At 40.6% G+C, this 488662-nt stretch overlaps 1 protein-coding gene across 2 annotated transcripts; it reads left to right on the top strand.

The window, feature by feature from the left end:
• The first annotated feature begins 122015 nt into the window (after window positions 1-122015).
• On the top strand, window positions 122016-409671 carry GRIA3 (glutamate ionotropic receptor AMPA type subunit 3). 2 transcript variants are annotated; one of them, XM_059910318.1, is made up of 16 exons: window positions 122016-122270; window positions 123441-123599; window positions 196036-196275; window positions 261631-261818; window positions 299235-299288; window positions 317247-317408; window positions 321926-322093; window positions 326798-326902; window positions 327729-327836; window positions 329007-329213; window positions 342630-343006; window positions 352707-352905; window positions 386157-386404; window positions 386967-387081; window positions 403747-403994; window positions 409410-409671. In XM_059910318.1, the coding sequence occupies exons 1-15, from the start codon at window positions 122180-122182 to the stop codon at window positions 403990-403992; spliced, it is 2667 nt and encodes an 888-aa protein (XP_059766301.1). In that variant the 5' UTR covers window positions 122016-122179; the 3' UTR covers window positions 403993-403994; window positions 409410-409671. The 2 variants fall into 2 exon arrangements, with proteins under 2 accessions (XP_059766301.1, XP_059766303.1); XM_059910320.1 differs by lacking the exons at window positions 403747-403994; window positions 409410-409671 and adding an exon at window positions 401029-401072.
• Window positions 409672-488662: the final 78991 nt, after the last annotated feature.

The raw sequence follows: 488662 nt of genomic DNA on the forward strand, positions 1-488662 counted from the left end.
ATGGTTACCAAAGGGGAAAGGGGGAGGGGAGGGATAAATTAGGAGTTTGGGATTAGCAGATACAAACTAACATATATAAAAGAGATAACAAGGTCCTACTGTATAGCATAGGGAACAATAATCAATATCTTATAATAAACTATAATGGAAAAGAATATGAAAAATAAATAAATAATTAAAATCACCATCATTGCCCGTTGGTCAGTGTCTTTGAGCTTCATTTTATATAGTACAAAGAAAGAATCATATTTGGAGAATAAATCACATATTACTTTATGATACCATTTTATTTCTATCCTTTACATAAAACAATGGCATAAAATAGAGTTTTCATATTTTAACATGTATTCCCTAAAGAGAGACAGAGCTCTCTCTCTTTAAAATAGCCTTTAATTAATGTCCTGTAACTGGTAGGTGGAATGGAAACAAAAATTCAAAATACGTGATGTTATTTGCTAGTTATGACCCTATCTCCATTTCATCAGACCTCAGCAACCTCCTAATTCTTGTTGTTTAATGGGAGAGTTTAGTACAATGAAGAACACAGGGCTGGCATATCTGAAATTTTTGCTATTCTAAGCAAAAATATATATACATATATGAGCTTGGAGTTTATCAATTAGCTTAAGTAGTAATAACAAAACAAAGCTGTTTTAGAAAAAATTCTGAAAAAACTTGGGAATCCTCTTATTAGAATTTTTAGGTTTTTCAGAAACTAATAACCAAAACCTACTTTGGGCTCTGCATATTGTTGAAAATCTTTTTAAAACATGCTGCCCACTTTCCTGCCTGAAGAAATCCAGTCTAGAAACCGCTTGGAACATGTGAATGATAACTGCTTACCTTGTAGGGACTCAGGGCCATCAATCTGCCAAAGCCTAGTATAAAGCCTAAGAGAGTAAAAGAAAGGGATCATTTGTATCTTGTTTCAGGGGTTGTGGTTAAGCACTTTACATACTTTGTCTCATTGGATTCTCACAGCAACCGTACGAATTAGGAGAAATTAAGTGATTTAGTAGAGGTAGAGCCAGGATGCAATCCCAGGAATATTTCACACTGGTTGAATGTACACTCATTCTAGAACATTCTACAAGTTGCACCTCTTTTTACAAAATCCTAAGTATAAGTTTATCTTCCAATCATTCATCTCCTTTTCTGTAAAGTAAAATGTAGCAGGAAAAAAAAAGAGAATGACTATCTGCTTAACTGAGGGCCTTTGTTACCTGAATTCTGTTTAAACAAAATTTTACTGAAATTAAGGACTAAATGAAGCATAAACTCCAAATGAAATAACAAAATGCATACATACATTTGAAGAATGTATTACATAGGACTTTTTCCTCTAATGATAAACATTTATTTAGAATCTAATATGTGCTGGGAACTGTGCTAAGCACTTTGTATGTAGTACCTGTCAGGGTCCAAGTAGGAAACAGATGGCACACTCAAATGAGATAATTAAGAGTTTAATGAAGAGACTATTTGCAAAAGGGTGATCAAGGTTAAAGGATGATGAAGTGCTTCTGAGATAACAATAGCCACAAATCCTTTACCACCTTTGCTGAAGAGACATGGAGGAGAGGGCATTTACTGGGATCCAGAAAATATTAGGGTTGTATCTGTAGCTCTAGGAGAGGACCATCTGACAGGAACTGTGACTTTAGGTAGAAGAACACAGCCACTGCCAACTCATGACAAATCGCAGAGGAAACTGAGGGAATAAATACACATACTCTCCTCCTGACCTCTGACTTCCTGGCTGGCTAAACCAACCAGAAGCTAGAAAGCAAGGGAGCCCCCTGATGAAGGCACTACAAGCCAGCCTCTCAGGACACAGAGCAAGGAAGAGCAGGAATTTGGAGGGGAAATGAGAGAGTATTCAGCACACATGTTTTGAATCTCTACAACATTGACACAGGCAGGTCTACTATAATCTTCATTTAACCAGTGAATACATACTGAGGTTTAGAGAGATTAATTAGCCCAAGATCCCAATGCCAGTAACTGGAGCCAAGATTCATACCAGAGTCTGTCTGAATCCAGAGCTCTTAACCACCACCCCAACTGCACAACAGAATCACCCGTGGAGCACTGTAAAATTGCACTGCCCAGGGCCACATCAAGAAGCTACTAAATCAAAATCTCCTAGGGAGCCCTGGAGTGTGTATTTTTTTAAAGTTCCACAGTTGACTCTTATGTACACCAGGGCAGAGAAAACACTAGGTTTGTTATACATTTCTTCAAAAGTGACTTTGGGTAAGTCAGTTAACCTCTTTGAGTCTGTTATATCATCTGTAAACTGTGGATAAAATACTAGCATTATAGATCTATTGTTACAATTAAATAGGGTAATATATATAAAACACCTAACATGGTTTCTGACACATTGATGGTGCACGATAAAATGTCTGTTCCCTTTTTTTCCCATGTCTTTTCCTTTGCCTTGAACGAAGCCTGCCTTTAGAATAACTGGCCCAATCACCCAAAGATACTATGGTTTTACAGTTAGCATTTACAAGTGCTAAATCTTTTAAAATCTTGATCTCTGACCCCAAGAAAGTATAGTATTACCCTCATCCAGCACCAACTAATCACAAATCACTGTCTTTATATTAAACCCAGAATAATGAAAATACACAAAACACCTAAGAAATAAAATAGTAATAAGTAAGAACATTAAAAATGCTAGTGACCTTATAAATCATGCACGATTTTACCAAATAATATTGATTATTTTCCTTGCTCCATGGAAGTAATTTCTTCAGTAATAAAACATGTCTTCAATCCCTCTTCTCTCCCTCAATATCACCCTATGTGTGTGGCTATAACTATCACTTTTATGCTGATGGTTCACACATCTATAAATTCAATCCTGAAACCTCTTCTGAGTCCCAGGCTCATATATTCAAATGCCTACTGGACATATCTACTTAGATGTTCCACAAACACCTCCTACACATGTCCACTGAACTGAAAAAAAACTGAAATCACAACCACACCTCCTCTACTCCCTTTCTTAGCTAATGGCAACAGCACCCACTGAAGCTAGAAATCTGGTAGTCATATCTTCCATTCAAGTGGTTACCAAACCTTATTAATTCTTTGACTACATTATAATTTTATTATTCCTCCTCTACTTAATGAATATTTAGGTTTTCCCAATTTTTTGTTCATAAAAATGATACTGCAATAGGCATTCTTTTTTTTTTTTTTTTTTTTTTTTTTTTTTTTTTTTTTTTATTCAAAAGCTGTTTATTCAAACGTTTTTATGAAGCAAACACCAAAACCACCCACTGTCAGATGCTCACACCTATGCACACTTAGACACCTCAACAGCAGCCCACGTTAACCTGACAGTAGGTATGGCTGCTATATTTTACTAGTCTTCAATACATTAAACATGCTCTACACAAAGAAATATGACTGCAAGAATTATAATAATTAGCACCTATTAAAGGAGGGGGAAAAAGACATCGCTACCTTGTAACAACTTAATGAAATCAGTATGACCAATTTTTCAAGACTCAGTGCTGAAAGGAAAAATCCCACTCTAAGTTAATATGATGTGGCTCTCATGGTGACTCTTGAATAGGCATTCTTTTAACGTTTCTTTGCTTTTTTGAAAGTCATAAAGTCATGATCTTGTTTTTTTTAATTTAGTTTTTTGAATAAGTAAGATATTGACATGGCTCAAAAGTCCCTCCCACTCCATCCATCATCCACCCAGAAACCATTTCACCCATATTCCAGATAACTACTCTTAGTAAGTACTTGTGTATCCTTCCAGAGTGTTTCTGTATATTTTAAAAGGTATATGGATATTTATTACTTCCTCTTTCTATACAAAAGATGGCATTCTTTTTAATGTTAAAATTAATATTTTAATCATATAATGTATTATCAAAGTTTTATATGCGTCAAGCATGAGAAGCTGATTCTGGAGAATGGAAAACCTAGAGATGAGCAAACAAAAATGTACAAAAGATAGATATGACTGGGGCAATTTTACTGGCTCTTGTTAAGTGAATTTAAATATCTTTTATCATCCACACTGAAAGGGTTTACAGACCTTTTCAGGTGCAGACTAGTTAATGACCTTAGCATTCGATAGGAATATGTATGGGATTTTTATTAGGTTAGTTGTCTATAATTTATGATTGAAAAACATGAGTGGTGCAGGACCACCTAAATCATTCTACATTAAGTTACACACAACTGCCATGTGCACTGATTGGTAATATTTCTTAATTATTCTCGTTCAAATGTTTTGTGAGAAAATGGTAGCCCAGGGAGATAGAGAGATAAAGACAACCTTCAGTTAATGCAGGAGTCACTTTGCTCATTAATTATGGAATATCCTATCTACAAAGGAAAAAGCAAACTGCAATAACTTTTAGGGAAAGTCATTTGGTAAATGTATCAAAAGACTTTAAAATGATGCTCCTAAAGTTTTTTGTGTTTTTTTAATCAAAATTTTTTTCTTTATTGAGACGTTATTCTTGCCTCATATGATTTTTTTTAACATCTTTATTGGAGTATAACAACTTTACAATGGTGTGTTAGTTTCTGCTTTATAACAAAGTAAATCAGCTATACATATACATATATCCCCATATCTCCTCCCTCTTGTGTCTCCCTCCCACCCTCCCTATCCCACCCCTCTAGGTGGTCACAAAGCAGCGAGCTGAGCTGATCTCCCTGTGCTATGCGGCTGCTTCCCACTAGCTATCTATTGTACATTTGGTAGTATATATAAGTCCATGCACTCTCTCACTTCATCTCAGCTTACCCTTCCCCCTCCCCATGTCCTCAAGTCCATTCTCTACATCTGTGTCTTTATTCCTGTCCTGCCTCTAGGTTCTTCAACACCATTTTTTAAATTAGATTCCATATATATGTGTTAGCATATGGTATTTATTTTTCCCTTTCTGACTTACTTCACTCTGTATGACAGACTCTAGGTCCATCCACCTCACTACAAATAACACAATTTCGTTTCTTTTGATGGCTGAGTAATATTCCATTGTATATATGCGCCACATCTTCTTTATCCATTCATCTGTGAATGGACACTTAGGTTGCTTCCATGTCCTGGCTATTGTAAATAGAGCTGCAATGAACACTGTGGTACATGACTCTTTTTGAATTATAGTTTTCTCAGGGTATATGCCCAGTAGTGGGATTGCTGGGTCGTATGGTAGTTCTATTGTTAGTTTTAAAGGACCTCCATACTGTTCTCCAGAGTGGCTGTACCAATTTACACTCCCACCAACAGTGCAAGAGGGTTCCCTTTTCTCCACACCCTCTCCAGCATTTACTGTTTGTAGATTTTTTGATGATGGCCATTCTGACTGGTGTGAGGTGATACCTCATTGTAGTTTTGATTTCCATTTCTCTAATGATTAGTGATGTTGAGCATTCTTGCATGTGTTTGTTGGCCATCTGTATAACTGCTTTGAGAAATGTCTATTTAGGTCTTCTGCCCATTTTTGGATTGGGTTGTTTGTTTTTTCGATATTGAGCTGCATGAGCTGCTTGTAAATTTGGGAGATTAATCCTTTGTCAGTTGCTTCTTTTGCAAATATTTTCTCCCATTCTGAGGGTTGTCTTTTTGTCTTGTTTATGGTTTCCTTTGCTGTGCAACACCTTTTAAGTTTCATTAGGACACATTTGTTTATTTTTTTTTCACACACACACACTATTTTATTTTTGTTTTTATTTCCATTTCTCTAAGAGGTGGGTCAAAAAGGATCTTGCTGTGATTTATGTCATAGAGTGTTCTGCCTAAGTTTTCCTCTAAGAGTTTTACAGTGTCTGGCCTTACATTTAGGTCTTTAATCCATTTTGAGTTTATTTTTGTGTATGCTGTTAGGGAGTGTTCTAATTTCATTCTTTTACATGTAGCTGTCCAGTTTTCCCAGCACCACTTATTAAAGAAGCTGTCTTTTCTCCATTGTATATTCTTGCCTCCTTTATCAAAAATAAGGTGACCATGTGTGCGTGGGTTTCTCTCTGGGCTTTCCATCCTGTTCCATTGATCTATATTTCTGTTTTTGTGCCAGTAGCACACTGTCCTGATTCCTGTAGCTTTGCAGTTTGGTCTGAAGTCAGGGAGCCTGATTACTCCAGCTCCGTTTTTCTTTCTCAAGATTAGTTTGGCTATTCGGGGTCTTTTGTGTTTCCAAACAAATTGTGCAATTTTTGGTTCTACTTCTGTGAAAAATGCCAGTGGTAGTTTGATAGGGATTGCACTGAATCTGTAGATTGCTTTGGGTAGCATAGTCATTTTCACAATGTTGATTCTTCCAATCCAAGAACATGGTATATCTCTCCATCTGTTTGTATCATCTTTAATTTCTTTCCTCAGTGTCTTATAGTTTTCTGCATACAGGTCTTTTGCCTCCTTAGGTAGGTTTATTCCTAGGTACTTTATTCTTTTTGTTTCAGTGGTAAATGGGAGTGTTTCCTTAATTTATCTTTCAGATTTTTCATCATTAGTGTATAGGAATGGAAGAGATTTTGTGCATCAATTTTGTATCCTGCTACTTTACCAAATACATTGATTAGCTCTAGTAGTTTTCTGGTAGCGTCTTTAGGATTCTCTGTGTATAGTATCATGTCATCTGCAAACAGTGACAGCTTTACTTCTTTTCCAATTTGGATTCCTTTTCATTCTTTTTCTTCTCTGATTGCTAGGACTTCCAAAACTATGTTGAATAATAGTGGTAAGAGTGGGCAACCTTGTCTTTTTCCTGATCTTAGTGGAAATGGTTTCAGTTTTTCACCACTGAGATCGATGTTGGCTGTGGGTTTGTCATATATGGCCTTTATTATGTTGAGGTAAGTTCCCTCTATGCCTACTTTCTGGAGGGTTTTTAATCATAAATGGGTGTTGAATTTTGTCGAAAGCTTTTTCTGCATCTATTGAGATGATCATATGGTTTTTATCCTTCAATTTTGTTAATAATGGTGTATCACATTGATTGATTTGCCTATATTGAAGAATACTTGCATTCCTGTGATAAACTCGACTTGATCATGGTGTATGATTCTTTTAATGTGCTGTTGGACTCTGTTTACTAGTATTTTGGTGAGGGTATTTGCATCTATGTTCATTAGTGATATTGGCCTGTAGTTTTCTTTCTTTGTGACATCTTTGTCTGGTTTTGGTATCGGGGTCATGGTGGCCTCGTAGCATGTGTATGGGAATGTTCCTCCCTCTGCTATATTCTGGAAGAATTTGAGAAGGATAGGTGTTAGCTCTTCTCTAAATGTTTGATAGAATTCACCTGTGAAGCTATCTGGTCCTAGGCTTTTGTTTGTTGGAAGATTTTTAATCACAGTCTCAATTTCAGTGCTTGTGATTGGTCTGTTTATATTTTCTATTTCTTCCTGGTTCAATCTCAGAAGTTGTGCATTTCGAAGAATTTGTCCATTTCTTCCAGGTTGTCCATTGTATTGGCATGTGGTTGCCTGTAGTAATCTCTCATGATCTTTTGTATCTCTGCAGTGTCAGTTGATACTTCTCCTTTTTCATTTCTAATTCTATTGATTTGAGTCTTCTCCCTTTTTTTCTTGATGAGTCTGGCTAATGGTTTATCAATTTTGTTTATCTTCTCAAAGAACCAGCTTTTAGTTTTACTGATCTTTGCTATCATTTCCTTCATTTGTTTTTCATTTATTTCTGATCTTCTCTTTATGATTTCTTTCCTTCTGCTAACTTCGGGGTTTTTTTGTTTTTTCTCTAATTGCTTTAGGTGTAAGGTTAGGTTGTTTATTTGAGATGTTTGTTGTTTCTTGAAGTAGGATTGTATTGCTATAAACTTCCCTCTTAGAACTGCTTTTGCTGCATCCCATAGGTTTTGGGTCGTCGTGTTTTCATTGTCATTTGTTTCTAGGTATTTTTTTATTTCCTCTTTGATTTTTTCAGTGATTTCTTGGTTATTAAGTAGTGTATTGTTTAACCTCCATGTGTTTGTATTTTTTACAGATTTCATCCTGTAATTGATATCTAGTCTCATAGCGTTGTGGTCGGAAAAGATACTTGATACGATTTCAATTTTCTTAAATTTCCCAAGGCTTGATTTGTGACCCAAGATATGATCCATCCTGGAGAATGTTCCATGAGCACTTGAGAAGAAAGTGTATTCTGTTGTTTTTGGATGGAATGTCCTATAAATATCAATTAAATGCATCTTGTCTAATGTATCATTTAAGGTGTGTGTTTCCTTATTTATTTTCATTTTGGATGATCTGTCCATTGGTGAAAGTGGAGTGTTAGCGTCCCCTACTATGATTGTGTTACTGTTGATTTCCCCTTTAATGGCTGTTAGCATTTGCCTTATGTACTGAGGTGGTCCTATACTGGGTGCATAAATACTTACAACTGTTTTATCTTCTTCTTGGATTGATCCATTGATCATTATGTAGTGTCCTTCTTTGTCTCTTGCAATAGTCTTTAAAGTCTATTTTTCTGATATGAGAATTGCTACTCCAGCTTTCTTTTGATTTCCATTTGCATGGAATATCTTTTTCCATCTCCTCACTTTCAGTCTGTATGTGTCCCTAGGTCTGAAGTGGGTCTCTTGTAGACAGGATATATATGGGTCTTGTTTTTGTATCCATTCAGCCAGTCTATGTATTTTGGTGGGAGCATTTAATCCTTTTACATTTAAGGTAATTATCGATATGTATGTTCCTTTTACCATTTTCTTAATTGTTTTAGGTTTGTTATTGTAGGTCTTTTCCTCGTGTTGTGTTTCCTGCCTAGCGAAGTTCTTTAGCGTTTGTTGTAACGCTGGTTTGGTGGTGCTGAATTCTCTTAGCTTTTGCTTGTCCATAAAGGTTTTAATTTCTCCATCGAATCTGAATGAGATCCTTGCTGGGTAGAGTAATCTTGGTTGTACGTTTTTCCCTTTCATCACTTTAAATATGTCCTGCCATTCCCTTCCAGCTTGCAGATTTTCTGCTGCAAGATCAGCTGTTAACCTTATGGAGATTCCCTTGTATGTTATTTGTTGTTTTTCCCTTGCTGCTTTTAGTATTTTTTCTTTGTATCTAATTTTTGATAGCTTGATTAATATGTATCTTGGCATGTTTCTCCTTGGTTTATCCTGTATGGGACTCTCTGTGCTTCCTGGACTTGATTAACTATTTCCTTTCCCATATTACGGAAGTTTTCAACTATAATCTCTTCAAATATTTTCTCAGTCCCTTTCTTTTTCTCTTCTTCTTCTGAGACCCCTATAATTCGAATGTTGGTGCGTTTAATGTTGTCCCAGAGGTCTCTGAGACTGTCCTCAATTCTTTTCATTCTTTTTTCCTTATTCTACTCTGCAGTAGTTATTTCCAATATTTTATCTTCCAGGTCACTTATCCATTCTTCTGCCTCAGTTATTCTGCTATTGATTCCTTCTAGAGAATTTTTAATTTCATTTATTGTGTTGTTCATCACTGTTTGTTTGTTCTTTAGTTCTTCTAGGTCCTTGTTAAACGTTTCTTGTATTTTCTCTATTCTATTTCCAAGATTCTGGATCATCTTTACTATCATTACTCTGAATTCTTTTTCAGGCAAACTGCCTATTTCCTCTTCATTTGTTTGGTCTGGTGGGTTTTTACCTTGCTCCTTCATCTGCTGTGTGTTTCTCTGTCTTTTCATTTTGCTTAACTTACTGTGTTTGGGGTCTCCTTTTCGCTGGCTGCTGGTTCTTTGTTCCCATTGTCTTTGGTGTCTTTCCCCAGTGGGTATGGTTGGTTCAGTGGGTTATGTAGGCTTCCTGGTGGAGGGGGCTGGTGCCTATGTTCTGGTGGATGAGGCTGGATCTTGTCTTTCTCGTGGGCAGGACCACGTCCGGTGGTGTGTTTTGGGGTGTCTGTGATCTTATTATGATTTTAGGAAGCCTCTCTGCTAATGGATGGGGTTGTGTTCCTGTCTTGCTAGTTGTTTGGCATAGGGTGTCCAGCACTGGACCTTGCTGGTCGTTGAGTGAAGCTGGGTCTTAGCGTTGAGATGGAGATCTCTGGGAGAGCTTTTGCCCTTTGGTATTATGTGGAGCCGGGAGGTCTCTGGTGGACCAATGTCCTGAACTCGGCTCTCCCACCTCAGAGGCACAGGCCTGACACCCGGCCGGAACACCAAGACCCTGTCAGCCACACGGAAAAAAGAGAAAAAGGTAAAATATATATATATTGCTGCTCCCAAAGTCCACCACCTCAATTTTGGGATGAGCTCTTGTCTATTCAGGTATTCCACAGATGCAGGTACATCAAGTTGATTGTGGAGCTTTAACCCACTGCTCCTGAGGCTGCTGGGAGAGATTTCCCTTTCTCTTTGTTTGCACAGCTCCTGGGGTTCAGCTTTGGATTTTGCCTTGCCTCTGCCTGTAGGTTGCCTGAGGGCGTCTGTTCTTCGCTCAGACAGGACGGGGTTAAAGGAGCAGCTGATTCGGTGGTTCTGGCTCACTCAGGCGGGGGGAGGGTGGTGTACGGATGCGTGGTGAGCCTGCGGTGGCAGAGGCCGGCGTGATGTTGCACCAGCCTGAGGTGAGGCGTGCCGTGTGTTCTCCTGGAGATGTTGCCCCTGGATCACGGGACCCTCCCAGTGGCGGGCTGCACAGCCTCCCGGGAGGGGCGGTGTGGAGAGTGACCTGTGCTTGCACACAGGCTTCTTGGTGGCGGCAGCAGCAGCCTTAGCGTCTCATGCCCGTCTCTGGGGTCCGCACTGATAGCTGCGGCTCGCGCCCGTCTCTGGAGCTCGTTTAGGCGGTGCTGTAAATCCCCTCTCCTCGCGTACTGCGAAACAATGGTCTCTTGCCCCTTAGGCAGCTCCAGACTTTTTCCCGGACTCCCTCCCGGCTAGCTGTGGTGCACTAGCCCCCTTCAGGCTGTGTTCACGCCGCCAACCCCAGTCCTCTCCCTGCGATCTGACCTCCGAAGCCCGAGCCTCAGCTCCCAGCCCCCGCCCGCCCTGGCGGGTGAGCAGACAAGCCTCTCAGGCTGGTGAGTGCTGGTCGGCACCGCTCCTCTGTGTGGGAATCTCTCCGCTTTGCCCTCCGCACCCTTGTGGCTGTGCTCTCCTCCGTGGCTCCGAAGCTCCCTCCCTCTGCCACCCACAGTCTCCGTCCGCAAAGGGGCTTCCTAGTGTGTGGAAGCCTTTCCTCCTTCACAGCTCCCTCCCACTGGTGCAGGTCCCGTCCCCATTCTTTTGTCTCTGTTTTTTCTTTTTTCTTTTGCCCTACCCAGGTACGTGGGGAGTTTCTTGCCTTTTGAGAGGTCTGAGGTCTTCTGCCAGCGTTCAGTAGGTGTTCTGTAGGAGTTGTTCCACATGTAGATGTATTTCTGATGTATTTGTGGGAAGGAAGGTGATCTCCGCGTCTTACTCTTCCGCCATCTTGAAGGTTCCCCCGATGCTCCTAACTTTAACCTAGTAAACTTATCAGTAAATATATAAACCAAAATGCAACAAATAAATTTGATAGAAAGTATTATTTCATAAGGGGAAGATTTCGATGTCTATGAATGAGGTAATACATTTTGATACAGCTCTAAAAGGAATATTATTCTGTCATGAAAATAGTGTCTACAAAAATAAACATGAAGAAGTAATCAAACGATTTTAGTGATAAAAACAGATAATTGAGAAAATTGTGTTCTCGTGGCTGCTTCATGAAAAATGCTGGCAAGTGCACATATGTTGATGTTAGCATTATAGGAAATTTTTATTTAAATCATTTATACTGTTAGATTTTTTCAAATTTTTACGAAAAGCATGCATTATTTTACAGTCATAACGAACTTATTTTTAAGTACAAACTACACACTCCTAGGAGGAAGTACTTCGCAATAGTCAAAAGAAAAAGACTTCCACTTCTAGCTATTATGGACTAGTTTGTAACAGATCAATCCTCCATCCCAGAACAACTAGAAAACTTGCTCCTCTTCTGCATTTGGCACTCTCAACCAACCACTTGCTCCTTCACTGCCTTGTTCATTCTCTTGGTTTTACTCTTACCTGGATTACTATTCCTTCTCTGTCTCCTTGGCTGTTTCCCTTTCCCAAGTTTTGGTTCATCTCTCTTTGTATACTCTCTTTCTTGAAGAGTTTTCCCATTCCCTTGGCTTAGTTATCACTTTTATGAAGATTAGTATCATCTTTATTTCTAAGTCCAACCATTTCCCCAAGCTTTAAAATTGTATATCTGCCTAATCTACTGGACAGCTCTACCTGGATTCTGCAGAAACCTCAAACTAAACAAATTAAACTCATTATATCTTCCACCAACCTAATGATTTCTTATTTCTGTTGCGAGTACCATTTGTCACCTAGACTTAAAACCCCAGTGATTGTGGATTTTTCATGACTTTTCTCTCCCAATATCCAGTCAGTTGCCTCACTCTGTAAGTTGGCTATTTATGTATAATTTTTCTTTTTGCATTTTCTTCCTTGGCATTCTCAATGTCATGTCTGTAGTTTAGGCCCCAATCCTCTCATGGCCAGATTGCTTCAGACTCCTAGTGAAACTGCCTGCCTCTAGAATCTTCTCCCTTGATCATCCAGCAAATGTCCACTTGTTTAATCTTACTATAACTCCATTCAAACTTTATATATCTCTCTACCAAGGACTTTATATATCTCTCTACCAAGGACAAACTACTTTACTTGGCTTTTAAGTTCTCTATAGGATAGCCTGGATTACCTTTTTAATCTTATTTTCATTAATCCCCAATATGAACCATAAGCTCCAATCAAAAATTCCTACTTAATGTTTACCTTGTGCCTTCTTGTTTCTTGTGCCTTGTGCCTTCTTGTTTCTATGACTTTGATTATGGCATTCTCTCTTCTTAGGTGCTTTTCCCCTTTGCTAACTAAACTCTAGGGTCTAGCTCAAATAGAATATCTTACCTGATTACCCCTTCCTGAAGTAGTCAGGCTCTCTTCCCTGACACGTCATTTATATTGCTCACCTGGCATCTATCCTATACTGCATTGTTTTGTATCTATACAAGTGCACATCTAATACACCCACACTAAGCTATAAGTTCTTTGAGCTTATAATGACCTAACCAAGTGTCTAGGCTAGGGTAGGATTTTAAGACATATCTGTTGAATGGATGAAGTAATTTACTAAAAGTCAATAAGTTGGTTTTGATCTAGAAAATTCCCCTCAATGAGATACAACTTTTATGGGGAAATGTATCTGGCCAAGTGAGCCACTTGTTCAATTTTTTATCAAAGCACTAATTTAATGCCATATGATCTGACCCCCTAAAAATTTCAGGGAATTTGGCAAGAATTCCATCTGTTAATTTATAGAGATTTGGAGGAGGTCTCTCTCTCTATATATGTATATTTTTGAGAGTTTTCCATAAATAGCTATAATAATACAATAATATTTTAAATGCCTACATGCCTACAACTTCTATGGATATTTAATTAGTTTTCTCATAATTGGCATGGGGGCTACAAACACGAGGCCTTGCTCAGGACTATCTTGTTCTTAAGCAACAATAGGAGTAGGTTGATTCTTGCCAAAAAGACCTCTATAGACTGGAGTGCGTATACCAACCCTTAAAAACCATGGCAGTCATTCTTGAGAGCTTTGTTCCTAGGCAGAACTAAACATTTCCAATGCCAGTTATCTGAGTGTGCTATTGTTAGAAGCAACATTCTTATAGATTTCTGGGAAACCAATACTAATCACTCTTTCAAAATGTTATCGACTCATAGCAATATACAAACTACAAAAGCACATAAGGCCAAAGTAACCTAGATGAATCTCAAATCATGAACTAGAGATGATATTGGTGATAGGAATTAGCAACACATCAGAAGATCTGGTGTTTAAATGTCAACTCCTTAACCCAGCACTGTCCTTTACTTTTTCCTAAGGTGAAGATCCAGGGGTATTCCTCTGACTCGGAAGAAAATGAGATGAACAACTATTTCACAAACAATATTAGCCCTATATGAGGAAAATTTGGAAGTGAGAGTACTATTAAAATTAGAGTACTACCAAATTAAAATTTATGCAGTGGAAAAAATCTTATCACTGCACTTAGGACCAGAATTTATTAAGTATTTGGTTTATTAGTTTGGATGTTTCATAAGGAAGTGATGCTAGACTTTAATATTAACTAATATTGCTGATAAAATTTTCAGATAAAGCTTGGAACAACCCAAATGAAAAGGTTTCTATTTAAAAGCTCATGGTAGGAGGGAAATAATTTCTGAAACATAGTTGATTAATCACATATTGGTCTCTTCTCCTCTAAAAACCGAACTATAATTATGGTAAACAGACTTTCAAAATAGATACATTCACAAGGACAACAAATAAAAGAAACAGTGGACTAAAGATCTTAATACAATTTTTGAAGATTTAAAGGAGATGAAGATGAGGTAATTAATTTAGCAGAGTAGAGGATGTTACAATCTAAGAACCTACATAGGGAGATGATATTTCTTAGAGAAAAATCAGTTTACCCTGCAGAACAAAGGAAATGACATGTCTTGGAGGCACCAGGTACCACAGAAGACAAGGATGTTGCACAGCACAGGAAACAGTGAGATTGATTCAAAGTCTCTCTACTGAGACCTTTATGTCCCAAACCTCTACCTTGAGCAGCCAATTCACCACACTTCCTCCCAAAGGAGACCAGAGGTTTACTGTTTAAAGATATTGAACCTGAGAGACTTTGAATATGGTAACACCTGACATCATGGAAGATGGAGGTGAGGCATAAGGCTGAAAACAGGGAAATTAAGTGAAAGTCTACCTTCCTACTGAATAGTGAAGTCTGAGCACAGAAAATGGAAGCTGTCATAAATCCCCCATGAGGGTTGAGTAGATCTCTAAGGAAAGAAGCAATCAAGAAACAATCTTATACACAACAGCACTATCTCCTAATCACCTTCTCAGTCATACATAGGTTAATTGACCTCCACTTTCCCAACTAGGCACCTGGTAAGCTTCACATTAGGTATCAATTTACACAGTTTTACTCTCCCAGTCATTATGTAAATGGTAAAGGCAGAAGGATAAAGTTCATGGGCTCTGGATTCAGCTTAATCTAGATTCTACTTCTAAATCTACCTTTCTCTAGTTGTATGGCAGAGGGCAACCTAACTAAGCCACAGTTCCCGCCTATAAAATAAGAATGATAATAACAGTCTCACACTCATAACATTGTAATGAAGATTAAATAAGATATTTGTCACAGTGTTCATCACTGTGGACTCATTAATGTATGCTATGAGTATTATTATTGGCACATTTGAAAGAATTTATTAGTTAGCATTTTATTTCAAGATGGTGTACTGATCCACAAAGCAAATTTGCTGTGTATCTTGCTACTTTTTAGGCTTGCCCTTCAATTAGAGATATAAATTACAGTGGTTTTCTGGCCACAGTCCCCTTCTGAGAAGAACCACCACCTCTGAATCCCCCCCAGCCCATGTGACATTGTTCTCCTTTCACCATTACCACCACCTCAACCATGGCTGACTGGACTGGGTGGACTCCTGGCCCCAAACAAACCAACTCAATGGCTTTCCATAGACTAATCAGAGTTTTCCCTATGGCAAGAATTTGAACCGAGAGACACAAAGATGGTAATTGGCGATGTGCACTGGACTTGTAGGTTAGGCAGACAAAGGTCTGGCAGTGATACTGGGAAGTATACAAGCTGGGGACTGGGTGGTGGGGGGAGGGGGAAGGGAGAAGCAGAAATGAAAGACAATTTAGCCCTTGTTTCCATTATCTATTTGCCACAGTATTGTTGTATAATAAATAACCAGAAAATATTAGTAGCATACAACAATAAACATCTATTTTTGCTCTTGAGTCTCTGTGTTGGCTAGGCAATTCTTTTGATCTGACCTAGGCTCCATGTTATCACTCATACATCTGTGGCCAACTGTGCATTGGTTAGGTAGCTTTGGTAATATTAACTGGACTTTCTCACATATTTAGAGCTTCAGCTGAGACAATTGAGCTGACTTGGCTCTGCTCCATGTATATCATTTTCCCACAGGCTATCCTGGGCACGTTCTCTTGGCAAAGCCAGAGGAGTAAGACAGGAATTGTATGCAAACTTTTCAAGTCTCTGCTTACATCAGGTATACTAATATCCCATTGGCCAAAGTAAGTCAAATGGCTGAGGCCCAGAGTCAGAGTGGGAGTGGGCTTCAAAGTTGCAGGGCACTGGATGAGGATATAGGAAGACCATTAATTAGAGTCAGAATGCAATTAATCTTCCACAGTCCCTGAGAAAAAGAGAATGGCTTGGCTTAGCACCTTCCCAACTCCACTTTCCAAGAGTTGTGAGTGTGCTCTGCTTCCTAGGTCTGTGACACTGGTTCTAGTTTTCTTATAACAAATCCTCCTCACTTGAACTTTCTTGAGTGGATTTCTTTTCTTTGCAATCAAGAGATCCTTTATTAAAAGAGTCCTAAATTTAGTGGAAATAATTTAGGGAAAACCAAATATATGGCATGGTACAAAATGACGAGTTGGACTAAAACAGAAACTTCTATCTTCTTGGTCAACTAAATCAAGTATTTCCATCATTAAGTACTGACAACAGTTGTTTTAAAATATCTCTTTTCTTTTTAATTTTGCTTTGCTTTTCTTTCCTCCTAATCTGTTGGATTTCAGAAGAATTCACTAATTTTATGGTAAATCACCAAGACATGGCACATTTGACAATTCCTGTGTGATTTTTTAAAACGTATGCTGCCCTACACAGACAAACCCAGTACTGCTGGTTATCTATTTCCAAACTGCCTGTTTCAGCTTCAAGAGATATCTGGGAATATTTCACTCACTTCAGAACTTCCATAAATATTCAATGAGACTGAGTGACCAGAATAGATCTGCACATTTCTTCTCTTTGCAGAACATGTAAAGAGTGGGGAGACATTGTGCTGATTTCCAGCTTTGATTCAGAAAAATCTTGGCTCTCAGAGCCCTGAGCATCTGTAGCTCCACACCCACCTGAGCTAATCTTGAATCAGCTGCTAAGACACGTCCGAGGCTTTGAACACTCACATAGACTCACTAAAAGCTCTTCACATGGAAAACTCTCACCATCAGCTCTTACTAATGTATCATTTAATAGAGACTGCTATAGGGCTTCTAAACACCCTCCACTGCTGTAAGTGATGGAAGTGTGATGATGTGAACCTTCTAAGGCATCTAAATCCTGGGAAATTTCACATGATTACCATTAATGAGACAATCTCAAGTAATTGATTTGGGTCATGACCCTTTCCAAACCTAAGTTCTAATGGGTATCATAAGCCACCATGAAATTAGTCTGGCTGTAACATAATATTTTCCATCAAGCCTAGGGTTCTCTTGCAAGAGAATTCCAGATTTGCTGATGGCTTTAGCTCTAATATCTGAAACTACAGCATCATGAAGTGCTGTAGATTCTTGCCTTTTCTGCTTGGTAGGCATCCTGCTGATTTAAGATCGGTTACCCACAGCCTCAGAGTACCAGCCAGATTGCATGTTTTTTATAAACGATCTATTGACAACTATTTCAAGCCAATATGCAAACACAGTCCTTTCCTTTAGTTCACAGACTATGTCAATAACTTTGATCAGGGAGACAATAAGTGAAATCTCTGTGGTTAGTCACAAGATTTTGAAGGAAGTTTTATTAGTATTAATCAAGTCCTTTTATCATTTATAAAATCTTCTCTTGCCAGGATTAAAAATGCAAAAGAGAAGAGGTACAAAGATGGAAAGAACATTGGAATATTTATTTTTATTATTATTATCTGCTTTTATTCTCATGGAGAGAGAAAAAAGAGAGGATTCAAAGCAACCACTGTGAAAAATCCTAGTTTCCCAAAGGTCCAAGGGTTCTAGGAAAACGTTTGTGAGCAGCCTTTTCCTATTGCAGTAATCGTGGAAATGAAGCCCAAATTCTTGGAAGTTCTAACAGGCTTACAGCAAACATCTGTGTCAGAAGCAACAACTGAAATTAACCCTTCTGTTTAATAAGCAGTAAATGGAAGACAAATTGTGGGCAATGTTGACCCCACTTAAAGTTTTTATTGGCTGAAACAAAAGCTTTATTTTGAAACATATATTACTGTTATATCAGCAAATGGCACTAATGATGCACCATAACTCCTCTAACTTAAAAAAAATCTTCTGTGGCTCCCAACATATTTCAGGATGTAGTCCTTCTTACAACATATAATGTACTTCACAATCTTGCTCCTTCCTACTTCTACAGCCTCATCTCCCGCCATTCGCCTAAACCTGGCCGAAAATACTTCACTCCCAACGCCCTGAATACCTTCCACATACCAGGTACCTTCAGACATGCCAGGTACTTTCAGCCCTGTTCACCTTCACACCTGCTTTTTCCCCAATTTTCCCCCCTTCTCTACTCATCGTTTAAGACCTAGCCTTGCAAAGCCATCCCAGCATCACCAGGTGTAGTCATTCTCTTGGCCTTTTTTACCAACCTCTATAGAGATTCCAACATATTCTAACACTGTTTATGTCACAATCACTAGTGAGCCTACCTATGAGTTCAGCCATGTGCATACACATGCACATACAGACGCATACTTACACACATCCTTGGAACTAGAACCCATTTCATATGCATTTCATACTTTCAAGGATCCAGCAAAACGCCTGGCAAAGAGTAAAGATTCAGAATGATGGTGGAATTTATATTTGTGTGTAGACATGGATTTGAACTGAGTACAGAGAATCTCTTGCCTGGACCTCCATGTGAGTGACTGATAACTTACGTTTGCCAGATGGTGTGTCTATAGTAGGAATAGACAATGGACAAAACAAAAAAAAAAAAAAACAAATGGTTTGGCTGACTGGCCCAGTTGCAAAAGAATTCCTTAGCCATAACTTTAGTCTTGTACACTAATCATGTCAGCCCACGCCAAGGACAAACTTTTTCAATATGAGAATCTACTTAGATGCAAGCAAACTGCCATTATTCCCCACCCCAGGCTTCCTTGTTCTTGCAACACAAACCATGATTTTCATTAGTTTCCTTTTTTTAGATCTTTTTCTGAGCTTCTTAATCCATCGCCCATTTATAGAGTTATTTATGATGATTTGGCAGACACAAAGCTCTTTGCCATGACTCAATTGGCATTTTAAATTATTTTAATTTCAAAAGAGGCAGCAGTGACACAACCATTTTTAACTACTAACTACTTAGAAACTTCCCTACTTAGGCAAATACATTCTTGCAAGTAGAATGGATTTCATGATGAATTGAGTCACCAACACACTTGTCAAACCAATGAGACTTTCATTTCACCATATTGCATTGATATTCGCAAAAGAACCTTCAGGGGGGCTTTGAAGTATATACTACTATTGTTAAAGGAAAAACTCTAAGTCGGTATTCAGCCCAAGGATGGTAAAAAGAAAATTATAATGAACCTGTAGTTGTGATGACTGCCTCTCTCTCAAAAGATCACCCTGTAACCACTGAACAGACCCTGAAGAGCAAAGGGTAGCCCTGGGATTTCTGGAATCTTGTTTAAAAGTTTCATCCCCAGGGAAGTCAAAATACAACAGGAACTTGCCATAAAACCCACTGGACTATAAGATGATTGTGTATAGTGACTACAAGTCAAATAGAAACAACCTTCCTATTCCTGCCCCCACCCCATAAAGACTTAACTTCATCAATTAACACATGTTTGGAAAATGCATGTAAAAGCATCTTTTAAAAAAAATTATTAGGCACACATTCACCCAAAAGGCACAAGTACACACAGGTGAGTACACACAAAGACACGCACACACACACAAACCTCACAAAAGGGAAAGGATTTCTCATTCCAGAAGCCTAGGTACAGATTCCAAAAGCAAACATCATGACATGTTGAACTGGAAAGGATTGACCTCTTCCTTTCCCTGTATTTGGAAATTCACAAAAAACATAATGGGAAATATAAACACTAGCTTAAAATGTTTATTTTATAGAGGGGAGTGGGATTTGGAGAGGGGTTGAAAGTGGGCTTTCATCTGTTACTGTATATTTCTATAGTCTTTGATGACTTGTTATAAGTATGCATTCATATGTTATTTGTGCAATAAAAAAATAAGAAAAATAATGAAGGGGAGAAAAATAGTGTGGTTTAAGCTACTGATATCTGTGGCACATATATCAGAGATAGATTGTGCCAAAGTTTCCACTCTTTGTTCAAAATTTTGCATACCTGTAACTCTGCTAGGACTCATCATTTGATGCAAGAAATTTCCTTTATCCAGCCCATCAAACATCCGCTAGCACGGATGGCTATGCAGCCACTCTCTTCAAATACATTCTAACATACAGGCACATGTGCATGTGCACATATCCCCACATGCACTTGCCCTTGCACCATCACCTTCAAGCCACTTATCAAAAAATCATCAGAGGAGAGTGAGAAAATCCAGAACCTCATGAAAAACCAAGGTCATCACTGTAACCAGCCAAACATCTGAGCTAGAATACAGTGAGTTAGCCAGTTAGAATGATTGAGTCTCTATTTCAAAACCTAAGTCTCACCACTTTGTGTACTGTGGTTTTGTGTGTATGTGTTTTAATTCATTTTTAAAACTGGGGTTTTTGTTGCTTCTTTACAGATACGTTCTCCTTCTGCAATACATATAATAATTGATACATCGATACTCACATGCATGCATACATACATACATAGATGTGAGAGAGAGAGAGAAACCTCTAAAAATCTTTTAACTCTGAGATCCTAGTATTCATAAAAGCCTAAAGCACAATTTCCATGCACAAATATTGGTCACAAAAAGGATATATCTTCAAAAGGCTTAGTTTGATGTTCCAGGAGTATTCAGATAGATGCATTTGATGTTACACACACCTACCATCTTCAGCAACAAAGCAGCAGGTTTCATATTTCAATCTTGGAGATTCTTATTTGTGACAACTCACACTTGGAAAACCCTCCTGGGTTATAACAACATAACTCCCTTCAAAGACTACCTGTTTCTCAGCCATAAAAAGAAATGAAATTGAGTTATTTGTAGTGAGGTGGATGGAGTTAGAGTCTGTCACACAGAGTGAAGTAAGTCAGAAAGAGAAAAACAAATACAGTATGCTAACACATATATATGGAATCTAAGGGAAAAAAAAAAGGTCATGAAGAACCTAGGGCAAGACGGGAATAAAGACACAGACCTACTAGAGAATGGACTTGAGGATATGGGGAGGGGGAAGGGTAAGATGTGACAAAGTGAGAGAGTGGCATGGACATATATACACTACCAAACGTAAAATAGATAGCTAGTGGGAAGCAACTGCATAGCCCAGGGAGATCAGCTCTGTGCTTTGTGACCACCTAGAGGGGTAGGATAGGGAGGGTGGGAGGGAGGGATATGCAAGAGAGAAGAGATATGGGAACATATGTCTATGTATAACTGATTCACTTTGTTATAAAGCAGAAACTAACACAGCATTGTAAAGCAATTATACTCCAATAAAGATGTTAAAAAAAAAAAAAAAAGACTACCTGTTTCTCTTCCTAAATTATTGGGTTGACCAAAAAGTTCGTTCGGGTTTTTCCTAAGATGTTACGGAAAACCCGAATGAACTTTTTGGCCAACCCAATACATTAAAAAGAAACTCCCAATACATTAAAAAGAAACTCCCAATACATTAAAAAGAAACTCCCAATACATTAAAAAGAAACTCCCAATATAAAGGGCATTTCACAGCATTCTTTGGATAGGTGGATAATGATGATTGCAATATTACTGGAAATTATGCAAAATGAAAGGGAAACTGGTGAGGGAGGTATGGTCTCATATATTTTGGCAAGAAGGCTTGAGAACTCTTTGAGATTGAATTTTGGTCACCCCAACTCCAAACAACACACATACACACTTATGCAAATTGCTGGAATATTTATATTTATGTACACTATATTCTTACATCTAGAGATGAGAGAGTAAATTATAACTGAATATCAAGAAATAACAGAATAAATAATGAGATGAGGGAATCACGTCAACAAGTATTGGGTTGGCCAAAAAGTTCTTTCAGGTTTTTCCATAATTAACATCTTACAGAAAACCCAACAAACTTTTTGGCCAACCCAGTATTTACTGTCAGCTCCTGGAAAGATTGGCAGAGGAGGGGGAAGTACAAAGGAGTTTGAAGATGAGCCCTGCTCTCAAGGAACTTCCATCTAGATCCAGAGGAAAGACTAGTCTACATGAAACATGTAGAGCAGTTAACTGCCAGAATTATTTTGGGCTCTTATAAAAATTCAGATTCCTAGGCCCACTACCAACTTACTGAATCAAAATCTCTGGTGGTGTTGATGAGAAGTCTGTATTTTTAACCACCTCTTCCAGTAATTCTGATCATCAGCACATTTTGGGAACCACTAAAGGAGAGACAACACAAAAGGGTACATAAAGAAATGCTAGATAATTTTTTTAAATTAATTTATTTATTTTTGGCTGTGTTGGGTCTTCGTTGCTGCGCGCGGGCTTTCTCTAGTTGCGGCGAGCGGGGGCTACTCTTCATTGTGGTGCACATGCTTCTCATTGCGGTGGCTTCTCTTGTTGCAGAGCATGGGCTCTAGGCACGTGGGCTTCAGTTGTTGTGGCTCGCGGGCTCTAGAGCACAGGCTCAGTACTTGTGGTACACGGGCTTAGTTGCTCCGTGGCATGTGGGATCTTCCCGGCCCAGGGATCAAACCCGTGTCCCCTGCATTGGCAGGCAGATTCATAACCACTGCGCCACCAGGGAAGTCCCAAAGTGCTAGATAATTTTTTGATGGGGGACAGGAGGGAGAATCAAAATGCTTCAGGAAATTAGAGAATAAAAGGATCAATGAGGCAGCAGTGATCAGGAAAGGCTTCCCAGAGAAGGTGAGACTAGAGCTGTGCCCTGAAGGATGGGTAAGATTTGAATTGGCAAAGAGGAAAAGGGATGGCATTTCAAGATGAATTATATAACATCATCAAAAGAATGGATATGAAAAGGAACAACTTCAGAGCACAGCAACAGACCAGCAGTTGCAGAGAAACCACTGCTGAGAAATAGAGTGAGAGAAGATTGGATCTATATGAGGCAATTAGGATACTAACACTAGTATACCAATGATGCTTAGAGCAAAAATGGTTCCTCTGGGCATCATAATTGTGATAGTCTTTGCAACCAGACATTCCTTTGATTGCAAGAAAGACAATGAGATATGGGATAGGCAAGGAACATGGGAGTAAATGGTAAGTGCAATGTCTTCTTTGGAAGCACAAAATTGTCCCACACTCCACTATAACGCTCCAAAACCATCAGGTGATAGTTCGAAACCAAATACTAAAAACTCTTCAGTGGTTTCCCATTTCCCTTAGGGTAAAGTTCAAACTTTTGAACATAATTTACAAGGTGTTTTATGATCTTCCCCAGTTTATCTCTTCTACCATGTATGTTACCACTCCCTCATTGCACTCTATGCCCCAGTTATATGGAACTGTTGATACTTTCTGTCTTTCTCCCCTCCCTGCCTTTCATCTGCCTATCTATTCCCTACTCTACCAACTTCTTGGCTAATTTTTACTTACTCTCAAATTTCCTCTTAAAATTGATCTCCTCCAGGAAGCCTTCCCTGAACCTTAGATTCTGTATTCTGTGTCCCTCTGATTTCCCAGAGCACTTTGTACTTCCCCCATTATAGTAGTTACCACACTACTATAAATACCGTCTGTTTGTATGTCTCTTCTGCTACATAGAGTCCTGACATCAATTAGGTCACAATATATTCTGTTCACTATTGTAGCTGCAGTGCCTAGAAGAGTGGCTAGCACATATTAGGTGCCCAATAAACATCTCTTGAATGAATTAGTGGATTTTTAAATTAATTTATCAGATCAACAGGTGAAAACAAATATCACTGGGACAAATCAAACCACCCTTACAGGGCCCTCAGGCTGGACCAAACCAAGAAAATCAAACTTCCAGTTACTCTACAATTAGCAAAAGAAATCCAAGCAAAAATTCTGTGCATTTGCTCTTTTCTCCAATGCCCCAAGAGCAATTCAGAACTTTCATTTCCCGCTTTATCAGTGGTATCAGTGGTCAGCAAAGAGATGGATCAAACTAGAAAAATTCTTTCATGAACATTCAGGCAATAAATGAACCCCAGTCCATGATAACTGCTCTCCACCACATAACCCAACACACAAATTTGCTTTCTCAAATATTACTGATCAGTCAGGTGCTGTTGTCACACCTACACAGAAGGCTGTGGCACCCGTCTTTATAAGAGAAGCCAACACTCCTGCAAGACCTGATTATTTTATACTCAGATGTTACAACACTCATCTGCTTCTGGTAATAGGGTTTCAATCTTTGGCTAAACTGAGCTGAGTTGCCTCTCATTTGATATATTGCTACAGTGTGACTGAGACAAACCAGAAGTAATACTGTTTAGCAGTTTTAGTCTCCTGTTAAAGATTCAATGCTCTCTAACATCAAATGAGAAACCATTTGATATCACAGATGTGCCCTGATTAAACTAAGGCAATACACAAAATATTTCAATTCGTTCCAAAGACCAACTTAAAAGTGCGTGGTTATTTGCTTCCCAAAAAAAGTTAAAAAAGAAAAACAAAATCTATTTTAATTGTTTTTCAAACAGATTTACAATAGAATGCTCAGATAGTATCCCTAATGCTTGGAAAACAGCATTATATTTACAATTGTCCTATCTAAATGTAAGTTCTTGGTAATAATACTGTTTGGGATGATGGAAAGAGCATAGGATTTGAAGATGAGGTATTTAAATCCCCACTCTTCCACTTCTCTCTCTGCCCCTCATGTGTGTGCAAGCCTGAGGTTCAAAAAGTTTAAATAAGATGGCTCAGTTTCCTCATATATAAAATAGGGGTAATATCAATGCCTACTTCATAGGGCTGCTGGGAGGATTATATGAGATAATAAGGGGAAGGTATTTGGTAAATGTGAGGCTCTCCATGAGTTCCACCTTTTGTGACTGGCACTTTATATTAATTTTTATTTTATTCATATTTTTATTTCTTAATGATTTTGTCATCAGCATGGTGGTGTAGAGTACATGGGCTTTGGCATCAGACAGCCCTGGATTCAAATCCCAGTTCTGCTACTAAACGTTTTGCATTAGGCAAGTTATTCAACATCACTGAGCTTTCTCTTCTTTGTGTACAAAATGCATTTAGTAAAAAACCTACCTCCTGAAAGTTGTTGGGAAGAGTGAAGGAACATGTAAAGTATCTATTTATCACAGTGCCTGATATGTCGAAAATCTTCAATAAATGGTAGCCATTATTATTTTTCTAACTACCATTATTATTTATTCCATAATGAGATACACTTGTGTTGAATTCCAAAAGCAGAAACCTCAGCCAAGCCAAAAAACAAAACAAAAACAAACAAACAAACAAACAAACAAACTAGGGTTATTTCAACAGCTGATTTGGGCCATCTGATTTTTATAAAAGTCAATTTAGTAAAACCAGTATGAACTAAAGCAAAACAAAACTGTCCATTCAACTCAATGATATTTGAGCAGCACAGACCAAAAAAAATGTTGTTGAAGAAATTATTCTTGTTTGGCTGATTGTGTTATTACAGTGTACACCTAGCCTAGTGTTGACTCTCTCATTGACCTGAACTAATTATTTGATGTTATTCTATCTACAGTAAAGTAAGAATCCACATTCATTTTTAGGGCTGTATATTCCAATGAACAAAGAAGTCAGCAGGATGTATAGGAAAAAACCACATAACCTCTGAATTCCCTTCAAACTGATATTCTGTGGATCTCTGGAATCTCATCCACTGTGTGACCATGACCAAGCAACTTCACCTCTCTGGGTCTAGGATTCTCCATCCTTAAAATGAGGGAGTTGGCTCTAAGATTCTGGATTCTACTTTAAATTATAGTCATTCTAAAAAAAATTATAGTCATTCTACAATAGCCACAAGGGCAGAAAAGCTGATACTCCTGCAACTATCGCTCTTAGCAAAATCAACTCCAAATAAAGCCATGGAAAAAATTCTCTCCTTTACCTTTTTTATTGCTCTCCCCTTGTCCAGGGCCTGAGTGATTTGTTATAACATCACTGTAAAGCGATTACTAACATGCTCACCAAAATTCAAAAAGGAATAAAAACAAATCAGAACCCTTGATAAATGCCTTTTACTCCAGAAAAGGAGTTTAATTTAATAATGACAATAATAAACCTCTGTTTCCAAGGAGCCTATGCTGATACTGCAGATGAGAGAAGTTACCTTCAGAAACACGCTCAAATACCATACAATTCAACGCCTCCTAATAATCTAGGCAGGAGAGAACTGGAGACACATTTCAGAAGAATGGTTTGGGGGAGAAAAAAAATGTTGAAATTTCTACATTAAATATGAACCGAACACTTTGCAGGAGACAAGATGGGTGCTAGATTTTTTTTTTCAGTGCTTTTAGTGATACCCAGTAAAATATTGATTAACCAGGACTCTATAAATACAAACTTCATATTTCCAGAATATTCTCACTACACTCTGCTCTAAAGGAAATACAGCCAGTTTTAGATTCTCTGATCAGCCCTCAGAGGGTGACAGCAATCAATGACGGTGATGGTCTGGGCCCCAGAGCATTCACATGCCTCCCTGGGCTTCTTTATCTAGCCAGAAAAGACAATGTACAGATAATATTTCTATAGGTAATATTTATACCATTTACATAATATGTATATTATGTTCCTATTATAATATTTTATAGCTAATATTTACTGCACACTTCCTCTGTAACAGGCCCTGTGCTAAGTGTTTATCAAGAATGTTGTTATTTAGGAGACTGGTAATGAGGGAACCCCATCAGAAACCAGCAAGAGAAACCCACAGGGGTCAGCCAGGAGAAACAGGGGTGCAGCCATGAGGTGTAGCTGCTCTGGCATAAAGGATTACAGAAACTTTAAGACAGGTATGACTACTTATATGACCTTAGACCTCTCCTGGCTGCTACTCAGACAGTTTCCATAGAATGCTACTACAGCAACCTTTTAAGCTTGGCTCCTACAACTAACCCACAGAGTTCCCGGACTCTCAGTCAGCCATGCAGACTTAAAATTTATACTTCCTGGACCTTGCCCTGATCCCTAGTTTCACAGTATCTAATGCCAGCCTGTCTTGCATTGAGCACGAGAGGAAACGGGAGACTATTACAGTAGTCCAGGTGAAAGAGGTTTAAAATAGGGTGGTAGCAGCGGAGTGGAATAGAAATGACTATATTTGAGCTATATTTTGAGGATAGTAAAATTGGCATGTCTTTCTTTGGGGTTTTATGTTCACAGCGAATGCCTAATTGTTCCATCTGATTTGGCTGCTTTCTTTGTCAAACTGGTGTATTTGTTTCAACACACCAACCAAAATAAATCCCGGTTTAGAGACTGGATTTCTCGCTTTTCAATACTTTCGGTGATATGTGGATACAGCCTAAGACTCAACAATTCTAAGAAAAGTGATGAAAAAGGGAGCATAAATATAAGTGACAATTCAATCCAAAGAGCAGAAAGGCTACAGTGTGTCTTTATCTAAAACCTTCTTTTATAAAATATTAATATTCTCAAATGAAAATATTACCTATGATGCACATTGAGTGCCACTCAAATGGCAACTGGCCAAGAAGAGAATTTTTTTAACACTGATACATTAAGCTCCCTGTAAAAATTTGTTTACTGCTGAAACTGGTGCACAAAAAATTAGAAATAGAATCAATGAAGCATATGCCTCAGCATATTTTTAATCAGTCTCTTGCATACATTAATTTAACTCCCATTGTTATATTTTCATCCTTGCTGGAATGGGTTTTACTTTGCCTTATTTGAGCCCCAAAAGCCAGGCATTTAGAAGTAATCCAGAGAACCAGAAGATGACCTGGCGCATGTAGCCCACCAGCTATTTTGATACCTAAACTGTATCTCTGAGCCAAGGGAAATCCAGAAGAATAGTAGAAAAGCCAAGCAATCATTTAGATACTTGTACATGGTGGTATCGAGAAGATTTGGATGCTTCATTATTTTTTTTTTTTCCATTTTAATCCAGATGTTTGCTGTTTCCACCACTGCTCGTAGATGTTTGCCTTTGGGTCTGGCTTGATTCAATTTGTCTATGGCATGTTCAGAAATACTTACAGATACTTGACACATCTCCAGGAGATTTCTGGCAGATGAATCAACAACAAATTCAATATTTTTTAAAGATATACTATCATATAACTTGATAATTATTTATCAGACATTTATCAGGCAGTCATTAATTTAGAAGGTGACACTTCTAGACTCCTTGACGGAACTCTGAACTTACTTGTTAGTTTAGTCAAGCAACTGTTTTGACAGACACCTTCTAACAAATTTCAGTTGTTTTGATGCCCACCCTGGGTATAGACTGGCATAATTATTATAAACAGTTGACATGATTAGTCCTAAGGTCTGGCTTTCAGGGAGATTTCATTTCCAGATTTCATTAAACTAGCCAAAAGACTCACATCTTTTTGTGTTCTAATGTCCGCCTACAAACCCGTAGTTATAGTAACCAAGAGCAAATGCTCAGCCTCAGAAGATTATCAGATTTGAAGCAATGGACTAGATTTGGCAGCTTCTCTGCTGTTAAAGATGCTTAGGGACTTATAGGCAAAATAGTCTCCTACTCTTTCTCTTCCTTACTTCAAAATGACGGTTGAAATGCCCACTTTCTGGGAATGCCAGTCTGTCTTCCATGTACCCCCCAAAAGTAGGCAGCAGAGAGTCAGAAGAAGTAAAATGTCAGGTAAGAAGATGTACAGGGTTGATGGTTACTGTAAAGAAGAGTATAAAGGGAAGACTCCTTGTAGAAGCCAGGCCTGGAGCTAAAGCATGGGGGATGGGTAGAATCTGAATTGGCAGAGAGGAACACACAGTGAATTCAAGGTGTGAGCAAAGGCCTGGAGGAGACTATGAGTATCATGTGAATATAGAACCAGGCCAGGTGAAGCAGATGATCCCTATGGCTTTGAGCTACAAATGGTTGTAGTAAAGATTTCTCCAGAAGGCCAAGATTCCAAAACACCTTTACATAGATCTGGCTTTCCATATCCATTTGATTCAGTCACTGGGATGTGAATTTTGATTGAGGCAGTATGATAGGCAGAATAATGGTGCCCAAAGATTTCTGAGTCCTAATACCCAGTATATAACTGTGAATATGTTACTTCACATGTTAATAGGCACCTGAGATGAGGAAATTATCCTGAATTATCTGGATGGACCCAATGTAATCACAAGGGTCCTCATAAGTGAGAGGGAGGCGGGAGAGTCAAGAGTCATAGGAGATGTGATGATGCCAGCAGAGGTTGCAGTAATGTGACGGCTGGTTTTGAAGATGGAAGGTGTTCATGAGCCAAAACATGCAGGCAACCTCTGGAAACTGGAAAAGGCAAGGGAATTGGTGCTCCCCTAGAGCCTCCAAAAGGAATACAGCCTTGCTCACACTTTGATTTTAGCCCAGAGAGACCCATTTCAAACTTATGACCTCCAGAACTGTAAGATAATAAATCTGTGCTGTTTAAAGTCATGAAGTTGGTGGCATTTGGTATAGCAGCCATAAGAAACTAACACAAGAGGTCTAATAAATAGTATCCAAAGGGGCCTGACCAGTTCAGGGTTTATGTGATCCAATATCCATCTCCTGGGCCCCATGGGTGGGGAAAGAATAGGCACCAAAAGTTACATCTTAGGACTGGATGATCAGTGTATTAGGAACCAAGACCCCACTAAGTGACTGGGAGGTAAAAGTACAAATTTAAGTAGTATTAATAACAATTATAATAACAATGAAAGCACCTACCATTGTTCTACATCTACTCCATGCCAGCGCTTTACATTTATTTTAATCATCATAAGAAGCCTATATAAAATCTGCTTTCATTATCCCTATTTTACATAACCCTGTTTTACAGATGAGAAAACTAAGTTCAAGGGAAGGGGTGTCAAGAATCAGGGAGAGAGTCAGGGGCCCATGAAAGAAGGCTGAAAATCAGGGCAAGGCTCCAGTCCCAGCAAGGAACTATAGTACTAAATAGAAAACTGAGAGAAAAATCCAGTGGAGGATCACAGGAGGAAAGAAGGGCTGCGATTTCACAGAGTTGTATGTGCTCAGCACTCATGCCAAATGTGCTGGGTCCAAGGACATAGGGCAGCATAAGTCAGTCTAGGCTTTGCCTGTTCGTGGGTTGAAAGTTCAGGGTAGGGATAAATACAGCTGGCTTTAGGCAAAGCCTACTAATCTTCAGGCATTCCAGTCTGTTGGGCTTGCATAGGATTACCATGTTACCAGTCATCTCAAAAGCAAACTTCGACAATAAACTCAGGATACTCCAAGTGCTTCAACTTCCTTCAGCCCCATGTCTTATCATATTTCCCAAAATGGACTCTGTGCTCCAGGCAAACCAAGTCTTTTGCCTTCTTTAAGGATTTGCCCCCAGAAACAAGCAAACCATTTTCTAGTGAGCAGAGGAGAAGTTCTGGAAGAAAATCTCTAGTGGGTAATGGATAACTGTTCTTATAGACCCCAAACCATTCCTACTGAGTTTTTGCTCCTCCCTAAAGTTTTACTACTTTCATTCTGTTTAAGAACCAATCCTGGTCCCCAGGGGGAGTGTGTCACCTCATTTAGGAATTAAAACCAAATCCAAAAAACAGCAAATATCCTCAAACTAAAGCTTTTCCAAACCTGCCTCACCCACACACAATCCTGTGAGTTCCAGCCTGAGGGCCATGATCTAATTCCAAGCTGACAGGAAGGCTGCAGAGACTGGCATCCCTGAGCCCAGATGGATCTACCTTCCGGACTCCCATCAGCATCACCTAAGGGGCATCTCTGCTGACCCATGCAGTTGCTTCCTCCCTCACACGGCAGAGTCGTCTTGTAAAAGTTTGCCCATTACAATTTGACAATACAACAATTCCATAGCCATGTAATAAGCAAACATGCACAGAAAGAGAGTCGGCACTAATTCTAAGAAGGCTTTCTTGCCCCTCAAAAGCCGGGTCAACTGTCCTTCGGTGTTCACTCTACCCGGCGGGACCTCGTTTGAGATGATGTGTAGTCACAGACATAGACTGCAGAAATGGAGAAAACGAAATTCTTCATGCAACTTTAAATAGTATCTAATTACCAGACTATACTGCCTGTGGTATACTATGAAATAATAAATTTAGAAATTCTGTGTAATTATCTTATGAATAGCTTAATTATATTACATTGTATTCTTTGTGTATGTAAAAATTTGTTAAATTCAAATCAACATGTTAAATCCTGTTTTGGCATTTCTTCATTTTTTTTAATATACAAGGTACCTCAAAACCTGGAAGATGCTCAGCCTCTTAGAGACCCTGAATTATAATAGCATGTCTACTTGTCTAACTGCCTCAACCCTGGTTGCACTTTAAAGTCACCTGGACAACTTTGAAAACCACTGGTGACTGGGCCCCCCAGTCACCAACTGAAATAAAAATGCTGGGGGAAGGGACTGACATCTTGCATGTGAAATGTCCCCCCAGTGACTTGACCCACAATGAGGGCCTAGAACCACTGGTATAGACTGGTATCTTCTTTTAAGGATGGGGCCAAATCTGTACCATTCTTGGCTCTAGCCAGTAAGCATTCAGCGAACGTTTGCCAAATGAATAAATGGTTCTTCTCTCCATGCTTCTCTGCCCTCAGTTTTCTTATTTCCTTGAGGGAGTCATCCTTCTATCACGTACTTTCTCATCTTCCTCAAATCAGTGTTCCTCTAACTTGGCTGTGTTTCCAAATCAATTGGGAAGTTTGTTAAAAATCCATGTTCCCAGACTCCACTCCAGACCACTGAATCATAACCTCTGAAGTGGAACCCAAGTATTCGTATTTTTTTAAAGCACTCCAAATGATTCTGACGCACATTTCCTTTGGAAATCACTGCCATGCTGTATGTCAATATCACTCACAAAGGATACTTCCTCTCAGTAGAAAGCCTTTCTGAACTGATCTTACTCTGCTACAATTCATTTTGTAACTATTTTTCTATAGGTGTTTGGAGTGAGGACAGGGGAAAGAGAAAAGAATTTTCCTACATAAATTAAACCCTAATAGTGGGTATGAAATAGGTTTTCTATTTCATTTGTATGAACTACCTACCCACTCCACCATCCAGCCTAATATGAGCCCTTTGGAAATGATAATGACAAGCAGTCAGACCTAAAAATTCATAGATGGTAATGTTCAAGCTTCTCTCCCAGTACTCTCAGCCCTTTCCTGCTATCCAACTTGGAAAATTTGTGCCTTTATGCCTGAGATTAAACTAGATTCACCAGCTTTTTTTCTAAATTTCTGGTTTATTTTTAAACTACTCTTCTTCTCTTTTGTGCTAAGATTAAACATCTCTGATAAATCTTGACTACCATTCAAAACAGTGGCAAAAGACTGCGTGCAATTTTCTTCTAACTCCCTAACAACTGCTTTGGTCCTCTGCATCACTTTCACAGGTTTGTTTGTCTTTGATCTCCTAACCCCTTTACCCCTAAGGAAAGAGGCTGCTTTTCCAGAGATCTTCCTTTGCTAGGCCCCCTGGGAGGCTGTCACATCAAGGCTAATGAGCACCTAATTTTTACACTTTTGCACTTTTCCTAATTATCATAACAAACACATATTTAAGAAAGCAAGAACAAGCTCAGGCCTGTGATTAGATGGCTACACAAGGAGTAGGATTTGGAGCTTTTTTAAGTAGAGTGGAGTACCAGGTTGGGTCCCTTCCTCAAGAAACTCACTCCACACAATCAGTGCTACCTAAAATTCTACTACTGTGGATTTATACCTCTGTCTTATGGTCTTTTTTTTTTATTATGGAGGGGGTAATTATGTAATCAGTCATTTGCAACTTAGAGAATGAATTTATCAGCAATTGTGCTCTAGTATCAAGGTAATAAAATGAGATCAGGAGAATATGAGATACCTAGGATTTAGGAGGATGAAGAACAGGGTACAAGGTTGGAGAAAAGGTACATAAATAGGAAGCTAAGTGTTCTAGAGACAAATCTACTACCTTCTTCATTTTGAGTAGGCTGGACCCTTACAAAACTCTTAGGTTAACAGTAAAAACTATTTCTGCCTTCAAATGCCAACCCTACCAGCCAACCCTCTAATCAGTAGCTGTTCTGTCATATTTCCCTACCTTTTAGAGCACAGGAGTCTCACCCACTCTTGAGAACTCTTGTCTATGAGGACAGATGTTGAGAAGGGGTGTAAACTAGATGCTGCAGTTGCTTTTCTCCTGCTAAGCTCTCCATTACTCAGTTCCCCCTTCCACACCAGCAAGGCATACAGTCACATAAGGTTCATGAAACAAAGAAAGGAGTCACAAAAGGATATGCTCTCTCTCCCTCTCCCACCCCAGTGTTCAATACTTAAAACTGAGAAACAATTAATTTGCCTCTCCTTTTTAAGAAAATACGTAGATTTCCTGTCATAGGTCATTAGAGAAAACATCTTACAACTGCTTCATCATCATATATAATTTTAAATTATAATTTAAAAATTTTCTAGTAGCCACATTGAAATGTAAAAACAAAACAAAAACAATTTTAAAAAGAGGAAAGTAAATTTAATAATATTTTATTGATACTTAATCCCATATGTCCAAAATATTACCATTTCAACATGTAATCAATATACAATTATTAATGAAATATTTTACATACCTTTTTGTATTGAATCTTCAAAATCTAGAATATACTTTACACTTACAGCACATCTCAATTCTGACTAGCCCACAAGTTGCTCAATGGCCAGTGTGGCTTGTGGCTACCATTTTGGACAAGGCAGGTTAATAGTATATCTTTCTAGACTTCTGTATGTATAATAAATATATTTATTTGTATATTTGTTGCTTCACACAAATGGAAACATACTATTCATACCTTCATCAATTTTTTTTCTCTTAACAACATGGACATACGTCCGCATTAGCATCTGTAAATTACCCTAATCCTTTTAAACCACTGTATTGTCTTTTATTGGTGAGACTGAGTATCTTTTCCTATGATTACTGGCCTGAATTTCTTGTTTCTTTCTTTTGCTCATTTTTCCTTCTTTTTTTCTATTTGAGTTGATTTCTATCTCTTGTAACTGAAAGTGTTCTGCCTGACATGAGTTGCAATAATTTTTTAATATATTAAGAATATTACCTTTTATCTGTCATAAATATTATGAATAGTTTTCCTAATTTGTTTCCCTTTCAGCATTATGATGCTGGCCTTTGATACAAAAAAGATGTATGTAGGGAGGAGTGTATGTGTATGTGTGTGTGTGTGTTTCAATAATGATTCAAATCATTTTTCATTTTTCCCCCAGCCTTGATTTCATGCATAGAAAATCTTTATCAACCTTCAAGATTATGTAAACATTCATTTACATTTTTTTCTAATACCATTATTTAAATATTTAATCCTTCTGGAATATTTTTTTGTGAACTGTCAATAGATATATAATTTTTTAATACATTGCCATCTAATTGTCCCCAAATCCTTTACAAAATAATCCAGTCTTTCGAAATGCATGAATATATACTAGATCTGTATGCTATTAGATAGATAGATATTTATTAGTTTCTGGACCTTCTATTCAATTGCATTGATATACCTGGTTTTTCCTATGCCAGTTTCACACTTTAATTACTTTATTTGGTAGGACAATTCCCCACCCCCACAAGTAGGTTTTTTTTTCCCTATTGTCTTTTTCAAGATAAACTACGATACAAATTTGTCAAATTTCCCCAAAATCTTTGAAGTGTTTTATTTGAAATTCATTTGGAATTATATGAGGATAATTGACATTTTGCAAATATTGAGTCTTTCCATCTAATTCCTCCCAAGGAATATGAAGGTGTCCCTCCATTTATTCTTTGTGACCTGTTATATGTTAAATTGTAAATTATCTATGGCTAAAGTACAGCTATTTTTTATTTACTTGAACTACCAAGTTTCAAGTCAGATGTTAAAATTTCCTATTATAATTGCATATTTTTTATGTATTCCTGACTTTGCTGAATTGATCAAGTGTACTTTGTGCTTCTGTACCTCTCTAGTTATTTAGAAATGCTTTACTATAGGTCCACTTTACTAATAACTTCTCTTATTTTTTTATGTAACATTTTTAAATGCAGAGAAATAAAAAGAAAACAAAACAACAATAAAAAGAATCTCAGAATCTCCCCCACCTTAATAACTCATATGAATATTTTTTTTTGGCCACACCATGTGGCATGTGGGATCTTAGTTCCCAGACCAGGGATCTGACCCATGCCTCCTGCATTGGAAGTGCGGAGTCTTAACCACTGGACCACCAGGGAAATCCCAGTAACTCATATGAATATTTTAAAAACAAAAGCAATACATGCTAAGTTTTGAAAATCATATAGTTTTAAATGGCATAAAATGAGTATTGAAAGCCTCTCTCATTCAATCTTGTACCTGGTTAACTACAATTTCTTGTGATTCCTTCAACAAAAAAAAACCTATATGCCCACATGCGTATTTATTTACACATACTTTATGAGGTAATACTAAACCTTGCTTGCATTTTTAAATTAGTAATATATTTCAGAACTCTTCTATATGTTCACTTCCGGAGCTACCTAATTCTTTCAACAATACATAGTATTTTACTATATCAATCAATCACAGCTAATTTAACCAGTTCTCTGATAGTGGACACTTTGGCTGTTTTTACTTTTTTGTTATCATGTGCTGACACACATGCACAAGCACACACACATACACACATGCACACAACTGTTACAATGAACATCTAGGCTAACATTTATGAGAACATTTCTTAAAATTTTGCTAAAAATCGATTTGTTGAATCAAAATCTATAAGTAGTTTGTTAAAGATATTGTAATTTTCCAGAAAGTTTGCATAAATTTACACTCTAATCGACAATGAAAAAATTGTTCATTTTCCAACATCTTTACCAACACTAGGTTTTAGCTAATATTTTAGTTTTTGCTGATCTGATAAATGAAATCTCATTGTCTTGATTTTGTTTATTTCTTTGGTTATGTATAATGTTGAGAATTATAACATATATTTATTGGTCGTTTTTATTTCTTTTCTTTTGTAAACTGCCTCTTTGTATCTTCTATGCATTTTTGTATTTGGTTGTTCATCATTTTCTTACTGATTCATAAATACTTTTTGGAAATTAGCCCTTTGTCTGTCTTATATGTTACAATTATGTTTTCCCAGGTTTCAATTGTTCTATTTTTACTTTTGTTTGCTGTATAATTTTAGTCATATAGAAGTTTTCATTTTCATGTACCCGACAATATAAATCCATATAAACTTTTGTTTCATGTCTTCTGAGTTTCCCTTTTTATTTCAAAACACTCATTTTAACCTACATCTCTTTATCAATAGCAACACAAACATTATCTATTATCTCCTCACAAACTGATGAGTTGTTTAAAACCCATAATTTCCAAGACTACCTTTTCTGTTCTGTTTTCTCCCCATCCTAATTTTATGGGGAGAGTTGTTAGGTGGGTACTATACTTCGGTACTTCGGGTTTCAGCAGTGTCTTTTCTTCTATTTGCTGCCTTTGTTGAGTCACTGTGTTTATTTTATATTAGTAATGTTTTTTTTTTTAATTCTAATTCATCCAGCAAATATTTACTGATTTCTACTTCATATCAAGCACTATACAATATAAAATTGGGATGAGGATAAAGAAGTTATTATGAATAAAACCGATATTATCATTGTTCTCATAGAAATGTATTTCAGGGAATTCCCTGGCGGTCCAGTGGTTAGGACTAGGCACTTTCACTGCCAGGGGCCCGGTTCAATCCCTGGTCAGGGGACTAAGATCCCACAAGCCATGCGGCACGGCCAAAAAAAATTTTTAAATAAATAAATTTTTTTAAACAAGAAATGTATTTCAATAGAATACAGGGATGGAGGTAGAGGGAAAGTAAACAGAAAAATAAAAAATGTTGCAAAATTTAGTAAGTGCTAGGAAGAATACAAATAAGTTACTAAGATCAAGTTTAGCAGAGGGTAGGTGGAAGACCAGAGAAGGTAAGTTTTATTCTGCAATTCCTCTTTGCCATGGCAGCTTGCTCTTATTTTATTGATGCAATAACCTCTCAAATGTCATTAAGAAACTAGATTGTAATTTTCTCCAAGTTATTTCCTGTTTCCTACGCTAACTCTGTTTTAGCGGGGCCAAATGTGCTGATTGTTCAGCTTAATCACCCTCTATCAAACTGTGGATTCTAGCCATATGTCTAGTAATTTCTCATATTCTGCTCATATTTATAAAGCAAGTCACAACTTCATCAATATCAATAGCTGGTGTGGATTTTGCAATGATTGTACGAAGCACTAATTACCCTGGGTAAGGTCCCCTCATTTTGGAGCAGGGGTCTCCAGAGGGCTATGGCCAGCAGTGAATGCTCTAAACAGCTGCTCAGAGGACAGAATATTGGTGGCATTTTTGAAAACCATTTATTTGTCTCCCCTGATACTCCCTAACAACTGCTCCGCCAGCTAAATCCTCTTTTGGCTTCTGCTGGTAGAACTTTACAGCTGGCTATATTCTGCCAGTGTGGCAGTTGCCAATGGGGAGGAAGGAAGAAGTTACTGGAAAGATCTACCCTGTTAGAGAAGGGAGGAAATACCCTCCATACATTAATTTGGGGCTGCAAAAATATGCAGAGAAAATATGCCAGATAGATGGGGCCACATTAGCAATGTCCATTCACATTACCCTGATCCCTCTTCATACCAAGGGAAACCTGGAGGTTAATGTGCTTAAAATCTGAAGTCAGACAACCTAGGTTCAAGACCTGACTCTGCCAATTTCTAACTGTCTGATCTTGAGCAAGTTACTTGACCTTTTGAAATTTTATTTTCTCATTTTAAAGAAACAACCATAATAGTACTTGATTCATAAGGCTGCGTGGGTATATAGCTTATGTGAGAAAATACATGCAAAGTACATTACAATTCTCCAAGTCCTCTGATCCTCTTCCTTTGCTCCATGATCAATATGTCATTATCCAAGCTGAATGCTTCACTCTATAGGATGACTATTGGTAACAAAACACACCAACCGAGTCCTCACACTTTGTTTAGTCTTGTTGGCTAAACAGCAAGGACTTTCGAGGACTTAAAAAAGCAGGTTTTGCCATGACAGTCTCTCTAGCTCAAGCTGAAAATGACATGTTTTCTCCTGAGTTACTATTTTCCTCAAAGGCATGTTATTTGGCCCTTTTCTCCCTTGAAAAGTCATAATAAATGTCAAATGTTCAGGGTTTCCATTTATCAAATCAGAATGCATGGCATAATCTTCACAGAATCTTTTTCTGTATTCATTATTTTTCTCTCAGATGAATCTAATTGCTGCTGTATTTAGAGTTATCTTGCTAGCCAGTACTCTCAAAGTTTATCATCTGGTTGAATGAATAAAATATCTGATTTCGTCAATATTATTTTGAGTCATTATTTAAATTTTTAAATAGTCTTTTAGTTTTCTTTATTTTAAAACTGTGTTGTAGGAAATACAGAAAATGTGAACAAAACTTAAAAAGAAAGAAGGAAAAGGGAACAATATTATTGGGAAAGGGAGTGTTCTTCCCCACTCCTAATGTTCCCTTCCATATGGCAGGATCTGCATTATCATAATAAACCTCACATATAGCTTATTTTCAAGTAAAATGTGACCTACCAAATTTTTATGTAAGAATAACCCCCCAAATTAATTACAGCAAAAAAAGAAAAAAGAAAAAAGTAGGTAAAAGGTTAAACATTTACTTAAAAGAAAAACACTTGGTGATTTTACAGGTATGTTATGTCATACATCCAAAGTGTAGATAATTCCTATGTTCTTTAAATTGTTACACATCATTGAAAAGGATATAAAATGTTCTAACTCACTTTATAAACTTAAAATAATCCTAACACTATGTGGTATTTTCACATTCCCTTAACACATATGAGAGGTCTGTGGCTTGAAAAGTAAAAAAGAAAAAAAAAAAAAAAAAAAAGCACCCCATGCCTAGCATAGTGTCTGAAATAAAATAGACACTCAACAAATGATTGTCAAATGAAAACACAAGAAAAGAAAACTGACAGACCAAACTCATTTATCATCATAAATGCAAAACTACTAAGTACTAATTGTATTTAAAAGAATGTTACAAAAGAGTTGTAATTATTACCAAGTTTCCCTTTTCCCAAGAATTCATCAACGATTTATATCCATATACTTCATATCGATAATGTGCCATTTTACTGATGTGTGATAAATGTATTTTATCCCATCAATAGGTCAAAGAGGAAAAAAAATTTGATAGAAATTCAACATCCATTCCTAAATAAAAGCAACTCCTAGTAAATAAGGACTATGCATATATTATCTTAACATGATAAAAAATAATATACTTGACCATAAAACTCTAGAAGTATTACGATAACAATAAGGATGAAGGCAATATGGACAATATTACTACTATCATTTAATATTCTTTCCAGAAATTCTAGATATTGCAATGAGAGAGAGAGAAGTATTAGAAAATAAGAAAAAAAGTTTTATTTATTATAGATATTACTGCTTACCCGGAAAATCAACCAAAATTTTATTAGAACTAATAATAAAGTAAGATAGCTCGGTATGATTACTTAAAAATCTGCATCTTCCTTATATACAAATACAAAACGATGAGTTAGACACTATTAAAAATATATGATTAACAATAGCATTAAATTTTGTAAAACTTGCAGAATGAATGTTTAAAACAACTTTAAAAAATTATTAAGTGACTTAAAAGAAGATTTTATTAAATGGCGATCCATACCATATTCCTGAATGGAAAGACTCAATAGTATATAGATGTCAATTCATTCTCAAATTAAGCCTATAAGCTGAAGAAAACTCCAATCAAATTTTTGGAATTTGGAAAATTCCAAATCAAAATTTTCAATAAAATTCTGTTTGGAACTTGTGACAGAATGATTATAATGTTTATCTGAAAACATAAAGAGGTAAAATTAGCCAATTTTTTTTTTTAAAGAGGATCAATGAGACGTTTTATTGGATCCAAACCGTACATTCATTCATTTGGTCATTTAATCTTTAATGCAATACCACTCAGAGTAAAACAAACAGAAATCCAGGACTTAGTTTAAAAAGAAAATAAGCTCTAGCATATTTTCTGAGTTGAAGAGACATTAAGGTCTACCCCTTACACAGTTTTCCTTCTCTTCCTCCATGTTCATCCCTAGACCTGGATATAAGTCATTAATATTAGCCCCAATTTATATCAATAGATGAGGAAACTGAGGGTGAGTGAAGTAATAGGCCTAAAGGCTATACAGCTATTAAAGGGCAAAACCCAGCTTTGAACTCAAGATACCTGGCTCTACTGTCTACACTCTTTACCACTACACTATACTGCCTCAAGTCAGACAAAGACAAATATCATATAATATTGCTTATATGTGGAATCTGAAAAAAATGGTACAAATGAACTTATTTACAAAACAGAAATAGAGTCACAGATGTAGAAAACAAACTTATGGTTACCAAGGGGGAAACGGAGGGGAGGGATAAATTGGGAGATTAGGATTGGCATATACACACTACTATATATAAAATAGATAACTAATAAGGACCTACTGTATAGCACAGGGAACTCTACTCAGTAGTCTGTAATGACCTATATGGAAAAAGAATCTAAAAAAGAGTGGATATATGTGTATGTATAACTGATTCACTTTGCTGTACAGCAGAAACTAACACAACATTGTAAATCAACTGTACTCCAACAAAAATTAATTTAAAAAAAGAAAAAGAAAAAGAAAAGCTCTCTAGGAAAATGTATGATCAATCAGAACTTTCTGGCACACAACCTTGAGCATACTCATGAATCAGGATTTTACTAAATTAAATTCAATAATTCGGCAAAATGTATAAAGTGTTTATTATGTACCACACACTATGCCTGATATTAGCTTAAAAAAATGATGAAAAAACAAATATGGTTCCTTATCTCATGGAACTTAGAGTTTTCTAGAGGGAGGTGTCTAGGGGAGCATTAAACATATAAACAAACACACATATATAATGATTTATTGTGCTGAATACTTTGCAGGCAAAAAATAGGGTGCTATGAGAAAGAAAAACGGGGGAGGACACATGATTTAAACTGGAATATTGAGGAAGGTCCCTCTGAGGGAAGAACGTATAAATTAAGCCCTGAGAATGAGTGAAGTTGGAGCAGGTACTGAGGGAAAGTTATTTTCTATGTAATCAAATATATTGATATTATCTATCCTTTTTCAAGTGTGCCTTTACTGTTTATTATCCCTTGGCAGCCTTTCCTCACTGCAAGATGCTATAATTATTTGCCTGTGTTTTTTTCTAGCAATAACAATATACAACATTTGTATAGTGTTTACTATGTGCCAGAGACTCTTCTAATTGCTTTACATGCATTAACTCACTTAATCCTCACAATAACCCTACCAAGTGAGGACTTTTATTATCCCCATTTTATAGATGAGGAACCTAAGGCATGAAGAGATTAGGTGACTTGGCCAAGGTCACAGAGCTAGTATCTGATGGAGTCAGAGTTTGAATTCAGGCATTCTTAACTTCAATCTATACTGTCTTTAAAATGTTACCATTCAATGTTTACACTTAGATCTTTAACCCACCTGCAGCTCCTTGGTGTGTATTATGAAACTTTTTTTCCTAAGTGGTTAGTGAATTGTCCCAATATCATTTGCTGAATAAGCATTCTTAATGCAAGCTTTAAGAAATACTAAATTCTTACATAATCTGCTTTCTTGGCTTTTTATTATTCTCCTTGATCAATCTGACTATCCCTGTACTGATACCATTCTGTCTTGAAATTACCATATCTTCTTTAAACAAAGCAAGATCTCAACTCAGATTTTTTTTCAAGATCATCTAAAATATCCTATTTTTCTTACTATATAATAGTCACTCACTTTTTTTTAAACATCTTTATTGAAGCATAATTGCTTTACAATGGTGTGTTAGTTTCTGCTTTATAACAAAGTGAATCAGTTATACATATACATATGTTCCCATATCTCTTCCCTCTTGCATCTCCCTCCCTCCCACCCTCCCCAAGTCACTCACTTTTATATTAACATAAAACAACATTTCTATCCATGAGGGGTTATAGCACAATCATCAGAATTCTGCTATTTACTACAAATTGAATGATGCTGCAGCATTAAACATATTTTGAATACCTACTCTGTTCTGGGTACTATACTAGGTGCTAGGAACACAAATGAATAAGATGTGGTCCCAGCCCTCAAAGGAGTTCATGTTCTAGAGAAGGGGACAGAGAAATAAGTCAGACATGATGGTACTACAGGCTGATAGGGGGAAGTGCAGGGTGCATCTAAATCAGATGGGGAAAAAGTGTGCCATTAAGACTTGCACAGAGGACTTCCCTGGTGGCGCAGTGGTTAAGAATCCGCCTGCCAACTCAGGGGACACGGGTTCGAGCCCTGGTCCAGGAAGATCCCACATGCCACAGAGCAACTAAGCCCGTGCACCACAACTACTGAAGCCCGCGCGCCTAGAGCCCGTGCTCCGCGACAAGAGAAGCCACCGCAAAAAGAAGCCTGCGCACCCACCACAACGAAAAGTAGCCCAGACTTGCTGCAACTAGAGAAAGCCCGCGCCCAGCAATGAAAACCCAACGCAGCCCAAAAATAAATAAATTAATTAATTAATTTTTAAAAATTGCACATAGACACTGTAGCTTGAGTTGTTTTAAATGGCACATGGGAGTTAGCAGGATGAAAAGGGTGAGAAAAAGTCATTCCAGGCAGGAGAAATAGCTCGTGTGAAAGCCAGAGACGCTCAAGGAATTGCCAGTGGTTTGGCCTGGCTGAAGCATGTGGTTTGTACTGGAAAATAGCAAAGTATAAAGCTTGAGAAGTAGACAGAAGTCAGTTTAGGAAGGGCTTGATATGTAATAGTAAGATGCTTGAATTTTATTCTGAAAGTAGTGGTAAACTAAAGGGGTTTAAGTAAAGAAGAGACATGATCTGCTTCCACTCGTCATACCAGTCCAATTAACTTATGGTCCAAAAATAATAATATTTTATATAAAAACATTGAAAATTAAAAACGAATAAAGAATAGAATTACCCAAGTCTGACTACAGAAGCTCACTAGCAGTGATCAGGAGCTAAGCTACACTTAGCTGATCCTGGTACATATAAGCCATCAATCATTTCATCAATGTCCAGGACTTAAAGTGGACCTCTGTTTATGCAGCTTCTGTATAAAGAGAAATAAAGGTCCTCTTCAGCACTTGGGCATGAGAATTCATTGAAATGGTCTATAGCCCGTGTACAAAGATTAGGGAGAGAAAGTGGTAGAGCTCAGGTGCTGATAACTGCTGAATGACCCTCATCTCTTCCTGTGCAAAGGTCTGCTAAGTCACACAGACATAAATGATATCACTGGAATTAAACAGTAGGCTCCTCTTTGGTCCAGGGATACTATTGAAGGAAGAGAAAGGATAACTTTCATAGACTCTTAAGTGTTAGGTTCTGTACTAAGCATTTTTTCAAACAATATTTCACTTAATCTTCACAGTCACAGCCTCAGTAGGCTGTATAACAATTAGGACTATCTTGATTTCAATGGATAGAAAAGCTAACTCAAACTGGTATTTTTTTTTAAAAAAAAAAAGAGAGACATTTTTAAAAGGGGATGGGGGACTTATGATTCATATCAATGAAACCCTCAAGGGTGAATCTTGCTAACTTCAGGCAGAGCTTGAGGCAGGGACTCGACTCTCGTTAATCTGATTATGTATCCATCCAAGAACCCATCCATGTGACTAGGGGTAGGATTGGCTGAAACTCTATGACTGGAAGTGAAAGCAGAGGGGAAGTGATTCCACCTATGGAAATTTGACATTGTTTTTTTAATAGAAAATGGTGAACAGTTGAGGAAACTGAGGCCCAGAGTGGTTAAGTGATTTCACCAAGGTTTTATAGCCAATGACTCGTAAAGGAATTAGAACCTAGTCTTGCTTAACACCAATGTCCATGTTCCTTTTACCATACCACACTGTCTTAATAAGTGCACCTTAATCGGACTTGCCAAAAAATCTCAAAACCGGAAAGAAATAGATGAGGGATATTAAGAGGTACAAACTTCCGGTTGCAAAATAAAACAACTATACCCCAATAAATAAAATAAAATAAAATAAATGAGTAAAAGGTATGAAATGTACAGTATGGGGAATATAGTCAATAACTATGTAATACCTTTGTATGGTGACATATTGTAACTAGACTTATCACGGTGATCAGTTTGAAATATCAAATCACTGTGTTGTATAACAGGAACTAACATAGTGTTGTAGGTCAATTATATTTTAAAAACAAACAAAAAAACCAGACTCATAGAAAAGGAGGTCAGATTTGCAGTTACCAGAGGTGGGGGTCAGAGGAGTAGGAATCGGATGAAGGTGGTCAAAAGGTACAAACGTACGGTTACGAGATAAGTACTAGGGGTGTGATGTACAACATGATAAGTATAATTAGCACTGCTGTGTGTTATATATGAAAGTTGTTAAGACAGTAAATCCTAAGAGTTCTCATCACAAGGAAAAAATTGTTTTTCTATTTTTTAAATTTTGTACCCATATGAGATGATAAATGTTCACTAAACTTATCGTGATAATCACATCATGATATACTTAAATCAAATCATTATGCTGTATACCTTAAACTTACACAGTGCTGTATGTCAAATATCTCAATAAAACTGGAAGAAGCAAAAAAAAAAAAAAAAAAAAAACCAGAAACCTCAAAACCTGAAGTTATACATGATACAATCAGTCACCCTAATGGAAGGGAACTCCAACCTAGATCATCCCAGTCAGAGACAAATTCAGAAACCTTCTCTGTTTGCCTTTGGAATGTCTTTTTTTTTTTTTTTTTTTTGAAGATCCCTGTCAAAGCAGATGTACCTTCCTATTAAAGGAAGTCCTTGGAGTCCATACTGAATGAACAGCAAGGGAAAGAATCTTAGACTATCTGCTGGATGATGTTCAAGGATTTCAAACCAGATTTATCCATGCATGTGTCCTTTACTGTACAGTATTTTTTCCTGAGTCTAGAAAAAATGCACATACATGGACATTTTCTAAATCAGTGCCATTAGCTTATAATGTATAAAGAGTACAATCCTTGAAGACAGAAATGAATTTGAATCAGTTTCACCACTTACTTACTATACAACACTGAGCAAGCTTTGGTCTGTTTATCTGTAAAGCTAGTTTACAATTCAGAGAGTTGATGTGATATTTAGATGAGATAACATGTGTAAAGTGCCTGGAACATAGTAAGCGCTCAAGAAATAGAAATGTAATGACTTGCTATTTTTCCTATTGGCTTATATTCCAATTTCAGAAACAAGATGACTCGTGCATGTAGATCTTCCACAGGCAGCAATGCGTATACTAACTTTCTCTTAGCTTATGTCCACAGTGGTGGCTAAATAGGCAATACTCTGTCAATAAAAACTTACATGCCCTAAGAAGTGCTCCCCATTTTAAGAACCTTGTGGTAAGTCCCTTTGCAAAATGAAAATTCCTCTTATGGGATAGTAATCAATCATTAATTTATATGCTTTCTATGTTTATACATTTCTATGTTTGGACAAGTTTTGTACTTTCTTTCAATCCTGTATAAAGGGTTATCCTGTATAACAATTTACAGACTCTTTCAGAGACCTTTTGAGCAGAAATGACTCAATTTTCTCAATGCTGTCACTTAAGGGAAATGTTCTAAATGCATTCTTACCACCTCTTTAAACAAAAACACACTATAAGAGGGGGGAAAGGCCATAGGCCTGAGATTGGGTTAGCCACTAATGTACTGAAGCCACAGAGACAACCCAGAAAGGGCAAACAATTCAAGAAGGGAGAAATGTTGGTAATTAGAGCATCCCAGCTTTATGGCATTAGTAATACTTAAGGGACACCAAGATTTACACACACAACTCAATAGTCTAGTTAAGGAAGGGTACAGCATTTAATCATGAGGGGGGAGAATGACAAGGTTCCCTAATGCATTAGGATTGTGATTGCATAGCACAGACCCGCAATACATCTGAAAGTCATTTCTTTCCATTTCATTACAGTTTACAAAATCCATGCCTAATTTTAGATATTAGCAATCCAGGCTGGATGTATAATAGCCTCTATCTAATCCTATGAGCCATTACAACACAGTTTATACTATCATCCACAAGAGCCTGGTGGAGCCACATCCTGGTTATGAAATACAGGGCTATAAAGCAGATGGGGGTCTGGGGAAGGCTGCTGACAGGCTAAACTGAGAAAGCAGCACTGAAATATCACATTATTTGAAAGTCCATGACAGATAAGACACTAATGTATACAACTGAGACATTGTCATGACGTGTAAGGGGGAGGGCACTAAAAATGAATTTAAGAGATTAAGGACCAAAAGAGGGATGGTGAAGTGACTTTTTGTAACCCTTTGATCAAATAATAAAACATTAGAAAACAAATCTCACTGAAAAAAAAAGAAACAGGATATCCATAATACTGAAGGCTCTGGGACCCTTAACAGATACATTTTTTTGGCAAATAAGTGCATTTTTAAAAAAATTGTGCCATTGTGTCCAAGGTTTTAAAATTCAGTTGGAATAGCAGAATAGTCCCTCCAAATAACTGAAGCATTAACAATAGAGGGAAACCAACAAGAAATATCAATCCAGTGACAATTAGAAAAAAAAACACAAAGAGTGATGAAAACCTCTTCCTAAATAAACTTGCTAATACTGAAAAATCATCATTAATTTGGAATACACTAACTTAGAATTCTTGAAAAGTTGGGACAGAAATAAAGTTATATATTGATATTATACTAATATTTTCAAAATATTAGTGAACTAACTATGGAAAGAAATAGGACAGAGTAGCATGTTGAATTGACTTATAAAAATTATAGGGAGGAATTGGGAGACTGGGAATGACACATATACATTATTGATACTATGTATAAAATTGACACCTAATGGGAACATGCCATGTAGCTCAGGGAACCCTACCTAATGCACTGTGGTAACCTAAATGGGAAGGGATATCTGTATATGTATGGCTGATTCATTTTGTTGTGCAGTGGGGGCTGACAATAGATACACTAAAATGTAAATAATGGGGGGACTTCGCTGGTGGCGCAGTGGTTAAGAATCCGCCTGCCAATGCAGGGGACACAGGTTCGAGCCCTGGTCCGGGAAGATCCCACACGCCACAGAGCAACTAAGCCTGTGTGCCACAACTACTGAACCTGCGCTCTAGAGCCCACGAACCACAACTACTGAGCCCACGTGCCACAACTACTGAAGCCCGCACACCTAGAGCTCGTGCTCCACAGCAAGAGAAGCCACCGCAATGAGAAGCCCGCGCACCACAACAGAGAGCAGCCCCCGCTCTCCACAACTAGAGAAAGCCCGCACGCAGCAACGAAGACCCAACACAGCCAAAAATAAAAAAATAAATAAAATTTATTTTAAAAAAACGTAAGTAATGGGTAAGACTAAGTGATTGAAATTGCCGGTGACTTTTTTTTCTTTGTGCTTCTCTTTATGCTCTGAAGTTTCTATAATGAGCTTGCATTGCTGCTATAATCAGAGGGAAAGGGTTTTATTAGTTATTTCATATTGGCTTTCCCCTTTCAGTCCAGTCTACACAAACTGCTAGATTATTTTACCTGCAAAATCATGTCACTCCCTGTGAAATAAGTAAATAAATAAACAAATGTTTTTGAAATCTTTAGTGCCATCTCAACACTGCCTACAGAATATACATACAAATGCCTCAGCGTGACATGCAAATCCCTCCTCATATGATTCCAAATTCTCTTTCCAGTCTTATCTCCCACCACCCCCTACAGGAACCCTGCATTGCAGACAAACAGCCCCTGTGTGTTTCCATCACAGGTGTTTGTTCTTAGGCCTTCTGCTTAGAAGACCTTCTGTGCGTTTCTGCTTATTAAATCATACCTATTCTCCAAAGCTCATCTCAAGTGCCGCAACCTCTGGGAAACCTTTTCAGATGTTTCCAGTTACATGTGCTCTCTCCCCTCCTTCAAATCACTATAGCGTTTTGTTCATTCTTCTGTTGTGGCATTTCTCATATCCTATTTTATTATAATTACTTGAATAATTATCTTCCCCCCGCCAATACTGTAAGAACCCAAAGGAAAGGATTGGCTCTTACTCGTTGTACTGCCCACAGGGCCAAGCAGAGTGCTTTTGTAAAATTAAGCAGTATTTGGTTGAATTAAATTAAATCCATTGCTGTTGCTACAAACATATTATTTGGCTAAATTACAAGGAGCCTAAGCCAAATATCTTGGACCAAAAAGGGAAGGTAAGAACAGTAAAAAATAAGAAGCTAATCTAATACAAGTTCAGAGAGGTAAAATGATTTGTCACACCTCTGACTTTTAGTTATCTGTAGGGCTTGGATAAGAACTTGCCACATACTTATCTGTGCTCAAGGTAAGCATGTGAGTGTGAAACACTGGAAAAAAAAATGCCAACAATCTCCCAACCTAAGCTTCTAGAACAGAAGTTTTCACACATTTTGCTGATGAAAGAAAAAGAAAGAAAGAAAGAAAGAAAGAAAGAAAGAAAGAAAGAAGGAAGGAAGGAAGGAAGGAAAGAAAGAAAGAAAGAAAGAAAGAAAGAAAGAAAGAAAGAAAGAAAGAGAAAAAGAAAGAAAGGAGAGAGAGAGAAATGGAGGGGGGAAGGAAGGAAGGAAGAAAAGAGGGAAGGAGGGAGGGAAGGGAGGGAGGAAAAGAAAAAGCTTCTGTGGCCACAAAAACTGAATTAAGAAGAAAGGAAAAAGAAGGGACAGCTGGTGCCTTATTCGTATTTTCTCTGAACTCCCAGTCCAGAGCACAAAGCCAATCACATAACTAAGCTGAACTCCTATACTGACAAAAAATAAAGCATATTAAGAGAAACAATTGTTCAAATACCCTTGATGGGACAAGTGTTTACTATTCTTTGTATTTGGCATTTACTTAACATTTAGTTTCTGCCATTATTATTCATGTAGTTCCATCATTTTAGAGATGGCTACCTGTTCATTTGTGTAAAACCAGCCAAAACCCTTAAAACCCAAAGAATCAATCAGGCCTAAGACTCCACCTCTTAATTAAATCTTCTCTGGGCAGGCTCTTCTCAAAGACAGCAGTCTCAAACCATGATTTCCTTCATGCATTTCTTCTTTAAGTAACAGGATTTTAACACTGACTCCCTAGCCAAAACAAATATCTGCAACCAGAAGGAGGACTCGTGCTCTGTATGCCTGCATACGTGTGTGAATTTTTAAAGTGGGTTATAATTTTTAGTGAATTTTTTGGATAATGAAAAGGAAAAGGTGATTTTTCTCTCTAATGAAAAGAGGAAGAAATAACATTGTCTGTACCAAGGTATGAAATGACTCAATAGACCTAAAGTGACATGTAGAACATGATTGGGTTACAAATCTCAGAAGATGAATTCAGTTCTTTGAGTGTAGGAAGCCAAATACTTCAATCCAAAGTTCTTTCACATTTGTCTTCAGAAGCCAACATTTATACTTCATCATAAAAAGTGCTCTCATGCCACAAGTAACTGAGCTTGAAATCAGACAAACAATATTATGGCTTATGTATCACACGTGTAAAACAAATTAGCTCTCTTGATTTATCATAGACAAAAAGTGATAGTTTTTGAAAATCAGACTCTGCTGGAAAATTGACCTTTCAGTCTACAAACATACTATTTAATTTACAAGAGAAGTAAACCCTTTTGAATTGTATTTACCCAGTTACTTTAATAAAGGTTAAACCTTTCAAAAACAATTGTAAATGTGGCATTTAGCTTCTCATATTTTCCAAAGCATTACTTGAATCTTGAGATTCAAAAGAAACAACTAAGAAAATAACAATAAAGCAACACTGGGGTTCCCCGCAGAGTGAAATTAAATGCACAATCTCCAGATTAAAATCGCAGATTTAAATTTTACGTGTTGAAGACGGACTAGCCTCATTGGATTTCAGGAAATGTCATTAACATCTCCTTTGGGGAAAAGATGGCTGATACATTCATTAATTCATTCATAAAGCAAAGCTTATTACTGATACAGACTGGTATTAGTTACTGAAAGCTGATGATTATTAAAATGCAGAAGCACCATTGGGTAATGAAAAATACAATAATTAAAATCCAGGAGGTGAAATCTCACACTAAAATTCAGAAAGGTTTTATTTTACTCATAGTTCTACACAAAAGAAGTCAAATGTGAGCATTACAGTTAAACCACTGTCTTTTCAAGTATTCAGCTTTTCACTAATGCAACAAACATTTATCATGTGTCTATTGCATGTATGAAAAATGAGTTGCACTTCTATTGTCATTACGTGGGATTTAAATTGTCTGCATATAACCAAATCTGCTCAAGGATGCATCTCATGACAAAAGAATGTGGACCTTTGAGACAGACACAATTGCATTCTAATATTGGCTCGGCCATTTACTAGCTGTGTGGCTTTAGACAAGTTACTTAACCTCTCTGAGCCTCAGTTGCCTTATTTCTATAGTGAAGATAACCATTCATACCCACCTAGGTTGCTGAGGCAATGATGTAGGTAAACAGTACAATGCCTAGCACTTCTAAACGCTAAATAAACATTAGGATTCTATTCTTCCTTCCATACTTGTACAAAGTAAATAAGAAAATCAAATCTGTGTGATTAAACTAAGTGAAAAGAATTAAAACAGCTGAATTCAGTGGAAAAATAAAACCTGAGAATATGTAAGTTTATTTCCATTCCCCTGGAAAACTATTAAAATATACAGGAACTTTCAATGCTGGCCATTCCTTCAGAACCAATGGCAAGATGCCATGACAACTGGATAATTTCCAAGAATTATGTTCTGGAATGCCTATAAGAAGCACACTCAATGTCACTGCCTAAATTTGGTAAACTTCCTTCATTTCTGGGAAGACATCAACATCAGCCAATTTACATCTGCATTTACAGCTATCCCAGGTCCATTTCGGAATAACTGTCTTATAGGAAAGATAGGTTATTTGATAGCCAGGTTTTTATTCTGGGTTGTACATGGTATCATCTAAGACATATGGTAGGAAACCAGGTGTGAAAAATACCTAATGATCTCAGTACCTCTGCCTTTGATCTATAGATCTTTGACTACACAATCACCAGCAGAATAGCAATATGGTTTCACAGATGCTTTGAGATAGCAGAGTGCCACCTGTCTCAGGATTGACACATCCAACCATTTATATAGACGCCCCTTAGACTGTGGACCTTGCCTACTACCCCATGGCTTAAGTTGGCCTTTCTGGACTTGATTCAATTTCTGCATTGACTTATGGTATCTGCCAGACCCCAGTATTTGGCTTTACTCAGCATCTAAGTCTCTCTTGGTCAGCCCCAGTTCTAAATTCTGACAATCCTATACTGGTTTCTTCTATATTCATATTCCTTAAACTGCTATTACTGCAAAACAATTCCAAGGGTTTTCAGAATAGATTACACCCCACAGCTGTATTGTGGGAGTAAGGGTGGGTGGGTAGCTATACATTTGGTCATCAAAGAGAGCATATTAAAGAATGAGGTGGAAAATTTGGCCTAACAGAATTAATAGAGAATTGGATGGCTCAATATATTACTGTCAGATTAATGCTAATCTTATAATGATTTACTAACATAAAGGCAGCTTAGAAGAATAAATATTGCACTAAATTTTAAAGTAATACTAATACCTAACTCACAAATTATATTCTCTGAGAATTTATATGGATTTTAAAAATAATAGTCATGAAAATAGCTTAAGCTATCTCCTGCTTGGTTAGGCCCAGTGGACCCCAAATCTCTCCCATGTGAGAGTCAGTGAGAGAAGGATATATTTATTCGTCAATAAACTTCCCAGAAGACCAGCAGTAAGCAAGCAACTATAGGCTGGCCCCAGGGTAGCACCAGAATCCCCTGATAACATGCCAGATGTCTTCTCTGAGAAAATTTTCCTGAGTCTTTCTTCAAATGAATATTAATGACCCCTCCCCACCTTTCAGCTATCCACAGTATAGCCATCTTACCACATTTCCCCAATTCCTAAACTTGGCCACTAATCACCCTCACAGTTATCAGTTAGGCAGAATTCAACAGTCATAAAACGTAGACCTGATAAAATGAAGACCAGATGCTGCCCTCAGACGTGTTTGTCTTGCACAGTATTTTTCTAAATTGTGTTTGTGAATGCTCTTAGATGGATGGGTGCTCTCTGGTTTGCACAGTTGCCACAACTTCCCATTGTAGAGTCAGCCAACATCCAACATCCAACACATTATCTATTAGTCCAGTATTTTATTTTACCAGGCCCTGATGTTGGCTACTTTTTGTTGTTGGTTTCCTCTGCATACAGGCTTTGTAGCAGTCTCATTCCTTCTGTAGACCTCAGGGCAATCATAGAACCTTCTAACTAAACCCCAGTCATTCCATTCCAGAGGGCTCCATTCTCCTATTGCTATTGATTTTCATTGCTAATTGCCTCCCTATATCTTAACACATAGTAAGCAGAAAAAAAGGAATGAATGAACCATATCTCCTAAGGAAACTAATGAGCATATTATTATTAAATGTCCATACAGGCCAGAGTCACTTCCCAGATGTCATGCAACACCAGAAAGACTGGTATGAACCAATCACCAGCTTTTAGAGGGGAAGGTCAAGGTAGGAACCATTGAGGGCTGGGACACTTACTTGTCTCTAGCAGCTACAGAAAGTCAGGCAAAGGGACTAAATCAAAAGTTTCACTCACATTTGGGCCTCAGAGGAGATTCAGAGAAGGAATCTGCACATCAGGAGAACCTTAAACTAATAAAAAGGGTACTGGTGCTTGAAAGTGTGTTAGAGAAGCTGTGGTCTTGAATTATCTTATTCATGTATGTGTATTATTTTGAGTTAATTAAAACTCTCTACAAAACAATATTAATGTATCTACTTTCCTGTCACATAATTGATTTAACATTCCAATGAAGACTCAATGCCTCCCAAAAGCCTCTCAGCACTCAGCTCAAAGTTATCCAACTGAGCAAGTTGTATTAGATATTTTCTTCTTACCCCTCCAGAGCCACTCTCTATACTTCTCCACCCTGCTCTCTGCCATAGGAGGGCCTCCTTGCCCTCTGGCTTTCAGTAGAGGCTCAGCTAAAGAAGAGCTTCAGTAGGAAATTGGAAGAGTACAAGGAGCAAGGGGACAACATTTAGTCCCCTGGCTCCCTCCCTGCAGGGTCATCTTGACCTGGTTGTGTCCCTCAACAGAAGGTCATTGTTTCTCTCAGCATGGCTTCCTCTACTCCACTCTCTCCTTCAGGTTGCAATATACACTTCTCCCCCTCAGCTTGCAGTAGCTCTTCTTCAACTATTAAACCCACATTGCGAACTAGCCCTTATCGTTCCATATACAACATCCATATCTTTTTAGTTAGTCCCTTTGCAAATAAACCCTCCTCAAATTATCCTAATATATGTATATTCTCTCCTTTCTATGGGACCCTGACAAATTCACACATGCTCCAAAAATATTTACGAATTAATGAATGAATCCTTTGGGGACTAACGTCCATAGTCTTCTCAAATGAATCCAGAAATTCCTCACCATTTAATCACATCTCTCTGTGTTGATTTACATTTGTCTTGAATGCCCCAGTAGAACATAAACAGCTTAAGGACAAGGGATGGGTAAAACCAAGATCTGGTAATGAATCTTCATGTTACGGTTGGGCAGAGACTTCAGGGGATATACCCAGGTGCTGGTTATAGGGGGAAATCCAATATGGCAGGCAGAGCAGGCTATCTAAAGGATGGGCAATAGGTAATGGGCAGTAGTCCAGATAATCAGTTGGTATCAATACCAATACCAAAGTGGGCCCAATACCAAAGTGATAGCTGTCTCCTGATTAGTATTTCATTTATTAATTCACTTATTCATTCATCATTTATTCAATTTCTCACCTATTGAACTTTACTTAGAAAATTGAGGTGAGTGAGACAGTTCTTCCTCAGATTTTTAAAATGGAAAGCAGCAACAGAAAACCTAAGACAAGCTGATAATTAGATATTCCTTGAAGCTGGCTTTCTGTTGACATGTTAGCAGCTAGCAGGACCCAGACACCAGGCTGGAATTCAGGGAGTCTTCACAATGTGGTGGGAGGGACAGTAGTGCTGACAAAATCAAGATCAGGGTCAGCCCTAGGGGGATGAGAATGTTGGGCAGCCTACCAAGATAAGGTCTCCAGCACAGGAAACAAGACATTAATCAGAACCAAGATACAAAGTAAGGACTGGCTATCAGAATAAGACAGCTGGCCAATTATCAAAATGGAAGGGAAAGGTCAGGGCTAGCCTGGCAATAAAGGGAACTGAGGATGAGTAAGAGAATATTGGTCTGGAACTGCTGAAAGCCTCTGTCAGGGATGCATCCTAGCGTCAAAATGAACTGTCCCCTTCCTGCTGATGAAAGGGGTGGGGGAGTAAGAAACAGAGAAGAAAAGAGGGATGCAAAGATTACCAATTAGCATCAGGTCCATGTTGATGACTGGGATGATGGCAACCTACCTCTCAGAGGGGTGTAAGAATAGGTGAGATCTCTACAAAATGCCTTATTTCCTTGGAACACAGCGCTTTTTAAGTTCAGAAATGCGTCATCAACTCAATAAAGAGAATTCAAATATCATACATTCATTTAGTCATAACATGTACAGAGTTGATGCAAGCTTCTAGAATTTATCACCATAAATGTCCTTGAAAACTATAAATTTCTCTTTAGAAAATCAAATCATTTTAAATCCACTATGGAGACTTGCTATTTAAGTAAACCATGAAGTTAAACCTTTTGTAAAGTTGAGAATCTCTTGTGTTATGCAAATAATTTTCACCCTGATTATGTTTGTCTATTTGTATATTAGATCCCCATAAAGCAGGAACCTTTCAGGATGAGGGGTAATGTTGAACTGAGGCACTGTTCATGAGGGTTCAACATGCCCCACACTGCCAGGCTCAGGATGTGACATTTGAAGGGCAATGATTCAAGATTACTTCCATTGCCTCAAAGTCCAAGCAATATATGTGGAATCTAAAAAAAGGATACGAATGAACTTATCTACAAAACAGAAATAGAATTACAGATGTAGAAAATAAACTTATGGCTACCGGGGTGGGGAGAGATAAATTGGGAGAGTGGGATTGACGTATACACACTACTATATATAAAAGAGATAGCTAATAAGAACATAATGTATAGCACAGGGAACTCTACTCAATAGTCTGTAACGGCCTATATGGGAAAAGAATCTAAAAAAGAGTGGTTATATGTATATGTATAGCTGATTCACTTTGCTGTACACCTGAAACTAACACAACATTGTAAATCAACTCTACTCCAATAAAAAAAAAATTTTTTTAACTAAAAAAAAAACAACGTCCAAGCAAGAGTGACACAACTTTGCAGACAAATTAATAGATGTTCCACAGCAAAACAAGGTCTTTCAAACCCAGAGCAACACTGGGCAACAGAAAGACTGAAACCAGGGAGCATGGGAATTGGAGGATATATGGTCAGAGAAACAGCTGTAACATCCGTTCAGAACATGAAGCAAAGATAAGTGATTCAGGATAAGTCCAGGACCAGTGTTGGAAGTATTAACAGAAGCCACCTATGTCAAGCTGAGTTAGTGCTTGCACTGGAGCTAAAAAGTGGGTAACAAATTAAGAACATACACAACAGAAGAGGTCTTAGAGACACAGCACCATAACCAAGACTAATAAAAGTCTGGAAAACTGGGAAAATGCAGGGTGACCAACTGTCCCTGTTTGCATGGCATTGAGGGATTTTGTGGAAGGTAGGACTTTCAGTGTAAACTGGGATGGTTGATCACTCCAGGTGCACCTGGTCCTGGGCAGTAGTTATCAAGCCAGGTGGAGTTAAAGATGTGGAGAGCAGGGCTTCCCTGGTGGCACAGTGGTTAAGAGTCCGCCTGCCAATGCAGGGGACACGGGTTCGAGCCCTGGTCTGGGAAGATCCCATATGCCACGGAGCAACTAAGCCCGTGTGCCACAACTGCTGAGCCTGTGCTCTAGAGCCTGTGGGCCACAACTACTGAGCCCACGTGCCACAGCTATTGAAGCCTACGCGCCTACAGCACGTGCTCCGCAACGAGAGAGGCCACCACAATGAGAGGCCCGCCCACCGCAACGAAGAGTAGCCCCTGCTCACCGCAACTAGAGAAAGCCAGCGCGCAGCAACAAAGACCCAACACAGCCAAAAATAAATAAATTTAAAAAAAAAAAAAAAAAAAAGATGTGGAGAGCATTTTAAGTAGTCAACCCTAGAATCTCTAAATACTGTTTGATCACTACTCCTAGTGCATTACTTTCCAATTGCTATAACAAAATACTACAACTTAGTGGCTTAAAACAACACAAATTTATTAACTTACAATTCTGGAAGGCAAAAGTCAGAAATGGGTATCACTGGGCTGAAACCAAGGTGGCAACAGGGCTTTCCTCCCTCCAGAGATTCTAGGAAGAATCTGTTTCCTTGCCTTTTCCAGCTTCTAGAGTTGCATTCCTTACATGCCTTGGCTTGTGGTCCCATCTTCCAACTTCAAAGCTAGCAGCACAGCATCTCCAAGTCTCTACTTCTATCTTCATATTGCCTTCTGTCTACCTCTGACTCCTCCTGCATCTCTCTTATAAAATCTTGGTGTTTACATTGGGCCCACCCAAATAATCCAGGGTAATCTTCCCATCTTGAGACCCTTAACTGAATCAAATTTGCAAAGCCCCTATAATATAACATTCACAGGTTCTGGGGATTATGACATGGACAAATTGGAGGACTAAGGGATCAGTTTGGGGCTGGGATGGCAAGCTTGCCAGAGATACAAGATGGCAGTGAGAGTTGAGTGAGCATGGTTCAGTTCTCCTTCACCTCTATCCAACCCTGCCCATATTCCCCAACACGGACAACTCTTAGGTGTGAGAAAAAGAGAGAGAGAGAGAGAAACAGAAATAGAAAGAGAGAGAAAGAGAAAGAAAAATGAGGAAGGGAAGAGAAGAGAAGAAAAGAGAAGAGAAGAGAAGATGGGAAGACGCCCAGAAGAGGAACACAAGGGGCTCTAAGATCTATCCACCCTCACCAGTCTTGAAACTTGCCTATCACAACTCACCTCCAAGTTTTTCTTCAATTCTCTCCTAGTATCATGTTCGTACAGTGTTTTCTAGTGCATTAAGTTTTTTTAAAATTTATTTATTTTATTTTATTTTTGACTGCATTGGGTCTTCGTTGTGCGTGGGCTTTCTCTAGTTGTGGCGAGTGGGGGCTACTCTTCATTGCAGTGTGTGGGCTTCTCATTGTGGTGGCTTCTCTTGTTGTGGCATGTGGGCTCTAGAGCGCAGGCTCAGTAGTTGTGGTGCACAGGCTTAGTTGCTCCGCGGCATGTGGGATCTTCCCAGACCAGGGCTCAAACCTGTGTCCCCTGCATTGGCAGGTGGATTCTTAACAACTGTGCCACCAGGGAAGCCCCTCTAGTGCATTAAGTTTTTAAATTACTTTTTAACAATCCTCACAATAGTCCTGCCAGGTACTTAATATTAGCCAGATCTTGCAGATGGGAAAACAGAGGCTTAAAATTCAAGCAGTTAGTCAAGGTCACCCAGCTCCAAAGTATAGATTCAGAACTCAAAAGAAAGTGAAGAGAAAATCCTTAGAACACCTGGAATGGAATGGAAATTCCTATGCTTCCCACCCTAAAAAATGATGACAGAGGAGACACACTTGCTAGTGGGTAAGCACAGAGGACACACAACAAACAATAGACCAAAAGAACGGAGGGCAGGAATACTTGCTGCCTATTCTAATGGGCCCAATCAAAAGGGGCTTGGACTCTAGCACTTAATTTCCTTATTCCTCACATCTGGAAGGCTAATAGTATATTATTTAGCCTAAGCTATAGGAAAGTATAGAAAACTGTCTTACAAAACATCAGTGTGGTACCAAATTCTTGCTAGCCAATTAGTTACCTTGCTGTTCGAGTGGCCAATAAACAGTATATATGCACACAGCTATTCCACAAAGCCAAAGAGTCTGTAATGTAGAAAGAAGTTAAGGGAGGATAAATGGCTCAAAGGAGATCCACAGGAATATGAGGTACAGCTAAGTGAAGTAAATGACAGTCCAGTTGTGCTGAGGCTGAATTTGCATAAATTGGGAACATATCCCAAGGGACTGGGGTCTCTTAGCATCACAAGATTGGTCGACTTTCATTGTTTGTGTTCCAGAAAGGAATTAATCTGGCAAACATTTGTTGAGGCCCTACTGTGTTTCAGGCACTGTATTAAGCTTTTAATGTTGGCTCATTTAATCTTCCCAGAAGTGGTACAAGACAAGTGTTATTATTCCTATTTGAAAAATGAGGAGTAGGTGGAGAAAGGCTGAATAGCTCACCTAAACATCACATGGTTAATAAGCAACAGAGCTAGAAGTTAAACACAGGTCTTCTACCTCAAAGTCCTATGTCCTTGCTAGTACAGAACAGGAATTTAATCACAGTGCCAACTTTTGAAACTATTAAGCTGCCTCAGTTCCCTCCAACGTTGCTGAAGAAGGATGGGGTCTGGGTAAACATAGATTGAAATAAGCACAAAATTTATTAGGCTGCTTTATGTGTAGGAGTTAACTCTCCTCACCCTAGACCCAACCTACAAAGAAACACTTCTGACAGGTAGACAACTGTATTACAGGCATACTGCAGGTAGAAGGGACTAGGAAAGAATACCTCTGGAAAGTTGTTGCTCATTGCCTTACACCTACATCTAAAATTAATGTTTATAAATATACTTGCCAGAGTATGGACTGAAACTCAAAACCAAGATGCTCTGAGAAATTAAGCTATCATATCAATATTTATAGCTCTTTGGCACTTACTTTCTGAATGGCTTCTTCATCCCCTTCTCTCCAAATGAGAAAATAAACTGTCTTCCTTCCAGAGGTGGGTACAGTAATGAGGATTAAGAAGAGACACTAGGATTCCCTGTGGATTGGCAGACCAGTCCGAATAACTTTCAGAATTTGATCCACGTTGAACAGTAGCAAAGCTAATATATCCAGAATATTCCTTTCTTCCAGTTACCATTCCCTCTGTAGAAATCAACCAGGCTATGTTAGCTTGCAGGAAAATAACCCCAAAAGCCTCAGGACAAATGCATGATTTGCCTAGAAAAGAGGAATTTGGAATGACACACATTATGGGGAAATAGGTAATTTCAAACAATTTGAAGGAGAAAGACAGTCAAATTCAAGAAACAGAAATGGTCAAAGCAGTTGTCTCTCTGAATTATTCACCCCACATAAGAAGAAAAAAAAAATCTTAGCCTGAATAAGTGAGAACAAGTTAAGGATTGTTCAACGGTTAGGAAATCAAACGGACTCCTGTGGTGGAATACAGAATGACTCAAATACGGTATCGGTTCCCTCTGTGGCTTCTCCCCCAGACAAGGTCAGCCCTCGCCACTCCCTTTCATCTTGAATCAGCCTTCTCCTTCCAGCACTCCTTCTCTCAGGTTTCCAGTGCCCACCAGCCCCACTGTGCCCTGAGCTGGGGCATTCAATGGATTGAAACTGCCTCATGGGTCCAATCCCCTCGCCCCCAACACACTTTGCAATGGCAATGCTTTAGTGATCAGTATACAGCGAATATATTACCTAGTAAATTCTTCTGCTTTAGCCCAAAGGAATGTCACTAATGGGGACATGTCAGACAATGAGATTGACTGACTCAGAGTTGAGTTTCTAAGATGCAGTTTAAATAGTGATAGTCACTAACTTCACTAATTGAGAATCCCTCCCACATTTTAACGTTAGATTACTGACATTCCAAAGCTTCACCAAAGAAAAGAGCAAAGCAAGCGCTTTTGCTGATAAAAGTGATGAGGTTTTTCTAACACTGGCTTCGGTTTGGGTACAGATTTCAACTCTTCTGGCAATGTCAGACATTGGACTGGTGAGAAAGAGACTTTTGTACCATCCCCAAAGCCCTAAGGCAGACTTGATTTAAGAAGAATTTGAAAAGAAAAAACAAGAGACAAACAAAACTCCCTGCAAGACCTCCAAATCACCAGCTTCCCCACTCCTTTGCCTTTATGAACTGAAGACCCCTATCAAATGCCAAATGCCTAAGAAAGGGACAGCATTAAGACACTCATAGACATTTCTAAAATACAATTTTAGATCTCAAACTAGACATCCCTGAGGGAAAAGGTCCAGCACCTAAACATCATGATGAGGAAAGAGAATCTTGTTTACTTCCTGGGAAGGGTGCCCTGAGGTCCCTGGGGTTCTGGACAAGAAGAGAGAGAGAGAGAGAGAGAGAGAGAGAGAGAGAGAGAGGGAGAGAGAGAGAGAGGGAGAGGATGTATGTGCTTTGGGAAGGGTGGATAAAGAAGATAGAGAGGAAGAAAGAGTCACTGAAAGTGGAGAGGGCATTCAAGAAAAAGGTCATTGACTTCCCACCCTTTCTGGTCCAGGTGCCAGCCAGTAGAGGAAAGAGGTGTTGACAGACTTCCCAAAGCCCCCTCCTTAGGCTTGAGGGCTCCCTCTACTAAGCTATCACTAAAAATGCTATTTCAGTCAATTCACCTGCTGCCTGTTTATAGGAAAAGTCAGTAATATATCTCCAAACCAACTGAAAAAGGGTTTGTGCTATATTTTAAACCAAGCTTCTGCCACGTCAAGTGTTAGTCACAGAGAATGACAGCCTCCAACCTAAGACTAGCGGTATCCAGCTGAGTCAGGTGCCTTATGAAACTTTCACACTTCACTGTCCCCACCCCAAATATCAGCCCCCAAATAAAGTATGTCCTAACTATGGACAGGGAGTGAGGGAGGTGGTACTTAATTTCCATAAACTTAGACAAAAAGAATTTGAACAAATCAAGCCAATCTCAATGACATTCCCAGAATGAAGGCCTAGTTGGCTTTCTGCTGATTTGTTCTTTAATAATGGCAAGTTCTTTTAAAGCAAGATCTATCATTTACACAAGGTGGTGTCTTTGTTTAGAAAATGGTCTCAGTTCCATGGGGGAAAAAATGACAACTTTTGGTAATGAAGGAAAAATGACAATTATTACCTTCATGTTCCATCATTACAAGTCCCCATATTCTTAAATATGACCTGAAAAACTCAACAAAACATTTGCCTTAATCCATTAAATTTATTATTCTCTCCCTCCTTCCTTGTGACTTCCACCTTTTACTCTTCACTGCCTTTTCTCTCTTCTTCCTCCTTCTCCTTTCTCTCTCTCCCTCTCCCCCACCCTCTCCCCTTCTTCTCTCCCTCCCTGCATCTACCCTTCTCTCCTCCATTCCCATCTCTCTCACTGACTTGAAGGAAGTTCAGATCTCGACTGACAGCATGACCTTGGGCACTTTTCCCTTTGCAGAGGTCCAGGCCTCAAAAAAATGTGCTGCACTGGATTTGACATAACTAGAAGAAATGAAATTGGAAAAATAGAAAGGGAATAGTGTTCTGACTAAGGGTAGAGTGGGATGACATTGATGAATTAAGAAACCTAAAGAAAATGTTTCCATTGGGCTAGCAAAGGGCAAACTATATAATGAAGGCCTTTTAAAAACCTCAATGTGTAAAATGAATGGCTAGCTAGAAGATAGTAGAACAAACTCTTGTCAATTTGGATTCTAGTAAAGTACGGATGGAGACAATTGAGGAAGTGGAAATATGATTTCGTTGAGTAAATATTTTAAAAATATTTCTTCCTCCAAAGACTTTTAAAGTCTTAGAGAGACAGAGAAGAGAGACAGAGAGGTCATAAATCTGTGATATTTGCAAACCAAGAGGAAAGAGTATACACTTTTGAGTCTTAATCACCTCCTAGCCACATGATTTGGGGTAAAGCCTCAGTATATCAGTCAGGGCCCAACCAGGAAATCAAAAACCATTTTAGATATAGTCTTTGAAATAGAGGGTATTTAAGATAAGAAATGCATTACGCAGTTGATTGAGGAGCTGAGAAGCCAAATAGACGAAAGGAAGGCAACCCAGAGATTAGCAACAGCAGGAGGCCAGGACCACTCTTAGGACTGGAGAGGCAAGGAGAGGAGACGGTGTTTCCAGAGGCCAGGGACCACAGTGTCCCCCAGAAGAAGCTAGAACCACAGTGGGCCTATCTGATGGGAGCTGGAGCCACAGAGGAAAGGCAGCCACTTCTAAAGGTGCTCCTTCAGGCTGGAGAGTGGAGAAGGGTGATAAAAATCCTGGCTTCTTCTTTCCTCCTGCTCTTCAACCCCTTACTTGCATCTCCCTTTGGGTGAACACATCCAGAAGCTAGTTATCACAGGAGCCTGAGAAATATAGTCTGCAGGGGTTGGCAGGGAAAGTGAAAGGCAAGGAATGGACCTGAGGGCAAACAGGTCCAGAACTGGCACACTCATTTCCCTTTCTATAAAGTATGAACAATAGTACCGACCTCCCTGTGTTGTTGAGATAATTTAATTAGAGAGTATATGTAAAGTGCCGGACATAGTGCCCAGTACAAAGCAGCACTCAATACGTGCTCATTTCTCTCCTTAGTTCCAAAGACTCAAGAAATTCAATTTAAAAAAATGCCTGGGTCCACCCAGAACTAAATACTTTTTGCATATTAAGAGCCCTTTGGGGCTTCCCTGGTGGCGCAGTGGTTAAGAATCCGCCTGCCAATGCAGGGGACGCGGGTTCGAGCCCTGGTCTGGGAAGATCCCACATGCCGCGGAGAGGCTAGGCCCGTGAGCAACAACTACTGAGCCTGCGCGTCTGGAGCCTGTGCTCCGCAACAAGAGAGGCCGCGATAGTGAGAGGCCCGCGCACCGCGATGAAGAGTGGCCCCCGCTTGCCGCAACTAGAGGAAGCCCTCGCACAGAAACGAAGACCCAACACAGCCATAAATAAATAAATAAATAAATAAATAAATAAATAAATAAATAAATAAATAAATAAATAAATAAATAAATAAATATTAAAAAGTGGGCAGTGGCCCAATTCCTGGAAATCCCCACCCTTTCCTAAAATAGCTGTAATGCTCCTCCCACTCATTAGCCTATGAAATTACCCACTCCTATAAAAACTGACAACCCCATACCCTGGTGCCTTTCTCACCTTCTGAGATGGCCCACACTCTGTCTGTGGAATGTGTTTCTCTCTAAATAAATCCACTTCTTACTTACCAAAAAAAAAAAAAAAAGAGCCCTTTGTTTCTAAGATAAAACTAGGTGAAGCAGAAAAATTTTGCTTATATTTTCATCTGTGCTAATTTTTAGCATTCCCTTTGAAAGGAATAAAACTATTTCTTCCCATATGGTCATTTCAGAGTTTTCACTTTCAGACCAGACCTGTGTCCTATTTTACCAAATAAGCTATCTTCTTGCCTGATTTTGATGTCTGATATGGCCCGATAAATTGATTTCTCTTAAGATATCAGTTTGTAATAGCATTGGTCCAGATCCAAAGGAGTTAATGAATTCTACTGGTGAATACTACAAGGGGGCTTTTGTGATGGAAGAAAGTCCCTCAACAAAAGGCTAACTGAAGATAAATATCCCCAGTGTCAAACACCAGCTGGGCCCAAAGCCTCCTGTTTATGTTAGAGAGGTCTCTGTCTTATGAATGTGTCCTTCAGCCTAATAGACCAGGCATGAATATTTCAGCAAAGGAATTTTGGAAAACCTTTGCTAGCCTTTCCAGAAAATAAAAATGCAAAGATTGAGACACAGGGAATATTTAAGCCTCATGCATTATTTGTAATTTGAGATGCTGATCATGAAAGGGAATTTGTGTCTCAGTTGCCTATGCTGCCACTTAGGAAATTCCGTCCTAAGGGACTCGAAAACTGTGAGATTTTGAGCTGCCATTGACATTTAAGCTAGACATAGAGGAATGGGGACTGCAGAAACTATCGGTGAAGGAAATGCAATTTGCAGCAACAGAGAACTTTTTAAAACTATTTGTTCTTCCTCTCCATGCCTCTCCTTCTAGTCTCCAGCTCTCCAGCTGAGGGATAAATTCCCAAAGTCAGGGAAGTTACACTAAGGAAACAAAGATCAAAACTAATTGAAGACATTTGGTTTTAAAAGCTGAAGGTATTTTATAAATAATAATATCATTAATAATAATAAAGGTGGGAGAAATAAAGTTTCTACCATGACTTGCGAATTTTAAAAAAAGAAGAACAAGTAGACATTCATAGAATATCAGCATTGGATTAGAGACCAGAGGATTTTTAATTTTAGCTTTAACTAACTAACTCACTGAATAACTTTGTGCACGTCTCATCATTCTTCTTGGTTTCAGTTTTCAATCTGTGCATAAATGATGGTGTTAGCCAATGATTTCTAAAGTTTCTAATAATGCTAAGGTTCTGTGGCCAGTTGACATAAGCTTTATTTTATAAATCTAATATGTAATAAGGAAGTCAGCCTGAAGGCAAAAGGAGCCGTGGGTAAGGGGAGAGGAGAGAACTGTTTGTATTCCTGCTGAGCTAGAATAAATAATGATCTTCTTTCTGTCAACAAAAGGCTTAAATCAGCAGGCTAGGTAGACAATGTCAGTAAGGACTTACAAAGATTTGTCCTTGGGGTTAGCCAAAGGTTGACTCTAGTAAATATAGTCATTGTCTACATGGATTATTCAATTCCCAACCAGTTAGCCCTGCCATGCATCAGAATTGCCTTTGTGAAGACAGTAAAATAAAATAAAATAAAATAATAAATACAATACATACAATATAATGAATCTAAGTGTTACAACTACTTAGTATCCTTGCCATGTTTGAAACTTGTCAGCACAAAACACTAAGATATAACTAACTGATCTTGTCAGAGCAAGTTTTGATGGAAGAGTAGGGAATGACAGTGTCAAGTAACTTGGAGACCTACCAGGTAAGGCTTCAAAATCTTCCAGTAGATGGTGATCTGTTAAGGTTATTCCTGTTACCCCTGCAGAAGTCCCTTATTGAAATAGTCCTAACTTCCCAGTGTACCAGTTAGATAGATGAGGTTCAGATCCTTGCTTTGGACTATGCTTTGCTTCTTTTAACCACCCTTTAAAACTCCTTTGCCCTGTGTACCATTAACTCAGGTCCACGCAAGATGAATGCTAGCTAATCTGATAAATCAATCAAGTGGGTTAGTGAGCATTTAAGGCCTAATAGTAACATGAAAATATATTAAGACATAATGCCTTTGTAGTTTAAAATGTCAGCTCTGGAGTAAAACAAATATTGTTTCCGATCGCAGCTCTGCCACTTTTATAAGCTGTGCAACCCTGAACAAATCCTTTTACCCTTCTGTGCTTCAGTTTCCTCATCCTGACCAGTTGGGTAGTACTTACCCCACAGGGGTTTTTGTTATAGGAGATAAAGCATCAAATAGACTACCTGGTACAGAGAAGGTATTCAGTATCTGGTCTCTATCCCTCTCTTCCTCTTCTCCTCTTTTTTGCCAAAACAACTTACTTGTTCTAGCTCTCAATGGTCTTCTGTTTTGATTCCACCTGCGCAATTAACCAATGATCATGATAAAGGAAACAAAGGCCCAATATGTTGGCACAAAATATGTCCTGGGAGGCTATTAACTGGACTGCAACATGGCCCCATCTCCTACTCCAGAGGTTCTGCTGGCTTTTGATGCCTTCAATTTATCCAGAGTAGGTGGCAATTCAACATTTCCTGGTTTGTGGAACACTTTCCCAAAGGCATTTAGTGAAGCTAATCAACATCTAAGGATCTGCGACAACAAGGGACAGTAGAGGAAGGGTCCTGAGCTTAGAGTAAAGTCATTCCAAGACAAATCCATTCTTATTTTAGTGCTCAGGAAATATCTGGGCTGTCTTCCTCAATGTGGTAATAGCACATCTCCTACTTGCTTCAAATGTTGCATGAAGGCCTTCACCCTCTCAGAATAGCTACTCCAGACATTTTCAAGCAAATTCATCCAAACCTTTGGACACTAATACATCTAAAGGGCAGGGAATAGAAAGGGTCAGACATTAGCTTAGAAACACCTTTGCTCATTAGGTCATTACTAGGACAGCTAGTTGAATCCTCCAGGGTTTAAGTCACAGAAGAGCAAGTTGTAATTTTTTGACAGTAGCCAAGGAGCTAGCCGTGGCCATCACCTTTATTACTCTAGACAGCCAGGCACTCACAGTTGTCCGTGTGCCCTCATGCCACCCCAGGGGAGGCCCATTCCAATGGACAGCATGGGGGAAATGGACTAGATTTTTGATGACTGCTTATTAAAGACACACAATAGAATCAACCCAGGGCATAATGCTGACCTTTTGGTCTTCAGAGAATGACCTTGCTGATAAATCTGGTGCCTTGATACAATTCATGTGACATCAGGCCTCTTCTGAGTGCCACAGTTGTTAAGACACTAGAAGGTTAGGTGCCAAATAAAGCTCTATCAGGACCTCTCTTGATAACAAGGAAGACCGGATGTAAGGTTGGGCTGACACAATCTTACCGCACTAATTTGAATAATATGGAGACTACTGTTCATTAGCATAACTCTAAATTCCATATTTATGAATCTACAGAGCTTAAGAACATTCAAATATATCCAATGATTCAGGAGCCCATAAGCGAGGGATGCTTCCATGGGTTCTTTAATGCAGAAATAAATATTTAAAATTAACTACTAAGGGCCAAATACACAGTTAAGCCAATAAGTGTTATAGGAATTGTTCAATCCTGAAGCAGCTGAAGTGGGCTTTGTTGGAACAGTAGGACTTGAGTTAGGTCACAAGGGAAGGGCAGGACTTAGAAAAGCAAAGAGAAGAGGTGATGATTTTCCAAGTGTATCAGTTAGTCCCTTTAAGTTCAAGGAACAAAGGCTCAATCGGATTACTTCAGAGAGAAGAGAAGTAACTGTACAGTGTAAGACTACATGGGTAAGTAGGAAATATAGAAAATGGTCTCAGCAGCCCCACAGCTTTGTGTGAACCTGAAATATCTTTTAGGATGTGCAGTCTTAGTAATTGAATAGCAAGTCTAAAAAATCTAAGTAACCAGACAAGTAGGCATCTATTACTTTCAACTCTAATCAGACTTTACATCTTCAACTACTTTCACCTTGTCTCTGTTTTCCTCTCTACTTGCATCTTTCCATGTTCCTACTCTCCTAAAATGACTTGATAGTCTCTCTGTCAACTATGTCCCTGCTTATTTGTAGCTTCTGATTATTCTAACATCCTGTGTGTCTCTAGTTTCTTGCCCACTCTACCATCTACTGATACTCTGTGTTTTTCGTACATGTGACACAACACAGAGAGTCTAAACGGGCTGGACTGTCACTACTGAGTTTCAAGCACCACTTTTAGGAGAGCTCTTATGCTGAGCCACCAACAGATCACTGACCTGTCTGGATGACCGAGTTTGGGTAAGGCCCAATCAGTTATGGCTGGGATGATAGGATATTTTGGCATAAAGCATGGTGGTGATCCATGGGGAAGTTCTCAAAAGGAGCCATGTGAATGACTTCTCACAGGGGGTAGTATATCTGGTCCCATCTTTCATAGTCTGCTTACTGAGCTGGAGATAAGGTTGCGATTTACAGACAATGGAGAAATAATGTGTAGATGAGTATTGGTTTGCTAGGGCTGCCATAACAAAATACCACAGACTGGGTGGCTTAAACAACAGATAGTTATATTCCCACAGTTCTGTAGGCTGGAAGACCAAGATCAAGGTGTCAGCAAGTTTAGTTTCTTCCGAACTCCTCTCCTTGGCTTACAGATAGCTGCCTTCTCTCTGTGTCCTCACTTGGTCTTTCCTGTGTGTGTGCACATCCCTGGTTTTTCTCCATGTGTCCAAATTTCCTCTTCTTATAAGAACAGTCAGATTGGATTAGTACCCACCCTAACAGCCTCATTTTCACTTAATTCCCTCTTTAAGGGCACTATCTCCAAATATAGTCATATTCTGAGGTACTGGAGATTAGGGCTTCACCATATAAATATGGGGGAGGGGACACAGTTCAGCCCATAACAATCAGCATGACTGAAGAGGAGGTGAGGGAATGGGGGAAGAAAACATTGTTTGTTAAGCACCTGCTATAGGAGGTACTATGCTAGGTGCTTCTGTAAAGGTTTTCTTGTTTAATTCTCAAAAGAACTCCCATGAGATTAGCACTTCTTATTTAAATTTTATAGAAGCAGAAACTGAAGACCAAATAGCTTAAGATTATACGGCAATTGAGCTGAAATTCAGCCTCAACGGTGAATTACCACCACTACAGCATTCTTGCCACTACACACTGCCACCTCCCAGGGCTACTTAGGTGCACTTGGAAATGTAAGAATTAACTATATATTGCCATTTATTGCATTATATATTACTATATACTGAGATTCAGAGAAGGCTCTAAATGTCAGTGCAAGCAGTACGATAGAGAATCATTGAAGTATTTGAACTGGGAAGAGAAAATACTGGAAAGGAAAGTGATGTTCTAGGGAAACTAGTAAGAGCTAACTTTTACTGAGTGCTTATTATGTGTCAGACATTGTAATAAGGGCTTTACATGAATTAACTTATTTATTCATCCCAACAACCTTATGAGATAGATAGATATTATTACTATCTCCATTTTACAGAGGAAGAAATTGAGACAGAGAGGTTAAGCAATTTGCCCAAAGGTCACACAATTTGTAGGTGGCAGAGCTGGGATTTGAACACAAGCAGTCTGGCTCAGAAATTAATCTGACACATAGTGTGAAGGAAGAAATATAGGAAGAAGAGTCTGGACTAGGGTGGCCAATTTGGAGGTTACTGTAAAGTCTCAGTTCAAGATGATTAGGGGTGGGTCAGAGTGATAGAGGTGGAAAAGAAAGGATCAATTTGAGAGACACTGGCAAAGAACCTCTGCTTCTCAGTATTAGGAATGGGACATCTGCTGGGCAGGAGAAAGACAGTGTCGCTTGTCTACCAGTTCTCTGTAAAACCTAGCCCTAGGTCCCCGGCCTATTCATCCATGACTAAAATAGAAAGAAAAAAATGAGAGTCCTGCAGGTGTGTTTCTCTAAAGAAATAGCCTAAACCCACATGACTTTTTCTTTCCAATCAAAAGGTAGTAATTTTCTAATCTCAAAGGAGAGAGGCACTTGCTCCCACTGAACAAGAGTCTAACTACCATCTACTGTATTTACTGATGATTTATACACAATGGTTTCCTTAGCAACGAGGAACTGACAACTTGGTTGTCTGGAATGAAAATGAAATTTCTAAGATTTCAGAAATTATATTCTAAAAGGATGCAGTATCTCATACAGAATCATGCATTTTGTCTAGTATTAAACAAGAAAATCGAATGTACTTGAAAAAAGATATTGAAAGTGGTTTTTATGACTGTTGACAACCTCTAGCCTAATCAAAGTGCACACATTTCGCAAAATTATGAGATTCCATTGAAAAAAAGTTTAAAAACTAGTTTGTTAACTGACAATCTTCAAAATAGCTCCATTTGTCATAGAAAAATGTACCCTTATTTTTTCCCACATCATATTCATTCATTTGAAAATGAAAGTGAAAAGGGAAGGCAACAAATGTTTGGTAAGTGCCCCCTATCTAGGTACTTCCACATACATGATCTCTTTTTAGTCTAAAGATTGCTTTCATACCATACATTCATCCTAATCATTTTGTTTCCTGCCTCCAGGAAAGACATTTCCTAACGAACACATTTTACTTTGGTAGAAAAAAACTGGAGGTCAAGTGTAGCCAGTCCATTGGGTGACTACATTTTGATTGGCATTCAAGGATGGATTCAGGTTTTGCAGCAGTCGGTGCACTTGGAGCTCCAATGACCTAATGGCCAAAATGGTCATTGCTGCAAGGCAAAGTACAGACGGCAAGAATATCAGAAGAGCACCGAGTCAAACAGCTCTGCCAAATCCTGGTGCCATGCTGACGATACCCTAAGATAGAATGGATAGAAAGCAAAGAGCCTTCTAACTTCTCAAGCCTCTGCTGGAACCTGGGAGTGGTGATTGAGAGCTGTAATGACTATGATACACAGCAAGTTATTTCAGATGAGAATCCTCTTTGCCTGCAAATATCGCATTTTTAAAATTAGTGATCCTATGCAGAAAATCACAAACAGGACACATTTTATCAAACGTATCAATTCCAAATGCTCGGAATCAGTACTTACCTGGATATTGAGGGAAGCCTGAAGACCAGTTGTGCTTTCTCTGATTACATATCTTCTTTATTTTCTTTACAAGAAAGCTATTACCAGGATAATTCATTGCAAAGCACTACTACTTTAAAGAGAAAAACTTGGCTTTTCCTTCCCCAAGCCAAGTTCAATAGGAATCACTGCCATCATCTTTAGTCTATGGGAAGCCCCTTGAGGAAGATCATCCATCCAAAAGCAACAAAGTGGTCCCTCTCTCAACTTTGTTCTGCCTAATGTCCCGAGTCCCCAATGAAATTGTTAACTGGTCCTTCAGCACTTAATTTTTCTCTCCAGTCCTTCACAATACTTGTTTCTCTTGCACGGAAAATCATTGCTAGCTATAAATTTCAAAATGCTACCATGCATTTAAGAAGCAATGTTTTGCCAAAATGAAATCAGATTCTTTGGAGTCAGGTAGTTCTGGATTTCAGCCATTTTATTCACTGCATGAACTTAAGTAATTTAATCTGCATCTCAGTTTCTTCACCTATGAAATGGGAAAAATATCTCTTACCACCTAGGTTATTGCAAGGACTAAATGAAGCAATGTACAGTGTTAAGTATTCACCTAATGTTAGGTGTTAAAATATTAATACATTTCACCTATAGAAAAGGTTATATTTTTCCTTTCTATCTTGCCCTTCAGTATAGCAAAACTAAAAGAATAATGAGAACCAATTACAGGTGTCCATATTTTGTCATGTTTCTCCAACTCACAGCAAGGCAACCCCTTTCCTGCGCCTTGGAAAGTACGTCAAAACTGATTTTTACTCAAGTCTTCATATTTGTACATGAGTATAATGCATGGCTCTAGGCTTAATCATTCAGATACATCAGGTTCAATCTAGGGCATTAATACAGAAATACTAGGTATAGCAAGCATGGATTTCCCTGGTCACAGGCTCAGACATGCTTTAAAAACAAATATCCTTCTCTGAGCCACCATTCTGCCTAATGCAGAAAATTTATGTCCAGGTAAGTTCAGTAATTTCTCAGTCAGTTCAAGTTGTATCCTCAGTCATAATCATGATTTTTTCCTCTGTTTCATTCCTTCCCCAGGATGAATGATCAGCTCTGGGTATGTTTGGGAGTGAGGCGGCAGCTACAGGGAAGGCCACTGTGTTGGACTTGCTTCCTTACTGCTCCAGATATAACTCATCCCATCTGTTCCTGGGTACACGTGCTGCATAATAGTCCCCTGAACTCTGTATCAGTTAACGTTTGCTGTTTAACAAGCTACCTCAAAACTTACTAGCTTAACAGCCGCATAGCACAGGGAGATCAGCTCCGTGCTTTGTGACCACCTAGAGGGGTGGGATAGGGAGAATGGGAGGGAGACGCAAGAGGGAGGAGATATGGGGATATATGTATATGTATAGCTGATTCACTTTGTTATACAGCAGAAACTAACACACCATTGTAAAGCAATTATACTCTAATAAAGATGTTAAAAAAAAACTTACTAGCTTAAAATAACAACCATTTATTTAGCTCACAACCCTTGTGGGTAAGCAATTTGGGCTGGACTTATTCACGCATCTACAGTCAGCTGGCAGTCAAGGACTTCATTCACAAGTCTGGAGATTAGCTGGCTGGCAGATGGGATGAGAGGGTAACTGGACCACATGTCTTTCATAATCCAACAACCTGATCACAGAGTGATCAGGAGTTCCAACAGAAGCAAGAGAAGGCATACCCCAATGTGTAAGCACTCCTTCAAGTGTCTACTTGACATCACATTTTATGTTGCCTCATTGGCCAAGTCAAAGAGTATAGAAACAGAAAGTCATGGATAAGTTAGAAGTCATTACTGCATCAACCCACCACAAATGGAAATTGCTTTTTAAATGGATATTTAGCTCCCACTTGGCTCTCCTGTGCTGATAAGCCAGTGAGAGGTATTACACATCCCAACCCATGGCAGAGACTGTTCATATCATACACAGAATCCTCTCATCCTGGATAAAAGTATCTTAGAAACACATTGGATCACTTTCCCTCAGATAACTTCCCCATTCAATTCAGGGAACCACAGGACCTTTTCATATGGTCTCCTGTGTCCCTGGAGGATTCAGAAAACTTAGGGGTTGAGGGTTGGCAGGTGGGGAGAGTAGTGGAGACTTATCTTTGACCTTTTCTTGCCTAGCCTGCCACACAGTACAGCTCTACTATAAGACTGCTGCATTGGATTGAAAGGAAGTAGATTGCTCAACCAGGCTTCCCAGATCACTGGTCCCCACCCAGGATGTAAAGCTTAAATCCTTCCTCCTTTAATTTCCTCAAACTTTAAGTGGAACTTCCATCATGTTTTACCATTCTTCAGATTTGACCCAACAGGACTGGGGGAAGATTACAAGGACCTCCAAATACATGTCTCATCCTCTTCCTACCTCTCCAAAACCCTCTGCTGTTATCATTCCCTGCTTGAAATGTCTTGTTTTGTATGTGCACGTGTGTTATGCATGCGATGGGCATGAGGAGAGTATTAAAAGGCAGGAGAAACCCTGTTCAGATTGATCTTGTATTCTTCCTAACTTTTTCTCAATTGTACTTAAGCCAGCTGCTTTTTTTAGCTCAGGGGCTAAAAATTTACCACCTTCATTTTTGGACCTCATCCTAATAACTAGCCCTATGAATTCTGAATCTTTACAAATGGGAGCTATTTATTCTGGATGCACAGATTCTGGTCGGAGACTTAGTTCCCCTCTGAATTCTGCCACAACCAAAGGCAGAGCCTCCGCAGAGCTTCAGTTAGTCTTACAATGGCCTTGTATAACTTGGTGTGTGTGGGGGGAAGCAGTGAGGGAAATACCAGGAGTCCAAATGCAATGATTTACTACGGAGGAAAATGTAGAGGCATAATATCTTGAAGTATTAACAGATGGGTTTTCACTCTTTTTTACCCCTCATTACCCCTCAACATTTCCCATTAAAATCAGACCTTGAGGCTGAGACTTATTACCTCGGGCAAGGGCCCAATGCATAAAACAAACAGTCACATTTTTGGAGTTTATTTTGGAATTAGACCTCTGAAACCCTTGGCAGAGCCCTTGTCTGAATAGATAAAGCTTTGGATTACAAAACCCAAGATTCTTGAGAGAGAAAAAGGTTTTGAGTTTCAAAAGTTTAAAGACTTAGTGCAGAGACTTAGAGCACAAAGGTTATCTTACAAACAAGAGTGTTGGGAAGAATTTATGATAAAAGAAGAGCCTATTTTCCACATCCAAAATGAAATTAAGTTAGATTGGCTGAGGAAGGGAAGAGAATTGAGACTAATTTCTGGGAAGAGGGGTGATGGAAACCCCAGAAATATTTGGGGGATATTGAGAGCAGAGACCTGTGGAAGCTCAAGAAGGCAGCAAGCCTTGCAAAAATGGTGACCAGACACATCTAGATAGAGAGGACCAGAAAGTCTTCCAACTCTCCTAAGACCCCAGAGGGTGATGGGAAGATATGCCAAAGTTATCTGTGCCTTCAAGAAGGCTACAAATGGCTGAGAGATGTGTAAGGCCTCATAATTTTAACAAGGAAACAGTGACAATGAATTCCATGTCAATCAGGCAATGTGTAGGTCTGGTAGAACTGTGGACATTAGGAAACACTGCAGCATGGATAAAGACCAACAGCCCAAATGTAATAGGAGCTAAATTCCCCTCCTCAGACACCAAAAGAAAGCAGAGAAGGAACACAGACAAAATACCCTGCCTTCCACTTTGGTACTTAGATACTACCCCGTAGAATAAGAAGGGAGAAGAGGAAAACCTTGATTTGTACTGATTTTTTACTTGAAAAAAAAATACTATCACAAATTTGACTAAAAGTACCTTGACTGTCAACGTTAAGATTTCTGAGACTGGTACTTCCCTAACAGTCCAGTGGTTAGGACTCCAAGCTTCCACTGCAGGGGGCCCCAGGTTGGATCCCTGGTCGGGGAACTAAGATCCCACATGCCGCACGGTGCGGCCAAAAAAAAAACTTTTCTGAGACTGAACAGAACGTGAGCTTCAAACAGTATTGGGGGAGGAGAATCACATCTTTACAAACTTGAATTGGACTATGAAAATCATACCTACAGGGTGTATTAGTTTTCTATTGCTGCTGTATTAAATCACTACAAATTTCCTGGCTTAAAACAACACAAATTTATCATCTTATAAATCTGGAGGTCAGACGTTCTGAAATCAATGTGTCAACAGGGCTGCCCCAGGAGAGAATCTGCTTGCTTGGCTTTTCCAGCTTCTAGAGAACCAATTTTGGTCCTTGGCTCACAGCCCTTTCTTCCATCTTCCAGCAGCATATCACCTTCAACTCTCTCCTCTTCTCTCCTCTCCTTCCATCATCACATCTTTTTTTGACTCAGACTCTATACCTCCCTCTTTGTCTTATTAGAATTCTTTTGATTATGTTGGGTCTACCCACATAATTCAGGATAGTCTCCTCAATTCAAGATTCCTAATCACATCTGCAAAATCCTTTTTGCCATCTTAGGTAACATTTACAGGTTTCAGGGAATAGGGTATGGATATCTTTAAGAGGCCATTATTCTGGCCTCACAGGATAATCTGAGCTATGACCCAACCCAGGAAGCCTCACCCTTATATAGATCACCCATAAAGCCCAATGCCTAGGAGCACAGTCTTCTACACAAGGCTAATGGTCAAGGCTGATCTTCAGCCATTATGCACTGGTATGGCCCTACCAGTGGTTCACGGCCAGAATCTATCCTGATTGGTTGGTGCCTGTGCTGTATTAGCTGTTAAATATTTTGGCTATCACCCCTGATGACAAGGACAAGTTGAGAAGTGTCACCCTTATGGTGAGAGCAATTAGAGCTAATCCCTTGAGCAAGGCAGCGTACAGAGCTAAATGGGCTGAATAAGGCAGAGATTTAGATGATTACCTGGATGAAGGAAGTAAATAAAAATGATTATGTTTTCTATATATATGTCCTAGATACCATTCAAAACAGACTAGTGTTTCCAGTAATCAAAAAGCATGTAGTACATATCTCCATGTCCTCTTCCCTGTAATTTCTAAAGAAGATGTAAGGTGACAAAATTCTCAGACCCCAAGGGACATATTTATTCAATCTTTCAACCATCTTTAGTAAGTGTTTCCTCAACGTCAAGACTTATTCTAGGTGCTGGAGATGCAGTGGTGAACAGTACCAGACAGTCTGGCACAGTGTTCTCAAACTTCAGTGTGCATCAGAACTGTTTAATAAAATATAGCTTCCAGGGCTGTGCTAAAAAGACAGGTTCCTGACCATCCCCCTGCCCACTCCACAAGAATCTTTTTTCAGAGGATTTGGGGCAACTCAGGAATTTGCATATTATAAATTATTGACAGTTGGAAGTGGAAATGTTCTGGTGAAAAGGGCTCCCTTACAGAGAGGAGCTCATCATAGTGGTAATGGCCTAAAAGAATCCTCAAGGTTAATCACTTACCATCTGTCTTCATTTCTGCTGACCCATCCCATGAGTTGGGTAATACAAATACAATGAGACTCAGTTTATATAGAAGCTCACATGTCTACCATCACCACTCGGAATTCCCATGTGGTCATTTGTTAATTTTGATCAACACTGTAAATCTTGTATCACTATCTGCTTATTTATTTCAATAACTCTTGGAGTAGTCTAGATCAGAAAGTAATTAAGTGACTAGTCTCTAGATTAGAAGATTCTCCTCATGGTTTTTTACTTAGAAGGCAGGCTGATCATTCTGGCTTTCAACTATTATAAAAAAGACAGACTGTGCTTTATTGTGCTAGAGGTCTTATTTGCGTTGGTGACCAGGACACTCAGGAAGTTTGACATTTCTAGGCAAAACATGTTCCGCTGACAGATTCTTCTAAGGGAAACTGGCCCCCCCACGACTCTTGTTAAGTTGACAGCGAAACACATGATTTCACCTTCCTAGCTACAGTTGTTTAGAGATGGACACCTAAACCAGGGCAGTTCAGCCACAGACCTATAACTGACCTATGGCACGGCCTGGCATAAAGAGATCAGCCCTAAAAGAGGTGAGCTAAGCCAATAATTTCTTTTCTTGGTAGTTTTCAAAACAATGTCATGGTGGGAAATTGCAAGTTAGCTATAGGAACCGAGCTTAAAGGTCATTAACAAGGCAGATCTAGGTTTTGTGCAGCGTAGAGCTTATACCATTGGGGCAGGGCAGAAGAACTTGAAGAAAAAGACCATGAAATTTAAAACTAGGCACAAGGCCTTGGAAGGGACTCATGCAAGTGAGGAGCCATGGAGCTTAAGCTCTTTAAGTAGTAATGTACTAGGGTCAATCCATATCCATTTGTAAAAGACCAATGTTAAATTTTCAGGAATTTTGCAAGCTCATTCATGTCATATTGGTAACTTGAAATCAGCCATGGTGGGAATATTCAAACCTCATAAATTGGCAAATGTGACAGATCAGGACATTTTCCCTCTCCCCCACCCAAAGAGCTAGTTATTAAATATCTACAGGTATATCACTACATTATTTTTTGATAGGAATTCCACCTCTGGCCATTAGAGAGATTTGGTTGGTGGGACCAACCAAAGTCACTAGTAAGATGAGTAAGCAGAAGATGCCAGAAGAGAGGAGAGAATAGAGCAGATTCACAGAGAGAGGCAGAGAAATAATGAGAGAAAATCCATGCCTGAGAAAGAATCCTCCTTTGTGGATGGTATTTTAGTTTAGTTACCAGCTCCAGTGAAGCCTGGCTATATTTCATTTTCTTTATTTGGATTTGAGTGACACCTTCCTTTATCCCTTAAATCATCCTCCCTTTACTTGAATTAGCAATCAAAAGAGCTTTAACCCACAATATTAATGAGACTAAGAAAAATCAAGGATTCTTTATGAAATTGGCTCTTCAGTCACAGACTAGAGCTCTTAACCAGGACAAGAGTCTTGCAAATATATTTCAATGGGTGGGAAATTATGGATGGCTCATAGCAAGTCCACCCCTTTCTTGATAAATAACTATTTTGAATATGTGAAGTTTGAGATGTCTATTAGATATTAAGATGGAGATTTCAAAGTTAAGTTACAAATCTTGAATTTAGAGAAGTCGGGGTTGGAGATGCAAATTTGGGGATCGTTGGAGATACAGATTTGGGGGTCATTGGCATATAGACAGTACTGAAAATCATAAGGCTAGATAAAATCACTTAGAGAGTATAGAGAAAAAAAGGTGGGCCAGGACTGGGTCCTGGGGGCATTTCTACATTTAGAAATAGGGCAGAGGAAAGGAGTTAGCAAAGCAGCCACTAGTTATGAAGGAAATATGGTGTCCTAGAAACCAAAAAAAGAAGTGGTTTCAAGAATAAGGTAGTGGTCAATCGTGCCAGATGTTTATGAGAGGTCTATTAAAATGAGGATTAAAAAATGGCCACTGGATTTGGAAACAGAAAAGTCGTTACAATATTAAAGTCAGAAGCTCGATTGTGGTAGGATGAAGAGAGAGAATGGGTCATGAGGAAATAGAGACAACAACTATGAAAAAATCTTTTAAAAAAAGTTTTGTAAATGAAGGGGATCAGAAAAAATGGGGTGGTATCGAGAGGGAGAGATGTGAAATCACAGGAAATACAGGAACATGTTTATATAGACAGAGGGAATATTCCACGATTAAAGGAGAATTGAGGATACAGAACAGAGAGAAGACAATATCAGGTGAAAGTCCTTGAGAAGTCAAGAGCAGATCAGATACAGAGCAAAAGTGGAGGGATTGCCTTTGATAGAAACAAAGAATATTCAAGTTAGATAGATTTAATAGTAGAAAGGTGAGGGAACTCCCATATAACAATGTATTTTTGATGGGGGTGGAGTGTTTCAGAAGTTTCAGCAGAAGAAAATGAATGAAATGACTGTTTCAAAGAGCAGAAAGTCAAATGTGTGAGGATAGTACAATAGAATGCCCAGGCAGTTGCTAAGTTTGAAATTTGAGGATATGAATTTAAAATGAAACCCGTTAGCATGTGGATTAGTTTTCTATTGATGCTGTAACAAATTACCACGAACTTAACGGTTGAAAACAACACAAGTTTATCTCACAGCTCTGTAAGTCAGAAGTCTAGCGTGGGTCTCTCTGGGCTAAAGTTAAGATATGAGCAGGCTGCCTTCCCTTCTGGAGGCTCTAGGAGAGAATCCATTTCCTTACCTTTTCCAGCATTCCTTGGGCCACCCACACTCTTTGGTTCATGGCCCTCTTCTTCCATCTTCAAATCAAGCAATGGCAGGACCCCCTCTTATGTTGCATCTCTCTCCCCTTCTTCCATGGTTGCGTCTCTCTCTAACCACAGCTGCGAAGTGTTCTCTACGTTTAAGCATGCATGGAATTAGATTGGGCACACCTGGATAATCCAGGTTAATTTCCCCACCCAGGATCTGTAACCATAATCACAACTGCAAAGCCCTTTTGCCATGTAACGTTCACAGGTTACTGGGATTAGGGCATGGCTATCTTTGAGGGGCCATTTTTCTGCCATGCACAGAATGTGTATTTTTCCCAGTAGTGTCTGGCTGCTTGTGTGCAGGCCTGGAATAGGCAGAGAACAGGATATTAACAGGGTTTGTGTTTTGCAAGCAAAGGACAGCTGAGTGAGAGATGGGCAAGAGTTGAATAGGTGTGCAAGGAAATGACTCGATAATTAAAAACAAGATTTTGGAAATGGTTCAGTTTTTGGTAAGGGCAGTTCAAGGAGATGACCCTGAGATAGGGTTGATCAGGCAGGATAAGAAAAAGATCATTGGTGATGAGCAGGTCAAGGAACTGAAGAGCCAGAGTATTGGATGAGTCTTCTATGTGAATGTTGAAATCACCAAAAATGTTATTAGCGTTAGGGAGGGAGAGGAAGAAAGTGGGTTAAGTATTACAATGTTTATTAAATTAAAAGAAGTGACTGGTTTGGAGGATAACAAGGAGGGTGGCAGTTAGTAGATTAGGATGGCATGCCATGTAAAGAATCTGGGATGTCTAAAGGAAAAAGAAGAAATGGAAGCAAGGAGGATACCTACCCCACCTCTACTGAGAACCAGTCCTATAAACAAATTGGGAATTCCTACCATACAAAGGGCAGAGGTATGAGGTATTTAGCCTACCACCTAAAACCTAGCATTCAGTATAGCTGGGATGAGACTCAAGAACCTAGATATTAGAAGTGCAGCAAAGTCCAGCCTCAGTCTCAATATTCAGGCAAATTCTATTTGCTAAAGCTTCAACCCCAGCCTTCACAAGGCCAAATAGCCAACTACATACTTCAACATTATATTTAGCATCCTTGAACTTGTGTAAGATCATTAACCATGAGTCCATGAAGTTACCATCACCTCTAATTGGCACACCAATATCAGCAATAGAAACAAAGCACACCATTTGGATTTATTGTCAATATCTGTATTCACTTGCAAAATAGGTGTGCATTCTTGATGAAACCTGGAGTAAAAATCTTTGTGCTTTATATATTGAAATTCTCATGAACCAGTTGAAGTGTAAATATATGTGTATTGTTGCAATAATAGAATGTTATAATAATTAGTGAAGATTATAGAAACTATTCTTCTTACATACAAAAGAAATATATTAAAGACTTCCAAATGGTTAAATCAACTGGGAAACAGGACAATTAATACAAATATTAAAAGAGTACCCTAGTCAGATAAATTTAGGAAGAATATATTTTTGAGCCACAAAATGTTTATAAATATTTATAAAGGCAAATAATGATATAATAATTATAAGTCATTATAAAAACTGAATAATGGATATTATATTTTATTATAATTTTAATCTTTATAAAATTATTTGGTATGCTAGCTAAATAAAATATTGAAAACCTCTATTTGATTTACAGTTATTTAATTTCATTTATTCCGAGAAAAAAATCATAATTTAGGCATTATGCATATCTTATGAGAAAGAATTAAAAACAGAATGTCAATTTTGCCATCTCAAAATTTCATGAGGAGAAAAACTCCAAAATCACATGCAAAACCTCCATGATAAATCATTTTGATCCAGACAGAATAAGGAATACAGAATAAGAATAAAGAAAGTATTAGACAAAGATGTGTTACCCTATGACTATCTTGCTCTTCCATAAACCTCAGTTTTAAATGATTATCTATTTAGGATCACCAATGTGCAGTAGAATGACCCCAGGGGTAATCTAGCATCAGACAGTACCAAGAAATTATTATTCCTACACTGCAATGTCAAACATTTTACTTGACTACCAAATGTACAAAATAAAATTATAAAAATTAATTTGGGAGGAGAAATTTTACATTTATTCTTGTATATTGCAAGTTCACTCTATTTTGGTAATATTTGGTTTTGGTTAAGCTCTATATTGATCTTTTACTATTGTTTATTTTGTAAATTGAGGTATAATTCATGTGCCATAATATTCACCCTTTTAAAGTGTACAAAACAGTGGTTTATAGTGTATTCACAAACTTGTGCAACCATCACCATCACCTAATTCCAGAACATTTTCATGACCCCAAAAAGAAAATCCATTCCCCTTGGCATTCACTCTCCACTTCCCCCTACCCTCAGCCCCTGGCAACCACTAATCCATTTTCTGTCTGTATTGACTTGCCTATTCTGGACATTTTACATAAATGGAATAAAGCAATATGCAGTGTTTTGTGTCTGTCTTCTTTCATTTAGCATAATGTTTTTAAGGTTCATATGTGTTATAGCACGTACCAGAACTTCATTCCTTTTTATTGACAAGTAATAGTCCATTGTATAGATATACCATATTTTATTCCTTCATTTATCATTTGATGAACATTTGGGTTGGTTCCACTTTGGCTCAGGGAAATTAAATGACTTTGGGGCTATTATAAATAATGCTGGGCTTCCCTGGTGGTGCAGTGGCTGAGAATCTGCCTGCTAATGCAGGGGACACGGGTTCGAGCCCTGGTCTGGGAAGATCCCACATGCCGCAGAGCAACTACGCCCGTGAGCCACAACTACTGAGCCTGCGCGTCTGGAGCCTGTGCTCCGCAACAAGAGAGGCCACAATAGTGAGAGGCCCACGCACCGCGATGAAGAGTGGCCCCCGCTTGCCGCAACTGAAGAAAGCCCTCTCACAGAAACGAAGACCCAACACCGTCAAAATAAATAAATTAAAAAAAATAATAATGCTGCTGTATATAGTTGAGTATAAGTTTTTGAGTGGACATATGTTTTCATTTTTCTTAGATCTATACCTAAGGGTAGAACTGCTGGGTCATATGGTAACTCTTTGTTTAATATTTTGAGGAACTATCAAACTGTTTTCCAAAGTGGCTGCACAATTTTACATTTCCACAAGAAATGCATGAGGGTTCCAATTTCCACTTCTCCTATCATGCCTTTTGGTATGGGTAGCTACTGAGACTAAACAGGATTTCATCACCTCTCCTGGAATATTCTACTTAGGCTACTGGCCACCACTTTCTGGGGCCAGGTCCAGTAGGTTCAGTGCCCACTCGGCCCAGTCCTACTTCCAAATCATACTTTACTGCTATCTACCTTCTGACAGTCTTCTACTGAGACCCTCCTCATATGCTTCATGTCCAAACCTATATAATTATGACATATTTTAGATGGTTTCATTATTCAGGTTATAATTCCCTATAATTACTTGGTGGTAATTCATCATCAGCGTTATTTATTCTTGAGTAGCTCTTTAAAGTTCATAAGACACATTGTTTTCATTTATTTCTTACAACATGATAATAAGTACCATTATCCTCATTTTAGAGATAAGGAAACTAAAACTCAGAGAACTTAAATGACTCACCTAATGTCACAGAGAGCCAATTAGTGGTAAAGCCAGAACCCAAACTTTAACTCCAAATCCTATTCCACTCACTGATTACCTAATACTGCTTCTTTACCATAAAATCATTTGTATAAATTGTATTATGAGTACATTTTCCCAAATTATTTTTGGCAGCTTTCAAGTTCTACAAAAACTTTAAAAGAATTTTTCTAGCTTGTCTATGATGTAGCATTGTCTGGCGTCCCTGGCTATCATCAACCTCATTCAATTAATTGTTCTGAAAGAATCAGTTTAGTCTATATGTGGCAACAGACAATGGGGCAAAAGCCTAAAAACGTTGTTAATTTTTATAATATCCAACTAATGATTGCTATAGATTTCTCCATAATACTTTAGTTCTTAATCAGTCTTTCTGTTCAATTTTATAATACCTGGGTTTACATCCTAAATGGTTCAAATTCAGAAAGACTCCTCAAGCTCAGTATTCAAATTTTTATCAAATACTTTCATTTTCACCCCACTCTCAGCCAAAATTTATTTGCCCATATGAGGAAATGTGTTTCATTATTATCCTCCTTATCTGTCATGCTTACTACCACCTCAACAGTTTTGCTCATGCTATTCCCTCAACTGGAAATACCCTTCCTCTTTTTCTCCACAGTAGAATATCTACCTCCCCATAATGCCTAACTCAAATCCCACCTTGTCCATAGAACTTTCCCCTACAATTGCAGACTTCAGCGGCCTCTATTTCCTTTGGATTCCAATTGCACCACGATAAAAAACAAAGAAAACATCAATGGGATTGCAATCCATTGGTTAGAGAATGATGTATTCCTAAGGAGTCCAAGTTTTGGTACTTTTACTACCTCTGATATTCTTAATAACTTTAATTAAATCATCAAGATAATCTCACTGTATCTCCTTCTGATGATAAAATTGAGAGTGATGTAATCATTTACAGTGAAAAATCTATTTGAAATCAAACTAACCAAAACCCTTAATTAAGCAGAATTCTTTTTTGCATACAACTTTTAAGATAATGAGGCAAAACAAACCAAAAAATAAGCTCATTTCATTTCTTTAACATCTTTATTGGAGTCTAATTGCTTTACAATGGTGTGTTAGTTTCTGCCATATAACAAAGTGAATCAGCTATACATATACATATGTTCCCATATCTCTTCCCTCTTGCGTCTCCCTCCCACCCTCCCTATCCCACCCCTCTAGGTGGACACAAAGCACCGAGCTGATCTCCCTGTGCTGGCTCATTTCATTTTTAATTACCTTCCAGGGAGTGTCTTGGTCTTGGTAGATACTCAGCCTCATGCGCAACATCTGTTCCATCCATTCTTGCAGAGTGATCACTGATTCTTGAGATGATGAGCCTGTGAATCTGTAAAAGTAAAGATGTTCACTAGATTCTACTTGCTAAGGCAGGAAAGCAGACTGGAACTAAAACATTTCCAAGAACATGAGGAAAAATGAAATGGGATTTCACTTCACCAAGGCAATCAAGGCAGACTATTTAAAAGAAAGTGTAAGATCCTCAAAGACAAGGACCAAGTCTTAATCTTCTTTGTCTACCCTGACATACAGTAGAGTCTCAGTAAAGTTTTCCAAATGGATTATTCACTAGAAACCCCCTACCCAGAGCTTTTCAAGAGATCAATTTGGATGTTTTATTTAAAATTTCCTCAAAGGCTGAAAATGTCTGCTGTGAATATTCAGTTTAACAGCTTCATTTTCGTCTATCTCAACCTATTTTTTTTTTGTAGTTTCTTCCTCTTGTCCTCTCTTTCTCATTGGCAGCCTTTTGTTTTCTTTTCCAGAAGCCTATTGAGCATGGCACACTTTCGGTAATGCTCCATTTTTCTACTTGTTTTTAAATCAACCATATGTGCCCCCATTAAGAAGCTCTGATGATTCTTGCTTCCCTCTTTAACAGAAGAGTTCTGTTGTAAAGAAGAATAGAAACCATACTCATAGATCCAAGGCTCCCCTAAGAATGGTGATCTTTTATGCTGGTATTTATTAGATGCAATATTGTAAAATGGAATAGTGTGCATCTTCTTCCAAATTTCACCAGGCAAAAGCCCCAGTTCGGGATGCCTTTACATTAATCAGCTTTCCCGGCAGCATAATGATGCTGGAAATTAGGAAAGCAATGGAGGATTCCTAGTCGGATTTAATAGGCTCAGGCACTTTGCTAACACAGTGCAGTGGATCAATTGAAGTTAATTATTATACAAGATTAAACCCCAAGTAACTACAGTACATCAAACCAATGCAAAAAGCTCTGGCCTCAGGAAGAAGGAAAAACAAACATGAATTCTGGAGGCGAGACTTTTCTATCCAGTCCTTAACTCACCACATTTTGCATATAAACAAAATAGACTAATACAATATGAAATACAGCACATTAGATTTTGAAAGTAAGATATAAACCTCACCTACTGTCTCTATGGGATACTTAACCTAGGAACCTGAAGGAATAGCTGTGAATTTTTTTAACTTTTCTATTTATTTTTGGACAGTTGATTTGTCTTCTACTGCTTACCCAGATTTACATTTCCACCCACCAGAGACTCAACCTTTTATGATCGTTGACCATTCCAAGAAAAATAAGTATCTAAGAAAGCCACAGAAGCAAATAAATGGGATTTCACATTTATTCACTGCCTGAGTCACTTCAAGGGAGCATGGCTAAGCCTAGAATAGGTGTTTAATAAATAGCTCTTGATAAGTTGAAAGAGAGTTCTTTAGGTTCTTTTCTTTAAATATTTTAAAATATTTATTGGTTGCACTGGGTCTTAGTTTCAGCAGGCGGGCTCCTTAGTTGTGGCTCACAGGCTCCTTAGTTGTGGCATGTCTGATCAGGGATCAAACCCAGGTCCCCTGCATTGGGAGTGCGGAGTCTTAACCACTGCACCACCAGGGAAGTCCCCTCTTTAGGTTCTTCAGGGACTTAACTGTAAGAGTCAAAGGAACATACTATAAAGGAGAAAACAATGACAAGGCACTTGCATGCTAATTCATGGTCATTAAGTGATAGTGATGTACCTTTGGGGCAGGATATTTTTAAGATATCAACCATTTCTTCTTGAGAGTTCCTTTTTCTTCTTGCCCCTCCCCTCACCGAGCAGCTAAACAGTTCTGTGCTCATTTGCTTTGGCAGACAGCAGAAACAGCATGAAGCAGTGGGGAGCAAAAGACATCTCATCTTGGCATTTGAGTTTCAAAAATCTAGCAAAGGGCTCACAACATAGACAAATAATTATTGTGAGAAAGCAAAAATTACCTGAACCATCCCCCACCAGACCAGGAAAATATTTCCTAAGATGAGAGAACTAAGAAATGATGGAGAGGAAGCAACGAGAATATAGATGTCAAGTGTTCCAAGAGAGTGGGCCAGAAATAAAAAGCCACAAAGATTTTTTTGTTTCCAAGAGATAGGGAATTCAGGCCCCACTTTCAGATATAGCCTCTGTGTATAAGATACACAGGGACAAATGGCTCTTAAATGTATCTAGGCAAAAGGGGACCTAGACAGCCTCAAAGAGCTTTACTACACCTCATTATGGTGCAAGAAGAGCTAAGTGATTTCTGTGAGCACAGGAGTGACATGGAAGTAGCAAAAAAAAAAAAAAAAAAAAAAAAAAGGTCAACCTAATGGAGCCATGAAGATAAGAGCAAGGATCATCTTTTCTGGTGATGTCTATGGACCATTGATGTAGACTCAGATGGGGCCATGGGCATCTTGGCAGCTACCTACATGGGCAGATGATATTGAAGATATAATAGATCACCTCCCAATATCTTGGCACTATTTGAGTTCCCCACCTACCCCTCAATAACTTAGACACAAGTCAAAGGAAAGAAGGGTGAAGTCCCCAAACTAACTACAATTAAGTTTCCAAACTCTGTTGGAATAAAGATTTTGAATTTAAATTTATTAGAAAAGATACTTTCTTGTACACATGAGTTTATAGACTGAGATTCGTGCCTGTATACCTGTAAGCATATGTGCAACAAAATACAGGCTATAGGAGTAGTCAAAATAGGATGGGCAAGTCATTTATTCTATAAACATTTACTCATTGGTTTAAGGGCTGGTAAGAAGAACATAATGGCAGGGAGAGCTGGTAGAAATTCATAGAGCCCCAACCAAAGGGTTGGAGGTTCAAGGGCAGGACAAGGTAGACAAGGAGATAGGAAGGAAACTCTGGCATAGGAAGAAAATGAAAATCATCTAGTTACTTAACTTTGTGTTAAAATATTGGTTCTCAAACTCTGGTGCAAATAAAGATCAGCTTTGATGGATTTTTTTTCATCATATATACACCAAGCCCTCAGTACCAGACTTTGATTCCACGGGGGTAGAGCAAGGGTCAGCACACTTGTTCTGTAAATGTCCAGATAGTAAATGTGTTAGGATTTCCTGGCCATATGTGGACTCTGTCACAACTTCCCAATTCTGCATTGTAGTGTGAAAGCAACCATTAACTATATATAAATGAAAGAGTGTGTCCATTTTCTAATAAACTTTTATTTACAAAAACAGGTGGCAACTTGGATCTGGCCCACAGGCCACAGTTTGCTGACCCTTGTTCTCGAGCAAGGCCTGTATTTTTTTAAAGTTCTACAAGTGATTCAAATGCAAAACAAAAAGTATTAGGTATAATACTGAATTAGAACACCATTTTCCAGAAAGCTTTGGTTTGTATACAAATATGTTACTTATAAGAAGGTAACGCATTAATACTTTATCAATCCTTACCAAAATTTTATCTAATAATAAATTTTAAAAACACAGGAAATTGGGGTAAAAGACACATGGGTCTCATTTATGAATGGCTATGTAAAAGTTATGCAAAAACCCTAAATTAAATATCATTAGATAGAATCCTATAAAAGAATAAACTATCATAACTAAGTGAGGCTAATACCAGGAATAGAAGAACATTTCATATTTTTTGATCTAATAACTTCATTTCTAGGAATCATACCGATACACACACACGAAGAGATTTAAGTAGGGAAAGTATTTATTCATTGCAGCACTGTTTGTAATAGCAACAGATTGAAACCATCTAAAGGTCCATTAACGGGAGACTGCTTGGTACTATATGCTCAAATATGCATAGAATGTCTCTGCAAGAATATACAAGAAAGTAGCAACAGTGGTTTCCACTAGGGAGAGGAACTGGATGACTAAGAAACAGGGCCGGGAGGGAGACTTGCTGTATATATTTTGGGGCTTTAGGGTTTTATATAATGTGCAATTACTACATATTCAAATGAGTAATTATTATAATTTTTTAAAATTACATTGCATTAATTGATTCATTTAGCAAACCCTTAGTGACCTCTTACCTGAGGGTAGAGTAATAAACAAGATATCTAGCAGAAGAAACTATGCAGTAAACAGTTTGGAATATGGTAGCCCAAGTGCCTAGGTTCTACCACCAAAACTTCTGATCCAATTGTCCTGGGAGAGGGGAGAGAGGCAGATAGGATTTTTCTTAATGCCCCAAGGTGATTCTAATACCTAGTCATGTTTGAGGGCTACTTAGCTTAAATAAGTGTGGTTTGATGGTGAAAAAACCTAGGGAGAATTTTAACTGGATAAGAGAATGCCACGTCTCCAGAAAACATAACAAGTGCATGATGTCATTTTTCAGAATAATAAAGGAGGGGTTGAGGAGGAAGTGAATGTTATTGACCAGTTCTTCCACTTTCCAGAGTAGTCCAATGAAGAGAATTCATTATGCAGGCTGACCCCAGGCATCCTTGGAGGCCAATAGCTCCACTGTTCCCATTTCATGCACTGATTTTTGGTTTTTTGGTTTTTTGTGGGGTTTTTTTGGCTGTGCCTCATGGCTTGTGGGATCCTATTTCCCTGACCAGGGATTGAACCCAGGCCCTTGGCAGTGAAAGCGCAGAGTCCTAACCACTGGACCACCAGGGAATTCCCTCATGCACTTTTCTACTTGCAGCTAAGGAAGACTGAGAACAGAAAGGCCACATACACATGCACACACACACACCATAGAGAGGTTCCATTTTTTCTTTGACTTGCTAAGGGAATACTGGAATAAAAATCCTTACTCTATCTTCAAATACCTTCCAGTTCATTATTGCCAGAGAAACCCCTAACAACCTGAACTACATGTGTACTGAATGAACCCACCCAATAAGCACACATTGAAAATCCACAGTCTGGCTAAGGAGACTCAGTAACTTGAGGGAACAACTAAGCTGAACAACCAGAATGCATGACTGTTATTCGGGCAGAACTAATTGTAAGGGAAAGAGGAAAACTTAAAATGATAACAGCGAGAACCCCAAGAAACACAAAGAGATGCAAAAAAGGGGGAACCAAAAACATTTTTTCACAATTTAAAAATTCAGTAGTGAAAATGGCAAATAGAATGGCCAATGCTGAAAACTGGAAGATCAAATAAAAATATTTTTTAAATATTTTTAAACATAGAGAAAAATACATTGAAATGGGATTTATCAATAAAAAGATAAGCTATATTGAGAGCAGGTCCAGAAAACTAATAACTAAACAATAGCTGTACAGGAAGAGAAAAAAATAGATGGAAATCAATAATCAAAGAAACAATATAAGAAAACTTCCCTAAACTAGAAAAACTTTAGTTTTCAGATTAAAAGTGATCCCAAATTTCAAGAACCACTAATGAAAAAAGAAGCACACATAGAAAGCCTATTGAAAGAGCCAAGCTACAAAAAAAGGAAAATCTTATAGATATCCAGATAGATAAAACAGGTTGTTTATAATGGAGAATTAGACTAGCATGAAATTTCTCTTCTTCAACACTGAAAGAAGTATATACAGAAAAATGATTTAAAGTAATATTCATATGTGAGAGTAAAAAAAAATTTGTGAACATGAGTGGGTTCAGAAAGCATACCACTCATGTACTCTTTATAAGTAAATTACTCAAAGAAAGAATATTTCCAAATGAAAATTATAGCAAATAAAAGAACTCAAAATAAGGGAAGATGAAATGTATACAAAAGAGTGGTGAGCAGTGCCTTTTAGAAGTCTATCTAGAAAGGTAACATTTGAGCAAGGGCTGAAAGCTGGTATAATGGTAAAAGATACTAAGAAGATATAGCTGTCACAAATATTTATTCACCAAACAATATAATAGCAAAAGCTCCCAGAATTAGAAAGAGAAAGCAGTAAAACTACATATAGTGAAGAATATTAATAGATGTCTTTCAGAATATGACAAAGCAAAAAGGAAAAAATGGAGGATGGGAGTCATTCAATCAAAATTTTCTGTCCCCTTCGAAGAAAGAATATACACTTTCCTCTTATGGCTATGGAAAATTTATAAAAATCAATGATGTCCTTGACACAAAGGAGCTTTAATATATTCATAAAGTTTTAAAAAGCCATATTACCTAACAATAGTACAAAAAATTAGAAATCAATAACAAAATATAACAATATCTTGGCCATCTGGAAAGTGATAAATGTTTGGATTTTAAAGAAGAAATTAAAATAGAAATCATGACTTAACCAAAATATATCTCCACAAAAAAGTACTTTTTACTTTATATTAAAAGCTATGGGCAAACTAGGAATGGAAGGAAACTACCTCAACATAATAAAAGCCATATATGAAAAACTCACAGAAAACATCATACTCAATTGTGAAAGACTGAAAGTTTTTCTTCTAAGATCAGGAATAAGGCAAGAATGCACACGTTCACCACTTCTATTCAACATAGTACTGGAAGTTCTAGACAGAGCAATTAAGCTATCAGAAATTATTAGGCTACTAGTCTAATTAGACTATTATTTCTTATTAGAAAAAGAAATAAAAGGCATCCAAATTAGAAAGGAAAAAGTAAAATTATATGTTTGCAAATGATGTGATCATATATGTAGAAAATCCTACAGATTATACACACACACACACCCCCACACACAAAGAAACTATTAGAACTATTCAATACTAAATGAATTTAGCAAAGTTGCCAGATTCAAAGTCGACACACAAAAATCAGTTGCATAACTATACACTACCAGTGAACACTCTGAAAAGGAAATTAAAAAAACAATTCCATTTAAAATAGCATCAAATAATACTTAGAAATTAACTTAACCAAGGAGGTGAAAGACTTGTATAATGAAAACTACAAAACATTGCTGAAAGAAATTAAAGAAGACATAAATAAATGGAAAGATATCCCATGTTCATGTATTGGAATAATTAATATTGTGAAGAGTTCAATACTACCCAAAGTGATCTACAGATTCAATGCAATCCCTATCAAAATCCCAACGATATTTTTTGCAGAAATAGAAAAATCCACCCTAAAATTTACATGGAATCTCAAGGTACCTGGACAAAGCTTGAAGACTCACATTTCCTGATTTCAAAACTAACTACAAATCTATGGTAATTCAAACAATATGGTATTGGAATAAAGACAGATGTATAAACCAATGAAATAGAATAGAGCACCTAGAAATAAACCTTTACATATATGGTCAAATAATTTTTTGGCAAGGATTCCAAGACCATTCAATGGGGAAAGGACAGTTTTTTCAACAAACGGTGCTAGGAAAACTGGATATCTATGTGCAAGATGGATGAAATTGGACTCTTAACACCGTATATAAAAATTATTTCAAAATGGATCAATGACCTAAATGTAAGAGCTAAAACAAAACTCTTAGGAGAAAACATGGGGAAAAAGCTTCATGACACTGGATTTGGCAGTGATTTCTTGGATATGATACCAAAAGCACAGGCAACAAAAGCAAAAATAGACAAACTAGATTTCATAAAAATTAAACATTTTTGTGCATCAAAGGAAACTATCAGCAGAGTAAAAAGGCAACCTACAAAATGGGAGAAAATATTTGTAAATCATGTGTCTAATAAGGAATTAATATTCAGAATATATAGAGAACTCCTAAAACTCAACAGTAGAACAAACAAACAAACAAACAGACAAACAAAAAAACCCAGCCCTATTCAAACATGATCAAAGTACTTGAAAAGTACTTGAATAGATTTCTCCCAAGAAGATACAAGAACGGTCAGTCAATAAGCACATGAAAAGATATGGCTTCTATAAAAAATTTTTTAAAAAACCAGAAAATAACAAGTGTTGGTGAGGATGTGGAGAGATTGGAAACCTTGTGCACTACTGATGGGAACAGAAAATGGTACAGCCACCGTGGACAGAAGTATGGTTGTTCCTCAAAAAATTAAAAATAGAATTACCATATGATCCAGCAAATCCACTTCTGGGTATACACCCAAAAAGAATTGAAGGCAGGGTTTTGAAGAGATATTTCTAAACCATGTTCACAGCAACATTATTAACAATAGCCAAAAAGTAGAAACAACCCAAGTATCCACCAACAGACAAGTGGATAAAGAAAATGAAGTATAAATATGCAGTGGAACGTTATTTAGGCTTAAAAAGGAAGGAAATTCTGACACATGCTGCAACACAGATTAATGTTGAGGACATTATGCTAAGTGAAGTAAGCCAGTCATAAAGACAAATACTGTATAAGTCCATTTTTATGAGGTACATAGAGTAGTCAAATACACACACCCAGACAGTGGAATAGTAGTGGCCAGGGGCTAGAGGAGGTGAATGGAGAGTTATTGTTAAATGAATACAAATTTTCAGTTTTGCAAGATGAAGAGTTCTGGAGAAGGATGGTGGTCATGGTTGCACAATGGTATGAATGTATTTTTCACAGAATTAGAACAAAACATTTTACAAATTGTATGGAAACACAAAAGACCACGAATAGCCAAAGCAATCTTGAGAAAGAAAGATGGAACTGGAGGAATCAGGCTCCCTGACTTCAGACTATACTACAAAGCTACAGTAATCAAGACAGTATGGTACTGGCACAAAAACAGAAACATAGATCAATGGAACAGGATAGAAACTCCAGAGATAAATCCACGCACCTATGGTCACCTAATCTATGACAAAGGAGGCAAGAATATATAATGGAGAAAAGATAGTCTCTTCAATAAGTGGTGCTGGGAAAACTGGACAGCTACATGTAAAAGAATGAAATTAGCACACTCCTTGGGACTTCCCTGGTGGTGCAGTGGTTAAGAATCTGCCTGCCAATGCAGGGGACATGGGTTCGAGCCCTGGTCCTGGAAGATCCCACATGCTATGGAGCAACAAAGCCCGTGCGCCACGACTACTGAGCCTGCACTCTAGAGCCCACGAGCCACAACTCCTGAGCCCACATGCCGCAACTACTGAAGCCCACGCACCTAGAGCCTGTGCTCTGCAACAAGAGAAGCCACCGCAATGAGAAGCCCATGTACCACAACGAAGAGCAGCCCCGCTCACTGCAACTAGAGAAAGCCTGCGCGTAGCACCAAAGACCCAATGCAGCCAAAAATAAATAAATAAATTAATTAATTAAAAAAAAGAACACTCCCTAACACCATACACAAAAATAAACTCGAAATGGATTAAAGACCTAAATGTAAGGCCAGATACTATAAAACTCTTAGAGGAAAACATAGGCAGAACACTCCTTGACATAAATTGCAGCAAGATCTTTTTAGCTCCACCTCCTAGAGTAATGAAAATAAAAACAAAAATAAACAAATGGGACCTAATGAAACTCAAAAGCTTTTTCACAGCAAAGGAAACCATAAACAAAAAGAAAAGACAACCCTCAGAATGGGAGAAAATATTTGCAAATGAAGCAACTGACAAGGGATTAATCTCCAAAATATACAAACAGCTAATGTAGCTCAATACCAAAAAAACAAACAACCCAATGAAAAAATGGGCAGAAGATCTAAACAAACATTTCTCCCAAGAAGACATACAGATGGCTAAAAAGCACATGAAAAGATGCACTAATTATTAGAGAAATGCAGATCAAAACTACAATGAGGTATCACCTCACACCAGTCAGAATGGGCATCATCAAAAAACCTATAGGGACTTCCCTGGTGGCACAGTGGTTGAGAATCTGCCTGCCAGTGCAGGGGACACGGGTTCGAGTCCTGGTCTGGGAAGATCCCACATGCTGCAGAGCAACTAAGCCCGTGTGCCACAACTATTGAGCCTGTGCTCTAGAGCCCGTGAGCCATAACTACTGAGCCCATGTGCTACAACGACTGAAGCCCGTGCCTAGAGCCTGTGCTCCGCAAACAAGAGAAGCCACCACAATGAGAAGCCCACGCACCACAATGAAGTGTAGCCCCCGCTCGCCGCAACTAGAGAAAGCCTGCATGCAGCAATGAAGGCCCAATGCAGCCAAAAATAAATAAATAAATAAATAAATTTATTTTAAAAAAAAACTTACAAACAATAAATGCTGGAGAGGGTGTGGAGAAAAGGGAACCCTCCCACACTGTTGGTGGGAATGTAAACTGGAACAGCCACTATGGAGAACAGTATGGAGGTTCCTTAGAAAACTAAAAATAGAGCTACCATATGATCCAGCAATCCCTCTCCTGGGCATATATCCTGAGAAAACCATAATTCGAAAAGATACATGCATCCTAATGTTCACTGCAGCACTATTTACAATAGCCAGGACATGGAAGCAACCTAAATGTCCGTAGACAGAGGAATGGATAAAGAAGATGTGGCACATATATATAATGGAATATTACTCAGCCATAAAAAAGGACAAAATAATGCCATTTGAAGCAACATGGATGGACCTAGAGATTGTCATACTGAGTGAAGTAAGTCAGACACAGAAAGACAAATATCATGAGATATCGCTTACATGTGGAATCTAAAAAAAGGGTACAAATGAACTTATCTACAAAACATAAATAGATATAGAAAACAATTCTCACAATAAACCTATAGATATAGAAAACCAACTTATATAAAGACTCTGAACAAAGACCTTGTGCTACCTGCCATCATTTCATCTGAAAACGAAATGAAAAAAGGGAGTCCCTGAAGATGTTGCAGGAGACCAAAAAAATAGAGCCCATCTCACAAATAAAAGAGATCTTTACAACTTCAAAAAAAAAAAAAAGGAAAAAGAAAACAAACTTATGGTTACCAGGGGGTAAGGGGGGGAGGGATAAATTGGAAGAGTGGGATTGACATATACACACTACTATATATAAAATAGATAACTAATAAGGACCTACTGTATAGCACAGGGAACTCTACTCAGTACTCTGTAATGGCCTACATGGGAAAAGAATCTAAAAACGAGTGGCAATATGTGTATGTATAACTGATTCACTTTGCTATACACCTGAAGCTAACACAACATTGTAAATCAACTATACCCCAATAAAAAGTTTTTTAAAAATGGTTAAAATGATAAATTGTATGTGTATTTTACCACAATAAAAAAAGGAAAAAAAGAACATTAAAAAAAATGGGATGTGTATAAAAGATGCAAAACTTCCCAATTTATTTTACAAAGTTTTATAACTTAAATACAGAACATTATAAACATACAAAAAATAAAAATCATTTACCATACAAATGTAAAAATTCTAAATAAGGCACCAAAAACTCCAGCAGTTTATGAAAGACTTTAGGAAATCTAACAACATAATTTGTATTAAAAAATTAAAAAGAAAATCCATATAATCATGTCAACAAATAATAATTAAAAGATATTAAATTCTGCAAGCATTCCAGATGAAAACTCCAAAGAATAAAAGAATAGAGGTGATGTGGTGTTTAAGAGCAAAAACATTAGAACCTAACTACCTGGGTTTGAATCTCAGCTCCAGCAATTTCTAGATGGAAGTTACCTTTGAAGGGGGAGTGATAATGATAGTTCCTTTATGAGTTAATATATGTAAGGCACTTAGGCCAGTACCTGCTCTTCAGAAAGGCAGTATGGTATAGGAGCTGCCTGGATTCAAATCCAAGCTCACCACTATGAGCTATGTGACTTGGGTAAATTACTTAACCTCTCTGTACCTCCATTTTTCCTTTGTCAATAAAAAGGGATAATAATATATATAAGTCAGTAAAATAGGGATAACAATAAACCTACTTCTAATAAACCTTGTTCATAGGTTTTTTGTGAGAATTAAATTAAAGCAAAAACCCATTGCCTGGCACATGCTAGGAATTATTATGACAACATGCAGCCTTCTGGGGTTTCCTCTCCATGGCTCCAATCTCTCTGGCAACTGCTCACAAATTCCAACCACTTTAGTAGGTCCAAACTAGATATAATTCCAGCCTCTTCTGCCCAGTGAGACGACCACTCTCTGCTTGGGTTCTGCCACCCTGGGAAATATACCCAGGGAGAACACCTAGGTAAATGTTGGGCTTGAATCATATACTTCCTCTCTCTCTCTTAAGGATTGCAGTCCTCCTTTGATTGCTGTCAAATGCCTGTAAATAGTTGTTTTGTATATTATTTTCAAGTTTTTATAGTCATTCATGGCAGGAGAGTAGCCTGATACCAGCTACTCTGTCACGATCAGAACTTGAAGTCATAGCAACATTTTTTTTTAACTGATAATATACTGTGCTGTTGAGTTTGTGAGGGAAATAGGTATTCTCCAACACTGTGGGTGGAACTATAAATAAATTACAGGTTTTTAAAATAATAACAACAAATAACATTTATTGAGTTCATTGTGTGTCTCAAAATTTCTAAGCTGTTTACATAAACCTACTATGTCATTTAATCCTCACAACAGCCCTATGAGATAGGTACTTCCTAATTACAGAAGAGGAAACTGAGGAAGGCAGAGGAGATTAACTAACTTGTCCATGGTTATAAAGCTAGTAAGTGGTGGAGTCAAGATTTGAAACCTGACACTTATTCTGGAACTCAAGCTCTCAACCACCGTTCTATACTGCCAACCTGGAAATATTTAATAAAATTAAAATGTACGTAGCTTTTCATCCAGCAATCCCACTTCTGAGAATTTATCCACCAGACATAAAAGCCCTAGTAAATCAAGATATATGTGTAAGTTTGTTTATTGCAGCATTTACAATACTTTAAAAACTACTGGAGCCAATCTAACTGTCCATTTGATAAGAAAATGGTTGAATAAATCATAGTACATTTGTACATACTATAGAATATTATATGGCTATTAAATGAGATTAATCTATATATATTGAATTGAAGATGTACAGGACATATTAAAGATGAAAAAAAATGACAGAATAATGTGTATAGTGTGACTCATAAATGACTCACCTAATTTATGTCTCTAGCATAGACCTCTGTTTTGAACTTCAGACTTCCCACTCATCATTCCCTTTTAAAGACTCAAAAGCACTGCAAATTCAGTATGTCCAAAACTGAACTAAGAGTTTCCTATCCCCAAACCTAATTGCTTTCAGTGTCCCCTTTGCTAGTTAATGGCACCATCATGCATCCAGATATGTGAGTCAGAAGCCCAGGATTTATCTGTGGCACCTCCCTCTCTCTCATGTCGTTTTCCCACCATACACCTTTCCCACACTACACACATATATAACCCATCGCCAAGTTCTGTTGATTTTATAACCAAAATATATCTCCAGGCTATCTATTTTCATTGATCCATGGCCATTACTCTCTGGCAAATTACCAGCATCTCACTTGGATTGCTACAATATTCTCTAACCTGACTAGTTTCTCCAACTCAATTCTAGCCCATGGTAATTCATCCTCTGCCCTGCACTGTGAAAGCAAAAAGGGTTGTCAATTTGGAAAGCTTTTGCCTTAATCGCTCTTGATCAGACAGAAAACAATGCAGCATTATCATAATCACAGTCTAAAGAATTCGATTGCTCTTTATTGTTAAAAGTAACAACAGCTTTAGTAACTGGGACACATTTTGAGTCATAAATCCCCTTCCCCTAATACATTGTATCTTGTTTCACTGAGCAGAGGAAATGTAACAATAAAATGCACTTTAAATTCTTCCCAAAGAGATATCCTTGGGGGGAGGGGGGGTTGAAAGAGTTTCTTTCTAGGGACTTCCTCTAGCAACCATGCCCCCCTGTATTCTCTCTCCACTTTGGCTACCACCTCAGAAGTATCACGGTAGAAAAAAAATTCTTCTTGCATTCCGTTCAGCTTGTGTAAATTTATAGCCTGAAAGACCCTAAGAACCCAAAGGTCTCTTCCAACTACCTGGGCTTCTGACCTGATTCCTACTTCTTAATTCTTACAGGTTCTCCTGACTAGGGCCCCAATACTCCTGCTAGGCTCAGTTCCCTCCCCTGGATCTTCACCCATTGGTTAGGATTCTGCTACCAAGAGACATATCTCCCAAATTCACCTGCCTGCTTGCTGAGCTCGGAGACTAATACCGAGCAGGACCCTGTGGGGTTCCTGGGCACAAAAACCTTTCTGTGTCCCCCACTTCTTGATTACAGGACATAGGCTTCATTCAGCCTCCATGACCTTCCCTGAGTTCCAATGGGCAGGCTCAAACAGATGCTAATTAGGGAAGGGAGGGGATGTGGAGACAAGGGAGGAATAGTCAAGAAACAATAGTACAGCCTTGGGGCAGGGTCCTGTTTACCCCTCAAGGGATACACATAACAATATCTTTGAGCTGTTTTGCAGATACTGAAACTCCCACCAGGTGGGAGAAGTTAACTGTATGTTGCCCACAAGCACGGAGACCCCAGACCGGTTGGAACCAGAAGGTTGATGATGCTGGCTCCCGATTACCTCACCACCAACCCATCAGAAGAATGTCCATGAGCTGATCACACACTCTTTGAACCATTACTATAAAACTCCCCACTACCCCCTCCAGGTCGGGACACACAGTTTTGAGGACATTAGCCCACTGTGGCCCCCTTTGCCTGGCAAAGCAATAAAGCTATTCTTTTTTACGTCACCCAAAACTCTGTCTCCGAAATTTAATTCGCTGTTGGGATACAGAGGCTGGATTTGGTTTCAAGACCTACCACCATGTGTTGCGCCCTACCTTTCTATTACACTGACATAACATATACCCTGGTGTTGACTGTTGCTTGAATCCTATTGAGATAGTTGTACCTCCAAGCAAAACCCGGCCTCTGAATCCTGGAAAATTTCCTCAGCGACTACCCTCTCCCAGTGGGTGGGTTTCATGCCAGGTCTCAGGACTTGACAGTAGTTTCCAAATGGGCAACACTTCTCATAACTCTTTGAAATACTGGTAAGCTCTGGGGAAGTGGGCAGGAGACAAGATGGCAGCTAACACTTCTCAATTGACTGGATCAAGCTCTGTAAAACAGCCTCATTCAAACTTTAAGGAATCTCTGACCTTCTGATGCACTCACTGAAATCTTAATGATAGTTCAATGTGTATAATATTATTTTTCATTTCTATGATTTTTCACTTCTTCCAAACATTTTTACATTGTCATTCTTCTTTGCACCTGCTGTTTTGACAATAGCAATATGTTTATTGTGATCTCATTGGCATCTTAGATGGTCAGTAGAGTGGGTATTAAGTGAATTATAAACCTCTTAAGGACAAGGAATATCTTTTATATTTGAATCCTCCCTAATATCCAGTAGGGTGATTTTATACAAAGTACTCAATATGCAACTATCAGTTTTATATTTTCCCCATTTTATAGATTCAGAAAGTAAGGCTCAGAGACATTAAGCAACATATCAAGGTCCTAAATCCAGTTAGTTCCACTCCTCATTCCAGGGCCAGTGCCCATTCCATTAGACCAATAGTTTTCAAACTGTATTCCATGGAAATCTTGAATTGTGCAGGGAGCATGATGAGAGGGCCAAGTAAAAAACACACAACTGCTCCAATCAGAGCATCTTTACCTTCACCCATTTTACATATTGAGGTTTGGTGTCAGACTTTACTTGAATCAATTATTGTGCTACTATTTTTTTCTTAAGAATAAGCAGTCATTTGCTTTTGTTAAGTGAAAGTAAATATATAAACCCAGAAGGAAATTAAAAAAAAAAAGAATAAGCAGTCATTTACCCATAGTAACATATAATGTCCTTTACGGTGAAAAATATTATTTGCTTGATGGTTAGAATTGATGTGAAGGAGGGGAAAGGAAGTAGAAAATGACAGTATTAGAATCAGAACTAGTAGTTAGGAACAGAACCCGTGTCCTCAGACCATCAGGCAAGCACATTGCACAACTCCAGGTGGTGCCATTCACATAGAATGTAACAGCCCTGCCCTCAAGATAGAGACTCCATATGCCTAGAAAATCACTCAGGAAAAATGTCTCCGAATCCCTGATAGACACTCAGAATGTACAATACAATATTGTTTAGACTACACACAGTTAATAAAAGCTATTGTTGAAGGTTTCAGGATGATTACTGCTACTATTTTGGAGTCCAACCACCTAGCATGTTTTGTTGCCTTAGTTACTATTAAGCATTTTAAGCTCAGAAGGAAAGAGGGAAAAGGAGTATGTCTATGAGTAGGGGCTGTGCAGGAGGGAAGTGTTGACATTGGTGTGTCACCCCAAAAACAAGTGCAGAAGACACAAATAGGCAACTCACAAAATAAGAATGGCCAAAAAGCATATGAAAATGCTCAATCTCACCATCAATCCATGAAAATCATAAATAAAATCAACGTGATTTTTTGATTGAGAAAATTAGCAAATGTTAAAAAAAAATGGATAATAGCCAGAATTGGTGAGAGCCAGGGAAATGTACACTCTTGCACATTGCTTATAGGAACATAAATTGATAAAACTTTTCTGGAGGAAAATTTAACAATAAATACCCAAAGACTTAACGTTTTGCATGTCTTTTGACTCTGAAACACTATATCTAGGAATTTATCCTGTAGAAAGAATCATGAATGAGAACAAAGATACACGTTAATTGTGGGAATTCCCTGGTGGTCCAGTGGTTAGGACTCCAAGCTTTCACTGCCAAGGACCCGGGTTCAATCTTTGGTCGGGGAACTAAGATCCCACAAGCCACGTGGCAATAATTGGGCTTCACTGCAGCATAATTTACCATAGTGAAATATTGGAAACAGCTTAAATAGCCAATAATAAGGGATTGATTAAATTGTTGTATACCTATATATGCAGCTATTAAAGAGCGCATTATATGAGAAGACTTAATAGCATGGGAAAATGTTTAAATATGCTAATTTTTAAATATATTGAGCTAAAAAGCTGGTTGCAAAACAGTATGTAGAGGACTTCCTTGGTGCTCCAGTGGTTGAGACTCTGCGCTCCCAATGCAGGGGGCCCGGGTTCGATCCCTGGTCAGGGAACTAGATCCCGCGTGCACAACCAAGAGCCCGCATGCTGCAACTAAGACCCGGTGCAGCCAAATAAATAAATAAATTTTTTTTTAAAGTATGTAGAGTGATGGGATATATATATGTATATGTAAATCATTAAGGTTATTCATAAATATTTTCATGCTCTCCTTTAAGGCACATGGTATGACTGTGGTTCCCAATCCCTTTGATTTGAGGCATGGCATGTGACGCAACGGGACAAGTGAAATGCGAGTGGAACATTTGAGAGCCAGTGATCAATTTGCCACATGCCCCTTTTTCTGCCTTGAAAACCATGGAAGCACATGTTGAAAGGGTCTTCTATCAGCCTTGTCTCTAAATAACTATGATGTGCAGAGGATCCTTGCCCACATGTATTGGATATAAAAAGCTTTTATTGTATAAAGCCACTGAGATTTGGGGTTGTTTGTTATCACAACATAGCCTAGTCCATTGTTGCTCGTACTGTTTGTGTGTCTGTGTGTGTGTGTGTGTGTGTGTGTGTGTGTGTGTGTGTGTGTGTGGAGGGGGTGGAGAAAGAGGGGCAAAGGAGGCAAGGAGGAAGTCTAGTTATAGATGAAAATAATAACAAACGGGTGATTTTCATTTTCATATTTTTATCTCTCTTCCAAATTTTCAACAATGAATATAGTCTGTCCACTGGTATCTGCAGGGGACTGGTTCCAGGACGCCCCCCCAACCCCCAGGGATACCAAAATCCACGAATGCTCATTTTATATAAGTCCCTCATATAAAAGCCATAGTATTGCATATAACTTATGCACGTCCTCCTGTATACTTTAAATCATCTTTAGATTAGTTCAAACACCAAATATAATGTCAATGCTATGTAAATAGTTGTTAAAAAAAATGTAAATGCTCTGTAAATAGTTGCTGGCATGCAGCAAATTTAAGTTTTGCTTTTTGGAACTTTCTGAAATTTTTTTGGAATATTTTTTTTTAAATTTTATTTATTTATTTATTTATTTATTTATTTTTGGCTGTGTTGGGTCTTCGTTTCTGTGCGAGGGCTTTCTCTAGTTGCGGCAAGCGGGGGCCACTCTTCATCGCGGTGCGCGGGCCTTTCACTGTCACGGCCTCTCTTGTTGCGGAGCACAGGCTCCAGACGCACAGGCTCAGTAGTTGTGGCTCACGGGCCTAGTTGCTCCATGGCATGTGGGATCTTCCCAGACCAGGGCTCGAACCTGTGTCCCCTGCATTGGCAGGCAGATTCTCAACCACTGTGCCACCAGGGAAGCCCTGGAATATTTTTGATTCAAGTTTGGTTGAGTCTGCAGATGCAGAACCCGCAGATATGGAGGGCTGACTATATGTATAATTTTCATAATAAGGAAAAAATATTTTTTAATGTGTGTAAAATTATTTCTTCATTTTCCTATCTACCTTGTCCCTTCAAAGACTTCTATACAATTCTCTTGATCCCTTAAGAGAGAGGTTCCCTGTGTAGCCCTAGGGAAATCATGTACTGTCAGCCCTCAGTATCCACAGATTCAAGCAACCGTGGATCAAAAATATACGAAAAAATTCCAGAAAGTTCCAAAAAGCAAAACTGTAATATGCTGCACACCGGCAACTATTTACATAGCATTTACATTGTATCAGGTATAATAAGTAATCTAGAGATGATTTAAAGTATAAGGGAGGATGTGCATATGCAAATACTATGCCATTTTATGTAAGCGACTTGAGCACCCTCAGATTTTGGTATCCATGAGGGACCTGGAATGACTGTAGTCTCTTTTGATTTTCCTCTTATCTCAATGGCTTCTACTTCACAATTTCCTTTGCAGACTCCTCTTCATCTCCCCAATGTTTCAATGTTCATGTTCTTTAGGATGTGGTACTAAACTCTCTTCTCTTCTCTCTCTACCCCTTTTCCCTAAGTGAGCTCATCTAAGCCTCTAGCTCTGAATGTCATTTATACACAAATGACCTCCAAACATGTATCTCTGGCCCAGACCTCTCCTCTGGTCTAGAGTCTCCTACGCAATTACCTACTTGACCATTCCACTTGGATATTTCACAAACATCTCAAGCTTAACATGTCTAAGCAGAACTCTTGGATCAACACTCCCGCTTCTGCAAAAGCCTGCTCCTCACCTAGACTTTCTCATCTCAACTAAAGAAGAGGACAAGGAAGAGGAAGAAGAGAAGGAGGTGGAGGAGGTGGTGATGATGAAGGTGGAGGATGAGGAGGAGATTACCATCTACCCAGTCTCTCAAGGCAAAAGCCTAGGAAATGTCTTTGCTGCCCCTCCTGTTCCCTCCCTCCCTACATCTAAGCCATTAGCTATGTCAGTTCTACCTATAAAATTTACCTACCCTCTTCTCTCCACCTACATTGTTACCTACCTATTCCAAGCTCCCAGCATTTGCTGCCTGGACCATTGCAAAAGTTTCCTAATTGGCCTCCAAATTCTACTCCTGCTCAACCTTCAATTCATTCTCTATATAGTAGCAAGAGGGTACTAAAATATAGACCATGTCCAACAACGATTTAAAACCCTTCAGTGGTTCCCTACTACACTTAGGACAAATCTTAAATCTATACCACGCCTTACAAAGTTGTAATTATTCCAGCCCCTTTCTTGCTCCCAAACTTTATTTCATGGAAGGCTCGCTCCCCTCACCTGCTGTATTTCACTCATACTAGTCCTCTTTCAGGTCCTCAAAGATGCCAAATTCTTTCAATCTCAGGTACTTTGCACAGGCTCTTCCCTCTGACTGAAAAGCCCTATCTCCCCCCACTTCATTTGACCGAATCTATCTCAACCTTCATGTCTCGGTTAACATGTCAGTCCATCAAATGGGCCTTTCCTGACCACCCTATCCGAGGCAGAAAATACTGAGTGCCCCCATAGCAAAACCCTCCATCTACCTTCTTCTTTGCTAACACAATGGTTATTTTGTTCAAGGATATGGTTATCATGTGGCCAGGGGAGGTTGGCCCCTTCCCAGTCTCAAACGGTGGATCATAATTGGTCTTAGATAATCATGATCATATATTGCCCTTTTGTCAGGGACTGGTTGAGAAATGACCGCATGATCCAGATCTGACCAATGTGACATAAAGGAAAGTCTGCTTTGGAAAGGTCCTTGCTGAGAAAAAAGAGAAAGAGAGAGACAGAAAAACAAAACACCAATCCCCTTTAACTACTCATCGTGTGTCTACGTGTGATGCTTGCAACTGTGTATCTGAAATGACTCTGGATCCCTCTACCTCCAGAGTTCTTATTCAGTGAGATAACAAAACCCATATTATTTGACCTAATTTCAGTTTCGTTTTCCATTACTAGCTGTCAAAAGTTGGTCCTCATCTTCTATTCTCTATCGCAGCGTACTATTCATATCCTTTTATTGAACAAATCAAAATGGGTTGTTACTATATTTGTTACTTTTTTGCTTTTTTCTTTGTTTAACTTCCATGAGAGCAGAGTCTATGTCTGTCGTGGTCACCAGTGTCTACCATAGTACCTGGCACATAGTAGGATCTCAAGAAATATTTGCTCAATGAATAACCAAATGTCACATCCAGGGGGAGAACCAACTAATTGGTTTAGATGGTGTTTGGTAGGATAGAAGGTATATACAAACACTAAGAAATAAATTATAATTGTCTTGAAAATGATTTCCCAAAGAATCCTGATGAGTGATGTTTTAAACTTTAGTTTCAAAGGGATGCAGATGGGGAAGGTACTAAAATGGGGGTCTGGGAAATTTAGCTTTAAGAGCTCTTGTCCATCTTCCACTCAATCTGTCTCATCAGCCCAAGAAAACAAAAGACAAAAGATAATCATCTCTAAACCTCTACCACATGTTCCTGCCTGGAACAGATCAGGCACATAACCTGGATTATTTTATTTCTTTACTCTTTTATCAACTTTGACTATTACGAAAAGCATTTTTATTCCCTTTTCACAAATTCAAATAACTCTAAGATGACAGCACAATCCCATAGAGCATGTCATCTGTATGATGGCAGAAGTCTTATCTAGAGGCATTATAGCTTATCCAACTTTGAAAGCCCTGACCAAGGCAAGCCTTATATGGTATGAGTCAGGTCATACTGAGAGACTGTACCTTCTAACCAAAAAGAACCCCGGTTTGCTAAAGTTTCTGAATTTGTACCATTATCACTGTTTCATTGGACTAATACAGTTATGTCTCCAGAAGTCCCCTATTTAAATATAAATATACTACCTAGAGAGGCTAATACGTTAATTTTTCAGCATTCATTTTTGAACAGAGAGCAAAGTCCTGAGGGAACGGAATACTGTAGAGAATAGTTAAGCTTTAGTGGGTGTAAGAAAAGAAAGAAAATTCTGGACATGGGAGGAAACAGAGGGGCTGGGAAGCTAGAGAAAGAGAGATGTTGAAGGAGACGAGGAAAACACCAAAAGAGAAAGCTAGGAAAGACTCAAATAGCACGATTTGCCCCAAGGTACCAAATGACCCTGGTGCTACCTGATTGCTCACTTCTGATAGAAACCTAAGGAGAAAAACATCATTTAGTCTCTTATCTGTCTCTTCATCTGTAAAATGGAGGCTGAAGAAAAACATAATGATAGTAGGTGGCAGCAGCTGTACAAACAGAAAGGCAGATAAGGAAAAGGACTAATGGAAGAAACAAACAAGAAAAATACACATTTCAGAGGTCTGATATCAGTAGGGCTAGTCTGGAAAACTAGCCTGGGTTAAGGTGTGACTGACTATCGTGACCAAATTTCCTAGATTATACAGGTTGCCTGATGTCCTGGTTTAATGATTATTAGTGTCCCCTTCCACTCTCAAAAGTGTCCCAGGTTGGACAATAAATGATATGGTTGCCCTTCTGCAAGACTGGTGATGGTATGATGTGATAGATGACAGGTGTGCTGAGTTACTAATTGCCTTCAGATCTCAAGGCCGGGAACGGCCAGAGTCCCCAGACTTGTTGACTCCAGTTCCGAGGAGCTATCTGTGCGCCATGATGTAGAATTGTTGGGAAGCGTGTACCAAATACAGGCAGCACTGCCATTTTAACAGAGGGCTTCCCAAAGGAGAGGGTGAAGATGGGAATTTCAGAAAGCACAAGGCCAGTGGCGAGGATACAAAGGGGTGAAGTGGAAGTGAAATGGAGCAGGACCCTATGGTCCTTGCCACCCAGGTCCTCCCCCTGCCTTTTGTCTGTGGAAAAACTTTAGCCACAAAATAATTTTAATCAGACAAGTGAGAAAATGCAAAAGCAAAGGAAAACAGTCAAAGGAGACCAAATAATAATAGTTTAGTCATGAAGCATAGTCAAGGACCTTTAGTTCCTTCTCAAGGGCTATAGGTAATATTCTGAGCCATATCCTTTGATCTGTCTCATAGATACTGAAACCCACAGCAGGTGGAAGACGTTAACTACACGATGACCAGACTGTAGCCATGACATAAGCTGCCACAATTCTGAGAATTGGCCTCAAGGATATGGGAACAAAATGACCCTGGAACTGAAGATTAACTGTACCTAAAACAATCGAGGGACTTCCCTGGTGGCGCAGTGGTTAAGAATCCACCTGCCAATGCAGGGGACACGGGTTCGATCCCTGGTCCGGGAAGATCCCACATGCCATGGAGCAACTAAGCCCGTGTGCCACAACTACTGAGCCTGTGCTCTAGAGCCCGTGGTCTGCAACAAGAGAAGCCACCGCAATGAGAAGCCCACGCACCACAACGAAGAGTAGCCCCGCTCGCTCACCGCAACTAGAGAAAGCCCGTGTGCAGCAACAGAGACCCAACGCAGCCAAAAAATAAAAAATAATTAATTAATTAAAAAAAAAATCAAGATGATGCTAGTCAGACCACCGATGACCAATTTCAAGATGACTATCAGAGCTGACTGTGCTTTCTGCATGTAGCCCCCCCCCCCCACCTATAAAAGCTCCTGCCCACTGGTTTGGCGGGGGCGAGGGCGGGGGCGGGGTGAGGAATTGGCCTTTGGACAGGCATCTACCCTTCCCCCCCAACCCCCTGGTTGCCAGCATCCAAAATAAAACAAACTTTCCTTTCCACCAACCTTGCCTCCTTATTGGCTCTTGAGCGGCAAGCAGCCGGACCCCACTTCCGGTTACAGAAGCACTAGAAGCCCCTCAAATCACACTCAGAGGAAGCACTCCCTCACTTCCTAAGCATAATTCTGGACCTGATCTCTGTATCCAAACAGTTGTCAAGGCTTCCACACATAAAGGAAATAATACTTGCTCTAGACAGGATCACTCAGCCCTGAGCCGGGCTGACATTCATAGATGAGTCTGGCCACTCGCTTAGCCCTCCACTTGTTAGAAACAGATCAGTACTTGTGCAGTGCCAAGTCCAGAACAGCAATTACAACAACCAAAAAAAAATTAATACCATGCACAGAGAAAATACAATATGAAAAAAATCTGCTCCATCTGATGTAGAAGAAAAGAATCATTTGATTATAAACATTGGATCTCAGTTCTCATCTTACAGCACCAGAGAGGAAATTGTTCCAAAATTGATAACTTGTGTTTTTCCTTCCCAAAGTTCGTGTTCCCATTCAAATTGCACTAAGTCTTTAGAGACATTGCCTTCTGAGCCTAAAACCTATTTTCCCACCTAATTCTCATCTCTTGGTAAATACTTGAAATGTAACTAGGAAATCAAAGACATAATTTCTTTTTCAATATATGCAAAGACATTTGTCTCCTGAGGTTGAGGCGATGAGTTAAACACTACAAAGAAATCAGAGGAGAGTGGTTGGGGGCTTTTGTGTCGGTCCTTGCCCCTCTGGCACTAGTTTTATTACTCTGCAACAGCACCGATGTATGGAAAAAAAACCCCAAGGTTCTGGCCTCTTGGCTGCTCCCAGGAAAAGTCAGCATTATCTCAATGTATACTAAGGAGCAGGTGAGGAGAGAAAAATAAAAGAGATAATCAAAGCCCTCCTGCTGCCCCCCTTGCCTCTAAAGTCTTCACCAAGAGCCCCAGACTCGGCTAGTCTATCTTCTGCTGTGTGCATAGAGAGCAGGTAATCAGCAAAGCTAATCAAAAATGCATTCATTACCGCACAGCGGCAGTGGGTGAGAGCGACTGCAGCTTTCATTTGGCAAGTGGTTTCTGGACTGGCACAATCCAATCTCTGTGGCTCGCTGGCAAACCTTTTGCACCTCCTCGCCCTCCCCATCTCCCCCACCACCATCCCAGCCGTCTCTGCCATGCTCAACTCTGCTTCTCCATTAAAAGCAATCTGATTCATACACTTGACAATGTTTTCCCCTCAATCACCACAATGTTGCTCTGTAAAAGCTGCTTTCTGTCTAATAAGTCTTCTGAGTATTTTTAAAAAGGTGTTTCTTCACTTAAAAAATACCATTTTTTTCCCCTTTGTTTTCAAAGCAGGAAGCCATTTCTTGCCAGGGCGAAAAAACTCAAATGCTGACAGATTCTGTAAATGCACAAGCCTTCCCTGCTTTCTCCAACTTAGCAAAATGGACTCTCTCAGAGCCCCCAAAAAGAACCAAAAGAGGCTCATAGGGAACTGTGCTAAAATATGCTGATGGGCCCGGAGCTAATAAAATAATAGCTAATATTACTGAGCATTTATGATGTTCCAGGCATCATTCTATGCACTTTAATTATCTCATTCAATCCTTACAATAGCTTTGTGGGGTATGGGTTGCTATTATCCCCATGGTCCTGATGAGGACAGTGAGACCCAAGGAAGTCAAATCACCCTAATACTAGCTGTGGATGGAGGATTCTGAACTCAAGGAGAGTGCTCTATCCTTGCTTAACCACTCCCCATGGTTCTGATGGAAGAAGATTAGTAAACCACTAGACACATTGTCTCACCCCCTCAGACTACAAAGTTAACCCTTCCAGGGCATGTGATTGATCACCATTCAGTAAATAACTATTTTTTTAGGACACATAAACAGTACTCTCTCCATCCCCTGAAAAAAAATAAATTTGCTTTAGCTAAGTTGGAGAGGGAAATTTATAAAAACGAAAAAAACTCTTTCCCAAGTCTTTGTTTGCCCCAGTCAGTCTACAGTGCAGGTTGAGTGGTGACTGAGTTCGTATGGCATAGAGGCAGCTATCTGTTCCCTGCCCTTTGAGAACACACAAACTAGTGGGGATGTTAGAACACACACACACAAATACAGAGTGTGATGTGGAGGCAGGGTGGCATAGAGGCTTCCTGGATTCAATTTCACTTCTACGACTTAGAGCTAGGTGACCCTAGGCAAGTCATTTAATCCCTCTGTCTCTGTTTCCTCAGCTGTAAAATTGAAATAATAAGAGCACCTACTTCACAGGGTGCTATGAGGATTACATGAGCTAAACTGGCACATAGTAAGTACTTAAAAAATACTAGCTCAGATTGTAATTCCTTTCCCATTGACATGAAATTTATAGCTTATGTTTTATATCCAAGGTTTCAGTGAAGAAGTAAATGGTGGTCATTTGAGGCAGCGGAGAACAGTACTATATATGTTTCATTAAATACTTTGACTTGGTCAAAGTCAAAGATAATCTGGCAGATTTCTGACCCTGCTCCAGAAGTATACTATGAAAGATACCAGATTGGAATATTAGCATTTTGAGAAAGCCAGATATTTCCCAATTTAAGCTTTGGCAAAAGAAAAGGTCTAAAAAATAAACAGTCCCTAACTACATATTTTTATCTGCAGGAGTCTGCCCTCTAACTTATATGGGATTGTGTGGGACTTCCCTGGTGGCACAGTGGTTGAGAATCCGCCTGCCAATACAGGGGACATGGGTTCGATCCCTGGTCCAGGAAGATCCCACATGCCGCAGAGCAGCTAAGCCCGTGCGCCACAACTACTGAGCCTGCGCTCTAGAGCCCACGAACCACAACTACTGAGCCTGCGCACCTAGAGCCCGTGCTCCACAACAAGAAAAGCCACCGCAGTGAGAAGCCCGCACACCACAGGGAAGAGTAGCCCCCGCTCACTGCAACTAGAGAAAGCCCGTGAACAGGAACGAAGACCCAATGCAGCCAAAAAATAAAAATAAAAATATAAAAAGTAATAAAATGTTTTAAAAATAAATTATATGGGACTGTGGTTGTTTTAGTACATGTAGGAAACCACAAAAATAACAAAATAGCCAGTTTTTTCACTTGAAAAAAATGATTTGCTTCAGGGTTCCTTTAAGCGGCAAGCACATGTCCTGGATTTAAAATAGGATTCAATTTATCTGAATTCATTTTCCACAAAAATTTTTAGATGCATGCCCATTGCATAAAGCAAGATTTGCCCGTATTATAAGGTATAGCAGCAAATTGCTGATGTCCATTTCCACTTTGTCGGCATTTGCCACCCAGCCTCTTATCATGCTGTGGACAGCTACAGACATAGTCAGTCAATTTTCACGTTCTTAAGAAACAGGAAATGTTATACTGACTCAGACCTTCAATTCTTCTCAACTGTCATCCATTCCTTAATGGTAACACAAGGACGGCTTTCCGCCAAGTACTTTGTCGAATATACCAACCACTTATCTAACAGAATTCTGAAAAGAAGATGAAAGGATGAGTAAGTTTTGACCATGAGGAGGCAAGGAGAGAGATTATTCTCCTTTTCTCCCACCAAATCCATCCTCCATTCTTCTCCACTGTGCCCTGCACCTCAAGAAGGCTTGTCCTAAGCATAACATATGGCCACTGCTCTCTAAGAGTTTGTCAAATCTAACCACTCAGACAAAAGGGCATTTGGTCCCCTCTTTAAAAATCTATCCCTGAAATCAGATGGACTCCTCCCTTGTATTCCTTCTGACTCATGAGCCATAACATTAAACAGAGCGCCATTGGATCTTGCTTTTGGTTAATTCATGCATTCATTCATTCATTTGACAAATATTATTTATCATCAATTACATTCCAGTCATCGTTCTGGGTACTGGGATTACAGCAATAAACAAAACAGACCAAAAAAAAAAAAAATCCCTGTGCTCATAGAGCTCACAATCCTAAACAAATGAAATTAGTAAAATATCTAGTTAGAGTTAAAATATAGAGTTTCAGTGTATCCCAATATGAAGGAAGTTGGTTTCCTCAAGCTTCACTCTGGTTAGAAGGACAATAAAATGTTTATAATTTTAAAAAATCGATTAGTTTGGAAATGTAAGCACTCCATTCACTCAGGTACTTATTAATCACACTGCTCTAAATCCAAAAAGAATTTGAAGTATTCTACAGTAAAAGACATAGAAATTTATTGTTTTAATTTATTATCCATAAATCTAACTATAACAAAAGTCAAGTAATGTACTCAAGAAGTGTAAGGTTCAATATTCAAGACAACTCTCGCTTTCTGCTTGGATAATTTGTCTGCAATTATTGGAAACATCCACAAGGTGGTGGTAATGATGCCTTAGTTTATAACCATATCAGAAGGGCAGGCTGATAATTATAGGTATGATTTACCTAAAATGAAGATACAGTATACTTCTCCAACCACAAAGTTTTGTTTCTCAGAACTCTTGTGGCAGGACTTCCCTGGTGGTCCAGTGGTGAAGAATCTGCCTTCCAACGCAGGGGATGTGGGTTCGATCCCTGGTCGGGGAACTAATATACCACATGCCGCGGGGCAACTAAGCCCTCACGCCACAACTACAGGGTCCACGCACCCTGGAGCCCGCACACCACAACCAGGGAGAGAACACCCGCACGCCACAACTAGAGAGAAGCCCGAGCAGACCACGCGCCGTAACGAAAAGATCCTGCATGCCTCAACAAAGATCCCATGTGCCACAACTAAGACCCAACACAGCCAAAAATAATAATAATAATAAGGAAAATAAATAAATTAAATAAATAAATAAAAACAAAAACATATTAGAAAGATACCATTAAAAAAAAAAACTCTTTTGGCAGACTTCATGATTAAAGAGCTTAGGATGCTTTCATTAAACTTCTTAAGAAGGCTCAGATCTTGAGTAAGCTCATGAAAGCCCTCATTTATTAATTCATTCAGCATACCTTTACTGAGAAGCTTCTGGGTACTAAGCATTATGAAAAACATTTAAAAACAAACTTTGTGTTCACAAAATACACAATAAAGGAAACATCCTAAATAAAAGGGGAAAGCAATGATAATTTTCACATTCTAACTTGTTAATAATGGGAACTGTGCAATTACTTTCCATTTACCATCCCTTGTTTGACAGATGCTTCTCAGGGTCTCTTTCCTTTAAAGTTTGTATGAAATATTTCTAACTTTGGTTTGCATTAAATATGGGAATAATAATAGTACTTACCTCAAAGAGTTGCTCTAGGAATTCAATGAGACAATACAGTTAAACCATTTAGCAGAGTACCTGGCACGTGGTAAGAAATATACGTTAGCTAGCATCATCATCGTTGTCATCCTCGTGATCATTATCTTCATTATTGCCACCATCATCATCATCACCATCAGGGTAAAATACCAAATTTATCTGCATATACCAGAAATTTGAGTATAAAGGCAATTCAGAATTGGGGGAGCAGTCACTGCTTTCCCTTTATTAGCAAAGTGTAGCAATGTTCTAAACTCTTAACCAGAACCTTAAAGGGGAGGGGATGTTCGTTTGGTTTTGCTTTGTTTTATTGGAATTTGAAGGAATTGCCTTACAAGGACTTTCCCAGTGTGGTGCCTCTGGATATAGAATGATCTTCCCCTAGGGAACTCAATTTGAGTTTAGATAGCAGGGTAGGTAAGATTGCAAGACCACTCTTTGACTGGCCTCCTGCCAAGATACAGCGATTTTTAAGTGATTTTTCACTTCCCTTGTAACATGGAACTTCTCTTGGGACTGAGGCTACACACTGAGGGAGGCCAGGAGAAGCAGCTGAGGAAATGTTTGTGCCCTCCCTGGAGGAAGCCCTTCATTTCCTTTGGACCTGTAGGGCCCTTAGTGAATGAGCTTTCTCCCTGAGGCCCAGGGAACTGAGGAAGAAGGCTTTCCATACTGCCCATTCTCCTCTAGAGCAGGCACCGCCCTCCAGCGAAGGCTTCACGAGTGTGACCTGTGCAGGCGCACAGGGAACCTCGCTAGAAGGGCCCTGTGCTTGGTGTAATGCTCTGCTGTCTCTGTCTTGAAGTTTCTAATAATGTGCGAACAAGGGCGCAGCTTAGCAGCGTCCATCTCACTCCCCACCCTTGAGTCAAAGCAAGAGATGGCAGCTCAGTGGAAACTAGCTTTCTGCCTAACCCTGAGCCCTGAGGATCACAACGAAGATATTTTCGTAACTGCTGCTTCCTCTCCTTTAACATTTTCTCTAAACTTAAAAAGATAGAGCAATAATAATAATAACAATAATATTCCTTGAAGCACCGATGACTAGTAACAAGCACTATAGGTACCTTGCAGTGAACTGAGGCAAATGGGGCAGCATAGGAGGTCAGAAAGCCTTGGATTCTGTGTCAGATTTGAGGAAGTGACAGACATTCTGTGCTGCCTCAGTTTCTTCACCAGTGAGCTATTGCTACAGAATGCCTAAATATGTAAAAGCAGTTAGAAATACACTCAGAAAGTTTACATTTCCTTATTTCTATAATTTGAGCTAATCAATTTTACCTACCTGAATGCTACCATATTGAGTGGACACCTCTCTCTCTCTCTCTCTCTCTCTCTCTCTCTGCCTCTCTCTCTCTCCCTCTCTTATATAGAGAGGTAGACAAGATATATCCCCAATTCACAGATCAAAACACTGAAGCTCAGAAAGTATAGTTTGGGCAGAGCTGAAACTAGAATTCGGGTTTTCAAATACCTGGTCCAACATTCACGTTTCTGAAAAAGCATGTGTAAACCTTTTTTTTTTTTTTTTAAATAGTAATCTTTTTTTTCTTTTAATTTATTTTTATATTTTATTTTTGGCTGTGTTGGGTCTTCGTCTCTGTGCGAGGGCTTCCTCTAGTTGCGGCAAGCGGGGGTCACTCTTCATTGCGGTGCGCGGGCCTCTTCACTATCGTGGCCTCTCTTGTTGCGGAGCACAGGCTCCAGACGCGCAGGCTCAGTAGTTGTGGCTCACGGGCCCAGTTGCTCCTTGGCATGTGGGATCTTCCCAGACCAGGGCTCGAACCCGTGTCCCCTGCATTAGCAGGGAGACTCCCAACCACAGCGCCACCAGGGAAGTCCCAAACCTTTTGGTTTTTTAAAAACTCCTATCCTGAGTACATAGGAGTCGGGTTTCTCAACAGTGGCACTGTTGACCTTTGCAACTGGATATTCTTTTGTTGTCAAGGGCTGTCCTGTGCATTATAGGAGGTTTAGAAGTATCCCTGGCCTCTACCCACTAAGTGCCATAGCAACCACCAACGCCCCCCCCAAGGTGTGACAATCAAAAAAGTCTCCAGGCATTGCCACTTGTACCCTGGAGGGCAAAACCACATCCAACTGATAACCACTGAACAAGAACAGTTCACTGTTTAAAGGAGACTTGTGGTGAATCCTTTAGTAAACTATAAAACTGTCTCCAAATTTGTATTTCCACATACTGGATTTTCTTAAACTTGGAGATACCTTATTTTCAAAACAGAAAAGCACTAATTTTGGTTGTGTTGGGTCATCACTCAGAAAAAATGTGGAACGATTCTTATGCTTTTCTTTTCCCTCAAAATATTATGATGTTCATTGAAGTGATGTCATAAAGATTCAACAGAACATGCTCACAGCACACATATTAAAGCAGATTAAATTTTAGGAAACCCAGAAATTCCTCTTTAAGAATTAGCTACCATCAAGTATCCTAAAATTCAACTGTTTCCAGTTATCTTTTCATTCCTCTAAATACTCTGAATTCATTTTTAAAGCAGGAAACCCAGAATTTCCTATGTCAAAAGGAGTGCTAAAAAGGCCTGATTCTTCCAAATGGCTACAGTCAAAGCCCCAGTTGACAGATCAGGAAACAGAAATTAAGAAGCAGAAGTAGGGAATTCCCCGGTGGTCCAGTGGTTAGGACTCTGTGCTTCCACTGCCAGGGGCCCGGTTTCCATCCCTGGTCGGGGAACTAATATCCCAGAAGCCACCATGCAGTGTGGCCAACAAAAAAAAAAAAAAAAAAAAGAAGAAGAAGCGGGAAGTGGCAAACAAGCAGATAGCAAGTCTTTCATCCGGCCCTTAGAGTAAGCCCATAAGCCACACACTGCCTCAGCTAGGTGGACCATAGAATTTATCACCCAAGCTGGGATACTTTTAAGAGTGAAAGGGGAACTTATGCCAGGACAATGGGCATAAACTGAATTGTCCTGGGCACACCAGGATTCATGATCGCCCTAGCCTTAGATCACTCATAGAAACACACCACTGTCAATGCCTGCTGTATTAGTTAGCCCCAAAATCTTAATGGCTTAAAACAATAATCATTTATCATTCCTCACCCATCTGCAGGTTGGCTGTGGCTCAGCTGATCTAGTCTGAGCTCAACTGGGCAGCTCTGCTACAGATTGTAGTAGCTGAGATGGTACTGTTTCTCATTTCAGGTCTGTGAAGTCACCTGGGGCAGTTCTGCTCCACCTGTCTTTCATCCTTCCTGGACCAGCAAACTAGCTGGTACCTGTTCTTCTCATGGCACTGACAGCGGTGAAGATGGCAGGCAGAACTGCATGAGGTTTCTTAAGACATAAGCTGGAAAAGGTATACAGCCACTCCTACCCACATGCCATTAGCCAAAACAAGTCACGTGGCCAAATCCAAAGTCAAGGGGCAGAGAAATAAATTAACCACAATGGGGCCATGAGAAATGTAGGGATGTGGGAAGGAGGTACTAATTGGAGCACTCATTCAATCCAACACATGTGCTTTACCCATCCAAACCTCATCATCAGCACCCCGACACAGACACACACCTTAAAAATGAGGAAACAAGCCTATCTGCCTTCATATGATATGGCATAATGCTGACTCGGTTCCTGACATACAGTCATGTGAGTTTCAGAATCTGGAGTCAATTTCTAATTTTCATAAGTACTCCAAAAAATGGAAATTTTTCCAGTTGAGTATAAAAGCGTAACTCCTCAACCAATTGGCACCCAGAATTCCTCAATTAAATTCTCAGATCTGCTTGAATAAGCAGCCCCTTCCCAACTAGGGCTGGGATGCAGAGCCAGTTTTAGGGTGGGGATTAATTTCCACCTGACTTGCCTGTGCTGTTTCACAGTGGCAGTTTCTACCTTTCCCAGAGGGGTAAAAAAAAAAAAAAAGTGGACATTAATAAAAATGTCAACAATATCATCTGTGGGAGGTAACCTGGAATGATTCACAATAAATTAACACTTCCCATCAGAGGAACATTGCAGCTTATAAGAATGTCACTTTGTGAGAAGCTGGAGTCCTGAAGCCATGTGATTTCCATCTGCAGTTTTCAAGCCCATTCAGAGCCCACCAGGGGATAATTACTTGCTAAGATGTACCCAACCTAGCAGAATATATTTGTTATGATTCAGTTCTCTCACAGCATTAAGGAGACTCTGGTCTGGTGGATAAAGCCCTAGAGGGATAAGAAAATCAATTCCCCACCACTTGGCTGTGTGACCTTGAGCTGTTCACTAAACCTCTCTGATTCCTCAGTTTCACAGTCTATGGAGTAACACCCTAGACCTCTGCTTAACCTGAGAAGGACATGGGGACGAGTCACTAGGTCCCTATCTGAAAAGATTTGGAAGCCTATTTGCCTCTACCCCTAGGAAAAGAAATTATTTCTATAATAGTTTCTCACCCTGGACACTCAATATAACATGGTTCTCTTAAGAGAAGAATTAAATAGCAAGCAGAAGCATCATGAACTGAATTTAGGGGACTGAATTGCTAAAATAACAGAAAGATCTCACCATTGAGCAGTCTATGTCTAATGGACCAAAGACAAGACCATTTCAGCAAGTCATCAGGGGCCTGTAGACATTTCAAGAGTAAAATTACTACGACTCACAATTCTCTGGGAACTGGCACTTGGGAAGATAGGGATTTTAGCGGTTATTGTGGTTGTTTCCCAACCTCCATCTTTCCCTCCTCCCACTGTGTGTCAGTCATGTGGCTTGGTGAGGGGTGGGGAGGACTGACTCTACTCCCTACTCTCAGCTCTATGGATGGGGCATAATCCACCACGCCATGGTGATTGGTTCCTGTGGCCTAAGCATGACATTGCTAGGCCAAAGGATTAGATCAGGAATGGTCATGTGATTCATTTTGAACCGATGATATAAAAAGATGCGATGCAGACGTGAAGACAAGAAAGACTACAGACGTTTTGCCATCATGTGGGAAGCAGAAAGGAGAGAGGAAAAGAAATTAGGTCTCTGATAAAAATTTTGAACTATTGAGTCCAATCAAACCTCAAGCCAGCCCTACCTCTGTCCCTTCCAGTTAACGTGAGCCAATGCATTTCCCTTATTGTTTGTGCCAGTTTTGGTGGGTTCTGTCTTATCTGAAGCACGAAGCAGCCTAACTGATATAGGAACTGAAGGGGTCAAGAGCATGCTCACTAGCGCTGAGCGTGACTAAAGGAGGCAGTATGAAAGTGTTTAGTCCAGAGGGAAAAGGTTGGAAGAGGGATACTAAAAGTGAAAGATCACCTCCAAGTAACAGTGCCCCAAGACAGCTCCTGGAGATGTCTTCAGGTCAAAAAATTAATGAGTTCTAAACACCCTTACCATCTATTAAAAAACAAGCCAATCTGAAAACCATTTGAGATAAACAGTTGCTTCCATGACCACTGCTCACTTGGCGTGACTGTCTCCTGGAAGTTGCTATGGATCCATTTCTGGGCATATTAAACCTGAGTGCAAAAGGCTCCTCCTCTGACTCACATATATACTCCCACCAAAAGCAGTTCCAACCAGGCCCGTGCCTGGAATTTCAGATCCTCAGGGCTGTGGATTTATTCAGCAGCACCTAGGTTGATACCTACATAGAGGATTTCTACAGAAGTTTCTGGAGGAGGTGGTATAATGGAGAAGTCTGGATGACAGAGAAGCAACATGGAGGACCCAATCTTTCTTAGATGTCACACCCAACCTGAGTCTCCAGATGTAGCTGGACTCTATTCTTCCCAAAGTATCCAGGAATGGGAGTGCAAAAGACAACTATAAAGAATCAGCAGTACCTAGATTAGATCCTTGATTAGAGTGCAGGCTAAAGTTTGGACAGGTTTTCTGACCCTGAGATAATCCTGCCTCATGGAATCATAGGACCATAGAACATGAGAGCAGGAAGAGTCCTTAGAAATCATGTTGCTCTGTCTTCTCTTTTTAGTGGCATGGGATTGAATCTGGGATAAGGGAAGTACTTTGTTTCAGACATTTAAACACCTTCCTCTATACCGCCATGGTAGCTGGTGCTTACTGTTTTCACAGCACTTACCATGTTAGATTGTCATTCCCAGTGAATACATCTGCTCCTCTTTGAACTTGAAATTCACTGAAAGCAGAAACTGTCTTGCTTCCTTAAATCCCTGGTGCCTAGCAGAGCCTGTCATATAGCAGGTGGTCAAACGTTTGTTGAAGAAATCAAAGTTTCAAGTCAAACGGTGAGAAAGTTGTCATTCCATTAGGCAAAGGATAGAGTATCTTGGTTTCATTAACTTTAAAGGGTAGAGCAGTTTCCTTCCAATGAATCAGAATGATTTTCGTCATTATTTTTCTTATTTGCAAAGTATCAAGTTAATAAGTATGGAGCTTAATGTATGATATAGACCCCGTCTCCAAATTCCACTGGCTGACGTTTCTTTTTGCTTACCCAAGTGTCCCATCCCAAGCCTAAAACAGAAACCTCAAGAGGGAAGTACTATTTTCAGTTTTGTGTTGTAAATTTTAAAACTTATTATTACTATTATTATTTTTTGCTGCCTCAACGTCCCCACAAACAGGCTGTGAGCACCCTGCCAGGTGACCAGGTGCATCAGTGTGGTTAGCCTGGCCCCTGCCACAAGATCCCATTCTTGTTCTCCCTTGACTGTCACCTAATGTCAATCAAATATACCAATGAAATTCCCTCATGCCTTTTGCTTGTATACTCTATCCTGACCCCCAATAAAGGCACTTTCCCCTGGGTCTCTGTTTCTCTCTCTCTCTGTCTCTCTCTCGTCTTCCCACTTCCTTGGTTGAGCCCCTTCCCTTGGTGCCCCCCCATGTGGTCCCCCTTTGTGGTATACTTGACTGTTTCTCTAGGACGTGTGAGTATAATAAGCTTCATTTCCCTATGCCTCTCCTGTGTCCCCTCTTGTGACTGCACCTGACCAACCATCTCATGAAAGAATACAGAACAACTTCTCAATAAGAAGTGCAAAAAATTATTTTCTTGCTGCTTAAACTGTATCATTGAGCTCATTTAAAAGTGAAAACCTCGGGTCCTAAGACTAGCAGGTACTCCTGAGTGGAGAAGGGGTACCTCTTAACCACAGAGGGAGAGCTAGATCTGGGGCTTTGTTGGCAACTTCTGGCAGCTACGATGCTGCTAGTACAGTCTCTAGCTCCTCATTGGAAAACCAGAGATGAAGTTCAAGTAGCATCTCACTGCTTTCTTGGATGAGGGATCGATTGCAAAAGTATTTGCTTGTACTAAGCAGGCTTTTCCACCAACAGCAGTATGCTTAGTCCACCACTGCGTCCCTGCTGGCTCAGATGGGACTAGTCCCATTCTGCCAACAGCTGCCGCTGACAGTGAAAAGCTGAAAGAGTGGCAGCAGATGAAAGAGAGGAAAAAGGTAGTGGAGAGGGGAGACTGAAAATGGAAGGGATGGGTGCCATTTACAGAGATGAATTCAATGGAGAATTTCAAGTGCAGAGACACTGAGATGCCTTTCTTCCTCTCATCTTTCGTTACCGACCCACCCCGTTACTCTTCAAGCCAAATGACTGAAGATGGCCCCAGATCTCTTCATCCACTGCTGCTCAGTGTTAGCCAAGCATGGGTGGGGACCTGGATGCCTTCAGGAGTGAAGTGAGGTGTGCTGAAAGATGCCCGTCTCCGTCCAAAACATGTTGTCCATCCAACTGAAATCAAACTGAAACTCCTCACTAGAGTTATTCCTTTGGGTCAAGGCCTTGAAGGCTCCTATTAAAATCCAACTATGTTATCTAAAAGGAGGACCATATAGTGCCTGGCACAGAATAGAGGTTCTCTAAATGTGTCATGTTTAATATTAAATTGCCACTGCCTGCCGTTAGAACCTTAGTAAAGATTTATCTACCAGATTCTCTCCTGTCTCCTAGGGCCCTTGAGGATCTATGTTGGGAAGACTGATGTGGAACATTGGCAAAGACTGGGTAGCAGAGTCTGAGGTTTGGTGGATGGTGGAGAAAGGGGAGGCTGACAGCATGAGGCACTTTGGGGGAGAAAAGGGCACTTTCAAAAGGTGAGAAAGAGGGAAGAGAGTTTGGAAATTAACATTTATTGATTTTTCCTAGTCAGGCACTGAATTAAGATGCATTTACATCCACTATCTTATTTAATCCGCAACCATTCTATCAGGAAAGAAATATTAGTATTCCCATTTTGCAGGTGAAAATCTGAATAGGGGTTCAGATTAAGAAAGCCTCTCAAGGTCACACAATGCCTCTATATGATGGAATATAGATTCGAACCTGGACCTGTCTCCTAAGCCTATGTTCCTGAACCACGCTATCTCACACTCCACATTTGTCAAGGCGCAGCCAACCTAGTCTCGGCTACCCCTTTCGTCCTAATACTCCAACCACTTGCAAATTTAGGCTTCTGTGACTCCCAGGTTTCTCCCTCACTCTTTACCATGGACTATCCAAATGGAGACAAAAGATTTCCATGGGTGGTGGGGTAGGAAGAGATTTTACATTATCAGAATGGATAGAAATTTGGGAAGAGCCTAGTACCATTTTTCTGGTTGCCCAAGGGTTTGGAAACTATCTGTTCCAGGCTCCAACATATGTCACATCAAATCCAAAGTTCTGGCGTAATCAGTGTGCCAGTTGGGGCCCTGGGCCCCTGCCTTGATATCTCCTGCCCCATGTGTACCATTTTGCTGTAGGCTGGCAGTAAGATTCATTTTCCACGTGGACCAGGAGGAGAAGATATGAAAAAAAAAGAACAGCTGGTGTGGGGAGGGACAAAATCAGTCTCTTCCAGAGTAGCTGGGGTAGGTGCGAAAGACTTGGGAGATAGAGTCTTCTTTTTTCTCACCACTGGAGAAAGGGGCTAGGGAGAGGTGTCTACAGCCCAAGAGGTTCATCCATGGGATTTTGTGGAGGGTATCACCCCCAACAGAGATCCAGGCTGCACTGCCTACTTCCAAGGTTCTTTCCTCCCCTTAGACAAGAAAGAGAAGTGAGGGGAATTAATGGCCTCTGCGGTCATCAGTCAGGGGCCTAGGCTGCTATGTCCAAAGGCAAGACCAAGGGAGCAAGGCAGCCAGGAACAGTTTCCTCTAACCTTAACTTTGAATCCCCACCAGTATCCCAACTCATTCCCACACCTCTCTCCTCCTTCGTTGTTGGGACTGGTTGTCCTTTTCATTAACCTTTTAGTTAACCCCTCCACGCACGTACTTCTCTACCCCCTCCAAAGCTGTCAGCCCCTCGCTGCCCAACACCGCCCTCTCCCCCCTCCCCCATAAGCCCGGCTCTGCGCTTGGGTCCGGGGAGGTCTCGCCTCCCAGAGCTGCGGGTGTGAGGGCTTCTTTACTCGCTCTCGGATCTCCGCTGTGAAAACTGAGCGGCATGGCCCGGGCATGCGCAGCATCTTCGGGCGCATTGTGATGGGAACTGCTTCTCTGAGTCTCTACAAAGACTCCAGAGTAATCACTCACTGCCCACCCCCCAAGACCCTCCTTCTTTAAGCCAGACGCACAAACGCACAGACAATGCAGCTTTTCTTTCTTCTTTTCTTTAAAAAGCTGGCTGTAGCTTGAAAGGCTGGCCCACGTGAGGACTAGTGTATTTCTATCGATTCCATCTCCCGTGTTGACAAACGCCAGCGCTGAGGCTTTGCAGTCCGCGGCTGCAGTTTGCAGTGGAGCTAAGCGGTGTGCGGCTTTAATTCCACGTCAGATCAACTTTGATCAATATCCCCCTACCGGCCCAATTGGAAGAGCCCAATTCACCGCCGCTGAGCCTTTTCGCTCTTTCCTTCTTTTTCCCCCCTCTTTAGACCCACCATCTTCTGGGGGAGAAAAGTCTCGGATTTTCTTTTAATTTCTTTCCTTTTTTCTTTCTCTCTCTCTTTTGTTTCTTTGGGGGATTTGTTTGTTTTTCTGTGTTTTGTCTTTTTTGTTTTGTTTTGGGTTTTGGGTTTTGATTCTCTCTCTCTCTCTCTCTCTCTCTCTGTCTCTCTCTGTCTTAGAGATAGGGAGGGAGATCGCTTTGGCGAACCGAGCTTGCAGCCAATGAACCCGCCTTCCAGATTGGTGTGAAGACAGAAGTGAGGTGGGGGGCGGGGAGGGGGTGTGAGAGAGCCTGGAAGCGAGAGAGAGAGAGAGAGAGAGAGAGAGAGAGAGAGAGAGAAGAGAGGAGGTGGTGGAGGAGGAGGACTAGTGTGGGGTGGAAAGGAAGAGTGAGCGAGAGCAAGTTGAGGGGAGGGGGTGAAAGAGCCGGCGAATTCTTTTTCTTTTTCTATTATTATTTTGAAGACTCCCGAGTTGCGCCCATGCTCTTGTCAGCTTCGTTCTAGGCGTAGCACGGCCAGGCAGAAGAAAATGGGGCAAAGCGTGCTCCGGGCGGTCTTCTTTTTAGTCCTGGGGCTTTTGGGTCATTCTCACGGAGGATTCCCCAACACCATCAGCATAGGTAAGCGCGAGCCAGCCCGCCGGTCGGGCCGGGCTCTCTTGCACCCGAGACCACTGCCCTGGCGTGGCTACTGCGGCCGCGGGTCCCTGTCCTGCATGGCCTGGGAAGGGACTGGGGACGGGGATCGGGCAGGAATCTCGGGGATCTGAGCCTCAGAGAGCTGGCTGGTCTGGGGAGCATCGGGAACCAGAGAGGTGATCTCCTGGGGCTTGGCGGGGTGGGCTGCCGCGTTTTCCGAGCCGAGCGGAGCAGGGGAGGCATGCCAGAGGCTGGGAGGCTGCAGCCGGGCGAAGAGTCACGGCTTTTCGGCTCGCTGCTCTGGACTTTGCCATGGCGTGCGTGCCGCCGCTGGAAGTTGTCCCAGGGTGATGCCGCCTGTCTGGCTGCGCCAGGGCGCGTAACCCGGTCCGGGGCGCCCTGTCCCGCGTCTCCGGGACCCGGGAGACCGGCTAGCGCTGGGGGAGGTGGAAGCCCACCCTGGATTCCCCCAGACCCGGGCAGCAACCGAGGTCAGTGGCGGATGGGGTAGGAGGCGGGGGTGAGACTAGGAGCTGAGCCAGCGAGCGGCGAAGTCACGCAGACCACGAATTCGTGAATTGCCGCTGTGTCTGTCTGGAGCCCGGCTCTCGGGCGCTGGGAGGGAGTTCTCTCGGCTTCTCCCTGGATTTACTAGTCAAGAAGTTAGAATTATTGCTATTACAGAACCAGGCCCCTGTACTGTCAGGGGGGAGCGGGGGCCTGTGGGGAACAGGATGGGGCAGCAGGGGGAATGGAATTGTTTTTCTTCCCAACCTTTCCCTTTGCGCCAGGAAAAGATGAACCCGCTTGTGGAGATGGGAGGTAGCGGAGGAAGAGGGGAGAGGAAGCTACCGCCTGAGAAAGAACCAAGTCCCACTCTTGGTTCCATCGTCCTACCCCAAAGCAGCCTCCTCTTCCCTCTTTCCCCTTTCCCCCTTCTCTCCAGCCTCTCCTCCGACTCTTTAGAGGAAAGCTAGGTTTCTCTTGGCCAAAATTTGAGTTCACAAGAGTCTTCAAAGACACACAGGTTGAAAATCAATCATGATCATGCACCCGGGTATCACTGAGAGGCTATCGCCTATCTGTAGCTCCCCAGTTTCTAACCGCTTCTGGGGGGGACACAAGCCAAATCTTGGTTCCCTTTGCTTATAGGTGGACTTTTCATGAGAAACACGGTGCAGGAGCACAGCGCTTTCCGCTTTGCTGTGCAGTTATACAACACCAATCAGAACACCACCGAGAAGCCCTTCCATTTGAATTACCACGTAGATCACTTGGATTCTTCCAATAGTTTTTCTGTGACTAATGCTTGTAAGTAGATCCGCTTTTCCTCCTTTTGGGACCTGGGAACCTCATTTGCATTTTGCTTGTGGGACTTGGGGTCTGCGTAAGTGCTGGGGTGGTGATTGCCTTAGTAGACATTTTAGGGGCTCTAGTCAATCCAGGTTTCATGTGACATAAATCGACTCCAGAGGATCCTGCTGAGGGAGGGACTTAAGGCAAGTACTCAAAACTCTGTTGTGAATAATGTTTCATGCAAAAGTTTCATTTTCCTCCTTGCTAAGCTGGCGCTCCCTCCCCCGCAACCCCCTCCCTTTTTTTTCCCTTTGGCTGGGAAAAAAAAAAGAGAAAAAATAGCATGGTTGTTCAGGGAAATTTCTTCAGATGAGATTAAAGAAAGAAGCCTCTTGATTGAGTCAATTCAGGATGTGCATTACTTGACTGTTAAAGCTAGCACCTGGCTGTAGCAATGAGCTGAATTTGACAATCGCTTAATATATAGGAGCCAAATATGAGAAATTCTGCAAACAAGTGACCTTAAGGGACAGATCAGGCTGGGTTACCTGGCCTCTTTCTGTCCTAGAATATCACCTTTCTTACCGAGAGAGCTCTGATAGGAACTGATAAGACTACAAACTGATTACAAGTGATGAACGTGTGGCAAACTGAGGGGAAGGTAGAAAGTGCTCAGGTGACTCTTTGGAAAGCTACTTCTGTTCTGTCTCCCCTAGTGTTGTTCAACTCCCCCCACCCCCGCCATTGTTAAGGACAACACAGTTCTTAACTTAGAGCAAAAGGTGGAAGGCGGAGGCTTGCAGCAGGAAAACCGAATACCAAAAGGGAAGAATTTCATCAGCCCCCAAAGCAGTTTCTGAAACAGCTAGTTGTGCCCTGTGATTGTTCCTGTGGAAAGGGGACATTTCATTTTGAGAAGTAAAACCACGGGAACCTAGATGACTAATAGCTTGTTGGACACATGTTTTTCTTGAATGTTTTATGAGAAAGACTGATAATTCTTCATCTGAGCTTATTTCATGAAAAGTTTTCACAACAATGAGGGTGAGGATGGCATAAATATGTTTTGCTTTTATGGCTGGTGTAGTTGGGAATTTTTGATTTTTGATTTTCTTTCAGGGGAGAAATGATGTTTATATTTGGTTGGGTGAAACTTTGTATATGACTTTCTTCAAATTCTTCTGCCTCAAAGGATATGTGATTTCCAAAAACTGTTGAAAGGGTCTCCAAGGGCACAACTTCCTTGGATTTGAAGACTTAGGTCAAGGGGATGGAGGTGAATTACTTTGCAAGAAATTGTGACAGTTATCAGCTTTAAGAAAATTTTACCTGAAGGTACAGATCCTTATATGAACATGTTCTGAGATACTCTGTATTTGACATTCTTTGGCTTTCCGACATTGACAAAAATAGGAGCTTATTAACTCCAGCTAAGTGTGAAAGTTACAAAATGTCTGTCTATACTTTGCATCTGATTTTGGTAATCCCAGCCTGTCTCTTCAGCACACTTACAACACACATCTGACTCTTAATCCTGCAGCCCTGAGATCTTGTCAAGAGGCCGAATTCCAAAGGCAGCTTCCTAAATATCAATTAGAACAGATTTAAAACCAAATACATGAAACTACCCAGATTTATTATTATTAATAATGAATAATGTTTATTTCAACTCACTTTAGTGTCTTTCCACTGATGTTGACTGAGATAAGAGTGCTAATTGACTTCTCAGGAATGACTAATTTCCAAGGTTTTTGGTCTTGCTGTTTATGGTCAAATCAGATTGACACTAGCCAGCCCAGGGCCATCAGAACGCTACTCAAGGAGCAATCAGGAAGTGATCCTTGCCATGTGAAAAGCTCAGGTTTGAGAACAGGCACTAAGTCATCTGTATTGGTGTTGAGTTGCCTTAATGCCTTACCTCTCAGGGCAATAAAGGGACAACCATGAAAGGAAAAGAAATTGATCAACCCCCCCGCCCGCCACTGCCGTAAGTCCACAACACTTCATCTTACAAGCTTATAAGGCTGGGTTATGGCTGGGGGCTTGAAAGTGTGGCATAAGGGGTGTGGCTTACTGGGCAACAGGAAAGACAAAACAAAAAGGCGACCTTGCCCTTAGCTATGCCAAATACACACATATGCACACACTGACTCACACGGGAGAGATTTCCAGAAACCAGTGATGTGTACCCAGCTGCCTGTTGCACACTCAGACTTTACAGCTCAGAAGACAGAGGGGGAAAGCTGTCATCTTCTCCAGTCCCCGAAACAGTCCTCTCTGAATGTCACAATCATTGAATGGGGGCCAGATCTCAAAGCTGTCTCCTGGCAGCTGCTGCCTACAATCTTAGTATGAGAAAGATGACTAGTCCAACCACCGTCTGATAGTCTCTGAATGCAGAAAACAATCATTTTACGGGGCCAGGGAAGCCCTGCAGGTGTATCTCATTTCTTTCCCTGGCCTTGATAGTTCTTTTTCTCATGGAAGTGAAGATCACATATCACAGATGTCGGCACACAATACTAGTTCAGCACTGAGCCTGGCAGGTGACCCCTGGTTCCATTCTTACAATTTATTGCACAGAGAAAAAAAACCCCTGGATCCTCTAGCCTGCCCCTCCCTGGAGACTTAGGGAGAATTTGAGAAAACCCCAGATGAGTCCAAACCTGCTCACCCACCTCTCCTGTCTGGTTCAATATGGAATAGAATGGCAAAAATTAAAGAAACTTTCCCCTCTTCCCATTCAAAACTCCTAGTTTCAGCTTCCCCTAACACTACAATTGATCTCTTTCCATGATCTTTCCTGCACTCTCAATCTTGCGGCAGGCACACACTTTTGAGGACACAGGTATGCAGGTAAACAAATATGCCAAAAATAAACAAACGGTAATGCCTTCTGTGTGTGTCCCTGCTCTCTGCTCTCCCTCTGCATCCCCTCCCCCAGTGTATTCAGAGAGTTTCCTTGCAATGAATCCCAGGCATCAGTTAAAGACTCTTCTTCACCAGCAACCAATTCTTTTCTGCACAACCCCCAAGAGGTTTGCTTAAGACAGACTCCGACTTCAATCCGCATCTTAAGAGGCAAATAAAAGCATCTCTGGCTTTGAAAGGTGGTTCATTTGGGATCTCAGCTCAGAGGTGAATTGAAGTTTATCGAAGAGACTCAGCTGACTTGGAGCACATGTTCTTATTTTGTAGGGATTAACTGAGCTTGCTGCTTTACTTTTCAATTTGGCTAGGTAGCCCCAGAAAGAAGCATGGTGTGAATATTATGATTTCAGGATACATACATTCATACACACACACACACACGGGCACCCATACACCCATAATCAGTACTTATGAAAAGAGGTGTTACACACGTTTTAAGTTGTATACACGTCTGTTCTTTAAAAACCAGATTTGATCATCGTAGGGCTTTGGGGAATGTGGCAACACCAAGGGACTGCTGGGTCCCATTGGTGTGGCTTTGCTGCCCTGGTTCCTCAGGAAATGCCTCCGATTCCCTTGAAGTCCCCTCCTGTGTCTTTCTGCTGTGCACTTGTAGTGCACTCCACACTACATCACCCCAGCCTCTGCAGTGTCAGCTCATTAGCACACAGATCTCATATTCCCTCTCTGCACTGTCATTGCAAAAATTGCTGTTGTACACCTTTACAGCCAACAAATGTGCTCGTGGATTACGCGCTGTTTGCAAGAAGCAAGGAAAAGGCAAATGTAACCTTAAAGGTTATTCACCACGGAATTGTGCTCTTAACGCATTGGCTTAAAGAAAAATCTGTTGATGGAGGCGTAATAGTGATGGTGGGACTGAGAGTGGGACTTAGGAGTGCAGGCTCTAACGGAGCCCCAGGCAAAATCCCTTTTGCCGGCTAAATGTAACTCATCAGCTGCAAATTTTTATTCCATTCATTTTTTCAAGCTATTTGAAATATACCTGCTAACTGAGAGCACGCTCCTTTTACAACTGAGCGCGTTTCGCTACCAAGTAAGTGTACTTAGCTGAGACAGGTTTCCCTCTCTTGCCCACAGAGTCACAATTTAAATTATCTAATTATTCTAACTGCCAGGATCCATTTAACGGTTTAAGTCCATTTGGGAAAGAAATGTCTCCCCTGATCCTATTCTCTGCTCTTTGGCGGGTTTTGTTTGTTCTTTTCATGTAATCTTTGGAAGCAGGGTGAAGACCCACAGTATCACGGCTCCCGCCTTCAAACAGATCTTCACACACTAACCAAAGTCAATAGCTCCAGCTCCACCTCCCACCCCCCCAACTCCCCCATCTTTGTGCCTTTGCCGCTCTCCCTCTCTCTCCTGGCCAGTCTTCCATAAGCTCACTGGCTTAGCTCACTTCTCAGCCCCTCTGGCCAGCTGGCTTAGACTACTGAAGCACGAGGAGGTCGCCAAAGATTTAAGTCACCTTCTCACAAGGTTTATTATGGGTTTTTTTTAATCTATTTTTTACGTGGCGAGGAGGGAGGAAGGTGATGCTGTTCATTCTGGCCATAAAAATAGACGGCGATCAGCAGGCTGTAAAGGTGAGCTTCCAGCAAAATGTATCACCTCCCCTAGAAGGTGGCTTCCTGGTGATCTACTAAGGAGGGGGTGGGGGGCGGCAGGAAGGGTCTGAGGGAAAGGAACAAAGAAAACTACTTAGTTCTCCATCTATGCCTACTGCAAAATGAGCCACGGTTTTTCTTCTTCTCAGCAATTTTAACTTTCTTCCTTAAAATGTGACTAGTTTCTCACATCCCCCACTTCTGCCTCTATCCGAGGTCGTTTTCTTAGTTCTGCATTTCCCTCCCTACTTGCCAAGACTGAATGAGAATAGTGGGCGCTGGTTGAGGTTTCTATTATATGTTTTTGGCTCCTGGTATATTTTTAAATTTCATTATTATGGGTAGTCAGAGGTGATTGGCTGGTTTCATTTTAACAGATTGAAAAATAAACGAAGCTTCTGAGGCATCGTTATTAGTCTTCCTTTGTGGCTGAGAGATTTGTCATTTTTATACAACTGGCTAAAGGATGAAAAGACAGCATGGATTTTAAGAGAGGGCCAGAATTTTAGAAGGTAGAATTCATACCTTCAGGGGAGGAGGATAAACATGCTAATTCAGATGATTTAACTTTTAACTTCTTAGATTGAGACAGGAAATATATTTGAAGGACCTTTCAGAAAACTCTTCATCTTCTCGAAGGTCAGGGAAGTTATCTGCATACTTTACCTGGCCCATTAAAAAAAAAAATCAAGTTTTGACTTTGTTCCTTTGGCTTTGATACTTTGGGTCTAATTAGATGACAGGTCCACAGGAGGGTGCAATTCAAACCCCAGGTTGGGGGGCTCCGGGCATTTTTCAGCAGGAGTGTGGGAGTTGTGCAGACACAGAAGCAAGTCCCTCCCTGCTGGGGAAATGTCTGAGCTCCAGTCAGAGAGTGACAAATAGTCTCAGCCTGTGCGTGGGGTGAGCCTTGAGCCAGGGCAGCAGTCCCTGGAAGGGGTCGGTACTTAGCAAAAGGTTAACATGGACAGAATTTGTCCTCTCCTCACTTCTACCTCTTCTCTCGCCATCATTTTCCCCTCCTGCTCTGCCTGCCCAGCCCAGGCCCTTTTGCTGGTGTCCAACTGGCCTGTGATTCTGGTATCCCACCCACAATAAACTGACCTAGGGACTGTTTCCTGCTCTGGACTTTTCCAGACCTAATGCTCCTTCTCCATCAGAATATCTCTGTCCTTAGTCCATCCTCCTCAGGGCCTTTACTCTCCTTTGAGGGTGATGGCTTTTTATCTGATATAAGAATCTTGCTGAAAGTGGCTGATAAGGGGTTAATATACCTGACTGGGGAGTGTTTGCTTTAAAACCGGGGACTATGGGAACCATAATGCCTAAATTCCAAGGAAAGATACTCAAATGGGGGTGTTTCTGGACATGAGGTGCAGAGTAGCTGTTCACTCTACCCAAACCAGAGATCAGCTGCCCCTGGTCAGGCAACACCTCTATAGGTCAAAGTCAAAAGGTCCCTGCATGTGGTAGGTTTGGTGTAAGTACAGCCAAGGCATAGGGGAAGTGCAGCTTCACCATGTTGAACTTAAAAGTCTCTGTGGTAATTTGGGAAGCAACCAAAGGTCATAGGGATTCATTTTATTAAAGAAGTAAATATATACAGCTTTTTGTATGTTAATCATGCCTCAATAAAGTGGTTCTTTAAAAAGTGTAAACTTTTTGTATGTACTACCAAAAAACAAACCAAAAAAAGAGGCTGCTGTAGTCTGAAGGTGCCTATGTGGGCATTGGCAGGGGATGCACTGGCATGGAAAGGAAGTCGTAAGAGGGGAGAAAGGTGGTGACGGAGCTGGGTCTCAGACTGAAAGTTTTCTTTCCCTGGGATGGCACGTAGAATGCAGTGATTATGAGGCAGTATCTACCTCTGGAGGGACTTGGAAGCCTAGCCGAGCAGTGTCTCCTCCCCACTCCCTCCATCCCTCCCTCGCCTTAACTCAAGTATACACTCTGGCTTCCCTCCCAGTGGAAAGAGGCAGAATACAGTAAGTCCCCTACATACGAACCTTCAAGTTGCGAACTTTCAAAGATGCGAACGTATTATAAACCTATTACAGTACAGTACTATATAGGCGATTATGTTAGTTGGGTACCTAGGCTAACTTTGTTGGACTTACGAACAAATTGGACTTATGAATGCGCTCTCGGAACGGAACTCGTTGGTATGTAGGGGACTTACTGTACTCTCTTCTGGATTTCTGTTTGAGCATTGGTCAGAGAAGTAAGTGTTTACAGCCCTCTGTCTGGACTTCCCTTCTCCTCAGTTCCTAACTACCACTGGCTTCTTTAGCACTTGTCCTCAACATGACCGTCATTTGTCCTTATTTGGAAGGGGGCATGGGGTTAAGGATAAGGATGAGGAAAGGAAACACAGCTGGTCATGACCCCTTAACCCTACGGGGCACAATTCAGCCTAGAACAGCACTTCTTTCATGTGCACACCAGTGACCTGGGGATCTTGTTAAAATGAAGATTCTGATTCAACAGGACTTCAGCGTCCAAAAATTTGCATTTCTAGCAAGCTCCCAGGTGATGACAGTACTGCTGGTACTCAAACCACTCTTTGCAGGGAGACTGTGATTACCAAAGAAAAAGTCTCTCCCAGACAAGCTCTTACCCACATGCCTTTCAAAGAAAGCTCTATAAGAGACACATCTGGCTCATTCTGACTCAACGATGTCCCTATCATACTCCTAACCACGCTGTGTTCGTTTCAGCCATGTCTGTAGGTGTCTGATGAGAGCATCTGATGAGAGCATCTACTTAGAGCTGCTTTTCGTAGGGAATTGGAATGGAGACTGGAAGGCAGGCTGAGAGAGGAGGTAGCTCATGAGCCAGGCTGACAGTATCTTGGCTTCTTGCCACACCCCAAAGTGTCCCTTTTAGAAACAACCTGCCCAAGAGAGCTACGGTTGGCATGCAGTTCCAACTGCCTTTCCACTTTACTTCTCTGGGTCAAGGCGTGCCAGAAGGGGGCATGTAGCATCTGCTCCTCAGCTGTCTGACTTCCCTTCAACAGGGTTAGAAACATGTACAACACAACCCGAATTCTGTCTGGTTCCCTAAGAACCTGAAAAATTGACTCCATTTTCCAGGCCAGTGCCAGGCACTCATTGAGAGCTAGAGGGAAGGGAGGGGAAGTGGTGTCACTTTCTAACACATTTGAGCTGAGGACTGCTCCAGGGTAGCCATTGAAAGCTTACCCAGTGTCATTTGAGGACTGCCACCCTATTACCCCAGATATTGCCCCCCAACAGCCTGCCATTAGTCTGAAATTCCACAAATTCATTTTTTTGTGTTACGGCACCGAAGACCTGTGCTAAAATGCAAGCATGCTATCTCTGGAAGGGGATGAGTTAAATCCTTATCAGCCATTACTATTTCGACCAGAATTCTTTGATGAGATTACCACCTGTTACCTTGCAGGATCCTCAGAGGGGGTTTTGCAAGACGGGTAAGTGACCCAGCACAAGGGACCAGCCCAAGAGAGTGGGGTGCCAAGTGGATGGTGGGCATTCAGGGGGCAGTGGGAGACTCTTGAAGATGAGGAAGAGTCCCTCAAATACACTTCACCTGGTTTGCAACATTTGATCTTCTCCATAGATAAAATCTGGTAGTTTATTCGCTAAGATTTTAGTTGCTTTTAACCCTCCAAGTCACAACTTTCCAATGGTAGTGGGCTTGCTGCCTCTTCCGTGCATGGTTCTTTGTTGCAACAGATGATCTCAGTCTCTGGATTCCCCATAATTACTGTGGGATACTTTCAGAAGTATAATCAGATTGTGATGGGGTGGTGGTGAGGATTCTTTTTAACCTTTTAGAAAATGTTGCCATCAAAAATAGTCCCCTTTCAGTCATCTGTGATTGACTGATCTACGTTGCCAATTACTCATTGCAATCAGGGCCCTCATCCTTGCTGCTACCCAGAAAGGGATCTGGCTACCAGTAATGGATGAGACAGGAAGAGATGCAGGACCCAGCCCAGAGAGGAATCACTGCGTGGATGTGGGTGTGGGTTTCTGTATGGATGAACACCTTTGTAAATTTAAGGTAGAAAGGCCACTAACATCCACATTCAGCCAGAACCTGTAATAGATTCTCAAATATTCTTATACCTTATTGCTATTTCCAAGGCTACTTGGTTATTTTAAAACAGTTTTTCTTGAATTAGACCACTTGCAGCAGAATCACCAGAGATGCTTGTTAAACATATGAATTCCTAGGTTACACTCCAGATATATTAAATCAGAAAATATAAGGATAGGCCTTTTTGACAAGCTCTGTGGGTGATTCTAATGCACACACGATTTGGGAATCACTAGTTTAATTAGCGCTGGTAGTGCAAACAGAGATATATGGATTCATACTGAATATTTGTTGAGCACCCACTAAACACCAGGCATTGTACCAGGCACTTTCACACACGTTACTTCTGTAAGTAAGTGAGGTGCTATCAGCCCATGCAAGCATTAGTGAGTTTGGCTCTCAGATTGGAAATTCAAGACTTGAAAGAACTAAGAGATTAACCTCAAGTCACAGTCTCTGAGGTAAACAAAGCAAAAATGTTCTTTGAGATGGTAAGTAGAGACAAGGAAATGATTTTCATTTTGACGATGCTTCTTCCCTTCTTTACTTGTTAGCTAATGATTGGTCCATAGCCATGCTACAAACTAGATGTCATGTCAAATGCCAACCCATTTGTTAAAAATAGACACACTGCAATCAGTTTATATAGCATTCATTGTGCCATCCTTGCTATCAACAAATTTAACAGTAGGGCTGAAATAATAACTACCATTCACTGAACCTATGCCACGTGGAAGACACTGCACTAAGCATGGTACATGCCTTATCTCATGGAATAATCACAACATTGCTAGAAAGGAGCTACTCTCATCCCCATTTTATAAAAGAGGAATCAGAGGTGGTTCAAAATATCTATAAGCAACTAGCTCAAGGTCACACAGCTAGCTAATTAGTGGAGTCAGGGTTCTATCTGAGATCTTCCTGTCTCTAGAGTCTGGACTCAATTTCAACTGGGGTTGAAATCACAGATGATGACAGAGGCCAGGTGGATCACATAAATGTGGAAATTGGGCAGGTATGGAGTGGTGGGGCCTGTGGCAATCTGGAGACTCCAGGTCGCTGCCTGAATACATTCAAATCCGATGTTGTAAACCACTGTGGGACAAACAAAACACCTGCAACAGGGGTGGTAGGAGGTGGAAGGTACAAGTTTCGGACCTCTGCACCACACCATCCACCTCCCTCTGGCAGCTGAGTTACTGGCTGAGGGAAGCTCTAGTAACTGAAAAAAACAAAGAGAAAAATCTCTGCTTAGTAAAAATCCTATTTTGACTTTTTCTTCTTCGTGTTCCGTCAAGGTACCTCAATATGGCAGAACTTTCCCTCCTTTGTCCTTTTGGCCTTACATGCATACAATGTATATCCAGTGGCCTTTCACGGTTGAGTGCCAGCTCAACTCTAATCTTCTCCCAGGCAATGCTGAGGCCTGCAGCAAGGTCAGAGCGCTGGCACAGAGTCATTAGCAAGTGCTCAGCAGGCCAAAAGAGGTACTTCTGGACGGTGCTGTGGGGGAAACGGCTTAGATTCTGGTACATGCAAATCCCAGGTCTACAACTGGGAGGCCGCTGGGTCAAGTAAGGCTCTGTCAACATTCACCCAGGGTAGGAGCCCCCTATACACCCCGAGACAGAGGCTCACCAACTTTAGACAGGGGTCCAAAATAGAGATGCCTCACCAACTTTAGACAGGGGTCCAAAATAGAGATGTATAGTTAGTTGCTTGGAGTTGTAAACTGACCTAAGCCGACTGGTCATTCCCAATCATTAGGTATATTTCATTGGATACCAATAGCCAGTGATTGTTAAGAATGAGGGCTATAGGTTTTCTCCCCATAACCTCACTACCAGGTGTAAAAGTAAACCTCATACAAAATTCTTTTTCTCATTAAAATAATGGCAAGCAGGCATAAAAATAATTGGACAGCCTGTCCTGTAGGCTCAGTCAAGTCCAGCTCCCTTTCCTTTTAGGTGCGCCAACAACACCTTGCATGAAGGTTCACTTGAGGCAGACAAAACAATACCCTAGTGGTAGGATGCAGCTAACCAAGAATTCTCATTAGTGGCTGCCCACAGGACTATTAACAAATTAAGCCTAGGGTACCATTCCAAGGGATAACACTATAGAGCTTGTTAGACCCTTATATCTTCTTTCTGCTAGTTTGGGAACACCTCTACCATATGTCTAGCCAACCCACATATGTTAAACACTACTGATTTCACCAATGAGAAATTTAATGTTAATTAACAAAGTCTCTGGTGTCCATTGAAGATAAAGATATGTGAAGTGCTTGTAGAACCACTTCTTGATTAGAATTATTAAATGCCAGATAACCACTCCTGCACTTTGTATTTCCCAATAAGGGTAACTGACCACCCCAAGGGTGGTATATTTGATTCAGACCAAATAACCCACATATATACCACACAAGTTATGTTGAAGTCTTGTAAAATCATTTACAGAAAATATAACATTTGAGATACCATGTTTCTTAGGGCCTTGGGAAGCAGTTAAAAGTGCAGGGGGGTATGGGGTAGAGTGGAATGAGCAATGGAGCAAGAATTAGGAGATCTGGGTTCCAGTCTCAACTCTGCCACCTACTGCCTGGATGACCTTGGACAAGCCACTCCGTTCTCTGGTTCTAGTTTTTATCATTTCTAAAATGAGGAGATTCATCTGGATGATCTCTGAGGAGGTTGCCATTTTTTACATCCCATCATTCACTCTTGTCCAAATCCTACCACCTCCGTTTCTAGTAACAGTCTCACTTCATTGCTTACTGAGGAAAGACCATCCAAAATGAAGCCCCTCAGATTCTTCTGCTACATCTAGAAACTTCTCATCATATTCATCTATTCTCTGCCTTTATAAGACTGTGATGAAACTACTGAATCCTTGAAACCGATGGACAGTACCTCCAGCCAGTGGTGGCTTATTCTTGCTTGCATCCTAGCGCTTCCACTTACTAGATGTGGAACCTTGGGGCAAGTTACTTAACTTGATTGTGCCTGATTTCCCAATTATAAAGTGGGGATAATAATAATCCTCACCTCATAGGGTTATTGAGAGTTTTAAATGAGATAATTCGCAAATCCACGTAAAATACTTAGAGTAATGCCTGGCACATATTGGATATTATTATTATCAACATAATCATTGGTTTAAAATCCTTTGAGCTTTTTGTCCTAAAAACAGAAACGTAGTTTCATTTGAAAAGTAAAATCTCTTGTCACTTTACAGACCAGATTTCCTTCCTGAGTAGCTGCCCTCTGAGGCTTTTCACAGTTCTCAGCTCTGCCCCAAGCCCAAGATTATTTTCTTCTGCCAAGAAAGCCATCTTGGCACACCTTCAGATCAGCAGCCCACCACCGTGACCCCCTACACCTCTCACCCATGCATCCAAATTTGCCCACCCAGTTTGCCTCTTGTGAGCAACAGCTACTCAGATATTCTGCGATCAAAAACTCTGAGATGCATTTTTCTGCATAATTGAAGGACTACAGGTTCAGGGGAAGACTTAGAGTCTTCTTCCCCAAATCAACTCTTCATCTCTAGTTCCATCTGCTGCCAATCACACAATGAATCATCCTTTCTGTTCTTTTGTGACAATCCATTATCCAAACAGTACGCAAGTGGTCCCCCTGACTCCTGAAAGGCTCAGGAGGCATCCACATGTCCTCTGACAGTTGATTCAGGAGAAGACACTTGGGCCAAGCACCCGGCGGACTGGCTCTGCAGCAAGGCCCTGGAGCTTCTCTTAGAAATGGAGCTGCCCACGGAGGGACACAAGGAAGAGCAGCAAGGAACTGCTCAGGGCCTCCCCAGAGGAAGCGCCTTCATTTCCTTGGGCATTAGTGAGATTTCTCCGTGGGTCCTGGAGTCACGAGCCCCCAGGGAGCTGAGGGTTGAGGCACTTCATACTACCCATTCTCCTCTAGAGCGAGCGCTGCCCTGGCACGTACACATGGCATACGTCTTCCCCTGGGCCTTCCCATTTCCTGGTGACACTTAGCATTTGACAATCACTTTAGTATCTTGCCATTCAGATGGTGACAACTCAATGGAAATCCACTTCTGGCACATGTCTGAGTCTAGTCCACCCTTTGACTAAATATCACAGCCTCTTACAAGAGTTCGATCCACTTTGTGCAAGAGTTACTAAGAGTGTCCTTTGATCTCCTGGTTTCTGTCAGTCCCAACTCTTACTGTCCCCAGTTCTTCCCTCTACTGCCTGTAGAGCTGTAGAATATAAGGAGAAGCTGAGAACAATAAGGAAAGTTGAGCTCTCTCCTGGGTAAAGAGAACTGGAGCTGCCCAGCTCTTTATACACTCACTCCTGGCCCTTGGGTTTGGCACCTAACTCTCTGGAGCAAGGTGTTGCTGTTTGACCCTTGCCTAGTAGAAGGCTGTTTCTCCTACTTAGTTTGGGAGCAATCAGAGGGCAAGGAATGGCTCTAAACTGGACTGCCTGCATTTGAATCTTGGCTCTGTCAGCTTGCTAGCTATGTGACCTTGGGCAAATTACTTAACCTCTCTAAGCCTCAGTTTCCTCATTTGTGAAATGAAGGTGATTATAATAGTAACTACCTTATAAAGTTGTTGTGAACATTAAATGAGATTATCCATGTAAAATATTTACCATGATGCCTGGCGTATAGTAAGTGTTCAATAAATGGTAGCTATTATTAACACAGAGTACTGAGGTGGTTGGTAAGTGGAAGAGAGGAATAGAATTCATCAAAACCAAACTGAACAATAGATTCTTCCCATCTATGGCCATCCCTAAAGCCCTGCAAACTAATTTTTACCCTCTGAATCTGTAGCTGGAACCAGGCCAGATGGGATTATCTTTGAGTACTCACAGTGCTGCCTCAGGCATAAAGGATTCGCTTTGGGGCAAAGTAAAGGAGAAAGAAACAATTGACTTAATGCCCCAAAAAGCCAGAGAATACACACCACTATGTTTAATCTTGCCGTCATTGAGTGAAATTGTCTAGAAAGACATGATCTCTTCAATTTTTTTATCTGAACAAGATATGCTTGGGATAAAGCAACATGGATATGATAACCTTGGCACTTGCTGGCTGGAAGGAAAGAACAACCTTTTTTCAAATGTAAAGTCTATTTTAATGTGTTTGAAAGTGGGAGAGTGGAACAGTGGATCCTGGAATCTTCACTTAGACAAGGTAAAATGTGAGGCCAGTTGAGCTCTCCCAGCCATGATTTTTCTGAGTTCTTTTAATTAAGGATGATATACGGATGGTAGTTTAGAGCATATCAATTTGAGTGGATGGATTTTCTTCTTTTGATATTGCTAGCCTAAGTCAGACCAAAAATAGCATAGGAAGGAGATATGCAAAAGGTTAAAAGAGAAATTTTGCTAATGTGATTTTCCAGCATTTCAGTCTCCATTCTCTCCAGAGCAGAGGTTAAGTGCTCTGCTCCATAAGCACAGACTCACTAGTAAGGATCCCGCTGAGGACCACTAGGCAATGCGTCTTTTTCTTGCCCTCTCCTCTGTATGCTGGCCTGATCTACCAGCATGCTGTCTCCAGCAGGCCCAAACCTGAGTGATGACCAAAAGCATTTTTTTTTTCCTTCATATCCCAGGGTGCCCTTGCTCCACCTGCATCACCTTCTCTTCTCATTTCCTATCTAAGCCCACTGCTAGGTTGCCTCATGGGATCACTGACTTTTTTTCTCTCAGGTGAGGAAACTAAGGAACAGAGAGGCTAAATAACTTGCCCAAGGTCACACAGCCAGTAAATGGCTGAGCTGAGATTATGATGCAGGCCATCTAACTCTTGGCACTTCTCTAAGATGTCTTCCCAACATAATCCTTCTTCTTTTAACTTTCACTGCTACATAATGATGTTATATATGAAAATAATGTCAGTCCTGTCTTTTTTAAATAGGTGGCAGAGAGGAAGAATAAATTCACAGCAAGTGAATTGGAAACGCAGTAAAGCATGAGTTTCAGGGACCACAGTTAATGGTATCTTCCACTTAGTGCCTCCAACATTAACCTGTCATTTTCCCATCCTCTGATTTATAGTCAGGATGAGCAAAACAAACTCTTGAAATCCTGCTATAGATCACAGACTATTGGAGGTAGATCAAGTAGTTCTAGTCCAACTACCTCATTTTGTGGATGAGGAAAGTGAGGCCAAGAAAGGAGAAGAGGTTTGCCAAAGGTGATGCATCTCCCTAGTGGCAGAAGCAAGATGAGAATCTAGACTGCCAGATTCCCAGAGCAGGGTCTTTGCCACCATATTTTGGAACAGCAGGTGTTGTACTAAAGCAACACTACAAATTTTATTATGTTACCATTTACTCATATCTTTTTCTTCTCTAATTGTTTCATGTATATAAGTCATAGTACCTCAACTAGATTTTTTTGAATGTAGAACATTTTTTATGATTATAGAAGTTAAAATGTAAAATTAATTCATGCTCATTGTAAAAAAAAAATTCAAAAAACTAAGAAAAATTGTCCAAGTAGAGTAAAAAAAATCACCCCATATTGGGTTTTACCATATGTACAGATTTGTATCCTGCCTTTTTACTTTATATTATAATAGGGAACATTTTTCTGGACCTCTTAAATGTTCTTTGAAAGTTTGATTTTTTAAATGTCTATAAATTATTGTATCACAGTGTCATTTTATTATATATATATATATATATATATATATATATATATATATATATATACACAATGATTTATATAACCATCACCCAATTTTATGCGTTTAGGTGGATTCCCAGTTCACTGAGGTTTATAATTATGTCCCAACTTCCTGTCATATCTGCATCCTAGCACATGTCTGAACATACAGTAAATATTTAATAAATACTTGCTTACTGATTTGTTGCCTTGACATTTCTGGAATGACCATTATTCTTCCAGCAGATTGGGCAACCAAAGTGAGAACTTGACATTCCAACCTCCTTAAGGTACATGTTATATAACTCAAGACAAGCAGTATAGCAATAGTGGTTATGCTCAGAAGTCAGACTCTCTGGGCTCAAATCTTGGATCCATCACTTTCTAGTTGTATAGCCAAGGATGAGGAGCTTAACCCCTCCAAGCCTCAGTTTTTCTGTCTGACAAATGGGGGAAATGGTAGTGCCCACCTCATGAGGTTGTGGTAAAAATTAAATGAGAAAATATGTGGAAAGTGCTTGGTATATAGTGAGCACTCAACAAATATTAGTTGCCATTATTAATATTATATAATATTATATATATTACATTCCTTGTCAAAGGAATAAAGCACCAGACTTTGTAGACAGAATACCTGGCTTCTCATTCCTTCTCTGCTGTTTTCTGGCCCAATGACCTTGCATGAGTTCTTTTACTTGTCTAGGTCTCAGTTTCTTCATCTACAAAATGGGAATAATAATACCTGAGCTGTGTACCTTACAGGGATTTTATGAGGATCAAATGAGAGAATGAATGTGAAGGTGCTTTGAAAACTATGAAGTCAAGTATGATTGTTAGATATGTAAAGTAAGATGTGATGTATGGTTGTTGTAGGTAGGACTAGCGATGCAGAAGGTACAGGAGACCAGGCTGAATATACTGAGCCCGGAAAGATGTTTCTAAAATTGAACCCCTGGTATGGGAAATAGTGACTGTTGGAGAGAGAGGGAACCTTATAGATCATCTAGCCCAACATCTTAATGTTATAAGAAAAATGATTCAGAGACGAGAGAGCTTGAGGTCACAGAGCTAGTCCCAGAAATGGGACTAGGACTCAGGTCTCCTGATTTCCTGAGCAGAGTCCTAAAGCAGTCACTGCAGCTCTTTCTTTATTGGCCTTTGTCTAAAAAGGGATAAGGAAAAAAATCCGGTTGTTTGTGGAAGTCATGTAGGTAGCAACTGATTAATTGGGGGTTTATTGCAAGGACACACCCTGAATAGCATAGCTCTACTATATTTTTAAATGCCAACCTTATTCCAGGTAAGGGAGAGAAAGGGGGCAAGAAGGTGATGGGAGGGGGCATCTCAGTCAGGTGGGTGAGTGCCCTCAGAGTTGGCCAGGTTCCCAAGGGACTTCTGTTGTCCCCAGAATGACCGGAACAGCAGATGGCCTTTCTTTGACTGTTAATATTTATCTTTGCAGTCAGTCCTCAGTTGTGTGATTTTGAAAAACTTGGTAAAGCAGATGAAATTGCCAGTTGCTTGAAAATACAATTGCCAATTGTTTGAATGAAGTAAATTGATTATGGCCAGAGGACTATTTGTTTGATGCTGGCAGGCATACAGCCCACGTCAAGCAGGAGCTGCAGCGCTGATGGCAGCTGAGATATCGCTGCATCCCCTGAATTATATCCCTCCAGGTACTCGGTAAATATATGTGTTGGATACTTTCATCTTTACGCTATTTTAGCTGAGATGAGAGCACATAAACACTTCCATCTGACAACCTTTTCCAGTTCAACACCACAGAAGGTTATTTAAAAAAGAAACAAGAAAGGAGTTTTTCAATAGCAGGCTCCAAAGGTGACTAAAAATGCCATCCAACAAGGCAGCCCGTTAAGAAATGTAGTGTGAAATGTGTTAATACGATAAACCCAAATGAGGTCTCACTATTCTTAGCTGCAGAATTTTGGCTGCCTTCCCCAGCTGCCACTGTGGCCTGGACAGAGCCCGTCAAGGTTTACTCCCTACCCCAGTCCTCAAGTGCAATCCATCCTCCCGTCAGCTGAAGGAGACCCTACTGCCAGAGGCAGCTGACCCTCAGCTTGTCCTCCACACAGCTCCTGCACAGAGGGGCTCCCTGCCTTAGCCAGGAAGCACTGGGGGAAGGGAGGAGAAAGCTGTTAAAAGCTCTCTATCCTGCGGCAGCGATCGCTGGCTGCTGCGCGTAAAATGTTCACCGGGTGAAGGCCAGCCAAAGTCGGGCCTCCTGTGTCTGGAGTAAGTGGCCGTAGTCTGAAATCAGTAAGATGGACGGAAGGTAAAATGACCTTGCTTATCAAGCCCTCTTATACTAGAACAAGGGGCTCCCCTTGAAATTGGAAAGGAACATATTTCAGGCAAGTCAAAGGCAAGCCTACTTTACACAATGGGAAGTAAACATATGGAACCCCTTAGCCCAGAGTTGGTGGCAGCTGAAAATACACATACAGTCAGAGAAGGTTCAGTACATTCCTGCTGTCTGGGGACATCTTTAATCTCTGAGCTCAAAATCAGTCAGGACAACCAGATCCTCTGCCAGCCTTAGTGAATGAGTCCTGAAGATATGGCCTCAGAATTGTGATTGTGTTTTCCAATTAAGCTAGAGAAAAAAAAAAGTGATATTTAGGGTTGGTTGGCTCAAACTGAGTTGCTAAAATCTCTGGTTTGTTCAGAGTTAAATTCTTCCACACGCATAAGGAAGCAATATGTTATGGAAGAAAAAACCTTGCCCTTGCCCTGTCACTACTAACTAGCTATGTGATTGCCTCTCTCTGGGCCTCACCTTCTCCCATTTGTAAAATAAGGGCATTAGACGAGGTGACCCACAAAGGTCTCTTCCAGCTTCAAATACATTTAATTCAGATGAGATCACAATGTTCCCTTGGAGGGTTTTGGAGGGGCTCAGCACCTTGCCTTGCCCTTCTTTGCTCAGGAGCGCAGGGCCTTCAGGATGCTCTGAACTTGCCCCAGACTCCACCGAGATGTCTCACTCAAGACTGGCATCCACAGCAGAGAGCGGTGCAATGGGATTTATATCTCCTGGCCTCTCCCACTCCTCAAGCCTCCAGCTGCCTTGTAAGGAGGTAGAACTGGTTCTGTATGGGGCTTTGGTTTGGTTCAGTGCAATAGGCAAGTTCGGGTTCCAAGTGTTAAAGGCAACATTGCGTGGGCTTTACAGCTAGAGCTGACCTGAGTTAGAATTCTGGTCCTGCCACTTCTGGCTATGTGACCTTCAGCAAGGTACCTAAACACTGTGTGCTTCTGTTTCATCTGTGGGCTGACGGTTACAATACTGCCTCCCTTCCAGAGTGCCTGTCAGGATTGAAGGAGAGAATTCACATCAAATGCTCAGCACAAGGCCCAGCACGTAGTAAATGCTGCCACCAGTGGGCATACTTCTCTACTCTCCACTAAATAGATGTTGAGGTAGAAATCAAAACCAGTAAATCCATCAATATTGAGCTAATAATCAAGGCCATAACATTTAAGCAGCGGCAAATGATTCGGCTTTTCAGAGCCCCCATGTTTTGGGCCCTCTAACAGCATATTTGCAAATAAACAGGGGCATTCCAGAAACTTCACAGGGCAACAAGAAAGCTATTTCTGGTGGCATTTGGGTTACCCTCCAAATCACACTACTAGGATGGATGGTACTTTCAACTCCCTGCAGAGCCAGCCAGGCCTATGGGGATCCTGCAAGGGAGGCTGACAGAGAGGGAGGATCCAAAAGGTGACTCCTTGATGGGGCTCATTCACTCATAGTGCTGAACAATGTGTTACCTTTCCTGTTCAGGGCGTCAAGTTAAACTGTGAGGTGAGAACAAGGCCGCTAAAGTTGCCACTATCTCCTCCCTTTTCGGGTTCTCACTGGGCGAGCCCCATGGAGAGAGGACAAAGAGAGAGGCTCAGCCTGGGTGTGTGCAGCTGGAAGACGGCAGCTGGAGACCAAACTCACTGTAGAGACAGGAGGAGCTGCCCTTTTGAGATAAAATAACAAGATGAAGTTGAGATGGGGTGGCATCAAAGACGATGAAATATGTATAGTTGATTCACTTTGTTATAAAGCAGAAACTAACACACCATTGTAAAGCAATTATACTCCAATAAAGATGTTTAAAAAAAAAAGATGATGAAATTACAAGGAAGGTTAATAAAGTACCATTCCTTTATTCCTCAAGCCCTGTCTTCTGCTGTGTGGCTGTGCATTTGGGGGATGACAGGGAGGTGGGAGCAGGTGGCATGGAGAACCCGATTCTCTTCATACAGTTCCACTTGACCATGGTCAAGAGTGCCAACTTTGACCTGGAAACCCCACAGCTCATCTTACCCAGGTTACCTAAAGGTAGTTGCTCTTCTTAGGCTGTTCTGAATGAGAAGCCCTCAATCTTTGGGAGGAAAGACCCAAGTAATTAATTGGGATACATGCATGAACATATCTATGTCTTAAGAGCTTAATGGACCGAGTAAGGAAGTAAAGAGACAGAGATCATCCCTCAAGGTTTACCAGGCATGCGGGAGGGTGAGAGACACGGTGGCCTGTACTGACAGGTGGCACGTTACCAGGATGATGGCTGGTGGAAAATCCACTTCACAGTAAGGTAGGCAAGGTAGCTATTATGACTATACCCCTTTCACAGTTAAAGAAACTGAGGCTCAGAAAACTTAAAGCATTGTTACCAGTAAGTGGCCGGGTCAGGACCCAAATCTATCTCCTAATCTTATGCTCTTCCCATTCACCATGATGTCTCCATTTAACTAGCATTGTAAAGGTTCCATCGAAGCTATTTTTCCAGATAATTGAAGCACACCTCTTTCAGCAGTGCAAGTGCTATTTTTATTTTAACCATTTTTAAAGAAAAACTTTCTATAATGCATCCCACACCTCCACGCCTTATTATGCAGAGGATACAGATTACTGTGCTTTTAATCTTCTATTTTCATAGCCTTCTATCTCCTCTCTCACTGTGAGGCTGACAACGTTCAATACTTCTTAGGTTACTGAAGATAACATATTAGAAATGGGGTGCTCCTAGAAGCGGGCATACTGAAATGTGACAGTTGACAGTGAGGGAACAGCGTGCAGAATCACCCGTCATAAAGGTACGGCAGCCTGGGGCTATTTAGTGCAGGGACCAGTGGGCCTGAGAGGCCAGATAGCCCCACGGACAACACAGCCAGCGTCGGAGCTGGAGCTCCCAATAAAGACCCAGAATTATCAATGGAAAATGGAATTGTGTTGCTTCTACTGCACTGGTGTACCATGGGGAAAGGATGATGGGAGAGGTCTGTCCCAGCTGGGAGGAGAACTTTTTTCACTAATACTGTTTAGAACTGCCTGTTCATAGTGATAATAAAAGGTACTTTTAGACAATTTATTACTCTCCTTAAATTCTGTACACACAGTGCACCCTCTTGTTGTTTGCACATCGGGCAGACCACTCCCGCCACCCTCACCTTGGTGTGCCCCTGCTCTACTGTGTTTAAAAAGTCAGGGAAAGGGGCTTCCCTGGTGGTGCAGTGGTTGAGAATCTGCCTGCCAATGCAGGGGACACGGGTTCGAGCCCTGGTCTGGGAAGATCCCACATGCCGCGGAGCAACTAGGCCCGTGAGCCACAACTACTGAGCCTGTGCTCCGCAACAAGAGAGGCCACGATAGTGAGAGGCCTGCGCACCGCGATGAGGAGTGGCCCCCACTTGCCGCAACTGGAGAAAGCCCTCGCACAGAAACGAAGACCCAACACAGCCATAAATAAATAAATAAATAAATTAAAAAAAAAAAAAAAGTCAGGGAGGGGGGTTTTCCATTTTAGAAAGATCTTCATCTCAAATGGCTCAAGAGTTGGTGTGTCTAAAGGGGCAAATCTTCACTGATCTGGAAAATGTATCCCATGTGAGATGCATGGCAAATTACTGTGCGTTTAACCTGTCACTTTCCTTTCCTTGTCCCACCTGTAATTTCAAAGAAAAAACAAATCCCTATGAGGAAACCCACCACAGATTGCCATCCTATTGGCCTGCTGCAATTACTTGGATCTTTTCAAGTTCCAATCAGAATGGGCTCTGCTTTGCCTTTTCCACCTCTGTCTCCTCTGACCCGGCAAAGTTTCCCATCTTTCATCCTGTCACTTAGCTAATGGTGTGTGTCCCCCCTGCATACATTCCAGAGTTGCTGGCTTCTTTCGCTAGTGGCGTCGTCAGCGAGGTGCTCGGCAGATGGCTCGCTGGCTGCCATTCTTGTCCCCTCACTGCAGCAATCTGTTGTTCTAAATCAAAATGTTAATGAAAAATAAAAGAACACAGTGCCAATGTCTGTCTGATTTAAATTAATATAGAGTCATACCTTTTGAGGCAGATTTTACTGGCACAGGGTTCCCCATACAGGCTACCCATGTTGGCTCTTTCTTTCTCTCTTTAATTAAAATTAAGCACTTTCATTTATCTGAATCTCTCTTGGTACCCCCAACCTGTTCTCTTTAATAATAACACAGGCCTAACGAATAGTCCATTTCAGTGTTCCAGGGAACGGCATCTCACCTGGCAGAACATAATTTTGAGAGATATTATATGTGATGTCTAATTATAAACATACTTTGACTACATACTGTTTTCAAGACTGGAATGACATGTTTACTAAATGCTTCGAGTGCAGCTCTAAGTTAGGCATCTGCTTACTGAAATCTCTTTGAATCCATTTGTTTTAAAACTGCTGGCAAAATCATTGCTAATTTACTACTTTATTTACAAGGGCCCTTCACGTTCTCCTTACTCAGCACAGTATTCATTTCTGCTGCAGCAACAGGAAGGACCACTGCCCTCTTTGGGGAAAATGTGTGCGTCTGCAGGATTATCTATGCAACACAAATTTCAGCTTCAGTTTAGAGAAGAAGGGATCACAATGATGTTGATGCACGTGGCTGAGGGGAAATCGCCTCAATATTTTAATTTGCCCCAAATTCTAGAAACCAAAAGAACAGCAGTTTCAAAGGACTGCAGAAGACCACACCTTCATTTGTTTGTCCTATGACTCCTTTGTAGATACTGCTGGGAAGGGGATTGGGAGTAATAAGAGCTAACACAGTGCCTCCTCCAAACCAGGCATCCTTGTAAGTGATTTATATTTATTTACTCTTTCAATCATCAAAACAACACTACGATTTCCGTCTATTTCACAGGTGAGGAAGCTTAGGCATAGAGAAGTTAAGTAACTTGCCTAAGCCTACACCACTAGTAAATGACAGCCAGAGATAAACAGTCAGCCTGGCCCCAGAGCCTTATGCTTATTATAACCACAGTACCGTGCTATACTGTGCTGGAGGAGCCGCAAATTCCAGTCTCCTTGGAAGTATTGTTTTCTTTCAGATCCGTAGGAGGTTTTCTTTGCTCCAACTGCTGTGCAAGTTAGAATTAGGTTTTTACTTCAGTGGGGCTTGCTCCTTGCTAAATGCATGTGCTATTTGCATGTGTCACTGCCATTAAGACTAAGGTGAGTCAGGCAAGTCAAGCAAAGGCAGCAGGCAGGCAGGAGAAAAGCCTGGTTTTCAGGAGGGAGGTGGGGTGCTAATCATTAGGTCAATCATCTCAGTGCTGTGCTCTCATCCACCCAACAGTCCTGACAAGGAAAGGCCAAAAGAGGGTACGGCCCACAAAGCCCCCATCTGCACCAGTTGACCAGGTAGGGACTCTGCAGAGACTCACCCTTTGGTCACCTGGCTTCTGGCTCAGCCCCTCCCGCTACCTACAGGGAGAGCCACCGCACAAACCAAACACCACTGCAGTCCAGCTTTCTCCTGTTGCTCAAAAGCCATTTCAGCTGGAAACACAAACAATAAGCATTGGTTCTATTTAAATATATGCATTCTGGGCCTACGGATTTACTGGGGTATCAAGTTGTTCAAAAGAAAAAGCCCCTAGCGGGAAGGGATTGAGTAGAGAGGCAGTTGTTTCCCTTGCTAACCCTCACTTTTGTAGTTGTATTTTCCTGGCCTTACCAGGGACTAAATGAAAATATGAGTTTGGAAAAGGATATTACTAAACAGCAGGGTATGTTAAACAAAACTCTGGACTGGGAGCCAGGAGTCCTGGGTTCCAGCTCCAGCTCTATCTCTAACCAACCATGACCTCTCCGGCTCTTAGACCCTTTGTAAAATTAAAGGGTTAGAGTGAATAGGCTATGGGGGCTTTTCCAACATTAAATATTGTCTGATTTTAGCTCCCCTCCCTTTTAAAGAATGATGATTCTCCCTCGAGACAGAAGGATACTCAGAGGATGATTTGACCAAATGAAGCAGAGATCTGAGCTATTTTGGGGGTGTTTCTGAGAATCCAACCCAGACCACTGGAGTCAACAAGTAGATTCCCTTTTCGGCCTCATCTCTTTCTGTTGATATCGCTGGGTAATTGCTCACCCCCTCTGAGTCATCAAATCATAGGCTCATTGAATCTCTAAGGATGGAAAGGACCTTAAAGGTCAGCTTTTGCCATCTCCCTTCAGGGCTAGGCTCCCCTTTGTCCAAACACAACCAGTCTAAGCATGGGACCAATGCCAGCTTTATACATAAGCAGAAGAGCTGCTGCTTACCTGACTGGATATCACAGGTGCTGGCATGGCCCCCCCCGACCCTCACCCCCAAACAGCTCTTCCTTCGGCTCACTGATGCCAAAAGCCCTTTTAACAGAGGGCCTGGACTCTTATTCTACACTGAAAATATATAAAAGATACAAATCCTTTTGGAAGAGGTGATACTGTCTAAATTCATAGCATGATGCATGTGACTCACATAGATTCTATCACGAAAGCAGATTTCAATAAGAAAGAGAGCCCAAAGATATAGAATTCTTGAAGAGAGTGAAACAGACTTCAGTGATAGGGAAAAGTTATATAAAACAGGAACGGAGGGAAGGGTGGAGAACCTAAAGTGGTAGCCTAATAGAATGTGTAGCAACTTGGAGTCTGACTTGGGTTTACATTTCAGTTCTGCCACTTACCTGCTGTATTACCATGTACAAGTCTCTTAACCTCCCTGAGTCTTAGTTTTCCAAACTGTAATATGGGGATAGTAATGCCTACTACACATAGCTGTTGTTGAGAATTGAGATAATCGTGCAAAGGCATAATTGCAGCATACTTGATTTAAATATGCTTTCAGCCCTAAATCCACAGTGTTGTCATAGACTGATGGCCTATGATGTGTGTGTCCTTGATTACGCCTCTGCTGCACTCACAGGTATGAATGTTGTTGATGCTCTGGTCTGCAGCCACCGGTAATACTGTCTTAACCATCCATGGAGCTGACTGAATATCTGATTCAAGCATCAGCCAGAATATCCATTGTTAAGCAACTGAAATGCCAACTTAGACCTTGGTCAGATTTACTACCACAAAGAGACCAGTTCCGTGCTCATAATTTGAGGGGAGCCATACTTTTCAAGCTTTCCAACTCAGTCCAGTTAATAGAAATTCAAAGTGGTTTCCTTATGAATTAGCTGCCCCCAGGAGTAACCATACTCAGTGGATTTCTTGAAAAGTGTCCCCAACGTAAATTTCAACTTTACCATAAAAGGAAAAAGTCAACAAATGAAACGTTATGGTTTCAGTATGAGTTTTAGGTGTAGGGGCAGGTACTGAGTCGATATACTTATCAAAGATAATTACAGGAAGGTTGGGGGTTGGCCTCTGGTCATACTGCTGGATAGTCTTGAAGTCTCCATTGCCTGACTTCTGGCCTGTATCCTTCCTTCTACATGATTAGCTTGGATGCTGTCAGGTTTGGGGTTGGGTTTTACTGTGTTTGTTCCTTTGGGAGGTAGTGCTGGTTTAGAGGGGTTGATCACAGTTTATTCTTTTCTATCATAGAAACATGATGAGTTTGGGGCTCAGGGATCCTTTTCTTCCTTTTATAGAGAGGCCAGAGCTCTCTATACAGAATCACTCCTTCAAGCTGCTTTGTTTTTGTTTTACCATATTCCTGCTTTTGCTTCCTCGCTTCTAATCTGAATTGCCTGCATTTTCTAACCCACGATCTGCCTCCATTTCTATCCCACAGTCTGCTTCTATTCTCACTAATCTACCAACATTTCTCTTTTGAGTTCACCAGTGATCTCCTTCTTGCCAAATCCAAGGGCAGTTTTTCAACTGTTTATCCTCAATCTCTTTGCGATGATGCACTGAAGTTCCCTCATTCTTTAGCTTCTGCTGACACTGAAGTTTCTGGATCCTTCTCTGATTTTCTACCTATTCCCTTTGTGGCATTAGGGAAGTCACTTCTCCCTTCTGGGCTTGAATTTCTTCATCAGTAAAATGGCCTTTGATGTGTCTGTCCTTGATTACACCTTTACACAGGGGTTTAAACAGGATAATATCTAAAGTCCCTTCCAAATCTAACATTCTGTGGCTACTCCTGTCTACTTTAGTGTTCCATTAATTGATATGAGTGTACAAACTTCATAAAGCTGGGCCTTTGCTGATTTATACATATTTAATCTGTGTTTGCTTTCCATCTTTATCTAAGAATATGTATGTTTGAAGTACCTGGATACTACACTGTACCTTTCTTGAAAATAGATACAAGGTACATCCTAGAACAATATCCTGCTGTTTATGCTTAATATTAGTCTTTCAAAAACGTACGCATGTCAGAAGTCATTCACCTTGTTCCATTTAATTTGGATATTTAGAAAATGAAACAATTCTTTAAGCCAAGTGAAGGCATTATGACCAACCATAAGAGCCAGAATTCACCAATGTCATCAACAAAGAACTACAAATAATATATGACAGTTTAATACTGAATTTATGTGTAGACTGTAGGGGTGTAATGAACCCTGTGAGTCTCCACGTAACATCACTTGAAGGTATTCAAGGGGATATAATATTACAGTACAATTTCTACTGATATTTTTTCCTTCACACACACTTTAGGTGCTATACGTGACACCTTCAAGAGAGTTGCCTGAGACCCCAGGGCAAAAGATTGACAATCCATGCCTTAAAAGCAATCTCCACAAATCCACTGAATAAGAAGTTTCCCTTGTCCCAATTAAAAGGCAGTAATGCAATGCCTGAATCCAAAGGAAACACAGTAAATATGCATTGGTGATGAGAGGTGAAAAAAAAAAGCAAACTTTGAGTGTACAAAGTACAAAATGCCTGTCCCAGCTAAGGAAGCCAGTCAAGAGTGGGGATTAAGGCTCCTCAAGTTGCTCCCCGTGCGAGCCACATTTTAAAAAGCAGCTGAGGTCTTGGTTTGTTTGTTTATCACCGAAGAATATGTGAATTTGAAAGACCTTGCACACTTCTCTTGATCCATGGAACATAAACATGTCAGCGTGTCAGCAAGGCATGATATACTATCACAGGAGAAATTCAGTGACATGCCCAAAGTCGTAAGAGTCAGTGGCTGAGTTAACAGGCCCCCAAATCTCTGTCCAAAATTCAAAAACTGTCAATTTACGCACACTATGACAACACTGGCTGCCACTCTTACTTCGCTCTCTTCCTCTTCTCTTCCCGCTCCCTCCCTCTTCTCTCTCTCACACACATACACCACAGACCACCTTAGTACTTCTCAAAAATCTGCTTAATGGGCTGATTTTTATGGTATCATATGGTTTTGTACAAGCATCATCAGGGACCAAAACATTCAAATTAATAGACTTGGGTATTCAATTATAGGTTATTATAAGATATAAGAATCTGAAAAAGAATCTGTGCATATGTATAACTGAATCACTCTGCTGTATACCTGAAACTAACACAATATTGTAAATCAACTATACTCCAATAAAAATTAAAAAATAAATAAATTTTAAAAAGCAAATGACAAGCAAAAAGTATAGACTTGAGTATTCAAGTTACTAGAGAACTACTACATACACCATGTAAGGTTTACCAATTTTTGAGTTAGAAGAAAATTAAAAATTTACTCATGACTACAAATACACAGCACAAAAAGTTATCTTTCATTGATGGTTCAGGACTACCCTGGAAGGACTTCAGGTCATTAAGTAAAAGGTACCATCTCTGGAATGACAGGACCATGAAAGTCTGTTCTAAGTAAAACAACTGATCCTAAGGTCTCTGGGGAAAGAAACAACCTAGGTTATTTTTAAAGTAAGTAAACACTGCCAGAATTGTTATATAAAATGCAAAAAAAAAAAATCCTACCTTGAGATTGCAAACCACCCTGTCTTTCCTTTATTTTCAAATGAGAAATCCCAATGTTCAGCTCTTAAAAGGAATAATGTGGTATCTCATTTTGAAACTCAGAATTTTTACTTCTCTAGCAACATCTTCATCTTTGAAGCCTTTAAGGTATTACCCTTAGAGGTTATTTGTACTGTGTTGCATTGTCACAACTTCAGGCTTAAGTAAGTTTGACAAAATGCCAATTTAGCTATGAAGAGCTCCAGGTGGTATGGTGCCAGTGACAAAGAGTTTTCTGTTATGTGCCAAAAGTTATATTTAGGTTTCTGGCACAAGTTAATAATTACTTATAACATTTTATAAAAATAAGAAATCATCCCCACCGTCTTCCATCCAAAGCAACAACACCATTTGTTCTATTAGTTTGGGAAGTTTTTGCAGCATCAAGGAAAGAATGATGGAGTAATAATAATACTACTAATGATAGGCACTAACATTGACCTCTTATTCTGTGCCAGGCATTCGCTAAATGCTTTTACATATATTATGTTATTTAAATCCATACAACAAACCTAGGGCATAGGTACTTTTGTTAGCTCCAATTTACAAATAGGAAACCCGAAGCCTAGAGAAGTGGGGACATCTACGGGATCTTTTGCTCAGACAAATGACCTGGGTGCAGAAACACATTTAGAACTGCATGAGTTGTTTCCTGTGAAGTAACATTAATATTTAGTGAGCATCTACCATGTGCCAGGAACTGGGCCAAGTGCTTACATAAGTTGCCTATTTAATACTCTTATCAACCTTATGAGACTGATGTTTTTAAAAAACATGTTACAGATAAAGGGAGGAGAAGTCTCAAAGAAGTTAAGAAATTTTCCCAAGGTCATGCTACTAGCAAGGGCAGAGCTGGGATGTTAATTTAGTTAGGTTCAATCCTGAAGGCCATGCTCTTTCCACTATGAAGTAAAAATCAAACCAGCAAAACAGAAAAAATAACTTTAGTTTAGTAATGAATTCATAGTCTATTTCCTTGGAACTAAAGCCTTAGTCATGAAAGCCAATCCCAAAGTCAATGCCAACAGTAATTCCATTTCTCCTTTACACAGTGCTTTTTATCCTATATGGAACACAGGGTTACAGCATTCCCATCACTTTTAGCTTTCAGAGCAATGAATGGGAACAGGTTGAAGCCATTCTCCAGAATTACTTCAGGCCAAATTAAGAAAAAAATAGGCACTAAAAGTAAAACTATCTAAACTTATCCATATGCAACAGGACTGCTTCCTCTGAGATGATGAATTTACTCTTTCATGCCATTAGATCTACCTCTTAGTAACAAGAAGCCAGTCCCTCTACTCTCAGTGGCCTGAGAGCTTTAACAGCCTCTCCAAAGAGAAAAACTCCATCAGCATCTCTCAAAAGAATCTCTTGGAGAGATTGTTAAAAATGCAGATACCCAGGTACAACCCCTGAGAGCAGGACCTCTGAATGTGCATGTTAACAAATGCCCCAACCACTTGTATATTCAGTAAAGTTTGAGAATCACTGTGCAAAGTGACAAAACTCTTTTCTCTCAGGCCTTACTAGTTGCAAATTTAGGATGCTCAGAAACAGAGGGGCTGAATTTATTTTCACCCTCTACAAGGAGGGAAATGTTCCTTTGAGTTAAATTAATATTAACCAGCTACTTAACGTAAGCTTTTAAGGTACTTTAGAAGCACTTATTGGCAAACAGAGGGTTAAGGTTAGTACACTTCCACCTATTCATTACAACAGGACATAGGATCTGGAACATATCCATGCAGAATATCTTAAGCAGCCCTCCTTTAGCCTTTGAAGGTCCCCATGTAAAGTTCAATATTCACCTAAGAATACTCTGTAACTCAGACTTTACCCTAATTAAAACTGATCTTAACTTCAGTTTGGCCCCAAATAATGAAATTGAACTATATTTTTCTTCTCACAATTGAGATCTGGTCTAAAAAGCAAGAAGAGAAGCCTCTGTAATACTAAACAACAATTACTTGAGTGTATACTGTGTACCGGGCGCTGTTACAGACGTGAAATAGTACTGGATTAAAAGGTTCTGTCATGACACAAATGAACTTATCTACGAAACAGAAACGGACTCACAGACATAGAGAACAGACTTGCGGTTGCCAAGGGGGAGGAAGGGTGGGAGAGGGATGGATTGCGAATTTGGGATTAGCAGGTACAAACTATTATATTAATATATAGAATGGATAAACAACAAGGTCCTACTATATAGCACAGGGAACTATATTCAATATCCTGTGATAAACCATCATGGAAAAGAAAAAAAAAAAACTTCCGTCATGAGATAATTTTACCTAGTGTAAGCTCCTCTTGAACATTCACAATGCATGTGAACCTATTAAGTCATCCAAGAAGGCCTTTAGGGAAAAAATCAATTCCTTTTCCTTAACTCAGAGTTACCAAAACCTATTTGGCCATATGCCCCTTTTATGAGGAAAACCTCCTGATGTACACTTTGAGGATGGGCTGCTATGCACCAGTGTTTCTCGAAGTGTTGTCATTGGTGTTAAAATGCAAAGTCACAGGCCCTACCTCAGACCTACAGAACCCATCTCTGTTGGGGCAGGGGGTGGGTTATAAGAAGTCTGCATTCTAGGTAACTCTGAGGTATAATGCTCTAGACTATACCAGAAGAATCAGTGGTTGCTCCAAAGGTGACAATTGAGGGAAGTCTTTATAGCTACATTGAAAACTTGACTGAAAATTAAATTCTAAATATGGAAACTCTGAGGTGACTACATTTTGACACTTGATATTTCACCAACTGACCAGTCCAAAAAACTGGGCTATTTTACAGGGGGAGATCCTTGTCCTTAAGTAACTGGGGTCTGGAAACCATGCACAGAACAAGCCCGATTAAATGTTCCCACAAATTCTACTGCCACTTTGGGGTATAATAAGAGAATATAGGTAGGCAGATCTGCTCCACCACGTGCTAAGCTGTCAGATTTGAGGAAAGTCACTTTATCTCCCTGACTCTCAGTTTCGTCATCTGTAAAATGAGAGTGATTATCCCTACCTTAGAGAACCAGTGTGAGAACTAAACCAGGCCGTATGTATAACGTTTCTGTTACCGACTGGAAGCTTAAAAAATGTTAGTTCCTTTCTCCACTACTCTCTCCCCTCCTCCTCAGATGTCAGCTTAATTAGTGTAGTGGGGACAGGAAATTTGGCTGTTGGTTTTGGAGTAGTTACTTTCTTCCAAGGGAAGTTTTCTTTAATGAGCCCCTATGCCAGTGAGACAAGGTCAAGTGCAAGGTACTGAAGTACCCACTCAATTCAGTTAACTAGGAGTCAGTGTGCACTGGGGTACACAGAGATGAAAAGACAAGTCCTGCCCTCAAGTGGCTCATGGCATAGTGGTGAAAATACCTCCTGTGGCTACTGTGGCATAAAATGGGAACTCTTTTACTGGGGTCTAGAGAGAGGAGTGCAGCTGGTCACAGAGGCAAGCCAAACTAATGCAAAACGCATTATGGCTGAGTTAAATCAGAGAGTCCAAGGACACCCAATGTCATCTTTATCTACCCAGAAAAGCTGAGCGCTGACCTAACCCAAGGCTGCAGTTCCAGGGCTCGGTTCCAACAGCCAGCACAAAACACAGTCACAGGCTGCTTTGTGCTTTGTGCCTGCTGCTGTACTACATATAGGACAAAGCCAGTAATGCAGAGGTGACCCCTGCCCTCTAGGAGGAAAAACACTGATGAAGGCAAACCTCCAGAGCACACGAAAATAATCGAAAAGTTAGCACCGAGCAAACAGATAAATACCACATTCACTCACATCATTCTCTTCCAGATTCCTGTTCATTTTTCTCTAAGATAGAAAAGCTTAGATGAGACCAGAATAAGTCAGCCTCAGGTCCCCAGCCAGCCCTACCTCTGCAAGCCGTCAAGAGAGTTAGAGACTCCTGCCATTATTATTTTTTAAAACATTGATTTCACCAGAATTGCATGACAATCAGTGGTCAGCCTAATTGGAATATGGTTTCCCTAACATGGCTTCCTCCTTTTAGCAATTCTTGGTGCTTTGTCTCTGAGAGAGAGGGGTGACATTCCCAGCGATGCTTGCACGGAACATCTCCTTTCCTGTCAATGCTCCTGTCTGGGCCTTAAGCTTCTTTGGTCAGTGGGACAAACGACAGGCAGCTGCTGCAGGGCCCCTCTCCACTTGCATCTCTTCGGATATCTGGCGGGGCTTTCAGGACTGAGAAGGTCGACACCTCTCAGAGATGGGAAGAGGGGGCAGTGATGGAGAGGCAGGACTCGAGGAGGAAGGGCAGACTGGACCGGCAGTCTCTTGCACCTTCCACTTAACCCTGTGCCAAAGCCTTCCCCCACCACTGAGGAGCCGGCATACTGTAATTAAAGGAGGCTCTATGAATGGCACAGGTGTTGTTCCTAAATAGGAAAAACAAGTGGTGGGAGAAGGGATTATATTAAGCAGACATTTTCCCCTTGATTTTCTTCCAGAAATGTGTGTAGAAAGAGACTACATTGAAGAACCATATCTGAATAAATACTTAGACTAAACTGTGTAAACCGTCTCAAAGGAAAGCATAAGTGAGGTTTAAGTCGCAGCTGGTCTGGTCTCAGCTGTTCAGCCTGGAAGCCACTGGACAGCTGCACTTCATTCCTAACATCTAGCTCCTCAAACAGCCTTTCAGCAGTGACTGTCTGATGCTGCTAAAGGGCAAAAGGTGCTGACAGGGACCATGGATGTTTCTGCAATGCCTTTTTCCCCCCAAGCAGAACGAATAGTGTTCAGATCTTGCAAAGCCAACAAAACCGCAGCACAGGTCAGCTGCAAACTGCCCCACATCAGAGACCTCCCTGAGCCAGCAAAGTCAAGGCCGGGAGCTCAGGGCCCTCAGAAGGTCGCCAGAGAGGACAGTGAGTCTGCAGGATGAGTCAGGAGAATTGAGAAAGCCCAGCCAGTCCCCAGAGCCAGGCTTCTCGTAAGGCAGCCAAAGACAAAGCTCTGTAAGAACCTGGAACACCCTGATAATGAAGGAAAGGGTGGAGGAAAGAAGCAACAGAAAGACAAAACTACCTGTCCTCAGCATCGGGAAAAGAAGAAAGCAGGCCAGCTTTATCCCTGACACGTCCCTATCCCACTTTCAATATCCTCTCCCTCTCTAAAGCACCCATGCTGATGCCAGCTGACCAGGCATTTCCTACCAACCTCAGGTCTCCCCCACTCCAAACAGGCCCACCTTCCTCAGACCTTCCCCGATATCCCACTGTTTGTCAAAGCAGTGTCTTGTTCCCTCAGCACTTCTGATCTGTCACTTCATAACTGATCTAGACCAATGCACAAGTGGCTATTCATGAGTTCATGTGGTCCCCACCAGGGTCACATATTGGCAGTTAAACAGCTGTCTCTTAGCAACAGGAAGCCTTCACTCCAAAGAATATATGCAGTGAAAGGAATTCCAATGAAAGGGGGGAGGCTCAGGCAGAGAGACCCTGGAGGGTCCCACATTCAATTCCATGTGAAGGAATCATCACCTACCTCCTTATTTAAGTATAAGCCAGCCAGCCCAACAGATAGCTACCTGGTCAAAAACCTAAACCAAATTAGGGCCCAGAACACCAGGATACCTCCTTATGTGAGCCCCAAGATACAAGAACTTCATCTGAACTGTCTCCCACAGATTGCAAATGGCTAATTTGTGATATCATTGCTCGGGGGAAAAAAGCAAATAAAGGAGTTAGAACTGGCCCTATTATCAAACCGTGAGGAAGAAAAAAAATTTAAAGCAACCCACAGTATGATAAAAGTTGCCACTTAGAAGTTTTTGAAACCTTACATTTCTCCAAAGGTCTAAATAAGAGAGTGTGCAACCTGGCAGGTCTGCCTATGGCATCCACTTGTGTACCAGCGCTGGAAGTGAGGAGCAGGGGCTTGGCTGGAAGGAAGCAGGTGATGATTGGCAGTAGAGGCCTTTTCTAAGACGACTGAGCACGAAATAAACACCTGGCATTTAGGTTACGCAGCTTATCAGAGGCCATAGACTATTGAGAACGCCATTTGACTTGTGATGGGTAGGTCTGACTTCCTAGCATACTGTACTGAGTCACAGCTGAGTTTTCAGAATAAAAGCATCTAGTGAAGAATTCGGAGTTCCAGAGTATCTAGCAAAGCACAAGGTGATGCTGATTCCAAATGAGCATTGCTGTCGAATAACGAGACTTCTCTGGACAAAGAATGTTGTGATCTCAGATTGCTTATTACACGTGGACTTACCTGAGCAGTCCTTGCAAATGGACCAAGCTTGTGTTTGGTTTCCTTCTTCCTTTTCCATAGGTCACCTTTCCCCTACCACTGGAAACCACTTCTCCCTGGCAGCTTAGGGCTCCCCATGACTATACCCAGTCCAGGCTTCTCATGATGCCTCCACAGTCTCCAGTACTTTCTCTCCCTCCTGCCTCCCATCCCAAGGTCCTATCCCAAGTCCCTCCTATGAGAACCAAGTTGCCTACTTTCAAAAGAGACATCTGGAGGCTAATGAACTATCATGTGTTAAAGTGGTCATAGCTGACAATGAGTTGCATTCTTGCCCCTTCTAATTACAGTGGGCTGGTTGACAAGGAATGAATTTCTGATGACAGCATTTCAGGCTTGTAGTAGGCTGGTGGAGATGTTACTTGAGGATGGGGACACCATTTGCCACACTTCCCACCACACAATGGAAATGACTTCCTACTTTGCCTTAAACATAGGACAGAGGAGGTGCCTTGGCTGGTTTAGGGGATGGAATTAATCAGCTTAATTCACAAATAACCTATTAATGATGCCAAGAATCAATTCACAGGCAGGTGTCTGTCCCTATTAGGCTGTGTATTTTACCCATGATTTTTGCTTTGTCTTTTGGATTTCTGCCTTTTTTTTTAAAAACTGAGTCTTCCTGAGGCAAAACAAGGATGCCAGATTGGTTTTGCACTTTTTCCTGGGTCATCTAAAAACTTGTTTTCCTTACTAATCCCCATTGCTCACCTTCTTTTAAGGCTCTAGAAGTCGATCTCACTTTATCCAACAACTGTGCTACTGAAAAGAGGTGTCTATAGGAAGGGCAATGCCGACAGGCACACCTCATTAAATCAATCTGTAATGTAGAGAATTCCAAATAAGCTGATCCATTCATTCAATAAAAAAAGCACAAGACTGATCTTTGGCCAGATTGACCAGCAAGGCACACCTGTTGTTAAAACAGTAAATACCCCCATACCAGTTGGTAAATAGCCACTACCCCTTGCCTTGACTGCTCAGACCCTACTCTGAGATCCCCAGACTTCCACAAGATCCAACAACTACTAGGTAATACCTGGCATAGCAAAGCGTCTTCAGATCCTCGCTCCAGGGCTATAGCTGGAACCTATTCTGATTTGCTGCTTCCTGTGCCTTACCATGTGAATAGCACCCACAATATTGACGCTACTGTGGACCATGTACTGGGGTTGACCCTGAAGGTAGACCACAATCACTTTGCTTAAAGCTCTAGTGGTGACACTGAGGTTTGTCTCCGTCTACTCTGCCACATGCATTCCCATAGAGCAGAACGTCCACGACCTTCAAAAGACGGACAATTTGAGCTGTTTCCAAAATAGCACTTGGCAGGCAGCCTAGACTCAGCTGGGGACAGCAGACACAGACTGTGGGCATGATGGGCCAGCCCCCTGTCACATCACCTCAGGGGATCCTCAGCCCCATGCGACTCACTAGAAAATCCTTTACATTTGAAAAGCAGAACTCATCTAGTCCACCTGAGCGCCCTGGGAGCGGGTCTGTATTCTTAGCCTCACGCTTCAAGTGCTGAGTTTAGAACAAAAGCCTCCGTTCAAGGTCATATGATGAGTCAGCTACTGAGTGGGGACTGAAAAGAAAGGGAGAACGAACAACCCACAACAGGGTTAACTTGAGCTGCCTCAACCTATGAGAAAGTCCTGGCCAAAGCTTTCATAATCTTTACTTATAGATAGCTTGAGGAATTGCCTTGGAAAGATGTTAATGCACGCAGGTGAGGAAGAAAGATGAGAGTGCTAGGTCTCTCTTTAATCAGCTGGCCTGGAGACCCAGACTTGCGGTAGCCTTGTGATACAGGTGAACATACACCGGGCTTCTGCTTGCTGTCTTTATTTGTAACTCAAGAAGGATCTCATTCATTCTGCCTGAGATAAAAGCTCACTCTTTCTCCCAATGCACCTTGGCTACCGTTAACCTTACACTAATATAAGTGACCAGCTCCCGATTAATTCTGATTGTTGTGCACTAACTAATGAGATTAGTGCTGTACGTCATTACCACGGCAGGAAGCTGACTTGTGAAAAAGGGAAGCAGAAAGAGCCCCATGTCTGAATTCGTATGGTCTAAGTTCTAGTGTTGACTCTGCTAACTCCCTTGGAGGGAGGCACATTCTCTCATTGTGTTTTCCTCATTTGTGAAATAGGGATGATGCAACTACCTGCCTCATGGGTTGGCATAGGAAGAAAACATTCTAGATAAGAAAACCATTTGAACTTTCCAATATCCGCCAAACATGTAAGGAAATATGACTGTCTTCAGAAATGCTCATGGGGGTATGTGGAAACCAGCATTAATCAAGCACCTACTATATGCCCAGCACTTGCACATCCATTAGTTTCATTTATCCTGACAACAGTCCTATGAAGTAGATATTAGTTGTTGCATGTAAAATGATGAGGGATAAAAACGACAGTAAAATATATCAGTAGGTTCAAATTCTAATTCTCTTTTAGAAACAAGTAGCTTTGATCTTAAAAACAAGCTTTCACACATACACAAAAATAGAATCCAAAGTACAAATGACAATGATACAACAGGTCAGTTTAGTATCAACTTGCGTCTCTAAGATAAAATTGAAAGTAAACATGTGATACTTTCCATAATTTATAACACAGAAGTATGGTTTGCAGAAATATGGTTTGCAGAAACTGGGAACACATTTAGAGTAAGGATTATCACCCTGGAAAGAATGCATAGGTGCTCAAAAGGTAGCCAATAAGTCCAAACAACTACCCATGTTAAAATAACATAGAATGTGGAAGTAGAAGTATTGTACAAATTTATACTGGGCTTACAGTAGCACCACTGTGTGGCCTCCCAGGGGAGCATACAGACCTCCCTCCCTTGAGGGAGGTACTGTGGAAACCCAGGTAGAGATAAAGAGGGGCAGGGGACAAAGATAGGAGAGTTGATGTATATAAATATGAAAATGAAAGCACATTTTCACATGTGTGAGAATGTCCAGGACACTGCAGACCTGTAGTTTCTTCCCTGACCAGTGACAGGCTACTGCTATAGCTAAACCTTGTTCCTTACAGCAAGCAAAGGAGGGATGAGACCCCCCGAGCGTAGGGAGCAGAAAGATGGAGATTGTCAACATTTTTATCCTCATGTTAGACAGAGAAAATGGGGCTCAGAAAGTTGTTTTCCCAGGCATGCAGCTAGTAATCGGGGAAACTGGGATGCAGACCAAAGTATATATGACCTTCCCATACCCATGTCTTTTCCAAGAAAAGGCACCACTTCCCCAAACCACACACCCTCTCTCAGAAATGGTGCCAAACTCTTGGGTGATAGTGAGACACTGCTCCTGGTCCTTTCTAACCTAAGCACCCCTCACTATGACCACCCCACTGGTCATACATGACAAACATCTGCAAGCATTCCTACAAGTACTAAACATCACTCTTTCCCTGTTCAACAGGAACGGAATGTGTGACCAAGAAACAGTGTTGTTCTCCATTAACAAAGCCAATGACTCTCCCACGGGATCAAACTCACCCATGGCTATATTTTGTTTCCCTCTTCTTTGCTCAGCCTCTCAAGTACAGAGATGCTTGAAGGCCAAGATCCTATCTGAAGCATTCTATCCGAATAGACCCCATAGCATCCAGTATAGGATTTGATACATAGCAGACACTCCAAGTACTTGATGGATGAATATAAACCGTGCTCTCACCATGTGCAATGCTAAGAGTATGTCCTAAATGTCTCAATTTTATTTTAGAATCCTTGGGAAATTTTATCAGAGATTATACACACAAAAAAGATGAAACTAATGATTAGCTCTTGGACTTCCCTGGTGGCCCAGTGGTTAAGAATCTGCCTGCCAATGCAGGGGACACGGGTTCGAGCCCTAGTCCGGGAAGATCCCACATGCCACGGAGCAACTAAGCCCGTACACCACAACTACTGAGCCTGAGCTCTAGAGCCCACGAGCCACAACTACTGAGCCCATGTGCTACAACTACTGAAGCCCGTGCTCTTAGAGCCCGTGGTCCGCAACAAGAGAAGCCACCGCAATGAGAAGCCCGTGCACCGCAACTAAGAGCAGACCCCGCTCACCGCAGCTAGAGAAAGCCCACGTGCAGCAACAAAGACCCCATGCAACCAAAAAATAAATAAATAAATAAATTTATTTTAAAAAAAGACCCAAAGCAGCCAAAAATAAATACATTTATTAAAAAATAAAATAAAAAGTCTACAAATAATAAATGCTGGTTAGGGTGTGGAGAAAAGTGAATCCTCATACACTGTTGGTGGGAATGTAAATTGATACAGTCACTATGGAGAACAGCATGCAGGTTCCTTTAAAAACTAAAAATAGGGGACTTCCCTGGTGACACAGTGGCTAAGAATCCGCCTGCCAATGCAGCAGACACGGGTTCCATCCCTGGTCCAGGAAGATCCCACATGCCGCAGAGCAACTAAGCCCGCGAGCCACAACTACTGAAGCCTGTGCACCTAGAGCCCGTGCTCCGCAACGAGAAGCCACCGCAATGAGAAGCCCGCGCACTGCAAGGAAGAGCAGCTCCGCTCGCCGCAACTAGAGAAAGCCCGCGCGCAGAAACGAAGACCTAATGCAGCCAAAAATAAATAAATAAATAATTAGCTCTTACTTAGAAACTCTCCTCTTTCTCAATCGCTAACCAAAAACACTTGTTCTAGTCTTAAATATATCACCACTATCCAGAGGAACTAGAAGAAACCATCTCCCCTCTTTAAGCCTCAGACTGCCCAGTTATAAATGAACAATGTTGGGCTAGATCAGTGGTTCTTATCCATGACTTCACACTAGAATCACCTGGGGAGCTTTAGAATTACTGAGTCTAGATCCTCTCCCCAGGGTGTCTGATTTAATTGGTGTGGGGTGAGGCCTAAGTATCAGTATTTTTAAAAAGCTCTCCACTGAGTCTGATATGTTTCCAGGGTTGAGACCTACTGCGCTAGATGACCCATAAAGTCTCTTCTTCCTCTAAACATCAGTATGCTGACTACAGCTGGGCCTCTCTTGATATCAGCGCTGCCCTGCCTATTCTCCACTTTCCTCTCTGGCACCACACACCACGAGATCTATCCACTGAACTGCTCAACAGCCCACCGTCCTGCTTCACCCCATTTACCTATTGACTTAAAACTTTGCGTGTACTCTTGAGACTCCTCAGCACTGCTATTGAGATCTGCTTTTTAATGTTATAAGGGTTATTTTGCCATCATAGGAGCTCCCCTGGTCCCAGGATGTATCCCTAAAGCACTAGCCAGCCTGCCCTGCTTGCAGGCTGGGAAAGCCCAAACAGGCAAATATGAGCAGCCTGGAGCACACTTGCCCATCTGGAAGGAATCCAAAAGCACAATGCACAGCTTTCCATTTCACTGGACTTTTTCATGGCACTGAGCCTACCCATTCCATTCGGCCCTTTGTCAAGAATGTCCTTGACACTTATGGAATTGATTTGTTCTTCCTTTGCTTTAAATAATAAGCCAACAGTTACGCAGGAGTTTTATAAGGTATCGATTTAACATACAAACCACATAATGGCCTTTGAATGCTACAGCAAGAACCATGCCTCATCAACCAGGAAGACCAATATAGTGAAACCCTAGCGTTTTCTTAACCTGTCAAAACATTTCTGAGCTCTGGGCTTGCCAAAGAGCAGACATGCCAAGGATTCAGAAATGTCAAACTAAAATATTCTGGGTTATTTTCAAAAAGACATGAGCCTTTTTAACCACTAGCGTTCTATCAGCAATGCTTTTTCAGAGCATAGGGCTTCTAAAGGAAGGCTCTCTCTCAGATGAACAGGGTGAACACTATACAGGGAACAGAGGGTCCCTCAAGGTCACAAGATAGCTTTATTCTAGAAGCACTCCACTAGAAATGTTTGCCTGCTCTGTGTGTAGACGGAGGCTGGAAATGTGTCAGGATAAGGGTGGAAGGAAACATAGGGCAGGAATCTGAATAAAATATTTCCCAACTACTAAGATCCTAAAATACGGAATCTGGCATGGCCTTTTAGTGACATACAGCTTAGGTGCCCTTTAAGGGTGGGAAAGTGCAGAGGTGCTTTGTTGTAGACCCTTGGTCAGATTGCCAAAAGTACATGAGATCATTTTCCCTTCATTGCCAAATGCCTGGGAAGAGTAGTCATCTATTTACCTTGTGTCTGCTTCTTCAGCTTCCATTCATTCTTCAAGTTTGTTTCCTATATTCATCACTCTGCTAAAACTACTCTCATTCAGTTATCAGTGATCTCCTACTAGCCAAATCCTGTGGGCAGCTCTCAAGCTTCATTCGGATTGAGACCTCTACGTTATTTGACACTGTTGACCATTCTTTCCTTCTTTAACCTTTGTGACACAATCTCTCTCCAGATTCTCCTCCTATTTCTCCTCTTTTATTTTTACTTGCCTTCTTGGGCTATTCTTCCTGTTTCCACTCCTTAAATGATGGACATTTTTCCTGGCCCTTTTCTCTTTTCATTTTATAAATGGTCCTATCATATGACTTATATGACGCTCAAATCTTTATCTCTTGTACAAATCATTCTTCCAAACTCCAAACCCATATAGCCAACTCTCTTTTGGGCATCTTCACTAGGAAGTCCAGTCGACGTGCATCCCCATTCCCAATCTGCTCTTTCTCTTGTATTGTTTCAATAATACAATAATTTTCTAATTGGTCTCCTCTTCTCCAATCTCTTTCTTACCTCTAATCTATCCTCCTCATTGTCTCCAGATTTTTCTCTTGAAAACACACAGACATATCTGATATTGTCACTCTGTTTAAAAACTTTTAGGCTTCCCTCTACTTGTAGAATAAATCTAATACCCCATCATATTCAAGGTATCCAATGATCTTGCTCTGTTTTACCTTTCTAGTTTTGCTTTGGCATTCCCACCACTCTCCAACACGTCAATCCCAGCTATACTGTGCTCTACTGCTACTTAAATATGCTTTGCTAGCTCACATCTCTATGTCTTGGTCCATACTACTTCCTCTAGCTGGAGGAATCTCCTTCCCATTTCCAACTCATATTTTTAAAATATCACTTTGTCCAACTGTAATGTCACCTACGTAAAATCTCCAGGCAGAATTAATTGTGGTCTTCTCTGAACTTTCTACAGACCATAACTCTAGCACTCATGCACATTATTTTACAATTAGGTGTGTGAGGGTTCTTCAAGGGCTGGGATTCTACCTCAGCCTTCATGTTGGATACCTCAGACTCTGAAATCATACAGACCTGGATTTGAGTATCAGCTCTGCTACTTACTGTATAATCTTGGACAAGCTAACTAATGTCTCTAAGCTTCAGTGTTCTCATCTGCAAAACTGAGGTAACAATAGTGTTTCAGGAAGAATAAATGAGATGATGCATATAAAGCGCTTACATATAATAAACCTCAATGAATATTAGCTATTACTATTTTTTGCTGTGCCTGGCACATGGTCTTGCAGAAAGCAAGTACTCAATAAATCGTTACTGCATAAATTCATCACATCATGGAAGACATAAGAACACTTGCTAAATGGATAGTTCCTTCCTTTGTTGGATCTTGGGATTCCTATCAGAGGCACAAAAATTGAATTATATAATGAATTTCTTTCTCTGTAGTCAGATCATTGCAGTAGCAATTGGGGAAACAAAAAGCTTTGTGTATGCATTTTATCTTTTGAACCAGAACCTGTTACATCTTTTTTTTTTAATTTATTTATTTTTGGCTGCGTTGGGTCTTCTTCGTTGTGGTGCGCGGGCTTCTCATTGCGGTGAATTCTCTTGTTGCAGAGCATGGGCTCTAGGCGTGCGGGCTTCAGTAGTTGTGGTGCGCGGGCTCAGTAGTTGTGGCTTGTGGGCTCTAGAGTTCAGGCTCAGTAGTTGTGGTGCACAGGCTTAGTTGCTCCACGGCATGTGAGATCTTCCTGGATCAGGGCTCAAACCTGTGTCCCCTGCATTGGCAGGCAGATTCTTAACCACTGCACCATCAGGGAAGTCCCAGAACCTATTACATCTTTATTCCCAACAAATACAAGTTTTGAAGTGTGCCTTTCAAACGTCTTTTCCCAGATAAATCCAAAGACTTCTTTTTCTACTTTAACATTTGACAAATAAATGGTTCAATTAATGTGATAATTATTTAATACAGCAAGCAATAACTTTTAAGATGTAATGGTAATTGAGCCCAGCATGCTTGAAAATACCATTCCCTGAGTCAGGTTCAGCAACATGTCTTGAAGTTGGGACCTTAGAGGTTTAATTCATCCCAAACTCCTTTACCCGTAAAAATTCAAATTAATGGCATTTCTGATTCTTGCCCCCTTTCACCTATAATCCATCTTAATCTCTTGACCTCCGTTTTAGTCATGAAATCCTAAAAGATTACCTTTCATTTTCAACCCAGAATAATCTGTTTAATATCCCTTGATAAAGAATATCCTTTAAAAATTCCAAATTCTGGCATGCTTTCAATAGAAGCCCTATTGTTTGGGGGAAAGACAAACACTATATATAGTTTTTCCCTTTACTTGGTCCTAGAAAAGTCCCAGAGGAAAACACTTGTGTCAAGTCTATTGTAAATGAGTGACATTTGAATGAGGCCATTATTATTATTATTTTAAAGACAATATAAGAACGGTACAGGGGGCTTCCCTGGTGGCGCAGTGGTTGAGAATCTGCCTGCCAATGCAGGGGACACGGGTTCGAGCCCTGGTCTGGGAAGATCCCACATGCCGCGGAGCAACCAGACCCGTGAGCCACAACTACTGAGCCTGCGCATCTGGAGCCTGTGCTCCGCAACAAGAGAGGCCACGACAGTGAGAGGCCCGCGCACCGCGATGAAGCGTGGCCCCCACTCGCCGCAACTAGAGAAAGCCCTCACACAGAAACGAAGACCTAACACAGCCAAAAATAATAAGTAAATAAATAAATAGAATTTAAAAAAAGAACAGTACAGGGACTTTAGAAAATGAGGGTAAGGGTTCATCCAAAACTCCACTATCCACATACAACTAGAATTATTTATATATATATATATATACACAAAATATGTATATATATATTTTTCCATTCTTTTCCATTTTCCTGAATTTTTTTCAAAGCTTGCCTCCCAAGCATCCCAGGTACACTAAGGAGATTTTAAGAACTTCAGAAAATAATGTCCCAAATCTACAAAAAAAAGCATTATCTCTGGGTACACAAACCATCCATTCCAAGACAAGGTGTTGGGGATGAGCTAATGAGCTGATCTTTGGTGTCTCTCTGATGACTGACCATGCCTATTACTAACTTGGACAAAGACTACGACTAGCACTTTTTATTTCAGTTTGGACTCTGGAAGAGAGATGGGACGAGACGAGCAGGGGATTCCCTAATGATAATGACTTCAATCTTCTTCAATGATATTAAACAAATAAAAATTAAAAGGCAGAGAAAATTGTTAAAAGTCCATTCCAATCCAAAAAGAATAATAAAATATACAAATAGGCATTCTTGTATGCAGCTAATCATTGATTATCTATTAAAACAGAAAAGAGCTGATGCTTTGGGATGTGTTAAATGATATGTATCTGAAACTTTTAACTGCCTGTTCCTCCCGCCAACACACAGACATATTTGTTTTAGATTACATTTTGTTCATGAAAACCTGATGTTGGAAATGATTAAAGCCTAGGTTTAGGGCCTTCTTACCTTTGTTTCTGAAATTGATCTTCCTTCAGTAAGTCTTCCACACCTCCTGAAACCCACCCAGCTTCCCCCTCTTCTGAACCCTTTTCCCCATTTAATTACCTAGGCTACATGTTTCAATGCTGGGTTTCATTTCTTATGTTGTTCTTGAATCATTTAATGTAAGTTTAAGGCTTACCTCCTTAACTAGATCATGAGTTATATGACAGTTCATACCAGTACTTCCTTTCTATCTGCTGTGGTCCTTGTCATGTAGATTGTAGCTACTTGAGGCAGGGAGCATGCCTTGTTCACCTTTGTCTCCCCAGCACTTATTACAATAACTGATAGTGGATATACTCAATAAAGTAAACATTGAATGAAGAAATAAATGGATGGATTAATGAATGGAGAGATGGGAAGACAGCACCCAAAAGAAATGTTACCTAGCTGATAAATGAATCTCAGAGCACCTGCCAGCAAGAAGGATGGCCTGCAAGCGTTAAGTCAGTCAACAGTTACTTATTGAGCACCTTCGATCTGCCAGACACAGATATGCTGGGGGAACAAGAGAAAGTAGGCCTAGAATTGGAAATCAGTTGTGTATAAATCACAAAGTGGAACACAATTGCCTGACTTTTTGTCACTGTTGTCTGTGTGTAGCATGGTAAAAATTTTTTCTCTGCTACATCAGGTAAACTAATTTGAGAGGCAGAATATTTCTGCCTTTTACATGATTCTCTTAAGTTGAGTTGAATGGTTCAAGTATTGGGATCTGTAGTTGCTTCTATGATGCCTTCCTTGCTCTGTCATCATCCCTTTCAGCCAATGAGAACATAAGTTGGAGAGACATTCTAGGTTCCAGTGAAGTGACTGAAGCCAACTGGCCAGTGGCTAATAGGTAAAGATGTAGGGTCTGCAGAAGGAGTCACATTCAAGGCTTTTGTACTTTCCCTGTTAAGCCTTTGCTTCCATTTTAGAGACTGGAGGCTTTCGGCTTCTCCTGCTGTCCCTCTGGCACCTCTTAGGAAAAATTTGCTCTAATAACAATAACAGAGCACAACAAACAAGAATAGAAATTACAATAATAGCATGGGCTTCTTGCCCTAACATTGTCAGCCTTTCAGCAGTCAACCCTGTGCTTGTCAATGAGGGGATAAAAAGGATATGGAGGAGACATTTTATGGGGCCATTTCAGCTGTTCATTTTAAACATACCCTCCATCAAATATAGTGAGCTGGGACTTGGAGATCACAGACAGCTGGGTTACTTGAAAAGAGAAAGGACATTATAGTAAATTGTATTGTTGTACATTGACTGAGTTCTAGGGTGTCTGGGAGGGCCTCAAAGGGCCAAGGGAGCATTTCTAACCAGTGGCTTGAAACACCACTGTGCTGGGATTGAGCCCAAGGCTAGCTAATGGGCCCAATGATTTTGGCGACTGAGAATTTGGTTAGGGGCTAGTATGGACAATTTTTTAGAGTAGAAGCACTTGGCAGGTGAGCCAAAAATGAATATTTTTTATGGAGAGATTTAATAACACCACTGAGTTTACTGCCTGGCCTCAGTGATGCCTTCTGGTATTAAGGATCCATTCAAAAGCAGATGTCTGAATCTGAGGTTTTATGACAATGCCTCACCATGTCCAACATCATTTACTTTCACTCCCACCCCTCAGCACTTAGGCAAGCACATGTAAAATATGTCCAGTCCAAGGGCACAAATCACGCAATTGTTCTAGCAAGGCTGGGGAGGGAGGGAGGCTCCTTTGACTGGCCAGAGACCATCCTGGGGAAATCAGGATGTTGCTGATGGAGGGAAGTTAGGGTTGCCAGAGAAGGAGGACAGTTCAACACAGAGGTCAGCAAAGCAGTTGGTTTGATTACATAACACGTTATGAAATGAGGCACACGCTTTATTGAAGCCTGATCACCACAGGCAACATACTTGCTTAATTCAAAAGGAGGAATGTCTCACTGAGGGCGAAATGTTGGAAACTCTATGTTCAGGCAGTCAACCCACTAGGACCTTGCCCATCTCCATGCTGTGTAGTGAAAATTAGCAGTGGAAAAATCTGAAAGCTGAAAGATTCCTTAGAGATTCAAGACCGACCTCTCCTCTTTGCAGATGGAAAAACTGAGGCCCAGGGGCGCACCCAAGGTTGCGTTGCTAGGACTACAACTCAGGTCCTCTGATTACCCAGATGGATGCACTTTGCACCATACCACCCTCCCTCTCACTCTTTATAATACATTCATAATGATGACCCTGAAATTGTAAAAGATTCTGAGGTACCTTCTGAATTATTAGAGAAAATCATAATCTGTTCCTTCAATTGCCGGCATGCCATGAATGTCATTGCATTTACTTTTCTGCACTTTTGTACCTATAAGGACTCTCTATTAAACACAATTTTGAATTAATCTGAATAGCCTATTCCCTAACCCTGCCAGATTGCGTATTGTGTCAGGAAATGAAATATGCCCATTCCCTTGGCATCCATCTCCTGGCTTTTCTCAGGGATCCACATCTCTGTCCAAAAACTAGAGAAAGGAAACTGGGAGTAAAGGACAGAGGCCAGCTTTCGGAGTGAGGTGTTTGTCTGGGACTAAACTTTCTCCTTCTGTTTCCTCCATAGCACTTAGCACAGTATGTGGCACACAGTAATTTCCATAATTGCTGACTGGTTGATCACAGAGGTCCCCAGTCTGTGATGCTCTACTGAAGATGGGAGAGAGGGCCATGGGATTAGTGAGATGAGTCATTACAGCTTAACAGAAAGATCATACATTTTGTACTTCAATGGACCTGACAGTTGAGATAACATATGTAGGGGTCTAGCATGGTGTCTGGCAAATAGTGAGTACTCATCAAATGGTATTCATTATTACTATTATTATAAGCAAAAATGTGTGCCTTAAGGACTAAAGCTGCCCAGGGGGTCTAAATCAGTCATCAAGTGCTGAGAGGGAAGTGGGGACGCTAAAATGTAGGAGTCTTTGCTAAATGCATGAAGTCGGCGGGGGTTAGGGAAAAAACTAAAGAATTCCCAGTTCCTATACTCAAGGACAACTTGTCAGCATTTTTACCTGAGGTGCTCAAGCTCTCTCAAGACCAAATGCAAGGTCTCTCTCACCACCGTGGTGTAGCTTCAGATGGTTTTCAGCACCCACTGGACTTTTGGTGCCACTCCCAACTGGGGGAGTCCAGTGCCCTCAAGCTGAACGTTAGCTACTTGAGGGACACTTATTGTTATGCTCCTAACCTCCTGAAGAGTACTCCATGATCTACAGTTTTCTTAATTCACCCCTGATGTCCTAATCAAAACTAACCCATCCTTGTCCTATGCCCCCAGGACCCTGGCATTAGCTAATACAAAAAACTAATTCATTCCGAGGTATTAATGATCACTAATACCTCACTTATTCCAGCTGATCCAGATGTAATACTTTCATTTTAATGAACCCTCCATGCCAACCTAAAGCAACTTGGTAGGCATTTCTGGCACCTATGTAAGCTGGTAAGGGAGCAATTCAAGGGCATATAGGACCATTTTTTAGTCCACAAACTCTACCATGTAGGCAGCTCTGCTTCAGATCATTCTGGAAAGTCGACTGGGTACAAATTATTAACATAACAGAAATATGGGGAATTGCCTACTCAACCTATGTGTAGGGCCTCCCAGCTGTCACCTTATCTAATTCTGTAATCACTTTGAACACCTACTCTGAACCTGGCACTGTGCTGGCTGTTGTGGATACAGGGATGGCTGTGACACATCTTGAAGGTCCTAATTCTATGGTCCAGCTGGGGCCCCTAACAAAACTTAGAGCTGCTTATTTGATTGACAGAAGAAAGAACACAGCTGTTTGCTTATAACCATTTACCATCAGAGACTTCCCTCCCTAGTTTAAGTACTTCCTTTTGTTTCAAACACAAAGAAGATGAAGATCTCCTTGTGGAAGCACCTAATCTTAGAGGTAAAACTAAACAAAGAGCAGTTGAGCAGAGAAGTGAAGTCTGCGGCCGGCAAATTGCTAGTCTTTTCCCAAACAAACCAATGTTGTCTCCACTACAAGGCCTTTGAAGAGGAATCCACTAATTAAACCTGCTTTTACCATGCCAAGTCAAGTCACTAGCATACTGGAGATCCCTGGAAATAAGAGGCAGCAAATCCTGGGTAGTTTAACTGGAATATTTCCCCCACTGGTAGGAATCAAAATCCTGACTTCAATGGGATGACAAACTATTCAAGCTAGAAAGAACCTTAGAAATCGTTGAATCCTCACTTTTCAGGTGAGGAGACTAAGGCTGAAAGTGGTGACATACCTAAGGCTGCACATTCAGAAAATGGCAGGGCTGGGCCCAGAATCCAGAGCTCTTGAATGCTACTTATTCCTTCAGCTAGTCAGCTAGTCAGTCAACGAAGTTTCTTGAACACCTACTATGTCCCAGGCATTATGCTAAGTTTGAGGGGGTGGGGGCTACACAAGTGGCCTCTATACCCATCCTTATAAAGCTTGGGGAGACAGACATTGAACAAATGACTCATCATTATTTATAAGTACGATCCATGCTGTGAAGGATAAGTACAGGATGTGCTGTGAGTGATCTAGCCTTGTTGAGGAAGTAAGAGAAGTCTCCCTGAGGAAATCATGGTTTAGGCTAAGAAACAGAAGATGAGAGTAAGTCCACTAGTGAGGTCAAGACTATCCATGTGGTTGGGGGTGGAAATGTGAGGGAAGAGAATATTCCAGATAGCATATGGAAAAGTATAGTTGGCCTAAAGCTATCCCAGCTCCCCCATGCTGCCCCTCTCAAAGTCTAGACATCCTGCCCTTTAAAAGAAAACCCAGCAGGATCTCCACTATATTTTATTTCTTCAGAAGTATGGGAGTAGTGGAGAGACAGGCACCATAGCCATCTGGACCTATTAAAATAATTATTAAATCACTACGCTGAGGAAACAGTTATTTTTACTTACCAGTGCCATACACCAAGGCAGATAATCAGTGTTTCAATTTTCTGAAAAGGTCACATCCTCATCTTTTTGCATGACACCTGAAAAGAAAATAAACCTATATTCAAAGAGTAGGTTTTAAGTGATGCTCACTGAAAACAAGTCCACAGTTTGAAGTAGAAATAAGGAATGGTGGCATTTTCACATATGTACGTAGGAAAAGATATACACAGCAATATGTCAGCAGGCAGAAACCAGACCTTAACCCCTTCCAACTCTCACTGGAAGTGCCCTGTCCATAAGGGTAGGCAACTAAAACATGTAGTAGGTGCTCACCTCTCAAGGGGTTTGGAGCCCTAAATCCCAGATGTGGAAGGACAATTCTGATGCTCTCAGAGGTCCCCGTTTCTGCCCTGTCACCTTGAATGTGTCTACAATCCACCTCCCCACCCGCCCCCCGCCAACAATTTCACCTCAGGTTAAAATTAACTCAATATTAAACTATGATCAGTCACACGCAGCACAATAATAAAAGCTACTGTTTCAGGCACTATATGTTTTATATGCATGATATCATTTAATCCTCACAGCAGCCCTTTGACCTGGGCTCCATTCTTGCCATTTTGCAGGTGAGCAAGCTGAGCCTCTGAGAAGCTGAACAATTTGGCCAAGGTCACACAGATAATAAATCTCCCCCAACAAGAATATCAGCTCCACTGGGGCAGGGATTTGTGTCTGCCTTGCTCACTGCCATATCCCCAGCATCGAGAACAGTGATTGGCACACAGCAAGTGCTCAGTAAATATTTGGTGGAGTTGGAGTCCAAACAAAGCAGTCTCCTAGATTCTACTTACCCACTGGATAAGCTGCCTCCAAGGACTCTATCCTTTAGAGTCCACTTAAGTCCTTATAATCTCTTATCTGGAACCACAGTGTGCTCCTAACTGCTTGTCTTCACTGCCATTCCCAGGCTTCCCAAGTTTTGTAACTCGTCCTGCCATAACACTTAAGCTTAGGGACAGCCCTCATGAATAGTCTTCCAAATGTCATAGGCTCTGCTTAGTCACTGTGATGGCATTTCAGATAGTTCCATGTTCACATCCTAGCTTTGACATTTTCTACTGTGTGATGTTGGTCATATTATGTTACTTCTCTGAGCCTCAATTTCTTTATCTGTGAAATGGGGAATCACTTGGTAAATTGCTTGCCTACTCGGAGCCTCAGTGTCTTGCTTCTCTCCCACATCTTTTCTAGCTCTCAATCCTTCATAACTAACACACTGGTACCCCAGATCTCCAGCTGTCCCACCCCTAATGCCTTCCCTTCTCTTGCCAAAGTCCTGCAAAATAGGTCTGGTGCCTTGAGAATTTGCTGGACCTTCTTCGATGACTAAGGAATCTACCTGCATTTACCAAATATGCAGAATTCGATGATTTCTTGCCCCTTCTGAAGAGCCATTCCTACTATTTCTGTCTTTACCCCTACCTAAGTCTTTTTAATGCTTAAGATCTAGAAATGAAAGAATGAGCAGGATGTCTTCTGCCAGGGAATTTGATGATCAGAGGTTGAAGCCATGAATAGTAAGTATTAGAGGAGAAGTATTAGCTATATAAAGCTGTTAGCTTTTTGATAGGAGCTAGAAGCACGCCTATGAATAATTCCTACACACTTACCTTTTTTCATCTTTTCCTTTTCTGAAAGGAAAGACTACACTAAAATTAGGGAAATAACAGCCCCTGTTTTATAGCCAGAAATATTCCACTCATTTTCTTCTTGCTTCCTTTCATTTTCATGAGTAACACCATGGGGCCCTAGAAAAATAGTGCTATCCTCGTAAATGAAAATAATACTGTTTTCCCAGGCTCTCCTTCTTATGAGCAATCACCCTCATAGATGCTATCACCCGGGGGGCCAGGGGTCTGCCCGGTGGTAGAAGTCTAACTGGTCCCCTTAGAAACTGGCCTGTGACTTTGGCCTCAGCAGGGCAGGGAGTTTCCAGCCATTTCCTTCTCTGTCTCCGAGTCCATCAATTCCACAAAGAGCAACAGAGTCACCCCCACGACAAATACCTTCCTGGTCCTCATGCTACTCCCCAGTGCTTCTACACTGAAAGGATTTGTATTTCCTCTCCTGGAATCCAATCCACAAATATTTCTGACTCTGGAATACTAATGGTAGTATTATAGCTGCAGTGGCAAAGTGATATGTAGAGGCAATAACTATCTGTGGGATGGGCCAGTTCAGGGTGAGCTTCTTAGAGGAAATTATAATACATTCCAAGCAGGTGGCAAGCGGTGCCATCCCGGCTATCTGCAACTGATTCGGTGGCAATCCAATTACAAAATGTATCTGATCATTTCATACATTGGGGCAACATATTGAGATCAGGAGACCCTTCAATTCAGGGGCGTGGAGTATTCCCCTCAATGCTTGGCCTGCTCCTCATAGAGCTTAGAACATACATAAGGCGATGGCAGCTAGTAAAATAATACCTCTGTTCATTAAGGGGTAAGGTATTCACTGGCAAATGTGTTATGTCACAGCAACAATATACCAGGAAATAAGGCAAGAGGGTGCAAATGGCAAAATCTCTTCTAAAGATGCCTAACTGGATTGTAAGCTGAAATAGCAGATATGCATTGAGGCCCAGTATAATTGGTCCTTTATCTTCTCCTTCTAAAAACAAAGGGTTATTTGCCCTTTAAATGGACCAATAAAATTAAATCGGCACCCTGTGGTGTGTGCTGAATACATAATCAGAAATTCGAAGCGATAAAAAAGAAAAGGAGGAAAAAGCAAAAGCAGAAAAATCTAAAATTCTGAACAGTGTAGAAAAACAACCTAGGAAAATAATGCAGTTGCAAGTAATCACGCCTCATTGTGTAGCAGACGCCAGAGCAGTCACTTCTGCTCCTGAAAGCTGAGGGTCACCAGCTGGCTCCACAGTTCCTCAAAAGCAGAGGCAGCTTGGCTTTGGGGCTGCCCCAGAGGAGGAGAAGGAAGGGATGGGGCAGGGCAGGGCCAGAAAGTAGGTGACTCTCCACCAAAGAGGAATTCACAAAACTTTAAAAGCAAAAGCAGTGCTCCTGAAAAGGAATGTTTCGTGGTACTCAAAATGTCTTTTAAAGTATATTCCCTGTAATCCTTCCAAAGCTGCTCATGTTGAGATCTTCAGAGAAAAAGCACAACAAAAAACTCATCATACCTAAGCATATAGCAACTCAGCCTTTAGAAAAGAAAGTCAGTGCCTGCTAACTGATGAACATGAAGCACGGTAAATTAAAAAACCCCCAAAAACTATCTTCCTCCTGATTTCTAATTTTGAGGGCCAGACACATAAATATTTGTTCAATGAGTGACAGCACATTGATAATACTTTTCTGTATTAGCTGGATAGATGAAAGAGAAGGGAAATTGTGTTATCATTTAATTATTTTTTTGCATCAAATATATTCGTATGCTCTATTCAGAGAAATTATTAATTATGCACAAGAGAATTTTGACTGAGAAATCTCAGAACACTTTAGAGAACTGCATTGTGTAGAATGATTCAGGTGGTCAGATAAATAAGGAAAAAGATAGGGACACAGAATGAGTCCCAAAGAATACGTCCTTTTTTTTTTTTTTTTTTTTTTTTACTGTCATAACATTTATATAAAATACAAAATACAGGTAAAGTGATTTTTTTGTTAGATACCAGAACAATATTAAATATTAAACCTTAAGGGGAATCACTAGAATGGGACCAGAGAGCCTCTGAATGTCTGGCAATTTTCTGTCTTTTTTTTTTTTTAAACATCTTTATTGCAGTATAATTGCTTTACAATGGTGTGTTAGTTTCTGCTTTATAACAAAGTAAATCAACTATACATATACATATGTCCCCATATCTCTTCCCTCTTGCGTCTCCCTCCCTCCCACCCTCCCTATCCCACCCCACTAGGTGGTCACAGAGCACCTAGCTCATCTCCTTGTGCTATGCGGCTGCTTCCCACTAGCTATCTATTTTACATTTGGTAGTGTATATATGTCCATATATACACTACCACTCTCTCACTTTGTCCCAGCTTACCCTTCCCCCTCCCTGTATCCTCAAGTCCATTCTCTAGTAGGTCTGTGTCTTTATTCCCGTCTTGCCCCTAGGTTCTTCATGACCTTTTTTTTTTTTTTTTTAGATTCCATATATATGTGTTAGCATACGGTATTCGTTTTTCTCTTTCTGACTTACTTCACTCTGTATGACAGACTCTAGGGCCATCCACCTCATTACAAATAACTCAATTTCGTTTCTTTTTATGGCTGAGTAATATTCCATTGTATATATGTGCCACATCTTCTTTATCCATTCATCTGTCGATGGACACTTAGGTTGCTTCCATGTCCTGGCTATGGTATATAGACCTGCAATGAATATTGTGGTTCATGACTCTTTTTGAATTATGGTTTTCTCAGGCTATATGCCCAGTAGTGGGATTGCTGGGTCATATGGTAGTTCTATTTTTAGTTTTTTAAAGAAACTACATATTGTTCTCCATAGTGACTGTATCAACTTATAGTCCCACCAACAGTGCAAGAGGGTTCCCTTTTCTCCACACCCTTTCCAGCATTTATTGTTTCTAGATTTTTTGATGATGGCCATTCTGACTGGTGTGACGTGATACCTCATTGTAGTTTTGATTTGCACTTCTCTAATGATTAGTGATATTGAGCATTCTTTTTTTTTTTACCATCTTTTTTGGAGTATAATTGCTTTACAATGGTGTGTTAGTTTCTGCTTTATAACAAAGTGAATCAGTTATACATATACATATGTTCCCATATCTCTTCCGTCTTGTGTCTCCCTCCCTCCCACCCTCCCTATCCCACCCCTCTAGGTGGTCACAAAGCACCGAGCTGATCTCCCTGTGCTATGCGGCTGCTTCCCACTAGCTATCTATTTTACATTTGGTAGTGTATATATGTCCATGCCACTCTCTCATCCTGTCACATCTCACCCCTCCCCCTCCCCATATCCTCAAGTCCATTCTCTAGCAGGTCTGTGTCTTTATTCCCGTCTTGCCACTAGGTTCTTCATGACCTTTTTTTTTTTCCTTAGATTCCATATATTTGTGTTAGCATACTGTATTTGTTTTTCTCTTTCTGACTTACTTCACTCTGTATGACAGACTCTAACTCCATCCACCTCACTACAAATACCTCCATTTCGTTTCTTTTTATGGCTGAGTAATATTCCATTGTATATATGTGCCACATCCTCTTTATCCATTCATCCGATGATGGACACTTAGGTTGCTTCCATGTCCTGGCTATTGTAAATAGAGCTGCAATGAACATTTTGGTACATGACTCTTTTTGAATTATGGTTTTCTCAGGGTATATGCCCAGTAGAAGAATACGTCCTTTAAAATGTCTTACTACTGGAGGTTCTTAGTGAAGACAGAACCATCTAGAGGTCACCTCTCTGCCTCCAACCAAGAATACATGGAAGAACCAATTTTTTTTCTTTAGATTCCATATATATGTATTAGCGTACGTTATCTATTTTTCTCTTTCTGACTTATTTCACTCTATATGACAGACTCTAGGTCCACCCACCTTAGTACAAATAACTCAATTTCGTTTCTTTTTATGGCTGAGTAATATTCCATTGTAGAACCTAGAGGCAGGACAGGAATAAAGACACAGACGTAGAGAATGGACTTGAGGACACGGGGAGGGGGAAGTGTAAGCTGGGACGAAGTGAGAGAGTGGCATGGACATATATACACTACCAAATGTAAAATAGATAGCTAGTGGGAAGCACCTGCATAGCACAGGGAGATCAGCTCGGTGCTTTGTGACCACCTAGAGGGGTGGGATAGGGAGGGTGGGAGCGAGACGCAAGAGGGAGGGGATATGGGGATATATGTATATGTATATATATAGCTGATTCACTTTGTTATACAGCAGAAACTAACAAACACACCATTGTAAGGCAATTATACTCCAATAAAGATGTTTAAAAAAAAAAAGAATACATGGAAGCCTTCCTGAATAAATCAAGTGCATCTGCTTTCTAGAGAGTAAGATTCTTCAATTTTTCTAAGGGCCTCGCCTCGTTTTTCTAAGCCTCTTACAAAGCAAAAACCCTTTCACTGCTAAGGGAATACATGTTTTGTTCCCTCCATGTTTCTCCCAGGTACCTGTCAAAAGACTCTGCACTTGGTATGCCCTCATATGCCACTGCTGCCTGGCCAACACCAATGTTCAGTACCCCCCATACCACTCTGGAGCTGAGACTCCTTCTTAAGGACAGATGAAAACCAACATGGGAGGGAATGTTGGCCACAGTGGGAGCTTCCGGGGTGAAGGATAGCAAAACACAGTCCTAGAGTCACTCACTGGGTCTGTAGCATTGGTTCGGGGAGCCTAGGCCCCATAAAGATTGATCTTTAACCAACTTCATCAGAGGTTCCATTTAAAAGGCAAAAGAGGCAACTAGGCCCCAATTGTGCACAGAAACAAAAATCACAAGCAATAAAATTAAATTAAATATTCATAATCAACTAATTGCTGGTACAGTTGGCTGCTTTGTCCCCCTAGAGAAGGCGTCTTCTATATGATTTCTGGAGCATTTAAACAAGTACAGCTGTAATTATTATTATTCCTATAATAATAGGGTTCCTACAGATCTTCATATTTTTACATGTTGTATACTCATTATAGCTAATCCACAAAACATCTCTTTAGGGTCTATAAATACTGTCCTTGCCAGTATGCTGGAGGGCAGTGAGAGCTCAGAAAAAGGTAAAGTGAAGGTCACAGATTCAGTCAGCAGCGACTTAGGAAACAGAACTGGAAAATACTGCTTTTCAGCAATTATTCATAAATTCTTACCAATTTATGTCATCAGCTCATTAAATGCTTACAGTATAAACCACATATCCTGATCCTGATGCAAAACTAGCAGAACGTGTGTTATATGTTTCCTGGCTCTCTAAAACCTTCTCAGCCATTGGTAGAAACTCATATTCACATATATGAGGCAAACGGGCCACAGCTTGGTTGAGGCACGCTATGATCAAGCGCCAAAATGGGGGCTTCGACCCAAGTGTTGCTGCCACTCAGAGAAGGACTAGGTCTCTTGGGGGATGAAATGGGCACTGCAAGCTCCATGGAAGAGGGAGCTTCAGCAGGTTTTGAAAGGTGGGCAAGAATTGGGATGGTACAGATTTGGGAAATGGCATCCCAGGATGGGGACACAGCATGAGCAAATGCTCAGCAGCAGGAATGAAAAAGAAGGATGTCAGGAATAGAAAGACCAACCAGGCTGGGGTAGAAAGTTCCTGCTGGAGAATTGTGGGAGACAATTTTGGGTAGATCATAAGCCCTAATGATGGAGGACCACAGGGTAGAAAACAAATATGCACTATTTACTGAGCACCTACTATGTACAGCTCTGTGTACCGTGTTTTTCTAATGTGAATTCCAGGCTGAAGGTTTTGGACTATCTCTGACAGGCAATAGAGAGCCAAGGGCCCAGCTACTGGGTCCCAATACCTAAAATCAGACAGAGTGTGCTCTGTTACCTCACACTCATGTCCCTGGTCAACACCGGAGGACTTACTGGAGTGTTTTTATGACTAAATATGTAGCTTCTCTCGGGCAATGCCATTGTCATCCAAAAATATGAAGCCTTTAATTTTGCATGGCATTGCACAAAGAGAATTACAGAGGCCTGATTCCTCTTCCTCTTGGAGCAAATGGACCACTCTGACATGCTCAGATGTACGCACTGGCAACACGTAAAAGTCACTAATTTAACACATGACTGAGCAGCAAAGTGCCAGAGGGGGCTACGTACTCTGTCTACAGCTGAAACTGCATTCTACAAGTTACATGTGTTTACTTAATTCTAGCTATTTCTAGCTATTTTTAGTTATATTCTTCCCCGTGGAGCAAGTTAGACACTTGGGGAGACACAGTCTTACTTTCAAACTACTGAAGGAGCATCTGCAGGGTCTGTGAAGAGGACTCAGCTGTTCTGTGTTACTGCAAAAAGTTAGAGTAGATTCCATTTGAATGACACTCTGCACCAGTAGTTTCTCTTCTCAGCTGACACATGGATTGAGTTCCAAAAGAAGACATGTAATGTGGCCAGCGTACAGGTGGTCTGGGTATGAGAGCTGTCCGGTGAAGCACATAAGCTCCAGGCTGGAACCGAAGGACTGGCCAGCATTGCTAACCCCCAGGTGTGTCATGCTTCTCACAGTCGCAGCTCCAAATTTCAGTGACACATGTTCCCTAATCACTCCCATCTGAGACACTGGCAACAGAGATTCCACCAGCTCCATCCCCAGATGGCAATTCAATGGGACTCCAGGTGAATGGGGAGGAGGTGAGTTCAGATGGCAGCTCCTAGGGTCTAGGGAGGAGGGATGGATTGGGAAAACAGAAGAGGGAATAAGATGGGACTTCTGCAGGAGGCGATAAATAGTGAGGACATAAATGTAGATCAAACCAGTTCTAGACTTGGGACAGGGCATAGAGCTACAATGGTGTAAGGAGTTAAAGAAATACATTTGATTTAATGACTCACAACATATATGCATATATTTGATAACCAAAACAAAAGTCTGATGAGACAATATTTACCCTGACTACCTGGATACACTTTGGCATTTTTCTATTTTATTTCATTTATTTTTTTAAAGGCTAGGTCATGACTCACTACATTGATTTCATAACCCACTATATTGATTTCATAACCCACTAGTGGTTTGTGCCCTGCAATTTGCAAAACACTGCTGTAGGGAAAGGAAAGGAAGATTAGTTTTCCTTTATCTTTCCTTTCTCCCTTTTCAGTCATAGATTCTGGCCTGGAACAAGTCAGAAGTGAGGTTGAAAAAAACGGGGACTGGGATACGAGTGGTGAAGGTAATACACAGGGAGAAGACAAAAGTGGGGAAGAAAGGTGAGGTCTTGCTGTCACTGGGCCAGCTCTGAATGCCCGGGAAGGAGGCCATATGAAAGGGAACTTGAGAGTAGAACTCCACAACTCTGGCATCTGGCACAGTACTTGGTGCTGTTCAATATAATGACAAAATACCTGCTGAATTGATACACATAAGTTAGAGGCTCTTCGAACATTAATGTCTGATCAAAACACGGTAAAGACCAGAACCTACCTTTGGCAAATAGCAGTGCTGGCAAGGTTTGTTGTTAGCAACTTTACCCCTCCCCTTTGTCTCTGCCCTAGTAGCAGCCAGCACCACCTTCAGATGGCAAAAGGCCCCCATCCTGTAGTGGTCCCACATGGAGAGGCAGTCTCTTGGGAGATAACCCAAAGACTCAGATCCTTCCTGACTCCTACTGCCAGCCCTCACCATTTGCCTGACCTGTGTCGTGTTGCCTCAGTGCCTGGTTCTCGGTTAGAATTAATCTGATAAACCACTCCATATACGTTCCCCTTCCAGGCCACATTTGTCATTTAACAGGGAATTTCACCATCCTAGCCCAGAGAGGTGGGTGTGTTTCAAACCTGGCAGCAGGCAATGGAGAAGACAACTGAAGGCAGGAAGACTTTCCAAGGACCCTCAAACCACACTACAAGGCGACTACCTGCTCTGCCTACACATTGGCAGTTTCCATGAACTGTTAGACAATGCCCCCCACCCCACCAAAATAAGTATGGAAGTTGCTAGTATGATGCCTAGAACAGAGTAAGTCCTGAATAAATGCAGGTTATATTAGAATCTGAAACATTTAGTTGGGTAGGCACAGCAGGCGACTTTAATAGGACCTACTAGACCAGCACTGTCTATGATCATGGAAACGTACCACGTTGCACTCACTGGCCAGTACATGTAGCTGTGGAGCACTTGAAATATGCATAGTGTAACTGAGAAACAGAATCTTTCATTTTACTTAATTTCAAATAATTTTAATTCAAATAGCCACATGTGGCTAGTGGCTACCAGATCAGACAACTCAGGTTGAAGAAAATCACTAGACATAGGAAACACATTTTGAGCAAGTGCCCTGGTTAAAGGGCTGGGTCTTTTTCTAAATTAGCCTCGAGACATGAAATTCCTCTCTTCGAAGAGATGTTCTTTTTATAAGGACAAAGGAGATTGGGGGTACTTATGGGTGCGGGTATTGGAGGCTGTTTTTCTCAGATTCGAGCTACAGTACCTGTAGTTCCCAATCAAAGTGCCCTTAAAATAGAGAGTAGCTAGATCCTGTAACGTCCTGCAAGGGCCACTGAGAGTTGCCTGCATGTCAGCCATATGCTTGACAGGACAGACACCTCTGAGTGGACTTCTTTGGCACAATGTTCCACACAGATCCAGAATATCCTCCCAAACCAAGAGCGGAGAATTACTGTCAAAAATCCAACCAGTTGAATTCAAATTAGAAAAAGTGCCTTAAACTTGCCCTTTTTTCCTAGAGGAAAAATGGGTTCTTTGCTCTTCAGGCTGTGAACATATTTGAGGGAACTAAGGCTGTATAGATTTTTACTGCAGCAATAAGATGAACTGTTTTGTATAACTACCAATTCTGGGTGTTGTGAAGATGGCTTTTCAAGAGTTGCTTCCCATCAGGATTGCATTTGGGAAATTTTACAAGGCTGTTTACAATTTGTTTAAAGTCAACTAGCAGGCAGGGATGCTAAGAACCACAGACCCCAGAAACTAATCAGACATCAATTATTCTACTCGTAAACTGGGTAAGCTATTTGCTTTCTGACAACAAAAGACAATGAATCAGCTTTTTGGCCTTAGGTAATGACACACAGCTTGATTTGGAGGGTAGAAAGGAGTAGTTTCCCAATTATTCTGGTGCTTCATTCTTTACCAGAAGGTATTTCTCTGTCTCCTCTCAGCGTCCTCTTCTTTTTTTACTCCCGCCCCATAAAACATAATAATAAATAGTAAAGATACATGGTCAGAGATGATGAGACCAGGAGAAAAGAAAATCATTCCAGTTATTTTTTTCCCCTGAAACTCAGATCTGTGAAGGTGTCTGAAGAACAAAGGTCAGTTTTAAGAGTTATTTGTATCGCCTACACTGTAAGTGTATTAAAGATACACTTGGAGCAGACTGAAGAATTCTGCCCAGTGTGCTTATTACCTAATTGTCAGCATCCTGGAAAGCGTAGGGGTGAAGAATGAAGTAGCATGGCATTTGATTCTGTCCTTGACCCTGTCTTCTTCAGCACTTTTGTCAATAATTTGGATAGTGCTACCCAAAGCAGGCTGATCAAATTTGTAGATGACACATAACTGGAAGTGATAGCTAATAAACTTGCTAACCAAATCAAGATTTAAAAGAGTGGCTCGGTGCTTTGTGACCACCTAGAGGGGTGGGATAAGGAGGGTGGGAGGGAGACGCAAGAGGGAGGAGGTATGGGGATATATGTATAAGTATAGCTGATTCACTTTGTTATACAGCAGAAACTAACACACCATTGTAAAGCAATTACACTCCAATAAAGACGTTAAAAAAAAAAAGGATAGAGATTAAAACAGAAAAAAAAAGAGTGGGTCAAAACCATAAGGACATTTTAAATGGGAAAAAAGTGCAAAAAAATTAACAGCACATATCCAAAGTTAGGGGAAGCCTGGCTTGGCAGAAGTCCCTTAACAAGATACCTGGGATATAAATTCAAGACTACAATATAAGAGTAGGCGCCATAGAATTCTACAGTGGACTGGTTAAAAAAAAAATCAATGCCATCCGAGGCAGAACTGATAAATACATGATGTCTAGTCCCAGATGGGTAGTGAGAAAGCATCAATTCACTGTCTTCTGGATGGGTTCAACCTCACTTGCAGTGTGGTGCTTAATCCCAGACACCAGACTCTTAAGAGTGACATTTAACAAACTGAAACGCGTCAAGAGGAAGATGGCCAGAGTGGTGAAAGCCTGGGATCTATGACATACATCTGAAGTGCTAAGAGTGATTAGCCTGAACAAGAGAAGGCACAGACAGTTGAGATATATATCTTCAGATATTTGAAGGGCTGCCATTAGATGACAGAGTAGATACTTCGGTAAGCCTCAGGCAAAAAGAAGAAACTATAGGTGGTGAAAGTTACAGAGAGGCAGATATGTGCTCAATATAATAAAGAAATTTCTAATAATTAGAGCTGTCTAAAAGTAGAATGCACTACTTTGGAAAGTGGTGAGTTCACCATCATCAGACGTGTTCAGGAGGAGATGGAAGGCCCACCTGTCAATCAAACTACAGAGAGGATTTTTGCATTGCTTAGGAGGGGGTGACCTAGGCCATTACACTCAACATTAAGAATGTGATGCTGAGGAATTCAAACAGAATGGGAAATAAAAGCATGTCTTCCTGACTGATAATGAACCTAAACATTTTATTACGTTTATAGTGTTTTCGTTTTAATTATGAAATATTTCAAGCATACATAAAATAACAGATAACCATTAATTAGCTTTTAAGAATAATTTTTGTTTAGGGGCCCAGCTCACCCTCCCTTCATCCCAGCATGGGCTGCAAAATGAAAGAAAATGGCTCTCAAGTTCTATAAGACACAATATCAAACTTGAAGCTCTTATCTGTCAATGACAAGTCTTAGGGCTGATTCAAAGGCATCATAAGAGTTCATCACTTTCCTGCCCAGCTTTAGCAACTGTTTCATTTGCTGTGACTGGATCACTGGATCAATTAGTTTTTCAATTAAGAGTTGTGCTAAAATCCTGTGTAAAATGAGTTGCAAGCCAAGACAGGCCCCTGACAACTTTAGATGATTGATGGAGATACGTGGGTGAATAGCAGAGATGGAGGCTGGGAAGGAAGAATGATGGTTCTGTGGAGTTATTTGTTTATGAAGGTGATGAGTACCTGGGAGTCAAGAACCAATAGCACTTACTCACTGACACTTAGATAGCAGCTCTTGTAATTTTTCAAAGGAGACTTTCAGCTATTATTTCCATTTATTCTCAGTGCATCCCTGTGAAGTGGGCAGGGCAGGTGTTAGTTCTGCTGGCTTACAAATGACAGACCTGAAACCCAGTGAGGTAACTGGCCCAAGACCACACAGCAAATTAGGGACTGAATCATATAAAAACCCATTGCAGTGCAAAAGCACTGAGACATAATTTTTTAAATAATATTCAGAGCAGATAACATTTATCAATTGAGCACAGACTCTACAAGAGTCACACACTTTGGACATATTTAATCCACACAACAATGCTATGGGGTAGGTACTATCAACCTAACGGTTATAGATACGGAAATGAGGTTTGAGGAGTTTAAGTAACTAGCCCAAGGTCAGTAGCAATTTGACCTCAAAAACTCCAATTTTTTTCCACATCCACTGCCACAACTCAAATTCAAACTACTATTGCCTGTCACCTAGACTGCAGGAAAGTATCCCAAATATTGTCCCTGCTTTCATTGATGCCCCCTTAAATCTACTGTCCATACACCAGCCAGATAAATCTTTTAAAAATATAAATCAGCTCATGGAATATACATGATCAAAATCCTTCCATGATTTCCTCCCATGGTCCTTAGAGTAAAATCTAAATTCCTTACCAGCATCCTACAAGGTCCTTCAGGATTGGGTCCCTGCCTCCTACCAGACTCATCTTGTACCCTCTTCCGTATTGTCCACACTCCAGCCAGGCTAGTCTTCTTTCAGTGCCTCAAGTACATCAAATGCTGTCCTCCATCTGGGCCTTAGCAAGTGCTATTCTCTCTGCATGGGACGCTTTTCTACTCTCAGGCATCCGCTCAAATGTCACATGGTCAGATAACTTTCCCCTGACCTAATCTAAACTAAAGTCACCTTGTCACATAGCCTCATAACACCCTAATACCTCCCCTTCTTAGTACTTAGAATATGGTAATCACGCACTGGTGTGATTCTTTTATTACTATTTGCTGCCAATACTAGACTGTAAGCACCATGAGGCCAGAGATCGTATCTGTTTTGCTCACTGCTGTATCCCAGCACTTAGACAGTGTTTGTCACACAACAGGAACTCAAAATTTTATTTGATGAATGAATAAACTGAGGAATGAATAAGCAAAAAATTTAAGCTCCTGAGCTCCAGTCCTTAACCATATGCTTGATATAAAAGGGCCTAAAAAGCCCCTCCTTACCCCAACCCATCTCAGCACTTCTGCCATTTCTGACATTGCTATGGAAGGGTAGTTTGCACTTAGAGTTGCAGAAACGAATTTTCCAAAATACGTGCGTTCATATGGTAATGCCTGCATTTGCAAGCCGCTGTATTCAACTTGGATCAAAAGTTAATAATGAGTGTTTTCTTTGCCAGCGTTTAGATACATGCCACGTAATTGCAAAAATAACTAGTTAGACTGTCGGAAGGCAGTATACTCCTGTGAGGAGAACAAAATGTTCAAGGGAATTAACCCAAAGATGGTAATTAAACCATGGAATCATCAGCTGGAGAATGGGGCTGACACCTTGTTCTGACTCTGGAACCTATAAGCACCCACTGTGGTTACTAGAACCCAAGACCAAAGGATGTTCAAGCAGATGGGGAGGCTGATCTGTATGAACCCAGGGAAGCTATGAACTGGCTTCTACCCCACACCCATCCTACCACCACCTCCATCCTTTATCTGATTTTCCCTCTCCTACATCCCCAGGTTAAACACAAAGAGCCAATTTAAGAGCAAGACCAGGGAAGTACCTGCCTATATGGTGGGCTTTGAAGAGTCCACTCTTCCTAACTCTTCAACACTAAAATAACTCCTTTGGGATTACCTAGATATGTATGCTTTTTCATTAGGATAAGGCCTTGTTCTCTGTGGAGAGGAAGTCGTAAGCCAAACCTGTGGTTATCAAACCGGGTGGAGGAGGGAGATGGGAACAGGGAGTGACGATGCCCCCGGGGGATATTTGCCACTGTTTTCAGGCATTTTGGGTTGTCACAACTGGCGGTGGTGGTGGTACTATTGGTATCTAATGCATAGAGGCTAGGGATACTGCTAAACATCCTACAATGCACAGGACAGTCCCTCACAACAAAGAACTATCCAGCCCCAAATGCCAATAGCCCCGAGGCTGAGAAACCCTGAACTGACTCATTTGCAAAGATTCATTTATTAGTCCATAAACAACTCATACACAGAGCAGATTCTTGCAGAAATGGGAGCTGGGATGGGTATATTTTGATCATACAGTTGGAACAGAAAGGAGAGCGAGTAATCTGATAGCAGTGCCAATGATAGACTGGGGAAAAGACCAGAAGCAGGTGACCTACTGTCACAGTCTGAGAGGGAGGGCCTAGAAGCTGACCTGAAGATGAACAGGAAATAGATAACCCCCTCCCACCGTTCTGTAGAGGTAGAATTGATGAAGCATCACAAGAGGATGGCATAGGGGAATGAGACAAAGATAACCCTTAAGACTGTAGCTTGGGTGGCTGGAAGAAGGGTGGTGAGCAGAGGAGAAGCAGATCTGCGGGTGGAGGGTGGGAATGGAGGAATAACGCGCTGAGTGTGCGACGCCATGAAGGCCTCTAGGTGACGCTGTTTTATTAGCGGCCAGAAATGTGGATCTGGAGCTCAGGAATGTGTCTGAAGCTAGAGGCACCTATTTGGAATTCATCCACGTGGAGGTAGTGAGATGAGACCCCCTGCCTGGCACGTACCAGGAACTCCATAAATATTTGTTGAATGAAAAAAAAAAAACATTTAGAGTAAGAAGAAAAGAGGGCAAAGACAAAAATCTTTGGACACATTTTAAACAGTGAGGAAGGTAGAGCCAGCAGAGTTGAGTGCTCTTGAAACAGGAAAGGGGAGTTTCAGGAGGGAGGATGTGGCCAACAACGTCAAACGCTGCTCAGAAGTCAAGTCGAATGACGGCTGTGAATAGAGTTGGATTTGGCGGGGAGCAGGTCGTCATCCAACTTGAGAGAGCAGGTTCAGTAAAGTGATGGGGGCAGAAACGAGGATGCAGATGCAGACTGCTGCAAGGTCCCCATCATCCCATCATTAGCAATGATGGTAAAGAAGGAGTTAGAATGATAGCTTATGGAGGGGGCAGGGATTCAAGGGGAGATGGAATCTTTTAGCAGATTTTTAGCCTGACAGGAAGAAGGCAGCATAGTGAGAATAAAGGCACACACTTGAATAGCTAATAGCCATTATGTATCTCCTATGTCCATTGTATTTTTGAGCTTCTATAAAAGTAAGTGGAGGGCATGTGGAATTGGGATTCGATGTGTCATCTGGCATTCAAGAGGCCCAAGAGGTAAACTTAGGTTCGATTTAAGGAAGAGCTCCCTTGTCATCAGAGCTGCCCTGCAAAGGAAGCGCTGCCTGTGTGTAATGAGCTCTCATGTCGCTGGAAGTATTCAAAGAGAGGTAATATGACCTCACGGGAGGTGGTTCCTGTACTGAATGGGAAATTAGATTAGATCTTTAGTTTCCAAACCTTTGGACTTCTCGGATCAGTAAATGTTTTAAGCGGGGGAAAAAAAGTGAGTGGAGTATAGATCGATCTAGAGAGTTAGCAACTTTTAACTTTTGCTTTGTTAAGTACGTTAGTTTTCTATCTACTATGGTAACAAATTACCACAAATTTAGTGGCTTAAAATAGCACAAGTTTATTATCTTCCAGTTCTGTAGGTCAGAAGTCTGGTAGCCATCTCATTGGGCTCAAATCAAGGTGTCGGCAGGGCTGCATTCCTGTCTGGAGGCTCGAAGGGAGAATTCACTTTCTTGCCTTTCCCAACTTCTAGAGACCACCTACTTTCCTTAACTCATAGCCCACTCCACCTTCATTCATAGCAATGGCTGGTCTAGTCTTTCTCATATCACATCACTCTGATACTGACTTTTTTTTTAACTTCTGCCTTCCACATTTAAGGACTCTTGTGATTACATTAGACCACCCAGATAATCCAGGATAATCTCACTATTTTATTTTTATTTATTTATTTATTTATTTTTGGCTGTGTTGGGTCTTTGTTGCTGCGTTGGGTCTTTGTTGCTGCGTGCGGGCTTTCTCTAGTTGCAGAGAGCGGGGGCTACTCTTCGTTGAGGTGCCCGGACTTCTCATTGCGGTGGCTTCTCTTGTTGTGGATCACGGGCTCTAGGTGCACGGGCTTCAGTAGTTGTGGCACGCAGGCTCAGTAGTTGTGGCTCGCGGGATCTAGAGCGCAGGCTCAGTAGTTGTGGCGCACGGGTTTAGTTTCTCCGCGGCATGTGGGATCTTCCCAGACCAGGGCTCGAACTCATGTCCCTTGCATTGGCAGGCGGATTCTTAACCACTGTGCCACCAGGGAAGTCCAAATCTCACTATTTTAAAGTCAACTGATTAGCAACCTTAACTCTACCTGCCATCTTAATTGCCCTTTACCATGTAACCTAATTCACAGATTTGGGAGATTAAGACATGGACATCTTTTGGGAGGCCATTATTTGGCCTCCCACGAAGGAACATATATAAATATGATATATATATATATGTATATATAATATATATATGAAGTCATATATATATGAGTGGTATCGTCAACATCATCATCATTTCAGAAGAGAAAAGACTCTACGTACAACACCCAGACAATAGAAATGATACAGAGAAAAGGACTGTTTTTCCTAAAAAAGAACAGTTGTCAACCTTACCCTAACACACACACACACACACACACACACACACACACACACACATACACACACACGGATATTTCACCAGACTGGAAACTACACCTTGGACCAACAGCACAGCTTTAGAAAACATTGGACTGCATGATCTTCCATCTCTAAGCTTCCCTGAACCCCTGGAATCCACTGTACTATGGTATTACCTGGAGAACCTTCCTGTGATATATCTCTATTGGTTCCTCCATAACTATGTTTTTCTCCTTCCTTCTTGTTTCAAATGTGATCATTATGTCAGCAAGAGACTTCAGTTTCCTTTTTTCCCCCTATTCAAAAGGCTATGAAAAGTGTTCTGTAAATGATATGGAATATTGTTATTCTGATCTTTAGGGTAATCAAGTTGTTTGACATTTTTGTGATGATACCTTTTGGAATATGGGTGATATAATTAGCTGCCACACTGTACATTAACAATACCTGTCCTGACCCTACAGACTTGGGGGCTATAAATAAAAGTGTGACAGCTGGCTCCAGGCTTGCTTGTCACTCACCACTGAAGGGAGCATAGCCAGGGAGCTACACTAGAACCCCCAGGAATCCAGAATGTGGTCAGAAATGACATCTTCAACTAGAAGAATCTGGTGTTTTGCTAGTAAGAAGAGATGGAGACAGGCACTCTTAGGAAGCAGACAGCCATGATATTTCAGGCTGGGAAGGCACAGAGGCCCCGAGTGGAGACAGCATTTTACCAGCACAAAGGCATTATATAGGGAGGGGTAGAGTCCGAGGAAAAAGTCAAATTAGCAGGGGTTCTTTCTTAACCCATTACTACCCAGAAGTGACCCAGGAGTGAGAATAAGAAAGAGCACTGAAGAAATGTCTAGGGAAGGTGAAAGAGAAGAAAAGCTGTGCTACCTGGGTACTCAGTGTGAAGTCAAGGGCAATGGTTGCCATGGGGAGGGTAAACTGATGGGGTCAACAGAGGGCAAAGTAAAAAGAGTTGCAAGAGGAAAGAAACAGAGAAAGAACTATTTCGTTGCCAAGTTATATGTTAGGCACCATGTATTTTCCATGTACCGTTTCATTTACTCCTCACTCCATGACAATAACCGAAAGCCACATTTATAACTAAGACATATTTTACATTTTACTTATCTCATTTATTATTGTCTTTTCCCCTCACTAGTACATAGGTTCCCGGAGGACAGGATCCTTTTTCTCTCCTGTATCTCCCACTACCTATAACAGTGTCAGCACATGGTAGATGCTCAATAACTATTTGTTGCATGAATAAACAGCTAGCATAAAGTGCCAGGCACTGTTATAGATAGATGCTTCCCATGAATGAACTCATTTTAACTTTCATGACCAATGCTGAGACAGGCACTATTATCCCAATTTTATAGATGAAGCAACTGAGTCAGAGACACAGAGATATTAAGTAACTTGCCTGATAAGTGATGGATTCAGGATTTCAACCTACACGGTCTAACTCTAGAACCTGCCTTCGTAATCTCTATTTTATACTGAGGCTCAGAGAGGTTAAGTCGTGCAGCTTAGGACCGGCAGAGCCGTGACTAGAAGCGAAGTCCGCCTGTCTCAGAAGTCCGCCTGCCCCTTCCTTTACACTTCACGGCTTAATAAGATTGCCAAGACAACTATTTCTTCCATCATCATTTTACCAGGGGCTAGTCTCCTGAGATAAAGAAATGGGTGTGGTTCATTAAGGATTCAGATAAAGATAATACACATCGCCCCAAAGAATCACGAGTCCCAAAAGATCACCCACCAATCTGCCACCTGTTCTCATTGATAGTTTTTTTTTTGCTTTTGAATTTTATTTTATTTATTTTTTTATACAGCAGGTTCTTATTAGTTATCCATTTTATACATATTAGTTTATATATGTCAATCCCAATCTCCCAATTTGAGGCTGGAGGGAACTGAGAGCAGCAGCTGGCAGATGAGTCATGGGAAACCCCTGGTGGATCCATCTATGCTGAGAGCTAGGCATTGAGGGTAAGTCACTTTCATGCCAGGCAAATCCCGACCCATGCTGCCCTAGATAGCTCTGGAGTAGGGATGGTGTAGAGATGCTGATAAAGCATTTCTGGGAGACTGGTTCATAATTCATTGTGTGACCTTGTGTAAGACACTTCCTCTCCTTGTGTCAGTTTCTTTAGGTTAGGGAGGCATCAGTGGAACTTTGTGTTGAATCATAAGAGCTCCACTTTATCTATTATATATTGGACTTTTCCACATAAAATTTCATTTGGAGAAAGGATTCTACACTAAAAACTATGCTTGAAAATCGACTGAATGAAATAGTATTTAAATTCCTTCTAGCTCAAACATTCTAAGAACTTAAAAACATAGACACCGTCCTTTGGGTCAGGTCAGTGTTCCATTCAGCCCTACTTTCTGCAGCCAGGAAGAGGCCCAGGGATCTGCTGTGAGAGGCCATCCACAGGTCCCTTTTGCCCCAGCTTCCCTCAGACGCTATTACCCCTGTCTTCATGTGGCAGTTGTCTTCCCCATTGGGCCTTCTACTTATGTTACTTGCCTATGTTGAGACGGAGAAAGTGTAACTATGCACAATAGTACTTGCAGGACAGCCGCGCCTCTGTTTTATTCGAAAGGAATAGAACACTTACTGATTTTCTCCTAACACTCTTTTTGTTGACGTCCACCGCTGTGTGTCTGCCTGTTAGACCACAGTAGCCGAGCGTTCCTTGAGGGGTGCTGCTGATCTACAATCCTCCTAAGTCCCCTGCCTGAGCTGTGACCAAAGCTGTAAGCTTACTTTGGAATTTTTTTTATTTTCATTGGGCTCCCTCACACCTGCTCACTCACGCATTTTTATAAGTTCTTCCTTAGTCTCATCCTGTTTGTCATCATACATAGGCTTAAAGATTTCACTGGGTGCTCCTGCCTGGAGTCTGGGTTTCACATATACAACATGACTCCCTTCTTATAAAGTTTTAAAACAAGCAAAAATAGCATTAAGGGCTTCCCTGGTGGCGCAGCGGTTGAGAATCTGCCTGCCAATGCAGGGCACACGGGTTCGCGCCCTGGTCTGGGAGGATCCCATATGCCGCGGAGCAACTGGGCCCGTGAGCCACAATTACTGAGCCAGCGCATCTGGAGCCTGTGCTCCGCAACAAGAGAGGCCGCGATAGCGAGAGGCCCGCGCACCGCGATGAAGAGTGGCCCCCGCTTGCCACAACTAGAGAAAGCCCTCGCACAGAAACGAAGACCCAACACAACCATAAATAAATAAATTAATTAAAAAATAATAATCCTAAAAAAAAAAAAAATAGCATTAAGTTGTTTAGGTGTATGTGTTTGTATATTTTTTTTAAAAACCAAGGTAATGATAAATAAAAAATTCAGGATAGTAGTTACCTCAGAGGGAGAGAGAGATCAAAACAAGGAGACAGAACAGAGGAAGAAGACATAGGTAACATAAATCAGGTGACCATATAAGTGTGACTTTCTTGCTGGATTGTTTATTGTATTCCATTTGTCTGTCTGTCTATCCTTGCACTAATACCACATGCCTTTTCATATCAACTTTAGAGTCACTTATCAGTTTTTCTTATGGTTAATAATTTTTGTATCCTGTTTAAGAATAACCCGAGATCATGAAGATATCCTCCTGTATTTTCTTCTAAAGCCTGCTTGATTTTGATTGGAATTGCATTGAATCTAAAAATAAATTTGGGGAGAATATTTTTTAAAAAAAAGAAGACATAGGTAAAACTAAATTATTAGTAATGTTATAGTTCTTGGGTTGGGTGATGGTTCTATGAGTGTCCACTGTATTTTAAATAAATAAATAAATAAGAAATGTCCATATATAAACTAGTAATGGTGAATTCTGCACCCCTGAAGTTCAAAAAGAATGATTACAAGAGCAATGTGAGGTTTTTTTTTTTTAAAGTTAACCAGAATCTATAATATACTTTAATTTTCTGTTTCTTTCCAATACATCAAGGGCTTTTTGAAACTCTAAGTGGATCACAGCTATAGGTTTGCCTCTCTCCGAGTTTACTTCTTCTTCAATTATTGTCCATAATTTAGTCAGGTTGGAATTTCCTTGCTGAAAAATACGTTGCACTTCCCCACAGGCTATTTTTATATAGGATTCATTGATCCTCATCTTTATCTTGGGCCTTGCATGCTAGTTTGTATAGATCTAAGAATTACTGGCTACCTCCTGAATCATTTTGGGTGAAAGGCCACAATTGCTTGTTCCAGTCTTTTAACCCCATGACCATTAATAAGATTGGGTTCTTTCTAGGTTTGCCAGATAAAATTCAGGATCTTCTGTTAAATTTTAATTTCAAATAAAGAACAAATAATTTTTTAGTATATGTATGAATTTGAGGCATACTTATACTAAATAATAATTTTTTATTTATCTGAAATTCAAATTTAATTGGACATTCTATTTATAAATTTTCTATTTATGTAAATACATATTCAATATATTTTTATTTGCCAAATCTGGAAACCCTATCTCATTCGAGCCAATAAGTACTCTCCAATGTCACTGTTGGTTTTGGGTCCCAGGGAGTGTGAGTTTTGGAATTGGACAGACAGTCAGGTTCAAATCCTGGCTCCTCCACTCAAGAGACAGAACATTTTTTTTGTCTCAGAATTCTTATCTATTAAATAGAAATGATAGCAATACCTCATGAGGTTGTTGGGAATATTAAAAGAGATGATATTTGCATAGTACTTAGCACAGGGTCTGGTACCTACTAAGCACTCAATAGCTGTTATCATTATTATTGTCAATTTTATACGGAACATTATGTGCACCGGCCAAGATTTAACCTAGTACTGCAAAATTCTACATTTACAGGATTAATTTGGGAATGGGACTCAGTGTCTCCTTTGGTGATGACCAATGCAAAGTGACATCTAGCCCCTTCCTTTTTGTTTTTGAATACTTCTTTTGGCCCCATGTCATGAAATGCCCCAGATTCATTCTCTAATTGCTTTTTCCTTTTAATATAAAGGCTTTTTTTGTGCATGTGTTTGGAGGTCACTTAGAATTCCTCAAGTTGGAAGCAACTGTCTTCCCCTAAGGAGGTCCTTGAGTGATTGAGAATCGCCTTTGAAATGCTACTTCAAGCCAATGAGTGATGAGTTTGGCTGATGAAAGGGAGCAGACCCTTTACATTCTCTTCTCTGACCCGCCCATTCCCATCAAAACTGACCCACCCACTTTCCCACCTGTCCTGGCATCTAATCAGACATGCTAATGGCTAAAAAAGATTCTATTTAATCCCCCTCCCAAGCCATAGGCTTGTTTTCAAAACCCTAAACCTGAAAAAGTAAGCCTAACACTGGCTTCCTAGCAGATAAGGGTGACCATGCGGGACCCCTTAAATCACACCAAATTATCAGCTGCTTGTTCTGCCTGCTTTGCATGAATGGAAGGGAGCAGTAGCGCAAATAATCTAAAGATCATTTCCACTTGGTTTGGGAATGCACCACATGGTGTTGTTGTAGCTGATTTGCTTTGCTAATTTTGTTCTACTTAAGCTAATATTGAGATTGGTTCACATTTTTTAAGCTCATCTGGGCCAGAAGAGGGAAGAGGTAGTGGTGTGGCCCACTTTGAGATGAAGGAAAACTGACCACGATCATGAAGGGGACATGAACATTCTATGTGAGGGCTAACAGATCGAGAAGATCAGTGCAAAAGGATCAAGATAGAACTTTGCGAATTACACATGGGCAGAATAGGCCCACCTACCCCGTGGGCACTGAAAAGCCAGTCTTCCCAATGGCCTTCCCAGAATCTGAAATTCTCTTCATTAATAGCCTACATAAAGGGTGGTAATCATGACATAACTATAGTTAAAGCGTTATGTAACCTAAGAGGAGTAACACATTTCCTAGAAGACACATTAGCAGTTCATCTGACTAAATCATCAGTCACTATTGTCACCTCGTAGAAAAAGCACTGAAGGGGTGAGACACAAGACAGTTCTACCTTGATGGGGCCTGAGTATACTAAGAAGCCCCTGGGCAGCTATGGTGGAAGTACAGGAGCACTTGGGTGATTTCGAGGGTGGGCTGGAAGGGTTGGTGAAGGAGAGTTAGACAACTTTCACCTCTTTCCTTCCCACGTTTTTCTTAGTTTTCTGCTCATGGTAGACATAGAGAATATGCAAATGTCTCAAATAAATTCTTCCCTTTCTTATTCTTTTCCTGCTGGGCAACTGGACTTTCAATGGCTTCTAGAGATTTCAGAGATCATTGGTTTTCCTTTTGTCCTTTAGAGCCTAACTATACATTGCATTTCCAGCCCTACAAGCTGCAGCAAGGGACCATGGGGCTATTGAAATTTCTTTCTCTTTTTCTTATTGCAGTCTGCTCCCAGTTCTCGAGAGGGGTGTATGCCATCTTTGGATTCTATGACCAGATGTCAATGAACACTCTGACCTCCTTCTGTGGAGCTCTGCACACGTCCTTTGTCACACCCAGCTTCCCCACTGATGCAGATGTGCAGTTTGTCATCCAGATGCGCCCAGCCTTGAAGGGCGCTATTCTGAGTCTTCTGGGTCACTACAAGTGGGAGAAGTTTGTGTACCTTTATGACACAGAAAGAGGTAAGAAGAGGCATGTGCTCTCCTCTTTGAATATTCATGTAACAGCGGTGTTCGACCTTCCTCAACTCATGTTTGTCCCCTTCTCTTCCAATAAATCTCATATTATTTTAAAATTGTAATTAATATTCAAAATGAATTAAAGAGTGAGGCCAAAAAAGAATCAAAACAATAGCAATTTTAGAATCTAGTTTTTCAAATTATACATGTCCTCCCACCCCCAACTTTGAAAAGGGGTTTCGGATTATCCTCCTGGTTGAAACACTGTTGTTGACAAAGAACCCTTCCCCCTCCCCAAAATAATTTATCTGGTTTACATACACAAATTAAAAGCAGCTTAGTCTAAAATAGAGAGAGGCCTAAGCTGGAAAGGTTTTGGAGAATTAATCCTGCCAGAGACTATAATTATCCTCATTTCATAGATGAGAAAACTGAAGCCCAAAGAGGAAAAGTGCTTTTTCACACAGTAGTTTAACCACAGAGCTGGGACTGGTGGCAATGTCTCTGGCTTGCAGATCACATTGGGTGTTCAGATTATAGGGCTTCAACAATTATCTGATGGAAATAATGAATGGAGACTGGCTAAACCGGGTTTTGGGGGTGGATAGTTTTTCTAATAGTAAGACATATTATACTGAATCTATTGAGGACAATTATATTGAAACAGTCTCAAAACTTAGGGGTCTGATCTTAAATAGTATACAGTTAGGTATACACATCATAATGCAGCTAAACAGACTCCTAAAACCCAGTGATCTTTGAGGGCTTCCTCAGTAAAACCAGGGGATCCTATCACCATGAGATTCCAAAAGATAGTGTTACTTTATCACTTGTTTGCTTGTAATCCAGGTTATACACAGGGAATGGCTCTCTCTGACTCAGGACTTTCTGACTCAGAGAAACAAGGAGCAAATGGAAGGCCTATCTGCCTGAGGGGTCCCTGGAAATGACATTCTTATAGGTAACTTAACTTGAAGGGCCATTTTGTTTTTAGGAATCCAGAGTACTCTTCACTTCACTCTCATTTTGATTCATCATCAAACCCTGTGAGGAAACACTAAGGCCTGTATTTGCTTATGGTACTTACCTCCAGAATATTATCAAATTTCATGAACCTGAAGCAGGAGAGCAGAGTTCTAGCCCATGCTCTGCCACTAACTAGCTCTCTGACCTTGACCAACTCATTCAATCTCTCTTGGCCTTGATCTCCTCACCAAAGCTATGTCAGCTATGTCCCTTCTTAATGTAATATTCTATGATTTTTTTAATATTATACCAGACATAGGACACTTTGTATCTTATTACTAATCCTAACTTACATCTTATCAGTTAATTAGTCAACCAATCTACAAACTGTTATCAATCCTCAATGGTTTATTCAAATCTTGTGATACATGCTTATATAATACTGTTCCAGTGGGGGTAGACAGAAAAGGACATTCATGAAACAATTCATGAACAACTTTCAGAGCAAAGTATCAGAGTATCAAACTCAGTATCAAATTGAGTGCTACACTACAGATTCTGATTACTATGAGAATTGTGAAAAGGTAGCACTCCAAGAAATAGAGTTTTTGAAGGCTGGCTAGAGGAGCCAGGCCTTAAAGGATGTATAAGCTGTGGATTGGAAGAGAAGAAGGAAATGGAGTTTGGGGAAGAGAAAAAGAACATGAACAAAGGGCAGAATCAGGAAGGAGTGCTGTGTGTTCCTACAGATCTTTGCCTGACTAGAGTACCAAAATAGTTTGAATGTTCTAATTCACAATTTGCTAAATTTTAATGCATTTCATTTCTTTCAAACACTGAGGATGAATTAGCCTATTTCCATGTACTATATACAGTGTAATCTGGTGCATAAAAATCTAATTTTCAGAACTGAAGTTTGTAAATTAGACAGCTTCTCTCCTGAAACTTTTTTAAAACTAAATATCAGTTCTGCTAATGCTGTAGCCTCTCATTTATTGAAAAGCAGGAGACACAAGTTAATGTATTCTCTCCTCATCTCCCATGACCCTCCTTTGCCCATTAGCTCTCTATTAGAGGAAAGGAAGCAAAAGTCCATCTCTGTCTGTTTCTTAATCTGCATTTTTTTCTCAAATCATCTCAATAAATAGTTTGTTCAATTCTATGGTCTTAGAGCCAAAAGAAACCTTTCTGACTTGTGTGTGTTCATATTTTTTCCTCTATAGCCATTTAGCTGGTGGGATTAATCTGCTCTGCTTAAGAAGTACTTTCCATAAAGTTTTATACTAATTTCCTCCTTGGAAAGCCTTCTTAAAGCACTGCATATTATGACCCTGTTCCAAAAGTTTCAATGGTTTCTATTGCCCACATTGAAAAATAAAAGCAGGCTATTTCTTAAGACTCGACATAATTATGCCTCAACCAACCAACGAACCTGTTGTCTTTATGTTACTAATGAGAACTTTCTACTACAGGCAGCTCCCATTTTCCACTGTTGCCCAAATGTGCCAGAACCATACTTGCCTCAGCAACTGCACTTCTACTACCTGGAATTCTTTCCATCTTGATTATGAAAATCCTTCCTGCCTATCCTTCCATTTTTCAAAACACACTTCAAACTCTACCTCTCCAAGGTAGCTTTCCCTGACCACTCCAGTGCACAATGATTCATTCATTCATTCATTCATTCAATAGGTGGCAGGGTTAAAATGATGAACAAGATAGACACGTCTCCTGCTGTTATAAAGCTTACATTCTAATAAGGGAGATAGAAAAAATAATAAGTAAGTCAACAAATAAAATAATTATATATTTAGGTAAGGTGCTATGAAAGAAATGAAGAGACAGATACTAATGGATAGGACCTAATTTTAAAAGGATTCTCAGTGACAGCCTCATTGAGAAGGGGCATTTAAGCTGAGAACTAAAGAAGTAGAAGGAGACAGCCATGTGAAGAATAGAGAGAAAGAGTTTTCAAGCAGTGGAAATAGCAAGTGCAAAGGCCCTGTGGCAGGGAAGAGCTTGGTATGTTTGAGGAACTGAAAGAAGACAAGTGTGGCTAAAGGGTAGTGAGGAGGTTGAGAGTGGCCTAAGATGAGACTATAAAGGTAAACAGAAGCCAGATCATAGCCATGGAGTACAGACAGGAGCCAAGATAAGGAATATGAATTTTATTCTAACTGCAATGTGAAGTCATTGGAGGATTCTGAGCAGGGGAGTCACATGATCTCATTTAAGTTTCTGTAGAGAATGGAGTGTGGTGCAAGAGTGAAGGAAAGGAAATGAATTAAAAGGCCATTGTGGTCATCCAGGTGAGAAATGATGGCAGCTTAGACTAGACTGGAGATGGAGAAAAGTAGACAGAGTTGAAATGTATTTTGGACACAGAATCAACAGAACTTGGTGACAGATTGACTGTGGCATGTGAGGGAAAGAAAGGATTCGTGGGTGACTACTAAGCTTTTGGCTTGAGAGACTGGGTAAGGTGGAGACGCTATTTACTGAGGTGACTGAGGGTAGGAGGTGAACCACTCTTAAGGAGCAGAGACCTTGCCCACCTCTGAATGCCCACAGAACCCTTTTGTCCATATCATTCACTTGGCACTTACCTGCTTTCTGTTGTTGTTTCACTGGGTCTGCTATTTACCTTCCCAGGCGCTTCTCTCCATTATGATAGTCAACAATTGCTTAACCCCTAGGTTTAGACTTTGTGCTTCCTCTAGTTTCTAGCACAGGCCTGAGTCCATACTTAGTGTTTTCCCAATTCCATTAGTGATTCATCCAGAATAAGCCCACGTCTTTTTTTAAAATGTTGGACTGAAAGAAAGAGACAGAAAAACCAAGAAGGGAGGGAGGGAGGATTAGAGGGAAGGAAGGAAGGAAGGAGGGAGGGAGGGAAGGAAGGAGGGAGGGAGGGAGGGAGGGAAGGAAGGAGGGAGGGAGGGAGGGAAGAAGGAAGGAAGGAAGGAAACTAAGGAAAGGAAAAGAAGGGAAAGGGAAAAAAGGAGGAAGGGAGGGAGGAAGGGAGGGGAGAAGGAAAGAAGAAAGAAAGGAAGAAAGAAAGAAAGAAAGAAAGAGAGAAAGAGACAGGGAGGGAGGGAGGAAGGAAGGAAGAAAGAATGAAAGAAAGAAAGAAAGAAAAAGAAAGAAAGAGAGAGAAAGAGACAGGGAGGGAGGGAGGAAGGAAGGAAGAAAGAATGAAAGAAAGTGGGTGGAAGGGAGGAAGGGAGGAAGGAAGGAAAGAGAAAACCCAATTTATAACTCAAACTATGTGGTATGGTTCTTTAAAATATTCAATAATGTATCTATTCTGTATTTTCTCTTTTTCTACAATGATCATCTCTTGCTTCAGTAATAAACATTATGGGGAGAAATTACAACTGCAAAGTGTAATTTTAGAATTTTTAAAATTACATAAGAGAGAAATGAAAGACGGAGAGAGACAGAAGGGAGCACCTATAATTACATTCAAATAAGCTAAATATACAAATGATGTGACTCCACTGCATAAGGGCAGGGATGAGTGAGGAGCTGAGAAATGGGTTAAACATTTGAGGTCATTTAAAAGATTTACAGCACAATCAGGGTAATTTTATCTCTGAAATTATGAAACACTGAGTGGATTTCAAGGCTTTGTTAGTTACGCTTTGATTTCTGTCTGCTGAGTAAGGTCTGATTTTGTGTTTGCAGGTCATCACTTTGCTTAGTTACTAAAATCACCACCCTGGTCTGTTAATACAAAGCTGAAATTTATGCTCTTGGTGCTATATACATCAAAAGTCAGCTCTTGGAAAAGTCATGAGGTTTACTAAGTGTGATATCTGCCCCTTTTGTACCCTCTTCTCTTTATCGACCCCCTTTTTGTACTTGTCTATGCCTGCCCTCCCTGGCTTGACACCTCTGTCCTAACCTGCCTCTACACCTCCATAAAAACTCTTCCACTTTGCTATTAGACCTATCTTTTGGGTGCAAGTGACCTAGCTCTCTGCAGTGCTAACATTTCCCCCAGAAGAGCAGCATGCTTGAGAACTGCAGCCAGACCCTCTCGTGCACCTGACAACTCTCCTTGGCTTCAATGGGCACACCCCACAGAGATGAAGGAATCTGGCCCAGCCTGTGGCTCTCGGCTTAGATAATGAGATAATAGCTCAAAGTGCCCTTTGAGGCAACTAGTCGCTACCTTCTTGTCAGTGTTCAATAAACTCCTGCTGTTTCCTATTCTCAACCTGAAGCTCCCTACTCAGTTCCCAGGTAACTCTCAGGAAGTCACCTGCCTTCTAACAGACCTTTCTGTTTGCTCTAGAAGGTTGTGTCAGGACGTGGGCACTGACAACAAGTAGTCGGTCAGTCCACAAGCAATTATTGGGCGTTTCCTAGTGCTGGCTTGTGCTAGGCCACTGGCAGTGTTCGAGCAGAATTCGGGTCCTGCCTTTCAGGAGCTGACAATCCTGTTGCTGAAGCAGTGATTTATCTCAGGGGCCTGGAAAAATTAATTTTTCACCCAACTGTTGCCCCATCCACCAACGAAACTTGCATACATTAGAGCAGGCACCTCGTGAAACGATTAAAGTGTTGCCAGATAGCCAGGAAGGTGGGAAAATGTTAAAATCTCCTGAAGGACTTAAGAGGTAAAGAGATTCTCCAAGACAAGGAGAAAGGGCCTTTCCTCAGAGGACCGGGAATGTTTTCAGATTGGCTGGATTTAAACTCTACTGAGAGGCAAGCAGAGCTTAGGTCCCTCGCACCTTCCTGCATGCTGTCGTTTACCACCTACTTACATAACCTGGCTTCATCCCTTCCATCCAGTTCTACTTTCCCAAATAAGGCACAGATTCGCTCTCTGCATCTCTCTCTCTCTCTCTGCCTGTCTCTCTCCCTACCTCCACGCTTCACCCTCTCTCTCCCTTTCTACACACACACAGACACAGGCACGCATGCACACATGCATGGACAGGCACATATCCCAGTACCAATCAGTGGTACAAACCAGCAAACCCCTATTATTGTCATTTTATTATCTTAGTTTGATAAGAACAGCTGCCATTTTTTAAGCATTTATTATGTACTAGACCCTGAGTTTATGAATTACCACATTTAATCCTCACGGCATCCCCGTATCTTTACAACAGAAGGAAACCAAGGCACAAAAAGATTCAATGATGGCTCCTAGGGACCACAGAGCTTAGTGTGCCAAAGCAATGAAAGCCAGGAGTTCAACCAAGGCCTGCCACACTCCACAGTCTGTGTGTGCTGTTCACTGGGCTGCCATATTGCCTCCCACACTTTTAACATTGAAACTGCGATTAGCTCTTCCCTTAGTCTTCCCTTCAGCCATTCTTCAAAGGACCTGTTACCTAGACCCTCCCTGTCCTAGTTGCCTTCCTGTGGATGCACTCCAGTTGTCCATTTCTTTCTTAAAGCCTGGTGTCCACAAAAGAACACAAGAGCCTTTGGTCCCAGAGTCCCAGGGATCCAGATAGGCAGCAGGGGAAAAAAATCGAGGTTAAGGGATAGATGGGGAGCAAAAGTAGTAAATGCAGCCAGACAGGTGGGTTTGCCCATAGTGCGCACTCGTGGAATGCTGTGTTGTGGACCTGACTCTGAGGTGAATCTGAACTCGTAGATTCCTCTCTGGGGCAAAGCCGCTTCCAGAGCCCAGAAAAATCTAAACCTGCAGGCCGTCATCACTATGGGACTGTTTTTGGTTGGAGCAGAAGAAAGCAAGGAGAGACTGATGATAGGTTCTACCATGGCTACTTGGCAGGAAGTTTAAAGAAAGTAGCAGGTAATGGTTAAAAAAAAAAAAAGATGGATTATCACGGATTTTTTTTCTCCTCCACTTTAAGAACTGATTAAAGGATTGCGAAGGTAACAGATGGCTCCAATTCTAGTCATGTCTAGTTGCCTTTTGGGAAAAACGAAGCCAAAAGAATTTTTATTGAAATTCAAGCTACTTTTTACATCTGAATGAATTAGGAAGACCCAGAGAGTACAATCTCTGGTGAGAGACAGATAGTAAATTCCCCTGTTTGAGCAACAATAATCAGGGTTGACAGTACCTGAGACATTTGGTAGTTTCTGCAGCCCGCCTAATCTATTGTGATGGTGCTTCAACTATGAGGGCATCTCGAGAGCCTGCACAATAATAATAATGAATGACTATTCGGACCGGATTATGAATAAAAGACTGTACATCTGTCTGTAATGAGAATTTCATTGAAAATGAAAATACTAAAGCTGTCATATTTTTTAATACTTCGATTTGCACATCCTTCACTGCTTTGGGGCATAAAAAGAGAAACTGCCGAGAAACTTGTTGTCAGCTCTTGAAATAAATTATCATTTAAACACTTCCTCTCCACAAAGGTTATTAGCTTAGTAGCTTGTTCCTGGGGTTGGACCATCAGTTGGGGAAAAAAATCACTAGACATTAAACTACCCTTTCAAAAGCTGAATATTAGTTACTGTGGAAATTGTTCTCTCAACATATTCCATTGTATCTCTCCAATGCTGCAGATTAGACTGAAGCGACTATTAATAAATACTGTCATATTTTACAGCTGTCATGCAAAGCTGAAAAAAGGCTTTGCTGTGATTAGATCCTGTTTACTGTAATATTTCTAGCTCAGACTCGGAAAGGCAGTTGTCCTATAAAGGTATTTTCCAGAAGTAGAATATTTCTCCATCAAATGACATGACTAATTTTAATGTATCGTTAACTCCTTGGTGGCAGTGAATTTGAGGTTGAATTGACTTTACAGCCAGAGATACATCCGTCTCCAGAGACACACTAAGCTAAAATGTCAAATTTTTTCTCTTGGGTTGTCCTTCATATTCAGAGATGTTGTTTTGAGTAGTCCCCTCCTCTGTAGAAGGCCACATTTGCATTGGTTTATCCGCCTTCTTTTGCCCTGTCCCTCTTGTGACTAATTGCATTGTTTGCAAGACAGCTGGTCAGGATTTAGGCTAGGAATGACACTTCAGTGGGCTAGCTAGTAATTCTGCTTCGTGAGCTAAAATGCCACTGTATGAGTGAAAGAAATAGATCTCTAGCCCCCCTACCATGCAGTAGCTGTTTGTAATGGTATTCACATCTCTGAAAAAAGGAGGTGACAGCTGGCAGGGTTGCTTTTGCCCTGACTTTCCGTTGCTTTTCATCAAGCTCCTTGAGGAATTAACCCTCACTAAGCTGAATATCTAGTTTTCAATGAATGGGTGATCGTTACACCATCAAGGAGTAGCTGATGTGTCCCATGAATTCACGGTGGAGCCTGAGCCCGGTCTTTGAGAAGGCTCTTCTAAATGTTCCCTGGGGAAGAGACAGACTGTGAGGTAGATCTGCAACTGTGACTTTGAGGTTAGTCTCCTGGAGCCCCCTGAGACAACAATTAGAGCCAGGGCAGGTTTGCCATGGAAGTGAAACAAAAGAATGCATGTAATGTCTTTCGCACCAAGCTGAACACGGTAACATGCTCAATAAATTTTACCTCTTATTATTTTAACAGTGGTCCTCCATGCGGAGGGAGGGTGATTTTCCCCCTGCAGGGGACATTTGGCAATGTCTAGAGACATTTTTCGTAGTGGGTAGAGGTCAGGAATGCTGCTAAACATCCTACGGTGCACAGGATAGCACCCCACCCCCAAAGAATTATCCAGACCAAAATATCAATAGCGCCAAGGTGGCAGCAGGGTCAAAGGACAAATGGTTGCAAGAATTCCTCAAGGGGTTGTAATGAACCAATGTAGCATTTATTGAGTGTCTCTTACTGTGCCTAAATTGGTGTTGAGTTATGTTAAGTAGAAGGTGGAGTCTTTAGCCTTGAAGAACTTACATTATGGTCAGAGAGACGGGATAAGATTTATGTACAGATCTGAAGTACTGTGAGAGTCCAAATAAGAAAGAGTTCACAATAAGCAAGCTGCCTTCCCTAGCAATGACCTTGCTTTGATGGCTAAGGCCAAGTGGTTATCTAGAACCAAAACAAAGTGGCATTCCCATCAATGTTCCCAAACGTCAGCGCTTAGGGCAAGAAACACAATTAAAAGAAAAACCAAAAAGGGAACAATGTTCGTTTTACTAAATGGAAAGCAATTACAGAGCTGTTGAAAATAGGCAGTAAACAAAAGGAGGGAGGGAAATACTGGCAAAATTCCATTTTCCCAACTAATCCTGTAGCAAAAGTGCAATTTGCAACAAAATCAACAGTGCCCTCCCCCTCTCCCTTGCAGTCAAACATATTGTTTGGCATCAGCACCTCTACACGTGATGCCTTAGCAGTAAAGTTTACAGAAGCTAGGAAGGCAGAATATGATTGGCCGGGGTCGGGGGGCGGGGGGGGGGGGGCAGAGGTTAAGGTGGAGCACGGCTCACTCCTTCCCCCCTCCTCCCCCCACAGTCTCTGTGGAGTACCCTCATTCAGGGGGAAAAGAGGGGCACAAATAAAGGCTACAGCACTCCCACTCTTCCTGAATCCTTTCCAATCAATAAGTTGCCAGTGTCAACTGCTGTCCTGCTTTGTCGACTCCACAAACGATCTGATTAATTCTCTGTGCTAACTGCCTCAGCGGGCTTTCTCGGCAGTAGAACAGAGGCTAATTAAGATCATGTCAGGCGAGGAGGCTGACAGGTTGTGTTCCTGGGCCACAGTGAACTTTTAGAGGGTGCTTCAACTTCACCGCAGGCAGGCAGTGCTTGGCCAGGCACCGATTCCATAGCAGGCTTCTCGTTTAGTTCCCCGATTCCTGAATCAACAGGCCTCCGTTTTGTCAAGGATTTACATCCTTCTCCTTGGGGTAATTAGCTGCCACTGTGTTCACTTTGAGTTGCATTATTTCAGTTTCCTTTCATTTGAATTTTTAATATGTTTGTAAACAGAGATAACAGTTAATAGTGGGGTCATTTTCCCTCCTAAATCACGTGTGTGTGTGTGTCTTACCAGCATATAGCCCATAGAGGTGAGTTTAGGACAGATAAAGGAAGCCTTACTTCTCACAGCAGGTAGAAAATGGAGGAAACATATGGAACTCATTACACCAAGTGGTGGATTAGACTGAAAATATAAATAGCTTTCCTCTCCCCCTAAATAAAGGCTTAGATGAATTCATGGATGACAGACCCATAATGAGTTATTAAGGGAAAGAGATGTTCGGAGATTTCTCTAAACTGAGGTTGACACACTTTGCAAAGTAGACTTAATGGGCCACATTTGCCTTCCCATAGGCACATGGTCACACAGAGTACGGGCATCTATGTCCAGAGTTTTTAAAGATAATTTCAAGAGTCTGTTATGAATCTAAGAAGTGAGGAGGAATGCTGAGAAACAGAACGCTCTCCAGAAACATGCTGTCTCTTCTCATATGATCAGAGCCTCCAACCACACATCAAGAACACCCAGTTGTGAGAGGTGATTGGCTCAGTTAAAGATGCTGAAGAAAAGCATCATCAAACCATATCCTCAGTTCCATGCCCAGCTTTTCTACTAAGTAGCCATGTGATCCTGGGCAAGTCATATAGCCTATCTGGTCCTCAGATCCCACATCTGTAAAATGAGGGCGTGGACTCAATCGTTCTTCAACTAACAACTCCTGAGTGCAGGGATTCTGTGTCAGAGACGTTACTGGGATTATGGAAGTGAATGAAACAGAGTGCCTGCTCGTAATAAGCTCACAGTTTAGAAGGGGAGCAGAGACAGGTTAATAAGTAAGTAGAATCTAGAGTGATTCTTTTAGGTTCTAAAATTTTGTGAGCTATTATAGCACTTCCATTTATAATGAAGCCAGAACTCTTTTTCAAATGACCACTCTTAGGGAGGGTTATGGAGACACAAATAATCACCCACATTGGCTTTGGAAATTAGCCAGAGACCCTCAGCACACTCTTGTTTTTTCTTGCTCATTCCTTAGTGCTCAGCCCTTAACCTTTCTAGGAACCTGCTAGGTAGAGGAGAAAAGGAGACAATGCTTCATTGGTAGATTAGGATATCCCAGTAGATCTTAAAACCCTTCCTGGCAGATCTCCAAGTTAGGGACTGCCGTGACTCACTTCTAACAAGGTTTGCTGGGATTCTCAACAGTGCCTCCCCTCCATTCAACATCTTTAAGCCAATACCCTTCACGTTCTTAAAATGACAATCTCATCTGCAATCTCAAGGCTTCTGTAAAATGCATGCATTGTTTCCTACCAAAAATGATATGAATTTCTAGCATAATAGATAATGCAGTTTTGTTTGTTGAATATATCCAGTTTCTCTAAAGATTCAAAATGCTTCACTAGGCAGGAGAGTTACAGTTTTACATGGGCTTTCCAGAGGCTCTCCCCAAGTCTAGATCCATATGTCTAGTTTTTCCCTAAAACCTTTTCCTTGATGCTCCACCAGTACCTCAAACTCAACCTGACGAACTCTGAACTTTCATCTTCCCAGAAAACCCTCTGCTCCACCTATGTTCCCAGGCTCCATGAATGGCACTGCCCAGCTGTCTGAAGCAGAAACCTTATCCTTGAATCTTCCTTCATCATCCCTCACATCTCATCATCAAAGACCCTCTTCTACATTCCCACTACTACTGACTCAACTTCAGTCTACCATCACCTCCTGCTCCATCCTCCTAACTGATCTCCCTGATTTTATGCCCTCCACCACCGCCAGAGAGCAATCTTCCCATCACAGCACTCCCCTGCCTAAAAGCTTTCAGCGGTGCCCTGTTACTCCTAGGACCATGTCCTAGTTTCTTAGCACGGCACAGAAGGGCTTTCACGATCCAATTAAACTCTGACCCATTTTCCTAGCCTCATCTCCTCCCAGTCCTTACCCACTAGTTCTCTACACTCTAGCCATATGGAAGTATGCCACGTTCAATAAGCAACATGTACTATGCCTTTGTTGGGTTTTCTGGGGGAGGGGTTGCCTCCATGCCTTTGCACATACTGTTCCAACTTTCCAGCACTCAGCCTCCTCACTCCACTCTCCCACCACCACCCCCCAACACACACACAAACGTGCTCCCGCTCTATCTGGTAAATGGCATATCCTTCAAAACTGTTCAGATATTCTCTTCCCTAGGTCTAGGTGTCCACCACTGCCTGCCCCGTGTCCTTATAGTATTCTGTATATGCCTCTAGTATAGCACTGATTATACTATAGTATTTTTATGTGTTTATGTCTTTCTCTTCCTCACAAGACTGTGAACTTCTTAAAGACAAGGTTGTCATCTTATTCATCTCTGCCAGCACTCTGAGTATAATACAGTACCTGGATTATTATCATTTGTAAACTGAACAAATGAATGAGTGAATGTCAGACCTTACCTAAAAACAAAATGGGAGATTTCAGGGACCTTGATGAACTGAAGGAGATGGATTTGGGTAGATTATGTCCTCAGATCATATATTAGGTGCTCAACTACCTCCTATATACTGTGCTAACCTTGATTTTGAGTTCTTCTGTGACCCAGCCTCCTTACCAAAAATATCACCTTCCTGATCCAACCAACTTGGAAGCAGAACAAACATTTTAGTGCTGGGAACTTTAGTTATGGGTTTCTAGCTAAAGGACAAATCTGCAGTGAACTAGATGCTCCCTGAATCTCAGCCAATACAGAGTCATTAACATTTGAGGACTCTCAAATGCTAAGGTGTAGATATTGCACTATTTCATACCAACCAATGGTATTTAGAGATCCACATGCGTTCTCTAAAGACTAGAGCAGCATGATATTAATTTCCACAGCTCCCAGTGAAAAAGTAAATAAGGCAAATTATTTCAAATTGTTTGTGTAGGCAATGTGACAAGGATGAAAAGTGATGCGAGAGCAGGTGCAGTCAGTTCTCAGTTATCTGTACCAGACGAAGCGAGCCACGAACCTATAATCCAAAGGGCATTTCCATAGGCTTTCCATCAACAGATTTTTCCTTCTTGCTTCTATCCTACTTAGGTTTGGCCGGGCATGGGCATAAAAGGGGGTGCCCCCAGGGAAAGGGATCTTTAAAGATGTCCCTTCAATTACAAACTCCCGAAAGACAGGACGAACTAGCAGGAATATGGTACAAAGTAGTTGTGTGGAGAGATAGAAATGGGCGCGGGAGGACACGGGAGAGTGAGACCCTGAATTCAGGGAGAAAAAGGGTGGCGTCAAGGCCCGCAAAACAAACTTTGCTGATCTTACAATGACCAGCCCTGTTCCTGAAACCATAATTACTGACAGACACAAATCAGGAACAAAGATAATCAACAATAAACATTGTAAACCTGGTAATTTTTGCAAAAGAGATTTGACGTGAGGCTTTACATTGCTTAAAATTTTTCTTGCTTGAAATTAAAAAGAACTGCATCAGCTATGAAATTTCCAAGATCCAACAAGCAAACTATAGAATTATTACACAGAAGCATTTTATACCCCTGAGAGGCTGAGAAAAGGTTTCTAAAGATTAGTCAGGTCTCTTTCTCTCTTGGGAAGCTCTTGGCGGAAGTGTATTCCTCCTGAAAATACTGAAGAGAGAATAACTGGTTTCTATTTGGTACAGTGTGGCAGGAAGCAGTGCAATATTATTTATCAAAACTACCCACTGTCTTCCATCTTTTGACTTTTTCCCATAATATAAATGTGTTATGTTTCATCAATAAGGTGGTAACTTTCAAGAGGAGGGACTAAGGCTTACCTAAGTGATGCTTTTATCCCACCACTTTTATCCACCTAGAACAGTGCTGGATAGTAGCATAAAAAAAAAAAAATCTTAGATATGTCAAGCTGGAAAGGTCTTTAAAGTTCTTAAGTCTGAGGTTTCAGCTTCCAAAAAAATGGATTGGCCCCATATTTTCCTGAGTTGGTGAGTTTTCTAATCTGTAATTCTACTTAAAATGTGGGATTCCAAAAACCTAAAGGCTAGCCACAGATTTATCGTATTAAGTCTGTTCTACTCTGTCTCAATTCTTTTATCAACATAATGGTAGTAATATACTTTGCATCCTATCTCACAGGAATAAAGAGGAATGGCATAATGACGTAAGCTAAAATCAAATGCCGAATATGACTGAGCAATTGCCTACGGCTAAAAGAACTGCTCTGCAGACAAGTGGTTAAGATGTAAGAAGACAGGCTCATCCTACTGTGCCCACAGAGTCACAGTGCTTCCTTTAAGGCTTTACCCAACAGAACCGAAAGCGTTTATGTACCTTTCTACATTCCTTGGGTATTCATCTGCCCAGACGATCCAGCCAGTTCTGTCTATTCCTTCTATTGATTAGCAAGTCACTGCATTAAATGGGAAGAGTCCACAAATGCTAATCAGACCAGTGACTCCTATGATATACTCCCTGGGCCATACCATGGCTAGCAAGAATGGGTTCTGGGTTCCCTGCCTGTTTCTTCACCCTTAAAGTGAGATAATTATTGTACTTAACTCATAAGATTGTTGTGTAGACTACATCCATGAAAGGCACCTAGAACAGTTCCTGGCACCTACTTAGCATTCTGTAAGTGTTAGCCATTATTATTATGCGCTTATGAGGGTCACAGGACAGGATTGACCACTGAGACATAGAATGAAGATACTTAGCTGCCCTGTCATGTCTTGTCTGTGCCTTGGGGCCACCCCGCTCACTTCTCCAATGTGCTAATTTTGGTCCTCCTCTATCAGAATCAGAACCTGTTCCCAGGAAAGGAGCTGGGAAACATATTTACATTATACAGAGGTAGAAATGGCTGATGCACAACCTCACTCAAGACATCTCTGTGTTTTAGTCAAGTACAGAAAGCCTTGGGCCAAAAGAAGGAAGCCTTGCTTTTGGAATTGCAGTACTGGTGATGGGGGATGGTCATTAGTTTCCTACAATCCTAACTTCATAGCCAGCCCTCTGTCTGTCCCATATATTGCTAAGGCTAGACCCATGGCTGAAGAGAAGGAAATGATTGGAAAAGCTAGAGCAGTGCATTTTTGTGGTTTTACTGGGCACATGTTCTGGAGAATAATAAAACAGAAAATGGCATTCTCTTCATTCACAAGCAAATACAAATGCCTAAAGCCAACTTAAGCTGAACAGACAAGCTCTTTGGAAAATCTTGAAGCCAGTGGCTCCACCAAGAATACATCTATATTTTCATTTTTTAATAAGCTGACAGAAAGCAGAGCATATGTCTTTTCTGACACATTTTAGGCTCCCTTGGATTCATAGTATACATATTGAATCCTAGAATTGTGAAGCAAAGCTCAGTTTATCGTCTTACATTTGTTTGGCTTAAGTTGGCAAATATTGGAAAAGGGGACGAAGGACCGTGTCTCTAGTTGCAAGTTCCCTTCCACCTGCAGGCCCATCCCCTGCAGCCATTGCCATAGGACTGCGTGGACCATCATTTGAGTGGATCACCCACTAGGAGGGCTGTGAAAAGAAAGCAGAGGACAACAGTTGGAGGGCATGGGGAGATTGCTGGTAATTTTGTGGGAAATCATGGGAAGAATCCTTTTGTGGTCTTATAGATGAACAGATAAGATATAACAGGTACCCTCACTGACAGTCTTCAGAAATCCAAAGTCAGCATCCCCCAAACTCCAGCTTCCTCATCACTTTATCTTAGGGACTATCTCCACCAAGCAGATGTTCAAGATTCTCTGGTACGGTGGCCTGTCTTCTGAACATAGAAACAGGGCATATGGTCTGGTGATGTGTTTTCTTTCTGGTTTATTCCAAGACAGGCCTGAGGATTTCAATCCCAACTCTGACATCAATCTGCTGTGTGACCTTGGGCCAAAGTCTGAGTATCTGTAAAATGGAAATGGTTATAGTATCTACGTAACTAGACTGTTATGAAAACTAAATGAGATATGGTAGAAGTGCTTAGCACAGTGTCTGATAAACCGAAATGTACTCAGTACATATCATTAAATCTATTTTTGTTGAAGTATAGTTGATTTACAATGTTGTCAGTTTCAGGTGTACAGCAAATATCAATAAATCTTGCTTTTTCTTAGCTAGACTGATCATTTGTATGTTTGATTGAAGTCTTTAGTGCATTCATACTTAATATAATTATTGATATTGTTGGATTTACATCTGTCATTTTGCTATTTGTTTTCTGCTTGTCTCATGTATTTTTTCCTCCTATACCACTTCTTTTTGTGTTAAGCCAATATTTTTTTAAGTAAACCATTTTAATTACTCTCTTGAAAAAACAAAGAAAGAAATGTACTCAATACATGGTAGCTATTATTACTTATGATAATGATTAAAATTCTAGAAAAGCATCAACGTGAAACCACATTTAGTTACTAACTTCAGGAATCACCTTTTTAGAAAAGAAGGAAGAATACATGAAATTTGGACTGCTCCAGAAAATCCTGGATGTCTTATCACTGTACCTAAAGGCACTTCTTCCCCTTCAGTTTAATAAGGCATCTTAGAAGAAGAGATGGAAAGAAGACAAAAATAGGAGGCAAAAGCAACCTTCTCACTGACCCCATAATTCCTTATAGCTGCTGCTAAGCTATTTAGAGCTCTGGGATCTGACTTCTGTTTCTAGCCCTCATCCTTTCTACTCTCTGAATCTTCCAACTTGAAATTAGAGAAATATTTCCATCAACTATTTGCCTTCATGATCTTACTTAATATGTCACTGAGATCTCAAAATTATTGCTTAACTCGAAGCCTCTAAAATGGAAGGGCAGTCAATTATTCTAATTAATATTGTTCAAAAGAAAACCTACCACTTTATACTTCCAAACACTTTTTCCCTGTCTTTTATCGTCATTCATACCCAGTGAGGAGGGCAGTGTACGTGTATCATTGCTGGCTTACAAAGGAAAAGGGGGAGGTGACTTGTCCAAGGTCACATAGCTAATGAGTAGTGAAAGCAGGACTAAAGCCTGAGTTTCCTAACACCGAGTCCAACAATCTTTCCACTCCACCAGACTATCACACGATTTTAGGTCAAGGGATTATCTCCTTACTGACTATGAAAGGCTCAGGCTTTGGGGGAAGTTTGGAGACTAATGAGTAATCAATTCCTCAGACTAATACCCTCCCTTGACTGAGCACCCGCTAAGTGCCAGGCTCTGCACTGAGCCTTTTAATGCATCATCTCCTTTAATCTTCACAACAATTTTACAAGGGAGGTACCGTCATGATCCTCATTTTACAGATGAGGAAGTAGAGGCAAGGTTAAGTGATTTGCTCAACGTCAGACTCCTAGTAAATGGTGGAGCTAGTCCTAGACACCCTGTTTCCTAACTCCCAGTAAAGTGTTCTTTCTACTACTCCACACAGACAGGAACTTTCAGCTCGATTATTAACAAGGAAAGGATGCTATCTTTAAAGATGCTTTAGGACAAAAAGATAAGCCCGTTCTCTCTCAATTCCTCAGACTGATAGAGGAGAAAAGTAAAGAAAGCAGGCAAATCATGCTTAATCCACAAAGCCATGACTGTGCAGCTGTGGAAGGACAGTTAGGGACACGGAATCCAGCAGAGAGAACTCAGGGGTAGGAGTACATCTTCTCTCACCTGCTCACACCCTGAGCTCCAGTCACAGCTGCTTCTCGCCAAATAGAAGGGTGAAGTAGGAACAGGCAGTCTGTGGCTCCCTTCCTGCCATGGGAGCTTAGGGCCCTGCTCATGTTTCAGTCTATCCCACATCCTCATCAAAACTGCCCTGTTCCCTTTTCCCTTGAACTCTGCTAGGTGCCTGGAGCCAGGTCCAAGTTCTTGTGGCTAGGGAGGACAATGGTTGCCCGGCCCAGGGACATTTGCTTTTTTAGGAAGTGCCTTGTAGACCTTCCCCTTTGAGCATCTGAATTGGGGGCTGCACGACCAGCTCTGCTCACTGCCCTCTCCCATCACAATCCGAGGTGGGGATAGCCAGCGAAGAGGGGCACGGGGTATGGGTTACTACGGCTGACTCACTCACTGATCATTGAAACTTGACCATTCTCATTTTCTTGCCTCCAAAATCCTCCCGAGGATACAGATGAATGCAAATCACCCTAAAGACAGGAAAGGTGAAGCTCCATGTGCACAGTTAGACTGGGAAAGCGAAAAATCAGTTCATTATTTCAAGACCTCTTGTGATGCTGTAAATACACAGTCAACACAGAACAAAGATCCCTTTTTCCCCCCTTACATTATTTATGTGCCATCTAAAAATTACATGCCGGTTCTCTTTCCAGCGCTGAGAGGGAGAAACATGCATATTCATGATCTGATAAATATTTAAGTGGGATTTATTTAAATGAGAGAGTCCATTTACAAACATTCCCTGGCTCTGAGATCTTATCCTGGGCACACAGAGGGAGGATAATTTCCTCTGGTAGATTCAAAACCTCCGCTGGCCACCTGCCCCCCTAACTTGGAGCTCTTCCTTGAGAGCTGGTGAATGCCGCCTGCAGTATTTCAAGGCAGTCTTCCGTACCTCCTCCCTCCAGGCCTGCCTTCCTGCTCTGAGCTCATGCCATAGGATCAGTTGTTGGCAAAATGCTAGAGCCGGCAGTTTATTTGGGGGCAGGGGAGGCAGTCCCAGCTTCCTTTGCCTGGGCCCTTCCTCTTCACGACACTAGCCCACAGCAGCCAACACCCCTGTCCTTCCTATGGTCCATCTCTCCCCCCTCAGGGAGGACAGTTTTGTGATACACCAGATAACCAGGACTGTGCTACCCCTTCCAGGAGGATATGCATTTCAATACCGCTAAAGCACTTTGTCAGTGCTTCTTTTCAAAGCATGTATGCCCACAGTGTTTCATCGGCTCCTCCAACAATCCTACGAGACTTCAGAGGCAAGAATCACTTTTTAAAGTCTTAGAGATGAAGAAATAAAAGAGAGGACACCCTGCTTGTCCAACCTAAGTCACACAGCTAGTAGTGGCAGAGCTAAGACTCAAAATCACATCTGACTCTTCAATCGGGGATCTTTTCATTATGCAAGGCTGCCGCTCCCCTGGGAGGATGCCTGGAGAGAAAGCATTGGTAACCCAAGGGGAAGGCTAATGGTGAGCTACCAGGCATTGTGCCTGTAGGTGGGGGAAGTATTTGGGGATGCCTGTGGCTGTACCCAACACCTCTTCAATCCTATCGTACAGGTGACTATCATACAGTATAAGGTTAACTTTGGGTTCTCCATTCTGCTGCCATTCTTGGGCACCACCGTGGCTCTAGCCCTAGCTCATGGTCCTCTCTCCCAAATTAAATTCACCTGTTTGTGTCTCATTTTATGGAAGCTTCATTGGATGATCAGTGAATTCACCTGTAGAACTGATCTGCACTAGGGTACTAATACTGGTTACTGGCTCAATGTACAACGTCTCCTGGGTCAAATACACGTTTTGACAGAAGCTTCTAACGCCTTAACTCGAAGACACTGTGTATGCAAGGATTTCAAGCAATGAGCCAGGCCAGCGAGGGCGATGTCACTGAGCAAATGGACTTCTTAGGTCTCTAACCTGTGCTACCTAAGTGACCATCTAGTCTACCTAATTTAGGGTTAGCAGGTAAAATACAGGATATCCAGTTAAATTTGATTTTCAGATAGATAAAAATTTTTTTAGAATAAGTGTGTCCCAAATATTGCATGGGACATACTTAGTCTAACAATTATTCATTGTTTATTTGAAATTCAAATTTACTGGGCTTCCTGATTTTTCATTTGCTAAATCTGGCAACTCTGGCTTAATTATAAGACCCGGCCCGGTGAGAAGTACCATCAAAAAGTGCCTGTTGGGCATCTGCTTGCTTGTGACACTTGGTTGTGATTGAGCCCATAGCATGTAACACTGTACGGGAAGGGCTGGAGGTGGCGAGGGAGAAAGAGAGAAGGCAGCTGTGAGAGAGAGAAACATATCATCCAGCCCATTATGAGACTGGTCTTAGTTATTTGTACGTGACATAAAAGTAATATTACTAGGCCTTTTTAGAAAATATAACTAGTCCTATTTGCCTCTCATCAGCAACTCCTCCCCCTGCACCCATCTGCTATGCTATTCTGCTCTTTGATAAATGAAAAAGGAACAAGTCATGGCCTTGTGTTCTCTGAGAGTGATCCGGGCCCCAGAAGGCATATTGCAAGCAAAGAGCAAGGCGGGCTGGAGGGGCGTGGCCGGGCCACTGCACAGAAGCAGAGATGCCCAGATGTAATTAAGCACCAGGCGCAGACCCCAGGAGTAACTGTGGGAAGAGTTCCATGACCAAAAAATATTAGCGAAGTGAAGTGGAGAATGTTTACAAGCCTAATTAACAGTTTGCACAACTCCAGAGTTAAAATTTTTGCTAGCGCCAAGCAGCTTTGTGGACTGACACCATGGAAGCTGAGTTGGACCCAAGGGAGGGGGTGGTACTAGGCTCTAGCTAGTTGGTGAAGTCTAGTAGCTAAGGCACCTACTAAGACGTTCGAATTGAGGAAATGACCAAATGAGAGCAGGAACAGTGGGCTGACTCATTTCCAAGACAATAATGGAGGCTAAGGAATGCAAACTCCAGAAATTAAGCCTTTGAGTAGGAATAATAATGATGATGATAATAAGAATAGCGAACCTTTAAAGCATACATTTCCCCAAACACACATTATTGAGTGTTTTAAACAAAGAAAGCTAGTCTAAGCCATCATTTTACAGAGGAGACAACAAAGGCCCAGAGAGGGGAAGCGATTTACCTAATGTCACACAGCAGGTCAGTGGCTGCATCTTGACTACCAATCCAGTGTTCCATTTACTGTCCAAGGGTGCTTTTCTGGAGATTCTAAAGACGTTGAGTTTTTCTCCTTCATATTCTTTTTTTTTCTGATATTTTTAGTTTTGTTTTACTTTGTTTTTATTGAGGTAAGAACACTTAACATCTACCCTCTTAAAATGTTTTAAGTGCACAATACCATGTTGTTAACTATAGGCACAGTGTTGTACAGCAGATCTCTAGAACTTATTTGTTTTGTATAACTGAAATTTTATACTCTTAAACAACAACTCCCCTCTCTCCAGCCCGTGGCAACTACCATTCTACTCTCTGTTTCTATGATTTTGACCCTTTTGGCTCCCTCATTTTAAGTGGGATCATGCACTATTTGTCCTTCTGAGACTGGCTTATTTCACTTAGTGTAATGTCCTCCATGTTCATCCATGGTGTCACATATGGTAGAATTTCCTTCTCTTTTATGGTCGAATAATATTCCGTTGTAAATGCATACCACATTTCGTTTACCCATTCATCTGTCAATGGACATTTAGCTATATCTTGGCTATTGTAAATAATGCTGCAGTGAACATGGGATATCTCTGCACAATCCTGCTTTCAATTCTTTTGGATATATACCCACGAGTAGGATTGCCAGATCATATGGTAGTTCTATTTTTAATTTTTTGAGGAACCTCCATACTGTTTTCCATAACATCTGCACCATTTAAAGTTCCACCAACAGTGTACAAGGGTCCCAATTTCTGTACATCCTTACCAGCACTTGTTGTCTTTTTTTGTTGTTGTTCTTGTTTTTGCTTTGATAATAGCCGTCCAAAAGGTGCGAAGTGACAACCTCACTATGGCATGGATTTGCATTTCCCTGAGGGTTAGTGATATTGAGCGCCTTTTCATATACCTGTTGGGCATTTGTATATCTATTCAAGTCCTTTGTCCATTTTATAATCAGGTTATTGGCTTTTTGCTACTGAGCTGTAGGAGTTCCTTATATATTTTGGAGATTAACTTCCTATCAGAAAAATGGTTTGCAAATATTTTCTCTCATTCACTCTGTTGTTTCCTTTGCTGTACAGAATTGTGTTTTTTAGTTTGATATAGTCCCACTTGTCTATTTTTGCTTTTGTCGTTTGTGCTTTTCATGTCATATCCAAGAAATCATTGCCTAGGATTTACAGATTCAGTGCAATCCATATCAATCCCTATTTTTTACAGAAATATTTAAAAATTCTAAAATTCATATGGAACTACAAAAGACTCCAAATAGCCAAAGCAATCTTGAGAAAGAAGAACAAAGCTGAAGGCATCACACTTCCTGATTTCAAAATATATTAATTATAAAGCTGTAGTAATTAAAACCAATATGGTACTGGCATAAAAAGACATATAGACCAATGGAACAGAATAAAGAACCCAGAAATAAACCCAAGCATATGCAGTCAACTGATCTTCAACAAGGGTGCCAAGAATACACAATGGAGAAAGTTTCTCCATCCATAGTTTCTTCAACAAATAGTGTTGGGAAAACTGGATATCCACATGCAAAAGAATGAAATTGGACCTTTATCTTACACCATACATGAAAATCAACTCAAAGTGGATTAAAGATGTATATGTAAGATCTGAAACTGTAAAACTCCTTGAAGAAAATATAGAGGAAAAGCTTCATGACATTGATCTAGGCAGTGACTTCTCCTCTATGTTCTTGCTCTTCAGTACATTTTCTTTTACTTCCAGAACCTGCTGGTTCCATGCTTTTGAAGTTCTTTTGGAAAACAGTCAGTCTGTTTCCTCTCCCACCACCTACTCCTTTCCCTTGGGATCACTTTTCCATCCTCTCCATAAACTCCCATATCTGGATGAGGATTTTCTGAATATTATATTTTTAATTGACAGAAATGCAGCTGGGTCCCGTACAATGAAGAACAACACAGGACCCCTCCCCCTTTCCTCCTTCACTCAGCCATGAGCCAATGAAAATTCTAAAATTCTACTCAGGTGCACCTACTGTGTGCCAGGCACTCTACTAAAACAATGCATGAATTTTATTTTATCCTCACAATAACTCTATCATGGAGGCGCTATTATTGGTCCCATTTTACAGGTGAGAATCCTGCAGTTCAGAGCTTAAGTGAAGATCCCAAGGTTACACGCTAGTAAGTGACACAACTGGAATATGAATCCAGGCAGTCTAACTTTAGTGTCCATGCTCTTAGTCTTTTCAAGATTCCCCCTTGGAACATCTGACCCACTGCTGCCAGAGTGCTTTTCTTAAACTATGTCATTATTATGTCCTTGCCTACTGCCTCTAGATATTTGCTGTCCACTATGGAAGATACTAGACACATGTGGCTGTTTAAACATAACTTTAAATTAATTAAAATGAAATAAAATTTAAAACACAGTTCCTCAGTCCCATTAACCACATTTCAAGTGCTCAAAAGCCACATGCAGAAAGTGGCTGCCATATTGGCCAGCACAAATAGAGAACATTTCCATCATTGCAGAAAGTTCTACTGGACAGCACTGCCCTAGAGACTAAAATTTGAACACCTCTCCCTGGTGTTTCACATGTTCTGCAATCTGATCTCTACCAACTTTTCAGCAGAAAGGCAGAAAATGAGGAGTACAAACTGAGACTGGAGGAAGGAGCGAAGGAAGTCAGGCCCCAGCCTGTAGGACACAATGGACTTCCTCCCTAAGTACAGATAGAGCCAGTGCATGTTGAGACCTGACTCAGACTCGTCTCTTTCAGGAAGTCTGATTAAATAACCAGAGAGGTCAGAAAAGTGTGTCACCCTGTTGACTGGGTGCTCCCCAGCAGTTACAGGAAGGGTTCCAATGCTTACAGAAAAGAGAAAGATCTCACATTCGGAATGGAGTCAAGGACCTATGCTCAAATCACAGCACTGCCACTTATTAGTGTATAATATTGGGCACGGCCACTTAACATCATTGAGCTTCTGTTTGCCTCTCTGTAAAACAGAGCCAATAATACTTACTCTCCAGATTTGTGTGACAATCAATTATGATAATGAGGAAAGTGAGATAATTGTCTAGGGTAGGACCTGAGCTTTAAAATCCTTCGTGTGATTTTAGGCAGTAGCCAGGGTTGAAAGTCATTGAACTACATGATCTTTGAGGTCCCTTCCAGCTTTGAACTTCAACCCTTGACCCACAGTAAGAAAGGTCAGAAGTCAGTTTGGGCAAAATCCTTACCTAGGTCCTCACAGCAGGCTGTAGGCTTCACCAGTAGCCAGTGTTGCAGCCGTCACAGTGAGCCCAGATTTCCAAGCAGCATCACTGATGAGAGTGCAGGGTCGGTGTTGGCTTCTTGGCAGAGTCTGTCTCCACCAAGTGACAGATGCACCCAGAATCTCCAGCCTGGGACTATACCACCATGCTTTTTTTTTTTTTTTTTTTTTGGCCGTGTTGGGTCTTCATTGCTGCGCACGGGCTTTCTCTAGTTGTAGTGAGCAGGGGCTATGCTTCATTGCAGTGCACGGGCTTTTCATTTTGGTGGGTTCTCTTATTGCGGAGCAGAGGCTCTAGGCGCCTGGGCTTCAGTAGTTGCAGCATGTGGGCTCAGTAGTTGCGGCCCACGGGCTCTAGGGCACGTGTGCTTCAGTAGTTATGGCGCACGGGCTCAGCAGTTGTGGCTCGTGGGGTCTAGAGCGCAGGCTCAGTAGTTGTGGCTCATGGGCTTAGTCGCCCCGCGGCATGTGGGATCTTCCCGGACCAGGGATCGAACTCGTGTCCCCTGCATTGGCAGGCAGATTCTTAGCCTCTGCACTACCAGGGAAGTCCCCCACCATGCATTTTGACTGTCCTCAAAATAAGTCATTAAACAGCACCAATGGATTTACACTTTGGATGTTGGTTCAAAGGTTTCTCCTGTCACACAAAATGGCTTAATTTCAAGGAAATGGAAGTTTCAAAACAGCAGGCAGATGGAAGTAAGAGGTATACAAGGTGAAGACAGCTGCAAGAAGCTGGCAGAGGGAAAGAGAAATGGAGGGGAATATTCTAACTAATTCAGATAGCATCCTGTTGTGCCCCAGTAGAATAGCACAGCAAAAGCTGATTTCCCAGCACTGTAATCCCCCAAAGACCTCTGTGTTAGCCAGCCCTTCTTCACATCAACACCACATGGAGACCTGACATTCCACCTCATGGCTCAGGAATCCTTCAAGGCCTTGAAGTACTTACTTAAATTACCAAAGAAAGATAAAATTACGCTCAACCTGATGCAATATTATTAATGATATTTTGCCTTATATTCACACTTTAAAAATCAGAAATTCCTAAAGGATGACTAGGGAAGCATTCTGTTAAACTAGAATATTTGATGAATCAAGGAACCCCATTCCCAACTGCATAAGACACAATTTGCAGGATTGTGGGTGTTTGTAATTCCATCTTACAACCAGAGGAAAAGAATCAAATGGGGATCAGTAGCTCTCACTTCACAAACAAACGTCATAGCTCCAAAAAGGGCTCCCAGGGCAAACCAATCACCACTGCCTGGATCGTCAGTCACAGCCACACTCCTGAGTCAGTCTCGAAAAGACACCCCAAGGTTTTGGACACGAAAACCAAAACAGATCCTGCAGATGTTTCTTCTTTCCACTATATTCTCACCTTATTCTTGTTCAACTGTTGCCCCTAAACTGTGCAAAAACATTTAATCTTTGTGGTGCTTCAGGGTTTGGCTATCAAACCATTTCTATGGCAGAAAGCCAAATTAAATACACTTATATTTTTATTAAAAATAAGGCAGCTGAGGATTAGTTAATCAAAATTCTCGGGGAATGGACTGTTCTAATTAACAGAATCTTCTGATAGACTGTTTGGCTGAAATTAGAAGTATGTTGAAACAATCCATTTAGTTTGGTCTACTTTCGGCAAATTTTCTGAAATGTCTGCTTTCATGTCCCTGCCTTAAAGATATTATTGAATCTTTTTTTGGTATTTGAGGCTCTTGCAGGGCTTTGGGGTTATCATTTTGTACATCTGTTCTCAATGTCCAGGAGGAGAAATGAAGATAGATACAGCGACAACACAGACTGAGGTCAGGACATAGCTTTGATGAAATCTCCAATTTCAAAGGTTTATTATCTATTGCCTCTTTTAAATCAAGGGCATAGGAAGAGGAAAATCCTGTTAATTGAAGGTTCTGGTTAAACAAAATTAATGTAGCAATACTTTCACCTTTTCCATAGACTTTCACGCCTGGATCACATTTGATCCCCATTACACTCTTAGGAAGCAGATTCCTCATTTTATAAGCCGAGGCCTAGAGAGGCTCTGGGGCTTGTCCAAAGCTAAGATTAGTATACCAAGCATCTGAAGTCTCATTCAAGTGCTCCTGTCAGCTCATCACACTGTGATACCCATTTTAATTATACTTTCACTATATTTGTATTGACTTCCTCCCAATCAGGCCACACAGGGCTCAGCTAATCTCACCACAGCTGGAGAAATATCTGAATGTGTGCTCAACTTTTGTAGCACTCAGAATAGCTTAGGTGAAAGTCATAGCTAAGATAATAACAGTTGCCATGATAATAGTGTCCTTAAGCATCCCAGTTGAGAGCTATTTATTTTGCATAATATGATCTTGGCATACTAAATACTATTTGCATCCTTCTGTGGAGGACACTTTACTTGTCTGTAGTATCACTGTCTGTGGGGATACATTTTCTTTGGAAAGGTTTTGATGTCTCCAAAGATACACTGCTTGACTTCTGAGTGGCAAAAAAAAAAATGCTAATATTTGAAAAGAAAGGAGAATGTATGATCTGCGATTCCTTGTATGTCCTTTAAGTAATAAAAATAAATCATCTCCATTGATCTTTAGAGTACTCTTATGAAGTTGGTAGAGCAGGTATCATGGTCCCATTTTACAGAGTGGGTCCTGAGATTCAGCTAGGTCGTCATGGTACCCCAACCCTAGCTGCACATACCTTTCCCCTATGGTGCTCACCAAAGCTCACTTTTCCTCAGAATGCCCTGGGAGCTTGTTACAAATACAGCTTTCCCAGCTCCATCCCAAACATACTGAATCAGAATTTCCAGGGATGAGACTTGAAATGAAGAGGATATATTAATTGATTGATTGATCAATTTGTAAAATTGTCTGCCCTATCAACCTCATAAGATTATTATTCAAGATCAACTAATATAATTTTAATTTTATTACTGACAATGAAGGAAATAAGACCTTAGAGAATGGCAGCTGCTTAGAGCAACAATTTCATGATCATACTCTATGATCAGCACCATATCCCTTGTTGGAGGTGGAGCGGGAATGGGGACACACAACATGCACAGGACTTCTACTGGCCTTGGAGAGTTTACAAGGTAGTTTGTTGCCAAGTCAATGGTTCTCGAACTCTAACAAGCATCAGAATCATCTGAACGGCTTGTTAAAACACCAACTACTGGTCCCTAGCCCTAGAGTTTCTGCTTAAATAGGTTTAGAAGTAGAGACCAAGAATCTGCACTTTTTTTTGCCGCACCACGTGGCTTATGGGATCTTAGTTCCCCGACCAGGAATCGAACCTGGGCCCTCGGCAGTGGAAGCGTGAAGTCCTAACCACCGGACAGCCAGGGAATTCCCAAGAATCTGCACTTTTAACAAGTTCCCAGGTGATGCTGATGTTCTAGTCCAAGGATCACACTTTGGGAACCACTAGCCCAGGCATCCTTTTAAATCTTATGGTTGTCTTAGGGTTTAAAAGAGATATTTCAGAATATATCTGTGAAAGAAAAATAGAACACAAGAAAACAAAATTCTCTGTGGTGTACTACTGCCTCCCTGGTGTCCTCTTCATCTTTTCCTTCACCTACCAACACAGGGCCACGCGTCCACACACCTCAGTCACAGAAAGAAATCTCCCTGACCCCTGAAAAACAATCCCATTTTCTTACCGCAAATGCATTAGCTGGCACCATTTCAGATGGAAGCATTTGCTTCCTTCACGGCCTGTTTTATCAAGAAGTACAAAAGCCCTCTGCTTTGGAGTCCAGAAGGAGGTGGCAGAGAGAATCATGTGTCTCCCCACTGGATAAGGCAGTGCTTCTCAAAGTCTGATCCCCAAATCAACAGTGGCAGAATTGCCAGGGGTATTTATTAAGAATGGAAATTATAGGACCCACGCCAGACCAAGTTAAGACCTGGGGACGTGGGGCCTTATGTGCCCCAGGTCATTGGCATTTCTGATGCACACTGAAGTTGGAGAAGCCCTAGGAAAAGGATTTACCCAATATTAGGTTTGGACAAGGAGTCTAAGGAAGTCTCATTTCTCTGAACTGACCACCACTATGCTTCTCCTGGACCTACATGTCCCATAAGAAACCACGTGAGATGGGGAGAGACACCAGCACCTCCCTCCTTCACCTTTCCACAGAACCCGCCCCCCAAACCCATATGAATCCATTTGCCTGGGACATTTCTCAGGTAGCTAAAGCACACACACCTAAGTCCCTGACAAATTCCACTGAGTGAGGAAAAGATTCTTTTATTTTTTAAAGATGCTTTTATTTTATGTTTATACCTCTCTCGCTTTAAATTTTTCTCCCTCCTGCTTCTTTATGACACATTCTGGAGCTGTTTCAAAGCCATTTATATTCCATAGTGACTTTAGTCTTTTTAATGTTCTGAGAAACGCCATAGCTTATATTGAAATGATGCAATAAGATACGAGAGAAAAAGAGAGAGAGAGAGAGAGAGAGACAGAGAGAGAGAGAGGAAAGTGGGGAGGAAAATAACTGAGAGCAACATTGATTAGAAAGACAGTCAGACACAAGGGTTGGAACTCTCCTTCTATCGCACTAAAATATCGTCAGTTCATTACTTGTCATGTTCCTCTTTCTATCTTTCTAGAACGGGGAAGACTTGGAAGTTTGGGGGTGAAATGCAATCCTTTCATTTGCTTTGGCAGCTATAAGTCTGCCAGTGTTTTTGCTTTTTGGTTCATTGTCGAGTTAGAGCAAGTATATCTTTTGTGTCTCTCGGGCTAGTCACTGTATAATTTGTGTTTTTTTCATTATGGTTTTCTCAGTACAGATCCACACACAGTGGATTAACTAATGAAGGTCAGAAAACACCATTGGGGGCATAGGTTGCTAGGACACAGAGACATAGAACCAAATAAGTGAGTCCTTTGTATGGGAGGGCGTCCCGCCACATGCAATTCATCAATGCTCAGCTTTAACAAGTTTCTAAATTCTGTTTCTCTTGCTCCCTCTCCTCAAGGTGTGTGTGTGTGTGTGTGTGTGTAAAAGAGAGTGAATGTTTGGGAAAATGTATTTGCATTAGACATCATAATCATGTTCTCAATTTATACAGCATAGTAACTTTACAATTCTGTAGAGAATCATATCCAGTGCTCTTTTTTGCATTACTTTTCAGAATCATGCAAATGTTATTGACAACTAAATAAAATCTGTGAAAGGAATAAAAAGTCATCCCCACAGCTGTTCCATATGGAGCCAGATCTTTTGAAGGTGACCATTTCCAACAAGGGCTCGATGGACACCCAAAGTCTTTCTCTGGCCCAAAATGTGTCCTTTGATGTCCCTGCAACAACTATCAAAACCCAATTGTTGGAAGAGAAGGAGCCACCCTTTGAGGCTAACACATTGGAGAACTATAAGTTAAAGCTTTAACACATAGGCATTTATTTGATTCTATCACTTCTCAAGGCCCTGAGGAAATAGGACACAGAACATGTTTTAGTTTTATTGGTGGTAGTGGATAGAGGTCAGGAAAGGCCTGAAGCTGGGCACACTGGGATAGCAGGCTGACCTGGGTGAAATGCCCTAGTGAGGCACACTGAATAGCCAGGAACTAACTTTAAGGTCCTGGAAGCCAAGTAGTAGGGAGATATGTTGGGCTTGGCCAAAAAGTTCGTTCGGGTTTTTCCTTAGCATCCTACGGAAAAACCTGAACGAACTTTTTGACCAACCCAAATATATCTATTAGGATCATATTAGGCTGCAGGTAACAAAACCCTATCAGCAGTTTAAACAAATAGGGATTTAAAAAATATATAACAGAGGCCTCCAAGTAGGTAGTTGCAGGCATCAGTTCTATAGCTCAAGAATGCCATCAGAGACCTAAGCTTTCTCTTCTGCTTCACCATCCTTAGCACATTGGTTTTAACCTTCATGATTGTTACCTCATGGTCACAAGACGGCTGTGACATCAGAGCTCCAAAGAGGCAGGAAGATGAGGAAAGAGCAGTACCACCATATCTATTACCTTTTATCAGGAAAACAAAATCTTTGCCAGAAACCCCCAATAGACTTCCATTTAAATGTTCTTGGCTAGAACTATGTTACGTGCCCCACCTACCCAACACCAGTTGCAAGGGAGACTGGGAATGGGAGTCTTTAGCTGGGCACGTTGCCACCTTAAACAAAACCAGGATTATGCTAGCAAAGAAGAGGGAAATTGATCTTGGGTAGACAACAAACAGTGCCTGCCAAAGACCAAAGGAGAGCTTTGGCTACTCTCATTCAGTTCAACCAATACTCACTGGGCACCTATGAGGTGCCAGACACTGTGCCATGTGCTTTGACATCTGGCTTTTGCCTCAGGCTATCCAGAATTCAAAGCATGAAGCTTCTTCACAGGGGTGAATTACTAAAATGAACATCTAGCTATGCGTCAAGTTTTATTTTGTTCCTAGCCACCAAGCTACGCTGAGCTTTGAGAATGTCATTTCATCTAATCTTTCAGATAATTTGGGGCAGAGACTCAAACATCAGCTAACCCGCTCTAGATATGGACCTTCACAAAGAAAGACCTTTGAATTTTAGCTATCAGGGTCATTTTATAAAGCTGTGCATTGGAGTTATTTTATGCATGCAAATCTCTTTCTGCTCTTTAATTGGATTTGTGCCTGGATATACTGCAAATTGCTTTTGAAGATGGACTGCAGAATAGGTTCCAGCTATGGACACCAGTACAATGGAACAGGCGCCTTAGGTGCCAGCTCGCCTCCCTACGTTTATCCACACAGCCTCCAATTTCATCCTACTTGTTGACTGGTCAGTACAAAAGACTTCTTGTTACCTGCGAACGAGCTTTGAAGACCTCTGCCCCTCAAAAAAAACAAAGGCAAAGTGATTAAGAGCTCTAGAATGATTTCAATTAAGGGTCTGTTCCTGGGGATTCTCTCCCCCAGGAAAGATGAATAAATGGCTCTTAGGAAAGAAAGGATCTTTGCTGCTTTGATGAGGATGGAGCCAACCAGCTAATCCCTGCAGTTTGAAACCCAAGCTCGGTAGCATTTGTTTTTAGTAAAGGCAGAATGGAAAAGGACTTTGGGGAAGTCTGGGAGAGCCCAGTAGTATCACATTGCATAAACTCTACAAAATCAACCTTCCTGCAGGTTGGCAAAACTACCTACAGGATGTGATTTGAAAAGGAACTTCTTGCCCACAGATTTCATTTTCCATCGTCTATCGAGGTGAAAGTCCCATTAATGTTGCTTCTTAAGGGGATTCTGGTGACAGGTGCATTCCATTTTCAGGTAAGGATAACATGTTACCTGGGATTAGTTTATCTGATTGGCCCATTGTCACCCAGATGAGATCAGGGCTCCAAAGTTAAGGCACGTAAAATGGGCACTTTTTTTTGAGGAATAGGAAAGAGATGGTTTGTAAGTTAGGGCCCAGGCAGAACTCAGTGAGGTGTTAGGAGGAAGTCTAGGACAGGCACGAAGAGCGGGTGGCCATGGGACTCCTGGGGAGAGAGGGTGCTGAGAGAGGAGCAGGAGAGTGGCAGGGCCCTGGAATGAGTAGACAATCATGACACTTGTCCTTGCAAATTTTCTGTTTAAATCAGAGAAGTATATCCATACTGGGGTCTTTAGGCCATTTCTTAAGTGAAGCAGAGTGTAGCAAAGCAGCCAGCGCAGTGGCTTACTTTACTTACAGAAAGTATCTAATAGATTGCATGAAGAAGTTTGAGGGGGAGGATATGGCTGATGGAAGGGCAGAACCTCAGTGGAATAAATAAAAGCATTCATTCCTACTCTATGCCACACAGTGCATTCCCTGTGCTTTTGCTTGCCCATACCTGGTATGAAATCCCACTCAACATAGAATCTCTATGGATAGAGGCATTGGAATTTGTGGGTGGAGAGGGTGATAATAACTTGGGGAGTAGGATAAATAGAACAGGTAGGGAAGGGACATAGGGAGGAGAATAAAAGAAGCAGTTGAGGGCAGAAGCAAAAGGGAGAAGGGATGTCAAGAGGTAAAGGGAAGACAGAAAGAAAGGACATTGGATATTAAAATAATAATAACAGTAACACTAATAATAGTTAACACCTATGTAAGGCCTGCTATGTACCAAGTGCTGTTGGAAGCACCTCACGTGCATTAACTCATTTAATTCTCAATGATCTTATGAAGTAGATTTATTATTATTATCACCCCATTTTACAGACTGAGATGGAGGCACAGAGAGTTGAAGTCCAAATTTGATATCTGTAAAGCAAAAGACAAGCAACGAAGAAAGAGACTGAGTCCTGGTGTCATTTGATCTCTAGACTTTTCGGTTACTTAAGCCAATAATGCCCTTTCTTTTAAAAGTCGTTTTAAGTCAGGTTTCTGTCCCTTGTATCCAAAGAGTCTTTACTAATTTTTTTTTAAAAACCAACGTCTATTGGCTGTTTTTAACATGGAGAAGACACTGGCTTAAGTGCTTTATAGACATTGTTTTATTGAATCCTGACAACCCAGTGCGTTAAGTACTGTTATTATTATCCCTGTTTTGAAAATGAAGAAGCTGGAGCACAGAGAAGTTAAATAACTGACCCAGAGTCATGCAGCTAATAGGTAGCAGAACTGGGAGATAAACTGACTCCAGACTGACTCCAGACTCTGCTCGTAACAACTATACCAATCTTTGGTGGACAAATAGATAGAAGAAGAGAATGTCACCAATCAAGAGTGAATAGCAGAAACTGAGGGCAGCTGAATTGCAAGTGTCCTTTTAATGAGTAACCTGATAAAGTTATAGACACCCTTTCATATTTCCAAGAAATCACCTGCTACACAGGTGAGCATGTGTTTGGAGGCTCCTTAATCCTGGGAAACTGTTATTTCTGATGCCTTGCAGCCTTGAGTCTCCAGTGAGGAGTCCCTTAGCACTAACAGAAGTTAGCTCTAGTGTTTCCTGTGCCCAAAGAGACTCCCTTTGGGAGAGGGAAGAAGCCATGATGGAGGCACGTATCTCTGTAGCTATGGCCTGGAATATTTCCTGGAACAGGAGACCAGTGGCATCACACCCTGGGAAGCACCATCGCAAGGTTCATGAGCCAGCATCCACTGAGCAAAGCCTATCTCTGTTCTTATAGAGAACCTGCAGCCTCTCAATACAATGGAGTCTGGCATCATCCTTAGGGCTTTCGGTCAATCCCTATGAGCATTCCTTCTTCTGCAAGGATCTCACATACAATTAACTGCTGTAGCTTCACTGCAGAAGGAATTGTGTTTATGTTTTTGGTGATTTTCTTGTTTTATTTTTAATGTACATGAAAGCCTGTCTTCTGGGAATAAATATTGGCCAAAGAATGATAGCCTATCCAATTGGGATTCAAACGGTTAAAGATTATGAATGGCTTTCATTGTTTGTATAACTAGTAGGAGGCTCCCTTGATAATTTCCAGCTGATTTATATTTTGGTCTCTATTTCTGCATAGACACCATAGAAATGCTATGTTAAATAATTTCATATTAAAAACAAAACTGGAACTTAATCTTCACTTAAGAGGCAAACAATAATTTTTATCAGCCTTTGCAAATGGGCCTTGCTTCCCATTCATGAAATGTCTATAAATGTTTGCTTGTTCTTAGAGGTTGAATGATTAAAAGGATAGGAGAGACGTGAATTTTAAAAAATCAATCACTGTTTGTAGCTTTATTCCAAAATATATCCTTCATGACATGGTAGATCTTCTCCATGAGACTAGTTAATAACAAGCATTCTGCATATTTTATAATTATGTGCACTGCCAGCAGAGTGTAGTCAGATTTATTATACACTTGAGTCCCCAGAATCAGAGTCGTGCCTCACAGCACCTATCATAACAAATGGCATGGAGGGATTCTTTATAACGCAGCATGCTGCGTTGGATATTTAAATAGCATACCCGGAAAGGGTTCTGAGTTATAGTCACCCCACAAGAGGAGCACAATTCCAAAGTACATTATGATTTAAGCTGGAGCCAGACACCCACTGAGTCAGATTTCGGATCTTTAAGAAAGGAAACGAGGGCTTCCCTGGTGGCACAGTGGTTAAGAATACACCTGCCAATGCAGGGGACATGGGTTCGAGCCCTGGTCTGGGAAGATCCCACATGCCGCGGAGCAACTGGGCCCGTGAGCCACAATTACTGAGCCTGCGCGTCTGGAGCCTGTGCTCCGCAACAAGAGAGGCCGCGATAGTGAGAGGCCCGCGCACCGCGATGACGAGTGGCCCCCGCTTGCCGCAGCTGGAGAAAGGCCTCGCACAGAAACGAAGACCCAACACAGCCATAAATAAAATAAATAAATAAAATTTAAAAAAAAAAAAGAAAGAAAAAAGAAAATGCTCCCTATTAAAAAAAAAGAAAGAAAGAAAGGAAATGAGGGCTTCCCTGGTGGCACAGTGGTTAAGAATACACCTGCCAATGCAGGGGACATGGGTCCGAGCCCTGGTCAGGGAAGATTCCACATGCCGCCGAGCAACTAAGCCCGTGCGCCACAACTACTGAGCCTGCGCTCTAGAGCCCTCAAGCCACACTACCGAGCCCATGTGCCACAACTACTGAAGCCCGCAAACCTAGAGCCCGTGCTCCACAACAAAGACAAGCCACCACAATGAGAAGCCTGCACACTGCAACAAAGAGTAGCCCCCGCTCACTGCAACTAGAGAAAGCCCGCACACAGCAATGAAGACCCAACACAGCCAAAAATTAATTAATTAATTAATTAATTAAAAAAAGAAAGGAAACGAATAATTATTCCAGTAAAACCCAAGTTGGCTAAGGAGTAGATTGATCAGAAACATTTGTTAGTGCTGATTGGGTTTTTGGCACATTCCAATTTTTAGACATAAGAGGCAAATCACACACAGGCACACATAAGGCTCATATTACCTTTTGTTTTTTCTGATCAAGGACATATTCGGTAGAAACTTGAGAGAGGGTCCAATCTCCTAAACCTCTTTTCTAGCTCCATCCTTGAAAGTGTTGGAATGTGTCACTAAGATAAATGATATGTGGGTAGAGACCCTTTCCTTCTCTAGCATAAAAGGTATTCTGTAAGTGAAACAGTATTTCTCCCACTCACACCTTGGAATAAAGGGAGAATGGGCTTTGATTTTCCATTATATACATAGGAAGTTTGAAGAACAAATTTTGATTCAAATGTATGCACAATAATTGCTAATGCTACCTTGACTTTTTATGCCACTTCTGCCTGGCAACAGATCTGACCACTAAGACTGGTATGATTAACTCTACTTTGCTGGCTTGGAGAGGTAGGGCAACTTACCCAAGGTCCCACACTAGATCAATATAGAGGACAGACTAGATTGTAAGTCTCCTGACTTCTGGTCCAATGTTCTTACTACTGAACTATGCTATCTACAGCCTGTGCTGCCCCTGGTTAATTTACTTTCAGAAAAGTATGTACATAAATATCTAGGATGTTGTTTTCTTACCCTGTGCTCATGAATCAAACTGGTTCATCTCCCCAATCCTGTTACCAGCACCCTCCCCATCTCCCAACCCACCTCTACATACCATTTAAAAGCCCGTGTCTCCTGCTACTATGCAAGAGGCTGAAACATCCAGATCATCTAACTGGGACTTGAGATAAAATTACACTATGTTCCCTCAGAAATTACTTTGACACAAACAATTACTCCAATAATAAACAGTGGAAAATACAGTGTTAAGTACAATCAGGAAATTTAAATGGTCTTAATTGGCATTACTAATTCTTGCACACAAATAAATAATTACACTACTTCCCTTCCAGATTTCAGTTTGGACATGCAAAGTCCACTTAGTTCACTGGAGCAGAAAGCAGAAGAAGCCTTTACCAAAGTTGACAATCCACATGGCAATACATAGCCTATGCCTTAAACTCATCTTTAGATGGTCTATGGTAACTAGTTGCACAAAACTTTGCACGTAGTAGGGTTTTCAATGAGGGCTTGTTAAATGAATGGCCGCTCATGACCAGCCTCAAATTTCCCTATTATTGTTTATTCCATGAGAATAAAATGCTTGATTTCACCTTATATTGTGATATGTAAGTCTTTATATACCTTAGTTTATTAGATGGATTCAAGCATGCCTCTACCAAAACATAGCAGTTATGGAGAAGACCCTAAAGATGCCGTACCCTATAGCCTTGCTACTTTAAAGTGTGGTTCCTAGACCAGAAGCCTCAGCATCATCTGGGAGCTTGTCAGAAATGTAGACTCCACTACAGACCTATGGAATCAGAATCCACATTCGCAAGATTCTGATGTGATTCACGTGTACATGAACTCTTGAGCAGCACTGCGCTATGGGAACAGTTGTTGGTCCTGTCACCACACACCAATAGTCACACTGAATATTCTGGTGCACAAACACTTCTTGAGCCCCTCTGGGTTTATTAGGCTCTATTGAGAATATAGAAGAAGGAAAAGACATGGCTTTTACTCAGGACAATATATAATCTAGTCCTCAGTTATGAGCTTTATATTGCAATAATGCAGTCAGAGGGAAGATCAGGTGGGTGGGATTATTTAGGGAAGGCTTTTTGGAAATGGAATTATTCACAGGTTACCAATCAATATTTGAGGCAGTAAGGAAAACTGGTAACAAGAGCTAATGTTTATCAAGTGCTTCTCTTTGTCAAAGCCCTAGGTTTCACTTTTTGATATATTATCCCACTTATCCTTACATTAACTCAGTGAGTTAGATACAGTGTAGTGGCTGAGTGCCACCACCTCTGAAATCAGATGGTCTGGGTTTGAATCCTGCCTTTACTATTTACTAGTTGTGTGATCACGGGCAAGATATTTAAACTCTCTGTGCCTTAATTTCCTTATCTATAAAATGGAATAATAGTAGCACTTACCCCAGAGGATACCTACCTATGAGGATTCAAGGAGTGGATATGTATGAAACACTTAGAACAATGCCCAGCATATAGAAACTATCCAATAAATGTCAGATATTACTATTTTTATCTTATAAATGGGGAGACTGATTCACAGAGAAATTAAATAACTTTTCCAAAGTCCCACAGCTTATAAGTGGTAGAGCTAGAACTTGAACACTGCTTTGAGCGACCAGAGAGCCCACATTCGTAATTCTGTTACATACCTTTAAATGTACCCCTGGAGGGAGAGGAAAACCATCGGAAATCCAAACTTCGGAAATGACTTGTGAGTCAAAACCTGCTGTGGGTGCTGGGCGTACGCAAGAATTAGACAATTAGCTGGAAATGTTTGTTGTGATGTCTTCATATAAGTTTTCAAGCAGATGTCACTATTTGCAACAAAGTTCATAAAAACTTTTGTTTTTTGACTAGTGGGTATGGCTTCACCCAATAATTCACACCCTTCCACCTGGATAACTTCATGACCAGTGGCAGGGACTTCCTAGATAGCTGACAAGAGTAAGGGGCACAGGCTGTACCCAAGGCCTAGAATAAAGGTATTGGGCCCTGATGAGCCCATTATGTAATTAACAGGGTTTCTTTATAAACCACACCTTTAAAAAGACAGATTGAAAATGTTCAGGATGGTTTGGAATCATATTTTAGCCATGGAATCAGATGTCACTGGATTAGAGAATAGATTTGGGTTCTTTTTAACCCAGGTTCTTGTCCAGAGAAGATGAATTCAGTGTTAAAATTTTGGCTAAGCTCTCTTCTCTGTGACCTTGAGTCAATCAGTATCCTTCTCTGGACCTTGGTTTCCATATCTGTAAAGGAAAACTGATTGGAGGGTATTTAAATTCTTTCCAACCCCAGTATATTCTTTACAGTTTTGAAAGCATCTTTCACCCACACCAGCTTTCTCCTCCTCGGTCTTCAGTGAGGTGGAATGAGCACTTAGAAGCTGGGTGACCTTGGCCAAAATATGCTCCTCTCTGGGGCCTCAATGTCCTCCTGATATCTTTTCCTATAAGCCAGAAGTTTCCACTGAGGAGCTTTAATCTTTTGAAAAGGTCAGAGAAAGGCTGGGGAAGTAGCTATTTCAAAGGTCATGGCTTTCCCCTTGGCGATTCCATCCTCTGTCTAAACCTAAAAGGACAAGTGTCCAATATTACACACCTGCAATAGGATTTCTGTCCTATGGCCTGGGTGCCCAGGGACTGTTTCAAATTCCAGTTGTCAAGCCTGAAATTTCTACTGCCAATCCTTTCACCATTTTCTCACCTCTGAAGGGTCTCCTCCTACTTTCAAGGACTACTGCAAAATTTCTTTAAAATCCAACTAATTTTAGTGCATTTAGATTTTTTCCAGATATGCTCTGTGGCACCTTGATGGAAAAGTAGGCTGTGGGATCTAGAAAGGGTGTGTCCAGGCTCCTGACCAATCACACAGGAAGCACAGTTTCTCAGGAGTGGGAAGGATCCAGGTTTGTCATTTGACCGACCAAACATGCCATAAAAATCACTCGTTTTTAGATAAGCGCTTTTGTCCAGGTAGGAAAGCTTAGTTCTGCCTAGTCAGGGACGATCCGGAGAAATAAAAGGACACTTCCAAGGAGTATTTGTCATCATGGTTTGGGTGACAATGTGCTGTAATATGGGAAAAGATATTAAGTTGAATTAAAATGTGTAATTTATCCAGTGGCACATCTGCTGGGAATGGTCTGTTCATCCACTTATGAGAGTCACATGCTTTACTATTTAAACATTTTAAGGAAACATGTATCTGGGAAGGCACTGCGGTTAAAAGGTCCATCTCTTTCCCTGAAGTTGGCTACGCTTAATGCTTTGCATTGCTGATTTCAGGCAGGGTCCGTCCTGATTTAGTGCCACTCTTTGCAGTAAGGCCATGGCTCTTCAGCCCCACAGTCTTGACCATTCTACCCCAACTTCCAGCTGCCATGCCCCAGGAGCATTCTGGCTTGCTCCAGGCACTTCTTCTGTGGGGAGGATCTCCCATAACCCCAAAGACCTCAGTTTCAGTGCTAAGCCCAAGGAGAATCCAATGAATGTATACCGTGTATCTGCCCTAATTTCAGGTTCCAAAATAACATTTAGGTATCTGTTGATAGTAAAATCTGATCAGTCAGAGTCTGATGGGTCAGAATCTTCAAATAGCCAGAATTTCTGCCCAGAGCTTTTAGGAAAGAAACAAGTGATTAAAAAAAAAAAAAAAAAAGAGCAGGTGATATCAGAGATTTAGTAAAAGTGACAATTTCTTTGGGCTGCTCCAGGGTCAGCACACATTTGGCCAACTGCTTCTACGTTCGACTTCCCCAGTCCTGGGCAATGAATATCTGTGTTCAGAATGATGACCTTGAGATACTGCAAGATCCTTGGGCACCAAGAAAGATTCTGCAATATTCACTTGGTTGTATTTATTAAGGAAGAAGAGTGGGCTTACATGCATTCAAGACATTTCAATAGCATTTCAATAACAGCAACAAGGACTTTCTGTCAAGTGCTCAGGTACCCAGAAAATTCCATACACGTTAGTGGAAAGTACTTCTCCCTTACCCCTCCCTTTACAATTCTCTGAGCATGCCACACTCCCCTCTGGCCCTTAGTGTGTGCATCTGTAAACTAAAAAGCTTAGATTAGATGATATCTAAGATCCCTTTCCATTCTGATGCTCTATGATTATGTCATCTCTATGATCTTTTGCATGGCCTCTATATTTTTGGCATTATGTGTAATTCTAGCAGGGCCTACCTCAGAGGAAAATCGTTCCTCCGAGGGTCCCACTCTCATTCAGTGACTTTGAAGTACCAAAGGCCAGGGAGGACTATTAGCCTAAGTTGACTAAGGGCAGAGATTTTGCTGATCCCATCTGTGGAAGTCTATCAGAGTCCCTTTGAAGGCTGATGAGGCCAACTCCCATGTAAGAACAGAAATCCATCTGACAAGCATAGAAATATTAAATAAGAATTAAATAAAGTTTGGCAACTGTTTCCAAGAGGGTATACTGGCCTGGAGCTAATTTGAAATTAAGTTTGTATTATTAATTGAAAGGCAAGAAGAGAGTCTTGGAATAAATCAGATAAAATAAATAAAGAGAAGATTTTACTTATTGTCAATAATGCTACAGGCAATCTTGGGATTTGGTGGCAGTCTTAACAAAAAAATGCCTTAACTTCTTAAGATTTGCTCTGCCAACTCTCAGCAGATTTGGAATGCATTTCTGGTCCTCTCTTCCCTAAATGGTGATAGTATAAAGCTTCAATGACAAAAAAGAGAAACTTGAAAGTTCTAGAATATTAAATATTTCTGAGGACATAACTCCCCTCCCTCCCAAATAAATCTAGCATCTGGATACTTCCTCCCACAAGAAAAACTTGCTCTCGGAGGCTTGCCTGTGCCACAGTCATCAAACTTGGGACTTAAGCTTCTAGGAGGCTAAGAAAAACTTTCTTTCAAATGAAGTTTATACCCGATGACCTAATTTTGAACTCACGCCCACCCAAACACAAAGTAAAACTCTGCTGCCAATTCTGACTACTGGAGGGTGACTTGTTCCAGTTACTGAAGAGTGTGATGCCAAGACTTAGAAACTAACAAAACAGAGCAAAAAATAAACAAGACCAAGACATCAGAAAAATGACTGCGCGAGTACTGTATTATCTGTATAAGTTCTATACCCCCACATATAGATTTTCTACACAGATCCAAAAGATACTTCTCATACCAACAATGAACACCGAGACTTCAGAGGACTTGTCTCCTGCATCATCCTCATCCAGTTATAGGGAGTGGTTATCCACAATACCAATACTGCTTTTGAGTGTGACCATCAGCATCCATTTTTTAAAAATTTATTTAGTTAGTTAGTTAGTTATTTTTGGCTGCATTGGGTCTTTGTTGCTGTGTGTGGGCTTTCTCTAGTTGCGGCGAGAGGGAGCTACTCTTCATTGCGGTGCGTGGGCTTCTCATTGCAGTGGCTTCTCTTGTTGCGGAGCACGGGTTCGAGGTGCAGGGGCTTCAGTAGTTGTGGCTCGCAGGCTCAGTAGTTGTGGCTCGCGGGCTCTAGAGCGCAGGCTTCAGTAGTTGTGGCGCATGGAGTTAGTTACTCCGCGGCATGTGGGAATCTTCCCAGACCAGGGGTCGAACCCGTGTCCCCTGCATTGGCAGGCGGATTCTTAGCCACTGCACCACCAGGGATGTCCCATAGCATCCATTTTTAATTACTGTTTTCCCCAAAATCTCAAACGTCCTCTATTTACTATCCATTTATCTTTTAAACCTGACAGCCACCCCCTCTGCACTAGGGAAGATTTGAGGGAGGGCAATGCTACGTGGGTGAGTATCTTGTAAAGTCTGAGAGATGAGCATGGAGATAGTTGTGAGTACAAAACGCACAAGTGATAAGTACTATAAGAAACTGGGATGGTTCCCATTTCCTCTAGCACCAGGCCTTTATATTTAAATTAATTCCCATTATCATGCAGACACATATTCAATTACAAAGTTTAAAAAAGATTCTAAAATTAAATACAAGTCAATTGAAGTGTATTCATTATTTGGTACTATTCACACCTTGGATTCACACACTTGGATCGAGAAGAGTAAATTTAAAGAGCAGGTAGACAGGATGGCTGGAGTTGGGAGGCCAGGGAAAGCAGGGTTGGGTAGACTAAACGGTCTATTGAGACCTCCACTTATTCTATCATTTTGTTAGGAGTCATTGATGTTAATGTTCTTGGAATATTCTGTATGAATAAGGCAAATTGTAATAGATCCACAGATTGATCATTCAACAATCTGAGGCCTATTTTGAAAGATGGAGTTAAAGTTCTTTTTTTATTCATCCCTTGGGTATGTGAATATTTCAAAGGCAAGTGCTAGACATATCTGTTGGGCATGTCAGGCTAATTGGCCAGTTTGATCTTTAATATTATACAGTCACTACTCTCTGGCTTTATCTAAGGCTTTATGCTTCCCTTTGTCACCAGATCACAAACTGACCAGATATCATACATCAAATACAAGGCTCAGAGAGCAGAACAAGTGATTATTGTGGCTGTGTCCCAGACACTTTTCTCTGTAGGAAGAAAGGGAGTAAACTAACATTAAATGAGACCTACCATGTGCCAGACACGGGTAGGAACTTTCACATACATCATCTAAAGCAAGTTCTATATTGGGAGCAGGATTGATCTATTTCGAGAATAGATGGTTTTTGGAGAGTGAAGGAAAAGGAAGGTGTTGCATCTGGGAATCAATAAATCCAACAGCAATATATTGACCCAAGAAGGACCACCAGAGTACCAGAGGAGTTTACCTTCCAGAAAGATACCAACATCCTGAGCCAGCTAAACATAGGATATCAAGAGGCTTGGGGAAAGACGCATATCTTTTGAAATGACCACATTTCAAGCAAGCTACATTGAGCTTGCTTGGCCCTACAGAGAAGGGAAACCTGGGGTTGAACCAACACACATGTACCCATCCAGCTGTGCCCACATATCTACCACCTTCAGATAACCCTCTCTCAGGCCCACGGGCACAGGCTTATCACACACGATCTCCTGAAAAGATTTCCTCTGTCTTGCTCTGGGGACTCTGGCAGAAGATTGGGGAGGATACTTTGTGTATCCTCTGGCATACAAGTGATGAGCTAATGCCCCAAGCTTGGAGCCAGGGGAGATTTGTCCAAGTGTCTGACCTAGAAGGGCCATGGCTTTACTTCTTTTCTAATTAGGATAATTAACCTCCCCTGCTTGTTCATTCTGTTCCAATCCAAAAAGATCAAATTAAAATGGCACAGGGGACTGTTAGGCTCTAGGGACAGGAAACAGTTTACAAGCCTTTCATCTCCCAGCAGCCACCATCAAGGCAATGTCAGGACAAAGACCTCACAGCATCTTCACTCTTGAAGCAACCTTGGGATGCCTTGAGGACCACCTTCAGAATTTTAATCAATTGATTAAAATCAATTTTAATCAAACATCCCATCAGCTATCAAATTTTGCATAGCTCCATAGCTCTTGCTGACTAAATTGGGGTCGGGCTAAGGGTGGGGGATGCTAATAGGATCTAGCATTTCTCTTTGTATCATCATGGTTTTATGGTTGGTTCAAGGAAAACAAAAACTGAATGGCTCAAGTTGGTAGGATTTGATATGGGATTTATGGAATTTGTTGATTGACAACAACCACTGGAGGCAAAACTTCGGGAGTATTTCGAAAACTGGAACTGAATCACGGCATTTCACATAGGACAGAGACACAACTGAGGGGTAACAATACTGCAGCACTTCCTCTGGTGGCTCTAACTCCCCATTCCCCACCTCTGAGCACGTTTGAGTTTCCCATCAGGTATCTACAGCCTCCGTGCTGCCTAGGCAAATAGGGCTGGGTACCGTCCTCTGGATCTTTTGTTCCTCCTTACTGCAGGATTCAGTCCGAGGTCTGCCCTACACGCAGCCCTTCGTACCTGTATGGGAAACCACTATGCGCTATAGTCTCCCTTCCAAGAACTCTTTGGCTACAGCCCTTGTGAGCCACCAAGGCTGATGGGAAAGGGAAGACAACAGAGTCACAGATGAGATTAGGCTGCCCATCTGGACTGAGTACTAAAGAGTTCCTTCCAGCCCAGTAATGCTAGGATCTTCCCTGGGTCTGCCCAGTAGATAAGAACCCTGACTTGCTACTCAGTATGTCATAGAGCCATCAACATAAATTTCTCAGCATGTTGTCAAGAGGCTTGTCCCGGGCCTAGGTTGAGTAAGAGAGTCAATCTCCAACCTTTGTCAGTTCATTCCCTTGTCCCCTTCTAGCCCTACACTCGTCACTTCCCATCCATTACCTCTACTGAAGCCTGGGCTCTCCCCCCTGAATCACCCATCTGTGCTAACCATCCAAAGTGTGGTTCTCAGCAGATACATAATAAGGACCAGACTAGTGCTTCTTAAATTGTGATGTGATTACAAATCACCTGGGAACCTCGTTAAAATGCAGATTCTGATTCATTTAAGTCTGGCGTGGGACCTGAGAGTCTGCATTTTTAACAAGCAGCCTTGGTGATGACCAGTGTTGCTATCCATGGACCATACTTTAAGCAGCAAAGGTGTCAGTACAGCATCTTTAGGATCTTCTGTCATCAATATGCTCATCCAGGGGCCACACTTTAAGTAGCAAGAACATATACCATCTTCTGAATGAGCTACACCCAACTGTGCTGTTTGGAGAAAGAGATTGTGACCTCTCTTCTTGGCAGTTAACGATAACATCCTTTTATATTGAGGCTAAAAACATCCTTTAGTGTAACCAGAGCTGTGCAGAGGGTGTGGCAAATGTGGACCTCGGCATAGACTATTTTTCTTGGGAGCCGGGTTACTTGAATAAGCCTTCCCGGCACCTGCCCTGCTTCCTGCAGCCAATCGTTCAGGCCACACTTATTTTGGGTCCAGCCACTCCATTCATAGCATCCACTTTCACAGTGGCTCTGGATGGCTGCTACTGCCACATCACTCCTGCTGTGACCTGCATCAGTGGTTAAGACAACAGAAACAGCTCCATCATCAAAGGCACAATCCATTCATTTCACGCTGAAGAAAACAATCTTCCATCCAAGTGGGGCCAGCTAAGTTCTGGGCAGTTGCCATAGCTTTAAAGGTTATGGGAAATATGCCTTTTGCACTATTTAGCTCCTCAGTGGAGAGCAATGTACCCCTTGAGGAGGCCCCAGATGTCGTTAGCGCATCAATGCCATGCTGGACAGAGCATGTCCATTTCTCCTCTGAGGCACAAGGTGTATAACTCCTGGGGTTGTTAAAACATAAATTTGCTGGAGAAATTCACCGCCTTGTTTCTCCCTCTCCCAAAGTAATTCCTAAACCCTCTCCCCTTCAGCATTGCTGCTGATTGTGTTCTTTGCTCAAAATAAACCTTAAAGAATATTTGTATTCGGTTTAGGGGGTGCTCTGTTACATTGATATTTGCAGAGCTAAACACTGCAGATGGGAAGGTTCCCCTAAGAAGATTCCAGAGCATTATGATGATGTGGTTTGGCCAACATGTTTTATGGCCTAAGGGGGTTGTCGAACAGTGTTTTAAAACACGCTGGCAAATTTAAGATGGTTTTGAAAGTAGGCCTACTTGAGGATCCAGAATGGTCCCACACCTACACTCCCTGGTGGCTGCATGGGCACGAGTCTTGCTGGACTGGCCCATTGCTGGCTCTGGTGGGGTCTCCAAGCTAAAGAAATGTTTATCATTAACTGTTTCCCTCTTGTCCACTGCCAGTGCCCTCCTAAGCTGGTTACTTACCTCTTCTGGAGAGTTTAATAAATACTTTCATCTGCACAGGACTCTAAAACTCCACTTTTCCTTCCAAATGATATGTAAGACCTAGCACACTAGCCAGTGGGATCAAATTCCCAGCCAAGAGGAACTCACTTAGCCATTTTGATACGTTCTGTCACTGAGCACTTTGCCTAAATGAACACAGAAGCTTTCTGGGCATGGTTGACTAGTCCCTCCACTAACCCAATCATTTAATGACTAGCTACATGGTTCCTAATTAGATTTATTTTATTCAAATAAATTTTTAGCCGGTGCAGCTCCCCAACAGTTCATGACTAGGGTAGGCATCGTAACTCTAAGTGATTCAGGACTCTCCCTCTGTAAACCTCCCAGATTCTAGTTTGCTGAAGCACTCCTAAATTCAGTCATAGCCATATGCTTGTTTGTCCTTTGCAACTAGTTAACTCAGTTGGGTAGATCTTGTGGCTAAATGAAGCCACAAGGCCATGACTTTGATGGCTTCTTGGGCCAATTAGCTTTCCTCTAGTCCACAGGTCCAGACATTTTCCTCCAGCTTGGCCAGCCAACGTTCTTAGTAATCTGTACCATCGGTGGCAAAGGAGGCTGGGCCCAAGAGTGGAGCTGACTTTGTTTACATCCCTTTGCTTTATGCTCAAAGCTCTAGCCAAAGGATCAATTTCTAAGTGAAACACTAATTAGGAACCATGAGGGTAAGTGAGCAGAAATGTTTAGAAAGAAGTTTTCTCTATCTGTCCCTCTTTCAGATTATCTTCCCTTTTCTATCAGTCCTAGCCTCCATTTGCCTATTATCAGAATAGAATGTTCTTGATCCGCCTTCCAAACTGTCTGACAGTACCTATTTATACACTCCTAAGGAATCCCTCAAAATAGAATATTGAAGAAACTGAGTCCCAGAATGGGAAAGGAGTAACCACATGCTCATCCAATTTAATAAGCCTCTCAAGACTTTCTTAGAAGATAAATCCTAGATTACAAGCAAGTTGAAACATTTATAATACCTCCTCTGAACTTTATCCTATGGGCAAAGAAAAACTTTTGAAGATTTTTGAGAACGAGCATGGCTATTACATAATCAAGAGTGAGAAGGTTAAAGCTGGTCTTAGTGAGCAGCTTGGATATAAGGGCAAGGACTGTTACAGTAGCCCAAGCAAATACCAATAATAACTTCAAAATAACTGGTAGTAATGGGAATGTAAAGAACGGGGAAGACACAGAAAGGATGAACTAATTTGACTTCATGTTTGCCTAGGGCAATGGAAGAGTCAAAGATAATGCTCAGATTTGATAACTGGGAAATTTGACAGAAATAGGGAAGTCAGGAAAAAACAGCTGCTTTGGAGGCAGAGGGCATCTGAGACAGAGTGAGAAATAAGGACACAAGCAATGATAAAACCCACCCAGTCTAGTAACTCCAGCTCCGCTCCCAAGGTGGTGATTAACTGATGAGAGATATGCCATTATCCAGAGAACTCTGACTGTGTTTCTGTTAAGCATTCACTTATAGCTGATTGCACGGCATGCATCCTAGTGGGCCTGAAAAATCCTGGGGTGCCTTCAGGTAGTTATACAACAATGTGTTCTAGAGTCCTCCCTGTCATGGAGAAACATTGAGAAAAACGTATAATTTCATCTTTCCTGGGCAACTGCACATATCAGAGTAATTTCAGCCACTGATGAGGAAAAAGAAGAATATGAGGTTGGAAGCCAAACCTGGGTGTAGATCCCAGCTCCGAAATTTACTAGTTATGTGCTTTTATTCATAAACCTGTACCTCTCTGAGACTCAATTTCCTCATCTGTTAATTGGGGATAACTGCCTGTGCTTAGGGTTGTTGGGAGGATTAAATGTAATAATGTGTATAAATGCTTAGCACAGTGCCCAGCCCAAAGTAGGCATTCAATGAATGTTACCTTATACTTCTGTCCCAAACTTGACAGTGGAAGGAAAGGGGGTTTAACATAAAATCTGAGTAATGAGAATGAAAAATTTATACATAACAGTACCAAAAAACTCTATTATTCCAACAATGATTTAAAGGTGTCACACCATAACCCCTGAGAGACAGTGGTCACCGCCTGTTGCCTAAGTTTCTCAGGCTAATAGAGGAGGGTTGTGAGAGCTTGGGACCTTCATTTCCCTCCATCTCAATCAGGAGATCTGTTTGGTGAGATATGTTTTGAGCTGAGTCTTCTTTTTTTTTTCCTTTGCAACAATGCTTTTTATTGCTGTATTTTTTAACTAATTTTTATTGGAGTATAGTTGATTTACAATGTTGTGTTAGTTTCTGCTGTACAGCAAAGTGAATCAGTTATACACATACATAGATCCACTCTTTTTTAGATTCTTTTCCCATATAGGTCATTACAGGGTATTGAGTAGAGCAGAGCTCCCTGTGCTATACAGTAGGTTCTTATTAGTTATCTATTTTATATATAGTAGCGTGTATACTTGAGCTGAGTCTTAATGAATGAGGAGAGGTTTATGGTATGGGAGGGAGGCTTTTCTAGGTGTCAAGGGCAGCCAGAGTTAATCACTGGAGACTGAAGATGCTGCAGAAGGCTGTGCCCTGACGAGGATGAGCTATGCCATGCGTTTGAAGCCTGTATAGATTAGACTGGGCCCCGGTAGCAAATGGGAGTCCCAGTGAGATTTGAGGAGGAAGATGTGCTCTAATACACAAACTTACTTGTGGAATCTTGGGCTCCTCTATGCAAAAGCATTGAAGGAATGAGCAGAGCCCTTAAGGAAGTCACAAAAGTCTTGTAGGCAAATCTACAAGGGATATTCATAATGATTTTCCTGTTGGATTTTTACTTTTACTCAATACCAAAATGAATCTTTATCCAGAAAACACAACTGAAACATCATTTTACATTAATATTGAAAGTTAAAACACGAAAAGCGTTGTGGTTATATTCAAGTTGGGATCTACCACTGGGTAAACCATTTTCTCTCTCTGGACTTCAGTGTCTCATTTCTACAATGCAGAGATTGGGACCGTCACTAAATTCTGGCTCTCGTGTTTGAGAATTCTAAGAGACTTAGGAGAATTCTGGACACCTGAGACAACCTAACTTCTTTGCAGCTTAGGCAAGATTCAGTCACTCTTCCTGGAGCCCAAGGCCTGCACAACATGAAACATTAGCCTGTAAGCCTCCTCCATACTTCTAAATCCACTCTCATATCCCCACTGGAAAAACTCAATTGAAAGAAAACAACTAATCAAAATGAGTTGATCTCGGTGATGTCTTTAGATGTGTGCTTCCTTTTTTTAGTATGGGGGAAGGCATATGAAAATTCTTACTTACCTTGTAAGTTTTGCACATCCCACTTCGGATGTTTCCCAAACAGTTTTTAGACTACAGTATTAAGTCAAAGGAAACTTTTTTCCTCAAGGGAAAAGTGTGTCCTCCATTGTCCTCAGGGCTGTATATTTCACCCCTCTGTATCCTCCAGGCAAAAGCTTGCCCTTAATATTACCTTTGACAGCCTTCCAATAGTATCAGGATCAAGAAGCCTCAGCGCTCCAGCAGGCAGAATAAGCCACAGTCCTTTGCAGTCAGATCCAGACCCCTTTAATCTTTGACATAAACTCACCCCCACTTTCCACCGCCTTTCTTTATTTCTGTTAGTCATCAGCCATACCTCCCCCTCCCCAAAGCTCAGAAATGTTGAGACGTTTGGTTTGGCCTTGCTTTCTCAAAATTGAGAATACTGAAGAATGTTTCCAGATAAGTTACTTTCCTGATATGAAGCCTTTTGCTTAATGGAAAGCAAGCACATATTTTCTGAACTCAAGTCCCAGCTGGGTCAATTCACTTTACTACTCTATACACACAGGCCACAATGTAAATACTGTGTACAAAGGGAAGCCCAGGATGTGAAAGCTCAATGCAAAATATACCCACTTCTGGGAACTGAAGTCTAGGTCCTATTCGGAATAAATCAGACCTGGGAAGAAGGTAAACTGTGGCTGACTGGTAGCACTTATTCCCCCAACCTGTAAGCGGGGCCCCTTTTTAATCATGCATAAAGCCTTCTCCCCACCACCACACAACCCGGGCTGGCAAGTGCATTCTTTGGTTGAGATCTGCAGTCAGCTGTCTCTTCCAGGTGCCCGTAAAGTGCCTGCTGACACCCAGACTGCTCACCACTTGCTTGGCTGGCAGATTCGGTCATGTGATCTGTGCTGAAAATTACTGATTTCAAGGGGATTAAAAGCCAAGTGAGGAAACGTTATATAAGAAACCCCATTAATGGGCATGATCAATCATCCCATGACATCCATTAAGTGTGCAGCAGTCCACAGAGCAACTTTGAGATGACTCGTACCCTCTGTGAGTTTGCATTGCAGGTAGTCTATTCCAGGACAATTATCTACATACCAAACAGAAACACGAAGAAATTGTGCCCAAGCACTGCAGTAGCCCCTTTCATCCAAACTCCAGTTGCTCTCAGTTGTTTTTATTCTTTACTTTTTTATATCAGACGCTGCATGGTTGAGGATCAGAAGGCTTGCCTATTCTGCTTTTCCCAGACCTTAAGCAAATCTACTCCAGATGGTCTTTTAAACTTCCTTTCAGCTGACAATACAAAGCAAGTTTACTTTCACGCAATGAAACTGACATAACTATTTGGGTATACTTTCTCAGCTTATGGTGTGGAGAATGGGGCCAGATAATTCACCAGCAGGGAGACAGAGTTCATAATGAAGAACTGGATGAAAAAGAAAAATGGAAAAGGCAGGATTACATGCACAGCTAGCTTCAGGGCCAACTTTAAACTTGACAAGTAGTTGGAAGTTGCCTCCTCTGTGGGATATTTGGAATCAGGAATACCTCAAGCTGCCAAACAATACTTGCCCACCTACTGTAGTCTAGAATTTCTTCCATTACAGTTGCCCTTTTGCTTTAAGGCTTTGATCCTAATTTAAAGCATAAATTCTTCATGGAGGGGATCACAATGGAAGCTTTAATCAGTCATGGACAGTCTCGTATGAGCAAAGGGTTGGATTTGGAATAATGGAGGATTTGTATTGGGGGAAAGGAAAAGGACACAGAACTGGGAAACTGGGGGCACTTTCTGCTCACTGACTCTACAAATTAGCTAAGGTCCCATCCTAATAACGCGGCTGCAAGGAAGAGAAGATTTGCAGAGGGTCAGCTCTTAATTAAAGGGGAACTTAAACAAACACAATTATGAGGAATGAAGACCTCAGGGAAATCTTAGTTTGCCATGGGTAAATTGGGCTGGGTGTGGAAGAATATTTGTTTTTTACCCTGTTCCATAAAATCCACACACTGACATCCACATGCAAACACAGAGGGTTTCGTGATCTTCCATCTCAAACTCCTCACACACAGAGGAGTTTCTGCGCTAGCATCTCAAATTTAGACAATCACTATACTGATTTTTGTGGAAAACAAATATGTTTAAAACAAGTTAAAACAAAAACAAAACAAACAAAATGTGGATTCAAACGTGCTATGGGAATCTTTCTGTGAATTTTTTTAAAGAAAAGTACATTTTGTAATATGAATAATCATATCCTGAAGTATTGCATTTGAGTTTAGGTTTTTTAAATATCAGGTTTCTTAGATATGGCAAAATATAACACGAAATAACTGAATTGGGCTCATTATCTCTCTTTCCTCTGCCTCTTTTTCTGCGCTTCACTGTATCTCAGCAGTCACCTTCAGATTCCATACGTAGCTTCTGCCAATCATTTACCTTGCCACAATATACAAGAGAAAGTTGTCTGAAATTCCATGGAGACCAAAGCAGTTGCAAGAAATGGAGAGAGTGGTTTGCATAAGGTTTGGGTTCAAAGCCCAGGTGAGCACTAGAATAAGATCAGGAGAGGAATTTGCATTTGCCTCCTTTCATCTCACATAATTTTTTGATGAATAAGAATATTAATTTCATAAAATGTCAAACTTCTGTTAATTACAGTATATGGCAAACAACATTAAATGTCAAATAAACTGAATTAAAATATATGTGACATATGTTACAGACAATATCATGAATATATAAAGACTCTTATAAATCAGTAAGACACATCTATTCTAACATCACAATAGAAATCTGAATGAAGGAAATAAACAGGAAATTCTCAAAATAAAGCATAAATATGGACACAGAAATGAAAAAAGTCACGAACTTTACTAATAATAAAGGAAATGCTAACAAAAAAGAATCTTTTTATATTCCCCTATCAAATGGGCAAATATATTATTCAATGCTAGGCAGGGGGCAGAGAGACAAGTACTCTCATATTCTGCTGATGGGAACATAAAGTGGTACAACCTTTCTGGAGGGCAAATTGTCAATATATATCAAAAGCCTTGAAAATGTTCACAGATGTTTGGCCTGACATTCCTACCTCTAGACATTTATCCTATGGAGGTAATTAGAGATGCTGTATGTGTGTTGTCACCACAGCATTATTCAATAGGTAGAGATTGGAAATAGTTGAAATGTTCATGTTGGGGAATGGCTAAGTAAATTACAGTATGTCTACCAGGGAGAGAGTGGTGGTGGTGGGATGAATTGGGAGATTGGGATTGACATATATACACTAATATATATAAAATAGATAACTAATAAGAACCTGCTGTATAAAAATAAAATAAAATAAAAATTCAAAAAAAAAAAACCAAAAATAAAATAAACACAATTACCTATAACAGTCTTCAACAAAGGATTCTGAAAGCTGTAATTATGTAGTTAAGTACACTTGGAACTTTCCTGCATATTATGTGCATGTTATAAAAAAAATTACAGTATGTCTAATGGATGGAATATTGTGTAGCCATTAAAATCACATTCAAAAACATGTAATAGGGCTTCCCTGGTGGCGCAGTGGTTGAGAATCTGCCTGCTAATGCAGGGGACACGGGTTCGAGCCCTGGTCTGGGAAGATCCCACATACCACGGAGCAGCTAGGCCCGTGAGCCACAACTACTGAGCCTGCGCGTCTGGAGCCTGTGCTCCGCAACAAGAGAGGCCGCGATAGTGAGAGGCCCGTGCACCGCGATGAAGAGTGGCCCCCGCTTGCCACAACTGGAGAAAGCCCTCGCACAGAAACGAAGACCCAACACAGCCAAAAATAAAAAAAAATAAAATAAAATTAATTTAAAAAAAACAAAAAAAACATTTAATAACATAAGAAAATGTCCAAGATATAATGTTAAATTTTTAAAAAATAGGACACAAATTGTTCAATCCATTTTACTAAAATAAAAACTGTGCAGTATATTTATTTTAAATAGAATGGGAAGAAATACATCAAGTGTTAACCGTGGTTATCCCTGAGCAAGAGTCACCCATACTTCTTTTTTTTCATTTTTGTGTCTTCTCAAATGCCCAAAATGAGCACATGTTGACTTTGTACTTAGAAAAACACAGATGCTACCTCAGAAGAAGAAAGACATTTGCAAAGTGCTTTGAGTCCATTAGAGTCTGCTTCCCACACAATGTTCCCAGGTTCCTCATCTACCACAGTAAAAAGCAATTTGTAACCCTGGCCTGAGCCTTCCCCCTAGACTCTGTGCCTTTGTCTGCTTATTTCTGGATGGTATATAGCCCTTCTTGGATCATGCTTTTCTTACCCAGAACTTTACTGCCAGTCATGAAGGACACCTAAGAAAAGAGACCTGCTTCCATAAACCTCATTTGTATTGGGTAGCCATTACAATAGGTCAGTGGTTCTCAACTCTGACTGTACCTGGGAGTCACCCAAGGAGTTCAAAATAAAACAAAACAAAGCCGGAAATCACTTCCAGTGATACTGATTTAATTGGTCCAGGGTGAAGCTTGGACATCAATATTTTAAAGCTCCCAAGGTCATTATAATGTACAACCAGAGTTGAGAAACACAGAGGTAAGTGAAGATACAGAAAAATAGAGTAATGCTTTCTTCAGCTGGATTCAGTTGAGCAAGATAGGCAGGATTGACACTGACCCTCGGAGGATCTTTTACAGCACTGGCCCCTGAAATACCCACAAGGTATCAGCTGTTCATTTGTTAATGCCATAGCCTAAAGATCATAAAGCACATCACCAACTTTGACATTCATTATCTGAATGACTCCAGGAGATTGGCAGGCCCCAAAACAATGCTCAACATCCTCTTTTCCTTTCCTTCCAAACTTACTTGTGTTAAGGCCACCGCTAAAAGGCAACTGTGTTAGCTGGAGGGGTAACACAATAAGCCACTAGCCATTCTTACGCTGGCACCTAGAAAAGGACAGAGTGCTGAGAGAATGGGACATAGGACAAGGAAGTTTTCATGTGGGGAAGGAGGAAAGAAAAAGCCAGAAGTGGTGGTGATAGGTCCAGTTGGGGTATTGGGTAGACAGGGAACATCAGGATCTTGTGTGGCATCAAGAAGATGAAAGGGCTCTGTCCACTTCATAACATGGCCAAGGGCATCCTGAAATGAGACCTATAAAGTAGGCTTAGCAGCACCACATACTTGAAAGAGCACTAAATTGGAAGTGAAGAGACTTGCTTCTAGGGCCAGGACTAGGGTGAGGCAAGTGAGGATACATTTGCACAACCCTGAGAAAGTGCCTTCTTGCGGGGTGGGGGTAGTGAGGATATGTTGGTCAGAGTACAAAGTTTCAGTTTTGCAAGATGAAAAAGTTCTGGAGATCTAAGGTACAGCATGGTGTACATTAACTACAGTTAACAATACTTTCTGGTGACTACAGTAAGCAATACTGTATTGTACACTTGACATTTGCTAAGAGGGTAACTATTAAGTGATCTCACCACACGCAAAAAGGACTAAAATGGCAACTATGCCAGATGATGGATATATTCATTAGCTTGATTGTGGTGATCATTTCACATTGTAGACGTATATCAAAACATCAAGTTGTACACCTTAAATATATATAATTTCTATGTGTCAATTATACCTCAATACAGTTGAAAAAAAAAAGACAAACTAAAAAAAAAAAAACATCTTTGTACCCTAGCTGCTTCTCTTGCTTTTCTAGTCCTGGCCCTGCTTACTTAGGTTCTACTCTTGCTTCTGACTCTACACTAGCTGTGTGATCTTGGGAAAGTCACTTCTTCTCTCTAACCACCCCCCCCCCCCAAAACAGAGTAGCTCCACTTTTATCTGTTTCATACGTTGGGCTTCCATGAAAATTTCATTTGAAAAAGGAGTTCTAGAGCTTTAAAAATTCTGTATGACTTCTCTGAGTCATCTGTAAGAGTCCATCTAGCCCGTAATGCTGTGATTCTATGACTGAAAAATGCAAACCACAAGAATTTATATGGGCCATTTTGAGCCTCTCTTTTTCAACCTGCAAATATTGAAAAGGCAGTTTCTATCACAGGCCAATGGGACAAATATTGAATTACCCTCTGGGAAAGATCAATTTTCCTCTCTAGAACATTTCTAGAGGGTCACCAATCCCTTTGGGGGCTTTATGGAAGATTCCAAGAATTCTAGTCAGGCACAGAATGCTATAAATGCCAGCACTCGTGTGGAGCCCATTTGTCAATATCAGAGACCCCCATCATGTGGGGACTGCTAGAGACCATGTCAGAAGTACAGATGGTGTGGCTCAGAGAGACCTGGTACAGGTTCATGAGGAACAACAGGTGTTGCTAGCCCTTGCTGGAAGACATAAAGCAGAAAGGAGAAAATTATCCTCAGCTATATTTCCTTGGGTGTCTTCATTACCAACATCCATATGTCAATATCTTATTTCTTATTCTTCTGTGTTTTCAGATCAAATACTAAATTTCTTCAGCATAGAGCAGCTTTTCATTTTGTTTGTACATTGAACAAAATCCTGGCCCTTGTTCCCCCTGTGAAAATGATTTTGACAATTGTAGATTTGAGATTTTTTTTTTTTTTGGTATCCGCTGTCATTCCTGTCATGAGGTCAACCTAATAGTCACAGATTGAATTCCTTAGGAGTAGATTCTGAGATGGAAATTTGCATGCAAAATTTTACTGGGGAGTGCTCTCATTAAAAACACTTGTGGGAACCAACAAGGACCTACTGTGTAACACAGGGAACTCTACTCAATATTCTGTAATAACCTATATGGGAAAAGAATCTGAAAAAGAATTAATACAAGAATATGTATAACTGAATCACTTTGCCATACACCTTTAACTAACACAACATTGTAAGTAAACTATACTCCAATAAAATCAAAAAAAAAAAAAAACACTTGTGGGAGGCAAAGAAGGAAGCAAATTTGGGCAGACGGAGAAGATGGTGCAGTCCTAACAAGACCTCAACCTACCCTTCAGGGAGCCCTGAAGTTGGGATGGCCCATTAGAGCTACCCCATTTGGAGTGAAGAGGTTATGCCTTGATTCCCCATAACAACCAGTCACTGGATGCAGGCTTCCCTGGGAACTGAGTATTACTCTAAGCTAGGCAGCTCTCCTCAGCCAACAACTTTCCCAGAAACGGAAGGAATAAGTCCTTTGGTGCTGAAGGGGAATCTGGGTGGTACAGCACAGCACCCTGACACTAGCCTTTACCAAGATGGCCTCCTTGTTTAGCAAGAGTAGCCCAACAACCAGTCCAGCAGGATTGGATTGGTCGTAGCCGTGGCCCAACGCTTCATCCATAATCACCTTGCCACTCCTCTATTGTCATGTTCCTATGTTATCTTGGTTGAATGCAGATGACAATCTAGTGTTCATCCAGTTACCTATGTGGTAACTCCCATTCTTGCAACTGAAAAAGAAACAGAAGTTGGACAGCAGCAGTGGTTTGGAGTCAGGTTGAGAGAATTTGCTGCTCAAGTAAAAGTAGCTTTCAGTATTGCAAAGCTGGGCACGTTAAAGCTCACACAGAGCAAAGGACAATTCTGAAGCTGCTGAAGCAGCAGGCTTATTTTTTACAAAGCCAAGGCTTTGTTGCACACCTCACCTCCTACAAGCACCAACGCCTGCTTCTGCTCTGCCTCCAGAGTCAAACTTTTCTTTTTTCTTTTTTTTCCTTCCTCAAACTCATATTTACTCTCTTTGGTCAGCTGTAACAGGAAACAGTCAAACTATAATAAATTAGGTATGAAAACAAATGAAAGCGCTTTTCTTTGTGGACTGCTCACTGACATGTACTGAACTGAGGTGACCATTTCTCCCCAGGGTTCTTGAGTACACAGCCACATGCCCTAGCAGACACAGAGAAACTCTGCATGGTAAGAAGATACTGCAGTGCTAAGCTACAGTTCTGACTTGCTCAGAAATGTGAGCAAGGCTCATAGCCCAGAAGGCCCCAGACCCAAGCTCATTAAGAAATCAGTATGCTTTTTCTATTTAATTTTTGAATAGGTAATACATCTACATGGTTCAAAGAACAAAAGTATAAAAAGATCTATAAAATCAGTGTTTATTAAGAGGCCTCGCATTTGTGGCAGCAGGCAGCATATAGAGGCAACACTCATTTGTCATCCATGTCTTCCAGGAGCTTATGCGCTGAGAGGACAGCATGAGTTGTATTTTTTAATCTTTACTGCTTTTGTACTTACAGAAAATAATACCTGCTTCTTGTAAAAAAAGAAAAAAAAATCAAACATTACATAAATAAATGGCAGTGCGAGTAGAAGTTCTTGGTAATTCTACACCTCCGAGGTAACTACTGCCAATTCCTTCAAATTTTTTCTATACACATACAAATGTGTATTTTTTTTACAAAAATGGAACTACACTATAAACGCTATTTTGCAGCTTTTTTCTATGTAACAGTATATTGCAGAAATGTTTTCTTTTGTTATATAGAGATTGAGCTATCTTTTTAACAGTAGCATAGTATTCCATGTATATGTGCTATAATTTATTTACCCAGTTCTATTTTGAATTTTTAAATGTCTGTCGTACAATTCTTCAAATTGGTTTCTCCACTGCTTGTAACTGATTTACCTTGATTTAAATCTACTCATCTCTGGAGAATTTATGACTAGTCAGTAATGGAAGCTTCATGGAAGAAGAGGCATCCACAAAGGTCTACAGGTAGTAGGAGATGCCAGGGAAAGGGACAGACAAGTGCAGTTGCCTTGAGTAGGTAACAATGAGAGCAGTGCATAAGTGGGCAAGACCGTCTTCCAGATTTGAGCAAATGTGAAAATAGGGGAGAAATGGAGACGGGGCTGGGGTGAAGGATTTTAAAAACAAGGGAGATAAAAGCAGGTTGGAATGGAATGAGTCTTGATACATGGATGGTAAGTTATTATAGAGCAAAGGTTTTATGAAGAGAATTGACATGCTTTAGTTGAATCCAAGCTTGAAATTAATTAACAATATAATGTGGCTACTTAGAAGTATTAGCAATCCTAGGCTGCTAAAATAACAGCCCATATCCAAAGCAAGCAATAATCAACATTGGTTAAATCACATGTGAATTATCAGGATCAATAAAATATTGACAGATGTCCATAGGAGAGAGACAGAACAGTGAGGGAACTTATTATCATGTCATGAAACTAATTGTTGAAGGACTGGGACATTTTTAGCCTGAAGAAAAGAAAGATAATGGGAGATAGGCATATGCTGTTTTTAAAAATGTGAAGGACTGTCACATGGAAAAGGGGTTAAATTTGTCTCTTTGGTTCCAAAATGGTAGAATAGGACTAACAAGCAGAGATTACAAGAATGTAGGTTTTGACTCAACAGACAAAAAACTTGTATTTTGCTAAAGGGTGTTTCTTTTTAATTTAACAACTTTATTGGAGTAAAATTACTTTACATTGTTGTGTTAGTTCCTGCTGTATAACAAAGTGAATCAGCTATACGTATACATATATCCCCATATACCCTCCCTCTTGCATCTCCCTCCCATCCTCCCTATCCCACCCCTCTAGGCGGTCACAAAGCACCAAGCTGATCTCCCTGTGCTATGCAGATGCTTCCCACTAGCTATCTATTTAACATTTGGTAGTGTATATATATGTCCATGCCACTCTCTCACTTCGTCCCAGCTTACACTTCCCCCTCCCCGTGTCCTCAAGTCCATTCTCTATGCCTGTGTCTTTATTCCTGTCCTGTCCCTAGATTCTTCAGAGCCTTTTTTTTTTTGACTCCATGTATATGTGTTAGCATACAATATTTGTTTTTCTCTTTCTGACTTACTTCACTCTGTATGACAGTCTCTAGGTCCATCCAACTCACTACAAATAACTCAATTTCGTTTCTTTTTATGGCTGAGTAATATTCCATTGTATATATGTGCCACATCTTCTTTATCCATTCCTCTGTTGATGGACACTTAGGTTGTTTCCATGCCCTGGCTACTGTAAATAGAGCTGCAATGAACGTTGTGGTACATGACTCTTTTTGAATGATGGTTTTCCCACGGTATATGCCCAGTAGTGGGATTGCTGGGTCGTATGGTAGCTCTATTTTTAGTTTTTTAAGGAACCTCCATACTGTTCTCCATAGTGCCTGTATCAATTTACATTCCCACCAACAGTGCAAGAGGGTTCCCTCTTCTCCACACCCTCTCCAGCATTTATTGTTTGTAGATTTTTTGATGATGGCCATTCTGACTGATGTGAGGTGATACCTCATTGTAGTTTTGAAATGCATTTCTCTAATGATTAGTGATGTTGAGCATCCTTTCATGTGTTTGTTGGCAACCTGTATATCTTCTTTGGAGAAATGTCTATTTAGTTCTGCTGCCCATTTTTGGATTGGGTTGTTTGTTTTTTTGATATTGAGCTGCATGAGCTGCTTGTATATTGTGGAGATTAATCCTTTGTCAGTTGTTTCGTTTGCAAATATTTTCTCCCATTCTGAGGGTTGTCTTTTCATTTTGTTTATGGTTTCCTTTGTTGTGCAAAAGCTTTTAAGTTTCATTAGGTCCCATTTGTTCATTTTTGTTTTTATTTCCATTTCCCTAGGAGGTGGGTCAGAAACGGTCTGGCTGTGATTTATATCATAGAATGTTCTGCCTATGTTTTCCTCTAAGAGTTTTACAGTGTCTGGCCTTACATTTAGGTCTTTAATCCATTTTGAGTTAATTTTTGTGTATGGTATTAGGGAGGGTTCTAATTTCATTCTTTTACATGTAGCTGTCCAGTTTTCCCAGCACCACTTATTGAAGAGGCTGTCTTTTCTCCATTGTATAGTCTTGCCTCCTTTATCAAAAATAAGGTAACCATATGTGTGTGGGTTTATCTCTGGGCTTTCTATCCTGTTCCATTGATCTATATTTCTGTTTTTGTGCCAGTACCATACTGTCTTGATTACTGTAGCTTTGTAGTATACTCTGAAGTCAGGGAGCCTGATTCCTCCAGCTTCATTTTTCTTTCTCAGGATTGCCTTGGCAATTCGGGGTCTTTTGTGTTTCCATACAAATTGTGAAATGTTTTGTTCTAGTTCTGTAAAAAATGCCATTGGTAGTTTGATAGGGATTGATTGAATCTGTAGATTGCTTTGGGTAGTAGAGTCATTTTCACAATGTTGATTCTTCCAATCCACTAACATGGTATATCTCTCCATCTGTTTGTATCATCTTTAATTTCTTTCATCAGTGTCTTATAATTTTCTGCATACAGGTCTTTTGTCTCCCTAGGTAGGTTTATTCCTAGATATTTTATTCTTTTTGTTGCAATAGTAAATGGGAGTGTTTTCTTAATTTCACTTTCAGATTTTTCATCATTAGTGTATAGGAATGCAAGAGATTTTTGTGCATTAATTTTGTATCCTGCTACTTTACCAAATTCATTGATTAGCTCTAGTAGTTTTCTGGTAGCATCTTTAGGATTCTCTATGTATAGTATCATGTCATCTGCAAACAGTGACGGCTTTACTTCTTTTCCGATTTGGATTCCTTTTATTTCTTTTTCTTCTCTGATTGCTGTGGCTAAAACTTCCAAAACTATGTTGAATAATAGTGGTGAGAGTGGGCAACCTTGTCTTGTTCCTGATCTTAGAGGAAATGATTTCAGTTTTTCACCATTGAGAACGATGCTGGCTGCGGGTTTATCATATGTGGCCATTATTATGTTGAGGTAATTTCCCTCTATGCCTACATTCTGGAGGGTTTTTATCATAAATGGGTGTTGAATTTTGTCGAAAGGTTTTTCTGCATCTATTGAGATAATCATATGGTGTCTCTCCTTCAATTTGTTAATATGGTGTATCATGTTGATTGATTTGCGTATATTGAAGAATCCTTGCATTCCTGGGATGAACCCCACTTGATCATAGTGTATGATACTTTTAATGTGCTGTTGGATTCTGTTTGCTAGTATTTTGTTGAGGATTTTTGCATCTATGTTCATCAGTGATATTGGCCTGTAGTTTTCTTTCTTTGTGACATCTTTGTCTGGTTTTGGTATCAGGGCGATGGTGGCCTTGTAGAATGAGTTTGGGGGTGTTCCTCCCTCTACTATATTTTGGAAGAGTTTGAGAAGGATAGGTGTTAGCTCTTCTCTAAATGTTTGATAGAATTCGCCTGTGAAGCCATCTGGTCCTGGGCTTTTGTTTGTTGGAAGATGTTTAATCACAGTCTCAATTTCAGTGCTTGTGATTGGTTTGTTTATATTTTCTATTTCTGCCTGGTTCAGTCTTAGAAGGTTGTGCTTTTCTAAGAATTTGTCCATGTCTTCCAGGTTGTCCATTTTATTGGCATATAGTTGCTTGTAGTAATCTCTCCTGATCCTTTGTATTTCTGCAGTGTCAGTTGTTACTTCTTTTTCATTTCTAATTCTTTTGATTTGAGTCTTCTTCCTTTTTTTCTTGAAGAGTCTGGCTAATGGTTAATCAATTTTGTTTATCTTCTCAAAGAACCAGCTTTTAGTTTTATTGATCTTTGCTACTGTTTCCTTCATTTCTTTCTGATCTGATCTTTATGATTTCTTTCCTTCTGCTAACTTTGGGGTTTTTTTGTTCTTCTCTCTCTAATTGCTTTAGGTATAATGTTAGGTTGTTTATTTGAGACGTTTCTTGTCTCTTGAGGTAGGATTGTATTGCTATAAACTTCCCTCTTAGAACTACTTTTGCTGTATCCCATAGGTTTTGGTCTGTCGTGTTTTCATTGTCATTTGTTTCTAGGTATTTTTTCATTTTCTCTTTGATTTCTTCAGTGATCTCTTGGTTACTTAGTAGTGTATTGTTCAGCCTCCATGTGTTTGTATTTTTTACAGTTTTTTTCCTGTAATTGATATCTAGTCTCATAGCGTTGTGGTCAGAAAAGATACTTGATACAATTTCAATTTTCTTAAATTTCCCAAGGCTTTATTTGTGACCCAAGATATGATCTATCCTGGAGAATATTCCATGAGCACATGAGAAGAAAGTGTATTCTGTTGTTTTGGGATGGAATTTCCTATAAATATCAATTAAGGCCATCTTGTTTAATGTATCATTTAAAGCTCATGTTTCCTTATTTATTTTCATTTTGGTTGATCTGTCTATTGGTGAAAGTGGGGTGTTAAAATCTCCTACTATTATTGTGTTACTGTCAATTTCCCCTTTTATGGCTGTTAGCATTTGCCTTATGTATTGAAGTGCTCCTATGTTGGGTACATAAATATGTACAGTTGCTATATCTTCTTCTTGGATTGGTCCCTTGATCATTATGTAGTATCCTTCTTTGTCTCTTGTAATGGTCTTTATTTTAAAGTCTATTTTGTCTGATATGAGAATTGCTACTCCAGCTTTCTTTTGATTTCCATTTGCATGGAATATGGTTTTCCATCCCCTCACTTTCAGTCTGTATGTGTCCCTAGGTCTGAAGTGGGTCTCTTGTAAACAGCATGTATACAGGTCCTGTTTTTGTATCCATTCAGCCACTCTATGTCTTTTGATTGGAGCATTTAATGCATTTACATTTAAGGTAATTATCAATACGTATGTTCCTATTACCATTTTCTTAATTGTTTTGGGTTTGTTATTGTAGGTCTTTTCCTTCTCTTGTGTTTCCTGCCTAGAGAAGTTCCTTTAGTATTTGTTGTAAAGCTGGTTTGGTGGTGCTGAATTCTCTCAGCTTTTGCTTGTCTGTAAAGGTTTTAATTTCTACGTCAAATCTGAATGAGATCCTTGCTGGGTAGAGTAATCTTGGTTGTACGTTTTTCCCTTTCATCACTTTAAATATGTCCTGCCACTCCCTTCTGGCTTGCAGAGTTTCTGCTGAAAGATCAGCTATTAACCTTATGGGGATTCCCTTGTATGTTAATTGTTGCTTTTCCCTTGCTGCTTTTAATATTTTTTCTTTGTATTTAATTTTTGATAGTTTGATTAATATGTGTTTTGGCGTGTTTCTCCTTCGATTTATCCTGTATGGGACTCTCTGTGCTTCCTGGACTTGATTGACTATTTTCTTTCCCACATTAGGGAAGTTTTCAACTATAATCTCTTCAAATATTTTCTCAGACCCTTTCTTTTTCTCTTCTTCTTCTGGGACCCCTTTAATTTGAATGTTGATGTGTTTAATGTTGTCCCGGAGGTCTCTGAGACTGTCCTCAATTCTTTTCATTCCTTTTTCTTTATTCTGCTCTGCAGCAGTTATTTCCACTATTTTATATTCCAGGCCACTTATCCGTTCTTCTGCCTCAGTTATTCTTCTATTGATTCCTTCTAGAATATTTTTAATTTCATGTATTGTGTTGTTCATCATTGTTTGTTTGCACTTTAGTTCTTCTAGGTCCTTGTTAAACATTTCTTGCATTTTCTCCATCCTGTTTCCAAGATTTTGGATCATTTTTACTATCATTACTCTGAATTCTTTTACAAGTAGACTGCCTATTTCCTCCTCATTTGTTTGGTCTGGTGGGTTTTTACCTTGCTCCTTCATCTGCTGTGTATTTCTCTGTCTTCTCTTTTTTCTTAACTTACTGTGTTTGGGGTTTCCTTTTTGCAGGCTGCAGGTTCTTAGTTCTCGTTGTTTTTGGTGTCTGCCCCAGTGGGTAAGGTTGGTTCAGTGGGTTGTATAGGTTTCCTGGTGGAGGGGACCGGTGCCTGTGTTCTGGTGGATGAAGCTGGACCTCATCTTTCTGGTGGGCAGGACTGTTTCCGGTGGTGTGTTTTGGGGTGTCTGTGAACTTATTATGATTTTAGGCCGCCTCTCTGTTAATGGGTGGGGTTGTGTTCCTGTCTTGCTAGTTGTTTGGCATAGGGCGCCCAGCACTGGAGCTTGCTGGTCATTGAGTGGAGCTGGGTCTTAGCGTTGAGACAGAGATCTCTGGGAGAGCTCTCACCAATTGATATTACGTGGGGCAAGGATGTCTCTGGTGTTCCTATATCCTGAACTCAGCTCTCCCACCTCAGAGGCTCAGGCCTGACACCTGGCCAGAGCATCAAGACCCTGTCAGCCACATGGCTTTTGGGAAGTCTGAGGTCTTCTGCCAGCGTTCTGTAGATTTTCTGTAGGAGTTGTTCCACATGTAGGTGTATTTTTGATGTTTTTGTGAGGAGGAAGATGATCTCCATGTCTTACTCCTCTGCCATCTTGAAGGTCCTCCTAAAGGGTATTTTTTAAAGTTTAGTTTAAATATAGCAAAGATGCCCTGTGTGATTTCATGACCAGTATTATTCAGCGAACGCTTTCTTCATAAATAGAAGTAAAATTCAACCTAGTCCTTGCTGAATTTTCATAAATTCTTAATTACTGGGATTCAAAATAATGAGGCCTCATTGCACATTTCTGAAGAAGGATTTTCAAATACTTTAATCTTTTCCTTCCTATGTTTATTTCTTAATCTCATGCTTTGGCCCACCATGTGCCCTCAACTCCCACCGAAGCAGAGAGCACATTGAAAACCCACACAAAAATGTAAATCTGAGAAATAAATATGTGTGGTTGGTTTAAAAAGAGTAAGAATTAACATTTAAAGCAATGGTAATTTACTCTGATCTGTAATTTTGAGCTCCTGTGCTGAAATTGCTCATTTGGAAATTACCAAGTGCTTGGGTCTCATTTGTGATCTTCTTCCTGCATACACCCAGCACACAAAGGAGTCGTAATGACCGGCTGAGTCACTGCTGCCATCTCCCCGAAGCGTGTTCTCCAAATGTCAATACCATTTTCTATGGTGCAGTGAAGAAGATTCCCAACCATAACCTGCTTAAAGTACAGGGTGAGCCTGAGGTGGCACAGAACCTGGAAAGTGTTCAGAGGGCAGCACAATCATCCTCCATTCTCTACTCCTCCAGTAGTCAAATTATTAGGACACAGATCATTTTGGTCTTGGCAAGCATCCGCATTACCCACTCCCATTAGTCATTACCTAAATACAAACGGAAAACAATTTAAATTTAATGGGGCAAAAGGAGCTGCTTTTGACCATATCCCAATAAAATGATGTCTATACCTGATGAAATTATACTCGGATTATGAATTCATACCAGAAGCAAAAATATAGACATGATGTAATATTAGAGACATGAATACTCTAAAAGACCAGTACATACGAAATCCCTGTGCTCTTCTGTGGTTCATACAGATATACTGTTCTTTCCAACTTCTCAAACCCTGACTCCAAAAAGGTTACCCAAAACTCAAGCATCAGATCTTTTCTCTTTCCCATGCAGGATAGATCCAGAGTGTTAGTAGTTAATGCTGTCTGATATAAATTAACTAAAAAGGAACCGAGAATCTCTAATCAAATGAATTGAGAAAGGGGAAGAACTTAGGAAGGCTTAATATGATTGAACTTTTTCATAATACTGTGAACAAAGAAACAGTACGATACCTTTGTTATAGACTGTTTTTGTCAGGTTTTCTGAGAGTTATATTGCTTGGGAAGCATAATTTACCTTGTTGGATAGTCGTATCCATGTAAGGATAAGTCATATTATAATCAGGTTCTATCTCTACCAAAGCTATTTCTAATTCTGAAGATTGTTGTTGTGGAAGATGAAAGAAATGAGCTTCAACCACAGTAGGACAGATTGTGGCCAGAAATAAGAAAGAAGCTACTGGCATTCATTCCATAAATATTTTGATAATGCCTGTCAATAAAAACAATTAGGTACTTAATTCAGTTGTGATTGCTTAAGTACAGGCTTGATAAACACCTAGCCCGGTGCCCAAAAGTTGAAGAATCTTCTTTCCTTTCAATCAGGATAGAGATGCCAACTGTCTGGAAGGTTAAGGCTGAGGTTATGAGTAAGCCTGCTGTCCACAGTGGATAAGATTCAAGGGGACCCAATAGACTGTGCATAAAAACTCAGTAGAACCTTTAATACCTATGGAAAGATTTTTAAAAGAAAAAATAATCAATGTAGCTGTTTTCCCTTCATTCAGGATTTTCCATCCTCCAAGCGATTATGGAAGCAGCAGTGCAAAACAACTGGCAAGTGACAGCAAGGTCTGTGGGAAACATAAAGGACGTCCAAGAATTCAGGCGCATCATTGAAGAAATGGACAGGAGGCAGGAAAAGCGATACTTGATTGACTGCGAAGTTGAAAGGATTAACACAATTTTGGAACAGGTACGTTTGAGATTTATTCCACGCCCAGCCAACCTGTTAAATCATCAACCTGAGGCAGTTCCCATATCTGCTAGTAAATTAAGTAGCCAACAGACTAAACTTGCCAACAGTTTTGATAGTCTCTCTAATCCTTTTGTCCTCCCCAGTGGCTGCAGAAAAGGAGAGAGAGAAATAAAAGAAAATCCAAGCTGTTGAAAATTGCATACCATGATTAATCTGGTAGTCTCTGCAATTTAATGCTACTTATCAGATAAACACACCCTTTCACACCTCTGTTTCACAGATAGCTGACTATTTCAAAGTAATCCCCTTCCTTTCGACACCTTCCTCCCAGCAAGGAACAGACAAGGGATTAGGCAGGGCAGAAGGGTAGGGTTTTTGTTTCAGGGGCCTAGTTGCAAAGTATCAGAGCAGTATTCACTAGGTTTGAATTTGTGGATATTTTTGAAGAATATCCCTCTGGTTTGAAAGAGAGAGCAAGAGAGAATGAATGAGAATATGTATATATATAATTGCAGACCATTTTTAAAGTAAGATGGCATATGAGAAAAAAATGTCTATGGTTTTTAAAATGTGAAAAAATGTGAAAAAGCATCAGACTGGGGAAAAATACAATTCAATGGACCAAAATATATTCATTATTAATCTTGGATATTTAAATTTAAGACTGAAACATATTAGAAGAGTTGTTTTACCCTAAGCCAGATGGATATTCTGTTTGGAGTAAAGAGTCAAATAGAAATGTGGTGAAAGTTTATTATTTTCCTTAGAAGTCTGTTTGCCAGTTAATAACAAAGTGCCTATGCTGCCATAAACAAAACTGTAAGGGAAACGTTTCCATTCTAATTCGATCCCAGTGTACCTAGGGGCCAAAACAACTTCAGAGATTGAAATTATAGTGAGCAGCCATTGCTTGGGAGAGCTGTTTTATAGCAAATTAAATATTAACAATTTGTCAGATATGCCCCCATAAGAAGAGAATGCAAAAAAAAAAAAAAAACACCAGTAAGAAAAGGGAAGGGAGGGGATGGGAGAGAAGAAAAACGAGGGAGGGAGGGAGGAAGGAAGGAAGGAAGGAAGGAAGGAAGGAAGGAAGGAAAGAAGGAAGGAAGGAAGCACTGACTCTGCATCACAGAGATACAAAGCTGTCCCCATCTCTAGTGAATCAACCTCACAAAAAATCTAGAGCACTAGCCTGGCTAAATCAAATTTCCCAACTAACATTCTCTTAAGCTCCCCAAATGATACACCCCTCCCTTCCAAAAGAAAAAAAAAACTGCCTTTGATTTTCTTAGATCTTGAAAGTGAAGAATCAGGTCAGTGATGTTGGTATATGTACTACATGCCCTCTAAAATTTTATACCAAAATAGCCTCTTAGTGGGTGACCTACTTAATAGCCTAAAGCAGAGGAACATCCTCCTTGTCATACTTTGTTTTCCTTCTTTTGTGCTACTGACTTAGGCTTCTTGAATAGTGTACATTCTGATAAATCTTTGGGTTTTATAGGACCTTATACTGGAGTCTGGAATTTTTCAGCATGACGTACTAGAAAAAGCAGTGGGTAGAGCTGTGAATTCGATATAGCTGTGGGATCTTGGGCACTTAAAATATCTATGCCTCCGTTGTGTCATCTACATAACGGGCAATAAAATTTGCTCTTCCTCACATGATTGCTATCATTGCTTTGAAAAGCATAAAATGCTATAGAAAAAAATCATTATTACTAAACATATTCAGGAAAACTAAACTAACATTATTCGAAAACCCTGTCCTCTCTTTTTTTTAAAAAAAAAACCATCTTTAATGGAGTATAATTGCTTTACAATGGTGTGTTAGTTTCTGCTTTATAACAAAGTGAATCAGTTATACATATACATATGTCCCCATATCTCTTCCCTCTTGCGTCTCCCTCCCTCCCACCCTCCCTATCTCACCCCTCTAGGTGGTCACAAAGCACAGAGCTGATCTCCCTATGCCATGTGGCTGCTTCCCACTAGCTATCTATTTTACATTTGGTAGTGTATATATGTCCATGCCACTCTCTCACTTTGTCACAGCTTACCCTTCCCCCTCCCTCTATCCTCAAGTCCATTCTCTAGTAGGTCTGTGTCTTTATTCCCGTCTTGCCACTAGGTTCTTCATGACCTTTTTTTTTTTTTCCTTAGATTCCATATATATGTTAGCATACTGTATTTGTTTTTCTCTTTCTGACTTACTTCACTCTGTATGACAGACTCTAACTCCATCCACCTCACTACAAATAACTCAATTTCGTTTCTTTTTATGGCTGAGTAATATTCCATTGTATATATGTGCCACATCTTCTTTATCCATTCATCCGATGATGGACACTTAGGTTGCTTCCATGTCCTGGCTATTGTAAATAGAGCTGCAATGAACATTTTGGTACATGACTCTTTTTGAAGTATGGTTTTCTCAGGGTATATGCCCAGTAGTGGGATTGCTGGGTCGTATGGTAGTTCTATTTTTAGTTTTTTAAGGAACCTCCATACTGTTCTCCATAGTGACTGTATCAATATACATTCCCACCAACAGTGCAAGAGGGTTCCCTTTTCTCCACACCCTCTCCAGCATTTACTGTTTGTAGATTTTTTGATGATGGCCATTCTGACTGGGGTGAGGTGATACCTCATTGTAGTTTTGATTTGCATTTCTCTAATGATTAGTGACACTGAGCATTCTTTCATGTGTTTGTTGGCAACCTGTGTATCTTCTTTGGAGAAATGTCTATTTAGGTCTTCTGCCCATTTTTGGATTGGGTTGTTTGTTTTTTTGATATTGAGCTGCATGAGCTGCTTGTATATTGTGGAGATTAATCCTTTGTCAGTTGTTTCGTTTGCAAATATTTTCTCCCATTCTGAGGGTTGTCTTTTCATCTTGTTTATGGTTTCCTTTGCTGTGCAAAAGCTTTTAAGTTTCACTAGGTCCCATTTGTTCATTTTTGTTTTTATTTCCATTTCCCTAGGAGGTGGGTCAGAAACGGTCTGGCTGTGATTTATATCATAGAATGTTCTGCCTATGTTTTCCTCTAGGAGTTTTACAGTGTCTGGCCTTACATTTAGGTCTTTAATCCATTTTGAGTTTATTTTTGTGTATGGTGTTAAGGAGTGTCTTAATTTCATTCTTTTACATGTAGCTGTCCAGTTTTCCCAGCACCACTTATTGAAGAGGCTGTCTTTTCTCCACTGTATATGCTTGCCTCCTTTATCAAAGATAAGGTGACCATATGTGTGTGGGTTTATCTCTGGGCTTTCTATCCTGTTCCATTGATCTATATTTCTGTTTTTGTGCCAGTACCATACTGTCTTGATTACTGTAGCTTTGTAGTATACTCTGAAGTCAGGGAGCCTGATTCCTCCAGCTCCATTTTTCTTTCTCAGGATTGCTTTGGCAATTCGGGGTCTTTTGTGTTTCCATACAAATTGTGAAATGTTTTGTTCTAGTTCTGTGAAAAATGCCATTGGTACTTTGATAGGGATTGAACTGAATCTGTAGATTGCTTTGGGTAGTAGAGTCATTTTCACAATGTTGATTCTTCCAATCCACTAACATGGTATATCTCTCCATCTGTTTGTATCATCTTTAATTTCTTTCATCAGTGTCTTATAGTTTTCTGCATACAGGTCTTTTGTCTCCTTAGGTAGGTTTATTCCTAGATATCTTATTCTTTTTGTTGCAATGGTAAATGGGAGTGTTTTCTTAATTTCACTTTCAGATTTCTCATCATTAGTGTATAGGAATGCAAGAGATTTTTGTGCATTAATTTTATATCCTGCTACTTTACCAAATTCATTGATTAGCTCTAGTAGTTTTCTGGTAGCATCTTTAGGATTCTCTATGTATAATATCATGTCATTGGCAAACAGTGACAGCTTTACTTCTTCTTTTCCAATCTGGATTCCTTTTATTTCTTTGTCTTCTCTGATTGCTGTGGCTAAAACTTCCAAAACTATGTTGAATAATAGTGGTGAGAGTGGGCAACCTTGTCTTGTTCCTGATCTTAGTGGAAATGGTTTCAGTTTTTCACCATTGAGGACGATGTTGGCTGTGGGTTTGTCATATATGGCCTTTATTATGTTCAGGTAATTTCCCTCTATGCCTAATTTCTGGAGGGTTTTTATCATAAATGGGTGTTGAATTTTGTCTAAAGCTTTCTCTGCATCTATTGAGATGATCATATGGTTTTTATCCTTCAATTTGTTAATATGGTGTATCACGTTGATTGATTTGCATATATTGAAGAATCCTTGCATTCCTGGGATGAACCCCACTTGATCATGGTGTATGATACTTTTAATGTGCTGTTGGATTCTGTTTGCTAGTATTTTGTTGAGGATTTTTGCATCTATGTTCATCAGAGATATTGGCCTGTAATTTTCTTTCTTTGTGACATCTTTGTCTTGTTTTGGTATCAGGGTGATGGTGGCCTCATAGAGTGAGTTGGGGAGTGTTCCTCCCTCTGCTATATTTTGGAAGAGTTTGAGAAGGATAGGTGTTAGCTCTTCTCTAAATGTTTGATAGAATTCACCTGTGAAGCCATCTGGTCCTGGGCTTTTGTTTGTTGGAAGATTTTTAATCACAGTTTCAATTTCGGTGCTTGTGACTGGTCTGTTCATATTTTGTAGTTCTTCCTGGTTCTGTCCCGGAAGGTTGTGCATTTGTAAGAATATGTCCATTTCTTCCAGGTTGTCCATTTTATTGGCATATAGTTGCTTGTATTAATCTCTCATGATCCTTTGTATTTCTGCAGTGTCAGTTGTTACTCCTCCTTTTTCATTTCTAATTCTTTATTTGAGTCTTCTCTCTTTTAGTCTTGATGAGTCTGGCTAATGGTTTATCAATTTTGTTTATCTTCTCAAAGAACCAGCTTTTAGTTTTATTGATCTTTGCTATTGTTTCCTCATTTCTTTTTCATTTATTTCTGATCTGATCTTTATGATTTCTTTCCTTCTGCTACCTTTGGGGTGTTTTTTTCTTCTCTCTCTAATTGCTTTAGGTGTAAGGTTAGGTTGTTTATTTGAGATGTTTCTTGTTTCTTGAGGTAGGATTGTATTGCTATAAACTTCCCTCTTAGAACTGCTTTTGCTGTATCCCATAGGATTTGGGTCATCGTGTTTTCATTGTGATTTTTTTCTAGGTATTTTTTGATTTCCTCTTTGATTTCTTCAGTAATCTCTTGGTTATTAAGTAGTGTATTGTTTAGCCTCTATGTATTTGTATTTTTTACAGATTTTTTCCTGAAATTGATATATAGTTTCATAGCATTGTGGTTGGAAAAGATACTTGATACGATTTCAATTTTCTTAAATTTACCAAGGCTTGAGTTGTGACCCAAGATATGATCTATCCTGGAGAATATTCCATGAGCACTTGAGAAGAATGTGTATTCTGTTGTTTTTGGATGGAATGTCCTATAAATATCAATTAAGGCCATTTTGTTTAATGTATCATTTAAAGCTTTTGTTTCCTTATTTATTTTCATTTTGGATGATCTGTCCATTGGTGAAAGTGGGGTGTTGAAGTCCCCTACTATGATTGAGTTACTGTCGATTTCCCCTTTTATGGCTGTTAGTATTTGCCTTATGTATTGAGGTGCTCCTATGTTGGGTGCATAAATATTTACAATTGTTGTATCTTCTTCTTGGATTGATCCCTTGATCATTACATAATGTCCTTCTTTGTCTCTTGAAATAGTCTTTGTTTTAAAGTCTATTTTGTCTGATATGAGAATTGCTACTCCAGCTTTCTTTTGATTTCCATTTGCATGGAATATCTTTTTCCATCACCCTCACTTTCAGTCTGTATGTGTCCCTAGGTCTGAAGTGGGTCTCTTGTAGACAGCATATATACGGGTCTTGTTTTTGTATCCATTCAGCTAGTCTATGTCTTTTGGTGGGAGCATTTAATCCATTTACATTTAAGGTAATTATCGATAGGTATGTTCCTATTACCATTTTCGTAATTGTTTTGGGTTTGTTATTGTAGGTGTTTTCCTTCTCTTGTGTTTCCTGCCTAGAGAAGTTCCTTTAGCATTTGTTGTAAAGCTGGTTTTGTGGTGCTGAATTCTCTTAGCTTTTGCTTGTCTGTAAAGGTTTTAATTTCTACGTCAAATCTGAATGAGATCCTTGCTGGGTAGAGTAATCTTGGTTGTAGGTTTTTCTCCTTCATCACTTTAAATATGTCCTGCCACTCCCTTCTGGCTTGCAGAGTTTCTGCTGAAAGATCAGCTGTTAACCTTATGGGGATTCCCTTGTGTGTTATTTGTTGTTTTTCCCTTGCTGCTTTTAATATTTATTCTTTGTATTTAATTTTTGATAGTTTGATTAATATGTGTCTTGGCGTGTTTCTCCTTCGATTTATCCTGTATGGGACTTTCTGTGCTTCCTGGACTTGATTGACTATTTCCTTTCCCATATTAGGGAAGTTTTCAACTATAATCTCTTCAAATATTTTCTCAGTCCCTTTCGTTTTCTCTTCTTCTTCTGGGACCCCTATAATTCGAATGTTGGTGTGTTTAATGTTGTCTCAGATGTCTCTGGGACTGTCCTCAATTCTTTTCTTTCTTTTATCTTTATTCTGGTCTGGAGTAGTTATTTCCACATTTTATCTTCCAGGTCACTTATCCGTTCTTCTGCCTCAGTTATTCTGCTATTGATCCCTTCTAGAGAATGTTTAGTTTCATTTATTGTGTTGTTCATCACTGTTTGTTTGCTCTTTAGTTCTTCTAGGTCCTTGTTAAACGTTTCTTGTATTTTCTCCATTCTATTTCCAAGATTTTGGATCATCTTTACTATCATTACTCTGAATTCTTTTTCAGGTAGACTGCCTCTTTCCTCTTCATTTGTTAGCTCTGGTGGGCTTTTGCCTTGATCCGTCATCTTCTGTGTGTTTTTCTGCCTTCTCATTTTGCTTAACTTACTGTGTTTGGGGTCTCCTTTTCGCAGGCTGCAGGTTCTTAGTTCCCGTTGTTTTTGGTGTCTGCCCCCAGTGGGTAAGGTTCGTTCAGTGGGTCATGTAGGCTTCCTAGTGAAGGGGACTAGTGCCTGTGTTCTGGTGGATGAGGCTGGATCTTGTCTTTCTGGTGGGCAGGTCCGCGTCTGGAGGTGTGTTTTGGGGTGTCTGTGACCTTATTATGATTTTAGGCAGCCTCTCTGCTAATGGATGGGGTTGTGTTTCTGTCTTGCTAGTTGTTTGGCATAGGGTGTCCAGCACTGTAGCTTGCTGGTCCTTGAGTGGAGCTGGGTCTTGACATTGAGATGGAGATCTCTGGGAGATTTTCGCTGTTTGATATTATGTGGAGCCGGGAGGTCTCTTGTGGACCAGTGTCCTGAACTTGGCTCTCCCACCTCAGAGGCACAGCCCTGACGCCTGGCTGGAGCACCAGGAACCTGTCATCCACATGGCTCAGAATAAAAGGGAGAAAAAAACGAAAGAAAGAAAGAAAGAAGAAGATAAAATAAAATAAAGTAAAATAAAATAAAGTAAAATAAAATAAACTTATTAAAATAAAAAATAATTATTAAAAAATTTTTTTAAGTAATAAAAAAAAAGAAAGAAGAGAGCAACCAAACCAAAAATCAATCCACCAATGATAACAAGTGCTATAAACTATACCAAAAAAAAAAAAAAAAACAAAAAAACGGACAGACAGAACGCTATGACAAGTGGTGAAAGCAAAGCTATACAGACAAAATCACACACAGAAGCATACACATACACACTCCCAAAAAGAGAAAAAGGGGAAAAAATATATATATCATTGATCCCAAAGTCCACCTCCTCAATTTGGGATGATTCGTTGTCTATTCAGGTATTCCACAGATGCAGGGTACCTCAAGTTGATTGTGGAGATTTAATCCGCTGCTCCTGAGGCTGCTGGGAGAGATTTCCCTTTCTATTCTTTGTTCGCACAGCTCCCGGGGTTCAGCTTTGGATTTGGACCTGCCTCTGCGTGTAGGTCGCCTGAGGGCGTCTGTTCTTCGCTCACACAGGACGGGGTTAAAGGAGCAGCTGATTCCGGGGCTCTGGCTCACTCAGGCCAGGGGGAGGGAGGGGTACGGATGCGGGGCGAGCCTGCGGCGGCAGAGGCCGGCATGACGTTGCACCAGCCTGAGGCGCGCCGTGCATTCTCCCGGGGAAGTTGTCCCTGGATCACGGGACCCTGGCCATGGCGGGCTGCACCGGCTCCCGGGAGGGGAGGTGTGGAGAGTGACCTGTGCTCGCACACAGGCTTCTTGGTGGCACAGCAGCAGCCTTAGCGTCTCATGCCCGTCTCTGGGGCCTGCGCTGATAGCCACGGCTCGCGCCCATCTCTGGATCTCCTTTAAGCGGCGCTCTGAATCCCCTCTCCTCACGCACCAGGAAACAAAGGGGCAAGAAAAAGTCTCTTGCCTCTTCGGCAGCTCCTGACTTTTTCCCGGACTCCCTCCCTGCTAGCTGTGGCGCACTTACCCCCTTCAGGCTGTGTTCACGCCACCAACCCCAGTCCTCTCCCTGCGATCCGACCCGAAGCCCGAGCCTCAGCTCCCAGCCCCCGCCCGCCCCGGCGGGTGAGCAGACAAGCCTCTCGGGCTGGTGAGTGCTGGTCGGCGCTGAGCCTCTGTGCGGGAATCTCTCCGCTTTGCCCTCCGCATCCCTGTTGCTGTGCTCTCCTCCGTGGCTCCAAAGCTTCCCCCGTCTGACACCCACAGTCTCCTCCCCAAAGGGGCTTCCTAGTGTGTGGAAACTTTTCCTCCTTCACAGCTCCCTCCCAGTGGTGTAGGTCCTGTCCCTATTCTTTTGTCTCTGTTTTTTCTTTTTTCTTTTGCCCTACCCAGGTACGTGGGGAGTTTCTTGCCTTTTGGGAGGTCTGAGGTCTTCTGCCAGCGTTCAGTAGGTGTTCTGTAGGAGCTGTTCCACATGTAGATGTATTTCTGATGTATTTGTGGGGAGGAAGGTGATCTCCACGTCTTACTCTTCCACCGTCTTGAAGCTAACTCCCTGTCCTCTCTTTTAATGTCTCACTATCTTCCTTTCTTCTGTATGCACATTCACAGCATCTCTCATAATACTTTCTATACAATTTTTCAGGGAGCATTGTTCAACGAAAAGTTTTAACAACATTCAAGTAAGGCTAGAGAGTTAATTTCACTTATTCTTTCCCCTCTTTCAAAAAATTGTCATAAAACTATCTACTCATGATTGCTTTCTTCACCATTTAAGGAATTTCTACTAGGCCATTAAGTACTGTGAGGTAGGAATCATGTTTGTCTTGTTCACTATTGTATATTCTGTGTCCAGTAGAGTACCTGGCACACCGTGTTGGATGGAAAGATGGATGGGTGGATGAATGGATAGATGGATGATTATTGAACAAGCACATTTCAGTAAGTTCTACTGTGATTTTGCTGTGCTGCCAACAAAAGGCAAAATGGTGCCCACCACCACATGATGTGATTATTAAAGTACACATTTTCTCAAAGGTTTAAGACGGTAGCTCTGTGCTCAAGCTTGTTCTGATATCATGAATTTGCCAAAATTTATTTCTTTATATAAAAATAGATTTCTCATTAAATGAATTATTAAAAGCAACAAATTCAACATAATATTTCTTTAGAGTAAACATTTTTAAAAATAAATTGACTACTAAGATACAGAGATATCCACTTTTTCTTATTGGTTCCCAACCATTCTTGACAAACTTATTCACTATACAGATTCTAGTTAGAAAGATAACATTTATAACTCAGATAGTATCAAATCCTCCCCAAAAATGCTCCCATCCTCCAAAGGTATTTTCAACTTTGAGTTTATTCTCATGGAAGGAAACTTCTATAGTCTCCCATAAAATGATACTTCGTGCCACTATTTGAGGTAGGAGAACCTGTTACACCACTACAACCCTATTCCCTATAGATGAGATTGTCATAAAGTAAATTCATATTGTATTCTATATCTAATGGTGTTAATGCAAAGACCTCAATATGGTACAATTTTTCAAATATAAGCAGGTTTTCAATATACTACTATATAGCATAACCTCCTCATTTCATGATTTAAGTTCTAATTTTCCCTATGAATGTTCAAACATTTATGGGGTAAATCAAAATTATTCCAATGTTTCTTTCCAAAGCTCTTTTTTTTTTTTTATCTCTTTCAATTCTTCAGACCACAGCAGGAAAAAAGATTCAATTAGGTGCTATTCTGTCTTTACTATTTCTCCTTAACAGTTAATCTATGAGGAAATTATTCCAAACTTATAGCTGCAAGAATTAACACACAAAGGGCAGAGCCAGAGACAGTTGAAACCATGAAGGGTTGTCAGAATTCACAGAGAATATTTAGAAACTGCAGATCTTGAATCCAAGAATTAAGAGCAATTTCCATAGGAAGATTTAGGTGTCCTAGGAAGAATGAACCATTGACATGACCTGATACAGCATTCCTATTACTGTATTGTATTCATGAGGCCCTCCCCACTGGTGGACAGCTGCCCTACTTCAATGACCAACCTAAACATTCACTTTTGAAAAAGTTGCCTCTCACAGAGTTATCTACCCATGACTGAATAGATCCTCCATCCCAGTGGTGTGTCTACCTGTGGACAGCTTTTGAAGGTCAGGCCCCATAAAATGAATGGCTCTGTTGGATGTTTAATATTTATCTGCATGGATTCTGTCACTTACTAGCTGTGTGACCTAGAGCCAGTTACTTAACTCTCTGAGCCTCCATTTCCTGGTTGTAAAATGGAAATGATAACTGTACCCCAATGAGTTAATATATGCAAAGCATTCAGAAAAGTTCCTGACACATAGTGTTTACATCGTGCTTTGATGCTAAACAAAGGGTTTTCACATAGATTATTTCATTTGAGCCTCACTATGGGAGGCAGGCAGGGCAGATGTGTTTATCCTAAATTTACAGATGATAAATTGATGCTTAGAGACATTTAGATGATTTGCCCAAATGTGGCTCTCTGCCCAATCCTAGTAAGTGGCAGAGCAAGGACGAAACTCAAGTCTTCTGACTCCTAGTCCAGTGCTCTTATGCCTGCACTACACCATCTTCCTTAATTTTAAGTCATTTATTAAATATTTAGCCAATGCCAAACCCTAGATTAGGCCCGCTCATCAGGTTACATCTTAGAACAACTGAAAAGCGATTGGACAAGATTCTGAGAAGCTCAGCAAAAAAGGATAAAAGCATTAGAAAATAGGGCCTATGAGGAAAGGCTAAATGAGCTGGGGTTGTTTAGCCTGGTGAAAGAGAGCCAAGAGGCAGTTTAATCACTATCCTCAAGTATAAAGAGTTATCATAAAGAGAGCACTGACCAACCGTTCTGCAGGCCTAAGGACAGTACCAGAGCGAATGAGCTTAACTAGACTAGGGAGAGAGTCAGCATGAGAAAGTACTCATTACAAGGAGAGAGGAAACTGGAGGAAAGTAAAATCTCACCAGCTAGGGAAGAAGTGAGAGAGTGGCATGGACATACATACACTACCAAATGTAAAATAGATAGTTAGTGGGAAGCAGCCGCATAGCACAGGGAGATCAGCTCGGTGCTTTGTGACCACCTAGAGGGTTGGGATAGGGAGGGTGGGAGAGAGACGCAAGAGGGAGGGGATATGGGGATATATGTATACATACAGCTGATTCACTTTGTTATACAACAGAAACTAACACAACATTGTAAAGCAATTATACTCCAATAAAGATGTTTAAAAAAAAAAAATCTCACCAGCTAGGGCTATATGAATGTGAGGCCATTCTGAATTAGAATAGTCAGATCTAGAACAGTTTTAAGATTGTTTTCAGGAATATACAAATATTCCAAGTTAATCTTCTGTGTTGATAAGTAAATATCCTTATAGAAGACTTATTTTATTAAATAGTTAACAATATTTCCTAATTGCCTATTCATTGGATATATTTTCCCTGGTTTTTTTTGGCTGCACCACGCAGCATGTGGGATCTTAGTTCCCCCGCCAGGGCCAGGGATTGAACCCGTGCACCCCACCCTCAACCCCGCGCCTGCAGTGGAAGCGCAGTGTCTTAACCACTGGACAGCCAGGGAAGTCCTCCCCTTCGGTCTTTACCATGTTTTTATTTTTTCCATAGATAATTCAAAGGTAAGTCTCAGCATAGCCCCTGCTTGAATTATAGCATATGCAAACTTAATGGAGTCCAAACCAATATGTTTCAATGTGCTGTACAGAAAAAATATAGAACGTCTGATTTCCCCTAGAAATATTTCAAGCTAAAATCACCTCCTCATGGAAAGTAGTGCTTCTTAAGGACAGAATCCTGAAGCAGGTCAATCTCTTAGGTTCCTTTCATTTGACCTTGACTGTCACTTCAAAAACAGTCATTTTAAGAAACGAAACATCCAAGTTAGTAAGTCAAGTTTCTAAAGATGACAGTTTAAACCAGATGAACAATATTAGGGGCCCTTGTAAAGTATGAGGCTATAACACAGAGGACACACTGCTTGCTCCAAAATACGTCTAGCGCTTTGGGTCACTTACAGCGCTGTTGCCAATGGCTAGACCTCAGTCAAGTGAAATAAAAATGTTAGGGGCTTATGTCCTCTCCTTGCTTCACCTTCCACTCAGCACCTACTGGTACTGTCCAGTTCCTCTCCCCTTTTTGCTCCCACTCTGTCTCAGCCCTTACTCTCAATGATCCTTGTACAACATTGAGCTGACTTGCCAGTCCATATGACGGTTTGAGGGTATCCTCTTCTCTTCCTGGAACGTTGTGTGGTACGGTTGAATAAACACAAACTTGGGAATCAAACAGACGTGACTTCAAATCGTAGCTCCCTCACCTCCCTGTTGCATGACACTGAGGAAAGTGACAATTTTTTGAGGCTCAATTTTCTCATCTTAAAAGACTATTCCGGGGCTTCCCTGGTAGCGCAGTGGTTGAGAATCTGCCTGCCAATGCAGGGGACACGGGTTCGAGCCCTGGTCTGGGAAGATCCCACATGCCGCGGAGCAACTAGGCCCCGTGAGCCACAATTGCTGAGCCTGCGCGTCTGGAGCCTGTGCTCCGCAACAAGAGAGGCCGCGATAGTGAGAGGCTCGCACACCGCGATGAAGAGTGGCCCCCGCTTGCCACAACGAGAGAAAGCCCTCGCACAGAAACGGAGACCCAACACTGCCATAAATAAATAAATAAATAAATAATTTAAAGTTAATGTCTAATATGAAAGAGATAAAAGTGAACTAAAAAAAAAAATAGTGTTAAAAAGACTATTCCACTACCTTCCCTTCATGGGATCCTCATGAATTGGGAGGATCAAACAAGGTAGCATGGGGAGAGCACCTAGCACGGGGCTTGGCGCCCAGTAGGCACTTAATAACTGGTGACCATAGCTATTTGCTCATGAGCGGTAGGGTTTTGTGCTTATGAAGATGAGTTATTTAGGGGCTGTTGTTCAAGAACAGTGTCCTCATGGATCTTCCAAGATATCAGCTCAGTCTAAGGTCTTACCATGAGAACAGAGTCTAAGACTTGAGCTATGCTGAGTTCTCACTAATATGTTTAGCATGCTAGACAACCTGGTTTTTCTCCAATGTAACATTGGGTAAGACACATTGATTGATAAGCCCAAGGACTATCTGAGAATTAACTAGATTTTTCGGCATCACTTAAAATAATTAAAGACACTACAGCCTTGAGCTACATATGACAACTGGGCATTTTTAATAACAAATATGTATTAAGTGCTTACAGTGTTCCAGATACTATTTTAATCAATGTGGGCGGATATGTGCCCGTTTCTATATCTCATGTGAGTTAATCCTCATATTAGCCCCAAAAGGCAGATGGGAATATTATCTCCATTTAACAGATGAAGGAATTGAGACTTAGAGGTCATACGGCTAATAATCGGTGGAGCTAGAGCTTGAACCCAGGGAATCTGGCTCCAGATGCTGTTAATCACTACACTAATCAGCCCTGCATCTGACAGAGGTTTTCAATCGGAGTAGATTCAACCAGAGGTTATAAGGGATAAACATCCTGATGAAGCCTGGGGCAGCAGCTTTGTTTACAACAAGCATTGTTAAACAACAAGAATTTCACAGATGTTTTCTCCACTTGACAAGGATCCATATTCCATTAACACACGGAATTGAAAATGTGCCCCTTAAACCTACCCAGGTTCATTTACTTGTGTTGCCAAAACAATCTAACTATGCAATGGGCTCTACAAGAGTAGGAGTAAATTGTGAGGGGTGCTTTCTCAGAGTGATATGTAAGTACAACTAGAATTTCCATCTGCGTGCACTCATGCTCAGATAAAGAACCACAGTCTTCATTATTTTAACAAAAACTGCCCTAGGGGTTGCGCATTTCCTCCTTCCCTTACTAGGGAATAACTTGAATGTAACTGGCAAAGTCCGGAAGGTACAATTCCCCTTCCCTCCATTAACTCCTGGAAAAGCAAGCATAAAATAAGACTGGTTCTGGGAAAGCATAAATGCCCATAGGATAAGTATTTGGGGTGGGTGCTCAGCTTTTCTGGGCCACTAGACTTGAGCACCCAGTATCACCCTTAAACCCAGGTGATAAGGACTACTGCCTTGAGCTCCATGCTTTAGAGGCCCCCTGATGTCATAAACACTGGAACGCAAAGACGTTTTTTTCTTTTTGGTCTTCAGAGTTTTTGAAAGGTTAGTAGCTGGTTGAACATCATGGGGAGAAAGGAAAAGGACACATAAGCCAAACTGGGCTCCCAGATCAGAGCAAAAAGGCACATGGCGTCAAGGGCAGGGGCAGTGAAGGAGAAAATGACAACACATGCCATAGGAAACCAGAGAAAAATGGCTAATTTTGTTTAAAATTGGCCTCCCCAAATCACTCTAAGTGAAGGGGTTTGACAGATAAGTTTTTCCAGATAACTGCACTCCCTCCCTGTATGCTACTTGAATGATACAGTTTTGGAAGACATATAGAATTGCTCGGCAACCCCAAGTCAGAAGAGTGAGCCGTTGGGATGGGGGAGCTTACTGTCCTTGGCTTCTTGGAGAACTTGACGGGTCCACACCATCCTGGTTTCAGGTAGATCCAGTGTTCACCCAGGAGTTCTGAGCCCTGGGCCCAGCTGCCACCTCATCCTGCCCTACCCTGCCCCAACAGGGTATATGAGATAGAGAATCTCATGTGTGTGTCCTCAGGAAAATGAAACTCAAGAACTGAGAGACTGATTTCCCATAAGCGCCTAATTTACAGACCTCCAAGCCTTATCTCCCGACAATGAACACCCGCCAAGGATCTCCTACCGTCCTCAAGCCAGTGAACTTACTGCTTGTGCCCTGGTTGGACAGGTTCCCCTCTTGTGCCCCCCTCTTTGTACTCCTTGCCCATAAATGCAGCCCACCCCAAACCCTCAACACATTCCTCTGTAGCTTGCTACAGTTTGTATTTCCTGAACCGCAGTTTCTCTACTATTTCCAAAGAAACTCAATTTCTGGTAGTTTGAGCTTACCTCAGTTTACCTCTTTAGTTAGGTTGACAGGTGGATACACAGACCAGGCCAAGGCATATCCTGCTTTTGGACTTTGTAACATTTAGGTGTATGGTATGCAGTCCTCCATTTGTACTCTTGCTGTGGGACCCAAAAATGTTAGGGGCGAGCCTGCTCCTATCTCTCTCATGGCCTAAAAACATAAATGCCCCTGTCAAAAGGTCCAATTTGTTCCTGGAGAGGAGGGTTTTCTGAATAGCCTCATTCAGTGTGAATGTAGCGCTTCCAATCACCTATCGTGATTTTGCCTGGTGAGGCAGGGTTGAGGAGGGGTGCTTTTGCCCAGTAATGGAATCTCTGACTAGCTTAAATGCTAGGGAAAGTTAATCAAGTATCTGGTAGAACTGGGATAGGGAGTGAACCGGGAGATTTTTATCCTGCTTCTTTCTCTCAGGGGTGGGTACAAGCTACTCCAGAGAATCTTCCTGATGCTCTTGCATTTTTTGCTTTATTCCATAGATATTCCCTTTCACCCTATCCAAAGTCAAAAAAGGAAGATGGACATGGTTAGGGGACATGGTTAGGATAAATTAGAGGTCTGAAGGGGCAGCGACAGAGAAGTAAGTTACTCAAATTTCTCCTCCTCCTTTCTGTGCCCATTGCCACAATCCACCGTATGTCTGGTCAGATCCTTTTCAACACTAGAAGTTGTCTAAGAAAGATTCTCTATACTTAGCATTCCAAAGTTCTTCTAGAGACCTGCTTTCAGAGGCGTGGTTAGAAGCTGAGACTTAAACCCTTTTCCACCACCACGTAGTAGTGGTTCTATACTTCACACTTAGGTCTATGTCCTCCATGATATTCACATTATATGGTGGGCTGCATACTAGATAGGAGACAGTACAGCTACACTGGAGACCCCCTGAACCAAAGCAGGATGCCATTTATTTACCAGCCTGTGTCTACAGGTGGACTGAAGGAGACGTCTTTCAGAATCTTCAAAAGACAAACATAGGTAAGGGATTTGGCAGATGTTACTTACCTGGATTTCAAAGGGCAATCTGAGGCCATACCCGCATGATAGAGAAACAAGATGCCATACAGAATAGGACCTCTTGGAGTGGATAAAATTGCCTAGCTACCTAAGAAATCACTGCACAATCACGAAAGAGGCAACTCACGAAAAAGCAGGAAGGCAAAGGTATCAGACCTCTAGAACAGGTATTATAATTTACAAGGAAAATTTCCCAGACAAGGGCCAGTCAACTGTTCTGAGATTAACATCACACAAGGGCTTGTATTCAGAGTACTATACTGGGCACTATTAGGAGAAACAAAATTTCTCTTTCTTTCTTTCCTTTTTTAAAATTTGTAACAGCCCCTAGCAAGGTGAATCAAGTTAGAGAACAACACCTCACCAAATGTAAAATAATATAATAAAGTCTAGGTACGTATATGCTGTAGAATAAAAGGAATTAGAAAAGCCTGCAGCTTATTTTTGTATATGAGTAAACTACTCATAAAATGTGAGGTCAAAGGCTTTCTAAGACCTATGCCTCTCCATCTTCTTCTCCCAGGCACATGTTAAGGCCCATTTGTAAAAAAAGAGATCCCATTCCTCTTTGCTTTCCCTGCTCCCCAGTCTGCTAATGGGCATGCTTCCAGACATAGATGAATACACAGCCAAGCATACCCACTGGCCTTCCTTCATCTCTTACTGTATGTTACTAGATGTACCATTTCCTTCCCCACCTCCAGCCATTCCAGGTTTCTCTCTATAAGTTGGTTGCCTCATTCATCCCTTTCAGGGACCCTTTTTCTTACCTCACCAATCACGGTGTCCAGTGGTCTCTATTTCTTACCCTAATGACGTGGTGATTTAATCCTATTACTTAACATATCTCAGACTACCCTAATAAACATTTTGAAGCAAAAATGCACCCCAAAATTGCATAACAGTGTTCCAAAAGCAAAACCTATGGTTGGATTTCTTAAAGATGCTCACAGCAGATGTGGTTTCTCTGAAGTCCAGCCTACCGTTCTCCAGACCCTAAGTGAGTAGGACCCTGTACTTGCAGTAAAAACCTTCAACATGTTAGGTGATTTTAACACTCACTGGCAGCCTTAAATAAACTTGTTCCCTAAAATGCAAAGATATTTATCCTAAGAGTTAGTAGCAGACGTCAGTATTCTATATTTAGAGATTTTAATCTCTGGCTTATTAAAAAGGACGGTCTGATTCTCTGGTCATACTTCACACTAGACTGCCTTCGTGAATATTTAGAAGCAAATCCCCTCTGGGAAAATAAAGAGAAAAAACTCATTCAAGATCGTTACTTTGAAACAGCAAGACTCTTGTTTACTTCAGATGCTAGACACTTTGGTCTCAAAAAAGAAATGCTCCTGTTCAACCAACAGTTCCCTCCCCTTCTCCCATTTCTAAAAATTGTGATACCTCATTATTTGCTTGATTATTTCCCATGCGGTTTAGAGGTTTTACTTTACAAAATAAATGCAAATTCAAATAAATTTTCATTAGGGAACCTCATGAGAGTCCTTGGGATGACTGGAAACATCCTGGAGTTTTATAAGGCAGAGTACGGAAGTCTTGAGGCAGGAGACCTAGGTGCTAGCCCCAAGCTGTATGACTTCGAAAAGTCACCCTATCGCTCTGTGCCTCCATTTCCTAAAGTGTAAAAATGAATGTGTTGAATATGATGGTCCCTTCCCATTCCAACAGGCTATGATTCCCAGCGCTGTGAAAAACAAGGTAAGAGATTCAATTCAAGAACTGCGGATTGAGTCCTGACCCGTTTTACCATACCCAGTGCTAGATATGGTGGGAGGGGGAAAGGACAGGTCTTCCATGCTACAGTAGTAGGGGTGATAAGGCAACGCAATAATTCTGGAAGGCAGAGTATGATAAGTATCTAAAAATGTGTGAATCAACTTTCCTGCTTTCTCAGATTTCCAGGCCAGTGACCATCACTGAATGTTTCTTTGCTGACTGAGAATCTTGCTCAGATGCCCTGTGCACATAGAAAAGTATAGTAGATTGCAGTAAAGATTTATTAAATCAAAAGACCTTCTCTCCCACCCATTAACACCAACATTTTAGGACCAAGGCTGGTACCTTATTCTAAAATTATAAAAATATGAACCAATTCAAATGGAAAAATAAAATACAAATACCCTCCTTTGTTTTGAGTTAATCCCATCACTTAGATCAAGTGAGACCTCAGATCCATTCTTTAAAAAAAATAGAAAGAAAGGAAACATTAACCATAGATAACTATTTTACCCCTCCACAGGCAATGAATATGTTTTCAATTGGCACGGGAGGAAAACACCCTGACACCTGTTCCTTTGTATGGCTGACACTGTGAGTGTCCCAGTTAAGCCTCTGCAGGCACCGAGAGGTTGACAAGGTCCTGTGGGTTAGCGTTACTGGCTTGTAAACATTAATGAATTTCTTAGAATCATCATCCAGCTTTATTAGGAAAATTTCCCAGATTAAGAGCAACAAAAATATAGCAATTAGAAGGTTCATCACACAGCTGCCTGATTACAGGAGTCTTGTCCTAGATTCTAACAGATGCTGTAACAAACAGTTTCATAAGGGCTGCAAGAACCACAGTTTACAACAGCAACACAAAAGCTACTTATTATTCAAGCTCACATTGCCACAGGACCCTTATATTTTAAATAATTTAGACCTCTAGACTCCCTTACAGAGAGACACCAAGCCGATGCAAAATAAGTGCAGTAACAAAAAATAAAACAAAATGTGCAGACTCAAGTTCTTTACTGCACTAACACTGAAGGGCAAAGGCCATTGACTGATCCATGCCAAGGTCTGAACTTCGATGAGACTGAGGGTGGGAAAGAGCCCTCGATCAGTTTGATGCCATTGTTACCAACCACCCACCTGGATCTTTTAGTCAAATCAATCCCACCCTTGTTGGGGCAGCTTTCTTTCTGTCCAGATTTGACAGGGTCAAACTTGTCTCTGCCCAAAGGTTATAACAAATTGACAAGTGAGGGGCACAATTCAATGGGCCAGGGCCAGGGCTTGGGGAGACTGGTGGCAATTAATGTCACGTCACTAGAGGTAGAGCTAAAGTGGAAGGGATTGTAGCCAGACACCACTATTCTCTCTCCAACCTTTTGAAAAATATATATAACTACCAAGCAGCCTTCCAGATGTACACATACAGCCAACACGCTACTCTGAAAAAGAATAGCAATTGACAAATATCTTCTGAAGTCATCTAGCACTATAGGCCAAAGACCAGAAAGGCGGCTGAGTTCTATCTCAAGATCCCTGGGTGACCTTGCAACCGCCAAGTCACCTTTCGTCATCCTAGCCATAAAACAGAAAAAGCCTTCCCTGCCTTACCAGAATGACATTAAGATGAATCAGACAATTTCCCTAAGGTATTCGAAGATCCCCTGGAGAGAACCCCTGGCAAGTCCGCAAATATCAAGCATTATAATTAGAGTCACTGCACCTCATTTCTTAAGGAGGAGAAAATGAACAAAGAAAGGAACGTGTGGTCACTGAGCCTGAAAACTCAAAGAGCATTTAAGCTCCTTCTATAATCTGAGGCAGGTCTCAAGAGAGGGAGACTGATGTGGTGGGGTAAGAGAAGAGTTTGGTGGTAAGGACATGCTCCCCAGATATTTGGAGTCTTCCCATTTGTCTTTGACGGTGTGCTGTTACTTTTCTATGATCTTCTTAAAGGTTTGGATTTGTGAGTGCTACCAAGAGGGTGGCAAGTGCTTTGATTATGGTTTTGTGGGCCAAACAGGACTGTCCTACCATAGTGGGGTTAACTGGTCATAAACAAGGGTACTGTATTCAAACTTCTGTGCTTTAACTTAAATTGTTTCCATGCTTTTCATTGTCCCAACAGTGGAAATTTTGGCTCTAGCTATAACTGGATCATTATTGAGGACAGGGGCAGGAAGGGTGCAGTCTCTTTCAGAGCTCAGCATTGGCAGAAAGTGTGCCCACCCATCTTAAGAATGGGGACATAGAAAAGGGAAAACTGGGTGAACTGATTTGAAACAATGCTATCTAAAAGACACACACAAACACACACACACACACACACACACACACACATACTTGCAGAGGTAAATAAGAGGGCAGAACCAAATGGAGTGAAGTCTCAGTAATACTTGGTCTTAGATTAAGAAAAGAGGATCCAGGGACCCTGAAGCAATGGACTAGGCCGTCTAAGAAGATACTATAGAAAGCTTCTTAATGGCGATTCTTAAGGGCCTTTCCATCATTACTATCTCTTCAGCAGCTCTTGAGAGCCCTTTTCACTTCTCTTGACCTATTTCAAACTACTGCCTGTGCTTAACTTGAGAACCTCCTACTCAATAAATTGCTTCTCCTCCCTCTTCCCTGGCCAATATAAAATCAATTGTTGCTTGACAGGCTGCTTTGTTGCCATTTTCTCAAAGGCACAAAGGAAAGAAACACATCTTATTTGTACATACATTAACTTAATTTCAGTCTCACCCACTCAAGCACAGCGGCAATCCTTCAAACTCTGACCCTAGCCCATTTGCTACTTGGTGTCCATGGCAACCACCAGCAGCTGCTCAGAGAGAGTTGCAAGGAGTGGCGGGAAAGTGCATCTCCCAACAGAGCCATTAACTCTTCTACATTAGCTCCCTTGATAACAGGTAGCAGAAGACCCACCCCTGAATCCTCAGGCATTTGCTTTCATTAGGGAGGGGTAATATTGTTTATGCTCCTCCCCAGAAGAGTTAGGGGCTGCTTCTCACACCCAACCTGTTGAAGCTAAAGCACCAATTATGAAATGTTGAAACTAAGTAGGAGGGCACTTTTTGCCTGGGACAGCTTCCCAGTAGTATTCTTCCCCAGTGACTTGGTCTACTGCAGCCTCCACCACAACATCTTGCTTGCTGAATTACAGGCAGTGACCTCAACACCCCAAAAAACAATACACGTGAAATCCTAGCCACTTCCTTTTATGGTCCCTACCACTCAGTGACCTACAACTCATTCTCTTCACTTTCTTAACTCATGTCAAGAATGCATGCATGATAATCTCACCATCACACTATATTTTTAAAGAAAAAGAGCAATGTTAATAATGGTCCAGGTACTGGAGGATTTAGGAGCCAAGAGAAAATGGCATGGTTTCTCCACATATAGAGAAAGCTGCTCAGTCTTCAAACTGTTTTCGTGAGTTCCATATTACTGGCTTTGCTCAGAGAGCTTAGCTGAAAAGTTGTCAGATGGAGATGAATTTCCCTTTACCGTACTCCAGAGGAAGATGGGGACGGTTTCGTTTGCAATCTCATTGCAGCAGAACCCAACACATCTAACAAAGACATTTTTGCATAAAGAGGACTAGTACAGACTCGATTCTTTGTGGAAACTGGAAAGGACCCGTCACTCAAATGTCCTCTTCATAGAATCTACATAAATAAGAATAATATTTGAAGTGGCAGAAACAAGTGAATGGTTTTATCTTCTAAACTGCATGAAAAAAGGAAACAGAAGGCTCTTATGCACAATCCTTTCCAGTAGAACTGCTGAAATGTAAAGAGACTGTTTTAAGCTGTCCTTCAAAGTAAGACATTCCTATCCATGCTGTCTGTGTCTGTTGTCCTGGATAAGAGCTAGTAATAAGTTTAAAGAAAAAGTGAAAAACAAATAAGACATTGTTGCAGCCCTCAAGGAGCTCGTGGGTTAGTAGGGAAGCAGTCAAGTAAACAGATGATCAGGTCTAAGTGCAATGACAGAGGGGAACACAGATCCTAATGGGAATGCACAAGAAACATGCCTGACTCGGAGATCAGGGAGGCTTTCTCCTGATGATTTGTTGAACTGAGTCTTCAAGGACCAATAGTTCACCTGGTTTGGTGGAAGGGGGTGGAAATTTATATTTGCATAGGTATGACAAGCTCACTTGTCAGAGTGAATGCTAATAAGCAGTGCCAATTAGGAAACTGAGAATAACTCAGATGTCATAAAGCAGAATGGTTGAAACTTGATACCAATAAGAATATAGGCTATATTGACCAGAACATGACTCTACCTTTCATCATGACTTTTGATCCTCAAGAAACAGAATTTTTTCCACTAGGAAATAAAGTAACTTGATACCTGAAACGAGAAGGTTCTGCTTAGGGATTAAACTATCCCATCATTTTACAATGAAGAAACTGAGGTGCTGAGAGAGGGACTAATACATAGTGGCCATACAAGTAGTGAGTGAAAAAACACAGATTTAAACCCAGATCTGAGTCCAATGTCCATCTTCCTTGTGCCACACCACCCAAGACTATGCCAATACAGGGACCAAATAGATATCTACATATGGGTTCCCCTGAAAAGGCCACCTGCCTTCTCACCCCCATCCCACTTCCCACCCAATTGCCTGGAATTAGTGTTTAGGTTAAGAGTCTGGTAAGAAAACATACTAAACCAGAAAGATAACATTTGAAGTTAATATAAATTCTCATCCTTTTTCCTTGTATTTGGAGTCTTCTTCTTTCTCATCATCCACAAACATTGACTGAACACCTGCCTACAGGGCACCGTGCTGAATGATGTACACACTAATGAGTTTAAACTGGGGCCCTGCCCTCAAGGACTTACTGGGATGGCCGGACACATGCCTAGTTTGGGTAAATACTTAGTAGTCTGAGGGAAGGATGAGAGGTAGAAACAATATAGGAATTCACAGGAGGGAGTGATCACCAGACAACCAAACTAGAATATAGGCTTCATGAGGGCAGGGTGCTTTGTGTTTTGTTCACTGCCATATCCCCAGCACCTAAAACAGTTTGGAACCTAGTAAGTGCTCAATAAATATTTGTTGAATTAAATAAATAGCTTCTTGACATTTTCCAGGGGGAGAAAAGTCCGGACGTTTATCACTTGGAGAATAATTCCCAGTCCTGTGTGCACTGCATATTGCGGCTTTTACTCATGGTGCACCACACAAACTCCCGAGGGAGACTTGTAGAAACGACTGCTCAGCCTATGGCTTAAACCTTTGCAAAAGCCTTGCAAAGCTGTGCCCTCTGCAGCTCCCTACCATGGGTGGGTGTTTCCCAGCGATGAAGGGTAATGTGGAACCAGGGTTTTTTGTTTGTTTATTTGTTCATTATGACCTCAAGCTCTTTTCAGCAAAAGGCACAGCCCTTTGGTAGCAATGCAATTCTGGGAGACATGACTCCATTATTTGCTTGGCTCATCTAACAAGGCCGAACACAGATTCTGATTGCAAAGCAAGCTCCTTTAACGAGTTTTGGTTAGGCTTAAATGATAAAGAGTTGTGATTACTGTCAGTAGGTATAGGTTGTAAATCTCTGTCTTAGATGCTTACATTCCATTAAGGGGGACTCAAGTGGGCATCACAATACAATTCCCTTTAAAAAGTGGAATCCAGAAAGAAAAGCAGCTTCAAAAGCAGTCATTTGTGCATCCCCAAATGGTCAAGTTCTTGGTCTTCCAAGGCTTTGTATTGGGTTATGATTTTGTCACTTATTTATCTTTATCATTGTACAAATTCTTATTACCTTTGGCTTCCAGAGCTTGAGAAGATATGTGTAATTGGAATGTATCAGAACAGTGAAGGGAAACCAAGCATTCACATAAAAAAATAAGTGAAGATAAAGCCATCCTGCTCTCACTGTGACTTACACTAACCTCGTGGTACCACAGTGCTGTGCCAGCATGTAATTTCAAGTCAAAGATTTATATTAACATGAATGGGGAAGGATCCGATTTTGTAATAAAAAAAAATGCTAAATGTGTGTGCTCTCTGACTTCTTCCAAAAGCACACAAAGCTGAAATCATTTTCAGCTCTGCGGGCGCACCTCCTAAGAAATTAGAACCTCACGTACCACCACACAGATACGGTGCTGAATATACTGCCTGCTGTGATCCTTTCACCTCTCAAGGGGTGCAGTTCAGAAGGTACTCGGTTTATGGCAGAGTAGAAGGAAAAAATAAAAAGAGAAACACACCTAGAGTAGTATTATACTCTAAAATCAAAAGTCTCTGATTATGAAACTTTCCTGGATTAAAGCAAGAATAAATACAGCCTTGTAGAGCTTTGTATATTTTTTTCAAAGCAGTTTTGCAAAGTATCTCCTTCCATCCTCTGAGGTTGGTAGGGTTAATAGTGTTTTCTCCATTACATAGATGAGAAACAGACATAAGAAGGTTAAATAACTTGCCTGAGATCACATCGTTAAGAGAGCTGAATTCTAGTTCTTGTTTCCAAAACAGCTACACCCATTTTACGTCTAGAAGGACGCATTTGGAAAGCAGCAGTGGAAGTCTTGCTATACCATAGTAACTATGCCCTAACCCAGTCAGCTCCCCTGCTTTTGAAAGATATGGCAAATAACATTTACTTGGGGCTTGGGCATTTCTCTTTCCCCCTTCCTCACTCTGTTTCCTGAAAGAACAATTAAGATCTGTCTGGGACTAATTATAGCGATTCTTGAATTTGAACTTGCAGCCATTACCCAATTGAGGTCACTTATTTTAAATTAACTTGCCTGGTCAGAACACAGTTTGGTTATCTTCAGAGCCCAGTGCAGAGAGGCACCAGCTCACTCAGACTTTTAATTAACTAGCTAAATAACCTGCACTGTGACAAACTGCCTATGACTTGATGGAGTCATTCATTTGCATTAAGACAAGGATCAAAATGCATTGTCAGAGCTTCAGGGACTGAGTCTTAGAAACCTTCACACAGTCTCTTGTTCAAGGCTGTGAGCCTCTTCCCTTCGGTTCCCTCTAATTATTTTTCCTGCGCTTTTGTTCTGATTATCCAACATTTATCACAAGTGCAGCTTGTGATTAAACAATGACAACTCGTGTCGTATGCTGATAGGGAATCGAAAATGGGAGTCATAATCATATGAACCAAGCCCAAGGCTTTGAGAAATACTTAGGGGAAACCAAAGGGGAATTTCCCAGGATGCTCCACAATAAAGGAGAATTTCCAAAGATTGAGGCTATAACTGCTCCGTACTTAGGTAATAATACATAATAAAAGTAGGTACTCAGTCTTTATTGAATTGAATCCATGGTGGGAGCTGATCATTCCACAGAAACAATGATAGTTCTTATGATTCGTAATTATCATTATAGCCGCTAACACTTAGTGACTGGGCTTGGAGTCAGACACATATGATTTTGACTCCAGGCTCCATCATGTTCTGCCTGTAAGGCCTCAGGCAAGTTACCCAACTTCTCTGTGCTTCAATTTCCTAACATGGAAGATGAAATTAATTGTAGTGCCTAACTTGCAGGGTTGTGTAAGGATTCGATGAAATAAAGCATGTACAAAAATCACTTTACACAGTGCCTTGTACACAGTAAGTGCTCAATAAATGTTAGCCTATGTTTGTCTTCTGTCCCACCACCAGGCCTTTGTCCAGGGCATCTTCCCACCTGGGATCCTCCTTCCCTTCTCTCTGCCAAAAACAGTTCCCCTGCATCATTCAAAGTCTAGTCTAAAAGACATCTTCCTCTCCAGGGCGGAAGCCTTCCTTGCATCTGAGCTTGTTCAATGCCCATCCCCGCAGTACATTTTTCTAGATTTTATATTATTTTAAATGGCACCTTCAGTCTACTGCCTCATAAGCAATGTGGACTTTTCTTCAGGGTGTACTGATGCCTTCCATGTTAGAAACATTTATTAAGTACCAACTTGGTGCCATACACTGGGGCTGTGTGCTGTGGGGAAAAAGATGAGTAAAGAGAGAGAGGGGTGGAAGAAAGGGAAGGAATATTGGTTGAATCCCCTAATATCATGGGCATTCTGCTGGGAATTCTGCATTTCTGCATTTAGGCCTTACAATAACCTTAAGAAATAGCTGCCATTATGATCCCTACTTTATAGATGTGGAAAGTGAGCATCAGCGAGGGAAAATGACTTGTCCAAGGTCACTCAGCTACAAAGAGGAAGAACTAGGTCGGTTCTAGGTCGGTCTGACTCCAGAGGCCACTCCCACCACCATCAAGTTTTACTACCCACCTCATTTTTTTTTATCAGTTGCAGTGACGCATATCAAAGCAATATGTAAACGATAAAGTACAATATATGTGACATAAAGTCACTGCAGTCATAGCAGATGCTGTTGGTGCCCTACCCATGTTTGGCACTAGCCTTTTTCATACATGCCAATGGCATCCTATTGTTAGCACATGCGATTCTCCACTTGAAGACTTTCTCTCAGCCTGAGAGTCAGACAAGTCAGAAGTGTTGGGGAGGAATTAATCCTCCTGACAGAAGCTACCAGCCAGTGGTGAATGGGAATTGAAAGGCTCAGACTTCAGCTTCCTGGCCCTTCAGGTGGGTGTGCACCACGCCACTCCCAGAGGTGCTCAGAGCCACCCTGCTCATTCATGCCCCTGTGCTGGCTTCTTTCCCTTTGCTGTCCCATGTCCTCATTCCCCTACCAGCGCATCCTGGAATCAACTCCCAATTAAACCACTGGCCCTCAAATCTCTGTCTCAGGGTTTACCGAGAAATTCCTCCTTTGGCACCTTTCCCAGGAGTCTGGATGGGTGTTCTCAGGCTGCCCCCTGCCTGCCCACGGCTTCCCATGGGAGGTCCCCAAGGGAGCACCCCCGTAAGCTCAATATCTCCCTTCTTACCCCCTTTCATGAGAATCCATCATTGACAGTCCTGCTGTTAGCTTTGCAAAGTGCATTTATTATCATATGGAAAGTCAGTTCTTTGAGTTCAGTGTGCATCAGAATCATCTGAGTGTTAAAATGCAGACTCGGGCTTCCCCGGTGGCGCAGTGGTTGAGAATCTGCCTGCCAGTGCAGGGGACACGGGTTCGAGCCCTGGTCTGGGAAGATCCCACGTGCCGCGGAGCAACTAGGCCCGTGAGCCACAACTACTGAGCCTGCGCGTCTGGAGTCTGTGCTCTGCAACAAGAGAGGCCACGATAGCGAGAGGCCCGCGCACCGCGATGAAGAGTGGCCCCCGCTTGCCGCAAGTAGAGAAAGCCTTCGCACAGAAACGAAGACCCAACACAGCCAAAAATAAATAAATAAATTTATTAAAAAAAAATGCAGACTCCGTGGCCCTAACCCAGACTCTGTGAATCAGAATCTCTAGAGAGGGGTGCCCAGGTGCTTGCATCTCCACAGATACTCCAGCTGACCCACACAGCATCCACTTTGAGAAACACTGTCCTAAGACATTCCCAAGGTTGAGCTACCAAGGAATGTGAATCGTGTTCCTTAGTGTTCTCTCTACAGCCAAGGCTTCTGTGGATTCAAGTGAGAAAGCCTGGAATAGCTATGCCTCCTTGCTCCTGAAATGAAGCGTAGATGAGCCAAGTCCAGTTGTTACTGTCAGAGTAGGGCGGCCCGAGACTCCTGAGCAACGGTGTATAATGCAGAGGAGAGATCCATCTTCCTGACCCTGCCAAATTTCTGCTCTCACGCCTCTCACCACTCGGCCCCAGCCCCTGTTCTCTCCTGCGGTAGAAACACTGGGATGACTACACATGAAAAATTAGGTTATGGCCTGTGCTCCTTTGTCTCTGGGCAGAACAATCCCCTACCTCCCCACACACATCTTCTTCAGAGCCACAGTTTCTGTGTGGTTTGAATTCATGGTTTTGATCAATGATGCAGGCAGGAGAGGAAGGGGCGGTGGAGGGTAGCAATGTGAGTTACTTTGTTGTTGGTTAACCCCCAGTTCAGCTTATCCCCCTGAACTCCAAGTGCAAACCTCAGCTCCTTTCCTGTACCTCCAACCCAGTGCTATCCTAACCAGTGGCCTCGATACCCCTCTGCAACAAGCTCTGATACCTCTCCAAATCCCTCACCCCATAGCGGCAGGAAACTACTTCTCTACATTTTAAGAGTGAGGACATAAAATCAGGGAAGGCTTCGTGGAAGAGGCTGCATATAAGCTGGGCCTTGAAGGATAGATGTGATTGCCGCAGGGGAGGATAGAGGGAGGGAGCACTGCAATAGGAATAAGGCAGGGAAAACCTAACTAATATAGGTAGGATAAGCATCAGGCACTGTGTTAAGAGCTTTAGATACATTATTTCATTTATTCCTCACTGCAAGTCTGTAAAGTAGGTGCTAATGATAGACCCATTTTACAAATGAGGACATTGAAACAGAGAGTTTAAGTTAACTGTCCAAAGTCACACAGCTATAAAAGGGCAAAGTAGGGACCCAAACCCAGGTAGTCTAGCCTATACTCTTGACCACCCTACTTCGCTGCCTCTCAACTACTATGTTCCCTGTGTTACAGATGGAAAACTGACACTGAGAGTTTAAGTAACTTGCCTAAGGTTACGTAGCTTGTAATTGGCAAAGCTGGGATGCGTTGGCCTTAGCAGATCACCTTTTATTTACTGTATAGCCATTTATACCCCTTCTAACTTAGTTTCTCCAGTGAATTTCAGTCACAATTTCTTATAGAGCCAGCCGTGGCTTACCATCACAACAAATGCCTATAGTTGGTCCAAATAAAAATCTTCCCTCTAGTGTGTAAGCACTGTGAAACAACAAGGCTCTCCTGAAATCAAGAGAAATAGCCCTCTGAAATACATCTCTCTTTGTTTTCAAAATAGCATTCTCTTTAAGTCACCTGTTTGTCAGGCTCCCACTTATAAAAACCACAGGAAAAAAATTCTTTAGGTCTTTAGTTGGAGACAAAGTACTTTCTATCTCTAACAGGTTATGAGTTAATCATTCTCTCCTCTGTCTGCTGTACATATTTCTGTTCTCACACTTCTCCTGCTGGGTTATAGTTGTCTGTTAACTTGGCAGTCATTCCTACCCTAATGGTGAGATCCTCCAGGCTAGGGACCAGATTTTGGTGACCTCTGTCTGCCCTGTGTCTGGCCCCAGGATTGGTACAGAGCAGGCATGCAACAAATGTTCATTGAAAGAAGAAACAAATGGAATGTGGTTAAGAGAAACAACACTTCCATCCACTAGGGACTTCAGTCTATATTCCTTCTGAATCCAGTGGTATGCAGGTAAACTGGCTCTCAAGGTGAGGGAAAAAAGCCCTGATTTGTAGTGTTGGCTGATTTCTGTGGTGTAAATACCTGGCTGACTTCAAGCTACCAATGGTTTATCGTGTCAGTGTGATCACAGAGGTGGATGAGCTATCAGATGAAGAAGAGAATGGAAATTCAAATAGCCAGAGTGAAAGACCAAACCAAACATTTGTGAATTAGGAGAATTCCGTGTTTTACCTCCCAGGAACTAAGCCTCTATCATTTGTCGTCCATTTGCAAATTGAGATAAACTTAAATGACATGGCTCCCAGAAGAGAGAGAAACCTGCCAAGTAAGCAACTATCCTGAAAACCAAAGGCCCGGGAAAGACACTGGGTTTCTGAGAGATATTTACTTTTACTTGAAAATAAAAACACATTCACTTGCTTCCTTCAGCCATCAGAAAATTTCACAGATTAGGGTGTCAAATGTTGGAAGCATCGCACAGACAGAAAGTGCATTCACAGAGGCAAAATCAGGGAGTTCTAAGGCGAACATCTCATTCGACACATCCCCACACCATGTTTCTTCCTCTCCCCTCCTGACTTGAAGGCCTCAACATCCTGGGCTGAACCTGGGTCGCTAAAACTCTACCCAACCATCCATGGTTCAGTTTTGCACACAGTAACGGAGCTAGTAAGTAAATGGCAGGATTTGAATCCAGAACCATCTGACTTCAATGTTCACGGCTCTTTCTAGTACATCACCTTTAATAAATGCCTATTTGTTCTAACCTTTAAGGGTGATTCAGATCACATCTATAAAGAGTTTTAGACTCTTACAAGTTTCAATTCTATAAGGTGTCATTTCAGGTGAGATACTAGAGTTGTTGATCCTGATAAATATCTAAAGATGGGAAAGTGTGACTCCTGGGCCAATGAAGAAGTCTCGCGTTATCCCACCCATCCCCTAGTGGTTGTGGCTGGAAAAGACACATGTTGGAGTGACTACTCAGCCTTATGTCAGATGTTGCCTTTCCTTTTTTTTTTTTTTAAATACAAATAATGAGTCTAGTGGCATTGCCAAGCCTTCTACTTACCACCCATTCAGTCCTTCAAGTAGATCTTGAAATTTAGGATTATAGTGCTTTGGGCCCAAACAATTTTGTAAGATCTACAGAGAAAAGAAAAAAGATACAACTTGATATTTAGAATAAAGTTGTAAATATCAAAACAAAAGTTGCTATAAGTGTGAACATAAAATAGGTGACAGTAAATTTCATAAAAGTATGCATAAAGAACACTGTTATTTAAAATGTATTGTTTAAAATAAATTATCGCTGATTTGGGGGGATAGCCAATGCAAAACGCAGAGACTACAAAAGTCATACGTATGGCTATGTTGAAGAGAAACTAATGTTCTTTTTGCTGGATTATTCAAGGTTGAATACTAGTTAAAATCACCCCTACCTCACCTTCCGGAAAAAACATCTAGAGTTATTTCCAAATAAAAATAGGGTCCTGTGAAAGGTCTTCTAGATGAGATACTCCAAGAAAAGACACAGTGTTTGGAAATGCATCACATTACAGGAAGTTAGCTGATGGAAAGGTCCAGATGTTTTAAGTATTTATTATTGGCCCCATGACCAAGGCCTCTAGCTGATCAAAGCTGCTGGGCTTCCTAGGTGGGACAGTACATGGAAATTGCCTTAGGGAAGGCTTTGTAACTTTCCACATCTGTCATTTGTATGCAGTCCCAGGCATTATCTGCTACCTCCCAAACTGCCCATTATTTTGCTCCCTTACAAGACTCGTGAACCTTTGAAAGTAGATGGGGATACTCTTAAGATTTGAACCATAAGGCAAATTAACCGTATTTTATCTGGACAGGAAGACATGATCTTTATTCTCTTCCCTAAAGACACGACTGCGTTCAGGCAATATTACCCACCACTCCTGATGGTACACCAGAGGATTTTCAGTGACATCTGGATGAATAGATTCTATTTTCACACAGTTGTGTTTATTTTCTTGTATGTAGTTTCATGGATATTATTGCTTTGGACACCGCTATCTTTAAGTAAATGAGTAGCTATAAAGATAAATATTAAGAAAATAATAGTATTGTGGTATGTGGATAGATCACAAATTGTTAAGGAAGTTTGTAAGGAAATGAAATTCGAGAAATGATGTTTAAGGGCTAATACAATGAGGTGTTCCCACCAAGATCAACATGCATTGAAATGGTCCCTTATTCCTACGAGCAGGAATAATCTGTTGCTCCTTTAACTTACTTGTGGCCATTTACTGCCTCTTATTTGTATGTTCTCTTTGCCTCTCCCGCTGTTTACATCTCCCGCATATTCCATTCGTCTTAGTGAATGCAATATTGAAGTCTGGGAAGTGAAACTTCCCAAAGACATGCTCTTTGGTGAAATCCTTGTCCTCTAATCTTCACATCCTAGCGTTTTATTTGATGATTTTAGATTTGATAAAATAGATTTTATTTTCTATTCAGTTGCCTTCTCTCTGCATAAGCTTCCCTTGAAGACAGTATACACAGTGATGAGATTTCTCGGTTATAGTCCCATTTTCCTTCTTTATGAAAAGCTTCAGCCTTTCATCTGTACCACCCCCACCATTGGGCTGACTTTGGGTGATTGGCTCTTCTCGGCCTCACTAATCCAGCACATTTATTCAAGTCAGATGACCGCACTATGAAGCACTGTCATTCGGTTAGAGAGCGTGTGTGTGCAGTTTGAGATTATTAGAAAAATAATTCTAAAGGAATGGACTTCTGATATATGTTTACTAAGACTAAAGCAATTTAGTAGCTCGGGGTTTTCATTCAAGAGAATGAACGGCTTTTATCATATCTGATGGAAGACTTCTTTTGGGAAGTCTGGCATATTCTGAGGCTGATTTCTGTAGCTTACCACCATTTAACTCCCAACACAGCTGAAATCAGATAGGTTGCTGTAGGACAGCAGTATCTTTTTGTAACTGAGGAAGTAGAAAAGGGAAGGGGGGGGAGCTGAAGAAATGTCTTCTCTTTGAACACACACCAAAAAATGTGGTCTAATCGCTTTTTCTTAAAGAGAAAATACCTATATAACAGGTAATTCTGGTGAATTAAAACCAAAAACCTCCCTCATTTCTCTCCCCAGCCCTCCACATGTTCTCAAGGTACCTAAATCAAAGAGAAACAGATTAAGGTGAACGGCAAGGCATGTTCTGTACTCAAAGCAAGATCAATCTTTATACATAGATCCTTTTTTGGCACCGATGTAGAAAATCCAAACATGGAGATACTTAGGTCTGCAAATAACCTAATCTGCATACCAGATGGATCTAAGGGAAAAAACATAGACACTTTTCCACACACATTTTTTTTTTTTAAATATGAGCATAGAAAAACAGATGCTTTTGCTCCCAAAGGGTCTGTGGGCCTCTCTCGAGTAGTCTTATGGAGCAATTTAACTTCAGATTTCTAAAATTATGAAAATGTCTAGATTAAGCATTAAATTGGAAGAGAAAGGGCCTCTAGAAAACCAGCTGAACATCTTCTGAATTATTTTTAACTGCTCAGTGATTCCCAGCCCCCAGTTTCACAGAGAAGTGGATGGAGGAGTCAATAAAGGGAGGTCTCTCCCAAATGGGTAGACTATAATTCACTGACTTCTTTAACAAATAATTTAATGCTCTGCCACCTGCGTGGTTCAGTGAATGAAACTACTGTTTAAGTTTCAGTGAATGAGGGTTGTGGCATTATTTCTTTCAGGTCCTACTTGTGGGCATAAAAATAAATCTCCTTAAAACAATGAATTTTATCTACATTTCACACATATTCCCTTATTGCATTTATCATATCTGCCATCGTATCAAGCTATCCATCTTCTCCAACAAATCTTACAAAGGCACAGTGAATACACAACATGGATTCGGGAACTTGATATTTCCTCCTTAAATTTCACAGTAGACTGTAAAACGGCTTTTATACTTGAAGTTCTGAAACTGGTTCAGAAAGAGCGATTATAATTACTGTAAAAGCAAAGTTGAATATTCTCTTGGTTACCAAAGTCATTAAAGAACTGAGGGTACAATTTATGCCTTGTTCATCTGTAACAGATGGAAAGAAAAAAGATTTAAGACTAACTGAACAAGAACCGCTCCCATTAACTAGTTCCTTTGTGCACCGTATTACGCACAAGCCTCCCATCCCACCCCTACTCCTACAAGCCCTGCACCAAAAATTCAAAGAAAGGAAAGATCAGGAGCAAAACATGACACTTTTGGCAGTGAGGCCTCACTTAGCTCACATCAGTAGGATCATTGCTGCCCTACGTGAGTAACATTTCAAGATAATTGAAACGTACTCTCTTAAGTATCGGGAATTTGAGCATTTCTGATGGAAACCTTCCCTCAGATGTATTATAATTTCCCTAGGTTTTTCAGCAGAAATTACTGAACGCAATAAGCCATACCCTGATGACTCAGGCACTCAGGATGAACATCCATGATTATACTGTGCCGTAGTGCAATGTTGTCTGCTTTTTGGGGGGACTCTTCCTTCCCCTTTAAGTCACTTTGTCACTTCCTCTGCTGCTAATGTACCTCTTCCTAATATCACCACCCCCCTCCATACACACCCCTTCTAATTTGTAGCTTTTCACTTACTGTGAACTAGAAAACCAAAATTGGTAAGAACTGTATGTTAAATAAGAGTTAAGAAGGCACTGAAAGTAAGGATGAGGAAATAATTACGGCTTTTAACGCAACAGCTTTGTGACACCTAAAGGTTCCTATCTTTAGATAACTTTCCCATCTCTTCAGTTTAAACTAAATTTTGAAAGGGTAGTGCTGTGAGAGAACTACCTTCAAATAAGTGAGTTTGTTTTGCACAGACCATCTGGGCATGGATTGAAGCGGATATTCTAATAGCTTCAAGTTTTTCTGAACCTGAAAAACACTATCTAAGTGAATGACCTCTCTCCACAGTTATTTAACCCCACATAATTACATAATGCACATCCCAAACACTTTTGTAGATGTTATTCAGTTTGATTCTGACAACAGTGCTGAGATAGGAAAGGCCAGGCTCATGGTCCCAGATTACAGGTAAGGAAATGGAGGCTGGAGAAAGTTGAGTGATTTGCCCACAATCAAACTGAGTACGTGACAAGGTTGGGCTCCTGGGTTCTCTTTCGGGGCTCGTCTCACAACACTTATGTTTTCTGTGGCTCCCTGTTGCCTTTCTTATGCTCAGAAGAACACTAAACCCTGCCTCTGGTGAGACAGACTTACTCTGTTTCCTTTGGGCTTGCTTCTTTATTTCTCTCCAAGCTCTGCCAGATGTCCTTAGGAACCTTGCTCATTTTTCTAACAGAACTCAAAAACCCTCTGATTTTATTATGTTGAAGGTTCTCAGGGAATTAAAAATTCAACAAATGTATGGTCCCAACTTGCCATCAAAGTTAACAAATGTCACCAGGAAGGATGTTTCTCACAAGCGGACACTGAAGAATACATCCCAGCAGATACCTAACAGCTCATTTTGTGTCACAGTGGTGTGAGAAATCACCTCCTCAAGACATTCATTAACCTTTCATTTCCTCCGTAAATAATCAGTCAGATACGTGGCTCATATTTTAAATTAATCAAAAATAGCTCTCTCTCTCTCACTCGCTCTCTCTCGCTCTCTCTCTCTCTCTCACTCGCTCTCTCTCGCTCTCTCTCTCTCTCTCTCTCTCTCTCTCTCTCTCTCGCAGTACTTAAAATGAATTGAAATAAGCATGATATTTAAATATGTGGTTCCACACCTCTGGGCCAGCTTAAACCTCATCTCCTCCACGGAGCCTTCCCTATCCATCCCAGCAGGCCTTAGACATCTCTTCTTCCTCTTCTCCAAGAACCTAGAGTAATTCTTGATAATTGACATTTAGCACATATTAAGAAACCATGTAATGTACTGCCAAGAGCGTGGGTTCTAGAGGTACACAGACCTAGGTTCTAATTCCAGCTTTAGCATTTCTTAGCTGTGTGGCCTTGGGTAAATTACTTAAATTCTCTTTGGTTGAGATTCCTCATCTGTAAAATGAAACTTATGATACTTAATCTGTTTAATTGTTCTAGGGATTAAATACAGCACCTAGCGCAGTGCCTGGCATATACTAGGAACTCAATTAAGGGCAATTGTTTTTTTTTTTTTTTTTTTTTTTTTTTTTTTTTTTTTTTTTTATAAATTTATTTATTTATTTTTAGCTGTGTTGGGTCTTCGTTTCTGTGCGAGGGCTTTCTCTAGTTGCAGAGAGCGGGGGCCACTCTTCATCGCGGTGCGCGGGCCTCTCACTATCGCGGCCTCTCTTGTTGCGGAGCACAGGCTCCAGACGCGCAGGCTCAGCAGTTGTGGCTCACGGGCCCAGTTGCTCCGCGGCATGTGGGATCTTCCCAGACCAGGGCTCGAACCCGTGTCCCCTGCATTGGCAGGCAGATTCTCAACCACTGCGCCACCAGGGAAGCCCCAGGGCAATTGTTTTTAATATTATCATTATGACCTTTTATATATAGTTCTGGTTTGATATGTGTACAACATTGTTTTCTCAAACTGTTTTTAGACCCTTGACAGCTGTGTCCATAGAGGAATATATGATGAAGTTTAATGGCCCCTTACTTGCACAGGTTCTTTCTGAGGCCTTATTCCAAATACCGTATTCATAATTTTGTATTATTTTTCTTAAAGAGGGCTCTTAAAGTGATATTAGCTTCAGGCCTGCACAAAACCTGGTTCTGCCTCTGGTTGTGTCTTTAACCTCGATCATATCCCCCTCCTCACTCCCACTCCTGCATACTACTCTGCACAGTCAGTACTCAGAAAAATGACATTTTATAAAATCTTCAATTAACCAGAATTTTTGCTGTACTTAACTATAAGGAAATAAGCTTATGTCAGGTATTTTGTGAAAACCTTTCAACTGCCAACCAGTACATTTAGTTGGAAAATATTCAATCCACTTACATATTTTGAGATAATAAAAATGCGCTTTGTAAACTGTAAAGCTTAGTATTAATACAGTGCTACTTATGAAAATTATGATAAGAGTGATGACCCCAAGGCAGGGTTTCTCAGTCTCGGCACTACTGACACTTTGGGCTGGATAATTCTTTGTTGTGGGGACTGCCCTGTGCATTATAGGATATTTAGCAGTGTCTCTGGCCTCTACTCACTAGAAGCCAGTCACCCCTCCTAGATGTGACAATCAAGATGTCTCCAGGCATTGCCAAATATCCCCTAGGGGAAAAATCCCTTCCCCCACTACCTTAAGGCACATTCAGCACCAAAAGATGTACAGATGTTCACAAGTCTTTCATATTAAGGTAAGAAAAGGAAGGCAAGCATTTTAGAAAAGTTTTTTTTTTTCTCAACTGCTTCTGCTAGAAAAGTTTTCAATAAGCAAAAGCAACCTCGATTAACCTGAAAATCACATTAACCCCATTCCTTGTGTGTTCTATTCCCTAAGCATTCCAGATAAAGAAAGAAAAATGTACCATACATTCTATTTTCTAAGTTGTATGCGAAGTTCAGCCCATTTTCCAGCTCAACAGCTAAGTACAGAAATCCAGTTCATGGGTGAGGGATCATCAGTTTTATCACTTTTGCCATCTATTTTAAGTGATAATGATGCCACTGACCTGGAAGTTTAGAGAGCTTTTTTCCCTTGCTGTTGACATTTTTTACTTTCATATTAGCAATTCTTCCTGTATCCTATGCCTGAAAGTAAAATGCAACAAAAAGAAATCTGGCCCAACTAACTATGATTTACTATATATAAACGACCTAACACTTCGTCGATTATTTAAAAGTACTTTGCTCTAGCCATCCCAATGACTGTGCAATTGAAAATGTCCTTGAATAAGCAATATTTCTTATTTTTTATTTCTGCAGGTTGTGATCCTGGGGAAGCATTCAAGAGGTTACCACTACATGCTTGCTAACCTGGTAAGAACAAGCAGAGTTTAAGTTTCCAGGGCATTATATTCTATTTAGTTTGTGTCGCCTGTAATTATCCCAGAAAGAAATACAAGAAGAACCTAATGTGTTCTCTAGACACTTGGAGAAATGAGTCAGTAAATACTAAAACCTGAATGCAATAGCCTTGTTTTCAATTATGCTGTGTCTGTTTTAGCTGTGAAGCTTATATCCTCTCCTCGTTGAAAAACTAATAATTTGATATGATTCTTCACTGATTATTCTTAGATTTAATTTGGGTTTGAAATGTCAACCATTTTAATCAGGTTTAAAATGTAAAACAAGGGACAGGGGACACAAGAAACTGACTCTTTCCCCAATTAATCCAAGTGTATGTGCACATTAGTATTGGACTTGTCTTTCTAGAAACAGGCCACTACCAAATCTTTTCAAACCAGATGTGAGCAGTAGGTTTGAACATAGAACATTAAGTAATCCTGTCAAAGTGTATAGCCACCTTTCTACCCATACCGAAACACAACTTGAATCTTTACCTTCAAACTCCCCATGCCTTTAAAATTTGTGACATTCTAGAAGTTACTTTTTATTAAGGTTGGTTTATAGGTCTTCTTTCTCTAAAAGGACAATTGGCTTAGGAATTAACAAAGTGGCTTCTAAATCTGTAATATATGTTTGGCAGAGGTTCTGAATAATACTGTCTCCCTGTAATGAAAGAGGAATGGTAAATTATCACTATGATACTAAGAATCTATTAAATTATTACATAACATGAGTTCTAGCCCCAATTTTATTTCATTAGCACAAGAGAATCATAATCATTATAGAGCTCTTAAACTAAAAGAATAGCAACAAAGGTGAAAGATTATCGTAATTATATTCTTAGATTTCTTAAATCAAAGAAAAAAGTCTTATTTTGCTTTAATAATGAATATTTTTAAATGAGAAAGGAAATGTTACTTAAACCTCCTTAAGAAGTGTGTGCACTCAGACACTTTATAAGATGAAGATTAGAGCTACTGCTTTGAAATGTTGTGTGCATCTTCTCCAATAAATTGCTCAAAGTGGAGTGCTTCAGTCCATTGTAGGGATAAATGAATCGACTCTTTTAGGAGGAGAAATCTTGATTCTTAATTTACATCTGAGTACATCCAATTTGTTTTTAGACAACTGACAGGTAAAGGATGTTTGTTGACTCGCTGGGGGTTAGACCAGGCTTTGGCAGGAAACATGGAGGTTATAGCAAGGTATCTGAGGCAGTTCTTGATGGATTTTTACCATTTCTTTCTCACCCATAAGCATTTTGCTCTCCTTCCTTCCTTCCTCTCTTCCTTCCTTCTTCCCTCTCCCTTTCTCTTCTCCTCTGCCTAGGGTTCACTCAGCACTGATGGTACATGAGACAACTTTAGGTAGTGCACACACGAACTTTTTTTTATTACAATGGCAAATGTATTTATTTACTATGTATTAGAAAAACATAAAACTAGTACATCAAAACCCAAATTTTATGGATGTTATTACTTCATACAGGGCTAGAGGTTTAACAACAAATGAAATAATTGTTTATGTCAAATGTGTCAAGTAAACAATAGCATGTTGCTATAAACAGATACAGCAAAATCTGTTTTGGGTATATGCAGTTGTGGTGGTACCTGGATGACTGAAGTTTGGGAAAGAGCATTGAACTAGGGGTCAGAGACTTTGGGTTGTCCTACTGACTTTGCTACTCACTAGCTATGGGATGTTGGATAAGTCACCTCACCTTTGAGGACCTCAGTTTCCATACTGTAAACCTCAGATGGGAGTGGGGAGTTCATTGATGGATTGGTTGGATCCTTTAGAAGCAGATGCTGAGATATAAATAGAAGTGCAAGACATTTATTGGGAGTAATTCCTGTGAAAAATAAAAGGGAGAGGGACACAAATAGAAAGGGAGCCCTTCAGACCACAATACAGGTCTGATATCAGCGAAGGAGGGGAAAAGGAAGGAAGTTTGAGGGATAGTTAGGGAGTTTGGGATTGACATGTACACACTGCTATATTTAAAATGGATAACCAACAAGGACCTACTGTATAGCATAGGGAACTCTGCTCAATATTTATGTAACAACCTAAATGGGAAAAGAATCTGAAAAAGAGTAGATACGTGTATGTATATAGCTGAATCGCTTTGAGGTACACCTGAAACTAACACAACGTTGTTAATCAACTATGCTCCAATATAAAATTAAAAGTTAAATAAAAAAGATCTTCAGACCATGGGATAACACACCTGGGAGCTCCAGTGCAACAACTCCACGTGGAGGAGGCCCATCCTGCCCCAAAATGGCAAGCCACTGTACCCCAACCTTGCTCAGCCATTGGCTGGCAGCTGCCTGGGAAGCACCCACCTCCCGCTTGCGAGCTGGGGCAAATCCTGAAGGCACCTGAAGCTGGAGACTGTCGGCTAACTCACGTCCTGGAGGCAGGTTCTATGTTAAAAGATCTAAGCCTGAGCCGTGCACATCAATGGTTGTCTCAGTTGGCGTAAGGTAACCAGATGATCTATAAAGACCTTTCCCATTCTGGATTTCTAACTGGGCCTCTCTAATCCTACTGACAATCCTTTAGAACTTTGGTTTCAATTTTGAGACCCAGAGCTGACAGAAGTGAAAGCGTGTAGAGTGACAGAACTGCAAGAGAAAATCACTAGGACAAGGTTGGGGAAAAGAATGGTAAACTGGATGCCTAACACAGAACTCAGAATTACGAAACCTTGGAAAGATGCCTACTACAAGAATAAGCAAAGTCTGTTCCCTCGGAAAGAATGTAAGATATACTGTCATGTCAGTCTGGATAATGAAAACATGAATTCATTTCCCATGCTTTGAGCTGCCACCCCTTCTCTTCCTCTAGTGACCTTCTTTCCATTTGAACACAGCCATGTGTCTCCATAAGTCCCTGTTCTCTATAGCAAATTGCATATGGGCAATACGGATAGGAACCGTTACTAACCTCTGATAAAATAATGAGCCACATTATCCCTTCCGTGGTTACCAGATTTTTTTAAGCAGCTAAAAATACCCCAAAGACACATATACATATATACACACAGCAAACCAAAACTATTTAGAAGTCATTTAGATGATCAAAAATGGGTAAGTGGAGCTAAGAAGATGTTTCCTTTCAAGATGAGCCAGCTGGATGAAAGCTGAGGACATATACACAAGGGAAGAAGTTCTCATCTGAATCTTGGTGTAACAACAGCACAGAACCACTGCCTTCTTCTACAGATGCAAAATGAAAAACACTCACACTGCCTACCTAAGCTTTCTGGAACCACCTGCACCAGAGCCCCAAGTGTCCCCTTTGCTACTAAGTCCCATCTATCTGGCAATGACTTCTATGTGCTTTTACATGGACCTTCCCTGGTAGCAATCCTAAAGTGACAAGACCTGGATATTCTGTAAATGCTTCAACAAGGACCTTTCATAGGTCAAGGTGTACATTTCAGAATGGACAACAAGCTGCAGAAAGTTCTAACTTGTTGAAATCCCTGGAAGAAACAAAAGATTTCATCAGGAGCACAGGCCAGAGATGTGATCTGGTCAGGCCGGAAGTGGACATGCCAATAATGAAAGAGTAAGTAAGTCTCTTACAAATTCTGTATCAGTCGGTGGTGTCATTTCTTTTTAGGGGTTGTTCCACAATTGATTGTTATTTCCTCTTCCAGAACTCTCTCTAAGGTGGTAATGTGTCTCTACTTTAGTACCAGAGGTAACCAGCAGGTATACAATTTGTCAGTCAAGCAACCGCTCTTTCTTTCATGGTAAGGTCCTGGATCAGGATCCTTTCCACTGCATTCCCAGGCATGTTGTGTATTGTGATTTAATTGTTTCATATATGTCAATAATAGTGTGCAGAACCCTAGACTAACCCTAGGCATAACGAAGAAAAAAAGCACTAGACCAGGAGCTAGGAGATAGGTTCGAATCCCAAGAATTGATCTGACTAGCCTGTGACAAACCAAACCTCTCTGAACCTGTTTCTTAATCTGTAAAATGAAGAGATAGACCAGATCAAGGTTTCCCAAAGTGTGCTATTTGTACATGAGATGATTTTAGGTAGTATATAGCAAAACTTCTTAGACTGATTAGTTTTGAATTTATATTAAATGTGTATTCGAAAAAGATGACTCTCCCGTCAATTCTATGAAGCTAAATTAGATATTTAGATTAAAAACCTTAGTCGATGTAAAGACAATATATGAGGTAAAGACTAGTTCAGATCATCCACCCATGCGGCAAAAAAACCCTGTAAAGGTGGTATGTTAGAGGCTAAAATTTGAAAAGCACTCCAAAGTGACTTCCAGCTCTACATTTCTTCCCTCGTGGAGGGTCTGTTTGGACCAGGGAAGGCCAGGAGTGAGGATGTAGGCACAGCAGCTGGGTGAATATGGAGGACATAAGTGGGGGAGCACAGCCGGAGCCCTGTTAGCCTTGGGATATTGTCACAGAGCAGACTTCAAATCAGTCCAGGGGGGCAAAAGCCAAGCAAAGGGTTGAGTGCCCTTAGCTACATTCTAAACAGAGCTGCAGCTCTAAAGGATCAATCAAAGCCATTTAATGACACAGAACAAACTGGATCTGGGTTGAGATGATCCAACAACAGATGTTCAGTACCCAGCCCCCCAAATAAAGCAAAAATCTCCAAGCATTTGAGGCGCCCAGGGGAAACTGTAAGCCATGGTAGGGCTCATTCAGTGCTGCGCCAGTTAACCTCTGCCTTAGAAGACCCGACGGTTTCCTTGCCTAGGCTGAGACTGGTCCCAGGGTTGGGGACAGTTGTGGACCCTACAAGTGGAAGTTAGGTAATGTCAGCTGCCAGCGGGAGAGGGCCGTAGGACAGGTGATCAAGTTAGCCATTGTGCCAGGGGAGAAAGGGGGAAGAGAGCTGACTATCTGAGACTCCTTCCTGCTGTGCCAGCTGTTTTCTTTAGGCTTTTCCTTTAATGTCTCCAATGAGGAGAGACTTCTTACCCACCCATTTCCCCAAGCTTTTTAGAGATCAGGAAACAGGCTCAGAAAAGATACATGACTTGTCTGAAGTCTCACAGCTAATCCATTGCCAAGCTAGGTTTCCAGCCCAGGTTGGTCAGACACTTTACCAAGAGCATCTCGCTCCTCTCATTTTACCCACTCAAGCATCTCAGTGAGACAGAAGGCCAGCCCCACAAAGGTCACATAAGAACATTTGCAAAGACATAAATGTATATGAATGACGTATAAACTATAAATTTATGAGGGTGAAGTAATCAGAGGGAAAAAGGCTTAAAAAAACAAGGACAGCTTTGTGAATCTGGGTTTGAAACGCGTCCAATGGGCCAATATGAAATGTATCTTAGCAGGCACCAGTTACATCTCCATCACTGTCTTCTCCCCTGCTACATTCATATTCATCCTCTCTCTCTCTCCCTCACACACACACACACACACACACACACACACATTCCTCTCCCCTGCTCTCTCATCCCCCTTCTTTCTCTTGCTCTCTCTTCTTTCTTTCCCTCGCCACCTGCCCCATTCATATGATTAGTATGCCAGAAAATAATGATGGGGAGTACTAGATTATATCTAATTTTTCTAAAATTTTACTAAAGCAAAAGCATTAGTCAAAAAAATAGAACTCCAAAGAAGCATCCAGGAGTAACCAGAGCTTGGAGAAGTGAACTCTGCAGCTTCCCAGATCTAGGGATGTACCTGAAACAGAGAGGGGCCCACTTTGTTTAAAGAGAAAACAAGTTTGAATGAGACTGAGTCATGCTGTTTTGCTTGCCAATAACAACTGTTCCCTTCTGCTCCCTTCCCCTCCCAGGTCTTCTTGTTCTGTTCTCTACTCTTTCCCTTCCTTTGTACTTCCATTTTTAATGTTCTAAATAAAAAATTCAAATGCTCAAAGTCATGTTGTGATCACTGACACCTCAGCAGATGGCATGTAAACACAGAGCTCACTGGGCTGGAGCCCGGCCTTACCGGCAAAGGAGGTGAGCTTGAAGGGAAAAATCCCCCCTGGTCCCCAATGCCAGGAGCCCAGTCACCTCCCCTGGGTACACAGCTTCTCTGGTGGCTCAGGATTCACTTTCTTCTCCAAATGAAGATAGGATACAGCAGAGTATCAAGGGAATGAGGAGTGGGGACTGGGCAGGGGTCCAACGTCCTACCGTGCATTTAGAAAGGCACAGGCAATTGTCAGCTTAAAGTAGCCAACTTTGAGACTCTCATTCCCCCTCTCCAAAAACGCCTCCATTATAGCCAACCATCCCTGCCTCCCCCTGCCTGAAATTAACAAGGAAAGATCACTTCCTACTCAATGTTCTAGCAAGATGCATTGAAAAAATTCTGTTTTCTCCCCCGGGCCCCTCCCACGTCATATCTGCTAAAACAGTGCTTCTCAAATTATCTGTGAAGAAGGGCCAGATTTCCCCCCAAATATTCACACAATAAAAGCACAACAACAATAAATTACTAAAAAACATGAAATAAACAAAACAAGACATATAAAATACAAGCCCAAGTTTTTTTAGTATTAGATTCAACAGCCATATTACTCTGTCAACTTGCTTATAAACTAAAGGCTTATATTCAGTTTCTCTCCTTCTATCATCTCTGACTGGTAACAAACAGCAGACCAGCACCAGTCCACACATACTTCGGGTAGCACTACTCTAAAGATTTTTATAACAAGTTCGTTTTTCTATATACCACATATATGCCCAATACCTTGTTCACTCTACTACAAGGAAGACAGAAGGTGGTCTCTTTAAGAACTGTATAAGCATATTGAACAGACCAAACTGGCACAACTTAGGATCACTGGCATGGAGGTAGAACAGGTGCTGGGACCTGTGCTGGGAATGAAGAGAAGGCAGAGGGTGGGGAGTCAAAACTCTGCATAGTATGGCCAGAGAAGGGCTTTCAGAGAAGGTGACTTTGAAACAATGATCTGAATGGTGAGAAAGGTCCAATTATATGAAGAATCAGGGAAAGTTCATGTAATGCATAGGGAACAACATGTGCCAAGGTCCTGAGGCAGAAAAGAGTTTGGTACCTCTCTGAACTGTTAGAAGGCAATTTTGGCTACAGCAGAGTGAGCGACAAGATCGGGATTATCTAAGGCCTACTGCCTGGCTAAGTTTTAGCTCTTTTCAACAGCATCAGAAAGCCACTGAAGAACTTCAAGCAGGGGAGAGACATGACCTGATTTCTGCTTTAAAAAAAAAATCAGTGTCAAATGGATGGATCTTATGGTATTTAAATTATACCTCAATATAACTGTTAATAAAAAAGAGATCAGTGCCTATTTTTCCCACTAATAGCATTTATGTCAACTTGTAATTATTTGTATATTCATACAGATAACTCCCACTGGACTAAAGTGTTGTGAGGTTAGGGACCAAGTTGGATATGGCTCGCCATTGTACCAACAGATAGCACTTAGAAGGTTTCAAAGTATGTTTGTTAATTGGATTAGAGAATAAAACAGTGAGTGAACAATACAAGCAACCTGTAATCAAGTGCTAATTTATATGGTGTAATCTTTAACTCTGTGCATTACATCCTCCCAGGAGGATGGATCTGCTTCTAGAAAAAGACTTGTGTCTCTCATTAGCAATCTGATAACTTGAGTCACCACAATTACCGTGCATTTCCCCATCAAAGCATCACCCAGATGAACAATTCAGATGGCACTAAAGGCAGAGCCAGCCTTCATCCAAATTGAGACAGATACTCCTCCTTGGCAGCCTTCCACCCCTCATTCTACTGCTTTTACCTTCCATACAGGCAAGCCACCTTTCTCATTTCTCACCCATAATCTACCATCAACTCAATGAAAGTCACCCAACTTATCTTGTCTCTGTTTTCCTCTCTGTACAAAATGTACCCTAACAATAATATTATATGAAGGAAATCGCCACATAATATCTTAAAAATAAGTGCCCTAAAAGTAAGCCTTGAATATATCTATTTCCAAATCTCAATTATCTCACCAGAAGGAAACTGAATTGCAGTACTATATGTATGAATCAAGGGAGACAGGATGATACCAAAGTCATCTGGATCTTTGGAAGACTGAGTTGTCTGGCTATTCTCAAATCAAGGACAATCTGTCTTTGGATGCCAGTTGTGTAACTAGTGTCTGTGTAAAAGATGGCCTTGGAGACTTAATCAAAAGTAGCTTACAAGGCCTTGCATTAGGCACAGAGGTCATGGTTGGTTTTATACTGTTGGGTTCAGATGTGGGCAACAGTCACTGGCTCAAACAGATGTGATGTGACTGAGAAGCAATGCAATTGATGAAATATAGCAGAGCTTACAAATCTAAATGAGTAGTTTCCTTCTCAAAGGAATAACTTCTGAGATTATATCCATATTTCCAACAAATGTTGCCATTGTTGCACAGAGGCAAATAGTCAAGTGTACAGATACTTAGAACATAGAAAGTGAGGAAGTAGAGTTTCAACTCGCCCTATCTGTGAGCACTAGGATTGCCTCCAACCTTTCTCTGCCTTCTCTCATCTCCTTTAATCTCTCCCTCTGCATACAGTTTACTGGACCAACCAAAGGAAGGGAGACCACCATGGCAGTGAGCACAAAACAAAACAAACAAAACACAATTTCAAGCAAACCAAATTGGTGAAATGTAAGGAGCACTAGAATTTGATATCTAATCTAAACACACAAAAATCATTGAGTATCTGATCATCACTTCTAGTTATTAAAATCCCTATGAAATAATAAAATGGGCTCAACAGAAATTCCACTCACTACAGCAGGGGATTTGGAACCTCAGAGCCACTAAGCAATAATATTGTGGAGTTTACACATGAACGTATTACGTGGAAAGCATGGGAAGGCATGCGACAATGAAGGAGGACAAGAGCCCATAAGCAGTCAACAATGTGCAAGAGCCTATGTAATAATTGGCAAAAGGGGACACAATTGGCCTTATTACTATCTGGTAGAGAATATAGAGACAAATTTAATATAGATGTTTCTTAGTCATTATTTTACTAATTGAAATGGCTCTTGAAGAATGAAATTTCAGTAGACACCCAGAGCTATAAGTGATGAAGTGACGGCCCTTTCTAGACAAAGGAAACAGAACAAAGGTACCAAGGTTTAAAGGGGAGCAATGTGGCTAGAGCATGAGGTCTCTTGAAGGAAAAGGTGTGGATAAGGCCAAGAGAACAAAAGATAACAGATAATGGAAATCCTTGAAGGTCAAGTCAAGATATTCAGCTGTCAGTATGTCTGTAGAAAGTAGGGAATCATTGCAGTGATTTGAGGAAAGGAGTATTATGCTCTAACAGATATTTTAGGAAGATAAATTTATTATGCAAAGAATAAACTGGAAAGGTAAAGAACTGGAAGTTGGATCACCAGCTAAGAAGCCAGGACGATAAACTAGGCTGGTGGTCCTCAAACCCACTTGTGCTTCAAAGTCACTTGTTGAATTTATTTAAAAAAAAAAAAAAGACAGGTGCTTGGGCCCCATACCCAGTGACCCAATAGGCTTAAAGTGCCATTAATTGAAAGAAGGGATACAGGAAGAGGAAGAGATTTTAAGGGAATATAACAACTTTGCTTTGGGGCACATTCTTTTTAAGACACACATGGAATAAGGAAGTCAATTTAGTTGGTAGACAATTAGAAAAGGGGGTTCTAGAGTATAAGAGAGGTTCTAATTGGAAACTCATTCAAAGTGAATTCGAGTTGAAAATTCCAAAAGAAAACAAGAAATTAATTTGTTTTATAGACTCTAAGCCTTAAAATGTAACAAATTCATTGGCTGAGGTATTTTATGTATCATAAATGTTATTTATCATAACTGAGTAACATTTATGTTGAAAAAGTAGATTCTCAGAGCCCAGCTATGTGAGAATCATGACAATCTACTGCCCCCCCAACATACACACACTCAAAATTTTAAATGGAAAAAGGCGAAGAAAAAGAAAATGAAGAAATTCTAATATCTTTGGTTAGATGGGAGATGCCAGAAGAAGAAACTGATTTTTAAGCAACAAATGAACTGCTATGATTCAGTGAAGCAATAGAGCAGTTGCTATAAAACAGCAAAACCTGCTGAAACAAAATGAGCCATCCTTTCCCACAAAAATATCAAAGAAATCTACTGGAATGCATTTTGTCTTCGGTCAAACTATATTATTTTAAAGTATATAATTTTTAATAGTAGATGAAGCTCAGTGAGGAAACAGAATTCATGATACAGAAATTTCCTTTGAAGTCAGACATGTTTAAATTTATGTATTAAATAAAAGGATATGGGTTTTCTGTCCTTTTTAAAGCAGTTACTATTGGAAGAAGTGCTTGCATCAGGCACTTAAACCCTGAAACAAAAATGAGAACAAACTAAAAAGACTTAAAGAACTTTAAATATTACTTTTGTTCTGAGCCAAGGGCATGAGTTAAAAAGTAAAAACTTGTAAACTTATCATATATTTAGATTGGTAGTCAAACTTATACTTTTTCTAAAACAAGGATTTTGTGATAATAATTTAAAAATCCATCTGTATTCACATGTATTACTGTCTGGTCCCTGCACTACTTCTGTTCACCGACCTTCCTCCCTTTATTTTCCCCTTTATCACCCACATGTTTAGCGTTCATTCTTGTTGTGCTAGCGTCTTACAGAGATTTTGGAGAGACTCAGTGCCAGTGTTCTCAACTTGAGGTCCTTCTGTGACCAAGTCATAAAGAGAAGACTAGCAAGAGTTGTGAACAAATGCAATGCCTTAAAATAATGAGATAAGAGGTGACCATGGACCAAGAGCCAGCCAACTCCTGCTCCGTAGTCAGAACTTGTATCCCAACTTCAAATTTCTATAACTATCTTTCATCTTCTATTTTCCCCTTTATCATCCAGATGGTTGAAGGTCATTTCTTTTTTTTTAATTCATATTTAATTTTTTAAAATAATTAATTAATTAATTTTTATTTTTGGCTGTGTTGGGTCTTCGTTCCTGTGCGAGGGCTTTCTCTAGTTGCGGCAAGCGGGGGCCACTCTTCATCGCGGTGTGCAGGCCTCTCACTATCGTGGCCTCTCTTGTTGCGGAGCACAGGCTCCAGATGCGCAGGCTCAGTAGTTGTGGCTCACGGGCCTAGTTGCTCCGTGGCATGTGGGATCTTCCCAGACCAGGGCTCGAACCCGTGTCCCCTGCATTGGCAGGCAGATTCTCAACCACTGCGCCACCAGGGAAGCCCTGAAGGTCATTTCTGTTGCATTAGTTCCTGCTCAGAGTTTTTAGACAGACATCTTCCCACCTCAGGGTCTCTATGTAGCCAACTCAAGCAGTGAATTCTGGCAAGAGGTATGGACAAGTGGGATGTCTTAAAATAATCACACAGGTAGAGAAAGTGAACCAGGAGCCAGCCAACTTCTCCCCTGAATCAAGACATTTCTCCTAACTTCCATCATCCTACCAGAATACTCCCTGCCACCATCATTTTATTTCCTTTTCTATACACTCTGCATGGTTTGTTTTCTTGTTCTGCTTCAGTGTCTTTACATGGGTTTCAGGGATACATGAGGGGGTGTGACCAGCGCAACAACTAAAATCTAGCAACATATTCTAGAAAAGTGCAGTGTCTTAAATTTAGATATCAGAGAAGGAGGACCAGGACCCTGGCACCTCTTACTTTTTAGCCAGAATCCATCTTTTACACTGTCTGTTCCTACCACTCTCTCCCCTTGCTTTTTTCCTGCCTACCTGTTGTGTGTTTGCTGGTCAGCTTTGTTGTGTTGGTTATTTCAGTGAAGCTATGGGTAGACTTAGGCCCCAATTTACAATTTTCCCAATTATAGTTGTACATGATCATAGACTCTAGCAACTTCTTCTAGAAATAAAAAACAATGGGATAGATATAGGAGGTGGACCAGGAACCAGCAAAATCTCCCTTCTTAACCATCTCCTCTCTCCTAACCTCCATCTTTCTCCACTGACCTCTCCCCTTTTATTCTCCCCTTATACCATCCATATGTTTGGTGATCATCTCTTTTGTGTTAATGTCTTTTGAGAGGTTTTAAGAGACTCAGCCTCAATTTTACCACCTTGAAGACTGTGGTTCACCAGCCTAAGGAGGAGATCTAACCAGAGGCTATGAATGGATGAAATGCTTTAAAATTATGGGATAATCTGTTAAATCAAAATGTATTATTATAATCTTCCCATTTCTGTGTCTTTGTTTTCTATTTGCTTTGTCAATAATTGAGGAAGGTATGTTAAATCTCCATTTTAATTTTTTTTTTCTTTTTTTATCTTTTGGCCACGCAGTGCGGCATGTGGAATCTTAGTTCCCTGACCAGGGATTGAACCCGAGACCCCTGCAGTGGAAGCACGAAGTCTTAACCACTGGCCGCCAGGGAAGTCCCACCATTTTGATTTTTAAAAATAAATTTAGTACTGGGAATTCCCTGGTGGTGCAGTGGTTAGGACTCCGGGCTTCCACTGCCAAGGATCTGGGTTCAATCCCTGGTCAGGGAACTAAGATCCCACAACGCTGCATGGGATGGCCCCCCAAAAATTTGTTTTTAATAAATTTAGTACTATTGGTTTTAAAAATAATAATAATAATGGGATAGGAGGAGGAGGAGGTGCAGGAGCTGGCCAGCTCCTGCACCTTAGCCCATACTTCTTTCCTAACTTCCATCTTCCTACCACTGACCCCCTGCTCTTTCATTTACTCCATTTTCCTTTCTGGCTGCTGTATCATCACCTGTGTTGTGTTAGTGTCTTTACATAAGTTTGGGGGGGTCTTTGGCCTGCTTTTAGGGTTATAGATGTCATAACAATAAAAATCCATCAAAGATTATTATGGGATGGTGTAATGCCTTAAAGTGGTGGGATAGGAGAAGGAAGACTAGAATCCAACCAAACCTGCCCTTAAGCAGAACGTTTCTCTGAATTCTCATCGTCCTTCTCTCTCTCTCTTTCCTCCTTTCCCCTCCTACCTGTTGGATGTCAGCTCTGCCGCATTAGTGTCTCTGAAGAGGCTGTAGAAAGAATCAAGCTTTAAATTTTACAATCTTGTAGACTGTCAGTGCCACTTGAACCATGGAATTCAGCAATATTTGATACAAAAAGATAATTCTTTTTGAAGAACAAGTATCAGAAATAGAAGGACAATCAACAGTCAACCAACTCCTGCCTTTTAGTCAGACAGTTTTCCTTATATCCCCTTCTCTACCATTCACCTGTTTTCTCCTTTTCCCTTCTGTGTCCTTGATAACTGTTGGTTAGCTCTGTTGCATTAGTGTTTTTTCAGAGGGATTAGGGAGAATCCAGCCTTGATTATCTCAACCTTGAGAACTGTGACTTGCTGCATCTAAATGCTGGGCACCAGGGCAACATTCAAGCCATAGAATCTGATTAGAGATTACAAACAAGCAAAATGTACACAAATAGGCCAGAGGGAGAATTAGGACCAAGAGCCAGCCAACTCTTGCCCTTTAGCAACAAGATCTCTCCTTTCATCTCCATAAAAGCTTATTACAAAGCACAGGCAGAACACACTACGACATAAATCACAGCAAGATCCTTTTTGACCCACCTCCTAGAGAAATGGAAATAAAAACAAAAATAAACAAATGGCACCTAATGAAACTTAAAAGCTTTTGCACAGCAAAGGAAACCATAAACAAGACGAAAAGACAACCCTCAGAATGGGAGAAAATATTTGCAAATGAAGCAACTGGCAAAGGAATAATCTCCAAAATTTACAAGCAGCTCATGCAGCTCAATGTTAAAAAAATAAACAACCCAATCCAAAAATGGGCAGAAGACCTAAATAGACATTTCTCCAAAGAAGATATACAGATTGACAACAAACACATGAAAGAATGCTCAACATCATTAATCATTAGAGAAATGCAAATCAAAACTACAGTGAGGTATCACCTCACCCCAATCAGAATGGCCATCATCAAAAAATCTACAAACAATAAATGCTGGAGAGGGTGTGGAGAAAAGGGAACCCTCTTGCACTGTTGGTGGGAATGTAAATTGATACAGCCACAATGGAGAACAGTCTGGAGGTTCCTTAAAAAAGTAAAAATAGAACTACCATATGACCCAGGAATCCCACTACTGGGCATATACCCTGAGAAAACCATAATTCAAAAAGAGTCATGTACCATAATGTTCATTGCAGCTCTATTTACAGTAACCAGGACATGGAAGCAACCTAAGTGTCCATTGACAGATGAATGGATAAAGAAGATGTGGCACATATATACAATGGAATATTACTCAGCCATAAAAAGAAACGAAATGGAGGTATTTGTAGTGAGGTGGATGGAGTTAGAGTCTGTCATACAGAGTGAAGTAAGTCAGAAAGAGAAAAACAAATACCATATGCTAACACACATATATGGAATCTGAAAAAAAAAAAAAAGGTTCTGAAGAACCTAGGGGCAGGACAGGAATAAAGACGCAGACGTAGAAAATGGACTTGAGGACACGGGGAGGGGGAAGGGTAAGCTGGGACGAAGTGAGAGAGTGGCATGGACATATATACACTACCAAATGTAAAATAGATAGCTAGTGGGAAGCAGCTGCATAGCACAGGAAGATCAGCTCGGTGCTTTGTGACCACCTAGAGGGGTGGATTAGGGAGGGGTGGGAGGGAGACGCAAGAGGGAGGAGATATGGGGATGTATGTATATGTATAGCTGATTCACTTTATTATAAAGCAGAAACTAACATACCATTGTAAAGCAGTTATACTCCAATAAAGATGTTAAAAAAATAAATAAATAAAAATAAAAAGTACAATTTTATTGGAAATACTACTTTTCATCAGACTTCTTACTAAAATAGAAGGGGGTCCTCATCAGCATTATTCCCATTTTACAATTATTGTTGTTACAGTTATTGTAAGCACTGTGAAGCCTTTCTCATGAAAATAAACATATGAGAATGACAGGAAAACAAAAGAAGCCTATTACAGTATCTCCTTTCTTTTTCTACCACACTTCTGCTCTCTCCATTTTGTCCACGGGGCTGTGTTAAGCATTCTGCACGTGTGGACGGGTAAATCTTCAGGGCAGTTGGTAGGAGCTAGTGTCGTGGAGGTCTTGCTGGACAGAAGAGCCATTTGAGGTGACCTTCCCCTGGCTTGATTTGTGCTGCTGTGGACGCATTTAATCTCACGAGGACAGCCCGGCTGGTTCCAGTCTGAGGGGTGCCAGAACTTAATCCCAGATATGGCTGTCATAAAACACGGGTTGACTGAGAAACTCCTAGGTCCTCAGCAGTGTGGTCGCTGTGTGGTAGACAGATGAGTGCTGAGCGTGCCTGTGAGGACGCTTCCAAATTACAGTACGCTACTGGAGAGGAAGGCAGCCAAATGGGAATGCATGGGGCCTGGGTGGCAGAGTGAAGCCTCCTGGAAGTAAGCACAGGTGACTGGTGAGGTAGATTTGAGTTGGACTCCTCTAGTATCTCTTGTAAGAAAAAGGTAGTGAGGTAAAATGTTTCTGGAAAGGAGTGGTATGGTGAGTAACCAGACTGAAGTGCTGGCTCTTATACCTTAAGGCAGACGTGAGATTTCTGGGATCCTTTCTCTTGCCCTCCTTTTTGTTAATCCTGTGTTGCCATTTTAACATGCTAAGGTATGAGGTAAACAGAAGTGTGATGCTTATCAAAGTATAAAAGACACAAGAAATACTACTTCCTAGTGCAGACTGTGGCCATTGGCCCTGGGGACCAACACGGTGGCAGAAGCATTCTCAACCCCTTTCTTTCAAGGAAGGGGGCTCCACCTCCCAGGCCAGGCTTTTAGGACACAGGAGAGCACCAGAGAGCCCACTCTTCACCCCCGCCAGCAGACAGATGGGTAGCTGCTCAATGCTCTTGTGTAATACTTGTTAACTGGCAAATATGGTTTGGCACAGTAAACGACTTAAAGCCATTTGTTCAAGTTTTGCCCTCAGCTCTTTATTTGTATATTTGTTTAGGGGGTGAGAGTTGGGAGTTGGATAACAGTTAGGCTTAAGCCCCATCTGGAGCCTCTGCTAGGCTTTACACACAAGCAAGCCTCTCTGCCGATTGTAGTGCAGAGGGGAGCGAATGGGAGAAAACACTGAGTCTTAGTTTCTTTCAGGAAGGAGGACTTTAGGAGAAAACTCATCCTAACAAGTTAATGTTAATTTTAAAAAATACTTTGGGGTCATTGGAAAGGAGGAATTGTTCTCAGTGATGCAAACTATTTGGCCCTTTGTCCAGTCTCCACTGGCTCATATACCACTTATGAAAGGAAGAGGAATGGGGCTGAGAGTAATAACTGAAAAAGCTGCTTCACTGAAATATTTTCTACGACTGCCTTGTTGACCACGTTAAAGAAATGCAGAATTAAAAGAAGCAGGTGGGGGCTTCCCTGGTGGCGCAGTGGTTGAGAATCCGCCTGCCAATGCAGGGGACACGGGTTCGAGCCCTGGTCCGGGAAGATCCCACATGCCGCGGAGCAACTAAGCCCGTGTGCCACAACTACTGAGCCTGCGCTCTAGAGCCCACAAGCCACAACTACTGAGTCTGCATGCATAGACCCCGTGCTCTGCAACAAGAGAAGCCACCGCAATGAGAAGCCTGCGCACCACAATGAAGAGTAGCCCCCACTCGCCACAACTAGAGAAAGCCCATGCACAGCAACGAAGACCCAACGCAGCCAGAAAGAAAAAAAACCCTTATCATTCTAAAAAAAGGGAAAAAAAAGATGTATACACTTTTCTATATGATTATTATACTTCAATGAAAACTTAGAATGTAAAAAAAAAAGAGAAAACTAGAGAAATAGTAGGGATTTGAGTAATATAGTGTATGCATTTATCAACTCATCGAGTGGTACATTTAAGATTTGTGCATTTTATTGGATGTAAATTTTACCAAAAGATAGAAGGAAAGGAAGAAAGGAAGGATGGAAACTGCAAACACTGAACTCTAGTTAATGGCCTGCATGCTGAAGTCTTTTGGTATGAAGTATACTAATATCTGCAACTTACTTTGAAAGGTATCCAAAAAATGAAATGGATTGATGAATGGATAGAAAAATAGTAATTGTAAAATCTGAAGTGACTATTTGGTTTTTCACTGTACGATTCTTTCAACTTTTCTGTATATTTGAACATTTTTTTATGTAAATGTTGGGGAGGAGAATCTAAAGGAAAGAGGAAGAATTCTTCCCATTTCTTTATGAATATAAATATTGGCTCCAGCCCATTGAAGACCGAAGTGAATCAGCAGCAATTGGCAAGAGACAAAAGAAGAAGAAAATGGTGGATGCTATGAAATAGATGTCAAAACTCATTCATGGACACATGTGAGACATACCCTGGGGTTTGTACCATCATATACAACCAAGCTGTCAGTTTCGCTTTTTGACATTTCTGTAAATTACAAATGTTGAAAGTACTCATTATTAGAGTCTGAAGCAATCTGCTGCATTCGGCATGTTAAGCTGAAGAAGAGTTTTTGATACCTCTAGCTAGGGTCAACTTTTTCAACAGTTTCCAGTTATGTGAATCATTGTATCTGTACTCAATGAAGAAAAACTAAAAATACAGGTAAATGAAAGAAAAAAAAAATTTGAAGTTGACACCTATGTTTGTCGTTGCAGCAGCTACACTAAAGACACAGGCACTAAAATGGAAGGATGTATATTTTCTCCAGCATGCCTGTAGTTTCAGAGCCAGAGTGCCCTAAGAATTAGTCCATATCAGGGTCGTTTGTTTGTCGTGGTTTTGGTTTTTATTGAGATATAATTGACATATAACAATCTGTCCAGGTTTTCCTTGATTGCTAAAGAAGGACCCTGGGGAAGGAACTTTCATTTCCTCCTTAGCACTCTAACCAACAGATACAATGAGTACGAATGCATGACCTCCCACAATCATTATTCTCTTTCAATCTCTTTCTAGGGTTTTACCGATATTTTGCTAGAAAGAGTCATGCATGGGGGAGCCAACATTACAGGATTCCAGATTGTCAACAACGAAAACCCTATGGTTCAACAGTTCATACAGCGCTGGGTGAGGCTGGATGAAAGGGAATTCCCTGAAGCCAAGAATGCACCTCTAAAGGTAATGTTCCACGACGTGTAGAAACCTTAGGCCAGCTTTCCAGAACATCTCAGTATGACCTTTATATATTTACGGCCATCCAGTGATCAAATGGTTGTCCCTCGAAAGTGTTTCAAGGATGCTAAAACACAACTGCAGATAGTGCTGCCGCACTTGAAAACTAAATTCCCAAATAAAGAAGCTATTGAGAAGGAGGCCTTTTAAAACCCAGCGTTTGGGAAGGTTAACTTAATTTTTTAATGAATTTCATTTTTAATATGCTCATAATTTACAATGTTACAAGAACCTGAATCAGGCAAAGAGTGAGGACAGTGGGAATAGGTAAGGAAAATTGATAGTCTGAAACAGAAAATTAGATTTTACATTATTTATGTGATTGCTTTGTGTTACTAAGTTTCATGAATCTCAGTACACCCAAGTGAATTAGGCTCTAATACAGAATGCATGTTGCCTATACATATATTGAATGGAAATGTTTTCCTGCCTGCAAAAGTATCTTTAAATAATTAGATTACCTAAATTGCTCATTTTCATGAAATCAAGAGAAGAACACTGAAAGCAGAAAGTCATGCTTAAAGTGCACATTTTTCATGTGTTCCCCTATGGCTTGAAATCCTATTATTTAAAAATCAGGAATTAAAACAGATAAATGGGAGGAAAGTTATTCATGTTACACAAAGGATCCTTCCAATGTATTTTTTTTAAGTAACCCATTCCCTCAGTGCATTGATTCAAGTATGAAACAGACTTTAAATTCTTCCTTCCTGATATGTATGTGAAAGTATGTATGTACCATGGCTGTGGGATCCTTGTGATCAAGATGAGGGATCAAAGCAGAGTCAAGGCTCAAGGCCCCTCCCTAAAAAAGGAAAGGGGAGGCGACATTTCCTTTCTCATGGTTTCAAGATACCCATCCTCATATCCTTCCTCCCTGGCAAGAATAGAAGAAGGAGGAACAATGGGACATAGAAAAGAGACACATTCTGAATCACCTATGCAGGTCCACCCTGAACGGGTCACATCAACATAATACAAGTGGGACCTTACTTTATGCAATTGGTATGTTCTAGAAAAGTCATAAGTTAAACATCTTTTTTACATCTTTTTGTATTAATTTAAGCCACTTACTATCTAAGTGGTTCTCTGTAGTTGTAATGATTACATTACACATGCCAGATTACATTACACATGCCAGGTGTCCTCATATGCTTCAGTAAATATGGTCACAATTCCTATGAGAATCCTTTGTAGTCAAATCTCTTTTTTAAGATGATGACTTTATCTTTTATTGAGATATGATTGACATGTGACATTATATTACTCTTAAGTATACCACATACTGATTTGATGTATGTATGTACTGCAAAATGATCACCACAATAAGTTCAGTTAACATCTATCACCACCACAGCTACAAATTTTTTCTTATGATGAGAACTTTTAAGATCTACTCTCTTCGCAGCTTTCAAAAAATACAGTGCAGGATTGTTAACTATAATCACGATGATATACATTACGTTCCCAGAACTTATAACTGGAAGTTTATACCTTTTGACCACCTTCATTCATTTTCCCTATTCCCCAGCCTTGACCTCTGACAGCCACCATTCTCTTCTCTGTTTCTATGAGTTCCTTTTTTTTTTGGATTCTACGTATAAGTGAGATCATACAGTATTTGTCTTTCTCTGTCTGACTTATTTCACTTAGCATAATGCCCTCAAGGTCCATCTGTGTGTCACAAATGGCAGGATTTCTTTTTATGGCTGAATAATATTCCATTGTATGTGTGTCTGTGTGTGCATATATATTTTTATTGAAATATAATTGACATGACTTTATATATGTATATATGTGTGGGTGTATATCACTTTCTTTATCCATTCATCATTTGATGATTTGATGGACACAGGGTTGTTCCATGTGTTCGCTATTGTAAATAATGCTGCAATGAACATGGGGGTGCAGATATCTCTTTGAGACAGTGATTTTATTTCCTTCAGATAGATACCCAGGAGTGGAATTGCTGGATCATATGGTAGTTCTATTTTTAATTTTTTCAGGAACCTGCCTATTGTTTTCCACAGTGACTGTGCCAATTTACATTCCTATCAACAGTGCACGAGGGGTCCCTTTTCTCCACATCTTCATCAACGCTTGCTGTTTCTTGTCTTTTTGATAATAGGTATTTTGACAGGTGTGAGATACTATCTCATTGTGGGATTTTTTTGTTTTTTTTAAATTTATTCATCTTATTTATTTATTTATTTATTTATTTATTTATTTATTTATTTCTGCATTGGGTCTTCATTGCTGTGCGCCGTCTTTCTCTAGTTGCGGCGAGCGGGGGCTACTCTTCATTGCAGTGCACAGGCTTCTCACTGAGGTGGCTTCTCTTGTTGCAGAGCAAGGGCTCTAGGCGTGCGGGCTTCAGTAGCTGTGGCTCTCAGGCTCAGTAGTTGTGGCTCGCGGGCTCTAGAGCGCAGGCTCAGTGGTTGTGGAGCACGGGCTTAGCTGCTCCGCAGCATGTGGGATCTTCCCGGACCAGGGCTCGAACCCGTGTCCCCTGCATTGGCAGGTGGATTCCTAACCACTGTGCCACCTGGGAAGTCCCTCCTTGTGGTTTTGATTTGCATTTCTTTGATGATTCAAATCTTTTTTTTATGGACTAAATCTGCCCACTACATTTAGGTGAGCTCATATTAATTTATATTTTCATACAACTGTCTATCCACTGTTTTGCCATCCTTAGATTTAGCAGGCAATAGGTAGAGGAAAAAAACCTCATTTATTCAATATTTTAGGGGTTATCTATAAAATGTCAGGCACTAAGCTAGGCACAAAAAATGGACAAGAGTAAAAGTATGAAAAGGGTGCTACAGTGTCATTTATGCCTGTTCAGAAGTTGTAGAGGTGTACAAAAGAGAAGGAAGACAATTTCAGCTCTGGATTATTCATTGGTAACTCATGATATGTGTAATGTAAAGTTCTTAGAACTTAGTGAGAAGAATTGTTCAGGCTTATAAGCAAGACCCTTCAAATAACTTAAGAAAACGAAATACTTAAATAGGTGGTTACAACTTTCGGATTACTTTGACTTGTACTAGTCATTATGGAACCTGTCTCTATAGCAAACAGACAAAAAGCCCATGTTAAAAAATTATGTACAATATTTTTGATTAGGAAATAAAATTGTCTAGAGATTAAAATCCTGATGCTTAATTTATTCTATATTTTATGAACATTTCCTTTGGGGTCTTTTTTTTTTTAGATGGTCACACATTGGTCCGTAGAAGCTGAAAAAGTAGAAAGTTAAATAGCTATTTTGGCATGGCTTGGAAAGGACTACATTAAGATTGCTGACAATTTATGCAGTCAGCTGGAAAAAAAAATCACCACCATGTTGGCTTTATGTAATGGGCAGACACAGATTTTTTTTTTTCATGAAAGAACATATGCCCCCTGCTACAGTCATACTTGATGACTTGGCCCTGAAAGAAAAGTAACATGAGAAAAGTCAGAAAAGTAAATTGATAGTTGTAAAGATGACAATGCATTCACTCACACTTGTATTGGGACATACTATATAGACAGAAAATTCCCCCCAGGGCATTTTGCTTCATTTTTTTTTTAGAAATCAACAGAATTCTATATTCTACCAGTATTTGTCACCCCTGCAAAACAGGGGCCAGCTAATTTTAATCACACTTTGTTGATTCATTTAATGAAAAGGCATCCACCATGTCAAATTGCAGATAATCAAATCCCTTGTATTAAATGACTGGTCTCATCCTTAGTACAGTGTATCAGTACAGTATATCCAAGAAATAGAAAGTAAGTGTTCTTGCCTGAAAAAGGTAGCATCACGAAGTATTGCCTATGAATTGTCAATGTTATCAGATTTAAAACTCAATAACAATTGTAATTTTCTACAGTCAAAAACCAGCTTTGGATTTTGCTCTCCCAAGGAAACAAAAACTGATTTATTGCTGGCCAGAGGTCCTAGTTCACCAGAAACGTGATCCAGACAGAAATGATTAATGTTTCCCTCCAAATTAATTTCAAGCTGTCTAACTTAGCTATTTCCATTTTCCCCTAAGTAAACGCCAGATCTGAATTTTCTATTACAAACAGCAATAACCCAGTCTTGCTTTAGGATATGCCGTTTCCTCTCCAGTCTATATATGCCATCCTTTAACTTCCCACATATTTTGTTCTCTATAAAGAAGCTGGCCTTTCAGTAGTCACTCACTCAATATGAAACACAGTATTGAGAGCAAGAGAGAGATTCCCTTGAGCCATTTGATCTTAATAGTCTTAACATGTGCACACATGAGGTAAGATGCATCATTCTAGAATGGATCAAAGTCAGGCTTGCCCAGAGAGATCTCTTGATTCAAGTAATTAAGAGGGTGACTTCATAGAACAAGAGTTGGAGATAAATGAAAATTATAAGAAACGAGGCAAGTTTTGAGGGCATCATTTGTCATGATATCTTGTTTTCCATACATCCATTTCAGTACACATCTGCATTGACGCACGATGCAATACTGGTCATAGCAGAAGCTTTCCGCTATCTGAGGAGGCAGCGAGTGGATGTGTCCCGGAGAGGCAGTGCTGGAGACTGCTTAGCAAACCCTGCTGTGCCCTGGAGTCAAGGAATTGATATCGAGAGAGCTCTGAAAATGGTAATGACCACAGTGGATTATTGGGTTGGGGGCACCTTATAAAGACACAAAAAGAGTAAGACCTCAATCTTGAGAAAAGACAACCTAAAGGGAATAGGATGAGAGTCTGTAGAATGTTCAAAGTATACAGAAAGATAAGCATCGATATTTATTCATCAAAATCTAGAAATCTAAAACTAGAAGATTCTTCCTTGAAGCTTGAGAAATGGTAAATTTAGGGCAAATGAATATTTAGCTCTGTACTATAGTGGGGATAGTAAATCAAACTCAGTACCCTTGAAAGTTATGGATTGAACATGTAAATGGCTTCAAAAAATTCAGACTTTCCAGAAAGTGATGTTGCTTAGGGGGACTGGGATATTCTCTAGGAAACTCCTAACTTCAGGGTAGACATTACCAGCATCCTCTGGCTCATCAGACAAATTATTAGCCTGGATGGACTGTGGAACCGAGCCAGTGTGATAGTATTTCTATTTGTCAAAAAGAACCTTTATACTATTCTACATGGTGAAATGCAGGAACACAGTCCATTCTAGGCCTACTTAAGAGGCTTTTCCCCAGTGCCCTAGAGAAAAAGCCTGAAGGAAAGTACAAGGAATCAATGGGCAGAGAGTCAAATAGGTCACTTGTTTTTAGTACTTACTGGGTGGGAGAGCATTTAAGGCTTTGAGCAGTATCCTTTGAACAGATTCCATTATTTACGCTAGGAGCAGCGTCACCCATTCAGTGTAGCTTTCCAAGCAAGAGCTCTTTCCTGAATATTTTGCTTTAAGCTACATACGCCTGCATGCATTAAAATAAGCCTTCGAGAGTACAAGACTCTCTTATTTCTACTTCTTTAATTATCCTGATGTTTAGAACACCCAAATCAACAAAGAGATAGGCAATGATAAGATAATTCTCTGCACAACCCAGCAACGAGGAATCTGTAATGGCCTCATAATGTGCATCATTTTGTGTAGCTGGCTCTCTTACTGCTGCCTTAAATTTGCCAAGTTGGAAGCATTCAATAGAAAGGGGTTAGTAGCCACTATGTCTCTCTCCAAGAAAGAGATATGACTCATTCTCCCATCATGCAGATTTTTATGTCATTGTGTCAGTTCCCTAACAAATGCCCTAAGTGTAATTTTATGGAGGTAGCACTGCACAACTTTTGAAGAACAGTTAATTAAATTCAACCTTCATAGCTGTTACAAGATTTGTATTGTCAGGTGAAACATAATGATGAGTGAAATATAAAACTCCCTCAGAGTGAACCAAAAGGAGTTTTCATCAAAACCTCAAGGGGCAAGTGCCAGCATCTTCGATTGACTTCCCATTCATGACACAAATGACTCTCTTCCCCAAATACAAAACTGGCTACCAGAGTGAAGGACAAGAAGTGAATTTGGCAAGAAAAACATTAGATTGATCATATTATTGCACAGAGTTTCCACATGTCTAACTCACTGATAAAGCTCAAGCTGTAAGCCAGGTAAGTAACCTTCCTCCCCAGGCCCTCATGATCAAACACTCAACAGAAAGGATGCTTTCCCTCTTTCCATAGGCCAGCCTCTTTCTAAGGCTTCAGAGAGGCCGGAAAGTATCAGCCTCTTCCAAAAGTACATGTTGCCTTGTGACAAATGATCAGTGAAACTCCACTTTTCAGAGGATTGCAAGAGAGGGTGGTCTGAAGTACTAAAGGTTTTTACCATATTAAAAGAAATCCCATTTTATTTAAGTTAATTAAAAGTGAGGATGCATGATGTAAAAGCATCCCTCATTGTGACTAGCACATAGTTGCTGCTCAGTCAATCATTCTCTTCCTTCAGAGAAATCTGGCAAACAAAATCATTGCCTGAAAGAGTCTCCTAAGGGGCCTGTTTTAATGAATAAATAATCGCACCATTCATTAAACAAATATTTATTGAGCACCAACAACTACGTATCAGGCTCCAAGTTAAAATGCAAACATGAAATAAGATGAGGGGAGCTCATATTTAAATTGTTAATATGTAAACAAATGCTTTTAAAAACCTTAAAGCTACTTGCAAATTGGGTAATCATCATCCTTACAATCTATCGATGGTGCAAAGATTAGCCTCAACCTGGTCTACTGAAATATGTCACAACTCTAAGTCATCGAAACTTGTCAACTTGTTCAGTAAACATTTATTGAACACCTGCTCTATCCCAGGCTCTGGATTAGTTGCTGAGAACACAGAAAAAGAATGTCTTTCATCTTGAGGTGCTCCCAATCTAGCAGGGGAGCTGGAAATACATAGATGATTAAAATGTTATGGTGAAGCTCCACACGTAATGCTATGGGAACCCAGAGGAGAAGCACCTAATATAGACTGAGGTGCGGGGTGGAGAGGATTAAAGAAGGGATCCCAGATGGGATGGTGGGAAACTGTCACTGACATTCACATCCTTAAAAATAGACTTCTCTCTGAGTGCTCGTCCAATTCGACTTCTGCTCACCAAAAGTTCTAATCAGCTTAGGCTATTGTCCAGTTTGCAGATCATGCTCAGATAGGCTGGATCTTTAGAAATATACAATTCTTAATGAGACTTGAAGACTTTGCTATTCTCAGTAACGAAGGATTTCCTTAATAATTTCCTCTGCCAGTGTCTCTACCCTGCCTATCTCCTCTCCTAGAATTCAGTGCTCAAAACAGAGTGTAAAGAACCCTTCATGCATCACAGTATGCATCAGACCCATCCTACTGGATAAGCAATTTCTATCTCAACAAAGGACCTTTTCTTTAGCCAGAAGCATGACGTCACCTTCTCTGCAAGCCTAAGCTGACAGTAGTGCTTAGGTTTGTTCATTTAGTAGGACAATCATCTTGTCTTCAGGGAGTCACATTGGAGCATTTCTCCTTCAACAGATATTCCATGGTCTCCTACTGATGGCGAACGAGCCCCATTCCCTTTAAAAAGATGCTCCCTACTATTTGCCATCAATTTTCTCTTCTGCAGCACAAGCCCATTACCGCTTCTCACTTGCTTAACAATCAGCTTGTCGCTTTTCTATAAGAGATGAAAAAGTATTCCATGCTTTCATCTTGGGAGAATGACAGATTCTTTTTCTTTGAAGCAAATTCCTTGACCCATACTCACCAGATAAGTAATTCAAGTGGGTAACAATAATGACATATTTATAGAGGGTCTTTCATCCAGTGTCCTTGAACTGTAAAATAGGTAAGGAAATCTCTCCACCCAGTAGAGATGGCCTCTTATTAGTTCATAATACGGGGCCCAGACCCAGGAAAAATTGTGGCATACATGCATCTGCATTTGGCCTCCCAACTAGGTGTCTGGGCTATTCTAGTACCTCTATCTGTTTTATATAGTATTCAATACTCCTGATTCCCTAGACTTAACAAATTTCATCAGTCTGTGGATTATCCCTCCATGGCCTAGCTCTCCACTACCTGTCTGGAACTGGGCATAGGTTAAATAAGAGGAAAAACTCATCCTTGTTACTATGGTAGCTGATAAATGTGTAAACCCCTCAAGAAACAGAACTAAATTCATTTTGATTAATAATTATTATTATTAATAGAGCTAGCATGTATTGCAATGCTCACTACATGCCAGACACTGATCTAAACACTACATATGTATAACTCATTTAATCCTCCTAACAACTCCGTGGGATAGGTACTACTAGGATTCCCCATTTTACAGATTAGGACACTGAGGTACAAAAGCATTAAGGAACATCCCCGAGGTCATACAGTTAGTAAGTGATGAAGTTACAGTATGAATCCAGGAGCTCCAGAGCCCACGTTACTGAAGTTGGTTTATGTTTGGACGTTGGGAATAGTGGAACTCACAGTTCAGAAGAACGCATTATCCTAGTTAAGAATACTCTTCAGGCTACTCCCTTCAGAAAAGACGAATGGGAGAAATTTCAGGTTCCTTGGAATCTAGAAAAATGGTATAGGTGATCTTATTTGCAAAGCAGAAATAGGGACACAGGTGTAGAGAACAAATGTATGGATACCAAGGGGGAAAGGGGTGTGGTGGGAGGAATTGGGAGACTGGGATTGACACATATACACTATTGATACTATGTATAAAATAGACAACTGATGGGAACACACTGTATAGCACAGGGAACTCTACCTAATGTACTGTGGTAACCTAAATGGAAGGGAAGTCCAAAAGGGAGGGGATATCTGTATGTGCATGGCTGATTCATTTTGTTGTGCAGAAGAGACTAACACAACATTCTAAAGCAACCATACTGCAATAAAAATTAATTTTAAAAAATCAGTTTCAAAAAAAAGGGATTGAAATACACAAAATACATTTAAATCTATGAGTTGATAATAATACTAAAAACATGGGTTACCTTTAGACAATTCTAAGAAAGATTTTTATTCTGAAAACCGGTAAATAAAGAGAAAGTTAAGTATTTTTTAAAAAAAAAGAAATTTCAGGTCCTTGAAAAAGTAGTGGTAGGGCCCTCACTGTATCATATAAGAAACTGCCTGTCACACCCACTCAAAGCTTCATTAACTAAAAGGCATACTTAGAAAACACTGGACAGGAAATGCAGATCTGTATAGACTGATCTGGTGGCTATAGCTCAATGGCTCAAGATAAACATTCTCCAAGATTCCAAGATCTGTCAGTTGACCTCATCGCAAAAACCAAAAAGGCAATAATGTGGTGCTATTTTAAGATTTTACATTTTTCCCTTTCTACCAGGTGCAAGTACAAGGAATGACTGGAAACATCCAGTTTGACACTTACGGACGTAGGACAAATTATACCATCGATGTGTACGAAATGAAAGTCACTGGCTCTCGGAAAGTAAGTAACCAAAACAGATATCCAAATAAAAAATCTCTCAGAAAGTGACAGCCCTCAGATGTAAGGAAATAGGTGTTAGGAAACACACCCAAAGCAAATTCCCACACATCATGTTTGCCTTTCCATTTGGTGAATAGTGTAGATATGATGCAGAGCTGTTTTGTAATCAAAGTGTTCCATCTACACATTTTAAAAGTTATTTCCCTCTGAGGCTGGTCCTTTAAAAGTGGTAGACTCAAGATTTATTAACAGCTTCCTACAATACAGGGAAGGAATTACAAATTTTATTGCATGTTATTTAAACAGAAGCTGCCAAGATACACATGATTTTAGCAAAAGAATTGGAAAGTAAGTAATTTCTCCATTTTGCCAACTCACCCACCAAAACGACTCTGGACAAAGTACCTTTCCCTACAGCTAAATTTCATAATAACCACTTTGCGTCTATCATACTAATAGTGAGTTAGTCAGGAAGTGGGAATTTAGTAGTTACTTAATAAAACCTTAGAACGTAAAATATCTTGTACCATTTCTACAGGATACTCAACTGATTGCCCACCCAGCTTTCCTACAGTTTTAAGGAAAGAAGTTTTCTGCTATCTGAGTTTAAAGAATCAAAAAGGCTGATCATTCTACAGTGGGCTAACTTATTTTTACCAAATATCAGTAAAAGCAAGGTGGGGATGGGAACCCCAAAGATGAAGGAACAGCACATCTGTTGCTCAAGCAACTACAAAAAAGTTTCATTCTACTACAGCACTTGAATTTCATGCAGCACTTTTTGAGTGAAAAATAGGCAACCAGGTCAAATGTCTGCTCTTTCTAGGCTGGCTACTGGAATGAGTATGAAAGGTTTGTGCCTTTCTCGGATCAGCAACTCAGCAATGACAGTGCATCCGCAGAGAACCGGACCATCGTAGTAACCACCATTCTGGTAAGTATGGACGGAAGGTAGGTGGGCTTTCTGTACAGCAAGACTTCTGTCTTCTGAAAAGCATTATTCAGCCAGTAGGAAAGACCTCAAGTTCAAACAGTGGAAACTTCCAACAGGTCAGCTTAGGAGCCTTTCAAAATGTCTTGCCATGATGAGGAACAGAATGTCATTTAAATAAAGAAAAAGAAAAGGAATTCCCAATAGTTTTAGATGTTGTTATCCTCTTTGTTACCCTCATGGACTGATGCTTCCTCTGGACTTGAAATGTAATTCTTCATTGTGGGGGAGATAGCGTTGTATGGAGGAAAGAGTAGGTCAGGGATCTAATATTAGGTCTACCACTAACCTGAGTTTAATGGTGCAAATCACAACTTCTCTGAGCCTCAGCTTGTGTTATTTTTTCACATAAGGAGTGGTCGTAATAATAATCTCCTATCCATGTCATAAGACGTTTCAAGGCAATATTCACCATGTAAAGCTTTTCTGAAAAACTAAAAGCACTATTGGGATGTGAAATAGTATTTTCACTTATTTTCAAATGCTTTTCTGAAAGCTGGTATGTTTCATTACTGAATGAAGTACAAACCCGGGTTAAAAATGAGTATGCCTGAAAATGAGTAGGTCTGAAATTGTGATTAATTAAATGGAGATTCAGCTGAAGTTTATCTTTCATTTAAACATGCCTATCAAATACTCACTTTGTCCTAGGTACTGTACTAGGCCCTGAGGATATAAAAATGAATAAGCCACAAACCCTGACCTCACAAAGATCACAGTGCTTCCCTAGGGCTTTCCAGGGCTGGCTGTGGTTCTTACATAGTAAATCCCAAGAAATCAAAGGCAGTTCACCTTCGTGTAACTAAGAGAAATACCTCTGCCCAATTTGACTAAATCAAAGACTTTACAGGTGGAAACTGGTTCTTTCAAACTCTCAGAAAGAACTTAAATTCTTCTCTGTTTCCTTAAATCAACAACTAAGGACTCCAAGGAATATGTGCCCCCATGAATAGTCAATTGAGGCTCTTCTGCTTATTAAGCAAACATTTTTAAAGGCTCTCTTAACACACCAAACCTCAATAGCCACAGGGGAACAAAACTTCATTATTACATTTATTATCTCTTAGAAAAATGTATAGGAGTAATCCTTTGATCTTGCTTCTGGTCCCAAAGGAATCACCATATGTAATGTATAAGAAGAATCATGAGCAACTGGAAGGAAATGAGCGATATGAAGGCTATTGTGTAGACTTAGCCTATGAAATAGCCAAACATGTAAGGATCAAATACAAATTGTCCATTGTCGGTGACGGGAAATACGGTGCAAGGGATCCGGAGACTAAAATATGGAACGGCATGGTTGGGGAACTTGTCTATGGGGTAAGTTTTTTTCAACACTGTTTTCATTTATTTCTATGCCTTCCAACTAATAAAGATAGAGGAATTCAATTTTCAAGTGCAGTATTTATCCAATTGCATAGTTTTCATATGATCTGTACGAAAAACATTTTATTCTACAGTTGAATTCTGTAAAGGTAGCTTGTCAATAGCATCCTTTGGGCAACAGGATTATTTTACTGAAAGGAAAGTAGAATTGGAGAACTTTATCTGGCAACATTAAGTACAGCCTGCCCTCTACTGAAAATCTGTTCCTTCTGTGTTCCCTGTCTCAGGCAACAGAATCACCACCCACCTAGTTGCCTAAGCAACCAGGTCATCTTTCCTCATCGCTCCCCTCATATCCAGTCAGTCACCATATCCTATCAATTCTACTTTTCTGTCCCTCAAATCCAGATACACTCTTCATTCCCACCATCATCATCTTAGTTACGGTTCTTACCATTTGACAGTCTTTACTTGGTTTCCCTGCCTCTGCTCTTACCCTGGCAAATCAAATCCACATTATTGTAGTTTCTCACTTTAGAAATCAGGATAAAATTCAAATTCCTTAGCATGGCAAAGAAGGCACTTTGTCACCTGGCCCCCACCTACCTCTCTAGTTTCATCTGGTCCTCTTCCTCCTTCACACTCAATGTTCCAGCTATAGCAAAGTATGCATTGTTCCCTGAAGGCAGGCCTGGAAGTACCTTCACCTCTCTTCAGCTGGCTAACACCACCTACCAGTCCTTCAGAACTCAGAGGTGTCACCTCTTTCAGGAAGCCTTCCCTAATCCCACCTGCAGTCTGGTTAGCTGCCCCTGCTTTTAGCTTCCCTATAGTATTTTTTTTGCTTTCTCATAGTACTTTTGAAACTCTATTATAACGATCTGTTTTCAAGTTCAGCTGTCCCAACTAGTCTATGAACTCCTTGAAAACTGAAGCCATATCTGATTCATTTCAATATGCCATGGTCTGACACATAATGTAAGTCCAATAAATATATTTTGAATGAATTAATGAATGAACAGAATGGCTCTGCCAAGGGCTTGCCCATGGGTGAAGTACAAAAGAATTATACTAATAATTAGGGCTTTTTAAAAGGGGTACAGTAGTATCTTCAGAGCTCCTCAGGGGCTTAGCTTTAAAAGGTTTTGGTCTCTGATTGGGAAGGTCAGATCTTGGGTCACCCAATGAGGCATATGGAAATAAACAAAACTGGACATAAGAACCACCCATCGGGTGAACCAGTCACTAGAAAACTAACCCAAGTGCAGGTGGCAGTGGCAGAGGTTTAGTTCAAACAGACAAAGGTTACTTGCAATGACCAGTCCCTGTCTAAACAACAGGTTAGGGGAAGGAGAGGAATTTAGGGGATGGATATATTGAGAAGAGTCTGGCAAGAAGCAAATGTCCACAAGTTAGCTATTGGACTGAGGTTTAGGATAAGGACTCTAGCGCTTGAGACAGGAATTAACAAGAATAAGGTATAGCACTCCAATCATAAGATAGTACTGGGGTCGCTAAATAAGTTTTTGGAACAGGTCCTAAGGAACAAGCACAAAGGCAGAAGCTCATTTCTAAAACTAAGGGCACAGAAAGGGAATTAAGGCTTAAAATGAGACTGGACCTCAAGTATCAAAACCAGAGCACCATCTTCCAGTCAGACAAGCTGCAAGGCGATTTGAACCTTAGCCCCCAGCTGTGGGGCTGGACCCTGTCTTGGGTCAAGGCTGGTCCTGGGAACTGGGGCAGGGCTGAATTGCAGATAAGATGCAAGTGAACCCAGTTATGAGAAAGAAGAACTTCTAAGGCCAGAGAGAGGGGCTGAAGAAGGGACAGAGCACCCATCATGCTTTCTGAGAAACCTGAGAAGCTCTGAACCATCCTGACACAGCTGCAACCTCTTACTTTACAAGTTGGTGATCAAGTCTTCTTCTATTTCCTGTCCCTAATCTGCCCAACACTCAGGCTCTAAGAGGTCCTGTCTTGCTCACAGCTCTCCCCTGCTCTTAGCACATTACCTGGTACATAAGAGATGCTCACTTTTTACTTTAATAAGTGAATGCCTGGCACATAATAATGCCCAGCCAATATCCATTAAATTGAGTTCATGGTGAGAGGTAATCCTATAATATTTTTATTATTATTAGCTACCATTTTTTGCATAGTTACTGTTTGCCAGGCATTGTGCCAAGTGCTTTACAAGCATTATGTAACTTAATCCTCAAAACACTATTAACATCATTCTACAGATGAGAAAAATTGAAGCCTAGAGAGGTGAAGTCTCATGTCAAGGCCAAACAGCTTGTACTGACACAGTGATTTGAACCCAGGTCTCTGACTATGAAGTTTGTGTTCTTTAACCATTGCCCTATACCACCTAACAGCCAAGTGTTGCAGACCCATCCCATCCTAAAAGATACTTGAAACATGTTGCAAAGGCCCTTGGTGCCTTAGCCATTCTGGGGGAAGAGTATTTGGCCACATAAACCTGACAAGGAATTTAGGGGCTCTTTCCACTAGGGCAGAGTAACTGGCATGGGCTCTACCAGCCCATTATGTCTCAATTGCCAGAGCGCTCTACTGTCTCAAGAGAAAGCCTGTCACGCTGTGTAAATAGCTCAGTGACCTCCTGTCACTGCACAGGACATTAAACACAGTGCTGAAGAGCAAGGCAAATTTCTTGACATTGTTCAGACCAAGACCAGCTTTCTCAGTGGATTTTGGTTTCTCCTCTGGCATGCCCTCTGTACTGCACCCACTTAATCTCCACATTCTCTTCCTCTTTCCGGTTTGTGTATGTGTGAGTGAGGGAGCTTGAGAATTAGCAAGTGCCATATTTGTTTAGTAATTTAGAAACCAACTCTCTACTGCTGAATAGGTAAGAATTCTCCTGGAGGAGCCTACCCATCTTTTTCACCCAGTTCTTTCTACTAAAGATAAAAGCAATAGCCAGGGAAGGCTCTTACAGAAATGTCCTCCTCCCTCCCCTGACCTAGAACAAGTGTCTGGTGCTTTCTGAGATCATAACACAAGGTGATTCCTGGGAACTGAGAACAAACCAACCTATTTGAGTGAACTGCCAAGTTCCACTTTCCTCTAAGATGTGTGGCTATGAAAAATGGACGTTCTTCTCATGCTTGGAGTGAGAGCTGTCTGTAAGGGAGGATGATCTAAGCTAAGTGAGTCTTCCTCTTCATTTAGAAGTTTTCATCTTTCAGCATTGGGAAGTTTGCAACTTCTCTGTCATTGATAGAAATGGAGAAAAGTGAAAACAGGCATTCATTTCTGGCAGGCCTGGTCTCCTATGGTTTGCAAGTTGCTTAAGAAAAAGAAGGGCAAAACCCCCCCGGTGACTTCCCTAAGTGCTTAATAAGCAAAAGGATGGAGAACATGGAAGTATTTCTTGCAATAACACGAAAACTACACAGACAGACACAGCTTTATCTTTAGGGCATTTTCTCTTATACTTTTAGTATGTACAACAGATCAGAGTAGGAAAAAAATGAAGAAAGGCAGAGATGAAAAAAGCTTTGCAAAGGAGATTTCAGTATCTGCCATAAAGTCTCAAGAAAGAGTCAAAATAAATTAAACTTGTTAAAGAAGAAAGAAGCCAATCAGCCTCTTTTCAGATGAGTCCTAAATGGTTTTTTTTTTTCCTCTAAAGAAAATCAAATCAAGGTTGATGTTTGGGCCACCTTGTATCACTAAGAAGGCTATTTTTGAAACAAATGTCAGTAGGACACAATGTGCCCCTGTTATATAAGCTCTTCAGAACATTATGGACTTGAAACTGTCCACCTGCTTTTAGAAGTTTTGATTTTGAGCTTAATGTCTGTAACATCGCCACATGGCAGTTGTCCTCAGACCACAAGTTTTTACGGTTCCCAAATAGCATGTGTTTTAAGAGGACATTTAAAAACATTTTGTTGCTAGCAGGGCTCTTAGATATTCTTTAGCCTACCTTTTCGTTCACTTTACACATAAATGTGGAGACTGGCCAGGACTGAACATTAGAACTGCCCATTGGGTAAACCAGGAAACCAAGTCCTGCTATAGGACAGGGATGACAGGAATAGTGGCAGGTATTGTGACAAAGTCACAAAATCACCCAGCTTGGCAGAGCTTAGACTATAACTCAGGTTTCATGATTCCTGGTCCAGTGGTCTGTCCACTGAGTCATTGGTTCAGTTTACTAAGCGTGTCCAATTATGGGAAGATAATCCTACCTGCCTTCAAGGGGCTTACAATCTAGTTGGATTATGAGCTTTTCCATCTGAGATACCCATCCTGTTTATCTGTGGCCTCCAGGATAATGTAATACACATCTCTAGTTATCACTTGAAATATTTGAAAACCCAGGTAGGCAGCTGAGGGTTTCTGCCCTTTGAGAGGAGATATGATCTAACAGAAAAAGAGAGTCAGGACAAGGGCTGGAAGGAAATTGAGGTCCTAATTGACAAAAGGACACCTCCCAGTGGGCAGCTGCCATGTTCCTTATGTTCCTAGCACTTAGAACTAAGGATAGGAAAGGACAGACAAAATACTACCCAGATTGGTACCTCTGGCTTACAAGAGAGCAGAGAGCTTGGGGATGGAGATGAGGCTGGAGGACAATTGATTCCAGGTCACATCCCCTGGGCATCCTCAGACTCCTTCACACTCCTGGGACAAATGGCAATTTTACAGATGCTATTCACACTGACATTTCTCTACCCAGAAGAAATTATCTCTTAAGTTGTCACTATCCTAAGATAGATTCATTTTCCATTAAGGAAGACAGAAAGTCGATCTGTCCTTCCAGCTAAAAGGCAGAGAAGCAAGGGTGAAATAACAGATGCCAAATATTCTCTTCTGTTCTTCAGGTGATTACACTGGGCTTTGGCAGGAGGGCTGATGGTTTGATAAAAGCACCCCTCTCTTTCAAATGAGGCATATGAATTCCAGGAAGGAGCATTAATGATGCATGGAAGTCTGCCATTCTGAGCAGACACGGTGGGGAAATATTTCCAACCAAATTTAGTCTCATGAGGCTTTTACCCAGCTCCAGGGACACTCCTTTATCTTCACTTTGTCTTTAACTCTCTCAGCTCCCCAAGGACAGGGAGCCCTAACCAAGAGATCCAGACTGGGACATCTGTTCTGTATAAAGAAATGAGGAGATCCTATTGTGACACTGCTTGTTGTTGCAGAGATTTAAATAGACCTCATCCCTTTCTCCAGATCCAAACAACTGCAGACATTAAATATCCCATAGAGTACAGCCAATAAAGCAGTTTAAGTCCAGGCCCCCAACAGTTAGCAATTATATGCTTATTGTCTAGCTTGATTCTGTCCCACTCCTTTCTCCGACACATCTAAACTTTCCAAACAACATGTCTGCCAAAGGCTACTAGAACCTTATGGTTGATACAGGGATGAAGGGTCAGGTCACATCTGCCTCTTCTCTCAGATGATGGATAATATCTTATGCACTACATGCCAATGCATTGCCTACCCACTCTCTCTCATCCTCCCCCTTGCTTTCAACAAGTGCTTTAAAATTGTAGCTGACAAGCTCCTGCTCATGCACAGTCTCCAGGTGGATTACAAGTTTTGCATCAGATCATTGGATGATTAAGCTATAACATAAGCCTTTCAGCTCAAAAAAAAAGTTTTAAATGACATTTAAACTAAGCGTCATGGCTGAGGCTCGGGCATCAGAGGTCAGATCCCAGGGAGAGGACTGGGGTTGCCTGCGTGAGCACAGCCTGAAGGGGGCTAGTGCACCACAGCTAGCCAGGAGGGAATCCGGGAAAAAAGTCTGGAACTGCCTAAGAGTCAAGAGACCATTGTTTCGGGGTGCGTGAGGAGAGGAGATTCAGAACACCACCTAAACGAGCTCCAGAGACGGGCACGAGCCATGGCTATCAGCGCAGACCCCAGAGACGGGCATGAAACACTAAGGCTGCTGCTGCCGCCACCAAGAAGCCTGTGTGCGAGCACAGGTCACTCTCCACACCTCCCCTCCCGGGAGCCTGTGCAGCCCGCCACTGCCAGGGTCCTGTGATCCAGGGACAACTTCCCCGGGAGAACGCACGGCGCGCCTCAGGCTGGTGCAACGTCACGCCGGCCTCTGCCGAAGCAGGCTCGCCCCACATCCGTATCCCTCCCTCCCCCCGGCCTGAGTGAGCCAGAGCCCCCGAATCAGCCGCTCCTTTAACCCCGTCCTGTCTGGGCGAAGAACAGATGCCAGAGGGTGACCTACATGCAGAGGCGGGTCCAAATCCAAAGCTGAACCCCAGGGGCTGTGCGAACAAAGAAGAGAAAGGGAAATCTCTCCCAGCAGCCTCAGGAGCAGCGGATTAAATCTCCACAATCAACTTGATGTACCCTGCATCTGTGGAATACCTGAATAGACAACGAATCATCCCAAAATTGAGGCAGTGGACTTTGGGAGCAACTGTAGTCTTGGGGTTTGCTATATGCGACTGAATAGTTTCTGATTTATATGTTTATCATAGTTTAGTTTTTAGCACTTGTTATCATTGGTGGATTTGTTTATTGGTTTGGTTGCTCTCTTCTCTTTTTTTAAATTACATTTTAAATTTTTTTATTTTAATATTTTTTAATTCTTTATTTTAATAACTTTATTTTATTTTATTTTATTTTTCTTTCTTTCTTTTTTTTCTACCATTTCTTCTGAGCCATGTGGCTGACAGGGTCTTGGTGCTCCAGCTGGGAATCAGGCCTGAGCCTCTGAGGTGGGAGAGCTGAGTTCAGGACATTGGTCCACCAGAGACCTCCTGGCTCCACATAATATCAATCGGCGAGAGCTCTCCCAGAGATCTCCATCTCAACACTAAGACCCAGCTCCTCTCAACGACCAGCAAGCTACAGTGCTGGACACCCCATGCCAAACAACTAGCAAGACAGGAACACAACCCCACCCATTAGCAGAGAGGCTGCCTAAAATCATAATAAGTTCAAAGACACCCCAAAACACACCACCGGATGCAGTCCTGCCCACCAGAAAGACAAGATCCACCCTCATCCACCAGAACACAGGCACTAGTCCCCTCCACCAGGAAGCCTACACAACCCACTCAACCAACCTTACCCACTGGGGGCAGACACCAAAAACAACGGGAACTACAAACCTGCAGCCTGCAAAAAGGAGACCCCAAACACAGTAAGTTAAGCAAAATGAGAAGACAGAGAAATACACAGCAGATGAAGGAGCAAGGTAAAAACCCACCAGACCAAACAAATAGGCAAGAGGAAATAGGCAGACTACCTGAAAAAGAATTCAGAGCAATGATAGTAAAGATGATTCAAAATCTTGGAAATAAAATGGAGAAAATACAAGAAACGTTTAACAAGGACCTAGAAGAACTAAAGAGCAAACAGACAATGATGAACAACATAATAAATGAAATTTAAAATTCTCTAGAAGGAATCAATAGCAGAATAACTGAGGCAGAAGAACAGATAAGTGACCTGGACGATAAAATAGTGGAAATACCTATCACAGAGCAGAATAAAAAAAAAAAGAATGAAAAGAATTGAGGACAGTCTCAGAGACCTCTGGGACAACATTAAACGCACCAACATTCGAATTATAGGGGTCCCAGAAGAAGAAGAGAAAAATAAAGGGACTGAGAAAATATTTGAAGAGATTGTAGTTGAAAACTTCCCTAACATAGGAAAGGAAATAGTTAATCAAGTCCAGGAAGCACAGAGAGTCCCATACAGGACAAATCCGAGGAGAAACACGCCAAGACACATATTAATCAAACTATCAAAAATTAAATACAAAGAACAAATATTAAAAGCAGCAAGGGAAAAATAACAAATAACACACAAGGGAATCCCCATAAGGTTAACAGCTGATCTTCCAGCAGAAACTCTGCAAGCCAGAAGGGAGTGGCAGGACATATTTAAAGTGATGAAAGGGAAAAACGTACAACCAAGATTACTCTACCCAGCAAGGATCTCATTCAGATTCGACGGAGAAATTAAAACCTTTACAGACAAGCAAAGCTAAGAGAATTCAGCACCACCAAACCAGCTTTACAACAAATGCTACAGGCGGGGAAAAAAAAAATGGTTCTGAAGAACCTAGGAGCAGGACAGGAATAAAGACACAGACATAGAGAATGGACTTGAGGCCACGGGGAGGGGTAAGAGTAAGCTGGGACAAAGTGAGAGAGTGGCATGGACATATATACATTACCAAATGTAAAGCTGATAGCTAGTGGGAAGCTGCCGCATAACACAGGGAGATCAGCTCGGTGCTTTGTGTCCACCTAGAGGGGTGGGATAGGGAGGGTGGGAGGGAGACGCAAGAGGGAAGGGATATGGGGATGTATGTATATGTATAGCTGATTCACTTTGTTATAAAGCAGAAACTAACACACCATTGTAGAGCAATTATACCCCAATAAAGATGTTAAAAAAAATAAAATAAGCGTCATTTCTGTCTTCAGCCTGTCAGACTCTTAAGCGCATCGTCCCTACACATATGAGCTTGTTGGGTTTTAAGTTTTATGAAATTTACGACTTTGGCAACCCACCTATGAAAAGGATTATATATCCCCTCAAGCTAAATCCCCTCCAATAGTGCAGTTACTCCGGGTTTGCCACCAGTGAGTGGAAAAATCAAACCTAATTCTGTGTGTTTACTGAGCCCACACAGCCACTCTTAAGCCGCTTGATGAAAATCCTTTAAGTAGTCAAGATGCAAGCAAAAGTGCTAGCACACTCTTACCCTGAGCTCCTGCCAGTTGCTGGGTTTTGTCCATCACCCAGAGCACCGTCACACCACCTACTTCCCCACCTAGGTTTCTGAAAATGGCCTGCTGGCTGCTGTTACTGGCACAGGCAGAGGCTTGAGGACAAAAGGCTGCTGGACTGACTCAGGATGCCACAAGTGAGATACTTCACTACTGAGGCCGAATTTCAGCTGCTCCCTAGCCCTCTGGAGAATTCTTAACACTCTCTCCCAGCCACAGCTGGCTTTCATAAGGAGCCGAGACCAGGAAAGGAATGCCATTTGGGGAGTTGCCTTTTTCACTTTTTCGTCAGTGTTGGCCCCTGAAATCTTTAAGTTGACCTGAAAATGACCTTCCCGCTCATCTGCATGCTACAGCTGTCCCAGGAGAGCTAAATGAGTCTTTTCTGACACTAGTTAGTTACCTGCTACTCCCTATTGCCTCTAATAAGTATGTTGATTGCGTCACAGGCATTATGCCAAGCAGGCCTTGAGCTCTGAAATAAGAGACCATGACAAGAGCCTTTTCATATGGAGGAAGGGGTAGTGGTGGCAGAGGGCAAGGGTTTCTCCAAGGCTGGCTATGAGCTGATACGACCTTTCTGCTGCGTTGGCCTCACCAAGCATACAAGAGATGGGCGGGGCTGCTCAGTCTCCGGCTGAGTTGGCTCGATCAGCAGCTCCCTCCTCCTCTACCAGCTGAGCCTCTCCTACCTGCCCTTTGCTATCCCTTTGTCTATTTCCGTCTGTATAGGTCTTTTTTCAGGTTCAGCGTGGTAATTATCATTTTGGAGCCAGGTCCACATCAATGAGGCTTAATTGAGCACAGATTTAACACTGTTCTTCACTGAAGAAGCACCCTCCAGAAAAACAAACTGCCATCTCTGAAAAAGCTCCTTAGAAAGAAACAATTCAGGAAAGGTAGAAAAGCCTGGCTGAAGAGCAAGTGCCTGGGGGGAGCAGCTTCTTCCTGTTGTTTTGTGTGACTTCAAAAGTACTTCAAACTAAAAATGGCTTTCTTTTTGGCTGCACTGGGTCTTCGTTGCTGCGCACGGGGGCTACTCTTCATTGCGGTGCGCAGGCTTCTCATTGCGGTGCCTTCTCTTCTTACAGAGCACGGGCTCTAGGCACGCGGGCTTCAGTAGTTATACCTCAATTAAAAAAAAATACAGATGCTCAAGCAGGCAAAAAATAAATAAATAAAATTTAAAAAAATAAAAATAAAAATGGCTTTCTTTGGGAATCTGTTCTTTTGCTGCACGTTCCTGGGAACCAGACAAGAAGCCCCGCTTTGTCTATCTAGCCACATCTTGTTAGCATTTAGCTGTGCTTATCATCTGGTGAGTGTTTCAGTTACTGAGTTAGGTTTTTTTCTCTTAAAGGGTGTCAAGATTCTCAAAATCCTTTCTTGACCTGCTTGAAAAAGAACCTAATTCCCCTAAATTCAATCCAAAGTGATTTTCTCACACAAGTGTCCCTTAGTTCTTCCTTCCAAAACAAAGAAGTGGCAATTTCTTTCAGAACTATCTAGTATTTTGACTTTAAAGATAAAAAACTACTTAAATGAAGTAATTAAATCAAATGAGATCAACTGGGAAATGCTGCTAGTAGGGCATTTGCACGTTCTAAGCAGGAGGTAGAAATACGTTGGCAGGGATAGAAGGTGGCTTTATCTGTGAATTCTCTTGGCATGACAAGGTTCTTTCTAGCTGATTCAGACTCCCTGTGCCAAAAAACCCCACTAGCTTTTGGGCCGATTCCATTCTCCTCAGTTGCTTTTGTTTCTACGACCTGGTCTGGCCCCAGGCAAAAGAGTAAAATAGATAAAACCTGTGTTTGTCTCCCCTCCAGTTAGAAATGTGGAACTGGTGATTCAGGAGTTAGCGCAATGAGGGAAGAGTTGAAGCCATAGGTAATAATAGTGAGGGGAGAAAGGAAGAACAGAACCTTAAAGAGACTTGCTTATTCCACAAACCTTCATTAATTACCTACCAAACCAGGGCCCGTGAATCGACTCTGGGGGTACAAACGTACATCTTGACTGAGAGAGCAGAACTAGGAAGCAAAGACAGAAAGGTAGGAGAAGAACCCATAGTCTTCAGCATCAGAGAGCTAAGGAAAGAGGGTATATATAGTGCTAAGGGCCAGTGGTATATAAGTGATCTGCGGAAAGGTCTTTGAATTTGGTAACCAAGTATATAGTTCAAGAAGCAATTTCACTAAATTGGAGGGGAATGGAAGTTAGAGCACAGGTGTATAAGGGAAACATTGTGTTAAAATCAAGAGATAGTAAAGACGAATTTTTCAAGAAGATTGGTGGTGATAGGGAGTGATGCTGTATGGTTAAGAGGGTAGTAGGATCAAAAAAAGGAGGAAGAAGTGTTTTTTGGTTTCATTTTTCTTTGTCAGTATACAGAATGACCTGAGTATGAGGTAATTATTAAGTGAATAAGACCTGTCAGTGGTTTCAAATTACAGCAGGAATTAGAATCACCTGGAGGGCCACCTGAGTGGGGGACCCCAAGTTTCTTATTTAATAAACATGGGGTGGGGCCCAAGAATTGGCATTTCTAACAAGTTCCCAGGTGGCTCTGTTGCTGCTAAGTCTGGGGAATCACACTGAGAACCACTAGAATAGACTGAGAAGGAAAAAATAGCAAAAGAGAATAAACAGAGCTGAATTTTAAGAAGAGACAGAAGAGTATGAGATGCAAGGAATACATAGAGTAAATCTTAGAAAGAGTTCATTTTCTAAGCGATGGGAATGACAGAAGGGATAAAGATAACAGCAATATATTGAGGAAGAGAAGAAAGGCACTGAGGTGATAGAGCTCATATCAGATGGCTTCCATCTTCTCAGTAAAGGAAGAGGCAAGATCATCTGCAGAGAGGGTAGGTAAGGATTAGGGACTGGGAAACGTTTGGAATAAGCATCATTCACAGACTTAAAGAAGAATCAACCTCACGGTGATAGATGATGGATTTAATTTTAGAAATGGTGAGTTTGAGATGGTAGTCAGCCTTCAAGGTAGATTTGGTCAGCAGGCTGTTGGCTTCAATAAATGCATACATTCTGCAGCAGATTTTTGTCTGTTTTGTTTGTCTTGCTCACTGCTTCACCCCTAGCATCAAGAATAGTGCTTGGCACAGAATAGGCACTCAGATATACACTGGAATGAACCCGAGAGGCGTTGGCTGAGGTTGATTATTGTACATAAAAGTAATATATAGTAGAAACCTGCAAGTATCTCTGGAGTTAGAATATTACGGTGGTTAAGAGAGTGAGTTCTGGAATCTGAAGACCAGGGTTCTAATCCCAGCCTCTCAGTGCCTCACTTCCTCCTTCTCTAACATGGGAATGATCATGGACCAACCTCAAGGTTGCTGTGAGAATTAAATATATATAAGGGGCTTAGCACAACACCTCACACAGAGTAAGCACTGAATCAATGTTAGCTGGCTGTTTATTACTGCATTTCCCCTTCAATTAATTAAGGAGTGTTTCTTAACCAGTTTGAGTCACCATGTGTAAATCAAAGTACTAAGACATTAAAAAAAAATACCCTGTCTCAGATTTCATCATTCTTCCCCTACTGGTAGGGATATTGAGGCATAACTATTTAACAAAGAAAAAATGATCATCAAAATTGGTGTTTTCACTTTATACCTGATATACCATCCAAAGCCTTTCCTTAGAAGCATTTTTCTAAGTATGCATTTTAAGGCCTGGCTCCAGACTAAAACCTACTACTGACATAAGAGAGCTATTGTGGAAGACAAAAGAAATAAGTGTAGAAGTTCTTAGTGCCTATTTTCATGGGACTAATATAAAAACATTGTCTGCCTTTGCCTGAACTAATTATGCAGTGCACTACTGACACATTTATTTTATTGATCCAATACATGTGTGTGCTACACTGATATTTATCACTAGAAATGATGGCTTACTATATAAATTAATACGTATTGTAATAACTGCTTTGCCCTTGTTATTGCCCATGCAGAATTCTTTCATATTTGCATATTTCGTATTCAATAGTCAAGAGCTTATTTTTTAGGCATCTACAGTTTCTTTAGTTTAGGATCTTTTTCAGTGGTAGATACAAAAATAGGAAATTGAGCCCCTGCCTTCAAAGAACTTATGTTTTTATAGACATACTCTCAAAGAAATAAGTCAAGAATAATGGCAAACACTCAAGTGTTAAACTGAGTACTGTAGTCCTGTGTTGCACCTCATGGTGGGGAGGGAGGCACATATCAAAAGTATAGACTATTATGCTTTTCCCACAAGAATTTCCGGTCAGGTAAGGGAGATATGACATAAGAGCATGAAAATTAAAATAAGAATATAAGAATTAAACAGTGGTATGTCACAGGAGAGTACAAGTTGAGTTGCAAGGTAGCAAAAGAATTTTAGGAAAAAAAATTGAATCAGTTGGCCTAAGTCAATATGCCTCAGAGGACAAAGTGTCTTTTCCTTAACTTACCATCAAGTTAGAGTATTTTAGGACCCACTGAATGCTACTACTTGTCTAACCAAAGCATTGACAAATCAGTTGGTTATAGTGACTTAAGACTTTATATTTCTACCAAAGAGGTATATTAAGTGGCAAATGACTAATGGAAATACTGTCTCTAAAAGTCGAAAAATGTTTTTTTTCCAGAGGGCTGATATAGCTGTTGCTCCACTCACTATAACGCTGGTCCGTGAAGAAGTCATAGATTTCTCAAAGCCGTTTATGAGCCTGGGCATCTCCATCATGATAAAGAAGCCTCAGAAATCAAAACCAGGAGTATTCTCGTTTCTGGATCCCTTGGCTTATGAAATCTGGATGTGCATCGTCTTCGCTTACATTGGAGTCAGTGTAGTTCTTTTCCTAGTCAGCAGATTCAGCCCTTACGAATGGCACTTGGAAGACAACAATGAAGAACCTCGTGACCCGCAAAGCCCTCCTGATCCTCCAAATGAATTTGGAATATTTAACAGTCTTTGGTTTTCCTTGGGTGCCTTTATGCAGCAAGGATGTGATATTTCTCCAAGGTTTGTTTCCATTTCATACCCAGTGCCTCCTTGCATGTTATGGCCATGATCCATTCATGCACATCTGATATTCACGCATCTCAAGTCCAGATTTCTTTCATTTAACATTCCATCCAGCGACAAATTATCATCGAGCCATTTTTGTTTGCTTGCGTCCTTGAAGTGAGTGTGTTATTGGTGTTGCTTTGAATGTCTTTCATGCATTTCTATGGTATCATCAATTTATACACATTATAGCAAACATTTGAACTCTGGATAAAGGCAACATTGCCAGCTAATATTGATATTATTCAGATAAAGCTAACACTAAATCTTGATCAGAACAAACAGGCATGGTTTCCTCATTAATTGAGCTAGAACATTTTCTCATTTGACCAGAGACTGGATCTAGAAAATATTTAAAAGACAGAACTCTTCTTTAAAACCCTCCTACCTTCCCCTTTCCCCTCCATTTTTCATTTTGCTCTCTGACTGCCTAGAACTATTTCACTGTAGTATCTTGCCCAAGTTTTATCACTAAAACAATAAAACTTCTAGAAGAAAATATGGGAGGAAGTCTGTGTGACCTTGGATTGGACAAAGAGTTTCCAGAACGCAAAAAGCACAATCCACTGTAAAAATTGATAAACTGGACTTCACCAAAATTCAAAACTTTTGCATTTCAAAAGACATCATTAAGAAAATGAAAAGACAAGCCACAGTGGGAGAAAATATTAGGAAATCATACATGTGATAAAGGACTTGTATCTAGAATATATAAAGATCTCTTGCAACTTAATAAAAAGAAGATAAACAACCCAATTCTAAAAATGGATGAAAGATTTGAATAGATACGTCCCCAAAGAAGGTATAAAAATGGTTAATAATCACATGAAAAGATGCTCAACATCATTAGTCATTAGGGAAATGCAAATTAAAATCACAGTGAGACAGCTCTACACATCCTCTAGAATGGCTATAATCAAAAAGACAGATAATACCAAGTGGTGACAAGGATGTGGAATGACTATAGCTCTCATCCATTAGTAGCGTGAATGCAAAATGCTACACCCAAACTGGAAAATGGTTTGGCAGTCTCTTATAGTTAGACATACACTTAAAATATGACACAGCAATTCCACTCTTATTTACCTAAGAGAAAAGAAAACATATATCCACACAAAGACTTATACACAAATGTTCATAGGAGCTTTATTTATTATAGCCAAAAGTGGAAACAACCCAAATGTCCATCAACAGATGAATGGATAAACAAAATGTGGCATATCCGTACCACATTTGGAATGGGAAACTATTGAGCAACTAAAAAAAGACAACTGCTACGTGCTACTAAATTAACTTTGAAAACATGATGCTAAATGAAAGAAGCCAGATGCAAAAGGCCACTTACCATATGATTCCATTACTTGAATTCCATTTATTGACTACCCCATATTGTATTATTCCATTTGTCCAGAATAGGCAAATCAATAGAGACAGAAAGCACGTTGTTGGTCTCCAGGGCCTTGGAGGGAGCAGAGAGGGGCTGATCAGGATCAGGATTAGGGTGAGGCAAGTGAGGCTGAGTAGAGCAAGTACAGGGGTCAGATTCAGTCTTTATTTTCAAATTTGCTATTTTATTAATCATGGATTTTTTGGCATTAATTTTGATTTTTTTAAAAAATTATACTAAAATTCTCTTTATTTTGATTAATGAGATTTTGGCACCCCCTTAAATTTTGTGTGGGGGGCAAATGCCTCACTTGCCTCACCCTAGTCCCATTCCTATCAGGATTAACCACAAAAGGGCACAAGGCAACTTTTCAGAGTGTTGGAAATTTTCCAAAACTGGGTTGTGGCAATGGTTGCACAACTCTAAATTTACTAAAATCATTAATTGTACACTTGTATTGGTGAATTGTATGGTATGCATATTTTACCTCAGTGAAGCTATTGAAGATACTGAATGTGAATATCCTAGACCTTACCCACTTAAAGTGTCGAGTCACCTAAACAAAAATGGTGGCAAATTCATAATTATAAAATATTGTAAGCAAATGTAACATCTTTATAATCAGAAAAAAATGAAATAAAAAGTTGTAGTTTTGGTAAAATTGAACATTAATCCAAATACTGACCAGAGTCAATTATACAAACATATAGGGATTTTCATTTAGACTAGAAGGACTCAGAAGGTCACCTACCATGTTTTTATAGCATACTTCATTTGAGGTTATCCACTTGGAGCACAAAACATTTAAAATGAAGTTTTGCAGTATAAATCGCTGGTAACCATCTTCAGCAGCTTTTTAGTATAACATGTGTGAGGTAAGCCTCATTTATCTGTCATTCTTTTTTGCCACCCTCAATCTGCTTGGTCAGATTCTCCAAATTATATCACTCCCTATTCCTTTTGTGCTTGGAATGTGTGTCGTTTTGTGATATCATCTGGGAGTTAATTGTGCTAGTTTCTTTCTTCTCTGATTTTTTTAAATGTTCACTTCAAGAGATGAGGGTTTCTGAATGATCCCGTAATTGAATGATTTTAACATGGCTGGTAATCTGTGTTGAGACAATGCTAAAGACTTATTAAGGCTGGAGATTTTATTGGTTTCTGTAAGTGAATTTTCAAAACTAAATTTGTGATATCCCCACTGGAGTGCTACATACTACTGCGCATACTCAAACAGGACTTTTAAAAGGCCATTTGTTTTTAGAAGTATTTATGCATATTACCTCATTAAGTAATAACTTAAAAATGATGGCTTGAAAATGACAAGCTGGAAAGATTCTTTATTTTCATTTTTTGTAGCAGAATTTAAGCTGTGGCTCTTCTGTGGCGCCGAAATATATCAAGTGCTTTTTTCAAGGTACAGATTTTATTATTCTGCGCTAGACACTGTCCTACAGAGCGATGGCTTTCAAATGTTTTGAGCACAACCCTCGGTCAGAGATAAATTTTCCATCACAGCTCAGTACACATATATGTACGTAACAAAAGTTTCACCAGAAATTACCCTTACAGTGTGCCATGCACTCTGATATTCTCTATTCTGTTTCTTTTTTTTTTTTCTAAATGCTGGTCACAACTCAACCCAGCAATGGGGTACACAGCCCCATTTCTGTTCAATGGCCATCCTTGGAATGCAAACTCTCCAGAAAGCCCAGAATGTGAGCATGCATTGTACACTCTGACTTTTCTCAAAATTGGAGCAATTCAAGGCATTATAAGAGACCACATTTTAAAGTAGAATTATCAAATATCATAGCAGGAGGAGATGTCAGAGATAAATTAATCCAGCTGCATCCGTTTACTGAGGGCCCAGGAACAACAACTTTCTCTTGAGTTCCCACTGTGTCTGGGCATTTTACCTGTATTATCATATGCATTCTAATCCTCAAACACTACCACAAGGTGGGCATCGTACTTATTTTTTAGGTGAAGGTGAATCTCAGGTGAAGTAATTTGCCCAGTCACACAGCTAATGACAAAGCCAGTATTCATACCCATCTCCGATTCCAAAACCTGTGCTCTTTCCACTTCATACTGCTTTTCTCATATCACAGAGAAAGGAATAGTACCCGGAGAGATAATGTCATGGAACCCGAGGGCATGGAGGCTGTAAGAGCCAGCAGTACAATTATTTCCACTACCACACGCAGCCTCCCACTACCGACCTAAAGGTGCACTGTTTGTTCCATTCTTTTCCTCATGCTCATGCCCAAGAGATGTTTTCCAGTCTCCCAACCTCTGATGAAACAGTACCTTTGCCCTGGCTGTTTAAGAAAATAGGCAGTGAGCATTTAAGAATGCTGCTGAACATGTGTTCACTCAAAGTTAAAGACTGGGAAATCAGCAACAAGGCATCATGAGGAAAACTGAGCATGATTCCATTGCCATCAAATAAAGCTATGAACAGTAACCTAGAAGCCTAAAGAGTCTATGTCAATATTAGGTTTGATATTTTCAACTACCCCAATTGTTCAGGGTGACCAATTCAGGTGGAGACTGAGTAATCAATGTAATAAGCTGAGGTTATATTCATACACAAACTAATTTGTTGGGGGGAGTCAGGAGGAGAAAGTATGAGGAGATTGCATTCAACCCTCTTCCCCCTGATTGGGGGATGGGGAGATAGCCAGTGGGTGTAGCCAGATGGAGGGAGCATAGTGATTAGGTATGCGGGTCCTGGAGTTCATCTCACTAGATTCACAATCCGCTTAGCTATTGTGTGACGCGGGGCGAGGTACTAAATCTTGCTAAGGCTCAGTTCTTCATCTATAAAATGTAAAGCACAGTGCCTGACATATAGTAAGTTCTCAACACACGTTACCTATTATCATTTTTAAACTGGCTGCTGTTAACCATCCTGGCTTCACAAATACTAATCGTTCATATTGCATTTGCATTTTAGTTCCTAATACTCCTTAGGAATACGGTTAAAATTTTAGTCAGTGCCAAATAGCTGATTTCTGATGAGAAATAACCAACAACATTCCTTCTTGAAACCATAAAGTGCTTTCCTTAAGGATTACACCACTTGAAAACATTTTGATTGTATTATTCCACAATGTCTTGCTGATATTGACAGGTGGTTGGAATTTTTTTTAATCTGAAATTTATTTCGTTTGTAAAACGTTGACAGAACTGCTAAGCAGGCCAGAGTCCAAGTCCTTCCAGACAAATGCGCCCCCTGCTGACTTTCTCTAAAGCTGCAGGGACATCTGAGGGCTAGCCAAGTTGAAGATACAAGGTTCCAGGAATTGCAGCAGAGAAAATGGAAAGAACACACTAACTTGAACCTGGTTACTGTGTACAGATTATTCCATGGGCATTATTCTCCTGTTAAGTTTTCCAGATAGCAAACACTTTGGAGAAGCAGGCAGGAGATCTGTCCAGGTTAGCTGACACATAGATCCTCCTTTTTTAAATGGAAAGTATGTGCAGAATAATAAAATATACGAAGGGTAAAAAATGAATGGGATCAAAGACAATAGGAGAGTTTGGGGCTCCGTTTAAAGCAACTATAGCCTTTCCTTTACTGATGTATGACCAGTGTCTTCATCCTACTGCAACTGCAAATTCACTTCAAAGCAGTAGTGGTGTGGTAATAAATTAATTGTAGTAGCAGGATTTTTATTACAACTATTTCATGACTTTTCTGGCTGAAAGCCGTAGTTTTCAGTCTTTGGGAGATGGTTAGTTATTCCCATCAGAGAAAACTATAAGAACCAAAGATTGACTCTGCACATTTTTTAAAAATCTGTCATAGACACAGCATTGAATGGAGTGTAGAAATGATGCCTACTGTGGAAGAAAGAAGAGGGAGAACAGGAATAATAAAGAGTTTGTGCAAAGGAGAGGCAGTTTGCAGTTCCGGGTCTTCATCTTGTGAAGCTAGTAAAGTGCTGATTTCAAAATTTACTTACAGGATGAAGGTTACAGAACATAGCTCACTTTTATTATCATTTCATAGGCCATAAAATACATTTTATTATTAACTCAGAAACTCTAGTTTCTTATGATCACAGATAACATGAGCATTGTGTATTATTTTGCAATGTTATGTCTGTTTTTCTCTTGTTGCTAATTTACTTTCATTAACTTCATGCCTCCTCTTGCATTTCTTCAAAAGGTATGATATGTTCCTTTAATGCATTTTTATAAATACTAAATGGCAGCATTTTACAGTCATTTCATTATGCTAACCTCAAAATCTGTCTTGTGCAACAAAACTACTTGAAATGAATGTTAAACATTTTGAAGCTGCATTAATAGAAGAAAAGATACTGGGAAATGACAGGTCTTTCTAACTCAACTATAAAGTCTTGTCTTGTTTTAATAGATCCTTTTAAAAATGTGATGGGGCTGACCCATCAGTCACTTTTTATATAGCCTCCATGTGAAATGTGGCTTTAAAAGGCTATAGTTTCACTAATGAGAAAAAAGGGAAATGTGAAAATTCTCATAGAGCTTCTTCCCTGTGAGTTCCACTGCACATTTTCTCAGTGAAAGGATTTAGGCATCCATGACATACAAGGGAAGAAAGTGGTAGAAATTCCACCAAGACTCTTGTCAAAGCTACCACTGTCTTTTTTTTTTTTTTTGATGAACAGAAAATTTTATTTATATTTTTAAAAAATCCATTCCTTTAAAAAACATCAGATCCCCAGAACTTATTCACTTAATAACTAGAAGTTTGTACACTTTGACCAACATCCCCTATTTTGCTCACCTCCCATCCCCTGAAAACCTATATTCTCTTCTGTTTTTCTATAAGTCTGGCTTTTTTAGATTTTACAGAGGTTAAATTCTTACTTGAACTGGCACAAAAGCTACTACTGTCTTGAAGGGAGAACGCTGAATGCAAGCTTGTGCATTCAACGCTGATTCCAAGGAAGCTCCTTTTTTCCATCTATGCTGATGCTCGTGGATACTATTTTACCATTTCTATGTGGATATTCACCAAAATTCTCCATGATCATAGGTCTATCACAGTATTAACCACATAATTGCCAAAATCAACAGCCATGTAGACAAGAGGCCACAAAAAAGACCATTTTGCTTTTAGGTTTATTTTCAGTCATGTCAACAGCCAATTTCAGCTGAGTCATACAGATCAACCACATGATTATCTGAGTCAGCCATTAAGGTGGCCAAAATAACCAGATTATGATGTGCAGGCTCGATTTTAGATCACACAGACACAGCCACAGTCCATTAGCTGCAATAGAATGGCACAAATGTAATTTCCATAAATTACTGTGTTGTTCTCCACATTTCAAGCAGATAATACATAAACTACCATTAGTATTCACAGCAGCAGAATACACCCTTTTCCATACCAAACCATGATTCTGGAAATACTCCAAAATCAGTTTTCCCCTCAGTCTCAGTAAAACCCCATCATCCCAAATAAGGATGACATTCACAGTTCCATTCCAAATGAACAACAGATAATAAACAATAATTACCCAAACATGTTTGGTTTTCCTGCAGCTATATTTCTCAGTGTTTGTAGGAAAATTGCTCCTTCTATAATTTACACACCATTTTGGGTTTTCTTATACAAAATATGAGTATTTTATACTACAGAAATGTGGGCATGTCTTTCCGATTGTGTAAGTCTAGATGATTTATTTCCTATTTCTCCTCTCTGTGCCTCAATTTCTTTATCTGTAGAATGCTCCATTTTCTTATCTGTAAAGGGATGGAGGATTAAAGGAGTTGACACATGTAAACAATTATAACAGAGTCTGTCACATAGGAAGTGCTCCTTAAATGTTCGCTATTATTATCATTTTTATTACCCTATTACTACGAATGCTACTTTGAGCATTCATCTTTTATACAGTAAAATTATTTCCAGAGTCAGATCAACCCAGAATAAATAAAATGTATATGTTAACAATGAAGAAAGACTATGAAAGGTTCAAATTCATAACTGAAATATTCTGTACACTTTTAGCATTCAGATGTGACATTCTTTCTGACTCCAGATGTTTTTACATCTTCTGATTAAAAGGGAAATGTTCCCAGGTGAAATCCTGAGAGAGTATAACTATCAGTTAGAAAATCTGTTGCAAAGCAGATTCGCACATCTGAAAAGCTAAAAGTGATTATGTTCAGAAATAAATAAATAAGGGTTATTTGAAGCATCCAGGGACCAATAGGAATTACAGGCTTTAAAAAACCAAATAGTTTTGTTACAGTTAATCAATAAAGAATACTATTTATCAAAACACCTGCCAAAATTATTTGATCAGGGTGTAAAATCTAAAACAACTGAATTTTCCAGAGGCTAAAAAAAAGGTTATCTTGGGACACAGGAATTTAAATTTGCTTCAAAGTGGTAAAATGCGAGTATAGACAGAGAGGAGCTTGACTTGCCAGCTTTCAGCCCAGAGCTGCCCTTTTCCCACAGAGCCTGGAGAAGTGCCAGGCTCCTACGCCTATTCTTGACTCTATGACAGAGTGGGTTCTTTTCCTGTGAGCTTTTCTGGGCATGAGAGAACACAGCCTAACCAGGATGGAGCTCCACCACAGAGCAGAACTATCCTCAGGATAATGTGGCAATGTTTTATAAAACCTAGTGACCAGATTTCATTTCTGCAAACAGAGCCAGCCTTCAGCAGCATTGTGAAGGAGATGAAGTTTCCTCACTACAAGCCCTTACCCATTGAGCATTCAGTGCCCTCACACTGCCCCCTAACTGCCCACAGACCCTCTCCCTGAGTAGCATTCATGATGCAGGACCATGACTCCCAATCCTGGCTGCACCTGAGTTTTATAAAAATGCTGCTGCCTAGGCCCAACCCTCAGAGATTTGGATTTAATTGGCCTGGGGTGGAGCCTAGGCATTTTTTGGTCATTGTGTTTTGTTTTGTCTTGTCTTGAGCTCCCCCAATGATATTGATGTGCAGGCAGAGTTGAGAATCACTGATGTAGAAGAAGAACAATATTTCTCAGTTTGGGCCGCAGGCCACTGCAATCACCAGTGATGCCTGAGAAGTCCAGATTTTTGAGTACTCAGATATTCTGAATCAGCATTTTAACAAACACCCCAAGTAATGCCCATGCACAGTTACATTTAAGAACAAAATTTTCCCTGATTAAAACTTACCCATCTTCTGTCCCATTCTCCACTAATTGCATAGACTAATCCAGGATAATATGATAATAGATGCTGTTGAAGTAAAATGTTACATTTTGAGCACGCCTCCTGAAGAAAGCTCAGAGGATAATTCCAATAGTAAGAATTTCTAGGGTGGGCCAGTGAGGATGGTTTTGTTTGTTTTGATTATTTTGGTGGGGGAGGGTACAGACAAACCTTTTAGTGCTTCTCAAATCCTATTAATCAGGCAGTTTCCTACTTCACTTGAGGCCTGTCCTATGTGCTACATCTCAGTTTGTAAAAGGGAAGAGTTTCAATCTCTGGATCTAAACTCCTGAGCCCCACTAGCCATTTATATGAAGACAATTATAAATATTATCTTATGGCCCCTTGCCTTATGGGTAATCAGCTCCACAGAATGGCAATGTCTATATTAAATTTGTTAAACGCATAGTGCATAGTGCTTGTTTACTAGCTAGCACCTAATCATTTCTCTTCAAATATGTCAAGGTTTTCGACTCTGTGGTTCTCCCATGACATCACCTTACATCAGTGTTTTTCAATCTTGACTGCGCATTGTAATCACCTGGAGAGATTTTAAAAATACATATGTCTGGGTCCCACCTCTCAGGTTCTGATTTCTTTGGTCTTGGCTGGGTCTGAGCATGAGAAGTTTTTTTAAAGATCCCAGGTGATTCTAAGGTACAGGCAAGGCTGGGAACCACTTGCCTTAAAGGAAATAGAGCAGTCTTCCACAGGTGTGCCCAGAAAAGCTCACAGGAGGAGAATCAGGTAAGTACAATTATTACACCTAAGCAGGAACTGGCAAAAAGAAGGTATTTTTTCCCGTGATTAAATAAATAATCCTGCTTTGAAACCCGTATAGGCCTGAAGAACATTATGCATGTACCATCATCACATGCCATCATGACATGTGGTGATACTGTCAACGTGTCACTTTTGTTTGATGTGTTAATTCCCTGACATCATTTACTTCCCTCTTTCATCAGCTACACTGAAACCATTCCTCTTTCCAAAAGTAAAGATAAGGATTTCTTAAACTGAAATCCGGCCCCTCTGGGTCTGGATTGGTCTTTGTTTTGTAGATCACTCTCCGGGCGCATTGTTGGAGGGGTTTGGTGGTTCTTCACGCTGATCATAATTTCTTCCTATACGGCCAATCTCGCTGCTTTCCTGACTGTGGAGAGGATGGTTTCTCCCATAGAGAGTGCTGAAGACTTAGCTAAGCAGACTGAAATTGCATATGGGACCCTGGACTCCGGCTCAACAAAAGAATTTTTCAGAGTAAGTGCTTTACAGTTAATTGGGCCTGCTGGATTTTATTTTATCATCTGCTCACAAAGGCAGATTCACAGTGTTTTAAGGGAGGATCGGGAAACGGTGGGAATGTTATCAAAGCAGAGCATCTTAAATACAGAGCTACTTGCTTGGTGACCTAATTCATTGTCCTTTAGAACTAAGACTCGTGTGTGACATCAAGGGGGCATGTCAAGAGCACTGAGTTTGAACTCACAGGTTTGAATCCCAACCCTACCACGAAGTGATCGTTTGTCCTTGGGCAAGTCATTTAACTTCTGTCGGCCTTGGTTCCCTTACTTGAATAATGAGGGGACTGAACTAAATAATATCTATTCTCCTTTTTAGCTTTTACAAAAGCAGTGATTTTATGTCTCAGCAGTTCACAGAAGTTAGGTAATTGACTCTAAGAATCTGAGGAGTGATGAACTATAAAATTACATATTCTATTTAGACATTGGTTTTCTATTAAAATGTATTACAGTTGTTTCAAGCATTCATGTACATGCTGATAATTCAATTTTCTGGGAAGCTGATAATTGTTTTAATTTCTTGAGTAGATTTATTTCCCCCTCACTACCCGCACATAGGCCAAATCTTGGTGGGGAAACAGCAAGTTGTTCACTAGCAAAAGTTAGTAAAGTGTAAGCACTGTCAAGGAGAAAGAAGAAAGGAGATCGAAGGAGAACATTATAGAATGTTCTATAGAACATATAGAATGAACAAATATAGAACATTATACAACAATATAGAACATTATAGAATGAACAAAACCACTTTTACATAAAATACCAATATCTTTGTTCTGTAGCAACTGGTCTATAAGAAAAGGCTACCGATGGAGTGTTTAAGAACTCACATGATTTTTCAGTTGCCCCAACCAGGAAAATATGGTGGTTTCAGTGAGAAAATGGACCCATTCTATCCATACCACTGCCTGCTACTGTAACCCATGTAACTGGTTGTAGCAGTGATGCAGAAGCCACTTGTGTAGTAGGTAGAGAAGAAAAGTTTAGTCATTCTCTCCAACCAATAATCAAATTATCGGATGGCAGGTATAATTACTGACTTTTCCTCAAAGACCCACAGTAAACAAATGTTGGTTCTAAACCAGCTTGCTTTAAGAAATCAGTAAGAAATATATTTCTACATGTATCATCGTGGGATTTGTCCAGTTGTTTCATGGGAAAGCAGAAGGAGTGTGTTTCTTGAAATTATAGCAATTAACTAAAAACTGTTTTCATTCCCTGAAGGAGAAAGGGTTAATTCTGAGACCCTTTCCAGAAATCTCACTGGCTCAGGATATCCCTATCTCACCTCTACCACTATTTATCGAGCAGTTCATAATCTCCAACCAGGGACAGGGGCCTAGTACTAGAAGCATCAAAATGATATGAACATCCTCTGGAACTAACCTGGCCTTGACCCTCACTAGGTTGGCAGTTCCAGAAGCTTATCTGGGAATAATCCCCTGCCCTCATGAAATCACTCACACATTTCAGGGCAGGAAGCCAGGGATTTCCATCTGCTGAGTATTCAGCACATAATCAGCTCCACGGAAATCTGGTTTAGTATCAACCTTCAGCAGAGCTTATGTTCACCAACCCAATAGGCATCAAGTTGCTAGAAGAAGTAATTGACCACTTAAGCTATCAAGACACCAGACTTGGACCCTCCAATTAGGGATACTTGTTCCACTGGAAAGCATATTTCCTTCAGCATTGATTCGAAATTAGGAGGGTGTGCTTTAAATGGTAATCGATAGGTGGCATCAATTCCCATTAAGCTTTCAAAGGCCATTCATCCATATTGCAGGCAAAGGAGGCTCTCTGGGAAGATTTACTAACACAAGGGCTTGAAATTGTGACAAAGTAGTCATTGTCCCCATGCCCAGACCCCATCCCCCACACATATTGTGTCTTCCTCAAAAACTAGGAAAGCATCTATTAATCCATTCAATGATGGTTTCATTAAAGAGCATCTTATTACCAGAGCCAATTTGAATCAACATTCAATTCTGAGCAAAGCTATTGCCACATTCTAATTGGTTTGTGGTTTCCAATGCTCAGCAATTCCTAGTGACCTTTACAGCCAATGAGTAATTCGTATGGAAATGGAACTGTTCTGAAAATCTGATTAGAAAAAGGGCCAGATATTTCTAGGTATAAAGAAGTGCAAATCATTTTCTAATTCCCGCACACCACTTTTCTTTTTCCTCAATTGGTTGCTAGTGACAGCAGTAAGGACTCTGTGGAGAAGTTCTTTAGGACAGCACAAAAAAGGTGATGATCTAAGAGTGGAACTGAGCAGTATAGGACAAGCAGCTCCTAGCCTGCTTGTACTAAAAATGTTCTGTAAACCCAACAAAGGGAATGCTTGGTATTCATATAATACAGAGGGGCCCAACCAATTGGTCTCCAACAAGCCATCTGTCCTCTCAAGATCCTCTACTTTACCCCTCCTTGAACCCCATAAATCAGAGAAGGCAGCCAGCAAGAACACATCATCTCCTACTCAGGGACTTAACCGCCACAGCATGTCACTTTCCTCTCAGTCCTCCAAGATCTCAAGGCAATTTTAAGAGCAGTAACTCCTCCACATGCCAAAAAAAAAAAAAAAAAAAAAAACGAGGACCCCTGATGGCATGCCTTCTGAACTTTAGAGGATAAAACAAGATCACATGCAACATTTACAAACATAACATGAGCTCATTTCTTCCCATTCTCACTCCATATTAAAACCACAGGGACCAAGTAGTAACACCATAAAACAGCCCCGGGGCCAGCCCTCTAGAGAAAAATAAATAAAAGAAAATCCCTTTCTAATTGCCCTGCAGACGTTTTTACTTGTCCTGGGTAAGGCTGCCATTAAAATGATGACATCTTTAAATGATTCTTTTCTCTCATTTTCTGAACTATCCTCGGCTGCTATCTTACAATCACATAAAGTCACTGGCACAGAGGGACCTGTTCCATCAGGAAAGGCAGGGAGGGACCAGACAAAATGCTTGCAGCTGGAAGAGACATCTGAAATATTACCATCAACCCTCTTGACTTGAAAACTGATTTCCTTAGACAGCAGCTCCAGAACTAAATGTCCCAACCAGAGGTGGAGGCACCCATGCTAAAAAACAAGTCGACAGCTTCATTGTCATTGCCCAGAGAAATGCCACTATGATTTGGAAAGCTACACCGAAACGATCATTCTCCACTAGGTTTTGAAATTTTAACCTGATGCAGATTCAGGTTAAAAAGTAGATCTGGGAGAAAAAGCAATTCCAAAATTCTCTCTGCCTTCAGACCCCTAGAAATATTAGAAGACCACTACGATGCTTGACTCTTTTTTTCTTTTTAATGTTTTTATTGGAGTATAATTGCTTTACAATGGTGTGTTAGTTTCTGCTTTATAACGAAGTGAATTCTTTTCCAGATACTTGGCCATATCCCCACTGAAGATAGTTCAGGGTATAAAAGGATGTTGCTTTTTAAACTGAAATGTTAATGCTAATTTAAACCCCTTTAAGAAAATAAATATAAATGGAATGGAATGGGGAGAGACGTGCCTTGCTCCAGCACCCCAGGCAGGACAGAAAAACTGAACATTATCTGGAGACCACCAAGGGAACTGCCCTGTCTTCTGAGTTGCAGACATTCTAAGCCGCATGAAGCACAGTTGAATTACTCATTAAGAATGTTTTATCTCAACACTGTTACTGTTGTCATTGCTCACTTTAACTGTTAAATTTTTTTTGAAATGCAGGCAGCAAAAAGAAGAGCCCTGCATTTCAAAAAAATTTATTTTTTTGGGAAGTAGTCCCTCCAAGAGTATGTAGAGTCTCCTTATACATTCTGAATCTCTCTCTCTCTCTCTCTCTCTCTCACACACACACACACACACACACACATTTTCAATCAGAGTCCACATTTCAACATTTATTGGTTATTTATTATAGGGCTTTTGAACTTTATGGAGAAAGAAGAACAATCTCTCCACAAATTCCCCTATGCTAGGTATGGTGACATTTGGACATGATTAAGAAAACTAACCATTAATCTTTAAGCTTTACTACAACAGACCTCCCTTACCCCTACCCATCCCCTCACCTTAGGAAACACATCAAAATGTAAAAATTCTTTTGTTAAAAATTTTCTCAGCAAGTACCATGAAGAATTTGAGAGCTTGACACTGTACCCGGACAACGGCAACCACATTTAATTAGTTTGAAGACATACAGGATGTGACCGAATGCTTGCGGACACAGCCAACTACACACTAGGGAACACATAATAGCAGCAACAGGAGATGAGTTGATACCAAGGAATGGTAGGTCAGAGACATTTATTGTATGTATTACTTAACAATTTTTAAAAAGAAATTGTTTTTTAATTATTTACATGGCCCTTTTGATGCCGCCTTATCCCCCCCCAAACTCTTATTTTCCTATGTCATATAATACATAACACAGCAAGGCTCATAGACCTCCAGGTTAAGACTGGAGGTAGAGCAGCAGGTACAACGTGAGGATGCTGAGGCCTGGCCACATGGTACATTCAGACAGCTGTCAGCCTTTCCCATCCCGCAGCTGTCAGGGATTTGTGGCTTCCTGGATCTTCCTTGCAGGCAAGTCTCAAGCTGGGTGGAAAGGACACTCACCAAGGGAGCAGAGGTTGACCTGACAACTATGCACACACCACACCTAATATCTGTCTCCGAGAGAATGGAGGAAATGTGGCAACAAAGACAGGCTAATAACAATGCCCTAGATTCTATTACTTACTCATCACTCTTTCAATAACTTTTTTTTAGGCGCCTACTATATGCCAAACTCCAGGCTTAAGCACTGCAGAACCATCTCCATAAACGAAATTAAATTTCTGCCTTTTGCCAAATCACATGAAAATACTTAGATAGGTTTTTTCGCCATATTTGGAGGTTATCTAGGGGAACAGATTGACTTAAAATATAGGCATCTCAGAGAACTAGATGATCATCCCTCCGGGATAGCTGATGGTGTTTCTTTCTATGGAGCGACTTCCCAGCATGTGCCAGTCTCTGGGTATGCTTCTCGGTGAACAAGAGTAGGGTCAATGATCCTCTGTAACCCCAGCAGGAAGGTCAGCTAAGTGATGAATAAAACAGAAATGGCCTCTACCCCCTAGGAGCTCACAATCTAGTGGGCTAGATTTTCAACACATATTCACATACATTACCATACTCTATTCACACGACAATCCTGCCACGCAACCAGAACAGGTATTATTACACCCCCTTCAGAGAGGAAACACCTGAGGCAAGATGACCTTGTGACTTGCTGAAAGTCGCTCAGCTCAGTGGGGACAAGCTAGAATTCTGAGTCCAGATTGGGTCCTCTTCCCATTTCATCTCAGTGCCTTTCTGGTGTGAGTGTTCATAGAAACATGGGGTCCTATGCACGAATCAAGCCTCTAGGACAGCGCATGTTAAGGCATCTGTATCATCTCCTGGTTGATCTTTGTTTTTATTCCCCTTAATGGATCAATTAGAAAAGGAAACCTATACATACTGTTAAATGACATTTTTCCACGCCCTGACAATCTCAAAAGGACCCAAGATAAGAAGGCAAAGAAAAGGAAGGCGTCCATAAAACTAGAGTGAATGCCACAAACGCAGCAATCCACATCCACTGATGCCTTTCTTGTTTTTCTTTGGGTAAGGGTCATTTGGTCTCAGTTTCCTCATCTATCAAGGGAAATATTCCCTGCTCTACCTTCCTTATGGGTTTAGTTAGAAGATAATATCAGAAAAATCTCTTTAATGCTATGAAGGGTTCTACAAATCCCAGGAGACTTTTAAGAAAAGGGCCCAGCAATAGAGCAATTGAAGCATGGAGACTGTCCAAATAAGGCTCTGTGGAGACATGAGGGAGGGGTATTTCTCAAAAATAAAAGAAAATAATCTCTGCTTGCTCAATGGAAGAGAGGTGGGGTTTTTTTCTGGCTTTGGGAGGAGAGAGAAAGCTCATTTACATCCTTCCCCCATCCTCCTGATCCCATTCCTACCCCTATTATAAAATATGACTACTGACCTCATCTCTTAGTCCATCTTTAGCCATTCCTTTGTGGTCTGCAGATTCGACAACTTCACCATGCACAATTTAAAGCTGCCCTTAAAGACCACCTAGAAACTTCAGGTGCTTCCAAGGTGGCATGCAGACCATCTGCCCAAAGTAACCAACCATATGGATTTCATTAGCCTGTCTCCGTTAGTCTTCCCAGGTAACCTACTTGCTTATGAGAGCATTTCACAGCTCAGAAAGCCTAAGGGGGTTAATTAAGTCTTTGTTATCTTTGAGGCTGCCAACTTTCTCAGACCACACCAGGATAATTAACATCACACAGAACTCCCAGATTTTTGTGAGAACTCTGAAACTCTCTTCCCTAGAGGAAGTCATCTCAGGACCTCACTTTCTTTTCTTGTCTGACAAAGTCAAATCACCTAATAGCCTTCCAATTAGAGGACAGGGACCCATCTGTTCAATTAGACTTTCCTTGAGTTCACCTGGCAAGCCTGAGCAGGTTGATTATTTACAATTCCTTTTCATCACCATGAGAAGCCTAAATTGTTGACCATAAGGATCAACTAAAATTTCAACTTACTGAAACTCAACTCACAACAGCTTTCAATTAACTAGAATGCTTGGTTGCACTCTGCTTTTCAAAGGAAAAGGAAACTCACAAAAACAAAATCTTGATGTGAATTTCTTTTTTCAAAAAGGCAGTAGCAGATGCCTGTGGTCAGGTTCATTCCAGTCTTCAACATCTTCTACATTTTTAACCAGTGAATAAAGAAATATTCAGTGTCTACAGTACCAAGTTAGGCAACTGGGATACAGTAGGGGAAACATGACTGAATCCCTACCTTCAAGGAGCTCACATTCTGTTGGAAGGAGAGAAACAGTAAGCATGTAAACAAATAGATGCCTAAAATAATTTCAGGCACCAATAAGTGCTCTATGTATTATGATAGAGAATGACTTAGGACTGTTTTAACTGGGAGCTTGGGAAGGAGGGGTTCAGGGAAAGTCTCTTTAAGGAGGTAATATTTAATTAAAGACCTGAATAAGAGTTAGCTATGTGAAAATATGGTGGAAGAGTATTCTAAACAGAAGGAATAAGAAGTGCAAAGGTCCTGGGGCAGGAACAATCCTGGCATGTTTAAGGGACAGGAAGACAACCTGGGTGACTAAAGATTGGAATTACATGCTAGAGTTATAGTGATGGAGATTGCGTAAAGTGGTCAGGTTTAGGATATATTTTGGAGAGAGAGTCACAGAATTTGCTGATGAATTAGATAACATTTGTGAGCAAAGTGGAAGGGCTCAGATTTTTGGCCTTCCTTTTCAGTGGTCACTAATGAAATCTGTAAGTCCTACATTTGTTAAATGATTCAAGGATACTTGTAGTAACTGTAAACTGCAAACTATAGTAACAAAGTAAACTGTAATAACAAGGGCTGAAAACGCACACTTACACTAGGGCTGGTTAGGGAATTTTTCCAAGTAAGAAAATAAGAAGTCTTAAGGTTAATCATCAAAAAATTTTAGAAGTCCAGAAGCCCCTAATGATGCATGCCTTTACTGTGTCTTACTGCGGTCTTCTTAGACGATGGTTTTATGGTAGAGGTATGTTTTCACAGATGACTAACTCCATTTCGCAAAAACATAACTTTCTTTATATTCCTGTTACTGGTACCTCATTTTTGCCACATGGCAGAAAAGATACACCCAGATAAATTCAGGCAAATTTAGTGATTTCCTAGTCATTTCAGGATTTTTCACTCCCTCTTCTCTGGGATAATATCCAAGTTCCAGGGACTTCACATGATAAGAGTTAGCCATGTGAAAATGTATCATGGCATCGGGGGCAGCCGTCTAACCCCAGATCATCAGGATCATTTCCAGGCATCCATTGAGCTGTACCACCCAGTTTGGATGTCAAGTGGTCTTTCCCCTCCACACTGACATTTGCTGCATCATCCCCTCATCCAGGCCACAAGACCTCTGCAGACCAACTAACCCTGCACTTATTTCAGCTCGCGATCTCCCTCTCCCTCTCTCTCTCTCTCTCTCTCTCTCTCCCCTTGCACTGTTATAGGGCTATTGGAATAGTCTCCTTCTCTCCTTCCACCAGCCTAGGACAGCGCCTTCCTCCTAGAAATCTCATAGACCTCATGTAACCATTGCTATTCTACGACACCAGCACCAAGCTAGACATGGGCTGTTCTCGTCAATTTATCATCCCTATGCCACACCCTGGGAAGTAAGGCCTCATTACTTCTGCCCTGGGAGTCCCATCCTCCCTCCCCCTTTTGGAGAGCTGGGGTGGGGGGTGGGAGATGGGGGGCAGGGCACAGAGACCTTTCTCAGAGCCGTATAGCCCAGTCTGACTTCTCTTGTACTCCTCTCTGCCTCAGCTCTTATCTGGCCTCCTAGGGTAGTTAGTCTGGCTCTTTATCCATCTGCTTTCCAATTTATTGAGTATGACATAAACTTCATAATTCCCTCTAAAGGGAATTAGAATTTGGAAACTCAAAAACCTTTCTTTTTTATCAGAAAGCTTGGTTCTTACTAATTTAAAACTTGGCTTTCAAGGTAGTGTTGTCTCTGCTATGACTTTTTAAAACAGTTTAATTAAGATTCAATTCACCCATTTAAAATGAACCGTTCAATGAGTTTTGGTATATTACATTATTAATGTTTAAAAATTATAATAAAGTATATATAACATAAAATTTGCCATTTTAACCATTTTTAAGTATGCAATTCAGTGGCACTGATTACATTTACAATGTTGTGCAACCATCCGCACTGTCTATTTCCAAAACATTTTCATCACCTCAAACAGAAACTCTGTAACCTTTAGTCAATAACTTCCCATTCCCCTACAACTTCCCATTCCCCCACTCCCTCGGCCCCTAGTTACCACTATTCTACTTTCCATTTCTATGAATCTGTATGGAATCATACAATATTTGTCTTTTTGTGTCTGGCTTATTTCACTTAGCACAATGTCTTCAGGGTTCATCCATGTTATAGCATGTGTCAGAACTTCATTCCTTTTTATGGCTGAATTTATCTATCTATACCACATTTTGCTTATCCATTCATCTTTTTTTTTAACATCTTTATTGGAGTATAATTGCTTTACAATGGTGTGTTAGTTTCTGCTTTATAACAAAGTGAATCAGCTATACATATACATATATCCCCATATCTCCTCCCTCTTGCATCTCCCTCCCACCCTCCCTATCCCACCCCCTCTAGGTGGTCACAGAGCACCGAGCTGACCTCCCTGTGCTATGCGGCTGCTCATCCATTCATCTTTTAATGGACACTTGGGTTGTTTACACCTTTTGGCTATTGTAAATAATGCTGCAATGAACACTGATGTACAAACATCTGTTCAAATTCCTGCGTTTAATTCCTTTTGGTATATACCTAGGAATGGAATTGCTGGATCATATGCCAGCTCTATTATTTTCTGCTGTAAGTTTTTGAAAGTCTGTTTTGAAAGAAAAGGTGAGGGCATTTTCTGTTCCATTGATATTTTCTTCCTAATCTTCTCTTAGGCCATTGATGCCCCCATCCCAATAGGAAGAAGATCACTGGGTACCTGGTACTGGGGACAGAACTTTAGTTAATATCACAAAGTTTTATCTTGATACATGACTGAAGTTGAGAGGGAGGTATGCTATGTATGTATGTGTTGGAAAAGACTTAAATTCCTGTCTATACCACACACCACACATATGTACAGAGGGCCCTGGATATTTTAGCTAGTGATTTCAGCTTGTAGCAAAATCTTAGAGGAGCATGCTTCCTCTCTCTGTGCTTGGGCTACAATTCTGATGCCCCAGCAAGATTGCACTAGAATGCAGGTGATGGATGGTAGAATGAAACCCATCGCCCTCCTGTTCTAAATGGTTTAGAATGTTACCTGTCTGAAGGAAGGGATTTGGATAGAGATGACCTAAGGCATTTCTTTCCAGTTCTGATTGTAGGTATTTGTTTGTATGTTATCCCCCAAACCGATCTCCTGTCTGTACACTCTCTGGTGCCCTAAATGAAGAAGTTCCTGAAAGTAATTAGCTGCTATGCTTAGAGGAATCTGCATTCTGGAACTGATTCTTACTTCCTAGTTTTATCAAAATTCTTATGTGATCACAGCCTGATTTATTTCACTCTCAGTTTAATTTCCATGAGTCTGTGGTCTGGATTACAGACTATTTCTGGTATCATTCAGTAACATTGATTTTCCCAACTCACTGGGTAAAGAACTCTGTCCTAGACACTCTGGGAATGAATAGGAGATGCCATCCAAACCCCTGAGTTCAGTATGCAGATAATAAAGGAGTCAGGTGACTTAGTCAGGAAAGGTTTCTGGAAAAGGGGACATCTTAAAAATATCTGGAGAGAAAATAGAATTCAAAAATAGTTCAAAGGATATGTAAGAACGTGTTTGTGACCAAAACAACAAGACAGACCATGACTTTATATCATGTTAAACTGTGGCCACTATTGACTGAAGAACTGTTAGTTCTCTTTAGTGTTCACACTAAGATTTGTTTGCACAAAATAGTGTATGTATATGTGTTTGGGGTGGGGTTGGAGTTTAGGATGAAAAAAAAAAACAGTTTCCAAGAAAAAATTATTGCCTTGAAACAATAGTATCATAGTAGAAATCAATAGACTGCCAAGGGTAAATTGGAAATCACTGCTTAAGGCCAGGGTGCTCTGAGCACTGTCTTATTTCTAGTTTCATAATTCACATCTCACACGTGACGATGGGGTTCATTAAAAAGAACACCAAAGAACACGTTGCTTTCTCTGAAGAATACTTTGCTTCTTCTAAATGAGTTTGAGGAACCAGTGTTGAAAAGCAAAACCCGTCTATGCTTTGGCAAATAATATCTAATTGCACTGTAAGAACCTTTCATCTTTAAAAACAACCCCATGATATTAGACATTATTTCATCTAAAATAAACAGCCCCTTTCCTGATGTGGTAGTATTAATAGGGTAATCATGAAGATAATCATATTAAAGCCCCTTTACACAAAATTTTGAAGTTTGATTTCAAAATATTTGTATCTTGTCCCTTTCCTCCAGTCACACACACACACACACACACACACACACATACACACGTGCAGGTGCACACATGCACATGCCCCACAACTTGGGTAATTGTGATTAGCAAATAATTAGAGTTTATTATATATGAAAGTACCAGGGAGTAAACTGGCCAGATCCTGAAGAACACTTTTGCTTTATTTTCTTGGCCTGGGGTATCAGCCACTTGTACAAACAAGAAGGTTGGGAATAGCATGGTCAATGATTGAGGAGAAATATAAATAAATTCAAGGAGGCTTGGATAAATTCATGCAAAATGGATCCATAGAAAGTTGTTAAACGTAAGGGACACCTCCAGATTTTTAGAGTTGACATCAAGAGGACAAACATGGCTTCTCATAGTTCTCTACTGGTCTTGTCTTAAAACATTTCTATCTGGAATTGCCCAAAGAGCTGACCTATAGGGACTGGTCTGCAATTTTTTACAAGATTGTTTCCCCCATCACAAGAATTGAGACTATTTAGTCTGAAGAAAATATGCAGGAGTAGAATATATTCGGATTATCTTCAAATATTTGAAGGGTAGAAACTTTGAAGATGAATTGTACTTCTTCTGTGGGGCCCTAAGGGATAGAGCCAAAATCAAAGAGTGGCTATTACAGGGATAGAGATTTTAGCTCATTGTAAAAAGAACATTCTAATAAAGGAATACAAAAATAGATTGGGCTGTCTCCATAGATAACGAGCTGTTCATCTTTGAAGGGCTATAGGCCCGGAATAGGCAAATGGCCACTTGTCAGAGATGTTCAGTAGGGGACTCAATAATCTGATGAATGACTACACTAGACCAGTGTCTTCCACCACTGGTTGCATAGAAAATCATTGGGGGAGCTATTTCAAAACACAGATTATTGGTTCTCACACCTCCCCCTCCAAGATGCTTATTCCATAGGTTCCATTAACGTGCATTTTTAAACAAGCACCCCCAAGTGATTGCAACACAAATGACTAAGAGCCACTCTTTGAAGAACATTTGACAATACAACGTATCAGAGGATTTCTGCTTTGACAATTTGGATTTGTTTTTTTTTTTTTTCTATTAATCCTATGTGAAAGATGCAGGGAAGAGGCTAGAGGCTGGGCCTGTGGGACAGAGGGAGCAGAAGTAACTTGAGAGTGGTCACAGCTGATGGCTGAGTTGTAGCCTCCTCCTCTGAGTGTTCCTGTTGGGGTGGGAGAGATCAACAGGGACCAATGGGAGATGACTGTTTCGAGGGCTGGAATCTGAGGTTGAGCTGGCACTGAGGCTTGAGGGTGCCCCAAGTGCAGGGCTGGAGACTAGGGTCAATAAAAGTCCAAGAAAACTAAAAGCGGTACACACTGCTATATTTAAAATAAAATGCCTTTCCATGAAAAAAAAGAAGAAAATTAAAAGTGAGAGTGAAATGAGACTGCAGGGGAATAATACCCAGAAGCCTTGAAATGTTCACAATTTTGACCTAATTGTTTTTCCTATGATCCATATGACACCATTCCTTTTCCATTGCTCATCTACAGGATGGGGCCTGGGGGGCCAGGACTGTTGGGTTAATGTCTTTAGGGACCCTTCAGCAAGCCACACGATTCAAACTTCCCATCCTATAGGACTGGAGGTGGCCAGGTCCAAGTGTTGGTTATCAGTGGAGATTTCCAATCAGGATGTCCCAGGTTGTTGTTAAGAAGAATTTCTTAGGAAAAAAATGGGAGCTGGAAACTCCTACCCTTTAGAGAGAAGCTCTCTCCTAATTTCCTTTAACTGCCCTTGCCTCCCTTTCTCTTTCCTTCTTTTACTTGCTGGGTCTTGGGTGGTCAGGGCTGCTGCATTAATGCTTTTACAGAGGCTTCAGAGAACCTCTTGCCTCAAATGTCCCTACCTGGAAGAATTTAGGTGAACATCCCTAGGTGCTAGTCAGCATGGAAAAACAAAGGCAATAGAACCTGGAAAGAAGTAGGGGCACAAAAAATTTCATAAGGAGAAAGAAAACAATAGGACGGAAGGCAGAGATTGCTCAGGAGCTTGAAATCTGCCAACGTGACAGAAGCTGTCCTACCAGCCCTTCTTCTAACTTTCCCCCATTTGACCTGCAGGGTCTCAGGTAGCCAGGACTGTGGTTTCAGTGTTTTTACAGAGGCTTCCAGGAATCCCAAGCTTCAAAATTCCCCAGTCTAGAGGACAGTAGGTAGACATACAGAAGAGCTGGGCTTCACATGGGGAAGTTCAAGTATTAAAATATGGCTGGTATTTACAACAGCCAAGACATGGAAACAACCTACATGTCCATCTACAGATGAATGGATAAGGAAGATGTGGTACAGGCATACAATGCAATACTACTTAGCCAATAAAAAAGAATGAAATAATGCCATCTGCAACAACATGGATGGACCTAGAGATATCATACTAAGTGAAGTCAGCCAGACAGAGAAAGATTATATCACAAATATTATATCACTTATATGTGGAATCTAAAGAAATAATACAAAAGAACTTATTTACAAAACAGAAAGAGACCCAAAGACATAGAAAAACATATGGTTACCAAAGGGGAAAGGGAGGGAGGGATAAATTAGGAGTTTGGGATTAACATATACACACTACCATATATAAAATATATAACCAACAAGGACCTACTGTATAGCACAGGGAACTATACCCAATATTTTGTAATAACCTATAAGGGAAAAGAATCTGAAAAAGGCTATTATATATGTAAAGAATATTATATATATATATATATAACTGAATCACTGTGCTGTACACCTGAAACATAACACTGTAAATCAACTATATTTCAAGTGTATATATATATATATATACATATACATATACATATACATATATTTGGAAGCTATGGGCAAGAGAAATGTCCTTTTAAAATGAGAAGGGGCAGAATGAGAAATTACAACAAGAGCTTTGAGCTCTTGGACATTAGCCAAAGCTCTCTCCTACTATAACATTACCCCTCGCTTCCCTCCCTCTTGGTCCTTTTCCACGCCTTTTATTATGAGGCAGCTGTACTGTGTTACTGCTCTTCAGAGGCTTCAGGGAGCCTCATGGCTCAAAGGTCCCAGCTTAGCTGGGTAGACATGAACCCGGTCACCAGGAACGGCTCAAAATGAAGAGGACATAAATGCTATCAGGAAGAGGAATGTATTCTAAAATTGGTACAGAGGGAAAAGACAAACCATGGGTCAGGAAAATCCTGCCCTTCAGCCGGAAGCACTTTTCTCATGTACCACTCCCTATTCCTTACCCTGTTCCCTTTCCCTATTTTACCTGCTGGGACTGGGCATTGGGCAACCAATGTAATTGCATTCATTTCTTACGGAGGCATTAGGGAGACCGGGGGTTCAACCTTCCCCACGTAGGAAACTCGTTGAGTGGCCAGCCCCAAGTACCCGGATGGCAGGGTGACGCCTCCTGAGAGTAAGTGGAGGTGATTGGTGAGGGGAATTTGAGCTGGACCCATCCTTTTAGTATATCTACCAAGGAGGGTTAGTGAGAGATTATCTTTCTAGAAAAGAGTGGTATAGTAAACATTTATAACCAGACTGAAACACTGGCTCCTTAGTCCTTAAAGAAAGAAGTGAGACGGCTGTGATCTTTCCTCCCTCCTTTTGTTAATTCTACAATGCCATTGCCATTTTTACATGCTATGGGTATTAGGTAAACAGAAGTGGGATGCACCAGGGTGTTAGTGGGAACGTTCCAATTCCCAAGCAGGAGAGAAATGGTTTCCAGCCCCGAGGCCAGATTACCCAGCCTTCATCCACAGCATCGGTTATAGAGGCAGTTGATCAACTGCAAGCTGTGGGCATTGATAAGACTCATACAGGGTTAAGCTGGTGTGGGGAACTGTTAACAAGGTAGGTAGAGTTTTCCCAACACAGATATTTGCAATGCTAACAAATACTTAAGAGGAACCATTCCTTCTTTCTAACCTCCTCTGGAGTGCCATCATCTCCCAAATAGAAATGTGGATCCCGATTGCTACAGAAAAGAGAACCCTAGCCTCCCCCCCTTGCTGAAGAGTAATTTCTCTCTTTTATGAAGACCAGACCAGTTTTGGTAAGGCTAGTGTCTGATCTTTTTCCACTCTGTTCCACTAGGACCCTTGCTGTTACCATGGATACCTCTTCCAGTGGCACTGATGGGATGCAGCATATTATGCATCATATCAGGACCTCCCACCTTGAACCACTTTGGACTGGCTTTTTTGTCTTCCCAGGCAATTACTGAGCTTGCCCTTCTGCCAGTCCAGAGATTAACAAGGACTAGTTAAAACCATTTGTTATCTTTAAGGCTTCCCTTTTATTCCAAAACCTTTGGATACAAAACACAGCTGGACCCTACCTTAAGTAATCCATATACCAGAAAATTCACAACTGATAAAAGCAATAAATAGTAATTCCTCACATCAGAAACATATTCTTTCCTGGAAAACAGAGATCCCCCTAGTGCCTTTTGGTGTTTACAGATCATTAACTGCTTGTCAGAGAAACCTAAGAGGAAGGCTTTCAGAAATAAACATAAAACAGCCCATGCATCGATAGAGAAATAAAAGTTGATTGTCAAAAATGAATCTAATTCATGGCACAGCTTTTTCTAGGAATTTATCTGCTACATGATGGAAGGCATGCTCTTAATGTAGGCAAAGCGGCACAAACCGAGGGAAGGAAAGTTCAAAGGCATTGGAAAACTTACTTATTGAGGTTGAGCCGATCTACGTAGGTATGGTTACAGCATTCCAGAAGTCTGGTAGCTAATCTTGGAGTCTCCCTTACAAACATCAGTCATTTTTCAATAATGTGAGTCCATGTCTTCCTAACGCTGTACTATATATTCAGCATGTCCCATGTTGCCAGCGCAGAAATGATGAGAAACTTTCAAAGTTCTGCAGTCCCTGATTTTGTGTTTAAATTTGTAACCTCAATGTTGCATTAATGGCCTATTTTGCATATCCACTTGATTGTACCATCTTAAAGATTCATTTAAACCTGGGGAGGACAGCATGACTCCTACCTGCTTCTCATTAATAACATACTTTTCAGTGAGTGAATAAAGAATGACCTGGATAGAAATCAGTAGAAATGCAGATTGCCATCAGGTGGAGAAGGGGGAGGAAATCTACTTTGTCTACCACACCGACAAGCAATTTCAAGGCAGAAGGTAAAGAAAGCAGGCCTTTAAAAGAGATGACTGTCTAGGAGGGTTCTTAATTAAATATTGCCTTGTCTTTACATGTAGGACTGTGACAGAAAAGTCCTTCTGATGGAAATTAAAATTTGCAAATGACTTTTAAAATCTTGGGTTAATAGAAACAAGCCATTTAATTATGAAGAAGAAAACCAGATAACTCTTAGCCACAGATTATCCTTAAGAGCTCTGAAAAAACATACGGATCTGCATAAGCATTCTTAATTTGTTGCGTTAACTGCTGTTTGTAGCACCCTGGTGAGGATGGAGGTCCGGGAGGTACTGGGCAGTAAGCAGTCCAGCTGACAAAGGTCTGCCATTGGCTGATCAGAGTTGGAATAGAAAGCAAGCTGGAGAGTCTTAAAGGAATATACATAACTTTTTTTTAACTGAAAATATTTTTTCTTCTTTTTTAAATTAAAGTATAGTTGATTTAGAATATTATGTTAGTCCCAGGTGTACAACATAGTGATTCAGTATTTTTACAGATTATACTCCATTAAAAGTTATTACAAGATAGTGGCTATGTTTCCCTGTGCCGTACAATAATATATCCTTGTTGCTTATCTACTTTATACATAGTAGTTTATTCCTCTTAATCCCATGCCCCCATCTTGCCCATCCCCCCTTCCCTCTCCCCACTGGTAAACACTAGTTTGTTCTCTATATCTGTGAGTCTGTTTCCGTTTTATGTATACATTCGTTTGTATTAGTTTTCAGATTCCACATGTAAGTGATAGCATATGGTATTTGTCTTTCTCGTTCTGACTTACTTCACTTAGTATGACAATCTCTAGGTTCATCTGTGTTGCTGCAAATGGCATTATTCCATTCTTTTTTATGGCTGAGTAGTACTCCATTGTATATATAATATATACTACATCTTCTTTATCCATTCATCTGTTGATGGACAGTTGGGTTGCTTCCATGTCTTGGCTATTGTAAATAGTGCTGCTATGAAGATTTAGGGTGCATGTATCTTTTTGAAATAGTGTTTTCATTTTTAAGGAAATACATAATTTTTTAAAAGTATTATTGGCCTATTGACTTCTCTGAAATAGCAACAAATAATAACAGTCTTGCTTGAGATATAGAAGCCTGATTTTAAGTTACTGTATTTCTTTGGTAATAAGGTCCTGGGAACTTAAGAGAAATGCATTTCAAACTAACAATTGCTAATAAATTATCCCACAGGCCATAGATTTCACGGGTTCTAGAAAATACATGAAACTTGGAAATGCAAACTAGGCTTTCCATTTCCATTTACTCTTCTAAATCCTTTAGGATTCAACATGGCTTCCTTCTGCAATTTGACTATTGACCTTTACTGGATAGAAGTTCAAGTCTATCAGAAATTCAAGTGAGAAAGAAGACTATCAGAAATTCAAGTCAAATGAAATAATTGTCAGATTAAGTTTACTTTAGAGAGTTTTCTTATTTTGGTTTTGTTTCTGGTTCAATAGTCGCAGTAAATACACAGGCCTGAAAATATAACAACCTAGTTTTACAGATGATTTTTTAAAAAACAACAACTTTGCTGCAGCTCATGATTCTGTTTCCTTTTCCTTTTTAATTTCTAATGGAGTTTGATTTACAAATAAGCAATTTGGCAGCACTGGTTTCAGTGTAGGGCTTTTGGTATACCTCGGTTCAAGCCCCTGGTCACTGTATGACAGTAACCAAGCTGAATGACTGTAATTTTCAACCTAATTCCCCCAGTCTTAACTCTGTACAAAATGCTGGTCCCATCCTTCCTTTGGTGACTCAGAAAAGGCAAATTTATATCTGTGACCTTAATGTTACTATAACACAGTTTGAAAATGCTAGGCAAAGGCATTTGGAGTGAGTACTTGACAAAGTTATTTGGAATTTTTAGAGGAAAGCATCTCTGGAGATTCTAGCTCTTCCAGTTTTGATTATAGTCCATCTTTCTACCCATCTATCAGAGCTGATACAGGGAAGTACTATTTTTCAAAAACCAGGGGAAATTGTGAATGTTGTCACTTGCCTGCCCACTGCTGTTGTGATTCTTCCCTTGGAAAGGGGAATCAGAGAGTGGGAGTCCAAACAACTTAACGTAGCAACTCACAGAGCCAGAAAGAGAAAGATCAGGCTGGGTGGAAATTTAGGGAGCATACTCTATTTTTTTGGCACAAATAGTTCCTTGGATAATGATCTTCTCTTTTAAAGAAAAGTATGGTTCTCAGACAGCAATAAAAAGAATATTCTTTCATGGTGTACCTAGACCCAGGAGTTCATTTATTTTCAATTTTGCACAAATAGGATAAATTTAAAGGAAACAGTTCCTACGTACACCCAAGGGATTTTTGCCCACGCGAATAATACAGCTTACCTTTTTTCTAGAGAGGCCTTCCATAAACACAGGCTGGGTAAACTATCCCAGAGTTACAGATTAGCCCTGAATAGGACAGAAGTTATTCCCCCTCCTCCCCTGCCCCTTGACCTAGGCTATAGCCAACCCCTCCAACTGGTGCAGGCAGGACTTGCATTTCATGCAGCCATCACTTCAATCATCAGGGAAAATAAGAAAAATATTGTGAAGCAGGCAAAATGGTTCTTGGTGTCCCTGCGCTGCCTTTTGGTACCTCTCTGCCTTCTCCTTTACTTAAGCTGTAGACCTGCACTATACAATATGGTGCCTACCGCCCACATGTGACTATTTAAAGTAATTAAAATTAAATTTAGAATTCTGTTGCTTGGTGACACTAGCCATATTCCAAGTGTTCAACAGACATGTGTGGCTAGAAGCTACCATATTGGATGACACATAGAATATTTCAGAAAGTGCTATTGGACAGGGTTTCTGACTGTTAGTTCCCTTTGCTTCTTGAGCATAAGGACCATGTCTTCCAATATCTTCATCCCCTACAGCAGCCTTCTACAGTGCCTGATGCAACTATTGAATGCGGGAGAAACTTTACTAAGTTTCTAACTTAACTTTCGTAACTAAGTAACTCAGTGCTTACTATGTTGTCAAGAGCTATGCTCAATTCATTATAAGCAATCTCTCATTTCATCATTGCAAGAACACTATGAGGTGGGTCCTATTACCATCCTCATTTTCCAGATGAGGAAACTGAGAGTCAATGAGGTTAAATTATTTGCCCAAAGTCGCACGGGTAATAAGAACCAAAGCCAGGTCTTTATAACTTCAGAACCTATGCTCTTAACCACTGCTCTGTGCACCTAAAGAAAACAAGTCACTGAAAATTTCACTATAGACAAGCAAGCCACTTGCAGAACAAGTGGTGCCTGGGTGGCTTCTCCACAGCCCTCATGCTGACCAAAGCAGAATAAAGACAGGTTGGGATCAAGGCCTGAGCATGAAGAATACGGGTGTAAAGTATGTTGACTTGTGTTTGAGTGTGTGTATCAAATTAAGTGGCTATCTGACTACTTCTCTAAATTAGCTAACAGTAAATTAGTAGTTTTATCTGCCATTTTGCATATGGGAACCATTGCCTTCGTCCCCAGTGGTGAAGGTTAGTGAAACCTAATCATTTTGTGAAGTCACCTCCACATGCTGCACTTACCAGAAGGTTCTATAACTTGAGTTCCTATTACCACAGAGCTTGTGCCAGGACATGCAAATGCCAGAAAATCAATTTTCCTGCAGCTTTCACAGTCAGTGTGTTTGCCAGACAAAACCCCAGCCAGCCACGTTTTTTATTCAGCATAGCGCCTTTAGAAATAACACTTACCGGAAGACTCCTTGCATATCAAGAAGGAAAAGACTTAAATCTTAAACCCAACTGTTCAAAAATTGAGAGCCACAGGGGAGGGTGAAATGTGATTATATTGAAATTGAGCATTTTAGTAACCCCATTTGGCCTTAAAAGGTATTCTCTGTTAAATACCTAGTGAGTTATCTTTGATTCTAGTCGGTGCCTCAGTCCCACTGACAGCACATAACCTGGCACCGTCCTTCTGCCCATCTACATGTGCCCATGCCCTCATCTGCCCCCTGACTTATCAGGGTAGCACCTCATCTTGCCTGCCCTCCCCAAGAACTATCTTGAGCCTCCTTCCCTCCAGTAGTCCTTTGGCACAAATTCTCTAACAAACCAAGTCATATAAATGTGGTGGTAATGGGTTGTGTGACCCTTCCATTCGCCATGATAGCATAATCTAATTTATTGAGGATTTACTACATGCCAGGAACTGTGATGAGTGCTTTAGATAAATCATCTCATTTAATTCTATCCCCATTTCAGAGATAATTATTAGAGTCTTAGAGAAATTTAAGTAATTTGTCTAAGTCAAATAAGGCATGATCTCTAGTGGTAGGATTTAGGGCCTTGTGACAGGCTAGTGGAGTATTACGTAGTTGCCTTTTACCTCATAGCATATTGCACAGGCTTCAAAGTTGAGCCAAAGAAGATTAAGGCTATTTAAAATCTTGTCAAAATGACAGGTCAAAGAAGTATACCTCAATCAATTCACGGGCATTTTGGTTCATGTCGTCCTAGCAATTTCTCCACTGGAAGGCAGTATGGAGTAGTAGAAAAAGTATAGGCTTTGGAAGCCAACATACCTAGATTTGAGTACTAACTCTGCCACTTCGCATCTTTGCAACCTTGGAATTGCCACTTTACTTCTCTGAGGTGTGAAACGGGGTGGGAGGGAGACCAATGATGACAATGTAATTAAGAATATAGACTTTGGTGTCAAATGATCTGGGTTTAAATCTCAGCTACTCCAGTTAATATTTTCAGATAATTTATTCATCCAGTTAATATTTATTGAGTATATTCTATGTGACAGCCCTTGCTCAAAGTGCTCAAACGAAACAAAGTCCTTGCACTCATTGCAGTGGATGAGACCAAAAGCAATAAATATGTATATAACATGTTTCAGTTGGTGTTAAGTGAAAAAAAAAAAACAAGTAGGTAAGAAGACAAATTGTTGGGAGTGCTATTTCATCTCAGCTGATGGAGGAAGACCTCTCTGCTGAAGTGACATTTGACCAGACACCTGAATGAAATGAGGGAGCCAGCTACACAAACATGAGGTGGAGTAGGGGTGGGGAGAAATGCATTCAGGATGTTACAGCATGAGCAAAGGCCCTGACATGGGAATTGTGCTTGGTAGGTTTGACGCTAAAGGCCAATGTGGCAGGAGTGAAGTGAGAGAGGGAAACAGTGGAAAGAGATGACAGCAGCAAAGGCAACCCAGAGCCTGTTGTGATGGGTTTCTAAACCCTGGTAAGGACTTTGGATTTTATTCTGTATTTGATAGGAAGTCATTCTGAGGGCTTTGAGCAGAGGAATGACATGATCCGATTTATGTGCAAAAGGATGCTGCAGACTGCTAGGTGAGGGTGAAAGTTGAGGAGCAGGGAGACCACTTAAGGAATGAGTGCAAGATTTCAAGTGAAGAATGCCTGGCTTGGACTAAGATGAAGGTGGTAAGAAGAGGTTGGATTTTGAATATATTTTGAAGATTGCACTGACAGGCTGTGGAATGTGTGACCAAAGAGAAAAGTCAAGGATGACTGCAAAGACTTTGGCCTGCACAACTGGAAGAATTGGATAGTAGCGCCATTTTCTCTGATGGAGAACCCTGGAGGAGTAGCAAGCGGGGGCGGGGAAGCATCAAGAGCTGCATTTTGGCCATGCTAAGTTGGAGATGCCTATGAGATATCCAAGTGGGGATGTCAGGTAGACAGTTGGATAAATGAGCCTGGAGTTTAAAGAGGTCAGGGCTAGAAACTTTACCAGCTGTATCATCTGGAAACAGCAAATTAACTTCTATAAGCATCAGTTACCTCATCAATAAAATGGGGATAATATTTGTTTCACAGGGTCATTTTAAGGATTCTCAATAATGTATGTAAAGTGTGAAGCACTGTTCCTGTACCTGTAAGTGCTTAATAAATGGTAGCCTTCTCACTGTCAGTATTCATTGCAAATAACTGGCCGCTAGTTGTTGCTGTTGTAGAATCTTTGTTGATTGTTCTAAACCCAAGATGAACGTTAGAATCACCTAGGAAGTTGTTTTTCAATGTCGGCCCCACATCACGCAATTAAATCAGAATCACAGGAGCAGTGATCAGTAGCTTCCCAGGTAGGTATTACCTACAGGTAGAGAACAGATGAGCTGGCTTTAAGAGAACTCTTCAGATTAGTTCCAGCTCACCTTTTGGGAAACTAACTCTTCCAAAAAAATACTAAGTGGAAAATTTGGGTTCTTCTTGATATCTCTGAGCAAAATTGCTTCTTTTTTTCCGTTGCTTTTTTTTTTAATTAATTAATTTATTTTATTTATTTTTGGCTGCATTGGGTCTTCATTGCTGCATGCGGGCTTTCTCTAGTTGCGGCGAGCGGGGCTACTCTTCGTTGCAGTGCGTGGGCTTCTCATTGCAGTGGCTTCTCTTGTTGCAGAGCACGGGCTCTAGGTGCACGGGCTTCAGTAGCTGTGGCACGTGGGCTCAGGAGTTGTGGCTCGCGGGCTCTAGAGCGCAGGCTCAGCAGTTGTGGTGCAGGGGCTTAGTTGCTCCGCGGCATGTGGGATCCTCCCAGACCAGGGCTCAAACCTGTGTCCCCTGCATTGGCAGGCGGACTCCCAACCACCGCACCATCAGGGAAGCCCTTTTCTGTTGCTTTTTTCCCCTTAGTATGAAAATAATTCTTGCTCTAAGGACCTGGAAGAAACAGCCACTGCGGAAACTCAAAAGGTTGCAATTCCAGGATAGATGTTTCTCCTTAATAGAAGAGAATTTGTTCCTCTCATTTCCTAGGCTCTGCATTGTCAGGTTTGCCCTCTGTATTACAATTAATTGATTCAAGAATAATAAGAGTATTGAACTTCTCTTTTTAATATCTTACTGATAGAAAATAAAAACACAGTTGGAAAGTGAAGTCCAATTGGTCAAGGGTTATAGGCTCCGGATTGCTGAAGATGAAATTTCATTGACAGCTGGAACTCCAGCAAGCTGAGGGAAATGGGCTTGCAGTGTTCGATAGTGATGGCAGCCCCAGAGCCAATCCATTGCTTGGGAGTCATGGAGTTTGAGACTTTGCTCTAATTAGTAGTGAAGGGGTGTAGCAGGCACACATCCTCTGTAGCCACAGATTCTGCAATCTAAAGGTGGGGGTATGTAGTTAGCAAAGTCAGCTTTTCAACACACATGCCCACACCTCTCCCTTAACCATTGATATGTCCACCACTTAAGCTATCATTCCTTTAGCTATGTTTTGCTTTTTGCTGAAATGCAAGTTCTCCTGCAAGGGGATCACACTTTTGATTGTTTTCCATCATTTACTCCTCAGTGCAAATGTTTCCAATCCTTTTCTGTGAGCAGGGGAGGGTAGGGGGAGGGCATCTTGTACCTGATAAGGTAAATGGGGAAGAGGTGGTACTGCACAGGTGGGGAAGTGACAAATGAAGTGTATCAGAAACAGTAAAAGTTAATTCAGTCTTGCTTGATAACAGCCCTAGTAGTTCGTTTTTATAGATTTTCATTCTCAAAATAAAGAGAAAAAAATAATTTGTTGACTTCTTTTAAAAAGTGGGGCTTTCATGTAGGTTAAGGGCAAGACATCATGGTCTCCAATCTCACATTTCAGGGAGGTATTAATAGAAATATCATGCCCCTTGAAGTTATGCTAAAGTATAGGCACCATTTCAAACAGAATTTATGTGGATATGGTCCAGCCCTAGCATACGATTTACAACCACTACCTAACCCACCTGGGAACAGTGTACTGTTTGCGAGCACAGACTCTGGAGTCTGCGTGAGTGAGTTCCCAGCTCCTTCACCTACTAGCTGTATGGCCTTGGGCAAGTTACTTAATTTCTCTGTTTCTGCACTTTGAAAATGGGATAATAATATAATCTATTTCATGGAGTCGTCATGAGTATTACATGAGTTAACACATGTAAAACCCCTAAAACAGAGCCTAGAACAAAGTATGAGCTCAATTAAATGTTAATTATTATTGTTTTGCCCACTTAATGGTGGCTTTATCAAAACCCATAAAGCAGGGTTTCTCAGTTGGGTAGCACTACTGATATTTGGAGCATTGTTGGTTGATCATTGATCATCGTTGGTTGTAGGGGCGTCTTGTGCATTGCAGGATGTTTAACAGCATCGCTAGCGTCTATCCGCTAGATACCAGTAACGCCTCCTCTCCTCAAGTCGTGACAATAAAAAAAAAATGTCTCCTGGGAGGCAAAATCATTGCTGATTGAGAGCCACAGGGGTAGAGGATACTGTGTCCCTTCCTCTATTCCCTCAGAATAGAACAATAGGACCTTAGAACACAGTCACAGCGCAGCCACTGATTGCCGGAGGCAAAAGGAAACTGACAAGCAGTCTGAATGTTTAGAAAGGTGTGAACCGAAGTGAAGGAAATAAGGACAATGAAATTGGGGCTTCAGTCATGCTTTAGAAATGAAATCATTTCCTGTGTGCCTTGCTCCAAGTCAACATGGAAACCATTTCCTTTGCTTCAGGGGAAAAATGTGTAAAATTCAATGATTCCTTTTCCCAAATGCGCCTCATCAGAGCTACTGATTTCTTTAAAACGTGTGTCAGATGCATTTGGCAAGCCAGATGTGCTCTTCCTCTTCTGCCCCAAATTGCTCTGATCCCTTCACGTGGTGAAGTGTGGACGCCAGGGGCCTGTAGCAGTGTTACAGTGTATGACAAGAATGTTCACTTATTCCAGTGCCTCAGTGGGAAGAGATTGCGGTTAATTTACAATTTGCCCCGATTTTAAACAAAACAAAACTTGAAGAAATAAACGTTTTTGAAGGTGAGTTGCTCTCTTTCACCAGAAAGTATATGGTCAGTGTTAGAGTTGAAGAGGCTGGGCTTGTTGTGGAAAAAGTGTGTCTGTAGCCTTGAATTCAGCAGACTTGGATGGGATCTCAGCTTTGTTCCTCATTAACTGTGTGACCTGGGGCAAGTTATTGAGCCAGTGGCAATCTCCGAATTTCTATATAGGAGGCCCTTCAGGGTGGCATTCTGGTTGGGATCTATCTGGAAACTATGTTTGCATAGCAAGCACACAGTTTTTCCCAGACATGTTTGTTTGGTGACTTTGGGGTGGATTGGTGGAAAAGAGCAGGTAGGTTAAAAGCCCTCTGTGGCCCCTCTTGACATCACCGGTATGCACAATACAAACTACAATCTGCAGACAGAGACCCAAAGCCACCTTTTTTTTCATTTGTACCACCTGGTAATGCCACCTGAACCCTTATTAAAAGCAGAAATTTCAGAGGGGGCTAAGTAATTCAGAAGAGAAAGCAGATTATAGTTTTTAATGATGTTCTCTTAACTAAAGGTATGATCTAGAGAAGAAATTGACCAAACTGTTAAGCAATAAATAGTCCACAATAAAGTTAGAGAAGGCAAAAATGAGTGAGGGGAAGGCATTTTTGTTGGAAACTCTCACCATTTTCCCCTTTCTTAGTGTCCTGTTCATAGGGCTGGTCTTCTCCAGCCTCTAGAAGGCACCTTATATGATACCAGGAAACCCACTCTCCTTTTTGGGACGTGAATCCCCTATTCAAACAAAAATTACCCCTTGCTCAAGGGTAACAGAAGCCCTTATAACATCAGTGAACACCTCCATGAGGACCAAGACTACTGATACCAAAAAAGGGGTACAGGATGGATAAGGAAGAAAGACAGTGAAATCAGGGGAGACAGAGGCTGAGAATCCAAAGCTAAATCTAGCCTCTTTTTGACATGTCTGTACAAGGCTAGTCTTATACATACAGTGATGCAAATGGACAATATAGGCGTGATGGCAACAGTGGCCAAGAAAAATTAATAAATACATAAAGCTAGACCATTCCCCTTTGAGGAATAATGGAGTACGAAGTAACTGAAACCATCTTCCCCTTACCCTTCTTTCATTCTGCCCTCTCAAATTATTCACTCAGAACACATTGTACACATTTGAGGCATAGAGATGTCACAAGCACCGATACTATCTTCACAAATTATGTAATACTTAGCCTGCAAGCTGACAGTAAATTAATACCATAAAGTGAATTAGCAGATTATGCCTCTGTTGACAATTATGCTTTCAATTTATTGGTCTGTTTTGTGAATGCAGTTAATTCTCAACTATCAACATATCTAAATATGCCTGTTGAATCCTGTCAAAGTGAAAAATTGTGCTCATGTCCAGATCGTGGGAAGAAATGGTCTCATTGTCATCTGTGCTAGTGCCACTATATCAAGCATATTGTGGTCAATTCTGGGGGCCACATTTTAGGAGGGACTTTGAAAAATTAAAAAATATATATATCTGGGAGATGGTGACCAGAAGGGGAAGGGGATGACTGGAATTCACGCCATACAAGTAACAAGTGAAGCCCGTTAAAATATTTAGCTTACATAAGAGACAGTTAAAAGGTGACACGGTGGTGATAGTCTTCAAGCTGTACATCATGTGGAAAAGAGAGCATAGTTATTCAGTAACACTTCAGAGGGCAGAATTAGGACCAGTGGGTGGAACTACAATTTTAACATTCATTCGTTCCACAGATACGTAGTGAGGGTTTCCTGCATGCCAGGCATTATGCTCGACAATGGGAATACAGAGACAAAAAAAGACGTAATCCTTACTCTGAAGAAGCTCAGAATCCACTGGGGATGACCATTACAAGGCAGTAAAGTCAGTGCTATATACAGTGGAGAAATGGAAGCCGAGAGGTTGCCCAATTCAAGCAAAAGGCAGAAGTAGGACTGGAGGGGGGAGAGGCTCTCATGAGAGATGTCAGCCCAACAAAAAGAACTTTCTATCAACTTGAACTGTCCCACCATGGAGTAAGCTACTTCCTGAGCCTCTTGTGAGCTAGGGAGTGCCTGACCGCCAGAGGCATCTGAGCAGAGAAGCCATTGCAACACTGGGTGAAAGGCTGAACCAGATGGTTTTTAAGGTCCCTTCTGTCCCTAAAAGTCTGTTACTCTACTGAGTCCAACTGGATGTTCTATTGACCAAGTGAATATTCTAATTTAACTCTCAGGGAAGCAGAAAATTTCATTCACCAGGTCTCCCCAGTAGTGGTGTTCTGGCTAATGAGGATTTTAATGTATGAACCTCAACTAAACCACAAAACATAAATTTAAAAGGAAATTTGCTAGATAGCTAGTGGGAAGCAGCCGCATAGCACAGGGAGATCAGCTCGGTGCTTTGTGACCACCTAGAGGGGTGGGATAGGGAGGGTGGGAGGGAGACGCAAGAGGGAGGAGATATGGGGATATATGTACACTTACAGCTGATTCACTTTGTTATACAGCAGAAACTAACGCATCATTGTAAAGAAATTACACTCCAATAAAGATGTTTTAAAAAAAAAGGATATTTGCCATCCTACCCATTTTTCCTCCACCAACAAAAATTTTTAAATCCAAATCACATGATAATGATTTTTGCTGATGGCAGACCATGGACATTCACTAGGAATATGTCTGAAGATCCAGATACGTGAATAATACTTGCACATATAATTTCCTCTATAAAATGAAGTCATGTTTCTGTAAATATGGGACTGACGTAATTTATAGTGCTATTAAATTCTGCCACTAAAACAAATTACGCTTTCTGTACTATAAAAATATGTATTGTTTTTCAGCACTTCCTGTGTGTCGGGCACTCTTCTAAGTGAGATGCTTGTATTAACTCATGTAATTTCTCTCAATAAACCTTTGAAGTGGACACTTTTTTAAAAAATCGTCCCATTTTATAGATGAGGAAATTGAGACACATAGGGGCCAGATCATTTATACACTAGGCAAGTGGGATTATAACACAAGCAGTGTGACTCCATGCTCTCAACCACTGCACCATACAGTTACCTTGTACTGACCTGGGTCTACAGAGGAACACTTTTACGCACAGTGACAAGGAGCAACCAACACCATTGCAAAGAAAGCCAAGGGCTGAGTGGTGGGCTGAGCGCCCTCACTAATCCCTTGCTTCCACACACCAGCCCCACAGAGCCCAAGATTCAAATTCTCACCTCAACAAAAAAGCAAACTTCTCCATATCATTGACCTGCATGGTCTATCACAAATAGTCAGAACAGTGACTGTGGAATCCACGAATGCTAGTGTGCTACTTTATCTACTGTTTTGGGTTAATCTGTTCCTCCCCCATTCATGTATTTCTCTTTCTGGATTTCATTTGCTAATTATCTAGCAGTTCTAAGAGAATTTCTTATGGCCTCTCTACATAACCATTGTTTACTCCTTCTTAGGTACAAAATGGTGCTCTGTGGGATGAAATAAATGAATCATGGTGGGTTAGAGAAAAATGAATTTGCTGTTACACATCCTGCCCATAATTTCTAAAATTTCTTCCAGATGACTGAGCTAAGGTCCAATACCTTTTATTGCCTTCAATATTTCAGCCAAAATAAGACTGCAAAAAAAAAAAAATGCTAGCGATATTTTTTTCTTTTTTTCTCAATGTTATACTGTCACTTAAATACTAGTTAGGAAGATAAACATTTCAGCTTAATTCTTCTCACTGATGAGCCATTTCTTTTTCCCCTTTCTAACGTCCTTCAGAAATCAGTCACCAACCAGGACCCAATCATTTCTGCCACTAACTAACTTTTCATTTACTGCATTCATTAATATCTGTTGCATGTACGCCACACACATTTAAAGTACCCACTTCAAGTACTGCCATTTATTCTCCTAGAAATGCATCATTACCTAAAGGAATAAACCTTTTAACCTGTATCAGCAATCAAAGAGCTCAAGTAAATGATGAAGTAAATGAGTCCAAATTATAGTACACTCAGATCAAAATTCATGGACCCCTTTGCCCTTGCCTTATAAATTTATCTTTGGAAGTAATGGCCTATTTGCAAATTGTGTAAGAGGCAAATTGTTCTAACCCCCTCTCCCTTTCACTCAGATTTGATTGGGCCAAGATGAAGAACACAAAATGCCTCTTTGTAAGTGAACAAAGGTACATACCCACCACAGTGTTGTCTATAATAGCAAAAAATTGGAACTGGCCTAAGAGTCCTTCAGTAGGGGATTGGGTAAATAAGGTATGATATATTCATAGATTAAAATGCTACGCAGCCATTACAAAGGAGAAAAAGTATAAAGAGATGCAACGGAATGATAAAGACCAAATTCAGTATAGAGATTACTTTTGGCCCAGAAGGAGGGATATGCAATCAGGGAGGATACATAGGCACACTCCAACTAACTTCATAATATTTTATTTCTTAAGTTTCGTGGCAGGTACACAGGTGTTCTTAACATAATTTTTTATATCTTTCTGTGCATCCGAATGATTTACTACTTTGAAAAATTCTTTGAGCAATTGTTTAGGAAATTCCTACTGAAATAAAATAAAGTCATTGAGAATATTTCATTATGATGCTTAGAAATTGTTTCATGTGTCAGATGAGGATAATGTGATGTGAAATGAGCATAAATGTCAATGGATGAGATTTCATTTCAATCTTAGGAGGTCTTGATTATTAGGAGGAAAGTTATTAGTGTGGACATCAAAGGCAGGCTAAGTGGCAAAAAACCAAACAAACCACGGATTATAAAACATATATCCTGAGTGGTTTAGCTGAGAAAGATCCAATGATCTTTTTTTTTAAATTAACTTTTATTGGAATATAGTTGATTTACAATGTTATGTTAGTTTCAGGTGTACAGCAAAATGATTCAATTATACATATAATTGTAAGGCAATTATACTCCAATAAAGATGTTAAAAAAATTATATATATACATACATCCACTCTTTTTTTTAAGATTCTTTTCCCATATAGGCCATTACAGAGTATTGAGTAGAGTTCCCTGTGCTATACAGCAGGTTCTTATTAGTTATCTATTTTATATATAGTAGTGTGTATATGTCAATCACAATCTCCCAATTTATCCCTCCCCCCCTTTCCCTGTTGGTAACCATAAGTTTGTTTTCTAATAAACCTATTTACAAAAAAGAAAGATCCAATGATCTTTAGAGTAACTTCAGCTCTAGAATTCTACAGTGCTATAAAATTAGTGCTGGTAGCCATTTTCACCAAGCTTCTGATATCTTTGACCAAGAATCTTATTGTCACCCTGATCAGGCCTAAGGTCAGTTATTAAATATATCTTGAATACCTACCATGCACCAGGCATTATGCTGGATTCCAAGAGGGCTACCAAAATGAATCAGGCACGGACTTGTCCTCAAAATCACCCAGTAACATGGAGAAGACAGACCCATAGCCAACACACCTTAATGCAATTTAGTAAAAGCTCTATAACAAACGTACAAACAAAGTACTTTGGGAGAATAGCTGAGGAAGCACTTCTGTGGGGTCAGAGGTGAGTCAAGAAAGATTTCACAGAAGACATGATATTCACTCTGGATCTTGTAGGGTGAATAGGGACAATTCAGGCAGAAGCAAAAGCATAACCAGAGGTAGAAGACATGCAAATGTGTGGCATATCTCAGTGAACAGTGAGTAGTCCATTCTGACTGGCTCCTAGGAGAGTAGTCAAGATCATAAAGACTCTTGAATATCATACGTAAGAGTTTGGATTTTGGCCTGTAGCTATTAGGGAACTATCGAGAATTTTAAAGAATGAAGTAACTTGATGAGATTTACATTTGGAAGGATCACTGGAGGATAAATTGAAGAGAGAGGTGAAGCTGGGAGACCAGTTAGGAGGCAATGCAGTCTAGACCCAAAACTGAGGAGAGCCTGCCCCAGGACAACGGTAATGAGAATGAAAAGAAGACAAAAGGACAGACCCTACAGGCATTTCTATGTTAGAATAAACATGGCATAATAAGAGGCTGAAGAAAGAATAAAAACCAAACTTTCTAGCTTGGATGTTAGGTAGTTTGCTGATGAATTTAGAAGGAAAACCAGGCTGTACAAGGAAGACAGTAAGTTTGGTTTGGAAATGTTTAATCTGAAAATGTCTCCAGGTCCATCAGGTGAAGATGTCCATCAGCAAGGCTTGTTTGCTATCTCCCCAAACCATATCCTGAATCCAACCTTTTCCCTCTACCTTCATTGCTCCCAGCCTAGTCCAAGTCACAACCATCTCTCCCCTGGTTCATTAGGATAGCCTCCTAACCAATCTCCTTGCTTCCACTCTGGCCCACCTCATAGTCTAGTCTCCATACAGCAGCTAGAGTAATGCTTTAAATTTTTAAATCTGATCTTCTCACACTCCTCCTCAAATCCTCCAATGGTTTCCTATCACATGTAAAACAAATCCAAACTTTTTACCATGACCTACAGGGCCCTACAAGATCTGACCTCTGATTATCCTTCTCAGCTCTTTGCCTACCTTTCTCCCTTTTGTTCATTTGGCTTCAGCCATATTGGCTTTTTTCCTGTTCTTTATGCAAATCAAGCATATTTCATCTCAGTGAATAATTTCAGTGACTCAGTGAGGATCTGATTGCCATAAACACAATGCTTAATTTCCATGGTGATAGTTCTGGGAGTGCAAATAATTCTGGAATTATTTGAGCAGGTCCAAGCAAGCCTCAAGAAAGAAACAATGCAGCTGGCCAAAGTCCAGAGAAAAGCAGCTAAATAAACAATCCAAAAAGCTGAGGTAGAGGCCAGAAAACACCATATAAGGATGCTTGAAAACATGGCATGTGTTTATAGTTTCTACCAGGCTATCTCACTTCTGGTCAAAGATTCTTTTTAATTTTTCTCTAGGGTTTTCATTCCTAAGGATCTAGCTCCCAACCTGATTGTAAGTCATGGGGTCACTGAGACCATGCTTCCTTTATATTCTCCAAAATGCCTAACATAGACCTGTAAGTATTTAGTACACGTTCTAAGGACCACCTGAACTGGATTGAAGTTTAATGGAATTAAATTCAAAAAGCTAATGATGAGGGAAACTTGGCATGGTACAAAAAACTAACAGTTTGGAGGGTTTGACCTCAATCTGAATTGAGGGAAGGACTCTCATATTCTTCACACCCCCCAGCAGAGTGGTTTGTATATAGCAGGTGCTCAATAAGTATTTGTTGAAAGGATGGATGAAAGACTAAATATGTTCATGAAAACTCAAGCAGTAGTGATTGATAGAAAATAATGCTCCAAAGACAGGAAGCAGTTTTTTTCATTCTGTCCTTGTCGTATAACAGGGATGCCATGCTTATTTCTAGACACTCCAATTTAAGAGAGACACTGCTAGCTAGAACCCCATGGGAGAAAGACCAGTGGGGGTTCCGGGAATAGTATTAGACACCAGTGGAGTTTAACCTGATGAAGAGATGAAGAGGGGGCATAACAACAACCTCGCAATATCTGAAGGACCATCATGTAGAAGAAGGAACAGAATTACTTTGCATAGCTCTAGTGGATAGTAGTAAAGGGTCGGAGTCATAGAGAAACAAATTTCAGGTCAGAATAAGGAAGTACTTTCTTACAATAATTAATGCCCCATACTGGAGTAGGCTAACTAAAATGGTTGTACACTCCCTTCCAAGAGCCGTTTGTTTGTTTGTTTGTTTTTCAGGCAGTAAAGGGTAATCACATAGCAGGATAGTTTAGGAGTGATTTCTGAATTGAGAGAAAGATTGAACTAAGAAAGTGTTTTTCAAAGTGTTGCAACCCATTATTGGAGCCATAAAATCAATTTAGTGGGTCCTGACTGGCATTTTTCTAAGTGAATTCAAATAGAGTAGAAGATATCAGAGAGCATCACACATAGCAAAGATGAGTGTGGTTCTGAGAATCCTATTTTGGAACCATGTTTACATATGTATGAATGTACTTACTGGGTTGCAGTGTAACGTGCTTTTCTTACTGTGGATGGCAATCAAAACTATTTGAAAACCACTGCACTGAGGCCTCTTCCAGTTTTAATATCTGGTAGCTCTAAGAATTCTCATCTCTGTTGCAGAGATCCAAGATTGCTGTCTATGAGAAAATGTGGTCTTACATGAAATCAGCAGAGCCATCTGTGTTTACCAAAACAACAGCAGACGGAGTGGCCCGAGTGCGGAAGTCCAAGGGAAAGTTCGCCTTCCTGCTGGAGTCAACCATGAATGAGTACATTGAGCAGAGAAAACCGTGTGATACGATGAAAGTTGGTGGAAATCTGGATTCCAAAGGCTATGGTGTGGCAACCCCCAAAGGCTCAGCATTAAGGTGGGTGGAATAATATAACAATATCCGTGTTGTTATAGTATTCCACCTACCCTGATGCATTTTGTTGTCATTTTCTTTCTTGTGGATTTTGAGGTAACTTTTAAAAGTTTAAAATCTACAATATTCCATGGAGTTAAATAAGACGGTAAATTATGGTTTCATCTATTTAATGCATCCATTTTTTTTTTAATGTTCTCTCTCTGTGTTGTCCTCTCTGACTGTTTGTTGCTGTTTTAATTTTACAGTTCAACGGCTTTTTCAATTTAAATGGTAAAAGCCAAGTTATGGTGCCATATGTGACGAATGTTAATTGCATGGATGTGGTGTTTTGTTACTTTCTTTATCAAAGACAATCTCCCCATCCCGCACACTTCAGTTTTGAGCAAATGTTATCCTCCATGCCACCTTCCAATATTTAACCCTGTATTTGCTGTACAGACATTTTTATAGCTCCACGTTCTGTGAAATTTAGCCAATTTGTCCTCTTGTGCTCCTTTTTATACGTTAACGATTTCCTAAGCATTTGTGCATTTTCTTACAAGTTATGTTTTATCGTTTCAAGAAATGCTGTTAACCTGGCAGTATTAAAACTGAATGAGCAAGGCCTCTTGGACAAATTGAAAAACAAATGGTGGTACGACAAAGGAGAGTGCGGCAGCGGGGGCGGTGACTCCAAGGTCAGCCTCAATGTCACCACAACCGGGTACCCTTAGTGACGAGTAATCGGCAAGACTGTTATCTTATTATTGAGGAGAGAGCACAAGACTCGCACATAAAGTGGAATGACCAGGTTATTCCCCTGCCTGGCAGCTTTGGGACCTAGAAAGGCTCCAGGGCACCGCCCGCATTTTTGATCTAACTTGGGTCCCTTCTTAAACTCCCAGACAGAGGCTCCCCCCATCCACACCCCTTCCCTCCCCTCACACACCAGACCGCTTGCCTTATGAAGGCCGTGGTGTAGGTTTCAACGCCCTAGGCTTTCAAGAGCCCGAGGCTTTCCTTAAGACTGTCCCCACCTGCCTCAGATGAGTGGTGTGAGAAATCAAATCCATCTACTGAGAAGTCAGGTTACAGCCTTTTCTCCCCTAAGGCATGATGGTATGGTGGTTGCCCACAGTGGCTGGTTGGCTTCTTCAATCATGTGCGTGAGTGATGAGACTTGCTCTCTATATGTGATGGCCTGTTTAAGCTGGCCCCACTCAACTTGAAAGCCAAAGAACAAGCTCAGTTTCAAGTTAAATGGGGTCTTTCTTCAATAAGTCACCACATATATAGACTTTACAAAGATATTTTGTATATTTAAACAAGCACGTCACCTAACCGATACTCTATGTGTATGAATCCCTGATGTGGCTTCTCCCTATAGCCGTGTTCCTAGTTCAGGTAGGTCTAATGGTTATCCAGGCTGCCGCTGTGAGAAAAACCATCTCACTTGGCATTCCTTTGGCTCCTTAATGCTCTTCGGGGCTAGAAAGAATGAATAGCCTTCAACCAAGCAACAAGAAATAGGGGCAAGCTCAGAAGCCACAATACCAAATGATGGAAAGACACGTTCGGTAAGTACAGGAGAGCACCTGAAAACAGAATCCTCCGTGGCTCAAAGGGCATGAGAATTATATTGAAGCATGTAAGATCGGCTCTTGTACGACCAAGATACCATGGGCGTCTTAAGGTGAAGAATAGTGTTTCCCAATCAGAGACCAACAGACAGGCAAGCCGAAACTTTTCTCCTTCAGAGACAATGGTTACACCTCTGCTCCTCTCTTTCTCTCTCCACTCCTCAGGATCCTGAAAGAAAAGTTAGTTTGCCAGTCTGCAGTATAATATGGGTTTGGAAACACAGAGCACTTTCCAAGAAATAAATTTAAAAACGACTTTCTTCAGGACATAATCTTACCAAGCACTGGCGAGGTCTTTTGCTGTAAAACCTTGATTAACCAGAGCTCACCTAACCAGTACCCCAACTAACTGAATTGCCCCCCCTCAGTACTCCACATTGATGAGAAAGCAGCAATAGTACCAAAAAAAGAAGACTGCAAGGAATTGATTTTTTTTCAATCACTTGCCAAGAGATGACCTATGGTTGGGTCACACTCAGCTCTGTCTCCTCTATCTTCTCTCCATCTGGATTGACCCTCAAACATTAGAGGCCGCTTGCCTGAGGCGAGAAAGTGGATACAAGCATTTTGAGAGAAAAAAAAAAAGTGTGATTAGCCGAGAATGAGACAAAATGAGTATTCTTATTGAAAATTCCATCCATTCCTTATGGATTCCAATTAATCAAGGTTTTACTATGTGTCAAAAAGCAGTAACTTCCTCTCCCACCAGTGTGAACTGATGCTATTGACTTGGCTCATTTGAGTTTTGTAGTGGCTCACCTGATGCCTAGAGTATTTAGAAACTTCTTCGTGGTCTTTTTTCTCATATTATTATCAGGCCACGGAGAACCTAATTATATCATTCAAGTGAGTTGCAGAGTGAAAAATTGAGCTGGATTGGATACATGGCTGTTACGAATTCATCATTCATACCCAGCATGGTTAAAAAGGAGCCATGGACTGTATCAAGATGACTCTAAAACATCCACAGGATGCCAACTGCCGAGAAGTTTTCAAATAACCAGATGTTTGATGTTACATAAACAAACAAAACAACCTGCACGCATCTGGCTGAATTTTTACTTTTCACCCAGTTATTTCCTCAGCTAATACTGCTGCAAAATTATCAAGTAACTTTGTTGCCAGCCCCACGATTTCCAGATGATCTGATTTTTGATATGCAAATAGAAAAATATTTCAGTAGATCCTAGATATTTCCAACTTCTTTGACCATAGTGCTACTTGCCAGGCATCTTTCGAATCACTTTTTTTTGGTCATTCCTCCAGACAACCTTTTGAAATAAGTCGACCCCTTTCTCAACTATGGATAATAGTATGATCAGTGTTGCATATCCAACAATTGCTTGTTCCGTTTCTGGATTACCAAGGAGCTTGCCTTTATCTCCTTCCTTCTTGTTACCTGCAGTTTTCTGAGAGTGAGCAAGAGAAGGGGCAAGAGATGAACTTGAATCTGTGTTACCACTATTTAGTGGTGACGCCAAAAACAAATCAATGGAGGAGAAGGTAGAAAAGGCAGTGGAACCTCATTACTTTGGAGCCCTCTAATTTATAATTTGAGATAAACTGGACAGGGACCAGTCTACAGTCTAAGAGAGGTCAAGAGAGGTTTGTTAAGCAAATGAAGAGTTTAGACTAGACTGCCAGTTGAATTTTTCCTTAAGAGAACAAACCTTTTTCAAATGTCGGAAGCATTGTTTTAGGTATAATCATATTCATTACAAATTTATCTGCTAAAGCAGTTCTCACGAGGACCTCCACTAAGGCAATGTTTTATAGCGAGTTTGAGTTACAAAACAGACTTAAATGAAACTGTCATTCTTCGAAGCTATTTTGTAATTCAGGACTTTCTTCTTCAGATAATCCTCCCCCTCTGTTAGTCCAAATCAGTGAGTTTTAACTGTATTAGTAAAATGGCTTGAGAATTACATTTCTTTATTGTATTCCATCCCCAGTTAACATGACAATTGGCAAATATACCATCATTTCATAGAGAAAGTGAGACCCAGAGATGGTGGTGACTTTGAGAAGTTCACACAGCTAATGCTGTCACAAATCTCTGCTGACTTTCAGGGTCACCTCTGGTGATAATATTGTAGGCAGCAATTTATCACATCTACCCACCCCATGAGCAATGTGAATCTGATTGCATGTGATATATTTCCATAAAAATCAGGTTTATTCTCAACTACCTTGGTTACAAGGCAAATAGCATATTTAAGCCATTCCAGCCCTCAGTACTGATGACTAAAAATGACAGTAATCACAAAGCCTGACATTTATGAGTGCTTTTACTTTTTCAAAAACGCTTCTACACCTATTATCTCTGAGACCAGGAGACGGAGAAAAGCATGTATTACTTATCTCTCTCTCTCTCTTTCTCCCCTGCAACCTTTAAATAATGATAAATGGGCAATTATGTTAAATTGTTGACTTTTCCCCCCTGACATGAGACATTACACATTCTAAGCCTTTTCTCAAAATGTTACTATTCTATGGAAGAAACAAGCAATGGTCAGGCTGTTTTAAATGTGCACTCGCTTAAGCTAATGAAATAGTTTTTTTATTTTTCTGATACAATGAATAAAGACAAGGTCAGTCACCAAGGTAGCCCCTGCACCAGACCCACAGGTTAGAACCAAAATTCTGCTTGGTTTTACCAATTTCCTAAACCTGGGCTAACTGGGCCTAAACAAATCAGACTTGATCCTTCCATGATGGACTATAAATGCCCAGGCAAGGATCATGGAAATTAGAGCTGTGGTTTGGGAATTTTTAACCTGCAAACCACCCTTCTGTGTTAGTGCTTTATTACATTGTGTGTGCAAATGCAGTAATTAAGAGCCAATAGTTTGTTTCAGCGATAAACCCCAATCACCAGGGGTTTGTGACACAGCCAGTGAGAGTCTGTCGCTGTAAATCACAGCAGAATGGAGATTCAGCTGCTGAATTCCCACATCAGCCTCCCTCCCCAGCTGCTTGTGCCCTCAAACTTTCAAATTCTTCTGATCCCCCCACCCACCCTGCTTCATTCCCTTAATCTTGGGTAAAGGGCACCAGCTTAGCTTCCCCATGCAACCTTAACCTTACCTGAAGGGGCCTGGTCAATGAAACAATCTATTTGTGATGGGTGATAAGGCATTATAAACTCTACCCTACCTCACCCTAGAATTGTCCTGGTTTTAGTTCTATCCAGGGATTTAAATCGACTTCCAGTGTGCATATTTTCCAAGCTGAAAATCAGCACACTTTGCGTGCTTTGGGGGACATTGGAACAGAATGTTTAAAGGAGACCATTCTGAACTACTTGACTGCAATGAGAGTTGCCTTAACTTGTAAGGCATATAGGCAAGTAAGGGATAAGGATAGGATATGAACTTAAACTTCCATTAATTAAATAAATGGTTGGATGACCATTATGATTTATAGAGTACTGATAGAGAAATGCAGTTTTATTATCTTCACAAATATATAGGAACTAGAATAAACTAACCAATGTGATGCTAGGAAAGAACTTAGGGAACTTGTTTCAGTAAATTCCAAAAATGGCTTGCAATTAAAATTAGTTGTGCTTCCTTCCACATGGGTGCTTTTAAAGTACCTAAAAAGAGTTTGTTCTCTTAAGAAATTCAAACATGTTCCTCCTCCCTATCACTAACAATCTTTTTTTTTTTAATCCCATACATTTGCTTAGCAAGTGTCCTATTCAGAGATAGAAAAAAATTTATACTTTAGGACAGCACATTTCCAAATGTCCTCGGCTTCTGTTTGGTGGTACAGAGATGAATGAGGTGGTACTGTGTTTCCTATATATATAAATGAGATCCTCAGTTTTGTGTGTATTTCTTCTTCTTCCATGTATGTCTACAATCCTCCTCTCCTATGCCACCATCTCTTAACCACTTCTCTTCCACACCCAGAATTCTTTGACATTCTTGGGCCTTGGGTAATTGATGTGAATCTGCATCTGTCTTTTACCTGCAACAAGATGGACCTTTTATTGGCAGGAGCCATCCCTAAAGGTAGACATTTTGGATATCCAGGGTTAAGATGGATCCCAGTGACTCTCTATTGACACTGTTATGTGTGTAGTCAAGAATCATTACAGATTGATGGCACTTCCTGGGTCTTAGAAGAAGTTCCTGTGAATCACCGAGACTGGTTTGGGATCAAAGAGTAGGGTGAGTATATTATGCTCTTCGTTGGTTTGCATGTCTCTATGCTGGTGCCGCCTCCTGGAAGTATGAAGAAACTGACAGTTATCTTCCCTGATAGTGACTAAATTTGCTCCTTGAACTTACTCAGGTTTTCTTCCCAAGAGCAAACCCGCACTTTCTTTCAAGTGGCTGCTTCAAACAAGGGACCTTTTTGCCTTAAGAACTGAACCAGTCCAGTGACTACCAAAACCATTGATTTTACCAGATGGTGTTAAAGAATAAATTCTACCACCGGAAAAAAAAATTGTAATCCAGAAAGAAAACATTTTTAAAAATTAATCCATTCTAGTGAATTTTTTTTTTTTTTTTTGAAATTGACTGCGTGGCCTTGACATGGTTTCTATGATTAGGATGTGATTATTTGCCTTTGGTATTATCCTGATAACTTGAATGTGTTTCTTATTGACAAATAATGAGCAAATGTCCAACACCAGAGCTACAGAAAGAGCAGCAGGACTGAAAAGCCTGAAGGTAAGAATGCTGTTGAACAATTGCCAAGAAGAAAGACACCGCTGCAGTGCACAGTTAAATGGTACATGTCTATGCCCTTTCTGCCCCTCTAAGACCAAATCATTTGGTTTCCTTTCATTTGGAAAGAAGATTATAGAACTGCACTCTCCGAAAGGTAGGACAGCCATGGAAAAGAAACACGAAAGATTTGAAATGATTGAAATACATTCGATGAGGGTGGGAATTGAGGTTGGTGGAACAGGGTGGGGGCAGATTTCTTTTATGGAGAACAACTGAAATCCATTCTCTTTTGACTTCCTAGAGAGCGGTATAGCATCTGGCCCTTGGCACATGAGGCAAATCTCCATTTGTCAAAGGTGGCAAAAGTGTGGTCCAAGTGCTAGATTCACCATAAAGCTTACTTTCATCTGGCTTTGAAGCAAATATTTCTCAAAATGTAGACCTAAGACAATAGCATATGTTACATTAAAAAAAAGAGAGAGAGAGAGGGAGAGACTGACTCTGCTAGTGTGTCTTGTCTAGCATCACTGCTGGAAATGCAGAGAAGTGGATGCTAGCATGCGAGCTGGAAGAGGGTGGCATGTACCCTGGAGCAGCAACCAGAAGTCAGCTTTCAGATCTGATATATAGACCCCCATTTGTTGCAATCTATTGGAGTGTAAGCTAAGACTGATTATTTTTCTATGGGTCATGGTCAACGGAGGGCTATTGGGGGGAAAATAGGATGCTGGCACCCATCAGGTTAAACTCTCAATGAATATTTTGCCTAGAATCAGGAGAATGAACTAGATGTCTTCAGAAACATTTGTCATGTGAGTTTCTGGTAAAGATCGGTTTCAGTCCTTCTCAATCTATGCCTCTCTTTCTCAGTACCATTGGGATGAACTAAAGAAAATACCCTTGTATGTGATAAAACCCAACGAAATGTGATAGTTTGAATTTTTAATGGATCTCAAAACAGAGTTTTCAAGTGAATCATATGAATTATGTACTTGGGAAATTATCTGTGGCCACATCTTAAACAAAACTGGCTTCGCCAGAAGCTTAGCATCTTCCCTGAGCCCCTTCTCCCTGTCAGGGACAAATTGAGTAAGAAGTCTTCCCAGACAAATTGGGTTATGTGAGACAGTCCACAACCCATAATGGTTTAGGTTTCCTGTTCTAGAGGGAGAGATTGGACAAAGGCCCAGTTTGGCAGAAATCCATCAGTGAAACTCACAACTTGTGTAATCAAGGGATCTATCACTTTGAATTTGAGAGGTTATCATTTGGAAATGCCCTGGCTTTATCCACATATCTCCAGGTGACTTTGGGGGCTGCTTCTCTAGCACAGATGCTCATCAATAGGTTTCAATCACTAGCATTGTTGGGCCCTCAGTAAAAATAACTCACAGCTTTCAACTCCTAATGTTATATGCATGCATTATTGAATTTGCTCTTTGCACTTATACTAAATTATGATCTCATTAGCAAGGAGTTAAATAGGTTTGAGCTACATTTGTGAAGTACATGATATAAATACTGTCTCAGAGGAAGCGTCTAGCAGCTAAGCACTGCACAACTCTGCAAATCATTGTAGCTGCCCCTGTGGAATGAGGGTCACTTGGGTGGCCAGAGTCCAGTATTGCCAGCAGTCATATGTGCCTGCTCCCAGGTTGTGGAGAAAGCTCAGGCTGATCCAAGGGTAGAAAGATTAAAATAACTTAAACCTTCATTCTCCTAGAATGCTGCATCCAGAAACCCCCGTGAAAAGAAATCGATAAAGCTTCTTTAAAGGGGTCCAGGTACTAATGTAGTCTAGGGCATATTTTGAACTTCCACAGCCTCCAGCAGCTACTGTATGGAGAGGTAAATCCCTTTACTACACATATCCGAAGGTAACCTATGGAAAAGAATATAAAGGACTGTAGAATAAATCCTTTCATCCAACAAAGAATCTTCTCTTGCTTGGTTATCAATTGGCTTCAACTTAATAAATCAAGCCCTGCCTGGGCAGAGACGTCTGTAACTGCCTTCCTGCCTGAAAAGGCTAGGGAAGCAAGTGAGCAATTCGGAAAGGTGACTTGTCACCATGAAAACCTGAAATATCTTCAGTAGAAAAGCCAGTGAAAGATGGCTTTTCTCCCTCCGCTGGGCCGAAGATAATTTTTAGAAGTTGTTCAAAAAAAATCACTAGGTACCAAGAAACAAATGCAGTAACTTAGAGTGAGCTTCGGATGAAGCACAGCATGAGGGATGGGCTTCAAGCTTAGCCTGTGATAAGTTTCTGTTATCATCATTCAGATATTGTGTTCTTAGAGCAAGTTTCTAATTAACTATGCAAATACACCATCCTTGCTCGCATATTTCTTTTACTTCTCTGTGATCTCCTTGTCTTTCCCTCCATGACCTACATATTTACACATATATCCATCCCTCCTAAGGGCACCATTGATGATCTCTTGGCATCATTTATTAAACAGACATTTGCTCTTTAGGTGTCCCTGCTCAGAAAGGAGAAGTGAAGCCATGTAGAGCAGAATATATCCCACATTCTCTCAGATCAATCGTACTACACCATGGATTCCTATATTTTTCAGGCCCAGAACAATATCCATAGTACAAATGCTTATCCCAACCCTTCTAGGATCACTATATGGAGGAATCAACTTGGTCATTAATTCACGAGGCCATTTTTTCTTCTTTTCCACTATGGGCAAACTCAGCACCCTCACGCCACTCTGTCCACATTTCTCTCTTCATAAGAAAGAATCCAACTTGGCTCCAAACTACCTATTTTAGGTATTTGCCGAAATCAAATTGAAAAATAAATTGGACAGTTCTTTTGAAATATATCAACATTTTCAGTTTTAGTTTTTTTTTTTTTAATAAGCAGTTTCTACTTTCACAGGGGGAAAAAAATGGTCTTCTTAGCCTAAATTGTCTTCATATGTAACACTGGCCATCACTAAGATGACATTGAACTTTGCAATGGCTGGTTCATAGCTCCCAGGAACGAGCTGGGAACCTAGACAACCGCCACCCGGGGCTGGATGCCCTGGATTAATGAGCACGGTGCTTTGGCGCTGAGTTGTTGCCAGGTGTGGATGGCAGAGATAAGTAGAAATTTGTATCAGTCAGTTATGTTTTCTGCAAAAATAGAACTCAGTTTCAAGGCATTATGAATTACATTACTATCCCAATTAAAAAAAAAAATAGATGCTACTCCGTGACTGTTGCCAGCACTCAGGAATAGTCATCCTGCCACAGGTCTGTGCTACCTTCACATACTGTTAACTGACTATCTAGTTCACATTCGCTGTCATCCTCTCCATCTGATCAACAATCCATATACATTTTTATGGCATGGGTGCAATTTACACCCTTTACATAGGAGAAGTTTACACCCTTTCCCCCCTGAACATTTTTTAAACGAAATGGAACAAAGATTTGGAGTTTGGAAATAGTTACTCTTTGCTTCCTTTCCCATTTCTCAGGAAGCTTTGTATTTTAACAAGGAATGCTGCTCAAACTTAAAGGTGTGAAATTCTCATGATGGAATTTCAGGTACCAGTGAGGAAAATATTTGTGGACAGGGGGATGTTCCCAGACCCCCTGAAATTAATCACAAAGCCCTCCTGTTCTCTCCCTAAGCTTGCCAACCTGTGTTTTTGTCTTACGAGGGCTCTACTCAGCAAAACGTCCATAGCAAGCCCTTCAGAGGGGAGAATGCCTGCCTAATTTCCATGATAGGAATCTGACCTACTTTGTTTAATTCTTTCTTTTCTCTACTGAAGTGAGTACAGTAAATATTTCTGACTTATAATTCTCTCAGGTACCAGTTAAGGGCCTGCAGTAATTGCTCTGAAACATTCCCCTGGAGACATATTGCTGCATCACAGTGAAAGGCCCCAGCTGCTAGATATGCCCTTGCTAGGCTGATAGTTAGTTGGAGAATGGTGATCCCTAAAGAAAAAATTCATTATGAACATCCAAGCCCTAAGAACGAAAGCAATGAGGACTGCTACCCCTTTTTTGTGTGTTCCATTGGAGAATGTACAGTACAGAGTTGGATGCATGTTAATTTGCCTTCTGGCCTGCCCCATAATTTGCTGTACAGTTTTGAGCAGATTACTTAACCTATCTGTGCCTCGATTTCTTTACTTATAGAGACCATAAATCTACCTTCTTAAAGTGATTATTAAACTTGACCAATAATAATAATAATTTTATTATGTGTGAAGTACTAGGCTGAAAAACGAAATGCTAAAAGAGAGTTTTCTAATCAAGTATTTATTGAGAGAACTATTCTAAGTGGGGAATACAAATACATAAGTCATGGTCCCTCCCCTTGAGAAACACAGCCTAGAGGGAGACACAAGACCTGGGCCCAAATAATAAGGCAAGGTAGAAGAGGAAGGAGGGAGAGAAAATATTGGGTGAGGAGCAAAAATGGCATCATGAGGAAAGTGACATTTAAAATAACCAGATGTCCACCTAATTCCACTTCCTTTAAAATACCAAATTGTGTGTGTGTGTGTGTGCGTGTGTGTGTGTGTGTGTGTGTGTGTGTGTGTGTTGGGAGGAGGGTGTCAATACATTTGGTTGATTTGAATTGAGTTTGGCAATACATCCAGTAAGGTACAGTAAGAGAGAAATTATGTGGATAAAAGCAGTTTTTCTCTGCCATCTTGGGAATTTATTCCACCCCGCAGCAACATACAATTCTAGGAGATTTGGCCTTTAAAGTACTTTCTTTTCTTGGCAGCTATCCTAACCTTGTTAAGTGGTATTATCTGTGATTTCTGATTACAGCTTTTATGCTCCTTGGCTGTGCTACCTCTTAAAATGTTTGTTTTTCTCCTTCATTTTTATTTAGAAGTTCCCAAACGCACATTGTTTCCCTGCCAGGTTCCTTAAGCCCTGTGATTTTTTTTTTTCCAATCAAAGACTAAACTTCTAAGGTTATATCATTTGTCAGATTTCTCTAAAGCCCTGGGGCAACAGACGAGGTCTGGACGCTCTAAGGCAGGGTTTCTCAGCCTCGGTACTGTTGACATCTGGGGCTTTGTTGTGGAGGGCCGCCCTGGGCCTAGTAGGGTGTTTAACAGCATCCCTGGCCTCTACCCACTAGATGCCTGTAGCATTCCCCACCCTCCCAGTTGTGACAGTGAAAAATGACTCTAGACATTGTCCAATGTCCCCTGGAGGACAAAATGACCCCCGATTGAGAACCATTGCTCTAAGGTAACCTCCACTGTAACTGTGGAGGCCATGGGAGTAGACAGCATCTACCAACTGTTCTGTGGGAGCCACTTGATGGCCTAAGGCAGGAGTAGGCCATTTGTCAGAAAAGTAGGATGCTAAATTGCTGACCTGATGCTTAAATGCTCAGCCTGGGTTTTGGCAAGAGTGGAGGGTGGCAGCCCAGACGAGGCCCCAGCAGGGGAAAAGTCTACCCTCCTCTAAAACCAGTACTTCTCAAACCTTTTTATCCCAGGACCCTTTTACACACTTAAAAGTTATAGGGAACCCCCAAAAGATTTTGTTCATATGTATTAAGTCTGTTAACACTTAACATATCAGAAATTAAAACTGAAGAATTTTAAAATAATGTATTAACTCACTTAAAAATAATAAACCCAATGTATATTAACATAAATAACATACTTTTTATGAAAAATAACTTCTTTAAAAAATTAGTGAGGAGCGGCATTCTCCTATTTTTGCAAATAGCTTTAATGTCTGGCTTAATATAAGAGAATAGGATTCTCATTTCTGCTTCTTCATTCAATGTGTTGTGATATTACATGTCATGTAGCCTCCAGGAAACTCCACTGTACATCACGAGGGAATAAGAGTAAGAAAGACAAAGAATGCCTTAGTATTATTACAAAAATAGTTTTGACCTCACAGACCCTATGATGAAAAGTTTTCAGGGATCCTCCAGGGGTCCTTGGACCACACTTTGAGAACCATTGTTCTAAACTAACATGTCACACTTTCATCAACCTAGCTCACTTAAGGGTTGACAAATTTTTTAAAACCCAGGATCTCTAAGGAGAGGTCTCTATTTGGACCTTAGTGTGAGTGCCTTTAATCAGACTGCTCTGTTCCTGAGATCTAGTACTAAAGAAATAGAATGAAGTAATTTGAAGAGTATAGTAGCTTGAGGGAGGTCAGGGCCTGGTAAGGGCTTAGAGAGCAGCGTGAAGACACTAGGCCCTTTACAGTAAGAAAAGAGGAAGCACAGAAAGGAAGAAAAAATGCTTTGTAATTTTTCCTGAGGTCCTGATGGAATCAGTCACCCATATGCCATTGGAAAGCATCTCCCCTGCAACTTAAGCCAACTGTCATAATCCTGAGCCTGGGTCCCAGTGCGTAGCTTAAGGCACAGCACTGGAGGAAAGGTGGTGGTGATAAAGTAAAAAACAATAGGGGGAAAGGAGAGAGAAGGAGGCCAGACAGTGGGGATTAGGGGAGAAGGCAGTTCCAACACTGATCTCAGGGCCATAGATGGCCTGTCTGTCCTTTAAAAGTCTAAGACTTAACTTTCACTGCCAGTAATATCCTAAAGAGGCTCAAATTTTTATTTGAGTATCTTTTGTTGCTTTGCTTTATATTCCAAGCAAGTCTGGCTAGCATTTGAGAAGCCTCAGCTTCTGAGCATTGATTGAAGGAATTGTTTAAAGTATAAAAGGACCTCAGTTTCCTGGTGAGGAACAAAATGCAGACATTCTGGCTGCCAAGCTCTGCGCTAACCAAGAAAGTGTCACCTCTGTGACACTAAAGGTTTACAGTTTTTCAAATCCCAAGTACTCTGAAATTGCCTATTATTTTTAAATGATGATATGTTTCTCAGAATTCTCAAGATGAGATGGCCCTTCTGCTCTCAACAGCAAAGGGGAGAAGAAAGGAAATAGGCTTTGGGGACTTGGTCTGATCGAGGCCAGATCTCCGTGACAATAGAAGTCTTGTCAATGACTGGATATGTTAGTGGGTCCAAGTTACCCAAAATAAGCTCAGAAAGTCTATGGAATGTTCATAGTTACATAAATATATCTGTTTTCCTCCTGGTAAATTGGTGGCATTCAGAAAAACATGCACTAGTATTGGCAATATTGTTCATGTGAATCTGAACACACAGTAGTTTATTGCCTCATAATAGAAATATGCCACCCTCTGTAAATAATGCATTTTTAATCCAAAGTTATTAGAGATACTTTATTTAAGATTCATTAGCTCTAGAAAGAAGACAGAGTACAGGTCATTATTCCCATTTTACAGCTGAAGAAATTTCTAAGAGAGAAAATCGTTATCCTAGAACCAGTAGGGTATCCTGCGTTTGCCCAGTGGCTCTGAATGAAGTCCTCACACTTTAAGAGGTGGAGGACGAGGGAACAGTGGGCTGGCCTCCTGGGGACTTATTAGCCTCTTAGCTGAGGAAGTCTCATCTCACTAGAACAGCTTATCTAAACTTCCTCCACAGCGCTACCCATAGGGACAGTCAGCTTGCCATTTTAGGGCATGCCATATTAATAATCCATTTTTAAACAATCTAGTTCACCTTTTGGTGATCTGAGTCGCCCACAGACATATGACCATATCAGAGAGACAGCTGATCAGTAACTCAAAAACAATCCATAGACCAGTTCTCCCATTGTTGAAAGTACTCTTATCCAAAACTCAGAGGTCCACGTTATAACTTTAATACTAAGACAAGTATGTGCATAAGAATTCAGTTTGTGAAGACATGTATGTAGTACGGTTCTTTCTGAGATCATTTTCAGCTGGGCAACAGATATGTATAATAAAGGACAACTAATCAGAAGGCATGTTATTCACGTAGAATCTATCTTCTATTCTGTTCGGATTCATCCTTTTGTCTCCACATGTGGAAACGCCTCCCCTTCTGGTCCCGTTCCCTTCCCCACTCCTCCATAAAACTTGCTTTCTGTCTGGAAGTACAACAAGACACCCAGTTAGATCAAACCTAACACACCTCCGTCACAAAGCTACTGCAAGCTGCCGCCGACAATTGTCACTTGAGGGGAGACCCTCCTCACCCCACACAGCCTATCTGAGGAGTGCCTTTTTTCTATCCTCATTATTTAACAGTGTGTGCCGATTACTCAAAGCGATATGGGCAGGCCCTGGTAAATATAGCGTTGCTGTAGTGTTAATTTTTATAAGGTAATGCTCAGGTTGCCTGCAGTGTCTAAAATTACTCTGTGGCCAGGGCCCCCTGCTTTATCGCTTTCTATAGTTTTAAAGTAGTTTGAAGCTTGAATAACATAAAATAACATAATATAATGTTATTTATGTTATTTCCCACGTGAAGAACGCCTGTAAACCTTGCAGTATTGAAACTCAGTGAACAAGGCATCTTAGACAAGCTGAAAAACAAATGGTGGTACGATAAGGGGGAATGTGGAGCCAAGGACTCCGGGAGTAAGGTCAGTCGCTGAAGGTCTTTTTGTACTGATTAGCAATCACATTTTGAACCACTGTTTATTTTCTACCCTAAAACGGCTTTCCTTCCCAACAGACACTCCCTGACACAGTGGGACCCCTTTATAACACCAGCGATGAGGGAATAAGGCAAACACCAGTCTCAGAGGCCTGCCATGTCACATCAATCATCGACTCCCGCGAGCTATCCTTATGATTAGGGAACTCAATCTGACCCACCATGTTCCCAAAGCAGTAAAATCACGAGCTGTGTTATAAGGGGGTTTTACTGTATTTCACATTTCGAAAGTTCAAAGAGAAAATAGAACAACAACAACAACCCAAAAAACAAAAAATGATCCAGTTGTGACAGTACTTTTTCTTAACCTCTTACAGTGTCAGAGACTTTGTAGTTGTAAATGCCTTTGGTTATGAATATATTATGTCGATCCCACCTGAAAACAGTCAAAGAAATAAATAACAAAGACTGGTCTCTGTAAGCAGAATGATTAGCCAGCCTCCTCTCAGCTGCTGTCGTATTGAGTTCAGCATCTATTTGGATCTCGAATCTCATTAAGTCTGTCACACTTCTCTCTTCCAAAGGTGTCATTTGAATCTCTGTACGTAATACTTTTAAAATTCAGTCGCATGCTCCTTAAGGGTATACCTTCTCAGGATAACATCACATTGATAAGCATGAAACACTCTTCCCCGCCTCCTTCCTGCCCCCCTTTGCTCCCCTAAGAAAGTTCTTTTTTAGTTTCAATTTTTGCCTTTCCTTTTTTTGAACTAATATTGTGGTATCAGTTAATTCATTTCATGAAATGCCACTCATTTTCCTTGTGCAGTGAACCATTTTGCTACTGGTTTTCTACATCCCACAGCAGGGAATTCTTTGAAACTTAAATACATGGAACTTGAAACTTTGTTGCTACGACTTACATGGGTGATGTAAAGGACACTTTTTCCTCCCATCAAAAACCACATACATATAAAAATCTAATGGGAGAGGGCAGGTTACCAGAAATTGGTCCGCTTCCTAATGGACTGTGGAACATCCTTGCAGATAGCTTCGCCTGCCTCCTTAAGGAGATGATCCATTGTTTCATAAGTTATAGACATTCTTACCACTTGTCTAGCTAACTGTCACTCATCCTAGAAGAGTGACTATTTGCAAGGTTGTTGTAGACATGAGGCATGTCCCTACCCCCCTTCCCGACGATACGACTTAATTCCAATTGGCCTTTTTATTAAGGTAAACAAGTGCAGGACTGGCTCCTATGAAAACAGAATCAGGACATGGCCATACTGTCTTTACATTTAACTCTTTACATGATACCAGGACTGGCTGAGGCACAGTGTTGAGTGTCAGCCATGGCCGTCATCTGGTCACTGTGCTATCATTTGAATAAGATGCTCAATTCACCGGCTTAACAATTTGGGTATTCCATTCCGTTGTATTCAGCAGCAAAATGGTTACATTCCCTCTAAAAAGACTACAAAATGCTACTTTATTTTATTTTTTTCAAAGAAAGGCTCCTGGCCCTTGCTGTGTCCTACCTCAAGGTAGGGCTCAAGGCACCAACTTGTTTCTTTCTGTTGTTCAGCAGTTCAGTTTCTGCTTTTTCATACAGGCAGATAGCTTAGTCAGATTTGCAGTTTGACCTGAAAGTCACTGACCGGCTTCCTCGATTTTCCCCCCATTTTAAATAGACAGCAGATGAGTACAGGAGTGTGTTTTGTTTTGGGTTTTTTTCCTAATTATTCTCTACATTCCCTGGAGTAAAAGCTAAAAATGAGCTGGATTTTTTTTTTTTTAATCATCAGCCTCCTGGAAAAGTTTTCTGATTTGTATGGAGCCAATTCAGGACCCAGCGGGTCCTCCTGATAGTTTCCTTAAACTCTCAGGAAGAGGGAACAGAGCCAATTCTTTGTGCTGCGCCCTTGTTCCCGCAGCACAAAGACTTGCTGCGCTGAGGATGAGGCCTTAGCAGCCAGGCCCCAAAGGAGCAATTTCTCAGCCACTGCGTGAAAGGGGAGAGTTAATCCTTTTAAAACAAACCCTTGTGAAGTAACTCCCCAGATATGAATATCAGGAACCTCTAACATTCTCACCTGGCATCTTAAAGACCAGTTGTTGACAAGAACAAGGGAGAAAGGGGTGTTGCGGGGCAGAGAGGGGAAAGAGTGCTTCAAGTTCCCAAATGAAAAGAGTGTTACATTGACAGAGATGATGTACAGCTCAACTCTGGCAAATGGTGTTGATCGAAGCTGGCAGAGGAATAAATTGTGCTTGTGTTTCCACTTTTGCTCCCATGGCCGAGTGCTGTTTTATTTAGTTGTTGACACCATCTTGAGGTACTAATGGATTTAAGGAGTCAAACTAAAAGAACATTTAGGGGAGGATCACAGCTGTCAACAGAAGCACAATCTACCGTCTTGCTGGCCATTGTGAAACATCAGCCAGTTGCCAGAGTTGAGTCATAGCACTTACATCAATGTTTAGCTATTTTACAACTTAGAACTATCGTATACTGTTGCAATGCATTATAATGTCCCCTTGTCTTTGTTTTCCCCAAGAACTAACCGCCTTGTTCATTTCTCTTAGGACAAGACCAGCGCTCTGAGCCTGAGCAATGTGGCAGGCGTTTTCTATATACTTGTCGGAGGTCTGGGGCTGGCCATGATGGTGGCTTTGATAGAATTCTGTTACAAATCACGGGCAGAGTCCAAACGTATGAAACTCACAAAGAACACCCAAAACTTTAAGCCTGCTCCTGCCACCAACACTCAAAATTACGCTACATACAGAGAAGGCTACAACGTGTATGGAACAGAGAGTGTTAAGATCTAGGGGTACGGTTAAGGTCTAGTAAACTAATCAGCTTATGCTACTGTATGTCAATCTCTTTTTCTTGTTGTCTTTCGGTTTGGTTTATTGTTTCAAGAATTGTCTATTCTTTGCAACCATTTGATTCTTTGAAAATAATGGTTGTGCTTTCTTGTCAGACAGTGGTGCTTTCCTAATAGCATAGTTGTAATTAAATTGTGGTCTGCGACCCAAAAGGAAAAAAAATTCTCTAGAGCAGCACTGTTCAGTGGGAATATTTGCAAGCCACATGTGAACCACGTGTGTAATTTTAAGTGCTCTTCTAGCCATTTTCTAAAGTAACACAAGCAAAATTAATTTAATGATATATTTCATTTATCCCAGTATATTCGAAGTATTATCATTTCAACTTGTTATCAATGTAAGAAGTGAATGAGGTGTTTTACGTTCTTTTCTTCATACTAATTCTTAGAAATCAGGGGTGTCTTTTATACTTATGGCCCATCTCAATTCACACTAGCCACATATCAAGTGTTCAATAGTCACATGTGGCTGGTGACTACCATATTGGACAGTGAAACTCTAGAGAAAGCAGCTCTCTGGAACTGATGTTAAAATGAGGACTGCAAATGGGGAGCTGCTACCTTGAGAAAGGTAGTGCTTCTATAGGGGTGTGGTGGATCTCTTAAGTATAAGCCTGAGACAATTTCTTTAATCTTTGAGTTCCTTTGTTGTCCCTTTCTTGGAACTGATGTTCATTGAGGTAAGTGTCTCCCAAAGGACAGTCTAGGTTCCCTGCTGCTGGCTGTTCCCAAATTCATACTTAAATGAACCTGACTGATGCCACCTTGATTCTGGCAGCTATAGCCAAAACTCACCAATAACTCAGACATGTTCAAAGGCAAGCTTGAGTTAGGATAACATCTCCATTCTGCAAGTGTTTAAGAGAAAATAGTTTTGTTACCTTCAAGTGCATCTGTCATCAGTAACACACCTATCCGAAGTGAACAGAACAATTAGCAACGTCGTAGCCCTTATTTTAGGTAGATTTTTGACCTCTTGAGTCAATGTCCATGTGTTTGAATTTCTACAAATGCATTTGTGTTTTGACCTCCTTATATTTCATGGTGCGGATCTAAATTCGGCCAATTTTTAAATAATATTTCATCCACATAAATCATTTGTCCTCACCATGGAAGGCAGTATCTTGTTTGATGAAGTTGCTGGTTGTTCTTTCCTGCTGCAGGCTGCAGCCTTTTGCCACCGACTAACCCACTAACAAAGTGTTCCCATTGCATTGTTGAATGGACAATACATGGATTCATCTGCAATTAGCATTGTTTGCATGCAAGCATTTCATGTTCCAGTGTGCTTAAAATATTTTACTCTTGAGTAGGTTATATAGGCCCATTACAATTGGGGGCATGTAATTTGCTTTCTCATAAGAGAGTACATGGGTGATTTCAGCCTAGCTTACTTATCCCAAATTCTGAGATATTGGCATCCAAAGAAATAATACACCTGAAATCTGCATATCAGTTTTCCAAGTGCTCTCACATCTATTGCCTCAGTTGAGGTAATGGGGCAGAAAATCTTTGCCCTTTCAGGTAACAAAGTGCCAGCCACATCAAATGACTTGCTCAAGGCCACACAACTAGGCAGTGGCAGTTCTGACTAGAACCCAGCTCTTCTTCCTCCTATAGCTGCATTCTTCACTAAACCATGCCACCGCTCTCTACGCACGGCCCGGTGTTCTCCAGAAACCTTGAAACCCCAGTGGGATCCTGTCAAATGGAGAGCAGATCCTAAGTCTGTGTCTCACTTCTTTACAAAAATGTCCTGAGAGACTTCACCAAGCCTCCATTTGCCCCCCTTCTCATGCATTTGACATGAGGGTGTATATTCAATCGCTCCTACGTTCCCCAAAAGGAAGCTTTCTGTAACAGGGCTTAGGGTCACACAGCCTCCAGACCCTCTTTATTATCAGCCATTCCATCTGAGAATCTGTGTCCCTGCTCCCCAACTCCTATAGCCTCAGTCTCTCAGTAAAGGCCCAGAGCAGTGCTTCCCTACTGGCAATGTGCATGTGAATCACCCGGGGATCTTATAAAAATGCAGGTCCTGAGGCAGCTGCTCTGGGATGGGGCCTGAGGTTCTACAGTTCTCACAAGCTCACAGCTCGTGTTGATGCTGGTCCAGGGAGTAGTAAGATTCTAGGGAAAGTTGTCTCAGAGGATGTAACTTAAGGAATTGAAGGAAGGGGGGAGGGAGAAAGGGAAGGAGAGTGAGAAAAAGACAGACAGACATAGAGGAGGGGAGAGGGGGAGAGAGGGAGAGAGGGAGAGAGGGAGACCAAACTGGGGTCAGCAATTTGGGCAGAATGCTACAGTCCTGAAGTGGAGGCCCAGAACATTAAACCTGGAGGAAGAGCATAAAAAATTAACTTGCCACAACTTCTGGTACTCTGGCTTTCCTTTCATCATCTTGGCTGATCCATTTTGTGAAGCAAAATTCGGGCTAACTGAGGCAAAAATCACACTCGAATAAACATCGATGCCAACGTGGTTACAGCCCAGTTAGCTAGCACCCTGGCAGTCATCCCTAGGATGAAAACCTGGGGAAAGCCTCTGCAAACAAGCCACTGCAAAGTTCAATGTCATCTTAGTGATGGCCAGTGTTACATATGAAGACAGTTTTAGGATAAGAAGGCCATTTTTTTCCCCCTGTGAAAGTAGAAACTGCTTATTAAAAAAAAAAAACTAAAACTAAAAATGTTGATATATTTCAAAAGAACTGTCCAATTTATTTTTCAATTTGATTTCAGGAAATACCTAAAATAGGTAGTTTGGAGCCACGTTGGATTCTTTCTTATGAAGAGAGAAATGTGGACAGAGTGGCGTGAGGGTGCTGAGTTTGCCCATAGTGGAAAAGAAGAAAAAATGGCCTCATGAATTAATGACCAAGTTGATTCCTCCATATGGTGATCCTAGAAGGGTTGGGATAAGCATTTGTACTATGGATATTGTTCTGGGCCTGAAAGATATAGGAATCCATGGTGTAGTACGATTGATCTGAGAGAATGTGGGATATATTCTGCTCTACATGGCTTCACTTCTCCTTTCTGAGCAGGGACACCTAAAGAGCAAATGTCTGTTTAATAAATGATGCCAAGAGATCATCAATGGTGCCCTTAGGAAGGATGGATATATGTGTAAATATGTAGGTCATGGAGGGAAAGACAAGGAGGAAAACCTCAGAGGATGCCAGAAAAGACCTGACATGTGTCAGTCGAGGCACAAAGCAGGCTGAGCAGGAAATAGAAACCTCTCTGCTGGCCTCAGCCAGTGTGGTGATGTAACGTTAGGGGAATGTTGGTCTTCGTTCATTCATCTTTTATTTCCCAAGAAGTTCTGGAATATCTCCTAGTGACTTCTGACTTGTTACCTAGTTATTAGGTTTCCAGTTCTCTGAGTTGGCCTAGATCTGTCAGGGTCTATTCAGGGGCGCAGAGATGGAGAAGCACCCTGAGATTTTACTTTTATTGCTATTATCAGAGCCAGCCTTAGGAGTTTATGGTACCAGTAATTCTTCAGGAAGAATGACTCAAGTGCAAATCAGCTGCAAAAATATGATCTAGGTGGAATCTGGTTAACAAAAAGACATCCTTGAAAGAGAAGGGGGTCATCGCTCATTTGCCATGACTGAGAGTCGAGTCCGGGTTATTGGACTCATTGTGGGAACACACGCCTCAGATCCAGCGCCCACTGGGGAGCAGACGGCCTCTTGATGACCTGCCACCTGTTTGGGTTACTGACCACCCACTGGAAGTGGGGCCCCCAGGATGCCTGGGCAGGTGACCAACCATCAAGCGTTCCAGATTCACTGCACCCTAAGGCTGACTCTGCTCATTGTTTTAAGAAATTCTTTCCCATTTCCTCATTGCTGTTCAGAACTACTTCTGACTTCTTTGGTTTCTTCAATATTTTTGAAATCCTTCTTAATTTCAAGACCTCAAAATGCCTGAGGTTAAGGAAAAAGATTTCCATTTTTCCTCTAATACAGTTCTGTTTAGTGTTCCTAGAAAATATTAACTTTGTTCATGCCGCCCGTTTCAAAAGAATCGATTTTCCTTCTGCAGCCATAGACATTCTTGTTGGGGAAGTGTTCCTGCTTTAAAGAGTTCATCTTATGTTAAGTGGAAAACATATTCTAGATAACTGAGATGGTGATGTTCCTTGTCCCCAGAGGACCTTTCCTCCAGTGGTAATATTTCATCTACCCCCATTTAAAAACAGGAAACAGAGGCATTGAGAGATTAGGTGGCTTTCCCAAAGTTATGCAGGTGGGAAATGACATCCCATGGCCAACAGAGAGAGAAGAGCGTTGATCTTTCTGTCATAGACATAAGCTTTCCCCAAACTTCTGAGATAGATATGACTCTGGACCGTAGGGATTCCAAGGAAGCCGTTTACCCACTTCCATGTCAGTCTTATTCTGCTTCTTTGGGGCTTTTGGCCTTCAGATGCATCTTTGACATTCTTCTTACAGATACTTTTATTCCAGGGCCAGTGGTAGATAATGATCATGTCATTCCTTTGGGATAAAATTCAGTGTTAGCTCATGAGAAAAAGAAGGGTCCCACTAGTGTAGAGGGAAAGGATGGAGAGGATGGAGCTTGAAAAGGAGGCATGAAAGTGGCCGTAAGTTTTCAGAGTTGGGGGCAAATGAACTCCCTGCACTAGTTAATGCCTCCAAAAGGAGGGCAGCATCAACGTCTCAATCAGGCCCATAATATCAGGGCAAATACCCCCATGGAAGCCAGTCCCCTTCGTGGGTATCACTGTTCTGGCCTCTTCCTGGAATGTGCTGTCTCTTTACAGTCCATGTGCTATTCTCTGACTTTAATAACTAAGGTTGTAGATATGGAGAGAAACAAGCTGCCGCCTTTCTGGCAATGAGCAGCAAAATTTCTTCTCACAGTCAAATGGATTTCAATTGAGCAAGCCATAGAACACTGCTTCCACTCTGTCCTAGGTAAACAGTCCTCTGTCACAGGTTCTGCCATCAGAATACATTCTACAGTGTCATTGTCCTGAGTATCTATATTGAAATGCCACAAAGCCTTTCTAGTATACCTACACCCTAAGTGATTAACGCTTTTTGAGTTAGACTTCATGCAATGCCCGTGTATTCCTTGGTACAATGCATAGTAAAAAAAAAAAAAAAAAATGAACCTAATTTAACCTATTGCAAAGCATTTGCTTCAAGTGAAAGAATTTAAACAGACCTGTTGGCTAAAGCCAGTCAAGCAGGGTGCAGCCTCACAGATGCCAGTGTAAGAAAACAGCCGTGGTTTTTGTCCAGGATAGACTGAGCCATAGTAAACTTCGATTCCCAATAGAAAGCCCATTCAAATTTAAATTTCCCCCTTGCCTTTGCAGATCCCTTCCCACTGGAGGCAAGTGACCAGAGGAATCACCGAAAACGTGGCTGCTTCAAGGATCCTGAGCCAGATTTCACTCTCCTTGGTGTCGGGCATGACACGAATATTGCTGATGGTGCAATGACCTTTCAATAGGAAAAACTGATTTTTTTTTTCCTTCAGTGCCTTATGGAATACTCTGAGACTCGCGACAATGCAAATCATCATTGAAATCTTTTTGCTTTGCTTGAAAAAATTAAAATAAAATCAACAAAAAAATGGACATGCAAGATTCCAGTATGCGAAAACTAATCTTATTTTAAAAAAGTCAATTCAACAAAAGCCATTCTTTGATACCACTGCACAGTATACAAACACCATGTTCTTTAACACACACACACACACACAGACAAATTTAAAATTCCAATTCAGCAAATCGGCCCATCTTAGCTAAAATAATTAATTCCTCCTGATTTAAAAAAAAAATCTGACTCCCTGTCTGGGAGGACAGACTGGCATTTCTTCTAGGATCTGCTGACCAGATGTTTTTGGTATTTCCTGTTGGTGGTGATGTTCTGTGCACCCTATTTCCTTTCAACTTTGCTGAAACGTGTATATCTTTAGAATGTAAATGCAACACTTAAGAAAATTGAAACACTTTGGAAAAGGGACTGAACAGTGACTTCTGTGTTTTGAAATGGTTTTGTGAAAATGCTTTGCTAACTTCCCACTCGATGAAGGGATTCACATAGCTTTCAAAATTGACTTGTGTGTAGCAAGGGACGGGCACTATTAGGCATACCTCTCGGTGCTTTCCTAAAAACGGATCCCAGGGCTTTCTGAGAAGCCTGGAATTTCAGCTCACAGATCTGTTTTTCTTGCTTCAGTGTGCATTTTAAGTCAAGATAGCTGAGTATTTAGCATTGAGGTGAGGGAAATGCTGCCGAGACTCCCCAATGTGTTTAGAATATCTCTCTCAGAAACAACACTGTGTTTAGCTCCGCTTTCTCTGCTAAGTATGCCTTTCAAGCGTACACCACGGGGACAGGACCGCGTTGCAAGGCGGGCCAGTGGGTTCAGACCACAGTTCTCATCTGACTTTTACTCTTGCTAGGTCTGTCTTACCAGCTGTTGCCTGTGATTGCCCATGGCTCTCCGTCAGACTGCATGTGTCCTTTTCTAGTTTGCAAAGACTAAAATGCATTCCCAAACCTACTGCTAAACCGAGGGCCTCAGCATCATTCCCAGGTCCATGCTTGGAGCAGTCTCTCTGCTGACTCCGAAGATCGCTCCACTGCTCCACGGGCTATCAAGTAACTAACTGCGTACCTGCCATTGGCATCATCAGAACAGTCAGAGGAAATAGTCTCCGCTCACTAATTACCTCCGATATAACGACGTATGCTTTCTGTATTTCAGTAGTTTGCTCTCATCAGTGACGTGCATTGGGAAGTTTCCAGACAGTAAAAACTGGGAGCTCAAATTCATTTCCCAAGTGTGACCCTTAGATGCTTTAGTTGACTTGCTGCACATTCGCTCGTCTTCAGAAAAGAAAGGTACAAGTCTCATTTCCAACGAAATGTTTCCGGAGAAGTGTAATATAAACTTTCATTCCAAAAATTGTGTCATAAGCAAACGACTCACCTGTCAAATTTTAAATGATATTGAACAAAAAGGGAAAGCTGTTGTGTTTTTGTTTTGTTTTCACGAAACTGTGATTTTTCAACTTCTGAATGCTATGATGTCCCAGCGCGGAAAGCTAACCAACCTACACACAAACTTCTCATAGGCACTGTTTAAAGAGAAGTGGATGTTAGTTGACTCAAATCAATTTTTCAGAGAGGAAACTTCACTAGGAATGAAGAGGCGGGTAAACTGGTTTGTTATTTTTTAAAAACTTGCATGTTTAAAGAAACATTGATTGCTTCAGATTTCTGCTACTAACTTCAAGCTACGGGAGTTTGGCGGTAGTCACTTGAAGATTTTTTTTTCCAATTATTTTCTTTTTGCTGTTAAAGCTGTACTTCAGTGAACAGAAACATTGCCAAGCAAACTAATGGCCGTAAAAGCGTAAATTGCATGTGTGGGCATAAATTACGGAGCCTCATTGCCATGAGGTATTGTACAAAGTTTTAATACATTTTGTAAATAAAATTGTAAAGAAAGAATTGTTTCTGGGCTTTGACTCTTTAAACTTCCCTTGGATGCAGGTGCCAGGAAGTTATTAGTCACCAATTTACTTCCCACCAGAAGCCTTACCAATGATGTACAGTCACGTTACTGGCGATCTTCACAAAGGATTATGCCTCTCCCCACCCCAACTGCAGGATCACCACCAGTGATCATCTCTTCCACCCCTTGGGACCCTCTCCTCAGACATTTGCCTTGACCCTAACCCTGATCTCCCATCCTCCCATTGCCAGATCTGGCCTCCTGAGGAAGTGCCCAAACTCAGGATTGATGATCTTCAAAAACACTTCTAATTGCTTTCCCATGTCATTACAAGTATGTGTCCTAGTCCTCTTAGTTAATTGGCTCCATTCTGTGCTGCTGCCTTCATTACTGATAATAACCTAATGTCCCAGTGGAAAATCTTTATTCCACCCAGGGCCACTGATCTAGAGCGGAGAAAGAAATCCTGAATTTAGGATTATACTTGATCTTAGAATGTTTCTGAGAGAGAAACAAAAGGCTAATGATCTAATCTGAATTATATATACTGAACATGGAATATAGTTTTATCCAACAAATAAAGCAAGTGTTTAAATACAGACCAGTTTTAGATGATGATCACCAAAGAAAACAGGGGGTAATGATAGGAGAAAGAGAGGGGATAATTTGAAACTAAACCAGAAAGGAAGAAGAGTGCAGCTGAGATGCTAGGAAGATGCAGATATCTGGGGTTAGGGAGTTAGGGAGCAAGGAACACAAGGCCTTGGTGAGAGAAAGATAGGAGCGGGAAAGGAAAACTCTCAGAAGATTAGGAAGTGTAGGCTGATATAAACACGATGCAGTCAATTTGGCCTGTAGGCTTCAGCATATTACTATCATTTTCACTGTCCTCTGAAATGCCATGTATCTGGTGAAACACTCACACTTTATAACTCTTCAACTGCTTTCCTTTTCTTTGATTGGGACACCTGTAGCAGTCCCCCAGAAGAGAATGATTCTCTAGGGAGCAGATTCAGTGAATAGATTACAGCAGTGGTCCCCTTGATGGCTGCTGAAATCAGTTCAAGTACCAAATGTCTCCAAATCTTACAAAATAACAGATTTCTATTTTAACAGGAACTCCAGTTCCTTTCCTCAAAGGAGAAGTTCATCTCAGGTGCTGTGGCAGACGATAGTGAAGCACAACTTGGGTTTAAGTGGGCTTTGAGTGTTTTTCTCCTGGGAGGAAGGGAGAAGCAAGAGGTGCTTTCAGTCTTTCTCAAGTTAGACCATAGGTAGCTATATATCTTGCTTACACATAGGATCAGACTCGCCAACCAGGTCTGCCAAAAAGTCTTTGACCTTCAGATGTCACACTCCCCCTGTGCACAAGAGGAGAATGCCTCTTGGTCTCTGCATTGGTTTTCCTGCCCTGTTAACACTCACATCTGATCACACTCTGTCTATAAGACAGTCTCCAAACAGGAAGGGCAAATGTAGTTAAGGAAACCTTGGTAGGATCGTGGAAGAAATGGTCCTATAAATCACCTTCCTGGTATTGGGTGGTGAGAAAGGGCCAACTGTGACTTGGGAAGATGAACATAGAAGAGGATGAGAACAAATGGAGAAGCAAGAAGCAAAACCATTATTCCTCAGAGTCCAGACTCAGTGAAGCAGAAGATGCACTGACATGTTGTCTCATAGGGTCATAAACCACCAAAGCCTATTATCAGTTGGAGAGTTTACTTTCAAAATCTGAGCCAGCTGTCCAGCTACTCATGGCCATACCCCTCCCCTCGTATCCTCACCCTATTGGACTGGGCTTCCTGGGCATCTGTTTATCATCAGATCACTTGGCAGATATAAAACTCAGCAACAATATATCTGCATTCAGTTGTGGGAACACACAGAACTTAACGTCCCATCAGGAAATTTCTTTTGAATCTGGGGTTACTGGGAGGACTTAACAGTATCACCCCTATCGATCTAGACTAAAGAAAAGGCAAGGTCGGGCTTCCCTGGTGGCGTAGTGGTTAAGAATCCACCTGCCAATGCAGGGGACACGGGTTTGAGCCCTTGTCTGGGAAGATCCCACATGCTGCGGAGCAACTAAGCCCGTGCACCACAACTACTGAGCCTGCACTCTAGAGCCCGCGAGCCGCAACTACTGAGTCCACATGCCACAACTACTGAGCCCACGTGCCACAACTACTGAAGCCTGTGCACCTAGAGCCCATGCTCCACAACAAGAGAGGCCACCGCGATGAGAGGCCCGTGCACCACAATGAAGAGTAGCCCCTGCTCAACACAACTAAAGAAAGCCCGTGTGTAGAAACAAAGACCTAATGCAGCCAAAAATAAATAAATAAATAAATAAATTTATGTTAAAAAAAGGCAAGGTCTTGGAAGAGAGTGGTTGGTGGCACTGAGAATTAATGAAACTTGCCTCCAGGCCTGAATGTGAAAGAATGAGGTTGCTAGGAGACTTCCCTTACATCTAAGACTAAGGATCATGGACAAACCATTTATATTCAGTGAAGATGGTGCAACTGGACTTTCTCAGAAGGCTCCCTGGGAGGGCACTGTTGTTAGGACAGGATGGAGGACGGTATTAGGAGTGTCTGCCATTGTCCCAGCCTACCGCCACTTTCTTAGCATCCTCAACACTTGAGAGTTCACAAACCATTTGAATAGACAGGATACTCAAGTGCTTTGACGGCCATTGTTGTCCTTGTAACCAAACATCACCTGGACAAGACGGTTGGGGGAGAGCCTACACTCTCTTCCTCTCCTCTCCAGGCTCCTGACCTCAAGGGCTTGCAGTCTCTGCAGCAAGGTAGATGATGACTAGAAAGAATCTACGTCCATCCATGCCCGATCCTGTGCTCAGAGAAAGAACTAGAAAGAGCCCCAAATGAAGACTTTCCCTCTGCCCCTTCACCTGGATTTGCACTTCCTAATGTAATCAGGTAGAATCTAACTGAATTTCTCTTTGTGCCTCAGAAGCTGTGAGCCTTTTGAACTAAGGAGTCACACTGGCCCCTATTAGCCTCTAGCTGTTGAAAACCTCAGAATGACCACTTTCCTGCCAAACTGCCCACCCTCCAAGCAGGAGGTATTTGCTTATTTACTGACTCACGATGCCCTAGCTATAAAAGTGTAAAAGAACCTGCAATGACAGCCTCAAAAATAATCTTCTCCCCGTGACAGCAGCTTTGGCAAAATTATCCCTGCAGTGGTTTCACTGAGCTTCAATCCTGTAGCAAAATGGTTGATTTAAATTTTTCTTAATAAATATTCATTAAGCCTGAACAAGTCAATTAAAGCTCTGGTGGCAGCTCTCAAGGAGCTTGAACGCAAGGCTGACAGGGTGAAACAATTTTACAAATATTTCCAAACACTGCAGTCCTCCCCCATGAGATTGCTAGTTTTCTTGAAAGACGGGAAACCCTCTCTAAACCTGGTAAAGCCCTCTAAGGCCCACATTTTCCCCCAATTATAGTATAGCTTCAGAAAAGCTTGCTACACCCCATCACCTCTTCCTTAATGATGGTACTATGGCTTCTGCCCGACCACTCTATAGGAACTGCTCTTGCCAAGGTCATCAATAAACTGTAACCCTAACTTATTGTAAGGGATGGCAAACTGTGGCCCATAGGACAAATTTGGCTCACCACTTGTTTTGTGAATTAAGTTTTATTAGAACATAGCCACATCCATTCATTTACATACTATCTGAGACTGCTTTTACCCTCCAATGGCAGATCGAGTAGTTACAAGAGTATTGCCCACCATGTCCAAAATATTTACTTACCTGCTCTTTGCAGAAAAAGCTTGCTAACTCCTACTTTACCCTACTTGTTAGTCATTATCTTATTTGATCTCTTTTCAGAATTTGGTGGTATTAACCTCTCCCATCTTGGAAGTCTCTATTCCTTTGACTTCTGTGACTTCACTCTTTCCTGGTTTTCCTCCTACCCTGCAGCTAATTTCACTTCTGCTTCCTGCTCCCCTCTTTCTCTTAATGTCAATGTTCTACTGTGTTCCTTCCTCTCTTTTCACAATGTACGTTCTCCCTGGGTACCATCCTATGGTTTCCATTTCCACCTATATTAGGTCTCCCAAGTCTTCATTTCCAGCTCAAAATGCTCTCCTGAGCTCCAAACCAGTATATTCAAATGTCTAGTGTACCTCCTCACTTGGATTATCCCATATGCACAAACTCAACATTTCCAACACAGAAACTATCGTCTCTGCTCTTACCCTCAACCCACGGCTAAACCAGAGATCCCTCCAAGAGTCTGTATCTTGATTTAAAACCACATTGATGTAGAGTAAAATAGAATATAAGAATAAATCTAATAAACTTTAAAATTGGTAGATGTGACAATCCGAGAAAAAAAGTAGGCTTGCACTCAAAAATAGAACCCACAGCACAAATGACAACAAAAAAACAGATGAGTTAGTTTAACGTCAGCTTGTACAGCTGTAAGATGTAGTGAAAAGTGTATGACTCTTCTCATCTTTTTGGATCCCAGAGTCATAACATGGTTTTCTTCCACATGAGTGCAAACCAACTAGTATTATCACCAAAGAAGGAATATGCAAACTAGGAACAAGCTACCCAAACCACTCCCTGAAACATAATATGAGATGATTCTGATCACCCTGAGGGAGATGCTAGGCGGAACCTGGATGGAATCAGAGAAAGAACAGGCAAAGAATGGGCGGATGTATTCAGTTTACAGAAAACCAAATCTGTGTACTTGTGTAAGTGTTCAGAGCATTGTAAGCAGCCCATTCTTTTGATTTCTTTCCTTTACTCTCACCATCACCACAGAGGGTTGGGCCACACAGAGAAGACAGTAGGACAGGGGATCAATCACCACCAGAAGCCTAGTCACCCAATCCAGAAACCTAGTAATCAACCTTGTCTGCTCCTTCCCTCATCCTTACCCTCAGCCAAGTCCTAATGACTCTACTCCCTCGATCTCTCTGAAATCCATCTACTTCTATGAATCTCTACCTTAGTTTGAGCTTGAAACACTTTCTAGATGGCTTAATGCAATAGCCTCTTAGTTTTTAGTTTTTCCTCCTTTTTCTAGTTTTTAGTTTTTCGTCCTTTTTCTAGTTTTTAATCCCTTTAATTCACCCTCTGCACTGCAGCCAGAATGATTTTTCTGATCTCATCACTCCTCAGCATCAGTGGGTCCCTATTGCCCTATGGCGTAAGAGTAAATTACCTTAGTTTATCATTTAAAAAGCCCTTCATGATCTGCCTCCTGCCCATTTCTCCAGTCTTATTGTTTACCACCTCTTCACCTCCATTCTCCACTTCATCACAAATATCCACTAAGACCCAGTCATATTCAACTACTTAATTTCTGGCTTTGCCACGTGTTTTCATGAGTCCATGTTTTTGACCATGCTTCTCCATCTTCCTGGAATTTCCTTCCCTTCACTTTTATGCTTGACTAACTCATACTCTTGTCTTTAAGACTAAATTGGCGGGCTTCCCTGGTGGTGCAGTGGTTGAGAATCCACCTGCCAATGCAGGGGACACGGGTTCGAGCCCTGGTCTGGGAAGATCTCACATGCCGCGGAGCAACTGGGCCCGTGAGCCACAACTACTGAGCCCGCGTGTCTGGAGCCTATGCTCCACAGCAAGAGAGGCCGCGATAGTGAGAGGCCCGTGCACCGCGATGAAGAGTGGCCCCCGCTTGCCGCAACTAGAGAAAGCCCTTGCACAGAAACAAAGACCCAACACAGCCAAAAATAAATAAATTAATTAATTAATTATTTTAAAAAAGACTAAATTGGCATCCTTTCCTCTGCGAAGCCTTCCCCGACTGGCCTCTCCCCTCAGGATTGGGTTAGAGACCCTACCTCTGTTGTCCCATCTCAGTAGTGCTTGCCTCTTTCACAGCACTACACTGATATATTTGTATATATATATACAGTGTGTGTGTGTGTATATATATATATATATATATATATATATATATATATATATATACACACACACACACACACAGATATATTCTGTAACATCTTACAGAAAACCCGAATGAACTTTTTGGCCAAGCCAATATAGTGTCTTCCCTGCTAGACCATGGGCAGATTCTCTCTTAATCATTTCCATAACTGAAACAGAGTTGTGTCTGTTGAACAAATGAATGAATGAACAAATGAATGAAATGTGCGAGTGGAAAAAAAAACCCAGAGGCATAACTTAGGAAGTAGTGTTGAGAAGAGAGAAGAGATGCCACTTTATACTGTACTCAGCCATAAAAAAAAAGAACAAAATAATGTCATTTGCAGCAACATGGATGGACGTAGAGATTGTCATACTGAGTGAAGGAAGTCAGAGAAATACAAATATCATATGATATTGCTTATATGTGGAATCTAAAAAATGGTACAAATGAACTGATTTACAAAACAGAAATAGAGTCACAGATGTAGAAAACAAACTTACGGTAACCAAGAGGGGAAAGAGGGTGGAGGGATAAATTGGGAGATTGGGATTGACATATACACACTACTATATATAAAATAGATAACTAATAAAGATCGACTGTATAGCACAGGGAACTCTACTCAATACTCTGTAATGGCCTATATGGGAAAAGAATCTAAAAAAGAGTGGATATATGTATATGTATAAGTGATTCACTTTGCTGTACAGCAGAAACTAACACAACATTGTAATCAACTATACTCCAATAAAAATTTTTTTAAAAAGAAAATGAAAAAATGCACAAGTTTTCTGTCCAAAGAGGTCGACCCTCCACATAATCAGTTAGCCAAGGCAGTTTCCCACAGCCTGCCATCTTTTCAATGTCTCTCTTCTCCCAAAATAAGCCTTACCTCATCCCCCACCAGACAGGCAGCCAAGTCCTCAGGTTCCTCTGGATGTGGCGTATCTCCTGCGCTAGTCGTCATCACCACCACTATGGGTGCCCTCCCTGGCCAATGTCCCAAGCTACTGCACTCTATGAAGGTCATACATTCACTCACAGGACACTCAGATGTGCAAATCTAATCTCCTTTGTGAGACTCAGCCACTGGACAGTGGGTGGGCAATATAAATTTTAATCCAAACAAATAAATTTCGCTCATACACAATGGTATTAGGCTAGTCCATTAGCAGACCATAGTTACGCACCCCTCATATCTTCTTCAAGAAAGGACTTACTGCCATCTGACTCCTCATAGGTAGCTGACAGCCTCCAGCCGTTAACATCTTCAGAATCTGCCTGGGCTTTTGCACTGAGGTCACACTCTTGTTGGGGCAGCCCACAGCCAATGACAGAGCAAAGTGGTGATAATCAAAGTCACACTGTCTCAGGGTAATCCCCAACTAATAACCAAGCAAAGCAGTAGTACAAGAGCCTAGTTATTTGCACCCAATATAGGACTTTTCTTGCCTTGGGCTGGCAGAGGCTTTGTCAGATTCACATCACAGTCTGCTGGCTCCCCCTGTTCAATCCTGCTTCTTTGTCCCTATCCCTTCACGGGCATTATTCCCTAATGTTGGGCTGCACCCCACAGGCCTGCAAGCCTTGTGGTTGCCCAGCCTGAAACCGAAGAGCCTGGGGACAGCAACAGAGACATCCATGGTTTGTTGGACAGGGGAAATCTTACATGTCTGAAGCAAAAAGTCCTGGAACGACACCCTTACTGTGTACCGCAGACAGGCCGCAGCAACCATCTTCACCACTCAGCGGAGAGGGAGGCAACCATTTATAGGGGAAATTGACGTCAGCTTGGCTCATCAGTTACCAGGGAAACCAGCAGCTAGGGTATGCCCCTCACAGTCCCTCAGGTTAATAACCATCACAAGGGCAGGTGTTTCCCTTTAATAAACTAGCAGGTGGAGTCATTCTGGTCTAAATATTAGAACAATCACTAGCTGGGGCAAGGGGCAAGCACGTTCATGTGAGGAGGGTGAAGGCGAAGCAGGCACTGGTCAAGCAGGGGAAGTACAGACAGCAAGAGAACAGCCATCTTGAGTGGCCTGACCATACACCGAATAAAGCTTTTGCACTCTTAACTCTTCTCGGCACCTGCTTCTCTGAGAGTCCAACCTGTAACATTATCACGATAACACAAGTGGTCCACGAAAGCAGGCCATAGATGGGGCTTGGGGACCAGATCCCTCACCACTTGACTGGTAATGAGGACCATCTTCCTGGTGGGAGTTTTTACACAGACAGCCCCTACTACCAGGTGACTGAATTATTAAGCTTTCACCTGTGGTATTTTGGAAAAACGTGCCAGTGGAGAGGAGGCACTAGCTGGGAATGATCAGTCATTTGAAATCTATGGGAGATTATAAATATAAAGAAAATAGAATTCGGTGCTTATTATTAAGTGACCTTGATGCCCTAAAAACAGATAATAAAAAGCTGAGGGCCAATAACAATTAAAAACCATACATGAGAAGCCAACAGTCTCCAGCTTACAAAGAAGCTCCCATTTCAAGCAATGGGGAGCGTAAAAAAGCAAAGATCTAACCCAGGATTCAATCATTAAGGTGACTGAACTTCCAGGATCGTTGAATGCTCAGCTGAGACAGGTATGTTCTGCTGAAGTCAAGGTCCTAGGTGTGAAAACTCAGCACACTGACACATGGGATGGGGACGTCTAAGTGGATGCTCCTGAAGGTTTTGACTCTCCAGTCTTCTCTAAAACTTCTCAGCCGGTAGAAGTGACCCACTCTTCCCGAAAATCAGCTAGTGCTTCCTCTGTATGAGAGACAATACAGAGGTCTGTCGCCCATAAAGCCATAGGTCTATAAGCAGCATTATCCTTCCACGAAGAAGCTGGACCTAATAGGGAAGGAAAGGGACTGGAAGACCTCACCAGCACGTGCCGGCAGGAGTCAGGCGAGTACCTATGAGACTGGATTCTGAAGGTGCTTCATCAAGAGGTGTTTTATCTCAAAACTAGACAAGGGAGAGTTTGTTGGTTTGGAGGCACTTTCTTAGGATATGGGACTTAACACCCTAGCAGGGCCCCCAGAAGTGGGTGTAAACTCATAGTTAAGGTAGCACATTTGTTCTTCCTCTTTTGATTTTATTCTATATGTTAAGCAATACCCTGTTTGCCTATCTATTTTGCCTCTAGGGATGCTGTGTATTATTTTTATTTTTTAGAGATGCTGTGTTTTATTAACCATCTCTAGCTCTCTACTGATCGGGCCTACATAGTTGCCACTTTAATCTTGCCTGTTGTTACAATAATTACAAACCCCTGGCTGCTGGTGGTTAAGCTCTATCGCTTTGACTCTATTGCTGGGGGCTGGAAAGGGTTGGCTATCGTTTTACTATTTCTTTCAACAAATCAAGGGACAGCCTTCACTATCATCTGCCCTGGCCTGCGGAGCGGAGCACCATTCCCCAAAGAGACCAATCAGCCACTTGGTAGCAAGTTAACTACAATGGGCCATGTCCATCTTAGAAGGGCCAACAGTTCATTCTCATAGGATAGATACCTATTTGGGGGTGTGAGCTTGCCTTTCCTATCTGCAGAACCTCAGCCGGGACCACTGTCCAGGGGCTTATGGAATGCTTGATCCACAAGTATGAAATTCCACACAGCATGGCATCCAACATCCCACTTCACAACAAAGGAGGTATGGGAGTGGGCCCATGACCATGGGATTCACTGGTCATACCACGTGCCACACCATCCAGAAGTAGCTGGCCTCACAGAACACTAGAATGCACGAAGGACAGGTTGTCAGGAAGCAAACACTGAGATTTATTGGGGAGTGACATCCGTAAAGGAAGAGTGAGGAAGCAGGATTGGGGTAGGGGGAGCCGTCAGACTCAGTGCGCATCTGAGAAAGTTTCTGCCAGCCCCACAGGGAAATTCTGAAGCAAAGATTCCCATTTGAGGAGTCCTACATTGAACAGAAGTGGCTAGGCTCTTGTACCACTTCCTTGCTCAGTCATTGGCCAGAGGCTGCTCCAAGAAGAGCAGGACCTTGACTCAAAAGCTGAGCCCAACCCTGAAGGTGCTAGCAGCTGGGCAGTGAGTCCCTTCGGAAGAGGGGTCTGAGTAACACGTCTGTAGGTCTGCCACAGCCCATCCCTGTATCACCCTGATCCACGTCTCCATACATGTTCAGGGAGAAGCCCATCCAAGGCTCTTGTGGGCCTAATAAGAGGGAGATAAGTGCGATAAACTACAGCCTCCCAATCCCCACTTCAGTTGGTCTTGGACTGCAACTGGTATTCAATACCTCCCTCTTCCACTATTCATTCTAAATTCCCCTCACCCTCAGCTTTTACTTTGGAAGGTTTCGGTGGCTTATCTGGTAGTTCAAACCAAACCCTCATTCCTGAGAGATCAGAACCCCTGGTAAGTCATACCCTCCTCAGACTGGGGTTGCTGCATGTGTTCATTCAGTGACAATGGACTGGGGAACAGTGGGTGGGGGGCACCTGGGTGGGTCATCTAAGTTCCACACATATTCCTCTCTATTCTCATGGAACATTATCCCTCTATCCTCTTGCTGATTAGGCTCAATTATGCCTGTTAGGATGGTGAGTTTTCTTGGCTACTAGTCATTGAACACAAAGAACCCAAAGGGGCTAAGTGTCAGTCGTAGCTTGTAAGTCAATGGGATCCTTGTTATGACCCCTGGTGGGGGTATAACCCCTTTGGGGACCAGGGTCTCTAACACTGTAAAGCTTAGTTGCAGGGACAGGAAACAAAAAATCCTCCAGTAGGTCAGTCAGAGTGATGGTTAGTGGGGACATTCCTGATTCTACTCTTTGTTCCCTGAACCCTCTATTCTTCCTACGGAGGACAGAGCACCATATGGAGGCTTCCGATTTAATTCATTCTTTCTGAGTGTTGCCTCTGAAATGGTGCTTTTAGGAGAGAGATTTGACAATATGATAAATCAATCATGCCTTGACGTGAGAGGCATATTTACACATCTAATCATCATAAGCCTGTGATGTAGGTACTCTTATTCTCTCCATTTTACAAGTGAGGAAACTGAGGCACAGACATGCTAAGAAACCTGCTAAACACCACTTATAAGTGACAGAGTATTTTAATTGGGCCATCCCGCAGAGGTCATACTACAAACTAAAGGGATGAATGGCTTAGTAAAATTTCAAGCCTGCTGATTGGCGAATTTCTAGAGGCAATGAAGCCAACAACATCCCACCCAACATTTTTGAACACTGCTTCCAAAAGGAATTGCCATTCCAGGATCTTCCAAGGTCTTGATTGGAAGCTCTAGCCTTAACAAACATCCTGATGAAATACGAAGCTCCTCTGAAACGGTTTAAGCAATGAGTGCCATGCCATGGGCCTGCCCTTGCTCATTACTCCTGGCCCATACCTGACCCTCATTTAGGGACCATGACTTAATGCTGATCATTTCATTGTGGAAACATAAAGCCCAAAAACCATCTGAGAGAAACAGTTTGCAAGTTTTAATGTGGCTTTCTCCTCTTCTATTTTCTCTGGTAGAATTTACTTACAGGCATAAATATGAAAAATACATATCACATGTGATGATTTACAATTATTAAAATTAAATAAGAGAAAATCCTTGGCATTCACATTCATTTCCTTATTCGGAAGAGACATCCCATTCTACTGATTGCAATATAAATAAGTTTGGAATAATGATTGTGATAGTCTAATAAACTAATGAATCCAATCTCATAAGTCATTTTTATGGATAAAATTTAAAATACTAAATTCCAAACAGAATACATTTGCAGTTTGTTCCAGGAAAACAGATTACTACATGTAATGTCAACAGTCATTACTTCCTGGTGTTATTTACCTGATCCCAATTTCCTAGCTAATACCACCGTGTGTGTAATGAATAATTCCTTTGCTTGTTTATATCCCTGCCCACCCTCATACCTCATTCTGCCTCCCTCCTCGCCACTCACAACCCCCCCAGAGTGGTGCGCTGGGGGGCCTGCTTGCAGGGGCTTTTGAAAGCTGATTGTACACATCTCTTCCCAACTCCACATTCAGTGATGTTCAATTGGTAGTTTAAGATTGGCCATGGTGGAAGTGTTTACACCACAGCAATTGGCAATCATGGTCCGGCAGACCCCTAGGATAACTGCTATACATTTATCACCACTGACCACTACACCACACATACAATATATTCAAATCATGTCAAATGGCTTCAAAGAGCTTTGGAGATTAAAAATGCTACCTGGTCACAGAAAACCTAGTAGAAACAAGTTTCAACTCATCCAGTGTTTTCAAATTCATAAGAGCGTGCCACTGGTCATGGATTGGTTTTACAACAATCATGATTTTGTGAATTGCTCCCTCTCCCTAAATTGAAATGCATGACAAGTTTTTAATTGAGGTAAACTGTCACTAACGTTGCTTGAAAATTTTTGCAATAGCCTTAGAGATACAGTAGCACATTGCAGAAATAGTTGAAAATTCACTGTCTGGAACAGGATTTTAGTAACTTAAATCTGTACTGTAATCTCCACTGGTTTTGTATGCCTTCATGCATATAATGCTTTGTCACCAAACCAGAGGGTAAATTCATAGGGGTCAAAAATAGTGTCTTCTTTCTAGAAATTCTTCACAGTGCCTAGCACAGTATTAGGTTTTGAGCAGATGCCAGGTAATAATGCATTAATTCCATTGTTCCCTCCCCTATTTCCTTCTCCATCCCATCCCCCTAATGAGTTACCCTATACTTTATCAGAGCTGCTCCCTAACCCACCCAGTCACATAAAACAAACTCGACTATTATTCACAGTAGTCAAGATATGGAAACAACCTAAATGTCCATCGATAGGTGAATGGATAAAGAGAATGTGTGTGTGTGTGTGTGTGTGTGTGTGTGTGTGTGTGTGTGTGTAATGGAATATTATTCAGCCTTAAAAAAAGAAGGAAATCCTACTATTTGTGATAACATGGATGAACCTTAACGACATTATGCTAAGTGAAATAAGCCAGTCTCAGGAGGACAGATGCTATATGACTCCACTTATATGAGGTATCTAAAGTAGTCAAACTCCTATAAGCAAAGATTAGAATGGTGGTTGCTAAGGGCTAGGGGGAGGGGGGAAAGGGGAGTGATTGTTCAACGGGTATAAAGTTTCAGTTATGCAAGATGAACAAGTTCTAGAGATCTGCTGTACAACACAGTGCCTGTAGGTAACAACCCAGTACTGTGCCCTTAAAACTTTGTTAAGAGGGTAGATCTCATGTTAGGTGTTCTTATCACACACACACACACACAAAAGGAAACTGCTGGAAGTGACAGATATGTTTATCACCCTGATTGTAATGATAGTATCACAGGTATATGCATATGTCCAAACTCATCAATTGTATATATTTAACATGGGCAGGTTTTTTGTCTATCAATTATACCTCAATACAGCTATTCTTTAAAAAACAAACCTACAACAAAAATTAAGACAAGTATTATAATTATCCTGTATTTCAGGAACAGAGTACACTCATTTGACAAATATTTAAGCACTAACAAGATGAAGGGCATTGTTCTAAACATTATAGATGTATACCAATTTGATTTAGACACAAGCGCTGACATGAGATTCCAGGTAAACAGAGTACGTAAGATATATATATAAGAAACTCTGATATAAATAGGAAAATGATCCAGATATTATGCTTATGGAAGTCTAAGGAGGGAGAGGTTGGTTTTGGACATGCTGAGTTGAAAGCAGAGGTGGAAGAGCAAATAATCGAAGCAAGAAAGCACGGGAGCGCATACCAGGAACAACAGTTTGTCTGGAGCGTAGGATGTGGGGAGAGGAATAGTTTAAAATGAGGTTGGAAGGCAGAGGTCAGATTATAAAAGATTATCAGTATCGTGCTAAGGGGTTTGAGCTTTACCTCAGAGCGTGCCAGGTTCTGCTGCAGTAAAAACTCCAAAGTCAGTGACTTAAAACAACAAGGTGGGGCTTCCCTGGTGGCGCAGTGGTTGAGAATCTGTCTGCTAATGCAGGGGACACGGGTTCGAGCCCTGGTCTGGGAGGATCCCACATGCCGCGGAGTGGCTGGGCCCGTGAGCCACAGTTGCTGAGCCTGCGCATCTGGAGCCTGTGCTCCGCAACAGGAGAGGCCGCGATAGTGAGAGGCCCGCGCACCGCGATGAAGAGTGGCCCCCGCTTGCCGCAACTGGAGAAAGCCCTCGCACAGAAACGAAAGACCCAACACAGCCAAAAATAAATAAATAAATTAATTAATTAATTTAAAAAAAAAAAAACAAAAACAAGGTTTATTTCTTACTGAAGCCACATATCTATTGTGGGTAGTCTGGGGGCCCTTCACTTGTGGACTCAGACCAACAGAGTAGCTACCACCTGGAACCAGAAGGACAGAGAATAGGGCAAATTGTACACCGGCTCTTAAAGTTTCTGCCCCAAGATGCCATGCATCACTTCTGCTCACATTTTACTGACTAAAGCAAGTCATGTCCACACTTAACTTCAAGAGGGTGGGGAAGTGCGATCCTATGTGCCTAGAAGCGTGGAGAGCCAGATATATTTAGTGGACAGCTCTAATGGTCAACACAGTTTGTCCTAAGAAGGAAGATAGGGTCATATTCAGATGTCAGAAAGATCACTTTAACAGTGTGTATGGGTTGGATTGGAGGGAGGCTAACTTGGAGGCAGGGGGCCTAGTCAGGAGGCCAGTGCAGTGTTGCAGGCGAGAGAGAGTGGTGGTCTGATCCAGAGCAAGGTGGGAGAATTAGAGAGAAGGGGACTGATGCATGAGACATTTAATGAGATATTAAGGAGAATCAACAGCACTAAGTCAAAAGGTTGTGAAAGAGGGAGTCAGAGTAAATAGGGCTGCTGCTGGCAGACATATCAGGTGGGCAGAGACTGTGGTGGTGACCAGGGCTGCTGGGGTATGGCTGGTGGTGGAGTGGAGCTAATGGACAGACCTAGTAAGCAGGGCTTAATGGGGGTGGTTAGGGCTGGTGAGTGTGGTCAGTGGTTGTTGATTATTGGTGGTGCGCCGTGGATGGGTGTGGGTGGTGATATCCAACACGAGCTGGAGAGTAGCAGTAGTTTAGGCTGGATGGAAAGGTAGCAAAGAGCCAAATAGGAAAGGCCTTGACCACCATGGCAAGAGGTGTAAGTTTCATCATAAAGACAATAGGAACCACTCAATTATTTTAAATGCATCTGCCTGATGATGCTTCAAGTACAAGGACAAATATGAAGTGAGACGATTATGTGTAGGGTAAGGCCAAGGGTAGTGGACCAACCAGTGTATATTTGACAGAGCACAAGAGCAGAGGGGTGGGTTATCTAATGCAGATTGTGTTGTTACAACTTGACAACCGTCTAGACAAAGGTGAGTGGGAATGCTTCCCAGTTTCTTGTACAGGATTTTTTCCCCATTTTTGCATTTCATTCTCACTTTTCCAATTCATTTCCTACCACTCAGTGGCATTATTCAGCTGTTGAGCAAGCCCATGGGAACACCAAATTTAGAGAAGGTTCTTCTAGCCAGAAACTGCCTTTGTGGATGGACCTCAAAATCTGGCCTCAGTGGAAAAACCATCTGAGTTCAGAGAAATGGGAGACCATCTGTGACTGCTGCAAGGAAGTCTGAGAAGTTAGCCAAGACTGGCGGAATGAAAATCTCCGATCTGAAGCTGCTTTCGTGAAGAAATTTAAATGCTACTGTCATCCCCAAGATTTATGTTAATGCAAACTTCATGATACTTTAAAGCTCAGAAATTTGAGCAACAACAACAAAAAAACATAGTAATGAAATGAAAGTTAGTCATTGGGATACTCATATTTAGTAGACTTCAACAACTAAGTTGTAGACAAGCAGCAACTCACATGTTATAGCCATGGGAGCAAAGTGAAATATGTTAAAAGCTGCTGACATGCTATATTTACATTTTTAGGACACGTTATAAGACAAAAATTTTAAAAATCTGCTTCTGTCAGCTAAACATTTGAAATAAATCAGAAAATATTCTATATGGAGCTCTTAATGTAGTCTAAGAGAGGATAGGAAGGAAAAAGAAAAACATTCTAGTTTGTAAAGAACTATTTAACAGAGGCAAGGTAAATACATTTAAAGTGACTATTATGAACATGTATTTATACCCACAAATACACATAGCACTACCGCTTTTTTAGTGTTTTCTATGTGCCAGGAACCATAATATATGCAATTTGTACATATCTCATTAATCATTTCAACGTCCTTTGAGATAGGTACTTATGTCAGATATTGTCTGTGGATACTTAAGTCCAACCTAAGTTTCTATTTTCTTCCCTGTACTACTGGAAGCCAGAAAACCTACATTTCCAGGAGTCTCTTGCCAGCTAGGTTCTGGTTAGCTCTTGCCAGTGGAAGACCCTTCCATGAGATAATGAAGTAGGAGGCAAGGGTGAAGCCATTCTGCATTTGGATTCACCCTTCTCTCCTACTTCACTGCATAAGTGACCCCAGGTACAACCAGCAAAATAACTGCTCAGCCAAAATCACTGACCAACAGAACTGTGAACAAGTAACATGATTATGACTTTAAGCCACTAAGTTTTGGGGTGCTTGGTTATGAAGCCAAGCAAACTGAGACATCACCTAACTATGAACAGACAACACTGCTCCTCCAGGCTCCAAAGATGTGAAGTAACAGAAAGTTCATGGCATGCAAATCTTGGTTACTCCATACCTGAGAGAATAGCATTCACTGTCAGGAAAAATATACACAAACATTCCCCAACTAATTCAAAATACTTTCTGCCTAGTTGAAAAACTTCAATCAACAACTTAATACCACCTGGTGCTTAACAGGTGGTAGATTTTTTTTCCCCTTGAGAGACATGAAAAGTTATTTTCAAAGACTTTTCTCAAAGAAATTTTTATGATTTATTGCTTCAATCTCCTTTAGAAGGCAAATAAATATTTAATTCTTACATGGGCTTAATTCTTTGTGCGGTTTCACCTCCTATTCCCCCAATTATAAAGAGGAGTAAATCTTACTTGCTAAAGAATTACATTTCTAAGATCACCCTTTAAACTTCCAGCTAAACTAATTCATACTCTACTTCTTTCATGTTTAAAGGGTGTACATGTCTCAGTGTCTTCAAGGAGGTGACACAGCTGATGTTTCTTAAACCCACAATTCTGCTTTCATGAAATCAACAAAGGCCTTCTGTGGCTTTCTAGGAAGACAAAAGATTCCATTTCTAGCCACCTAAAGAAAGGATACCTGTTCTGTACCATAAAGATGCAGAATACCTTGTATCAGGTGTCTGAGGTTTGGCAACTCTTTGACAACACTACTTTTCCTTGGTCAAGAAAATCTGAAGCTCTAATAAGCCATTCAAGTGAAATTTCTCACAGAATACAGTCTTTAGTAACCGTAGAATCAAGTTAGAATGAAAAATGTGACTTTTCTCTTCCATGTCTAGGATCTTTTTTATCAGAATTGTAAAGGTTTTGTTTCACTATTTTTCAAGAAAACAACTTACTGTACTCTCAGGCTTTTTTTCTCCTGGGATCATTAACTCAACTGATTTGTGCTTATTGTTAATGAAGCCAAGGTCTTGATGAATTCAGTCTCAGTGTGGGCCATTTGGGCTTTCCATAGGCAGACTGCACCCTTAACTCCAACTTCAATCTCACCCCTGATCTTGGCCAGGTCATTTTCCACTCCAGAAGGACAAGTGCTATTATAGCCATAATATCTGTGCAGACATTCCCACCATGGGAACAACTCAATCTCTGTTGACAGGCGTAATGAGGCTTGCCTTTACCTGTGCAAGATTTAACTGCAGCAAAAAGATACTAACTTGAACTTGGGGCTCTGGGATGAGTCCATATAGAGCACATTTACAGTATTTGAGGGCAAAATGATGAGCTGCTATAACAAACAGCACTAACAATACAGTGATTTTAAAAAAGGTGATATATCTCTCTCATAATATTTGGAATATAAGTACATAGTCCAGGTAAGCAAGGTAGCTCTGATCCAGTGATCATTTAGGGATCTGGTTGCCTTTTAGGAAGTTGCCCCTTTATCCCTTAAATCATGGATGTCATCTGTTTGGTTAAAGTTAGATTGTCACTAGTTGTAGTACGGAAGAGGCATATTTACTTTCTTAAGGCCTGGATGCGGCAGACATCACTTGCATTTGCATTCTGTGGGGGAGAACTTAGTCAACTGGATAAACCTACTGCACAAAGGACTGTAGAAGGTGTAGCCATGAACCATGTTCCTCGGAAGAAGTGAAGAACATGTTTCGGTAATCGACCAGCAGTCTCTGCCACAGATGGAAAGTCAAGGCCATCCCTATTTTGCTGTTTGCATACTCAAAACAACACTTGGAAGAAGAGCTGTCTCCAGCACAAGTTCTATGATAGCATGTCATTTTCCAAATCAACACCCATCACCCAACTGAAGCCACAAACTAGAGGAAGGAAGATAGCAGTCTAGGCAAAGTCACAGACATGAGGAAGAATAAGGATGAAAAACTGCATCATTCATCTCCCAATGTATTGATGCCATGACCCCATGGAGGGTACAGATTGTGCTGGGGAGAGCTTGCACCTTTCCCTAGCTCCTTTGGAACACGGAAAAGAAGAGCTATGAAGACCCCGAATAGCCAAAGCAATCTTGAGAATGAAAAATGGAGCTGGAGGAATCAGGCTCCCTGACTTCAGACTATACTACAAAGCTACAGTAATCAAGACAGTTTGGTACTGGCACAAAAACAGAAACATAGATCAATGGAACAGGATAGAAAGCCCAGAGATAAACCCACGCACATATGGTCACCTTATCTTTGATAAAGGAGGCAAGCATATACAGTGGAGAAAAGACAGCCTCTTCAATAAGTGGTGCTGGGAAAACTGGACAGCTACATGTAAAAGAATGAAATTAGAACACTCCCTAACAGCATACACAAAAATAAACTCAAAATGGATTAAAGACCTAAATGTAAGGCCAGACAATATCAAACTCTTAGAGGAAAACATAGGCAGAACCCTCTATGACATAAATCACAGCAAGATCCTTTTTGACCCACCTCCTAGAGAAATGGAAATAAAAACAAAAAACAACAAATGGGACCTAATGAAACTTCAAAGCTTTTGCACAGCAAAGGAAACCATAAACAAGACCAAAAGACAACCCTCAGAACGGGAGAAAATATTTGCAAATGAAGCAACTGACAAAGGATTAATCTCCAAGATTTACAAGCAGCTCATGCAGCTCAATAACAAAAAAACAAACAACCCAATCCAAAAATGGGCAGAAGACCTAAATAGACATTTCTCCAAAGAAGATATACAGATGGCCAACAAACACATGAAAGAATGCTCAACATCATTAATCATTAGAGAAATGCAAATCAAAACTACAATGAGATATCATCTCACACCGGTCAGAATGGCCATCATCAAAAAATCTAGAAACAATAAATGCTGGAGAGGGTGTGGAGAAAAGGGAACACTCTTGCACTGTTGGTGGGAATGTAAATTGATACAGCCACTATGGAGAACAGTATGGAGGTTCCTTAAAAAAGTAAAAATAGAACTACCATACGACCCAGCAATCCCACTACTGGGCATATACCCTGAGAAAACCATAATTCAAAAAGAGACATGTACTAGAATGTTCATTGCAGCTCTATTTACAATAGCCAGGACATGGAAGCAACCTAAGTGTCCATCATCGGATGAATGGATAAAGAAGATGTGGCACATATATACAATGGAATATTACTCAGCCATAAAAGAAACGAAATGGAGGTATTTGTAATGAGGTGGATGGAGTTAGAGTCTGTCATACAGAGTGCAGTAAGTCAGAAAGAGAAAAGCAATTACAGTATGCTAACACATATATATGGAATCTAAGGGGAAAAAAAAGGTCATGAAGAACCTAGTGGCAAGACGGGAATAAAGACACAGACTTACTAGAGAATGGACTTGAGGATATGGGGAGGGGGAAGGGTAAGCTGTGACAAAGTGAGAGAGTGGCATGGACATATATTCACTACCAAATGTAAAATAGATAGCTAGTGGGAAGCAACCGCATGGCACAGGGAGATCAGCTCTGTGCTTTGTGACTACCTAGAGGTGTGGGATAGGGAGGGTGGGAGGGAGGGAGATGCAAGAGGGAAGAGATATGGGGATGTATGTATATGTATAACTGATTCACTTTGTTATAAAGCAGAAACTAATACACCATTGTAAAGCAATTATACTCCAATAAAGATGTTAAAAAAAAAAAAGAGGAGCTATGGAGGAACAAAGAGACAACTACTAACACTGTCGAGCTCTTCCTCTGGCCTAACCAGAACAAGGGGCCTTGCATTTTCATTGTGCACTGAGTCTTGTAAATTACGTAGCCAGTCCTGCATGAGGGATAGGGAGCTATGGAGATATGCCTTTCCTTTCCTAACCCCCAGAAAATGGTGCCGAGACACATTTGATGAGTCTTCTCAGATATCCTCCCTTGTCGCACTTTGCCGTGTCCCTCACTCCTGCTTCCTGAGATCAAATTCCCAAAGAAAGGACTTGCACGAAAGCTGTTGTGGTCAGTGTTTAAGCAGAGGCCTTAGGTGGTGAGTGATCTCTGCAGATATGTAGGGGAAGATTATTGCAGGCAGCAGGAAAAGTCAGCAAAGGCCCTGAGGTGGGAGCATGCCCGATGTGTTTGAGAAACAGCAAAGAAGTCACTTACGTGGCTAGAGTGCAATGACTAATAATAGGTGAGAGATTCTGTAACAATCTATATGGGAAAAGAATTTGAAAAAGAATAGATATATGTATATGTATAACTGATTCACTTTGCTGTACACCTGAAATTAACACAACATTGTATATCAACTATACTCCAATAAAAAAATTTTTTTAATTAAAAAAGAAATAATCGGGGACTTCCTTGGTGGCGCAGTGGTTAAGAACCTGCCTGCCACAAAACACCAAAAAAATAAATAAATAAATAAAACAAATAATCCACCTGCCAATGCAGGGCACACGGGTCCGAACCCTGGTCAGGGAAGATCCCACATGCCGCGGAGCAACTAAGCCCGTGCGCCGCAACTACTGAGCCTGCGCGCTAGAGCCCTTGAGCCACAACTACTGAGCCTGCGTGCTACAACTACTGAAGCCCGTGTGCCCTAGAGCCCGTGTTCCACAACAAGAGAAGCCACCACAATGAGAAGCCCACGCACCGCAACGAGGAGTAGCCCCCACTCGCTGCAACTAGAGAAAGCCTGTGCGCAGCAACGAAGACCCAACGCAGCCACACAAAAAAAAAAATCGGTGAGAGAAATAGGAGATGAAGTTAGTGAGCTCACTGAGGGGCTTAAAGATCCCCGAAAGGACTTTGGGTTTTTCTGTGACAGAAAGGGAGAGTTGTTGGAGCACTCAATCAGAGACATGATATGATTTAAGTTTTCGAAAAGGACATCTGGCTGCTATGTTGAGAATAGACTGTAGAAGACAAGGGTAGGAGCAGGAAGAACATTTAGAAGGCAATATTTCCCTCTCAATATCGTGAGAGAAGATGATGGCTTGGATCAGAGTGGTAGCAGTAGAGGTGATGAGAGGAGGTCAGATTGTGGATGCATTTCAAAGTAGAGTCAAAGGATTTGCTGATGGATTGGATGAAGGCTGAAAAAGAAAGAGGGGGTTTGAGGACATCTACAAGAGTTGCAGCCTGGAGACTTAACAGAGAGCAGGTCACCAAGGGAGTGGCAGACCGGACAGAGTGGGGATGGTTCAGATAGGAATCAGGATGATCTGGGGAACAGACAAGTGAGTGTCCAAGGAAGGGGACAATGGGACTCACGGTTCAGGGTAAATCTTTCCCTATTTTCCCCTTTTCCCTTGCTGAAAAAGGAATGACTAATGAGTAAAGTAATGGGCTAAAGAGAAGGGGGTCAGTACCATAGAGGTAGCCACTCACTCTGTGTATACTTGGGGGTGACTTTACACAGAGTTGCATTTGGTCTCTGAGGCTCTCAGATATCAAGACAGCCAAGTATGACAGGCCTATGTAAATAAGACAGATCAGCTTTCCTAGAAAGAACATGGAACTGAGAGGCATGTGTGCTGGTCTACCATAATCCATAGATTAGCAATTCCCCACGGGAAGCATCTATTTTGCCCACCAATCTTGACACTTCTTCACATACCCCTGAAAGAAAAGCTACTGACAAAGCACTGAAATGTATGGTGAAGGTTTCATAGGGAAGATAGAGGAAACATGTACATCACACACAACTTCATCAACCCCCTCTTGACATGTCTCTTTGTCTCAGCCTCTCTCTCCAACCATCCTGCCAATGGGATATTTTTTCCTTCATCCTCTTAGAGCTGCTTTGCTTCATTAACCTTTGGTACTCCTGGACCTCTCACTCCTGCCCCTAACCCAACTGCAGCTTCTCCAAACTTGTAACTTAGCCCATTTTGGGGGGGGGGGGGAAGGAGGATTTTCTAGTTACCATGATCCACCCCCTTGGGTGGGTGGGGGATGGGAGAGAGCAGGGAGGAATTATAAAATCTCTTTTTCTTATGCAGTAAGTGCTGAGGACTGTATCAAAAGACATGGTCCCTAGCCTCCAGCATCCAACCAACATGTCAGTGGATCACTGTAACCCAAAATCATAATTGTTAGGACAGAAGTAAGCACAAGTACTATGGCACGATTAAGGAGGGGCACCTAATCCAGACTGAAGGGGTGGTAGTCAGGGATGTCATTTCAACTTTTCTGAGCACCTGCTATGTGCTAGATCCTGTACCACACACTAGTGCTATGCTGGGGTCCCAAGTAGGCTCTTAGTCTGCCTATTGGGTGACACCCTTCCGCCTGCTGAGGCTATCCTCCACTGCTGAGCTCAGTTTCCCCATCTGTCCACTGAAGGAATCTGACCAGGGCTTGGCAGAACCGGGATCACAACCTGAGGCTTCTGCTTCTTACTATCAATACATGGGACTTAGAAAGTCTTAGACTTGACTAAGAAAGTGTTGACTCAAACACGTTGTTCTCATTGCTCATTCATCAGCCCAAATGTATTGTTAGTAGCAATAGGAGGCTGTAGGCATTGTGCAGGCCTCTAGAGAATTCTAGGGCTGATTTGCCTATTTATTTTTCCTGCCCCAGTCTCCACGGTCATTACCGGGACCAAAGAAGTCGTATCTGCACTGCATTTCCTTGGAACCACAGTGACATTCAGTGGCCATTGGAGGTTGAAAAACAAGTGTCAGAGAAAGCACTTGTCTTTGTGCTGCAGGATGGAGTGAGGCAAGTTTCCCAGCAATTTTTCCACTTAAACCAGCACAAGCTGATCAGCTCCTGCTATTGCTTATGGAAATTTAGCATAGGGCTAATAGGCTGGACCTGGCCCAAGACCACTACCTCACACAAGCTATTTATCCTCATTCAGTTGCCTTCATAGACAAAAGAACAAACCAAACCAAGAGTTTACATTGCAATACCGATTTTTAATTTTTCTCGTAGATAATGCTTCCCTAATGCAAAAAAAAAGGGAATAAAAATTTGAAAAACACAAAATGTTACAATCATCCACAACCTCACCACCCAGAAATAACCCTCATTAACATTTTAACTTATTTTCTTCCTGTCTTTCTATGAAACATACATTGTTATCATTCAATACACACTCGTTGCCTGCTTTCCGCACTTACTGATATATTGTGGACATTTTTCCCTGCCATTCTTCTATACCATTATTTATAATGGCCGAATAGGAATCCAACATATGGATGTACTGTGATTCACTTACGGATGTACCATAATTAGTTAACCAATTCCATATTGTTAAAACATTCAGATGGTTTCTAAATTTTTAACATTATAAAATAATATTGTAGGAGTTTCCTTACAAATAACCTACCTGATTATTTCCTTAGCATTAATTCCTACTATTGGAACAACTCAGTTAAAGAGCATTCACATTTAATACTTTGGAAACATATTGCAAAATTACCCTCCAGAAAGATTATACCAACTTTTTCTCCCATCAGCTCTTTTTGAAAGTGCTTATTTCCTCATGCCCAGGTCAACACTGGGTATTATCATTACTTTTCTTCTTTGACAGCATCAAATGATAGGCAAAAAATGGAAAATTTTTTTAATGGCAAAGCATTTTTGTTTACTTTTCATTTTTTATTATAAATGAATTTGAACTTTTACTTTTTCATTGGCTGTTTGTATTTGTTCCTTCGTAAAGTGCCTGTCCTGGTCTTCTGTCCTTTTTTCCCATTGGAATTTTTATCTTCTTTATTGATTTATAAACACTCTTTAGTGTTAACCCTTTGTCATACCATACAAATTTTTCTCAGCATGTCATTGTCTTTCTGCTTCTTTGTCATATAGAATTTTGACTTTTATACATTCAAATCTATTTATCTTTTCCTTTATGTTTTCCGTCTTTGGTGCTATGTTTAAAAAGGCCTTCCCTTCTCCTAAAATATATATTTTGTTTTTTCCTCTGGGTTTCTTGTTTTATTAATTACATTTAACTATTTAATCCATCTGGAATTTATTTTCTTGAAGTGCGAGGTCAGGCTATATAACTTTATTAAATAGTTGTGCCACAATTGTTAACTGGGAGAAATAATTTCTCCTTAACTTTTTTTTGCCACCTTCAACTATCAAGGTGAGAACTGGGGACAGGTAAAGGACAGACACGAAACAACAAAAGTGTTTTATCAGAATTAGCAACATCGTTAGTTTTGACTGTGGTTTAGAATTTAGATGGGACCAGGTGGCAGGCCCAGTACAGGGAGAGCCTGAGCGTCTCACTGACTAATATGGTAGACAGTGTTGTTGATACTGGCTGTTGGCTCTCTCATCCTTTATTCCCACTTCCTTCTAATGCATCTTCTGTGCTGCAAAGACTAGAAAACTGAAAACCATATTTCACAGACTCTTTTACAGCTTGAGTTCTGGGTTTGAAATACCTTCCACCAAATATGTGCATTTACGTGAGATCTAAAAGGCAGAAATGAAGCCAAGACCACCTTCCCTGCCCCTGTGGGCTCCTTTACCCTGGCAATGAAGGTCATGCAGACACGAGAATGTTCTGCAACACTGTACCAGCATCTAGTCTCCAGCTTCCTGGGTGTCAAGAGGCAGTACATCAGTGACAGTGGTATTTCCTGACTCCACCTTCTGTTCCCTGGGCCATTCTTGAACTCAAGCATTCCAGTGATGGTCTCAGAGGTAGTAGCCAACTAACTGGTGGATGGGTTCTATAAGATTCTGGGAGCCATTCCTATAGGCCCAGCCTAGATCCCACTCTTCCAACCCTTCCAAGGCTTTTTAAAAAATATCTAGGGAATTCCCTGGTGGTACAGTGGTTAGGGCTCCATGCTTCCACTTCAGGGGGCACAGGTTAGATCCCTGATCAGGGGACTAAGATCCTGCAAGCTGTGTGCGGCGTGGCCAAAAAACTAAATAAATTTAAAAAATAAAAATATCTAATTTCCTTATTAAATCCCTTTCTACTGAAAATACCTAGCGTGGTTTTTTGTTTCCTATACTGAATCCTGACAGATACAGGCAACCAGGGTCAGGGTCCAGGATCTTTTCAGGGTCCAGGTCAGGGTCCAGGACCAATTCCTTGCAAGACCTGAGTCTGGAAAAATATGGGTTAATGACAGGGGCCTTTCAGGCAGCAGCTGGCTAATATACAGGGGAAAACTCTTTATCCATCATTGACCTGAGTCACAGATTCTGGTATCCTTCAACTTTTGGTTGAAGCCAACACTAGGTGTAAATACATGAACAGTGGAGGAGCAGAGAGGAAGGGAGTCAGGAAGGTAACACAAAGTGTCTACTATGTGTCAGGTACCAATCTAGACCATTTCACATGTTCTCATTTAGTTCTTACAACACTCTGGAAGGTAAATACAATTGTCCCCAATTAACCCAACCCTGCACATACACATTTCTGAATACAGTATGTCCATTTCCCTTGGGCTCGGATCACTGTTAAAATAAAACATCTTACTTAGCATGGGGACCCGGGTGGTGAATGGGTCTAGATTCTAAGCCACTCTGAGGACCTCAGTTCCAGAAGTATATGACCTTGTGTCAAGTGCTCTGCAATGAACATGATTTGGCTCCAGTCTCTGTGTCTACTTCTTTCTGCTCTACTACCAACTGGTAAGTTTCCTTTGTGTCATGAATCAAACTTCCTGAGGCAATAACCTGTCCCTGTTCATCTGAAGCCTGGGCCACAAAAGTCACCTGCCTGCCTGTAGATGGGCAGCATCCCTCAAAGGCAGGCATCTGTCCCTGATCCAATCAGCTGTGACTGAGACAAGGGGGTCCCAGGTACTGCTGGCTATTCAGCAGGAGGATGAACAGGGAAGGCCATATTTTGGCATCTGCTGAAAAATCAGAATATTAGGAAACACTGAGCCCACACTTCCACAGGCAACAGGGGGAAGGAGTCCCCCTTTACACTGCAGTTTGAGAAATCCTAAATTTCTTCCAGCACTAACAATCTTTAATCCTGAGATTCTATACTCTTCTGGATTCCTGTACACTGAAAACATTGTGGATTGACATGGGCCTCATTGAACAGATAATTTGGAAGCAAGCTGGGAATGCATTTCATTTATCCACCGATTTGATTTTTAAATAGGGACTCTACATTTCCACACTACAAAGCCATTATTCTCCTCTATTGGAGTTCCTGTAATTCTCAGCGTGCCATGTATTATCATCATCCTGTCAAAATGAAAATCTTACAGAGATCCTGCGAGGGCCTTATCAAATCAAGTGGAAGTGATTAAGGACAGTAGAAAAAATTAGAACAATTATATATATACCATTAAATAACGTAACAGATGAGAATCCAACTAGTCTTCAGATTTTCATAAGTAAGGTTTGCAATTTTCTATTTTGTTGACTCAATAGCAAATTATCAATTCATTAAATGATTAAACCATTTATCAAAACTGAATGACAAAGCAATCAGAGACTGGGATAATCAGACTCCGAGTCTGTTCTTTGTGTAGAATTCAAATGCACCCAGCACAATACAATTTTGTACTTAATGTCACTCATCTAATCAGCATATTTCTGCTCCAATGTGAGATCTTTGTTTGAACACGAGATGCAAAAGATATGGAAACTGCAAAAATCTCATTTATATAATCATAACAAGCATGTTATAGTGGTTGTCAAAATTAATTAAACCTAATTCGCTCTACTTTCTAAGCTTAAAATTGACACAAAACATTCTTGTGAAAGGCAAAAGTGCTAAAGGATCACAGAAGTAGGTATAAAAGTGAATATTTTTAAATGCCTGTGCTTTGTTTTAGAGAGTTAGTTAATATTGATTAACTAACTAAGTATGACACATTAGATTCCTCCAAACATTTGAAACAATCAGTTGAATATGAACATTCACTCTATGAATGTCTAAACCTTTGGCTTCTTTTGAGTAATAATGAGTCTCACTGGTGTAATTACAATAAGTGTAAATTTAGAAAACCTCTATTAACACACAACTTCTCAGGAAGACGTTCTTTCCTAAGGCAAGGGACATCTTTATTTCAGATTACATTGTCATCTTGATCATCCTCTATTTAGAGCCAAAGTTCTGCTTACACCAGTGCTTCTCAAAATTTGGTATATGTCAGAAACACTCAGAGAGCCTGTTAAACATGCAGATTCCAGGGCCCCAAGCTGGTCTTGATTCAAAAGGTAGGGCCTAAAATATCTGTATTTTCACAAATAACCCAGACAGTTCTTTTGTAAAAGTTCCAAGGACCACACTGTGAGAAACACTGACTCACATGTTTTCTTTCTCCCCTTGTGTTACGTTGTTTTGAATCCTTGCATTATAAATCCTTTCCGTATCTCTCTTGAGTGCCTTCTGCATGCCCTAATCAACCTCCACTAATATTCCCTGGGCCCCATCTTGTCTCATTAGCTTGAACTGGAAGAAGTTACATTTTCTACATTTTCCTTCTCCAGATTCATACCTCTCTGGCCTTCACACATGTGCAGCCCCCTAATTGGTGAAAGCACAAATTAGGTGGACCCTTCTAGAAAACTTCCAGTCTTCCCTAAGCCAATCAGATTCCTAACTGTTTCGTAGCAGGAGCTCTTCAAATAAACACATAAGCTCTGTTTCTAGCAAACCTCCCTGTTACCAAGGAAAGGCTTATCTAAGCCTTTAGTTTCCTCAGTACTACAGAGTGGACAACACAAAACAAAGGAGGAGGATCTCAAACCCATCTCTTTTTTTTTTTTTTTTTTTTTTTTTTTTTTTTTTCACCTGTTCATTTTTTATCATTTCCTTTCCTGCTCATCTCAATGTAATGAGGTTAACAAGAAAGATTTTACATATTAGGGGAGGGAAGTGTTACAAAAAGAATATGAGGCGCAGACCCAATTTTGGTAAAAACAACAATAACAACAACACTTGTATGAGATACAAGAGATACACAGAGTAGCTAAATAAAACTAAACAACAGTGAATGATTAAGTGTTCCAAAGAAAAATAAAAGCAGTAGACACTGCAGATATCCACGGAAGAGGAAGACTTTAAGGATGAGTGGGATTTAGTGGCTGGAGGACAGAAACCAGAGTGAAGACAGAAACCGGCGTCTTCATCACTGACCACTGTTTACCAAGCACCCCATGGGTTAGATATTAAATTAAAGTTATTGGGATAAAGAGATGTACAAGCTGCTGTCTTTCTCCAAATACTTGGACAAACCCATCTCTTTAACATCTTTTTAGCAACTCAAGAAAAAAAAAGTTGTCAGTGAAGAGCTAGAATCATATTTTCTTAAAAATTCACAATTGTCTGTTGATATGAATTATCCAAGTTATCACTGAGCCCTCATACCACAGAGAGAGAAGAGATAGTAAGCCATCATCTGGGGACTCATTTGGGGAGATTTTCATGTAGATCAATGCCTGGGCCCTGCCCTAGACCCGGGTTTCTCAACTTTGGCATTACCGACATTTTGGTCAGATAATTTTTTTGTCATGAGGGGCTGTCCTTCGCCCATAAAGCTTAAAATATTTACTATCTGGCCCTTTACATAAAAAGTTTGATGACCCCTGTGGTAATTGAATTAGCTACTTACTCTGAATTTTCAGGGAGACTGAAGCTCGGGAGGGGAGGCAGAAGTGAGATGGTAAACTACTATTGCTTGTTTTAAGCCATATAAATGAAGTTGAGATAGCATAAAGACATCACAGTGCACTGAAAGACAAAACACAATTTCTTCCTCCAAATTAAGTTTCTTTTTGAAAAAAAAATTCTATGTCTATTTCACTGGCAAGACCTTTTTAAACACCTTGTCTTGGAAATTAAAATGCTTCATATTTGTTCATGCTTCCTGGAATTCTGTTTTCCTGGAGGTCATCAAAAGCTCTGAGCTTTACTTCTTCTATCTTAGCTACGGAACCACCTCCTGGAAAAAGAGCCTATTAGTAGTTGATTTTCCTAAGCCCATCTCAGCGTTCCTGATTTAGAAGACTGTCCCTGCTATATGGGAACATAGGCTGGGAATAATGAACGTCATAGCAAGGCTGTGCGGGGCTGATTAAAACAACTGCTTCTACACATTGAAATAGTTACAGATGAAATGATGTGATGTCTGGGAGTTGCTTCAAAATAATGGGAGAGAGTAGGTGGAGATATATATGAAACAAGAGTGACTATCTCTAATAATTTTTGAAGCTGAACAGTAGGCACTGCATGTTCATTACATTATTTCCTCTATATTTGAAAATATTTGAGAATTTCAATAATACTTTTTTTATTAAAAGAAAATCTGCTTCAAGTGCCAGATGAGGCCAAAAATGCTTAAAAATGGAAAGGAAAGATCCTCAGTTTTCTTCTGAAGCAGCACTTTAATGTTTTGATTTGATGGACCTTGGGCCATGAGGAGACAGTTCCCCAAAGTTATTTAGTCCTAATTCTTAGCAAAATACCTAGCATGATGTAGGTGCAAAATAAATATTTATTGACTCAATGAACAAACCCAGGTCCTTTATGCTACAAGATCCTCCAGGAGAGTAATAACAACCATGATAACAGCAATAAGTAACAATTATTGAGGATTTATTATGTGCCAGGCACTGTGCCAAATACTGGGAATACATCATTATTTCCTTCAATCCTTATAAGCTTCATAAGGGCATGAATTTTTACTGTTTATTCACTGGTATGTCCCCAGTGCTTAAAATATGACTGATGCAATAAATATTTGTTCAATGAATAAATCTAATGTATGTGCTATTATCATAACCCTTATGCAGATGAGGAATCTGAGGCTTAAAAAGGTTAAATGACCTGCCCAGCTAGCAAATGGCAGAGCTGGATTCAAATCCAGATCATATAACTCAAAAAACTCTCTTTCAACCACTAGCTATACTGATGCTAATTCACACTTTAAAGTCTTGTCTATTATTATAACTGTGTCAGCCAGTGACCTTCAAAGGCCCTAAAAAATACAATATACGATGAAAATATTTTGATAGCAACTCAAACTGAACAGACTTAAGAGTATGGGGTACTGCTTGGAACAGGAATAAAAGGGAACTTAAACATGAAAATGGGTCTCTCCCAAACATCTCTATCAAGGGTCCCCAACCCCTGGGCCATGGACCAGTACCAGTCCATGGCCTGTTAGGAACCGGGCCGCACAGCAGGATGTGAGCGGCGGGCGAGCGAGTGAAGCTTCATCTGCCGCTCCCCATCGCTCTCCATCTCTCACATTACCGCCTGCACCATTGCCCATCCATGCATCCCCCCCATCTGTGGAAAAATTGTCTTCCATGAAACCGATCCCTGATGCCAAAAAGGCTGGGGACCACTGATCTATACGAAAGACACTTGTGAAATCTTAGAAGCATTCCCATTAAAGTTAGAATGAAGGTAAGGATAACCTTGCCAAGGATAACCTTGCCGGAAGCAACCTAAGTGTCCATCATCAGATGAATGGATAAAGAAGATGTGGCACATATATACAATGGAATATTACTCAGCCATAAAAAGAAACGAAATTGAGTTATTTGTAGTGAGGTGGATGGAGTTAGAGTCTGTCATACAGAGTGAAGTAAGTCAGAAAGAGAAAAACAAATACAGTATGCTAACACATATATATGGAATCTAAGGGAAAAAAAAAAGGTCATGAAGAACCTAGTGGCAAGACAGGAATAAAGACACACACCTACTAGAGAATGGACTTGAGGATATGGGGAGGGGGAAGGGTAAGCTGTGACAAAGTGAGAGAGTGGTATGGACATACATACACTACCAAACGTAAAATACATAGCTAGTGGGAAGCAACCGCATAGTACAGGAAGATCAGCTTGGTGCTTTGTGACCACCTAGAAGGGTGGGATAGGGAGGGTGGGAGGGAGGGAGATGCAAGAGGGAAGAGATATGGGAACAAATGTATAACTGATTCACTTTGTTATAAAGCAGAAACTAACACACCATTGTAAAGCAATTATACTCCAATAAAGATGTTAAAAAAAAAATAAAAAGGATAACCTTGCCAAGGAAAACCTAACACCACTATTATCTATCATTGTATTGGAGGTCACAGACAAAGCAATTAGGTAGCAATAAGACAATTCTGTTAGAATTAAAAAGGAAGAGACAATATCATCTTTGTTTTTAAACAAAATAACCTACTAGAAAATCCACAAAAAGCTTAAAACACTACCAAAACTAAGAACGTTTACAAGATTGTTGGATACGATATATGTTCTTATTTATTAGTAGCAACCACTTTAAAAATGCAAAATTAAAAAAAAATGCAAAATTAACTTACCAAATTTTTAAAGTCATTCACCATAATTTTCAAAACTCCATGGTATCTAGGAGTAAATATAGTAAAAGTTACATAAGATCTTTATGAAGATAACATATAAGATGTAAAGGAAGACCTACATAAATGAATATGTCATGTTCATAGACAGAAGTTATACATAGATATCAATTCTCCACAAACTGACTTGTTAATTCATTGAAATTCCAATCAAAATTCCACTGCAATTAAGAATAAAGGGTAAAGAATAGACAAAATGATCTTGAACAAGAACAAGGAACCTTGCCCTATAAGGTTTTAAGACTTATAAGGAGGGGCTTCCCTGGTGGCGCAGTGGTTGGGAGTCTGCCCGCCGGTGCGGGGGGCGCGGGTTCGGGCCCTGGTCTGGGAGGATCCCGCGTGCCGCGGAGCGGCTGGGCCCGCGGGCCACAATTGCTGGGCCTGCGCGTCTGGAGCCTGTGCTCCGCAGCAGGACAGGCTGCGGTGGTGAGGGGCCCGCGCACCGCGATGGGGGGTGGCCCCCGCTTGCCGCAATTGGAGAGAAAGCCCTTGCGCAGAGACGAAGACCCAGCGCAGCCATAAATAAATAAATAAAATAAAATAAATAAATAAAATAAAATTTTTAAAAAAGCCTAAAAAAAAAAAAAAAGACTTATAAGGAATAGTATATTTTATTTTATTTTTTATTTTATTTTTTTAAGGCCTATGTGAATTTTTTTTAACATCTTTATTGGAGTATAATTGCTTTACAATGGTGTGTTAGTTTCTGCTTTATAACAAAGTGAATCAGTTATACATATACATATGTCCCCATATCTCTTCCCTCTTACATCTTCCTCCCTCCCACCCTCCCTATCCCACCGCTCTAGGTGGTCACAAAGCACCGAGCTGATCTCCCTGTACTATGCGGTTGCTTCCCACTAGCTATCGATTTTACATTTCGTAGTGTATATATGCCCATGCCACTCTCTCACCTTGTCCCAGCTTACCCTTCCCCCTCCCCATATCCTCAAGTCCATTCTCTAGGAGGTCTGCATCTTTATTCCCGTCTTGCCCCTAGGTTCTACTGACCATTTTTTTCCCATTTGATTACATATATATGTGTGAGCATACGGTATTTGTTTTTCTCTTTCTGACTTACTTCACTCTGTATGACAGTCTCTAGGTCCATCCACCTCACTACAAATAACTCAGTTTTGTTCCTTTTTAAGGCTGAGTAATATTCCACTGTATATACGTGCGACATCTTCTTTATCCATTCATCTGTTGATGGACACTTAGGTTGCTTCCATGTCCCGGCTATTGTAAATAGAGCTGCAATGAACATTTTGGTACATGACTCTTTTTCAATTATGGTTTTCTCAGGGTATATGCCCAGTACTGGGATTGCTGGGTCATATGGTAGTTCTATTTTTAGTTTTTTAAGGAACCTCCATACTGTTCTCCATAGTGACTGTATCAGTTTACATTCCCACCAACAGTGCAAGAGAGTTCCCTTCTCTCCACACACTCTCCAGCATTTATTGTCTGTAGATTTTTTGATGATGGCCATTCTGACCGGTGTGAGATGATACCTCATTGTAGTTTTGATTTGCATTTCTCTAATGATTAATGATGTTGAGCATTCTTTCATGTGTCTGTTGGCAATCTGTATATCTTCTTTGGAGAAATGTCTATTTAGGTCTTCTGCCCATTTTTGGATTGGGTTGTTTGTTTTTTTGATATTGAGCTGCATGAGTTGCTTGTATGTTTTGGAGATTAATCCTTTGTCCGTTGCTTCATTTGCAAATATTTTCTCCCATTCTGAGGGCTGTCTTTTCGTCTTGTTTATGGTTTCCTTTGCTGTGCAAAAGCTTTGAAGTTTCATTAGGTCCCATTTGTTGTTTTTTGTTTGTTTGTTTTTATTTCCATTTCTCTAGGAGGTGGGTCAAAAAGGATCTTGCTGTGATTTATGTCATAGAGGGTTCTGCCTATGTTTTCCTCTAAGAGTTTGATAGTGTCTGGCCTTACATTTAGGTCTTTAATCCATTTTGAGTTTATTTTTGTGTATGCTGTTAGGGAGTGTTCTAATTTCATTCTTTTACATGTAGCTGTCCAGTTTTCCCAGCACCACTTATTGAAGAGGCTGTCTTTTCTCCACTGTATATTATTGCCTCCTTTGTCAAAGATAAGATGACCATATGTGCGTGGGTTTATCTCTGAGCTTTCTATCCTGTTCCATTGACCTATATTTCTGTTTTTGTGCCAGTACCATACTGTCTTGATGACTGTAGCTTTGTAGTATAGTCTGAAGTCACAGAGCCTGATTCCTCCAGCTCCGTTTTTCTTTCTCAAGATTGCTTTGGTTATTCGGGGTCTTTTTTGTTTCCACACAAATTGTGAAATTTTTTTGTTCTAGTTCTGTGAAAAATGCCAGTGGTAGTTTGACAGGGATTGTATTGAATCTGTAGATTGCTTTGGGTAGTAGAGTCATTTTCACAATGTTGATTTTTCCAATCCAAGATCATGGTATATCTCTCCATCTATTTGTATCACCTTTAATTTCTTTCATCAGTGTCTTATAATTTTCTGCATACAGTTCTTTTATCTCCTTAGGTAGGTTTATTCCTAGATATTTTATTCTTTTTGTTGCAATGGTAAATGGGAGTGTTTTCTTAATTTCACTTTCAGATTTTTCCTCATGACTGTATAGGAATGCAAGAGATTTCCGTGCATTAATTTTGTATCCTGCTACTTTACCAGATTCATTGATTAGCTCTAGTAGTTTTCTGGTAGCATCTTTAGGATTCTCTATGTATAGTATCATGTCATCTGCAAACAGTGACAGCTTTACTTCTTCTTTTCCAATTTGGATTCCTTTTATTTCTTTTTCTTCTCTGATTGCTATGGCTAAAACTTCCAAAACTGTGTTGAATAATAGTGGTGAGAATGGGCAACCTTGTCTTGTTCCTGATCTTAGTGGAAATGGTTTCAGCTTTTCACCAATGAGGATGATGTTGGCTGTGGGTTTGTCATATATGGTCTTTATTATGCTGAGGAAAGTTCCCTCTATGCCTACTTTCTGCAGGGCATTTATCAGAAATGGGTGTTGAATTTTGTCGAAAGCTTTCTCTGCATCTACTGAGATGATCATATGGATTTTCTCCTTCAATTTGTTAATATGGTGTATCACATTGATTGATTTGCATATATTGAAGAATCCTTGCATTCCTGGGATGAACCCCACTTGATCATAGTGTATGATACTTTTAATGTGCTGTTGGATTCTGCTTGCTAGTATTTTGTTGAGGACTTTTGCATCTATGTTCATCAGTGATATTGGCCTGTAGTTTTCTTTCTTTGTGACATCTTTGTCTGGTTTTGGTATCAGGGTGATGGTGGCCTCGTAGAATGAGTTTGGGAGTGTTCCTCTCTCTGCTGTATTTTGGAAGAGTTTGAAAAGGATAGGTGTTAGCTCTTCTCTAAATGTTTGATAGAATTCACCTGTGAAGCCATCTGGTGCTGGGCTTTTGTTTGTTGGAAGATTTTTAATCACAGTTTCAATTTCAGTGCTTGTGATTGTTCTGTTCATATTTTCTATTTCTTCCTGGTTCAGTCTTGGAAGGTTGTGCATTTCTAAGAATTTGTCCATTTCTTCCAGGTTGTCCATTTTCTTGGCATATAGTTTCTTGTAGTGATCTCTCATGATCCTTTGTATTTCTGCAGTGTCAGTTGTTACTTCTCCTTTTTCATTTCTAATTCTATTGATTTGAGTCTTCTCCCTTTTTTTCTTGATAAGTCTGGCTAATGGTTTATCAATTTTGTTTATCTTCTCAAAGAACCAGCTTTTTGTTTTATTGATCTTTGCTATCGTTTCCTTCATTTCTTTTTCATTTATTTCTGATCTGATCTTTATGATTTCTTTCCTTCTGCTAACTTTGGGGTGTTTTTGCTCTTCTTTCTCTAATTGCTTTAGGTGTAAAGTTAGGTTGTTTATTTGCGATGTTTCTTGTTTCTTAAGGTAGGATTGTATTGCTATAAACTTCCCTCTTAGAACTGCTTGCTTAGAACTGCTTTTGCTGCATCCCATAGGTTTTTGGTCGTTGTGTTTTCATTTGTTTCTAGGTATTTTTTGATTTCCTCTTTGATTTCTTCAGTGATCTCTTGGTTATTAAGTCGTGTGTTGTTTAGCCTCCATGTGTTTGTATTTCTTACAGATTTTTTCCTGTAATTGATATCTAGTCTCATAGTGTTGTGGTCAGAAAAGATACTTGATACGATTTCAATTTTCTTAAATTTACCAAGGCTTGACTTGTGACCCAAGATATGATCTATCCTGGAGAATGTTCCATAATCACTTGAGAAGAATATGTATTCTGTTGTTTTTGGATGGAATATCCTATAAATATCAATTAAGTCCATCTTGTTTAATGTATCATTTAAAGCTTGTGTTTCCTTATTTATTTTCATTTTGGATGATCTGTCCATTGGTGAAAGTGGGGTGTTACAGTCCCCTACTATGATTGTGTTACTGTCGATTTCCCCTTTTATGGCTGTTAGTATTTGCCTTATGTATTGAGGTGCTCCTATGTTGGGTTCATAAATATTTACAATTGTTTTATTTTCTTCTTGGATTGACCTTTGATCATTATGTAGTGTCCTTCTTTGTCTCTTGTAATAGTCTTTGTTTTAAACCCTATTTTGTCTGATATGAGAATTGCTACTCCAGCTTTCTTTTGATTTCCTTTTGCATGGAATATCTTTTTCCATCCCCTCACTTTCAGTCTGTATGTGTCCCTACGTCTGAAGTGGGTCTCTTGTAGACAGCATATGTACGGGTCTTGTTTTTGTATCCATTCAGCCAGTCTATGTCTTTTGGTTGGAACATTTAATCCATTTACATTTAAGGTAATTATCGATAGGTATGTTCCTATTACCATTTTCGTAATTGTTTTGGGTTTATTATTGTAGGTCTTTTCCTTCTCTTGTGCTTCCTGCCTAGAGAAGTTCCTTTAGCATTTGTTGTAAAGCTGGTTTGGTGGTGCTGAATTCTCTTAGCTTTTGCTTGTCTGTAAAACTTTTCATTTCTCTGTCAAATCTGAATGAGATCCTGGCTGGGTAGAGTAATCTTGGTTGTAGGTTTTTCTCCTTCATCACTTTAAATATGTCCTGCCACTCCCTTCTGGTTTGGAGAGTTTCTGCTGAAAGATCAGCTGTTAACCTTATGCGGATTCCCTTATGTATTATTTGTTGTTTTTCCCTTGCTGCTTTTAATATTTATTCTTTGTATTTAATTTTTGATAGTTTGATTAATATGTGTCTTGGTGTGTTTCTCCTTGGATTTATCTTGTATGGGACTCCCTGCACTTCCTGGACTTGATTAACTATTTCCTTTCCCATATTTGGGAAGTTTTCAACTATAATCTCTTCAAATATTTTCTCAGTCCCTTTCTTTTTCTCTTCTCCTTCTTGGGACCTCTATAATTCGAGTGTTCTTGCGTTTAATGTTGTCCCAGAGGTCTCCGAGACTGTCCTCAATTCTTTTCATTCTTTTTTCTTTGTTCTGCTCTGCAGTAGTTATTTCCACTATTTTATCTTCCAGGTCACTTATCCGTTCTTCTGCCTCAGTTATTCTGCTATTGACCCCTTCTAGAGAATGTTTAATTTCATTTACTGTGTTGTTCATCACTGTTTGTTTGTTCTTTAGTTCTTCTAAGTCCTTGTTAAACGTTTCTTGTATTGTCTCCATTCTATTTCCAAGATTTTGGATCATCTTTACTATCATTATTCTGAATTCTTTTTCAGGTAGACTGCCTCTTTCCTCTTCATTTGTTAGGTCTGGTTGGTTTTTGCCTTGCTCCTTCATCTGCTGTGTGTTTCTCTGTCTTCTCATTTTGCTTAACTTACTGTGTTTGGGGGTCTCCTTTTTGCAGGCTGCAGGTTCGTAGTTCCCATTGTTTTTGGTGTCTGTCCCCAGTGGCTAAGGTTGGTTCAGTGGGTTGTGTAGGCTTCCTGGTAGAGGGGACTAATGCCTGTGCTCTGGTGGATGAGGCTGGATCTTGTCTTTCTGGTGGGCAGGTCCACGTCTGGTGGTGTGTTTTGGGGTGTCTGTGGCCTTATTATGATTTTAGGTAGCCTCTCTGCTAATAGATGGAGTTGTGTTCCTGTCTTGCTAGTTGTTTGGCATGGGGTGTCCAGCACTGTAGCTTGCTGGTCATTGAGTGGAGCTGGGTCTTGGCATTGAGATGGAGATCTCTGGGAGATTTTTGTCGTTTGATATTATGTGGAGCCGGGAGGTCTCTTGTGGACCAGTGTCCTGGACTTGGCTCTCCCACCTCAGTGGCACAGCCCTGACGCCTGGCTGGAGCACCAAGAGCCTGTCCTCCACATGGCTCAGAATAAAACGGAGAAAAAAAAGAAAGAAAGAAGAAGGTAAAATAAAATAAAAGAAAGTAAAGTAAAATAAAATAAAGTTATTAAAATTAAAAATAATTATTAAGAAAAAAATTTTTTTTACATAATAAAAAAAACGGACAGACAGAACCCTAGGACAAATGGTAAAAGCAAAGCTATACAGACAAAATCACACACAGAAGCATACACATACACACTCACAAAAAGAGAAAAAGAGAAAAATATATATATATCGTTGTTCCCAAAGTCCACCTCCTCAATTTGGGATGATTCATTGTCTATTCAGGTATTCCACAGATGCAGGGTACCTCAAGTTGATTGTGGAGAGTTAATCCGCTGCTCCTGAGGCTGCTGGGAGAGATTTCCCTTTCTCTTCTTTGCTTGCACCGCTCCTGGGGTTCAGCTTTGGATTTGGCCCCGCCTCTGCATGTAGGTCGCCTGAGGGCGTCTGTTCTTCGCTCAGACAGGACGGGGTTAAAGGAGCAGCTGCTTCGGGGGCTCTGGCTCACTCAGGCCGGGGGGAGAGAGGGTTACGGATGTGGGGCGAGGCTGCGGCGGCAGAGGCCGGCGTGACGTTGCACCAGCCTGAGGTGAGGCGCGCTGTGTGTTCTCCCGGGGAAGTTGTCCCCGGATCACGGGACCCTGGCAGTGGCGGGCTGCACAGGGTCCCGGGAGGGGCGGTGTGGAGAGTGACCTGTGCTCGCACACAGGCTTCTTGGTGGCGGCAGCAGCAGCCTTAGCTTCTCATGCCCGTCTCTGGGGTCCGCGCTGATAGCCACGGCTCACGCCCATCTCTGGAGCTCCTTTAAGCGGTGCTCTGAATCCCCTCTCCTCGCGCACCAGGAAACAAAGAGGCAAGAAAAAGTCTCTTGCCTCTTTGGCAGCTCCAGACTTTTTCCCGGACTCCCTCCCGGCTAGCCGTGGCGCACTAACCCCTTCAGGCTGTGTGCACGCCGCCAACCCCAGTCCTCTCCCTGGGATCCGACCCGAAGCCCGAGCCTCAGCTCCCAGCCCCCGCCTGCCCCGGCGGGTGAGCAGACAAGCCTCTCGGGCTGGTGAGTGCTGGTCGGCGCCGCTCCTCCGTGCGGGAACCTCTCCGCTTTGCCCTCCGCACCCCTGTGGTTGCGCTCTCCTCCGTGGCTCCGAAGCTTCCCCCCTCTGCCCCTCGCAGTCTCCGCCCGCTAAGGGGCTTCCTAGTGTGTGGAAACCTTTCCTCCTTCACAGCTCCCTCCCACTGGTGCAGGCCCCGTCCCTATTCTTTTGTCTCTGTTTTTTCTTTTGCCCTACCCAGGTACGTGGGGAGTTTCTTGCCTTTTGGGAAGTCTGAGGTCTTCTGCCAGCGTTCAGTAGATGTTCTGTAGGGGTTGTTCCACATGTAGATGTATTTCTGATGTATTTTTGGGGAGGAAGGTGATCTCCGCGTCTTACTCTTCTGCCATCTTGAAGCTCCTCCAGGAATAGTATATTTTAAATGTGGTATTGGTGTAGCAATATAGCAACAGACAACTGGAACAGAATAGAAAGTCAATAAACAGTCTATGTATATATAGGAACTTGAAATATGAAAGAGATGGGATTATAATTCAGTGGTAAAAAAAAAACAGATTATTCAAAAAGTTGTGCTTTCCAGGTTGAAAATGAGACTGTTAGAAAACTACACCTGGGACTTTCCTGGTGGTCCAGTGGTAAAGAAACCACCCTCCAATGCAGGGGATGCAGGTTTGATCCCTGGTGGGGGAACTAAGATCCCACATGCCGCGGGGCAACTAAGCCCACGCGCCACAACTACTGGGCTCGTGAACCTCAACTAGGGAGCCCATGTGCCGCAAACTACAGAGCCCACGCGCTCTGGAGCCTTCACGCCACAACCAGAGAGGGAAAATCCGCACGCCACAACTAGAAAGAAGCCCACATGCCTCAATGAAGATCCCGTGTGCTGCAACTAAGACCCGATGTAGCCAAATAAATAAATAAATGAATTTTTTTAAAAAAAAGAAAGCTACACCTGACATCACTCACACAAAATAAATTCCAATGTTTTAAAGACCTAAAGGGGATGTTGTAAAACTTTTTAGAAACAAATATAAGAGACTCTAGGAGACATAAGAAAGGATTTATTAAATTCAACACTAAAGGCACAAACCATGGAGGGAAAAATTGATGTTTGCTTATATTTAAATTGAAAACTTTCATATGAAAAAAGCCACCATTAAAAGGTTACAGTATGAGCCACAGACTAGGAAAACATTTATATTATAAAATATATTTATATTGGGACTCCCCTGGCGGTCCAGTGGTTAAGGCTCTGTGCTTCCACTGCAGGGGGCACGGGTTTGATCCCTGGTCAGGGAACTAAGATCCCACATGGTGCACAGTGTGGCCAGAAAAAAAATATATATATATATATATGTATATATATATATATAAAATAGTATTTATTGTATTAATATATTAGTATCTGGAATATATAAAGAGTTCACTAAAACTCTCAGAAAAAGACAGCACAATAGAAAAATAGATGGAGAAAGAGGAAACCAAACTGGCCAATAGATAATATAAAAAAAATGTGCAACCTCACATAAAATCAGAGAAATACAAAGTAAAACAAGAATAAGATTTGTGTCACATCTGTCATATTGGCAAAGAATTTTAAATCTGGTAACATCAGGTGTTGGTGAGGACGTGGGGAAACAGGAGCACTGATACCTCGGTGGTGGGACTGTGAATATCTACAACCTTTAGGGAAAACAATTTGACAACACCAAGTAAAATTGAAGATGTGCATCCCTAAAGACTCAGTCATTCCGTGTCTACCTACATACCCAAGAGCTCCAGTTCTCAAAGTGTGGCCCATGGACCAATGCGTGTCTCTGAGATCCTTTTAAGGGGTCCATGACAACCGTTCTCATAATACTAAGAAGTTGTCTTTTTCACTATGTTGCTATTTGCATTAACGATGCAAAATCAATGGTGGGTTGTGGTAGGCTGAATAATGGTCCCCAAAGATAGCCAGTTCCTAATCCCTTGCAACCTGTGACTGTCACCCTATATGACAAAAAGGACTTTGCTGATGTGATTAAGTTAAAGATCTTGAGATAGAGAGATAATCCTGGATTATCTGCATGGGCCCTAAATGTAATTACAATTGTCATTATGACAGGGAGGCTATAATGAGGAGTCTGACTCCATTTTCTGATGTTTGACTGCTGACAGCCTTTAAGCTTGACCTCTTTTTCTTCCCCATTCTGCCTCACATGTGACCAGCTGATAAGAAAACCTGAGTGCTCCCTCCTTTGGCACTGATGGGAGAGTCAAACCACATAAGCCCCTAACTGTGCACAGGAACTCTCACCCTGGCCCCATCCCTAACCATAACAAAAAAAATTTATTTATTCATTCATTTGTTTGTTTAAAAAAGAAAAAAAAAACTCAAGCTAGTCTTCTTTCCTTGCTCTCCCAAGTCATTTTTAGACCTGCTTGAGAGGCTTGCCCTGCTCTCCCCAGAAAAGCCTCAATTGTGTAAGTAATAAAGCTTTTCATTACCCTCTTGGTGTGTGCACGGCATCATCGGTCTTGATATCCAAATCAGTTTAGGGGTGGGAGGGTCCTTCCTGTCTCTTTAGGATGGTCACAATAGAGACAGAAGGAGATTTGAACAGAAGAAGAAGGCAATGTGAAAAAGCAAGAAAACGGATTCTCCTCTGGAGTTTGGAGGGAGTGTAGCCCTGTCAATACCTTCATTTCAGCCCAGTGAAACTGATTTCAGACTTCTGACCTCCAGAACAGCAAGAGAATAAATATGTATTGTTTTAAATCACCATATTCATAGTAACTTGTTAACAGCAACCCTAGGAAATCAGGAAGTGACGCCAAATGGTGCTAGTAGTCACTGTGTTCATCACCACCATATGCAGCTTTCTTTTTTTTAATGTCAGTTGCACTTAAGGATGTCCTTATTGGAGATGTGAAAATTATTGTTACAAATATTGACCTTTGAATACATGGGTTTTTAATATTTTGTATGACAAAATGACATGTATGCATAAAGCATTTCCACTGCATCCTGAATTATAATAACTGTCTCAAAGACAAACACTTGTGCAATTTAAAAGCAACTTTTTTCATAAAACACCGCTTTTACATGAAAGAATTACTGACAGTCAAACTTTACTTATTCAGACTTGGGTTCTTGGCAGACGTTTCTCTAACATTAACATTAATTTCTTTAAAATTAACAAAGTGAGCCTGTCACTTCAAGGAAAACAACTGACAGCATTTTTGCCAATTATAAAATACAAGTTTTCAAGTAAAAATTAGAATTTTAGAAAACTTGTATCTGCCACCATGAGGTTGACAGCTTTCCAAAACATAAATATTTTCCTGATGAGATCAATGGTTAGAGTAACAATTGTAATATTTTTACATTGTATCATGAAATATGTCAATATTTGGAAGATCTGTATAACTCAGGGAAGCAATATTTTTCAAATGATCAATGCATGATGTTACAAAATCTTGCATGGGTAAAAAAATCTATTCAAAGTGAGGATATACTAATGGATTTTTCATATACGAAAACAAAAAATTCACTGATATGGTTTCAGATTGCATATTGGAACTAACCTCTAAGAAACTTCCACCTGTCAAATTTTGGTGTATTATCAAAGAATATCCACAATTACCTGAAATGGCTAATGAAATACTCCTGGCTTTTCCAACTACAATATGTGTGAGAAAGGATTTTCTTCCTGTATTTCAACCAGAACAGCAGAGTGAATGCAGAAGCAGCTCTCTTCTATTAAAACAGACATTAAAGAGATTTGCAAAAATTTAAGCAATGCTACTTCTTTCACTAAATGTCTTGTTAATATAGTTCTTTTCACAAAATAAATAATTGTGCTAACTTGTAATGGATATATTATCATTTTTTAAAGAATTCATAATTCAATATTTTTAAATTTCTGAGTTTTAATTCCTAATACAATAAATACTAATAGACATAACTCACATAAAAACTTTTTGGGGTCCTCAATACTTCTTAAGAGTAAAGCCTAAAAGTTTGACAACTGCTGCCCTAGAGAAACTCTTACACATACACTCAAGAAAATATGTCTATTGCAGCTCTGTTTGAAACAGTGAAAAACAGAACAATTTTATGTATCTATGAAGAGGTGAATGGAGAGATAAATTGTGTATATTCATACAATGTAATCGTATATCGCTGTTAAAATGAAAGAGGAGTTATAAGTTTTAACATGGGTGAATATCAAAAACATAATGGTAGGGAAGTTGTAAATTATATGTACAGGATGACAGATTTATACATTTTTTGAAAACACATATAAGGTTAAAAATACATGACAATACTAGCTTTTGTCTAAGTATATATGCATACAGTAAAATTATATACATGAAAATGGATGAGAAGAGTGCCCACCAACTTCAGGATGTGGTTCCTCTGGGAATGAAGAGAATGATTAGGAAAAGGTACAAATGGACTTTGACTTAATCCATAATGTTTTCTCTCTTTAATAAAATTTAAAAATCCAAAGCAGATAGGATGAAATGCCAACATATACTAATTCTGGGTGATAAATACATGGATGTCTCTTTTATTCAACCTTCCTCAAAGACATTTGGCCAGTGCTGCCCTCTCCCAGTTCATGTATCACAGTCCTGAGGGCTCCGGAGAGGAGTGAGAGTTCCACAAGGCAGAGGGGTTCTCAGTGGCATCCTCACCTCTGCATTCTCTTTCAGAATTTTGCAATAAATTGTTGTTCACCTCTGACTCATTAAGAGGGTTTTCTTTTATATTATCTAGTTTTAAATAAACTATCCTTAAAACATGGACAAGTGGTTGAATAGATTCTTGCAAAGAACCTAAATGAAAGTAACTCTGCAAATTGCAAATAATTGCTAACTGAAAATAAATCTAATAATGACACAAGCACAAGCCAGTAATAAAAATATGGCAGAGCTGACATTTCTCCTGCTCTGAGGACAAGCTCTTCATCAATCACAATGAGCAATCTAGTCACATCAGACAATGTCAGACCCGAAAATTGAAGTAATCGAGAAGAATATCTAAAATATTGGTAAATCTATATACTGCATTAATGATGAACATCTTCCCAAGCTTATTATTTTCTTGAGATAATACCTTATGATCTTATGAATTCATAAGATATGTTTAAGTGTCTATTTCTTCTTTATCTCATTCTCTTTAATTTATATTTTGTGTATGTTTATAATATGTAATATAACAGTGCACACATACAATTCATAAATATATGAAATTGTGGAGATAGAGAGATAGAGATATACACACTGCTTGTTCAAAATTTTTTTACTGATGGGGTGTACAATAAGAAAAACTAAAATCCACTGGTCTATACCAGAGGTGGATCCAGGCTTTATGGGGTCTGAAGTTCATAACAATTTGGGGAGCCCTCTTTAATGAATAGAATACAAAAGAATGAATACAGAGTCAGCTCTACCCACCACCAGAGCCTCCCATCAAGCCTCTTAGATAGCCTCAATCACCAGAGGGCAGACAGCAGAAGCAAGAAAAACTACAATCCTGCAGCCTGTGGAACAAAAACCACATTCACAGAAAGATAGACAAGATGAAAAGGCAGAGGGCTATATACCAGATGAAGGAACAAGATAAAACCCCAGAAAAATAACTAAATGAAGTGGAGATAGGCAACCTTCCAGAAAAAGAATTCAGAATTATGATAGTGAAGATGATCCAGGACCTCGGAATAAGAATGGAGGCAAAGATCGAGAAGATGCAAGAAATGTTTAACAAAGACCTAGAAGAATTAAAGAACAAACAAACAGAGATGAACAATACAATAATTGAAATGAAAACTACACTAGAAGGAATCAACAGCAGAATAAATGAGGCAGAAGAACGGATAAGTGACCTGGAAGACAGAATGGTGGAATTCACTGCTGCGGAACAGACTAAAGAAAAAAGAATGAAAAGGAATGAAGACAGCCTAAGAGACCTCTGGGACAACATTAAACACAACAACATTCACATTATAGGGGTCCCAGAAGGCGAAGAGAGAGAGAAAGGATCAGTGAAAATATTTGAAGAGATTATAGTCAAAAACTTCCCTAACATGGGAAAGGAAATAGCCACCCAAGTCCAGGAAATGCAGAGAGTCCCATACAGGATAAACCCAAGGAGAAACACGCCAAGACACATACTAATCAAATCGGTAAAAATTAAATATAAAGAAAAATTATTGAAAGCAGCAAGGGAAAAATGACAAATAATATACAAGGGAACTCCCATAAGGTTAACAGCTGATTTCTCAGCAGAAACTCTACAAGCCAGAAGGGAGTGGCATGATATACTTAAAGTGATGAAAGGGAAGAACCTACAACCAAGATTACTCTACCCGGCAAAGATCTCATTTAGATTTGATGGAGAAATCAAAAGCTTTACAGACAAGCAAAAGCTAAGAGAATTCAGCAACACCAAACCAGCTCTACAACAAATGCTAAAGGAGCTTCTCTAAGTGGGAAACACAAGAGAAGAAAAGGACCTACAAAAACAAACCCAAAACAATTAAGAGAATGGTCATAGGAACATACATATCGATAATTACCTTAAACGTGAATGGATTAAATGCTCCAACCAAAAGACACAGGCTTGCTGAATGGATACAAAAACAAGACCCATATATCTGCTGTCTACAAGAGACCCACTTCAGACGTAGGGACACATACAGACTGAAAGTGAGGGGATGGAAAAAGATATTCCATGCAAATGGAAATCAAAAGAAAGCTGGAGTAGCAAAACTAATATCAGACAAAATTGACTTTAAAATAAAGGCTATTAACAAGAGACAAAGATGGACACTACATAATGAAAAAGGGATCAATCCAAGAAGAAGATATAACAATTATAAATATATATGCACCCAACATAGGAGCACCTCAATACATAAGGAAACTGCTAACAGCTATAAAAGAGGAAGTCAACAGTAACACAATAATACTGGGGGACTTTAACACCTCACTTACACCAAGGGACAGATTGTCCAAAATGAAAATAAATAAGGAAACAGAAGCTTTAAATGACACAATAGACCAGATAGATTTAATTGATATTTATAGGACATTCCATCCAAAAACAGCAGATTACACTTTCTCCTCAAGTGCGCACGGAACGTTCTCCAGGATAGATCACATCTTGGGTCACAAATCAAGCCTCAGTAAATTTAAGAAAATTGAAATCATATCAAGCATCTTTTCTGACCACAACACTATGAGATTAGAAATGAATTACAGGGAAAAAACACATAAAAAACACAAACACATGGAGGCTAAACAATACGTTACTAAATAACCAAGAGATCACTGAAGAAATCAAAGAGGAAATCAAAAAATACCTGGAGACAAATGACAATGAAAACACGATGATCCAAAACCTATGGGATGCAGCTAAAGCAGTTCTAACAGGGAAGTTTATAGCTATACAAGCCTACCTCAAGAAACAAGAAAAATCTCAAGTAAACAATCTAACATTACACCTAAAGGAACTAGAGAAAGAAAAACAAACAAAACCCAAAGTTAGCAGAAGGAAAGAAATCATAAAGATCAGAGCAGAAATAAATGAAATAGAAACAAAGAAAACAATAGCAAAGATCAATAAAACTAAAAGCTGGTTCTTTGAGAAGATAAACAAAATTGATAAGCCATTAGCCAGACTCATCAAGAAAAAGAAAGAGAGGGCTCAAATCAATAAAATTAGAAATGAAAAAGGAGAAGTTACAACAGACACTGCAGAAATACAAAGCATCCTAAGAGACTACTACAAGCAACTCTATTCCAATAAAATGGACAACCTGGAAAAAATGGACAAATTCTTAGAAAGGTATAACCTTCCAAGACTGAACCAGGAAGAAACAGAAAATATGAACAGACCAATCACAAGTAATGAAATTGAAACTGTGATTAAAAATCTTCCAACAAACAAAAGTCCAGGACCATATGGCTTCACAGGTGAAGTCTATCAAACATTTAGAGAAGAGCTAACACCCATCCTTCTCAAACTCTTCCAAAAAATTGCAGAGGAAGGAACACTCCCAAACTCCTTCTATGAGGCCACCATCACCCTGATACCAAAACCAGACAAAGATACTACAAAAAAAGAAAATTTCAGACCAATATCACTGATGAATATAGATGCAAAAATCCTCAACAAAGTACTAGCAAACAGAATCCAACGACACATTAAAAGGATCATGCACCACGATCAAGTGGGATTTATCCCAGGGATGCAAGGATTCTTCAATATATGCAAATCAATCAATGTGATACACCATATTAACAAATTGAAGAATAAAAACCATATGATCATCTCAATAGATGCAGAAAAAGCTTTTGACAAAATTCAACACCCATTTATGATAAAAACTCTCCAGAAAGTGGGCATAGAGGGAACCTACCTCAACATAATAAAGGCCATATATGACAAACCCACAGTGAACATCATTCTCAATGGTGAAAAACTGAAACCATTTCCACTAAGATCAGGAACAAGACAAGGTTGCCCACTCTCACCACTATTATTCAACATAGTTTTGGAAGTTTTAGCCACAGCAATCAGAGAAGACAAAGAAATAAAAGGAATCCAAATCGGAAAAGAAGAAGAAAAGCTGTCACTATTTGCAGATGACATGATACTATCAATAGAGAATCCTAAAATTGCCACCAGAAAACTACTAGAGCTAATCAATGAATTTAGTAAAGTTGCAGGATACAAAATTAATGCACAGAAATCTCTTGCATTCCTATACACTAATGATGAAAAACCTGAAAGAGAAATTACGGAAACACTCCCATTTACCATTGCAACAAAAAGAATAAAATACCTAGGAATAAACTTACCTAGGGAGACAAAAGACCTGTATGCAGAAAACTATAAGACACTGATGAAAGAAATTAAAGATGATACCAACAGATGGAGAGATATACCATGTTCTTGGATTGGAAGAATCAATATTGTGAAAATGACTATACTACCCAAAGCAATCTCCAGATTCAATGCAATCCCTATAAAATTACCAATGGCATTTTTTACGGAACTAGAACAAATCATCTTAAAATTTGTATGGAGACACAAAAGACCCCAAATAGCCAAAGCAGTCTTGAGGGAAAAAAACGGAGCTGGAGGAATCAGACTCCCTAACTTCAGACTATACTACAAAGCTACAGTAATCAAGACAATATGGTACTGGCACAAAAACAGAAACATAGATCAATGGAACAAGATAGAAAGCCCAGAGATAAACCCACGCACCTATGGTCAACTAATCTATGACAAAGGAGGCAAAGATATACAGTGGAGAAAAGACAGTCTCTTCAATAAGTGGTGCTGGGAAAACTGGACAGCTACATGTAAAAGAATGAAATTAGAACACTCCCTAACAGCATACACAAAAATAAACTTAAAATGGATTCGAGACCTAAATGTAAGACCGGACACTATAAAACTCTTAGAGGAAAACATAGGAAGAACACTCTTTGACATAAATCACAGCAAGATCTTTTTTGACCCACCTCCTAGAGAAATGGAAATAAAAACAAAAATAAACAAATGGGACCTAATGAAACTTCAAAGCTTTTGCACAGCAAAGGAAACCATAAACAAGACCAAAAGACAACCCTCAGAATGGGAGAAAGTATTTGCAAACGAATCAACGGACAAAGGATTAAGCTCCAAAATATATAAACAGCTCATTCAGCTCAATATTAAAGAAACAAAAAACCCAATCCAAAAATGGGCAGAAGACCTAAATAGACATTTCTCCAAAGAAGACATACAGATGGCCAAGAAGCACATGAAAAGATGCTCAACATCACTAATTATTAGAGAAATGCAAATCAAAACTACATTGAGGTATCACCTCACACCAGTTAGAATGGGCATCATCAGAAAATCTACAAACAACAAATGCTGGAGAGGGTGTGGAGAAAAGGGAACCCTCTTGCACTGTTGGTGGGAATGTAAATTGATACAGCCACTATGGAGAACAATATGGAGGTTCCTTAAAAAACTAAAAATAGAATTACCATATGACCCAGCAATTCCACTACTGGGCATATACCCAGAGAAAACCGTAATTCAAAAAGACACATGCACCCCAATGTTCATTGCAGCACTATTTACAATAGCCAGGTCATGGAAACAACCTAAATGCCCACCGACAGACGAATGGATAAAGAAGATTTGGTACATATATACAATGGAATATTACTCAGCCATAAAATGGAACGAAATTGAGTCATTTGTTGAGACATGGATGGATCTAGAGACTGTCATACAGAGTGAAGTAAGTCAGAAAGAGAAAAACAAATATCGTACATTAATGCATGTATGTGGAACCTAGAAAAATGGTACAGATGAACCGGTTTGCAGGGCAGAAGTTGAGAAACAGATGTAGAGAACAAACGTATGGACACCAAGGGGGGAAAACTGCAGTGGGGTGGGGATGGTGATGTGCTGAATTGGGCGATTGGGATTGACATGTATACAGTGATGGGTATAAAATTGATGATTGATTAAAAAAAAAAGAATGAATACAAAATTAGACAGAAGTGAAAACTTAGACTGAGAAAAGAAATCACAACAAATTATAAAATTGTAAAGGCTCACAAGTACCATTAGCATCGCAAATGAGCAATCTAGAAAAGCAATGTAGTGTTTTGTAATTAACTCCCTGACAGCACTATCAACTCCCAAAATTCTACAGGCAGGGAATGGGCTAATAAAACTTCTCAGCTGCAAACACATGGTACTGTTTGTGAAAAAGGAAGAATGATTCAGAGGGCAGAGCTGCAGTCCAAGACGATATAGCCATGGGTCCAGAAGGTAGAACCTCAAACCACAGAGGTTTATCCCCAGGCTTTGAAACCTAATGTTTGCCTAGCTAGATTTCAGAACTGCTTAGCACTGGTGACTCTTGCTTTCCATTTTCTTCTATTTTGAACAGGAATGTACATAACTGGTATCCTATGTTCATCCTACCACTGTATTTTTCAAAGCAGATAACCTGTTTTCTACTTTCACAAGTCCACAAATGATCAGAAATTTTGCCCCAGGATGGATCATACCCAGAGCCTCTCCCATACCTATTTTTGATGATTTCTGTGATATTTGGGACTTTTGAACTGATGAGACTTAGATGAGATTTTGGACTTGAGCCGATGTTGCAGTGGGGTGAGATGTTGGAGGACCTTGGGATGGAGTGAAAGTATTTTGCATGTGAGATGGACATGAATCTTCGGGGGCCAGAGGGCAGACTGTGATAGACAGAATAATGTTCCTCAAAGATGTCCAGAGCTTTCCGGGCGGCGGGGACGGAGGTGGGCCTGGCGGATCCGCGCGGCCTCGGGGCCAGAGCCCGGGTCCCCGCCCACCCCAGCACCCCGTGCCTCCGTCCTGGGTCGCGGTGGTCAGAGGTGCGCCTGGGTCCGCGGGACAGGCGGGCGCAGAGGTCGCTTGTGTTGCGGGGCAGGGGTGCAGCGAGGTTCCGGCGCCTCCGCGGAGCATCGCGGTCCGGGGCTGGGGGCGCCGCGGCTTGCTCTGCTCTCCGCACTCTCCCGGCTCTGAAGCCTCGAGAACACGGCTAGGCAGCGGTAGTTTAATGGGGAGTTGGCCTGCTGGGAACTAGGGGCCTGCTGGGGTCTCAGTTCTCGGCTGGCCCCGGAACACGAGGTTGCCAGGCGTGTGACGGCAGCAGGCAGGAGTGAGCCGCTGGTGCGGTGATGAGCAGGGAAGGGAGGACAGCGGCTGTTGGCCTGTGAACCTCGGCAAGAATGACCAGCCGACACAGTCCAGACCAAGGTCCGTGGGCCCAGCTCGGTCCTGTGCGGCTGGTCAGTGGAATAGACCTGCAGGTGTGGCTCTTGTCACTCTAGGACTGGCTTCAGGACAGATCCTGCTGATGCGCCCAGGGCACCGCCCTCAGTCCTCCAGGAGAGCGCGCCGGAGTGGAGCCGGGGGCGTGTGCGCGACTCAGCACTGCGGCCACGCGTGTCCAGTCTGCCGGCGAGGGCAGTGGGGAGCCGGGGGAAGTCATGGCCTTGCGAATGTCCTCTGATGAAAAAGAACCTGAGGGCTTATCAAATAACTTTTGTGTGGAACGTTGGTGTGCTGAAAAGCAGTTCTGTGTGCTGTTCCCCCTTGGTGTGAATCAGCAGTGCTGAGGCAGCAGGCGGGATACAGAAGTGTGAGCAGAGACCGTCTGGAATCCCCAGACTCCAGGGAAACTAAAGGTGACAGCCAGCCAGTGAAGAGGACGGGAGTTAGGGGCGGGGGCGGCAGCCCAGCAGGCGCCCCTCGTCTCAGGGCCCTAATCCTGGCTCCAGCCGGCTGGTCAGGGGAGCTGCAAGGTCTTCTGGGTGAGCAGAGCCCACAGTCCTGAGCTGTGCTTCGCTGTGTTTGGGTCATCTCCCCCCATCCAAGGGGAGAAATCTAGATAAGGTTTAAGAATTAGTGCTTTAAGAATGTGGATCTCATAGTTGAAACCTTGGAACACGTGTTTTCAGCACAAGGTGTTAAAGTGAACGGAAGGATTCAACGCCTTTTCAAGGAGGGTGTCTCCATGTGGGCAGAACTAGAGAATAAATGGGTCTTGAATAAACAAACAAACAAACAAAAGATGTCCAGAGCCTTATTCCCAGAACCTGTGAATATGTTAATTTACATGGCAAAAAGAACTTTCAGATGTGACTAAGTTAAGGATCTAAATATGGGGAGATTATCCTAGATAATCTAGGTCAACCCAGTGTAATCACAAAGGTCCTTATAAAAGAAAGGCAGGAGAGTCAGGGTCAGAGGGAAAAGATGTGACAATGGAAGCAGGGGTCATAGTTAGAGATTTTTTGAAGATGTAATGCTGTGGACTTTGAAGATGGAGGAAGGGGCCATGAGCTAAGGAATGCAAGCATGCCCTAGAAGCTGGAAAAGACAAAGGCTGAATTCTTCCCTAGAGTCTCTAGAAGCCTGCCAACACCTTGAATTTAGCCCAGTAAAACTGAATACAGACTTCTGACCTCCAGAACTGTAATATTTTATTGTTTGTGTTTCTTAAGCCACTAAATTTTGTGGTAATTTTTTATAGCATCTGTAGGAAATGAATACAGTACCCCAGAAATACATCTCTATCAGGATTCATAAATTTCTCACTTATTTTACTGAGATGTTTCAAAATTCCTTTCCATACGGCATTAACGCTTTATCAACATTTTGAATAGTTTTTGTAGCTCATTTGTGTTTGGGTTTTCCTTCCAATTTTCACAAATATATTTTAGAGTTCTTAAAATGTCATTATACCCACGTTGAACAGCCTTGTAATGAGCATATTATCTTATTACACTTAGACTCTTAAAAGAAGAACCCAAGTTGGCATGTGTATTTAAACTACTACACCTATGAGATAAGCCCAAAGACAAAACATAATTATGACAGTATACCAAAGCAGTAAAAATTTCAATATTATGGAGGCAGCTTTGTCTTTGATTATTAAGAGAAGGAGCTGTGCATTTTGCATACTACTTCTTAATGTCATTAAAGAGTGCTTGCAGCCCTTTGTCTTAACCTTCCTTAACAGCTGCATTGCCCTACTGACTTCAAATGTTGTTCAGTGGCAGTTTATGACCATCCAAGGCCCTGTTACAATGTGTTGAATAAAATCACTGGTAGATGGGTTTCAGTTAGTGAAAAATATTAAAGTAACTGTAGTGCCCAATAATCACCAACTGATTGGTGATTGTCACATCTAATGTAGAATCTACAAAAATGGGGTAGTATTTAGTGTCTGGTTTATTAATTTAATTTCCCACTTCATTTTCTCATTGATTCCATTAATTCTTTTTTTTTTAACATCTTTATTAGAGTATAATTGCTTTACAATGGAGTGTTAGTTTCTGCTTTATAACGAAGTGAATCAGTTATACATATACATATGTTCCCATATCTCTTCCCTCTTGCATCTCCCTCCCTCCCACCCTCCCTATCCCACCCTTCTAGGTGGTCACAAAGCACAAAGCTGATCTCCCTGTGCTATGCGGCTGCTTCCCACTAGCTATCTATTTCATATTTGGTAGTGTATATATGTCCATGCCACTCTCTCACTTTGTCACAGCTTACCCGTCCCCCTCCCCATATCCTCAAGTCCTTTCTCTAGTAGGTCTGTGTCTTTATTCCCGTCTTACCACTAGGTTCTTCATGACCTTTTTTTTCCCCTTAGATTCCATATATATGTGTTAGCATACTGTATTTGTTTTTCTCTTTCTGACTTACTTCACTCTGTATGACAGACTCTAACTCCATCCACCTCACTACAAATAACTCCATTTCGTTTCTTTTTATGGCAGAGTAATATTCCATTGTATAAATGTGCCACATCTTCTTTATCCATTCATCCGATGATGGACACTTAGGTTGCTTCCATGTCCTGGCTATTGTAAATAGAGCTGCAATGAACATTTTGGAACATGACTCTTTTTGAATTACGGTTTTCGCTGGGTATATGCCCAGTAGTGGGATTGCTGGGTGACATGGTAATTCTATTTTTACTTTTTTAAGGAACCTCCATACTGTTCTCCATAGTGGCTGTATCAATTTACATTCCCACCAACAGTGCAAGAGGGTTCCCTTTTCTCCACACCCTCTCCAGCATTTATTGTTTGCAGATTTTCTGATGATGGCCATTCTGACTGCTGTGAGGTGATACCTCAATGTAGTTTTGATTTGCATTTCTCTAATGATTAGTGACGTTGAGCATTCTTTCATGTGTTTGTTGGCAATCTGTATATCTTCTTTGGAGAAATGTCTATGTAGGTCTTCTGCCCATTTTTGGATTGGTTTTTTTTTTTTTATATTGAGCTGCATGAGCTGCTTGTAAATCTTGGAGATAAATCCTTTGTCAGTTGCTTCATTTACAAATATTTTCTCCCATTCTGAGGGTTGTCTTTTGGTCTTGTTTATGGTTTCCTTTGCTGTGCAAAAGCTTTGAAGTTTCATTAGGTCCCATTTGTTTATTTTTGTTTTTATTTCCATTTCTCTAGGAGGTGGGTCAAAAAGGATCTTGCTGTGATTTATGTCATAGAGGGTTCTGCCTATGTTTTCCTCTAAGAGTTTGATAGTGTCTGGCCTTACATTTAGGTCTTTAATCCATTTTGAGTTTATTTTTGTGTATGCTGTTAGGGAGTGTTCTAATTTCATACTTTTACATGTATCTGTCCAGTTTTCCCAGCACCACTTATTGAAGAGGCTGTCTTTTCTCCACTGTATATGCTTGCCTCCTTTATCAAAGATAAGGTGACCATATGTGTGTGGGTTTATCTCTGGGCTTTCTATCCTGTTCCATTGACCTATATTTCTGTTTTTATGCCAGTACCATACTGTCTTGATGACTGTAGCTTTTTAGTATAGTCTGAAGTCAGGGAGCCTGATTCCTCCAGCTCCATTTTTCGTTCTCAAGATTGCTTTGGCTCTTCGGGGTCTTTTGTGTTTCCATACAAATTGTGAAATTTTTTATTCTAGTTCTGTGAAAAATGCCAGTGGTAGTTTGATAGGGATTGCATTGAATCTGTAGATTGCTTTAGGTAGTAGAGTCATTTTCACAATGTTGATTCTTCCAATCCAAGAACATGGTATATCTCTCCATCTATTTGTATCATCTTTAATTTCTTTCATCAGTGTCTTATAATTTTCTGCATACAGGTCTTTTGTCTCCTTAGGTAGGTTTATTCCTAGATATTTTATTCTTTTTGTTGCAGTGGTAAACGGGAGTGTTTTCTGATTTCACTTTCAGATTTTTCATCATTAGTGTATAGGAATGCAAGAGATTTTTGTGCATTAATTTTGTATCCTGCTACTTTTCCAAATTCACTGATTAGCTCTAGTAGTTTTCTGGTAGCATCTTTAGGATTCTCTATGTATAGTATCATGTCATCTGCAAACAGTGACAGCTTTACTTCTTCTTTTCCAATTTGGATTCCTTTTATTTCTTTTCCTTCTCTGATTGTTGTGGCTGAAACTTCCAAAACTATGTTGAATAATAGTGGTGAGAGTGGGCAACCTTGTCTTGTTCCTGATCTTAGTGGAAATGGTTTCAGTTTTTCACCATTGAGGATGGTGTTGGCTGTGGGTTTGTCATATATGGCCTCTATTATGTTGAGGAAAGTTCCCTCTATGCCTACTTTCTGCAGGGCTTTTATCATAAATTGGTGTTAAACTTTGTCGAAAGCTTTCTCTGCATCTACTGAGATGATCATATGGATTTTCTCCTTCAATTTGTTAATATGGTGTATCACATTGATTGATTTGCTTATATTGAAGAATCCTTGCATTCCTGGAATAAACCCCACTTGATCATGGTGGATGATCCTTTTAATGTGCTGTTGGATTCTGTTTGCTAGTATTTTGTTGAGGATTTTTGCATCTATGTTCATCAGTAATATTGGCCTGTAGTTTTCTTTCTTTGTGACATCTTTGTCTGGTTTTGGTATCAGGGTGATGGTGGCCTCGTAGAATGAGTTGGGGAGTGTTCCTCCCTCTGCTATATTTTGGAAGAGTTTGAGAAGGATAGGTGTTAACTCTTCTCTAAATGTTTGATAGAATTCGCCTGTGAAGCGATCTGGTCCTGGGCTTTTTTTTGTTGGAAGATTTTTTTATCACAGTTTCAATTTCCGTGCTTGTGATTGGTCTGTTCATATTTCTATTTCTTCCTGGTTCAGTCTTGGCACATTGTGCATTTCTAAGAATTTGTCCATTTCTTCCAGGTTGTCCATTTTATTGGCACATAGTTGCTTGTAGTAATCTCTCATGATCCTTTGTATTTCTGCAGTGTCAGTTGTTACTTCTCCCTTTTCATTTCTAATTCTATTGATTTGAGTCTTCTCCCTTTTTTTCTTGATGAGTCTGGCTAATGGTTTATCACTTTTGTTTATCTTCTCAAAGAACCAGCTTTTCGTTTTATTGATCTTTGCTATTGTTTCCTTCATTTCTTTTCCATTTATTTCTGATCTGATCTTTATGATTTTTTTCCTTCTGCTAACTTTGGGGTTTTTTTGTTCTTCTTTCTCTAATTGCTTTAGGTGCAAGGTTAGGTTGTTTATTTGAGATGTTTCCTGTTTCTTAAGGTAGGATTGTATTGCTATAAACTTCCCTCTTAGAACTGCTTTTGCTGCATCCCATAGGATTTGGGTCATCCTGTCTCCATTGTCATTTTTTTCCAGGTAATTTTGGGTTTCCCCTTTGAGTTGTTCAGAGATCACTTGGTTATTAAGTAGTGTATTGTTCAGCCTCCATGTGTTTGTATTTTTTACAGATCTTTTCCTGTAATTGATATCTAGTCTCATAGCGTTGTGGTCGGAAAAGACACTTGATATGATTTCAATTCTCTTAAATTTACCAAGGCTTGATTTGTGATCCAAGATATGATCTGTCCTGGAGGATGTTCCATGAGCACTTGAGAAAAATGTGTATTCTGCTGTTTTGGGGTGGAATGTCCTATAAATATCAATTAAGTCCATCTTGTTTAATGTATCATTTAAAGCTTGTGTTTCCTTATTTTTTTTCATTTTGGATGATCTGTCCATTGGTAAAAGTGGGGTGTTAAAGTCACCTGCTATGATTGTGTTACTGTCGATTTCCCCTTTTATGGCTGTTAGCATTTGCCTTATGTATTGAGGTGCTCCTATGTTGGGTGCATAAATATTTACAATTGTTATTTCTTTTTCTTAGATTGATCCTTTATCATTATGTAGTGTCCTTCTTTGTCACTTGTAATAGTCTTTATTTTAAAGTCTATTTTGTCTGATATGAGAATTGCTACTCCAGCTTTCTTTTGATTTCCATTTGCATGGAATATCTTTTCCCATCCCCTCACTTTCAGTCTGTATGTGTCCCTAGGTCTGAAGTGGGTCTCTTGTAGACAGCATACATACGGGTCTTTTTTTTGTATCCATTCAGCCAGTCTGTGTCTTTTGGTGGGAGCATTTAATCCATTTACATTTAAGGTAATTATCGATATGTATGTTCCCATTCCCATTTTCTTAAATGTTTTGGGTTTGTTACGGTAGGCATTTTCCTTCTCTTGTGTTTCTTGCCTAGAGAAGTTCCTTTAGCATTTATTGTAAAGCTGGTTTGGTGGTGCTGAACTCTCTCAGCTTTTGCTTGTCTGTAAAGGTTTTAATTTCTCCATCAAATCTGAATGAGATTCTTGCTGGGTAGAGTAATCTTGGTTGTAGGTTTTTCTCCTTCATCACTTTAAATATGTCCTGCCACTCCCTTCTGGCTTGCAGAGTTTCTGCTGAAAGATCAGCTGTAAACCTTATGGGGATTCCCTTGTGTGTTATTTGTTGTTTTTCCCTTGCTGCTTTTAATATTTTTTCTTTATATTTAATTTTTGATAGTTTGATTAATATGTGTCTTGGCGTGTTTCTCCTTGGATTTATCCTGTATGGGACTCTCTGTGCTTCCAGGACTTGATTAACTATTTCCTTTCCCATATTAGGGAAGTTTTCAACTATAATCTCTTCAAATATTTTCTTAGTCCCTTTCTTTTTCTCTTCTTCTTCTGAGACCCCTATAATTCAAATGTTCTTGCGTTTAATGTTGTCCCAGAGGTCTCTGAGACTGTTCTCAGTTCTTTTCATTCTTTTTTCTTTATTCTGCTCTGCAGTAGTTATTTCCACTATTTTATCTTCCAGGTCACTTATCTGTTCTTCTGCCTCAGTTATTCTGCTATTGATCCCTTCTAGAGTATTTTTAATTTCATTTATTGGGTTGTTCATTGTTGCTTGTTTCCTCTTTAGTTCTTCTAGGTCCTTGTTGAATGTTTCTTGCATTTTGTCTATTCTATTTCCAAGATTTTGGATCATCTTTACTGTCATTATTCTGAATTCTTTTTCAGGTAGACTGCCTATTTCCTCTTCATTTGTTAGGTCTGGTGTGTTTTTTCCTTGCTCCTTCATCTGCTGTGTGTTTTTCTGTCTTCTCATTTTGCTTATCTTACTGTGTTTGTGGTCTCCTTTTCACAGGCTGCAGGTTTGTAGTTCCCATTGTTTTTGGTGTCTGTCCCCAGTGGCTAAGCTTGGTTCAGTGGGTTGTGTAGGCTTCCTGGTGGAGGGGATTAGTGCCTGTGTTCTGGTGGATGAGGCAGGATCTTGTCTTTCTGGTGGGCAGGTCCACGTCTGGTGGTGTGTTTTGGGGTGTCTGTGGCCTTATTATGATTTTAGGCAGCCTCTCTGCTAATGGATGGGGCTGTGTTCCTGTCTTGCTAGTTGTTTGGCATATGGTGTCCAGCACTGTAGCTTGCTGGCCGTTGAGTGAAGCTGGGTCTTGGCATTGAGATGGAGATCTCTGGGAGATTTTTGCCGTTTGGTATTACATGGAGCTGGGAGGTCTCTTGTGGACCAGTGTCCTGAAGTTGGCTCTCCCACCTCAAGGCACAGCCCTGATGCCTGGCTGGAGCACCAAGAGCCTTTCATCCACACGGCTCAGAACAAAAGGGAGAAAAAATAAGAAAAGAAAGAAAGAAACAAAGAAACAAAGGAAGGAAGGAAGGAAGGAAGAAAGAAAGAAGATAAAATAAAATAAAATAAAGTTATTAAAATAAAAAATTAAGAAAAAAATTTTTTAATAAAAAAAAAAAAAAACGGATGGACAGAACCCTAGGCCAAATGGTGACAGCAAAGCTATACAGACAAAATCTCACACAGAAGCATACACATACACACTCACAAAAAGAGGAAAAGGGGAAAAAATAATATATCTTGCTCCCAAAGTCCACCTCCTCAATTTGGAATGATTCGTTGTCTATTCACGTATTCCACAGATGCAGGTACATCAAGTTGATTGTGGAGATTTAATCCGCTGCTTCTGAGGCTGCTGGGAGAGATTTCCCTTTCTCTTCTTTGTTCGTACAGCTCCCGGGGTTCAGCTTTGGATTTTTCCCCGCCTCTGTGTGTAGGTTGCCTGAGGGCGTCTGTTCTTCACCCAGACAGGACGGGGTTAAAGGAGCAGCTGCTTCGGGGGCTCTGGCTCACTCAGGCCGGGGGGAGGGAGGGGTACGGATGCAGGGCGAGCCTGCGGCGGCAGAGGCCGGCGTGACGTTGCACCAGCCCCGAGGCGCGCCGTGCGTTCTCCCGGGGATGTTGTCCCCGGATCACGGGACCCTGGCCGTGGTGGGCTGCACCGGCTCCCGGGAGGGGCGGTGTGGGGAGTGACCTGTGCTTGCACACAGGCTTCTTGGTGGCGGCAGCAGTAGCCTTAGCGTCTCATACCCGTCTCTGGGGTCTGCGCTGATAGCCACGGCTCGCACTCGTCTCTGGAGCTCATTTTGGTGGTGCTCTGAATCCCCTCTCCTCGCTCACCCCGACACAATGGTCTCTTGCCTCTTCGGCAGCTGCAGACTTTTTCCCGGTCTCCCTCCCGGCTAGCTGTGGTGCACTAGCCCCCTTCAGGCTGTGTGCACGCCGCCAACCCCAGCCCTCTCCCTGGGATCCGACCTCCGAAGCCCGAGCCTCAGCTCCCAGCCCCCGCCCGCCCCGGCGGGTGAGCAGACAAGCCTCTCTCGGGCTGGTGAGTGCTGCTCGGCGCCGAGCCTCTGTGCGGGAATCTCTCCGCTTTGCCCTCCGCACCCGTTTCTGCGCTCTCCTCCGTGGCTCCGAAGCTCCCTCCCTCCGCCACCCGCAGTCTCCACCCGCGAAGGGGCTTCCTAGTGTGTGGAAACCTTTCCTCCTTCACAGCTCCCTCCCACTGGTGCAGGTCCCGTCCCTATTCTTTTGTCTCTGTTTTTCTTTTTTCTTTTGCCCTACCCAGGTACGTGGGGAGTTTCTTGCCTTTTGGGAGGTCTGACGTCTTCTGCCAGTGTTCAGTGGGTGTTCTATAGGAGCAGTTCAATGTGTAGATGTATTTCTGATGTATCTGTGAGGAGGACGGTAATCGCCGCATCTTACTCTTCTGCCATCTTCTCCTCTCTCGATTCCGTTAATTCTTATAAACCAGCTTGGATAAATAACTCCCATTTTTAATTTTGATATTTTTCCAAGTGCTTGTATGATAAACGATCACATCCGTCAATTTTTTTAAAGATTCCCATGAAATTTGTTTTCTGAAGAATGCCACTTTCCTTTCTAACCTTTGACAAGAAAACCTCTTTCACTTAATTTAATAGCTGAAGCTATTCTTTTTTTTTTTTTTAGCAATTCGAAAGAATACTTTTCCTATCTGTTCTTCAAGACATTGATTTCATTCATTTTCATTTGACTTTCAGGTATTCTCAAGTAAACATAACCTGCTAGTGCTCTGGGAGTCTTCGTGGATTAATATATCCATCCAGTCTGTTTTGCTGAAAGAGTTTATACGCAAAACAATGAGCTTTAGTCTTGGGATAGGCTAATGAGGATCTCATAACAGCTTTTATAATGTCCATTTTATATTATGTTTGATTCTCTGTAAATACTATTGAGATAATGACTTGGGGAAAATCTGTCTTTTGTTAAACAATATTAAATGAAATTATTGTTCCTCATAAAGACCACAAGGAAAATTCACAGTTCTTATTGGAGTCAATGAATTCTAACCTTCAAATGTGCTCTGTTGACCCTAAAAATTTTGTTTTATTTTATTATCCACTTTTTCGGTTCCTCTAGAGGTGTGTCTAATACTTATAATCTTCTTTCCTTTCTTCTTTCATCATTTTCATTATCTATATTTTCTTGGTTATAGTGGTTTCTTTCTTCAATTTTGTGATTTTTGATCTTTAGAGTGTTTAGTTTCTGTTGTGATATAATGAAAGTTTTTAACATGTTGAAGCTTCTGCCAGTCTTCTTTTTTTCAGCTTTTGGTTTTGGCTTTCACTAGGATACTTTCTTCCTGTCACATCTAAATTTTGGTTGGTCAATATAATAAAATATTGAATAAACATATACAAAATTAATATGAAATTAAGTGATTTACAAGAGCAATTCACATGCTACTGAATTATACTGAGCTACATAATTGTCCATTATATATCAAACTACTCTTATGCTCCATACATTGACATACCGATCACTACATGCAGGCATTTTGTCACTGGAACATTTGTTTCTTCAAGCCATTTTGTTGCATTAGTGGCAATTTTACATGCTGTTCCATGCAGAACTGCCAGACTCCATCTGGACAACATGGATCATATATACTAACACACAGTCCAATACATTGGGATGCATAAAACATGAGAATTCATACACATACGCATTGCTGGTAGTACTGCCATAGGTTTGGGCTTGCAAACACAGGAATTCTGATAAATTCTCTTTAGTTAGATTTCCGCCAAAAAAATAAAGAAAAATGTTTATGGTACATTTATAATCGTTCATCATGCATTATTGATTTTATTGATTTTATTCAGGCAAGAATTTATGTTTTGATTAGGCATTGGTAAGAACCAAACCCTCCACATAAAATTTTCCATGGCTGGTAATTGGAAGAACTTTCCACACACTAGCTTCTGGCTCTGTACTTTTCAAATTCTGTTTCTCTTCCATTAACTGTGCTCTCTCTGTGCCAGACACTAAAGGTAACATTTGTTATTGCGGCGCAACCTCTGGCCTTGCATGTTGGGCAGATTGTGTGGTAGGAGTATTCCTGGAAAAATATTCCTATGTTATCAGTAATCTAACAATACACAGAAATTATTTTGAATCTCATAAATAATATCTCACTAAACCCAAACTCAATGCATTTCCATCAACTGTCCAGTAGCCAGATCCCAAAAATTCCCACAGCCAGTCCAAGGCCAACAACCAACAACAGGGGAAATCTGATGGAGGGGAAGGTGGAATGGAAAGAGATGGAAGCCATAACTGGTTGCCATTAAAACATCTTCCGCAAATGTTATCAAAACATATGGCCACGGGAACACATTACTAGGGATCCCTGTAGGCCCTTAGAAGGGACCCATTAGTTTCATGGTAAATTCATTCACCTCTAGTTCACACAGCAGTCAGAGTGATTTTTTTTAAAGTATAAACCAGTTGTGTCACTCCCCTGCCTAATACCCTCTGATGACTTCCTATTGCATTGAGAATGAAATACAAACTCCTTACTAGGGCTTACAAAGGCCTGTATGATCTGATCCCTGTCTCTCTCCAGCCCCATTTTACATTCTCCCCCTTACATGCTATACTTTATCCACTAAGACATATTCCTGTACCTGGAAGGGATCAAACTCTTTTCCACCTCAGGGATTTTGCACTTGCTATTTCTTCTACCTAAAAGGACTTTTCCCCAACAATTTTGCTTTATGGGCCACTTACCATCCTTCAGATATCAGCTTAAATGTCACCTCCCTAGAAAGACCTAGCCTGATTATTCCAGTCTGGTAACCATATATCACACAACCCTACTTTAGTTCTCCACATAGTACTTACCTCTAGCTAGTAGTTTTATTCATGTTTCTGTTTATTTGTTAACTATCTGTGTCCCCAAACTCCAGAAGTGCAGGGACTTTGTCTTATGAATTACTGAATCACTATGATTTAAAACAGTGCCTAGTATACAGGAGGTCTCATTCACAGAAATATAGGAAGAACAAGAGTGAGAAGGAAAACTGATGATCTCAGTTTGGGACACGTAGCACTTGAGATGCGTGTAGGACACCCAAGTGGAGACATCTAGTAGGCTCCAATTTTAGATGAGAGGCCTGGGGGGGAGACAGAAGTCTGGGAGTTGTCATGCCTAGAATAAGGATCATGGATATACCAGGAGACATATACAGTTCTCAACCCAGGCTCTGGATCAAAGCCACCTGAGAGGCAGTTTTTCCTCACTCAAATGTGTTTCTTCTTGCAATAAATAAAGTTTTGAAAGTCAAAATCACTTTTGTATATGATCTTATTCATGACAGACATTCCAGAGAACAGACTCAAATCTCATAGAATCACCCAGACTGTATGCCTAACCAAGAGAATGAAGACTAATCAGACAGGGATATATTTTGATCATTAAATCAGCCTTTGGATATTTTTTAACCTATAACCTCCATATTTCCCTTGAGTGTCACAGAGGGGCTTCCTGTGCTGAGCACAAGGAAATTTTAAGAACCTGAAGTAAAGTACCCTGACTCGTAAACTTTTTCCTTCTAGTATACTTTTATCAAATAATATATGAAGGCCTACAAGACAGTGAGCACTAATTTGCAAATTTAACAACCAGTAAATAAAAGGAACCAGGGCTTCTTGGAGAAATGGTTGATCCTAGGCATGGGGCAGAAAATGTACAGAATGAGCCTGGGAACTCCTGTCATACTAGAAAGCAAGGAAGTCATCAAAGACAAAGGTTCACTGTATTATTCTGTCTACATTTTTGTTTGAAATGCTTTCATTAAATTTCATTTCAGTGATTAAAATAATAATACCCCAAAGGAACCGATGATGTGTCATTGTCTTTTTCCATCTTTTTACTTTCAACCTATTTGTGTCATTAAATCCAAACTATGTTTCTTGTAAACAGCATATAGTTAGATCGTGTGCCCTTAATTCATTCTGCCAATTTCTGCCTTTTAATTGGAGTGTTTAATCCACTTACATTTAATGTAACTGCTGGTAAAGTATGACTTATGTCCATCATTTTGGTTTTTTTTTTAATAAATTATTTTATTTTATTTATTTTTGGCTGCGTTGGGTCTTCATTGCTGCACGGGGGCTTTCTCTAGTTGTGGCGAGCGGGGGCTACTCTTCGTTGCGGTGCGCGGGCTTCTCATTGCAGTGGCTTCTCTTGTTTGGAGCATGGGCTCTAGGCACACAGGCTCAGTAGTTGTGGCTCACCGGCTCTAGAGCGCAGGCTCAGGAGTTGTGGCGCACGGGCTTAGTTGCTCCGCGGCATGTGGGATCTTCCCAGACCAGGGCTCGAACCCGTGTCCCCTGCATTGGCAGGCGGATTCTTAACCACTGCGCCACCAGGGAAGTCCCGATCATTTTATTTTCTATATGACTTACATCCTCTTTATTTCTCTATTCTTCCATTACTGCCTTCTTTTGTGTTAAATAAATGTTTTCTAGTATACCAGTTTATTCCCTATTATTTCATATATACTTTTAGTTAGTTTATTAGCTGTTGTCCTGAGGATTACTATTAACAACTTAATTTACAAAAATCTAGTTTGGATTAATAGCAACTTAATTTCAACAGCACACAAAAACTTTCCTCCTATATATAGCTCCTTATCCTCTCCCCTCCTTTGTGCTAATATTGTCATATAAACTACATTTTTATACATTCTGTGCCCATCAACGTTATGCATATGTTAGTACGCTTGATGGGGTCCCACAGGTCCCTGAGGTTATGTTCATTGTTCTTCACTTTTTTCTTTCTGTTTCCCAGACTGGATAATCTCAATTGACCTACCTTCAAGTTTGCTACTTCTTTATTCTGCCAGTTAAAATTCTCAGTTGTACCCACTTGGGAATTTTTCACTCAGTTATGGTACTTTTCAACTGCAGAATTTCTACTTAGTTCTTTTTATGATTTCTTTTTATTGATATTTTCTATTTGGTGAGATTTTATTCACATGCTTTTCCTTAGTTGTTTAGACATGGTTTCCTTTAGTTCTTTGAACATATTTTTAATAGCTAATTTCAAGTCTTTGTCTATTAAGCCCAATGTCTGGGCTTCTTCAAGGATAGTTTCTACTGATTCTTTTTTTTTTTCTTTCTGTATGGCCCATACTTTCCTGTTTCTTTGCCTGTCTCACAAGTTTTTGTTGATAACTGGATGTGTTAAATAATACAATGTGTCAGCTCTGAAAATCAGTTTTTCCCCATCCCCAGGGTTTGCTGTTTTTGTTGTTGTTGCTGCTATTTGTTTGCTTAGTGACTTTCCTGGACTAATTCTTTAAAGTCTGTATTCCTTGGTAGGTGTCATCCCTCAAGTCTTTGCTTGGTTAGATTAGCAATCAGTTAATTATTGGACATAGATTTCCTCAAATGCCCTGAAGCAAGTCTCCAAGCCTTTTCCAAGAGCCTCTGTGTGTGTGTGTGTGTGTGTGTGTGTGTGTGTGTGTGTGTGTGTGTGTGTGTTAATGCATTTCTTCAACATTCTGGCAGGCAATTTACAACTCTGCTTTAGCCTTGCATGCACACATCCCTGAATATGCATGTGGCTTTCTAGATTCTCAGGAATATGTCAGAGCTCTTCAAACCTCCCTATGGACATCTCATTCCTCAGTTCTTCTGTTAAGTTTTTTGGTCGGCTTTTTATTAGCCTCTTATTAACAGCCCTCTTGTTGGTCGGCTTCTTATTAGCCTCTTATTAACAGCCCTCTTGTTAAAATGTATCACCACCTCAGGCAGCCATGATTTTAAACAATTGCCACTGATTCTTTTCAACACATATCCTGGAGATAGAGTTCATCATACATTGCAAGCTCTGAGTTAGGTCACATAAATTAAAACATTAGGAAAGGATCTTTTCAAGAAATTTCCAGACAAGTCAAATAGTGACAATTCCCTGAAGATGGAGTTTTGGGAGGAGCTCCAAACCCCTTCTTGCCCCTCCAGTGGCTTCTAGGCTTGCAGATTTTTACAGCTACCATAGTTTCAATAGCTGTTGACTTTCAAGGGTATCACAGAAATGGGAAGAAGGGGATGGGATTAGGGCAAGTTGAAATGGCACAAATCTCAGTGTTCTTGCTAGGATTAAGATGTTTTCCTTGAATAAATGCTCCTCAGATCATTGCAAGCTTTGGTTAATTTCCAGAGTTCCCAAAAAGTTGGTTTTGACAATTTTTGCCAGTGTTCTTGTTGTTTTTATGATGGAGCAAATTTTCAGATGTACTACTCCACCATTCTGGAAATGCCTCTACTTTCACTTTTTTTTTTAGCCACCATATGGACTTATATTGAATTTAAAATTAGATTTCAAAAGGATAATAAATGTTTATGTTTATCAAAAGAGAAGCAGGACAGGAATTTTAACAAACACCTAACAAACATGAATTTTGATAAACTAGGCATGGAGGGTTTCCAGATGTTGTTTTTAGAATCTGTGGTGGCTCTAAAAGAGTGGATTATTTTTTCACTTTATGAATGTGATGACTCCTCAGGAAGTGCAATGTCAAATAACTTTTAACATCAAGTTTAAGAATCCTTAGGCTTTCCTCCAATGAAGCAATTTTGGGGGTATCCTACCATCTAAAACCAAAATCAAAGCATGGTTCTTCCTCTATTTCTGGTTGCCTGTAGTCTCTGTCTTAACCATTTCAGGCTGAAGCCCATGTCTCCTATCTACTTTCTTAGATTGAAACTTGACAACTCTCCCTATCTTTTGTCAGTAAGGTACTCTATACATGTAACTTATAACCTGAATTTTAATTGCTAAGGATCTCATGTTTTGTTTGTAAGGCAAGAAGTCCTAACTCTTTTCAAGCTAACTTCTCAAGTGACTAATCTTTTCCTAAAGTTAAAAAGACTTTTTTTAAAACTATTTTTCTGATTTTTTTGGTCATTTTCCCTAAGAGAAAAATAATAAAAAGCAGCATCATTAAGTACTTACTACAGTTCAGGCATTGTGCTAGGCTCTTTATATATAGGTTGCTGAATCTAATGTTCACAACCATCTGCTGACAGTGGCCATATAATTTGGGATCCAAATCAGGACACTTTGAAGAGAAAGCACATACTATTAACAATTATGCCTAGATAAAAGACAAAAACAGGACTGTCCCAGGTGAACTGGGACATCCTACCTATGAAACAGGTAGTATTATCCTTCTCATTTTACAGATAAGGAAATTGAAGCTCAGAAATGTGAAATAACTTTCCTAAGATAACACAGCAAGTTAAATGGCAGAAATGTGTTTCAAACCCAGGTCTGTTTGTTCCCAAAGCTTGTGCTCTTTTCATACTACATGCTATAAAGCTGCATTTGTTGTATCAAGAAAATGGTTTCAACAGCTAAATATATACAACCCTTAGTGCTCCATAGTAGGTCCCTAGTACCCCCCAGAAAATCTCCTGGAAAAAAATGCATCAACAACTTCATGTGGTTGTCCTACTGTGTTGGTTTTGATTCCTAGGACACTGTTTTCCAGTAGCAGAAATCCATTCCCTCCCAAGAGAGGTATTTTGAAAGTTATATCTAGTGTAAACTGGCAGCCATTTTAACATGCAGTCTATTTATATTTTAGGCTGGAACCTAGATTTGGTTGTTTCTCAAGAGCAATTGAAAATGGATTTTCAGTGCCAGCTGTTGATCAGCTTTCTAGAATTCTGTAAGAGGACACTGCTATTATTAATATAATACGCAGAGGCCAAAGCAAAATGAACAACACAACCCTTTATTAAAAAACAGCTACAGGTCATGTAATTACCACAGCCTATATCCTCTAGCTGTATTTAGCATGTAAACACCAGTATTTTAAAGGTTCAAAATCAAACAGAGAAAACTTCCCCTTTTTACCCCTAATGAGTCAGAACAGCCACAGCATTCCTCTTTTTTATAGCTTTCAAAGATGGTTCTGAAGAAAGGGTATCAAGAATCCCTCCACCTACACAATCCACTGAGGCATGGTCTATCAGTTGGCCAAGGAGTATGGTAACTATAGGTCAAATACCTTTGATCTCCTTCGATATGAAGGAGAAATACTGTGAGAAAACATGGCATTGGGATCAGAAGTTCTTCAGACCACAGTCTCTGTGGAATGGAAGCTTCCGTGATAAATGCCTAGAAATCAAAATCAAAAAGCACACCAACAAAAGTGTAAACAGTTGAATGCCTCATCCAGAAATGTTTCATGAAGCTGGGAGATTCATCTTCTTTTTTCTAGACTATGTGCACTCATTTCACTTAAGGAATAGTATCATGATCCAACCTCCAATGCTAGGACAAGAGCAGTGACAGAAGAAGATTACAACCCAGGCTCCAGAGAAATCCTCTAACCTCAGAACAATAAGGGAAAATAAACTCCTGTAGGCTCTTGCTGCTTCCAATTCTCTCCTCTCTCATCTAGAGCGAAAACTTAGATTTGCAAGACATGATCACCTGCCACTTAGAAGCTCACGAGGCCTAAAATCCTTGTCTGGACATCAGAAGTCATGATGGCAACCAGATTTCCAGGGTGAAAACCTGATAGTTATGATTGGACACCTTTCAGTTTAAGACTAGAAGTCTGGATATGGTGTCCTAGCTGTGGCAAGACTGTATCTGTAAGTCTGTAAAGTTTCAAAAAGTTTAAGTAAACTAACGGACTTGCAGGGGTTTTGTCAGTGTTTCTTTTATTTAAGTAATTCAATGGGTTGGGGATCATAAATCCTAAGAGGAAATGGAAAGAAGCCAGTGGTTCACAGCAGTATGTCATATGGCTGAAGAATGGTGAATGCCCTATAAAAATTATTAGGATGGGCATTTTTGTTTATCTTTCCACATAGTGAATTTCACATATGTATCTGTCTCTGTTTTCTTTTTTTTCCCTGGCTAAAGACAATTCTCTGTGTGTGTTTAAGTGAGAATAGCCTTTACTCCCTCCTCAGGGAAGAATTCATCCATGTACAATAATCTATTTGTAACTGTAATTTGTCTGTATCTGGCTTTGGGGGAGCATTTTCAGAGATTAATTGATCATAGGAATCTGTCATTTGTGCACACTATATAGATATCTAATCCAAACAGACAGACCTATTGTCAAAGTTGGAGAAATAGACTTGAAACAGGTGTTGCATAGCTTTAGAAAGCAGAGAGTTTTGACCTCTAAAGAATTTACCTAGCTTGCATAAAAATAACATGCGTGAGTTTGTATATGTGGAAGTGGGCCACGTCCATCTACTTTTGGCTTATCCAGGTTCTTCATAACCTCCAATTATCTGAGAAATCAGAAGAATTATTGAGTGCATTCATTTTCCTTTTTTCTCCCTTTTAAGAAGTGAGGAAATCCTATAGACATACATAAATAAGCCAATTCAAAATGTTAAATAAAAACAACAACAACTTCTTGTGCTGATGTTTAACCTCTGGCTCAACTCACATATTGACTGGATAAGTGCCACAGAAAACAACACATAACAAAATAGAGGGGAAAAAAACCCTTCAACTATAAACTTCAACTTGGGCAAATTCTAGCATGTCCAAGAGTGTGACATGATTCTTCCACTATATGAATGTGAAGTATTTTCTAAGGAAATAATTTAGAACACTTCCTCCTACTTCCAGAGAGAATTAATAAATTTGATTATAAAGTCTTAAAATTAAAAGACACTCTGTTCTATTTAGCTTATTGAGATAAACAAGTGCTTATATAAACCTAAAAGAAAAGAACTCAAGAATTCCCACAGAAGGAAGAAACTGGACTTTTGATGCTTTAAATGTACTGACTCTAAGAAAACCCCTTCACACACAGAAACTTCCAGCTCAGAAACTGACAAGCTCAGGTAGTCAAATGGTTGGATTCTAGATTCCAAAGAAAGAAAGAGAGAAATGAAAATAGATATCAAGCTAGCACCAGTAATCATACAAAAAGAAATTCTGTGAAGTAGTTTTAATATTTTAAAATAAATATAAAAGAATTAATATACACTTCTAAGTTCACCTAATATTCCTAATCAAGGTGAATCCTCCCAAAAATCAGAGTGATTTGATAAGTTTGGTTTAAAAAAAGCTAAATCTCAACTATACTTCAATTAGAAAAATTTTTTAACTTATTTGATATTCAGAACCCCCCACAAAAAAAGCTAAATGCCTTCTCCCTGATTTTATTACAGTGAGGAATATAATGCAAGTGGAATATTGCATTATATAAGTGCAACAATTTTTAAAGAAGTTAAAATGAAGAGATCCAGAAAAAGTGAAAATACTTGGTCACCATAAAAGTTTATTTTTGACTCACTATTATCAATATATAAATGTATTTATTCTTCATAACATTTAGATTATGGAAATGGATTAGAGAAAAATCCACGCAATAAAAAGTCTTATGCTTATAAGATTAATTTTAAAACTAATCTTTAAAGCTTAAGTATGGTCATCTGTCATTGTTTAGTGTATGTGCCTACATCTAGATGTGTACATAGGGACTTCCCTGGCGGTCCAGTGGTTGAGACTCCACGCTTCCACCACAGGGGGCAAGGGTTCGATCCCTGGTCTGAGAACTAAGATCCTACATGCCATGCAGCGTGGCAAAAAATGTGTGTGTGTGTGTGTGTGTGTGCGTGTACATATTGTAATGTAAAATAAAAAAATTTAAAATATATAGATGTGTACATATTGAAATCTATTAAAACTATTTGTCTGATTTTAAAAATAGAGGCTAGGTATATTAGAGGACTGGTAACTCAGAAAGAAAAGTGGTCTTTGAGTATATGCTTTGTTCTCAACCATGAGAGTATAAAAATGTTATTTACTTTCTGCATGTACTACCCAGATGGCAAAAGTTTGTTTGTTTTTCTCACCCTGCACAAATACAATCACTCAAAAGGGTCTGTTAACTTTCTTCTTTTCATGCTGATTTTGCATACTTCAAAACTGTAAACGATTGTAATTAAACAGAACAATAAGGACTCCCACAGTTATAAAGTGGCCAAAACTGTTATTAATCTTCTTCACATTACTTTAGTTATTATAAAGTATTTTTTCCTGATTAATAAATCACACAAGGCTGTGGCCATTTCCTTTTGGGGGCATCTGTGTTATTAACTGGAAACTCTTGTTGATGTTGCCCTTCTCTGAGATGGGCCACAAATACGAAGATTCGAAGTAATAAAATCATCAAGGTGTTCTTTTATACCCAAATTATTGTCGGCACTTCCTAAATGACCACTAGGTAGCACCAAAGTCTTTCTCCTCCACTTTGTAACCTATTGCAAAGCACTCACAAAAAAGAGGACGCCAGAAATAATCGTGTATTTGATATCCTTTAAATTTTTCAGCCTCTATTTTTTCAAATGTTTTTTCTGCCTTTTTTTCTCCTCCTCTTCTGGGATATCAATTACACATTCGTTGGCCTGCTTGATATTCTCCCACATGTCTCTCTCCATATTTCTGGTCGTTTTTCTCTCTGTTTTTCAAATTGATTCTTGAAATTGAGTCCACTAATTCATTCTTCTGCCATCTCCTATCTGCTGTTGAGCCCATTGAGTAAATTTATTTCAGTTGTATTTTCCAGCTCTACAATTTCTATTTGTTTTTTGTGGTTGTTGTTGTTGTTATAGCGTCCACATCTCTGTTGCAATGTTCTCATTCATTGATACCACATTTTCCTTTAATTCTTTGAAAATTTTCCTTTAATTCTTGGAACATATATACAATAGATGTTTTTAAGTCTTTGTCTGCTAAATCTGATATTTGGACTCACTCAGAGTCAGTTTCTATTGACTGCTATTCCCCTATCCCAGGGTCTCACTTTTTTTCTTTTTAACATCTTTTTTGGAGTATAATTGCTTTACAATGTTCTGTTAGTTTCTGCTTTATAACAAAGTGAATCAGTTATACATATACACATATCCCCATATCTCTTCCTTCTTGCGTCTCCCTCCCTCCCACCCTCCCTATCCCACCCCTCTAGGTGGTCACAAAGCACCAAGCTGATCTCCCTGTGCTATGCGGCTGCTTCCCACTAGCTATCTATTTTACATTTGGTAGTGTATATATGTCCATGCCACTCTCTCACTTCGTCCCAGCTTACCCTTCCCCCTCCCCGTGTCCTCAGGTCCATTCTCTACATCTGTGTCTTTATTCCTGTCCTGCCCCTAGGTTCTTCAGAACCATTTTTTTTTTATATTCTATATATATGTGCAAGAGTACTGTATTTGTTTCTCTCTTCCTGACTTACTTTACTCTGTATGACAGGCTCTAGGTCCCTCCAGCTCACTACAAATAAACCAATTTCGTTTCTTTTTATGGCTGAGTAATATTCCATTGTATATATGTGCCATATCTTCTTTATCCATTCATCTGTTGATGGACACTTAGGTTGCTTCCATGTCCTGGCTATTGTAAACAGAGCTGCAATGAACATTTTGGTACGTGACTCTTTTTGAATCATGGTTTTCTCGGAGTATATGCCCAGTACTGGGATTGCTGGGTCGTATGGTAGTTCTATTTTTAGTTTTTTAAGGAACCTCCATACTGTTCTCCATAGTGGCTGTATCAATTTACATTCCCACCAACAGGGCAAGAGGGTTCCCTTTTCCCCACACTCTCTCCAGCATTTATTGTTTGTAGATTTTTTGATGATGGCCATTCTGACCGGTGTGAGATGATATCTCATTGTAGTTTTGATTTGCATTTCTCTAATGATTAATGTTGTTGAGCATTCTTTCATGTGTCTGTTGGCAATCTGTATATCTTCTTTGGAGAAATGTCTATTTAGGTCTTCTGCCCATTTTTGGATTGGGTTGTTTGTTTTTTGATATTGAGCTGCATGAGCTGCTTGTAAATTTTGGAGATTAGTCCTTTGTCAGTTGCTTCATTTGCAAATATTTTCTCCCATTCTGAGGGTTGTCTTTTCATCTTGTTTATGGTTTCCTTTGCTGTGCAAAAGCTTTGAAGTTTCATTAGGTCCCATTTGTTTATTTTTGTTTTTATTTCCATTTCTCTAGGAGCTGGGTCAAAAAGGATCTTGCTGTGACCCATACTGTCTTGATTACTGTAGCTTTGTAGTATAGTCTGAAGTCAGGGAACCTGATTCCTCCAGCACCATTTTTCTTTCACGAGATTGCTCTGGTTATTCGGGGTCTTTTGTGTTTCCATACAAATTGTAAAATTTATTGTTCTAGTTCTATGAAAAATGCCATTGGTAGTTTGATATGGATTGAAATGATTCTGTAGATTGCTTTGGATAATACAGTCATTTTCACAATGTTGATTCTTCCAATCCAAGAACATGGTATATCTCTCCATCTGTTTATATCATCTTTGATTTCTTTCATCAGTGTCTTATAATTTTCTGCATACAGGTCTTTTGTCTCCTTAGGCAGGTTTATTCCTAGGTATTTTATTCTTTTTGTTGCAGTGGTAAATGGGAGTGTTTCATTAATTTCTCCTTCAGATTTTTCGTCATTAGTGTATAGGAAAGCAAGAGATTTCTGTGCATTACTTTTGTATCCTGCTACTTTTCCAAATTCATTGATTAGCTCTAGTAGTTTTCTGGTAGCATCTTTAGGATTCTCTATGTATAGTATCATGTCATCTGCAAATAGTGACAGCTTTACTTCTTCTTTTCCAATTTGGATTACTTTTACTTCTTTTTCTTCTCTGATTGCTGTGGCTAAAACTTCCAAAACTATGTTGAATAACAGTGGTGAGAGTGGACAACCTTGTCTTGCTCCTGATCTTAGAGGAAATGGTTTCAGGTTTTCACCATTGAGAACGATGTTGGCTGTGAGTTCGTCACATATGGCCTTTACTATGTTGAGATAGGTTCCTTCTATGCCCACCTACTGGAGAGTTTTTATCATAAACGGGTGTTTAATTTTGTTGAAAGCTTTTTCTGCATCTACTGAGATGATCATATGGTTTTTCTCCTTCAATTTGTTAATATGGTGTATCATGTTGATTGATTTGCTTATATTGAAGAATCCCTGCATTCCTGGAATAAACTCCACTTGATCATGGTGTAGGATCCTTTTAATGTGCTGCTGGATTCTGTTTGCTTGTGTTTTGTTGAGGAATTTTGCATCTGTGTTCATCAGTGATATTGGCCTGTAGTTTTCTTTCTTTGTGACATCTTTGTCTGGTTTTGGTATCAGGGTGATGGTGGCCTCATAGAAGGAGTTGGGGAGTGTTCCTCCCTCTGCAATATTTTGGAAGAGTTTGAGAAGGATAGGTGTTAGCTCGTCCCTAAATGTTTGATAGAATTCACCTGTGAAGCCATCTGGTCCTGGGCTTTTGTTTGTTGGAAGATATTTAATCACAGTCTCAATTTCAGTGCTTGTGGTTGGTCTGTTCATATTTTCTATTTCTTCCTGGTTCAGTCTCGGCAGGTTGTGCATTTCTACGAATTTGTCCATTTCTTCCAGGTTGTCCATTTTCTTGGCATAGAGTTGCTTGTAGTAATCTCTCATGATCGTTTGTATTTCTGCAGAGTCAGTTGTTACTTCTCCTTTTTCATTTCTAATTCTATTGATTTGAGTCTTCTCCCTTTTTTCTTGATGAGTCTAGCTAATGGTTTATCAATTTTGTTTATCTTCTCAAAGAACCAGCTTTTAGTTTTATTGATCTTTGCTATTGTTTCCTTCATTTCTTTTTCGTTTATTTCTGATCTGATCTTTATGATTTCTTTCCTTCTGCTAACTTTGGGTGTTTTTTTCTTCTTCTTTGTCTAATTGCTTTAGGTGTAAGTTTAGGTTGTTTATTTGAGATGTTTCTTGTCTCTTGAAGTAGGATTGTATTGCTATAAACTTCCCTTTAGAACTGCTTTTGCTGCATTCCATAGGTTTTGGGTAGTCGTGTTTTCATTGTCATTTGTTTCTAGGTATTTTTTGATTTCCTCTTTGATTTCTTCAGTGATCTCTTGGTTATTTAGTAGCGTATTGTTTAGTCTTCATGTGTTTGTATTTTTTACAGTTTTTTCCCTGTAATTGATATCTAGTCTCATAGCATTGTGGTCGGAAAAGATATTTGATATGATTTCAATTTTCTTAAATTTACCAGGGCTTGATTAGTGACCCAAGATATGATCTATCCTGGGGAATGTTCCATGAGCACTTGAGAAGAAAATGTATTCTGTTGTTTTTGGATGGAATGTCCTATAAATATCAATTAAGTCTATCTAGTCTAATGTGTCCTTTAAAGTTTGTGTTTCCTTATTTATTTTCATGTTGGATGACCTTTCCATTGGTGAAAGTAGGGTGTTAAAGTTCCCTACTATTACTGTATTACTGTATTACTGTCCATTTCCCCTTTTATGGCTGTTAGCATTTGCCTTATGTATTGGGGTGCTCCTATGTTGGGTGCATAAATATTTACAGTTGTTATATCTTCTTGGATTGATCCCTTTTTCATTATGTAGTGTCCATCTTTGTGTCTTGTTAATAGCCTTTATTTTAAAGTCTATTTTGTCTGATATTAGTTTTGCTCCTCCAGCTTTCTTTTGATTTCCATTTGCATGGAATAGTTTTTTCCATCCCCTCACTTTCAGTCTATATGTGTCCCTAGGTCTGAAGTGGGTCTCTTGTAGACATCATATATATGGGTCATGTTTTTGTATCCATTCAGCCAGTCTGTGTCTTTTGGTTAGAGCATTTAATCCATTTACATTTAAGGTAATTATCGATATGTATATTCCTATTACCATTTTCTTAATTGTTTTAGGTTTGTTTTTGTAGGTCTTTTCCTTCTCTTGTGTTTCCTGCCTAGAGAAGTTCCTTTAGCATTTGCTGTAAAGCTGGTTTGGTGTTGCTGAACTCTCTTAACTTTTGCTTGTCTGTAAAGGTTTTAATTTCTCCATCGAATCTGAATAAGATCCTTGCTGGGTAGAGTAATCCTGGTTGTAGGTTTTTCCCTTTCCTCACTTTAAATATGTCCTGCCACTCCCTTCTGGTTTGCAGAGTTTCTGCTGAAAAATCAGCTGTTAACCTTATGGGGATTCCCTTGTATGTTATTTGTTGCTTTTCCCTTGCTGCTTTTAATATTTTTTCTTTGTATTTAATTTTAGATAGTTTGATTAATATGTGTCTTGGCATGTTTCTCCTTGGATTTATCCTGTATGGGACTCTCTGTGCTTCCTGGACTCAGTTGACTATTTCCTTTCCCATTTTAGGGTAGTTTTCAACTATAACCTCTTCAAATATTTTCTCAGTCCCTTTCTTTTTCTCTTCTTCTTCTGAGACCCCTATAATTCGAATCTTGGGGCATTTAATGTTGTCCCAGAGGTCTCTGAGACTGTCCTCAATTCTTTTCATTCTTTTTTCGTTATTCTGCTCCCTGGCAGTTATTTCCACCTTTTTATATTCCAGCTCACTTATCCATTCAGTGGTGGGCTGCACAGGCCCCCGGGGGTGGGGGGGTTGTGGATAGTGACCTGTGCTTGCACGCAGGATTCTTGGTGGCAGCGGCGGCAGCGTTAGCGTTTCACGCCCATCCTGGGGTCTGAGCTGATAGCCGTGACTTGCACCCATCTCTGGAGCTCATTTAGGCAGTGCTCTGCCTTCTGTGGGCAGACAGGGAAGGAATCCCCTCTCCTCGCACACCCCAAAACAATGGTCTCTTGCCTCTTCGGCAGGTCCAGACTTTTTCCCAGACTCCCTCCCGGCTAGCTGTGGAGCACTCTGGGTCTCACTTTTCTGTTTCTTTCAATGGTTACTATTTGGGGTTGAAAATTAGACATTCTAGAAAATATGTTGCAGTGATTCTGAATTCTGATATGTTCTTATGATTACTGAGTTTTTATTCTAGTAGACAGTTAACTTACTTGAACTGAAACTGCAAACTTTGTGTACCTTGTGGTATGCAGCAACTGATATATCTGCTTTGTTCTTATGGCTATCCACTTAGATTTTTAGCCTGGCCCCCTGTGCAGTCTCCCATGTGCCTATGTAATTAGGACAGAGATGAAGCTCAGCCTTTCTGTGGTTTCCTTGCCTCTAAGGTTTCACACCTAAATACCAGCTGTCCTGCTGGCCTTGAGCTCTGTCTATTGGCACTTCAAGTCCTTAGGCTTCAGCTTTCTGCTGCTCCATCGAAGCACAGATGGGACTACATTCAGTTAAAAAAAAAAAAGAAGCACTGCTAACTATATACCCGAAACAACTGAAAACAGGTGCTCAAATAAGTACATATGCATGCATGTTCATAGCAGTACTGTTCATGATAGGGAAGAGGTTGAAATAGCCCAAATGTCCATCAATGGATGAATGGAAAAACAAATTATATACACAGGCAATTGAATATTA

This window comes from Balaenoptera ricei, chromosome X (genome assembly GCF_028023285.1).
Source record: "Balaenoptera ricei isolate mBalRic1 chromosome X, mBalRic1.hap2, whole genome shotgun sequence".
NCBI classification, from domain to species: Eukaryota; Metazoa; Chordata; class Mammalia; order Artiodactyla; family Balaenopteridae; genus Balaenoptera; species Balaenoptera ricei.

Excerpts from the sequence above, each read along its gene's own strand:
- GRIA3 (XM_059910318.1), top strand. The coding sequence starts at position 122,180 with ATGGGGCAAAGCGTGCTCCGGGCGGTCTTCTTTTTAGTCCTGGGGCTT. Across the intron at positions 123,600-196,035 it reads TTTTTCTGTGACTAATGCTT|TCTGCTCCCAGTTCTCGAGA; the intron begins GTAAGTAGATCC and ends TTCTTATTGCAG. Across the intron at positions 299,289-317,246 it reads ACTACATGCTTGCTAACCTG|GGTTTTACCGATATTTTGCT; the intron begins GTAAGAACAAGC and ends ATCTCTTTCTAG.